The sequence below is a fragment of the Canis lupus genome, chromosome 4, assembly GCF_011100685.1.
Source record: "Canis lupus familiaris isolate Mischka breed German Shepherd chromosome 4, alternate assembly UU_Cfam_GSD_1.0, whole genome shotgun sequence".
Classification (NCBI taxonomy): Eukaryota; Metazoa; Chordata; class Mammalia; order Carnivora; family Canidae; genus Canis; species Canis lupus.
The window spans coordinates 52230329-52807044 of record NC_049225.1 but is presented as its reverse complement, the minus strand read 5'-3'; the positions used below and the strand labels follow the sequence as shown (position 1 = coordinate 52807044).

The window sequence follows — 576716 nt, the reverse complement described above, 5'->3', positions numbered from 1 at the left end:
TCCTTGAGTCTGACTCTAGAACCGGTGCTCTTTGTCATTATCAACACCTAGAAAACTACAGTGTTGGCAGCAGAGAGACCTGCCTTCGAGTTCTGTCTCTGGCACTTACTGTATGCGTAACCTTTTGATCAAGGGTCTTCACCGTAAAGCCAAGCCTTCATCTAAAAAGAAGGGTAAATACTGTTTTCCTCGCAAGGTTGCTAAGAGAACCAGAGTTAATAAATGTCAGATGCCTAACCAATGAATAATAGCCACTATCATCAACCTTGATTCATTTTCATCCTAGCCATTTCTGGAAATTGTGCTCTATTGCTTCCTCAGAGCCTTTTCAGGCTACCTGAGCCCAGGGTGATGGCTCCTTCCTCTATCATTCGGTAGAGGTTTTATTTGTATCCTCTGGATAGACAAAAGAGATCTGTGAGGAGTCCAAAGATCTAAATCTTAAGTGCTCTTCTGCTAATATACCTGGAAAAATCACACATCCCAAGATCTGTGGGCCTGAGAGACACGGAGCCCTACATGGACACCTACCTATATGGAGCAGGGTAGCAATTCCATTCATGGACTTTGAAGGCAAGGTTTAAATTCCAGCTCCTCTATGCTCTGGGTAAAGCAAATAGCTGCTACTATAAGTTGGTGCAGTCGGTGCCCATTTCAATGTCCTGCTAGTTTGACATTATATCATGGAGGCTGAGAAGCTAAGAATGGCATTGCATAGACTCCACTGCAGTTAGGGCATCCACTCAAGACTTGAAGGCAGCCCTGAGCAATGGGAGGTAGTGACTGTGTTCAGGGAGAGCAGATTTTCATTGTGAAAGAAGCTTCTGTCCTTCTCAGACAGCCGTGGTACCATTTCCAGTATCCAGTCTCTAGTGTCAGATACACTGGTTGACAGGCAATGTGGTTTGTTTATATCCAATTCGTAGTATGCAGATTCTCTGTACCCTCCATACCCAATGCGCTGGTCCTCTAGGAGCTTCTACAAGCTACACAGTATCTTTATATAAACTTTCCTGCTTGAACCAGCTATAATGGCTTCTGTGTTCTGCAATCAAGAATCTTGACTGATATGCTCAAAGTGTTACCACAGATAATTACTTAACTTCTTTGAGCCTCAGTTCTTTCTTCTGCAAAATAGTCATATTAAAAGGATTGTCTCAAATGAAATAATGCATGCAAAATATTTATCACAGTATATGGTACAAATGAGCTCTCACAGAGGATAAGAAAGTAAATAGGAAATTAGAATTAGGTGGAATACATAGCCAGGGATGATTGAAATCACACAGTACCTTGAAGTCCAAGGGAGGAACACTCGATACAGATCGGTCAGAAAAGGCTTTTTGGAAGAAATGAAACCAAAAAGCAGTGCTTAGGTTGAGATCTAAACTATGGTTCCAAGTTAGCCACATGTAGATGATATGGGGAATGGGGAATGGTATGTGGCTAGGCCTCTTTTAAGAAGAAGAAACAGAATATGTGAAGGCCTATAGAGAAGAGAGAACATGCCTTGTTTGAGGAACTGAGAGAAATTTATTATGACTGCAGTGGAGAGTAAGGAAGGGACTGGGAGATTGTGTAAGTAGACCAGATAGTAAACAGCCTGGGAAACAGAGGTGTTTGGAATTCATCAGCCTTCCTCAACATGTCACTTGAAAATCATTAGTCTGCAGCAAACCTGATTTTGCTCCTCACGCCACCCTTTTGTAAGTATATAATACAACCTCAATGCAACCAGATGCTAGCTTTCAGAGGGTGGAGAATGTATTTTGTACTTCTCAAGGGGCACTGTCTTGCCTGTGTAGCTTTTCCTCAAATACTTGTGCATTGCCCTTCGTGTTAAGCAAAGTTTAATTGAGCATGTACTTTCGCATGAAGTATTTTATAAAATAATAAATAGCTTTCTATTTAAGTAAGGACTCTGGGCTCCACCCAACACTTATATGGAAAGTTTGTTCCCTTGAACTATCATGTGTTCTATGTGTGAGAGGTGTTTACAAAGTGAAGGACTATGGACAGGGTCTTTCTCTTTTTTTACCTTGGTTTTGTCTTTCTTACTATGACATTAATTATTTTCTAGCCACTTGAGTTTTTTTGTTTTTTTTTTTTAAACTTAGAAATCACCCCATAAGGTTGAAAGAGTCAAGTAAAATTGGTTGGTTGGTTGGTTTGTTTAAATAAGCTCTTGATCAGCCAGATCTTGGGTGATCAAGAACCCAAGATCAAAGGTCACATGCTCTACCAACTGAGCCAGCCAAGCACCCCTAAATTTGTTTGTTTGTTTTTGTTTTGTATTTGAATCTTAAGCTTTTGTTTCATAAGATGGTATTTCAGCATTCCCAAGAACACTCTAGCCTATTTGGGTATTTCTGATTGCAGGGTGAGGAGCCAATCTGCAATCATCCTAGTTATTGGCCTGTGGGTTTTGGAAAAAATCCTGGAAGGACTTTGTAGATTCCTGAGGAAGAATTTAGACTTGAATAAAGGGCCATTTGGTGGATAGTCATTGGGAATCTAAAAATGTTGCCATTTCTTAGGCTAAAAAAGAAACAAAAACCCTCCAATAGTATGCTAGACCAGACTTGTAGTAGCCTATGAAAACTAATGATTAAGTATTCAGAAACTGTTCAAGCCTTAGTCAAACCACTGGTAGCTTAAAATTATCCACAGCGAGAGTATATATACCTTGGGAACTGGCAAATGTTTCAAATTAGGGCCTCTTCCCTCTCTTCCCTCTTGAAGCTGGTTTAACAGCACACCACTGGGTCTACCCCATCTTGAGGAGTAATATTTGTATATCCAGGTAGGAAGCCCACAGTTGGAAGCTAGGAGAAACTGTATGAAAGCTAAATTCTATATAAGCAAGAACTATGTGTGTTTTCTTGGAGAATATATCCCAAGACAGAGTATGACTTAGTGTCTGGCATAGAGTAAGGGCTCAGTACACACCTGTTGGAAAGATGCAGTACTGGTGAGCTAGTGAGCCCCTCTGCAGCAACATCACATCAACCCAAACCAGTTTCCCACAGGAATCCTTCCTGAGCCACACATCCTCGGAATCACTCAAGAAGCTGGGTTGCCACTCATCTTGCTTGTGTCGTTACTTTTTAAAGACAATTATTTTTTTAAATATTTTATTTATGAGAGAGAGAGAGAGAGAGAGAGAGAGAATAAGAGAAAGTACACACAAACAGGGGAGGGGTAGAGGGAGAGAGAATCTCAAGCAGACTCCCCACTGAGCATGGAGCCTGATGCAGGGCTCCATCTTACGACCCTGAGATCGTGACCTGAGCCAAAATCAAGAGTCAGACACTTAACTGACTGAACCACCCAAGCAGCCCTAAAGACAATTCTAGCACTATCAGTATATTCAGTAACCACAGTAGACTTTAAGCTCTCAGAGGCAGGATTTTTCTGATTCGTCACTTTTAACATTACAGATGCTCAATAAACTTATTTTTAAACAAAGGAAAAATACGTGAATAATAATCTCATAAGAGGATACCAGACTTTGTGGTATCTGATGGATATTGCTTTACTGATACATGATATCCCTGTGAGTAGACACAAAGGAACAGTTATCCTTCCTAGCCACTAAAACAGTGCCTGGCATTTGGGGGCACTAAATATTTGTTGAACTAATTGTTCATTAGTCATCTCATTTTACAGACGAAAAAACAAGGTTGTGGAAGTTACCTGACATATTTCGGTTTTAGTTTACATCGTTTCTATTTATATGATGTTGTGTCTGTTAAGAGTCCCTTAGCTTTTAAACGTAGGTTACTATGTATCCTTTCACTTATCAGCCTTATCAGATGGGCAGGTATTTTCATTCATGTTTTAGGGTTGATAATACTATTATCACAGAAAGTTTTAGTAACATGGCTTGAGATCACAAAGGGATTTGAGGGTAAAGCTGGTATTAAAATCTACCTTGTCCAAGGATTCTGAAGTGAGGCTTCATATAGTATATGACTGTATTATATTTTACTTATTCATTCCTTCAGAGGGAGATAATTGATCAAAACAGGCTAACGAAGAGCACTATGCCACAGCACATTCAGAAATACTTCTGAAATATTGTCATGAATCCCCCAAGTTTGTTTCTCTCATTTGAAACACCTTAAAACATGCTGATGATTAGAATTTGTGCTTTGCCACTCAGTACTGAAGATTCAAGTTGAAATTTCAAATATAAAATTACAGGAAATTACCTAGTTTTTCTTTTGTGAATGGATTTTTTATTTCTTTCAGTCATCTGAGAAGGTCCTGATTTTCCATGAATATGGAAATTCCATGATTTTTCTTTCCCTAGGACTCTAACATTTCAAAATGGCCACAAGCCTCCTGCATGAATTATGAAAAGGATACAGAATTAAGCATGATGACTTTTAAATTTATGTTGTAAAATCCAGTGTTATTTCCCAGCACAGCGCTTCATTTCCGATGAAAAGCATGCTGCCAGCTTCCCACTTCTTCTATGGACGGTATCACCACTCGTTTTATTAAAGCCACCAGACACTCATGGAAACATGCATGATGTCGTTTTTTAATGTGAGGGAAAGAATTTTGGAAGTGGGAGCTAGTTAACATTTCTAAAACATGTTTTTTTTATTCTTGCCTTTCCCTTTTGACCTTCCTGAGGATGCATGTGGGTGTTAAATTGTTACCAAAGGGAGGGGCCGTTGTAACTACAACGGGATCCACACACACAAAGACACACTTTCCCACACATAGGACTTGGCTCTGGTACACGTTAATGGAATGTTGAATGGAAAAGATGCAGGGTGTTTTTGATCTGCAGAGAAGTGCAGCCAGTATAGTGTCCATCATCTTTTTTTTTTAATCAGCCAGATTAACATTTGGAAGGCAATGTGTGTGAGGGAGTGGGTGTCACTGGCAAATAATTTTCCTCTCTTTTAAAAATTATAAACACAATATAGTCTGTTTATAAGCATTTAAATAATAAAGGGGAATATAAAGTGAAAAGTAGAAGCCTCCCTTTCCCCCCACCCATCTCATCTCACTCCCACACGGAACCATTAAATAGCTTGATGTTTGAGCAGAATTTTTCTCAATTAATTCAAGATCCACATACCAATATTCTACAGTTTTGTGTCAGTCATCTCATTTGAAGGTGAGAGTTTGGTACAAAGATGTATTTTTATACATACTATCCTACAACTTGCTTTTTTTCATTTAATAAATGTATTCTGGGTATTTTTTTTTTTTTCTGGCAGAGTAGACTTCTAAACTTAGGCCATTCTTTTCAAGGCATATCAAATACATTTCATTGTATTGACTGAGCCTTATTATTATTATTTAACTGATCCTATATCGATGAGCATTTGGACTGCTTTCAGTTGTTCATTGTTACTCACAGTGTCTCCTTGGATCTTTGTCTTTACACATTATGGTTGCATTTCTCTAAGACTGATTTCTGGGAGCAGAATTTTTAGAGGGAGCAGACTATTAGTACCTGTAATGCCAGAGCAAAATGCCTCTATATAAAAAAGAAGGAACTTTCATTGAGCAATACATGGCAAGACTCAGCTGCATTCAAAACAAGACTGGGTCCAAGATTTGTTGCTATTGTAATGTTCCCAGTACTACTACTAGTGGCTACTCACTAGATTCACTTGGGCGAGAGGAGTTTTTGAAACAACCAGTCTTTAGTTACCACCCTGACAAATTACATCAGAATCTCTGGTGTTAGTGTCCAGGTATCTGTATGTATTTTTTTAAAGCTCCTTAAGCCAGATTGGGAGCCATTGGTCTTGTGATAGTGCCTTCAACATAGCAATGCATTTGCCATTTTTACTATTGTTCTATCCCTATATATCTTAGTATATGTATTAAATGTTCAGGTACGTACATGTACATACATACACACATGTCATGCATGTTTTATGTAGTTGGAATAATAAGATTTTTCTGCCTTTTGCTTGGCTCTTTGGTACATTTGGCCTCAATTGCTACTAGCTAACCCAGAAACATAGTGTGTGTCATGTACAGTTCTGCATACAAATAAGGATCAAGAGGATGATCAAAGAGACAAATGAGAACTTTAATGGGGGAATGGTGAGAAGTCCTAGATGTGATTAAAGAGAAGATAAAAGGGCCATTAAGCAACTGTGCAGAGTAATTTTTAGACTGAAAAATTGTAGACAGTCCTATATAAACAGAATCCATATAGGGCATTAACTACCAAGGTAAATGACCCTTTGTCTTCTTCTGTATTTCATCAACTTACAAAGTTTGGTTGGCAGATGGTGGAAGGATGCAGGGTATCTGAGTAAGTGTGTATGGAGGGAGAATTGTCTTGTACTAGACAGGGGCTGTTACTTAAAAACACTATACATTTACAGTGTTGTTTGCAATACATGAATTGTATTCATATACATTATTTTATGTGACCCTCACATCAGTCTTGGAGAGAAGATCATGGTATCTCCGTCACTCAGAAGGAACTGAGGATGAGAGAGAAGGGATGAGACCAGGTTCATAGTGCTAGCACATGGGAGAACTGGAACAACATTATACCTCAAGTTTATGCTTCAGTTAAACTAGCACCTATGCCTTCTTCTTCTTATTCTATATTCTTTATGATAATACATAAGTGTCAGCATTGGTAAATAGAAAGTGGTACAGACTGTGGCAATTAACTCTGCCTAAATTCATTCAAATTGAAAAATTTTTAAATACCGTGTGAGAAAAAGAACATATATCTTGGACCAGATTCAATAGATAGGCATTCAGTTAGTGACCACAATTTTAGACAATCTAGATTTTGTGTAATAGAAAACTAGAGGAAGAACCTGCCTTAGAATTTGATGTCAATTTTTCCTAAATACTCAAGTAAGAAGATATTAGAAGCAGATTATAAACATAGATAAATGTGGTCTGAAGTAGACATTTTCTAGAATCTTTTCTGTTTTGCATTTCAAAAATATGTATTAAAACATTTATTTGTAATACCACTGCCTTCCAATCTCCTCTTTGTTAGAAGACCCTGACATTGGTAAGCATGGTTTTGCCAATCCTGGTAATTTTCAGGAACATAACTTCCATGGTGGTCCAGGGATCGCTGTTTTGTTGCCTGGAGAGGGAACACATTATGACCCATTTCCTCATAAGTTTGGATCGTTTACCCAATTAGTCAGTAATCATCTTGCTGAGAATGCACAGGGCAGTGTGCTGGGATGAGGAACCAGTAATTGGAGAAATTCTGGGGTTGAGAGGGTGGGAGAAGATTGATTGAGGTTGGAAATAGGAGAGAGCCAAATGAAGGCAGGGATGCCAAAATCAAGGCAGAGAATGGGCAAGGCCAGTGGGCACAGCCCAAGCCCCAGCTTGAACTCTGAGGTTGAATTTTTTAACCTTAATCATCAAAAAAGAATTTTATGTTTTTTTCTTTAGCATTTTCTTCTGTTGATTTTCTCAACCATCTTGTGAATTCAGTGGGGAAGGTAGTCTTGGCTCTAATGTTGAGATAAACAGCAGCAGAGAAGGGTTCAATAAACTGCCCATGTACAACTTTAATACTGCAGCTGAGACCAGAACTTACAATTCTGTACATAGTTCTCGTCTCTGCATCTTGTCCTTCCTAGTTCATAGTTGGATGGGGGCTGGCCTTGTGGTCAGCAGAGTCCTTCTGGCTGCAGATTCTTCAATAAATAGAAGGACTTGTCTTGTAGACACATTTGGGGCATCATGAGGAAGAGGAAGAGAATTGCTACAATTCAGCAGGTGAAAAGAAAGATGACAGATGGCTGGTTTTCTGTGTGAGAAGAGAAATGTATTTCTCCCCAGACTGTTAGGGAAGGGACTAGAGAGGAGCAGGATATCACCATGGATGTGGGTGTGGACTATAGGACATGGATCCCACATTATGTTGTTAAGCAAAGCTGTTTATAATCTTTGAGGCTGTTTCAGGAATGAGATCCATGTCAGAATGCTAAAGGCAAATAAACATTTTAATGATTTTTTTAAACAACAAATTCTGGGAACTATAGATAGGAACTTAGTTTTAACCACACTCAACCAAATTCTAGGACAGACTGTTGACTAGAGAAGCTTTAGAGCCTGAACAAAGAATGTGGTGAATTATAAGAGCAAACATGGGTTCACTAAGAAGGAAGCAGAAAAGACTAACTTACTTCCTTTAAGGAAAAAAAAATATATTACCACATGGAGAGACCATGGGACACAAATCAAGTTGACCTGAATTTTAGTAAAGTTTTGTCAGAATTACCTTTTGGAAAAATTGGTGGACTGCATACCAAATATTGATTCTGATACATTTTAAAATTATTGCACAATTAGTGGTCTTGAATTAGTGGCCATGAGTTTGAAATCCATCTTACTTTGGGCTTTGGACAAATCACTACACACATATCAATAATGAAGCCCAATATGTGCAGTCATTTAGTACACTCCAATGCTATCCAAGTGAAAACTATCCCAGTCAAACTAGAAAATGGTCTCTGTTAGCATGCCACTTGATTCTACTATTGATTTGGTTTCATTGAACATGTTAGCAAGTATTTTCATAAATACACGCTTATGAAATTTTCAGATGCAGAAAACTAGAGGGGACAATTGATACGATGTTATAAAGAATTGACATATCAGAAATGATTCATAAGAATTTTAAATAAGGAAACAAATGAGAAAATGAAAAGAGATACATGTCTGGGGGAAGGTGGAAGAAATGAGATTCTCCATGCTTTCCCTCGGGGTGTAGTGAGGGAAGATAGGTGTTGTGGGGCTTTCAAGTCACCCACCATCCTTAGGTGGCCCAATATGCCTTAAAGCAGAAATCTCAGCTGGCACATTCAGCTTTAGAGAAGCACCAGGACTTTGGGAAAAGAGATTTTTGGGGAGAAAGCCACATTGTGGTGAAAAAAGAACTGTAGAGAAGGTAAGAGTGTAGGAAGTCAGCAAGGACAGATTTTAGCAGCTGTCCTGAGTTGGACACCTCAAAAAAGGAGAGATTCTCTGCACATATTTTTTTTTTAGTAGAGAGAGAGGGGAAGTAAGAGAGCAAGAGCACATTGAAGGGGGAGGGGCAGAGGAAGAGGGAAAGAGAATCTTGAACAGGCTCCATGCTCAGTGTGAAGCCTGACTTGGGGTTCAATCTCACAATCCTGAGATCATGACTTGAGCCAAAATCAAGAGTCAGACACTTAACAAACTGAGCCACCTGGGTGCCCCAACTGAACAGAACTTTTGAGAAGCATTTGAAATGCTACTCCCTTTAAAGAAGAAACTCACAGTTAAGAAGTTAATATTATTTCTTAAGATTTTTGGAATTAAACAATTATATCTTGAGTACATACTGAACAGACTGGGCCATGTGGGGTCTCTGTTATAGCTGATTTAAATTATTATTACAGGTAGCAAAACTAACTTCCACCATGACACAAAAATGGAAGATCCTCAGAATTTCCTTCTACCCTCTTATTTTCTCAATTTATCTCTTTCTCTTGGATAATCTCCTTAATTTCCATGAGCTTAGCTACCAAGACACATGCCATGACTATTAGCTTTATTGCTGTATCCCAAACCTGTCCTCTGAGTTCCAGTGTTTCACAAACACTTCAAACTCCGCTCATGCTATAAGGAAAATGTTAACTCTTCACGCACCCAGAGGGGAAGCCTGTGGAAAAAGAAGCACTCGGTTTTCTTAATTGCAAAATGGGAAGTCTCAGTAATGAAATGTCTACGGCTTTTTCAACTCTAACATTTTATGAAAAAATGAGGTAGTCTTATTCTTCATTGTTCTAAAAAGACCAGACTAAAAGTTACCAGGAGCTAGATTTAGACGTCAGATTAAAGTGTAGAACTTTTCCAGTAGGACTGCCTCTGTAGTTTGTGAGATAATTCAAATCAACTATGGGAATACCGTGGGATGGATTTCTCCCTACAAAGATTATACTGGTGACTCTTGATGTCCTTTTTAAATCTAAAAGTTATATATATATATATATATATATATATATATAACTTGAGCCCTCGGTCCAGCTTCATGCTCAGCACAGAATCTGCTTGAGATTCTCTCTCCCTCTCCCTCTGCCTCTCCTACCTGTGCTCTCTCTCTCTTAAATTAATGAATAAATCTTTTTAAAAATCATATTTACTATATATTCCACCACCTTAGATTTCTAAGCTTACTTCATTTCTAAATCTTTTTCTAATTGTACACAACAAAGCAGTTCTTTTCATTAACTCTATCCCCTCTAAAAAGTTACTAATGTGTTTGATAATGCAGTTCCCACTGTAGCCAACTTTGGTACTGTGAAAAATAAGGACATGATGCTAACAAGTCCAAGCCTGTCCCAACTAACCTTGGTCACAGGGTCTCATTAATCACTATATTTTCCATAGCAATAAAATTGCACATTCAATAAAAAGCGATTGCTCTTAGCAAGAGTGAAACCCCAGGAGATGGAGCAAGAGAACATTATTTTTTATAATAGCTAGAAGACCTAAGTTCTATTAGAAGAAAATACAATAGGAAAGTATAGTATAAAAAATGATGCCTTCCTTAGAGAGGGCTCCAGAGGGTAACTGGGCATGTTGGCTTTGGGAGAGATTGGACTTTCTATATCTTTCAAGGTAAGGGAAAACAACAATGTTCAGAACTCTGATGATAGGTCCAGTTTGTCACATGGCAGTGTCTTATCTTAATAGCACAGTGGAAAGTAATAATCATAATAAATACAATTGATAATGTTTATTAAGTGTCTACTATATGCCACAGTGTATTAAGCATCATACATACTTTATTTTATTTAATCTTTGCAATAGCTATCTCATGTAAGCCCTATTGTTATCACCATTTTTAAGTATCACCATTTTTGTTATCACCAAAGCTTCAAGATTTGTCCACTATCATAGCTAGTGGGTCTCTTACTCCAGGGTCCACCTTTTCTGTCAGTTGGCTATATTGTCTTCCAAGTCCTGCACTTCAGTTAAACTCCAACAATGGAGTGGTGATTGGTCATTGGGGGAAAATCATTATTAAAGGTCATTATCTCTCCTTGAAATTCATCTGGAGATTTTGAGGCTTCAACTTAACACTCAAAAGCTCATGAAAAAGATTGAAGGGTGTCCCCAGTGGGCCAGAAACAGTGAAGTTGTGAAATACGGCCCCAACCTAAGAAGTTTATAGTCTTATTTAGATTTGTCCATGTATGCGATCTGATTAGAGATTCGTTTTTGTGGTCTACATTCTGAGAATTCAGAAGTAATAGAGATCAAATCGGACTCAATTAGGGAACTTATTGTAGAATTTTCTACACATACCTGTATTGGAATATATCCTCCCCATATGTTTGATGAACAGACATTGGATGGATGCATTGATGGATGCCTCTGAGATGACAGAGGGAAAGTTTATATTTCAGGGTGAGTCCAAAGTTTGGGCAGGATTAAGATAGGTGTGGAAACAAGGGTGAGACTTGGGCTTGATTTGCCACATCTCACTTAGCACAGAGGTGTAAATCTCAGTTTGGCTACTTCGGTAATACTTTTTTGCTGAAAGAATAAAATGAGGTAATGTTTTTCCTCAGATATTCTCCTGGCTGACTCCTCACCATGCAATTCTCAGATCCTCTGTCAGCACCTCAGGAAGAGTTATCTTATGTGCACATGGGAATCCTTCACCCTGGTTCATGCTACTCTCCATTCCATTGTCCATTTCATGTTCTTCAGATATTTGTCACTCTACGTACCAAACATGTTCATTTGTTTATTTATGAGTTTATTGGTCTGTCTCACTGAATAGAATGCAAATTGTTGGAGGTCAGGGAGTTTGCCTTTCCATCCACTAGGACATGCCCAGTGCTTAGAACATTGACTGCCACAAGGTAGATGTCCAATAAATTTTGGTCTGATGATCACTTGAATGAATGAAAAACGGCAAGCACCAGGACGTTTGTTAAAAATACAAATGCCCTGGCTCCAAACCCTAGAAAATCTGATTCAGAGGATCATTTGTGGGGATTCAGGAAATGAGAATTTTGCAAAGTTTTTCATATGATTCTGACAACTAGGTTTCAGAATGATTACGTTACAAAAATCATCTTTGCCCTCAAGCAACTTGCAATCCTAAAGGCAGACAATATCCCTGCTTAGGGAAGGAAAGACAAATACCTCCACCAATTTCATCACCACAGTCCCAAACTTGGACTCCTTGGGCTTTCCTGAATGATGGGGAGGTGGGGGGAAAGAAGAAAAGAAAGAAAGAAAAGCTTTAAAGAAAAGACGATATAGAGGAAACGAGAAGAAAAGAGCAAAGACAGGATAGGATGAGTAAGTACACAAGAAGACACCTCTGTGCAGCGGTCTGTTAGAACAATGATAAAGAAATAAGAAGGAAGGTGCAGAAGAAACAGATGTAGCTGCCAGAAGTTAAATACACATCTGTTAAGAATGCTCTTCTCATATGCAGGGTCAGAAAAATATGTACAAATGTAGCACCTCACTGATTGACAGAAAAACCTCAGTTCTGGCACTGGGAATCTTGTTTTCTTGACAGCACTTTGTTTTAAAGCTGGAGGCAGAGAAATGTCTTATGCATGTCCTTAAACTGGAAGGCCTTTTGTTCAGGATACTTATACCATTTGCAGATAATGATGTGCATAGCAGTTTCAGCTGTCTGCATATGCATTTTTATGTTTTTTTATGACAGCTCTGCGTACTGAACTAAAAGGCCATTTAGAACTGTCAGGCACTGACAAGCATTACCCTTTACATTTACAATTCTGTTAGCGTGCATTGTCAGGTGGGCTCACCAGACTGCAGAAATGTGATTTCCTTTGAAACCTATGTATGACTTTAATTTAATACAGCAGCCTCAAAAAAGAAAAAAAAAAAAAAAGGAAGAAAGAAAAAGAGACAGAGTGTGAGCCCAAGAGAGCTTTATTAAGTATTCTTTTTCCATTAATCTCCTACTTTTTTGTTTTTACAAGACCCTTCCTTTCTTCCTCATCTTCTTTCTCCCTCTTCCACTTCCTTCTCTCTCTCCATTATTTTCTCTTCCTTCTTCTCTATGGAATCCTTCATGTCATGCACAAGTGCAGGCAGCCCAGGGAAATGACTTTACCTGTCTGAGCCAAGCCAGACCATCTCTTACTTTCCATGTGGCCTGAGGTTAATTTTCAGTCAAACCGATTTTTAAAAGATGTTTGGCTCAGTGGAAGGCTGGGCAAATATTCAGGACCTGGATAGTGGGGGCACAGAAAGGATCCACTTACTCCAACTAATGACTTATCATTCCCCATTATCACTACCACCTGTCTTTGGGAATCCTTTTCCCTCTTCCCAAACATTTATTTCAACAGCATGGAGAGCCTTTCCAAAAAAGACACTGGTGTATAGATTCTGAGAGTTTTGAAGGCAGTGTGCTTTTGCTGTGGTTTTGTCCTGCAGGATTTTACAGTCATCCAGGGTGGCAGAATGTGTGTGCACAAAACAGAGAAGTTTCTACTCAGACCGGGCTGAAGTGAAATGCCCACGTGTATGTGCTGATCTGGACCAGATTTACTGCAAAGTGATGAAGCCTGAGCTTCTCACTTGCCTGATCCATATACATTCTAAGGGTGGTCAGGAGCTGATGAGAGCTCTAGGTACAGATCGGAAGCCAAGTTACAAACCGGTAGCTTTCTTACATGAACACTGTTGATAAATTGTTTAAAGAACTCCCAAGAAAAAAGGGGACCTGAAATTTCCAGTGTCCTTTTCATAACCTAATTTTGTAATCTGATTTGTATTCGTGATTTTGTATCCTTTATCTTATAAAGAAATACTCATATTGTGTAAACCTCAGACCCCATAACCCTAGACCTGCCCCCAGTTCTGAGAGTAGGTCCTGTAAGGAGTTCAGAAAGCATGGATCAATGTGGTTTGGGCAATTAAGGTTACATTTTCTTTAGAAAGCTTGTCTTCACCTGGCCCTTAATAAAACCCAGGATTTGGTTAGGTAGAGAGAAGAGATAGATGATTATCAGCTAATAGAGTTTCAGGAAAATATTGGTGTACAAATAAGATTTTGAGAACTGATGTTTTTGGCAATGGACAAATATTTACTTTTTACTTTGTAAAATTGAGATATATGCGAAATGTAACATGCAGTAATCTTACATGAATCACTTGATGAATTTACTGTGCCTAAAACCATGGAACCACACCCAGATCAATCCCCTCAGAAATTTCCTGGCTTCTGGGTATAAAACCCATAATTCCCCCCATCAGATTTTTTAGAAAGGCAGGGTTGGATACCCTGGGAGTGCTAAATGGAGTATCAGGAGATCACCTTTCATGTTGACCTACTAGTGTTCCAAAAAAGGATCCAACCCTAAGGCTAGAGAGATATCTCCTCTCCTTTCTTCACCCCAAGTAAGTGGGAACATTCTGGCACCCTCATGCCAATGTCCAGCTCTATATGTGGGCAGCAGAAAGTGTTATCTATTACCTAATTGATGACTTGCCATTTCACCAGTACCTACAGATCCCCCCCATTTGGTCCCTCTGACTTTGGGCTAAGCAACTGCCTTTTACATGGGGTTCTTTGAAAAATCCTATCTGCCTCATTCAGTCTGTGAGGGGCGTCACATCAATTTCCAACATCTTTCTGTAAATTTGTTAATCAGTAGCTTTCTTCTCTAGGCAGAAGAGGTGGGACGAGGCCAATAGGCAGGCTCCTGTTGAAAGGTGGATGAGAGCAAGAGGGAAGCGGGGTGGTGAGTACAGGTCGCAGAAGGCTTCACATCTGCCATACACGGAGCCTGACTGTGAGGCTGACCAGTTGAAGCTCCCTCCTGGAGGAGAAAAGGTAAAAAAGGAAATAAAATCCTTAGAGTACACTCCCTCACAGCCCCTCCTCTTTTGTCTCCTCTGTGTCACTAACCTCCAATGCCCTGCAGGAACCAATTACAGTATTCTAATGAGTGCAGTTTCCAATAACTGCATTTGGAAGGCATGTTACCCCTCATCCACATGCTGACCGCCACCACCTCATCTCAGATCACTTTTCCCAGCAAGGAAGCTGCCTGCCTGGTGTTTGCTAGACAGCCGGACACCTCCCTGTGGAGTCACCAGGGTCAGGGACCATAAGGACAGCTGTGCAAGTCCTCAGAGTTTGCAGAAAGCAAAGGACTGTGAGCCTTGCCGGCATGGGAATAAACCAGTCAGTTTTGTGGCTGTAGACAGACATGGTTCACCTGCTCGAAATAGTCTTTGGGGACCAAAATGAAAAGCCACTTTTTAAAAACGTTCCTATGCCCTGGATATGATTATAGAGTAGGGATAAAGTGTAATGGTTAAGGCATGGACATCAGGGTTAGAAAGATTTATCTGACACTAATGTCCCCATTATTTGTTAGCTGCATGACTTTAGGGAGGTTCCTTGATTTCTGAAATGAACCTCAGTTTTGCCACCTACGAAATGGGAATAATAGTCCCTAGGTTGCAGGGTGGTTGTAAATGTTTAAAGAATAGTGTATGCAAAGCTCTTAGCTTGCTGACAAAAATGGAGCTTGTTACTGTAATATAGCTTCGTCTAATAAAAATGGAAATAAATGTAAAGAACATGAATTCCTGTCACTCACTGGTGAAGCCCTGCCACCTCTCCTGGTTCTATCCTTGTTTCAGATCTCTGCCTGGGTCTGATCCCAGTAATGCTCCCAGCACTAGGGGGATGCCTCTGTTCTGAGTAGCTGCTACAAAGCATCTGATACATCTCCATGGACTCAGCAAACTCTCCCAGGTATTTCAACTGATAAAAGGAGAGTTGTATTCATGACGTACATGTGTATGTGCATATGCAGGTATGAACTTGAATAAACAGGTGCTGGCTATGATTCTCTCAGGTGAGGAATGGGCATAATGGGAGTGAAGCAGGAAGAGAGATAATTTCACATTTTACTCTGACTACTCCTGGTTATCAAAATCTTTTAAAATTGGGTATGTTTGAGCTTTTCTTGTGTAATAAAAACAGAAGTGCTACAGATGTATTTGGGTGATCAAAAGTTAAATGTCACGCTGTTGCCCTTGTTTGGGGTCCTCATGGTTGCCCACACCCTGCAGGGCCTCCCCAGTGTGCCATTCCTCACCCAGCTCTTCAGAGCAAAATAGCCACTCTTCACCACTCTACCACATGTTCCAACTCCCCACTTGCCTGTTCACAAGACACTATGTCACTTAAGCATAAGTGCCCCCCACCCATTGAAGATAAGGATTTTGGAGTTATGTAATCCTTTAAAGCATTTTCCCAAAAGTAAGAGAGAGAAAGAGATTGTCTCCAAATTGTTTATAAAGAAAATCCAGGTTTACAAATAGATAATTTGGAAAAGTGACTATTGCCTTTGTATGTGCTGTTGACAATATATCAAAACATTTTAATAACTCGCCTCCCTTGTCCACTGGACATGTCTGCTTCCTTCTAATAGCCACAGAAAAGAGAGCAAGAGCCAGTGATGACCAGTGCTGGCAATTAAAGATCAATACCAAATGCAGATAGACCTCCTCCAGTGCCAAGCAAGTCAGTCAGAACCAGCAGCGGGTCTGCAGGAATCTGAAGGGAGCTTCCTCTGCGCTGTGCTTTTTGCAGTTTGCAATAAGTAGAGAAATTGGCATCTATCTTAGGGAGCTTGTGTTCGTGTGGCCCCCTAAGTATGTCAAAGACCCCAAGCCTCTTAACACGCTTGTTGTCTGCAGGGAAGAGAAGGCCAAATCCACAGAGCTGTGGTGTGTGGCATAGGGAGGTGCTGGGGTGAGGAGCAGAACTAAGGTAAGGAGGAGGTGATAGGCTTTGTTTGGTGCCTGAGCCTGCCGAGGGTCGAACAGAGGACCACCCATCCCTTCCCCACCCTTCTGTGGCCTGACTTTCCTGACCTAGCAACTCTGCACAGGCTGTTCCCTAGAAATTGAACACTCTTCCCCAATTCATTGCCTCACCGACTTTTTTTTTTTTTTTCATTTGCCTCACCAATTCTTGTTCTCCCTTCAGGTTTCAGCTCCTAAGACCCCCGCTCAGGAGTGTCATCCTCGACCTACCTAAAGGTACACCCATTATAAATTGCTCCCTTGTCATTTTCTCATAAACCTAAGTTATGGCGCTTATTGCTCACACTTTGTAATCACATTAATTCGTTTGCTGACTTTATGCAATGTCTGTCTTCCCAGGATTATTATTATGCCTTTTGAGTGTAGGACTCTTGTTTTATCTTCCTGCTCAGAGCTTAACACAGGATCTAGAGAATAGTAGGTGCTCAATAAATTTTTGTTGGATAAAATGATAAATTTGAAAATTGTACCTATAATTTGTACAGGTATCCTCTAACAAATCCTTATGCTTATAAGCCTTTCCTTCCTCTGTTCCATCTCCCTGAAGCTCCTCTTCTCCTTTTATCCAAATCATCTTCAACTTCAAGATCCAATAACAGCGACAGGGATAATGACAATATTAAATGACTTCTGGACCCTGTACTGGCAATCACATATATATGTAATCTATCTTCATAACTCTGTTCTTATTGTCAAACATCAAAGGGCAGACACTCAAAGATCCTCCAGGAATGTGAGATTCAGCAATCGGCATCTCAGGGCCCCAGGTCTGCCGGAGAATTGAAACAGTGAGGACAGTGGCCAGGTTCTTTGTGATTTGCACGTGGTGTCTCTTTAATGTGCCTGTATTTTAAGCTGAAGGGCAGTGGCTGCGGCTTCCTTGCTTTTGTAATTCTCTCCAGCACTCTGGGACTCCTGGCCTCTGCTGAGGAGGGAAGAGCAGAGAGAGATTCGTTATTGCTTTTCTGATGCTTTCGGTTACTCGGTCCTTGGGGGGTTAGAGGTAGGATAGAAGCCTGGAACATGTGGTAGCCCTAGCCTGTTAAAATATAAGGTGTGTGATGGAGAAAGGAGGATGATCTGAGGCAGTGGGGGTAACTGTTTCCACCCCCAATTCCCCCCACCTCTATGTTCAGCACAAGATCCCAGAGTACAGAGCTGAAAGGTGACGGTATCTTCAGAGACCTGGTCTGCTGTGCACAAGCCACTCCAGCCATGAGCTCGGGCTCTACCCTGACAAGCCTGTTTCCTCATCTCCAAAATGCACCTGAGAGGAACTCACATCCCATAAGGTTTTGTGAGGATTCCACGAAATAATGTGTGTGTGAAGCCTTCACATAGTGCCTGGTACGACAATGCATTTTCAGTCGGCACCGATTATTATTTGTATTATTTATCTACTGTGTGCCCAAGATCAGACATCGGTCTATATTCAAACCTAGATCTTCCTGATTCCTCGCTGTGTTCTTTTTGCATCAGCCCAGATCAATTGCAGGACGGTTTGCCAGCACTGTGAACAGAGGTTGGGGGGGGGGGGGTTGGGGAGGGAAGATTAATTAAGAAAGAGTTGTAAAAAAAAAAAATTCACTGAATATCGGATGGATGTAATATTAACATACGTAATTACTTCTCAACTTCAGAAGCTATAATATCAAAGATAAAAATCATGTCAGCTTCAATCTTTTTCTCATTGTAGATTCAGACCATTACATTAATGACTAACTTTCTGAGCTGTATAATTTTCTCTTGGAAAGATACCTTTTTTTTTTTTTTTTTCCCAGAGCAAAGCACAGAAGCTCCTTCCCAGGCACACCCTGGACTTGAGGGAGGAAGGGGGAACCTCCTGGTGGAGGCCACTCCCCTCCTACTGCCTGATTCTAGGGGGTGCACTCCCTTTGTGAGGAAACAAAGGCAATTAATCACACAGGCTGCCAAGTCTTGCCTTTGGCTGGCTGTGGAATTGGCTCCCAGGACCTCACCGGGGGCTGGGAGCCCCAGTGAGTGACTCCATGGCATGCATGTGCTTCAGGAGCGCTCCAGTAATTGCCAGCCTCTGGGCGTCGTCTTGTTCCTACAGAACAGGTCCCCAAGTATCTTGAAACTAGGCCTTTGTTCATTTTAAACAGAGGCCCTCACTCCCGCCTCTCTCCGCTTGGCCCTCTGGTCTGAACCTTCCATCTGAGTGACAAGGAACAGGGTGTGTGGGAACCACAGTTTGTAACCCTCTCCTTGGAACTAAGTCAGTGCCTCCCCCTGTGAAGGAAGGCAGGAGACACGTCCTGGGGATTTAGGCCATATCGGATGCAAGCATAGCATCCTCCTGGATCCTACCCCCTTTCCAGGATCTCAGGATAGAGCTGGGACAGGAGGAGGACCCCATTTCTCAGACGTGATGTTCAGGAGCCTGCACAATGTCAAAATTGCTGCAAAATGGAACCAGAAGTTCAATGTTCTCCTTTTGCAGCTCTCTGAAACAATAAACAGAATGGGAGGAAAAGAAAGGTAGTTTGGTTTTTTTTCCCCTTTTTTCCCTCTTTTTCTTTGCATTAGGTGCACATCCTTTCTTCAAAGCCTTCTCCCTACTTCCTATCCCCTTTTGTTAAATGTCCGATTTTGTCACCCTAACTGCTCAGAGCGCCCCCTTCCCGCTAAGCATCTTTTCTCTGGACCTCTTTCCTCTCCCTATTCCTACAAGCGTTTTACCTGTCCTCTGGTTCTTTCCTTCTGTTGGCTCTGACTCAGCAAAGTAATTATAGAAACATAATTTTCTTCTTGTTGATCTATTGCCCCATCACATGAAAATGCCAATAAGTTTAAGATGGGCTGACTTGTTGTGGAGGCTGCATAAAATAAAGTCCACAAAAGATTGGCAGTCTTTTTGGGAAGCAGCTGAAACTAAGGTTTCGAGAGCAGTCTTAGTGATTCCCACCTGGGAGAAGTATGCCCTGAATCCTGAGGAGTTCTGCATAGAGAAAATAAACAGTCCTCTCCCCTCAACCCCCTCTCAAATTAAGGGACTTGGGGCAAGTGTTAAAATGAAGATCCAAGTACCATATAACCAAACATTTCAGTTATAATCCAGCTAACTATTGAATAAAATACTTTCCCCTCATAATTCGACATATGTTTCTTTATAACATCTTATGTTCTAGTTTAGAATTCTTGGACTCCTTGTAGTTAGCACCAAACCATGGAAAGGCAAGACCTGACTCCTGGTGCCTGGTTTCCCATCCCCCTCTCTTGTCTTCACACACCCAATGCTGTTCCACATTGTGGGTGCCTCATATCCACCATAGATACCCTAGTCTGAGTCATTACCCCAACAGCTGCTCCTGCTTAGGCCTCATGATGCCTACGTCTGTACATCTGCTCCCACAAGAGAACTGGCTAGAACAAGCTTATTCAAGTCCTGAAGGTGGGTTCAGAGTCATTTGGACAGACAATTCCAACGTCCTTGGTACCCAAAATGTGGTCTAGAAGGAGACATGACATAAGCTTTGGATGGATACATTCCTGTGGCCCTGTGGACAAGGTCCAGGGGCACCTTCTAAAGCTCAAGGCAGGATTCTTCTTATCCGCATCTTAGGACAGCACTAACCTAAAGGGCAGATATTTCCTGTTCCATAATGTACTTGAAATGGAGCTGCTTCTCATATGGGCATCTCTAAGTAGGATGCTCTAAGTTGTTTAACTTCAGAAATGGTTGCTTTTACAACAGCTAATGAGGCAAATGAGTTCACATTAAGATAGGTGATTACTCCTGAATAGCACTGGCCAACACATGGTAAGAATTTAAAAACTACATTATGTGTGAATAAATGCGTGGCCTACTGAAATTTCACAAAGGGTTTCGTATATGAAAAGAGTGACCAACAGTAGAAATTTCAGGTACTAATGGCAGATGAGAAAAATGTGGTTTACTTCAAAACTTGAAGAAAAACTTTCTTATTAGAGGTGACCCCCACTATCAGAGCTGAAAGTAGAACTTGGTTCTTCCCATAAGGCATGTGTGGCTACACCCAGAGCCCGGAAAGTATATGCATGATGCTACTGAATCAAATATTGTTAAAGCAAGATTTCTCCATCTATCATCACTATTGACTTTCAAGGTAGGATCATTCTTTGTCATTGGGGGGACAGTCCTGCACATCGTAGGATGTTTAGAAGCCTCCTGGGCTTTTACCCACTTGATGCTCATAACATTGCCTCTCAGTTGTAACAACCAAAAGTGTCTTCAGTCATTGATACTTGTTCTCTGAAGGGGCAAATCCGCTCCCCACCCCGCCCCCATTAAGAGCAACTTTTCTTAAAGGAACTGATTCTAGATAGAGCAGCAGCATCTGCACCCAGCCAGAGTGGACACAAAGTAGAACTCACAGCACCCAGATTTATTGTCAGAGAAAAACAAGAGTCTGAGAAAGCCAAAATAATGTTGCAACTTGCTTTGATTCATCAGTCTTTAAGATCATATAGCAAATGTAGATTTTAAGCTGAAAAATGAAAACAGAGAGTAATAATGTTTAAATCTCTTACAGCAAAAGCTTTAGTAATTTCTGTTGTTTTTTTAGTGCTAGGGAATGAGCCAGAGTGGATGTGTGAAAACCCCAAGCCTAGAGTGAGATAAACATAGGACCAGAAGGCATATGCCAAAAGCAAGTCTGCCCTGGCCTCATATAAGCTCTATTGGGAGATTCAGGAAAGGCTTCTGTGGTCCAGTGAGAGCCCCTCATCTCCACGGTCCATTCTCCAGGCCTTTTTCCTACTGCTGATCCTCCTGTCTCTACTAGTTCCTATGTCAAAACAGAATGTTGTGGCTTAGTGACTTAGTGGTATGCACATGTGTGCCCGTCATGACTTACTGAAACCAGAACTTCATGAAGTTTCAGGCTGCATGGCTCTTCATGTTATTTCAGGTCCAAGAAACCCCCAGGATGCAATTAGCCATATTACTTGTGTTACAAGAACAAAAATTATTTATGCATGAGACACAATTTTGCCTTTTCCCCAATTTTTCTGAGCAGGAAAGGATTATTTATTGCCAAGTTAGCATCCAGAATCTTTTTCTGTTGTCGAGAATCTAGTTAGTAAAATTAAAGAAAGAACTAATTTAAACTATATCATAAAGAGCAAGAGTCAGTAGGGGATAGAAAAGCCACATTTTCTGTGTATCTGAAAGAATGTTTAGAAAAGAAAAAGAGGGAGAGAAGGACTTGGGGGAATAGTTGTCATACATGTGTGCTATTATTACTGGTCAAAATATTTTTAACTTGAAAAATATTTTTTATTTAAAATTTTTCTTTTTCTTTTAATTTAGGTTTTAATTTTAAAAGTATTGGCAGAGGTTTCATCACATATTCAGACCTTTTGGAGTAAATAATAGAGGTTCTTTAAAGCTTTTGATACAAAATTGAGTTTTTAAAAAATTTGAATAATACAATGCCAACTCTGAGCTGTGTGGGCTCAGGGCTAATTCATGGGCTCAACTTGGAAGTGATTGATTGTAGTAACTTCCCTGTTAGACTAATCTTCACCTACTGTGAGGCCATTATTTTATGTCTAGTTTATCTCTTAATTTAGTTCTTTGGACAAGAGGGCTAAGGAAAGATTTGTCAGGTTAATATGCAATCCACAATATCATTCATTATATACAAATTCATTCAATACAAATTCACTGAACTGACTATCATGTGACGGGACTGTGTGAGATTCAGTGACACAGAAAGAGGCAGACAGAGCCCCTACTCTCAAAGAGCTTACAGTCTTGTCTATAAATAATTTGTTGTGAACACATATAGCAACCCACGCTTATGCTAAATGTGTATTGTCAAATAAACCTGGTATTTTCATAACAACAGAACTTACTCCGAAATTGTCCGTAGCCTTCTGTAGTAGAATCATTCAGATGTGTAGAATTTTCCAACTGAATTAGATTGGTGTATATAATGTGAGTAACTTTGTTAGAACTACTCAAGTCCTCACAGTTTTTGGACATCTCTAAAATAACAGGATTCAGAAAGATGTTTATTACATGTTTATTACATTTTGTACTTTCCTTGCTAAATCTGATATGGCTCCAGCAATGAACAACACATCTTTCTAACCTAATGACTCAGACTCAGAATCAACACAATTTCAGGAGCTGGACAGGCAGATGAGAAAATACCTCACCCTGATGCATGCCCTCCATTGTGTTTCCCCCTGATGCCGCATCAAACTCAAAGGCTTTTACTGATCCTTAAACCAACTATTGGAAGGAGCCTTCTGTCTATTTTCCCCTCCGGGTCTAGGGACACGTTATATTCCATTAGCAGCCTCTCTGATTTTTCATCTAAAGCCCTTCCCTTGCCTTGGATATTGACTAACATTTTCCACTGGTCAGAAACTTTGTTTATACAGCTGATCAAGTTAACGGTTCATCTCCTCTGCTCTGTAAGCACTCCAACTCTACCATCATCATAACTAGGATTGGTTATTTTACTTGGCAGAGTTATTTCAGTAATACAAGATAACCAAATTGGATTGGTGATCGATCGGTTTGTTCAGCACTCATTCCAGTAAATAAAAACCAACCAGGCTCCAAATGGTTGAATTGCTATTGCAGTAGAGACATAATGTGAATCAAAGCTTGGAGACCTCAGGGAATTTCATAAAATCCAACCCTGCAACCAGATGATTGTCCTGTAATACCTACTGTATACACAAGACCCATACATTTCAGTCTCTCTTGGTGGCAATAGCTAGTTTTCTGTGGTACATGGATGAGAAATACAACCATTTGTGAAAGTTGCCTTTGGAAACCACTAGACTCAGGGAAGAGTCCAGAGGCCTGAATGCTGCTGCTCCAAATAGTTAATAGGTGCTCATTTTTCTATTTCCATTTCTGTGTAAAATGCTGATATGAGAAGAATTTGGAGGCCTGTCATAACTTTTGCATTGATGAACACAGAAGGTTGAGTGTTGAGTCAATAAGTGAGTTTGTTTTTTTTTTTTTTTTTTTTTTTTTTAATTTTTATTTATTTATGATAGTCACACAGAGAGAGAGAGAGAGAGAGGGGCAGAGACATAGGCAGAGGGAGAAGCAGGCTCCATGCACCGGGAGCCCGATGTGGGATTCGATCCCGGGTCTCCAGGATCGCGCCCTGGGCCAAAGGCAGGCGCCAAACCGCTGTGCCACCCAGGGATCCCCAGTGAGTTTGTTTTTAAATATCTTTTGTTTGAGGGGAAAAGGTGACTTAAAAAAAACTTGATAGAAGCCTCACGATTCATTATAAAAGATATAATGGAGAATTTATCAATAACCTTCAAAATGTATTTTTCAAAAAACAAACCAATTTCTAGAGAGGGCTTTGCCATGGACTTGCTATGTGAATCTGAAAATATCCTTGTTTTGTGCTTTTGTTTCCAATAGAATAAAAGTCATAATTATGGCTCTGTCTACATCACCTGAGTTGTCATTAAAACCAAATAGAACATTGTATGTGGAAGCACTTTCTGAAGCCTAAAAAAGGTGTTTAAGTTTTTTTTTTTAATTTTATTTATTTATGATAGTCACACAGAGAGAGAGAGAGGCAGAGGGAGAAGCAGGCTCCATGCACCGGGAGCCCGACGTGGGATTCAATCCCGGGTCTCCAGGATCACGCCCTGAGCCAAAGGCAAGCACTAAACCGCTGCACCACCCAGGGATCCCCTAAAAAAGGTGTTTGAAAGCATTCAGACCGCTAACAAGGTTCCCAAATTGTGGGGTGTGTAGCTGATGAGATGAGAGGCATGCCTAGTGTCCTGGGGTTCACTTTAGGAAGTAGACAGTAAGGGATGTTGAACAACATAGTAAGATGGTTCATCCTTTTTCCTTTCGCAGTCACTCTTTCTGATTCCTACACGAAGCAAGTCTTAGGTGCTAGCCTGCCTCAGAGTTTCTTTAACACTTGCTAATCTCCCTTAAAGAGAGAGCTCAGGCATGGAGCTTTGAGCAGGCAAATGTATTTAGCTAGATTTTAATAGCGTGGTTTAGTTTTCCTTGCTCGTATGTTTTTGTGGTAAACTCCTTAATGGCAAGTGGTAATGTTTTTCCATTAGTAGCAGTAATATAAAGTTTTATTTCTATGCAACTTTATCTAAGTGAGGGAAAAGGAAGCATTTTAAAGAAAAATATTAAGTAAATAATAGTCAAGTGATACACAAATTTGACAAAAATCACAAAAATGAGATGAACATGTTTGAAATTTGGGAATGTATGCACTAGCAAATTTGATGCATAAGCTAAGACCTAATGTTTTTGTCTTCGAGATAGTTAACACTTTTTAAGTTGCTATGGCTCATCCCTCCACCACCCTTGAACAATCCTTACCAAAAAAACACTGGGGAAAAAAGGGAAAGAAATTGGAACTTTCAGCTGCCATTTTAACTTCCACTGATAAGCCCTTCCATTGAGAGAATCCAGGCACTGCAAACACGCTTCCATCTTCTGAACTTCTCAACATTAAAAATTGGCCGTGTTGACTGTGCTAAATAGACAGTCCCCCTCCCCAAGAGTCCAGTTTATCTCATTAACCTTGGAGAGGGAGCCAGGCACACAGTGATTGACCTGGCACACTCGGACACACATATGCAGTATATCAATCTCATTCAGAATGGGCTTCAACACTTTGATGAAATACATCTTGCTCCATCCTCCAGAGACCATATGAATCCACAAACAATTGCAATTTTGAAGAAATCGTGGGTAACCTAATTCCTGTTTCAGAATGTTTTCTCACTGTTTGCTTCTCTCTCTCTCTTTCTTGATTAGGAAGGGAGTGGAAAAATCTTCAAATGGTTGTGTCAGAACAAGAAGGGCATTCTCTGCCATGAAAAATTTGTTGGTGGGTTTTAAAGATGCTATTTCTAAAAATTTATGGATGAGCTCAATTTAGAAAAAGTGGGGAAAGCACATGATGACATTCAGTCAGCTTGGGAGCCTATTTTTTTCCGTATAATGTTGTGATGAATAAAATCCCAAAGTAATGATTTCCACTTGTTAATAAATAATTCTTGCTTGAAGTGAGGAAGTCTTGAAGGAAAAGAAATAATAATAAAAACATCACTAGGATCATCTTCACTCCTTTCAAATATGTTCAACTCCAACCCTAGAAAAGTAACTGAACCCCTATCCCAATATCTAATGCTGCTTCTCCTGTGAGTTTTTTTTTTTTAATTGATATATCTTTATTCCTCCAGTCCTGGAGTCTATGTTTATATAATTATTGTCACGACTGTAGATATTTGATACTTTCATAACATATTATTGCACTTTAAGGAAAACACACCCTTCTGTACTATTCTTCCTGCCTGCCTGGGTGTAGAGCTCCTCTTTAGAGCAGATGTTCTTGGCTGTTACGAAAGGGCTTTAGAATGCTGGATTCAGATGAAGCTTGGAGGCGAGCACCAATTATGTCATATGGTGTCAGTGCCCAAGTTACAACACTAGTATAACCAGCTTTTTTATTATTTTTAATTTTTTTGTTTTTAATTATCCCCATGTATACTTTAGGGCTCTCATTATGGAAAGCCAGGATTAGAATTACTATTATGTTTTTTGCCTAAACAGGACAGAGAATTTCTTTCATAGTCTGATTTCAGCAGTATTGGAAATGTCTTAAAATGAACAAAACCAAAAGCCTCTCTTACTGCCTGGTCACTGATGACTAAAAGTGCTTTCTTTTTAATATCTGGCATACCATAGATTTCCAGTAAATTTGTATTGAATGAATTAATTGGATAAATAAACTAACACTACTTTTATTCAGTTCAATAATAGCCTTCCCAACATCTCCCATTCTGATTTTGGAACACTCATATTCATGTTACCTGAAAAAAAAAAGAAAGAAAGCAACAGTGGCTCATGCATAGGAGGGCCATTTAATATTTGAACAGCTCGGACAGTGCTCTTCCCACATTATTATTATCATGAGTTTACCTTACACAGAGATAATGGAAATAAATTTGTTGAGATTTTTTTCAGAGATTTTTTTTTTCATTATTTGTTTGACTAGAACAGAAGTCAGCCAACTATGGACCCACATGTCAGAATCAGCCTGTTCTATATTTTTGTAAATAAAGTTTTATTGGAACACAACCATGGCTATTAATTTATGTACCATCTAAGACAGCTCTGTCCCCACAATGACAACCAGATAGGCTGCCATGCCTAAAATAATCACTATCTGGCATTTTATGGTAAAAAATTGCCAACCCTTAGATTAGAGTAAAGGATATTTTAGGAGCAGAGAGGAGTCAGAACAGTATTACATTCCTCAAATTCTACTGAAATGCTTGTTAATTCAAGATTTGGCTTTCTATGGGCTCAAAGATACATGGGCTTGCCTTTTTTAAAAAAGATTTATTTATTTATTTTTAGAGAGAGAGATTGCAAGAGTGTGGGAAGGGTAAAGGGGGAGAGGAGAGAGAGACAATCCCAAGCAGACTCCCCACCGAGCTTGGAGCCTGACGCAGGACACCATCCCATCACCCCTGAGATCATGACCTGAGCCAAAATCACAAGTTGGACACAACCCAAGGAGTCACCCAGACACCTCTGGATTTGCCTTTATAAAAGTCATGATACAGCATGGAAGGAAATCTATCGGTTCATTAATATTGCTTTTATTCTCACTTTTAATAGTAATGATAATTGTAACAAATGCTGCCCTTTTTTGTAGAGTAAGAGGATTGGTAAGGTAAAATTTGTATTCATACAAATCAGCTGCAATCTTTTGCATCAAGATTAGACCACATGTATGAATGTCACAAAGTAAGTCAATGTGTACTGTGTATGTTCATTTCTCCAAGTGGTTCGTTTTGAATAACAGTATCAATGAATCTAAGAGAGATTCAGAAATCCTCTTGTTTCCTGGAGATCAGTACTACTACACCTGCTTAAGCACTACAGCATTTCCTGATAGGAGTAGCAAAATTTGGTACCCCAACCATGTGAATGCTCCTGTCAGAGACCTGGGTGTTTACTTGCAGCCTGTAGGGCAAGGTGGAAGAAGGCTCTCCTATTCAAAAAACAAGTCATATGACAAAGGAAAATGCATTTGGTCTTCTCCACTAACTTCCCAGTCAAGCTCCTTGGCCTATTTGTTTCCATTCATCACTCACCTTATGTGAAGGCTCAGGGCTAGTGAGCTTATATCCACAAGGCAGCATTTTGAACCTTGCTGGATGCAAGAGAAAGGCCAGGGCACAGCATGGGAGAGAGAAGAAAGGAGTTTGGTCAAAGTAGCCAGTCACCTCACTTGAAAAAAGAGAGTAATAATTAATTACCACTTTATTTGTGCCTATTATATGCCAAGCTCTGAGCTAATTAAACCTGCCCCATAACTAATGGCAGCTAATTGAGTCCTGCCCACAATCCATTATACAGTTGTAAACCAATCCAGAATATGGTTATCCACATTTAAAGATGAGGAAACTGAGGCTCAGAGAGGTTAAGTAATTAGCTCAAGGTCACACAGCTGGTAAGTGGCAGAGCAAGGATTAGGTTCCAAAGATCTTGTTCTTTAAAATGCTAAGTGAGGGACTTTTTGCAGAGGATTGGGTTTCATGAGTGGGTGATGTCATTCCACCCCTGACCTGGAGTTGTTCAATATAAAAACCACCTCTTCAAGGAAGTTATACTAGACGACCTCAAGCAGAAAGAATTTTTGCTGTATTAAGTCTAGGAACATTCTCCCCATCCATCTGATTTGGCTTTCCCCAGAAACCCGGGTCACCCTCTGGTGTATAATGATGCTTTCCCACTGAGAGTCAGATGTGCATCCTAACATGAGAAGCACAGACTGGAGTGCCCTGCTTTTTGACTAGGCAAGTACCAGGTCAGATGGGGATGTTCAGCAATTCCCAGCTTTTCAGGGCACAGAGCAACAGCCCTAGAGTGCCTGGCTCACATGCAAGACTTCCTGAGCTTCTCAAAAAGTCTCTCTCTGAAAACCTATGGGTCTGCTCCTCCTGCCAACCTGTAGGGAATGCTGGCAAAGCATCTACATGGCAGAAAAAAAAAAAAAGGAATTAGAATAAGAAATGGTACAGGATAGAGTGGAAACACAGACACGCACCACATGCTATTAGATGGAGCCGGGGGCTCTCCTGGAGCACCGGCCTAAGAGCATGTGTTCAGAAAGACTGGGCGGTGCTCACCATCGCAGTGTCCCAGAGAAGTTGTGGGCTGCGGCTCATTCCTTAAACTCCGTGTTTGACTCCCGACTCTTGCCTGTGTCCTCGGCCTCAGGAAAGCTGCCATTTTCGGAGGAACAAGCCAGAATCTTTAGGGGCTCCTGGAAGAAATGATAAGGCAAACTTGGGGAGAAGAGTCCTGTGAAAGGCCTCTGATCACCAGGATTGACAAACTTTTCCCAGAAGGAAGAAATAGATACAGGCAGTCCCTCAAAATAATCATTAGCATTATTGCAATGCACAGTGATTCTTATTAGCCACGATGAGCTGGCATTTAAAGATTACTCTGTACCAGGCAGTGTGCTCTGTGCCTTCCGTGCATTATCTCTTTAAATCTTCCCAATGACCCTAAAAGGCAAATGCTATTATATGCTCATTTTGGAAAGAATTATTGAGATATGGGGCTGCCCTGGACAACCCAGTAGTCACCAGCCACATGTGGCTTTTCAGCAGTTGAGATGTGCTGTAAATGTAATGTACACACAGACTTCAAAGTGCAAAAAGATAAAAGACAAAAAAGTAAAATTTCACACTAATGATTTTTAATTAATTACTTATGGAAGGAATAGTTTAAATGGCCAAACAAAATGTATTATTAAAATTTACTTTTTTAGAAACTTTTTCTAATGTGGCTACTAGAAAATTTTAAATGATATAAGTGCCCCACAAATATGACTCACACTCTATTTCTAATGGGCAGCTGTAGTCTAGAGCAGAGGTCACCAGACAATGGCCCTCAGGCCAAATGTGACCCATAGCCTGGTTTTGTATCGTATATAAGCTGAGAATGATAGAATGATTTTTACATTTTTAAATTAGTTATAAAGTTAAAACAGTATATGACAGAAACTACCTTTGGCTTGCAAAGCTTTAAGTATTTATTCTTAGCACTTTACAGAAAAAGACTGCTGACCCCTGGTCTAGATGACTAAGCAACAGCAGGCCTCAAGGACCACAGGCTCCAAAATCTGTGCTTCATCCACTCCGGATAGCAGCTTTTACAAGATGCCAGATATTGCATGGAATCTTTAGACAGCATACCTTGTTCAATGAGAAGATTAAATAATATTAATTAATAATGCTATAATATTTCATAACATTAGCAATATTATTGTATCCATTTTACAGATGAGCAAGCCAAGGCTTATAGAGATTCAATAACTTGTCTTAATCACACAGGCTAATAATTGATGGGACCAGGATATGAACCTTCCTGAAAGGTATACCTGTAGGCCCCTTGATATCTTGCCACTGAATTGCTGTTTAGTTGGGGCCAGCCTCTTCATTGGTTAGTCCTGAGTTATCTAGTCCTGGAGAATCTGTCTCAGGGTGGTTCGTCTTCACTTGCATAAGCCAGTCCAGGGACCAGTATACAACTGCCAACTGGGAAAATTTGGCCCTAATGGTTTTTGTTGTTGTTTAATAAAGTTTCATTAGGACAACACAACCCTGCCCTTTTGTTTGTGTATTATCTATGAGTAGTTTTGTGCTACAATAGCAGAGTTCAGTAATTGCAACAGACCATGCATCCCACAAAGCCAAAAACATTGACTACCTGGACCTTTACAAAGGAAGTTCATTGACCCCACCCCCCACCCCACAATCTAACTCAAATAGAACAAGCCTCGCATGAACATCGGAGTGGGGGAGAGAGTACTGTGAGTGATGACTGGGGGAGGAGGGTCAGGAGTGTTCTCCTCTCCTTCTCCTCGTCCAGACCCTGCCCTGTCGGTGCACCCAGATGCTCACACCCCTGAGATACTGCATCCTCTCTCGTTGCTGATGGCAGGATTTTCCCATATGCTTTCTGCGCTTCCTTCCCCAAAATGTACTTGACCAGAAATATGTTGATTACATTTCACTTAAACATAGGGAATTTAAAATTAGAGGAAAACATGCTTGGCAAAATCTAAAATACTTTGCAAACCATCTGGGATGTTCTTGTTTGTTCTGGAGTTGAGTGCCACTGTCCTCCACGAAGAAACGATTTTCACAAAACCCTCATTCGTTTCAGGACAATGGGATTCTTCACACTTAAGTAAAACCAACAAGAGTGTGCAGTACTGGTCTCACTATGGCTTTGGAAAGGAGTTGGCAACCAACTGGATGCGAAACAAAGGTAGCAATTCAAGAACATTCTGGGGAGAGCCAAGGCAAGAATGATTGTGTGAGTCTGCCATGTGCCATTTCCAAACTATATAATGGTTGAGTAATATATAACTATTACTGAGCATTTCCTATGTTCCAGGCACTTTTGTAAGTACCTTCCACCCTTTACCTCCTCCCACCAACCACAGATGGTCCTATTATTGTGCCCATTTCAATTTTAGGAAACTCAGAATTAGGCAGCTCCAATAGTTTTCCCCACGTCCACACAGCTAGTAAGTGGCAGAGGACCTAAACTCAGAGTTAGGACTAGCTCACTCCAAGGCCTGGCCCCTTACCATTATCGTACACCTGGCTGCCTATAAGGTCCATTAGCTGGGTCCCCCAGGCCTTGTGACCCACAGCAAGTGCTGGGCACATGGTAAGCACTCAGTACTCATTTCTTCACTTGCATATTCAGAAATATGTATTTAAATCTACTTTATGCCAGACATCGTGATAAGTGATAGGTATTTAATGGTGATCTAAGAAAGATAGATTTAAAGAAAAAATTTTAATTGAGCAAACAGGTATTGTAGAGTTTTGCACCAGCTATCTCTCTATTTAGAGGATTCTGAATGCATGGAAGTTTTGCCAATTTTATTTCCTTTGCTTATCCATTCCATCTTACTTGGAGGACAATTTATGTTTCTGTCTTATTTCTCCATCCCTCTTGCTCTATCCCTTCCTTCCCTTTCCAAAAATCCCAGCCCTCAAACAGTGTACATATTATGAAAAAGATTTCTTAAACCACAGGGGTGATGTAACTCCAGGCCTGTTTTTTCTCTGTCACACACACAAAATATTGGATATGAGTGAGATTTTTAAAAATTGGTTTTCAAATGTGATGAAAAGAGTGTCCTTTTCACCAGAACAAAACAACCCCTAACACTGAAGCCTCCTTCCTGATATGGTTGACTTCCAAAGATGAGGAAATCTTTGCATTGGGCCATAGCTTCCAACAAAGTGTGAGGGACACAGGGAAGTTATGGGTTGGATAGAGCTTCAATGTTTAGAATGAAGCTAGAGGCTCCCTTTGGGCTCCGGAGGCCTTGGTTAAAAATCATGGCCTGTATTTAGATGGGCAGTGGCCCAGAAGGTTCAATTGCAATCCAGCTGATATGACAGGGTTTTTGCCATGGAAAGTGTTCGCATTGGAGCGTTTCTCAGCGAGTCACTAGCCATCAATTACTTAAGAGTCAGAGCTTGGCGAGAGGCCCCCCGTTCCACAAAGTATGTCATTCTGTGTTCACAGAAATGGAGTTTACAGTCCTGCCGCTAAATTAAAACTGGTGCTTCCAAATTAAAAGCAGACAGGACAGATGTGCAGGGAAGAAACGGAGACTCACATCTTTTGTGAATCAGCTAATCATTGTGCCAGAACTTGAAATCAGCTTTTCCTGTAGAGGCCTCAACTGCACCACACCTATGTAAACCGCATTAAATGAGGTGGAATTAACATTTTACCAGATATTTCTTTCACTTGGCCATCTGGAGGAGGATAAAGAGCTCACTGAAGCCCTGAGTCCCAGGGACTCTGCAACGTGGGAACATTGGGTCAGCACCCAAGGGTGGCCACAGCTACCTGTCTCCCCACATTGAGCAATATGGAGCCATTTAGGATGCAAGGGAGTGCATGAAAAGCATGTGAAAACAAGCAGGACACTCATAATGACAAAGGGCTCAAGCACTACCCCAAAACTTTGGGAGATACATTCCCCAGGGGAAAATGATGAAAAATAAGGTATTCAGTACCTCTGCCTATCCTGTTAATCTATCCACAATGTAAATATTAGCTTTAGTTTATTAAGCACTTATTATATAAAATTTGAAAACCTTCAATATGATCATGTAACTCCCTGCTTAAAAGCTTTCAGGGGCTTCCCACTGCCCTGGATAAAGGCCAATTTCCTTTCTTGAGTCACTAAGGCCTGTAGGGTCTAATCCCTGACTCATCTGATACCACTTCTCTCCTCCCTCTCTGTGCTCCAGACACACTGAGTTTCTCCCACGCACCGTGTCTTCTTCCACTACTGGTGATTCTCTTGCTGCAGTGCCTTTCCGATCATCTTTTTTTTTAAAACATCTTTATTGAGAAATAATTCATACATCACAGATTCACCCATTTACTGGGTACAATTCAGTGGTTTCTGATATAGTCACAGAGTTGTGCAAACATCACCACAATGTATTTTGCAACATTTTAAAAAATATTTTTTTTAAGTTTATTTGATAGAGTGAGCAAGAGAAAGAGAGAGCACAAGGGGGAAGGAGCAGAGGGAGGAGAGGCAGACTTTCCACTGACAGGAAGCCCAACATGGGCTTGATTCCAGGTCCCTGGGATCATGACCTGAGTCGAAGGCAGACGCTTAACTGACTGAGCCACCCAGGCACTCCTATTTTATAACATTTGTATCACCCCCCGCCAATAAATCCCCTGCCCATTAAGAGTTGCTTCCCATAACCCCCCAGTCTGTCTCCACCTCCAGCCTTAGGGACTCACTGATTTACTTTGTGGCTCCATTCTGTCTCCTATTGTGGATATTTCATACAGATGGAATTATATAATATGTGGTCTTCTGTTTCTACCTTCTTTTATTTACCATGATGTTTTTTTTTTTAATTTACCATGCTGTTTTTAAGATCCAGTCAAATTGTACCATGTATCAGAATTTTGTTCTTTCTTATTGTCAAATATTTCATTATATGGATATACCACGTTTTGTTTTTCTATTCATTGGTTTATGGACTTTTGAATTGTTTCCCCTTTTTGGCTATCATGAATAATGCTACTATGAACATTTATATATATATATACACACACACACACATACATTCACAGATTTTATGTGGATATATGTTTTCATCTCTTGGGTATATACCTAGGAGTAGGATTACTGGGTATACTGTAATACTATGCTTAACATTTCATGGCAACCATCATCTTTTTTTTTTTTTTTTTTTTATCTAACTAGCTACTATACATTCTTTAAGCCTCAACAAAAGTGTATTTTCTTCACAAATGATTTCTTATCCCTCTATTCCTTCTTGAGTTGAGTGCTCCAGGTACATACCTCTCATAACTTACTGTATCTTTTCCTTCATTGTCTTATCCTAATAGGTTGTTAATGGGCTGTTATATTTTATGTTCATAATAATTTAATATATATATCTGTCTCTTCTGCTAGACTATATGTTAGTGGCTCTTTAGCTCATCACTTCAATCCCAGGGCTGATGCTAAGGCGCTATTGTAGCCTGCAAGATGATTCTCAATAATCCTACCTCCTGGTATTCATGCTTTTGTGTAATACCTTCTCATTGAGTGTGATCTTGACTTAGTGATTTGTTTCTTAGAATAAGGTGAGTCTGCCAATATTTTATTTGAAGAATTAGATCTGATTTCTTTCTCTCTCTCCCTGTGATCATTTGCTCTGGTGGAAGCCAATGTTTGCCTCATGAGAGCACTTTATAGAGACCCACTTGGCAAGAACCAAAGCCTCTTGCCAATAGCCATGTGACGGTTTCATATTGGAAAGAGATCCACCAGCACCAGTCAAGTCTTCAGATGATTGTAGCTCTAGTCTATGTCTTATAGCCACCTCTTTAGGGATCCTGAGCCAAAACCACCCGATAATTCTTTGAATTCCTGACCCATAGGAATTACTAGATAATAAATGTTTGTTGTTTTAAGTTATAAATTTAGAGGGTAGTTTGTTACACAGCAATAAAAAAAATGAGTATAGTTTATACTGCCTGTAACATACAAAGAGCTCCATAAATGATGAACAAATTAAGAAACAAATGAATGAATGAATGAATGAATGAATGAATGAATATAAGAAGAAAGAGATGAAAGACAAAGATTTCTCAAAAACAAAGACATTAAGATCTTTCAGATGTAATGTTCTGAATCTGAACTCATCATCTTCTCCTGTAAATCTGCTCTTTCTCTTGTGTTCTCCATCTTAGTGACAGCTGTCACAATCTCTCCGGGGTCCAAGGTAAGAACTTGCACAACATCTTCAACTCATCCCCTCCATGCCCCTTACTTCATCCATGTTCGTTCCCTCTCATCTCTTTCCTGGGTTATACACTTGTCACCGACTTTCCTCCCTCTGCTTCTATATTAATGCTGCAGTGACCCTTTAAAAGTAAGCCACCTTGTTCATGACCCTGATTAACAACCAAGCCAATAAACCCTATTTACCAGGTCCTTCACAATCCAGTCTGTGCTTTTCTCTGTAGCTTCCATATTTCATCACCCTCCATTTGAGTCAAAGCAGCTTCCTCTTTTCCTGGAGTCCATCATGCCTTTCTATATGCTGTTCCCTTTAATAGGACACTATTCTCTCCATTATCTTTTAAAATGGTTAACTCCTACTCTCCCAGTTTTAAAAAAGAAAGAAAGAGCTAGATTAAAAGCTGTATTTATTGAACAATTGCTAGATTTAACTGTTTTTATCAGAATTTCATGTAATGGCCACATCACCCCTAGATGGTACACATGCTGACCTGCATCTTACTGGTGAGGAAAGAGCAGACCAAAGAAACTAGGAAGAAAAACAGATCTATGTGACACCAAGTCAGGAAAATAAAAAATCATATCATGCCACCACATGATATAGCAGAAGATTTCCTCACCCATCTAAGGGAAGCCCCAGGGCCTGAAGCAAGGTGAAGGCTCAACCACATAGAACCATGCCATTTCATTTTCACATTTTTTGTTTACTTTAATTAATTTATCTTTGAAAAAAAAATTTGAAGTGAAATTCATATAATACAAAACTGACCACTTTAAGGCATACAATTCAGTGGCATTTAGTACATTTACAATGTTGTACAACACCAAAATATATTAATTTATTTTGGACCTTGATTGCAGAGAGCTGAGTTAGTCACACTTTTCAGTTCATGACACATTAATATCATCATCAGGGCAAGGCTCTTTCTTTAAATCACTTATTTATGATTCCCTTTTATTCCTTATCCTGGGAGCTCTGCCCCCAACCAGGCTAACATGTCTAATGTCTATCTTATTGTTTACCCATGCTTTGTTTTATAAAATCCTCATGCACTTTCCAACTTTGATCTTCAATTTTTCCTCAACATTAAGAAAACAACAGGGGTGTACAATTCATCTGTCATTAAGGAAGAAGCTTTGTTTTTGTAGAAAAAGTGCTACATAAATAGTCAAGAATCCTTTGTTCTAAACCAGGGGTCCATAAACTATGGCCCGAGGGCCAAACCCAGCTCTCAGCTTGTTCTGTAAATAAAGTTTATTGGAACACAGCCATGTTCATGTGTTTATCCATTGTCTGGGTCTGTTTTCTCCCTACAATAGCAGAGTTGAGTAGTTGTGAAGAGATTGCATGTCTGCAAAGCCTGAAATATATTTATCATCTTGCCCTTTACAGAAAAAAAGTTGCCAAGACCTGCTCAAAACTACAGTCTGTCACCTAGAACTCTTTGATCATTAGGAAAATCTTTTCATCTCCTGGACCTTAATGTGTCTAGTCCTTAAAATTGAGGCCATGGTGTTAAAACTATTGTTCTCAGTCCTCTTTTTAAATTCTATTTCATTTTTTTTTACTTTCTTTTTCTCTGTCCCATGCTGTAGGATACATATTTTCCAACAAAATATGTATGAGAAAACCCAGTGTGGAAAATACAACAGTGAAATTTCTCTGGTAGAAGCAGAGTCCTACCTAACTGGCTTTCCCTCTTCTATGTCTCCATTAACCTTTGAGATACCATATTGATATTTCAGGATGCTGGAGACATCCCTAAGAAAAGCAACCCACCCTTTAGATACTCCTGGGCTAATCCCTTCCATGGCATCCTGCTGTTGTATGGTGGAATGGAAAGTGATAGATTTAGGAGTTAAATTTCTAATTCCGACATTTGCCGTGTGACTTGGACAAGTCACTTTAACCTCTCTGAGCTTTGGTGTCCTCCTCTACATGGGAAAATAAGGATAACTAATCCTGACATCATGCTGGTTATGAGATTCTAAGATAATATTTCTAAAATACCTGGCATGGGAATCTACACTCTGGGAATGGAGCTATAAAACATAAAAAATAATATTCATGAGAGAGAATCCATGTGATGCTCTTTTTGTGCATATTGGCCCTGGGTCCTCATTTAAAGTATAAGCTCCTTGAGCTCAGTGATCACCTGAGTCTTCACTTTTTGGATATTTCCATTGAGGCAGGAAAGATCAGCCTCATTATTTGGATGAAAGTCTGTTGCTTACACACAGTGATTCAGGGACACTGCTCAATGTCTATCCCTGAATGGTGTTCATGGTACTTGAATGAGTGCTTGACTTCCACCATTAATGGTGCGTAGGCTCTGGGCTAAGACAGTGATCTTCAGCCGTATAATGTCCCAGAGAAGAATGATAGGTCAAGCTACTGTTTTCTGCAGGGGTTTAGCTCAAATTAATAAATTCTTCAAGTTTAAGTTGTTGAAGGAAAAAGACATAAAGAAGGCTTAGGAAAGGCCACAATGTGTATAAGTCCTTCTGAAAATACACAGAAGCTAATAGCAGAGCCCTGGGAAGACAGTAGGAAGGGCTCTTGATAGGGAGTCATCCTGCGTTCAGTCAGCCTTCATGTCATACAGGCTGTGTGGCTTGAGGCAGTCCCCTAACCTCTCTGAGCTTCAGTTAGCTCATATGAAACAAGGCTGAGAATTCTGATTGACCTCTAAGGGTCAGTGACCATTACTGCGCGATCCAATTCCTGGCAGATAGTGAGCACTCAATCAAATCTTCCCGTATGAATTGGCAGAGTGTCACAATCAATACGAGGAGAGCACTTTGAACATCAAAAATTGTCATGTAGCATTGAAGTTGTTCTGTGGTGGAATGCCACAACAAGAAGCATCAAGGGATCCCATTGAGGGTGCTGGGCACCCTGGGAGTGCTGAAAGAGGAAAAAATGCTGAGGACAGGTAGGGACACAGTGACAAAGGTAAGAGAAAAACATGGCTACTAAGAGAATCTGGTACTGACAATGGACCCTGAGAAGGAATGACCAGTGGTTTAATCCAAGTCAGAATTGCACTAAATCAAGTCAGACGGGCACCAAATTCAAAGTACTATCACCAGGGTGCACAACAGGCACTAACCATGAGCCAAGAAGTGTGCTAATCATTCCATACATATTGTCACTTAATCTTTTTACAAGGACATTGTGATTTAGGCACTTAGCCTATTTTACGGTAATGACTGCTTCCCTCGCAATGAGACTGGGGCGATAGAACCAGCTCTGGCTGAAGCGCTGTGAGTGGGAGCACCAAGAGTCACGTCTGTGCCGAGGGAGGTAAGAGCCATATGCCTCCTTCGCCTTCTTTTTCTCTACCATGGCAAACTGGGAAGCCACAGATGGACAGGGCAATGTCTGCAGAGGGAAAGATCCAGGGGCCCTGAGTTGCCTGATGGAGAAGAAATCCCTCCCCCTGCCTGAGTGAGAAATAAACTTTTATTATGCTAATCCATTGAGCTCTCCAGGTTTATTTTTCACTCTAGCAGAGTTGGTTCATCCAGACAAAAACAACAGCCCACAGGTGTTTAGTGCTTGCTACTACTTTAAGGATTTTACGTAGATTTTTAATTTCATTTCATCCTCACAGTGGACCTTGTATTCTCATTTTATAGGCAGTGAAAGCAGTATACGATCTGAGAATACACAGTTAGGATGCATCAAACCCTGGATTTTTTTTTAAGACTTAATTTATGTATTCATGAGAGACACAGATAGAGAGAGACAGGTAGAGACATAGGCAGAGGGAGAAGTAGGGTCCCCCTGGGTATTCCCATGAGGAACTCGATCCCAGGACCGCAGGATCACACCCTGAGCCAAAGGCAGACGCTCAAATGCTGAGCCACTCAGGTGTCCCCAGACCCTGAATTTGAACCCAGGCACTCTGATGTGAGAGCTGCCTCCTGCACCGCTGCACTTAGCTGCTTTCTTATAGAAGAAAAAGATAGTTGAGAAGTTAAGGAATATGCCCAAGATGATGGAACTCAGAAATGGCAGAACCATGATTCAAACCCAGGGCTGTTTGGTGTCATGTTGTGTGAAAGTTGACACTACTCTTTGAACTCGAGCTTGGCAATATGGATCCAGGTCGGTCTGGAGAGGGTGCGAGGTGGCTTTCCCTGGTTTTTCCACTCATCGTCCAGCATGTGAGACCTGAAATCACTTTGCAAAATGTAAAGGTCCGTGCAGAAATGAGGGGTGGCACCTCTGACCACTATGTGGGTGTTGGCGGGGTGGGGGGCAACTGGGCCTGTCTTGCTCACCTTGTGCTCAAATCCCTATTAACCACGGAGGCTGCAAAAGCTCTAGCCTGACAATGACACAGCCCTTTCTCTGGGCTGCATTTCCCACCATCAGAAAGCTTCTCATTGCAGGGCTGGTGGAGCTCAGCAGCACCAGCATGGCAGTCCCTGGAGAGGCCATGAGTTCTGCTATCGACAGGCATATTGACTTTCAAAACCACAGTGTTGGAGCCTCGGGGCACTCTTTGACTCATATTTCCTTTTTCAGTCTATAACGCCACAAAGGTTCGGAGAGACGACCAGAAAGTCAGGCGCAGCCCTACCTGACTGAGTAATGAGGAGTGGACTGTGGCTTGAAGGGAAGGAAATAATAACACTAGCTAACAATCAGGGGGCACATGTGCCAGGCAGTGTTTAAGTTGTTTTATGGGAATAATGTCATGGAATTCTCACAGCAATACTGAGAGATGGGTATTATCTGATTTTACGGGATAGAAAATTGAGATTCGGAGAGATCATGTGACCTACCCAAAGTCATACATCTAGGAGTTAGAAAATTATATTGGGTTCCTCTGGAACCAGGCATCTTAATTTGCTTGGCTCTTTCAGTGTTGCTTTGCTTATAAATGCTTTCCTGTGTGGGTTCACTTGACAGCTTTGCTATAATAAATAGTCCATTGGGGTTCTTACCTTGCAAAAAGCATTTGTAAATGTTAATTTATTTGATCCTCACAAACACCTTGTGAGGGAGGGTGGATGTATCTATTTCCTATTCAAGGACACTTGGACACAGAGAGGTAAGCATCTTATCCAAGGTCACACAGTGAGCAGCATAAGTAGGACCTGAAACTTAGATGTTCTGAAACCTGGTCAGGTGTCTTCCCAATACCCCCATCCCCCATCTCTTCTTGGAAGCCTAAGATTGGTAGGTGGCCAAGATCATAGGCTTAGACATGGGGTCATCTTGGATTTGAGTCCTGGCTCACGGCTCAAGAGCTGTGTGGACCTGTACTATATAAAGTCTCTCTGAGTCCAGGTTTCCTTAGCAATAAAGTAAGAAGAATAATAGTAATCCCCATCTCATGGTATTATGAGGATTCAGTGTAAGTCCAAGTCAGTGTTCAATGGATAAACGCTATTATTTTTCTTATACAATGAAATCTCTTCATCTGAATGTTGCTGTCTGAGAAAGATCACATTGAAAAAATCCATCATGACTATAAAAGAGCCTGAGACTCCTACCAGCTCATGTGTGTATCATACTCTGAGATTTCCAAGGAACCTGACTGTGCTCAATGCCAATTTTGTGGATTCAATGGAAAATCATGCCATTCAGTCTCCTCTTCTCTGGCTACTGGCCCTTTAGGAGGACAGGTTGGGTTTGAGCTGAATTAAAGACCCTACCTACCTATGGATGGCCTTCCCGTCTACACAGGCTTGGTTGCCGCTGTCCCTCTCAGCAGCTTCAGCTGCTTTCCTGATAACAGTGTTATTCTGTTTGGTCTTCTGGGAGTCCCACCAGCATCATTAATCAAAGCACCACGTTGCTTACTCGTACTGAAGTATCCTCACCGCCTCATCAATCATAAAAGCAGCAAAGGGTGTGCTTTGGATTTCTAAGGAAAGCTCCAGACAGCAACCAAAAGAAGAAAAAAATGTGAGGGGGAGGGGGAGCTTAATTATCAGCTGGTCCTCAGCCCATCACTCACGCTGGAAATGTCTTTACAGCTTTATTTGGGTTGTGTCTCTTTTTAAATCCTAGTAAACAGCCGTTAAGCTAAAAACCCTCATTGCTCGGCACAGGGAGCCCCACTGGTTTTCAAGCTATTATTTTAATAAGGCCTATTTTACAATTAAGGCACCATGGGCTTTAAATTACATATAAAATAAAATGTGGAAATTGAAGCATTAAGTGTGTGACTGCCGTTAGAGAAACAACAGCCGCTTTTTGTGGTAAAATGCTGTCTGGTGTAAAATGAATAGAACAGAAGGCTGGGGTTATGTACCACCATGATAAAAAAAAAATACACATACACACCATGAGAAAGGCCTGTTCAAGTCTTCTCCAGGGAGGATTTGGGGTCTTGGGTAAATGGAATTACATAATAATAATAATAATAATAATAATAATAATAATAGCAATACTATGAATATTATTAACAATAGCAACTCACTTTTTTTGAGCACTTTGCTATGTGCCAGGCACCAGCTGAGAAATTTCTCCTGCACAGTGTTGTCCTCATACTAAGTGTAACAGGGGGGTATCATTCTTATCCCCATGACCAGGAAGGATGGAGGCTTGGAGAGGAGGCCACCCACCTGAGGTCTCAGTGCTGGCAAGGGACAGAACTAAGATCTATATTTGCATCCCTGAGGAGGTGATGTTGGTGGTCAAACAGAAGAGTGAGCAAAGAGGACCTGAATTGTGCAAGATGATGCACAGCCTATGCTGTAGTCGGACGAAGGGAATGCATTTAGTGACTACAAGGAACTGAAGATTGGAGCGCGGTGAGGGAGAGAGAAGAGAGAGAGAATGGAACAAGACACAAGGATAAGGAGGCAAACGAGGTTCAACCCAATCGTGCCTGAAATAAGGAACAGGCTTTCTTCAAGTCTTGGGAGAATTTTAGGCAAGGGAGGCTCATGCTCCAATTTTAAATAGATTACTTGGGCTGCTAGTGAGAATGGATTAGAAGGGGGCAAAAAGGAAAGTAAGAAGACTAGTCAGGAGATTGTCACAATAGCCTGGAGGCCTGAAAGAGGTGGCAGTGGATATGGAGACTGGCTGGATTCCAACTATGTTTTGGAAGTAGAAACAGCAGCATTGTTGTCAACCACCCATCTCTCATCAGACTCTGTGTTATATTATAGTCTTGTCCTAGTCCTCCCAGGGGAGGTTCTTTTCACTTCCTCCAGGAAAACTTCATGTTCTAAACCAGTCTGCCCCTCCCTTCCTGGAGTATCCACTGGTTTCTTAAAGAGCTTTGCTGGTCTTGCCAGCTACCAACTCCTCCCTCTTGTGAAAAATAAACACGCATGCATGTGCGCGGACACACACAGATACACCCACATGTAGGTTTTTAAAAATATTTTATTTGTTTGAGAGATAGAGAGTACACAAGCAGGGGGAGGAGCAGAGGGAGAGGGATGGGGGAAGCAGACATCCCGCTAAGCACAAGCCCAATGAGGGGCTTGACCTCGAGACCCTGAGATCATGACCCGAGCTGAAACCAACAGTCAAGGGTCGAATTCTTAGCCAACCAGGCACCCCCACGCACACATTTCTAAGCTATCATTCACTCCCACCACCCTCTCCATGGTTGGCATTTAAGTCCAGGATATTAAAAAAGGGTTGGAGGGTTATTCTACCTGTAAATGAACCACTTGCAAATCAGACCTGCTTGCCTCTGTAGGCAGCTGTCAGCAGAGGGTGATGCACTCATTTGTCACTCATTTGTCTTTACAAAGCATCACAGCCCCACAGGCAGGAGGCATTTACAAAACAGCACTGAGGGATGGATGGTGCATCTGCCCCAGTGGCCAAGGGTACTCTAGTGGCAAGCCTTCATCTTCCCTGAGAAGATTTACCTCCTTTCCAAGGAACAGAGGGTGTGACCAGCTCTGTCATAGACTTGGAAGCTTTTCACTTCTTGTCCACAAAATTCAGCTCCTGGGTGGTACTGAGTCAAATTCATTAACGTCTGACAGCTGTTCAGTGGCTTATGGAAAATGACTTGCAGCTTCATGGTTTGATTCCCAGGTTGGCCCTTTCACAGCTAGAAGCTTCCTTGACAACCAAGACAGGGAATCTGGGATGGGGTGAAGGACCTTCTGAAAGGAATGGTTCCTTTGAACTCTGTTTATGTCTCAGTATTAACAGGAAAGATTCAGAGGCCAATGCTGGCAGAATGGAGCTTAGAACCTTCCAAAAATGCTCAGTCTAAGGTCTCTGTCTCCTAATGCCCTCCTAATGCCTTCCCCTATATTGGGAAGATTCTTTTTTTTTTTTTTTTTTTTTATGATAGTCACACAGAGAGAGAGAGAGAGAGGCAGAGACACAGGCAGAGGGAGAAGCAGGCTCCATGCACCGGGAGCCCCACGTGGGATTCGATCCCGGGTCTCCAGGGCCAAAGGCAGGCACCAAACCGCTGCGCTACCCAGGGATTATTGGGAAGATTCTAAGCATAGTTATCTACTGAGTTGTTTGTCAGACCCACCTATGTAAAATCGTCCATTTGCTAAGAATGGACTCTCTCACCCCCTCAGTCCATATGCTTCTTTAAAAAAAAAAAATCATGTATTTATTAGAGAGAGAGGAGAGAGTGAGTGAGCCGGAGCACGCAGGAGGGACACAGAGGGAGAGGGAGAAGCAGATTCCCTGTTGAGCAGAGAGCCCGGCTCAGGACTCGATCCCAGGACCCTGGGAATATGACCTGGGCTAAAGACATACACTGAACTGACTGAGCCACCCAGGCACCCAATCTGCATGTCTCTTGTGGGAGAAGCCATATTTCTGCAATGGGCTTTCTGCCCTGACTTCAGCTAATGGAAGCCTCTCTCCCCTAGGAAAGTAGAATTAAGATTAAGGTCTCAGTGGAGTTGGTTTCTTAAACAAAGGAAATAGAATCCTACCAGCTGGGGAACATCAGGTTTTCCTCCAGGTAGTGTTAGGGAAATTAGTGCCACCTACCACAATAGACAAACCCCAAATTTCAGCGGCTTAACACTGTGAGCGTATTTCTCATTCACGCATGTAGGAATGCCACATGAACACATGGCCTCCAGCTTGCTGTGGCAGGAGAAGAGAGAGCTGGAGGATCACAAGGATGTTTTTAAGGGTCAGGCCTTACATCATTTCCATATGCATTCCATTGGCCTGGATTAAATGAGATGGCCCAAACATAACTACAGCAGAGACAGGGAAATGGGGTCTCTCTGCACTCTAGGAAGAAGAAATGTTATAGTGATTACATAGCATTGCTTCACCACATAGATGAGCCCAAAAACAAAGAAAGCCAATCCCCAAAGAAATGGGGAAATGAAGTAGGCACATGCTACAAACAGCCTTGTTATAATGAAACCCCATTGTGTCCTTAGGTAGTTCAAGGGGGCTCTGCACTTACAAAGAGGAGCATATAAGGACAACCTTTAGCATCCAACTGCACAAAGATGTGTTAAAATACTTGAAGATAACATGACCCAAGGTTAAGCCCAACTCTCACAGTGATAAAAAGGTGAAGTTCTACACACTTAAAACTCTGGGCTTCTAACCACAAATGACCTGGGGGATACGGGTGTTCTGAAGACCTATGGAGGTCTGTTGGCTTAAATTTAAAAAGATTAAAATTTTCATACCACCAACTGAGAGCATATCCGTTAATGCAGTCGGGTTTGTTGGTTTGTTTGTTTGTTTATTGAAAGAGCATACTGTTCTCTTGCAAAGGTCACATTCTTCTATATTTCAGACAGAGGACTATAAAGCAAGGAGGAAGACTGACTCCAACAGTAGAGCAAGGGGAACAAGTGCACCATCAGCATTGGGGTGGTTCTATGTGATGACAGAGTGAGTAGCAACCTGGGGTGCTGGTTTCAGGGATGTCAGGAGAAGCTCATGGTTTCCTCCCTGAAACCCCATCTCAAGAACTTCATTTATTGCCGTGGCTTCTTCCCAATCTCATCTTCTTGCCCTCAACATTCCAAAGCTACTGATTCCTGTCAAATTCCCCAGACTCATTCCAATCTGTTTCTTTCCATCCTGCTGTACCCCTCTGTCTGCTCAAATTGTCCTTGGCCTCCTCTTCCTCCAGGGAAATTCTACTCCCTTTCCTCCAGCCCTCTTCAAAGCAATCCCTGTGCAGCCAAAGATGATGACCCCTTCTTCTGTGGCACCATAACCTTTCCTGTTGCTCTGTCTTGTATTTATTTCCTTCACAGTCAGCCTCTGCTAGCCCTATCCAAACCCCTAAGCTTAAGCCTGGGCATTCCTTGAAGATAGACTTTTTATCTTTCTTGTATTTCACCTTCTATGGAATCACTTACTGTGACATAGATGAACAAGCAAATAAATGAGTGAATGAATCTGTAAAAAGTTACCTCTAGGAAGGATAACCAATCAAGTCTTAGCAAATATGTAAGTAAGTGTTAATCAATTGATTTGAACTCTAGGGTGAATGAGGACAGTTTTTGTTACTGCTAAAAATTAGAGATTATTTTTTTCCTCTTTAGCTTTACCCCATGGAGCACTCAGGTTTTCAGTCCTCCTCTGGCCTTTCAAATTCCATTTACTTCAACTTGAAAGTTTTCTGCTCTACCTTGCAATACAGTTCCTTTCTGTCTCTTGCTCCTGCACTTGTACACATAAACTCATGGACATATTTAGCAGTATTAGAACATTAGTTCCACTGGGGAAAGGACCAGGCTTATTTCACCCATCACCATCCCCAATACCTAGAACAGTACCTGGCATATAGTAGTTTCTCAGTAAATTCTTGCTGAATAAATGAGAGAACAAACAAATCAACATATATGTTAAAAAATTAAGTCCTTCCCATTAATATGCTATTGATTTCTTGGACAGTAGTCTGGGTTTTTAGATAATATTTACCCCTGTGCCCCATTACAGGAGGATGATAAATTGGTTTTATTTCATTTAAAACTCTGATCAGTTGGAACACTCTATTAATAAGAATTCAAATTTGGTTCAATGGAAAAGGGGACCATGATTGCTGAGTGATGTGTGTCTTGGAAGAAGAAGGAGGAAGTGGTAATGCATCTTTCATCCCCAAACTAGAGAAATTCCAGGGTAATACATGAGTAATACTTGATCATGTAGTTCAGGCTGGAGACATCTATATGAGAAACAAAGTAGGGCCAGAATGATCAGAATGTCTGCAGTTCTCAGGTAACTTGAATTTGAAAAAGAAAAAATGGTAAGGAGCTTTAAAAAAATTAGTTAAAAAGTTTCAATTGTATAAATAAGTCTATCAATTTTAATTGCCAAAGCACCAAAATGTGAAACTGTAAAAACTATTCATCCAATCATATAATATATAGACTGAAGCAAATGTTTGGGTGTCTTGGAACAAGTCACCTTGAGGTTCTCCGTGGTATTCATTGGTGCCATTCATCAGACAATCCTAATGTTTCTTTTACTAAGTATATGATAGGATTGCATCTTCTCTGGCTTCTTTCAGTTGGATGTGGTCATAAGACACATTAACCAATGAAATGTGAGTGGAGCTGACATGAGCCTTCTTTGGGCAAAAGCCTTTGAGGGCTAGTATATGTTTTGCTCTTCTCATCCCTTTCCAGAGCAGCCAGCAAAGCTCCAGATGGTAGGGCCTTCATCAGCCCGAATCCCTGACTGAGGAGAGCATGGAGCAAAGCAGTCTCCAGCTGATCTGCTGTGGACTTGGAGCATGGAACAAGAAAGAAGCCTTTGTTAACATTTTTAAGCCACTGAACTTAGGGATTTGTTTATTGCTACGGTACATCCAAGTCTGTCCTGACAGATACATTTTCCAAATTGGGAATTTGCAATATGTCACAGCACAAGGTAGAGATAAGACTAGTCGCTAAGGACCAGTTACTTGGCTAAGCATCCCCTTCTCTAAACTGTGGCTTCTGTTCATCTGAAATATTTAGGAAAAGAATCAATAGAGGGAGAAATGAAAGCTCTACCTCCCACTGCTCCTCGTCATGAACCTTGTGCTCCAGCCGAACAAAGCAATGCACTGTTCTTTATAATCACCCCCAGGCTTTCTCATTTCATGCCTTTGTTCCCACTGTCCTCTCTCCTTAGAAAACCTTTCTATCACCTTGTATCCAAGTCACTCCCGTCTCCCAAGGACCAGCTGCAGTGCTGACTCCTCCAAATGTATCTTCCCACACACTAAGAGTGATGTCTCCCTCTTCTGAACTCACAGAGTACTTTACCATTATCTCTCTTCTTATGCATTTCATTATCTACCATAAAGATTTATTGATGATTACATAAAGACTAGAGGGAGGGAGGAGAAAAAGAGAGAGGAAGCAAATTCAGGGAATTATGGGTGACAATACAGAAACAACATTTGCAAATTTAGGAAATTAGTCTTTGCTTCTTTATTTTATATTTTCAGCTTCCTTCCACAAATGACTCCTTCTATGTGCTGCCCCACTTTTTCTGTGCCCCACTATTGCCTCTTCCAACCATGCCTTCTGATTAGTGATAGGGGTTAATTGTTTTGATACGATGTATTTTTGTTAACAGGTGGAAAAACCTGTTATCCTTGCTGATTAAGTTATACATATTTCTGTTGTTTTTCCCTTCATCCCTTGGTGGCTCATGGCACATGTTGATGGCAATTCTGTCTTCAGGATATACAGTCTGAGAAATTAAAACTTTATCTCCTTTAATGGCACTTTGGGAAGATAAAAATTAATTTGCAGTGCCTGGTGCAAAGTGAAAATCCTGGATCTCTTATTCGAAAGTTACTGAGAATTTCAAGATGGCAACAACAGAACATTAAACCAAAGGTGAGGCTTTTCTTGGTATAGGATCCTGTATAACTGCACAGGTTGCATACCCATGAAGTCACCCCTTATGTGTGATTTGAGAGCGCTCAATGCCTTCAAATCCTACAATGGAGGTGGCAGTCAATTCCATGTATATATAGATCTTCTCCAAACTAGCAACACTTTCATCTACCCCCTCGTATCTACTGAACATGTTCTAACCATCATATGAAGACATTGATTGCCAGGAATCAATTGTCTAAGGAGTTCAATAACCTTCAAGAATGTAGCCTGCTCATCTTTGTTTTCTGAGAGAAAATGGGTTTCATTTCAGCATCAAAGCAGCAGCTTCACTCAGCTTCTTCCTTCTACCCTTCAAGATGCTGTCATATATTGAATGTTTACATACACTACGTTGAAACCTAATTCCCAATATGATGGTGTTTAGAGGTGAGGCCTTTGGGAAGTGATTAGGTCATGAGGGTGGAGCCTTCACAAATGGGATTAGTGCCCTTATAAAAGAGACCCAGAGAGCTTTCTCGCACCTTTCATCTTGTGAGGACATAGCCAGAAGATACTTGTCTACAAACCAGGCATCAGGCTCTCATCAGACACTGAATCTGCTGGCGCCTTGATCTTGGACTTCTCAGCTTGAGAACTGTCAGAAATAAATCTCTGTTGTTTATAAGCCACTCAACTTGTGTTATTCTTTTATAGCAGCCCAAATGGATTAAAACAGATGCCAAGGAAGAGTTTTGATTTGTCCTCATTTTCCTCTAACAGTTTGTCTGTGTTCATCTCCTAGAGCACTTATCTATTTCTTGGCAGAGTTGAAAGTTTGCCCACATCTTCTAAGAACTGTGGTCTTGATGGCCTGGGAGTATGTTTTATTTTATCTTAAAAAAATTTTTTTTTCCTACCTAAATCAAAGGGAGGTTGAGAATACTTTTAGCTTATGTTGTCTAACTCCTCTACAGTTCAATTCCACATCAAGGTAACAGAGAAACTGTGGAATATTCTCCAGTAGGGCAGGCCAGCAGGAGTTCCCAGCATGGATCTGTGATGCTTTGTGATCCACTCACAGCTTTGGAGAGTACACCACACACAGGGGAGGACTAGTCCGCTCTGTTCAAAATTCCAGGAAACACCAAAAGATTGTTACAGGACCTGGAAGTCATATTGCTATTGTCCTTGGTCTGCCTTTGACAAACTAAGTCAGTAAGTTTGGTAAGTGAGTGTGCAGGGCATATGAGGTCAAGGTGGTGGCTGTAGTCCCCATAGGGCCAGGACCAAGATGCTCTGGTTGATCCTATTCATTTACAGTCCATGTCTGCAGTGATTAGACCAGCATCCATTCTGATAGACTGGTACCCATGTCATACCATTTGTTATGTTTTGCTTACTATCATCCCTAGAACAAACCACACACCCATGTTCAGTTTGGTATCTCCACACTACACCAGTGATGGAGTATTCCTGGAACACTGGTGTGCTGAAGCCAGTTCAGACCAGCTCACACCACTCTTCCCAACCCCACAATCAGTGATACAACATTGGTATCTTAGAATCAGACATAGTGAGAATATTGGCACTACAGAAATCAGCACGTACTACAAATTAGGGCTTATTTGCTTTGTTTTCAGAAAGCCAACTTATGTGCTTCATCACATATCTCAGATGTATGAGAGATGTGGGTCTCGTTTGTTTAGTTATTCATACATTATTTCACTCATGATACAGTCAAAAACATTCATTGCTGTGTAATTTATCTCCCATTCTATGGCATTTTCAAGAGTAAGGGGATGCTATTAAAAATCATACCGGGACAAGCCAGAGTAAATGAAGACTGTCTTGGGCAAACTAGAATGTGTTGGCACCATTTGTCCTGCCTCTATGCACTGTGCTTGTTGTTGAGGATACAGAGACATGATCTCTACTCTTCTGATGTTACAGCCTAGCGGGCTAAAAGTATGTCAACAAATAGTATCATTTACTGTTTCATCTTCCGTGAGTAATATCAAGAAGTTTAATCAAATACTATGAAAATGGCTATGTAAAAACTGGTTTTATCTTAGTAATCTAACCTGAAGAAATTTTGAGTTATGACCACATGAAGCAATTTGGCTGTCCTAAAAAACAAACCACATAAACATGACCGTGTTCCAAGTTGATCAGCTTGAAAGGCTATATATTTATCACAATGAGGCTGCCATTACTAGAACACTCAAGTTCCAAGGATATTTTGAGAAGTTTTGATGGCAGTCAGTCTTCATATTGTAATACAGATTTAACTTTTGAATTGGACTGGAAGTCATCTGGCATTAAGTATGTTGAAGAAAGAAAGTGGCCAACCTGAATAGAACACTTTGCTTTAAAACAGGGAATCATAAGGTCATGAGATGGAGTTTCCCACATGGTTACCTAAAGTGGCTTTAAAAATAGGCACTTGCAAGAAACCTTACAAGGTGAAGTTTTACTCAGTTCATTTGGATAAGCATTCTTAATTTTTAAAACCACCCCAAGGGCTTTTGGCCACGTCTTGTATAGCTCAGGTAATGAGACAAAAGCTGGGCTGCCACAGAATGAAAAAAATCTAAGTGGTCTGATATTTACATCTTACTGATGTAAATTTTTCAGTCCATTATAAGCATTAAAACAGCTAGTCAAAAGTCAAAAATAAATATGGTTACTCTTAAAACATTGCTATGAAGAGAGAACAGTTGCTGGTTTACTGATCTCTACAAGGTGCTACTCGTCATACAAATTTCTGTTAGTAGAAACCAAGCTCAAGACCAGCTCCTATCCTACATTCATTCAATCAACACAGTGGTGGAGCAACCTCTCATGTTTCAGGGCTCAGCCCTGGGTGCAGGGCAGTGAGGGAAGTCACAAGGCTCCTATGTTCATGGAAGTTACAGCCCACCAGGGAGAGATAGGCTTTGATCAAACAATATACAAATTAAAGGACAATTTTAAGCTGCTGTGCTAAATGCCATGAAAGACAAGTTCAGGGCCCTCTGAGAGAGTAGAACCCTCCTGAGGAGGTAAAATTCAAGCCGGGACATTAAGGATAAATAGGAATTGATTGGTTAAAGGGAGAGAACACACAAACAAACATTCATTGCAGGAACCCAGAGGTTACATTAATACCAGGGAGTCATGCTACTTTGGGAACCACGTGACCAAACTCCTCTTTTGAGAAGTGAGGAAAGGTCAAGTCTAGAGACCAGATGTTCAGACTCATCTCATTTAGCATGTGTCTCAGCACCTTCCTTTCTTCTTGAATTCCAGATGTATCTGGATTCTGAGAGAGCCTAATGGCTGGGAGTGGTCAATAGGTGCTGTTCTTGATGTTAGCATCTGGAGCCTGCACACACACACACACACGCACACACACACATGCATGCACATATATACACATCTATATGCATGTAAACACTGAAAGAACACTGAATTCCACTCCTGGCCATATTGGTACAAGTCACTATATCTTTCTATGCCTCAGTTTCCTTATCTGTAAAATTGGGACAAGTCTTCTGGTCTAAAGGATGCACTGGGTTTTAAAGAGGTGCTAATCTGATGATTAACATGAAATAATTACATATACATAGTACACTGGTATATATTATTAAGTAGCCAGAAAATTAAATGATGGTTTGGAGAGAACCCTTTGTGGTGACACTATGATTTTGCTTCCCTTTTTGCCTGTTAATCTGAAAATTCTTCATTCCATATGGGCACTTGGTGCAGGCTCTGGAGATCTAGCACCATAGAACTGCCCCATCAGGTGGGGCTCAAAGCTCTTCCAGGTAGAGTTTAGGGTCATGAGCTTTGGAAACAGAAACTCAGATCTGTCTCCTGGTTTTGTTATTTTCCAGCTCTGTTGCCGTTAGGAAAGCTACTTAATCTCTCTGAGCCCCATTTCCTCATTTATAAAATTTGGATACTAGCATTTCCCTCATAGACTTATGGGATGTAGAGGCTATTTTTGGAGCCCCCTGGGACCCTGCCTGATACACAGTAAGCCTTAGGAAGCTGCACTTGCCAGGGCAGTGCTTTGTTTCCAGGATCAGTTTTAAACTTTGCCAAACACCCAGAAGTCCCATGCATCTGTTGCACCACCGTGGATCTGTCATTTTATGAACTTTAAAAAAAAAAATCTTTTGGAGGTACTATTTATATTTTCAATCTGTCCCACATCTTAGAGTTGATTTGGTTGTTTGTTCATTCATCAAACATTTATTGAGCAACTACTATGTATCAGACACCATTATAGGCACTTAGTATTCATTGTGGACAAGATATACAAAAAGTGCCACTCTAACGGGAGGAAGATAGATAATAAGATACAAACGTAACATATTAGTAAATTCTGTAATATGTTAAGAGGGTAGATCTCATGCTAAACATATTTGCCACAAAAAAGCACAACCTAGGGCAGCCCCGGTAGCTCAGCGGTTTAGCGCTGCCTTCAGCCCAGGGCCTGATCCTGGAGACCCGGGATCGAGTCCCATCAGTCTCCCTGCATGGAGCCTGCTTCTCCCTCTGCCTGTGTCTGCCTCTCTCTCTCTCTCTCTCTCTCTCTCTCTCTCTTGTCTCCCATGAATAAATAAATAAAATCTTAAAAAAAAAAAAAACACTGCAACCTAAACAAACAAACCAAAAACCAAAGGGACAGAAGGAAACTATTGGAGATGATGAATATGTCTATTACCTTGATTGTGCTATTGGTATCACAGAGTGTTCGAATATGTCCAAATTCATAAAATTGTGCATATTCATTATGTGCAGTTCTTTGGATACCATTTATATCTCAATTATATGTAAACATCATGTATTATGTATGAAACTGATATATAACAAATACATATCAATTATATATAAAGCCTTTTACAAAGCAAGGAGCAGTGTAAAATTGTCAAGAATGCCAAGGGTAGGGTAGCAGGTGTACCATTACTTAGATTGCTCAGGGTAAGCTAAAGGCCAAGAGATTATTTCAGAAAAGATTTGTAGGTGGTGAGAGAGTGAGCCTTGCAGCTATCTGGGAAGTGGGGAGGACAGAGAATGTTCTAGACAGAGGGAAAAGGAGCATGGCTGACATGTAGGGAAGAATAACAAGGAAGCGAGCATGGTAGAAGCAGTTCGAGCAATGGAGAAAGTAGTAGAAGAGGAGATTGAAGAGTTTTAAAAAACCAGATCTTTGAGGGCTTTGTAGGCATTGTTTAGACACTGTATTTTACCCTGAGTTATTCATTTGACATACATGTATCAGGTTTCTATTTCATGGACAGCCATGCATTAGAAGCCATGGTGGCCAGGAAAAGTCAGAAACTAAAATAAATAACAATCAGTTGGTCCTTTTGCTATTAAAGCTAGTGGACAATGAAGAACATCTATTAATGCATCTTTTCATTTGTTTATCTATTTAAATACATAGAGCTCTTCCTTTGATGGTTGCCAGAACATGACTGGGAAGAAAACAAGAGAGGGTCCGTACCACACGGAGCTAACAAAGGGCCTCTCCATCTTGGCACTATTAACATTTTGGTCCATTTAATCCTTTGTTTGGGTTGGGAGCAGGGGCCACCCTATTCATGGTAGAGAATTAATCCTTCTACCAACTAGATGATAGTAACCCACTCCTAGCTGTGATAGTCAAAAATGTCTCTAGACATTATAAATGTCCCCAAGAGGGGGCAGGTGAAATCATCCCTAGAGAATCACTCTTCAAACTGGAAAGATGGAGTGGACTTTCGTCATTATTTTTGGCTGGTAGCAGCTGAACCTTCTCCCTGTTATTTTGCAATCCCTATACATTATGATATTTAGAGGCAGGTTGAGTCTTTCTTCCTCTACAGAATTTAAAAATGCCAGAAACTTGCTTTCAAGACTTCCCTGACAGTGAGGGCATGCACCTGAGCTTGGTCAATCATATGTATCTATTCTGGTTTTGTACCCAGACATAGAGCCACAAAGATGCAGGACCCTGGAAAATTTTGGCAGTGATGGTGGGTGCAGCAAAATGTAGTTTCTGGGAAAGCAGAAGAAGGATGATTGCAAGACAGCCTGGTCCAGATATACAAGTTCCAGACAGTGCTCCATGCTGAAGGAAGCTCTGTCCTGCTCACACCATTTTGTGGCAGGTTGTGGTCACCTTCCAGGCTGGTAGTTTCTGAGCTTGGTTCCCGCTGGCATTCTTTCCCTATATCCTTTTGATAAATTATTTTTATTGCACAAGTCAGCTTCGTTCAGTTTCTGTTGCTTACACCATAAACTTTGCCTGAGACAGAAGCTAAGACAGTAAACAAACTACAGTTGATTCCTGAAAACAAAGGCTGAAGAGGGTTGGTTCCCACACCTTGGACAGTCAGGTCTTACTGAGTAGTTGCCATTTGAGTGTTGTGCATTTTGCCATTTTAGCATCCTGCCCTCACAGCCTTTGGGTTTTTTAAAAAGAGGACAGAATCAAAAGTCTTAAGTGCTCCAAGGCACGGCTTTAAGCCTTTCCTAAAGAGAGGCTAATAATTGAGCAAGGGGACAATATGCTACATATCGAGACTTGGGTTGTCATCTGACCTCAGAGTTCATTACTGAATCCCACCCACCCATGACCTCCAAATCTCCCTTGAACTACAAAATGACCGCAGTAATTTTTATTCAACTGTTCTGGTGGTTTGCCTTGGACAAGTCAGGTGATCTTGTTGGTATCTCTACTACTTGATAACTGCTTGAATCTGGCCCTTCCTCAAGTAGTTTCCACGAAAGAATTAAATCCCAGTATCTTAATGCATCCTTTGTATATAATGAGTGAGAGATTTATCAAATGATGATGCTAATAATACGTCAATTTTCTCACCATTAAAGTAAGTAAAAGTATCTAGATTCATAGGGATATGAGATTAAATGAGTTATCACATATAAAACCTCAGAATAGTGCCAGTCACCAAGTAAACATTCAATATGTGTTAGCCAATGTTGTTGTTGTTATTATTATTATTATTATTATTATTTCTTCATGCATAACTCAGGCAGACCAACTCCAGAGCTTGTGTTTAACTGCTACCCTCCATTGCTCTTCTTGCTGGACTGTGTCCTCAGTTCCTTAGCTGACTGGTTGATACATATTAAGCACCTGATAAATACTTGATGAAAAAATGAGTTAATGAATAATTGAAGGAATTAGTGAAAGATGCAGAGGAGAATTGGATCTGACCCTACCGGGTAGGGTTTAGAAGGAAAACACAAACTCTCATTTCATAGGAAACAGAAACAATCACCTGTGCTTACTGTTATTAATAGATCAAGACATGTACCCTCCTCCTTCAAAGGAAAATGACCGGTTTGTCTACACTGAAGCAAATAGCAGGCCTTTGGACCCCCCAAGCACTCAGAAGCGGGTCCCTCTCATACTTTCTCCTTGCTTCTTCATTCGCAATCCCTTATCCCCCAGCCTGTGCTGTGAATTTCATGACTGGAGCTTATGCCAGTAAAAAGCCTTTCATGCTCTGCTAATGTGGCATTTGTTTGGTAATATGCAGGAGAGAGCATTAAAAATAAATCCAGAAATGGCATCTTATAAATTTGGATTTTCTATTCTCATAATTTATAGGAGTTCATGTTAGAGAGCACTGTCTTATGCATAAATACAATTTCTTTGTGAGCTGATGATGGAATTTATATCAAAGGGGGTCGAACATATACTTCATGAACTCAGCATCCGCTATTATAAGCTATTTCATGTATAACTGGAGACAAATGATCTCTCCCCCTGTTTGTCTTAACTTAAAATTCAGTTGGTTTGCTTGAATTCATTTCCAAGGCACGGGAGTGGGGGCAGGGAACCTAAGATTTATACACCTTTAATATAATCAATTCTAAACATATCTTTAGACAAATAATTTAAAAATCTATGCATCATGAAACACCTCTATTAATTTCAGGATACAGAGTTTGGTGAATTTTGATGTGATTGTGGGTTTATGTGTTTCAGATTTAAAAAAAAAAAAAATCCATCCTCTCTTGCCTTCCCTCTCAGAGAGAAATTTTTAACAGGAACATTTTGAAATAAAATCCCACAAGGAAACAATCCCCTTAGACAATTAAACTGGAAGAAGGTCCCCTGAGGGCAGACCGAAAAAAAAAATCCGTAAAATAATTGCTGTGCTGGGTCTCTGCTGTATTTTGGCTGGGTGTAAGAAAAGACAGCGGGTGCCTGTGCACTCACTCACGGAAAACACACACACCCACATACACGCACAAACACACACAGAGTAAGTGCGTCCATCCACAGAGCTGGCTTATGACACTGCTGTGTATAACTACCTGGCCACACTTGGGGCCTTTCTGGCAAGCAGCAGTGATTTGGAGACTGTAGGCAATATAAAATAACAATCAGGTCATTTACAAGGTTCTGCCAAATATTAACCTTCTATCCAATTCTCCTCCAACCTTTCAGAGCCCCTAATGTGAACCAGGCCAGCTTTCACATCACTTTACAATATTCTGGAATGGGGGGTGGCAACAGTGGGCGAATGGGGGGAGCCAGTACATACTTGTTAGAATATTTTAAGGGGGTGTGTTTATACCAAGATAATGATGTGGTTTGTTGTTTTGTTTTGTTTTAAGTGCCAGAAAGATTGTTTAATGGCCCTCCTCCTCCTTAGGGGAAACTCAAAGGTTAATTTGTCCAAGAAAGTGGGGTTTGCATTTGCCTTGAAGATAACAGAATTACTGGAGCTGTGGTCGAGTGTGTAGGAAACTGTGGTTGAGGCCAGGTGGCCGAGAGTGTTTTGGCAGGGAGGACTGAAGTTATGGTTTTGTGTCCGTGTTAGGGAATTGCTTTGGACTAGAATCAGGCAGTACTGAGTTTAATGCCACACTTAGGAGCACACTCAGACAGCTAATGTTGTATTAATATTTATTTTTAACATAGTATAGTAATTATTTTTAGCACTCTAAAGAGATCAGAGATTGGACCATGACCTCCACTTCTTCACTTCTCATTTTTTTTAGTAACCACGTTTGGGCCCTTACCATGTGCCAGAACACCACTGTTGACATCCATTACAGTCTTATTTAATCCTTCTGATAACCCCTAGAGGTGGATTCTGTTAACATCTCCGTTTCAGAGATAAGGAAATACTTTTCCCAGGTCAAATCAGCACTGAATACAGAGCCGGATACAAATTCCCCTGCCCTGGCAGCCCACAGTCCTGGGTACTATGCGCCTTCTGTTTTAAGAAGGCATTAGCCAATCATGCCTGGTTCTCCTCTGCAGGTGTTTCTAGTCTTTGTTTTCAAATGCCAAGGAGGGAGAGGCTACTGAGCTAGCCTGAGCCATGTCACAGAGAACTATACTCAAATCATCTATGATCACCAAGATTCGATAGGGAAATCATTCCTATGTAAGCCCTTCTGTTTGAAGAATGGATTTTATTTCTTCTCCCTGCTGTATAAATCCTTGCCAAGTTTTTCTGCCCCCCCCCTAAAGACTGATCATTCCTTCCTGCTGAAGGCCTTGGAGAACTTCAGTGCAATTTCCAGCTTGAAATTCAGCCAGGTAAATGTTCGAACAATAACAACAACAACAAAACTGGTCTCTCTGGGTCTTCTCTGGAAATCGGTATTATCACTACTTCATTGGGAGCGGAGGTGACATTTCTTGTCAGCCAAGACACTACCTCTTACATTTAGTTAGTCTTCTTTGAGCATACTTCTTTCTTTGTGGAGTGGAAGGGGGCAGGGGGAGCCAAATTCTTTTGCAAATGGAGTGTTAGAATAAACAGCTCTGCTTGAATGTTGGGATGGTGTTTTAAAGCGAGTACCCAACGTATGTAGTCAGGAGACCCAGTTTTAACAGCAGGGCTGTTATTTTAACAATAGGTTACCAGATCCATTGGGCAATCCAACTAAAAGCCCATATTTATTTCCCTAATTTTATAAACATTTAATAGGTCCTTATTAAACACATCAGCCAGCATGATTTAATAACACAATCAGTCTAGAAGTTTAAGAAAATTGAAAACAGGATTTGAATGTAATGCAGCCACAATTACTGGAGATTATAGGGAATCATTCCCATATGTCTCCAGTGGAGAGCTGCTAATCTCTGTTTGCGTGGAGGTGATTTCTTTTGGAACCCTGCCCAGCCTTCAACAGCACTAGTGCTGAACAAATTAGATTTGAAAGTCCCCAATTTTATGACTAAGGTAATATACTCTGTGAATTTAGAGAAACACTGAGTCCCTATTTTCACTGGCTCTCAAATGCTGGACAGAGACCTTGATTTCATTTAGTTTGGCTCCACTTAGAATATGGTCATAGGTTTGAAGGGGTCAGCATATGTTTTTGTGTGTCTTTCATAGATACGCTAACTCCTCTCCACCCATAATGCTGAGGCATTTGCATCATGGCTCAGTGAATGACGGCAGATCTCAAGAATGTGCTGCAATTAGACTTGGAAGACAGCCCTGCTGTAGGGGCCTGGGGACCCACACCCCCTCCTCTCCGCTCTCGAGCCCCCACCCTGTTCCCTGTCCTCTGCTCAGGGGCCCTCTGAGGGGCTTTCTGTGTGCCCAGAAAGTGACAACCTATAAATTAGGCTTTGTTTTTCTTTCTTAGCTTTTCGGAAAAGGCTGGATTCTTGGACTCTGGGTAAAACAGCAAGGGTCGATAGGCTAAAAATCAAAGTTCTAGGCGCTGCAGTATTAGGGACAGTGCTGAAAATAGGTTTACTAGGAGCCTGAGATAGGGCTTGACAGTCTCTACCTTGATGTTCCCTTCCCATCCTATCTTGGCTCCTAGCAGAACTACCAAAACATAATAACTGTGACTTCCACTTACTCCCCATTACTTCCTATAGGCCAGCGCATTGCAGTATTTAAACCTCCTCATAACCCGACGGGGAGGGCATCACCAATCACACTTTATAGAAGAGGAAACTGAGATTCTATCAACTTTAGAACCTTGCTGTGGTCTCAGCAAAGCAAGGATTCAAACCCAGAGTCCTTTGATTCCAAAGCTCCTATTCTTAATTGCTCTTTGGAGCTTGCTTCCAACAGTGGTGAAGATAATGAGATGAGTCCAGTGCCTTATGTGTGTATGAAGAAAAAGTACGTTTTCCTAGACATCCTCCCATTCAAGCCCAGAGTTCTGGTTCACAATTTCTTTCTGACCTTTTTTTTTTTTTCCTCTTTAAAATGGTTTCTTTGGCTTTGAAGATAGGGAAGCAGCAAGAGGAGGAGGAGTCAAAGGACTAGAAAAGGTATTTGGGGTAAGGTTTAGAAGTGCATGGCTTGCAGAGAACAAGAGGAAATGAGATGATAAAATCTTAAATTAAGATTTATCGACCACTTACCATGTACCAGGCAGTGCCCTAAGCACCTTTCTTGTATTTCCTTTCATTTTAATCCCCCAACAATCCTGTGCAGTAGTTTTATCCTAAATGAACCCTTATTTTAACCACATTAAAAATTTTGTTTCAAATTATTCATCTAGTAGGTGACAGCACAGGGCTTTACAGCCAGGCATTCTGGGTCCGGTGCCCACTCTCAACACTATGCTCTTGACAGGTGTGTAACGGGTAGTCCCTTCACTCCGAGAAATACAAGTGAAGAATCCATGTTACTTTAAGATCAACTTTTGTTTGCTGAACTGTATTTGTTTGGCCTTCACTGGATCCCTTGTGTGAAGTCCTCAGTAGATTTATCTAAGTAGACTGGGTTGAAAACTCTTATGAGCAGATCTTGCAACCTAAGCTCGCACCCTCCTCCCCATCACACACATACACACACTCACACACTAATATACTACAGCTCACAAAAACAAACAAATCCATTCCTATCCATTTAGGTTATATATGCCAAATATTAAAATAGAGTGGAGTAAAATTAAACCCTTCGGGCATTCAAGAACACTGTCCTGAAAAACAGCTCCTGGGCCATATAAAGTAGCATAGCATCTTTTATCAACATTCAACTTTTACCATCTATGGCTCCAAATAGCTTCTAGAGCCACTGAACATAGCAGCCAGAGTATTTAACAACTTTTTAGAAGAAATAAAAATAAGTTGAACTGTCTAAGAACAAGTCCAACTAAACAAATAGGTAGACTTTTCTGTTTTCAAAAGGCAATGCCTCCTTGAGTATCAGCCCATTCTATCACTAAGTATGTTGTTTAATCAAAGTATTCCAGTGTAGACTTCCCACCAAATCCTCAGCATTACTTGTATTTCATAGTGTGACTCAGTGGCTATAGAGCATGACCTCTCCAGAGCACACCTGACTGGCTTTGAATCCTCACCCTGCCAATAATTAGCTTTGTGTCCAAGGTAAGTTGACCTCATTTCTGTGTATCAGTTTTCTCATCTCTAAAATGGGGACAATCATGGAATCCACCTCCTGAGAAAACAGCTTAGCCCTTTTTGAGTGTACAGTTTAGTGATATTAAGTCCATTTTCACACTGTCATGCAACCATCAACACCCTCCATCTCCAGAATTCACTTTATCTTGCAAAACTGACACCTCGTACCCATTTTGCTCCCTCCCCATAGCACCTGACAACCATCATTCTACCTCTGGTCTCTCTGATTTTGACTACCTCTGGTACCTCAGATAAGTGAGGTATTTGTATTTCTGTGACTAGCTTATTTCACTTAGCATACTGTCCTCAAGGTCCATCCATGTTGCAGTATGTATGCAAATTTCCTTTCTTTTTAAGACTGAAGAATATTCTATTATATTGATTCTACTATATTGATATATATTGATATATATTCTACTAGAATATATTCTAGTATATTCTAATATACTACTATATGAAGAATATTATACATGTATATATATATATATATATATATATATTACATTTGATTTCTCCATTCATCTGTTTGCAGATACTTGGATTGCTTGCACGTTTTAGCTATTATAAAGAAAGCTACTATGAACATGGGTGTACAAATATCTCTTTGAGACCCTGTTTTCAATTATTTGGGGTATATAGAAGAAACAGAATTGCTGGATCATATGGTAATTCTGCTTTCAATTTTTTAAGGAACTATGAGATACTGTTTTCCACAGTAGCTACACAATGAGCATCCCCAACAACAGATCACAAGGACTCTAATTTCTCCACATTCTCACACACCCTTGTTATTTTCTGTTCTTTGATGGTAGCCATCTTAATGGGTGAAGTGGTATCTCATTGTAGTTTTGATTTGCATTTCCCTAATGATTAGTAATGTGAAGCGTCTTTTCATGTACTTATTGGCCATTTGTATATTTTCTTTGGAGAAGTGTCTACTCAAGTTCTCTGCCTGCTTTTTAATTGGTTTGTTTGTTTTTTTTGTTGGCTATTTGTAGAGACAGGCGTTTTCTTCCAGAGACTCATTTTATAGAGAAATTTTTATTTCCTTTCTTCGTCAAAAAATAAATAAATAAAGGAAATATTCTTAACAGAGAGGTAAAGAGGAACTGTAAAGTTATCTTTGTAATAGATTGGCCTAAAATGTCTCTTCTCTTAAATAGCTTAAATAGAGTCCCCGTGTTAGCAGGCACAGAGAGGATCTCTGCTTTGTGCAGCCTCCCTGCCACCCACAGTGCCTGGGCTTGTGAGGCCCACCAGAGCACAGATGTCATTTGGGTCCTAGCACTTTCAGGTGTCCATCCAGGCCCTATTGTAAATGGCCACCACTAGGGGTACCATACTGCGCTTCACAGCTGAACCGTCTCCAAGCCTGGCTAACTCACTTGGTTCTGGGATGACTTCAGTAGAAGGGAATGCCTTACTTTAACTGAACCCTGCTCCATCTACCCTATAACTGGAGACACGGACTCCGTCAATGCACTTTTTCACCGCAAAGCATCAGCCTTCATAGCCTTTCTTCTTGAGAGTATTCGGATAACTCTTAGGTGAGAGCTAAGCTGAGTCACTACATGTGACAATAATATCCTGCTCTGCTTTCCCAGCTTAGCACTGTGATGAGAGGCCAGGAAAAACAGAAGATGGGTTTTACTGGAACCCAAAGGCTTTCATTTCTTGCATGTTCTTGCTGCCTATACTAATGTTCCAAAACCTGAGGCCTGCCTGGCACATCCCCTGCTTCTATCCTTGGGGAACGGCAGGATTTCCCTCTTTGCCCTTATCGGATAGATCACTTTGAATTCCTTGCCTTTGGCTTCCTTTATTTAATGCTGTTTAATTCTATTTTACCACTAGCCTTCTACCCTTAATTTAATATGCATTTACTCAATCACAGGACTGGATGAGCTTGCAATGAAACAGAAAGAGGTCAAAATGGGAAGGGGTGTAGTGTACAAAGACCAATGGATAACTTTTGTCTCCTTTTTTTTTTTCCTTTGAGGAGGGCAGGGGGCTGAGGACCATCAGATGTGTGGCAGGAATCTGTGAAAATAACATTCCTGTGGTAATTCCTCCTAATATGCAGTGACCTGAGAACATTTCAAGCATTTTATTTTCACGTCTGCTCTGATAACTGAAAACAATGTAAAGAAGCGAAAGAGCAGGGCCAAAATTTTTCAAAGAGATCTTTTTTTTCACCTCTAGCTTGAAAAAGCAAATTGTAACTTTCTAAGCAAGCAAACAAAAAGAGCTTTTCTGCATATCTGATTAGCTCATTTCCTTTGATTTTGGCGATGATGTCACTTGAGCCCAGCTGTTGGTACGCTGCAAATGATTTCCCTCCCTGGTGTTTCAGAGAGCCATTTCTGCCCCTAATGGAATTACTTTGACTGGAACCCAGCATTTTTCATGGTTCACCTCTCCCATCAGCTGATGCCCAAGACTCCTCTGGAAAGAACGAGGAAAGGCCGCAAAGGCATGAAGTGCCGAGAAAACAATACTTTTGTGTAGACGGTTTTTGCACAGTTGTTTTCTTGGGATCCCTTTCCAACGCTTTAGCTTCTTCTCGATTCTTTTGATAACAGAAGAGTGAGAGTCTGAAGTAGACAGCAGGCAGTGTGGGGAGGGGAGGTCTGAAAGCAAGGGTTCTAGGGCTTTGGAAACAGAACCGGCCTGCCCCTCTTTGCCTCAGGTGCTCACAGCAGAGCTGACAGGGTCACGCAGCAAGGGAGGCAGCAGGGCGGTGGAAAGAACCAGGCCATGCACGAAAGCATTGGCTCTCAAATTCTGCTGATCCCACTCCAAATTCCAGTGCTGCACCTTGCTAGCTGAGTACTGAAGGCTCTAGAAGTCTGTTTCTTACAGGTAAAAAGCTACCAAAAAGTGAGCCCAGATAATAGGAAAAACTGCATATGTGGGGGCAAGAGCATATAGAGGAAATCTGTACTTTATGCTTTATTTTACTGTGAAACTAAAACTGTTCTAAAAAATAAAATCTTGGGACATCTGGGTGGCTCAGTGGTTGAGCGTCTGCCTTTGGCTCAGCATGTGACCCCAGGGTCCTGGGATGGAGTCCCACATCTGGTTCCCCATGGGAAGCCTGCTTCTCCCTCTGCCTATATCTCTCTGTGTCTCTCAAAATAAGCAAAATCTTTGAAAAATAAAAAATAAATAATAAAATCTTTTTTTTTTCTTTTTTTTTTTTTTAAGGAAGCAGAGAGGGTTGCTGTGACAGCAGGTTTGGAGGGTGCTCAGAACCCTATGTAGCATGGTAGTCATTATCTGCTGCTTCTGGTTATCTAATAAACTAGTTAATATGTATCATCAGGCCAGGGCTCCTCTGCTGGGGAAGGGGTTTTCAGCCTAGGCACTGTTGATATTTTGGGCCATTTAATCCCTTGTCGTGGAGGCAGGAGGTGTCCTGTGAATTGTAGGATGTTTGGCAGCATCTCAGAATCCCTGGTTTCTCCCTATCCGACTCTTAGTACCCACCCGACACACACACTTCTACTCAGTTGTGACAGCCAAAAACTGCTCCAGACATTGCCAAATGTCTCCTGAGGGACAAAATTGCCCCTAGCTGAGAACTCCTGTGCTAAGTTAAGGGAAAAACAATAATCTGTGCATTTGATGGCTCCACCTCATTGTCAAAGTGAAAACTCTCTGAGAGTTTTGCTTACTTGTCTCTATGGTATTCAAATCCAGCTCCTCAGGTTAACTTCACAAGTACATCTGGCACCTGTCCCCAATTTCCAACTCTTCCATCTGGAAGGCATGGTCTCCCCCCAACCTCCTGTCTGAAATGTTCCTAGCTTCCACCCTCACTGTCTCTAATAATCAAGTTTCCTGACTCTTTTAAACCTTCTGAGTCATCTTCTCTTCCTGGCTTCTTAGTCTGCCACTCAATATAGTGCCTAATTCTGTCCTGGCTCTGCAGCAATTGTCTTAGAGACAAGGGTTTTTGAACAGAAAGGGACAACGCAAATTGTGTAACCCAGTGGACTTCTGGAACAGATGAGGAAATTAGGGCCCAAGTGCCCAAGGATTTGTCCAAGGTCACAGTGCTCATTGATAGTAGAGCTGGGCTTGTAGCCTCTGCCTGGCAGCCATTACTCACTCGAAGGTAATGGCTTTCATTCCAGAAATTGGTCCCTATGTCCAGCCTGTGCCTTCATTCACAAACAGAAGTTCCATTTGTAGACCCCTTAGCAGGTGCAGACTCATCAGCTGCTCAGAGATACTAAAAATATTCCCATCGATGTTCGGTTTAAAAGATCTTTCTTCCTCGCTCTCCCTGTTTATGCTGTACTTCGTTTAAGCTCAATAGTCAGAGAAATGGTATAAGCAGTATAGTTCTCCAACTTGAGCCTGCATTAGAATTACATGCAGGGCTTTTTCAAACAGAGATTGTGAGGCCTCACTCCCTTGAGCTTCTGATTCTGTAAGTTTGAGTTGTGCCAGGGATTTTGCATTCTCAGGTGATACTGGCATTACTAATATTACTAATATCATTCTCCCTTGGAACATCTGATAGAAGTGATTAAGAACCTGGACCTTAGAACTGAAGAACCCTGTTTTGGAGCTCCTGATTCACCAGATGAGACAAGTGACACAATAATCTCTTTAAGCCTGTCTTCTCATTTGAAAAATCAAGAAAATTAGAAGTACTCATTAAAATGTACTATTATCTTTTCATTAAACATAATATCTTCAATTTTTTGGCATTTACCAGCTTTTGGCACGTGTTCTCCCCAGAGGAGTAAAAAGGGGCCAACTTCTTCTATTCGTTTAAGCTGATGGCTTAAGAGGAAATCACAGGTCAGTTGAGCTCAGGGAATGTGTTTAATATGGTATGGAACTCTGCAGAAATCACTTGATTTCTCAGCCATTTCTGTACAGTGGGCAAAACTGTCCTTCTCAGACTCCCTCCCAATCCCTGGCCCTATTGAACAGGTCGGAGGGGAGTAATGAGTGCTTTACAAAATATCACTTGATAACACGGTACTATTTACTCAAGTTTATTCTTGTCTCAAAGTCCCTTCCTTGATCATCCTTTGTTTCTGTCAAAATCCTGCATTTTTCCCTTGTAGTAGGCGCTTTCCCCCTCACTCTAGCCCACATGGATAGCTCCCTTTTCTGACTTGTCTCTGTTACCTAATTGCTACTTAACTATAAGCAGCTTGCTTTGAAATGCACTTGTCTAATGAGTGCTGTCTCCACATCTCTTCTCTCCAATTAGAGTAAACATTCTTTGAGGAAGTGACCTCTGCTTCCCATTTCTTTTGAATTCCCCCCAAGTGACTGGCATCATTCTATGAACAGTCAAAAGACAAATGTTGGTTGAATGTCTATTATATAGTTTGCATAAAATTAATATCAAAGCTTCAACCAGGATGTGGGGGAAAATTTTCCCACATTTTCTATGTCTTTTTATTTAAAATGTAGGTCTCTTCATTGTCCAGGTTGTCGGTTCTTGCATAAGAGGAATTGGCCATTGACAAACTCCTGAACCATTCAGATTCACTGACTACAGAAGGATAGTTCCTAGGATGAATCGATACATAACATATTCCTCTGGTAGAGTGCTACAAAATCATTTGGAAAGAGGAAATCACAGCCTTAGGAAACTGGACTATGTCTTGCTTTCAATCATTCTATCACTTTGTGACTAAGATTATAAAAGCCTTATGCTGAGTGAGTGGCCCAGCCTTCCCAATTTAAATGGACCAACATTAAACTCTTAAAATCATGAAACCCCAAGAGTACTGGGAAGTAGAGTGGAAAGGAGAGAGTTGAGAAATGAGATGAAGGCATCCAGTCCCACTAAAGTATGGCCATAAAATAAATAATGGGCTGGTTGGAGTGCCTGTGGTTCAACTCATATTCTCTCTACCTTCCCAAACGTGCCTTACTTTATTTTATTTTATTTTTTTTTATTTATGATAGTCACAGAGAGAGAGAGAGAGGCAGAGACACAGGCAGAGGGAGAAGCAGGCTCCATGCACCAGGAGCCCGATGTGGGATTCGATCCCGGGTCTCCAGGATCGCGCCCTGGGCCAAAGGCAGGCGCCAAACCACTGCGCCACGCAGGGATCCCCCAAACGTGCCTTACTTTAATAGCATAATAATTCTCCAAAGATAGGTTTCCTGGAAGAGAAGTTGGGATGAGAACCGTGACCATAGTCTAAAATCTTCCAATGATCTGGAGAGGATTCCTTGTTGTATTTTTTAGCTAGTACATGTCACTTCGGGAAAACTACTTCATCTTTTTTCGTTAGATTCCTCACTCACTCATTGTTGCCACATCCTCAAAGAGGACTGGGTATACCAATCCCAGTTGACTACCCAGTTTTATTTTGTTTTGTTTTTTATTATTTCAAGATACTTTATTTTCAAAACAGGTCACAACACTAAGCTTTTGGCCCATTCTGCCAACGTACAAGCTACTAGTGCTTGCTCGGCAGCTGAGGGGCACTCCTTAGTAGCATGTTTGAAAATTGAATAAAAATCCACATAAAACAAATATTCAGATAGTTTCCATAGGAACACAGATAAGTGACCCCATCTCGTAGTCTTCCATACTGTTGCATTCATGCCAACCCTATTTACAGACATCTCAAAACTAGCAGTAATTAAGTTAAATGCCCCCCCAAATCCCACGATTCAAGCTAAATTCGAAGTTAACAGCTACAGGAGTGGCACCTACACATTAACGCTAGCTGAAACACAGGCAGCCGGGGGACGTTTCATCCCGCTCTCCCAAGCACAGTCTTTTGAAGAAAGACTTCTCAGCAAGGAGCGGGGCCCCTAAAGGAGACAGCTGGACGGAGGTGACAGGGTTGTGGATTTGCAAGAGGTGGCTTAACTCTCCTACAGTACTCTTCAGTTTTCAACTTGGACTAGTGATTCTCAATCGTAGGTCATGGCACACGTTTGGATATGGTGTCACAAGCCACTACGCGCAAGGTACAGCACTGGTGAGTGACTTTGTCTTTATAAACCCAACTGGAATCAAAGGCCTTCCAGGACAAAAGTCACTTTCATGCATATTCAGATGTACTTTCTGAGTGGGATTCAACCACTGTGCCTACATGTGCCTATGGGAGTAAGTCGAATGTCTCATGTTGAAAGTAAATTTAAAAGACTGTTAAACATCATATTAAACTTTGTATCCCCTCCCTGTGGCCCCAGTGAGTATAGTTTAGCAAATAAGACCTAGGACTAGGGAATTCCTGTTCTGCCACCTACCATCTATGTGGACCTAGACCAAGCTATCTAACTTTGGGAAATTTTAGATTTCTCATCTGAAAATTAGGAAAAGAAAATCTAGCTCAGAAAGTTGTGAAGATTAAATAGGATAAAGTATGTGCCTGTACATAATAAGCCATCAAATGCTAGCAGCTATCAATACTATTATTACTTATTAATATATGCCAGATGCATAGCAATGAGCCTAGCATATAGTGAATGCCTAATAATTCTTAGGTGCTGTTATTTTCATTGTTAATTTTCAAAAAGTTGTGGATTAGGACATATTTATGACAAGCTCAGACCTCATGTTAGCAGTTTTATTTTCTGTCTTTTCTGTGGGTGACACAAGAATTTAGTCAGTACAACTGATCCTTTAGTAGCTAAAGAAATTTTTTTTTTTCAAACTTTCTTTATTCTTTCTGTGCTTTACACTCAGGACTTCTCTTCATCAAGAGAGTATATGTCCAACAGAGCATTGTGCCTTTGCAACATATGCCACTATATAAGCTTAATGGTTGTCAAATTCTTGTTGCATTTTGTTGTTTTGATGCATACTATAGTCAGTGCAAGATGTTTGCTTAAAACAAAAGGTATTTGTTTTGCCCCTTTTTATCTACCATCCAGTAGTAATGCTGAATATTCTTAAAAATCATAAAACTATAAAATATGATGAGTGTTCTCTCTATGCCAAGCCTGACATTAAGTGCATTCCATGTGTGAGCTATTTTCATCCTTAGCGAGCAACCATGTACACTTGGTATTTACTGTTAACCCAGTCTACACATGAGAAAATAAAGTTGAAGATTCGATTAGATAGGATACCCCGAGCAAGTGGAATAACTGGATCTCAAATGCATACCTGTTGGATTTAAGAACCAATGAATTTAATTGTTGCAGGGTCACTCTTTAAAATTTTATCATAAATAGGTTATGTGGCCATCCTGTAGTTCAACTGGCCTTCCCATCACTTAGTGTTGTTGTTTTCTTTTTTTTTTTTTTCTCCTAGACTGTAAGCTTCTGGAAGGCAGGAACCATGGTTCATTCTTATTTGTACCTTCCTCTTACTTTTAAAAAATATTTATTTATTCATGAGAGACACAGAGAGAGGCAGAGATATAGGCAGAGGGAGAAGCAGGCTTCCTGCAGGGAGCCTGATGCAGGACTCGATCCCAGAACCCCTGGATCATGACCTGAACCAAAGGCAGATGCTCAACTACTGAGCCACCCAGGTCCCCACCTTCCTTTTCCTCTTGATGTGCCTAGTAAAAAAAAAAAAAAAAATCGATACTTGTTGAGTGATTATACATTCCCAACATTGTTAGTTGCATAATAGAACTATTGCAAATGAATTTCAAAAGCAAGTTACTGCAATTCTTTTGGGGGATACAAATGAATATCGTGGAAATAGTTTCTAAGTTCTTAGGTCATAGAACATTATCTGGAACCCCTCAAGTGAAGAAAAGGAAAATTTGGAATTGTCTTTCATCTTGATGCTTCAAATTTCATTTTCGAGGTATCGGTTGATTAATTCTCAAATTATGTCATGTGTCCAATGTCCAGTAATGGGCAGTCTCTGATGTGTGAACGAATTTAATTGTGAGCCCAGATGCTACTTTCAGGAGTAATTCACTTGTGATTTGAGGAGGTGGTTCCATACCGATCAACTGGGGAGGAGAAAATTATAGTGATATGTTGAAAGCAATCACTGCCAGGGAAGGGAGTGGCTGAACTATTTCTGCTAAGGATGCAGGATGTTTTATAGCATTTAAAAGAAGAGCATACTGTGTGTACTTCCCTTTCTAAATAACTATGTTAGCCATATCCCCACTGCTCAAAACATTAGGAAAGAACCAACATGAGCCACTCAAGAAAGAGTGTTCTATGTTCTATGTTCTATCTTCAGGGGAAGAAACTTGAAGCCAAGGCCTCCCTCAAATTTTGCTCAAGCAAAAATAAAAATGTTAAGTCACTGATTTGCAGACATATGATCCTAGGGTTTTTTGTTATTTTATTTATGATGATGATAACAATGTTGCTATTTCCAAATTCTTTTCTTTTTGTAATTGACATAAGTCGAATTGGTATAAAAGCAGTGAAATAAGAAGCTTTCAATAAAGTTTATGTAATCAAATAGACCAGGGTAGGTATGACTTTACCCATTGCTTGATACAAAGCTCAAAGGGTATCATCAGGAACCTGGTTCTCTCGCTCCATTTCCCAGTGATCTGTCCCTCAATGCTGGCTCTTTTGTCAGGCTCCACATAATCATGGAATGGCTGTGACGTTCCTATGTTTGCTCTGACTCACTTCCTACAAGGAAAAGTTGATGGTCTCTTTCCAGAACTCCTAGCCAATATCTCACTGCTGTGATTGGGTCATTGGCTCATCTCCAAGCCAATCACTATAGTCACGAGTGGGGATGTTACAAAATGATGACTTATGCCTGCATACATGCTTCACCTCAGAAGCCCATGGGTTTGGCGTTACCAAAACAGATATCCATGATAAATATTAACACTCATTACTATTGCCACGTATTGAGAGCTACATATCAGGCATTACCTAATACTACCCCTCACTGTCTCTCATTCACTTGTTCATTCATTCATTCAGAAAATATTTGTTGAGGCCCGGTCATGATGAGCAAAAACAAACATGGTCTTCACTCACAGTTTAGAAATGAATGTATTATGAGGTAGGTATGACCATCTATATTTTACAGAGGGGGCAACTAAGCCTTCCTAGAGTTCTCTCAGTTTCTGTTATTTCAGTTCCTGATAGCAGTATAATAACTGAGAAAGAAAGATCCAAACCCAAATCTCAGTGTCCATAGCCCATGTCTATAATGGCTGTGCTGCTCTAAAAAGTTCTGCCTTGGGGAATAATCTGTCCCAGGCTAACATATGCTTATTTGTAAGCATGACCCACCCCCCAGCCCCATCATGAGGATTATCTTGTGATAAAGAAGAGATGGGCAGAAAGTGAAAGGTCCGAGGAATACATGTTCTCCCACTCCACCCGTACTGCTGGGTCAGTATTAAATCCTCCTGGCTTCTTAATAAGTAGCCGTGAACTACCAACTAACTTTTGTGAATGTGCTTTCATTTCATTCAGTGTTTTATAAATAACAACCAATCTGTTCTCAGATAATTGGTTCTGTGAGATCAACTTTATCAAGACCAGCATTTTCAATCTCCTCTGGCTTCCAAGGATGTGACGCACCACCCAACAGTACACATCAGGAAACTGAACCTCAGAGAGGTTGATTGACTTGCCCAAAGCCACTCAGCTAGTGAGAGGTGGAGCAGTGGCCTAAATCACCTGTTCTTTTCATTCTTACCCAAAACAATTATTCCCCAAACTGCTCTCACCCTACATATTTTGGTCACATACTTAGAACTTTATTTAAATATCTACTCAAGTCCCATTCTAAGCAACAATATTTGTCAGTTGGTGTTACTCAGTGTATATTTTTTAAGGCCCATTTCTATAAGCATAAAACTAACCAAAATGCAAATATCCATCCATGAATCCCTGAACAATTTCTCATGGACCATTAGCAGTAGTGTCTGACCCTTTGAGAAATCTGTGCTATGCAATTTCCTCACCAGTTAGCTGGCTCACAGTTTCAGGGCCAAGGTTTGGGCTTATACACAGGCAGTAGGCAATTTCCATGGAACATTTTTTCTTTTCTCCTGGAAGAGACATACATGTATCAGCTGAATGGAGATGTGATCATTTACAGTTCCTTCCTGTCTGGTGCCAGCCTTCCCAATCCCAATCACATCCCCACACTCTGCTTGCTTCCTGCCTTTGCTTGTGGGTGAGACACACCTGCTATTTAAAGGCTAACTCAGGGCACCTGGGTGATTCAGTCAGTTAAGCATCTGCCTTCGGCTCAGGTCATGCATGATCCTGCTCTCCCTTGCTTAGTGGGGTGCCTGCTTCTCCATCTCCCTCTGCCTGCCGCTCCCCCTGCTCATGCTTCCTCTCGCTCTCTCTCAAATAAATAAAACAAAATTTAAAATGAAAAAATAATAAAATAAAAGCCAACACAACTTTTTAAGCCCCACTAGTATTTGATGGCTTTTTACTGTTTTGCAACTTGCATGAGCCTCTGTGGTATACTCCTTTAATGGCTGTCACACTGCATTATTGCTCAAACTGAGAAGTATCTATTTTGGAGAGCAACTTTAACAACAGAGCTATTGCCACCATCACTTTATTTTGTTTTAATTATGTTTGCTCCCCATAAGTTTTCCTACTGATTTCTGAAGTTCTGCTACCCTCATAAGCCACTTAAGGATGAAATTCAGATCCCAAAGTGCATTTTCATCCCTAGTTACTTGAAAGGAAGGATTAGGTAAACTATCTAATACCTCTCTGTTTGAACACAGGTAATAGGAGGAAGAGAAAAGACCCATTGCATGAGCACATTCCTTCACAAAATTCAAGCTTTTAGAGGCAGCTCATTTGTTTTATCATTTAACAATCAAATTAAGGAAGTCTGTGTTTGTCCTCATAGTTATTCTTGGCTACCATGATGCTCAGGGAGATTGGGGATATTGAATGCTAGTATGCCTTCTTGAGGGAAAGAAGTTGCACATTTATCTGTTTGTTTTTTATTCTTTCTCCAGAAAGAACCTCAAATTGCAAAATAGCACTTCAACTCTCCCCAACTCCACATTGGGATTTTTTTTAAAGATTTTATTTATTTATCATGAGAGCCACAGAGAGAGAGAGAGAGAGGCAGAGACACAGAGGGAGAAGCGGGCTTCCTGTGGGGAGTTCGGGGGGGGGGGTCTCCATCCCTGGACCCAGGATCACTCCCTGAGCTGAAGGCAGACACCCAACCATTGAGCCACCCAGGCATCCCTCTACATTGGGATGTTAACCAGGTCACAGTTTGCACTGTTAACTCCACATGAAGTATAGATCCGTTCTCCTATGATACTAGACCTCAAATCTGTTGCACATTAGAATCACCTGAGGGACGCCTGGGTGGCTCAGCGGTTGAGCCATATATATATGACTAGGACTCTGTGTTGCTAGGAGCTGGCCTGGAACTCAACACTAGGCCATGATATCCTTCTGTTGGACATAAACATTCTCACCAAACATTAACACCAGACAAGGTCACACTCTGTGACCAGAAGGAAGTGAGACAAAAGATAAGGCCACCCCATAATTTAGGCTAAACTCAAAATCAGGTCACTGTGCAAACAACAAAGATACCAAAACCTCCTTCCTTCAGTTAGTATGAATAACAGCTACTTCTTTACCTATTATCAGTTTAGCCTCACTCAAGTCTTCCTTCCTTCTGGATAAAGTTTATTTAAAAAATCAATTACAGAGTTATATCCACTTTCTGACAGCACCTGATCTAGAATAAACCCCTTTTCTTTCAATTCCAGATCCAAATCCTATGAAGTCCTTTCTAACTCTTCTTACTGAGATGCCCCATGGTGCCCAATGGTGTGCATTCTCCCCCATGGCAAGAGTAATAAACCCAACCTGTTCAAATACATGTCCTCCTAGAAATCTTTGGCTGCAAAGCATTGGCACTTGTCTCTTGTTTGAAGTCCTGTAATCCCACTCTGATTTAAAAACCTAAGTACAAAAAAAAATAAAAAATAAAAGAAATAAAAACTTAAGTACTATTAACTCATCTTTATACTGCTCTGCAAAATCATCCTGTGGCATTTTTTACTCTGTTCATATGTTACCTATCCAATCCCATTCTCATCATTATCTGGCAGGGCCTTCTGGGATATTTCTCTTTGATTCACAGTGCTTTTTTTTCTTGCTTTTGGCCATGTCATTTCTATACTTTCTTTCCTAACTACTTCTTCTACCCATCCTTCCTGAAATAATAATAATTGAGCACTTACTGTGTTAATTAACATTAGCTAAGTTCCCAAAGATATCTATAAATCGATTCATTAAGTCTGGACATTAAGTCTGGACCGCCTTTGAAGGAGGTGCTATTATTATGTTCTTTTTACAGATGAGGAACAGAGGCATAGAAAAGTGAAATAATATGTTCACATTCATACAGTTAGTATGGGGCAGAATCAGGATTGAGAGATATATTATCTTCCTAATAAGGTTGTTATAAGGACTAATGAGAAAATGTAAGTAGAGGACTTAATATTGTGGGCTTCCCAAAGGCTTTCCTGGTGCTTAACCTGATTTCTGAATCCTTATTTGGCTACTGAAAATCTTTCTTAGTAGTCCTCTCACAACATGAAACCTGAGTAAATATTGTTGTATATACTTGAGTATATCTTGCCTTAACTCATTCATGTGTAGAATTCTGTTTGCCCCCAAATTCAAGCAGCCATTTGGAGCTTGTCTAAGTCATTTTTGCCTTCCTATTAAGAAAAGTCACATTAATTATCTGCTTATTGATCAAAAATGATCCGAAGAGTTACTCCAATCCAAGCATGCTTTATTAAAGATTTACAAAATGCTAACACTAAACTATCTAAAATTGACTTAGATACCTTACACATGGAGGATGCTCAAGAAGCCCAATTGATAATATAATAAATGTTATAGTTATTTTATTATAAAATAAAAATTATTTTTAAATTAACTAAGATACATATTCTAAAAATTATAATATAATAAATAATATAAAGACTTAAAAATATTGCAAACACCCACTTTGAGGAACTCTTTGAATTTTCAGGTGGCAACTTTTTGCCAGATTAATTGATTAATTAGTTACAGAGAAATGATTCACAACTCTCTCTTGTAGGCTCAGAATTTGTATAAGACAATGGATTGCCTTCTTTTCTCTTTAGTGTAGCAATCAAAATGTAAATGTTCCTGCATTGCATACTTGCTGGGGACTCATTTAGTTTTCTGTTTTGTTTTGTTTTAAATACATGTTCAGGAGGCCTTTTTTGATATTTGTCTTGAAGGCACACAACTCTATCATTAGGGGCTTACATTGTACCTTGAAGGAAAAGGGATTTCAAATGAGGTTGAAATGGAACCATCTCAATTGTGAATAACACAATTTTAATGAGAGTTAAGGAGCACAGAGAAAGAAAACTCCTTAGAGCTTCATTAGAGTCCCGTAACCCTGAGTTCTATGTGAAAACTTTGGGGAACCTGGGCTTTAGAAGATTCTGAGAGGATGGATATGTCCTGGTGTACTGAACTTATATTAGACTACTTCCTCACTTTTGTGTGACACGAACAAAACCGTATTTGTTCATAGCACTTCTCTTTCCTCACTCACTGTGGAGCATTCTGTCTGTACACTCAGTTTTTCTCTCACCTTGCTCTCTAAGGAGAGCTCCAAATTTGGCTGAGGCTCTCTTGATGCAGGATGGGAGGTGGGGGCGGGGGTGGGGGAAGCTAGGAATGGAAGTCTGATTTGGAAAGGGACAAGATTCAATCAGGAGAATAGAAAAGACTGAAAGGAAGGATGGATGGGAATGACCCCTACCATAGTCCTGCACCCACAGCTAGGTATCAAAAAAGTACTTGATTTGGGAGTTGAGAGTGAGAAAGAATTTGGGGGGATTAGGGATCAGCAGTGTGCAGGACATAGAATAACATCAATGAGGAAAAAATATTTTCAGTGTGTTTTACAGACAAATGTCCTTTGAGAGTCATTAAAGATTTGAATTTTTTATGTTTTAGTGGATTTTGTTGCTAACTTATGTTGCTTCACATGTGATGCTGCAATTGGACCTGGCCACCTATAAGCCCCTTATTTTAGGGTCACAAATGTTAGGTTTCATTCAACCCATAAGTAAGCCTGGGTCATATTCAGAATTTCATGATTTGTTCATGACACTATGTTTGAAGAATAGCTCAATCTGAATACAACAAGATGAACAAGCTCGAAACCACCTCATCCTAAGATCCTTCAAAAGAATGAACAATGTTTAATTTGGGGAAAATAAGTCTTGGGATCATCCTCAGAGCCATCAGAAGGTCATCCATCAAAGGGATCATCATCTGATGAGAGATGATGAGAGATATGTGTGTGGTTCCATAAGGGAAACCAAGACGAGCAAGAAAAAGATCTTTTTTCTAAAGAAAGAATATTTTAGACCTAGGCTATGGGAAAACTTTCTGACAGTGTTGGCCGCAGATGAAATAGTAACAAACAGCAGTAAGTTCTTCAGAGGGGTGATATTCCAGCACAATATTTGGGAGGGGTGCACAAATGTGTAAGTGGATGAATAAGAAGTCATTAATCCTCAAATTCAAATGACCACTGGAACACCTGGCCCCACCCCAAAGATTCTGAAAAGGTAGGTCTAAGGACTATATTATCTTCTTCAAAACACAACACAGGTAAGTAACTGAATATAGTGGAATATTATTTAGTCATAAGAAAAAAGTACATGCTACAAAGTGGATGAACCCCAGAAACATTAGGCTAAATGAAGAAAGTCAGTCACAAAGACCACATATTATTTTATCTCATTTATATGAAATGCACCAAATAGGCAAATCTATAGTGAGTAGATTAGTGGTTGCCTAGGCTTGAGGGGGTATGGGAGGAAAGTGGGGAGCAACTGCTAGTGGATATGGGATATCTTTTGGGGTTATGAAAATGTTCTAAGTTGATTGTGGTAAATGACTGCACAACTCTGTGAATATACTAGAAACCATTAAATGGTATACTTACTTTAAATGGACGAACTGTATGATATGTGAATTACATCTCAATAAAGCTATTATATATATATATATATTTTTTTTAAAGCAGTCCAGATGACACTGTCTTTGGTGAAAATTGGGAACCAAATCTTAATCCCAGCTTCAACTAGAATCATCTGAGTTTTTTTCTTAAGATACTAATACCCATGTCCCATTGCCTCAAATTCTGATTCAAATGAGATTAGAGCACCAGTTTCCAAAGAGTTTCCCACATGAATTTAATACACCACTTAGGTGAAGAATTTCAGGAACATGTGAACTTTCAGGTCCTCTCTTCCTTGGGAATGCTATGATTTCTCAAGCTTCTAATTATATTTCCGAGTTTAAGAGCATGAGTTCTGGATCAGATACCTGCACTGGCATTCAGCTCTGCTTTTCATAAGACACATGACAATTAAAAAGTGATTTAACCTCTCTGAGCTTCGATTTCCTTATCTGTAAAATGGATGTAATGATAGTACCTACTTCATAGAGGTTTTTAAAAAATTAAATTATGTGTGTAAATTATCTAATCTTGTGCTTGGCATATAGTAAGAACTCGGTGTTAAAGATGATGATGATGATGATGATGATGATGATGACTTTTTTGCAAAGAGAAGAAATATAAATTTGGATGTGGGAGGGCTGTTGCTTCTTAAGATGAAATATGGCCAAAACACAGATCAAGTTCATATGTAGTGGTTTTTGTGGACAAAAATTGTGGGGTAAGAGAGCCAATGGAAGTAAGAAATATTCTTATTTGAATACCATAGGATTAAAAAAGCAAAGAGCTAAAGTTTCTCATTTTTCATGATCCTCTTATAAGATGACATTTGGATGGGGCTAAACATAAACATTGCAACCCTTCCCACTGGCTCTGTTAACCCAAAAAGACAGTTTTTGCTCCTGATGCCTGGGGAAGATGGGGGATGTATATGAGAAAGTTCTCCATTAAGTGCAGGTGTATTTTTAGACCAATAATGTGTTTTGTTTTGTTTTGTTTTGTTTTGTTTAAACATATATTATCAACAAACCAACATGGAAAGCCACCAAGCATGAGGAAGCAAGACCATAATTTAAGCCTTCTGGGAGATCCCAACTCTATCACATACCCACATGTGGAAAAAATAATGTGGCACAAATTTTCTAAGACTTTCTTTTCTAACTCTAGAAAACAAGGAAGGTTGATGATGCTTAACCTGTCAGAAGATCAGTTTCTTGCTATTCTTTTTCATTTTTAATTCCCATTCTCTCTCCTCTACCGAAAAACAAAATGAGAACTCGCTATCCTATTAGCATACTTTTGGCAGACCTTAGCTTTGGCTTTGTCTTTCTGACCAGTTTACTGATTAGTGTTTGTTACTAATCATCTGTGGCTAGAAACATGACCCAGAGAGGAGAAAGACCAGGGCAACAGCATGCAGTGACATTGTTAGAATTATTCACAGTGTTTTCAGCAGGAATCACTCAACCCAAATCCACAACCACAACAGATGCCTTAGCATGCCAAATCCCAGGCATTGGCAGCCAGGCAAATCAGACTTCCCTTAGCACTTGGCAACATTCCCCTTCCCTTTTCCTGGTATCTGGAGCCCAGTGCTTGGCGAGAAGTAAAGGTGAGACAGGCTGGGGGAGTAAGTTTGCTGCATCTGACAGCAATACTCTGATACCATGTATCTGCCCAGTACACCGTAGAAAATCAAGTTTCAGTGAGTAGGGACATGTACACACTTGGGTGTAAAGGCAAGGGGCTCAGGAAATATTCAACAATGTAAGTTGAGTTATGATGTCTCTGAGTAATTTAACCTCTCAGAACTCCGTTTTCTTTTCTTTTTTTAAATTATTTTTTTAATTGGAGTTCAATTTACCAACATATAGCATAACACCCAGAGCTCATCACGCCAAGTGCCCCCCTCAGTGCCAGTCACCCAGTCACCCAACCCCCCGCCCACCTCCCCTTCCACTATCTCTTGTTCATTTCCCAGAGTTAGGAGTCTCTCATGTACTGTCACCCTCACTGATATTTCCCACTCATTTTCTCTCTTTTCCCCCTATGATCTCTTTCACTATTTTTTATATTCTCCAAATGAATGAGACCATATAATATATGTCCTTCTCCGATTGACTTACGTCACTCAGCATAATACCCTCCAGTTCTACCCACGTTGAAGCAAATGGTGGGTATTCGTCATTTCTAATGGCTGAGTCATATTCCATTGTATACATAAACCACATCTTCTTTATCCACTCATCTTTCAATGGACACCGAGGCTCCTTCCACAGTTTGGCTATTGTGGACATTGCTGCTAGAAACACTGGGGTGCAGGTGTCCTGCTGTTTCACTGCATCTATATCTTTGGGGTAAATCCCCAACAGTGCAATTGCTGGGTCGTAGGGCAGGTCTATTTTTGACTCTTTGAGGAAATTCCACACAGTTTTCCAGAGTGGCTGCACCAGTTCACATTCCCACCAACAGTGCAAGAGGGTTCCCCTGTCTCCACATCCTCTCCAACATTTGTTGTTTCCTGCCTTGTTTTTTTTTTTTTTTTTTAAATTTTATTTATGATAGTCACAGAGAGAGGGAGAGAAAGAGAGACAGGCAGAGGGAGAAGCAGGCTCCATGCACCGGGAGCCCGATGTGGGATTCGATCCCGGGTCTCCAGGATCGCGCCCTGGGCCAAAGGCAGGCGCCAAACCGCTGCGCCACCCAGGGATCCCGTTTCCTGCCTTGTTAATTTTCCCCATTCTCACTGGTGTGAGGTGGTATCTCATTGGGGTTTTGATTTGTATTTCCCTGATGGCAAGTGATGCAGAGCATTTTCTCATGTGCATGTTGGCCATGTCTATGTCTTCCTCTGTGAGATTTCTCTTCATGTCTTTTGCCCATTTCATGATTGGATTGTTTGTTTCTTTGCTGTTGAGTTTAATAAGTTCTTTATAGATCTTGGATACTAGCCCTTTATCTGATAGATCATTTCCAAATATCTTCTCCCATTCTGCAGGGTGTCTTTTAGCTTTGTTGACTGTTTCTTTTGCTGTGCAGAAGCTTTTTATCTTGATTAAATCCCAATAATCCATTTTTGCTTTTGTTTCCCTTGCCTTCATAGATGTATCTTGCAAGAAGTTGCTGTGGCCAAGTTCAAAAAAAGGTGTTGCCTGTATTTTCCTCTAGGATTTTGATGGATTCTTGTCTCACATTTAGATCTTTTGTCCATTTTGAATTCATCTTTGTGTATGGTTGTAAGAGAATGGTCTAGTTTCATTCTTCTGCACGTGGCTGTCCGATTTTCCCATCACCATTTATTGAAGAGACTGTCCTTTTTCCAGTGGATAGTCTTTTCTGCTTTGTCGAATATAGTTGACCAGAACTCAGTTTTCTGATGAAATTTATTCACTTGTGTTTTAGTTCAACAAATGTTTATTGAATAGCTACTATATGCCAGGTCCTTAGTATCAGAAGGAAGACAGTTAGGTGAACAAGAATATTAAAATTCTCCATTTAAACAAATGACAGAAATTTACCAACATCTAAGACAGTAATTTTGAAATTGCCTCTGCTGCCCTACGCACGCAGGAGAAATTCATAGACTGAGGTTTACATTACTGAATAGATATGATTATATCTTTATCTTTATTTTTATTTTATTTTATTTTTATCTTTCTTTTTTTAAAATCTAGTTCAGGGGATCCCTGGGTGGCTCAGCGGTTTCGTGCCTGCCTTTGGCCCAGGGCGTGATCCTGGAGTCCCGGGATCGAGTCCTGCGTCGGGCTCCTTGCATGGAGCCTACTTCTCCCTCTGCCTGTGTCTCTGCCTCTCTCTCTCTCTCTCTCCCTCTCTCTCTGTCTATCATAAATAAACAAAAATAAATCGTTAAAAATTTAAAAATAATAAAATAATAAAATAAAGTCTAGTTCAGAGCCTAAGTATTGCTGACTTTGCTAATCTTGTAATTCCTTGTCTGGTAATATGTTTTTTTTTTTCCTCTGCTTCAAAAAGTAAGAAATCCTTGCTCTTAAATTCATATGGAAAGTACGAGGAAAAATTTTTTTAAATCACTTATCTTACCATCCCAAAACAACCACTCTTTGAATTTGGGCATGGAATGGGAGCTGGGGAGGGTTAAACCATGAAAATATGCCTTTAAAAAAAAATCTTAGGCTAATAGATCTGTTTATTATATTGCAAATTCAGCTGTCTGAAACAAGGACAGAGGCACAGTATTCCCATGGAAGGATTCTTTAGGAAATGGTGGTTTCTTACCAGGGTGAAATTTTCTAAGATAAGTGAGTACTTTAGCCAAACTAGGAGAGTATTAAGAGGATTAAAAAGTGGTAGAGGACCAGATGATAGTGTGGTATTTGATGTTTTACAGCATATTTGTTTAAATTTGGCAAATGTCTTTTCATCTATGAAGAGAATTGTACTGTCCCAGAAGGCTGTAGCTGAGTAATGAGAATGGCTTTTACTTATTCAGTTAATATTTTTATCAAGTGTCTTTTGTATGTCTTCATTTAGGTGAGGAGACTAAAAGTATAGTGGTGTTTAGTTCCGGGACAAATGATTCAAAGCTAGAAATAATGCTCAAGTATCATGAATGCATGATATAAAGGGAAATACAAGCATCATGAGATCATAGAGCAAGCACCCTAACTTAATCTAGATAATGAGAGAAGTTTTTCATCAAGTACTTTTTAAGTTCACACAACGTGAAGGCAGGGCATTTGGTCTGGTGCTTGGTAGAGACCATTCCAGCAACCGTAATCTGGTTAGTGTTTAATCCAACTGTTCAAAATCACTCCACACCAATGCCTTTGGTAACTTGCTGAGATTTTAGTGCCATGAGTATGATTACATAGCAAATCTGGAAAATTGCAGAATGGTGGGGTCAGTATCAGCTAACTGACCTTCCTCAGAAGAGAATGCCACTTCCTGGAGACCATTTGCTGGAGTCCCATCCTTCAGCATTTGATATATGGTACCACTTTGGACCTAGTTAAGGAGATACCAGGAATTCCAGGCCATATGCATAAATGGATACAAAAAGCATCAGATAGGTTCTTTGAGTGGTTGTGGCAAAAGACTCATCATGATTTATGCACCGTACATCAGGAGATGTCTGATGTGAAGTCAACAACTGAAATCGAATGAATAATTCAGCATGCAGATCAATCGCATCATCTCACTTGCTATGTTATTGCTATTTTTACGTAATTGCAAAGTGAAAAATAAATTGATGTCATAAATAAACAACTGTCATTTGATATGAAATAGATCTTAGCATCTTAGGGATATTCTATTTTCAGGTACTACCCTGAAGCTTTTTAGACAATTAAAAATGTGCCCTTATTAAAATATGGAGAGAAATGCCTCTGCATGTTGTTTCAATGCCAATGTTGAAAGCAAATCACATGGAATGATGAAGCATTTGATCTCTTCTTCAAAGGCCATTTCTTTGCTGGTCTTGTTCTGGAAGGCATAGCTCAAAAGAAAACTCTTAGTGCCCATTGCATGGTGTGATAGTACGATTGACTAGGCAACCAAAACAAAATGCTAAGTTTAATACGTTTCATGCTTGTTTTTAAAATAGATAGATATGAATGGACACGGTCTAAAAGCCTACTTTTCTTCTCCATGAATCTTTCCTTGATTAAATGAATAGTAATTAATAATTGCCTGTTGTCATAGTCATCTTATGCCTCTTTCAAAAAAATCACAAAACATGGTCTAAGTGATCTCAAATCTTACGCAGTAGCTGTCACCTCATTGTGATCATGGTTATAACTAACATCTGCTTATAATGGCACAAAAAGAATAATCAATTTGATTCATTGTGCATTTACCGTCCTTTCCGTTTTTAGGGGTTTTTCTTACGGTCTTGCCTCCCTTGATAAGAAAACTTGCTTCTCAAAAGTGTGAATAGAACTTGTTTTCTCAATGAGATGTATAAAAATCCCTGATGTCTAAACTTGCTATAAAAACTAGAACACACTGGGACACCTAGGTGGCTCAACGGTTAAAGCCTGCCTTTGGCCCAGAGGGTGATCCTGGAGTCCCAGGACTGAGTCTCACATCGGGCTTCCTATGAGGAGCCTGCTTCTCCCTCTGCCTCTCTCTCTCTGTGTGTCTCTCACGAATAAACAAATAAAATCTTAAAAAAAAAAAAAACTGGAACACATTTTTACTTATCAGCCTTTGGACAAAAGACAAGCTCTAACTTCATGTTTACTTTTTAAAATATGTGTTATCAATGAAATTAATGAATCCTCTAGATTATTATCAACTGTATCTGCCCTTAAGAGAATAGTTGGATATCTTTAAACATCTTATCTCTGAAACTCTTTGAACTTCATGTGAACATCAATTAGATCCACATAAATATTTGCTGTTTTAGGATAGAAATTCCCTCTAGGTCAAGCAGGCGCTCTGGATAATGTATCTTGTCTAACAGTACACTAGGTAGAGTTAGTAGTAGGATGACAAAACAAGTACAGATCGTGGCATGATTTTGAGAGCACTGTCTTTTCTATGTCTCTTTAGATAACTGCACTTCCCTTTTGTTCATTCTCAGAACTGAAAACACAGTGTTTTTAAAGCCAAATATAATTTAAAATAAACTCTTGCATTCTCCTTTCCCAGCTCAGATCTGGGAATGGACAAGACCTAAGTGGGAAAGAATTAGACCTTTTGAACTTTGAGAGGGAAAAGCGTAGGGAGTTTGAAAGCTTCTGATGTTTCTCATCCGGGCTGGGATTATATCACTGAGTTGCTGGTGTTCTTGACTGTGTCCTTCAATACGGTCGAGCATGTTTGTGCAGCCAAATGTCATTTCATAGGAAAAATCAAACTCGATTTGGTGAGATTTCTGGAGAAGAATGAATCCAATCTGGGGTGGAATTGATAAAGCACACCGATTAAAACAAACGCTATGCAATGCCCTGCACATGCTATTGTAATGTCTACAGATGATTGCTTTTAGAGAAATACAATAGTTTTAGCTCAGAGGTGACAAAACATATTCTCTTTCCCTTTTCTCTTGGTAGAGCTTCCTTTCAGAAGAGAAATGAATCTCTATTATATTCCAGTGATCAGCAAGGAAAGACAACCTTTTGCCAACGCTGAAAGGCAGAGAGGTTAGTAATATTGACTGAGCAAATTAGAATCTTGAATCTTGATAGATTCAACACTGCACATTTTAAGGAATACCATGACTTTGTAAAGTGCATGTTTATCCTCTATTGTACAAACTTGATGCTGTTTTTCTCAGAACCAACCCAAATGATTTTTGTTGTCTAGAGTTAGATGGTTAGCTACATCGATTCAAGTGCCAGGGAGTCCAGTAGTGTAGGTTGGACACCTGCATACCTTCAGAACAATGTCACTCACTTAGACTGCAATATGAATGTTACCCCCTCGAGTAAAGGTAAAGACTTCTAGAATAGTAGTAGCAGCCCTAAAGTTCTCCCCATTTCAGGTCTGCTCCACTTAGTTACTAAGCTATTTCACTCAGCCTTCCTCTGCCAGAATTCAAAAAAAGAAAATTGATCAATTTTAAAGCAACAGCAGAATGATAAATATATCCATTGCCTAATAGTCCCTAACTCATTGTAGGTGTTCAGTAAATACTTGTTGGATATATGATTTTATGTTGTACTTGTCAGTGAATCCCTCTTTACCATTTCACTGTAACTCTGTGAGAACAGGCATGGAATCTGTCATCGTCCTGTCTGCCATTTAGTTGCAGGCCCCAGACAGTGGCAAATATTGAGGAAGCATCCAGCTAACATTTACTGAGTGAATTAAAAAGTTAGAAACCATTATCTCACAAGATACACACTAACATTCCCATTTTACATGTATGGAAACTGAGTCCTCAAAGGTAAAGTGAGGATCCCAAGAGGACTGATTCGTGGTGGTGCAACCAATCCATGCTTCTGGTCTGAGGGTCTAAATTCAGCCAGACCATGATAGGTTTGCCCCTTTGGAGTGCTCTCCTTTGGTCCATGTGTTATTTATCACTTGTAGCAAACTGATTTGGATTCTTCCACTGAGCAATGCTGAGAGAAATGGCCAAACAAAACTCATCATCTATTATGGAGATATTCTAGAACATACAAGTAATGACCTACTTATGAAGAAGATGCTGAGAGAGATATCTCAGTCCTCTGTGTTGGTAACATTGACTCCTCCTGAGTAACTAGTGGAGTTTAGTTTTGTTTTATCTTTTCGTGGTGGTTTGTTTGTTTGTTTTGGTTTGGGGTTTTTTTTTTTGGTGGGGGGGGGGTATTTTGTTTTGTTTTTCATTTTCATATAAACTTTACTTTCTAGGGACATTTTTAGGTTCACAGCAAAGTTGAGAGGCAGGTATTAAGATTTTCCAGGTCCTTCTTGCCCCCACACGTGCATAGTCTCCTCTGTTATCAACATCCTTCACCAGAGTGGCACATTTGTTATACTTGATGATGCTACATTCACACATCATTCTCACCCAGAGCTCCAAGTGTACATTAGGGCTCATTCATGGTGTTTCACAGCCTATGGATGTGGAAAAATGCATAATGAAATATATCCACCATTAGAGTATCCTACAGAACAGTTTCACAGCTCTAAGAATCTTCTGTGCTACACTGATTCATTCCTCTCCTCCCTGCCAATCCCTGGGACCACTGATCTTTTTATTGTCTCCATGCTTTTGTTCTATAGAGTGTCAGAGTGTGGGAATCATGCAGTGTGTAGCCTCTTCAAATTGGCTTCTTTCACTTAGTGATATGCATTTAAATTTCCTCCATGCCTTTTCATTTCTTTTCAACACTAAATAAACACCACAGTTTATTTATCTGTTCACCTACTAAAGACATCTTGGTTATTCCCAAGTTTTGGCAATTATGAATAAAATTTCTGTTAATATCTGTATGCAGGTGTTTATGTGGATATAAGTTTTCAATTCCTTTGGGTAAATACCAAGGAATGCATTTGCTGGATTCTTTGGTAAGAGTATGTTTAATTTTATAAGATTGGTAGGCTTTTCATTTTATGAACAATGCATTTTGTAACTGACTGCAATTCCCTTTTTGATTAGTCCACTTGGAAAGTCAAAGCCAACTTCGAAGGCCAACTTCAGTTTAGTGTACAAGTGTGTGATTTCTACACACATGTGTGTCTCTGGCATTTTATAATTTTTTCTTTTCTTATCATGATGCTTTTTAAATTTGTTTTATTCTTATTGCATTTTAATATGTTATTGCATCTACATGTTTTCTTTAATTTCACTAAATAGAGTTGAGAATCTAAGAGGTAACTCCAATAGACATAACATTTATTGGAGTGGTTAGGAGAGTATGGAGACCCTGGGTTCAAATGCCAGCTTTACTGGTTATATGACCTTGAGTAAGTAGCTTATTCTCAGTTTTTTTCACATAATAAAAAAGGGTAGTAATAATTTCTACCTCATGGAATTATTGTCAGGCTTAAAAGAGATAATCTATACAAAACACTATTCTAGAGCCTGGAATACACAGTACATGTTATTTTATTATTTTCTTGTTTTGGCCCACCTCCAACCTTCCTCCCCAAATCCACTTACTCAGTGTCCAAAAGAGGATCTGCCAACCTCCATATTGACATTTTGGGTCAGATAATTCTTCATAACTGTTCTGTGCCTTGTAGGATGTTAAACAGCATCCCTGGACCCTACCTACTAGATGCCACTAGCACACCCTCAATTGTGAAAACCATAAAATGTCTCCAGATATTGCCAAATGTTCCACAGGGGACAAAATCATCACCAGTCGGGAACTACTCTTCTGGAAGTCTCCTGCTATGGTCAGTTGTTTGGGACCACTTTCTAGTAATTCTCTATTCTAATTCTCTAGATCACATACATCCAGACCACTTCACATATTGTTGGGTTCATTTGTCTCTTAAATCCAAACTTAGTAGCTCACTTGGAATCCACTAATCATGAAGCAAACACTTATTAAGAACCAGTTGTGACCTCTGCCTTTGAGGCAACATCATGGGAGGAAGGGGAGTTTAGCCATAGGTGCAAACCACTATAGCACATCCCAGTGACTGCTGAAGAAAGGTGACACGCAAACTCCTTGGGCTTGTACTATACTTTCAGATTGAAAATGCAAGACATATGCTTTGACACAGATTTTTTTTTTTTGGTAAACACTTCAATTTATGTAAAATATTATGAATGTACACAAATAAAATAAGTAGGTAAAAGTTTAATGAATCATCCTTTTGAAAAGAGTAAATTACATGAAATTAGAAAGTGCTTAGAAAAACTGGAATATATGACAAACGTCACAGGAAAGAGTGATTAATTTTTCTAGAAATAGGCAGATAGCCTGATTCATACTGAGGCAGTGGTAATTGATAGGAGGTTAAAGTGATGTGCCTTCCTAATACCATTTACAATTTAATGTGGGGCCATAATATGCTAAGTGAGAGTGTGAGTATATGGAGATTAGGACCGTAGAAATGAAAACTTGAACATTTCCTGGAAACAAACTGAGAGATTTTGGTGGGGACAGACAGGGCAGGGAATGTTCCCTGTAACAAACAAAAACAAAGCAAACACACATTAAAAATAAACCAACGAAACAAATGAACAAAAACAAATTCTGGGTCCCTGGTGATCTTGCGGATTTTTGCCATGACCAACAATGACACAAAAGGAGGTAGAGTCAAATAAGGTTGGGAGGGACATTCCTAAGATGAATGATGGTGACAGGAAATGTATGAGTTAAAGATAGACGGAAGAACACTTGGCAGTATTCCTCTTAATTTTTATTAAAAAATAAATCAAGAACACATGAATTTGGCAAAACTTTCCTCCCTGCACTTTCTTCTTTGCATTCCCAGCTATTCTCCCTACAAATATGAAACTACCTTTTCAGAGTACAGTCATTCAGAGGTGTCCAGAGACATTGTGGAAATCCTTTGTTTTTATGAAGTTTAGGGCTGTAAATCACTAAAAGTGTTCAATTGTAAAAGTTTTTTTCCTGGCTCCTCCTGTGCTTTATAAATGCCCCATTTCCAAATTCAAGTCTCTCCAATTACCAAGCACATTAGGACATGGCATTTCTTTCCTTTTATCAGTGAGATGGTGGTTGGTTTTGAAGATGGAGGGAAAATGAGAGAGAAGACAAACTTTTTTGAGAAAAGGATGGCACTGATGTCCTTATATCAAGTTTTACTATTGAAGTTACAAAGAACCTATCATACTTGTATATGTATCTTTTTGCCTTCAAGCCTAAAGAGCTCTATAATCCAATATCAGGATGAGGTGAGAAGATACTAATACAAACCAGAAATTCATTCTCAATGTGTTTTCTGAAGCTCAACTTTGTACAGTCCCATGAAAAGCACAAAGATACTTCCCCAGTGTGTATAATGGGGTCATTTTAAGGACACAGTTGTTGGACTTCACTCTCTTGGCATCTGTTCAGGACAGCTAACAAAAGTCAGTTGTCTCCTACCTTCTCATCACCCCTCAGCATCACCCCTCCACCAACAAATCCCTAGCAAATTCCACTTGCTGAGTGTCCTCCTATTAGCATAATGATGTGTTTTAATTTCAAGAAGAAGCATGTGTTTCCTATAAGAAAGTTGTTTTAGGTCTTTAAATGTCTCTGTCAAACACTTTCTTTTTGTTTGGAGAAATAATTATAGATCAGTACTGTTGAAACCAAAACATCAGAGAAATTGCCTGTCCCAATGTTTCCAATTTGGTGGATGTCTGCTCAGTGAATGACAAAAGTTTAGCCTGGCCATGCCAAAGAAAACACATCCAGTTTGACCATTGCAAATGATGACTTGGTTATAAGAAATGACAGTTACTATACTTTTGGTTGTTTTCCTCACATCCAAATGGAAGAGCTCTCCTTTACAAGAACAGATCTGTTCCTATGACTCCAGTGGTAGGCCAGGTGAAACTGTGATGTTGACTATAGTTGTCTTTGGATGCCATTTTTCTCCTTTTCAAAGATGGCATTTTACATTGGCTTATAGATACTCAAAACAACCACATTAACATCTTGGTTGATGCTTCCCCCTGTGAACGCTCTACCCTAGACTTTTCCAGTTCCAGACCTGGATGTGTTTTTGTCATAACTGATATGGCTCAACTAGCTAAAGGAAGAAATATACAATTTTGAGAGTTGCACATAGTAGCATTTAAATGGATGGTATATTCATGGGATAAAGCTGATATGGATACACACGTACATACACACATGTGTATGTATATAAAACTTTATTTAGAAAATAGAGAAAATTGTAAGGTATAAATAAAAATCAGTTATAATCATAGCCCTGAGTATGTATTAGAGAGAATAGGAAGTGGGTCAGGAGAGGGAATAGAGGGTGATCTAGGCTCTGCCCCTATTTCTACAGTTCCTCTCTTATCTGGTGTTTCATATGATGGAAACTGAAATGATGTTTTATGTAAAGGAAAGTTTCTATTGGTGAAAGACAAAAGTTGAGAAACTATTGTCAAGTCACACAAAGCTACAATTTATTGACTATGAGAATGAACAATCCATAACTATACACAACAGCAGGTATGAACTTCACACACCTAATATTGGGCAAAGAAATCAGGCAAAATAGAAGATTCTACCCACAGAAAGTACAAAGTCAGTCAAAATAAGTCTGTACTGTTAGAAGTCAGGATAGTGGTAATTTACTTTTGGAGTCACGAGTAGAAGTGAATGTAAGGGGAAGGTGCTTCCAAGAATCCAAAAATGTTCTAATGCTTGATCCAAGTTCTTACTTACATAGGTGTGTTCAGATTATGAAAACATATGTGCACTTACATGTGCACTTTTCATATGTATATTATACTTCAGTGAAAAGACAAACACACATACACATAGCCAAAGGATGGCTGCTAAGATATGATAATTATGTATTTTGGAAATCTATTGAGATGAAGGCTTATAGAAGATCTACTAGGGAGAGGAGGGCAGAAAGAGAAATGTAGAAAGTTCATGGTCTTCAAAACAAATATGTGGCTCTCTAGTATAGATATGAATGAAGCAGCCATGTCTGCCCTCTGGACTGAGCCTCTGATACAACCCAATCTCTGAGGCCTATTCTTATCTAGATTTTTGAATCCCAAACATACCTGCCTTTAAGATCCACAGAAGACTGAACTCCAATAAAAAAAAATATATATATATATATATATACAAAAAAAATCCACAGAAGATATTTAACAAACATGTTAAATGTTAAATTTAACAAGCATGTTGATCCATGGCGATATGCTAGACAGAGCATTCACATCAATAAAAGACATCCTCTTCCTCTTAAAAATCTTGCATTAAAAATTTTGTTTTATTAAGAAAGAGCCCAAATGTATATCAACTGATAAATGGGTAAAGAAGAAAGAAGATGTGGTTTATATGCATCTGTGTGTGTGTGTGTGTGTGTATACATATATATGTATCCTCAGCCACAAAAAAAATTGAAATCTTGCCATTTGTAATGACAATAGATGGTATTATGCTAAGTGAAATATTTCAGTCAGAGAAAGACAAATATATGATTTCACTCATATGTGGAATTTAAGAAACAATACAAATGAACATAGGGAGGCAATAAAAGAGACAAACCAAGAAACAGACTCTTAACTGTAGGGAACAAACAGGGTTACTGAAGGGGAGGTGGGCAGAGGATGGATTAAATGGGTGATGAGTATTAAAAAGGACACTTGTGGGGCACCCGCGTGGCTCAGTTGGTTAAGTGTCTGACTCTGATTTTGGCTCAGGTCATGTCTCAGGACTGTGAGATGGAGTCTGGGTCAGGCCTTCCACTCAGCAGGAGATCTGCTCGAGATTCTCTTTCTTTCCTTCTCCTTCTGCCCCTATCCTCACTCATGCTCTCTGTCTCTCTCGAAAATAAATAAACAAATCTTTAAAACAAAACAAAACAAAACAAAAAAGAAAGGCACTTGTGATGAGCACTAGGTGTTGCACGTTAGTGATACATCACTAAACTCTACACCTAGAACATACTACTCTGTATGTTAACTAACTGGAATTTAAATAAAAATTTGGAGAAAAAGAATTTGGTTTACAAAGCAACAATTGGGAAACAATCTTAACGTCCAATAATATAGATTGTTTAATTAAATTATCTTAGATCCATACAATAATAGTCCTTAGAAACAATGTTTCAAAGAATATTTCAATAACATACAAAATGTTCCCAATATGAATGGAGAGTAAGCAGGTGAGAAAATTTATTTTACAGTATGAGAGCCAGATATTCTATGTAACAAAAAACAAAAACAACAAAAATACCCCAGCCAAATAACCCTGAAAGGACATTCACTGAAATGTTATCATCCAGACATGAGACAATGGGTGATTTTCACTTACTTTCCTTATCTGAATTTGCTAAATTTGTAATTAGGAGCATGTGTTGTTTCTGTTGTAAAGAACAAATTATGTTTTTTAAAACTAAGGGTTATTCAGCCTAGGAAAGGAAAACAAAATATAAGTCTAAAAAGAGCAATTAGAATTCTGGTGAATACAGAAGTGCCAAGCACAAGCATGATATTAAATCTCGTGGGCGCAAAGGGAGAACGAATATTAAGAAGTCATGGGAGGTGATGGGACTTCAGCTGAGTATAGATTCCAATATTGATGATAGAGAGTTCAGTTCTCTGCTGAAAATGGCTTCATTAGAATTTTCCATACAATAACCTCATGATATAAGTCCTGGTAGCTCTCCTTTGTTTTTGTTTTTGTTATTTTGGATAGGAACCTTTTAGTATAGAGAAAACAACTTGTCGATCACATGTCTAGAAAGTTTCACAGTCAATATTAGTGGAGCCTCCTTTCTCTGATTCCAAAGACTGTGCTGCGCCCCCCCCCCCCACCCCTCCCACCCCCTACCCCACCTCCCACCCACCCCCCAACCCCTGGCCTTCTTTCTTAGATGGAGAAGCAAAATTCAGAAAGTTTCCTTTTCTTTGTTCTCAGTCAGTGTGTGTGTTAGGGGGTGGGGAAAGGTGGTGGTGACAAAAATGGAACCACTCAAGCAAATAGCATTTCCTCCACCTAATAGCCTTTTTGCCTGATATTAAGTTACAGGTCAGGAAAAATGGAAAAGTTCTTTCTCTGTCTAATTCAGCATAGGAAATCATTATGCAGAGGCTCTGTTGCCTCTTTCAGAATAAAATGTAACATGACACTTTGGGTTTTACTTTAGAATCATACAGCCAAACTTTCTGGGATTGTTGATATATGTTGTCTTCCAGATTGTCTGCACTCGATTACCTGATTGGAGATGCTCTGCTCCCAAATGGCCTGGAGTCTGTCCTCCAAATTTCTATAAGAGCATTTGGGCCTATTTATCAGATACCTTGCCAGTGCTACAAACGGAGGTTATTTAGGAGGCACAATGAGTTTGTGCATGTGGTAAATCTGAATCCATCAAAAACAAGTTCTCTACCTCTCTGATGAGATGGATGTAGAGAATGCGAGAGATGTATGAAATGCATTGGCTCTTATGCATCATCCAGCTGGAGAAAATAATTAAAATTCTGAGTATTCCTCTAAATGGATATGACAATATCATTTGGCATATTTCAGACCAGTTCAGCTATTAGATCTTAATTTGTGTTTAAGAACAAGCTTTCAGCTTGATTACATTTTTAAGGAACTCCTCATATATGTTTTCTACCAAAAGGTAGACCAGAATGACACTTTCTGTGTCTTTTGTTTACTAAATTGCAATGTCAGGATAATAAATGCTGTGGTTGGAGGATGTGTGTGTTTCATTTCTCTTAGGGAATTCTGTACTTCAAGGGCTTTCCTCTTCCACATTGCAGATAAAACACTACATCACACTCTTTAGTGAAAGAGACACTTTCTCCTTCAAGATGCCTGTTCAGCTGTTCCACAGCTGAAGAGCTGGGAAGACTTAAATTACATTCTTTTTCCTGCCATTAAAAGGGAAAGGGGGGAAGGTGGGAGGGAGGACAAGAAACTTGCATCTGGTTCAATTTCTTTGCCAAATTCTTCATTTAATTGTTTTGTAATTTGAAGAAAACCACAAATGACAAGATGAAATTGCTAGGAATATAAATACAGAATTTAATTGTTCATGTCAGGATTTCAATTCCCAAACCATGGTAATCTGAGTTGCAGTTTTCGGACCAACAAACCAGAAAAGCACTGGAGGCTGCTGCTGAGTTTGCTGAGCCCCCATGATCCCATCCCTGCATCCCTACCAAGCTCTTATAATGTCCTAAAATCAGAAAGAGAGAGGAAGAGGGAAGTGGACTCCTGTTATCCCTATGGCTTTGATCGCAACAGCTGGGATCTAAGACAAGCTTCCTTAAGAAAAACCATTTCATTAAGCCCATGATCCAAAATAAACCAACATCTAAGCGCTAAACCCTTCATTGATGGGTTTCTGCAAGTTCAGAGCATTCTTGATAGCAGTGAAGTTCTCCCAAGGAGACACCAGTTGTTTTGGTATATGACATAACCTTCCCTACACCAAGAAACAGCCTTGTTGGGGTTATTCTGGATTTTAAATTAGGAAATGTGTGTTGTTCTCAGCCACCAACTTGAATTTGTTTCTCTTGTTCTACTGCCTAAGATAGAGTTACATCTACAGTGCACGCTCAATTAATATTTGTTGAATTAAGGGACGCCTGGGTGGGTCAGTGGTTGAGTGTCTCCTTTCAGCTCAGGGCATGATCCCGGAATCAAGTCCTGCATAGGGCTCCCACCAGAGAGCCTGCTTCTACCGCTGCTATGTCTCTGTCTCTCTCTGTATGTCTCTCATGAATACATAAATAAAATCTTTAAAAAATTTTTGGTGAATTAATTTATTTGATGAACAAATGCACAGTAGAATGAACCCTAGAATTTTGTAAAGTATTTGAGTAAACAAGCCCTTCGATTCTCTAATCTGTGTTCTTTTCAAATCTCATGAAGTCTCCAAATTCTAGGTTACCAGATCTTGTATCTCATTCCTTTAAAACTCTGGTTTTGGCTACATTAAAATCTAGCAAAGTAATTGCAACTAAGATGCTATTGATTTAGAATGGTTTCATTTGCCATCCAATCCAGATAATTTTCTTTTTACCAGCCTGATTTGTAGTCAGAGAGTTCAGGAGCTATTATAGAGTCAATGGGAAACAATCTTGGGGGACAGAAGCACCTCTGTATGCCTACAGGCCAACTGATTGCTTTCTTAGAATCTGAACCTTGAAAAGGGGAATTAGTTCTTAATCTTATTTCAAGGTACATTTTTATGAGATAGTTTGTGGGAGTGATTGGTTATACTATTCAGTGAAGCAATTTAAATCTTTTTTATATAGACATATTCATAAATCATAGGACAAAAAACTAAGAGTCACAAGAGAGAAAAACCTGGAATTACTCAAGTCATGTGGATGATTAGGAAAATATATTATGAAAGAGATTTATTTATCCAGATCTTTGTGAGATTTTAAAGGAAAATGAATTCTACATATATACTTTAACATGCTTTTTTTTTTCAGCAATAGATAACAGACATGCTAAGTACTTAATGAAGTATGGAAGAGTTTTCAAATGTATATACTTTTTCCCCCAAGAAAACTACATTCAGTTTGTCTTCTTTCTGTATAACAGTGGAAAAATCCAGGCAAATCTTGGTTATCCATGCAATGAATTTATACATTGAATCCTACCAATGTATCAAAAATCTTGGTTTAATCACGATAGAGATCTTTTTTTTCCTCAATAAGAAAATTTCCTATTTTGATAGCTACCCTGTTATATTTTTCGCAAACTTTAGCCTCTAAGGATATCAAAGACCTTAGTACCATTAGGAATGAATTGTGTGGTTCTGGCTTTAATACTCAAATAAATGAAAACAATGGTGTCATGTATTCTTGAGTTGTACCATGGTATTTTGAAAGATTTTCTATAAAATTTCACCATGTGTCCTGAATATAGTGATACTATTTTAGTAGTTAAAGTAAGTCAAAGATTGCAGACTTTTGGTCTGTCGCCACTTATTTGCTTCTTAATTCTTCCTAATATACCATTATCTTGAGAACCATAACTACAAGAAATGCTACAAACACGTCCTCCCTTTCAGCCTTTCCAGATTAGCCCCATTAACCACACCTTACCTGAGAAGTCTTCAGGTAGAAATAACTGGTTTAGCTTTGGTGCTACACTTCTCTGGTAGGGCAAAAGTAATCTTGAGATATCTTTCTAACCATAGAGCCATCGACTTCATATTATTTCTGGAAACTGCCTGCTTCCTTCCCCACTCTACACGCATGGACCCCAGAAGCCATTTCTATAATGTATGACTATACCCTCACTGGCAACTTGGGCCAAAGCTGGACATGACACAAGCAGAGTCAAGTAATTCTCTTTCCTAGAAATCTATAACTAGAACCAAGAAAATAGAGTCAGGTTGTCTGTGTGGCTAAAAGTCAACATGTAGGCTCAAACTGAGAGTGACCAAATTCAACCAGGTGTAACAGAGGCAGAGAAAGTGAAGAACAAAGCAGGCATACAGAGACAGAGAAAAAGAAAGAAATAGAATTCCTTTCAACTTTCTGGTTCTAGCTGCATCCCCAAGTCCAATCAATTCCTGCCCTTGATTCCTATACAACACCTCTATATCTCACCAAATTCTCTTTACACCTTAAACTAGCTAGGAATTAGTTTCAGTTACTTGCTACCCTAGTGATATGTCCTTGGGAGGTTTTGAAAATAATGACCTGATCTCCCCCATTTGACTACATATTCTTCTAAGACCAGAAGTCAAACCTCTTGCTTCTTTTGGATGCTCCCATGGCCTGGTACAGGAATCTGTCTTCAGCCTTTGCTGCCAGATTTCATGGGGGGAGGGATGGAGAGGGGATTAAGACTAAGGGATTTCTCCCTATGTCCCTAACCTCTCTGGGGCCCATCTCAGCTCTTCTGAGCAGCCCAGCTTTATGGGGAGGGAGATTCAAAAACTGTGCTCCACTTGATATTCTCACGCTTCTAAATATCAAGTTTACATGTGAGCATATTATATACAATTTTTAACTAGCATGTTAGTGGGAATCTTTTGACAGACATCTTCAGTGCCAACTGCCAATTATCAAAGGTTTGTTTTGAATAGATTTAGTTACACTATGTGTAGAAACCAACTTTCCTTTATTATATTTCATATTTTATAGTTTTATTTTTTATTTGCTTCAATCTTGGTGTTTGGAGAAACTGCATTGTTGGCTTTAGAAGGAAAGTCTTACAACCCACTTATCGTATTGACTTTTGACTACTGTTTTCACTGTGGTGTTTACATTTTCTTCACTGTCTTGGTGGATTCAGAATTAAAGGTCTTGTTTTTTTCTTCCCAACTTTGTTCCATATTTTAAAGTACTCATTCTCCCCTTAGTGAGCATTCATGTTGAGATTCTAAATTAATGGTTCCCAAACTACAGAATGCTTCAGAATTGCCTGAAGATTGGAGAACCTGGGTGGCTCAGTCAGTTAGGCATCTGACTTCGGTTCTGGTTTTGATCCCAGGGTCCTGAGATTGAGCCCCCCATCAGGCTCCCTGCTCAATGGAGAGTTTGCTTGTCCTACACCCTCTCCTGCCACTCTACCTGCTTGTGCTCACTTTCTTTCTCACCCTCTCTGACAAATGAATAAAATCTAAAAAAAAAACAAAAACAAAAAAAAACCTAAAGATCTTGTTAAAACACACATTTCTCGATCCCACATCAGAGTTTCTGATCAAGGCTAGAAGGAATTGTATTAGGGTTATCCAGAGAAGCAGAATCCATAGGATATATAACCTATAATCAAGGCACAGTACATTAAATTCCTAGATAAATGGACAGATAAATTTCTACATCATGTCTAGATTGGAATGTACAAAAGAGTAGGTATTTTCTAAACTTAGGACCAGACCTATATTTTAAAATTAGAAAAGGGTTGAGTTACTAGCTCATTGGAAAGGAGGATATTAAAACAAATATGGACTTTTTAGGTAAAGGGACTTGGATTTTCCAATTTTTGCTGTCAATTTACAGACCTTTCTTATGTCATATCCTCAACTATAAGGTGGAAACTATACCACCTGACATGCAGGTCTATAGTAAGGATTAGCCCGATGTACAAAAAGAAGTAATGTGAAATCCATCACATAGCAGATATTCAGTAGGCCATATTGGACGTGGCAGTGGTACTGATATTATGGCTGTCATTGATGGAAGCTATGAGAGTATTAAGCCTAACCTAGTAATTTTTTTCCTCCTCACCTTTGTATTTACTCTTTTTTATTTCTATCTGCCTTTCATGGCCCTCTTTTCCCTCAAAACTCTATTCTAGACTCATCCTTCCAAGTCCTTCAACCTCTACTCTATTCTGTCTCTATATTCTCATCACCTATTCATGGGGGTATAAACTCATTTATTTGTCAATCCAATATACTCATCAAATATTTACTGAGTGCTTACTTTATGGTAGATTTTCGGCTTCAGCAACAAACAGTACCACTTGAAGTTATCATATTGGGTCAATCATTTAAGCTCTTATGTAAATAAGGGTCAAGATTAGTACTTTTCGGGAGTAGAAGCCAAACCGTATGGTATAGTAGCTACATATAGCACATACTCAATAAATATTTAATGTCTTGGAAGACTGCCTAGTGCACTGGAAAACATATGGCATTTGGAGCTAGACAGACCTCAGTTCAAGTCTTAGCATTTCAACCAGTTACCCATGTGACTTGAAATATATCTTCTCCACTCTATATTCCTCCCGCCAGCACTACTGACACATTTCTTATGCTCTAAGGTACAGCTCTGGGAAGACTTCCCTGATCCATATCACTCCAAGTTAATCTCTCTTTTCTAGATTTTGAGAACACTGAGTTTCTTCTGCTAAGCTCTTATCACACCTGGGATTACATGTCTGTCTCCACACCTAAGTTTTAAGTTCCTTGCAGAATAGAAAAGTCATATTTGTGTTTCTATCTCCAGTCTAACATAGCATGCACAGTGGCTAGTGAAGGTCTAAACTGGTTCCAGTGCAATTTGCTCACTATTCTTTTTACATTGTCCCATTCAGGTTTATACATTCTTCGTTTTCCTTGCATTAGTTGATTTGGAAGCATTGCTGAGACATTGAGAATTTGACCTTCCTAACAAAAGTATCAGCTCTCCGAGGACAGAGCCGCCATTCTCTCCTCCTTGTTTATGACTTCTGCTGACCCATGCTCTGCTCTAGTCTGTGTAAATGTCCCCTGTCCATATTGTTGACCAAGTGTTGAGCAAGTAACTCTCCAAATGTTAAATCTTTTTAAGAGGTCAACAAAATCCTTATTTTGCCATTTTCCTTGTTCTTTGAGGACAAAAGAATCCCCCTAGAATTTCCTCTATACTGTTCACTTGCTGTCAGCCCCAGATGACCTCCTCGAAGGCACAGCCTCTGTAGGTAAAAGGTATTTGTTCATCTTTATGAATGTCAGTCTCTTGACATTCATGGTAAATAGACAAGTTCTCAGTCTCTTGACATTCATAGCAAATAGACAAATCCTTCAGTAAATGACAATGGTCCCTGGCATCACATTAAAAACTCTTGGGGATAAACACTCAAGGGTAGTCATGGTTCAGGCTCAACTTTCAAAGGCTTTGTAATGTGCTTTACCTACAAAAAAAAAAAATGTCTAGCGTCACCTGTTACAGCCTCAACAGCAGCATTTTTAGAGCCCTCATCTATATTTAAACTTGCTCTTGCTTAGTCAGGAGCAGAAATGTTGCCTGCCAGCATTTCCAAGCAGCAGGAACGACAAGGCAGCTTCCAGTATAACAAGCACAGCTCAAGAAGGTTGCTTCTTTGGTATTCCCTGCTGCATTGGTTTGCCAGATGAGGCTGATGTTATGCACCATCGGAGTTGCCATGTCGATGACTTTCTCTCCAGTCTTCAACAAACTCAAGGGTGTTAGGCCTCCCATTGGGTCATTTAAGCAGCAATCTGTTCATTATTCATTATTAAATTAATAAATATTTATTGAGTAATTACTACAACTAGAGCACCTGCTACTACTTTAGAAGCAGATTCATATAATGGTTAAGAGCATGAAACCAAGTTCCCAGGATTCAAGACTCACATGTCCTATTCATCACCTATGTAACTATAGGCAGCTTATTTAAGCTCTCTGTACCTTAGTTTCTCCATTAGATAAAGGAGGATAACAACCTCTTCTTCATGGGTTGTTGTGAATATTAGGAGCTAACATGTAAAGTATTTAGAACTGGTTAATAATGCCTGTTGTTTGTTAGTATTACTACTATGTCTCTAGCCCTGAACAAGGCTCTGGAGATACAATGATGAATGAACTTGTTAAAGTTCTTGTTTAAGAGTCCAATGAAATTAATAAAATAATTATGCTAATGATTGCATACAGTAATTACAAATTTAGATAAACATACATAGGAGAGGATTAAAAGAAAGAAATGTGAGGGCATAATCACAAAAACACCTGCCCTGAATTTGAGTATTAAGTCTGTGTTCTACATAATCCAAAAACTCTACATAACCCAATCTGACATTGCAAGAATGGAGAGGGAGTGGTAGGCTAGGAAAGAAAGGAACAGGATAGCTATAAATGAATGAATGGTCTTTCAAACCATGTTAAAGATTTTATTCTTATCTATTTGGAAAAAGGAATTCATTGAAGGATTTTAAATAGGTGGGGAGCTGGTGTTTCATTTGCATTTGAAACAAGTACTTTGGCTGCACCTTAGAAAACGGATTGGAGAGATGCCCGAAAATAGATGTGATGAGACTGCTTAAGTGACTATTTTAATGACCAAGGCAAAGATGAAAGTGGCTTAGATTACAATGGTGTAGGTAGAGATGAAGATAAATCAACTAGGCCCTTCTCATGTTACCTGGTATCTCCTACCCTTGAAATACCAGCTCTGCCTTTGCCCAAGGTGATGGAGTGGTTTATTTTCGTAAACCTTCTACTAGACTCTAAATACTATCAGATCACTAATGGAAGAGACGGGTCACCAGTTGATGTTCATATATGCAGAAATTATTTGCTAGATGTGTGGGATCTTCTGTTGATCCTAAGACCAAAAAAACAAAAAAAAAACAAAAAAAAACAAAAAAAAAAAAACATGCTCAGAGAGAAGGAAAGGAATGTTGAAAGAAATTATAAATTTTGTTGTCATGAAATGAAAATAAAAGTACTACAATAAAGTGTGTTAGCCACGATTTTCCCAAGGATGGATGAGTTTTATGGGAGGTGCACAGCCCTTTGGCACCTCCAGTGGAAAAGCTCATCTCTCTGGATATGGCAAGACTTTGCTCTTGCACGAAAGCAGATCTTGGCTAATGTGTCACAGGCCTGTGTTGACAGTTCAGATAGGAAGTACAAAGACAGAGGTTTGGAAAATGGGTCTTAGCCAGAGTGCCTGATGCAGGAAGAAAACATTTGGAATTAGATTAGAATCTGCGCATTTACTACCAGGAAATGGAGACGGGATAACAGTTCTTACAGTACAAGACACTGACATGACAAAAGAGAAAAGATAAATAGCCTAAATTTTGAACAGTATTGTATACTAGTTTCTTTACCTATCTAACTCTTAGTTAATCTTTGGGACTACATGGGTATTTAGTATCTTTATTTTTTAAATGAAGAAACTTAAGCTCAAAAAAGTCTTTTTTAAGATTTTATTTATTTATTCATGAGAGCCACAGAGAGAGGCAGAGACATAGGCAGAGAAAGAAGGGGGCTCCCTGCCCCTAAGCCTGATGCAGGACTCGAACCCAGGACCCCAGGATCATGACCTGAGCCAAAGGCAGACGGTCAACCACTGAGCCACTCAGGTGCCCCTCAAAAAAGTTTAATGACTTGCTCAAGGTGACTCAGTCTAGAAATGCATATAAAATTGGAACCTATTGCCCTCTGGTTCTCAAAAGCATTTTTTTTCTTTTTTTCTTTTCTTTTTCTTTTTTTGCTATATAACATCTCTATGTTTATGGCATCATTTGCTCAGTCTTGTTGGCTTAACTGGGCTTCTCTATAAGGACTTTCCCCCCTCATTTTCTCTCTTTTGAGTGTAAGTAGCTCCCAGATATTTCTCAACTTATGATGGAGTTACATTTCAATAAACCCATTGTAAGTTGAAACTATCATAAGTTTAAAATGCATTTAATAAACCTAACCTCCTGAACACCATAGCTTAGTCTAGCCCACTTTAAATGTGCTCAGAATACTTTACACTAGCCTACAGTTGGAAAAAAATCATCTGACACAAAGCCTATTCTATAACAAAGTGTTGAATATCTCATGAAATTTATAGAATATTGTACTGAAGGTGAAAAACAGAGTGGTTGTATGGATACAGAATGGTTGTAAGAGTGTTGGTTGTTTGCTCTCATGATCACACAACTCACTGGGAGCTGAGCTTGTTGCCCAGTATCACAAGAAAGTATTATACTACATTTCACTGGTCCTGAAAAAAAATCAAAAGTCAAAATTTGACGTAAAGTTTTTACTGCGTATCACTTTCACACCATTGTAAAGTAAAAAACATCATAAGTTGAACCTTGAACCATTGTCAAGTCAGCGAATGTCTGTAATGAGAAAGCAAGATAAGTAAGGAAAGTAAAATCAACAACTCTACTTCTTAGTTTGTTTCTCCAGCCCCAGAAATTATGGGTACAAGGCAAAATACTGGAAGAAGGAGGAGAAAGATATTTTATGAGAAAACAATAGTAAAGTTGGAAACATCACTTACTGGTAATATTTCATAGCATTAAAATTGGTACCATGTGCTACTTTATGAGGGTCTGATGGATTTAGTAAGGGAACATTGTGATTAAAATTAAAATGAGGAACACCGTTCCTTTTTTCCCCCCTTTTTTGAGAGAGTTTGAGCAGCAGGAGTGGAGATGGCAGGCAGAAGGAGAGAGAGAATCTTAAGCAGGTTCTATGCCCAGTGTAGAGCCCAAAACTGGGCTAGATCTCACAACCCTAAGATCATGATTTAAGCCAAAATCAAGGGTCGGACGCTTAACTGACTGAGCCAACCAGGCACCTCCACCATTCCTTTTCTTTCCATATGGTCTCTACCTTGCATCTCCAGAGGCTTTTCTGAGCCCAGCCTCCTTTTGATAGCCTTCTTGTCATCAGACTCAGTAATAGTGATTTCCTTACTTGGGTGTAGTTGGGTTATGTGGAGTGCCGGTATTCCCTGGAAGAAACTAGCAGCTTGAGTCATAGGCAAATGCCACAATCAGATCTCTAACAGCTGTAGCAAGGATGTGTTGGCAAGTTATAGTGAAATTCTAGGATGAATTAAATATACACACACATATATGTATAGTCCAGCCCTTATGTCTCAATCTCAGCTTTATACCTTTGATCTTTTTCTTAGTCTTTCTCCTGTTCACTGTTAATGAGGAAATCACTCTCTTCCTCTGTTTCCATTTCTTTGTCTCATCTACATTATTAGTAATTTAAAAATAACTTAATTTTTTATACTTCGTTTCATCCTCAACTTATGAGATTACTAGTAGTTATATTTTTCTGTAATAGTTAGAATAAACGTGTAACTATTTGTCCTATTTACCATCCAAATTAAACTTCCCGGGCAGCCCGGGTGGCTCAGTGGTTTAGCGCCGCCTTCGGCCCAGGACATGATCCTGGAGACCTGGGATGGAGTCCCACATCAGGCTCCCTGCATGGAGACTGCCTCTCCCCCTGCCTGGGTCTCTGCCTCTCTCTCTCTGTATCTCTCATGAATAGATAAATAAAATCTTTTAAAAAAAAATTAACTTCCCATCAGATCAGTGATACATGTAGTATATTGGAGAAACTTCTCATAGAGTTAAAAGAGATTGGCTCTGCCCCTTATAGGGCATGTGGCGGCAGTCAAATTTTTTTCCCCTTCCTAATATTAGTCTCCCGATCTGGAAAATGGGAAGTCCACAACCTACCACCTAGAGTTGTTATGGGCATTCAGTGAGAGAATCAGTTATAGCTAATACTCATTCAGTTCTTACTGTGTACCAGAGACCATACCATGCCCTTGATGTATAGGGTTTTTTTTTTTTAAATCAATCTTGATAAAGATCCTATGAGAAAAATATTACCATCATGTTCATTGTGGTACAGCCTTAAATGAGAACTTTAAGGCTTTGGGCTGTTATGTAACATACCTGAGGTTCCTCTTTAATCAAGTGGTAGAGTGAGAATCTTCCCAGGTTCCTGACCTCTTACTCCACACCATCAGGTGTCTGGCACCAGGCTCAACATCAATAAGTGTTTGGTAACCATATGTTCCTTTCTTATTGTTTGGAGATACCAACTCATGTTGTTTCATCAAAAGTGACAAAATCTTTGTGGCCAGAGCTGCCTTCTTCTCCCCCCCATGGCCACCAGTATGATGTTACAGAGAGCTGAATCTAAAGAGCTATTTGTGGTTGACTTAACTGAAGGCTCTATGATCCCAGTGGAATCACTTCCCACATTTGCCTCGAGGAAGACGATTTTCATATCTCTCTAGTGACTCTGGGACTGGCTGGTTGTAAACAGAAACTACACAAGCCTGAAGCACTCACCAGCTGATGAGTTCTGAAACTCTGGTTCCCTAGTTTTTTTCCATCCGTTGAAGACTTCAGTCTCCAGAAAGAAACCTTTTTTTTTTTTTTAAGATTTTATTTATTTATTCATGAGAGACAGAGAGAGAGAGAGAGAGAGGCAGAGACACAGGCAGAGGGGGAAGCAGACTCCATTCAGGGAGCTGGACGTGGGACTCGATTCCAGGTCTCCAGGATCAGGCCCTGGGCCGAAGGCAGGCACTAAACCACTAAGCCACCCAGGGATCCCCGAAAGAAACCTTTTATAGACGTTTTCTGTCATGTACATTTTCCAAATGAATTAGGAATCAAGATGAAGACTTCATAGAAAAGTGGGGAAAGATCGCATTTGGGTACTTGGTGTCTGGGGGCTAAAGGCCAGTACTGAGGTAAAGAAAGGGCACACCTACAGGAAGGAGACTTTGCTTCCTTCATAATTCTGCATAGAACTCTTTCTTAGTTTGACTATCTTCATTCCCCCAATACAACCAGTCAGTAACCTTTTATGTTTTGTGATCTGATGCAAACTATAGATCTCTTCCTAAGAAAATGCATGCCCATGCATACACACAAATTTGCACAAAGTTGCAGGGATTAAATGAACCCTACTAATAATCTATGGCACTCCCCCAACCCAGGTTAGTAACTGCACATGTTCTGGAGATTTGATGAGGTAATCCCCCCAGGGAAAGATGACAATCCTTTTGGGGTATCTTATATGATCTAGAGAACTTGGTGTTTGTTTCTTACGAACTAGAATTGTTAGTAAGCACTCCAACAGACCTCAGTGTTGACATTTTCATTAAAAAAGAATTATAGTAACAGTAGAATTTCTTCCTTCGAACAATATACAGATATCCTATTATAGCATTTAAACAGGAAGGAAAGATAACAAAAAGACAGAAAGAGATGGCATGTAAATTATTATTAAACATCAAAATTAAACACCAAAAGCCTGAACACTTAAAAATAATTTTCCTCTGTATACATTGATGTCCAACATAGAAATGCTAACAATGAGAAGAAAAACTTAAGTAGCTCGTATAAAGTGCCAGGGATTAATCCACATGCCTTAACCAATATGATTGATCTTGTTACCCCTTTTTCCATATGAACTACAAGAAAAGGAAAATGTTTTCTTATTCCTAAATGGATATACAGAAATAATCCCACCCTAGATAATCCAGGGTGGGATGGGGATTCAAATACTCCTTCAAAATGACTGAAGAATTTGCATTACTTCATTGTTTTGTTGATTTATTGAGTGAGTTTCATATCTCTAAGGACTTAAAGAGATCCACTTAACTGGCCACTCAGCAGAAGAGTCCAAGGATTCTTAGGTCTCCAACGTTCATCTGGCGGCAGCAAGTGGGTTAAATTTCCAAGGTCCAGCCCCTTGGAGAGGAATCTTGTGAAGCAAAATGTCTTGCTTACCCTCATTGTTCTCTAGGAAAACTCTTGTTTTCCACCTCAGTTGGTATGTTGCAAACACTTTATCCCAGAGACACTGGGGGACCGTGGGGAATGGAATGTTGCCCATGAGCCAGATGTTTGTAAACCTTAGCTCTGAAATGTGGCACAATACCACAAACTGTCAAGTTGTGTAAGAACTAAAGCAAAGACAAAAACAGAATGTAATATTTACCAGATGAGATTTTTGTGTGTGTGTAATCTTGCTGGAATTTTGGGAGTATCCAACTCTCATACATTTCAAAACGAGCCTTGTGTCCCACCCCATCCTACCCCCACCCCTCAACCCCCAGTTTTTCCCTCCTGCACAGGGAAGGAGAAAGTTATGGAAGTGAAAGGCTTTGTCTGAATAAACAATGAGCTTGATATAGCCCTAGGCAGTTAGCTGTACATTGAAAGGTGTATAAGACTTATTTGGCCCCATCTCAGAGGGAGAGTCCTGACAATATTATTTCTGGAACAGTTTTCAGAATAAATGCTAAACAATGGGATATTGTGTGTGTTGGCAATTTTTATTGAGCATGAGTGGTTGAACAGTTATATAAGCTGTATGTTCATTAGCTTGTCCAAAACTTTAGAGTGTATAAAATAAAACTGGATTTAAATGAAAATTTTCAGGCATGTGCAAGAAAATAATTTTCTTCATATGAGTATTGATATAATTTCACTATGTGTGTACAAACCAATAGAAGATACCTGTTTAAAAGAATTTAATTTAGAAAGAATCAGAATGGGAAGAGTGGGAGAATTTTAGATGCATTTGAAATATAAGCCTTTGGAAGAAACATCAGGTTATTTTGGTTTTAACTTTGAAAAGTAGTTTGAAGAGTCCCATCACAAGTTCTTACTGCTGATGTATACTTCTACTGAGAGAGGAAGCAAGAGATTTGACTCAGTGGCTTCATTATGACATATCTTTGAGTGCAGAGTCTAAGCCAACAGATCTGTACCATATTACTTCTCCCCAATTACCGTTGGTTAGATGGGGGGTAGGCTTATGACCCCAGGGATCCAGTCCATGGATTAGATGATGACTAATACTCTCATTTTCTCTTTCTCTTAAAAATCTGCACTAAGAGGCCTGTTGTCTGAGATCAGACAATGACTGGTCCCTAAATTAGAGGGTCACATTCAGATTGGAATGAGTGGCCTTTTTCAGCCAGTTGCAAACTAGAGAATTAGCAGAGAAAGCCAATCTGCTCAGAAAAATGGAAAGTTTGATCAATTGCATAGATGAAAAAAGTTTTAAGATGACAAGTTTCCAGAAGAAGAAACATGGTACATATAGATGCCTTGCAAATGGATGGTTTTCCATTTCCAGTCCATGTACAACGCAGAAATAGACCACTCTCCTTTGTTTAAGCTAGCTTAGGTAGATGCCTTTTGGCAACTCGAACTTATTTATATAAGTCATTTTCATATAGATACCAAAAGCACTCCAAAAGCTCCAAAAGCACTTTGATTATAATAGCAATTTCCAGCACCATAAAACCCAACACTAGAAGAAGTTGCCAATTATTTCACTTATTCAAGTTAAGAAAAATTAAAGTTTACATTTTTACTTACAGAGATGGAGATTTTTAAAAATTGTTGTTTACTGAGTTTGGTTTTACAAAAATCTCTTTCACCGTTGGGTGACACTGGGTGCAGCAAAACTGGCAAGAAATAGGTTTGCTGGGGAAAGCACAGGGACTATGCTTGGCATAAATCTGGATTTAATAATTGTTTTTTTGAATGGAATTTGTGCCATGACACAAAATAGGTGAGAGTACAGTAGGTTTTCAAATAAAACTGCTAATAGCTACATTCCAATTCCACCATAGATGGTTGATTTCAATTCTTTTTATCCAGCTGTGTTGAAGTAAGTGAAACTATAAGTGTTAATAGCAAATTAAATGAAATAGATACTGTACATGTGCATTATGGGAACCATAAACTCCGTAACATTAGCAGAAGATTCTGGAGGAGGAGAAAAAGATCCCCATGGTATGCTAGTGGATAATTTGAAAGAAACTACCTTACTTTCAAGTCCCACTTTTGACTAATGGAGTCTCTGATGACAAAAGATCATGCTGCCACTCTTCGAGGTCAAGATTCTAGTTTCAAATTGCAATTAAAATGGATTTCTGCATTGCCAACTCCTCCCACCTCTTACATAGCACCTCCCTTCCCCAACCCCATCCCTAGATTTTTCATTTATGATGTGCCCTTCCCAAACAGTGAACTGAGAAGTAAGTCTTTTTTGCAATTTAGCACACACATTAACAATGAATACTGCTGATTGACACTTACTATGTGCCAGGAACCCTGCTAAGTTCTTCATATATTTTATCTCTTTAATGGTCACAGCAACCCTGGGTGATGGATATTTTCCTGATCTCTCTTTTACGGGTGAGGGAAGTGATGCTTCCCGAGGTCAGGTTACATGCCCAAAGTCACACAGCTATAAGTGGCAAGGCCAGGATCTCCTCCCAGATCTGACTACACCTTCTGTGCTGTAAACAATTAAGTTCTTCAAATTACATGGCTGTGTGCTTGAATATCTTGAAAAACAGAATCTCAGGTTTACCTCTGATATTAGTTATTTTTCCATAAATGACCAGGAACCTAGATCAGAAAGGTATAGATTCTATAATTGAGAAAACACCACTTCTCAGTTTAGGTGGTATGGGTTTTTTGTGTGCTCACTACCATAAAATGATCTTGAATACTTTTTTCCTATATAAAAACAAAATCATTCCTTCTGGTATTTTTTTTTATTCCTTCTGGTATTATCATCTATTGCAGCACATTGACTTAACACGAAATAAATGTTTTATATGTTTTAGCTACAAAGGTTATTCAATTTCATATAAATTAATATGTATACCTTTAGACTTTATGCTCTGAGGCAGTCTGCTCCTCAATTCCCAATTCAAGGGACGTTGGACGGATATACCTCCTGCATAATTCTGTGTTGTAGCAAGGCTTAGACAATAAGATAATAAGAGTTCCTCCAAATGAATGCAGAATTTTCTGGATTTACCTGTTTTTTTTTTTTCAAGAATTATTGGGGTCGGTAGTTGAGCTCTCTTAGAATAAATTGAGATTCTTTATGGAGATCCATTTTTCAGAACAACAAGTTCTCTCTCACATTCTGGTTTCCAGTTCATTTTTAACTTTATGCCAAATTTTTCTCCTAAATGTAATATCAGGATAAAACTTAGTTGATAAAACATGTTAAATTTTTCCCTGAAGGAACAAGGTGAGAGGGAGTGGTATACCAGGGGAAAGTCCTCGTTGGCAATGGGACATTGGCTTAGAGGCATAAGGTCTTGCACACTATGTCCTTCTGAATCGAACACTGTTGGTTTTGCTGCTATGCTAATATAGAAATCGGAGTCACAATTATGCAAATAAATATTTGCTTTATATAGCAAATTGTTCTATTTTGGCTTCTTTAGCGGTGTTATATGATTTTTTTTCCTTTGAAAATAAACTGACATTGGAAATAAAGGAAATGTAATAATTACCATGGGAAATATAGTTTGAAGATGCCAAAGGAGCCAAAATAGCAGTTGTGGAAAGGGAATCAAAATCATTTGATGTTACCAACTGCACTATTAATAGGGCTCCAAGGAGAAGAAGGAGTGAGTGAGTTCCCAGAGCTATTAAGATTCCATCAGCCCTTCTCTTGCTTTCAGCAGTTCTGTTGTATACCTTTGATTGTTGGCATGGATTCAAAGTGTAGAAGGGTACTTCACTTGGAAATTCTCTCTCACACAAGCAAAGAAGGATAGGGATAAATGAATGTGTTGCCTAGAAATGGAAACTGCAACAGAGTACTAAGCTAGTATCTATGACTCATTCATTTGCTTATAATACTCCCCATACATACTTCACCCCACTGATCTCTTCTCCCCACTTCTTTTTTTTTCCTGTTTCTTATTTTCTTTATTTTTCACTTTTCGAAGAGAAAACTTCATCTGATCTGGCAGAGAATGACAAACCTCCAAAGTAGGCATTCTGTAGTCTAATGACAAATGTGATCCTGGGGCAGCAGGAGCCTGGATGTGCACACAGAGAGAGTTATCTAGTTATGACTGTGACAATGCCGGGTAACGGGAGAGCTTGGGAAAGGTCTTCCATCAATGGCTGGGTGCATTTTCTCTTCTGCAGAGAGTCCGAGTCAGCAGGTGGGATTCTCTCCTTGCCTACTACAAAGGCTTGGGGGCATTAGTTAAGATTGCAGACCTCACCCTTATCAGAGTGGTCAAAATACAGTAATGCTAGCCTTTTCTTTGTCTTACCAAACATGAAACCCTGTGTCAATGAAGGCAATAGGAAACCCTTTGTGATTTCTGGGCTGGAACTGAGTTTACGATGCTTCTCTGAAATCATAGTACTTTCCAGCTTGGAGTTACCCTACACTCTAGGCTGTCTTGTGTTCAAGTGGGATTTGGGGTGGGGACAGGAGGAGGTGTAGGGTCCCTCCTAAGACTTTTGGGAAGAGAAGTTTTGCTTTTTATTTTGTTCTTGTTTTATTTGGCCCATCCCTCCCTGAATGGTCTTGGAGAGAGAATATAAACTGGAAGAGTAGGGCTTGCTTGTTGAACTTGAAGAGATTGGAATAGTGGGTTAGAATGGGCCTTGAAATGTGGTTATATATACATCATGCATGCTAACATGGAAACACATGCATAATATATTGTGGGGGAAATAACAACTGGGCCATAAACTAATGTGTACTAAATCTCTACCTTAAAATATATGTATGTATATATGTATGTATGTGCATATTTTGAAAAAAAAAAAAAAAGAAAGAAAGAAAAAACAACATCTCTGGGAGGAAATAGACCAAAACGTTAATAGAGGTTGTCTTGGAATGGGCCATTTGGATGGTTTTACATTCTTTTCTCTTTGCTTATGTATAGTCATTCCTTTTTTTCCTAGCATGTTTGAACTTTTATCACACATATATCCATTTTAAATTAAAAGCTAAAAAAGTAAGATATTAATGAAAGAAAAAAAATAGCAAAGATTCCAAAGCGCAGGTCCTACTCCTGCCCCGTTCTCCCTGAGGAACCTCTAACAACCGTTCTCACACCTTTCAGGTTTCCACTTAGAAAACAGTTATGATCATCATATCCTCCTCACAAGGTAGTTGTGAGAACTTCATAATTTAATGTCCATAACAACACTTTGTAAAGTACATACTTTCTGTCACTGTGGAGCCATGCTTACTAATATTTGGTCTCCTCCTTCTCTGGGAAAGCCAAGTCCTCCAAGAATTTTCTGTGAGCCTCATCGGTGGCTTAGGGGGTGGTGGTTGTGTCCTGCCTCCCAGGAGGGTCCCTCAGCCCCCAGAGTCCTGCCTACTGGCTTCCATCTGGCACTTTCTTCATTATGGTCGTAACAGTGGTATGAGTGTGGAACAGAGGCTACTCCTGGACATTTAGTCAAAGAAAAATGGGAACTGTGTACAAATAGCCCCAAGATAGAATGGTGGCTACAAAGGAGATCAAGCAACCCAGAATGAAACTGTCTTTGAGAGAAGCCACATAACCAGCCTGAACATGAGCATCCTCTTCTGAGAAAGGGAAATAGCATTGTCACTCTGTCCCTGGGCTAGAACATGCCATCTTGGGAGAAAGACGCCTCAGTACTTAGTGGACAGGCTGGCACAGGGCGAGGGCTCAATAAGCATCAGCTGCTGCTGCTTTTAAGCCCCCGAACAGCCCCTGCTAATGACATTCAGTGCTGACTAGGAGTTATAGTTATTTTTACAAACTATTCGGTAATAGTAAGAATAGTTATAATGTGGATCCCTTAATGCCTGGGTGGCATGAGAAGGAAACGCCCAACGTGCCACATACTTTATATTAACTCTCTCATCTTTTTGGTGTTTGAAATGCAACGGACTTGGTCCCCTGCGTGGTTTCAGGGCTTCATTATATTCTGCCCACGAGTATTTTCTTTGCCCAACCCAAGAGACTCAGGGAGAGAGATCAGAGAGAGCACTGCTATTGCAGCAATGAATAAATAAGGCTGTAATCTGAACACTCTCCCCACCCAGCGCTGCAGGGCTTGCAACTCATTTTATAGCTTTGCCCTGACTGCCAAAGTCAGAGGCCCTGTCATTCCTTGGAAACTCTCTACAGACAGTGTGGCAGCACAGAGCATGACAAGAGGGCCCCCCTCCAAAGCCCCAGGAGCTCTTTGGATTCTGGCTCCTCTGTGTATTAGTGACACATACCTGTGCCACTTCTCAACTGTCATAAAAAGGAGAAATGATGTCAAAGGTTCTAGCATAATATCTCAATAGAATAGATACTTCATATATATTTTTGTGATTATAAATACTACTACTATCACAAAGCATTTGTGGATGATGGTCCTTCCCTATCCTATGCTGGACAAACAGCCCCTCGTGTCGTGCTCTGATCACCATAGAAAGAGAGATCTAACACGCTGAATCTAACACACTTGGTTATGGAAAAGACCAAGGAGATGAGAACAGCCATGGGTTATATCATGGCTGGTACAAGGACGCTTCGTCTAAAATTGAGAGGACAAGAGACTTCTTTACAAAGAAAAATAATAAAGTAACAGTAACAACTAATATTATTAACAATTATAGGCCAGACACTGTTCCAAATTCACTGCAAGCAGTAAATTTTTTAGCCTTCAAGACAGCCATCTGAAGCGTCACATTATCCCCATATTATAGAAAAGAAAATCAGGTTACAGTAAAGTTAAAGAACTTGCTCAAAGTCATACAGCTAGAACATTTGGGAACAAAGATTCAAAGCTGGACCATCCAGCTCCAGGGTCTGCGTTCTGCCCAGTGTGCCATAATCCACTTTCACTACCTAACAGGATTGTCAGGAAAGTGAAATTAAACATTCTCCGTTACTTTGGGGGCGGGGGGAGTTGACAAAATATGACCAATCGGAGGAACTTCAGGGAGAAAGATTTCATCTCGACATAGGAAACGTTAACGGTCAGCAATAATTCAATGATTGGCTGCCACATGAGGTAGTGAGTCTCATGTTATCAGAAGCATTCAAGTAGTTGTTGGACAGCCATCGAGGATGGGAACCTTTCTGAGGGGGTTCTTGTACCTGGAAAAAGATTACAGGAAATAAACCCTAAGTGTTTTCACGATATTGACATTCTCCTGAGTCTGGTGTAACACACCGTAGTTGTTTTAATAAGCATTTCAGTAAGTGAATAACCGAATGAAGTCCCCAATTGCATGAACATAGCAGGTCAAAGATTTGCTTAACGTACGTTAAGCAAAAATGCCCTTTTCTTCCAGATGCCTAAAGTGCTCAGTGACTTTAGATATGTCAATCAACAATAAAGGCTATCCTTATATTGTGATGTTGTATTTGACTAGTTTCTTTGTTATAACTGGAGTTTAGAATCCTTGCCCACAGAGACAATGCCTTACCTCATATAAAACAAAGCACATATTAGAGGCTCTAAATACGGTATTGAATGATGGAGTCAATAGAGAAATAGGATTCGGCTTGAGGTGAACATTCTCGATGCTGCCAGATTGCCCTGGGTCGAGGATACGTCCTGAACTGCTCATTCATTCGTTGATGATTTTGTTTAAATTGACCTTTACTACGTGCCAAGTGCCGCACACGGAACGAGAACGACCCTGCCATCCACGAGGGCCTTTGCCGTAGAAAGTAATAGGTAAACCTATGGTGGAGCAGGCACAGGTGAAGCCTCAGGAGCCCAGCTGAAGTCAGCCTGGGATATACAGGAAGCTCCAGAACTCCAAGGCAATGACACTGTATATTCAAGACCTGGAGGCAGTTGCTGGGCCAGGCATCCAGGAGGCATTTGATGAATAGTGTGTTCACTGAAGACAGCTGATCTGTGGGGCTACATGGCATAGATCAGGGGTTCTCACAGCTTCAGCGTTCATCATCACCCGGAAACTTGTTAGAAATGAAAATTCTCAAGCCCCACCCCAGCTCTGACTCAGAAGCTCTGGGAGTGGGGCTCAGCACTCTATATTTTAACAAGTCCTCCATGGGATTCTGATGCATGCTTAGGTTTTTTTGTCCTTTCTAGAAACCAAGCACTCAAACGGGATTAAGCCAAGTAAATCTCCCCTCCCACACATATCTCGAATGAGACTGTGGTAAACACTGGTGGAGTACCATTTCTCAGGCAAGGCAAAGCTCTTCTGCCTGTGGGTGCCTGAGAGCATTCTCCCTGTTTTGGAAGGACAGATGATCCGAGGGGCAGCATCTGGAGAGGTAATTCGCTATAAGAGGCAAGTACCTGCTGGCCCTGGTAGGCAGCACATATGCCCTCTCTGATGATGGAACAACATGAAGAATTCCCCTTTGTGCTCACAGGGGTTAATGGCAATCTGTGGCTGATTTCCCTGTGACATTCAAAAGTGGAAATCCAGGTCTGCTTCCTGAGTCCCCAAGGACAGCCCTAAGATTTGGGCTGTGAGTCTCTGGACAAACCAAAGAAATAGAAAGTGAAAACAAATATGGATGTTTATTTTCCTAACTTGCCAATTGCAAACAGAATTTTGTTTAATAAACCATGAAATGATTCACAGAGGTCTGTGTATTATTCCAAAGTGCAGCTGGCTAATGTAAAAGAAGCTTTCTCCTTGGTCTTTTGGGCCATACACAATTCCCAGGCATGCCAATTTGTATTTATTTATTGGTAAGACCTGTAGATGCTTTGTGAGTAAGAGCATTGGGAATCCCACTGTCAAGTGGGCATGGTAAACAAGAGCCGTCAGGGGCCAATAAGATGCTATTAATCTCAGACACTTCCTCATCTCTGTGGCTCTCACCCCAGTCCAGGTCATCATCTGCACCAGTGGATGACTGCAAGTCTCCAAAATAGTCCTCCTGGATATCAACACTAGTTCTCTCCAATCTGATCTCCACACACAGCCAGAGTAAATTTTTTTTAATCTGATTATGTCAATCTCTGATATACAAGAATGTCTTCGCTTGTATTCTTATAAGAATATCTTGCCACTGTAATTGGAATAAAACTGATGCTTTTATTATGGCTACCAGCCTTCCAGCCTTGCATTTGGCCCTTTCTACCTCGCAACTCCTGTCACTGTGTCTCATTGCACTCCAGCCACAATGTCCTCCCTCCTGGTTTTCAATTCATGACAATTGCTTTGTTCTTTGCTACCTCTGGACCTTTACACCATTTGAGGCTTCTGCTATAAATTCACCCACTTCTGCTCTTCACCCAGCTGTGTTCAGTTCATTCTTGAGGACTTATCTGAGCTGTACTTCCTCGAGGAATCCTTTCCTTCAACCCCAGAAGACCTCATGGACTAAGTCAGGCCTTCATGTTATATATTCACAAGATTCCCTGGATTGGTGCAGCCACCATGGAAAGCAGTATGGAAGTTCCTCAGGAAATTAAAAATAGAACTACCATACGATCCAGCAGTTTCACTTGTGGGTATTTTTCTGAAGAAAACAAAAACACAAATTTGAACAGATGTATGCACTCCAATGTTCATTGAAGCATTATTTACAATAGCCAAGATATGCCCATTGATGGATGAATGGATAAAGATATATAGAGAGGGGATCCCTGGGTGGCGCAGCGGTTTGGCGCCTGCCTTTGGCCCAGGGTGCAATCCTGGAGACCCGGAATCGAATCCCACATCGGGCTCACGGTGCATGGAGCCTGCTTCTCCCTCTGCCTATGTCTCTGCCTCTCTCTCTCTCTCTCTCTCTGTGACTATAATAAATAAATAAAATTTAAAAAAAGATACATAGAGATATAAAGATATATATATCTTTGTATATTTAATGTATATGTTATGATGAATTATATATATAATATTACTCAGCCATAAAAAAGGATGAAATCTTGCCATTTGCAGCAAAATGGGTCGATTTAGAGGGTATTATGCCAAGTGAAATAAGTAAGATAAAAACAAAGACTCTATGATTTCACTTATATATTGGATCTAGAAAGCAAGAAGAACACATAAATAAAGCACAGACAGACTAATGGATGCAGGAAACAAACTGCTGGGTACCAGAGGAGAGTAGAGTGGGAGGGCAGGTGAAATAAGTGGAGCAGATTAAGAGGTACAAACTTCAAGTTATGAAATAAATAGGTTATAAGGATGTGATGTGCAACATAGGGAATGTAGTCAATGATATCATAATGACTCTGTGTGGTGACAGTCACTAACTAGACCTGTTGTGGGGATCATTTTGTTATGTATAAAAATATTGAATCAATAGGATGTACACCTGAAACTAAAAGGATATTGTAGGTCAATGATACCTCCATAAAGTAAAAATTCCCTAGATGACCTCCACATACTATTGTCAAATTGCAAGAAAACAATTGCTTCCTTGATTATATACTATTCTCTTTTTTTGCAGGACACAGCTGCATAAGAGCAATAACACTAACTACTCTGTTCACTGTTGTGGTCCCAACTCCTAGCATAGAATAGGTTGTCAATCACTGTCATTCAATACCCTTTGAATGACCCAATGGATAATTTAAGTTTTATAAGGATTTAATATTTCTGGAGCAATCTAAATGGAGAAAGATGTGTTAGACAGGGTGAAGACCATTCCAGCATGGGAAAAGGTCAAATTTAGACACATTTTTAGGCTGAGGACTTGTAATTCAGAGGCCACAAAATGAAGGGTCATCATTTGAGAATATCTACACAGAGGCTCCACTGGTGTCAGGGCAGTCTCTGAGCTCAGGTTTCCAAATTGAAGAGAAATGGAGAGCCCAAGAGCTATAATGCATGATGTGTCTTTTTACTTGAAGTTGGATACATTGTCGAAAACTCTTTATGGTTTATTAAATCAATCTCTGTTCTCAGAGTTCAGAAGCAAGATCATTTCCTCTTGCCATTAGCATTTAAAGGCCTTGATTCCCGTAATATTGTGCTTTCTAGAAATCTCTCCCCATAGACAATCCCAAGTAAGGAGGCTCTGAGGACCTGGGCAGCTCTAGATTTAGGGTGAGAGCATAGGGCAATTGATGCAGCCTATGATGCAACTTCTCTCGGGTCTTTAGTCTTATCCATTATTATAGATTTGTGCTGGCCAGAGGAAAACATATAAAGAAAGCTATCTATTTTTAAAGCAATATTAGTGTTTTGAACAAAAGTGTCAAAACTACCTTCTTTCAACTCACATGTACACACACACAAACACACATGGGACATAGGACTCTGAGCTGCAAGATAGCTTCCACTCCAGACATGCTACCTACAACGTGCCTATAGATCATGCAGTGTGAACTGATTGAACATGTAGTGTGTCTGAACCACCTGAAGGATGCCACAGAGGCTCTTTCATTTCCTCTCCTCTCAGATATTTTCTATTTAATGCCTCAGTGTGTGCAATTTCCACCATCACGTGGTCTTTATTTGAGATAAAGTACTGCCCTTTATATATTGTCTTTTTCAAACACAATGTTTAAGATTATATCTAACAAAATAGAAAATAAACTGCCTAATATTCTTTTTTTAAGATTGTATTTATTTATTCATGAAAGACAGAGAAAGAGAGAGGCAGAGACAAAGGCAGAAGGAGAAGCAGGCTCCCTGCAGGAAGCCTGATGTGGGACTCAATCCTAGGACTCCAGGATCACACCCTGGGCCGAAGGCAGGCACTCAACCGCTGAGCCACCCAGGCATCCCAAGCTGCCTAATATTCTATATCTTGGTAGCAGTTTGAGTTATACATTTATCTAAGCTCAGTGAATACACATTTAAGATTTATGCATTTTCCCCAGAAAGTTTACATCAAAAGAAAAAAAGTAAGCAAGTATTATACTCTAATTAATGATATGCATGTTTAATGGAAATTATACAGATGTCTATAATTTGAAATGTGTAAAAAAAAGCCCAGATGTGTTGATGGATAGAAGGATAGGTATATGATAAAACCAGAAATAGTAAAACATTAATGGTGTAATCTAGGTGGTCTGTAAATAGAGTTCACTCTAAAATTATTTCAACTTTGATGTATGAAAAAAATTTCATTATAAAAGGTTGAGAAAAAGAAAAAGTCCTAACCTGTGCAAGTTTCTATTAGAGAGCTCCAGATATAGTGGCCACTCAGTAAATGGTAGCTGCTATTTGATTAATGAGAGGGCTAGTAGAGTGGTTTTCAACGTTGGCAGCTCTTTAGAATCAATGGGAAGGCTTTACTAAAGCACATATGCCAGAACCCCTCTCCAAGATTCTGATTTAATCAATCAAGCGTCAGCATCTTTAGGTTTCAGCCCCTTTATCCTTCTAGGAACCTGGTGTTAGGACCCTCAGTCACACAGGTCCAAGCCACACAGAGAAAGGGGTGGGAGGAAATGCCTCTAACAACCAAGGCCTAAGATCAGACCAAGGCCCCCTCACTGGTATAATTCGGACTTCTGCCTCTCCCTCTACCCAGACTATGGCTTTCCTATTTATAACTCAAGAAGAACAGAAAAGGTAAAAATCACGTATATTATAAGGAGATGTTTGATCGAGATAGATGGCTAAAATAATCCATATTACTTTCAACTCTGAAAAACAGATATAATAGCATTGAAGAAAAGGAAAATCTTCTTTTGTTAACTTTTATTCACCTTCATTTAATTTTTAAATATGTAGTAAACATGATTGTAGGGCTTCTCATTAACTAGGGTATCTTACAGTCATAATTTTTGATACACAACATTACTTACCAATTAGCCTGTCTTGTTCGTTTAAATTTCTTTGCTCATATTTTAATGGAAGCTAATGATGCCTTTGTTGACTTATTTAATGTTATGTAAATGTGGCTATAAACTGTGAAGAGTTTAAGCAGAAGCACTATTTTTGCTTACTCTTCAGATTTTGGAGTGTTTAGAATCCCCAGGAAGCACACATATCAACACAATGAATATAAGCTACAGAGGAGACCAAATAATAATAATAATTTTTAAAATAAGCAATGAAGGATGTTTAGAGAACAAAATTTTTATTTTCTTCTAGGTTAATTGTTTATTTGGGTATTAAATGAGTGTCAAAGTTAACTTCAAGAAGTTTTTTTTTTTTTTTTTTTTCTTTTTCTGCTCCCACAATCACAACATAGGTCAATCTAAGGCTATCTTCTAAACTCAGGCACGGACACCTAGGTGTAGCAGTGGCCTTTTGTTGAGTTTTATGAGCCTTGCTCTCAATAGAACTCCATTCTGCCTATGGCCAGCACATAAGTATTTGCGTGAAGCAATGAATTAATTAATTAACGAAAACATAACACAGAGATGACCCTTCCAAGACAGTGACTTCTGAATACTGTGGCCTCCACTCCCCTAACAATCTTATCCTTTCCCCCACCTCAACCACTCATATATTTGTCATAGCTTAGACTTTGTCACTGAAAAAACCAAACACCATTCTATTTCACTTCCAGGCACCTTACTCTCTTCTTACTACTTTGCAATTTTCTAGCTTACTTCCTCAAGGGCCCCAACTTCAGCCATCTTTCCACCCCACCAGAACCCCTGATCCATTGATCCTAATACTTCTTCTCTGTCCCTTCCACCTTCAAGTCCTCTCTTCTCTCCCTCTCCAGCTTCAATTCCAGAGTAAATCATAATAATCACCAACCGGCATACATCCTTGCATCCCTTGCTTGAGATTATCATGTAAAACCACAATTTTGGATAAATCCAGTTCTCTTTCTACTTGGTACTTGAACCCATGCAACTGAATGTTGGTGAAGGTCTCCTGGAGTTGTGACCACAAATGTTATGTGATTCTTTTTGCTGCCAGGCAAGCTCACTATACTTTAATCTATTCTGCTGCCAATCTCCTTGATTGTTGTTATGGATTCAATTGTGTGTGTGCCCCTAAAATTCATGTGTTGAAGCCCTAGCCCTCAGTACCTCAGAACATGACCTTATTTAGGAAGAGGGTTGTTGCAGATGTAATTAGTTATGATGAGGTCATGAGGATGGCCCCTAATCCAACATGACTGGTGTCCTTATGAAAAGGGGAAATTTGGACAGAGACACTTATGCAGGGAGAACACCATGTGAAGATGAAGTTAAGAGATTGGAACAATGCATCTACAAGTCAAGGAACACCAAAGGTTGGCAGCATAGCACCAGAAACTGGAAGGAAAGGCATGGAACAGATTCTCCCTCACAGCCTCAGAAGGAACCCACCCTTCCAATACCTTGATCTTGGACTTCTTGCCTCCAGAACCATGAAACAATACATTTCAGTTGTTTAGGCCATCCAGTTTGTGGCACTTTGTTTTACAAACCAATATGTCATTCCTTCATAGCTTCTTTAGCTTCAGATCTTTGACATCTCTTTCCTGTTCTCCATCCTCTTGACAGATGACTCTGCTTTATCCCTCACTGAGAAAAAATAGCAGCAATCAGGAGCTCCCACCCCCACATACACTAAGCTGTGTAGGAGCATAAACCAACTATGCTCCTTACTGCTGAAAACTGGAATGATGCACTAGATGTCATCCCCACTCACCTCCTCAAGGATGTTACCCCGACTAGTTGCTCATCTTTCTCCTCTGTGTCAGTTTCTCTCTTTCCACTGGATCATTCTTATAGGAATATGAACATTCTGCTATTTCTCCTAGTTTCTCTTGAAAAAGGAAATTCTCCAAGAAAACATCAAATATGCTTTGACTCCCACTTTCCCCACCAACACTGGCTCCTTTTGTTTCTCCTCTTGGCAACAAAGCTCCTTAAAGTAGTTACTTATATTCAGTCTTTAATTCCTCTCCTCTCCCTCTCATAAATCTACTTAGACCAAGTTATCTCCCCTACCATCCCACAGAAAGTTTTTTTGTCAGGTCACCAGTGCTTTCCTTACTAAATCCAAAGGTCGATTCTTACAACTTATCTTATTTGATTTAATGGTAGCATTCAGCACAGTTGATCAATCTTTTCTCCTCAAAACAACTTCTTCATTTGATTATTATTTTTTCTTAGGATAATAAAAGATGCCATTACTCCTTCTCAGTTCTCTTTGCTGATTCTTCCTCTTTTCCCTTATTTCTTCATTGGAGGTTTCCCTGAATCTCAGTCTTTGTTTTTGTTTTGTTTCTAACTATACTCATTCTCTTATATCCCCAGCAGAGTGCTTTTACTAAACTTTGAACTCCAATATTAGACTGCTAATTTAGCATCTCCATTTGGATGTGTGGTATTTAAAATTCAACCCATCAAAAATTACATTACATTACATTATATTATAAAAATAATTACATTATTTTTTCCTCACTTCTACCTGCAGCCTTTCCATTTCAGAAGTTGATTATCTATGCTTTTTTGTTTGTTCAGGTGAAAAATCTGGGGGTCATCCTTGACTCTACTCTTTCTCTCATACTCCATGTCTAATCTGTTAGGAAATCTGTTGGCCTCGCCTTCACGATAGATTCAGAACCTGACTATTCATCACCTTTTCCATGCCTACCACTCTAGTTTGAACTTACCATCATATCTTTATGATAAATTACTGCAATAACCTAAATCTATTATTAATACAGAAGCCAATATTACTCTTTTAAAATATACCAGATCATGTCACTTTAATCAGAACCCAGCAACTCCATTTCATGCAAATAAGGAATCAAAGTTCTTGCCATAGCCTACAAGGCCTTACCTGACCTGTCCCTTCCATTGCTCCCAATCACACCTACTACTCCACTCGTTCATTCTTCTCCAGTCCCCTCTTCTCAGCAGTTACTTCTTAACATAGCTAAAATACTCCCATCCTCTGGCCTTTGTACCAATGGTCCTCTTTACCTGGAAAAGCCTTCTCCCTAATGTCTCCATACTCAATACCCTTACTTTTGCCAAATCTTTGCTCAGAACCTCTCTTCCAAATTAGACCCTATTAAGTATTGCAATGTGCTCTTCCAAAGCCTGTCATCATCCCTAGCATTCTCTTCCTTTACTTTTTTTCCATAGGACTTATCAACTTCTCTCACTGGATACATTAATTTGCTAGGCTGCCATAACAAAATACCACAAACAGAATAACTTAAACAACAAAAACCAATTTACTCACTGTTCTGGAGGCTAGCAGTCCAAGATCAAGTTGTCTGTAGATTTGGTTCTTTTGAGAACTCTCTCCTTAGTCTGTAGATGGCCATCTTCTCACTGTATCCTCACATGGTTTTTCCTCTGTACTTGCACCTCTGGTCTCTCTCCTTGAGTCCAGATTTCTTTTCCTTAGGTATACCAAAAGGATAGGATTAAGGCCTGCCCCAAGAGTCTCATTTTAGCTTAATCACCTATTTTAAGGCTTATCTCCAAAAACAGTCACTTTCCTCAGAATATACCAGGTACTAGGGCCTAAATATATGAACTTGGGGTGTAGGGGCAGGTAGGGGACATGATTTAGCCCATAGTACTAGGAAATTTACTTATTATGTTAATTAATCATTCTCTGTCTCAACTCCCTAGCCCCAAACTCTGGAAACTATAAGCCTATGACCACTCACTGTACCTTATCTGTTTTATTCCCTCCTGTAGCTTCCACACTGGGCCACAAATACTGATATAAAGTGAGCTCTTGATAATCTGTTGAATGAATGACTGGATGAAGGGTGCAAGTCCAGGGCATTAAGAGTTAAGAGAAATAAAGAGAGGCTTTATGGATCACTAGGATTTGGGAGATCTAGGTTGCATTTCCAGGTATGTGATCTTGAGCAAGTAGCTTATTTTCGCTGAGCCTAAACGTCCTCATCTGCAGGAATGAGGGTTCTCATCTCTCTCACCAGATGACTTGGAAGTTCAAATGTAATAGTGTCTATGGAAGTGCTTTGATATCCTGGATTTTCATTCAAATATGAGTTGTTTTATTTACCTTGTCGCTAACAGTAATTATAACAGTAATAATGACGGCTGCTTTCTACTAGTCCTGTGTGGCAGGCACTATAGTAGGTGCTTTACAATTCACTACCTCATTTAATCCTCATAGAAACTTTCCAGGTGGCTCCATTCTCCATTTTTCTGACCAAGAAAACTAAATAGTATTCATTGAGATGTATTTGTTTCATCTATACTACTTGACAGAAATTAACTTGACCTTTAGAACTTCAAAGAAGCATATGTTTGTGAGTGTGCATGTGTATGTGTATTTAGGTTAGTATCTATCCTTCTAAAAAAAAATTTAAAAAAAATAAAAGTCTATCCTTCTGGTGATTAACAGTAAAAATAAAAAATCTATCAACTGGTGCTCTGTCTCATGATATTATACTCTATAAGATAATATAGCATCCAGAGAATTTCACAAATAACAAAATCTCTGGGATTTTCTGACATTTTTTCTTTTTGTAACTCTTAGAAAGGTAGACATTAAACTTGGAATAATTTGGAAGCATTCTTGTCTCCTCTTTAGGTAAATATAATCTGCTGGTTCTCTTGATTAAATATATTTTTTTCCCTAAATGCCTCATTCCTTTTTGTTTTTCCAGCATTTTAGTAATTGCTAAAGGTCTGCCAAGAGGGATTATTGCTAAACCTTGTCAGAGCGAGAACCAGAGTAATTTGTGTACAGTACAGTTAAAATTACACCATTACACTTGAAGCTAATATTATCCTAATGAGTTGAAATGGGAGAAGAAGCTTGCTTAGAAAAGACTATAAGTGACTTAGCACTGGTTTCTCACTTCCAATGATAATGTTCCTCAGAACTGTGTTTTGAACACATTATTATAGATTTAAATATTTTAATATTCATTTATTCTAATTTCCCTTTTGATAGGTACCATCTCTGTGCTTGCTTTTCATCAACTCTGACTAGTGACACCACTCTATTTAATGTCTTCCTTGACCAAATTTCTTGTGAATTGGGAACTAGATTTTAGCTGCTTGAGGTTTTAGCAGCTCCTTTGTAGTTCAACATTTAAAATTCAGATACTAATCTAAAATCCTTTGACAAGGAATTATTCAGCCCAGAGCTTATATACATGTACTGCGATGTAATCTATTGGAGATATTGTCAATATTTGGCCTAAATTGCAACCTAGCTCCATTTCTAGTTGTATTTGGAACTGATATAGAAATCCTTATCCTTAACTGTCAGTTTGGAGTTCGATATTCTAGATACTAGTAATTTCTGCACACAGGAAAATCCAGCCCTGAAAGGGAAATATGTATCTCCCTATGCTGGGCATCTACTCTACAATCCCACCTCAGTGGTCCCCATGATGCCTGGATTCCCACATCTCTGCCACTCATCTATAATCAGGTTGCCTTTAAGAGGTCCCTGTGAAATGTAGATGTTAGCTGGGAGGAGTAATTTATGTCCCTTAGGTATGTCAGCCAATATCAGTTGCTGAGGAAATAGAACACAGGAAAAGCAAGTTTTGATGGAGAAAGGAAATCAGAAAAATAACAAGCCCAGAAGTTTTCCTGAGAAGGGTGGGGCCATGTGGATGGTTCCATAGGGATCACAGGTATCAGTAAAGGGCCCCAGGTCCTGGGTATGAGGCATTACTGGTAGACCCTGGGAGGGAAGAATGGAGGACAAGAGACTCAATGTCCTTTTTCCTGTGTCATGAGTATACAAAGAGCTAGTCTTCCTTACACAACCTCCTTACTCAAAAATGTACTCCTTTATCCCAGATCTTCACTTGACTGCCTTTTTGTCAACATTCAGATCTTAACTCAAATGTCAGCTTTTTTAGAGAGGCCCTCTCAGACTTCCAAGTCTAAAATGGCAGTCCTCAAATCACATGTCTTAGCATGGGCTGTCATAACAAAATATCATAAACTGGGTGGCTTAAACAATAGAAATCTATTTTCTCACAGATCTGGAGGCTGGAAGTCCAAGATCAGATTATCAGCATGGTTAAGTTCTGGCAAGGGCTCTCTTCTTTTTTTCCCCAGATGACTGCTTTCTTGCTGTGTCTTCAGTGGTGGAGACAGAGAGAGAGAAAGGGAAAGAGTGAAGGAGGGGAAAGGAGAGAGAGGGAAAGAGAGGAGGGAGGGGAAAGAGGTAGGGATGGAAGGGGAGAGGGAAAGAGAGAAAGCAGAAGGTTAAAGGCCTGGCATGTGACCACTGAGCTAGTGTCAGGGATGGCATTGGAACCAAAGGAATCTATCTCCAGAACCCTCATCCTGAACTACTACACTTAGTTCGCTCAGTACCATGGAGTTAGAGATTTGGATCTAAAGAATGACTATGACCAACTCTGTAAAGGATTGAGTCCTCAGCTCTATGTTATTTTAGAAGGTTCAAGAACCAAAATGGGAGAGAAGATGGATAATATGGAGTGAGGAAGCAGAAGCATAAGGAGAGAAAGGAAAGGAGGAAAGAAACATAGCCATCCTAAAGGGAGAAAGGGCTGCAATTGTCAGCTATGATACCCAAGTGAATGCCAACATCACTCTCACTTGGTGATGATCAACCCTGAGCCTTTCTGAGCTTTGCTTCCATATACAAAGTAAAGCGTATAGGACAGTGCAGCGAGGAGAAAGAATTTGTTTTGAAACGGAACAGATACATGTTCTCATCATGACATAATGTAAGCCATGTGACCATGGATGAAGTCTAAATTCACTGATCTTATCTTTTATCATTTATAAAATGTGAAATTCTGGTATTACAAGTGTCAATATTCAGTGAAAGTATATATGTATAATTTAGTCTCTCCCTTAACCAAATGGATTTTTTAGGGACATTAATATATATCAAGAATATCTGTGCTTTCTTAAAGCAAAACATAGAGAACCCAACAAAAATAATGAAATAAATAAAACCCAAACTTGGTTAACAATAATAAGCTCATAGAAGCACTTGTTTCTTGATCCCCCTCTTCCTTTTTCATCAGGAAGCTACAAGTTGTTATATTAATGTGGTAACTATTTAGTACTTCAAGAAAATTTTAATATGAATAAGAGAAAATTATGACTCACATTTTATTCATATGTTTTCATGGATCTTTGGATTAAAGTACCATGATCTTATAGCTAGAAAATTGGCCTGCCAATGATCAGAACTCCATCTGGAATTATTCTGTGACCTTAGGCATACCCATTGCATCTTCCCTGATTCAGATCCCCCACAACTTGCAAGACTTTAAATTTATGAATGTGTAATAAAAGTAGTAGAAATAATGAATATAAAAATTCCTTTGGAAAATTATTCTCTACAGTCATATGATGGCCAAGAATTTTGACAGTTTCTGTCCTCTACCTCCCGCCCTCTCCCACTCCCACAACAGGCACATATCTAGAAGATGAGTTTGTCATTGTGAGTGCTACGATGAGAGGACCAGAGGTGTGAGGTGGGAGGCAGAGCAGAGACCCACAGAGGAGAGGGAAGCAGAGGTGGTTTTCTGGGGTCAGTGATTCTCATTTCTTGACTCTTCTGAGCTGTTGTCGGCCCCATAAGTGAGAGAGTGCTGGCAATCACGCAGCCTACCTTATTTCTCTCCTCTGTTCTAAGATCAGGTGGCCTTGCCAGGGCCACCTAGAGAAGATGGTACCATCTAGGGATGTCATGCTTGCTTGATACAGGAGCCAGACACTTAAATCCAACACTCCTCACTTCCTGCCATAGAATGCTCGCCTCATTCTTCATAGCTTTGAACTGGAGCTTGGTGACTCTTTGAAGTGGTAAGTAAAATTGTGTGTGTGTGTCTGTGCTCATTGGTGCATTCCTGGGAGTAAGTCAATCTTTTTTTTATACCCTTTCAGAAGCTTATAATTCCAAAATATTGAGGACTAATTTTCTGCACGTTTCCACTGGGTGAACTCTCTTAGTTTCATTCTCAGATACTTACTGGGTGTTCCCCTGTACACTTCAGACACAGTGTGGCATCTTCTGACTACACCAGATGTTCCTTGGGTCAGGTAATCACTCTTAGTTCATGGAACCATATTTGTTCATCCTCTCTCCACCATCTCTCTCCCACATGTGATCAGCCACCAAGTCCTAGCAATCCTGTCTCTCAAGTTTTCCTTGAGCTGCTTCCTTTTCCTCTGCCCTAATCACCATCTCCCCAGGGCCACCTTTACATTGACAAGTGCAACAACCTCCTTCCTGGTCTTTCTACTTCTGCCTTAAATCTGTCCCTGCTGTAGCCAGACCCTACCAGCTAAAATATGGCCTGTTCACCTCACAATTCTGTTCACATGACTTGCCAGGGCATCTGAGACCAAGGCCTACTTCTTTGAAAGGCGAACAAGATCCTCCATGGGCTGGCAGTCCTACCTTCTCAGCCCCATTCTCCCCATGTCCTCAATTATATGTCACTCTCCAGTGAAACTGCATAACTTACAGCACCCCCTATGTACCTGCTGCTTTCTGTCTTCCAGAATCCTGTCCTTTTCTTTAGAATACCCAATGCTTTGTTTTTCCTTCAAGAGTCTGTTGTTTCATCTCCCTCCCCCAAAGGCTTTCCTGGATTCCTCCCTTGTCATCTTCCTCATTCTCTCTTCACTCAGACAGACCATGCATATCTGTGCTGCCAGAGATAAGCACCACTATTACCTGGGCCAACCCTAGCATGTGGAACTGTTTGCTGCATATTTGTGTTCCCATTGGGACTGTGAACTCCTGAAGAATCTCAACCATCTTTTAACCCAGTGCCCACCACATGACCTGTTCCTTAACTGATACTCAATAGTGCCTTGGGGCACCTGGGTGGCTCAGTTTGATTAAGCATCTGCCTTCAGCTCAGGTCATGATCCCGGGGTCCTAGGATCAAGCCCTGCATAGGGCTCCCTGCTCCATGAAGAGTCTATTTCTCCCTCTGTCTGCCTCTGCTCCCAACCTGTGTGTGCTATCTCTCTCAAATAAGTAAATAAAATCTGAAAAAAAAAAAGAAAATGATGTTTTCATAACTGACAGTGCAGAGGAGTAAATACTAAAATAGTAGCATAGTTACAATTTTACTTTGCTCACTAATACTTAAAATGACCTTCAAGTTACTTGTTTTCCTGTTTCATAATATTTGCATCAATGTTTTTTGTACATACTAATATGAAATAAAATTATAACTATTAAAGAAAACCTCTTTGACATATCTAAGTAAGCAATGACATTGCTGGTGCCATATTTGTTCTATGACACTTTATACCCTCCAGAAAGATCTGCTCACACAATCAAGAACAGTCTTCCGGAAATGATGGTCCAGGCTCACCTGAACGTGCCAATTCTGAAGTCAGAGCAGAATTCTAAATTGGCAGGAAGAAAGTTCCAAACTATTCTGTTAAATGCACTTGGGAACCTATACGACCAAGGCATTAACGCACTGGACAGAGGTCCACCATAGAATGAATTCTCAATGATGGATAAGCTGTCAGAGAACCTGTGCTCCAAGATGAACATGTAATTCTATCGGTCGGGCCATCTCACAAGAGAAGATGTTCACAGCTTTTATCATATGCCCAGAGTGATCTCTAATACTCCAAAGCTCATGAAGCATTTGAGAAAACTTTGGATTCCTTCTCATGTGATATCTTGTTCTGTTTATGACTATTAATCCTAGGTGGTGGTGGTCATGGTGGTTGTGATAAGTAGGTGGTGGATACCAAGTTGAAGCAATCTGTTCTTCATTGACCAACTTATGGCTCATAAGTGAGTAATCAACATAATCTAAATACTCTACAATGAAATATTCTTTTGGGCTCAACAAAATGCTTGTTAGGTTGAAACCAATCAGTAGGAAATGACTGGTGTTTGTTAGTGTTTGAGAGGAGAGACCAGATTCTTTGCACATTAGCATTCCAATTGGTGCCAACATAAACCTCCAGACCTCCAAGTCACAGAATGTGTTATTGTTTTCATATGAGTGAATCTGGGACCGCTTGTTAGTCCTATTTCCATCACTCGCTTGAAAAATTGAGCTCCATGTTTCCACACACTGGTGACAGAAGTAACAAAACAATCCTTCTAAGGGTTGCGCACTCAGAGAAGGACATTATTCCTCAAGTTGGGGTAGTCCTGGCTATCATTTTCATTTAATCATGGAGTTGGGAGAGAATAAATGGTACAAACACCAATTTGGTCGTCACGTAAGCTGAAAGCTTTCCTCATTGGAACTCAGCCCACACAGTGAGGGGCCTTTCCTGCTTGTGGAGGAAGCCCCCCCAGGAAGGACATGATAGTTTAGGCCTGTTTGGTATTTTTCTGAGAATGCCATAAAATATTATTTTCTAGTATACTGCCTCTTATATAATAATAGCAATTTTCTAACACTTCGGAGTATATTATTTCTCTGTGTAAGATCTTTGGATTCAGAGGCTTTAGGAAGAGAAATGGTAATATAATCTCCCTTTTATAATTAAGAAAAATAATGCCAGTATCTCTCCAAGCCTCACTGCACTTCCTGAAATGGTGGGCCTGAGAAGACAGGCAGCCAAGGCTTGAGGAATTTGTTTGCTCCCATCTACCCCTCACTAGTGAATGTAGTGTTTAGAGTTCAAACAGGAGGATTCAATAACCAGAGTTGGAGCCCCAGCATTTCCATTTACTAACTGTACCCCTGAGCACGTTATCTGATCTCAGGTCTTAGTTTTATAATCTGTAAAATGGCCCAATCATTCTATGAGTTTCATAGGATTGTGGTGAGGATTAAATTTTTAAAATGCATACTGAGCAATGTCGGGGAGGATAGAGTAAGTAAAAAGTATTTAGACTTCCAAAAATTATCTCCTCCACAAAAGCAATGAGAAAACTGACAAAAATTGTCGGAGCCAATGTTTTAGAACTCTGGGAATTAACCAGGGGCTTATAGTACTCCAGAGAACATTTAGTAACGAAAAGTGACTACAGCTCAGTAAGAACAGAGGCTCTGTGGCATTTTTGGTTGCCACATGAACCCATCCAACTCTTTGGGAGCCTTGAAAACCCACAGCTCATAATAATGGTGAAACCCAACCCCCTGGCAGCAACGGAAGGAGACAATATGGCGCTGGAGTTCCTTCAAACCTCATTCTCATTATTTGACCTGTCTGGTGGTTCCCTGGAAGACCTCACATGGGAGGTGGTCTTTTTTTTAACCTGAGTGCTTGCTCCGGGATAAGTTTTTCCACAGGGTTGTTTGTCAAAAACAAATAGAGGTAATTGATTTTGTGTTTCTTTGTTTCAAGTTTTTATTTAAACTTTAGTTAGTTAACATACAGTGTAATATTAGTTTCAGGAATAGAATTTAGTGATTCATCACTTCCATACAAAACCCAGTGCCCATCAGGACAAGTGCCCTCCTTAATGCCCATCACCCATCTAGTCCATCCCCCACCCACGTCCCTCCAGTAACCTTAAGTTTGTTCTCTGTCGCTGGGAGTCTGTTTTATGGTTGGCCTCTCTCTCTTTTTTCCCCTCTTTTTTTCATCTGTTTTGTTTCTTAAATTCCCTTTATCAGATATGGCATTTGTAAATATCTTCTCCAATTCCAAAGGCTGCCATTTAGTTTTGATCATTGTTTCTTTCACTGTGCAGAAGCTTCTTATCTTGATGAAATCCCAATAGTTCATTTTTGCTTTTGTTTCTCTTGCCTCTGGAGATGTATCTAGTAGGAAGTTGCTATGGCCCATGTCAAAGAGGTTGCTCTCTGTATTCTCCTCTAGGATTTTGATGGTTTCCTGTCTCATATTAAGGTCTTTCATTCATTTTGAATTTATTTTTGTGTATGGTGTGAGAAAGTGGCCCGGTTTCATTCATTTGCATGTTGCTGTCCAGTTTTCCCAACACCACTTGTTGAAGAGATTGTCTTTTTCCTATTGGATATTCTTTCCTGCTTTGTCGAAGATTAGTTGACCTTATAGCTGTGGATCCATTGCTGGGTTTTCTATCCTGTTCCATTGATCCATGTGTCAGTTTTTGTGCCATAGCTTTGTAATAGTTTGAAGTCTGGAGTTATGATGCTTTCAGCTTTGCTTTCCTTTTTCAAGATTACTTCAGCTATTCAGATTTTTCTGTGGTTCCATACAAATTTTAGGATTTTTTTTCTTCTAGCTCTGTGAAAAATGCTGGTGGCATTTGGATAGGGATTGCATTAAATGTGTAAGTTGCTTTGGGTAGTATAGACATTTTGACAATATTTGTTCTTCCAACTCGTGAGCATGGAATGTTTTCCCATTTCTTTGTGTCATGTTTGATTTCTTTCATAAGTATTCTATAGTTTTCAGAGTACAGATCTTTTACCTCTTAGGTTAAGTTTATTCCTAGGTATCTTATGGTTTTTGGTGCAATTGTAAATGGGATCAATTCCTTGATTTCTTTTTCTGCTGCTCCCTTATTGGTGTCACAACTGCCTGAAGAGCTAGATGACAGAGCAAATAGAGAAAACAAGAGGGCATACCTCTCCTGTACTAATAGTGGGAGAGTAAATTGGTATACTACTCTAGAAAACTGGTGGTATAAAAGCTGAGAATCCCATGCTTCAGACACAGCAATTCCATCCCTAGGTATGTAACCAATAAATATGCATACATATGTTCACAAGGAGACATGTTCTAGAATATTCATAGCAGCACTATTTATAGCAGCCTCAAACTGAGAACTACACAAATCCCCATCAAAGGTAGAAAGCACAAATAAATTGTGGTATATCTACATGATGGAATATTCCACAAGAGTGAGAATAAACAAACTATAGCTATCACAATAAATCAGATATATCTTATAAACATAATGTATGAAAGAAGCTAGATGCAAAATATATACTTTGTGATTTCATTTATATAAAACATGCAAAACCATTCTATGTTTTTGGAAGTCATGATAATCAATTGGAAAAATTATCTGTGACTAATGGGGAAAGAGGGAGCATTCTGGAGATACTGAAATATTCTATTTCTTGACTTGATTCCACAGGTTTGTTTAATTTTTGAAAATGCATCAGACTATACAAATTGCATGTGTGTATGTTTCTGTATATATGTTATGCATACATATTCCATCAAAAATCTTTGAATACAAAGAAACGTGCAAAGAAAAGAATGTCCATAGTCCCACTAACCCTTTAACCTCAAGTGATTATGCTTAATATTTTAGATTATGCTCTTGTATTCAATATTATGCATATCTGAATATATGTATTCTTTTTCTTACAAAAACTGTATTGTACTATATTTTCTGTTTTAGAACCTGCTTCTTCCATAGCAACATGCTACAACCGTCTTCCCATGTCAATACATAATATCATTGCTAGAACATCTTCAATCTTGTGAACATAATTTACTTAACCAGACCCCTATTTTTGGGCATGGTGGTTGTTTCTAGCTTGATTTTTTATGTGAATTGTTAAAATATGAATCATCATACTCATCTCCATTTTTTTTCTTGAATAGAATTGTTGGTGAAGAGGAATGTAATGGTGAACTTTTTAAAAAGTTTTTAGTACATGTCTTAATATCATCTTCCAGAAAAAGTTGTACTGAAACAGTACTCCAATCAAATTTTATGGAAAGGCCCATTTCCCTTGCCAAGATTGGGGATTATGAATCTTGTTCATATTTTCCATCTGACTGAGCCAAATAAATTATATCTTGATTTATTTTTGTAATTTTTATTACTGCAAGATTTGAACATTGTTTGCATATGTGTATCAGCCGTTTATGTTTCTTCTTTCATGAATTGCATGTTCATGTACGTAATACATATTTAGAGTATCAACCCTGTGTCCACTTCATATTTAAAGTATATTTCCCAGCCTGTTGATTGTTGATTTCTTCATACCATTTTAGGGGTACTAGCCAAATTTTCCTACAAAGAATATAGTTATATTTAGTTCTATTTCTTAATTATTTAGTTATATTCTGTTTATATTTAGTTGTAAACTTTATATTTAGTTATATTTCTTAATTATTGCTTTATTTTTTATGTTTAAAATCCTCATCTGTCTAGAGGATGCCTTGGTAAATAGAGTAAGATAAGAATATAACCTTTTGCTTTCCAATAAATAACAATTTCTCATTTATTGAACAATCTTTTCTAAGGCTGGCATATTATAGGAAGCATTTGTTTTTTTCAAGTACTAGAGAGAGAAATTTTAGGTTAAGATCTTAGCAAACCCTAAAATTCAAAGAAGTAGGTCTCTCTGAAGATTTAATATTTTATTCAACACACTTGAAACGAAATTTCGCTTATCAGCATTCCAAGTTGCTTACAAACTCCTTAGTCCATTTAGTCTTTATCTGTTGAGGATGTTAACTGTTTGTTGTCCAATATATACATCAAAATATATTTCAACTGATTTCTCTCTTCCCTCTTGAGGAATAGTGAACTTGGCAACATTTTCGGATCTGAGTACCCATAAATCTGAACATGTCAAAGCAAATAGAGGAAGTGCTATTGTTTATTTCCTTCACAAATGGAAAGCCAGCCATATGCCAGGTTCTGTGATGGACAGTGGGGATCCAGTGGGAAAGAAGGCATATTTCATCCTGCCTTCTCTGAGTTTACACCTAGATGGAAATACTGATACTTTGATTGAGTTCTGTCTATGCTTAGCTATTATTATTATGTGAGAAAGATAATATGGAATGCATATATATACATATAAATGTATGTATATGTATTTAATACATAGGAAGTACTTATGATGAAGTTTAAAAGCTGCTTAAAATTCATGACTAATTACCACATAGCATAATATGTTGACCATGATGTATTTATTCATCATGCTTACAAATTTGTTTACTTGAGCACAACCCTAAAAGTCATTATTACATGCACAGATTCCTTCTTTGTTGCTTGTGAATCATAGTCACCCGCTTTTTGTTCAAATCAATCAATATAATCACTGGTTTAGGCTTAGCTTCTTTATTGTTAGGTTGCTAATGGAAAAGAATGAAGTGGAAGAAGAGAAGGAGAAGAGGAGAGAAGAGGAAAAGAAAAAAAGAGAGAGAGAAAGAAAGAGGAATCTCCCAAGCTGAGTAAACATAAAAGGGGATTTATTAACCGAAGTAGATGAAAATATACCATGGTCAGACTCATGTATTCAGATAACACCAAGAATCTATCTCTGTAATTTTTAGTTCTGTTTTCTTCACCCTTGGATTTTTTCAGATAAGACTTTACCAGGTGTTAGCAGAGGTGGCTATCAGCTGCTCCAGGGTTTCACCCTTTAGAACTCCCCAGGAAATAAGAGCATGGCTTTCCCACTAACTCTGGCAAATGCCCCACATGTGATTCTCATTGGACAGTAGAGGTCTCGTGTGCATCCCTGAACTAATCACTATGGCTAGAGAAGAAAGGAATGTTCTCGCTGGCCAGGTCTGTGTCACATACCCACACCATGACCTGAGAATGGAAGTGATACTGGTTCTATTGAACAGTTTTGTTACTAGGAGGAGGATGTTTGCAGTCAAAACGGAGACCCTAGAAAATTCCAAATAGTTGACTTGGTCAATCTTGCTTCCCTATCTCCAAACTGTAGAGTACTATCTAGAGAAAAAGTAAGAAGAGCTCTCCTATAAAGGAACTTTTGAGAATGACTTCTTTTTTACCACTTTTTTTTTTTTAAAGAGGAGAGCCATGCCTTCCACTTCTTCCATAGCTATAACATTGGAAAACTTGTAACATTGTTTCCTTGCATTTTGTTTTGCCATATGTCATTGACTGTCACATTTCACAACTTAAGAAACATGTTATTTCTTTGTTTATTTTGTCAGTCTTTGGTATTCTCTGGAGAGAAATTATATATCTATGTTTCAGAGGAATAGATTTAATCTGTTTGTCTTGTTGTCTCTAGACTCAACTAACTTCTTGTCTTTCACAGTCAAAGGTTTTTCCTTTTTTCCTGACTTGGTGATCAGGTGAATCTGTTCCAGATTCTGGAAAATACAGATTTCTAAGCATACCATGCTGAGGACTGGAAAACACAGATTTCTAAGTATATCACATTAAAGACTTTCCAATGTAGAAGGAAGTTGCCGCAGAAATTTTATCTCTTGCTCTAATTCTGTTTGAAAGTTGGCCCGTCAATATAATTATTCAACAACTCTAAAGGGGCCCTTGACTTTGTACTTTAGACTTTTCCGTATTTCCAATGATACTTTGTCTGCAGATCTGTTGTTGTTTTCCATATATTAAACATACACCTTCCTATAATACAAGTTACATTGCATATGTATACATTGAACACCTGGGGTTGGGGTTTGAGGAAGATCCTTAGGATGCTGGTTTTCCAAAGTAGTATGCCTGACTTTATGGATTGCCTTCTGGTCAACAATAGGGATCATTTGGGCCATCCTAGTATGTTACAGAAGAGGAAAGCAGTGGACCAGCTGGATGGTTTACTGAATGTGTCACTGGTATGTTTTTATGAAGACATTTGTTTCTATCACTTAAAGTGTAAGGAAAGTTAGATGCTGCCCTTTAGGCTTAAAGTATTCTTATCTTTAGGCTGCCTTATTGTTTATTTGTGGGTTATACCCTCTATTTTGCAAATTCTTCTCAGCCAACTATGTATAAACATCATATATAGGTATGTATTGCTTGGCATATAAATTTCTCATAACTAATAAAAGTACATTAAAGTCTTTGCTAGCTGTCTTCAAATTATCTGGTTTCATTCCCCCTGTTTCCAAAGTTTTATTCCTCAATGCATATTCCATATACCGCTAGTTCTGGAGGATGCTAATGAGTGTTACCAAAAACGGGTTGGAGTTCCTTGTTTAAATATATTTGGAAAAATCCAGATGAAGCCAAATTAAGCCTTTATTATGTCAAATGTATTGTTATTCTCCAGATGATCACATATGTTTCCCACACTTACAGTAAAGTGAGGCAAGTAAGACGATCTCCTGGGACTAATGACCCATGGAATACAACTTGGGAGGTACCTTTCTGGAGCCTCATATCCAATGTCAAAATTCCCGTGATTGCATCCTTATATTCTGATCACTCCTCCTTCTGGAAGGAAGGGCTATAAGCTGTCCCTCCAGGATTCCTCAAAAGGCATCGTGCAAGACATCAATGGAGCAAAAATGAGGTCCCATCATTTATTATCTTGTGATTCACCAGGAACCTGTAACTATTTGGATCCCGTTAAATTCCCCCAGGCTTCTTCTAAAAGTATAAAATAATGAGGGTGTAGTCTGGTGGGTAAGAATTTACGGAAACTTTAAACCTCACTACCTGTATAATATCATCTAAATTAGTATATTGGAGTATCCTGATGAAATCCAATTCTGCTTTGTCTCACCTATAAGTCATGGCCAACTGCAGGAACAAGATCCATTGTGAGATCTGCCACGGATATTTTGGTACCAGTCTCTCTCATATTGTGTGAAGTGTGCTTAGAATACTGTCATAGAGTGAATTCTTAGCTCACTAAGTTCTTATTGAAAATAATTTTTATATGCTCTGAATTGAGATAAGTATTGGGATAAATACATAAATATATAAGACATGATTCCTGCCCCTAAGGGGAAGGTAATACTAACACAAATAAATGCTTGGCATACAATATAAAATAGTGTATTGTTAGAACCAAACTGAATGTAGAGTAGACTCTTAACATTCAAAAGGGATTGGTCCAGAGACATATTTGAATCTCCCAATATGTAGATTTTTGTCATAAAATGCATGGGATGAGAATAACAACACTGAGTGAATACTACTTAAAAGATTCAGCTCACTCACTAGGTACCATAGATGCTCCTTCACAGGAGCCCTTCTGAGCTCCAGTTTAAAATCTCTGCTTTGGCCAAAAGACCAATAAATCTGAATTGGATGTTTGGGAGAAACCAGCAAATGGTTGAACCAGAAATTTCACTATGTGAATGCCAGAAGTCTACTACAATCTTGCTAATGCATATCTTATGCATACTAAATATTATGAATATCTTAGAAGGGGATAATGGTCATTTTGGAGTAGAAGTAATGAAATCATGAAAAATGGAAGTCAAAACAGACTCTGAAATATTAGTAGAATAGGACATCAGAACGAGGGTAATCCAGGAGAGGATTGAAGGGAAATGAGGTAGGTCTGAACTCTGTCTTGGGCCAGTGGTGCTCACTGGGAAAGCACTTATAGTAAGTATCACAGGTAAAACATATCCTCTCCAGTGGGAGCCCCTCCTCTGTCCTCAGGCCAATTATAGACACTGTTCTCCTCCATTACGGTTCATCAATCAGTGTCTGCATCCCATCTTCCAATCCATATTCTGCCCCTGGGCCCAATTCCCCACATAGTTGTCCAGATTACACGCTATATAAGGATTCCATATCCACAGGAACACAATTCGCCTACTCGAGACTCTAAATTGGTAAAATTATAAGACGTGGAGTTCCTTTACTGCAGATGGCAGTAAAGTATCCACTTGGAACAGAATCAGTGTAATAGTGTCATTTTCTGACTCATGGAAATTGTGTGTCTTAAAGAAAGAGATGTCATTTTCTAATTTACACAAAGGTACTCTATGGGCAGGTGACAGTCTTTGTCATGTTGAGTGGTTGAAACCATGGACACTTCTGGGAAAGCCAGTAGCTGAGACTCTCCGGGCTTGTCAAAAAACATGAAGAAAATGGAGAGCAGCCCTTCGCCTTTATGTATTGGTTGAAAATATTTCTCAGCTTGAGTATTATTCGCCCAAAGCCTGGAAGATCAAGCATCCTGTGTAATCATCTGTGCCTAAATTACTGTTCTCATATCGTGGTTGAACAAGTGTGGTATATTATCTTATCCATTAATAGTTTCATACTTTACAAGCTGTATCCAATTGTGCATTTCTTCTCCTTTTAAGTTCAGCACAATTTTGGTATTCTTCTGTTCTTTGTTGAGATGATAGGACACATGGTAGTGCGAGTGGGTTCTAAAACTCAACAGCTGCTTGTACACACCATCCTATGCCAGCCAGCTATGTTCCACATAGGCACTTATGCATTTGAGGACCACTGAGCACGATTCTAGGTCCGCTTTCCAAAAGCAAATTCAGTAAGTAGCCAATCTGACAAGTTATCAAGTAACCAAACACTCTCAAATACCTTAAACCAGATCTGGAAGAGTCAGCCAGTCATGTTGTCATAGGCATTCAGCAGAGGCCAGCCAAGGTTCAGTATGGTCCATGTCATTCTGTTCCTTGGGGCCTCTGAATTTTCAGAATGAAAACTCCTTCTATATTCTGTGTTAGTGGCAGTGGGCATTGTGTGAGTCCAGGTTGACATAAGTGATAAAGTGAGAGTCTCTTCTAAAGCCTTTTCTGAGTTAGTCTACTGTGTTTTCATCATCTCTTAACTCAATGATTTGCTAAAGTAGCTGATTAAGTGTGCATCTTGTGTAGAATTCAAATTTCAAATGTCTCAACCATTCAGACACAAAGGATATATATGCCTTTTAAATGTTCCATGCTAATTTGCATCCTTTTTCATTTTTGTGGGCTTGATTTGTTTTCCAAATGGTGGCTTTGTGTGAATGTTAATTTTCACCAATCTATGGCAACTTTCCTAATTGCTGAAACTAAAACTTCGAACAAAACAAATCTTCCAAAGCTGTGGAAATCATCTCATGCAATATGAATTCTGTACTTTATAACTTGACAAATTGGTTATTCAAGAATTGCTCACTTGGCAAACTGGTCTGTTTCGCATGAAGCAACTGTCCAGAGACCTTTCTGGCAACTCGATCCCAACACACACACGTCCTAGGGCCCCATAGGATAATGTGGCCCTTGGTCAGTTAGAGCTCTATAGTGTGTGATTGGGTGAGATGGCAAGATGGGGCTGTGCCACTTCTGTTGCTGCAAGTGACCGGGGTCACTTTCTGTGTTGTCACTGTGGCTCACCACGAATGTGCCAGCATCCCTGGCACAGATCCGCTCTCTTTGCCCTGTTTCTGTTGGGTCTCGTCTGGCACCAGCTATGGCTCAGGTGCTTCTTGATTCTTTAAGTTTGAGGGGCCCGTGCAGCCAGTCAGAACTCCTTCATTTCACTTCAGTGAACTGATTTGTGATGCTTTGAGGGCGAGTCCTATGTGTCCACTCCTTTCTTACTGCTCGGTGTCCAAAGGCTGGGTTTTCTTTTGACACTTAGTTGTTTCTTGTCTACTTGGGAGTGCAGCTGTAACAAAGCCATAAAGGAGTCCTGTAAGCTTGTCTCCATACCAACTAAAGGTATTGCACATTCACGTCCAATAAAGCCTCTGATTTCCGCTGGTGTTGGACCCATTTCATTAATCTCGAGTCCTGGCCATTCTGTCGTCACCAGAACTATTTATGGATTATTGTTTTCCCAAGACGTAGAGAGACAACATGTAATTAATTCCCTGTAAACTTAGAGCAAATAATTATATCTCTGATAGTCCGGAATTTATGAGGCTTCAAAGTCCTTTTTATTTCCCTCGATTTTGAGTTTACCATAAAAGTACAGAAACTGTTAAGGGAGAGTTTTAACTAACAGGATATTGGATGACAGGGATTTGTAAGACGCCAATTTTCCTAAAAGTATCCAATCTTTAAAACCCCGGGTATATTTCGTGTGGGGAGAAGGATGCTCAACAGGCAGAACTGGGATAGAAAGGAAGAAATTCTGATTTCTCACCAGAACAGAAACATGACTATAGTCCCAGGGCCTCTCTGCTTTCCCATACTGGGTCATATTCTTTTTTTTTTTTTTTTTAAGATTTATCTATTTATGCATGAGAGACACAGAGAGAGGCAGAGACACAGGCAGAGGGCGAAGCAGGCTCCTCACCGGGAGCCCGATGTGGGACTCGAACCCTGGACCCCAGGATCACACCCTGAGCCAAAGGCAGATGCCCAACCACTGAGCCACCCAGGTGCCCCTTGGGTCACATTCTTAAGGGAGGTTACTCCTCTAACTAGCTGGGAGCTACTCCTTTCTTGTGAAAGGGGGAAATGCCCCCATCTTTCTGGAGGAAGAGCTCAAGTTGAAGGCAATGCCTCAGACCCTCTCAAAGAAGCCCACACCGAGTAGATCTGAACAATTCGTTCCTGGTTTACCTGACCAGGAGTTAATTGCCTTTTCTAGAAACCGAACTTGCCCAACCGTTGACAGGAGGCTCGAGACCCTCGCTGCAGCCTGGGGGGAGCTTCCTGCGAAGATCAGGTGCCTGCGGCTTCGTCTTGCGATGGGCATGGGCGATGGACGGAGGGCTGCGCTGCTGTCAGAACCGGCTCGAGGAAGCCGGGGGTGTGATTAGCTCTAAATGAAGTTCTAAACCACTGGAACATGAAATGAAACTATTTTTTCTCTCTCTCTTTCTTCTTCCCCTTTCTTTAACCTGAGCTGCTGATGTAAGTGGCTCTAATTTACTTTCCCCGAGAAAACAAAGCAAAATAAAAGGCAGGATGGCAAAAAGATCCCTTTGCGAAGTGTAGCGCCTCTGCTCCTGATAAAAGGGAGTCATTTGCAGCTTTCATGGTGTCAGTATTAATTTCCTAGCAGTCAAAGCCACCGCTAATTTATTTACAGAACGATCTCCTTGCCCAGGAGCCGGGGCTGGGGAGGCAGCGGTTTCTAGCCTGCAGCTCGGTTTGTTGACAGGCTGATTTCCCACAAGGCCGTTTCCACCTGTGTTCCTGTTGTTTTAGCGCGTGTCTCCCTTTCTTCTCCCCCGCCGCCGCCTCCCCGATGGCTGCTGAAGGCCCTTCTCATCTCCCGTCCCTCTCATCCACTTCCTCCCTCCAGCCCCAAGGACTCCTGGCAGGGCTTTGCAGTCACTCCGCACTTACCCAGAGTCTCTGCTGGCAAAGTCCCAGGGGGCACTGCATTTCTTTCTTTCCTCTTCCCTCTTTTTTGTTTCAAGGACAAGATTCAAAAGAGCCTGCCACACACGGGTTGTAGGGTGCACCTTCAGATGTGCCTTCAAATAGGGGCTGAGCAATTTGAATATTTGTGCTCCTGGAAACCAGCCTGTAAAACTGTCCCCCAAAGCCCATTAAATTCTGCAAAATCGCTCCTCTTTGAGGGCTTCATTATGGAGTCCAATTTGGGGCCCTGGCACCTCTCTGCCAAAGCACTCATCTCTAAAGATGCTTACAATTGAAATTATAGAGTGGCTGATTTGGCCTTAGCTCCTTGCATATCAAAGGGTGGGAGGGCGGGAGGGAGGCTTCTGCAGAGCAGGGGAGATGCTTGCTGCATGCCAGAGCCAGACAGGTAATATATTGAGATGTTTAAAGCACATTTCTCCTGCATGCACATGTGCCTGCCTCTCTGCCACTTTATAGCTCATCTGCAGGGCAGCATGAGAAAGAGGAAGGCATGTTTTCAAGTGAGCGGTGGTGCCTCACAGGCACAGAGTGGGAAACAGACATTAGAGAGCCCATTTTCCAGATTATAGAGCGCCACGCTGTTAAAAAACAAACAAACAAACAAAAACCGAGACCAGAAAAGACATCACCTCAGCTACATAACCCACACCAACTGCTGCCACTTTGGACCTATGAGGCACTCACTGATTAAGACACATCAGAAGGGGATCCCTGGGTGGCTCAGCGGTTTAGCACCTGCCCTCGGCCCAGGGCGTGATCCTGGAGACCTGAGATCGAGTCTCACATCGGGCTCCCTGCTTGGAGCCTGCTTCTCCCTCTGCCTGTGTTTCTGCTTCTCTCCCTCTCTCTGTGTCTCTCATGAATAAATAAATAAATAAAATCTTAAAAAAAAAGAGAGAGAGAGAGACATCAGAGGTAGAATTGTGCCCGGTAGATGGACCTTGTGCTTTTTCCTGGCTTCTGCACAGTATGTACAAATAGTTTTGTGCATCTTCTTTTGCAAATGCTGTTTCTCTGGATCTAGAGCATTTTACTACTTTGTGTTTGAAGGTGCTGTGTTTAAAACATCCATTTATTTGTGAGAAGAGAGAGACCAGAAGGGAAAGTACAAAGCTTTGTTCATTTGGAACCGCACGATTAGGTCCTGGAGTACTCTGGAGGCCTAGCCAAGGGAATTTTGTTCTCTTCGGTGGCTGAGCAGAAGAGCATGGGAATAAGAGGAGGGGTTTCCAGGCCGGACCTGGTAATCATGCAGCCTAAATGGAAAAAGGTTCAGGCTGCTAATAGAACTGTTTGCTTCCCCTCCACCCTTCATGCTGCTGCACCTTCTGCATTCAGACCATCTTCCCCCAGGTCTCTGAGATGTGTCTGCTTCCCAGGGATGCGGGACTGTGCCGTCTGGAGGTTCAGGCATTTCTGAGTTCTCGCCGCAGAGCCCTCTGTGACCAAACACTCTCTTATTTATTTTGAAGGCGGAAACAATGTCATTTCACTGCCTGCGTGCGTAACTCCTGGATGCCCGAGACGATTTTGCTCAAACTTCCTGCCAACTCACTTTTCGGGCTGAGACTAAACAGGGAAAGTTTGGGCCCCGAAGGACAACTGTTCAGAGAAGCTGGGAGCAGGTAAAAGCCGAGCGATGAAACTCCTCCGACAATTGTCACCTGCCCTCTTGGCATCTCGGGGGCTCATCCCGCCCGGTGTCCTGGGGACGCCTCGCCTCCCTCTCCTCGATACTGCTAGCCGGGCCGCTGCCTGTCCTCCGGCCTGTCCTCCGGGACCAAGGACGCCGTCAGCCTGTAAACTGTATACATTTGCTCCAAAATCAACTTGAAAGTCGGCGTAAGTTGGATGGCGCGACGGCCGACGGCCGAAGGCCCACGAGGCCCGGAGGGAGGCCGCCCTGCCCTGTCTGCCTTGTCCCCCGATGGCCTTCCCGTCCACCAGTCTTGGGCCACCCTGAGGAAGCAGAGGACAGGGCCCCCCACCCCCAGACCCCTACCTCTCTGCCCTCACCAGATCCCCTCTACCTCACCCCTCCCCAAGTCTGGAGCAGCCTTGTGGGCTCCAGAAAGCTCCTGGTCTCCCGGAAGCCTACCTGGTCTATTCATGAGCCCTTTCCCAAACATTTTCTGAGTGTCTACAATCTTTGTTTCCCTGAGGGTTGGTGGAGCACGAAAGCCTGAGAGAAACATTTTTTTTTCTTCCTGTCCTGTCACAACCATTTTATGAATTTGTGACCTGAACCAATGTGGAGGTTGATATGTAGAAGGAGACATCTGAAAGAAAAAGAAAGATGTATGGCTACTATCAAACCAACTGTCCTCACTTTTTCAGTGTTAGGGTTGGACAGCTTAACGAAACTGCCCTTGGTTTCGAGACTATTTTAACTAATTTTCTATCAAGAGTCAATGGCAGCAATATACATAGTTAATGGTGACTAGGATCTTCTCACTGAGCAGGTCCTTTTCAGTCTTTTAGGTCACTCACATGCCAGTTATAGTCTGTGGATTATCACTGTGATTTAAAACATGAGCTTTGGAATCAGACCCAGTGTTGCACTTACCTAACAGCTCAGTGGCCTTGTGCGAATTGAAGGAGGAGGAGGAGTCACCAGCTGGTCAGAGCCTGGGGAAGTCTCTGGAAAGCTTTTGGGGCACTCTGCCTTGCTTCTTGAGCTCCACAGCTGCCCACTCCAGCATCTTTGCATTAGAGGTGCAGCCTCTGGGAAACCCCTGCCAATACCAGCAAGTCCTGACCATACCAGCAAGTCCTGGGCAAAGTTATAGCTTTTGATCCACTTGGGCAAGTGCTGGGCTTCAGTTTCTTCATGCAAAATAGAAATTATAACCCCTGTTCTTCTCTGTTCCCAGGGTAAGATCTGTTTTCATTCCTCCCCAAATACTTCCTAACACTTATGTTGTACCAGACACCCCAGCATGTGCTGAAGATGCAATAATGAGCTGTGTAGACATGGCTTCTGCCCTTGTACTACCTACATCCTCATGGGAGGTACAAGCAAACAAGTAAACAGACATAAAATAAGCAAAGTACTTGGGCTAAGTACTAGAACAAAGAAACACAGGACTTTGGGGTAGGCATGTCTGGATTAGAAAAGGATTGGAATTTGTGAGATTCAAACAGTGCATTTGAGAAAGTGACATATGAGCCAAGACCTGAAGGTTGAGGAGGTACGAGACATATAAAGAAAAAAAAATTCCTTAGGTGGAGGAAAGAGCAAGTGCAAAGGTCCCGTTGCTGGGACATAGTGGGCCAATGGGACAGGGGGCATTTCTTAGAGAGAGAAGCAAGGCGCTCATCCTGTAAGGCTCTGTGGCCTTGAGAAGAGGATGGTGTTTCATTCTAAGTGGTGGGAAGCTATTGAAAGGTTTTCAGATCTCATTTGTGACGTATGGAGACCACACTTGCTTCTAATGGGGAGCAGGTTATGAGGAGATGCAGAAATGCAGTCAGGCGGGGCTGTCCCCTCGTGCCTGCATAACTCCAAGTATTTCTGAACTTTCAGACTCCAGGAGAGCTCATCCCATCAGAAGAGATGAGCACTGAGCAGAAGGAGTTTGGATGTGTCTGTTGACTAATTAATTTCTCCTGATCCTTGCCGAGAATTCTGTCCATATGTTAGTGGATGGATCATAAAATTGACTTTAGAAATTAGAAGTCACACAAGCTTTCTAAAAATGACATGCTTTAATATTTCTTGGATATTATTTTACAGGAACCTCTCAATAAGAAGAGGGCACTTGCTTTTTTATTTGACCCTCCGCCTTTAAAAATCCCCTTGACAAATGTTTGTTTCCATTGCCCCAGCTACTGGGGGAGAAGAGAAAGAGGATGAGAACAGGAGCTCTTTTTCCACGAACAGGTGGAGATGGAGACTTCTAGTGCCAGCTCTCCTCCTGCTACGCGACGTGAGGCACAACAGTGCCCCTTCCTGAGTCTCTTCTTATCTTGTAAGTGATGGCATTAGAAAAAGAATCTCTGAGGTTATCCCTTCTGCTCCTAGGACTTGTGATTCTTTGGCCTTTAATTGGAGCAAAGAACAAGAGGTTGCTCATTAGCTACTGATTTTTCTGAGGTAGACAAGTAGGAAATCGCCTAGTGGTTCGCTTCCTATGTTTTTTGGTGCCTTTTCCTGAAACCCTGACCATGTTAAGAACCTCCTCTGGAAGCAGGTAATTCCTAGGTCCTTCCTCCCACCCCCTCATCCACCAAATGAAGGTGTTCCAGGGCAGTTACGTGGGCCACAGCAGCTGCTTCAGGTGATGCGTGAGCTGGAGCTCTGAAGGCTGGCTTGTCATTGTGCTCACTGTCCCCGGCCCCACCTCTGCCTGTTTCTGGGGCTGTGTTTGCTGGTTTCTTCATTCTGCTGGACACCTCCTAGATAATGTGATCAATGGCATGAGTTCTCTTGCTGTTCCCACTGCCCACAAATCAAGCTCTTAATAGCCCAATAAAATCATGAGATTCGGGATAAAAAAGTGATTGCATTGCTCAGATGCTAATGAGGCACATATATCTGAGACAACTGACTAAAGTCTATGGAAAGAAGGTCTCGGTACAACATGCAAGGTGGCTAATTTACAAAGATGTGGAGCATTCCAGATAAGAGAATGTCACACACCTTTACGTCGAAGAGCTGTGGTTAAAATAGCCTGCTTTTCCTTACATATTTTCCCATGAAATATTGGGACACCGAAGGAGTCAGTACAGGTGAGATGGCTGTGATTCTCCCACCAGGGTCCTTCTGTCTGCCAGGTGATAGCCAACAAATGTACCAAGGTGGCAAGCCAAGTGCTTCCAGTATGTTCCTAGAATGTGTTGTGCAGTCGATAATAAATAACTCCTAAGTTGTGTGATTACATAATGATAGCCACATTCATTCACCTGTCTATCAAAGAAGCCATATTTGAGTTTGAGCTTCTATCCCCTGGGCCCATGAAGCATTAGCTTGGAGTCTTTAAAATTCCCAGCAACCCTGGGCTAAGTGCACTGGGGTGGAATGTAGTCCCTTTTGCTTAGTAATCCATTAGCTAATGGGTGTGAGCCCGTCAGTTTTCTATTTATTCCTTAAACCATTAAAGTTCACCTGCTGTGCGTGAGACTACACTTGACAAAGAAGAGTGATAGTTGAAATAAAATAAATATCAAGCCTTACGAGATCTGATGGGTATTGTTTAAAATATAACGGGCTTCATGGAAAGGTAAAGGTGAACCAACTATTACAAGTTGACACATGGCATCCTGGGCACGATGAGGCAAACAGAACTCTGTTGTGTTCCAGTCCACAGGCGCTCACTAGTGGAAAGAGAGTTGTTTGAGAACTGTCTTCCACGTGCTCCCCCGTATTTGTCACCAATGTCTACCTGAGCCTCTTGGAAGCTGCTCGATAAATTTCTCAGTCAACTTTTTAATGGCTTCCTTTTACTCCTGATATATAACTAACACCCCCAGTGCAATCTTAGCTTGTGAGAACGATAGAATCTTGGAGAGAGGAATGCTTTATGTCAAAGCACATCTATTCATTATTGCTATGAGCCAAGAACAGTTGTAGGCACTCAGATAGGGCAGTAAATAAAAATGCTCAGAAATAAATATGCAAATGAGATAATTTTAGAAAGAAAAGAGAGCTGTGAAGAAATTAGGGGCATCTGGGTGGCTCAATCAGTTAAGTGTCTGACTCTTAGTTTCAACTCAAGTCATGATCCTGGGGTAGTGAGATCGAGCCCCATGTCAGGCTCTGCATTGAGCCTGGAACCTACTTGGGATTTTCTCTCTCTTTCTCTCTTTACCCCTCTCCCAACCCTCTTTTTTCTCTCTCTCTCCCTCTCTGTCCCCTTCTATAAAAAAAAAAAGTAAGTGGTGGTGTCAGAGAAGATGACTAAAAGGATCTACTTTAATTGGGTATTCGAGGTCAATTAGGTTCATATGGCCCAAGGTCTATCCAAGAGCAAGAATTGCCATGTCAGCTGTTGCCACAATAATGCTGCCAGACCAAAGTCATCCTGAGCAAGCCACATGGCCTCCACTCACATCATATCCATTAATACCCCACTGGTCAAAGCAACTCACATGGTTAACCCAATATCAATGGGTAACTTTAGTCCATCCACATTCTGCTTCCTCGAAGCAGATTCTTAGAGGATTGTTTTCTACAACTCCTGGCTGTCTTCTGGGGAACTTTTCTTTTTACTCTTCAGGCATTTCTAAAAGGGCAAGGAAAAGATTTCTCCCTTTCAGCAACTAAGCGACATTCTCAGTCTGCTTCCTGCCCATAGAAATTCCAGTGACTCAGATGTCTTTTTAAATCTCTAACAGCCACAGTCTCTTCTAGTCCAGGATGGCTATGTAATTTCCAATGCAATTGTCTCAAAAACTGAGTGGGTTGGTTATGTATTTAATTCCAGTGAATTCCATGCACTGATGTCCCACTCGTAATTCTTTTTAAAAATGTCATTCTCTTTAGAGTTAGTTGTGGTTCTTAATTTGAGGACCCCAGGCTTCGGTGTGATCTTTCTAGGAGTGTTTTGTGTAGTGGAAAGGATCTACTTAATCTTTTCAGAGATCTTAACAAAGGATATGATGACCACACTCTTGATTTAGACTATGTTCCTAGGCTTTATTTTAATGGCCATGTTCTTGGTCTTTTCCCTCTAGCTTTATTTTACTTTGAGGATATTTTACTGGATGGAGTATAGAGATGAAAAACAGTATCATTTTCTACACAGCAGATCCCTGATTTTCTGCACGTTCTCTGTATTTTCTCTCAGTTGTGTTTGTGAACCAGACCATTCTTTTCTGAGCTCATCTCTTTTGTGTGGCACCTTATCAAATGTGACTACCTACAGTCAGTTCAGGCTTTTAATATTCTATATGCATATCTCCTCGTGTACTCCCTGGGTTCAAGAAGTGCATGTCTGCCTTTCTAGAAGATCAGAAGTACTACTTTAATTGCATGTTTTACTAAGTGTTTCACTGTTGCTTAACCTAGGTCGTGATTCTCCTGATCTCCTGTTTCCTTAGCACCTACCACTGAGTTGGAAAAAATTTTTTTTCAGGTTTTTCTTACAATTATACCTCCTTATAGGTTTCTATTTCTGGGTCAGTCAGCTAATGCTACAATTAACGCCACATAACAAATTGCTCCAAAGCTCAAGTGCTGGCAGCCTCTACAAGTATTCATTCTCATGCTCGCAGATTTGCAGGGCAGTATTTGTGACGGACAGCCGATATTGTCAGCATGGCTGGTGACTTTGCTTCAGGCTGAGGATCAGTGAAGTTCAGCTCTAGTCAGCATGGTCTGGTCTATCCCACATGTAGACACTTCAGACCCGGGCGGAAGTTTCAACAGCTTCCTGAAGGAAGCTCCTCCTACAGTGAATCTCTGGAGTATGAGAACCACATAAAATGTCACAGTCATGTCTACGGCCTCTGCCTTTATCATGTCAGCTACTGTTCCATGGGCCACAATAAGTCACATGGCCCAGCTCAACATCAGTAAGATGAGGAGATATCCAACACCCTGCCAATTTTCCCGCTGAGGCTCTTCTGAACATGTAGTCACATGCTTGCTTATTCATTTTCTTTTGTTTTTATACTGAATTATTGCCCAGTGCCTCTTACACCCAGTTCCTAGGATAATGACTAACACACACTAGCCACTTATATGTTTGAATGAATGAGTAAAAAAGGAAGAAGCAATTTCAAGAGATTTCTCGTTCTGAGTAGAACAAGCTCCCGAGTCCATTCTATAACTTTGTTAACCATATCAAAATTTCACCTCATCACATATCACCTAAACCTATGACAGTTAAATGTTTTAATTACAAAGCAGCATTGCAGGATCCTCCAACAAGAAATGATTTATGGATACCAACATATAAGAAATGTTTCTTTACTCTTCTGCTTTGTGTGTCCAGGTCACCCACCTTTCACCTGTATCCTCTCCCATCCTCAGCAGCAGTGCCAAGCCCTTGCCCTGAGATTTATTGCCAGGGTTTGCTTCCTTAAGCATGTGACAATAACTGGAATAATTTTTCTTCTTTCCTGTCTGGAGCTCACTGGTACCTTTTCTGGTACTAAAGTATAATGAGAAGAAATGATTTGGGGGATATCTATTGTTTTGATCTTGCTTATGACAAGCATCAGTCACACATCGTCTTTTGGTTTGATATGGGAGCTGTTGGAAACATTTTCTTTTGTTAAAAGAGGAGTCCTTTCTTTGAGGGTGACCCTTTGGATGCCAGGGATACAATATAGTTAGCTTGTGAGAAGTGAGAAGGACTTGCAAGAATTTTATTTCTTTAAGACAAGGATGTCCATCATAATGCTGCATATAATATCAAGAAATAAGAATCTAATGTCTATCATTTTGAGATCAGTTAAATATGGTAAGAAAAATCCATATATATATGTCTCTATCTGTCTATCAACACACACATATGTGCATACAGTGGAATTACAATTTCTAATATTGACAGACTGGCTAATATGTGCCAGACATGTTATGATAACTCAATGTGTGGCTTATTTTATTAACATCATATTCTAAGATATCTCTTAGGATAAATACTCCTATTGTTACTTCTTTCCAGTGGAAGAGACCCTGAGGATTAGAAAAGTTGAGTGATATTTTTTTGAAGTCATTTCAATATATATTGATTATTGGGCTAATACATTCCATAGATATACCTACTGTTGAGTTCATATGTGTCTTAAACAAATGGCCTTCAAGGTCCAAGGGGGACCCTCTGTCCCCATGCAAAGTTGATGAGCAACTCATTTTTAATTGAGGATAATTACACCTATATTATATGACCACTGAGAATTTAACAAACAAATTTCCATAAAGTTACTAGAATATCGCCCCATATAAAAATTGGCTCCCAACAAGGGAATGCCAACTGACATTAAAACCATTTCCCTGTTAATTTTTATTTTCTCTTTTAGGTTCACCTTAAATTTAATTAAGCAAGTTGGCATCTTTCTGGACATGAGGGTGAGTCATAATATTCTGTGCTGGTGGGGAAGAAATGGAGGTCGAACATGGGCCCTTTCAGGTGAACACTGGGCTATGGGTGTTTATAAGGCATCAAGAGTAGGGAAGGAATATTAACTTTGAATCATAAAGAGAAATCTTAGAGATCTCTTTCATCTGGTTCCAGCGGCCGATTGGAGAGCAGCTGATCATGTCCCTAGAAAGCCATGCAACATACCCGTAGGGCAGGTAGGAGTCAGGGCAGGAAGGAGAGGTCTGCCCAGGGGGGACCAGATTAAACAGGGTACTGGCTCTGCTTAGAGAGCTACCAGTGAACCAAGCACGGATTAGGACTATTGCATAAATAGAGATGAAGGAAACAATGTTGGGATGCACTAAGAAGGGAAATGACAGAAGGAGGAGAAAAACTGAAAAGGAGGAGCATTTCTGAGGGGAAAAGTCGAATGTACTTGTCCTTCGTTCTGTGGTGGCCTGTGGCCTCCATTGGGAATGCTCTCTCCACTCTACTCCCACCTCTTTCTTGCTAACTCGTGCTCCATCAAGTCTGCTCTCAAGCATGAGCAGAATGCCGCATCTTGTTGTATGTGTTCATGGCTTTCTATTCTTGCTCCTCAGAACATAACAGGTCAAATATTCACAAGGAAGTATTTATAGACTCTCCCCTCCCACAGCCTGCCAAAGGGAATTATATTTGGCCAGCCCAATATCTCCCCTTTTCCCAGCTCCACTGAAGAGGAAAGATTTTCTTACAGGGGGAAAAGATTTCACTAAGAATAATACAGTGAGAGATGGGGAAAGAGAGGAGGAAAAAAGAAAAATCGTGCAAACTCAGAGTCGGCTTTTTGTCAGATGGATTGAGGAAACCAGTGTCTGAGTAAGGTGAGGAGTCAAGGAAAGGATAGTAGAGGAAAGAGAATTTTAGTAAGGATTGCCATGGACTTTAAATTTAGATTATTTTTTAATGGCCTTTAAAGGATTTAAATTTAGAAAAATCCATGTGGAATTTAAGAAACAAAACAGAGGTTCAATAGGGGAAGGGAGGGGAAAAATAAAGATGAAATCAGAAGGGGAGACAAACTTAACAGACTCTTTACTATAGGAAACAAACTGAGTGTTGATGGAGAAGAAGGGGTGGGGTAATGGGGTGACAGGCATTAAGGAGGGCACTTGATGTGATGAGCACTGGGTGTTATACACAACTGATGAATTACTGAACTCTACATCTGAAATTAATAATATACTATATGTTAACTAATTGAATTTAAGTAAAATATGTTTTAAAAATCCAGTTTCTTTCTACCTAAATTTGGTGTTGAAGTAGGCTTGACTGTGTGCAAAGATAGAAGCCATATGCTCTCTCAGATAAATTAGGGTTACAGTAGTGTTTATCACAATGTGAAATTATATGTTCATGTGATTGTTTGATTCATATCTGTGCCCCCCTCAGGCAGGATAGAAGAAGGAAATGTGTCTATTTAAGACACAATCACACCCCAACCCTTAGCACAGCGCCTTACAGAAAGAGGGCCCTCAATAAGAATGCGTGTTTTTTCTTTTAAGATTTTATTCATTCATGAAAGACACACAGAGAGAGGCAGAGACGCTGGGAGACAGAGAAGCAGGCTCCCTGCGGAGAGCCTAACGTGGGACTCGATCCCGGAACCCTAGTATTACAACTTGAGCCAAAGGCAGATGCTTAAGCGCTGAGCCACCCAGGCACCCTTAAACAAATGTGTTAGGAGAAAGCCACAGTTACTGCCTGATTCTAATTCCCTTCCCCTTGCATTGCCTTCATTTTATGGCTGCTACCATCCTTGCCAGCATCCCACCCAAGTCTGTGCTATCGAACAAGTCAACTTCAATGGGACTCTCTCCTTTCCGCTGACATTTTGTCAACTCCTTTCTGGAGTACTAGATTCTCCTTATAGCATAATTCCCTGTGCAGGGTATTTCCTGCAGAAAGCTGACCTCAGGCCTGTGGTTCATTCCAGGGCTCAGAACCTTCATTCTTAATATAGAATGTGGAAATTCTACAACCGGTGGGAAAAAAGTATGCCAAGTAGATAAAAATCAGTCCCACTGCAGCATTAACTCTCCAGAGAGAAGAGATAAAACTGCTTGATGCTTAAGTTTAAAAAAAAAAAAAAGTAGCAAAATATTTCCAGTTCCGGAAACTGAATATCATTCCTAATGTAAATATAGAAGCCTCTGGAGAAGATCATAGTTGGGAGAGGGAAGAAAAGCAAAGGGAACAGTACGAAGGGATTTCACCACCCATCTCCACAGCTTCATAGCAAAGAAACCACCCAAAGACATCAACCGTGTCTTTGATAGTAGATGCCCCAGTCAGAAAACTGAGTTTGACTTTTTTTTCCTTCCTCAATCCCCACATCGCATCAGTTGCCAGACCCTGGTGGCTCCCTCTCCCTCAGTACTTCTCTCTTTTTTTAAATGATTCCCTATAATTGACATGTAACATTGTGTAAGTTTAAATTTCACAATGCGCAATGGGTTGATTCGCTACATTTCTATATTGCAATGATTACTACCTCGTATTAGCTAACACCTCTGCTGCGTCACATAATTATCATTTCATTTTGTGGTGGAAACGAATAAGATCCACTCTCTTAGCAACTTTGCAATAGATGATACGTGATTGTTGACTATAATCACAATGCTAAATATTTCTAATCCTATCTATTTTCTTCCTTACGTCCTCCTAGTCCAAGCTATTACTTTCCTGCCTAGAACACTGCACTGGCCTGATACATCTTCCCCAGTTCCCCTCTGCCTCTCAATTCATTGTCTATGTGGCAATGAGAATAATACTTCCAAAATAGAGGTTTGATCCCTTGTTTACAATGTCTTTGACCTCTCACTACTCATGGTTAGAGTAAACGTCTATTATCATGTGGATAACAAGAGAATAGTGATGAGGACTATTTGGGGGGTGAGTATGTGACTTCAGAAATCGAAAGGCCATGTGAGTGGAGCCTCTGGAGTGCAAGATGACATCGTGGAAGTTGGGAAATTCCATTCAGTACATACACTGAGCACCTACTGTGTGCTTGGCACTGGACTAGATGCTAGGATGCACAGGGAAATAGAGAATAGAGAGATGACCTGGAGGACTCCTGTGAGGGAACTTGCTATTAAAGGGAGCAGAAAGATGGCAGGCTGAAACAACAGTGTGGTCAAATAGTTTTTTTTTCTTTGCTTTAAAATGCCATCATATTGTAGGCTGGTAAGAAAGTACTACTGAGGGATCCCTGGGTGGCGCAGCGGTTTGGCACCTGCCTTTGGCCCAGGGCGCGATCCTGGACACCCGGGATCGAATCCCACGTCGGGCTCCCGGTGCATGGAGCCTGCTTCTTCCCTCTGCCTATGTCTCTGCCTCTCTCTCTCTCTCTCTCTCTCTCTCTCTCTGTGACTATCATAAATAAATAAAAATTAAAAAAAAAAAAGAAAGTACTACTGAGGTAGGAGAACTTGATGACTTGGAGAGAGAGGGAAATAATTCCAGGAGCAATGTTCTTGAGAATGTGATTGATGGGCAGCATGCTAGGGCAGGCATAGCCCTGGTGTACTGGAAAGACTTCACTTCTCTGGAAGTCTACCTAAAAGTGAATTTACTCATGGGGGTCTTTCCACAAGGCAAAAAGATTGGAAAAAAAATGATGCATAAATTTTTACATTGAATGTGGCCACTGCAGAGTATTAGGGATTTTTTTTTCCACAATCACATATTCCATTTTCCCATATTTCCATTCCTTTCCATTAATCTCAGGTACTTTTTCCTCATATAGCCAGCTCCAAAGGCATTGGTCATGGCCTTTCATGCCCTATTTTCCCTTATCTGCTTGGAGAGTTCCTATTCACACCACTCAGGCATCCCCTCTTTGCAGTGTTTCTTGATCTTCATGGATAGGGCAGATCACTATGACCCTCAAATCAGGCTGTGTAAACATCTCCTTTAGCAACATGTCTTTTGGCCAGAAGCCCCAAACTGACATTCTAGAGGCTCATGGTTTTTGTTTCCCCAGTGCAGTGTTTTTAAGACACTATTTTTGGATCAGATGACAATGTTTTAAAAAATGAAAATTTCACACTAAAAAAAAATTCAGTAATACACATAGCATTCTTGAAAAATGAAAGATGGGCATCACTGAGCCCAAATTCCCATGTGGGAGCAACTGCCGGGAGCAAGCGAGGTGCTCGCTGTCTGTTTTCACCCCAGTTCACCCCCCCATGCTTTACCAGCATAGCCCTTGTGGACAAATACAGGGCTGTGAATTTATGCACCATGCTGAGTTGAGACTTAGGCCCCTTGGCAGGAATCATGACTGGTCTCCCTGCACATCCTAGCATCTGCTCCAGTGCCAAGCGCAGTGCTCAGTGTGTGTACTGAACTGAATTTCCCCAATTCTGTGGTGTCATCTTGCATACCCGGAGGCTCCACTCACACGGTTTCTCTGTTCCTGAAGACACATACTCACCCCCAAAGCTCAGATCCTTACATCTGCCTTCATCCCCTGGGCCTAAGGGGCCCACCCCAGCTGGTTACCTAGTCCCTCACATCTCCATTCAAATGTCACTTTCTCTGGAAACCTTCCCCAGCCCTTCAGGTTAAATCAGATCCCACTGTAATATACTTTCAGAACACTGTAGACTTTTATTCATTGTCATAGTGGGGTTGTTAATATTTACTTGTGTGGTTGCTTAATGTCTGCTTGCCCCCACTCATCTATGAGCTCCATGAGGGCTGGATCAGCATCGCCACGCTCACTGTGGCATCTACCGCACCTCCCCTGGTCCTGGGTGCACAGCAAACCACCAAGGTGAATGTGAATGAGTGAATGAACAAATGCTGCCAAGAAATAGGCCTTAAGGAAAGCGGAGGCCAGTGTGGAGAGGAGTAGATGTCTGTTTTATTCTGTGCAGCACTGTGACATAGATGTGTCACTCTAAACTTCCTAAACTGCTTTGAGTATAGATTTGTCTTGTCTGAGACGGTGAGCATCCTGAGGGCAGGGTCCTCTTATTCTTTTTTTTTTATTTTCTGCATCTAATACAGGGACCTGTGTCTGATACAGAATCCAATGGAATGACCAAACTAATCAATGGACTCCCTTTTAAAGAAAATGATGATAGTTTCTCCAGTTATTAACTTGTTCATTACACTCTTTCATTACCTCAAAGTGGGCTGTATTCGAGACTGGAAGTGTATCAACAATGCCCACTACCAAGATGACCAAGATGGTGGCTGTGTGATGGCCTATTAGTTCTGGTCATCAGGTTTCTGTGGTCTCTGGCCTACTCGCTAGGTTTCTGCGGCATTTCACAAGTATTGTTAACCGTACCATGTCCAGTAATTGCAAGGGCACGGCATGCATTGGAGGAACAATTGGAAAGACTTATGATTATGATGGAATTTAAAATCATTTTACAAGAGAAGGTGCCTACTGGGTGTCTGTGGAATGTTAGACTCCAGAAAAAGTTGGTTTTATCCAACAGAGAGAGTGTCTCATCCACAAGGAATCTAAATCTATAGATCATGGAAGGTTATGAGTTCACACATGCCTCCTCATCAATGAACCAGGGCACATAACTAATTGACCAGAAGGCTCACTGGGACTAATTAGCAGCTGCATGTGAAGGGCTTGGTTCAGACTTGTAGCACGGAGGATGGCGTTCTAGAATGGCCAGATCCTGGACTCACAGTTCAGTCAGGGCAGGAGGATCGCACTGCTTCTTGGCTGTTGAAATTGTTGGGGCTCTTGGCTCCTCTGTGGGCCAGTGTACACATGTGCGCCTCCATCTGCTGCCGGCAGAGGGCAGCAGTACGCTGTGCGTGTGCAATTTGCATCCCAGATTGGCAAATCCCCAAGGATTTACAAAGAAAGAGAGTGGGTGTCCCAGGACTACCCAGATTTCTTTTCTCTGGGTGTCAACACTGGTCTGAGTAATTGCAAACACAGACCTTCTACATATGTTGGACTTTGGCTCATCTGAAATACTGAAATGAATACACAACTAGAAGCTGCCATCACAGACAGGAAGTAACTTTAATTAAATATTGTGAAAGTTGAAAAGTTTTTACAGCTTGAATTTTGCAAAAAAAAAAAAAATTATAACAATCTCTACAGTAGTTAGGTTCTCTAACAATTGAACTGTACAGTGCGTGTCTATTCAAAAAGTTTGATAAGAAGGTGAAAGGTTAGTAGATTCAGAGATGACTTCATTAAGCTGCATCCTAGTACAATGTGAGGCCAGGGCATGTCAGGCAATCCAGTCATCCAGAAGCTGTATTTTTCCCCCAAAACTGAAATCTTAATTCTCTGTTTCATTTTCTTCTTAAAGCCATATTCTGTATTTAGGGGAACATCTTTTACTTGTAGAAGTTTTGTGTAGAAGAAAGAGGGTCAGAGGGCCAGAACATCTTTTTATCTAATCAATATAAATAGAGGCAACAGAACACAAATCATACACATTTTAAAGGCTCTTTGGACTTTCCAGAAAAGTTCTAACCACTACACATGGCTGACAGACGGGTGGCGTTTTGTTGTCAGGGTCTGAGCCGGACACCTCGCCGGCTGACCATTCCTTCACAAACGGTTAATGGGCTCACCAGACAAAATATGGCTTTAAATTGTATACATCTTCAGGCCAGCGCTTACCACACGAATTCAGACAACCTTTCTGAGTACCGAGAAGCAATGCGTCCACCTTGCTTACATTTTCCAGTTTTCTTTATTATTATTAATCATCATTATTATTATTTCTCACCTTGAAAAATCAGCTTTCCTCCCCTCCCTTCCCTCCCACAACTCCCATCCCCCACCCGCCCCAACCCATAAAAATCGCACTCCGCCAGTCTAGTGAAAACCATTGCAAAATCCATATGGGGGCATGCACAGTTGCAGCATTGTTGTAAATTTCTTGCTCTACTAGAAAAAGTTACATTGTCTTAAGGTAACAAAACAGTTCTTTTGTGCTTTTCCATTTCTTTGTTTTTTTTTTCTTTTTTCTTTTTCTTTTTTCTTAGAATGTTAGTGATGACTGACAATTCTGGTGCACAGTTACAATGTACAAGTGAAATGAATATGATTTGCATTGTTAAGGCATCCAATCTGCTGGTTTATATTTATGTGAAAGACAGAGGAAATATACAAGCAGACTTAAGAAAGAAAGTATGTTCATTGATTTCTATGAAGTTTCTCCCCCAAATTTAATGCACAAAATGCGTCACTCCAAAGGGAGAGATTCCATGCATATTAATAGAGTAAAACAGCATTAGTTTTTTTTTTCTGTAAGCTTCCAAAGCAAAGGATACATTTTTTTAATCTACAGAACTAAATGCTACAAGAATAATATGCTACTATTTTTTTTTTTTGCCATATATTGGAAAAAACTTCTTAACTTACAAATAATACAAAAATAGACAATGGCTTTTGGGTGGAAATAAAAAAATTGAAGCATGGTTTAAAACAAAACTAAAAATAACTATAAATGAAATGTTTAAAAATCACATTGAAACAGCTAATACAACTGTAGGTGACCAAACAAATACGCACTTTTCACATAGCAAACATACACAATAAAATAAACTGGGAGTGGGAGGAAAAGGAAGAAGGGGAAAGCAATGTACAAATTCCAAAGATAAATACATTATTTATATGGATATTTTACAAAATCCCCTTTAAAACAAAAAGCCTTTTAATTAACTTCGCAAGTATGTGCAAGCTAAAGGTAGTGAGCTTTTTTTTTCTTTGCAAAATATGCAGTAAAATCTTTTTTGTGATATTGAAAAACTGTCTTAAGACATTAAAATGTATAAATAGAACAACGACTTTGGCAAAAATCACAAAAAATCTACAGTATTTATAACTACATACAAAAACACAACAGCAAAGGAAAAAATATCAGGCAAATGCATCCTCCGAGCTTTGCTGCATCTTTGCTATTTATTCTTACTTTTAAGAACACTTCCCAGATGATGAGAGCAAAAATTCCATAGAACAGAAAACTATGTTTTGGAGCTCTCAACCTTCTTCTCCTTTCTCCCAGTTTTCCTTTTACTCTTAATTCCAAAGCACTTAACCTGTCGCTCTAATCTATTATGTTACAAATGGTAAGGGTCACCAAGAGAGGCGCGTTATCTCCAATGGGAAATCTGAAATACCTGCCATGTTGCTTCTGTCAGCTTGTGGAGGATTGGTAGGAATCAGCATTTAGGATGAGTAAACTTTAAACTTGCAAATGGCGGTGTGAAAGTGGGATTTTGGCTTGGTAACTGGAGGGCTTAATGTGGAATTCTGTGCCTGGACCCTGTTCCATGAAGTCTCATAGGAGATTCTCACACAGTATGTGCGCCATCAAGCTCTCAAGAGGCCATCGGCTTCAGAAGAAGTTGACACAAGTGAAAGAGAGAATGATACCAGGTTTCAATACGCAGTTTCAACAATCTGTCTAGAGGCACTGGATTTTTGAGTAGAAGGGAAAAATGTGATCACTTACATCACTTTTTAACTTTCCAGGCTGCATTTATTTACACAGTTACTTAAGACAACAATACAAAAGAGAGAAATAAGCTTGCACTGCTAAGGGATGGCGTGTTAAGTTAGATATTGAAAATGCACTGTCTGAGCTAACTACCATTTGATATGCTTTAAGGCGCAAAAGCCGACCCTTAGTTTTCTAAAAAAATCTAACTGGCATTCCTATTCTGTCCCATACAAGCTTTTTTTTTTTTTTTCTTTTTTATTCTTTTTAACTTTTTTGTAAATATCACCACTTCATTCTCCCTTTACACAGCTTTAAAAACATCATAAATTAAAACATGGAGTCTTATTTATAGTGTCCCTTGTATACAGCTTTATGGTTTATAAAAGACCAATGATTGCAGAGTTAAGCTTTAAAAAAAAAGAAAGTAAAAGAAAAAGTGGATTTGCTTTTATCAACACAGAATAAATATATCCCCCAAATACTCGGGAGGTACAACTTTTAACCAACACTCTGCACTTGCAGATCCCTTCCAATTTCAGTATTTGCAAGGTCGGTGATATTGTTTGTTTAAAAATCTGCAGTTATTGTGATTCCTCTTAAAAAGGCCTGAGTTAAAAGTTCCACTTGGGGACTTGTATCAGATTACTCTCTGTAGCAGAATCCAACCTCTTCATTAATAAAATTCTTCAAGGCAATTCTTTCACATAGGAGGGACAATCATGCCAGATATCGCTGTGGAAAGAGAAGATGAAAGTCAATGGTTTTGCATCCAAGATTCTCACTGAGAAAAACAGGGGGGGGGAACCACCCACACAACACTGTTGGCTGAATAATGTCCTCTCATCTTCCCTGGAATGAGTTTTTGTTATAAAATGTACATGTACTTTATTAAGAATGATAATATATCAGCCTGTGTATGTGTCTTTAATGGGACAGAAGATGCTAAACATCCTCCAAGTCTGATTTCAATTTTAAAAATGTAACTGGAAAGTTGCATAGTTTGAATGCCGCTGGGAAAGCTGCAGCCCCCAAATCTTGCAAAATAGTAAGAATTTGCAATTTGTCACTCTTTGTTTCCCCTCCCCTTCACTTCCATCATACAAAATAAAAGAACTGGTTCATCCCAAATGCCAGCTAGTTCTACGAAAAAACAAAAACAAAAGCAAAAACAAAAAACATGGCTCTGTGCTCTGTATTTGCATGAAGGAATCCTGCCGTCCTTTCAATCCTCCTGCCTGGGAGAAGGGAGCACCGGGAGCCTTGTTCCCTGGGCAAAGAAGCAGGGATAATGTATGAAGCGGGAGGGGAAGACAGGTTTGCAAGAAACTGCAGGATGTCTCCTATACCACTGCTTCACTCAAGGTTCTGGAATGATCTGACCACGTTCCTAGAAAATTACAGCCTAGGAAAGCTGGGGTAAGATCCTGGGGTAATCAAAAAAATCTTTCAAAGGGTTGAGTTAGGAGGCCGCACACAGTGGTATTTAGAAAAGCAGCGACTCCAATAGGCCAGCCTTCCACCTCTGACTTTCCTGCTTTCTGAATATGCTGTGCTCATTACACCCACGCCCCCCACCCCAAGGTAGTTAACCTTTTTCCTTGAACCTCCACTTCCTCAGCTAGAAAATGCAGTTAAGGATATTTGGAAGGCCAGTGGTATTTTTAAGGTTGTTGGAGAATTAAATAAAATAACATATGTGAGGTGCAGCTCCGAGTAAAGACCTCATAGAGGTTAGCTGCTATTACTTTTAATCCATCCCTTCTGCTGCTAGACTAGCTGTGTGACCTTGTGCTGATGGTTTAACCTCTCTGAGCTGTGCTTCCTCTTCAATCAATAGGCACCACCCATTGAATGATGAGCATGAGAAATGAAGGGACGTCTGTAAGAAAGTTAAAATAGTATGGGAACTTTGAAATATGTTGAGGGAAAAGCAATGCGTACATTAGAAGCAAGAAGTGGCCATCTTTGCTTCCAAAGAGGAGAGAGAAAGGCATTGCTTTCTTTTTATTGGCAATTCTAAATTTAAATTGATGTTCTTGTCAGTGATGACTGAGTCTAGAAAGTGGCCCTCTTCGTGTCCTAACTCTCACGTCCAGAAGAATGTGCGTGTTTTTTAAGCAAACCCCAAGTACCACAGATGCTGCTGCAGACACAGGGAGGCTAGTTAAGGCTCAGAGCCCTGCCAGCCCCCCCAACCCTCCTGCTTCCCCTCCCCCACCCCCAGCATTTTAAATTCAATTAAAAAATGTATTTTGCCAAACACTTTTTCCGTTAATTTTTAAACCCATCTGTATTCACAGGGAAATTTAATCCACATGTTTCTGATTCATGTACACGTAAATCATCCAAATGTTGTTTTGCAAGAGCCCTTTCGCAGTCCAAAAGCTCCTGGAGTCTTTTTCGTAAGCCCTCATAAGCCATTTTTCTTAGAAACAGGAAGTGTCTCTTGCCAAACGCAGACCAACTTAAACCCCCAAAGATTCGGGATCAGTTGGAAAAGCAGTCCCCCTTAAGATTCAAGTGAGCCCTAGATCTGACGGAAATGGGGAGCTCAGATTTTCAACCCAAGTCTTAACAGGAGAATTCAAGATGCTGTAGCTCCAAAGGCAAGGGGGCAGGGGGTCTTTGCACTGTGACAGCTCAGCATGGCTCTGCCTCCCTAAAGATCTTTCATCTAGGCTGGAGGTGGGTCCCCGGCACCCTTATTAAAGACAGGCCTTTCTGTGGGAGTTCTAAACCTTTGGCAAGAGAAGCAAGCCCTAGCTCTGCCCTTCACCAAAATCTACTTTGTACGCCTGACATTAAAGGGCAGTCCCCTCTTGGACTATTGGGTACAGCTCAGGCAGTGTCAATATGAGGCAAAGCAGAGAACTGACAAACTTCCTGCTAATTTGGTCAGTGGAACCAGCCATTTATTAATTGGACCCTAAAAATATTGGGATTTTTTTAAAATTCTGGATGGCCAGGAAAAAAAAAATCTAGCAGTGTTTTGTACCTGAATAATGTGCTAGATTAATTAGATTAAACCTCCACTAGGTCCCCATTAAAAATAGTAAAGCAAAATTAAGTGATGTGCTAGTTCATAGCTAACAGTGCTTCTCAATCTGGAATATAGGGGTTGCAAACTCTAATGCCCTGAGAGCCCAGATGGAGAACATAAGTGAGCATAGTGCCCTGATAGGAATTGAGGTGACTCTGCCAAGGGCATGCTTTCTTTAGAAAAGAAAAGAAAAAGCTGCCGCGCAGAAATGCCTGCTCACAACCACCAGATCTGAATTCTTTCAAGAGATGATGGAAAAAAAAAAAAAAAGATGATGGAGACGTGCATTTTTAAAAATACAACCGAGCCCGGTTTATACATCTTAGCAAATAATTGAAATTAAAAACATGCAAACAGACACATCTGAGGGTACCTAGGGGGTGGCTTTGATCTACCCATACTTTCCTACCTTCCCTTTGTTGGTCCTCAGACTTCTCTTAGAGTCTAATGGAAATCATGGAATCTCTCTCCAGAAGAAGGCCCATTCGTACCTACACCCAGAACTCTGCATAAAACACCGGGGTCACAGTTCCTTAAGTCTCATCTGCGACTTCCTAAACTCCAGTCACAGAATACTTCCTGATAAATAAATTTTAGTTTTCAGCCTGTGAGTTGCTACACCTCTAAAGAGGCCTTTTTATAATGTAATCTCCACTGCATGACTGCGGGAAAGCTCCTGGGTTTTTAGGAGCTGTTTTTCTTGTATCTGTGCTGCAATCCTCAAGATTACTTATGTGGGTGAGAGAGATGGTGTTTGAGGCTTGGAATGTTCCAGAAATGCCGCTAGCACACTGATTTGCCCAAGTAGGGGCCATGAAGATTTCCATGAGGACACAACACTCTCAGAGAGCAAGATATGCCAAACATCACAAGACATCGTAAGATCGAGGTGGCTCTGCCATCTTCCCCAGCAGCTGGATGATCACGATCTCTGACAGAAGGTCAGAAACTATTGGCTTGAAAGGCCATGCATTTTGCATTATGGTTTTCACATTTTGATAAGAACAAAGCCAAAATGAAAAGTTTGGCCGAGCTGGGAGAGTTTGGAGTGAGAGGGTAGAATATGGTCTTCCTCGAACCACCATATGTGTGTAAGAATTATGAGCTAATCAGAGACAGAATGGGGGGGGAAGATCTTGCACAAACTGAGCATGTGCACAGAGCAAAAGACAATTCCACAAGATCACCCCTGGACTGCGTGACATCTAGAGTCGGGTGGGGCCAGCCAGCCCGCCCGAGCTTCAACAAGGTGAGGTGAGAAAAAAAATCAGTGTGTGAGTACAATTTCTGTGAAATCACGCTGGTCTGGGGGGGGAGGGGTGGCTCAGTCAGTTAGGCCTGTGCCTGCAACTCAGGTCATGATCCTAGGGTCCTGGGATCAAGCCCTACACCCGGCTCCCTGCTCAGTGGGGAGCCTGCCCCTCCCCCTGTTCGTGCCTCTCAAATAAATGCAATCTTTAAAAAAAAAAAAAAAAGAAAGAAAGAGATCACACTGGTCTTTTGTTTTTAACTTTTCGTTGCAGGGACTGTCCAGGACATGGTTAGGGTTTAAAATCACTACACTGTGGGGAGGTCCAATGGCATACTGACAGCCTCCTTGGGGCTGCCTCTCTCTTGATTAATGAAGTCCTCTGAGGCCTGAAATTGCATAGAATCCATGCTGTAGGGGGTATAAGCTTTCGGAGAAGAGAGAGGACGTCTCCAGGACAGTGGCTGAGCATAGTGGGTCACTCAAGTCTTTGACCTATGAAAATAGAACACACCTGGGGAATCAGGATCAGTATTTATCAATGACTTTACCTAGATAGGAATGGAAGAAGATGTCTCTGCATTATCTCTTTAAATCCAAAATATGGCCACATTTTCCAAAGTTTTTCATGGGCAGTTAATTGGTCTTAACATTCACAAAAGAGTTCTTTGAGCAAATAAATTTAGAGAACTAAATGGAACAGTCCTCTTTTTTTTTTTTTTTTTGCTTAACTGTAGGATGTCTCAGAGCTTTTAATAAACTTAGGTGCATTGTGACTCTCCAAGACTGGGATTCAGTAAGTGCCACTTTCTAGATTTGCTTGACCACAAGATTAATTTTTTAAAAAAAAAAAAAGCATATCTAGTGAGACTCCAAAAGTGCTGAGATAAGAGTTGCTTTATCCCCCCAAAATTTCTCAGACATACAGTAATTTGTCCAAGGTTTTTTCTATCTGGGAGAGAAAAGCCAGTCAGAACCGCAGTAGAACTTGTGAATTATAAAATATATGTACAGAATGGAATTTATGGCTTCCAAGTAAGGACTCCCTTGTTCAACCTTATCCCCACTTCGGTATCCCAGGATGCCAAGTGACTTGCTGGTTACTGCACATTACTCCTTGGCTCCAGGTATCTTTAATCCTCTGCTTCGAAAGCCCCTCCCCATCTCCCTCTTCCTGAATCCTTCTTGCCCTTCATCCAAGGTCCAGTTCATTGGCAGCATTCACCACGAGGCTATTTTAACTTCTCCCTAATCTTTCCTCCTCTGAACTTCCACAGGCGGGCACCCAGTCTCTCCACTGTTGCATTTCCTTTAATACAGGGAAAGATTTTAAGGCCAGGATTTTGTAGTTCACATGGCCTACCCCAGTGGCTTGATGACAGTATGGCCATATAGCACTGGGGCTTAACATAGTAATCAGTCCACTTGGGTTTTAACCCAGGATCTCTCAATTTGCCAGCTGTGGAACTCTGAATGAGCCATCCTCATTGGCTCTAAGGCTTGATTTCTCCATCTATACAATGGTGACAACAAATAGCCTACAGGTTGGGAATGAGATAATGCAGAAGTCAAGCTGGGAACAAGCCCTCCTGTGTTAGTAGCTGTGACCATCATCATCACCATCATGTGAGATTGCAATGCATGTTCATTGGGGAATAAACATCTATGAAGTGACTAGAGGGGGCCAAGACAGGGCTTCTGGGAAAAAGGCCTTTAAGGAGTTGGCTAAAAAAAAAACCCAGAATGATGTAAAATTAGTAGAGTGGCAGTTGGAGGTACACAGGTCTTTAAAACCCTTGGGATCCCTGGGTGGCTCAGCGGTTTAGCACCTGCCTTCACCCCAAGGCATGAATCCTGGAGTCCCAGGATCAAGGCCACATCAGGCTCCCTGCATGGAGCCTGCTTCTCCCTCTGCCTGTGTCTCTGCCTCTCTCTCTCTCTCTCTCTCTCTCTCTCTCTCTGTGCCTCTCATGAATAAATAAATAAAATCTTTAAAAAAAAACAAAACACTCAAACAGCCTAAACGTGTCACCTCTGAGTTTGTTCATACAGTCCATTTGCTTAACCAATGTCTTCCTTTGTCACTTGCCCTGTCTTAATGACCACAGTTATGAACTAGGTGGATCCAAATGGAATTACTGTGACAATGAAAAACGGAAGGAAGAAGGAAGAGGAGCCCCTCCGCCCCACCCCGCACCCCCCCACTCGCCTCCTATAGGTCACCCATGTCCTCAATAATGAGGTCATTCTTTAGTTACAGGTCTAGGAGTTCCAATGTCCCTTTCTTCAGGGGAGAATCCAAGGCCAGGCAGGAGCTCCCTGGAAGCAATGATGGAATGCACCATAGGCTGCAGGGATGTGGATAGAGGGCCAAGGTGCAATTCCAGGTATGTGGGCCCTACCTGCTGGGGGTGGTGGCTGGGCATGCAGTGGGCAGGAAGACAGACGAGACAGTTTACAGGAAAACGGTGTCAGTTATTGCAACTTTAATTTCTCTACTCATACCTCTCTCACCCCCCACCCGGCCACCTCTCAAAGGTAGAGATGTTTGGTACATGAACATATTGGAGGGAAAAAAAAAAAGGCATCAGAAAGAATCTCCTGGACACATGCTCCATTAGAAGGAAAGGGCAACGTCATCCACAATAGCAGATCGAGCACAAAGTGTGTTCCTAAATTTTTCACCTTGAACCCTTCCCACTGTGCAGCTGCACGTGAGAAATGTGATGGAGAGGTGGCGATTCGGTTTCTGGTCAGAACAGAGGGGAACTGTCCCTGTACTTTCAGAACCTGTGCAGACTTGGGTTAGAAATGCCCCGGGTGAGGGGGATCCCTGGGTGGCTCAGCAGTTTAGCGCCTGCCTTTGGCCCAGGGCGCGATCCTGGAGTCCTGGGATTAAGTCCCACATCAGGCTCCCTGCATGGAGCCTGCTTCTCCCTCTGCCTGTGTCTCTGCCTCTCTCTCTCTGTGTCTATCATGAATACATAAATAAATAAATAAATAAATAAATAAATAAATAAATAAATAAAATCTAGTTCATTTACAAAAAAAAAAAAAAAAAAAAGAAAGAAAGAAATGCCCCGGGTGACAAATGAACAAATTTTGTATGAGTCCCCTGTTTTGAAGCCATTTTATTATTACTTAAGAGCACCTGCTGGCGTGTGTGTACACATGCATGCGTGCGCGTAAACACACACACACACACACACACACACCACCACACCACCACCACCACCACCACCACCACTAGATATTCCCTGAATCTAGGACATTCTACAGCCTGGGCTAAGTCCCTATTTTCAGCCCTTCCTGCAACCCCCCCCCCCACCCCCCCCACCCAGGGGTCCAAATGCAGGCAAAGACACTGGGCCTTGCAAAAGGACTGCCTGCTGAAGTCACTGCGGGCCTTTTCTTCTCAAGCACCGCCTCCCCACTCTTGATTACAAACCCTATTCTACCTTATTTTGATAGCAAATCTATGTTTTAATGAGGGTTGTGATAGGCAGCTCAAGTACGGCAGATTTCTGCTTCCCTGTGTGTTATCTTTATTTAAACTCATTGTAAGCTATCCTCAGTTTGCCAGTCAGAGGTGTACTGAGGGTGACAAAGCACCATCAGCTGAAAAAGAGTCAGATTTGTATGACTGGGTGGCTCCCTTCATGGAGGCGGGCGGGACCCGTTGTGAGTAATATTGCTTGCAGTGCAACTCAGATTATTCTCCTCTGCCCTCTCAGATGGCTTTGCCAACGCTCTTCAAGGGAGGGACATAGGCAGGTCATACTAGGCATGACTGGCTGTGCTGGGTAGATTTGCCAGCAGGTTTCTGCAGAATGTTTAGCAGAGCCTGTCTGGAGTCAGAAAGTCAGAGCAATCAGGAGCTCAGGTCCTGGAATCACACAGTTTGGGTTCACTTTTGGCTCTGTCAGTAGCAGCTGTGTGACCTTGAGCAAACTGGGCCTGAATTTTCCCATCTATAGAGAGGGAAGAGCATTCTTCTTTGGAAGAATCAATATAAGGTTATATCAACGTAAGGTGTCTGGTGCAGAGTACATGTGTACTCTGTATAAATAACAAAATATACATACATGTACATACAATACATAATATACATATAAGAGGCAGGGCCGAGAAATCCCAGATGGATCTGCCACTCTCCCGCCCCCCTTCTCTACCAGAGAAGACGGCATGATGACCATTGAGGGAAGGCACTGTGGGGAACCATGCAGGCTGAGGGGTGAGGGGCACAGACCCTGCTGGGGTTGACATTCATCTCCACCATTTATGGGCTATGCCTACAGGCAGGTATTTCCTCTCCTTAAGCTTCAGTTTCATCATCTGTACAATGGAGATCATAATATCCTCATATTTCACTAGGAAGCTATGAGGATTAAATAAGATAAAGCATGCTCAGTGCTGAGCACAGTGCCTGACACATGGTTCGGTGCTAAATAAATGGTAGCTGATTATTTTATTGATCTTATTTCCCTGCCAGCTGGCTTAGGAATCCTGGATGCATCCCTTTTACCCCCTCTGAGTCAGACAGTGCTTGGGAGACGGAAAGAGGAGATGAATTTTTGAGCTCAGGAGTCTGAAGCCAGGTTTGGCCACAAGCTACTGCGGGAAGTCAAGCCCTATCATAACCTCCCTGACCTGGGTGTTCTCATCTGGAAAGTAGGGCTTCAAATGCCCAACACACAGTACTGCTATGGGGGATGAATGAGCTTGTACAGGTCAACAGTGTCAGCACATGAGAAGAATGTAAGACACAGTGGACCCATTTTAATAGGGTGGGGTTATTTTTCCTCAATGAATAGAGAGGTCACCTCAATTCTTGGTGACTTCTATTTTCCATACTCCATGATGGAGACAAAAATGGAACAATTTTAATATGAACCAGGATGCTCTAGTCTCAACTTGGGGTTTCTGGTTCCCAGAAGTCAGTCTTGGGACTTTGGTCTCCAGTGTTAACCTCAGGGCTTCCCGGTCAGGCCATGGCTCACCCACTCCACATCATCAGCCCCACACACGTTCACTCCAACACAGGCAACAGGAAGGGAAGGTTGAGTGACCTACTTCAGGAGAAGGCCAGTCCCGGGAGAGACCCTGCAGTGGAGAACTTGCTAGAGTCCACAAAAGACTGGTCTGATTATGGCGACCACAGGGAATGAAAGAGGAGAAAAGAGAAATGATGATATTAGTAAGTGGAAATAGTATTCTCAAGCAAATCCCAGGCCTGAGCAGAATTGTTGGCATTGGAAAGAGGACAGCTCAGGCAACTCCAGCTGAGAAGGGATGTGCGGGGCCAGGGGCCTGGGGGCCAGGGCCAAGGAGAGTGAACACAAAGGAACAAACAGAAGGAGGGCAGAGAGAAGCAGGCCAGCCCAAGGTGGATCCCTCACACCAGTGATGCATCTGCCTCAGGCCCTGGGAGGGTGAAGTCCGGGCATCCTGGGGGGCCTGGGTGGGGCTTACCTTGCAGGCTGTTCCCATTGGTGCTGGTGCAGGTGGGAGGCGGGGAGGTCTGGGGTCTGACAACTGGCGCAAAAGCACTCTTCTGTTTCACGGCTGAGACCATGTTGGCTGGTGAGAAGGAGAAGATGCCCGAGGAGCTGCTGCAGTTGGAGGGGAGGCTTGTGGAGGAGGCCATGGTGGGACTGGATGGCACGACTGAATGGGGCAACAGGAGAGGAGAAATCAGCACCTCTCCTGGCATCCTGAGATGAGGTGGCTCAGCCCTGTCCTTCACCCAGCCACCCGGCTCAGGCCACCCTTCCAGCATGAGCCTTCTCTGAACTCTTGGGATCTTATCTGCTTTCATCACTTGGTACTTGGCACATGCCACCTCTTGTTGGTGGTGATCTTTTATGTGATTATTGTGGGCCTACTATGTGCCAGGCAGTGTGCTAGGCACTGGGGCATCCCCAGGCCACATAACAAAAGTGCTCTCAAAGGGATAGAGTAGCATGAAACAACAACAAAGGTGAGCATGGCAAACTCTGCAGAGGCAGAGAAAAGAAGCAAAGAAGGCTTCGTGGGGGAGGTGTCAAGGGAAGCATTCTGGGTGGGACCTAAACTAAGACTCTAGCAAAGGGGCTGGTAATATCAGAGGCAGGAGGAGGCCAGCCTGAGACAGTGTGGTCACAGATGGAATGAGAGGTGTGAGGAAGAAGGGTAGGTTGAAGTCAATGCCAGGATTCCAAATTAAAGCACTGGCAGATGGTGGTGTGTATGTGTTCCTGTTCTCCCCATGAAGCTACGAGTTTCTTAAGGATACAACTGTACCTGAATGTCTCACACACACAGATATAGGTAGGTAGGAGGCCAGGTGGGTAAATAGACTGCCACAGGCAATATTTGTGGATAATGCAGAACGACGAGTCAAAGTTCCAAATTCTTTCTATCCCCTGTAGAGCTGTACACGAATACTTGTGAATTAATAAGCAGTAGGATAGGAGCTTTTTAGTAAATACTCACAGTCTAGTAGTAGTGAGGATGTGGATTACCAATGATGGGAGAATTTTGGCAATTCATGGAGGGAGGAAAACCTAGTTGCTTGGAGATATGAGTTTGGTGGAGGCACATTCTCTACCAACCACAGTTCTTTCAGCCTGGCCATTCATATTTCGTTAGTTGCTAATAATGTCATGGTTACTTCAGGAGACAGAGACTTTGTGCACAGTGAGTCCTCTCCTCTTGCGAGCAGTATTTTCATACACTCACCTATTTCCTCCATCTCTGGGAAAAATATGAATCCTGCCCAGTGACTTTCAGGCATTTAATTCAAATCCTAAGTACTTCCTTCTACTGTATTATTTTTCCCATTATGTAATAAACATTTCATATGGCTTTATCATTCACAAGAATCTTCATGCCTTTTTCATCTTATGTCACTGTCAAAGCAACCCTAAGTTGAGGCCTATTACATCCTTTTTACACCTGAGCAAGCTGAACAAGCTGAGACTCAGAAAATAGTTTAGTGACATGCCCAAGGGCCAGAGGCAGAATGTGATGAAGCCAGGAACCAGACTCAAATCCAGTGTCCTTTCCACTACACTACCCTACAAAGGAAACAATCACCGGGGGAAAGGACCCCCTTCCCATGAGCCCACCAGAGTCTAAATTGCTATGTAGGGGGCTGGCCTTCCCTTGGCCTACTGGCTGCAGAAAGAGGGAAGTGGGAATCAAATCCATCTGGGCAGCAACTGCCATCAGAGGGAAATGACCCCTTGGAATCAGCCCTCAGCACTGCACAATCCAAAGGCACCAAATGCTTGACAGAGCAGAACACTGGGCCGCCATCCTTGGAGTTTTCACCAACATGTTCTAAACTGTACTTTTTCTTTTAATGAGGCCAGCATTTTTATACATCTCTTAGGATTTGTAAATGTGAAAATACGCTCAATAATAACACCCATTTAAATTGCAAAACTCCTGCACTGGAGGTTTGATTTTTAAATATTCGTAGACTTGAAATCCTGCTGGTTCACTGAGGAAGGCAATTAATCTCGTTGGCAAATGCGATCATTATGTGTATTTAGAGGTGGGGAGTTTGAGGGGGGTGGTTCACAGAGGAAAGGCTGAAATATAGTCAAGCAGCTCCATTTGTTATAACATTATTAGTTATCAGCCACCACACCACAAAGTGTGTTCACCAGTGCAATGTCTTATTTTATTTTTTATTCTGTTCGGAATTTTTCAACATGAGTGGTTTATGAATAATTAAATATTATGGAGGCAAAAATTCAAATCAGCTGGGCTTTGTGTTTATTGTTTTATTTGCATTTATGCAGATAAAACCGTCCCATCTGAGAGCCTATTTGAGAATTTAATACTATATTTGTGAGCACTGAGGAAATCAATTAATGGAAATTAAATGTTGGAAGTTTCACAGTCTGACAGATGCAATCTCAGGCTGAAGTTGGTGGGTGTCTGCAAGGGCTTGGGAAGACAGCAATCCAAGCCCCTAAATTAAATTGCTACCATATAGCAATTAGTTTATTGATTTAATTAAGAATGCCACCTTTTAATTTTCAGGTCATGATTGAAACATTTTCTGATTGAGTAGATGGGAGAACACTGAAATGATAGATCTATGAGAAACAGTCTTTCAATGAATCAAATTCCTGAAACTGGTCTCATTGACTGGAACAGGCAGACCTAATGTATGCAGATTATTTGGGGGAATTCTAAAGGTACAACAAGCTGCTATTCCAAACAGATAAAGTGGAAATATGAAAGTTAGCACACACTGAGCATAAAAATTCACCAAGAAAGTAAAAGGCCTTAAGTATTACTTTCAGAAATAACCTTTCTCAAAGGCCAACAATGATCTTTCCTCTTTCAAAGATTAGAACATTTCATATTTCCACCATTAGAGACAGCATAGTTTTTAGGGTTTCTTAGCCACGACTCTTTAAAAAAAAATTGTGAGTGTTCTTTCATTTAACAACACATCTTCTATCATTCCACGAATGTCTAAGAGTTTGGCCTCATTTTACAAAACAGAAGAGTTACCCCACACTGTCCAAGATAAACTTGGTTATCTGTGTAAAAATCCCCAGAGGGAGATGGAGAGATTGTAGAGACGCAGCCCAGGACATTTATATGTAAAGATGCTAGTTCCCTGAGGTTCTTTAGGTGCAACCTGAATGTTGTACCAAAAAGTTCCTTAAACTAAACTTCTTTAAGGCAAGGACAATGCACCAAAAAGAATATTTTTTTCTTATGTATGTGTTTTTTTCATCTTGACAGATTTTTGGAAAAAATAAAATTTTTTGTTGTTGTTGTTTTTTGATGTTGCTGTTGTTTGGTTTTTAGTACATATCAAGTACAAAGGGAAAAGAACTTCAAGCGTTTAAAAAAAAAAAAAAGAAAAGAAAAAAGGAATCCTATTCCTAAAGGGAGACATTTTAAGTTTTAGCCTGTTTTGCCAATGCTACACGAGCAGCACCACTTAGGATCACTCTGTCATCACGGTGATTGAGATTTACTGACTGTGCGTCTTGTGGGCCAGACATTAAGGCAAGCTCATTCCATACATTATTTTATCAAAGTCTCACAACAACTGGTTGGGGTGGGTGTTAGTTCTCCTCCCCATTTTACAGATGAGCAAACTGAGGCTTGGAGGGAGAGAACTTGCACCAGGCCAAGTTCCAGTCAGGGAACTGGTAGGGAGCAGGAGTCAAAGCCATCTCCACTCTGACTCGAAGCTTGGGTTCCAGCGATGACATCCTACCGCTCTTTAGGCTTTTAGCAAAGTTCTGAAGACCAGGGAGACTTTAGGATGGGGAAGGTGAGCAAGGGAGGGCACAGATTTCTGCAGAAGACAAATGTCACCTTCAGTCGCATCCCCTGGTGGGGGCCCTGAGGCTGAGGAGACCTGCACAGTGGGGCCACACGCCGGCCACAGGGCCAGCTCTTGGGGCAAAAGCATGCGGAAAGGCAGGACCCACATCTCTACTTACTGGCATAGGGCGAGTTGGCAGCTGAGCCATTGAGGAAAGTTGGGGAGCCGCCCAAGTTGGACATGGCAGCCGTGCCGTATCCGTTCATGCTCGTGCTCACGGAGTTATAGTTGGTCTGCTGCGGGGTGGTGCTCGGCACGTACCCGTGCGGTGACACGCTGCTGGAGTTGCGGGTGAAACCTGAGCGATGGGGGCAAAACCAGGGGTGAGGGCGGCAATCCAGGAAGGCTGAGGGAGAGCAAGGTCTCCGTTTCTTGTCCCGCCGCGGCAGCCCAGAGGGAAGGGGTTGGGTGATTCATGTGCGTGGGTTGGTGGCGCTAGCTCTGTGATTAAAATGGGAAGCGAGCAAAACACACATTTCTTAGGAGATCATAAATACTTAGCAGGGCCGTGAGAAGTGGCAATGCAGGACCTATAAATTATCATTTTGGAGCAGAAATAAATCCCAATCTAAGAGATGTACCCTGGAGTTAACAGGTTCCTATTCCCTGGGCGAGGATGATGTGCTTTGGCCCCTCAGAACTTTAATTCCAACCCTCTTTGCGATCTGTCATTCGTGCTTTATGGGGAAAAGTCAAATGGAGAGATGGCTAAGTGCATGCATCCCTTCTAGCCTCTGAGACCACACGGCAGGGCGTGATAGCTCTAAACCAAATTCCACAGCAATATTTGATACACACAAACTAGGAAATCTCCCCATTTGGAAAGAAAAAAAAAAAACCCTGTTTTTCAATAAAAACTGTTTTGTGCCAAATATATGGTGATGGGGGGGTGGGCGGTACGGGGCTGTGTGGAGAAGCCTGAGGTTGGGAAGAGGCAGGGAAATAGGGAGGGAGGAAACAGGCTCCTGACCCTGATTGGTGGCCTGCGATGCTTCGGAGACATTGACAGCCAGTTGTCCACTGAAGGAATTCACGCCCATCATCCCTGCGTGGACCGAGGTGTTAGTGAGGGCCGGGAGCTGGCTGTGGTTGCGAGGGACACTGTACAGGGCCTCTGCGATGTCAGCTGCTCTCTTCAGAATAATTTCCTGCAAAGTAAAAGGAATACCCCTTTTAGCCACCCCTAGCCATACGCCCAGGAAAACCATCTTTTCCAGTGTTTATTATCTTCCAGGCACGGTGCTCAGGGCTTTCAGTGGTTTAACTGTGTTAACTTCTGCAACCTCTCAGCAAACCTGGGACAAGTCTTATCACCATTGGGCACATATCACAAATAGGGGAACTGAGGCTCAGAGAGACACGAGAGCTCACTTAAAGACAGTCACCTAATTAAGTACAGAGCTGGGCCACATAACCTTGTTCGTCTGGCTTTGAAGGGTCATTGTCTTAGCCATCCCTCACTGCATATGACAGCAGCCTGGGGTCTCCCTTTGCTGCCAGTAACACACAGGAGCACTGGTGTTCTACACACACACACACACACACACACACACACACACACAGGCTGCAGCTCATCTCCCCTGCTAAAGTTAAAGGCAGGTTGTAGATGACTACCTGCGTCCCCAATTATCAGTGGAATTGAGTCCCTTGGACACTGATTCAAGTGACACAGAAAAAGGAGTGAATGGTCGCTCAGACTCATAGTTTCCAGAGCAATCTGAATCATATACATAGAGTTGCTCTGTGAATAGGAGCAGACAATTCTATTCAGGCCTTATTATACGTTTTAGGAGAAGAAATCCAACCCCCCTTTTCGTCCTAAATTTGCTTGAAAACCTGAGAGGAATGAAGTAAAACATCAGTAACTCTCTTCCTCAATTAGGAAGTCCATTCCCACGGAAGATTCATTTTAAATAGAGTACCTTTTCTCGTAAGGAAAATGATTTCATACCAAAGATAATAAAAGATTTACAAAATAAGAGAGAAGAACTGAATAGCCTGACATGGCCGGATGACACTGAACTCATGCAAGTGGCTTTCATATTTTTCATCTTTTTTCAGCACAATAAGGAATCCAAGATCGTCAATGGAATGTGGAAGCCCACACCGGTTCGAGAGCCAGTAATGCTCACCTGGTTGTTGTGTGGCATCCCATACAGCGCCTCCACCAGGTCTGCGGCCCTTTTGAGGATTACTTCCTGTCAAGAGAAAAGCAGACACAATCCTCTAGTGAAGGCCAGTTGTTATCTTTTCACAAGATCACGTTCCAGTTCCCCCTGGCCATGCTTTGCTAACGCACTGCTTTAGAGGCAGTAGCTTGGGGAACCCCAGAATGGTGTTAAATCGCCAATTTATCCCTGTTCACATACACACTTAATTGAGTCAAAAGGTGAGCATCATTGGCACTGCAAGATAAAATACATCACTCAATAGTCTGCCATAGGCACGATAAAGCACTCATATGTTTATTGCTGAATACAATTGCGAGGTCATTTACTAGATTACTACAATCGATGTCATTCAGTGCATGTTATGAATCCTTAAGATGTGTTTATTTAGTACTTAATTGCTTATTCCAGGAACCATGACCTTATCAGACAGGTCATTTTCGAGGGATTTCCAATCAATCTTTGGCTACTAGAAGCATGTAGCATTAAACTTCTTTTGTTTATCTCCCTTGTGTGGCAGAGCCATGATATAAGGGAGTGATGGAGTAAATCCACATTTCTGAGGCAATGTGCTGTTTGTCAGAGGCTCTTACAAAAGGATTCTCCTGCCCCCGGAAGCACCAATTTTCATGACTGGCAGAGTCTGTTTCTTTTATAGCAATTCTTTGCTATTTCAGTATTGTTTGTCATTTTTCACATTTGTTCATTCATTCTCATCCTAGATATATGCCCTGCTTTTCATTCCAGTTGAAGAAAAAAAAATGTCTCCCTCTTTTCATTTAGGTAGGCTTCCATTTTTAGCTTGCATGCTTATTTCTAATAAATAGTGCACTCTACAAAAGTGTGTGTGGTGGTAATTTTTTCCTTCAACTAAAAGAAGTCGTTCTCTCTTCATTCTGCCCTAATTGTCTGCCCTAACTGGAAGAGGAAGAGGAAAGTTAAGCTTGTAAAATGGAGGCTTATCAGAGAATCAAACATAAAGGTATGGCATGATTATCAGAGGTGATTTGTAAAAAGATACCTTTATAATATTTTTTTTTTTTTTTTGCTGTGGGTAAAGTTGCAAAAAGAAGTTTAACTTTAAATATTTTACACAATAGATTTCTGCATGGAGAAGCAGTGCTATTCGATTTTCGTATACTGTAGACGCTGATCAGAAAATAGGGATGTAATTACATTCATTTTGCTGTCACCATAGCCTCTTCAAAAATCCTTGAACAACTCTTGAAATGACAAGCTTTTAGATACATATTAGCATTTTTCAATTTTAAATTTTCTATAATATAAGATAAAATAGTTGTCATACTGCAATAACTACTTATGACATATATAATGTCCTAAATTCAAAAATGAGAGAGAGGGGTTTTCAGTTCTCAATAAACATTTATGCTTGCCTTAAGTTGCTAAACCCCATTTATAAAACAGTTCAGTTATTTTTCATATAAGGAGTGAAAAGCATTATATAATCAATGGAGTTTGAATCAATACATCTGAAATAATTTCTTTATTTTTCAAATGCAAGCTACAAGATAATTTACCACTTTTTGTTTGCAGTATTGTCTGACCACAGCAGTTAATAATTTACTATGGTATGGTCACACTAAACCCTATCCCCATATCAAATTCGGCCTGTGCTGCTTTCACTAAAACCTCATGGCTTTATCTGGCTCTTAGGAAAGATTAAAACAAAATAGGATCAAGTTAGTTTATTTACTAAGATTTGACTTCTCTGGGTCTACATTCATTTATATCTCCAAATAAATATTTATGCCAGTGTTTGGGTTTGGCAGAGAAGGTATTTTTCTTTCTTTTCATTTTAGGAAGAAAACAAGCCTCCTGTTTGTCAAAGGCAAGATGAGGTGCAGTTGGAAGCTGCACTTGTGAATTTCAGTCTTGGAACACCATCTTTGAGGACTCTGAGCAGTGCTTATTTTAATTAATTTCACAGAACCAGGGAGGAGGGAAGTTCAAAATAAGCTCCAAGATCTTTGAAGTTTTCATAAATCTGAAAAAAATCCAACTACCACTATATGCTATACATTTTATTCTCATAATTCTCATATATTTTTGACGATAAAGTTTTCCAATGACACAATCCAATTGTTTCTTTTTCTGCTTGTTCAATACTCAGAGCTCTAACCACCATTAATCCTTTGAAAATGAAACATGCGAATCTTGCTTCATAAAGTTACATCCTTCTTCCATCCAAGGAGCTAGGTCATGCTTTCCCACTAGGCACATCGCCATAGGTGGGTCTGTAGCCCAGTATCACTTCAGACCAGCAGTCTTGTGGTGAGTGAACCTGGATTTCTTGTCCTGAGAGTGATTTCCTTAAATGATATCTTGCCCACTTAAAAATGTCCTTTACTGCAGTATCAACTTTGGGGTTTAAGGGACAGCCCACATTTGATTCAGTTTTGCCAGTGTGATTCAGCTTCTATTAGTTATTTCTGCAAATGGGAAGGGAAAAGGAAATTTCTGGGTCCTCTATGAGTTAGTGCAACGGACCTGGAAGGTGCTTGGATTTTGGTGACCAGAAAATTGCTCTCACCTCCATGTCATTACGCTCCCAGTGAACTAGCCCCCAAGCGTGTTTGTGTTGGGGATCTAATATATTGCCTTTCAATCAGAGCTGAGAGCCACTGAACACACAGACAGAACATGACGAGCAGGTCAGGAAAGCAATAAAGATTTTACAGAGCTGTCCAAGGTGCTAAATTTACTCAATAATGGGTTTGGCACCATAGTGTTAACCTCTCATTTACTACCAGTTTGAGGGACTAAATTGAAGTAGCTGACTTCATTTACCTTGAAATGTATATTTTATGACATTATGTAAGTAGATTGAAAGGGCACTGCAGGTTTTAACAATTTAAAGGCTAAAGCATGTTTAAGATGAAACTTGAATATTTATTGTATATTGCACTTAAAGTATATAGAATGTTAAAATGTATTGATTAAATTTGTAAAAGGCATTATAAAAATGACAGGTAGTATAAAAGATGTATGCCTTTTAAAATCAAATTGATAGTGTATGCTATCTCTTCTGTGGTCACAAGTGTAATTTTTTCGCAGTTTTATATGATAATTTGAAAAATCTGTAATTTCACATTAGGAAATGATTGAGCCTGGGATGTTAAAAAAAAAAGAAAGAAAGAAAGAAAGAAAGAAATTTCCCATAAGGGGAAGAACTGGATGTTTAATATAATCTTTTGTCTCTGAAATTGTTCCTAAAGTCTTATTTTTTGTGGCATTAGAAGGGAGTATAGTATAAGGATTCTTCCATGCTAATATACAATTTTAATATTTCTGAAAAGAAAGAGCACTTGACTAGTACTAATATCTAATTTTTCAAGGCATTTATTTGTCAGGAGAGATTTTCTCTTCTTTTCATAATGTTTAAAACATCTCCCTGTTTGCAGTTTAAAAGATGAAGGCAGAGATTAGATTCTTCTAAGATAATTAATCCTATCCTTAGATTAAAAAATATCCCAGTAGGGAATAAAGAAGACAAATACTAGTATCCTAAATATTGAAAAGCCCCAGAGTCTCCTTATAAGGCTAATGCTTGTTTTCCAATCTACATCCTGAGTCAGTATTTTTATTTTCATGCCCCTGGATCTCCTCTCTTAAAGAGGCAAAAAAATTTTTACTCTTTAAAAACAACAACTTTCACCAATCTATTTTCTCTCATAGTTAAAACCTTGTTTCCCCTATCCTGTTATGACCATTGGCTGATAATAATGTGAGTGAGGTTCTGCAAAGAAAAAAGGGGATAAGCTATATAGATTCTACAGGAACACTGGGGAAACCCAACTCCAAGAGAAACAGTTCAAGGCTAATTGTTATAGGTTTTTACTTATGTTTCAGAGCCTTTATAATAAAGATGTTGAATGGACTAGAAATAAGGAAGGAAGATTCATCTGTACTTTCTATGTTGCAACCCCATCAATTAACAAATTATGTTTGAGCTTCTTGTTGCCCCAGCAGTCAACAAACTGGTATTACTCTCCAGCACTTTTCAAGGCATATTATCTACTTAGAATTAAGGTACAGGGATCAATGGGCATTACAGAAGATTCTCCCTATCATCTGGTCCTACCCTCTCTATCCAATCTCCTCTCCCTACACATCTGAAGAATGGCTCTCTATTCTTGTCTAGCTAGTCCTCTCTAGCCTAGAAGCAAAATGTTGGCTCTTTCCCATCTCCAGGCCTTCATTCCTTTCACCTTTTCTTTATTTGGAATGCTGGCTTCAATCTGTGCCCATTTATAATGCCTTCTCATCCTCCAAAGCCTGGTGATAAAGGTGGTGATGATGGTTTGCTTAATGATAAAAATTACTGTCATTTGTGGAAAGTGGAACATTAACTCATTAGTCTTCACAGAGAGCCTCTTACGGTGCTGTCCACACCACCATTTTGGCAGATGAGGAAACTAAGAACTCAGAGAGGTCAGCCAACTTTCCCTGTGTCCACACAACTGACCACTGCCTAACTCAAGTGTTAGACATCACAGCCCAGGCTCTTGAGAATGACACTGTTCTATCAGAACGAATTCCCCTTCACCACAGCTTCTAATCTCTCTCATTCCTCTGAGAACAGTGCTGACTGTCCCATCCAGCACAGCACAGCACAGCAGTAGATGGCTGTGGGATCATTTTGCTCTGACTTTAACTATGTAAGTCTTCACTCTCTGTAAAGACTGTAGGCCCTTTGAGGCCATGAATATTTGATCACTTCTCTAAGCCCCTAGCACAATGTCCAGAAAAGCACAGGCCTTGAGAAATTTTCATTGAAAAGTTTATTCTAAGATGGTTTCTGATTTTTAAAAGTACATGCTTGATTTATATGATGAAATGACAAAGGCATATATTTGTCCTGGTTTATAAAAGCAGAAGACTTAAATTTGGTGTTCCATTTGGCTCCAGACCTTTTAATCCAATATATAAATTCCCCAAGGTCAAGTCTTGCTCACTGTGGGGGTTTTTTATGCCACCTTTTTTTCTTTTATGAATTTGCTCTTTTAGTCCTGCTGGCTTGTGCTTACATTTTAATTTTGTGATTAATATAATGAATCATGTTGGGTACAGACATTATCTCAAGTTATAGGCTGCTAGCAACATGAGGTTGGTCCTGATGTACATCAGCTTTTTATTAACTGTACTCTTAGACCCTTAGAAATACTTAGGTATTTGTACAGTCTTGGGAGCCAGGCATATAATGTCTGATATGCAGATATGGGTAATTCATCTTTCCTTTGGGTTCATGACAGTAGAATCTCTGGGGACTTTTCCCCTTCCACGTGAATCTTCTCTTTCAGTGTCTGCCCTCAAATGTGTAGGCAATAAGCTCATATTCACTGGTCATCTCTAGCCTTCTAGATTGTCTAACTGTCCAATTTGGAGTCCATTTATAAACCTAGTTCAGTGTTTTGAGTGATTCAAACCAAAATGAGCAGAGGATATGAACTGAACTTTCCTTCTTTCAGAGCAACTCATAAAGCCAGAGGAATGCCCCTTTACCAACCCAACATTAATTTTAAATTTCTGCATCAGATTTGAATCTCTGGGAACCCCCCCCCCCATAAAATTAAAGCCCAAGGATACTTCAGCAATTTAGGAGGACAATCTTTGCTTGGCTTTATGCTCGCTCAGGCGGGAAGTGTTTTGCAGGATATAGAAGAAAACAGAGGCTAAACTGCAACTTCAAGTTGACTTGGGTGGTTTCTGAGAAAGAACAATAACTTTCTGTCACTGCACATTTGCCTGATACCCATCTATCACCAATCTGCTTTGCTCTATCAGGGGATTCAAGAGGCAATGGGCCCGAATATCAGCAACATTAAATGAAGTGGAGTGGTACGATCACTCCTGGTTTGGAAGAGATAAGCACCCATCAATGGAATCAGCATGAATTTCATGTGCCTCCTCGCTCCAGAGTTTATCAAAGGGTCCAGATTTTGAACAGCATACCCAGCTCACTAGCCTCTGAGTTCTAGCTCTTTCCCTGCTTCCTTCTGAAAGTCTGGGTGACATGGCTGATCAGAACACCTGAAAGCTGAAAACCTAATTGGAAGTTCCTTGCAGCCCATTTCCCGCAGAGCTAGACATACAAAACAATAAATACTAGTTGTATCAAGAGGCGATATATGTGGAAGATGGTTTTACATCCCGAAGTCCTTCATGTTTATTCAGCCAAATGGAAAATTCTACAATGGCGGACTCTGCATTATAAAAAGTCATATAATGAGGGCTGGAGGGAAGGAGTAAAACAAACCAAAATAATACTTGAGTGCTCTTTAGTTTCCAGTCCTCTGAGACATTCCTCAAATTCTTCATTTTTCTGGTAATATGAATTCTTGAAAGAGAACTGACCGCAGATCATTAGGAACCTTTAGTGTCACATTTGAAGCGCTCTTTACTCAGAAGCCCTATGACTGAGAGGAGTCACTTACATTTAGCATGGATGTAATTAAACATGTTTCTGTTGAAAGGGGCATTCTCATTATGGCTAAGGACCACTTTAGAGTAAATTGAAATGGAAAGGAGGAGCATACATGAGGTGTAGGTAGCAAGTGGTTATTTCTAGGGAGGCATAAAATGCCAAATGTGTAACGATTATATTTTACAACCTTGCATTCTAAAGACTTCATAGTATTTTATTATATAAGAAGCTTTAGCTGAAGCTTACTGAATGTTTTAGCACACACTCACTGTCCATAGCCTTTAAAGAAAAATAAAAGTCAAGCCACAATTAAAATCTGCAGAAATTTCCAGAACAAAGGAATTAAATGATCCAAAGGGTCTACTGCTATTAATACAAGAGGCATTGGAGGCATTCTAGTCCAGTCTAAAGAAAATGTGGGGGGACTTCTGAGCCTCCTCTAATTTTAAAGTTGATTTTATGTTCAGATTAGATGAGAGCCCTCTCTTTCTTCTCAAACATATTATTATGTACCATCAGGCCACGTGGCTAGAGGCACACCAGAAAGCTGTGCCTTTGTTGCAAACATGGTATAGAAGGCTTCTGAATCACATGAAATTAAAGTAGGTTGTAAGCTAAGGCAGCTGTATCAACGTAAGACATACTAACTTACATGATTGACTTTTACAGTGGAAAGCAAAAGGCTGTTTTCAAGCAGCCGTTATTGCCTCAATGGAAAAAAAAATCAATGAAAGTGAAATGAACAAGAGATTTTGTCTGAGTTGCAGTTAATACCACTGAAGAGCTATGGATAATAAAAGGTCAACAAATAAATTAGCCAGAGTGTTATGAAATGAATGATTTGGCTTATAATTTTATTGAGTGAAAATTGTTCGCTGCCTATTAGACCAGGTAATTTTTATCTGGTGCCCCAATTCCTGTTCCGTAAGCAATAATATAGTTGTAAGAGCTGTCGGTTCGATCGTGTGACCTCTGAGAAGCTGGCTAGGACAGCTGACTACTATGATGGATAACTAAGGTTGGTCTCCACAAGGTGCCAAACCTCCCTTCCCTCCTGCAAGGGGATCTCATAAAAGAAACATTACAGCTTGATTCATTTTACCAAAATGTTCGACTTTTCAAGTGTCAGCAGTTAAGTATAAATTGTGAAACCAGGTATTCCTGAGAAGAGTTATGACAATGGCTTTCCTCCCTCTTTTTGGTCTCCTGGCATTCTCTTCTAAATGGTGTCATGGTAATTGGTGAATGGGAGCCTGGGGTGCTTCCCGCCACAAATACAGTGAAAAATGGTGTCTGCACCCTTGTGAATATGACCTGCTTGGAGGTACAGAGCTGAACTTGGTAACCTCTGGCCGGCTCTTCTTATTCCAATTCATTGTACTGGTTTAAGACCGACGCTCTGGGTTAGGTCCTGCTGAGTGGCCTTGGAAATCGACTTTCTGATCAGGATAAAAGTCTCTGCTTAAAGAGAAGGCTATGGACAGAGGTGCCTTTTTCAGGGGTAGGTTGTAAAGTCAGCACATGAAACAAAAACTGCCTACAGTCAAAATTACCCTTGAAAATCTTTTAAGTCGCCAAGGCCTGGGCTCTTAGAAATACAAAAGCCGAAAATTAACTACTTCTGTTTCTCTTTGTCTTTGGATTGTGGCTTCCTTTTCCCTAGGGCAAAGCAGAATAAATATCTGGCCTGAAAGTAAAAGGACCACTGAGTAAACATAGAAATTTACTGCCATACCTGTGTATGTGTACGTCTCCATCTATGTCTAGGTGTTTGGTGTGTGTGTATACAAATGTACATGTATATTTATATTTTGGGACAAGTATGTATAGTTAAACTTGAGTAAGTGATATGTGCATGCTGGAACTCTGTTGTACTTTAAGGATTATCAAAGGGAGGCAAAAATATAGTTTGCTTTGCTTCTTAAATTGTTGAACATCATCAGTTATGATACGCACCTCCAGATGAACGATATCTGTAAATTCCCAAAGCTTTACAGATGGTCCTGAGTATAACTGCAATTAAAATCCACTGCCTCGAGACTGCTGGGGCTGTTCTTATTACTCTGATGCTTAATTGAAGTGTAACTTAAGGCTGAAGACCTACCTCCTAGTGTCTCTGTTTCTAAGAATTCAGTCCAAGAGGAGGATTTTGGATGGTGGGGAAATAGCCATGAGTAGCCCCTTGTTCCTCCTGTGACTTCTCCCTGAACTAAGCAGTGATTACATTCAATGCCCCAGTCCACAGGGTGTGATGTCAAGTAGGATAAACGTGGTCACCCTCCTCGAGAGCTCAGTGCTAAAGAACTCGAAAGAGGTTCCAGAATTCAGCTGATATTACATGTCCCGATGACAATGAATCTGCTCCAAAGAGAAAAAGAATTATCTCCCATGTTTATATGTGCATGTTTTTAATTCACACTGCCAGCTGCCACTTTTGCTTGGCTCAGCCTTTTTGGAGCGAACTTCAGTCCATGCTACCATTTCCCTCTTCCTCCACTGCATCCCCCCATACCTTTCCCCATCCAGCCCTGGCCAAGCTTGAGGAATTTTTTAGGATTGGATTGCAAAATGGCCTTTTTTCCTTAAAATTCTTTTTTCTTAATTCTAGGAGGCAGTGCTTAGGGATCCTTGCTCTGGGGTTCAATATAGCTGGCTCAAATACCTGCTCCGGCACTTGCTACCATTGTAAATGAGTGCCTCTGTTTCTTCATCTGTAAAGCAGAGTTAATGCCAGCATCTGGCTCAGTGGACATATAGTTAGTGCTTTACTGAGCAATAGCAAGCCCTAATATTGATAACCTTCACTTGTTTTCCAGAAAACTTTGGCAAATTATTTGCATTCTTAGAGTCCATGTGCAGTATGCACCTTGAGTGCTATTTGAGATACAGTCCTATTTACAAGACACTGAAAGATTCTGAACAGATTAACAGTGAGGAAGTCTGATGAGGCAGACAGCCTGCATTTACTGGCTGCATAAGCTTGAGTAGATTACTTGGCCTCTCTGAGCCTTGATGTCCTCATCTCTAAAATGGGCCTGATACAATAATGATCAGCAGAGTAATTGACCAAAAATAAGTCGAAGGGAAAATCATAGTTCTTGTGAGGATCATGGGCTTTTTAAAATGAAGCCACAATTTTCCTCCCCTCAAAAATGCATCCTCCTAACCCCCACACACGATTCTACATTCAATCACAGGGGTGCACAAAAAGAGGCTAAACTCCCCTGATACAAGAAGCATAAGTAGAGGGCACACCAAGCCTCTAAATCGAGCACATTATCAAAATAGGCTGTGGAATTTGCCTATAAGGTTTCTGGCAGATAGAGGGGAGAGAAGAGGAAAAGGGGCTGCATTCCAGAGTGCAGTCTTCTCTTTTGACAAGAGAATGCAGAGACAAAGTGTTTCTTGTGTTCAAACCCAAGTGTGCTTTTTCTAAAAGTTCAATATACCATATGATTTGCTTTTGTTTCCGTATTTTTGTTTGAGTAGAGTCATTTGGGTTCCTGAATATAATGCTAATAGAGTTTCCTCAAATGACAAAAATAAATGAATGCCCAAGGTGAGAGGGTGGCCAGTGGCACAGTGTGGGAGATAAAGATGAAAGGTTTTTCTTTACCCTTTTCTGAAACCCTTACTCATCCCCCTTTCTGCTAACAGGCAATGTGGTTATGCAAAGATTTCTTATTTGTATTTTCACTGATGCAACTGCAGGTTTTGAATCATGGATAGTCTTTGCATAAAGACTAAAACAATAAAAGCATAATTAGAATGCATTGTATACAGCCGACTCCAGTTATATTTTGCCCCAGCACTGTATTTATGATAAATCACTAAACACGAACGCTCTTTAGGGAGGGTGATTTTGGGTCTTGTCTCTCCATTGAGCAAAAACAGTGCCTGTGACTAGAGTCTGAATTTCAATTCTGCAAGTGTACAGTTGAACTGAATAATATTTGGCACAATGCAATGCACAACTGAGCCACTAAATGGCTGATTTACTAAATTATTATTAGATGAGGCCTTGCTGTTCCAAATGAAAGTGCAGTCACTGTCTTCCTTCATGGTGTGTTCAAATTGTTCTGTGTTTAAATATTCAGCATGAGGCTAATGTGAACTGATGAACTGAGACTATAAACATTCACTTTCAATACAGATAGAGCGACAGAGATGCAACATATCATGTGGCCTGCGGAGGTGAAAATGATTTATATTTAAGGATGTTGCTGCCTGTTTCCATTACTTCAAGGTACTCTTAATTAGCATGGTGTTGGAAATGACTAATTCCCATGTACAGGAAGAGCAGACTCATGGACGATGAGATTTTTTCACATGCCAATGAAGGAGAAGCTTCCATAAAAGATCTGCTGTCTGTGTAGTCTAGAATTTTGAATTTTATCTGTGGCAGGCTGCATAGCTCCAGCAGAGTTAACAGGTCTGCTGGAAGAACTGTTTTTTGACATTTGAGGTTTTGTTTTGTTTTGTTTTTTCCCTAGACCCTCCCAAAGGGTATCTATAGTCTATCCTTGGAACCATCCATTCCTCAGCAATTCACACCCCTTATGATCCAGGTCTACTTTACAGCCACCCCGGCAGCTCTCCCCACCTCACTGGCTTCTTTACTGACACCTGCTGGAATGAAGAACAACCCTTTGCTCCTTGGAAGAATATAACCCTCCTTCCCCCCTCCCCTTTGGGGGCAGTTATAGGCAAGCACTTAAAATACTGTGATCACTTACAGTAGATTAGAATTTTTTATTGGTGCCGTGTTGCCATAACAACATGAAGACAGCAGATGACTTAAGCTAAGCTTGCAAAGCAAAAGGCTGCTCATCTGGCAGTTAAAATGAATACAGTTCATTTCACAAGTTTCCCATATGGACTCTTAGTGTATGGTAATGAGGAGACCATATGGTGAGAGAAAATGCACTGAGAACAATTGGGTTCCACTGGCTGAGTGGGAAGTTGGGAGGGAAAACCCGGGTGAGAGATTCTGGTGTGTGTGCTCTCTGGGTTCAAGGTTTGCTTGAGGTTGGTTTTGGGTTTTGTTTGGGATGGTTGTTTTCCATAGGGGCTTCGCATTTCTTAATCCGCTCCTTAATATGTCGGCTGTGCAAAATGACAAACATCTTGCAAATTTTGCAATATCATTCATCACAAACTGTCAGCAGTGTTTGCAAATCTGACTTGCAAGATCTTTTAAATGTGTTGTTCTTAAAAGGCAACAGTACTAAGTTTTTAGACAAAGTGCAGGAAAATTTAAGCACTTCTGACAAGCAGAAACATTAACAGTAATCATTTTAAAAACACTCGCATCTTTTGCCTGCATGTTTAGCTGTAAATAATGCTAGAATGTATAAAAGCTTTAAAGTAAAAATGTAATAAATACTTTTTATTATGTTTCATAAAGGATAAAAAAAATGCCGGGAGCCATGCAAATGCGTTATCTATACATGTGAACGTATAGAGATGGATGGCTCCCACTCTCCGATGGCTCCCACTCTCCTTTCTACTAGCCAGATTGGAGACCTGGGAGGACAGCTTGAAAAAGGCTCTGAAGTCAATTCTGTACTATACATGCTTCATAAAAGATGAATATAAATGCATTAGTTAGACACGGTGAGCTAAATTAGAAGGTCAGGCAGGGCTGGGAGGGCTGAAAAATCACACAACCAATGAGTGTAATTACTCTTTTTTTAAGTCTATTAAGTGGTGTTGTTCTATCAAGGCTCAGGGGTATAGGACATGAAGAACAAGATAAAGTAATGTGTATTTATTACTCCCACTGGATCAATTTACCAGATATTTTCAGCTCCATAAAGCAAAATACACAAATGCCGCCTTTGTTACTTTTCTCAAACTGCTTTATTTTTTTTCTCTAAAAGAGGGATTGGCTCTTGCAGAAAAAAAAAAAAAAAAAAGTTTGCCCCATGGAGGTCCCCAAGCCAACCCCTCTCAGTAGGGGGATGAGAGAAAGCTGGCAAGAGTTTAAGTAGGGTAGGAGTGAGGTGGAGGCAAGGGGTGGGGGGGGAGGAGCTGTCACCTCAAGACAGAATGATTCGGGTTTCCAGATCTGAAGGAAAAGTGGGACCATGGCGCCGCAGTACCAGTGAGGTCATCAAGCCTGAGGCCTCACCTTTTGGTTTCCCCCTGAGCTGGCTGTGAAGTCACTGCAAGTCACCAGCCCTCTGGAACCCTGACTCCTGTGGAACAGGGAGCACCCACCTTGCAGGGACTGGAGTCGGAAGTCATGCTGGACCCCAGAGGGGCCTCCTTGCATAAATGATCTCACTAACGCCCAACAGCAACACTGCAGGGCCACGGCAAGAAGAAGGAGAAACAGAGGCTGGAGAGGCTGAGTCACTGCACAGAGCAGTGGATCTGGTTTTCAAACTCCATGTCTGAACTCAGGGCTCACTCTCTAGGCCTCTGTACTCTCCGAATACCTAGATAAAGCAGTGCCAGGGGCACTATTGGTGTGAAGTCAGGCAGCCTGCTCCCTGGGACTCACTGCGGACACATGGGGTGCCGGTGAGTCTCACCAACTCTCCCCGCCTTTGTGCCAATGCTCGCTGACCACTCAGGAAGACAACTGGTAAACTGAGAGGGGCTGGAGACACCTCTGGCCTTCAAAATGGAGACAACTCCTCGTTCTGTGTTTCTGCATTGCATTACGCATGCCAGAGTCTCAAAGACTCTGACTGACCACGATCCCCATCCCCTCACCTCTACACTATATGCGAAGTCAACCTTCACCCCAAAGTCGGTCACATGTTCCTCACCCTCCTGCCAGGATCCAGAGAGGGAAGAAAGTCTGTATGAAACAGGACAGAATGTTTCCATTTAAAATTTTAACCCACCCCTCTCCCTGTGCACATGAAAAAGGAAACCCAAAGACACCTGGGCTGAGGATAATTATGGTATTTTAGATCTGTGCATACGGCCACTATCACTAATGGTGATTTCAGGGACAAAATGATTTATGGAGAAGGATTCAGCTTGCTCCCATTTTCTCATTTGGTAAATGGGAATGATGTCTGCTTTCCCAACTTTTTCCTAAGACGGGCTCCAATAAAACAAAGCATGTACAAGTTCTTTGAAAAAGCACCAGCCGGTATACAAAGGCATATTATTATGGAAAGCTGTCTGCTTGGTCTTTGGAGCAGTTTCATTTGACAGAATATGTGGGTGGTTGTATGAATCTAGCTTTGTCTATTCACAAACACATGGGTTTAATAAAGTGCAGTTTGTTTTTTAAGGTGTGTGGTCCATGGCTCACTGAAACACTCCTGTTTGACAAACACTGACCATGATTCTAAGAAAGGTGGAGCCCATTTTTATCCTCCTAACAATGGACAGCAGGAGTATAAATCTCCCAAGTCCACAGGAATACCTCAAGCTGGCTCCATCCGCCACTTCCTGACCCTGCTCTTGAACTCTCACTCCACCTTAATGCTGCGAGCCAGGCGGACAGGCACTCTGATCTGAGTCACACAGCGAGCTTCCTGGGGTGGGCTCCGGCCAGAGCCCTTGCACAGTCCAGTGGCTGGTTGCAGGCTGCCGAGTGTTTCCTTAACACACAAATCCATTGTGTCCTGATTACTCCTCCCAAACCCGGGAAAAGAGGGCTGGGAATTTCACCATCAGGCCACCGGGGATGAAGTGACACGTGCCTGTGCTGTTTGCTCAACATTTCTGAACATGATGTGCAACTATAAAAATGTCTAAAAGTACACAAAACTCAGCCCTATATTCCTATTTCTCTTATTTCTTTATGAATAAGAAAACTTATTTCCTGGTTTCTTTAGACCTTAATTTTTAAATCAGATTTATCTTCTGGTTTTTTGATAAATATTTACAGAGAGGCAACTGCGAGCTAGAGCGCTGTGCTAGAGGGTGACCACAGGATTGCCTCTTTTTATCCTTACATGATCCCTGTGAAGTCAGCATGATTATTGTCCCCATTTTATAGATGAGAAACTGAGGCACCGAAGATAAATCACACATTCAACTGCTCACCAGGATTAGGATTTCCTGCTCTGCAGAGATTGGATGGAAGAGCCCTCAGAAGCAAGGATGCCTCTCTTACTCAGCTGGCAAATAATCGTAGCTACCTTCTGTTGAGTGCTAAATAAGTGGTTAAGATCACAATCAGAAAAAGTAGAAAATGTTTCCATCACCATTTGATAGAGAAGGAAATTGAGGCACAAAGAGGTAAAGAATTTTGGAGAAAAAAAAAGAATTTTGACCACAATTGCATGGCTAGTAAGTGCCTTTGATCTATCTGTTCTACCCCTACCAATCTGACTCTCCAGTTCCTTTAGCAGATTCTAGAGACATCAAATGCCCAATGTAAAGTGAAGACCATCCCCACATGGAAAGATTAAGAGAAATCTGGCATTGTGGCCATGCCTTCTTTGTACCACTGAGACACCCATGGCACTGACCATTGGGTGGACACACATCGATCACATCATTGTGCTATAAAATGACCAATTACAGTCCCATAGAAAATGCATGGGAGCTAGATTCTTGCTAGGCAGAGGGACTTAAAATAAATCTCTCCAAGGCACATCTACACTAGAGAAAGAGATTGCCATTCACTATCACTATGAGATTATTTCATTGCTTACCAAGAATAAGGCAGGGTGAAAGAGAAGGATGTGTAAGATGGAGGCCTGACACATCATATGATTTTTTCCTAAGGTGAAATGCTTTCAGTAAGTTTTTCCTGAAGTAAACAGCACCAGGCAGAAGGTCCTTGGAACCTGAAGGTTGAAACTGAAGCCTGTGTGTCTCTTGCCCCAGGTCTAGGTAGAGGGGCTGCTCTTGCTGGTCACAGGTCTTCCTCTCTTTAATCAGGGGTGTCCCTCTCCTCTCTTACTGGCTCCTTTCGTCTGTGCATCAGCTACGGGGACACCTTTCTCCTGAGGCCTGTATTGACAGGTGGCTCTGCTCCCCAGGGCACCAGGCACACAGGTAGGATTTGATGATAAACTGATCCCCAAAAGAAGTCGGCTGAGCATAAGTGTTTTACAAGAGAAACAGACCTAGAAATGCCATATCTCCAGTCTTACTCTGGCAAGGAGAGCATCCCTCATCTACTCATTCAATTTATCATAGTTTTCATTTGTGTAGTAAATGCAACTTCCTTTTACTGTCAGTAAATGGTGAGTGGTAGTTCCACTATATCTGTACTTTGAAATTCCTTAGCATTTAACTGTTAGTTAATATAGTAGAGACTCTGAGTCCTCCCAGAACTTTAGTTGTACTTTAAATGTACCTGTTACTTCCTGTTATGATTTAGTTATGTGCTGTGATCTCTCTGATACAAGGATATAGAGATGGAAATGCTGCCAACAGTGCCAAGAGGTATGGAACAGCAGACAATAAATGCGAACTTCCTACTTTCTGTATTGGCAACTAACAACATGTTGCTGCATGACATATATTACTCTGTCTTGAATTTTTGTTTGATTTCTCACATGTTTGTGCCCTATTTTCCAGCTAAGGAGGATGCCCCTGGTGGTAAGAGGCTCTGTCTTACTTGTCCAGATGCAACATCTACCAATATGTTTCTTTTGAGCTCTAGCTACACCAGGGATAAGTATAAATCCTCATAGGTAGAAAGTCAGTGTTCTTTTTCCTCTTGAGAGTTGGTGTGATGCAGTGATTAATAACCTGGACTTTGAAGCCAGGCTATAGAGGTTTGATTCTCAGTTTAGCAATTCACATGCTATGTGGCCTTGGGCAAATGATTTAACCTCTCTTTGCTTTATTATTTTCTTGGTAGTAGTACCAACCTCAGAGAGTTTTTGAAAGGAAGAAATGACATAATATATGCAAAAGTAAGTATAACACTCCCTGGCACATAAATGCTTGCTACCTTTAATATTGTTTGCCTTATAGTACCAAACGCACAAAGGACACAAACATTGAGTTGTTTATCTAGGAACTAATTTTTATCAATGGCAAAGTTTTCTGCTAATTCCCTAAATCCAAGTGTCCAGAGACCATAACCCCAAAAAGAAGTATCCTGACCTTTGGCAAACGCTCAGGGTCACCAGGGTGCCGAGGAATGACCTTCTGTAACCTCTGGAAACCATAATCGATGGTGGGTTCGTTGAGCGCTGCAATGAAAAAGTCACATGATTAGAATAATTTCAGGAAATAAAACAGAACATAACACTGATGGTATGAAAATAACTGGAAGTCCAAAGTTTAATTTGTACTTTTGAATTAGATCATGAGGTGATCAGATGCACAATACGCTTGCTGAACATTCCCACCATCTACTTCTGCTATTTACCATGGTAGGCAGTGACACACTCAAAAGAACATTAATAGCAGGTCCTGAACTCTGCTGTTCTGGCCAAATTCTATATTCCTTACATAATCAAAATGAGAAAGTAAAATGGCATTTGATGTGAAGTTTTAGGATTCACTAGTTCGAAGCTCAGGTCAAAACACTCAAGGGCTTGTCTGCAGTTATCTATAGATTACAAACAGCAGGAGAACAAGGACTTGCTTCACTGAAAAATCTCTAGTGGACCTCAGCAGATATACCTCAGGCCTCCATGGCAATTAAGCCTGCAAGAATGTGGTCAGGAGCAGGGAGACAGGATCTTCTTGGCATAGAAAGCGTGTTCTACCCTTTGATAGAGCCTGCAAGGTGATAGGTGTTGAAAATGCCCTTGATACAACACCCTCACATCTAAAATGACAGACTCATTCACCAACATCAATATTATCTCAGGAAGAAGATAAGCCTCTGTAGAGCACTAGCTTAGAACAGCTGGGTCTCCAAGAAAAATTTTTAAAAAGACTAGAAGAGTAAACTTGTAATAATATTTGGAGACAATGGGCTTTATTGTACCCATACTGTCTATACCCTCCTCAAAGCATCCTTGAGTTAAATGTGATACAAAGTAGACTCTGGTCTAGAATTTTCCAAATTTCTTCCTAAGATATGAAATATCAAGCCTTCCTCATCTGACCAGGAAAAGATGGCAGCTCTGTCCTCTACCCACGTCCTCTGTATCCCCTAAGTAATAGGAGGGTGTGTGGGGGGGTATTTTTCCTTCTTTTCTCTTTTAGTGTAACTAACGTTTTCAACCACATATTTTCTCCCATGCAGAGTAAAAAGACAGTTTTTGTAGTTCTGACATTTAGCTATACATTAGAAAACAAGTTGCCACATGCTTTACTTAAAATGCATTTCCATTAACCTAAATTTTAAAAGTAAGATTCATACTACTACTAACTTTAAAAAACTGTATTAAATTCAAATAGGTCCCAAGGCTAATGGAAGCAATTTGTATACCAACCCAAACTGACTGGCCCACTTTTCAAAATACAGGTATGATAATCTTGTGGTTTTAAAAGGACATTTAAATTGAAAGACTGTGAATTTAGTACATAATTATACCAATAGAACCCTTTAACTTGTCAACTTGTAAATCTAAAAGGCTATCAATCATTTCTAAAGAGGAAATAAACCTTAAAATTCCTTGATTGACAGTGCTTACTTTTTATGTAAGGAAAAAAAAAGCTGCGTAAAGTGGCCAGAAATCCATTTACAAAAGTACATTGTTTTACATAGGTGAGTAAAAAGCCAATAATTACACCTCCAAAAGACACATAAATCAGAGTAAGTACTTTTTCTTCACTTGTATATTTTAAGTTGGAGTGAACTTCAGGTAACTTTTTATTGAAAAGATTTTTTCCCAAATGTGATGCTTATTGAAGTTGTTAATAGAGTAGCATTTTCATTTAAGACAATGTAATCATTTTTGCAAATATGAGATTTAGCCATCTTCTCCCTCCTTCCCCCGCTTCCAAACAGTAAACTTTCAACCTGTCTCTTGTGGAAATTAACTAAAATTATACCCAGGTGTACCAAATCTCTCTATCTATACTAGTATATGAGTTAAGGCACAATATTTATTATTCCTCCCATTTTATGAATTACTTTCTAAACCCTTGAGAAGAATTCTTTTTTCAAATTAGACGTGTAGAGAAAAAGCCATAGAACTCTTTATGCAGGGAAGCTGTTACTCGTAAAATCCACAGTATTTAATCAAGAAATGCATGGAAGGGACAGGAATGGGCACCTAGGTTTAAGTTATATATCACATCCATCCCCCACCCATAATACTAATTACCATCAAAGATATTTAACCATAAAAATAGCTTTAGACAATTAAATGCATCATTTTAATATCTGAAGACATAATTCAGCATCCTGAAAATTCTAATTCTTGGTTTTATTTTTCATTCTAAGCCACCAATAAAACTTGAATTGTTAATCTGCTCATTCAGTTGTTTGCATAATGAATTAATTCCTACTGTGTCAAGAAACCCATAGTTGTTAAATGAATGTCTGACATGTATGGGGAGGATGTGTTTCTCTGTCCACCAGCCAACGCACAACAGAATGACCAACACTTACTATCTGCAATTAAAAGAACCAATTCAAATATCATATGGAACTAATAGCTAAAGAGCTGAGGAGAAGTCATTCTGCTGCCACAAAGAGTAATTGAGTTAGATATATTAAACCCATTATTCAAAGGAAAATAAGCATCTACTCTATGGAAAGTATACCATGTGAGGGGAAATATTTTGGATAGTAAGACAAAGGCTTTTAATTTATTTCCCATGCCTTTATGATTTGCTTTACACTCATATTTTTAAATATAATAACCTGCCCTTAATTCAGATACTGAATACTACAATGGCATGGTCCAGTGCTATCGACAAAGATAACACACACCAAAAAAATGCAAGACAAAGCTCATTGTCTTAAATCCACAGGTGCCTGATGATTTCTTTGATTGCACTGACTAGGGGAAAAATAACTGATTTCTCAGTGAGAGGGTCCATCAGATAAAGGCTATTAATTAAAAAACAAAAAACAAAAGAACTGAAAACAGATTGAATGTTTAGGGAGCAGGATGGTTAAATCATGGCATACCAATGAATGGAATATGATGCAGTCCTCAAAAGCAATGCCGTAGGAAAAAATATTGCTTGATATATAATATATTCCTAGGTTATCAAGCAGATTCCAGGAACATATGTACAATATGGTTACTTTTATAAAATGAATGTACATAGAATTTTTTAAAAAAAGCATCTGTGTAGAGACTGCCTAACAGTAGTTATTTCTAAAAAGTGAATTTTAAAGTGCTTTTCTTCCTTCTCTTTGCTCTGTGCATTCTCCAAGTTTTCCACAATGAACATATATTACTTTTATAATCGGAGAAAAAGGTTAAGAGCAAGAGATTGTTGCTGAGATGGAATTTGACCTCCTTGTATAAAGTAATGACATAAGAAACTATGCCTTAAAAGGGGTCTGTATACCCTTTAATAACCTTGCATAGGTTATTACAGACCATAAGAAAAATAAGTAGTATACTTTTGGCCAGTTGTATAAATATGTGACTATTCATAAACTCTCTGAAAATCAACAGAGAGGGTAACGAGGAGGAATCATAAAGAATGGTATATTTATTTCATCAGTGGGGGTAGTCGTACCTTAGGGACATACGTCTACTCTGCAAGAATGTAATATAAAGTTAATCCTTCAACAAAGTGACCTCATTGTATTCAAGCACGGGACTCAGGAGGCACCAGTAGAAATGGGACTAATCAATTTTTCCCCCTAAAACTTGGGACAATTCTGGGAATCTAGTAGAGAAAGAAAAAAAAACTTAATTGGGCATAATTAACCACAAATAACGAAGCATGAGCATCTTAGGTTGAAAAAAGAAAAGCAGATGAAGCTATAGACTGCAAAAGGAATGCAAGGATGAGAGAGCATTATGTGACCCTGCTTCCAGACACCTGTTCCACAGTCTCTGAAGAGGGCTGCAGAGGTCATCCTAAACCAGGCAGGGACAGTAGCAGAATAAAGGAAGCTCAGAACTTTAGAAAAATCTGTACTCCCAAATTTTAAAAGGCCTAATTTTTAAATCATTGCAATAGAATGGGAGCAATGTAGGCATTTGAAAAATTTGACAAGATAATAAATTCTCCATTGATTCAATGATCATTTTTAGTGCCTACCATATGTCCAGACGGCATTTGTAGGAATTAACTGTTTTGTATCACAACACCAAAAGCCATTGAAAATAAACTTCCTGAAAGGTATATGTAATCCAACTCCAAAAGATGGACGAACTACCCTGTTGAGTTGGAACGCAGCTCCAACTTTCACACCCAGGCTTCCCTCCATTCAGAAGTCCACCCTCTTGCCTTCCCGAGGCTCAGACGGTAGATTACCACCCTGCTCCTGTTTCACATGAAGCCTTTGCTTAGGGTCACACTACACTTTGTAGGAGACACGGATTTAAGGCAATCAGATTATTGAGGAGCCACACATTTGAATTCCAGATGTTTCCAACTGTCCTGTTTAAACTTGGAGATAGATACATGTTAGCTGTTAGCTGAGTAAGCTCTGTAGGACCCTATGGAGCTGTGTATATATGCTACAGTAAGTCTGAAGCTCTCCTATAAATGCATAGAAAGCAAGATCAAATGCTTCTACACAGGAAAGTAAGTTTTCAGGGCAGATGTATCAGCTGAGATTTCAGAACAGTCCTCTCACCAATAGCTAGGATACGATACTAGTGAGTGGAGAGTGGTAGACAGCACGTGATCTATGCATGGAGTTGGAATTTCAGGGGCATCAAAGTCATTACTTTTCAAAGAGTAGAAGTTAATTACATGGTTAAAAAAAAATCAAGGTTGCCCGGGTGGCTTAGTTGGCGAAGCGTCAGATTCTTGATTTCGGCCTAAGTCATGATCTCAGAGTCTGAGTTAGAGCTCCACGTCCGGTTCTGCACTCAGCCAGGCATCTGCTTAAGATTCTCTCTGTCCCTCTCCCTCTGTCCTTCTCCCTCCCTCATGATCTCACGTGCTCACTTGCACTCTCTCTTACTCTAGCTCTCTGAAACAAATAAATAAATAAACAAACAAATAAATTAAATCTTTTAAAAAAGAAAATCAAACCCCTATATATGGCCTTGTGTTGGACATGCTTATAAATGGCTTTGGGTACTTTCCCAATCTCACAATTTCAGACTCCTCCAAAGGAAACCAGTAACTTTCTAAGCAAAACCAATCTAGGCAGAGCCCTTCTGTGGGCTTCAACAGAGGTCCTGGTCAAGACAGATAAACTCTGGTTTTCCAAAACTATTGTTTCCAGTGTCCAAATGATCATGCAGCATGAAATGCTACATGCAAAGAACATTTAAAATAATACAACTCGATTTTACGCACTAATACTAATGACAAGATTACAAAATCCATTCAAAACATCTGGTAATGAGCAAATTCTAACTAAACATACATGTGATTTGTGGCCTTTTCATGCCGTTAGTCTTTTTCTTTCTTTCTTTCTTTTATCCATTTCACAAACACATCGAATAAGGAAATTCTCTTAAGGGGATTAATTTGTGAATCAAAATCATATAGTCAAGAAGGATGCCTCCTCAGTTATGAAAATTGATTTTTCTCTTTTCAGAGTTTCTTTTTAGAGAAATCACTCCTCTGTCCTCCTTAACTTCTCGGAAACAATGGAAATGGGGGGCTGGAGAGCTGTGTTCCCAAACAGCACAGGAAAAGCACTTTCGGTGCCATTCCAGTGTTAGCGCACAGAGTTCCTCTGCTTTTATAGCTCAGCGACTCACTGCAGCGCTTTAACATATTTCTGGGGTTTTAATTTCCTTTTTTTAATGGTTGTGTGACATGATGTCATTTTGACTGGAAATAAAAAGAAATGCAGATATTAGGAAGGTAATATTTATATTCTATTGCCATTTAATGTCCAAACAAATATCTAGACTCTATGCCAAGTAATAAATAAAACCTCATAGCAGAGGCAATGATAAAACCAGCACCTGGGTCTCCAAGCTTCCCTGGTGACTACTCTATATTTGAACTAAAGGAGTAACAGCGGAGCATTTCCCTTCAAGGCAGATCCATTCTGGGCATGAGAGTTATTACATATGTGTTAGGCGAGCCTTTTTGTTCCATAATGGTCCCATTTTTCCCTCAGTCACTAAATTAACAACCAGAGGTACACAATAAAACAGCAAGTTATCTTCACAAACCTATCTTTAAGACTGACTTTAAAATATATAAACCGAAAAATCAACCAGAAACCTAATCAAGAGCCAGAAATATGGTTAATGAAGAAATTTGTTGCATTTCCAGGCACTTAGATATTTCACTATCTTCCCAGATGTTTCGTGCATTAGTGACATTCTGGTCCGTCGTCTCTTCTGTGGAAGGGATGGTCTCCCTACAAAACCAAAAACCATACCTTTTGCAAGCAAAGCCGGCTTTCAAGGTGAAATGCTTGTGCAGCTCAGTGCCTGGCCTCAGGAGCCAGTGAGGTTCAGGACAGGTTTGGGAAGAGGCTCACTGAGCTGCAGAGAGCTGTAGCTGAACCAGAAGGGTGTCAGGATGAAGCCAACGTGGGCAGAATTTACCAAAATAGGAGCCAAAAGAAAATTTCTAATCTGAATTTGAGCGTGCCCTGACTTCTTATTTGTAGCCTTCCAACTTCTGTATGTGTGGCAACAACCCTGAGATTCAAAAATCAAGTGAAGGAGTGACTACTGCTGTCTACTAAAGATGCATCAGAGGTACTCGTTGGCTTATGTGACTGAGTCCTCATTACAAAGTCCACAAGGAGCAGAGCTGGGGAGCAGGCGAGGTATAGACTGAGGAGGGAAAGTGAGAGGGAAAGGGGATCAGAACCCAGGATGTTGAAGCACGGAGGCTCTTGGAGAAAAAGATGAAAGACCGTCAGGACTGTCAGTTGGAATGCAAAGAATCTGTGTACATTTGGAAATTAATAACTCTACAAGAAGCAAAAGCAATCAAGAGCAGGAGAAAGAGTCAAGAGTGACTTGCTTTTGTTTTTTAAAATAGAAGCAACTTTACTGTTTCTCTAAATCTAAAACAAATACAGGGACCCCTGGGTTGCTCAGCAGTTAACTGTCTGCCTTCTGCCCAGGGCGTGATCCTAGAGTCCCGGGATCAAGTCCCACATCGGGGTCCCTGCATGAAGCCTGCTTCTCTCTTTGCCTGTGTGTCTCTGCCTCTCTCTCTCTGTGTGTCTCTCATGAATAAATAAATAAGATCTTTAAAAAAAAATAAAACAAATACATTCTTATTGTCTAAAAAAATACAAAAGAGATACAAAGAAGAGGATAAAGGCCCCATTATAACCCTATTCATAAACAGTCATCATTTATATTAGTTATATGCTTTCGGACATTTTCACAATACTGTTTTATATAAATATAAATGATGTACATATTTATATCACTTTCATTCTTTTTAAGGGTTGCAGCATATTGCATTATATGGATGGTCATTATTTACGTAACAAATTCCCTGTTAATGGGGATGTATGCCTTCTTTCCCTGGTTATAAATTTATATAAATTTATATAAATTTTCACTGGTTTAAGAAGTGCTATAATGAACAACACTCAGGAGAAATTCTTGGATAAAAGAATATGTACAATTCAAGTCTTTTGACACATACACTTTCTAAGTATCCTTTACCAAATGTATACCAGTTTATACTTTGACAAGTTACAACTAATTTTTAAGATTTTTGCATCTGAAACCTCACGTATTCTCTAAGTTATAAGGACCTCTGAAGACTTTTAATAGATGCTAACAATCATGATGATTCCTTGTTGAGGTGTCATTTTAAACACACCCTAAGGTCACATAAGACCCTTTTCCCAGGAACATCAAGTGCTTTATAGACATTATCTCAGTGACTCCTCCACATTATCTTAGTGATTCCTCCTGACATACATGTCAAAAATCATTACTCTCAATTCCAAGGTGAGAAACTGAGGCACAGACAGTGCTGGCTGTACAAATCAGAACAAAAGCCTCAGTGCTTTACTTACTCTTTCAGGATGACTACCTTATTTTAATATTGATGAATCCCAATTTGAAACATATTGACCAGTCCTGGTAGCAAATCAATTAAATGGCTCCTTTTCACTAAGCATCTGTGAAACAGAAATCCACCTGAGGAAGAATTCTTGTGCCTAGACTCCTGATGTTGTACAAGCAAACAAATCACGTTTTTTCACTTAAAGCTCACCGTCAACAAACACAAAGCTTTTGTGGGGAGGCCACCCTGCTATCTTAAACTTTCCCCACAAATGATCACGAAACTGTGTTTTCTGTCAGGTTTGAATTGGGCTCTCAAAGGCTGATTTGTCTTTTGGGGAAAAGAGAACACAGAATGCTGTTGAGATACATTAAACCCACTTATTTCATATCACAACCAGTTGGTATTTTCTAGATGATCATTGGTGAGAAGTCACTGGCAGAAGTAGAGCATCTCTTCATAAACAGACCCTTTCTTGCCCTGGAGGGTTACACTCTATCTAAAATGGGAAGTAGGTGAACGTACAATAATTAGGGAAAACTGTACTGCTCTCTAATTGTAATAAAGTTGATGAGAAAAGTTGCCCCTGTTACTGACTATCATGTGCTCTGAACAGCTTGGCCTTTCAAGAGCCTTAATTTAGATTTCCAAATTTGATACAAGTTTAAAACTAAAATTAAATCCCTCAAGCAAACAGAAGCTTAAAGATCTTCGTGTGTGTGTGTGTGTGTGTGTGTGTGTGTGTTTTGTTTTGGGGTTGATTTTTTTTTTTTTTTTTTGGCCTTTCAATCTTTTTCACTTTAGAATTTTTTTTTAATTGGATTCACTTATGATTAGGTCTCAAAGCCAGACTTGCTCACTTGAAGTAGAAGAGGAGGATGATTTTCTCTGTGTAATGGATGATGATGTTTAAGTACTGAAAGCCAACACAGTCTGTCTTTCTTAGCATTTAAGGATAAATCCATAATTTTCTTCCCGACTGGCATATCTTCTGATATAACGAGAGTAATATTCCTTCTATAATTGTTCTTCAGATTTCTTCCCAAAGAGTTTTGACAATAACTGTTATCAAGGGGGTAAAATCACCCAGCCTGTCTGATAAACATGTTTTCTTACGTTCCCACCCCAGCGAGTGCTTGACACCGTACTTTTATCATCCAGTGTGTGTTCAGAATGAGCTTAGAACAGCAATTGCCGGGAATAGGCAGGCGATAAACCGCATTGATTTAACACATCTTGTTTTCAATCATGCTTGGATTTTCTGAGCACGCATTTTTCCTGTACTCTGGCTTGTAGCTTTTATCTGACGAGCTGATCCCTTTTCACTGGAAAATGAAAAGGTCGCACAATAAGACACGGTTTACTGGAACTTGAACACGCACCAGGGAAAGTATTTTAGATAAATACTGTCAGACATAGTGGAGCTGAATTTCAACAACACAATTGCTAAACAACAATACTTATTACTCTCCTAGAACAAGCTACTGGTAACTTATGGCTCTCAGCAGGGAACAGCACCGAGTCCAGACTCCAAAGCTAAGAAACCCTTCCTTCACCAAGCCCTGCACTAACCAAGCACAGAGTTCTGGGCTGAGGTCCTACTTGTGATTGTTAATATCACGGTTTTATGAGACAACTCGAAAAACTACTCCCACTGTTCACAGAGCTGTTTCCTCTAAGCCAGTGGACAGGTTTCAGAAGAGCTGGATAATGAAGTTATAGCAGGGCTCTGTAGACAGATTGAGAGGGGGAAAGAGTCCCAAGAAAAGCAAACTAAAAATGACTCCAAATAATCCATTAATTCCACTAATAAGACAGGAAAGTACTTGTAACTGAGATGAGGGATTAGAGGATTAACTGATTATTTTGTAATATTTCAATAAATCAAAGAGCACTCATCCCAAATATGTTATGTAGAGAGCTACAATGGCTTTGCAGATAAGCCTAGACATTATTTTGCGCCTAAACTCCAGGAAATCAGCCTTTTTCAGTATTGACCCAACCTACATGATCATTATTGCTGCATATCATTAGCTTTAGACTCAGCCAGGAAGCCTACTCCACCTGAACAGGAGTCAGAACCCTTTTCTTTTTAAGCCTTAACACACATCCTCATTGTCCCTTTATTCATTATCTACTCCAAAGCTTAAAATGAAAGGTGTTGTCCAACCATCTTGTATACCTGGGTAATCAACCAAGAGAGGTCTGAGGAGAAACTGTTAAAGTAGAGCATTCCAAGATCATTGGCGTAAATAGCAAACACAACTTTAGGAGACTCATGAATGCCTTAATCCAATCCAATACCTTTTTTTATCTCACTCAGCAAACCCAAACATCTGAGCACACAAAGAGAATAAGGGATGTTGGCAAATCTGATTAACTTAGCTTATCATGAGAAGCTTACCTAATCACGAGAGGCATACAAGAGAGTAGGGGACATTCAATTCCAGATTAGAGTCAACTCAGGCCTAAGAATAGTGTAGAATTCCAGGTGCCCAAGGCAAAAGTTATGATGCCAAGTTTACCTTCAGATCTGAATAATTCCTGTTAGAATAGCAGGGATGAGGATGAGGGAATTTCTGTAGCTCTTAATATTTTTCATGCCTCCAATTTTGACACCTGTCTTTTAAGGAGTAGATGGAACCAGGTTGGCCACTTACTGGTCACCCCAATGAGGTTCTACTGCTTCCAACCTGCCCGAGACTTGGACTTGTAGATCACAAAGGAATGGGGCTTCTTGACCCAAATATTGACAAAATACATCTGTATATGTAACCAGAATTTAATCTTCTTTGGATGCTGGTGGTCTTAATACTGGTCCCTGATGACTTACAATCAATAGATGTTTAGTTAAGCAATTCACTTGTTTTGGAGTAACAGTTATTCTGTGGGCAATGGGTATGTGGCCACTTCCGCAATAACCCCACGTCTCCTGACAGAGCGAACATTACAATCACACATTTGTTGCTATTAGCTCATGAGATGCTGGAAACCAATTTTGAAAAGCAAGTAATAAAGCACCACATAAAAAATAATGGTGTAATTACTTCTTGGTCAGGTTAAACCTACTGTGACGATAAAAACCAAAGGGAGCAGCAAGCATCATAAGTGGGTTTGCTGTAAATTTGACACTGGTTCTGACCTTCAGAAAGGAAAAGCCTTGAACCCACCCACCTAAGCCAGGTGCACAGAAGACTGTTGTATGTCTTTTTCAAGTCTCTGTTTGAAAGCCTATGCCAACTCTTTTTTTTTTTCTTTCAAAGCCTATGTCAACTCTTAAGAGCTAAAAAGAATGAACCAGTCACCAAATTATTGACCCAAAGCCTTCCAGAGTCCTACTTGAATTCAGGTCCCAAAGAGAAGGGATCTAGAGACTGCATCAGAGAGCAATCACCATGGTGGTAGGATTTGTTCTCTAAAAATAGAGGGAAAAGAAGGAAGTGGGAGTCTAATTGTAACATGGGCCACACTGTCCAGGAGGTAAAGGAAACACTGGCTATTGCTGGTGGGCCAAGCATAAACAGAAGAAACAAACCAGCCTCCACTTGTAAGCTGTGATCTTTTTTTACTTCTCTTCCTAAGTGCTTGAAGGCTTCCCTAATCCACATGAATACCAAGGGCAAGAGGGAGTTGGGGGTGGGAGAGAGGCTTAGTCAAAGCTATGCCAAGAACTCTTAAGGATAGTATGGCACAGTCCATATTTAAGGATGTCATGATTGTTTCCATTAGCAAGTGTGGCTTTTGATGATTTTCAGCTCTTGGGAAGACATTTAATTAATATCTCTGTTTAGCCCTTCTAAGAGCTGCAAATGGTTCTCTTAGAATATGTGCGTCATGAATAGACTTTATGACAATATGCTGTTAGAGAACAGCATTAGTCTGCTGATAGAGCAATAGTAGACTAATTTTTACTAACAGAAGTGACTTTGATAGGTTAAATCCTCGAGGACAGAAATGGAAATATGCTATACACTCATGGTGGTTAGAAATTGGGACAGCTTTTGGGGTGCCAAATTGGCTGTGGGTGGAGAGGAAAAAGGACCAAGTGCAGAGACTAAGTCATCACTGAATTCGGAAACATCCCCAAAGTAGACCTGGTAGCCACACAATCGACTTCTAACAAGTCTATTTTTCCAAGTGGGCACAGGCTCACACCAGGCTTGTCAGCCTTCAGAAATGGCATCTTGTGTTTTAAGAAGACACATTCCTGCTCTGACTCCCCTGGACCTTCTTCTTCCTTCAAAGTAGAAGTAGATACTGAAATTCTCCAAACTGAATCACCCACTTCTCTCTAAATTGATGGGTGTAACGGAGCCTCTTAAAATGAATAATAAATGGGAACAAGGAAAAAGAGTGACCTGCCTTCCGTATTCTCTCTATATACTTTGCCTGTCCTATTGGAGGCCGGCAAATTTAGAGAAAATGAAAATACATATTGAACTCCATCTGCAGAATTCACTTTGCCTGAGGCCACTGTGTCAGATATCGTTGCTGGGTCTTTCAGAGGGTTGGGGCATATCTGCAGGGGCAGAGACTAAGCTTAATAAACCACTGACCTATTCCAAGATGGAAAATTTTTATGATTACATTGGGACAATAGACACTGTGACCCTTTAAGAACAAAATCAAACATACTGGATTGCATTTTTCAAAAGCTACCAAAACAACTTTTAGGTAAGAATACATTCCTTTGAGTCTCCTTTCTAACTCTGCATTAACTTGATCTTGATACGGTCAGGAGAGGGGCACATCCATTCAATCAATTTCAGGACTTTAGTGCTGCAAAGATCTCTTCTTTTCCAGCAAACACAACCCAAGCTCAGAGACCATAAGTGGTCAATACAAGATCAGTTAACAGTTGAACCAGAATGAAAACTCAAATGTTGGAGCCCAATCAACCCTAGATCCCCTGCATCAGTCCTCCACGTAAGCTTGATTTAAAATAAAAAGTATTATTTATTGCGAAGTGATACTTGGCATTCTACTTTTGTTAACTTATTTTTTTCTTCAACACCCCAAGAGGAAGATATTCCTATTTCACAGATGAGAAAATAGAGGCTATTAATCTGGGGTGAGGGAAAAGAAGTGTGACTGAATTGCACCTATGGAAAAGGTGCCTGCCCTTCAGACAGCAACATCTTCATCACAAGATCCATCTCTTAGATACTGTCCATTTCAAATCCAAATGGCCCTGCCACCTTATCAAAGGAACACTGACCACAAGGAAGACCAATAAAGGTTCCCAAAAGATCCTGAAAGCATCATGGAGCATGTCCATGAAGTATCTACATTTTTTAAAACCATTACCAATCTCTCTTAAAGTCTGTTTTGTAAAACAAAACAAATCAACCCTGGGATTAAAAACAATACGCTGTGACTTGACCTACAATCTTGTAATGAAAATGTGATCGTAATGTAGCCCATAGTAACTGGTGCACAATTGGAATGTCCCAGAGATTGTGCTCAGCATTATATTATATATCATGAAGTCATAGCCATCCCTATGAAGACTGTGTTGTTGTCATCTCTGTTTTACAGCTAAGGGAAGTCCCCGAGGACCAGGACTCATACTCAGGCCTTCTGTCTCCAGTGCCCATCCACTTATTCACCCTTTACTCTGGACTGCCCCCATAGAAGCATTTAATACATCGAGAGAGATGATGTTGTTTCCCTTCATGGCAACATAAAAGAAAACAAACAATAAAAGATGCCTCCAGAGAAACTATCCAGCTTCGACTTGAAAATACAAATACATACCTACATATGCTGTACCAAGATTTGACATAAGTTTAAAACGGGAAAATTTTCCAAACTGAATCACACCAAGCCCCAAATCATTTTCTGTGAGGTGTATGGTGGTGATGTCACCCTTAGGAAAGATGAGAAGTGACAAACACTTCTCCATTACCACCTTCCAGCTTGTTTAACCTCACCTGGCAAGTTTTCCTTAATCAAGTAACTTGACAATTGTATGGAATCTTGAGGCAGCTCTGGGTAACACGGGTGGAATTGTGATATGCTTTCTTCATTAACTGTTCATACCCCAGAAATGAGAATAAACCCTCTCTTCCTGGGGAGTCTCTTAACTGAAAAAAAATCCTTATCTTAATTGAATGCACACATCAGTTAACCATCTTCGGATTCACAAACGATTAATGCCTCATTTTCAGAGAACGTCTTCCTCTTTCTGGTTTGTTGAAAGGCTGGAGCTCTCAGGGCTGTGCTTAGAGGAATGTGAGATTCAGCAGGAATATGGAGAGGACAGGGGAGAAGAAGGGAACACATTAAGCCTTCGTCTTCACAAGCAAACGAGCATTCTGGGGCTAAGCAGAGAGAACAGCCAGTAATGCTGTCCTTGCAAAACTGACATCCTCCCGTCCGTGCTCTGAGTTGATTGCAAGGGAATCGCAAATAATGCCATTCTGCCCTCAGAATACCAGTTAAGCAGGCTTCAAATGTGCCTGTGGAGGGAAGGCAAGGCTTGCAAATAGAGTTTCATGGACGTAAAAGGACGGTATAATGGCAAGGGAGATGGGTGGAAGAACTAATTGCACATTTCTCTCCTGAAATATTTTGGCCTGTTTCAAAGTCCTACTTTTCTTTCTCTCTACAAAGCAGAAAGATCTTAGCAGGGGTTGAGGTATGCCCCCTGAAAACTCTTGTCAGGTTGCTCCCCATGGCATGGCAAGTCCCTGTGGAAGAGACATGAGATTGATAGCCTTTCTGTGCCAGGGGCAGCAAGTCTCTTGCGGGAGATATATGCCAACTGTACCTCTTACTGAGTGTGGAAGTCAGAAGGGTGTAAGACTGGGACTCTGATGATGAAGACATTTATAATTAGACTTTGTAAAAGATAGAAGCATACTGAATTTCTTATTGCATGGGAAATGATTTGGGCTTTATTGAACTTTTAAGAAAATTGCCACAAAAATATTAGAAACCTGAATCAGGAAGATCCATTTCCCAAAATATGCAATGCCATCTTTTTAGCCTGATTTTGCTTTTGAAATAAATTCAGAATCTGACTGTGTTCCCTTGGCCAAGATTCGGAAATCAGCTCTAACTAACTCAGAACACAGAAAAGAGATCTTTGACTCACCATAGCCCTGACCTTGGGCTTTGGTATTGAAGGCACCAAATCAGGTCATTTTGAATCCCAGACCAACCACCCTACAATGAAAACCACACTCAGTAGGACACAGTGTGAACGTGGGGTTCCAGTACACCTGCTCGTAGTAATGCCATTAGTTGTGACATAAGTCAATAAGCTCCCATAGAGTCTAGGATTTGGAGAAAACAAAATAACAGTATTACATGAGGGAGATAAACACACACTGAATAACAGCAGTTATGAGTTTCCTTTACGTGGCAGGAATATTTTCTTGGCTGTGGGATTTAGAATGTCAACGAGGGAAGCTGGGCATGCCAATTCTCTGAGTTTCATTAGCCTGCCAGAATATTTAGAGGTCTGGGCAAGGTAAACTCACTCTCTCACATTTGTGCTAAAGGAGAGCTACTACAGACCTGTCCCAATCTGAGTATTAAATTATCTTTCCTCTTGATGACACCAACACTGAAACTTTATAGAGAGCCTCCTTTATAGTCAGCAATATGGGGCCCTGGATTTATTTCCCTTCGGACAATGAGATTGTAGTTAGCATAACACCAGTGACTCCAACATCAATCCTCTGTCAAAAATAGTTTTATGAAGGCCAGAGAGAGGCTGGGCATAAAGGAGGCACGCCCAGTTGTAGACATATAAACATTGAAAGAGAAACTAAAATCAATTCTGTAAACAGAAGTCAAAGCTTTCCTGGGGTCATTAAAGACCTATATTTTAATATTCTAACAGGAGGGTATTTACTGAAATATCAGATCAATTCTTAAAGGAGAGCTGATCCCAATGGAATTTCTTTGTGGTCCTCTGTCTAAAGTCCATTAGACAGGGTCCCTGTCTTTAGCAGAGTGGATCCAAATAAATTCTAAGAGAGGAAATGGATTCCATTCTCTCTGTTTACTTTATTACTATTGATTTCTGAATTCTCTCCAATCTCCTTCCTAACTGAGCAGATAATACACATTTAGTACCAAAGGTAATTATTCCAAAATGAATCCAGTTTGCAGCTGGGTGATAAAAAAGAGAAAGGACACTGATAGATTAAACACTTACACATTAAAAGGTATGGCTGATTGTATTAATATGTACAAGAGCTTTAATATGCTCACTTTATAGCTAGATATAATTTCCTAGGCTAATCGCACGTTCATTTGTATGCTCGGACATATTTTACTTCCACTATTATATATTTTGTAGCATTATTTTATAGTGCAAATATTAAAATAATAAAAACAAAATCATTTGAAATACATATTTTTAAATCTACCTTTTACTAAAAGGAACTACTGAGGACAGTTTTTTAAAGTATTTCAAAAAGGATTAGAATATTTAGTTTCCAGAAATGAAATGTTTTCTAAAGCATCAAACTTAGAAAAAAAGAACAAGAAGTATATCATGTTAAAAGTATATATAAAACAACATAAATACCCAGCCATAGAGGAATAGATAAATTTAGTAAATCCACACTGTGGGAGATTATGCAGCCTTTTAACATTATGTTTATGAAGAAGTTTTAATGCGTGGGAAAATGCTTAGTAGGCTACATTTAAAAAAACAGGATGTAAAACTATGTGTGTGTATATACATATATAGTACAACCACAAATATGAAAAAATGTTTACATACATTTGTTATGCATAGAAAAAAATATCAAAGAAGCAATGAAAATGTTAGCAGTAGTTAACTCTGGGTGATGGGTAGTAGATGATGTTAATTTCTTATTCTATCCTGTTCTTCAGATTTTCTATAACTAGCATACATCTCGGCTCAAAATATTTGAAACCTGTCACATGCCAGGGGCTTCTGTATTGGCTCTTCTTTGAAAACCTGTCCATTTACAAGCAGAGTAAGTTTTCCACAGAGTCCTACCAGACGTGTTCCAAGTGTTGGACACCCAGAGATTGTCACTCTTTTAATAAAGGTATAAATATTGAAGTTCTTCTTGAAGACAATGAAACAGAGCAGTTACGTGGATTGGTTCCTGAGCCACACTGCCTGGGTCTGACAATGGCTCCTCCACTTACCACTTGATTAACTCTGACAAATGACTTTATCACTCCATGCCTCACTTTCTTTAACTGTAAAATCAGGACAATAAAATACCTAGCTCATAGAGGTCAAATGCATTAATATTTGTAAAACACTTAGAACAGTGTGACACATAATAAATAATTGATATAATTTAAGTAGAATAAGTAAAATAAAATTATCACTTGTGCAAATCAGAATGAAGAGATGGACACGGTTAAAATACTTGCAAAACATTTAAGTCTTTGTAAGTTTTTTGATAAGCTCATCTAGGGTAGAAATGTCATTTTCAGTTGAATTCAAGTCAGTACTCTAGTGGTTTTAAATGGTTTTTTTTCTGTACTTGTCAAAGATCTGCCCATCTATACATTTCCAAAATGTTAATGAAGATGCTGAGGTTCAACAAAATACTACATGCCAGGACTGTCCGTAGCATTTTTTTTTTTTTTTGCTACAAGTCTCTAACATAAGACTCAAAACTAAATAAGTGCTCAATAAGTGTTTGCTGAATGAAAAAAAAAATGAATGAATGAAGTACTTTACCAGGGCTGCACCAAGTTGTCCAATTATGGGCATATGTCACAATGGGAAATAGTAAGAGCTAAGGCTGAAGTTCTTAATTTTTTAGAATCCAAAACTTGTTACTGTTATACTATGGAGGCAATAAGATAGCAAAAGAACAAGGGAAGGAAAAAACTATTTATTCTGAGAAAAATGTTATAGCTCAGCACCCATCTGTCCTCAAGGACCCTTTTCCTAGGGGATTCATCACAATGGAGGGAGCACGGGAGTAGAGATACCAAGACTGCAATGGCCACACCAATAAACAGAAATAGTGCGTCTGGCTGGTTCTGTGGTTTCTTCTTACCAGGTAAAGCATGACAAAAGAATGTCTAAGCAACTGAAATCAGAGACGACACTTGAAATAAGAACAGTATATAATGGCAAAATTTACTGTAATAAATTTCATTATTAAGTGAGAGCAGAAAACGACTATTTTTAGATACGGTCCATTGTTTTGTATGCATTTCAAAGTTCACTCTTTATACATCTAATTTCTAAATTCATGGTGTAACTTTGAGCATTTGGTGGAGGTCTTGGCTCCAAAGCAACAAAAGAGAAGTGAAATGTCCCATGGTTGTAAAATCTTGATAAGTTCTCGGTGTCACTTTTTTTAAATGTGGAACTGCTCAAACCACATAGATAATTATAGATGACCAGATTGTAACTGTTTTATTGCCTCTTTTTCCCCATAAATTTTAATTTTGGAAAGTTAAGTGAAAAATGTGGTTTCAATTTCCTACAAATTGCACACAATTTGGTTTTAACAAGAAAATAGAAAGAAAGGGTATGTTCTTTAAAGTGAATTATGAACTAGAGTTTGTTTTCGCTCGCTCAACACCGCAAGAATAATAAAGCACAAAATTTAGAAAAGATGCCTTACAAAATGGAAATCATGAACTGCAGTAAGAAAAGCATAAAGTAATTTTTTATCTAAACATGGTTTAAGCAATCTAACAGGATAACACAATCGAGCTAGTCTTTCTCCCTCTGGTGAAGCGAGCTCAAGTTCAAAAGGAAAGAAAGAAAGAATGAAAGGAAACAGGAGTAGAAGCTGACAACCTGAATGCATTGTATAACAGGAAATCTCTTAATGAGGAAAGGCTGTGTACATCCCCAACTTATTCTCCCCAAAAGTGCCACCAACTTCAGAGGAACTATTAAAAACAATTAACAGTGAAATCACTGAAACACATACCTAGAAACAGAACGAAAGACAAGAAAGAGATTATTAGTAGAAGGAAATGATAGCTATCTCTTGGATCTTGGCTACCATCTTAGACCAACACACTTTTCTTATTCAAGGTAGTGAATGTTAAAGACAAGAAACCCATGATGTGTGTCTACCACACCAAAACCACGGGCTGGAGTGTAAACAATGAAATCGATAAACCAGCTGGGGGTTTGTTTCCCCCTTTGTGCTAAACTTTGGGTTGAATGTGTTCTTTTATTCCTTAAATTGACCACTGTTTTTGCCTTACTAGCTATGTAGATTATGTCTATGTGCTGGGCACAACAAATTATTCAGACAATAAAAAAAATTATCCAGACAATAAATAATTTCATCAAAATTGTCGATCCTCATTGATCAAATTCTCCAGGGCCCATGTTACTTAATAGTACCATATGGCTTCTTTAAATTTCTACTTCCAAAAAGTTTACTTTCAGACATATTGCAACAACCACAATGATCACCTGTATTTTGTATCTTACAAACGAAGCCAACTGAATTTAACATAAGTACCTGGTATAATGGCAATACCCCTATGTTTTATTTTTTGGCCAAAATGGAGCGTTTGCTAATATTTTTCTATCTGAGATTAAAGTTGCAAGTATAGTGCCTCTGACTGTTGGAACACTAAGTTCTGACTTATGAAGATCTAGCTATAAACTGGGACTTGGCAAACTTGAAGTATTACTCACTGACTAATAATCCTATTAGTCAAAACTGTAAACTTCTGGTCAACTGCATTTTTTACATATTACTGCACGAAGCTCTAGCCAAAGTTCGCTATCCAAAATGTTCTTTAAGGCATCACAATTAACAAGAGGTAATTTACTCTCTAGAAATATAGAAGCTGACCATTCCAGTCCAAAAGTCAATAAATCTTTGGTGTTGGTGAAAAGCCATTCCCTACCTGTAGCATCATGTTACCCCAACCCTCTAGCAATGACTTTTCATTGAGCACAGACCCAGCTGACCATAGTTTTCACATGTATCTCAATCCCAACTATTTAACTGATGATGTAGTCTAGAACAAAATAATGGTGCAGTAAAATAGGAGGATTTCATAGCAAAATGCTCAAAAACTGCAATAATCCAGCTAGAGAGAAACCCACAAAAGGGCATCTTGAGAGAGAAGCAAATGAAAAGGCTTACTCTTAAATCAGGGTTGAGGTGTTCTTCATTCATTCATGTATTATTTTAAAAACTTATCCATAAAAGCCCCCCTCACCTGTGCCTTCCACTCCCAGTCCTATTTCCAAATCCACCTTCCTTATCTGGCAAGGGCCCCAATGTGCTTTGCTCATCATTACAAGCACCTTATCACCCTTTAAGAAAAGTGGATGGCACTGGATGAAGATACAAAACTCTACTCACTTCAATGCAAGTTATTGCTCTTACTCAAAACTGAATTGAAGTGAATGTTCAAAATTTTACATAACAAGATAAATACCTAAATGCCTTAAAATCTCTCATGGGGGGAGGTGGTAAGAAGGGAGAGAGGAATGCAAATAATGAACATAGAAATTATTTGCATATGGATCCTGGAATCCTGTAGAACATATTTTAATGAAGAGACAAAAATAATGGAAGGTAGAAGGATGGGGCAGAGCTTTATAGTGTCTTATAGTATATAATTTTCACATATGAAGATTATCTATTTTTAACGTGATGGAGCTCAATAACAAGGGGAGAAAGCAGGAGACTAGAATTCAAAGGAATCCTATACTCAGTCCCCCAGCCAAAACTACTCCCCAGTCTCCAGTTCCTTGGTTTCCCAGGCTGGGTTCCCTGCAGCCATTCACCTAGATTTCCACCAGAGCATTTTACCGCTTTGATTAGCATCATGCCAACACAGCCTGCCCTCAGTTCATTTTTGCTGCACACCTGATCCATGTTTGTATCCCCATTTCTTTGCATCACACTTTGCATAGAATTGACAATCGAAAGGCAAAGAATGAAACTCATGGAAACCACAGAATTGCTTCTCCTTTAGGAACTTCAGTACATTTTTAGAAGCTTCAAGCTTCAAAGCATCCCCTTGCAGCTTCTTAGGATGAGTTAGCTGAAGACCCAAAGGCAAGAGATAGGACAGGGACAGTGAGGGGGTTTGGAGATATTTGGTAGAGCTGGAATTCTCACAGAATTTAAAAGGTAAAAGGCTGAGACATATAACAGACCTAGTACAATGCTTTGCATAAAGCAAGTGCATATTTAGGAGCTGAGCATACACACGTCCGTCATGGGAGCAGGGAGGGACGTGCAGGACTTTGCGCAAAATGGTTGCCATGGGGGGACATCAGGAGAATTCCTGTGAAGACAGATGAGAGGTTTTGGGACAGGGTCTACCAGTGGATATGGACACTAGTGCCCATAGAGTCAAGCCATAGTTAGGTAAAAGACAATCACCCAAGATTCTAAATAAGAGAGTGTAGCTCAGGACAGGTGTGAGCTGCCTGATTTAAAAGGGCACATTGTGAAATCAGTTCCTTTCTCTCTCTCTCTCTCTCTCTCTCTCTTTAAGGCTCTCTTCCTGAAATTTCTAACCTGGCCAAAATGTCTGCAGTACTTTCACAGCTTAGAAAACTTGGTAGCAAACCTTAATAAATTTTGGAGTTGGCCCAGAATCCTAACTTACTGAGGGTGTTTTGCCCTTGAGGTCAGTTCACACCATCTGGTCATGGTTGAGCCTCTGAGATCCAAGCTCTCATTCTGGCAGGCTCTTCCCCTCAGCCAAATCTCAACCACAGCTAAAACTTTCCCAGCCTCTGGAAACAAAATGTTTGAGCTGTCTTCTGACCACATGTGAGATTGTGTGTGTGTGTGTGTGTGTGTGTGTGTGTGTGTTTTCTGTTTATGAGATAGGCTATAGAGCCTTTCCCAGGATAATCAGTCATCTTGACTGGTAACCACAGGCAGAGGCAGACGAAACTGGGAGATTCTAGATCAATGGATTTGTTTTTGTAAAAACCACTGAAGCCTATTGGGATGAATTTGATTTGGTTTTACTTTTTTTCCCCTTTTATATTGAATGATTTACTCATTCTTCAAGAATTACTTAAATTATTTTGTTTGAATGCAATCCTAATTAAAAATAATCCCTTGAAGTTATAAACAGTTTTCTGCTTCTCTTTTTATTCACCCATCCATCAATCTGTCCAGTCAACAACCACTACTGGACTTTTTACTCCACACCAGGCATCATGCTGAAAGTGATCAAAATTGCAAACTCGACTTTTCCAGGAGTCTCTTTTTCCCCCTCATTCCTCAATAAATATTTTGTAAATAAAGAAAAAAAGGAGTGAATGAGCTAATAAAGAAGGCAAGCCGCAACAGGAGAAACAAGCAGAGTGGAATGAGGTTTATGCATCACTGACATTGTGACATCGTCAAACACACAAAAATTTTTAGGAAATCCTGCCACAGATTTAAAATGTGGTCCACTAAATCCCATTGCCCTGAGGTTGAGGCACAGGACACAAAAGAAGCAGGTGGTAGGACTTCTCTGTAAACAACATGACTCCTGACCCAGATGCTCAGAAAAGAAGACCAAATGGGTTCTGTCCACATACCCTTCCATCACTTTCCCAGGCTGAGCCAGGGGCTTGTCTCCTCATGGCTAGACTGGAGCAGCACTCTGCTCAGCACTGCCCCACAGGTCGGTGGGGTACAGATGGCAAGGCCACATCTGCTCACAGAATTTGAAAGTAGGAAGGGGTCCAGCAGCAGGTAGGGCTTCAGAAGGCATGCGTCCTATACTGTCTAAAGAGATGGTAGGATGTATGCTGAGTAACCTATAATAATCATTACAGCCACCCTCACTGTCTCTCTTTCAGGGTTACTCTTGCACTCTCCTTTGTACAGAGGTGTACGGCCCTCCTTCTAATGCATCAGGTAAGGCCTCTAAATGTCTCTAATTCTAACAGTCACTAAAGGAAGTATGGGATGAATTAAAATTTGGGAAGTCAAATCCATTAGAGTTAAATGTCCATGAGGGTGGGGACTATGCCCATCTTTTATATGGTATCTCCAGTAACAAGCATGTAGACCATGATTAGCAACATCTATTGAATGATCACAGCATATTGCAAGATTTCATGTTATCTTTGTGCCTAAATACTGAAGATAATGCTGAATGCTTACAACCCTGAAGTCAGTCTGCCTGACCTCAAACTCTGTTTCTTCCACAGTCTAGTTGCATGACCTTGAATAACTTAACTCCTCTTTGATTCAATTTCTTCATGTGTAGAGTGGAGATAATAATAGTACTTGTCTCCTAGTGGGTTTTTTAAGATTAGATGTTTAAAAATATATCACATCTTGACGATGGTGTATGGCACATAACAAGTGTCTTTGAGGTCTTAGCAGCCATAGCCATTGTTATTTATGAACGAGCATCTGGGGACTCATTTAGTCAACAAACATTTTTTGAGCATCTACTCTGGGCCAGGCATAGTACTAGGCACTAGTAAATACACTGGTGTGCCAAGTAGAAATAGATTGTCAGAAAATCAATTCACAGATTGAGAACTACTTACAGTCATCAATAATAAGAACTACCATTTCTTGAGCCTTTAATGTGCACCATTTATAATGTGCTAAGTGCTTTACTCATATTATCTATTTTAATCATTACAACAAAGTAGTGAATAAGATGTGTTTATTTCCCCCATTATTCAGATAAGAAAATTGAGGTTTAAATGGTAAAGTAACCTGTCAAAGGCCAGAGAGTAGGGCTCTTATCTACCCATTCATTCTCTTAATCCACTCATTCATTCATCATCCTTAGGTACTGCTGATTTCCAGACTCTGCTAATGAGAGAACTAGCTTACACAAATGAATCAGTGACAACCACAAGTTTGCTTTTCAGTAAGCAGCTTGTCTCAAATCAAAAAAAAAAAAAAAAAAAAGCAAGCAACAACAAAAAAGATAATAGATTAGCTATGATATGACATTTATCTTCCTGAATTTGGGACAACAACACAAAATAACCAACCGCTCATTTTGACAAACTGTTTGCAAAGTGGGAAAAATGAGTGTTTTAAAACAATCAAATGCACCTGCCATTTAAAAGCATTAATGATTTTAAAAAACACAAACATATGAGCTATTAGAAAAGTAATTTTAATGTTCATTTTAATTCAGGCACTACAGAAGCTAAGTAATCATTGTTGCAATTAATTGCCTTCTTGTTGCTTGCCACTTTCATTACAGGAAATTAAAGGGTAGAAGCAAATGATACAATATATATTTATTCAAGCTGAGATGATATGACATCATTTATTGTATTTGTATTTCCCAAACATTGCCTGGTTATTCTTTTAAAACTAAAATTCCCCTAGCTCCAAACTGACTTAGCACATTCCCCACAGTGATACACTTGATAATCATGACTCAAAAATGTGGAGCTAGAAGGGGCTGAGATAATATGTTGTCACTCCCATATTTATCACCACATTTCCTGAATCATCCAGCTTCGTAATGATGATTTCTTTCCATTCTTTGCACTGTTTGGCAACTACATGTTTTGTGAATACCTAAGAATGCTTATAAATATTCTCTTTCCTTGCAGCCAATAAATCTTTAAAATTAAAAGACAAAGTTAAAATGACTTCTGCACTTCACCAACGTCTCTACTAAATGTACCATACATCTCACAATTTCAATATTCACAGTTTAAGACTCAGTGATGACTTTCAATCTTACTTTGTAGATAAAGAAAGAGGGGTATGCTTTGCAGTTTATTGAAAGCTATTTTGGGAGTTAGTCTTGATAGTTGGATGTTTTATTCTTTCTACTTCTCCATCCTTCCCTCTCCATCCACCTTTATTGACACCAGGCATCATCAGCCTCTTATTCCATAGAACTTTTTTTCCTTTTACAATCAGAAAAGGACAGACAAATATTATAGAAACAACAATTTCAAGGATCTGGTGCAATGACATGGATCAATGCTTATTGAAATTTCAGGATGCTCGATCTGCTGAGAACACAGTCAGCCAGTATGGCTCATATTTCTAGATAATGATCACAGAGTGACTGGAGGATGGGGTAGGAATGTGAATCCTCTGGGCAAATGACAGCATGACTTCAGCACTGGGGAAAAAAATCTACGGATGCTTAGAAACAAAACCGTGTTTGTCTACATGATGCTGTGCATGCACAAAGTATTATTCATCTGTATACTGTATATATTCTATGATACTAATTGTTACTTACAGAAACCCCTCCGTCCCAATTATGTTCTACTGATCACCTTCTTATTTCTTTCATAACCAATTTCTTTTACCAATTTGAAAATTATCTTATTTACTAGTTAACTTGTGTACTGCCTTCTTTCCCTTCCTAGACTATAAGTGTCTTGAGGGCAAGAACTTCACCTTTCTGGATCACAAAGCCTGGAAGATGCCCGAAACATAACAGGTATCAAAACTTTTTTTATTAAATTGGAATTTGAATATTATAGCACCCTTTCTGCTAAGACAGTATAATGAGAGCAAAAAAAAAATCATGTTTCCCCAACATTATTTATAGGATAATCTTCAAGTCTAGACAGAACCTAGAATTCTTCAGCAATGAAACACAGCCCACCACTTCAAGGAGTTACTGTGATGACTATACACATTGCCAAGTCAATTTGTCACTTAACATCTTATAGTTAAATTTATAAATTCATGATTTGTGAATGTGGATTTCAAAGTTTCGGGTCATATTAAAGATTTTGCTCAGAAACAATACTACTCCTGCCTCATCCAAAGATTGTCTGAAACTCTAAAGCCATTCCACGTGAAAACTCAAGCCAACATTTCCTATAGCTCAAACGGTATACATGTATTGTTTTCCATTTAGTGACTTAAGAAGAAACACAACAGATGCATGCTTCTTCAGCCAAGACAAGAATTCCTTCCAAACACAAGATCCCATTATATAGGATGAAGATCTGTTTGGTTCCTGAAATGAACCACACAGTATTGGAATTGTCATTAGCTCCTATAAGGCAACGAAGAATTTATAAAATCAGAGCCAATGTGTTATTAAGACCAGGCACCGGGGCTTTCAGGCAATATAGATTTCTGAGCTATTTATTTATTTATTATTATTATTGCAGGTCCCACTGTCCCGCTGCAACAACCCCAACTCTGCAGGGCCTGTGTAACAAGGCGATGGTATCTGAGAAATAATGAGCGAAGGAATGCTGTTCTTTCTTTCAGAGCAATCTCAGGTGCGATCTTAGACCGTAAAGGACTGGATCAATACTCCCAGCAGCAAGCCGCTCGATACCCCCTGAATTATTGCTTCATTTTTCTTCTTATTATAGATGAGTTGTGTTATTATTTTCCCCAAATCGATATTTTACAACCTTTTTTATCCGTTTCTCCATAAATTTTGTGATTACTTTAAACTGGGAATTCCGGTACACTAAGTAAGATGCAGTATCCGAAAGGGACGGAATGTACTGACATGTTTTTTTGTTTTTGTTTTTGTTTTACTCTTTTAGACACAATGCCTTGTTTAAAGGCACATCATAATCAATAGCCAAAGGAACACTGCACGGAGAAAAGTTTAACATAACCCTGTGCTTGCAAAATGAAAGTGCAAATCCTTTAAAAATAGCAGCAGCCCAAACAACACAAAGCTCAAAAACACAAAAGGAGGCTCCATTGATCAGCACTTTGCATCTGAAATTTCATTCCTAATGCTTCTTCTCCCCTCCAGTTAAAGGGCCAATGCAATTCCCTTAAATTGTTTCTCACAAAGGAGATAACTCTATGCACCTTGGAGAGATTTAATTGGCTTCTATAGCTGTCTCCTGCTAAGTGTTTAAAACATCAGCAAATCAAATCATGTAAACTCATACCCTGTTCTGCTGTCGGTTTGCTCCAAGCTTGATTATTTAGATGTTAACATTAGCAGCGCCTACACTTAACAAAAGAGATCAGGAATAGAACTCCCTCCGTGAGTTCCGGGATGACTTGAGTTAATTCTATGCTTCCTATGAAATAATGTGTGTTATTTGGCAGGGAATGCTCAGTGGTAACTAAATAATCATTACAGTGCAGCCAGTGGTAATTACATGGTAATTCACATTAACTTCATAATAAGCACTGTATTTTTCACTATATCCATCTGAGAATGAGGCAGAATCATAGTCTTTCATTTCTTTTTAATGCCACCCAAAATAAAAATAAAGTAAAATCACTTTAAGGGCAGGAGGACAAGGAATATAACCCTGACGAGTTAAGCTACAGATTTCATTAAAGAAATACTTAAATCCATTAAGTCTAATTAGACATGACATCCCCGAATTCACAAACAGTAGTCCTAATAAACTCATTAAAAATTTTTGGAGGCTTCTTTAGAAAATGGGAGAATATTATATTATAGGCTGTTATATTACATTAAGGTTTTATAATTTTATATGGGCTCTTCTCTTTTTATGTAAAAGCCTACGAAACTTTATAAGAATAGTTCTGCTTAAATCAATGAGTCTTAAACAACAATGTGCTTCTTGTAACATGTACTTAATAATGCAATAAACTATTCTAAGTAGTATAGAATAAAACGGGAAGCACTTCATTCTGATAGGCTAAAAGGTATCAGGATATAGGGACTCAATTCCTTACAGCATTGCAGGGCACGATTTATACTCAAATTTCCATTTACATACATGTTATTTAATTTGGGCAATTATGAAGTCCTGAAACTGTGCTTCCATTACAACCTAGACCCATGAAAGGATTCACACCATGAATGCTTCATATATAAGTATACAAAAAAGTATTCTGAGGAGAAGAAAGCAGTGGGAGCAACTTTAATTGAATACTTATATTAGTGGATTAAATTAGGTCTGTTTTTAAATGAGCCACCCTTAATTAGTTGCAGTTAGGAAAGTGGAATTAATATATTTTACATTTTACTCTACTCATTACATTTAGCAGCAATGGACATCTCCCCCCCCCAACTTTTTTTTTTTTTTTTTTGGTGCTTTTCACCAACAACTGAGTGCCTTTTTAGGAAGGTCTGAAGAAAAATCTATTTGCATTCTAACACAAGTCCCAAGCAGAGGTATAGAGTAGAATACCCTTATATAATCTGGTTGTTGTTGTTGTTGTTGTTGTTTTCATGGATAGGGTATGCTATTGCTACAGTGATACTCTCCTCACTGATTACTGTAGGACGCACCTGACAATTCATGCATTATCAGGCAGTCGAGCGGCAAAAAGTCTCCTCACTGTGCCAGAAGAGTAGCAGAGATCTCTTCAAAAGCAGTTTTTTTTTTTTTTTAAGATTTTATTTATTTTTCATGAGAGACACAGGTAGAGGAAGAAGCAGGCTCCCTGTGGGGAAACTGATATGGGACTCGATCCCAGGATTCCACAATCATGACCTGAACCAAAGGCAGATGCTCAACCAGTCATATGCTCAACCACTGAGCCACCCAGGTGCCCCCCAAGCAGGTTTTAATCTTGTCTCTGATTGCCACCATCTTGCAAATCTCTCTCTCTCATTAATCCTAATGATGATGATTTTGCCTCCAAACCCACTAAGCAGAAGATCACTAAATATGACAAAGCCTAACACATCTTATCTCCTCTAGAACCCCAGGGAACTGAGACTTAAAGTCAAAATGAGAGGGTCCACAGATGGCCTGGGGCTAGAAGTGACCTTTTCCATGAATTCCCACAGGCCCTAGGTAGTAGCTTGTGGCAGTGACAATACATTCAGGTGGACCCCATCAAGTCCTTCCCTGATCTAGACCTTGGAAAAATGACCCTCCAGTCCCAGTGAGGTCTCCCAACATCTCCCGGGTGTCTGATGGATGTTTTGTCTAATACTGGGCTCTCACAAAAAGAAAGGATGAATGAAATGCCCTTAAATTGCATGACTCCACTTTGCCAATGGTGGGAGTGGCAGTCAACTTTCCTATGAGACTTTGATGTACTTGGAGGTGAAGAAAAGTTTGTTCTTCTTTTGTCAACAGAAAGACAGGATGTAAACAAACAGATCAGAACAATGATGTCTGTGACACATTTTAAAAAATACTGATCATATATTGGAGGCCCAAGAAATTCAACATGTTCTACTATCACATCTTTTTCTCAGGAGTGTATTCAAAGACCTTAAAGAATTAAAAAAGAGCCTGCCAAGTGACCATGGTGATGTTGGTTGAAGGATTTTCATATATTTTCAAAATTGTGATGCCTTTAAATATTTGCAAATATTAAAGGCATTTTAAAAAATAATTAGTAAATCCACTTTTATGTGATGTTCTGGTTATATATACAAATCAATCATGTGTTGATTTGGGAAAGTCTCTTCCTTATCAGAGCCTCAGCTGCCTCCTCCACAAAACAGGAAAATTGGCCTAGGCTATTTCTGAGGGCCTTTCCATCTCTAAAATTCAGACTTAATAGAGCACTTACTAGATGCCATACACTGTGCTAAGCTTTTACTATGCACCATCTAATTAATTATCACAGCAATCCTATGAGATATAATTCCCATCTTACAATGCTGAAATGAAGTTTCAGATTGGCTAAGAAACTAGCTAGAAATGGACTGAGCCAGGATTCAAACTGGGGCATGTCTTGATTCCTGAGATCTATAGACATACAGTTTCTTTATAACTAAAAGCATAAGGGAAATAATAGACAGTGTGGAGATAAGCTCTTGGCTGATAGGCCAAAGAAGAGGACTCCAGTATAAAGATATACTACTACCAGCTGAGTGACTTTAGCTGAGTCTTTTAAACTCTGTAAGCCTAGTTTTCCTCATCTATAAAGAAGTCAACAACTTGGGTTAACTAGGTCATCTTTAAGGTTCACATTCCATAAATTGACAGCCTAGGTTCTTCCAACGATTTGACTAACATTTATTGAGCTGTCACACTCTGTGCTGGATACAGTATTAGGCACTGGAATACAGTGGCCAATAAGACAGACAAGGATACTGCCTTCATGCAGTTTATGTTCTTGAGATATACAGACTACACACAAGTAAGCAGAAAAATAATCCAGTTCATATCAGCCGATGGTAAGTACTATGTATAAAATACATGAAATTAACATGAGTGCTAGAAAGGTAGCCTAAAACTCCAGAAGCCCCCAATCTAATTAGTGAATTACAGCCATAGAAAACAAAACAAAACAAAACAAAAAGGAGTAAAAGTAGTATGAGTCCATTTTGTCGATGTAAAAAATGTGATACCACATAGAATAACCAATCATTTGGAGTAATATAAATCTGATATCAGATCCATCACTAGGTGACCTAAATGACTTTAAATATGCCACTTCATCTCTCTCTAAACTTCAATTCTCACACTGTAAATGAAGCTAAAAATACCTGTTCCTCCTACCTCACAGGTTAACAAAAGAATTGAATGGAAAAGATTTGGCCAACTGTGAAAACTGCACTGAAGTTAAAATTGACTTAATTACACAGACATAAGACACAGCTGGACATGCAGGGGCTCAGTAGCCAAGCCTATACTTTCGCCCTGACATAACTTTCTGACAAGTCACATAATTTTTTAGCTTAATGTTAATAACTTTGTAAGTTTAGTTTTCAACCTTTTAGATGATACCCTATATCTTCTGAGCTAACCAGTGCAAATGTTTCATTTTTTTCTAGTCTTGAAGAGACTGGAGAAATACAGACTATAAGCTTGTTCAGAACAGATCCTCCAGAGACTTTCCTCCACCCAAACCTCCATTTAACCTCAAATAGGCGGCTTGGTCTCAATGAATATTTTAAAAATCAGTTAGCACTAAAAGGAAATAATACACATGTACAGAATCACTGGGAAGGTCTTGTTCTTTGCAGATATTTGAATGTGAATGTTTTTTGCATTAAACAAAGATCTAATTAACTCCAAATTAATTGGGCATTGGGACTTGTCAACATGAACCAGAATGCTGATTCTAGGTTGCTCTGACCAGCAGGTCAGGTGTTCCACCCAAGATGTAAAGAAGTGAACCACAGTTAACGTTAACAGGAAAAAGATGAACATTTACATTTGGAGGCCAAAGAGCAGAGGACACAAGTAGAAGTCTGCTCTCCTGTTGTTTCTGCCTTCAATTTAGAGAGTCCCAGCTTTTGTCTACCCCCTCGCCACTAAGAAGTTTTGGCAGAAATTCCTCAATCTGACACGAATGGGATGGTTTCCACCTGCACATTCAGTACCTTAAATCATAAGAGGTCCACTTAGAAGAGTGAGCCTACTTTATCCAAATCAGAAATCCTATGTGCTTTGGGATTCAATTTGCACCAAGGATCACATATGACATATGACCACCAATAGGAAAGTGCTGAAATAGATGGAGAGAATATTCCTCTCAAAAAATAATTCCCTTGTTATGTATATTTGAGTAATTTTAAAGTCTCTCTTATGATAAGGTTCTTTTCCAATTATGTTATTTTAAACTAAGTGCTGTTTGGGGCATGAACAATCATAAGCAAGGGCGGTTTGGGGATACATATAAAGGTCACCTAAAGAAGTCAAAACAAAAAAGAGAAATAGAAAATTAGCATAAATTTAGTAATCTTTCTAGCACATTGGCCTTTCAGCATGACCAATGTTCCTGAAAACAAGCCCTTTAAATATCAGTTTTTAAAATGTATCTGAAAGTGATTATCTTTGGAGATTTAAATGATTTAAATATAGCAAACAGTTACTGATGGCTTAGGATAAAATTTCCAGCAAAAGCATCATGCATAGATTTAAAAAGAGCTGTGTCTCAAACAACGGAGAGTAGAATACAACGGGATTTAAAATGGCTCTGATTTTGACAAAAACACTGATGTCAAAGATGGCTGTAAACCTCAAAGTGGAAAAAATCATATTTGTAAAAGTTGTAAATAATGGGTGTGATTTTAAATATGCATGTGTAACTACATTAATATGTGAGATATTATAAGATATATAATCTTATAAGATATTATAAGTAGACATTTGATGATTCATTAGTATCTACAAATATGTACACAGTTTACTTGTTCCTAAAACTGAAAAACTTTTGTTGGGAAGATGGGGGAATGCTTTATGCTCAAGATCATCTTCTACTCTGGCATATATGATGTTAAAACTTCTATGGAAGGAAAGATGTGGCTATCCAACAATGGGGGAATGATGCAGCCACAAAATGGACTATTATATACCTGATAAAGTGCACTTAGGAAGAATTGGAATTAGCAGAGGAAACGTTTATTTTACCATTAAATTCAAAGTAGAAAAAAAATAAAAAAATAAATTCAAAGTAGGATGCAAAATTATATAACCACGTGATTCATTCTGATAAAAATTCATAAAAGTAACACAAAGGAAAATATTGGAAGACTAAAAAAAATAAATAATGGTTGTTTCTGAGGAATGGGAATAAAGGATCTCTTCATACTTTCTGTGTTTTTAAAATTTTCTGTATGGGGTCACATGGGTGGCTCAGCCTTTGTCTCAGGGTGTGATCCCCACCCAGGGATCAAGTCCCATATCAGGGAGCCTAATTCTCCCTCTGCCTGTGTCTCTGCCTCTCTCTCTGTGTCTCTCATGACTAAATAAACAAAATCTTAATTAATAAATAAATAAATAAATAAAAATTTTCTTTATTAGCGTACATTATATTCATAATGATACAACTTGTTTAAAATATGGAAAGCATCCTTACTCTCTCTCCCTCTCTCTAAAAAAAAAGAGGGGTGGGTACCTGGGTGGCTTAGGCAGTTGAACCTTCGACTCTTGATTTTGGCTTAGGTTGTGATCTCAGAGTCATGAGATCGAACCCCACATTGGGCTCTGGGCTCAACAGGGAGTCTGCTTGGGATTCTCTCTCTTCCTCTGCTTTTCCTCTCCCATCTCTCTCTCTCTCTCTCTCTCAAAAAGAAAAAAAAAACACAAAAAAACCCCAAAAACCAGTATATATAAATACAAATACATATATATAATATACATATATAATATACATACATATTATATATATAATGTATATGTTATACATACATATTATATATTATATATGTATTATATATATAGAGAGAGAGAGAGAAAGAAGGCTTCATTTCCTGTCAGACCTCACATATCCTAAAAATACCCACACTCTCCCATCACTACCAGTCGAATTTGGGGGAATCACATATTTCCAAAAATGAACGAGCTAAAGTAGTACCACAGGAGGTTTGCCACTTTGCTGGCTCTGGTTTCCCTCAATCAGGATCCAAATTCTGGCTCCTCCTTTTATTAGCTACATTCCCTGGGGAAGTCACTTTACCTCGCTAAATTTTCTTATAAAATGGGCTAATAATAGAGCAGACTTCACATAGATTCTCGGTGGGGAAGTAGGGAGAATGTTTTACATTTCAGTAACACAGAGAGAAAGAAGATTGAAAGAGATACCACTGTAAAAAAAAAAAAAAAAAAAGTGTGGAGAAGGAGGAGATGATAAGATAAAACTGAAGAAAGGTGGTCAGAAGCCCTCTGGGGTGGAAAACCCAGTAGGGAGAAGAGAGAAAAGAGTAGTTCAAAACTGTAGCAAGGAATGTTGCTATCCTAGGGAGGGGGATGCAGGGAGGGGCCTAAATTTCCTACCTGATTGTTATAATTTTGGATTTTTTTCAGTTTCAGAAATGTTAAGCCTCTTACACGAGTTCCCATATTTAGCATGGAAAGTATGGTACTGCTTCACATGGCAAGGGGGGAAGTTTATGGAACTCACTGGTCCCCGGGGGTGGTTCATTCATTCAGCTTCACACTAACTGAATGTGCTTGTGGGAGCCGGAACCAGCCTCTGAGATATGAGGGCCTCTGAGATATGAGGCCCTCAGAGCTATGTCCACTTCCTCATTTGGGGTTGGTTGATGGATCCCAACCAATGTGTACAACCAAAGAATGTGGGTAGGAGACTACTGACCTGGGCTGGAGGTTTTCAGGAAACAAAAGAGACCACCAGAACCCAAATCCCCAGGTATCTATACTACAACAAGATAAGGGTTTATCTCATTATAAGACTCTACCAAGATGTGGAATGATTATTAAAACCTAAAAATTGTTTTAAATTCATAATACCTATTGATTCCTATATACTGTTAAGCGAAAAAACAAATTACACAATATGACATAAGGTCTCACCTTATTTTGGTAATGAGGCAGATATATGCATAGGAAGAAAGACATATGCCATTAAAAATATCAACAGCTAACACTTATCGAGTGTTTAATGTTTTAAAAACTGGTAGAAATGTGAGCAATTTTCAAATTATTTTAATAATTTTCCAATTAGTACTTTGAAATTATCTGAAATCAGTATGTACTATATTGCAATAAAGAAAAACAAGTTTTAATGCTCTAGTGGGCGCCACATCACTTAGTTAACAATGAACAGAATGACTAGCATCCACAGCACTGCAAACACGGACAAATAAAAAGAAAATAACCCTCCACCAAACATTTGAAGTAAGTCTTAGGAAAGGAGGAAAAGAAAAAAAAATTTAGTTTAGTTACCCACTCCACCCCCCAGGATGTTAGAGAAAGTTTCAACATACACGGTTAAAACTGAAGGGTTAATTTATCAGGATGCTGGATAAAAACAAAAACAAAAGCCTTGAAAACCTCCAAAGAGTTTATTGGCTTTGAAAACCAAATCATGTTATATCATACTAAATAGATTAGAGGTTCAAGACTTTATAGTGTTGCATTATGTTGGCAAGAATACATATAAAGCTCAGTTCCTACCTTTATTGTTAATAGCTTTCTAATCCCTGACCAGAAATTTATAGTTTCAAAATGGCAACACATCTTAAAGATTAAAGCCATGTGACAAATAGTTCATGTCCCTTAATAACCAAATCACATGCCTTAGATTGGGGAAGCTTATCTGCCTTTTCCTTCTATATGGTTTCATTGGTAGGAAATACTTTATATCCCTATTACATGAATGATGAATGGGACCGTTGGTTATGGTCTGTTATTTGCCTGGCTGTAGTCAATATGTTTTCTTTGGACAGGGATTTCTGTGATTTATCTCTCTCCCGGCCTTATCACTTATTAACTCTGGGTAGACAGGAAAGAGCCAAGGTTGTATATAAGGCCTAGTGGCCATTTAGACCTCTAATGTCAGTGAAAATATCCCTTTTAATGATCTTGTTACACTAGCTACTCAAGTCCTGATTACACTCCACTCCAAATAGGAAATAAAGGTCATATTTCTTGGAAAGTATGTACATAAAATATGCAAAATAATATGCTTCCTTCAGACCAGCTTTATTCTTTGCAGAAACGGCTTTCATTTTATAGATGTCACAGAAGTACAATGGGTACTTTTAGTGATTCTTGTTGCTGTTGTCCCTGTTATGGTACCAAGAGTGTTTAACTTTACAAACGCCAGAGGGTCTGGGATAACCAATCACATCAACATACATCAGATCAGGAGCAGTCACATTTTGTGAAAAAAAAAAAACTCCCTTCAGCAGAGAAGAGGCGTGGGACTTGCCCCTTGGATTGCAAAAGTAAAAAGAATAAATATTCTCTCTGCCTTGAATTCTTTTCTTTGTGTGTAAATGGCTCATTTGGAGTAATATTCAAGACATGTGGACAGGAGCAGCCTGTTAATTTTTCTTTCTTCTTGAATCTTTTCCAATTAGGACACTGCTAAGGCAGAACTGCTAGTCAAGTGTTCATTACACAGCCCTCTCTCAGCTGAATCCTAAGTGAAAACAATCTGATACCCGAGAAAACACACTCGTGCCTTCCTTTCTCTGATTCTTCCTGAGTTTGCGTAGGCCTCTTTCTAACAATTAACATCTGTGTAGAAGGTTACTGTTTGCAGAACATTTTCATGACCATTCTTTCTTTCACGGATACTCACAAGACCCTGGGGATGGATGTCCAGAGGAGGAATGGCCCCTCCATCCATTAGGCTGAAGAAGCCAAAGGCCGGGTAGCCTTAAGCCCTCTCTCCCTCTCATCCTTGTCTCCAACCCATCTCTGGGTCCTGTCTATTTCCTCCTCAATAACTCAAATTCTCTCATTTAATTCCATCTCCACTCATTACCACTCAAATGAAAGTCACTACATCTCTCTCCCAGACTACTGCAATGACCTCCTAACTGGTCTTCTAATATCCATTCTGGCTTTCTATATGACAACCAGTCAGAGATTTTTGCTTTTGTTTTTTTCCAAAATGCAAATCTAGTCATGTCTATTGTCATTTCTGATACTTCAAGGACTGTCCATTGTTCATAAGATGACAACTAAGCTTCCCACCCCTCTGCCCCTGGCTTATAAGACTTTGCATAGGCTTGCCCCTGCCTACTTCTCCAGCCTTCCTTATGCCATTCTCCTCTCTCTTAATTTTACAGTCTCACTAAAATTTTTCCAGACTTCCAGGAAGTCACATTAGCTCCCATTCAATGCCTACTTGCACATCATCTATGCTGGAACAAGCAAGTCTCTTTCCCCAACCTCACCCTTCTCCCACTCTCCACCCATTGCCAGGTTAACTCTTAATCATCCTTCAAACCTCAGCTCATCTTTTCCTGAGGAAAAAGATCCTAACTGACCAGTTGGGATACCTGTTTTCTCTGCTTATTAGAACTCGGCTCCTATCTTTTTTGGACACTCATCGAATTTGAAATAGTAAACATTTACATTCCCTCTTAGACCATAAGAACAATGAGAACAGGGACCATGTCTTGTTTTGCTCAATGCTGTTTTAGAATATTGCCCAAATTGGTTTAGAACATTGCCTAGAATAGAACAGGCAATCCATAAATAGGTATTAGCTGAAAAAATGAACAAAGGAAGCACTAAAATATAATAATTAGAACCCAGATCTTTTTATTTCTACTCTTAACAACTAGAAAGAAACAATTTCTTTGATTATGATGAAAGCTGACACATATATATACAAACCAAAATCTTTTGTAATGACCAATTCTTTGGATTTTCAAAAGAAACACTCTTATTATCTGCTTCTCTTTTTTTGAATTTACTTTTAGGGAGCACTCGCACTGTACCAGGCACTATCAGCACAGCATTTTCTTTCTTTTTTATATATATTTTATTTATTTATTCATGAGAGAGGCAGAGACACAGGCAGAGGGAGAAGCAGGCTCCATGCAGGGAGCCCGATGTGGGACTTGATCCCGGGACTCCAGGATCACACCCTGGACCGAAGGCAGGCACTAAACCGCTGAGCCACCCAGGGATCCCCAGCACTACATCTTCTATATTGATCCATTTACTTCTTAGATATAGATACTATTAAAATATTCCCATTTTACAATGGACAGTGAAGAATATTTATGGTACAGATCCAACCCATATTTTTTAATAGAAACCCCCTACTGTGTTCTGCATGTAAAACTTCCAAGTGAAAGGGGATAGATTCTTAATTAACGGCTCTTATTTACATTCCATGTCATCCAGAGCACAAAAATCAATGAGGACCCATTGATCCTGGGCTATATGTCAATCAATTATTAGAGAACATCTATTGAAAGTAAGATACTAAGTCAAGTTGCTTCCACACAGTGTATAAAATAATACAAGATCGGGGAAGGGTAGATGTAGACTTTTTGTGATTGGGTAACTAAGAACAAAACAAGAGATCTAAAAGCATAAGGAAGTGAATGGTAAATGAATGGCCTAAGCATATGCAACAGAAGAGGTTCAAGGATATAAACTCTTCTAGCCCATCAAGATAAGCCATAGGAAACATCAAAGTTGCCTAGTGCAACTGGCTCATTTCACATTGAAGAAACTAGAATGTGGACCATGGAAGCAATGTGTCTCACATCTCACAGCCAGTTAGCAGCAGAGCTAGGGCTACCAGGCCTTCTTGTTCTCAGATCAGGGCTCTGCCCACTATACTAAAGTGGCTAGAAAGCACTTCAGGGGGGAATAGAGCTTCAGCTTGATTTTATAGGAGAATTACCATGTCCAGAATTGCTAAATATGAAGTGAGCTTGCGATCTAATGAGGAGACAGGTTTTTGGTTTTTGTTGTTGTTGTTGTTGTTTAAAGATTTTATTATTCATGAGAGACACAGAGAGAAAGAGGCAGAGACATAGGTAGAGGGAGAAGCAGGCTCCATGTAGGGAGCCTGATGTGGGACTTGATCCCAGAACTTCACGCCCTGAGCCAAAGGCAGACGCTCAATGGCTGAGCCATCCAGGCATCCAGAGGAGACTGGTTTGAGTGTAGTTGATTCAACAGGGAGCTGTAAACTTGGCCAAGTATAGGGTTTGGGCCACATCTCACAAAGAGTAGGCAAAAAGGGAAGCTTTCTTTGCAGAGTAATGCTATGACAGTGGCTTTTCAGAAGCCTAACCTGACAATTAATTACTATAAGAAGAGGCTAAGAAACAGGAGATTCATTAGGTACATACTCCTCACTTTCCCTTATAACTGACAACTCTGTTTATCTCTAGGGTGGCAGTCTTCATTTGTGGAGGAGGTTTTCAAGAACTACAAACAGAGCCTTCTGGCCTTGAAACCTGGAATTGAAGCAATTATAACCTAAACACCCTTGAAGAGGTTGGTGACGGACTATATCCATGTAACTATGGTCTCCAGAGGAAGGTCTGAAATTTGAATGGAAACAAGAAGACCAGTGTGTGTTTTTCTTGAAAAATAAGTACCAGAGAACTTTATAAATCAGGGCTTCATTATTAAAATATTTATTGTTTGAGGCTATTCTTGAGAAAGTATTTGTTATATCAAAATTGTTATATTAGTATTTATAAATCTCTTTTTCTTGCTACCTTATTCATATTTTGCTCTTTTTATTTGTGGTTGATTGATGTTACTTGTTTCTCTTATTTATGGGTGTCTACAATTCTGTTACTAAAAATCCTAAAGGACTTTTCTTTTTTTCTTTTCTTTTTTCTAAAAGACATTTCTTAGACCTCTAGGAAATGATGGTGAAGATAAACAATACATGTAAAATATTTACAGCATGGTAGGGACTCAGCAACAGATGAATGAATTAATGAATAATAATAATGGTTATCATTTATAATGGAAACTACAAGTATCTGGCTTCCATGAAAGGTGCTTTACATGTATTTTCTCTATTGAAAAACCAACCCAGACAAGGGATTATTCCTTAGTAAAGAACACGCAATTGTGGTTCAGAGCCATCACATGATGTCCCCAAAATAACCTCAGTAGTAAGTGGTAGAGCTGAGCGTTCAATCTACACCCATTGCCTCTTAAACCCAAGTCCTTAATCACTATGACATATTGTCTCCTGGGGAGTAAGAGAGGAAAGAACAGGAGAGGGAAAGAAAAGGGGGGAGAGGAAGAAAAAGGGAAGGAGGAGAAAGCAAAAGGAACAGAGAGAAAAAAAAGAAAACCTGAAAGACATGGTACATGTCATCAAGTTCCACAGAGCATATTCAGCCCAAGCAGCCCCTCTTACATGCAAAGTTGTTTTGGATATGAGGCACATACAGGAAGTATTTCCAGGAAGAATTTTCATCTCAAAGTTAATTCTGAGACTAACACACAGAAATGTGACTTAGTTCTTTCACAATGACAGGAAATTTGGTGAAAAATCCTTAGAACGGTGGAACCTCATGACAGAATGATCTGAGAAGTGAGTGGCCTAACCAAAATCTGAGCTGTGTCATGATCATTCACTGGGGCTTTCAACAGCTTTACAGTGAGCAGGGAGTTGTTAGCTCTCCGTGCACACCTGAGCTGGTCATACACGGTCCTGGTGGCTCATTCTACCAGGCACAGTATCCCCAAAGATAGCAGCTTTTCCAGCAGAGAAAGAACTACGATGATGTAAAACCGCATTTGGATTTGGCCACTTCTTATCAGGAAAACCAACTATGGAACTTTGAAGAAGCTTCGAAAGGCTCCTTAGAGTCCTTTATCAGCTCCCAAGGTTACTGAAAACTTAGCAGAGGAGATTACAATTTTAAAAGGACTAAGATGCTTAAAGATGTAACAACAGCAGGAAAACAAGCTGGGGGAAGAACAAAGGTATTGGGGAGACCTTTTTCCATGGCAGTGGAGGTTTATGGTGGATTTACTTCCTATGGGACTGCCGGAGCAGACATCAGGAAGGGGTTTCAAAACAGTCCTGTCGTTAGAAAGGAGTTTTGTGTCCTGCTAGCAGGAAACATTATTTAAAATTTAAAGTCTGATTTGCCCCGAATTTACCTAATAAATAAGAATAACTGGACACAATAAATAAGATCTGAGAAGTACTATTTGTTCTGATCAAGCCAGCATTCATTTTGCTCCCTCACTGATTGGGCGAACACAGAGACCAGCACATCTGGCAGCTAAGAATTCTTCCTGTGTCCCTGATCTGAAGACTCAATGATGGAGCGCAACGTTCCCACTCCTTACAAGTGGAGCCAGCTTGCAGGCAATCTGTGTTTAGTCAAATTCTTTCCTCCCTCCCCAAAAAGTCTGCCTTTATTTGCATAGATTAGGCCATGCTGTTCCTGTCTCAGTTGTGTGTGTGTGTGTGTGTGTGTGTGTGTGTGTGTTTAACAATTAGGGATTTTTAGAGACTTCCACATATACACACCCAAAATCTCCCAAACACTCAGAAAACCCAACAGTGCTTAAATTAGGGTTGTGAGTTTTCAGTCCTCGGATATTTCCTCCTTTTCTTTTTTTTTTTTAAATGGGAAAAATTCCAAGTGACATTCCACTAAGAAAAAAGAGGTTGGCTCAGCCCATCCAGAAAATCAGGCTTCACATCTTGAAATGCTATGGAAGTTAAAGAAAATGAAGTGGGAGCTTCTGTGGACAGACGGAAAAAGATGCCTGCATGTTTACAATGACCTGAGTGGTTGTTTGGATATAAAGAACAGAAAGGTTTTATGACCCTTCTCTGCCTTGGTTGGTAAGTGGTGACAAGCATAGAGGTAAACCAAGTAAATCATGGGGCCAGGAGCACCAGCCATGAACAAGTGACCTTAGGGAGGGGCATTTAATGCTAATCAAGGGGCCATGTGTCTTTCACCAACAGAGATTCCCCTTTGTTAGAAATGATGTAACGTCACCACGAGCTAAAGAGCCAACTCTTATCAGTAGAGAAGTTTTTGTGCTAATTTCTTCAAAATGTCATTTTTCCAACACAGAGAGAAGTTAAACTCTCTCCTAGAACACTTAAAAGATCATGTCTTCTTGTCTACTTCCCACAGCTTGAGGCAAGATCAGCAGAAGCATTTGTTCATACTTTAAATTTCCCGGACACTTACACATGTGCATGAACACCAAGGATTTCTCTCTGTTATCACTAACTACTCTGCTAGACTTGCCAATCTGCCGCTTTTATCTTTGATCCTAATTCCTGTATGATACAGGTTTTCCAAGATGTGATTTCTTGAATTGATGGCAATTTTTTTTTAGTGGTTAAAAAAAAATTCCCAAATTATAATGGGTCCCTTGCTATTTTCTTTTTAAGAACTTAAGTCATTTAGTGGGGATGATTTTTTTTTTTTAACTTTTATGGCCAGGTGGCTCAAGGGGATATTTTGTTGAACACTGATTAAAAATAATTTCTTCTAAATGAGACCTGACCACAAAATGGAACCATTAATGGGCAGGGATGTTGTCACCAAAGCGGAATCATGCCTGATTGCCTCTTGTACCTCCCACCACACAAGCATTTTCTTCTTCTTCTTTTTCTTCTCCTTTTTCTTGTTCTTAATAGCAGAGTAAATAAGCAGCCAGCAAGGCCTAAATGTTTTTGGCCAAAAACAGAGTCCAAACTCCTCAGAGAAAACATTTGGCCTCTGTGGTTTTGTAATATGTTCCAGAACACCGAGTTCAGTGAGGAACATTGTGAAAAGCTCCCATCCATCGGAATGATGGTGGGGAATGTTACAGTATCAGAAGTTTCAATTGGTCCTTTTCCTGCAGGCCCATAATGAGGCTTGTAAAAAAAAAAAAAAATAGTGCTATGTGGAAGTTCTCATGGGAAAAATGAATGGCAAGAAATCCTAGCTTTAAAAGAAACAGCTAATCTGCTAGTTTGATTGTTCTTCAAAACTTACGCTGAACCAATGAGCCTAATTAAAAACACTTGGCCTACTTCTATAAAGCATCATAGCTTTCTCTATGCTTCGTTTGTATACACCACAAAACTCCAGATAGACTATTATTTTTTCAAGTGCTCACTAACAAAGTGCTGACTTTGTTGGGATGGCTGAGCTAATTTCTTGAACTCAGTGTGAAACCTTAGCTAAACAAAATTGTGGTAATTTTCCTTAATTTGTAAAAGTGATTGGAGTGCAAACAAAATTTTCCTCTTGGGTCAATCCTATAATTTTCAATTAACTAAAACTAATCGTCAGGCAGGCACCAAACCTGCATTTTGTTTAAAGGGCTGGGAGGCATTTCTGAGGGTCAGGATGCATTAATTGTTTTTATAATTTTGAGAGAGAAAGAGAAAGAGAGAGAGAGGCAGGGAGAGAGAAATTGAGACTAACAAGCATGGTTGGTTTTGTTCCTAGTATTAAAATACAAAAGGAAAGGTGCTTTGAGGTAAAATGTCACAGCAAAGTAAAATTTGTCCATTTAATTGTATGGTTATAATTAGGACGTATTAACAGAGTTATGTCTTCACTGCTCCAAAGCTTCTTTGTGTGAAAGCAACTTATGCTCTATACTTAGTCAAGCCTTGTGGTCCTCTGTTGAATGAAGAGGGAAGTGTGGGACGAGTTCCTGGAGACAGTTACCTAGGATGACAGGTAGTAAGCAGAGGGTATAGAATGTCACTATGCCCGGTGTGGTCCATGGACCAAGATCATCAACCTCACCTGGGAGCTTGTTAGAAATGCAGAGTCTCAGAACCCACCCAGAGCTACTGAATCAGAATCTTAATTATAAAAAGATCTGTGGTGTCTGGCTAGCACATTACAATCTGGGGATCTCCAAAATACACACAGGACACTTAGGAAATGCATACTTGCATTTCTACAGGGAACCTGCCTGGTTCTCTCCATCTGTTGCGTGGTCAATTTATCTTCACTCTGCAACCCTGGTTTCTTACTGCAAGGCAGATCTGCATGCCCAGGCTGTTTTGGGAGGGCCAAATGCAGCTTACAGGAGAAGAAAGTACCAACCCACAATGAAATAGGAGACAACCAATTATGACCAGAAGAAAGTTGTACTCTTCATTAAAGCACATCCTTACTCCACAGAGCAAATAAACCCTAATGCAGATGGCTTAATATTCAGAGACACTCAGGATTCTCTAGCACTTCTTCCTCCTTTCTTTCTTTCTCATGCCGCTTCTTTAGGTATCCAAACAATTATTTCTACTGATCTTTACAGTCATCATGGACACCCGGATGAATTCTTAAATAATGATGATGAAAATAACAGCAAGTATTTTGGTCAATGGTGAAATGGACAAAGAAAGAGTGTCTTAGAAACTAGATTTGAAAATAAAATGCACACATACACATACAAGATAAACTAAAACACTCACAAGGCCAAGGAGAAAACTCTGTGTCCACCATCTGCAGTGGTTCTTACCTGTGTAAATGAATCTTCCCGGTGTCCCTTTGCAGAACTGTTTTGATTTGTAGGACAATGTGACTTCTACAACACCAGGAATGTGCCGAGGAGGGGTCTGCACACGGATGGCATGCGGAGTAATCAGCTGGGGAAGACATTGGGGAGAAAACTGTCACTGCAATATGTAGAAGACTCATTTCAGAGCCTTCCCATCAGCTCTCAATAAACATAGCTTTAAAACACATAATTGACCTGTCAGTGTTTACATACTATCTTGATGGAACCTGTATCAAAGACACTGGCAACAATATTTACAAGCACTCTGAGCACAGCCACAACTTTATCTGAGTTTCCCTACACAGCAGGCACTCTGCTTCCTGGTTTGAAAAGTGAACCTGGCCTAATGGAATGATTCATCTACTACAGGATATCCTTTGGAAAAATCTCTGTTTGAGGCAGACACCCAAATCAGAGCTGAGCTCTTACCATGCCTCTCCAGAAGTTGGTGGGCCTGGTGTTTGAACTGAGCCCTTAAACATGTGGAAAACACAGAAGTAGGAAATCAGTGGGCCAAGGCATTCTGATTAGCTGCAGAGCACACGTATGAAATACCCCTAAAGACCATTTGGTGCATTAACTACCAGAGGCACAATCAAAGAGCTGTAAAGGGGAAACCAAAGAATCTGCCTCCCTGGAACAGCTCCCTGGCAGAACTAAGAACTGTCCATAAAAGGGAAATGGAAGGTTGGGGAGGGGGCTGCAGAATGATCATTGGTCCGTTATGCGATGCCACATGCACAATGAGGAAGTTCATTTCTGAATCCTGTTGGCAATCCGATTACACTGAGAAGCAGGATTTATTTTTTATTAGTCTTATCTTTGTTTATATAACTGAAATGTTATTAATGGTCGTAAAACGGGCATTATCTGGTTCTTTGAAAAATTCAGCCCTGGTATTTGACTGCTTGACCTCCGACGGTGCTGGATTCCACATGATCTCTCTTCTCTGGTATCTGATGTTGCCCACTTCTTGACTCCTATCAGATTCACTTAATTCGATATTTGTGGCACTGAGTCAGTATACAATGGATTATCACTTGAGTTTGTACTGACTTGTGTTTATACCATTCTCACAAAGATAACTTAGAAAAAGCTTTTTTTTTTCTTTTTTTAATGTGCAAATCACATTAATTCAATTCAAATGTTTTGCCTGAAAAATCACAGGTGATACCATGAGAATCAAGGTGTCCGCCCTTGGGGCCTACCTGGGTAAACTATCCTAACACCAAGTCCCAGAGAAAAGAATCTGAGAAAGCTGCTACTGTGAAAGTCCACAAGTAATTTCTGTCAAATGCTCTTTTTTGAAACATAAAGAAGAGGCCATCTACATAAAAATCATTTTAACTTAGTAATTAGAAATGCCTGTCCCTTTGTGTAGAATGTGTGGAACTCTGGCTTATTTGCTGGGGACCCACAAAAGATATTTCTGTAAAATCATGCTTATATGGAACCCCTGGCTGAAATTTTAATGGGAAAATCACACCAAAAAAGTATTTACTTAAAATTTTGTCCTTTTCATATTTAATTTCTTCCAAAATCATTGTATTTTTTTTGTAAAATAAGCAAAGTATATATATACTTTAATTTAGCCTTGATGAATCAAGATTGTCATTTGGAATACTCCTTATTATATCTTATTATATCTTGCTGTAATATAGAAAAGCCTACTCAGTGACTACTGAGGTATGAGGGACTGTTTTCTCCTGCACTAAATGGCCTTGGGTAACTTTGATTTTTAAATTATTTCTATTTTGTTCAGTTTCTTGCCTTTTTTCTCCCAGCATCCTTTCCACCTTCTATTCTGTGCTTCTAATCTGTAAGCATCAAAATCAGGAAATCAAGTTTACTATTATATAGAGAACAAAAAAAGGAAAGAGGCTCTGAAGGGCAGTAAAAGATGATTTTCCAAAATCAAGTGCATGCTTAATCTCAACTGGTCAGAATGTTTTTGCAATGTTGGGAATTAATGCTTGGTGAGTACCTAGGAAGTATCTACTACATTGCTGAGGAATTTACATACAGACACTATTTTGGTCAAATCAATAACCAAATTATTGTTATTATCATCCCTTTTTTCCTCAGATGTGAAAACACGATCCTAAAATGGCTAAGCTTCTTGCACAAGGATAATCCCTGTTGGCGCAAGTTAGAGCGAGACTCAACACTGATGCGGTTCAAGAAATGACTGGGACAAACGATTCCTACTTAATCATAGAGAAGAACTTGTTCATATGGAAACTTTTTAAAGGAAGTAATAAACTCAAATTTTTCAGATCCCAAGACAGGGTGCGTGTTTTTTTCTAACCCCATTCTATATCCGTTTTCATTTGCCGCCTGATCCTTGGCTGTATTTTTGATGATGGAAGTCACCATATTGTTAGATTTCAAATATGCTTCTATTTTTAAGAGTTACTTGGGATGTAGAGTTACATTAATTCACAATAATACTTAGGAGAACTTCCAGCCAGTGAGAATCTACTTACCTTCCCTCCCTTTCAGAGGAAATAAATTTTAAAAGATGGAAAGATATTAGTAAATAGATGAATAGAAACACCTTTTTACATTATAAGGACTTATGACCTATGAGCTGCTGCACTGAGTAACAGAATTCATGGGCTTTCTGAATTGATTATAGGACTGCAGTGAAACTATTGCTTAAGAGTGGGGTATTGGTAGAAAGCAGTAGGCTCAGGAAATTGAAACAAATTTTCTTTTACGATTTCACTTTCAATTTTAATCAATCACCCTAACTAAAGCAGAGATTCCTTCTGGAAATAACTATCCCTCACAAATGAGGTAGAATATGAATTATCATTAAAGAATGAATTTGTTGATGTTTTCCTTGCTGTGGATGTTAGTCTGCAAACAACCTTTGGCATTGACATATGATATTGATGCCTTACAGAGGAAAAACATTTTTTCTAATTTATATCAATTTGAAAGCATTGGGTTATTTACTAATCATTGGCTATATTGCTGGGAGGAACTCTTATAATCATTTAAAACTAACCTTCTCATTTTAACTTCTGAAGACACAAAATTCTAGAAAAATCTTCTGGCTTCAAAAATTGACCCAACGTCTTAAAGGAGGAACAGGGTCTAGATCTGGAAGTCTAGAACCCAAGACAACCACCACCACACCACCACCATCCCAAGATGGATAATTTCCCACATTGTTCTAATCTGGTTGAACTACGGCAGCTACTCCAAGCAACAGAAGGGGAAGCGCTCTGGTAAATCTAAAATTTCCAAACTCTCATTATTGGAATATCACTTTCTCAGTTTTGACAAAACTGTATACCACCTATTTAATTATGTACTTAATATTTTTTAAATAAATTACTTTTTTGTTTAAAATAGCTTATTTTTAAAGGAAACTTGATAACATTCTCCGAACTAGAAAACTGGTATCCCTGAAAAAAGGAGAAGGTAGTAGAGATGGTAATTTTAAAGTTAATATGATGTTGTTAAATTCTAACTAAGTAATGCTCACAACCTGAAGGAGTTTATTGAAAGGGGACACTAGTTAGTATTAGATGCTACAGACTTATTTGCCCCAACTGACACTTTCTCCCTTAACATAAACCTGAAGGATTAAGACAAACAAAAAAAATAACTTTCTCACTGTATGATTAAGTTCTGCTCGATGTCTGGTGTCAAATCCAAAGTTCTCTACTGTAACACCAGAGCCACATGCTCCATATTTTGGGAAATGCTGTTCTAAGTGATTAAAGAACAGATTCACTCTTGACTTAACTTCCTTAAACACAAACCAAACGAGTTGAGCTAAAAATAAATATTCTTATGAAACTCGGTAGAATCCGACACTACTTTCTCCTTTGTTGGGAGTCTCTACTTTCCTCACTTTTGTGACACTAATTATAAGACCTAAGACTTGCATGTCTGATGGGTTACTAAAGCACTTTCACATTCACTCTCTTTTAAAACCCATCCTTGCAGGATATGTATTCCAGATGAGAAAAGCTGAAGGTCCAGCAGGTTTGACTAACACTGTTTTAAAACACTAGGAAGAAAACCAGTATCTTCTGCTTCTAAATAAGTGTTTTTCTAGAGTTCTTCTCTTATTCACTGGTTTCTATTCACCAGCTTTTCCCTTCTACCAATTTATTAACTGTTGACATTTTACAAATTTTGTTCGGCATTTTCTTCTTACTTGCATAACATTTCTTGAGTTTACTCACTGGCTCATTGAGTTAGACAGATTTCCAAATCTACACCTGTAGCTTTGATCTCTTTGGCCAAGCACCAAACTTTTATTAGCAACAGAGTAACAGACTCTCCTTGAACATGTCTAATTGCTGCCTGGATCCCAACATGACCCAAGCTAGATTTATCGTCTTACTACTTATAAACGTATTTTTTGCTCCCATGTTCCCACCCTCAGTTAAGGGAATGCTACTCCTTTGGATCATCTTTATTTTTTCTACCTTCAGTTTTTCTTTTAGTCATTTTGATTTTTCCTCCACTGACCTCCACTTGCTTTACCACTTTCTTCTCACCATTTCCTTCTTTGAGAATTACAATGGTACAATTGCCTTTGAAATGGTCTTTCTCTACTTCTACTTTTTCTGCCAGAATTATCTTCTTCAAATATGTCTTCTCATCATGTTGTTGACTTACTCAAACCCTCAAGTGCCCCCTTTACACACAGTATATAATCCAAACTCCTTGGCATAATATTCAGGGCTCTCCAGGGCCTGAGAGCCAATCTCCCTTTCTAGTTCAACTTCCCACCTTGCCTTTTTCCATTTTGGAGTGTAGGGCATGTAGATCCATGAAAACGCCACAGCCTTGCCTAACATCTTTGCTTTGTTCATTTCATTCCTTGCCTAAACATTCCCCTACTGATATTCTACTTGTTCTTGGAGACCATATACTCTCTCTTCCAATAAGTTATACTTGATCTGCTTGATCTTAAAAGTCAGAGCTATCGGCACCTTTGTAAGAATGTATATAATTATGACATTTACTCTATAACACTTAACATTCTATTTTGCTATGTGCCACGAAGATTTTCCTACACATTTTTCTCTCATTAGATAGTTCCTGAGATCAGTGACAGTCTAACTCATATTTGTATCCTCTAAAGTATTTAACTTTATGTGCTACATATAGGGTATTCCCAAAATATTTCTGAAATAAATACATAAATTAGGACAGAATTCCACAAGAGATTTGACTCCATTAGGCATAGTAATACCCATCCATAAGAGTTCACTGTTGACAATATTTAACTCTCATTCCCTAAATTTCTCTTAAAATGAATATCCAACTAGCTCAACACTCAGGTCCCTGCATGAGACCTCTAGTCAGATTTCATCTAAGGGGTAAAATAGAAGAGGATGTCTAAGGGTCTGTGACTCCTGTGAAAGGAATAAGAAGAAATAAAGGAAAGAAAAAAGGGTTATGAAAGTAACACTAAGAAAGTAGCCCACAAAAGAACAATGCTAAATGTTAACTATTTATTTCTGGACTGATGACATGATATGTGATTCATTTTCTCCCTCTTTCTCCTTATGTGGGTATGTATATATTTGTGTGTTGATCTGTGTGTGTGTGTGCTTAACAGGAAATAATCACGTAAATAATTCTGAAATAAATAAATTTGTACATTTGTAGGTATTACCTTTATTATGAGAAAAATTTTACTAAAGATCAAATGTAGAATAATATAGTTTTGTGCAATGTGTATTGCGTTTAATTATGCAAGAATTAGATATATATTTGCATGGAAAAAAAGACTAAAAGGAAAATCATCAAAGTGCCAAGAATCATTACCACTAAATTGTAAAGCCATGGGTAGTTTTATTTTCCTCTGCATAGCCTTCTGAATTCTCTCACTTCTCAACAATTAAGAGTGCATTCATATTATAATCAGAAGAAATAATTTTTAAGGGTGGCATTCTGATAAAAATATATACATGGTCTCCACAAGGCCCCAGAAGAGGCTGCCAGCACACCAAGGACTTGGGGAAGCAGGGCTCACACTCCCTCCAAGCTTCTGGTGTGAGCATTTTCTCTCCTCCAGAGTCAGAGCACAGGAGCAAAAGAGTCTTATGCTTGCCAGCCAGGTGAGGCATGCTCATGGCGAGAGATGGAGCATAGAAGCTGAGGAGGTGGCAGGGGCCTATCCTCCACAGAAGTACAAGAAACAGGGAAGAGGAGCTCCTCTGTGGATAAAGGGAGGATTGTGAAGGGCACGGAGAGGTAGATGCCCTCTAGAGAGGTAGTTTGCAAATTCTGGAAACCCAGAAGAAGGGTGTGAGAGAGGATAATTTTCTAAATAGTTTTTTTTTAATTTTATTTATTTATTCATGAGAGACACACAGAAAGAGGCAGAGACATAGGCAGAGGGAGAAGCAGGCTTCCTGTGGGGATCCCAATGTAGGACTCAATCCCAGGACCCCAGGATCACAACCTGAGCCAAAGGCAGACACTCAACCACTGAGCCACCCAGGTGCCCCTCTCTAAATAGTTTTTATAAAAGCCTCTCGTAGGATCAAAAGTAGGACCCGCATGGGAGGTAAAAGAGAGTAGCTAAGTATTTAAAAATGTTAATGGAAACACGATGCAGAATTCTGGGTAAAAAGGGCCAGTCTTTAGAATCACTTTCTTCTCTGGGAGCCAGTAGCACTCTAGCTCATACTAAATGGAGGACGGTTGTCCTCCACAGTGGTTTCTGCCACAGTGGCCTTTTCCCACATCTAACTATGTGCCAAGTGCTGCACAAGACTCCTTCAGCAATTTCCGTCCTGCAGCATTAGGGGCAGGGGTGGGCTGGCTCACAGATGTGGAAGATGAGTTTTAGGCAAGTTAAGAAATATGATGAAGAAGTGGCAAGTCTGCCTGACTGATAGCCACCATTGTACAATAAAAGTTGTTCCTCCCAACCACTGCTCATGGTTTTTCCATAATTGCTGTTATGTGTAACCTATCTCCACTCTTGACAGGATAGGACAGGTCTGCAGCTCTCCTACATCCTCCAAGATTCTGGAAGTACAGTTGGTACTCAAAATAGTCTTTTTCATTGTTGAGAAGCTATGAGAATTATTCCTCAGCAAAACAAAGAAGCAATTCCAAGATAAGCCTTTATGTGTATTTTCTAACCAATGGGACTATATGAAATAAATGCAACTTCAAGTTCCAAGCCACAAAGCCAAAAAAATAACTGAGATTACTAGAAAGCACACTAGTGATTTTTTCCTTACTAGCTTTAGGATTTAATATTTTAGAGCTTTAATCACTTTCAAAACACACATACACAGTTCAAACAAGCAAAGACTTCAAGAGAAGGGGTTAAAAGGAAAGAAAAGCTTCTTCTCTGGAGAAATAATTAACACTCAAGACTAGAAAAAGCCTAAAGTGGACTCTTGTCCAGTGGTGCAGTGGTCTTTAGGTGTCACTCACTCAAGGGTCTGGGTTCTTTTTTTTTTTTTTTAAGATTTTATTTATTAGAGAGAGAGAGAGCACAAGCAGGGGGAGCAGCGGAGGGAGAGGGAGAAGCAGTCTATCCACTGAGCAGTGAGCCAGATACCGGGCTCAATCCCAGGACCTTGGGATCATGACCTGAGCCAAAGGCAGACACTTAACCTACTGAGCCACCCAGGCACCCCCCAAGGGTCAGCGTTCTTTGTTTTTTAAAGATTTTATTTATTTATTCATGAGAGTCAAACGGAGAGAGGTAGAGACATAGGCAGAGGGAAAAGCAGGCTCTCTGCAGGAAGCCCGAGGTGGGACTCAATCCCTGGACCTAGGATCACGACCTGAGCCGAAGGCAGATGCTTAACTGCTGAGCCCCCCAGGCATCCCAAGGGTTAGGGTTCTAACATGCACTGGCCCAACCACCCATTGTCATACTCTGTGCCTCAGTTTACTCATCACTGCACTGGCCTATCTGCTCTGTGGGAGCGCTTGTAATAATGTTAAATATGCTTTGTGTTTGGATAGAGCTTCTCTAGGGACCCTAAAGCACTTTCCAGATTAATTTTTTTAATTTATGTATTAATAATTCTCACAGCATTCTCCCTCCTCCTCAATTAGGATAATAATATCCATCTCTTTTGAGAGAGGCAGGGGGTGCTGAGTGATGGACATGAAGCAGACATTTAAATAAGAAAACTGTAACATAAAAGCATAATTAAAGCTTCAAAACCAAATTGACTAAGGATTTTTAAAGAGACACTACAGTAGTATTGACCAAACCAGCAAACATATTTTTCCTCCAGTCTGGAACATTCATCTTTCTATAGTTAAATATGGTGTTTAAAATATATTATTTTCAGGAGTTCCTAAAGGAAGTTGAAATATGAAAAGTGTATATTCCAGGCAGCTATACTGGCTGAACCTCCATATTATTTCTCTATTTCCCTGAAGTGGATACAACATAAATCAGGGGATGCTATCTCCTTCCTGAGTCCCTCAGTGTATTCTGGTTGTTCCCTAATCAGAGTTCTCTGGGTTTCGTAACACAGATTTTTTCATTCCCCAGAATTGCCTGTCTCAAAGGCAGTATATGATTTCTCAGAGAACGTGAGAGAAAGCCAGTAGAGGCACTTACTGTTTCACAAACATTCTGGTTTCCTTTTGTCCTTTCAAGAAAATAACTTTAAACCAATGTTTAACAAAATATGTTGGGTCACATGAATTCACAAAGAGAAACTTTATGTATGAATGTCAGAGGAGACCTGAAACTAAAGTCTTGGAGTTGAGTTAAATGAGGAATTTAAAACCTAAGCTTTTGAATGGTCAGCAGTCTTCCTGTACACTGCCTGAAACTCCCCTCATACAGAGCTATAGATGGAGACAGAGTAGAGAGATGCAGGTATATTTTCCTATTTATTGTCTGCAACCCCAACCAGAATAAAAGGCCCATGACTAGGTGAACATTGTCTTTCTTGTTTTCACTACTATGTTTCTAGTTTTAACAGTGCGTGGGAACCAGTAGGCACTCAATAAATACTTGCTGAACACTGAAGGAATAAATACCATAATGCTATTAACCACCACTAATAATTTTGGATAAAGAGTCAATAAAGTCACTTGTGAATCTACAAAAAAGAAATAATCAATGCCATTCCACTCAAAAAACTTTTAACTAAAAAAAAAATCTGTTTACCTTTACTCCTTCCCAAAAAAACTTTAAGCTTCCTGGTATCCTCATTAAGCATTCACGAAAATATACTACCTAATTCTTCTGACCAAGAAACTAACCAGGTCCCTAAATCAATGCAGTTAATTGTACAAAACAAAACAGCAACAAAGATCATATTTCAAAATAACAGATTTGGGAGGAAAAAAGTGAAAATAAATACATTATACCTTTGGCTTTGCACGTTGATTTATTTATTTATTTTTCAGTAATTTATTTTTTAAATAAACTAGCTCTTTCCCAGGATATAAATCTTGTGCCAACTGGGCCCCATTAAAGACTGGATCCCATCCTGACCATCTGGGAGCTGGAAAAGCATTGGTGAGTTCCTGAGGTCCAGAGTATTCCAGAAGGAGAGGACTGGACACCAGGAACGCCAGCGTCTGTGGTTTGAAACTGCACAATGAGCTCTTTCTCAAAGTTTGTTTTCCTAAATTCAGTTAAGAAGGGACATCATTCCCTACTCGGGTCTGGCTTAGAGTACTGAGTTGCTGCATGTTTGTTTGAAAATTAAAATATAAAAGAAAAAGCAAAGCCAGATACATTTATGGAAGAGACTAAGTGTTTGCTATCAAAGCTGGCTGTTTGCAGGGGAGAATCTTTGCCTATGGAATTAGGAAGGAAAAATAGAAAAGCCAAAGACTGATAGATGGGATAGCAGGGAATGAACTCACTTTTCAACAAAATACTTTTAAGATCTTTCTGAGTTCCAAGAAAAGGATATTAAAACTATAAGGTACTAAACAGAGATTCATTTGAACCTTTTTTTTTTCACCTGAGTTGACATTTGCATATTGTAAACACGGATACTCGCACATAGATTCGGTAATTCCTCATTTAACATGTCCCTTCAGGAAGTGAGCTCCACAGAAAACTAGAGCCAAACCCCTTTTAATAACGTGCTACGACAGCTGCTTTCACTGGAAGTCTTTTGAGGATGCATTACCCCCATCTTGCTGTTTTAGAGAGAATACATTGAATATAATTGCCATCTCTGTCTTGATGACTCAGGGCCACTGTCATTACGAACAGTCATTAATATGCCACACAGTAATATAGTTTTGCGTCTGCTTTTTAGGTTTTCCATTTCTGCCCTTGACATTAAGCTGTCATTTCTGCTGTCACTGAGCCTGCTTCTAACAACCTGCCTCTGGTTGCTCCTTCTGATCTGCTATGATCTGGAGAAACAGATAAGATAGTTTGTTAAAAATTACTGTTCTGGTTACCCCAAAGTCTGTTATTTTCTTTTTTTTTTTTTTTTTTTTTGAGAGAGAGAGAGAGAGTTGAGGTTATAGAACAGTCTCTCTGAATAGGTGAGGTTTTACTACATTCTTATTAGATTGCTAAAAGATGGCTCTGGAGTCACACAGATTTTGGGTTAAGTCCAAGGTTTGCAAATGACCGGCTGTGGAACCTTTGGAAAGTCACTCAACCTCTCTGGCATTCAGTCCCATTACCTGAGAAGAAGGTAGGACAGCGGGAGGAGGCTAGCTATTTAATTAACCTAAGGATTCATTGACATATGCCTATAATAAGTTTAGGAGAAGGTCTCATTGGTATTAATCATTTAGAAAGTGCTAGTTTTATTATTACTTAATCTTCACCATAATCAACAGATTCACACTAATTTATATGTGCATCCTTATCACACAATAAATATATCTAAATATAAACTATCTAATCACATATGCATTAACAAAAACTAAACTGCAATCTAGCTATCTGGTACTGACACTTTGAAGCATCATTGAATACAACAGCTGCTAATAAGGACCATTGGAAGGAAGGAAGGAAGGAAGGAAGGAAGGAAGGAAGGAAGGAAGGAAAGGAGAGAAGGAGGGAGGGGCAGTGTCATTCAACATTGTTTTGAATAAATTGATATAAATTAATACCCCTGACATGTAAGGATCTGTGCCAAATAAACACTGGAAGACCAAGCTGAATTTAGCATGGATCCTGCTTGGGACAGAACATCCCCTTAAATCACAAAAGACACAAAGTTAGAAGAAACATAATATGGTACAGATAAGACCATGTAAATTTAGGATGAAGGGAAATACTCAGTATCTGAACTATAAGGGAAGATTTCACAGACAAAAGTGGCGTTTTACTGGATCTTAAAGGGCAGTCAAATATGGGCACAGAGAGAAGAGAAAAACATTGTGGAAGAAGGAATGGCATAAGAAAGGTAAGAGTACAGAGGCAAAACATCACTATGAGTATAAGGAGCTAACAACTCAGTATGAGTAAAGTACAAGTTAAGATGAATCCCAAACTAAGGAGTTGTGGTTTGAGGAAGGAGGAAGCCAATAAGGTTGGATAAGGAGGAAGGCTTTAGTTCAGACCATTAGGGAGCCATTCCAGCAGTCTACTTTGAGCACAGATATAAAATGAACACAACACTATATAGATATCCGCTTTCTTCATCAAAGTCACATGACTGCAGCCAGGTGAGAATTTTGTCTTTGATTCATATTAAAATTAGCAATGCATCACACTTGTCTGGTTTCCATTTCCAAGTGATGGGCACACACGTGTACCTCCTGAAAGCACCATAAAAAAACTAACTGAGAATGTCATCTTAAAGTTGTTTTTAACCATCCATAATTAACAACATAGAGGAGAGATTTCAAGTGCCTTAGTCATTAAAAACAAAAATATAGACTAAAGCTTTTTTAGGAATAAGGTGAGCACGGTTGTAACTATTCACCACATTAAAGAGGCCATTAGAGTATTTTTAATCTGTTTTTTTTTATTTTAAATATACTGGCTCATTTAAATGATTCCCCATAAAATAACTTGGGCTTGAAAGATGTTCTTCAAAGTCACATTCAAAGTTGAATGCAACCAGTTTGGATTGCTCCTTTTATTCCTTACAAATAAAGTTTATAATTTTACATTAAGCATCTTCCCCTTAATAGGTGATCAGTAAGTACAGGTTGCATACAGACTTGGCAACTTACATGTTTGGGAAAAGTAGGAATGCATGAATTATTTTAAATCCACGCATTTCATCAAATTTTTTTTTCTTAAAGATTTTATTTATTTATTCATGAATGACAGAGAGAGAGAGAGGGAGAGAGAGAGAGGCAGAGACACAGGCAGAAGCAGGCTCCATGCAGGGAGCCTGATGTGGGACTTGATCCCAGGACCCCAGGATCACGCCTTGGGCTGAAGGCAGGTGCTAAACTGCTGAGCCATCCAGGGATTCCCCATTTCATCAACTTTAAATTAAACTTCTACATGTAAGCCTCAATATATGTTAAATACAGGACAGAACCATTTATATGCCGTCTTTACATTATGAAATTTTAAAAGACATTTGTGATAATGTCTCTCTCTGTCTTTCTTAATTTTATTTTTTAATTGAATGGAATTGTATTGCATATAAGCGTGGTACAAATAACAGCCATTAGAATGCCAGTATCATCATGTATAAAATTTGGGAGGATTTGATAAATATAAGGAAGTTTATTAAAGGACTAAAGAAATACCATGAGAACACTGGTACAAGAGAATGCTAAATGGGGGGTGAGGTTGGTGTCTGGAGAGTTGCTCTGTAACCCCAGAACTAAGTAATAGCTAATGTATTCCCAGGACAAGTCCCTGTATGACTCTGGAGCCTCTTTTTCCTCATTTCCAAAAACAGCTGCACTTCATGACTGGAAAGGTTCCTCAAAGCCCTCAAAATTTTGTGATTCTACATGTGGTTCAGTAAAAATCAAGGCCAAACAAAAAGGCCTGGGAAACTTCCAGTGGGAACATGTATGAGTTGTAGCCATTCATTCTTTAATGTCACAGAGGAGCAAATGGTATTTTTTATTTACAATCCTTCCTCTGAGCTATGTGTACAAATGAGAATGGGAAGTAGAGATAGGAAAGAAGAAAGAAGTCAGGAACTGCATTTAAAACCTTGTTTTCCAACTTCTGGATTAAAGCAGGAAATCATTTCTCAGCCCCCAAACTGCCATTTATTTACCCAACCATATTCACCCATAGGTCTTCCCCACCCCTCATAGATTTCTCCCTTTGACTTCTCCCTATCTTTGGGAATGTAGTGGAAGAAAATATTCATCCGGGTGCAAAAGACAGCATGTAGCCCCTGTGTGAGGCTTACTGGTTCATACAATGATGAAACTGACTTCTCAATCTGAGCTAAGCGGTTCCGGCAATCTTTAAATATAGCTGCCCTGCAAAATCACGTGGCATCTAATGCCAAGTGTGCGGTGACTAAAACCAGATGCAAAATATGAGAGAAATTTTGTTCAAAGCCTGCAGTATTAAAGAATAATGGCTCTACACATTCCTGGTCTAATCTGAATAATACTCTGCAAATATTTCAGTTGATTTTCTCACATCTACCCCAGACCAATCACTTCATGACTGGACTTCATGATTTTACTTCATTAACATGAAATCCATCCACCACCAATATATCCTCCTATAAGGTGAACCCTGTAAAAAGGTTCTGTGGTCACAAAAGTCTGGGACATGTTGTAAACTTCATCTTAGGTATTCACAGTGTACGTTAATATCTCAAAAGACTTGCAAAGTCCTAGAAGAAGGACCAGTTTAATTTATTTGACTCAACATTTCCCAAACTTGCCAGGAAAAACCTTCTTCCCCTATCTCCCATGGGGTACCTGTTGATATCCCCAAGAATTGAAGTATTCCACAGAACTATCTGGAAAATGAATTAGACCAACATTGTGGTCTCAGGTTTATACCAGATACCAGAACCTGAAGTGTAGAGGCTAAAAAAAAATTGACTAAAGATATATCAATAGGGAGATCCAACTTTGTAGCTAATTAAATGGTTTTGATGAAGTCCAAAGAATCTTTTTGCAAATAAACATGATAGTTGTATATTACAAGTTTGTTGTAAAAGTAAAGCACAATAGTGGAAGAAAAGAAGCTACTTGCTACCCATCTTCACTTCGTGCTTCTTACTTTGAAGGGACAGTCAGGGGAGTAAACTCTAGATAAAGGAATTATAAAATTATAGCTGATTTCAAAGAGGATTTAGTCTAAGCCCCTCATTTTCAGATGGGGAAACTAAGGCCCGATGACCAACACTAACTAAAATCTAGGTCCTCTGATTGAGCAACAGAAAGACTGCAATTAATACCCAAGTCTCCTGACTAGCTCCTTGCCCGCTGCCACCTCATGCAATCTCAACTTTTGCTTGGATGATTGTCTGCATGAAGTTCCCTTCATCCTCTGCTCCTCACCAATCTCACCACTGTACTTTCTTTACAGGCATCTTAAATACCTTAAGCTGTATAAATTCTCCCAGAGATTTCAGTGATTAAATCAAAGGATTGTCAGAGCCTAAAATGCCCAGCACAGAGATCCATCCGTACATAACAGAAGCTTGACTGTTATTTGAACAGTCTACTTCTGACCATACCATTCTCTGTGCTTTCTAGAACCTTGCCTTGAATTTTAAGCTAGTAATTTAACACTGGATTATAAAAATATATTATGTAACTCCCTAATTTGTTTCATAGGAGCAAGGTGCTGTTCCAAATAAAACACCAGATCCCACAAAGCCTAATTTTGATTACCCGTAGTAACTATCCCAGTGCTAGACACCAAGAGGCAAGCCAAGCAGTACTCATGGCTTAGCAAATAGAGGTGTTCAGGAGTTATTAACATAAGTATTAGCTCTACAAACCAGAAGCAGGAGCCATTCCCCTCCTCCAAATCACGTGTTATGGGAAAAGCAAAAACAACCAAGTATATCTCTGATCAAGAAAAAACTCAACCCACATTAATCATGAGCACACATCAGCTCTGTTGATTTTCCTGGGTTTATATATCAAATACTACAAAGATTTTTTTTTTTTTTTGGCAAATTTTTTGGGTAAAGGCAGGATACAAAGCACAAGAGTATCAGTATGATAATTTGCTTTCTAGAAAGACAGAGAGGAAAAAGGCCAAGAATCAAAAAGGAAGAGTAACAAAGATGGCAAACCAAATTCACAGGAAAGTCATGTAGTTCACCCCAAACTTGGGAGCTCACAGACAGCAGAGCTGAGGTAGGAGCAATGGAGTGCCACCTTTCTTTTTCCCCAACCCTCAGGCGGCAATCAGTGAGCTAAACTGAATCACTCATTTGCAAAAGATTGGGTTAGTAAGGAAAGAGCACAGATGAGGGTAAATTAAGCCAGCCCTATTTTCTCTCACTCTTTTAAAAATTCTTAAGCTAAAAAAAGATTCCAACTAATAACATCAGCTGCTAATCTAAAATGTTATCTGCTTGTCCTGGCCCACCAGCCTGCTTCCTGAGTGCTTTGGGCTATAGGATGAGGAAATGGAGAAGAGATAAAAGTCTATTTAAAATCAGAAGTACTAGATCTTAGAGGTGGCATAACCTCAAGAGATCACGTGGCCAGGGGACAAAAAGTCAGATAGATAGGGGTCCTATCTAGAGATGTGACCCAAACAGGTTAACCGTCCTGCCAAGTTCTCTTATGTCAACAAGGAAGAGGTTGTCTTCTGCCCCTGATGCAGGGCATGTATCCTTCATAAAGATAAATTCTTCCTAGAAGCCAATGGCTCCATCTACAAGCCTATACAACTAGAATATGAAGGGATAGCTCTTACTTCTCTGCATCCCAAGTCTACCACAGCCTGGAAGGCGATAATAACTATTAAGATACCCACCCCTGCCTCACCACAGTACAAGGCATCAATGGCAACGGTGAGCATTACACCTTATCTGATGTGTTAAAACACTAGGGTAACAATTTTGGCATAGGCTAAATAATGGACAGTTTAGAAGATGAGGCCTGGGAGTTGGGCTGCCTGGGTTCAAATTCCACCTCCATCCTCTGAACGTGGAGCAGCTGATTTAACTTCCCCAAGCCTCAATTTCCTCATCAGTAAAACAAGAACAACATAGTAGACAGATGTTGTGATGGTCACATGAGAGCCACACCAAATACTCAGCATGGTACCTGGCAGGAACTAAGTAATCAGTGAATGTTAGCTGAATATTAGTCATACTCTACATTTTTCCACCAACCTTTCACAGATATCGTCTTTTAAATATTCACAGTACTGAGTGAGTTCTGATTCTATCCCATGGAAGCCTGTAGAAATGGCCCCAGACCTGGCTGATATTTTTTGCCTCTACCAAAATGAAAGGCACATATGTAATTTTATGTGATTAAAACCCACCGAAGTTACTACTACTATTACTATTACTACTTCTACTACCCTATTACCTGGATTACTATGCATGTTTTTTTCTTTCTTCTATTTCTGTGCTTCTTTCCTTTCATATGTGTTCGTTTGCTCTCTCAGTAACTTGGGCTTTAATTCTTTTTGTAAAAACAGCCACTGTGATACAAATGCATCTCTAGAGCTATCTGTGTGATGATGGGCAAATTTCTCAACCTCTCCTACACTAAGTTTACTCGTGTATATCTAACACAGGGCTACCATGAGGATCAAATAATTACCTACACATGGTAAACCCTTTGTAAATGTGAGCTATTTCTCATTATTACACAATGGATTTTTGGATTTGAAGCAGTACCAAATTATCTCTCCATCCACTAAAAGTCATGTCTGTCAAATAGCCTGTATGAAAATCTAGATATATAAATAGTTTAAAATATTTATAAAAAGTTCACCTCTGCAAGGCTCATTTTTTCTTAATGTCAAGACTATTATAATAACAACCTAAATTAAAATCCTCCACCCAGACACCCAAACTAATGTTATAGAGGATTTACTTATTTTAAAATAATATCCACATTTTGGAAATTCCTGGTAGGTTTGCACTGGGAAAGGGTCATAGTTGATTTATGACATAGTCACACATGAGAGCAGTTTGGGAGGAGGAGGTGGCCAAAGAAGGAGCATGCATTCCCCAGCCTCACCTCCTAGTTGGATCCATTAAGATCCACCGTGAGGGGTTTCTGGTACATGCAAGACAGTGGCAGTGGACACACTGAAGAAGGAGGAAGACAAAGGTATGGCTTTACTGGGGTATTTTTTTTTCATAATTTGTATTGATTTTGTCATATGGAAACAGATACTTGGAAGCAATCTGGATTAGTCTAAATTAGAATTTTGTCTTTCTTACCTTTTCCCAAGAGAGGGCAAGAATGTGGGCAGACAGAGAGGAAACACAAGGACCGTGACTAGGAACAAGGTGGAAGTACAAATTAATGATCTCCTGGTATGTCAAAGCCCTTGTTCCATAACCAATGTAGTGTTGGGCAAAGACAGACACAAAGCTTTAAAAGAAACTTCAGACTAACCCACTTTATTCTCAGAGGTTCAGTAAGACTTACTGCCAATTCTGAGTCCCACTTCTCAGGTCTCTATAATATGGAGCAAGAAGTCCATATTATATTTATTCTTCCCCTCTCCCAACTTCCAGGATAAGCAACAGAATTAGGGATAGAAAGGGATGAATTTATAGCTTACAAGACCTGGGAGAAGCTGTCCTTGGGAGGAATGCTGTCTCCAGCAGGGATGAAGACACCAGACTAGCAGCAAAATATGCCATGTATGTGATGCTTCTAATTTTACAACCCAACGTTCCAACAAAGAATGGGGTACAATTGGCAGCAGGAGCTCAATCCACTTCTTGTGCCTGGGATGTTCCATCCAACTTGGACAACAATTAGTTTGGTGGACTGAGAAGCCCATCCCTGATTCAGTTTTACAAGAGCTTTGATTCTCTGGCCAAGTGCATGCTGCTAGTTGGCGGCATGGGAAACACAAAAGCAATGGACCCACAGGCTGACAAGAGGCTGGCCCGAGTGAGTTACTGGCAGTGAGAAGTGCACACAGAAGGCTTAAAAAGAAAGACCGGCTCTGCTTTGGAAAGATAAAAATACTCAAAGATCACAGTCTTTACTCTGCTTACCTCTGTGGCCTGTCTAGAGAGAAGACACAAAGTATCTAGATGGTCTAAACAGTGGTGTCATGGGAGGACAGCCAGGAATGGAAATAAAAAATCTGAGTTCTAGCTCCTGTTCTGCTACTGACTTCTGTGGCTGCATACATATGATCCATACTTCATGGGCTTCCAGTAGCTGTTTGGGGGTTTTGTAACTATATATCTAACTCTCAGCCTTAGTGTCTTTATCAAGAACAGATTAAGGCTAAGAGTATTTATCCCATGCTGCAGAGGAAAGGATTGAGATGATCTGTGTCAATAACTGAGCACAGTGCCTAGTTACAGAAAGTCTCAATAAAGTTTAGTGATTCACACAACTGCTTGTAAAACAAACAGCATGGACAAGATCAGTGGTACCTTATGGGCCTAACATGAGTTTTATTCTAAACTTTGGGGAAGTGAAAGAGAAGGAGCTCTGGGCACGCTGGATGAGAAATCCAGGCTCAAAACATAGAAAGAAAGCAAAGGCAAGTTTTCCACGGCATCTATATAATAGTGAGGTTCATGTTTTATAATCTTGAGCTAATGTTGATTATTGCTAGACAAGTCAACTGGCAGGTTAAAATAATGATCACAGTGCTTAGGAAGCACTATACACACAGAACAAAGTCATTTTCACATGGTTGTGGTCACATACTAAGATGCCTGTGAGCTGTAAATTCCTAGGGCTGGAACAAGCCTTTGGTTCTTCAAGGGTGTCCTGGGAAATCACTCATTCTTGGATGAAGAATCACTGAATAAGTCAAGATCCATCTACACCTGCATTGTTACTGTCATATGAATGGTGTTCCTTGAAGATGGGCCTACAGTAGATCCCATCTACAACTATTCACAGATTATCACCTTGTTAAAGTTTGAAGGCTTTTCCTCTATATTTTGTGACTTTGGATCTCCTTTCCAATTTCCAATGTACAATAGGGCCTCCTCACCATGGCTAGCATAAGAGGACAAATGACAAAACAAAAACAAAGCTCTCCTGGTGCTTACGGGCCAGAGGATGGAAGTCATTCCAGTAGAGAGTGGCACTTCCAGGTATACCCAACCCAGGTCCTCTACTTTCCCAGAGTTCTGCAGACTAGAGCTGGCCCACCCAGGGTGGCACCACGAAATTCTACACACACTCTATTAGAAATTCAAGTGTAGACAGTATCCTCAACTAGACCAAGCTATTAGATATTAATGTTCAGACAACACCTACCTCACTCCAGACCAGCATGGTACCGAATATGACCTGTAACCCATCAAAGAAATTGTCCCCTATGATGATCACAGTCGCGCCTCCCGTCGTCCATCCTTCACTCGGGCTGATGGCTTTGATACAGGGAGTAGCTGCTTTTCAACACACATGAAAAAGAGAAGGAGTCTGCTGTTAGAACCAAACTTTAATGATGGAGACTTGAGAAAAAGAAAAAAAAATATATCTTTTATCTTTTCACTAACAGAAAGTCCCCCAAGATCTCAGCATTTCCTAGCTGCTTTAGGACCTGAAACCTAAGGGTGCAATTTCAGTTTTTAAAAGCTTTTTTTTTTCATTGTTTCTATTGACATACATATATTTTGCCCAATTATTTTCAAACCTGAAATCTTATGAAATAAAACACAGAAGCAAAATTTAATTTGTGAGAAGCTAAAAATAAAAAAAGAATGGGTGGCTTTTTGGAACACACTGGAGACCTTATAGAATTGCTTCATAATTAGACATTCTTCCCGAAAAGAAAATCGATACATTTTTAGATAAGCATTTCTGTCCAAAGGGAAGTGAGAAAGAAAGGCCGAAACAAGAAAATATTCTTGCTCCGTGCCTTCTATCTGTAACACTAACACAGCAACATTCTTCATTAGTAGTCATTAAGGTTTTTCTCAACCAATATCATGAATCCCATTTTATAGATGTAAAGTATGCAGGTCACCCAGGGTGAATTATGTAACCAAATAGCTGTCAGGGCTGAACCACAGAAAGTCCCATGACCTTTGCTGTGTTGCCATTTCCAGGCATAAAACTCTTAAATAGACTTTTTAAAAATTTCATATCTCTTCTCTTTCCACTATAAATGGCCCTTGGAGGTGGGAAATTATTCGCAAATACTATGATTCCAAACAGACTAGAGGTGGCTTGCCTGGTGAGCATGGCGTACTTTCAACAGAATTGCTAGGCATAAATGTAATTGTAGGATTATGTTTTTGAAATGTCTCAGAAGGCACCAAGGGTTCTTAACTCCATGATGCCATGTTGTTATTCTCATGATTACTTTTATGAACAAGAACAAAGCAAAATTCTAAAGCTAGGGAGATATTTTGCAAGGAGAGGAAACAAGACCCTTCTCTTTAATAAACAGTTTATTAAGTATCCAAGACTGACTTTCCAAATATTGAAGCCAATGGGAGCACCAGTTAATTTTAATGGGAATAAGCTGGGGAAAAAAACTATTGGGCTTTGTCAAATTTGGCAAAATATCACGCTTTAACTTTTGCAAGAAGAAAAGAAAATATAAAGCCTAGCCCAGTGGGACCATTGCTCACGTGCCACCACACAAACAAGTAGAATGGGTTTGATTTTGATTCAAATTCATCTTATAAAATAGCACAGAGAAATTAGGAAATATCCAAACTAAACATTTCATGTTGGCTGAACTCATAGTAATGCATTTACAACTAAAACTGGGCAGTTCAGATGCCTTTTCTCCCTTCACTTTCTCCCAAAAACAAAATAATTAATCAAGAAAATGTAAATGATTCATGACTTGAAAATTTTTGTCCAATTTTTAACACACATAAAGATTGTGATCAATGCTCCACAGGCACAGGACTTTTTCTTAAGCAGAATTTTTCCTTAAAAGTAAAGATGTTTAAATGCATGCTTGAGTATTCCCAAACCAATGATAGCATACGACGCATGACTTCAAGAAATTTATAAGAGAAATAAAGCACATTTAAAAACTATATAGAATTCCTAAAATAAAAGCAGTTTGGAAACATTCTAGTTAATGTCTCAAAATTTCAATTCTTATTTCTAAGTCAGAGTACTTAGTTGCTAAAGTAGGGTAGAAAGGGAGCCATATCTCCAAATACTTCTGAGAACAGGATCTTGGTTTAACTGAACTTGTCTGTTCAAAGAGACTTGCCTAATGACAGAGTGTGAAATCCAATGGTATGATTAAATAAATGCTCACCATGTGACTACTCTCATAAACAACAAAACAGTTGTTTAGGGTGTTTATTATCTGTATTAACTTTCTTTTAATTTTTAAAATTTTATTTTTGTAATCATGCAAATTTCTTTGGATAAGTATATTTCTTTAGATATTTCTTAAAATAAGTATGGATCTTTCAGGCTTACTTATCATTGTACAAAGGAGGCAGAATGGTGTTGGTCTATCTCTGAGAGACTCTCCTATACTAAAGACAATCTGTTAGCATGGTCAAGCTGGTTTTAGACTTGGTCCTCTCCCACTTCTTTCCATTTGTTTTTTATAGGATAAAGAAGGCATGTAAGTGTCTGTATATATATGTGTGTGTGTGTGTGTGTACATATGTGCTTTCAAACACTTCCTAAGGAAAGTGATAATGTTTTCAAATTCTGTGAGCAATAAACCAGAAACAAAGCTAAGTGTCAACTAGCCAGAGGAAAGAAAGATCATCAAGCTTCCAGAGATAAGCTGGTGAGGAGACAATATGTGACACCATTTTCTTAGCTTTCTGGTGAATAAAATAGGGGGTATTTCATGAAAACAGTGACGTACCCCTTGGTCCATCCTACCTCTATACACAACGATCCATTGTTCTATCTTAGAGACTAGATGTCATTCCTAGAACAAGTTAGTTATGTAGACCTTTGTAAAGCTGGGCTTCAAGGCATTCTAAAGGTGCTTCTATACATCTGTGTGGCATAGCAGTCTTGAGGGGAAACTCTGTGGTATTTCCCCACTGGAAAATTTGGAAAATATGTAAAGGACTCATGTGCCGTTACACCGATGGGGGGTGGGTGGGCAAAGAGATGTTATTGGCATTTAGTGCCAGGAAGTCAAAGATGCTAACTATTCAACAATGCAGGGGATAGTTCCGCCAAATGAAGAACTCTAAAGTGTCAATAATGCAAGGTAGAAGACACTGTGACTAGCTAAGCAGATCAGGCCTGAGAGCAGTTGTTAACACTCACAGATCCATACAGGCCAAGGCAAAACTACAAATGAATACAGCAGCTCAGAGTCTCAGAACAAGCATGAGATGGATGGCTCCTGATGCCAAGAATTGGAGAAGTTCTAGCCACTGGTATCCCCACACCAGTGCTTGCCCAGTGCAGTTTGGGCTTCTGATCTTTTGAAAGAGGTTGAGAACCAGATTTTTATGTGAATTTCCCAATCTCTAAATGCTGGCAGCTAATTCAAATTTTTTAAACTTACAGGTGGTAAACAAAATATTTATCATCTAACTTTAACTCCTAGGCCACCGTTTTACCCCTTTATCTTAGTCACAAACAAACTTGCCAGAGTAAAAGCAGTCCAGGAAATACTTGCAAATGTGCCTACCACTACAGGTACCCAAAAGTTCGCTGCAGTATCCACAGTAAAAAATCCAAGCATCTAGGTGCCTCCAATAAGAGAGTGGCCAAATAAATGATGGTATATCCATACTACAGAGTATTAGGAATGTCATTTGAATGGATGGAAAAGATTTTTCCAAACTAACATGGAAAGATGACAAAGTATGTTAGTAAGTAAAAAAGCAATTGGTAGTCTAATGAACAGTGTGATCCTGTTAACTTAAAAAAATGACATATATGAGCCCATAGACACACCTGTGTTTGTGTGTATGTAGTTACATGTGAACAAAGATCTGGAAGGATGTATAGCCACGGTCTCCAGTGGGTCCATATGAAACACAGCAATGTGACTGCAATGGGGCTGAGGGGGCAAGGAGACCATTAAATTTACTCTTAAAAACGTGGTATGGTTTGAATATTTTCCATAAACACACATTAAGGTAATATGTTATCATAATAAAAATTAAATAACAGCATTTAATTTTGTAAGAGATAAAGGTTGTACTATTTAGAACAAATTGATACTAATTTAAAAAAAAAAAAAAAAAGGTCCAGCTGTGCTGATTAACAGATCCTGAGCCTCTCCTCTCTTCTTTCTGGGTAAGCTTTACTCTGAGAAAGCCCAGATCACATCTGAAGTAGCCAAGGACTTGTTTTTCTTTCACTCAGGATATCCAAAAAGACACAGAGAGGAAGAAAGGAGAGATCATTTTTAATAGTCATGGTGGATGTGTTCAGTAGAATTTGAAGGTGAGAATATTTACAAATGAATTCAGTCCAACCCAAGAGTGTAATAATCAATACAATTCTATCTCCATGAAAATATTACAAAATTGGGGAAGGGAGTGGATTTGATTGAATACAAAACCACTTTCACCAGCCAAATCTTGATTTAATTAATAAAAGATTCTTCTTCACCAAGGAATTTTCACACTCTTGGTAACCACAAGGACAGAGAGTCAAATCCTGGTTCTAAATCTCATTAAAAATAAAAGTTGAAGTTGATTTTTTTTGGTCTTTTTTTTTTTTTCTTTTTTACCTCTTCCCCCACCCCCAACAGCCACCAAAGTAGAGGAGATTTTCTTTCCTTCAAACTATGACAATAACATGATTACCCCACCACAGTTTAGCATAATGGCTCTGAAATGCTCGTGGCACATTGCAGAGTTAAAGTGGAAATTATTAGGTAGCTCTTCTTTGTTATAATAATGATCACTCCACAAATAAAAGCTCTTCTCCCAAAGGTACTGCAAGGCACAAAATGCTAATTCTGAAGATTATGTGTGTGCTTTTATTAAATATTACCATGCCCTGCCTGTTTGAGGGCTTCTCTGCTCTGATTGTTTTATGAGTACCATGTTAATGTCATTCCCATCTTGCTAGCAGCAGGCACACATTTTAGCGTTTGTATGAGAGTTGATCAAAGGCCACGTGCTGGGGGAATTGCTGAGAAAACACGGACAAGCGATAAAAATCTAACAGATTAATTGGTTTAAATTTCATTTCAGGGTGTTGAACTTTGGCTCGGGACTCTAATACTACACCGTGAGTCAGGGCCTAATTACCAGATTTCCAATTTGCTTCTGAACAATGGTCGTGGTGAGAAGAAAAAGAGAGGGAAGAATGAAAAGAAGAAGAAAGAAGAAGAAGAAAAGAAAGAAAGAAAGAAGAAAGAAAGAAAGAAAGAAAGAAAGAAAGAAAGAAAGAAAGAAAGAAAGAAAGAAAGAAAGAAAGAAAGAAAGAAAGAAAGAAAGAAAGAAAGAAAGAAAGAAAGAAAGGAAGGAAGGAAGAAGAAAGAGAGAGAGGGAGGGAGGGAGGGAGGGAATCATTCGGTCTCCAGTACATATTAACTACTAATGCTCTGTGTGTAGACGATCCAGAGCATTTATATTTCCTTCCAATGGCCACAGAAGGCAGAAGAAATCACAGATGCCCTCAGCAGTTTAAAATTCTCTGATTTACAGAATCAATGTTACAAGATTCAAGTGCCTGCTCACTCGCATTGGAAGCATCAGGCTCTTTATAGCAAGGTAAATTTGTAAGTTAAAATTGTGCCTTAGCCTCCAATAGAAATGATCTATTTCATTGATAGAAAGCAAGTGCCAGGAAAGCCATGTTTACCTCAGGGTTTATGGGTGGCCTTGGGAATAAGGGTTAATTGAGCTCAGAGGTGCCTGCCCATTGAGGTGAATTAGTGGTGTGTGCCGCTATCAGCAGGGTCCTGGGGCTGCTCTTACTTTTGCCTCCGAAATCTTTGTACTGTGATCAATACTTCAGTTGTTTGGAGTAGCAGTGTAGATGACCTGGGTGCAAGATTTATTATCTCTTATCTCCAAAATGAGGCTTTGTGACAGTTGTTCTTTTACAGAAGCCTCATTAGAGATGTATTGTTTGGCTCTTTTCTCCATTCCTGTATTTATATGTGCTGGGGAAACAGCATTTCATCAGTTGGTAAAATGTATAAATTTAGAAATGTTCTAATCCCATTCTAAACCTCAAGATAAAATTCCACTAAAATGGATATTCAGCTCATTTTCTATTTCTATTGTGTACAGCATATGAAAAGATGTAAACTCTCCTTTTCCAGCATTCTGTTAGCCAGAGCTCTCTATTAATGAGCATTTTGATGGAGCAGATAACTGATGCTTACAATGGAGGTGACGATGCTGGCACTAGTCCTTAACTGGCTCCTGAATAAAGACAGAAAGATGCAATTATGTATGTTAAGTTGTTTTAACATCCAGAGTATTATGGTATTTGCAAATGGGCAACAGCTCCAGCTGTTCAAATTCCACCTCTCTCACTCAGTGAGACCTTGAAGCAGTCACTTAGCCTCTCTAAAGGTCTCCCCCCTCGAAGCAGTGGTTTCTGCTCACAGACTTGTGGCAAAATGCAGGTGTCTGCTGGTGTTTTGTTGTTTTCCTATGGGCCGGGCACATAGCATGCTAGTTGCTGCTATAATAATTATCGTTATCACCAGTTCCCCATTAGTGAGAGTTTATTTATTCACTAGAATACCCAATAGTCTCGTCATTCCAGGTTGTGTAGTTTTCCTAGGAACTTCCAATCCCGTCACTTGCTAACCTAGCCAGCTACATTTACTGAAGAGGTGGATTTGGCATCAGTCCCTACAAGGTGCAATGGTTTGGGTTTTTTGTTTGTTTGTTTGTTTGTTTGTTAAGGCTCTCATTTGCCTGGAATGAATATAAATGGTGATCTTTTCAGAAATAAGGAACTGACTTTACTGTTGTTGTCCCAAATTTTTGAGACTTGTGAAAACCATGAACTCACCCCATTCCTGTAGGATACCTGTGACTTCATATAATCTCAGGCCTTTAATCCCTGTAGCTATTGGATTTTGGTGAAGCTGTGTTTGAGAGCAGGCCTGTCCCAAAGATCGACAGAACTCAAAGTACTCCTACGTGGACTCAACACACACATATCTGCCTTTCATGTTAAGTCAAAACAATTGCTCTTGCTGCGTATTTTAACTGAAATGATTACTCTCTTGACTACTCCCAGATCAGCAGCATCAACATCTGCATATTCTTTGATCCTGAAAACTGGCAGCTACTGGCCAGGGAGGAGGACAAGCAGAAAGTTCTCCCCTAGTGGGAAGACTGACCCTCTATCTTTTTACCATGTACAGGATGTAAAACTGTTCCGGGTTCACCAACCTTCCAACTGGATGCCTTGGAAACCCACAGCAGTCATAATGCCCAACCCAAACCCTAGCACCAGCAGGTGCAAACCTCACTGTCAGATTGCTAACCTCACCACAGACTCCTAGTCAGCTAGTAAACAAATACACATAGCTCTCGAATACAAATAAACAAATAAATAAAACTCTTGAATTACTAGGTTTATTTCTGCCTTCTTTTATTTTTTTTCAGTAATTGCTTTATGCAGTTAAGCATTTTATTGTTTTAGTAGGGTCTTCATTTTGTTTTGTTATTGGTCTGCATTTATTACCCCATCCACTAGCTCATCTAGATATTACTTGGCAAAGAATAATATATTATATATGCAAAGAGATTCTGCCTCTGTGTGTGTGTGTGTCTGTGTGTGTGTGTCACTTTGAAGAGAAATGTAACCCATGATACAGAGATTTCTCAGTACCAGATGCAATTAAATCTATTAAATATTAAATGAGGAGATTGAGAATTTCAAGTGTTTTTCATCCTTTATTCCAAAATGACTTTATTTGGCAAAGCCCTTCATTTTGACAACACTAATGGCTCTCACAGAAAAGGAGAAGAGAAAAAATTCATAGTCAGTGGATGGAAACGTAGTTCCAACATCCATCTACATTAACACAGAGTTAACCTAATGTGAATATCTAGGTGTATCTCAGTTTAGCTAAGTTCCAAGCTATGCCGTTTGCTAAATGCAGAGCAAGCCCAAATAGGAACCATTAGCTTTCTGTTTAATTTGCAGCTTTCTTACTCTATACTGAATCAGCAAAATTTTTCAACAATCAGTGGACATAGACCTGAGCAAGGGAAGGACAGAAATCCTAGTGCAACAACTGTAATCTAAACATTTTAAGGCAAGCACTTTTAGATTTCTGAGTTTGTCTATCTGAGATCCATAACTCTGCGCAGGTTCAGTAACAGGGTTATTTAACAATTTAGCAGTGAAAAATCTTGACATTTTGATGTACCTGTAACTTCTAAATTGCACTTGAAAGACTTGTTGAAGGCTTTTTGATTCAATGACATGCAACACAGCATTGTTTCATAATATGCAAAAATTGTTTGTTAACACTTCGGAAGCTCAGAATTTTATAACTCAAGGAGGTGAGAATGTGCTGTTTTCCACTTCATGTTTGATCTGCCAAATCCAAAATTAAAATGTACAAAATATTAATCCTACAACAACTAACGGCAAATAACTGCCACCAGGGTTTTTTTTTCTTTTCTTTTTTTCTCTTGTTCTATGATCATCAGCCACACCGTTGGAAAAAAAAATTATGGTGGAAAGTGAGATAACCCTCAAAATGAATTATTCATGGATCCAATTGTGATATTTGTTGCAACAATAGTAAATTCACTTGCCTCTGATTATACAATAAGTAAATAACTCTTCCTGACAAGGAGAACTTTCATGCACAAAATTATTTTTAGCCTAATTCTCCGTATTATCCTGTTATAAGAAAAGTTCTAGATATGAAAGCTAGGGAAGAAAGGGAAATGAAAATAACTTTCCAAAAATGGACAGCCAATACTGTGAAAAGAGGAAACAATTTACAGGTTAAAAAAAAAAAAAAAAACATGGAAGTGCTTCTTCAAGGAATACTCAAGTCTTTATTCACAGGCAATCTTCTTGGGCCTGGAAAATCATAAAGTCAAATATGAGCAAGTCTAGTGGAAAATCTGTGATGTTAATCTTGGCTGGAGTCGTATTTTTAACAGGCCTTGAATGTGTGTGCCGGATTATCCAGATGGTCATACAGGAATCGGCCTGATAGGATTAAACCTTTATGCTGAACTCTGCTCCATCTGTTCGCCAAGGTTTGCCTTTCCTTATCTGAATATGAATTTTTAGCCGCCTTGTGTCTGGGAGCCGGACTAAATTCAACATTGAAAACATATCTGTGTGCAGATAATTTAACATTTCATTAGTTAGTCTCAGTTGAGATCAGCTTGGTCTTGTTCTCAAAAACATTTTTGCAAAGAATTTACCTAAGAAGGAATTTAAAACTATGTAGGCTCTTTCATTATTGTTGTAAGAGGCTTTAGTCTTTCTCCTACTGAATTCTAGGACTCATTCAAGTCACTGTCATAGCACGAGTTTACACTGATATTTGCCCATAAAGATATTTGCCCATAAAGGTCAAAAAGGAAGACTTGGTATTCTCTCTGCAGAGTCTATGAGAAAAGATGATATACACTTCAGACTCGATGAATGATCCAAGCAGAATATTCACGTATGTTTTTTTTTTCATTACAAGAAGATTGGTATTCATCCTCATTTGATAAAATGAGCTACCATAGCCATTTCTATCATTTTCAGGAGAATCTCCATGTTTTTCAGGAGGCTTTTTTTAAGGGGCAGGGGTTTGTAACTCAGAGTTTCATCTTGAATGAAACAGGCTAATGTCTATTTTGCTCTCCTGTGCATACATCCCTAGAAGAGGTGAAGTTACTTATTTTTCAGCTGGAAAAGTAGGCTGGGGCAAGTTTCAGGCCAGAGGCCAGTAAGTAACCAATAAGCCAGAGCCTGATAGATGGTGCTGGGGTTTCCAACCCTGTGACAAAGGAAAAGGGAGGAAAGGGAGGGCTGTGACTGCTGGGCTCAGCAAAGCAGACAACATGCAAGTGAATGAATAAGTTCTGCAAAAGAAGGATCTTTTAGAATCCTCCTTTGGGGCTGGTTTATGGCAATGTGATCATCAAATGTGCTCAACGTAGGCTTGTGATGGAAACAACTTAAGAGACTGCAGCCTGAAGAGCTTGAGTCTTAAGATATAAGATCCCTCTAGCAGTCTAGGAGGGCTCCACTGTTTTCCATAATCCCCTTGGTAACATTGGCTCTTGGCCTTATGCCATCATAAATGGTAGGGGCCAGCAGCTCATCAAAAAATTCAGGCTTTTTCACAGACAGGTCTAGTTATTATGTTTACACAGTACCCTTAACTGGACAGCTAGAGGGCAGAAAGCAGTGAAACTTTGCATTCGAGCTTAAGGTGATTTGCATATATTGGTACAAATGTACATACAACATTTTATAAAACATATGTCTATGGCATGTGTTTTTGTCAAGAATTGTAGAAGAGTGATAAAAGGTGGCTCCCCTTCAGGAAGTAGGTGATCCTAAGTGATGAAGCTCCCTCTAAGTAATGACTTGTACAATGAACACACAGCCCTAGTGTCTATTCTCCACATTGTATTGTAAACGAGGACAGTGGATGTTCAATCTCATTACTGAATCTGCTTTGCCAATATGGTAGTCACTAGCCATATACTGCTACTGAAATTTAATTTTTAATTAAAATTATTTTCTTGGTCATACTAGCCACATTTCAAGTGGTCAATAGCTACATGTGACTAGTGACTATCACATCAGACAGCACAGAGTTCATTTCCATCATCACAGAAAGTCATATCAGGCAGCATTGATCTAAGGATCGAGTTTAAATAACTGAGCCTGTAATTGATAAAGAACAATCAGAGCTACCATTTATGAGGTACCATCCATATACCAGGAACTGTGCTAGGAATAACTAATCTCTAATCCCTTCAACAATGATCACAAAATCCAGTGCTCACAGAGCCAAGCAGGAAAGTCAGTAAATCAAATGGTCTAGGGATAACAAAATGGGAGACATGCACGTTGTGGCTAATCATAGAGTATATACCCTACCCAAAAGGGACACAACTTCTCAGTTTGGCCTAAGTGTTGCCATTTGAAAATGGCTCCAACACTACCAGCTCTTCTGAATATAAAGAGAATTTGCAAACCTGGATTTTAGGTAAAATCTCTTTATTTTCTATTGTAAAGCAACAAATACACACTTTCTTAAAGCACCATGCAAACCAAACTACACATGGCTTAGAGCTAGAGTCAATTCACGATTTGATCCGCTAGTGAACATCTTTATTTTTGAAGGGCCAAGAATCACCTTTTAGTTATTAATCTCTGCAACTATACAACTAATACTGCCCACTGACTCATCAAACAATAAACCCAAACCACAACCCCTGCCAATTCTCCTTCTGATTGTTAAAGGCTTCTCCCATAACAACGTAAAGGTCCCCAGCTAGCCTACTTCCACTATGTAGAAGGTTTTCCAGAAGCAGTTTGAGAGACCAGCTCCCAGCTCCTGAAAGATTTCTACCGTCATCATGCAAGACAGCATAGATAGTGACTTTTTAAGGAAATCATGTTTTGAATGTGAGCAGCATCTAAAAATCAACCTGGCTCAACCTTCAGTAATGCACAACTCCTGCTCTGTGCCTTTCAGAATAGTAATGCTTCTATTTCTCTTCATGACCAAGGCTGCTGCTGCTCACGTATTTGACTGAATTTTTATTATTGAGAGTCTTATCGTTTTAAGCCAGTTTCCTCTCCTCCCTGACACATTCAGTGACGCTGCACTCCAGTGTTTGTTACAGCCCAGATGTTTCCGTGGTGATGATCAGTGACGTCACAAAGCACCGGAATGTGTATCATCAAATGTATCCAGACAGAGGAGCAAAGTAGAGTGGACATGGTGACTGACTCAACTTCCTCAAAAATTACTCTTTGGAGTCTGGGCTGTTCCATATGGGCTGCAAAGAGCAAACACTCACACTTGCTTGTTTGTAATTCATTTCTACTATCGGATTATTAATTATGTGCTAAATCTCGCCTACATACCAAAACCCAGATTAACCTTCCACATATGCCAGCTTTCAAAATGTTACTGCTCTGTTCGAAAGCTTTCTGTTTTCCCCTTGGCCTATGGATCAAGTCCACCCTCGTGAGTCTGGCCAGTTCTCCCCTTCCAACCTCATTCCCCATCTCTCTCAAACTGGAAGCAGGACTTGGCAACAGTTGGGACCACTGGCTCTCGATTCAGGAGGCCTAAGCTCACATTACAGCTTCATCATTTACCAGTTTGGGCAAATTGCTTTTCTTAAGCCTCAGTTTCTATTGCTTTAATTGGGAATAACAATAAGAGAACTCATCTCATGAGGTTGTTGTGGGGTTTAAATAAATTAATCCATGTGCACAGAGCTCTGCATGGAGTAAGCAATGAACAAATGTGAGATAGAATGAAAAAGATGAGATGTTGCAGGAGAAGGAGAAGGAATATAAAGAAAAAGAAAATGAAGATGATGACAGGCTCTCTAAATTCACTGTTTCCAAATGTGCTTTGCACATCTCCACCATTTCTTTTTCAGGAAAGTTCTACCCAAACAATACTGTACCATAAAGACTAGTCTTCTGCATGAAACAGTTTCTTCCTATCCCAGGCTATAAAATACTTTTTGGTGAATTTCTTCATCTCTTTCCCATTCATTTGTCACTAATTGCACTTTGTCTTGAACTTTTATCTTGATATGTATGTATGTGGATAGCTGGGGCTATATGGGTCTGCAAATCAACCCAAAGTCAACACATCTGCTGCAGGCAGGGACCTCATTCATTCACAAACTGGTTAGACAGTACTCCATACGTAACCAATACCTGACAATTAACTAGCATTGTTAAGTCTTCAAAGGGTTTGCCCATGCATTTTCTCAATTATTCTCAGTATCAACCCTGAGGAGCAGACAAGCAGCTGTTTATTCTAAATTCCACTTTACAAATGAGGTAACTGAATTTGAGAGACTCACTTGAACTTGAGACTTTTGAGAGTCCACACTGGTTGATAAAGTCAAATATTTAAAACACACAAACTACCCTTCAATTTTGGTATTTATCTAAAATTTCTGCTCAGTTTGGCTAAAACATTCACTTCAATCATGCAAATACTACAGCCAAAATCCCATAAAATCTTAGTTGTGCAATTCCTATTCCCAAGATAGAGTGCAGATATTTATTAACTTTACAGAATATTACTACTCTATTTCCAAGCAAAGTTATTTTCCCCCTAAGACTCAGCCCCACATATGAGTTATAGTAAAATCTCTCTCTACCTTCTTCTATTTCCAAGTTCAAAAAATGGCATCCTAATATAATACCACAGGTGCCAATTTAAACACAGGAACACTGGAAATACTGCCAGACTTCCAGGCTTAGAAGCATTTCTATTGTTACAAGTTGGTGCTAAACACACAGTCAAAGTCTGAACATCAAATATAAGTGTGGCAGCACTATGAGAACTTAGATTTTTAAAGTCTAGAGCAGTCCCCTTAACTTTCATTTCAATCTGGATATTATCCATCTCAATGGTGTTCATTATAGAATTTTGTGCATACAAAGAAAATAATAAAAGTTTACTGGCTAAATAGGTTATCCTAAAACAGTACCTTAATAACATTTTCTCCAACTTGTTTTTTTTTTTTCTTTTGAGCAACAAGGATTGAATTCCACAGGCTTTCGCTAACCAAATCAAGAAGAGTTTCTAGGATTCTGCCAAAGTTGAAAGGTAGAAGAATCTGAGATCTGACTTTATTGATTTGTTGCACATAATAGTTACTGGAAGGGCACAGCTAGTTTGATGATTCAGCCAGAAGATTTTAGCAAAGAATGACCAAAACTGTGTTTTCCTTCTCTACAAAGAAATGATAAAATACTCTGAAACTGCTGGGACACAGTCCCCGCATCCACAGTCCCATGCATATTGTACTCAAAAACATCTGCTTCAGGCCGGGCATCAAATAGATGCTTACAATCTATTGGCTTTCAATCTCTGCCCCCTCCCCAAAGTAGACAAAGAATAATAAAGAATTAAAGAAAGCTCTCAATTTGTACCAACCACATTCATTTTAATCATTCTAAATTTGTACCAACTACATTCATTTTAATCATTCTAAATAACAGCCAAAGTCTATTACTATTTGTACCTATGTTACATATGCTTATCCTTTGAAATTTTTCTTACTTTGCCCCAAGGTCAGTGAGAGAAACTGACGTGTTGAAACGAGGCCCCAAAGCTGATATTATCTGCACCTCTATTCCCTGTGTTCTCCTGCTGCATGTCTCCCCAGAACTACGGGTGAAGAATGTGGGTTTGAATAACTGGTGTCCTGCTGATTGCAACTGTCAATTAAATAAGCCAGCAACACAGGAGCATATGTTCACATATAAAATATTGATTAATTTTGCAGATTGGGATAAAAATATATTAGTGCTTGGGTTCCGCTTTCATGCTTAGTGGTCAGATAAGTATTCGTCCAATTCAGATCTATTTCTGCACCCTGCGGGCTCCAGAGTGTTACTTTTGTGTTTCACTTTTCTTTTCCTTCTCTGGTTACCGTCTGGTTTCCCATGTCGGTGCCTCTACTATGACTGACCAGCAGCATATGTTTAAGCAGGATTTTAATTACTAGGCCATCTCCCAGCCAACTTGCCCAAGGCAGACTGGCTGAAAAGTCCTACAGTCCACCTCTCAGACTCTTTCTTGCTCGTCTCCAGGTAAATCTCCCCCCCCCTTTTTTTTCCTGAAGATGCTAAAATCATACTGATGGAATCATATTCATCTGATAAGGATGATGATCACCTAATTTCTATAAAGTTTCATTTCTGTCCACTGAGTATTTCAAGTTGCAGGGCTGGCACAGGGAGATTAAGATGGGGTGCCTGATAGCGTGACGTGATACCAGGATTTTTTATCTTAACCCAGAAAAGCACCTTCCCATATATCACTGCACATGCCAACTAACAAACCCTGGGGATTTAGCACAGATCTGGCTTTTCAATTTGCCTTTGAGTAACTTCGTCAATTTGCTTCAATTGAAGCAGGAATTATATTACATGATCAAATAGCAGGAGAATTTCTCTCCACCTCTGAAGTCCAATGTGAGGAGATTAGCGTTAACTAAACAGTGGGAAAGAACAGTGGTGATGACTGCCTTATGTCAGCTACTTGGAGGCCCAAATGCTACAGATGCAAAAACTGAACTCTTTTTTTCTTTGGCCACAGCCAAATCTTTGAAGGATGGCCTCAGTTTCCCTCATTTGCTAAACAGAGAAAATGATAGTACTGCCCTCCTATGGTGGTTAAGAGTATTAACAGAGATGATACAAAGGGCTTAGCCCTAATCCTAATGGGTAGTAAATGCTCAAAAGTTGCCATCATATCATTAACTCAAAACAGTGTCTAAAACCTACTAGCATTTTACTGGGCAAAGAATTCTATTAGTCTGTGGTTAAGAAGATGCATTGGACCCATATCTCCAAGTCAAAGAGGAACCAATCTACGGGAAATTCTCAAAGCTATTCTTTCAAAAAATGGATCTCAGACCTAGCTCACCTTTCCTCTTAACCCTCTCCCAGATGTCTAATACTTTGCCTCCACATGGAATTTGGACATGCTTATCCCTCTGCCAAAAATGCTCTCTCTTTCTTTGCTTGACAAAATGCTACTCGTTTGTATTTTAAAAGTGTCTCTGATTCTTTAGACTTGGCTGAGTCCCTTTGTTTAAAGCTCTCTTAGTAGTCTGGTGTCTCTCTTTTATAGTGCTTACCATCGTTGCAATTTAAGTCATTCTAAATTATTTTTTGTAATTATTTGCATAATATTCACACACGAACACACACAACGATATACCTCAAAATGTCAAGAGCTGTCCCTGCCTTGTTCATCTTGGCATCCCTATTGTTTAATACAATAGACAATCAATAAGCGTATGCTAAATAGATGAATGAATGAATGAACGAACGAATGAATGAATGAATAAGGAATGAAGTAGAGAAGAATCATCAGAGTTGTCAGTATTTTAAGGAAGTAAACAGAGTAGTTTAAAAGTTGAGAACTCTTCCACTTGTTCTTAACAATCATGAGTACATCCACATTGCACTTCCAAAATCGAAAAGCAGTGGCTCCTTGGAATCTGTTATCCTAATTTTCCTAGGCTGATCTGGCCCCCAGTGGAGCAGCAGGGACTCTATGCTCTTGGGAGCTAAAATTAGCACCAGTAAGCTCCCCCTGCAGTGGGCTCTAATCATGCAAAGGCCCAGGTGGATCTTGCTGACAGATGTTAAGGTTAGAAGGAAGGGTAGCAGCCAGATGAGAAAACAGAGCCACCCCCTTCCGGAGGTACCAGCACTTCCTGTCTTTAGGCCTGGCTGGTTCCTGCCTGCCCACCCCCTCCCCCATGCATCAGTTTCAACACAGTTGCTGCTCTTTCTGTCATTTGAACTCAAATTCTATCTCGGAAATTGATGGGTGATTCTGCCCCTGACAACACAATGTCAGCTTTGCTCAGTGTCCAGCTGGTTCCGTATATATTATCATAATGTGCTGCCTGGGTGGACCCTGGCTGATTCTCTCCCTTGACTCAAATCCTCCTTTCCACACTAATTTCTGCCCTCTGACATATAGACACGACTCGTTTAAAAATAAAAACTGAGTTAACAGCTTGGGAAACATTTTGATTTTTAAAATCCTACAAGGACAGTAAGTCTATTCTAATGGTAAACTAAACTAAAAAGGTTTTCTTTTTAAAAAATTAAACAACATTTGATTCTTTAAAAAAAAAAAAAATTGTTTCCCAGGGTCCTGCACTGTTTCCTGATTATTTGAAAGAATTATTACTTCCCCAACCCTTAAGCCCTCTAAAACACTTTCCCAAACTTCAGTCCTGATTTTGTTCTATCCCAGTACCACTTACACTATGACCTACTTAATATTAATTAATCTAGAAGCTATTTTTGTTTAGACTGACTTTCTTTTTCTTTAAATTCAGTCTTGCCCTTAGCAATAACAGAGATCATGACTTTGGAGTACTATGTTTTTGTTTGTTTGCTTGCTTGCATATGCATCAAGATAGACACATAATGATTTAATTTTTTTTTTTTAATGTTTTCCTCTCATCACCTAAAATCACCTCACATGCTGCATGGGAAACACAGTCTAATAGCTCACTGCTAACCATCAAGTGGTTTCAACACTACAATCTCAGTTAAAGAAATTCAGAGAGAATTTCTGGGTGAGAGCTACCTAAGTGGTTGTACATGCCACACATGGGGACTTTTCTAGGGCCTCCTAGAACCTACTGTTAATCTCTTGCAGTAATGCTCAAGGTGAAGGGAAGCTGGCCTAAGATCTATCCTGTGGAATGACCATCACCTTGGCATTGTGGTGGCCACTCCCCAGGGCAGAGACAGAAGACCTCTCACACAATCAACTGAATTCAAACAACAAATCTTCAGGAGTTGAAGGAATCTATCAAGCTCCTCCTTTAATTGATAAGGAAACTGAGGCCCAAGAAAATCAAAGTACATACTTGAGTCACGCAGCAAGGTAGAGGCAGGATCCGTTTTTATTTATTTATGAAGGTATAACTGAAAATGCTCAAAGATGTTTCAAGCCCGCTCCTAGTCACTGACCCTAAATATCTCCTCTTAATAAGATTAATGACCAGTACACAGAAGCTTTCATTTGCATGTTCATATCACTTGAATCCTCTGAAATTCTCAAGTGAGGGACATTCCTGTGGCAAGTAGGTAGAGAAAGGCCCTCAATTTGGAACAATCAATTATTCAAATAAGCACAATTGGAATTACAATGCTTTTGTAACCAAATATAAGACAAAAAATAGGTTTAAAAAAGTTCTATCATTATGGTCCAAAATACAAGCAGAAAGCATCATTCCTTGCCTCCCACCATGCTCTTCCCCACACACTTTGTGTTCATTAGAATAAGTTAGGTATGGCTCACTCAATTATTAGGTCATTGAAAACACCAAATACTGCAAGTTTCCCAAAGTTGATGGATTGGTCAAGAATTCATATAAGAAAATAGCCTCCCCGAATACATATCAGTTTCCCATGTTATTTGTAGCACGAGGTTTAGTAACCTTTCGGCACCCTAACAAGGAGACTGTTAGTATCCCAACAGTTCTTTAACTCATGGTCTCACACCCCTGCTCTCCTTTTTTCTCTACCTTGTATACATGCCAGGGAGTCCATATGGTCAACAAATGATTTCTACAGAGATGAGTTAGAACATCCTTGCAAATAAATAAAGTATTACCGGCCTCCTTCTTATCTTGCCAACATCCTAGAAAACATACCAGTCATCATATAAAATCCGTGGTTTTTTTCTTTTCTTTTTTTTTTTATTTGACTAACAGACTGTGGTATAGCCCTGGGAAAAATAGGTTATTGAAGGAAAATAAGCTATAAGGTAAACATACACAGCACGCCATTAAAAAAGAAAAAAAGGATACACTCTGGGCTAACTTTTGAAAGGTCTATTTAAGATACTAGCATAATTGTCTTCCTTGTACTCAGAAAAAGTAAAAACAGTGGAATAAGAGATGGAAAGAGTTTTAGCATAATATACAGAGCAAGCAAGTTGAAAGTACAGCTCCAAAGTCAGGCTCTCTGGATTTGAACCCTACATATACTACTTATTTGCTGTGCAACTCTGGACAATTTAACTTCTCTTTAATCTAGCACTATGTACGTGGCATAGGAAAGGCTCAATGGGGGTTACCATCATTATTCTTAGTACTATTATCATGCAGAGCTATGTGGTTAGGTAGACCAGGGGTCAAGATTCAGGTCCAATTCTAATTAGTTTTGTGGGTAAGTTACTGATCCTCTCTAAACCCCAGTTTTCTCATCTGTAAAATGGGAATAATAATCATTATAATGTACCAGATTTGTTCGAGGACTTTATAAGTAAAAAAAATTACCCCAGTACTGGCACAGAGTAAATGCTCTGTAAATGTTAGCTAATAATAGCCCCCAAATAGCAACAATAGCAATAATAATAATACTACACATTACCACCAGGCCTGGTCATCACTAAGCAGGGCAGCAAAGTCTGAACACTATTTCTACTTTGCCAGTGGTGCTGTGGGTGGTGTCAGATGCAAATAAGGATAACACAGATCATCTGCTTCACAGTGACCTGTGGCTCCTGAACTCTTTCATCTGCCTAACACTGAGAGCTTACTGGCTATCAAGTCCCCCAACGTTAGGATTTCTGGTGTTACCCACTCCATGGATTACTCTGGGTATCCGCTGAAAAATTGGTCTGCACTTTCATCTGTATTTGTTATCTTGACTTCTTGCCATGTCCTTTTTTATTGCAAGGGAAGACAAAAGACAACTTCCCCACCGCTCACAAAGAAAAAGACCTGATTTGATGCTTGAAAATCTGGCGCCTCTGTGCTATATTCTATGACACATCTGGATATTCTTAGCCCTAATGTTCTGTCCTTTCATCTGTCTTGCTTTTTCAAGTAGGAAAATCAATTGATAAGATGTAATGTGCCATTCTAAGTAACAAAGCATGACATCAATATTTATCTACGGTAACCTGGACTCTTCACCAAATCCTCTGCCCAAGTGGTCCTGGCTGGATTTCTGCCCCAAAACCAGTCATGTGAAGGGCCAATGTCTAAGTGTAAAGCTCTGCATCATTCATCCTTGGCCCTTGTGTTTTGAAGATGCATTTCTGTCAGGAAGCTGGAGAAATGTTACAGACATTCCTTTCGTGATCTTTGGAATCCCAGAGAGACTGCTGTAAGCTTGGGCCAACCTGAACTGCAAAGGCATCAGGGCTGGACCCCAACCCTTCAATTTTTTGGGTAACCCAGCAACCATAAAACTGTGCACGCTCTGAAATTCAACTTACCCTCCCCCCCCCCCCCCCCCGCAGCATACCATGGGCAAGGAGCACTAAATGGATTTTGACAGAAATTAGCTATGTGAATGTGAGAAGATTACATCCCCTTGTGAGGTCTCAGTTTCCTTCTCTGGAAAATGATAGGTCTTGGATGACCTTCCATACTTCAGTGACTCTTCACTTGACATGAGCTGTCACCATAGTGGGAGAAGAGAGAGAAGTTTGGGATGGTACATTTCTCTTCAATGTTTAGTCTCTATTCATTCATTCAATTTTAGTTTGTTGGGGGTTAGACAAAGAATATACAATTTATAGGCCACATGTAGCCCTCCATTCTAAAGGCCTTAAGAAAGTCTCTACAAGTTCAGAAGAAGTCAATAGGTAAATTCTTTCTAAGCTACATATGCAAAAAGCAAATTGATAAGCCAAGCATCTAGAAAAAGAACTCTCAAAATGTTTGACTTTCTTCCTATTTTGAACACTTGCTCTATCGATAGAATGAGGAGTGATCAAGGGGACTGCTCCCAGGCACAGCCAACTCCCTGGTGAGCTTCCAAGGGCCGGCAGGGAAGAGCAAAGTTATAAGCAACTCAGAGTGATCTTGCCCTGGGCTTTCATGACACACTAGGAGTCCATGTAATTGAAAATGAGTTCATCAAAGCCCTGCTTGGCCTCTCACACCATTTCACAATTGCCACCGACCATGACCTGAGCATCTCACATGGGCCTGGATAATGTGGCCCTTAGCAACTACTCTGGCCTCATCCTCTCAGTGACTGGGAGCAACAGGACTCATCCGAGTTTCCTTTGCGTTTCTTGAACTCACCTACGCAAAACAGCCTTTGCACATGTTGTCCCCTCTTCCTGAAAATTTGTTTCTGTCCCTTTTACCTGGTGAAAACCTACTCAGCTCTTATGTTTGGGCATAAATGTGATTTCCTCAAAGAAGGCTTCCCTGACACCTCACTCCTCCCCACTCCTTTTATGGTCCCCCTTTTATACATAACTCTTGTGAGTTGGTTGTAAATTTTGTTTAATATCTTTCTTCTCTATTTACATCATAAATTCTGTGAAGACAGGGACTGCATCTGCCTTGTGCTACTTACTGCACCTTAACTCGGTGCCCACCACGTACTGTATGCTCAGAATAAAGGAAGAAATGATTTGGCTGAAGAGCCAAAGAAAGGACTATACTAGAAACAGCCAGTGCATTTCTTTGTTCTCCTGAAGCCCTGTTTCTCCAAAGGCACCTCCAGGTAGAAGGAGGCATGTGTCAGCGGTTTTGGTTCAGAGTACCAAAAACTTGTACATGTTAAAAGGAGATCTAGGGGCACCTGGGTGGTTCAGTTGGTTAAGCATCTGCCTTTGGTTCAGGTCATGATCTCAGGGTCCTGCATCCTGCTGAGCAGGGAGCCTGCTTCTCCCTCTCCCTCTGCCCCTGCTTGTGCACTCTTTCTCTCTGTCTGAAATAAGTAAATAAACAAAATCAAAAGAAAAGAAAAGAAAAGAAAGAAAGAAGAAAGAAAGAAAGAAAGAAAGAAAGAAAGAAAGAAAGAAAGAAGAAAGAAGAAAGAAAGAAAGAAAGAAAGAAAGAAGAAAGAAAAGAAAAAAAAGAAAAAAGAAAAGAAAGAAAAGAAAAGAAAAGAAAAGAAGAAAAGAAAAGAAAAGAAAGAAAAGAAAAGAAAAGAAAAGAAAAGAAAAGAAAAGAAAAGAAAAGAAAAGAAAAAGAAAAGGAGGTCTAGAGATAACCCAACCCAGATCTCACTGAACACACACCAAATTGAGGCCATGGAAGCAAAGTAACCTGCCCAGAGTTACACAACTAGTTCATGGCAGAGTTGGGTCCAGAAATCCAGATCTTCCATGAGACAGCCTGATCCTTTCTCTGTTAGATCCAACTGCTATTTACTAACCACTTCTTAGGGCCTCATTACACAGAACGGAGACAAGTGGGATCTCTCCTTTCTATTGGGAGCTCCATGCTGTCTCTCAATTTGGAGTAATCTTCCCAAGCCTGAATCATCTTTCTCCACATGTCCATAAAACAACAAATTTAAGTGCAGCTGGGCACAGGGAGTCAATGGGGTTGGATACCCGGGGGCAACCAACAGAAGCAAAAACTGCTTCTGTCTGGAGCAGAAGGATGAAAGAAGGTCAAATGCTAAAGAGCAGGAATAACACCATATTGTCAGGGACAGCTGGAAGGGGACACTGCAATGGAGAGGTCAGAACTAACTGGTGGTCGGGAGAATCTGCTTCTGCTTCTCTAACGCTGTAATTACAGCAAGGAGATGGGCCTAGTGATTCTATCACCACTCTATTCTACAAAGTATTTCTACTTTGACTAAACCCTACTTTTGTTTAGATTTGGTTCATTTTGGGGTCCTGGCACATTGATATATCACGTCTTTCTCTGTATAACCACTTTGAAGGGAAATGTAATTCATTTGTATCTGATGCCCACAAAAAGTAAATGTGACTTGTTTCTCAATTTTAAAAAGCAGGAGTGTTTTTAAAACATCTATGTTGGGGATCCCTGGGTGGCTCAGTGGTTTGGCACCTGCCTTTGGCCCAGGGTGCGATCCTGGAGTCCCAGGATCGAGTCCCATGTCAGGCTCCTGTCATGGAGCCTGCTTCTCCCTCTGCCTCTCTGCCTCTCTCTCTCTCTCTCTCTCTCATGAATAAATAAATAAAATCTTTAAAAAAATAAAAAATAATTAAACATCTATGTTTGAGCGAAGAAACTAAGGAGGATCTTAGATCAGAGTTCACAAACATTAAAATGTTCACCTTCTAAAACCTGATTTTTCAAATAAACATGATGACTGTACAAAATCATATGGATTTTTTAAAAAGAACCTAAATATGAAATACATCAGTTGGGGCCTTAAAACCAGAGAAGGTGCCTACCAGTGACCCGCTGAGCTCTTGGACCCGCTGATTTCCTAGTGATCGTGGAGGAGGCATGACCTCGAACAATCCAAAAAGGGGAGAGAGTGGAAGGAAAGAGAAGATGGGGACGGATACAAACACATGTATGCCACCAAAAAAGAAAAAAAAAAAGTCCCCTAAAAAAAAAAAATGAGCATTTAAACTGCTTGTCAGAAGGCATCCTGACAAAGCCACTAGAGTGTATTCACAGGCATTTGCATAAATGCTGCCGGTGAGTTCACCATAGCTGCTAGCGCTAATGGTACATAAAGTAATTTAGTCACTTCTCCCGGCATTCTATGTCAGAATGATGAGCGCCGGCACTTTGCCTTGTTGCATATTAGATCATTAGATAATAAAGTGTTAGCGCATGCAAGCTGACAGGGTCGCCGCACTATAGCTTTGTGAGGGCACTGCGTTTTGCCACAGAGGGAAAAAATAGAGAAACTGATGCTACAATTGGCCTGAAATTCAAGTAAACACAACCTGAAACTCAAGAGAACAATAATAACAATATCAACACACCCAAGCCTTTAAAGATCCCTAGCACACAGTCCCCAGGAATTTGCCCAAGAGACAGGAAGACAGGACAAACACATAAGCTAGGGCTGCACATCACTGTGGGTGGGGACAATTCTGCATCTTTGGCCCCAGGTGTCTGCTTTTCAAAAATTGAAACCCTGAGAGTAGTCACCTTCTAATGCTACCTCTCTCCACAGTACACATCTTCTATAAAGCCATTGCTTGCTTCAAGACGAAACCTCACTGGCCTGAACTCTCCCATAAATATCCAGCCAAAGAAAATCTCAGTATTTATGAATGAAGAAAAAAACGAGGTAGAGCAATTACCATGAGCTACAAGATGCCAGGATTCACCTTCTTTGGACCATGCAAGATTCTATGAAATAAATTTGCCTTTGTCAACACTCCTACTTGAAATACAGGGGCTGTTATTTGAGCATGGAGGTTTGGAAGTCCGTGGGTCACACAGGGAAGACTGCATGAATGTAAAGCATGGTCTCTTTTTTCTACTTATATGCAGAAAGATGAGCTACGAAAGAGAACTTTCCTCCAACTATCTGACAAGCAGGTTATAAATAGAGATGTGCAGAGTTGCTCAAAATAATTCAGGCTACCTGTAAATGAGATGGTAAAAAGCCCAGAGTGAGAAAAAATGAAGGCTCCTACAGGTCACCTATGAGGTGAAAATACCTACTAGCAGTCTCACTGCGTAGTAGCTGTCTGAGGAGGAGGTGAAGGAATGGCACAGCCGAAGAGTATGGTGGTTGGTTCTGGAAATCTAAAACAGGGCACTTTCAAACAGGATTTTTCAATGGCAGATAGAGTATTACCATATCCCCAATCAACATGCATAAACATCGAAGTCCACTCCCACACAACCCCAGTGAAAGAGCTCAGTAGTCACCCTTTGCTGAGTAGATATTTATGTATCAGCCTGAAGTGTCTGAGTGGGTGGTTTTGAGTGGTTGGTTGATTCATTCTGCAGAGAAGCAGATTTCCATGTATTATTGTTACAAGGAAACTCATGGTATCTACCCTTTTATTCTCCTGAAGAGAAATAAAGTAGGCTTTGGTGACAGTGAGGCCCCCTAGCTGAAGAAGATAGGACATCCCCCTCATCCCTAATGATGGTTAACCACTAAGGAACAGTGAATTGTCATCACTTTCTTGAACAATATGTTAATAATAACATGGCCACTTGTGGACTGGTGAGCTGGAGAAGAGGAATAAAATGCTGTCTCTAAAACTTAGAATGATATGCTATTCCACTTGAAATATTAATATGTACACTTAGAAGCAAAAATATTTGAGTTGGGAACAAGCCTAGAGATGTTTTAGCCTAGAGATCTCCAACTGTGAGCCTTTGGCTGTATTCTTGCTAAGTGACATTGCCCCCTTCCTCCCTTCAGGGCTGAAAAGTTTTATAATTAGTTACCAACAATTAAAAGTGAGGAGCTTTAATTCTTGCCAAACTAGCACATCTGTTCCCACTGGACTCTCAGTCCCTTTGGCCACAACAGTCTGGGGCCACAGGACAGCAGAACATGAACTTGCTCTTCTTCTTCAGCCTCCAACCAGCCCACTTCCCCTCTGTACATGACCTGCCCCCGCTCAAGACACACATTTTGTTGTTTTGTTGTTACATGCCCAGATCATCACCTTCATTTTACCAAGAAGAAAACTAAAGATACCAAAGTTAAGGTGACTTGTCCAAGGTCACATAAAGGCAAGAGGTGAAACTAAAAATTGAATTTAGGTTTCCCGGCTCCTACTTCAAGATTCTTTCCTCCACATCATGATGCAAAATAATGGTCCTGATCTCCATGCTCTAGAGGTGTCCTTTCTAGCAGGTCGTTTCTGTTGGATTGTTTTGGGTTGTTTCGGGGGAGAGATTCTTGATCCGTCCCTAACTTCCCAAAGGCAGGAATGGGAGCCTGCTGTGGTCTGAACTTGGAGTACAAGTTCATAACTGTGAACCCATAACTGATACATTTCAAACTGACAGTCAAGTCTGTCCTGGACAGGATGGTAACAATTATAACTAACCCAGCCACAGTGGAAAACAAAACTTCAGTTTTTAAACCACAGCTTTCCAAATTGTGCTCACTGAGTATTTGCCTAGTTTTTCCTCTTCCTTTCCCCTAAATACTTTTAGTGATACAATGCCTTAAGTGACTCCAAGGGTATTAAAAAGGCAGCATTACCGTAAAGTGAGGATCAGAATAATTTTAAATACAGGAATGGAACTAGGAATGTAATCATGAGCAGGTGTTTCAAATGGCCTCCTGCAAAAAAGTAATATCCATCCATCTCAGCACTAATGAAACCATAAAGAAGCAGCTTTTGAAAGATGATGGTTTACTTTAAAAAAAAACTGTAAAACTGGATGTGGTGAAGAATCCCTTCCAAGAGTGTTACATCTGGCTAATTAATAAAAAGTACAGTTTATGTATTCGTGAAATGCAGAAAAAAATCAGGCAAAAATAATGATAGTGATGTGTTTATTAAATTAGAATGCTGGCAGGGAAGGGAGTTTTCTACCTTATGAATTATATCATGGACAGCTCATGGCCCTTGGAAAAATCGGGCAATCAGGTGGTAATTTGTGCAGTAGTGTTTTTAAAAAGAATCCTGCTGACCTAGCAAACTGGAAAGTGAAGTGGAGAAATGGGTATAGAGTCTAATTTGAAGGAGATAAGAGAAAATCTAGCCTAGTGGTTGGTATCCAGTATAGTCTCAATCATTGTTTCTTGGATGGATGGTTGGGTGGATGGATTGATAAAAGATGAATACGTGGATGGGTGGATGGAGGAAGGACAGATGGATGGATGTACAGACAGATGCATGAAAAGTGAATGTATGGATGAATCGATAGAGGGATTATGGATAGATGGATAAATGGATGAGTAGAAGGATAGGTCAATGGATGGATGGATGGATAGATGGAAGGATGTATACCTTATATATACGTGTAGTACAAAAATATTCAGGTGTACATTCAATCTAGCCCATGGTTCCTTTGAGTGGCATTCACATTCCTTGATTCAAATTTTTATCTGGTTTCCTCCGGTCCTCTCAAAGGTACCACTAGTTAGCCATAAATTCAAGACAAACTTTCCCCAAAACAAAGTCCACCTACAGAAAGCAGACTCTATCTTACAGTGATGAAGGGAGGATTATGCACAAGGCACAGGAGGTACATTTAGTTGGGCTTCATCTTCAGAAAATGCCTTTAACCCAGACTTTGGATTTTATCTCTAAATGGAGTTTCATATGAAGTTATAGAGATACACCAGCAGGATCGTAAAGAGGATGGAGTTCATTATACAACCAAGTCAGTTGTAAACTCAAAATGTATCATAGTATTTGTTACCCTGTGTTGGCCCCCCTTTATTTTTCACCAAGCAGGGGCTTAAAATAAAGCAGTCGTCCAGGTTTCCCCCTGACCCTCTCAACCTGAAGGAAAGATACATCAGCCATTTCCAGGATAGAGAGATGTGCAACAAGAAAGGCCTCAAAGATACCTTCCTGTCTTTAAATACTTGGTATCAGTATTGTTCAACAGAACATTTGAAATTGGAAACAGAGTAGAAAATGTGGTGGAGTTGGAAGAAAGAAACCAAATAGATTCACAGTTAAAGTAACAATGCCAACCAATGAAAATGATTTGCCTACCATGTTCCAGATAAGAGGGCGTACCTTCCGAGGGGTCAAGCCTCCGAGCCCTCCGCCCATGCTTAGAGTTATTATGGACAAACATGTTATCAGAGACTGCCAGGACATGGCCATCCACATTGACTGTCGTAGACACCACGACCTGGAGACAGAAGAGAGAAATGAATGAACATTTTAATATAAAAGCATGGAGGGTAATAAACTCAAGTTAAATAAATAACAGCTGGGAGCTGAAGAAAATTGCATAGCTATTTCACATAATAACTGGTGCTTATGCTGTACAAGTCTAACAAGAGGAGCTATTGATGAGTGGGTCTTTGGCATGGAACGCTTTTGATGCAGTTTTAAGTAAAATTGCACAGTTTATAGTTATACAGCAGAAGGTACACTGTTAACCATAATTTTAACAAGAGGATCTTTATTAGCATATTTTTTTACACAACGGTGGTTGTGTTTCACCTAAATTACCCTTCAGTTTAGACACTGAAGCAGATATCACAGTTGATCATGCAAATAAAAATCTTTTGAATCTTTAAAATATTTCCCCCCCCACTGCGTCAGGGTTAAGAGGATAGAGAAATGAAAAAGAGAGGTTTCAGCGAGAGCTGGTTTGTAGCTTTCTCTCCCGTTTCTTTCTGGGGTTTCTTGTACTTTTCTTCCCACATCACTTTGATTAATCAGACCAAAATTTCCTCCCCTTGCCCTCACCCCCATCACCACTACCACCACCACCACCCCCTCTCCAAAAGATCCCTGCTAATTAAGGGCCTTAGATCTGTTTCAAAGCCAAAAAACAAACAAAATAAAAAGCAACAACAACAACAAAACAAAACAAAAAGAAGGAACACTTTGGTCCAGGTATAATTCAGATACCCTAGTCACTCATAAACTGACTCTGAACCTAGTTTGCCAGAAGGAACACGGGCAAAAGTGTTTTCTCAGAGAACTTTGACTAAAACAATGAGAAGAAATGACCTACACTTCTCCTTATATTAAATAGGGAAGAGGATTAAAACTGAAACCCACAGAGATATGTTTATTCATGCGACCTCTTACAACCAAATATAATAATTGTCTGTAATTGCAGCTTCAGCTCCCACCTCATGCTTTGACATGGGAAACAGCAATCAGCCAGCTCCCGTTTAATCCACCTATTATGTTGACTAATTAACTTTCCTCGACAGTTTATTTCTTCCTCCATTATCAGCCCCTGTCAGCCGCAAGCACCCTGCAGCATAGGGGGGACCTCGGGCTCTTTGATTGATCACCGATAGATTGACATGCAGATTAATTTAATTAGAATCACCTCACTTGAGAAATGAAAGACAAAGGCAAGAGGGCTAATAGATCTGCTCTCATAATGAGGCGAACCTCCAGAGCCAAAGCTGAGGATTTCTGATTTATTTTGCTCAATTCCCCAGTTGCTTGGAAAGACTCTCGCTTTAATTGTTCTTGGTTTTTGAGAGGCATTAGCCTCTGAAGAGGTGAAATGCTTTACAGGGATTGGCACACACTAAGGCCCCAGTTTCTGGGGAAGCCTTTTCTCCCACTTCCAGAGTCTTGTGCAATGCTGCAGTGTCATCTCCTGAGTTGGGCAGAGGGCAAGACACTGGGCCTTGGCCTATTCCTCAGAATTGTCAGCTCTGCCTGGCGAAGTGCCCTCCTCAATGGCCTCCCACCCCAACCAATATCAGCCATACTTAAAAATTCCACTGTCCGTGTCTTTGACCTAAGCACATCAGGCCAAAATATGGTGGAGTCCGTTTCTCGCAGCCTCAAAGATGGCAACAAACTCCAGGCTGTGAATACAGTTCCCAAAACTATTGTGGGGTGGATTTCATTTGATCTGATCCGATTTGACTTGATCTGCTTACTGGTTTTTGTTTTTTCTTCTAGGCCTTCCCTTCTGCAGACCTGAAGCCCTGCTCCCTAAATTCAGCCTCTACAGTCTCTCAGACCCAGATGTGGATGACACACATAGTCATCCTACCCTGGGGCCTCCCAAGGATGACTTCAGGGCAAAGCTTCTGTGGGGTCCTCCCTCCGAGTCCTTTCTTGGGGTCTTTTCCATAACTCCCGATCAGGCCTGATTTTATTTTTTAATTCTATTTTATTAAAATACAAAGTAAACAATTGAAAGTCCATTCTGGGACTCAGGGTATTTGCTTCACTCATTGTGAAAACCAAAATTCCAACTAGGGCAAGTCATTCATGGGAGGACTCAGTACATTTGAAGTAGCAGTTTGCAAAGTGGTTTTTCTCTTTCTTCATGATTGACCAACCAGATCTGACACGGCCTGAAGGTTATGTGTATGCCTCATCAATTGTAGGTTAATTTAAAAGGAGGAGGAAGAGAAGAAAATGGTCTATTCTTTTATTTTCAAAAAGTATGATGTGCCAATACAGAGTCCATATTATTTAAGGCAACGGAAACACTTTTCTTTTTAGTTAGGGAGGTGGGACATTTACAATTATATAACAGAGCTGGGTCTTTCAAAGAATTTTTGATTTACTACGAGACCACAATTGAGTGGTCACTGGAGTCGTTAGCTGAAGAAACTATAAAAGGAATCCCAAACGGTATCTGTTTCCAGTGTCAGGAAATACAGAAAGTTGTTATTTTAGATGTCTGTCTTAAGAGAAAAAAAAAGCAATGACAATTCACCATGCACCTGTAAGACAAAATGCTACAGGCTTAGGCTTAAAATATTCAGTATTGTTTAAAGACATTGTCATCTAATTCCTATATTGAACAAAAATGACAAAAACGGTTAAGTTAAAAAAAAAAAAAAAACAACAACTACATCCTATGTGTTTTTTCTTGATAAAAGAAGGATCACCAAGACCACATGTGTGACAGGACCATTTCACTGAAAGTTCCATTAAAATTGGAGAAGGATAAAACAGAATCCTCATGCCTTTAATTTCCAGAAAATAAACACCTAGCGTTCCTCACAGAAACTCATGACTAAACATTTTAACTTCCCTCTCCCCAAAATAACTTCTCTCATTCCAATTTGGAAATGATCAAGATATATTTCAATTAAACATATGCTGAAATTAATCCATAGAGCAACTTGTAAATTTTTTTAAAAAATCTAATTGTAAGATGCAAAGGGGGCACTGAAGTGTCCTTTAAAAATAGGCCCATAGTGGGAGGGAAAAGGGCCTTTACAGTTTAACACAAGATTAATGAGGTGCTGACATATTCATGCAGGCAAGGGGACAGACAGGCCTGCCAAATCTTCAACCTTCCCAAATTTTGTCAACAAAACACAGCTTGAATTTGGGACAGGTAAACACAGAAAATGATTTTACATTTGGACTCAACACTTCTCTCTCTATCCTCTTCCTCACTCTCCTGCCCAGGGAAAGAGATGAAGGGAATATGAGGAACAGGTATATTTAGAATTTTATGATATCTGTTAAATTAAATCTTTACTCTTTAGAATTGTACTGTCCATACAATAACCACACATGTAGTTATTTACATTTAAATTAATTAAGTAAAATTTTAAATTCCATTGTTCTTAAGTTTCCATAGGAACATTTCAAGTGGTTAGTAGCCATATTGGACAGGGCAGATATAGAACATTTTCATCATTGTAGAATGTTCTATTGGACAGTGCTGCTGTAGAATGGTTTTGAAATAAATTGTTCTAAGTTATTCATGAAGATGTCCAAGTTATATCTCCTGAAATAGGTATTTGTCTAAGTGAGCATGTTTAAGGTTATGTACAAGTATTTTTTATCACTATATTTTTTAGAATTCATTTTCTATTTGGGGCATAGCTTTCTAATATAGCAATCCATAGATGTGCTGATGAACATGCAGTGTGTTCCATGCTACCTTATATCTGGGTCCAGCCCTCCAGGTGAGGGCATCCAGTATGAGGAGATTAAAAAACAAAACAAAACAAGATAAATCAGCAGGTACACATGGACTATGGAAATCTTACACTAACATTTCTTTCAGTGATTCAGAATGTCTTCTGCTTTGTCCTGGACCTAGCTATCCCAAAAGGTTGTTATTTTTATAATTTCACCCCCTCTATTTAGAATTAAAAAGAATTCAACATAAAATTGATGATTCTAGAGTCCCAAGATTTCCTGGTTGATGTGACTTTGGCCAGGTTAACTTAATTCTCAGCCACAGTGTTCCTGCCTGTCAAGTGGAAATACTAATAACAGTACCTTGTTATGTGAGGCTTATATTATTTAAAGCAGGCAGCATGCTTCCTGGCTCATACTGAGCACTCAACAAATGTTAGTAGCAGTAGTATTGTAGCTGTTACTCTGTTGGAGATGCTCACCAAAAAGTTCAAGTTAATGCATTGGCTGATCATTTGAAGCCATAAAGAGGACTCCACATAAACTATAGAGATACAGAAATTATCTCTAATATGTTCACCGCTTTATCAGTCTAATAATAAAACTGTAGAATTTTAAGGACTTTTGTGCTCACAATACGTAATTAGTAATTTAGGCCTCATGTAAATTGCAAACTTCACTGGTTTATTTAATTTTACTTTCTAGAACCCACTGGCATCTTAGCCTGTTACATTATAGGCTTGAAACTCAACAAAATCTTATTGCTTTGAAAAAAATCTATAAATTAGACATCTTCTCAATTCAGTCTAGTGTTCCGAGTATTCTGTATGAATGAAGGATTCTCTGGGAGTTTTGTTATTGGTTATATTTCCTACTATCATTCTTCAGGCTGTCCCTCTTTCCTTCATATCAGGCAGGGGAACTTATATGTCCCAACTAAACTTAATTATCTAAGATTCATGACCTCTCTGTCTCATGAGCAGATTTTCAAAAATACAAAAGCCACTGAATTCAGTCAAGGGTGGAAGATCACATTAACAAAAGTAGCAGCTCATGTAAAAGAAGGGGTTATGACAAAAGCAACCAAAAGAGTTGAAATCTATATTTTTAAACATTTCTACAACAAATATGGAATCAAGAAAAAGATTAGACCATAAAAATATTTTCAATATTTAAATTTAGAATATTTTAGTAGTAAGTACCTCCCTCCAAAAACTAATTACTTTAACAAATTAATTTTGAATGAATATAGTTATAAATTTGGTTTTCAAAGTTAATATATGGTAACCCAGTGTAGGAAACTGGTGCTAAGGGTTGGTCTGTTACATGACTTTTTCACCTTTTTAACTTCTTCTATGTCTGCATTAATTCAAGACCCCTAATATAAGGCATTAAATGCACTGGCTTGAAGTACATGAAATAAAAAGGGAGTAAGCAACATTCCATGGAATAATAATCAGCAATAAAATGAAACAAACTATTGATACGTGAATTTCAAGAGAACTGTGCTGAGTGAAAAAAGGCCAATACCAAAAGATTACATATTGCATGTTATGGGTGTATTTCCCCACCCACACACACAATCCCCACCAAATTTACATGTTGAATACCTAATCTTCAACACCTCAGGATGTGACTGTATTTGGAGACAGGGCCTTTAAAGATGTGATTAAGTTAAAATAAGGCCTAGCATGGGCCCTAATCCAATCTGACTGGCATCTTAAGAAGAGGAAATTTGGTCACACAGAGAAACATTCAGGTGTACGTGCAAAGAGGAAAGACCACGTGAGGAACAGCAAGAAAGTGGCTATCTGCAAGCCAAGCAGAGAGTGCTCTGAGGAAACCAGTCCCACTGACACCTTTATCTTGGACTTCTAGCCTCCAAAACTGTGAGAAAATTAATTTCTATTTTTAAGCCACTCAGTCTGTGTTATTTGTTATGGAAGTCATGGAAAAGTAATACACTGCATAGTTCCATTCACTTGACATTCCTGAAATTAAAAAATTTTAGAAATGGAGAATGGATTAGCACTTGCCAAGGGATAGGGACAGAGGGAAGGTGGATGTGGCTACTACAAAAAACAATAGAAGGATTCTTGTGGTGATGGCAATGCTCAATATCTTTACTGTGGTGATAGATACACAGATCTACACATGATAAAATTTTGCAGAACTAAAAACATACCCATATGTAAATAACTACAAGTCAAACTAGAGAAATTTGAATAAGCATTTATCAGTGCTCATATCCTGCATGATTATTATATAGTACTATGTAATGTTGTACTAGTTTTGCAATATATTACTACTGGGGTTCTGGGTAAAGGGTACACAGGATCACTCTGTATTATTTCATACAACCACATGTGAATCTACAACTATATGAATAATAAATTCAACTAAATAAAAGGCATCATCAATCAAAACATCCTTCAACAGGTGAATGGATATGCAAACTAGTAATCCACAGGAAGAAATATTATACAGCAATACAAAGAAATGAGCTATCAAGTCATGAAAAGACATGGAATTTTAAATGCATAGTGCTAAATGAAAGAAGCCAATTTGAAAAGGCTATATACTGTGTGACTCCAACTATATGACATTCTGGGAAAGGTAAAACTATGGAGATAGTAAAAAGATTAATGGTTGCCAGGCATTTGCCAGGGATAGGGGAAGGATGAATAGGTGGAGCACAGGGGCAATGAAACCATTCTATATGATACTGTAATGGTGGATATGTAACATCCTGCATTTGTCCAAACCCATATAATACAAAATAATAAAAATGAATCCTACTATAAGCTATAAACTTTATACTGTGTTAACAATGATGTATCACATAGCACATCAGTTCTAATAAATGTATCAGACTAATGCAAGGTGTTAATAATGGAAACATAGGGTGGGATTGAGGGAGTCTATGAGAACTTGCTATATCTTCCACTCATTTTTCTGTAAACCTAAAACTTCTCTACAAATTAAATCTTTATATCATCAACACTACACAGCCCACATTCTCTACCTTACCTGTCTGCTAAACCATTCATTCTTTACAGACCCCTTGAATATTACAACCAAAAGATAAGATATCATCCAATCTAGCTTCCAACTAAGAGTTTTCAAATGTATTGTAATAGGAACAATGTAGCAGAGAAGGAACCCTAAATTCACCCACAGGAAGACTGTATATTTAAACACTTAGTATAGGTCTAAATGTTTAAAACACATAGTTTAGTTGATAGTATATATTATCAACATTTAGTTGATACAGGATTAAATCATCTGCATGGGAACACTGGTTATCTCATGCATGTGAGAAGCTCTGAATTGATGGATTCACGTGGCTTTGAATAATTTTAAAACCGAAAAAAATAATAAAACCGAGTGTGATTCTTAATAAATACCATTAGGATCAGAAATAAGTGTTATGCTATATGTTGGCAAATCGAACTCCAGTAAAAAAATATACAAAAAAATAGGTCATCACATGGGATTCATAAAAGAAAATAATAAAAGTCCTCAGTAGTTAAGACACTGCAGATTTGTCCAACTCCTCTTTTTGAGGCTTAGAAAACTGAGGCCCAAGAAATTTAAAAGCATCCTCAAGGTCACAGGACAAATTAAGAGCAGGGGTAAGCCTGAAGGGAAACTCCCAGACTCCAGATCCAGTTCTCACCTATAGTATCCTCTGGCTTCTCAAAACAAACCCCTGGCTTAAGTCTTTTCTCTCCTAACTCTGCTGGGATCTTCTAGGACGTATATCTGGGTTCAATGTGACTGACTATACTTTCAGTATTATATACATAAAAATGGTCTGCAGCAGTTAGGAGTTAGGTCTTCATTAACTTTGTCCTTTACAATATCCTTGACTGATATGGAATGAGATAGTCTCTGAAACCTGCCTGATTGCTAGTTTCTATCTGGTTGAAAGATCCCAAATAACTCATTAAAAATTATGGAGGACGCGTGAACCTACAGGACTTAGCAGAGCAGAACTGTGGGAGAAAGGGAGTGCGTAACCAAATTAAATCCACTCTTTAAGGCTCAAGGCAAAAATATCTCTTCAAAAGCAGACATCTCTAAATCCTCAGATACTGATGCTAAAACAATTTGGACCTTTGAAAACTAAACTCAGATTCTCTCTCCTGAACTGTGACACATACTCAACATAAAAGCTAATTAGTGACCTGAAACTTGGTCCCCATTCTGTGGGTCAGGATACCTCTGATGACTCTTGATGGTGTCATTGGCATTGAACATGTGCTCTCCATTTGTGTGTTCCCACTGGCTATTTTAAGTAGCAGTGAGCCAACACATACAGGATCGCCATGTGTGTTCTCTACAATGAGACCTTGACACATGGATGTGAAAATTGGGAGCAAGAAAACAGCATATTAGTCAACAGCTCATATTCTAGAGTCAGAGAGTCCTGAGTCTGAACTCCAACTCCATTGCTTACTAACCTTAGCTAAGTCACTCAATCATAGGAATAGGTGTGAGCCTACTTTTTTTTTTTTTATTGGAGTTCAATTTGCCAACATATAGCATAACACCCAGTGCTCATCCCATCAAGTGCCCCGCTGGTGTGAGCCTACTTTATTCCAGGCCTATTCTATGAAGAAGCAGCAATGAACAAGACAGATAAATTATTTGTCCACCAATTAATGTTCATCAGAGACAGAAAGGTATTTTCAGGCAGTAAGTAAGCAATAAAAGCAAATTTCTGGATGTGAAAATTTCCAAGAAAAAAATAAAATGGGACAGAGTGATACCTAGGTGAGAGCTATTTTGGATTGGGTGATTAAGGAAGGTGTCTCTGAAAAGGTGATGTTTTTAGTTGAAATATAAGTAAAAGACGTAGCTGGCTATTCACTGAAGCCACAGAAGAATTTTCTAGGAGGATGGAATAGCAAGTGCAAAGATCTCAAGGCAGGAATGACTTTGGTGTATTTTGAGGAAGAGAAATGAAAGAAAATAAAGGAAGGCCAAGGTGCTGGTTTGGAACAAAGTAAGCAAGGGAAAGAGCAGTGGAAAAATAAGTAAGATTATCCATGCAAAACACTTTGTACAGTGTCTCACATATAATAAAAGCTCTGGAAGTTACAACTTAAAAAGTGACAGAATGTAAGAAAATCTTTTGTTTTTAAGTCTCACTAAATACAGGCATCGTCAGAAGCAACGTCCATTGGCAACAGTGATCAAATCAAACACTTTTAAACATCTATCCTTTCATGTATTTTACATTTCTTCAATAGTGACTGTACTTAATGTAGAAATTTATTTCCTCTAAGTGCAGAGCCACCACTCATCAAATCGTGTTCATAAGGATTCCTTCTCAGTGATGCATATTTTCTGCCAAGGCCCAGCATAAGGCGCATGCCAAGATACATATTTGCCCAATAAGCCGTAATGGTTTAATATATCAGGTTGAAAATCCACCATTTGTATTTACCATGTTATGTGAATTAATCCTGTATTCTGAAACTATCATTAGAGCTGCTTTCAGTATAATTAATCAGCGTGGTGCATCTTGAAATTATTCTGTATGAAGAGAGTGATTGCAGCTCGGGCCCCCCTAGCATTCTGTTGGTAAAGAATTTAATTGCAAGATGTGCTGTTTGTCAAAACAATATAAAACAGGGGGTGGGGGACGGTGGGAGAGAAATAAAAAGGATACAAATATTTCTTTCTTTATTTAAGTGCCTTTAAAAGCAGACTGAAACTGCAGAGGTAGGGCATGTGTTTTAAGAATCCTCTAATCACACGCTATAATATATTGATTCAGAGCCTCTGTGGGCTTTTGAATAAATAACAAGGATTTCCCAAAATTTATAGGATTCACCAAAAACCAAGAGCAGAGAGTTGCCTTTTACTGTCATTTCCCATGCCAGCATTTTTAAAAGAACACACTTTTGGTGGGAATTTGGGATGATAAACTGGTGGTTTCTACTCATATTTTCTATCCCCCGCTCCATATGACTAATAAGTGAAAGAGGATTGTTTGTCTCCTCCAATAAACATGAGATAAGCATGAATTTGGAGCCTGCTGTTCTCTCCGCTCAGAAAATTCTTCTGGCTCTTCTCAGGATAGTTTATTCTTATCCTGTAGCTCTGAGCTTACATATCACGTCCTCAGAAGTTTTCCCTGGTCACCCACTTTAAATCAGGTTCCTATCCCCCATCCCACATGTATTCTCTCTCGTATTATTAATATTTCTTATAGAAATAATGAAAAATGTTTTAATAATTTGTAATTAACAACTTGAAAACATTATAGCAACTGATGGTGCTAGTTACCCACACATCCATTTTCTCTCCTTCTCAGGCTATACAAGTAGACATTGGCAAGTCGCTCTGTGGTTCTATAAGGCCATGTGACAGATGTCTATATGGCCATGTGACAGATTTGACAAGGGTCATTTCTGAGGTTTTTAAGAAGTCCATGAGCCCCCTCCATGTACTCTTTACCCTTCAGTTGGATAGACAGAGACAAACAAAGTTTTAGGGGATAGGAGAGACAGACACACAAAACAAAAAGAATGAGGTGCCTGGGTTGAGCATCTGCCTTCAGCTCAGGTCATGATCCCGGGGTCCTGAGATCAAGTCCCACATCAGCCTCCCCTTGAGGAGCCTACTTCTTCCCCTGTCTGTGTCTCTACCGCTCTCTGTATCTCCAATAAATAAATAAATAAATAAATAAATAAATAAATAAATAAATAAAATATTTTTTTTTAAAAAGAGCCCTGATCCCCCAAATCACTTTATGTGCAAGATCCATTCACTGACCAAGAACACCTGCCTTGTATCATCATGTGAACAAGAAATAACCTGTTGTGAGTGAGCCATTATATTCTTTGCTCTATTTATTAGAGCAGCCAGTATTATCCTAACAAATAGACCCCAACTAGAATATAAGCTTCATTACGACAAACACCCTGTCTTTCTTGTTCATCACGATATACTCACCACCTACCACATCAATAAATACTACTGAGTACATGCATGCATGAAGGAAGGAATATATCTTAAATTTATATTCACCTATAGTCATATATCTAACACTTATATGTGAATATGGATTTGTAGCCTTTTGAAAAATTTTGTCGAAGGGATAAGATGAATTTGGAGACTTATACCTTACTTCCCAGTCCCCAGGTACTCCGGCATCTACTGTGATGACAGCTTGTACCCACTTCCTGTTCCTTCCCTCATCATCCTCATTCTGCCAGCCCCAACAAGGAAAGCTATTGATAAGGATTTAAATCTTCACCTGGAATTGTCTAGCTCCTGTCAGTTAAAAATCAGACCCATGACATGGTTTTAATACAGTCCTTTAACATTAGCATCTTTTTAGTGTCAAGATGAAGAAACAGGCTCATTTAGACACAGTGTATTTCTCCCTGTCATGAGCTGTTTCCATCTTACCTTACCCCCACTTTCTCCTCTCCTCCCCACTTCCTCACACCCACCAGAACTGAATGAAGCCTGTATCCACTGTTGTATTTGAGCAAGTTTGTTGCCCTAGCCACAGCCTGGGGATTTCAAAAGAAAACATCCATTGTAAATTAAGAAGAAGGAGGGGGAAAAAAAAGATTGTACCAGATTTTCTACAAGGTTTATTCCATAAAGCCTTAAAGTATGGACACAGCCGAGTTCTGCAGAAAGTGATTAATTTCTTGAAAACGCTAAGGTCACACTAATTGACATGACCTGTGTAATTAAGTAGTCTCTGTTTACACACCAGAAGCTCAGCCGCTGTGAGGCTGAGTTTGCTTGACAGAATGTCTTTACATGTCAAGAGATCAACAACCTTTCTTATGTCCTCCTCAGTCACCTACACAGGCCCCTGATTGCTGTTCAGAGGAGACACGCTCTGGTGTGGCTGTATGAAGATCAGGCTGGCCTGGTGAGCATACAAAATGAGATGAGAGAAAAGCAGCAGCCACTATTGTTGGAGAGAGCCCACTTAATAGTCAGGAGAGCACATTTTCGATCAGATGTCTCTAGGTCTTAGGTTTTCAGTATAACTGGGAAAAGCCACATTGAGATGTCAAGGGTAGGCCAGAGTTTTCTCATGCTAAAGAGACACTTTCTCATTCCTCCTTAAAGGCAATAGCAACATAAAACCTACTTCCTAATGGTGTACTATGAGAGAAATGAGGAAAATTCTGTCTTCTTCACAGGCAACCTTCAACCAATGTCTCTATGATGCATCTCTGTCAGTCAGGGTAGCTGCAGGGAAAATTAATTTTCCCCCTCTTAGGCAAGTCATAAGATTTGGGAACTTCAGTATGGTTTCTTCACAGAGTACTCTGAAACATCAGGGGCCATTTTCCTCATGCTCCATCATGGGTCTTTCTTGCTCTGGAGAAGTGGCCCAAACCACCATAAGTTAAGTAAAGCTGAAGCCATCTTCTGAGTAATAGCTTCTCTTTCTAAGGTTCGTACAAGTAGAAACTGGCCAGCGCTGTAGCTCTGTTCAGAAACAATGCTCATGTTCTTCTCCTTCCATACAACTCCACTCTCTGCCTGATGAACTTTGGTGGCATTCCAGTATTCATGCAGATGGTAGCTTTAGGCTTGTTATAGGGCAAACACCTCTCACTGGCTTTCCTGAAGGGCCAGCACATGTTCATGGGTAGCCACTCTGGCTCTCAGCTGTTGAGAGACCTCCTTATTTTCTCTGCACTAAGTCTCTCCATACAGATTCTAAACAGCTTCTTTACTGTTCCACATTTATAACACCTGAGTCAGACCACTGGGTTGAATTACCACCTCTTCACTACCTAGTGGATGTGTGACTTTGAGCAAATTGCTTCACTCCTCTAAGCCTCAGTTCCTCATGTGTAAAATTACATTTTACAAATATAATATTTGCATGTTCCTAGCAGGGACATTGTGAAGACAAAATGATAACTCGTGTAAAATACTTAGCATGATACCTCTCATATAATAAGTACCTAATAAATGTTAGTTTTATCATTACCATCATCGTGGCCAATGTCCATAGATGTATATCAAGGTACACATATAAGCATGTGTATTTATACAAACTTATATGGAACACACTGAATGTAGATACAGATATAAACAGTCATCTCCCCAGTGTTTAATGTAACTAGGAATAAACCAAGACAGGGAACATAGGAAGAAAAGTCAGCTTGTGGTGGAGGCACAAAAAAAGAAAAAAAAAAGAAAAGAAAAGAAAAGAAAAGAAAAGAAAAGAAAAGAAAAGAAAAGAAAAGAAAAGAAAAGAATAAAAGAAAATAAAGAAAAGAAAAGAAAGAAAAGAAAAAAAGAAAAGAAAAGAAAAAAAAGAAAAGAAAAGAAAAAAGAAAAGAAAGAAAAGAAAAGAAAGAAAAAAAAGAAAAGAAAGAAAAGAAAAGAAAAGAAAAGAAAAGAAAAGAAAAGAAAAGAAAAGAAAAGAAAAGAAAAGAAAAGAAAAGATGATGACAATGGATGTTGGGTTCACTGAGATGAAGTTCCTGGAAGTCTCTGACAGGCAGCTCAGCTAGGTCTGGATCTGGATGTCAGGTCTTAGGGAACCTGACTCAAGAGATCTGAGTGCCCAAATAGTATTTAAAATGCTGAGGATGGAGAAGATATTCAAGAGAGCTCTACAAAGTGAGAAGAGATCTGGATCTCAAAAGAAAACTTAGGGAACGGCAACATATACAGGAGAGCAAATGAACAGCATCCCTTCGAGAAGGCTGAGAATGAGTGAATGTTGTTGTGGAATCCAAGATGGTTTCAAGAAGCATGAAATGATGCAGAGAACCATAGGAGGAAATCTTCATGAAAGAAACAAGATTGAGGGAAAAAAATAGGTTCAGTAGGGATATTTGGGGTGTTATTTTAACTCTATTGACGTAATTTGTCCATTCTCTAATTGCATAAACATCCACATGCCTACATGCATAAGACCATGTGCTAATTGTGGAAAATTATAATTAATGAAACGTGTAAACATACTTAGATACAAAACAAAATGCATCAGTGTTCATTCTACCATAAGGTCCCTCTCTATCCTCTCCCAGGAAGTGATGAGTGGGTGATGGGGACAAAGCAGGTTAAATCTGAGACCCAGTAAGGAATTTGTCTCTGATTGTGGAAAGAGCTCTTCCTCAACTCAAAAATTAACTCTATAGTGGCCAAGGTTGCTGCTTCTATTTAGAGAAATCTACCTACATTAGACTCACAGGAAAGAGCATATGTATTTGAAGGACAGTATGTACTTTGTGTCAGGTAGTTCTCATGCCTAATAAAAAAAGAGCATTCTTTGGGATTGTAGCACTGTCACCAGGAAGAGTTTGTCAGATGTCATTAGGTATAAGATCAGACCAATGACTCTCTAGAGGGGCAATTTTGCATCTTCACTCCAATCAGGAAATACCGACAAATGTCTGGAGACATTTGGAGTTGTCATGACTAGGCTAGGGGCTGGGGGAGTTTCTCTACTGGCCTCTATGGGTATAGGCCAGTGACAAACTGTAAATGTCCTGCAGTGAGTAGGACGAATCTATGCACCTACATAAGTGTGACAAAGGATTATCTAGTCTAAAATGTCAGTTGTAAAAAAAAATAAAATAAAATAAAATGTCAGTTGTGCTTAGGTTGAGAAACCCTGTACTAAAATAATAACCCAGTTTTAGTTTATCACAAGTACTTTCTCCAAAAGCTTTTATATTTTATTGTTTGCAAATTAGTTATGTATACAAAATGTTATCATTCGTATGTTGCAAAATAAGCAGAATCATAATTTTTACTCCATTTTAGAATTGAGGAAATTGAGGCTTTCCAGAAACTCAATTCATGCCCCCTTGTCTCAGTAGCCCTTCTGCTAAACACAGAATGACTATTTTATCTATAAAAATAAAGCTTTCTAGATACTATCAAAAATAATGGACTGAGTTGGTTTTTCATCTCATATAAGAGCTACATTTCTATAATTTAAGGATCTCAGACATTTCACTAGCCAGGTCCTTTGAAGAAAACAGGGCCCCAGAAGTCTTATATAAATACTCTTTTAGGTTCCCAATGTCACCAAAGTCAATCTCTAACTTTGCTGCCCTGAGAAGCACAGCAAAGTTGATCCTGATATTCATAAGGCATGACACATGTCTATTAGACACGTTTATTAGACATTAATTGGTTCGTGCCTGGATATGCTTTGTTCCTAACCCAAGCTTGGTCAGGAGATACATATGGTTCATCTTAAGGCCAAAGCAAGCTGCAAAACAGTTTATAATGAAAGCCAACCTCATGTTGCAGGACACTGAGCAATACACACTTAGTGGCATCAGATGTGTTGTTTATCAGCAAAGCTAACTCCAACTCAACACACACACACACACACACACACAAAAAAAATCCTGTGTGGGAACAAGAGAACCCAAGTCTTCCAACTTGGTTGGAAGTCGGCAGCTAGACAGGAGAATCATTTCCCAGGGAACTAGGATACAGGGATTCTCTTTACTCATCTCTGTCAGGACAAAAGATGGTGACGCCAAAATGATTTTACAAAAATACTTCAGGATCTTGAAAGACATTGTCTTCTTTCTACTGAATTTGTCCTTATTGAGACCAATAAGTCTCATCTTTCAAAAAAATATCATCTTGGAGACAAAGAGATCCTGACATCTAAAAATCAATGCTCAGAATCATCGCATCCCTTTCTCCCATCAGAGGATGTGCAGCTAAAATTTTTCAAGATTCTCTCAGAGATCATACATTTCAATCTACACTTAAAGCTGACTAACTATACCTAAGAGTATACTTTAAACACCACACTGTTTTCACTGAAAGGTCATATGGGTGAAATATATATATATGTCATTACTCTGATAGGAAAATGAACGTTGATCATACAAATGAGTTAGCCATAAAATGAGATGGAAAGCAACACAAGTCTAGAACCTTGCTCTTCAAAGTGTGGTCCATGGCACCTGCATCACTGGGGAGCTTGTTAAAAATGGAGAGTTTCAGGTCCCCTTGAGACCTCAATTAGCAGTTTAACAAGATCCCCAAGGAGTTCTTGACACCTTCAAGTTTGAGAAGCACCAGCATCTAGAACTTAGCAACCTTTCCTAAAACTCAACTACCATTTTGTGTCTTCGAAATTAACACTTTGCTTTCACATCTTTTGCCATCAGTAATGTATAATTATACAAGGCAAACATAACCCTTGTGCTTTGAATGGTGGCAGATCTGACTGCTGTTTGAGGACTTTCACACATGCTGTACAAGGATGTTGCTGACACAGAACTAAGTGTCATCCATATTACTCTAGATGTGCCCTGCTGTACCAGGGGTCTGTTTTTTATAGACAATTACTGCTGACAATTTCCAAAATTGGAAGGGGAGAACAGAGAGAAAGGAAGAAGAGGACATAATCCTAAAACAGAACAAAGCTCTTATTTAACAGTTTTCTACTTGTAATACTTTCAAAAAATCCATCATTTCTACGAACTTCACTTAACGTGCAACGGTTTAAGCCTGTGAGTCCATTCAGGAAGCCACACTAGGCTCAAAGGACAAAACTGCCTCAACCAGTGACCACAAGTGCTTCAGTTGCAACTCTTCCCTAATAAAAACAACTCCTAGAGTGCAGATACCCGGGGGACCAGGAGCCTCACCTGCTCATCACCTCTGGGGAAATAAATAGACTCTGTATCTTCTTCTGCCTAAGACTTTTTTACCCTCTTCTGATATTCATGCATTATTGAGATTTAAGAAAGAGAAGACAAACCCACCTGGAATCTCCGCATGTCACGTGGGTTTCCTGCATTCTTTAGGCAATTTTGGTTACATTTGAGGAAAAATTTCAAGAAGAACCTGTGAAGAAACAAATTGTCACAGTTAATATTTCAGTCCTGAGACAGAAGGGAAGAAAAAGGTAGTAAGTTGCATTTGGGTTGTGCATTCTATTCTCCAAGTATTTTCTGAAATATTTAGGATGGTGTTAGAGCCAGTATTTTGTTTAAAGCTTTAGCCTTTGTTTTGCATCCAAGCTGGACTTTCTCTATGAAGGAAACACCTTCAGTAAAGCCAATAGATCTCACAAAAGAATTAAGCCTCCAAGGAAGTATTTTTACTCAGACAGAGGGAAGGTCTTCACCATAATTTAAGATAGATTCCAATTGGGTATAATTGCCTGAGAATTACTCACGGTTCCCAACAACATGTAATTTAAGCCCTGTAAATTCACAGACGATGAACCAGCAAAATGCACGCTGGATGAATATAAGGAGATGGTAAACACTTTTATTTTAGCATCTCCAAATAAAATACCTTAATTAGCAGTACCCACAAGAAGCAGATAAGATTCACATACTGACTAAAGTCCTTTGAGTTCTCAAAGATTTCCTGTATGTTTTTCTTACAGAGCCTATCTGTGATTGAATAAGAACCTCACCACCACCTTGATCCCTGAATTGGTTCTAGAGTGCGATCCATGAGTTTTGGTGACCAAAAGTCCCAATTTGCCAGGAACAATCCCAGTTTACACTGTGTTGTAAGTATTAATAGTACCCACTTTAACTCTCAAAGTGTCCTGTCACGGATGATAAATTAGATGGTCACCTTATAACTTTCTGAGTTATTTCTTTTAAAAAATATTTTTTTAATTTATTTTGAGAGAGAGAGAGAGAGTGCATGAATGCACAAGCCAGGGGGAGGCGCAGAGGAGGGAGAGTCTCAAGAGCAGACTCTTTGCTGAGCACGGAGCCACACATGGGGCTCAATCTCACGACCCTGAGACCATGACATGAGCTGAAACCAAGAGACAGATGCTTGACCATCTGAGCCACCCAGGCACCTCCTGAATTATTTCTTAGGTTGTAGTTGTTAAAGTCTATACCAGGAGGACAGCAGTTATCAAAAGAGTGCTATTAGGACATTTAGGTTGACGATCTACATGTTCTCCATTGGCCCATGTTTGAAGAAAGAAGCATGTTAAAAGCCATCCTAAGTTCTCCATTATCTTTTACTTTTAGGCTGATGGATGTCAGGCACAAATATTTTCCAAAAACATCAGAATGCATTAAAATGCCAGTCAGTTAAATTCTTGTAGGTATTTCTTTTCTTCACCTTTCTCCCACTTCAAGTCTACGCTAGAGTATAAAATTCCCACCTTGATACACATAACTTGTGAAGAACTATCACACCACGATGCCTCAGTTTAGCTCTGAGCACAAAGTCTATTAAGGAAATAACACAGGGGTCTTCAGAAACAAGAACACAGAACAGAGTGGCACTGAACTGAACCAGTTTCCGAATAATGAACTGAGAGAGGTCCCAAAAGAATCTCTCTCCTCTCTGTCCCTCGGGAGAGTATGGTGTAGGAGTAGCTCTTTGAAGAGCAACAATAACTTTTTCAACTGAAAGAATATGTTAAAATGTCAACATCTTCCTGAAATGACTCTTTCAACATTATGCACTGTTCAACCACCCATCAATAAAAGCAGGCCTCTGAATAATCATCTGTTCCTACTTCCAGTTTCTCTCCACAGAGCCCAAAGTTTATCAACCTTTCATACAAGATAAATGACTTGTGGAACATCACTGAAGGCCAAATTTGTAAAAATGGAATCTGGCTCTGGCACCCCTTCCCTAGTACGAGGAATGGCACTGTCATTCCCAGGGGCCATCAATTGGTCCTGACTCCTGTCCCTTTTCCAAAGGAAGACTTGGGAAGGGATGGAGACTTGAGGGAGGAGTCACAACCCCAAGTGCCTCCACACTGTCCTTTCCTCTGAGCTCTCAGAAGGCCAGCGCTGAGTGGCTGTGTGATAGCACGAGGCTTTCAGAAGCTAAGGTGGTGAAACTCAAGGATAGTGAGGCAGCCATCTTCTTGGGTTCGGGTCAAAGACATCTGAAATGTGAAAACTGGCTGCTTCTTTCAGGCACAGCTCCGTGGAAGGGCATTTTTAAAAGCCACGCCAAGCCCCATGAGAGGCCTGAATGCCACTAAGTGACAGTGACAACCAGTGTGGTGGTGTGGAGGAAAAGCCATAGCCTTTAGAAGTACCCAGAATGGGGTTCATATCCCAACTCTGACAGGTACTGCTTGTATGTTTTTGGATACATAGCTCAACTTTTCTGCACCGCACTTCCCTTATCTGTAAACTGGGTATAGTGACAGTCCCTTCTTTGTAAGACAGTTGTAAACATGAGTTGCAAGAACGCCTGGCACCTGGTAAGCATGGCAACGGTGGCAGGAGTAATAATGGTTTCCATGTATTACATACTAAGAACTTCAAATACATTTTCCCCATTTAATCCCCCTAAATAACCTCTGCTATTAATGCCATTTTATGGATGGAGAAACTGAGGTTCGGAGAAGTTAAAAAACTTGCCCAATGATTAGTAACTCTGAGTCCAGAACTTAAATTTGGCCAGAGCTTGTACTCCTTTAACGATTATGCTACAGTAATTTCAGTAATAATAGAAGTAGTAGAGTACGGATATTAGTACTACCTGTACCATCAGTAGTCAGTCCCTACACCCCAATGGCATTCACACTAGTAAGTGTAAATAAGAGTAACTCTACAAATAAGAATAACTATTAGCATTATTATTTCCATACCAGTAGCAGAAGTACTGTGGAGGGACACATCATTGCCATTCCTCTCCAGTGTCCCCCACCCCTGGTTCCCCAGGGTTGATAATACTGCCGCGGGTGTGTGTCTAAGACATTTGAGCCCAGACCCGACAGCCAGATTCAGGCTGTGTTAGAAGGAGCTGTCAGCACACCCTCTGGCATCTTCAAGTCAGACAACTGCTAGCCACCATGAGGGGAGCCATCTGGTGCCAAAATGGATTTTGAAAGACAAGCAAACAGGACGCTAGCTCTGCCAGATAGAAACAGAATCAAGGGAGCAGGGGATCTTCTGCCTTAACGATGAGCAGGGGCGAGGTGCCTGTCACCAGCCCATCGTTAGCACAAAAGCTATGCTGGGCACACACCGGATCCCTGTTACCCTAAGCTGCCCTGTCACTTGGCCTGTTGGCAGAATGTCCTGCCCGCCCTCTCGACAGTGGATTGCTTGCTGAAATTGAAGGCTTGACCATCTGTCGCAGGGAAGAGACGGCATCAACGGGTGCCTGGGGCCTCACACAAGCCCTTATGTGGCAAAGACGCTCTGAAGGGCCCGTTCTTTTGGGGAAAGCCAGCCTTACCCCAGGGGGAGCCTCAGGAATTCTTTCAAAGTTTCCCCTAAGTAGATGCCAAATGCCTGACCCTGTCGGATCACACTTCCTTAAAGGAACTGAGAGGAGTTAGAAGTAGGAGTTAAAAATATCCCCACTGAGAGACAGAGTTAGACGTGGCACACACATTTTGGGGATGATTTATCGGGCTGTTTTTAAGGCATTTGTAAACCAGGGACGCATGCATGTCTGCTGGCCTATGGAGAGGATCTCAGATTCCGAGGGGGTTTCTAACAAAACAGAGGTTATTGAAACTCAAAACCTCACTTTTGTCTCATGAATTGCCACATTTTGTGTGGCGGGTGTGTTTGATAAAGTGTTGTCAGGAGAAAGAGTGTGGCAGCCTTATCCCAACCGTGGGAAACAGACTGGAGGCAGGACAAAGCCCCTATTGACCCTGTAGAGTTCCAAGGAGTTCCAGAAACTCCAGGAAATAGCCCAACCAGAACCAAACTACAGTCTTTTTTGGGGAATGGAAGAGGTGAGGCAAGAAACCCAACACCCTTCTGTTAACCTTCAGTATGAATAATATCATGTTATGTTCATACAGTGTTGTATGATTCAAAGCACTTATATCTCCAGTATCTCACTAAATGCTCACAGAAGTCCTATAAATTAGGCATGCCAGGAATTATCAACCTATTTAAAGAAAAGTAAGACTCAACAAAATTAAGATATTTATCTATAGTCAAAACTAAACCCATACTCTGTATTAGTCAAAGGACTCCTTATAAGTTTTTTTTCGCATGAATCACAGGACTTTATAAATGACCTAAACTATCACTTAGGATAACTTTTTCATTATGCATATGAGAAAATTGAGAGATCAGGAGACATGATAACAGCCACAGAGTTACAATAGTTATGATAGCTAGGCCTACAATTTACATGTCCTGATTTTTAGTTGTATGATTTTTTTCAAGACAATGTTAGGTTTCCAAAAGCCAACCCAATAAGTGCTCAACACTTGAGCTATTGAACTTTTTAGTCAGCTACCTCAATTAGGAAAGTGACAGTCATAAAACTAAAAGTGACATTCTATTAAAAGTTGTGTCTGGGTTCATCAATCAGACTAATGTAGGACATTAGCCCATCATTGAACATTAACTGAACCGAACACATACATTTGCAGAACAAAATTGTTTATTCAATGGTTTACCCTTATCACATTTTCCCAACTGATACATAGTCAGTACATTGAGTCTCCTTCCTTTTTTCTTTTTTTTTTTTTTTTTTTGAGTCTCCTTCCATTTGACTAGCACAGTGCTAGATACCAAAGATACTTCTAGGCTCCCCCAAAAGGAAAATTCATTGATTTAGCCAACAGAACCTGATCCATCTATCCAAGGACATAAAATAACAACAAATAAAAATCATCTCTGTATTCTCAGCACATAACACAGGATTCAGAACCCAGTGGGTTTTCAGTTAATCTGTTCGACTAAACAGAATCCAGGACTTCCAAGGAGTAGAAAGAGAATGTTCTACAATAAAGACAGCAGTAGACAAGAGCTTGGATTGGAGATAAAATAATCCTGGGTAAACTTCTGCAGTTCCCTGAACCTTAGCGGCCTTATTAAAAAACATGGGCATAACAGTATTTCTCCCCAGCACCACTATGTGGCATTCATCATAATCCTAACTCTACTGTTTAATTAATTGTGTGACTTTAGACAAATCACATAATTTCTCTGTGCCTCAAATTTCTCATCTGTAAAGTGGGAGAAATACTTTAGAGGGTCACTGATAATTAAATAACATATGTGAAATGTTTAAATAGTACCCAGCATAGAGAAAGGAATAATTATTTTCATCGTCATTTATTTCTGGCAACTGCTCCCTACCCAGCACTAAGAATGTTCAGATTTTCAGATATAAAAAGTATTCTCTCTTGGAATGTTAAGGTTAAGAAAAAGAGCAAAGACCTATGTAACTGACAAGAACTGTAGGTTTCATTGAATGACCTACAAAAAGAAAAAAGAAGAAGCAAGGAGAGACAATAATGACTAGAGCGGCTTTACCCAAAGGCCAAGCAAGACACAGAAAGAAGAGAGATACCAGCTTAAACCATGGAGGACTCCAGAGAGTCAGAACTTAAGGGCACACGTGGTAAAACCAACCAGTAGGCAACAGCTTGTACATCATTAAATATTATGCAAAGCACTGTAATAGATCTAGGGTGAGCAGGTTGAGTTTTTACCTCCGCCACCCAAATTCTGAAAAAAAACCACGTTTGGATGTTTTTGCTGCTTTCATAATGTCTAGGCTAGAAAAGAAAAACATCAAGGCACACCTAAACCAGAACATAAAACCCCCATTTGCAGTCTTAAGGCTCCCCAAAAGTTCCTCTGACTTATGCCCACAGATGGTTATGTGGCAGATGATCCTTTCCAAAGATATTCAGGACACGGAGACTCACTCAGCCCCAACACAGGAAACAGCTGTGTGGAAATACTGTGGGGTCCCTTCTGTGGGAAGTTCAAGTTGCTCCCACACACACTAACTGGAGGGTAGAGAGGGAAATGCCTCATGAATCAAAGGGCCTTTTTGGAGTCCTCTCCATAGACTGCCCCATCATCTTTGCTTTGACAACGTTGTACAGAACCGCCTGCCCTCATGACCAAATCCACTGCCCAGATATAACCGAGAAAGGCTTTCCAGGAGTACCAGCATTCTCCCAAATTGAAAATATTTAACCAGAAAGCAGCTATCCCTACCCAGACCTCTCAAGCTGCCAGAGGCTTTTTCAGAAACACCATCACTACCCCATGGTCACCCTCCACAGAGAGGTAAACAAGAGTCCCATGGTCACGGCCATGAAAAATAGATCTCCCTTGAAAACAGGGGAGTCAAAACAGCTAGAAAGAAAAAACTCTATTTTCAATGTCAACATTTTGGGTTCCTCATACACAGAAGAAGTTGTAGAGTACAGTTCATCCATGTGAAAATATGATACCCGTAAGTCTGCCAAAATCCCAAGGATGCCACAAGGGCAGGCTGAGGAGGCCAAACCTTTGTAAGGGCAAAGGGTTCTCACCACCAGGCTGACCTTTCCTTTTCTGATGTTAAACTGCACTATTGGGAGAGCATCTGCCTTGACTCAAACCACTGCAGTTCTGTTTGAAAGGCAAGGAAGGAGGAAAGAGAGAAATAAGATCACGAAGGGGACTCTTTGCAGACGAAGCAAATTCTCTTCTCTCTCCCCACCGTAGAAGGTGGAATTGTCCCAAGTTGTGGCACTATCTTGGGGATCCCAGGGGGAGAGCATGTGGCTGCCCGTATTACGGGCCACTGACTTCAAGGAGTTTACTTTTTCTCCTGGCCAAGATCCCTCAGATCTTGGGCATTTCTGGAAAGTGTTCTCAGTCTGCAGGGATGAGCATGATCAACTTGTTAAGCATTTGTTACCTCAGAGTTTGGCCTTGATGGAAGGACATAATTAGTGGCAAGAATTTACAAAAAAAAAAAAAAAAAAAAAGGTGTTGGGATAGAATAGCAGCAGACGAAAGAATTTAAAAATAGCTTTTAAAAAAAGGATGCACTATAAATGAGTCTCCTCATGCTAGATGTCAAATCTGAAAGCTAGGAAAAAGCATCAGGATAGTGAAAAGGGAAAGAGGGGGACATATAACCATTGGCCAGCAGGGGAAGAATAAATTGCAATTCTTTAGAAATGACACAGGGAAGAGAAGTCAGAGCAAGGGTGCTGCCGCTTAAGACCTACTGCTGCAAGGTTTGAATGGAAATTAAGTGAGAAAGTCTGACACGTCCAAGGAATTGTAAGCTTATGTGTTGTAGAGAAGGTGTTCGTCTTCAGGGATACTCTTTCACAAAGATTACTCAAGTGCCGAGTGTTTCTTGCCAAAAATGCATGCAGGTACAAACACTGGCCCTTGGCAGACATTTGAAGTCATCCTAAGAGACTGTTTTGCAGCAGGAATGAAGGCAGAGAACAAACTCAAGTGTATGTTTGTCCTTCTCAGGGCTGGGGACAAACTAAGGACATATTCATCTTAAGCCGTTTTCATTACAAGGAGCATGATGGGCAAGGAATCACCCAGCACAGAACTCCTGCAGACCAAGGGACAGGATTTGAAACAGGCATCAGGTATTGGGATCCTGGGTCACTAGTACAAGGCTGGAAAAGAGGCAAATACAAGCAGTAACGTTGCTTTAATAACAGTGACGCACTCCAACAAGCCAAGCATAAAAAGTGAGATAGGGAGTCTCACTCAATGCCTCAACTTAGTAGTTATTATAGCAAACACATGAATAAACACTGTGGGGTCCCTGTTCTTAGTGCTTTACATGTATTAATTCACAACAACCCTATGAAGTACTAACTCTATTCTCATCTCAACGATACTGAGATACTGAGATATAGTACTTAGGTAATTTGCCCAAGATTTCCTATCTAGCAAGTGGTAGAGCTTGGATTTAAATGCACACAGTTTGGCTTCAAAGTCCACATCCATTAAACTACAGTCCTTTGTATTTATACATATTATATTATAGCAGTACAGATCATTGACCATATCTGACTATACTTGTATCACTTTCAGATTCATTCAAAATGAGAAAAAAAAGTCAGCATAAAAATGTCTGGTATTGTCACTAGAATATTCCCAATTACAAATTTTAATGTGTTTCAATTTTGCCCATGACCACTTTCGCCTATTTCAAATGCATTTTAACTATAATGAAGGCCCAGTCAGTGAGTGGGTCTGGTAATAGAGCCAAACCGAATTTGGAGAATGATGGCTAAAGCAAAACCAATATAATCTGGGTCTCTTGGGAGAAGTCAATGAACATCATTTCAAGGGTTTATTTATATATTATGTAGATACCAGTCCCATAAGTCACTATCTTTGAGTGACTTTTTCACACATAGAAAGCCACAGGTTGAAAATCAAAGGCTTTTGATACCCCTCTGTTTAACACCTACGTGTTTAAGATTTTAAAGCAGACTCATTTAGAATCTGATGTTAGAATTTCACTTTTCCTCCTAGGTACTCAAAAGGTTTCGATATTAATGTCCCCCGTGGAGGTGATAGATGTCAGAGAGAGATCAAAAGGTTTAAGTTCATAGTAACGGAAGCATGTGGGTTTTTTTCTGGATGCTCAACTCTTTCTTCAAGATGTTATAAAGTATGAACATTCAGTGTCATTCATTTAGTCAACCAACAGATTTCCCTCCAGAGCTTAATATGTACCAATTCTTCCCCTTTAATACCAGTTGTATTGAGATCACAATTACTTTGGTTCAAGTTTTCCTCCAGAAGAAAGATAAGACAGAGGAAAGCATTTAAAATCAAACTTCCAGGAAAACTTTTGGACTCTGAGGATGACAGAGTATTCGAGCATTTTCCAAGAAAGGTTGAATACCCATGAATCAGGGAATCTTTCAAAGTTCCTATAGGTGTTAAGATTCTACTTTTCCAGACACATTGGCCTCCTCTTGCCTCCCAGCATTCTTTGCTTCAATCACATTGAGTTACATCCTGTCCCCTGAACATAAAGTTTCCTTCCTGCTTTCACCATAGGCTGCCTTCCTGGGTCTAAAATGCCTTCCCTGCTTCCACACCATCTGAGTTTCCCATAATTCTACTTACCCTTCCCGATGCAGTGTACATGCCCTGAGCCCATGAAACCTTCCCAAATACCCCAGCTAGAATTAACCACTTTTTCTCTCCACTCTATTACAGCTCCTGTCACAATTGTCTTCACATCTTGTACTCCAGTTAGTTAAGTAATCACATGACTCTCCATGACACTACAGACACTTTTAGAGTCCCATTCTGTTCCTCATAGACCTAGTATGGCTGCATACAGAAACGGAAAATGAATGTCTGATTTAAATTGACTGTAAATATGAATGGCAGTAACTTTGAATCATGGCACAAAGATTCTTTCTTTCCTCTTTCTATTTTTTCCTATATTTTCTGAATTTTCTATAAATTGGATTACTTTAAGAAAAAGAATCAACCTTATTGTTATAAAAATTGAAGTAAGTATCATTCAGCATAGAACCTAGGAAATGTTGCCCCCATACTGTGATGGATAAATTAAGAACTAAAAATGATGAGTGTCTTCACCAAAGTCTTTATGCTCTAGATTTGCCAGTTAATTCAAATGAGAATAGTTAAGAGCCATCCATCTCACACTTTGTAAAATGTAGATCATTTATTAGTTTCACGTATGCATAATTCATAAAAGACTATCAACTGGGCAGACTCCACACTATTGATGTCCTCAACTTCCTACTTTAAAAAAATCTCGACATCAAAATATTATCTCTAAGTTAAACTTTCCATTGTTCTTAAAGCATTTAAGCGTAACCCAGAGGGACAAAAGGACATGTAACTAATAATATGAAATGGATCTCCTCTCTCTAAAATTCTACATACCCTTCTGATGACTTTGTTGAAATACAGTGATTAAGCTCTTTATGGTTTGCTATTTCTTGGTTCAGCCTACTTCCTTAAGTCATCCATTTATTCATTCAGTCCATCTTTCATCCAGTAAGTATTTACTAAGCACCTACTATGGACTAAGCACAAGCATAGAGACAACTTTTTCCCTGTCCTTATGGAAGCTCACCAAAATATACTTTCTGGATCACTGGCATCAGAATTATCAGGGAATTTGCCCTGGTTAGGAGGTAAGGTACTCAAATAATTTTTAGGGACATTGAACCTTGAGAATCAATATCCAATTTATACTTTAAAAATCAACAGTAATGTCAATACCATGTAATAAACACAATGATGGTGTTATGCATCAGAAATACTTAACTGCAGAGAAAGGATAAACATCTAATTGTGTGTCATGGAAACTGAACACAAAAACTCATGTCAAATCACCTCTGAGTAAAAAGAAAAATTAAATTTCTTCACCCATTCTACTTTATCTCCAGCACAAGCCACAGAAAAGAAAGGAGTTTCTGGTTGCCAGAGTAAGCTGATATTTGACAACTTTTTGCTTCAAAGAAAAGAAACAAGCTTACTTTTCTACCAGAAAGATAAAAAATAAAAGAAAAAAGCCATCAGCTAAAAATCTGTGTCCCAAGAGGAAAAGTATAGTCTTGCTAAAGATGAAAATTGTTTTTGAAACCTGCTGAAATCATCAGCACCCTTTCAAAAATCCACTTCATTTGTCTGTTCACTTTTCTGGACACACCTTCCCTGATCCCAATCTCAGCACCATCATGCACTGCCCCCCATCCTCTGGGCTCACACACCATTGGGGATAATAAATTTAATTTGAGCAATGGCTTTCATGGAAAAAAAAATTACTGCATTCCAACAAGTCACACAAGCTGAGTTCAGACAAAAACAAGTGACTCCTTAATTTGGATTTAAAGCTCAGGATCAGTCTCCAAATAAAAATGACCAGTGAGCATTATGCCCACAGAGCACTGACAATAATCTCATGAGCTCCAAATTATTCCAGTTTATATTATAATGATCCAATAAGTCTGCGTGTTCTAGTCCATAAAAATTTAAGAAGAAATTTATCATTTTAAAATCATAATGCAAAATAGAGTCTGACACTTTATTAAGCACTATTTATCATGATATCATGAGGATGCTGATGGGAAAATGAAACTAAAGCAATATTGTAGACCAACAATGACACAATTTAGTCTTTCTGGGGGTGCTTTGTACTCACAGGTCATACCCCCTTGCCCTCCCTACCATGTGTCACTCTTTAACAGCTTAAATCAGAAGCATTGGAAATGAAACTCCAGAGAAGCTTTTATCATGAAAATTGCTCAAAAACTTAATAAAACAAACCCACTAGAATGGGTTGAGACCTTAGAAATCTTCTAGTGCAGATATTCTTAACCTAGAGTCCATGGGTAATCTACTGGAATTCTTGAACACCAGAACATTGAATCCAAATTTTTGCACACATGTTTCTGCAAAATGGGTCCAGAGTTTTCACAGGTTGTGGAAGAAGTCTGTGAGCTGACTGCCCAGAATCCATTTTCCCCTTTTTTCATAACTGTCTTCTATTCTCCTTTTGGAAAACTTCCTCCCCTTCATTCAAGAGTCCTTGTATTTCAGCAGCACAAACTCATTCCAAGCCTGGACAAGAGTGCTGCTTGTGATCTGGGTCTGGCTAGTCACAATATCACATCCTCCAACTATGTAATTGCCTTAGAGATAGACATGTGACCTAAATCAAGCCAATCAGGCCCAATCCAAGCTAGTCACAGGATATTTGTTTGAGTGGCCAGAAAACAGTTGATAGTTGGGTCCTGGTTTACTAGAGTTGAACCCAGAAAGATAATAAGGCTGGGTTGCTTACAAACTCTATACTTAAAAAGGAGTCCATAATAGAATATAATCCATTGCCCTATCTGATAGAGATCATAGGACAAGGAACTGGGATAGGTGGCGAGGAGAGAAGACAGGGAGAGCTAATATCAGACAATGCCCTCCACAAAAGGTAGAAAGATGAAGATGGAATTACCGACACAATGGTTAAGTGGAGAAGGGAGCAGAAGGGAAGGGTCTCAAAAAGGTATGTAAAAGAGAAAGGATACTCTATCTATTGAGCCCTGGTAATTTTAGACTATATAACTGCAACATCCTATGGCTTCCTCCTAAGTCATATATATCTATATTAGTCTATATAAGATACAGATATAGATATATTCTAAGTAGGAACTATCAATGCATCAACGAGGCTGTGTATATAACCACAGATAGTACCAGGAGCTATATGAATGGAAGAGTAAATATCTTGTCTACAATGGACAGCCTTGGCTATTCTCCAGCCAACTGACTCCGGAGAGTATATAAAGATAGTTTTGCCAGAGACTCTCATTTCAAGAGAAGCTGGAAATACATACTGCTAAGTGTGAAACTTGCCAGTCTTCCAGAAGACATAAGGGCCAGACAAAACAAATCTAGAAAAGTTTGCATCTCTTGTTGTAAACTGTAATAACCAAAGTAGTAGCAACTCATTTGCCTGTGTGGCCAGCGTGGGACTTCTTCATGTCCATCTTCAAGTTTTAAAAAATTATACTATAAGAAGAACCCCTGTGGCTCCACTAAATGAGATTCTTCTCCTTAAAAATAACAAAAGTAGTTCTTGCTTTTAAAGTAATGGCATGTTTTCTTTTGTTTTGCTATTTCTCAGCATCCTTGTCACCTGAAATCCAGATGTGGTAAAGCTTGATTTTCTCCCAGGCCTTTGGCAGCTGACGTGTTGGGTAAAGCGAGAGGTTGGGAAGAGTGTCTGCAGCCAAAAGCAAAAGTGAAGGCAAGGCATATTCACCAGCATGAAGCTGTCCACGGACAGTGAAGACAGACAGGGAAAACCTCCCATGCCTGCCTCTTCACAGCTGGATTTCCCAGGGTACTTAATTCAATCAGAAACAGTAAGTTTTAGTAGCATTTTACAACCAATTAACCATGCAGGAAAAAAACCACTTGACTCTGTGCCTTCCTCCTGGCTTCTGAAGAGTCTGTGGCCTCAAAAGTCAGCAATTTGGAACTTTCTCTATGAAAGAAGACACCATCAGCCCAGTACAAGCAACTCTTCTTCCTTCTTATACTTAATGGGAGGACACTTGAATCTGGTCAGGCCTCATTGGCATAATAATCACTCCCATTTTTAATATGAAAAGCTCCCATTTCACTCAGGGTGGGCCAGTCACAGGCATTTACAGGAATCATTCCATAAGCACATTAGTTAGGTAGTAATAATATCCCCACTTCACAGAGTATATTCATACTCAGGCCAGAGAGATTGGTGAAAGAGACCAATCATAAATGGCAGAACTGGGATCTGAGGTCAGAATACAGTTTATAACAGGGAGCAAGACTATATTATTGGGCTCACTACTTATCCTTGTACCCAGTTAGAAATTAAACTATGTGATTAGAGCATGCTTCTGGTATTATAAGGATAAATCTCTTTGGATGAAAAAGACATATTCAAATTTGTGCAAAGTTCTATTAGTAATTATTCTTCTCTAAATCAACAGTTTAAAAAAAATAGGCTATAGTTTTAAAACCATGTTTCAGGGACGCCTGGGTGGCTCAGTGGTTGAGCGTCTGCCTTTGGCCTGGGGTGTGATACTGGAGTCCTGGGATCGAGTCCCGCGTCGGGCTCCCTGCATGAAGCCTGGTTCTCCTCTCTCTGCCTGTGTCTCTGCCTTTCTCTCTGTGTGTCTCATGAATAAATAAATAAAATCTTTAAAAAAATAAAATAAAAATAAAACCATTCTTCACTTAGAAAATATTTATTGGGATCCCTGGGTGGTGCAGCGGTTTGGCACCTGCCTTTGGCCTGGGGCGCGATCCTGGAGACCCGGGATCGAATCCCACGTCGGGCTCCCTGCATGGAGCCTGCTTCTCCCTCTGCCTGTGTCTCTGCCTCTCTGTCTCTCTGTGTGTGACTGTCATGAATAAATAAATAAAATCTTTTAAAAAATATTTATTTTCTAACTTTTATTCAATTAATCTTTAAAAAAATTCTTGAAGGATGTGGTATGGGTGGGCAAAGTCACCCCCATTTGATAGATGAGTCTACTGAGCTCAAAGAGGTCAAGTGGTATGGCCAAAGTCATTCAGCTAATTAGTAGGAGCCTCTGTTCCAATTCTTAAGCACTCCAGTTGTGGGGGCTTCCTCTCACTTCCAAAAACATGCCAAGCTTTTTCCCACTCTGGCCCTGAAATGATCTGACCTTAGTTCTTTCTCATCTTTTAGGTTTCCCTTAGACAACATTTCCCCAGGGATGCCTTCCCTGCATCCTTTCTCAACAGGCCCCCGTTAGTCCCCAGAACCTGACAGCACTTGGCATCTGGCAATCAAGTATTTGCTAAATGAATGAACAAGTAAGTGTGTGGATGCCTGAAGGGTTTCCAATTTTCTGATTTTTCTAACTTATAATAATGACTAAGTGACAGGACTTTCTCCTTAGCATTTCTAGCCAGATCCCCTTGTAGACCGATGGATGAAAGTGGATCTGGCCCCAGCAAAATTTAAGCACCCACTTGTTGAATTGAGACCATGATGGGACCTCCCTGCGGAAAAACAGACAGACTTGCTCTTTAACCTCTTTCCTAGTTGACTCAAAGCTAGATTCTTAAGTATGGAAAGAAGACCCACACAACAGCAGAAAGAGAAATAAAATGGTGATAAATGACTGGTTTCCCACTAAAGCAAAAGCGCAGGGGTTAGGCTGAGGGGAGGCTGCAGATGGGTTTGAAAGGCTGCAGGAAAGGTCCCTACCTAGGTCCTCCCCCTGAGTTTTCATCTGTCACACCAGGATCTGCTGCTGATGGCAGCCATGTGCAACAAAGAGGCCTCTGTCTGAAACCTGATACCACTCCCCCACCCCCAATCAGGGCCCAGAGCTGTGAAGAGAGAGCAGTGGGTCTGCTGGAACTCTAGTCTACTTCCAGATCCATTTCCCTGAACCCACAGTGTATTTTGAGTCTTATTCTAATAAAGAAGGCTCTTCCCTTACAAAGATAATGATGATGATAAATTGTTCTCAAAGGGAGACACAGCCTGGGAAAATAGGAGATTTCATGTATTTTTCCTTGAACTCTGGGATCAAGTTTGCATGCGAGCTCTAATGTGATGATTCTTAACCAAGATGACTCAGGACACAATTTTCCTTCTGCCCATGGCTGATTTTCTTTTTAAGGGAAAGACTGCTCCCACATAGCCTAGTTGAATACTTTACCAAGTGTTAGGCTTTAGAAGAGGAGTCACGAGTAAAAGCATAGCTAATGTTAAGTGAGTAGTTACTATGTGCCATGTACTGTGCTTCATGCATACTTTGTTTTTATCCTCACTGTAGCCCTGGCATCCCCCACCCTCCACCCCTGTGCCAATTCTCCAAGAAAACAGCGAATCACAGAGAGATTAAGTAACTTGCCTACCAACAGACAGCTCATGACAAGTATAGGTAAGACTTAAATGCAGTCTCCCTTAGTCAGCCTGTGTTCTGAGAGCTGGAACAAGGCTCTCCAGGAACCCAGGTTCTCTGTGCTACTGGGAGATGCACTAACTAATATGCTCTGGCACCTACCGGATTGTTCTCAGTCCTGAGACTCTGTGTGCTAAAAACTGCATATGCCTGTCCATTAAAAAAATTTTTTTAAAGCCTCCTTCCACTTCTGTAGCACCCATTTCCTTCAGGATCTGGATCAAACCTACCCCTATGACTTTTTTTTTTTCCTCCCAGTCTGCCTCCCAGCTTCTGTTGCGGCCACACGGGACCACTTCTCCTTCCCCTCCACACTGTATCTGCTTTGCCAACTCTTCATCTTTACACATGCTGCAGCTCTGTCGTAGCATAATTCCTCTTTACCTCTCCCATCCTTGTCATCTAAACAACTACTTAACAGTCAAGACCAAGTTCAAATATACCTTGCACTGGGACACCGCCCTGACTCTCCCAAATAGCCCTGAAATTCTCTCCTCTGTTTTCCCACCATAATTATAACATTGCAAGCAATCAAACTTTTGTTTCTCTGTTGCCCTAACACAATTTCTCACTCATTTATGATGACATAAATTTTTGTAAGATTAAAGTCCTGAAGTCTGAAATTTCACCAACATTCCAAGTACAATCTTTTTTTTTTTTTTTTTTTTTTTTGGTGCTATTAGTCGTTGTACTAGAATCCTTCACTGGGCTATTTATACTCTTGAATTGCTCACATTTCTTCCCTTAGGAACCAAAAGTAAAGGCAAGCGTAAGTGCTTCTGTGCCTCGAGTAAGACAGTCCATTCACCAACAGTCTCATGACGGTGTCGGTTAGTGGTTTTCTACACTAAACATGGAGAGTGTTAAAAAAATCCATTTAACTGTGATTTCTTGCTTTTTGCTAGAAAGCTTTATAAGTAGTTTCTTGGTCTCACCTAGTGGAAGGGTCACTGCTTTAGCTGGGATTGTGACAAGCCTCCGCAGAATTAGAGTACTTTATTATCACATTAGTACTGGAAAAAGTCACATAATTAACAGAATTTATCCTCATTTACTCTGTAAAAGCACTAATATTCAATCTCTCTGCCTCTGTTTAATTACTTTCCTTAACACAACTTCTTTTTTTCCAGGTTGACCCTTCCTGGGCTCATCTACAGAAATGTGTTAAAACTTTTTCTCCCTCTACTCCATTTAAGATGCTAGACTTTATTCATTTGAATAAGCATAAAAGGCACACCAGGGTCTGTCATAGTTCACACAATGCTTTTGAATTAGCAACCGTAACGGTGTCATACTTTTGTGGAGATCCTCTGTTCAGAGTAAGTGATGACAGCCACCAGAATTGCTGTTAATTGTAATATGACACTGGCATTACACTGTGTGCTAGCTAGTGGTAAACTAGCATTAGTTCAGGTGCCTAAGAAATTCAGAAGCTGAGACGCTGCAATTTTTTAAAAAGAACAGTAGACCCGTCTGACATAGGCTGCCTTCTCAAGTAACACTTATTCAGACCTGTTTGCTCAAGAGGGTGGGAGGAACACACACACACACACACACACACATACACACATATGCTCACATATACACGCTCACATGTGCATACATCAAAATAAATTCCCCATTAAACAACAAAATCATCATCAAACAAATCTGGGAGGTGTTGCACTTGCTCTTTCTCTTGATTTTTTTCTTATAAAGGCAGCAAAGTCATAAAGTAAAGAAACCATGGTTTAAATAACAAACATTTAGTAGAGGCTGAACTTCTGCTCCCTTTTTCTGGAACACAGATAATATATCATGCCTTTGTATTTCATGTTGAGACGTCCACAGTCTGGTCAGGAAGATGGGGGCTGGGAAGAAAGGAGCAGATCTTGGGTGTTGAATAGTTAAATTAATTTATTGATAACAGGAGGTAAGCCCTTCCTGATGAGGTCAGGGGTAGGGTCAGGTGAGTGACAGAAGACAATGGGTCAAATGGGCCATTGGTCCTGGTTCCTTAGATATTAAGCTCCAGGCACTGAGGATACAGACAGCCTTCTCCTGTCTGGGACACATGGGTGGCCTAAGAGATATCCACAGCAATCATCTTCCCTTTTGCCTATCAAGAGAAGAATCAGTCCTGTTCCATTTTCCCTGAGATACATCTCAGCTGTAATGTGAAAAAATAGCATACGAGAAGTCCTTCTCATCTATCCTCCATTTTATCCAAGTGACATGCAGTAAACTCTATTGGTCTTTATCTCAAAATAGAATAACCTTATGATCCTGCAAACATAATATGTATGACCCATGTTCACTGGGAAAGAAGAGTCTTCTCCAACCTCCAAGTTTTAGTTCCATCGTTTCTTTTTCCTATGATGCCTTTCTCTCCCTTTTAAAGTCCCTCCATCCTTCCAGGTCTGACTAAGAATTCTTCTTCCAGTAAGACTGCCCAGATTCTTCCATTTAGATTTCAGGTCTTGTTCCTCCAGCCACCTAAAGCAATCAAGGTCTGAAGGTGTCTTTCTTATTGCACTTCCCAAGGTCATTTTATATTTAGGTTATGTAGGCATGAATCTGATTGGATCACTTGGCTGTGAACCAATGTGAAGGGATTATGGGGGTTAAGGCTTTGCCTAAGCTCAGGGACCATATTCCTGGTTGAAACTGATTAATTTATAGTTTACTCCAAAGCTACCCTTCTCTTAATTTTGGGTCAGATGCTCCATCATTCCCTGAAAGTTTGCTAGCTAATTCCCATCTCCAAGCTGCTAAATGTGCTGTCCCCACTGCTTGAAACTGTCTACTCAAAAGGAAACAAAATCCATTCTTTAAGGCTGACACCAAAGCCTCCTTGACCACATTGGCCAAAACCATAAGGTAACAACTTCTAAGGTAGATATTATTAGTAGTCCATTTGTCTGAGGTCACCAATCTAGTAAGTGAGAGAATCTGGATTCACACCCAGGGGTAACTAAGGCCTATATAATGTTCTCTTTCACTAAATAATTTGTATCCAGCTTATCACTATTCAAAATGTATTCAAGATGTTTGTGGAGGGTGCTTTCCCTTGCCTGCCTACTCACCCTAGTTCTCAGGTATAGGAATGAGGATGTGAAGTAGAAAAAATGGCCCCATTCAGAGTCTGGAGACATGCCACCATCATGTGGAAAGGAGCCATCTCTCATAGTTTCCACTGCCAACGGACTTGGCCACCATCTTGGCGTGGTTCTCTTTGGTGCCACTAAGCACTTTTCACCCTTAGAAGGACAAGGAAACCCTCTCAGTTTTTTGACTCCCTCACAGCCATCCTTTTCTCAGTCCACGTGGTCAGCTTGAATTTTAAAAGGGTTATTGCAATGCTTTGCGAGATAGATAAGTGACATTTCTGATTGCTTAGGGGCACCTGTTTTTGGCTCCCCTTCACTCCTGGCCCATGGAATATCCTATGTCTACACCACATGCATATCTCAGGGCATAAACACCTTTGCCTTAGAACCCTGGCATTGTCATCATTATCTCCACCCCCAATGCCCTGCACAGAGGCAAACTCCAGGGCCTCTCATCCTCAGCTGTTCCACCATGTCAGTTTCATAGGCAGCAGGACACACATTCCAGAGTCGGGTGGATTAACCTCCAAGATGACACTCAGTTTTAGCTTTAGCCTCCCTAAATCCTCAACAAAAACTTTAACAGCCAGATCTGATTTAGGACCTTAACTGTAAATCTCCTCTCTTCTCATGCACTCACTAAAGGGATGAGTAGGGTCAGTTCAGACCTTTTCTAGTCATTTGTCCCCATTGTTTCCTGGAGAATTCAATGGGTGATGGGTAAGAACTTTCGTCATCACGAGCCTCATTTAAAGGCAAGATAAAAAAGAAAAAAAAAAAAGAAGAAGAAGAAGAAACTAGAGGGTGGGGAGAAACATTATTAAATGCTTTCCATGACATGGTAAGCACAGAATATGAAACATCGATGGGAATTTATAAAAAGATTTGAAGCAACATCATTCATTTATAGAAATGAAGCCAACTTGCTAAAATGTTAAAAACAGCAGTAACCAAATTTGTACTCAATTCTTAGAGCCTTGTTGATCAGCGACTGAGCCCTGCCATGAGAACAGATCTCCTTTTCACTCAAGTGAGGATCTGCAGGGGTATTTTCAAAAGTAAATAAATGGCCACAAAGAACAAAAAAGATCAGTAGAGAATTGAGTCTCTCAAGAACATCCCTGACAAAATAAACCCCATGTTTATGTATACTCCCTCAATTGGCCTGAGCCAGAAATCTCCCCTGCAACTTAAAACCAACTGCACAGGAGTTGAGAGAAATGTCCGGAATTAGCTTAGTCAAATGCTGCCTTAAATAAATGCTCCTCTGGTGCTTAACAAGATGCTAGTGCCAAAGCAGTTTAGTCTGACCATAGTAATTCCCACTTTTTTGCCATAATGCATCACACTATCTTTTCTTTGGTATCTTAAATGTAAACACCTCTTAAAAATTCCAGTTGGTATATTTTAAAATGGTGTTTAGCTTTTTCCTGATTACAAATGTTGAGTCATCATTTTATAAAAAGTTAAATTCTCAAAAGTAATAAATAAATAAAAACCATCTATACTTCATCTCCTCCCAGTCTTTCCATGTATATACAAATTGTATAACAATATACAGATTTTTATATCCTTTCTTCATGTAAGTAATCTTCAAAATGTGGTGTTTTTCTACTCCATTATATTTCATCACACATAGTAGATATTTTTAAAATCTGCTATTGTTTGATTACTTTCAAGATTTTGTTATTATAAATAATACTTTGGTGAACATCCTTGGGCATAAAATTTTATTCGTGTATCTGAGTATTTCCTCAAAATAATTACTGAGGACAAGAACTGCCAGGTCATAGTGGCATCTTACTTGAGAACAAGTGTAAAACAATTTCATTTGAAAATGTCTATGTGGGTCAGAGTAACTTGAGTTTCAATCACACTAGGCTGAGGAAGCTTCAAAAAGTGACCCTTGAGTTGCCCAATAATACAGGGAAGTTTTGATAACTTAGGTCCCAGGGCATCCATGTTTATAAAAAACAACTGACTAAACACAATGAATACATTTCATATCCACAAGTCCAACTGTGTTTTCACCTGTAGTCATAGAATGTATAAATACCCATGACAACATAGTCATCATCTTGAGTTATAATTAACCACAAATAAAGGCAGCCTAAGAACAGCCTTCTGTGTGCCACTAATACTGCTCTCACTGTACCTGCTATAGTGCTGAGAAAAGGACTCAACTCCAGCTAAGCCAGTTATACACTGGACACCGTCAGGGTTTGCACTAGGCCCATGCTATCACCAAGATGCCATGTCCAAGAATAGGGTGAGAGGAAGCCCATTTTAAGAGATCTTTACTTAAAGGCTGAGTGGGATCCTATTATCTCTGAGAAATTGCATCCTCTGTAGGGTAAGCATCATATTGTGAGGTCCCACTTTAGGGAACATTTAAAGCAAGTGATCTATAACATGGTTATCGTTTTCCTAAAATCATACCTGGAAACTGTTCAACAACTCCATCCCAGCAAGAACAGCACTCCTTTATTACACTAACATTCTCCAAGTGAATTCCACAGACCCTACCTCTGATGCCTGAAGTTATTCTGTTTTCCTGAGATATTAGCCTCAAATACAGTTGACAGTGCCTCAAATTTGTACATGATCTCTTCTCATTGTCTCAAGGCACAAAGGCCACCACTTATGACCTGGCCTCCAGCAATCCAGTCAGCTACATCTCATCTCATGTCCATTATGTTCCTTTATGTTAAAAATACTCAATTTTTAACAATTAACATTTGTATTTTTATAAATACAAATACTTAGGGAAGCCCTTAGAGCTATCTCCGGTCTCCTTAAATGCTATTTCTTCCCCCCGACACAGACCCCCATGCTGCCCACTTCTGAACTAGAAGAATCCTCTGTATTTCAAAAATGATCACAAATGCCTTCTCTCATCCTGAGAATCCTTCCCAAGTTCCTCCAGGAAAACAAAGAATCCACCACCTCAAAGTTCCCATGGCATATTCATCCAGAACCATATCTACCAAGTTACTTTGTGACCCTCTACTTACTTACTGATCTCCCAACTAGAGAGTAATATCCTTGAAGATGAGATCAATGTCTTTTCATCCCTGCATCCTCGGAACCTGGGATATAATTTATAAATATATGCTTAAATCTGAAAGAACAATAAGCATGTAGGTAGCATGATAAAATGCTACCTACAACTGAGAAACCAAAATAAATGAACTGAGGGCACCAAGACATTCTAGCTGTGAGCTGCGTGTGCAGAGCATCATGACTTCTTGTAAGAAGCCACATGCTGGAATGTCTGCGAAACCAAATTGTACTAATGAAAACCACCCACAGTTTTATACTACGTGGCAATAATCTTATTTTTTTCCACGAAAGGGGGAATATCATCTAATAATAAACACAAGTTCTGTAAAGTCTCGCTGATCTAATCCAAACCTTTTCTTTGGTGCATTCTAAACATATTTGACATAAATGATGCCAGAATCTCATGCTAAGACACATAAATCCAACGATAAATGGCAGAAACTGTAGAGAATTATCAGTTACTAAGGGAGAAAATCAAACCCATTAATTCAAGGGTTATCCGAGATATGAAGAGAGTCCTGGTTCTAAACAGACAAAGGCAGGTACTGAGGTCTTTTAAACTCTCAAACACTCTCTTGTCTTTTTGATAAGGCAATGAAACAAGGAGAACTATTCTAACACTAACAGCTCATGGGCTGCAAGAATAAGCAAGAAATACAGGAGTTACTTAGTGTAGTTTCCCAGCTGAAGAAGAGATCCCTTCTTCAACGTTCCATAGAGTTGCCAGAGCAACCATATGTCTGTCCCGGGAGCTAGAGATGAAATGCAGAATATAGGCAAGCTCTCACTCCTCATGGGCCTGGTATTCCAGTGAGGAAGAAGAACAAAAAAGCAAGAAAACAAAATCATAACTAAACAAGATAATATCTATTATCGATCAGAGTTACTGGGACAGGGAACACGGCGGATGGGAAGTGATTGCTGGCAGAAAGGGGAGATCTTTTAAACTTCCCTGGTAGTCACAAAGTTTTTGGAAATGATGTTTTGATTGAGACCAGAGGACAAGAAGGAGCCAGCCATGCCAACATCTAGAGGAAGAGCATTCCTGCTAGCCAAAAGGTTAGTGTGACTAGATAGTAAGGAAGGAGGAACGAGATGTGAATGGTGCTAGAGGGAATAGGATCATTCAAGCTGTGACGGAAGATGTCCCATCATGGGGAGGCAGTGCCTCCCATCCAAACCAGAGAGCACTGTGAGTATGTTTCCTTCAGAAATTCCCATTTTAGCCTGAGACCAGAAAGCAACACTCCTTTATTCCCCAAGATAACAATTCAGTAATTTGAAGTGGCCACTAGATCTTATTCTTCAACAAGCAAATCTTATTCTTCTACCATCTCAGGACATGATTTCCAGATGCTTAACCTTTCTAGTCATCCTTTTCCAAATAATTCCCTCACTAGACAACATCCCTTCAGAACCATACCATCAGAAATGAGCAGGCCCCCCAACTGCTAGGGGCAGTCGCAGGGTGGTTAAAATACTAAGTCAGACAAACTGGGTTCCAATCTGGGCTCTACCACTTATCAGTTGTGTGACCTTAAGAAAAATCAATTAACCTCTCTAAGCCTCTGTCTCCTCATGTGTGAAATGGGAATTATAATATCTACATGGGAGAATTGTTGTGAGGATTAAATAAAAGAATATACGTGAAGTCCACAGGGCCATGAATAGCATGTAGTAAATGTTCAGTAAAGTTTAGCTGTTTGCATTATTACTAGTTGTTGTTATTATTATTATATAACCTCTGTCAGTATCCATCTTGGTCTAAAATCTATATCTGTTCAAATGCAAGTTAAATACATGTTTGTTTATGTTTTGCCTTGCTTTGTTTTGTTTGCAGTAGTGGGGACCAGGGAACAGATTGGGGGGCTAGAAAGCCATTTAAATGTACACTAAGCCAATAAATAAATAAATAAATAAATAAATAAATAAATAAACACTAAGCCTCTTTCTCTCAATGTCTTTTGCATATAATACAATAGTCGTAATCTGATGATGGGAACAGAGAAAGATCAATAAAGCATTAAATCATAACACTGGGATGCATCTAGACTCCAGTTACTGTAGAAATAAAGCCTTTTCCGTATGACTCAGATAATGCTGCATATACTGAATGATTTCTCATCATCTTCCTGGGGACAAGAGAATGCTCTCATGCATCCTTTCAATCCTCACATGAGGACTGTGCTGGAGCCAACACATAAGTCCTTAGTAAATACTGAGGAGTGAAAGAAGGGGGATGTCATTTAGAAGTCCACCTAGACTTATAGGATCACATTTGATGATGAAACTCACACAATCTTGGCTCTCAAAGGGACCCAAATGGCACATATCATAGGCACAGAAACAGAGGCTCCGAATGGTATAAAGGAACTTGCCTAAGGTCATACCACTAACTTGGGTCAACCCTAAGACTCTTAATCTCTTCCCAGAAAACCATCCTAGCAAAGCAGTCAGAGGCTTGAATCCCAGACAGTCCTCTGCTCGCCTTCAAAGTCTTCTTGCAGAACTGTCCTATGAGGCAGAGGAGAATCAGGTTTCCCCATTTCCATGGTTTGTATCCCTAGCTTATCTGAACTCAGAGTTCCTTAGGGAGTAGAAAGTCAAGGCTGGCATCCCCAAAGCTGCATAAATCTCTCACCTAAGGAACATCATCATTTTTCTCTTGTCACAACTCTTCCAGCCTAATATTTGACAGCTCCGATCGGGTACTGTCCAAACATTTATTAAAACATTTTAAATGATGAATATATCCAATTATTACTATTAATGCAGCTAATACTGACTAATGAGGGGGAAACGCAGGAACTGGTGTCCCGCAATTCATTACCCCTGCCTTGTCAACAATTCAAAGCCCGAAACCTAATCATCCATACCGGGTCCTGTTATATTTCACACGTCACTTTTAATAAGTCACTCAGTGCCTATAAATTAATGTAACATGTCGGCGTTTATGAGTGCGGCTTTGTCGCTGTTAACAAATGATGTTCTGGCCCAGTCTACAACAGCTAGGCAGTGACGAATGATGGAAGATGATTTCTTTCCAAACTATAAACTATACACCGGGGACTCCAGTAATACATACATATATATGTGTGTGTGTGTGTATATATATACACACACACACATATATATGTACACATACACACACATTTATATATGTATATATGTATATATATGTATCTCCACATGTTATATACATCCAAGCACACAAATTAACAAAGCATGCCAATACACACAACACAGGCACAAATGTGGAATAAATACGATGCATAATTTGTGGCAAAGAACTATATAATAACCCCTATACTTTCTTCTCCAACAGATTAAATATGCCACACTGGTAACCATGACAGTCCCATAAATGTGGTCAATGTCAATTTCAAATTTGTTATAAGTTCTGGTCTGTTGCTCCTGGCCAGGTTTCAGGACAACCTGACATCCTAACTAATAATGAAGGCCCAGTAGTGTTGATGAAAGGGGAGGGCCAATGTTATGATGAAAATATCAGCAGTTAGAGGAAGGGTCCACATTTCTTTGTGAAAATTGATGGTCTCTGGATGTTGGGATGGAAGAGAGTACTTATTTGCTTCTAAACAGATCTGGATAATTTATATTTCCTTCTAAGCCATGACTTCATATTTCACAAAATCATTAGCGTGTAATTTGGGTGTAACTCAACCTCCATATTTTCACTGGATTCAAGAGTCAAGAAGAAAGGATGCTTCTTTAACAGGTGTCCCTTTCTATTACTTTGCCATGCCCGAGGCAGCCCTGGCACTGACAGAAGAGTCTGGATCGTCACACACGTACGTTGAGCAGTACACATAATGACAAAACCCCAGGGGGAAAGAAGGCCAGGAATTTCCTTGGGAGTTCATCTACATTCAAGGCCACAGTTCTGTGTGCTGAGCTCTTAGTATAGACGACAATTCTCTCCACTTGCCTGATTTTGGAAAAATACAATGCTCCATTTTTTGGAGTGTACCAAAACTTCTGTGTAGTTATGTATTTTTTTTAAGATTTATTTATTTATTTGAGGGGGGAGGGGCAGGAGGAGAAGGAGACAAACAGACTCCCTCACTGAGTGCACAACTCTATCCCAGGTGCCCCCATATGGTTATGTTATGATTATTTTGATTATGATTATTTTCTTTCTCTCTGCTAGCTCATCTTAATTCCAGAAATTGTTTTAAGAAACATTAAAATTAACAAAATCTAAAAAAACTATGTTTTTGAAAAATTCAAAATGGATCCTACAGGGTCCTTATTACACCTCCTCTTTGACAAGCTTTCAACCATTCATTCTCAGAGCCCTTTTCATGTGTCTTTTCCACTTGCCCACAAAATTCAGAAGGTACCATCACCACCTAATGATACAAACCCTACAAAAGCTTTAAAAAAAAATTCCCCCGAAATTTGTACATCTATATCTGAGAATTCCTTTTTTAAAAAATATTTATTTATTCATGAAACCACATAGAGAGAGAGACAGAGACAGAGACATAGGCAGAGGGAGAAGCAGGCTCCATGCAGGAAGCCCGATGTGGGACTCAATCCCAGGACTCCAGGATCATGACCTGAGCCGAAGGCAGATGTGCTTAACTGCTAAGCCACCCAGGCGTCCCTATATCTGAGAATCCTGTATGTAGTTTTGTCACATGGATTTGGCTCAAACACAGTGGCCCAGAGTCAAATTAAGGTTATTCGAGAAACAAATAGCAACAACAAAAATAGATTCTACAAATCTTTTGCCATACTCCCCATTCTACCATTAAATTAATCTTCATAAATAAGAGCTTTAATTTAACTGCCTAAACAAAGATTCATATTTTATAAACCCTGAGTTTACAGACTTTCATTTTATGTGTGGCTCAGAGTTTAGCTCTTCCAATTCATATCCAAGAAACACTGGAGTGCTAAACATGCCATTTGTTTTCTTTCTTAAAAAAGACCACTCAGAAATGTAAAGGAAACTAAAGTGAGCAGTGCAAACATGTTTTCATTACACATTTATGACAAAAGTATTTGAGTTGTACTTAGTCCGGCAGGGACTGACTGCATTGCCCAATTTGTTTTCCTGGGGTCTATGAATGTCTAAGTCAAGTCTAACACCCTTCACACAGCCTCAAAGAGCAGAGAGAAACCGACAGTGACGCAAGGGCTCTCTTTTTCTTGCCTTTTGAAAATTGAGCAATGTCTAATGCTCAAGAAAATGGTTTGAAAGTACCGTCTGAGGTCACATACCGCACAGCCAACTAGAAAGGCTAGTGGACCAATGAGTTGAGTGACTCGGTGCCCCAGTCTCTTGGTGTTTGCACAACTTTGGGGCAATAAGATGCTGAAAAAGCTGCACAGCAGGCAAGAGTCATGGCAGTACCTTGCCAGGGGCGGGGGTGAGAATGGCATAAGCAAAACTTGAGGTGATTTCAACATGTGTGATGTTGAAAGCATTCACTTGTAACCTACTCTTGAAAAGATTCAAAATGACTTCATAAAGCCAACTCACGGCCACTGAAGGAGGTTTTATGTTCCCTTGACAAAGAAGGAACAGAAAAGAAAAGAAGGATGATGTGTAATTTCCTTCAGAGGCCTGAAGGGAGGCATTCGACTTTATGTCCTTCCAGTGCTGTGGTCTTCTGGAGTGTGTCCGAAGGAAAAGGCACGTGGGGTATGTGTGTGTGTGTGTGTGTGTGTGTGTGTGTGTGTGTGTAAAGGTGAGGCAGAAATGGAAGACACTAGAACTCTGGGCACTGTGTGGAACATAATGCAGAACACTGTCTGCTCTGGTCGCTCTATAAAGATATCAACCCAGGAGGAGACAGCTGAAAAGCGCTTTTCCCAGCAGAGGCCTTCACAAGGCACAGCAAAATCCCGCAGGGAATAGGGACAATTTGCATAACAATGTGCTGTTGCTTATCAGAGGACCCAAAGGATAGGATACCCTTAGAAAAAAAACACCACACTTTTCAGTCCAGCCCATTGCAGAGAAGGGCGTTGCCATTCAGTTTGTCCAGGCAGAGGAGGGAGGACCTCCCCCCTCTTTTAGTATTACTTTACTACAGAGAGTCCACGAAACCCTCATAGTTCCTCTTCCAAAGCATTATGTTGCCATATTGGTGGTGTTCTTTGCGCCCCCCCCCCCAACTCAGGCACAGGTCCTCATACGCAGCCCCCCCTTACATCCTCCCCCCCTCCAATTTATTCCATTTTTATCTTTGGGGACCAACCCACTTCCAAAGTCTCCCTATTCCTCTTTCACTTCACCAACCTGCCTTTTCATCCAGGCAGTGACTTAGAATCATGCCTTTCACATTCAATCCTCCATCTTGTGAATCCTGGAAAGATCATATTTATTCTTTCATGAAGATGACTAGACAGTGTATTCTATTCTGCACTAGAGGACACCTATTTTTTTTTTTTTTGCCCTTCTTTTGAATTTGAAAGAGGCATGTCTGAGGGTGATATTTATTCCTACTGTTTTGTTTTGAGGACCAGGTAGAGAGACTGCTGAAGAAAGCCCCGGGAAGGCAAAATTCTAATTCCACAAAATGGCAAACACTTATTAAGAGCAGGATTTCATGCCCCAAAGTTGCCACTGTTTACCAACAAGCATTCTACCTGGTGTCAATACAAAAAGGGTTTTGTTTTTTTGTTTTTGTTTTTACCAAAGCACATTGGCGAAGTCTGGATACAGAAGGCTGAAAACAAATGCACATGCCCTCTATTGAACTATAGGTGAAGTAACAGTTGGCCATATTACTACAAATACAATGTATTACTAGAACTGAGGTGATGTGAAGATTCTGATCTACTCTCTAATGCACTCAGCACTCTTAGAGCCCCATATCATTCCTGGATGTCATAATTTCAGATAGACAAGGGAGAAAGTAATAAGGAGCAATAAAATTTCATTTAGCTTCTATTATAGACCCTGGATGATGTTAGATATTTTCAAATATTATCACCATTTTCAGGATGAGAAACCTGAGGCTTAACCTCATAGCCTGTAGCCATATAGCAAGATAAGCAGCATATCTGAAATCTGAACTAATGTCTGATTGACCCAATGCCCCTGCTCTTCACAATTGTGTATATTTAGCATCAAGTGGTCAAGAGGTCAGAGGACTCAATACAATGTCATAGGGAGAATATTTGAAGGAACATTTGGTTTGAAGGAGAGAAGCCTTGATGAGAGAAGATAGCTGTTTCCAAATATTTAAACTATTTGCTCTATGGCTAAAGCAGTTCTATTCTTTAAAAAAAAAAAAATCCATTAGAAATAACAAGAACCAAAGACTGAACATTTCATCAAGCAGATTTCTGTTCAACAGAAGGAAAGAACACTGTAATGGTGAGAGATGAGCTGCCTTATGAGATGATGGGTTCCCCATCACTGCACAAGTTCAAGAATAGACCAGACACCATTTGGCAGAAATATCAAAGCAGTGAGGTACTTATATATCTGGACACTAATTTCCCTTCAAGTCATTAGTCTATGACCAGCAGAAGCTTGCAGAATTTCAACTTCTGACATACTGATTGCTGCAGAAAACAGATTAAGAAATCAGAATCAAATATCAAGTATTTAATAAAAACAAAGTTCTACAATTCTTCTCTATCCTCCACCCTTTTCTTATTGAATTATGTTTAGACACATTTGACCCTCTTGGAAAAATGCCATACAACTTAATTAACACAACTGTTGCTATTAGGAATAGTTAAATGATGATGATGATGATAAATACAACTATCAGAATAGGGAAGAAATAGCCAATGAGTAATTCTTACATATGATCACACATCTATAGAGGCAAAAATAAAAGGTAGTCAATTATCAGTCTTGTTTACATTATAGCAAATGATGTTCTGACTTTATATGGGGGCCAGGGATCTGAAGCATGTCACAAGTATGAACAGGGAATGAAGAACTGTAAAACATGAGAATAGAGAATAGCAAATTTAATCATAACTTTCTACAGATGGGGAGACAGAAGCTCAGGTAGCTTGATGGACTTCCTCACTGGCACATATTTCATGAGCCACAGAGCTGAGGCTACCACCTTCCCCAGACTTGGAGCCTCGTGGCCCAGGACTTCTTTCTGTATAATGCATCATATTCACCTTTTCAATCCAAACTTCAACAAAGCACAAGGCACCAGCTTGGAATAGTCAGAACCAAGGGGATAAAAGCCTGAAAGAAGACAGACAGTTATCAGAGCAGGTGCGGAGGTACTTGGGAGAAGTGTAGCTGTAGCCTTCCAAAATACAGATTGTTGGCTGAGAAAATCTCTAAAATGCTTCACAACTCAATTTTGTTGCCAAAACAGATACTAACAAGTAGCCAGGAGGGACACAGTTTTCCCAGCCCCAAGGTGGCCTTAAGCTTCCTTCTGTCTTTAGACAGGATCCCTCTGTCTACCCAAGTAGAAAGGTTTTAGTCTGTTCTGATTTGGGTGATAGGATGGAGGTAAATAAGAATGTAAGACATTCACATCTGAATTTTAATTTTAAAACCTGCTTAGCACACAACTCACTTGTGTCAAGTGAGTTGTCACAAGCTCCGAAGAACTATATAATTTATTCCTGCCCACCCCCCCACCCAGTATACAGACTTAGGCATTTACTCTGCAGGATACACTGAGTAAATGAAACAGTGATCTAATTTCATCTTCAATCATACTTCACTTTTCTGTGTGTATATTTTTAAGAAAATATTAGTTCATCAGAGCCCTGCTATCTACCATTGATTCCAATACAACAGATATGTGCTAAGCTTATTATGACATGCCAGGCGTTGTCCCTGGGCATAGGCCAGAAATCTCCCAGAGCACAGCCTCTTTAGATAACAAAACGAGCTAATATTCTGGCTTTACTGAGAAATGTAGCTTGTCCAAGGGCTCTTCTGTAGAAAGTTATGCTAATTTCCTATACTCCTATCAACATTAATCTACGAGATCCACTGCAGTTTAAAGAAATCTGCCAGAGCCCTAAAAACTCTCGTTCATTAATGATAGTCACTCTTACCCTCTGTGCTGTCTTACTATGGTAGAGGCAACTCTTGTGACTCTAGAAACTTTTTTTCATCCATACAAGTGGATCTTCAATTAGTTAGAAAGGGAAATTGAGGGATCCCTGGGTGGCGCAGCGGTTTGGCGCCTGCCTTTGGCCCAGGGCACGACCCTGGAGACCCAGGATCGAGTCCCACATCGGGCTCCCGGTGCATGGAGCCTGTTTCTCCCTCTGCCTATGTCTCTGCCTCTCTCTCTCTCTCTCTCTCTGTGACTATCATAAATAAATAAAAATTAAAAAAAAAAGAAAGGGAAATTGAACAGAACCCCATGTAATTAGTGGAACCCATCCCATCTGAAGAGATAGTTGAATTGCATAAAAATGACTGCCTCCACTCTCTCCATCATCTTAGTTTCTGTACCTTCTTTGTACCCATTGCCCAGTCCTCCATTCTCTTTACCTCTATTGAATCCCCAGCTCTCTGGAATGACTCGCCACTGCCTTGGCACTATCACAGCATTCTCTGAACTTCATTTGTAAATGTATGTTCACAATTTTTCCATGTTTACATAATACTTACATTATTTATTTAATAATTTATGGATATTGACTCACTTCCTTTTACTACTAATACATTTTTTAAATGACTCTTTCCATTGTGATTATGAACACAAGTCAATACCATGTACCTTAGATAGAGGGAAGTGATACAAATAAAAACAAGTGAAAACAAAGCAAAGAAAATTTACTAAATTTTGGCTAAGTAAATATTCCTGCCAAAGGGCATTTATTGAAACTAGAGATGAAGTAAGTGTGAGAGAGGTGTTAAAGACAGATTAGCACCAAACTGGAACCTTGGTCTGATCAGAAGGACTAAAAGAAATTTTACATGGAATTATTTACTCATTACCTGATCCAGTGTTGTGCAAACCCACATATGGGTACCACCTAAAAAATCATGAGCCTGCCAACTTAAAATCATCCCATGCACCACCAGCAGCATGCAGGTGTATTTTGAGAAGCAGTGAATTGGCTGATAGAGGTGTAGGAGAGTGCATATCACACATAGAAGGGAGGGCAACCTGTGTGATGGAAAGAAGGCTAAAGGGAAAAGATTGATCAGTCTTGGGAGAGAAGATGGAGGAAGGTTTGTTAAATGATTTGTATAGAGTTGGAAGTCCCTAAACCAGCAGAAAATTCATGAGTTTCCACTGGTGCAGGAGAGAGCTAAAATATATCAGCAGTGGGTTATGAGCTGCCATGAATTTTTCTATCTGTTTTTCCTCTTTAAACATGGAAAATGGCAGTGAAATACCAGAAAAGCACGCTCTGTGGTGAGTCCGGCTTTTGATATTGATTAACATTAGCATGTGCTTTTGAAACTAAATAATACAAAAAAAAAAAAAAAAGGAAAGAAAGGAAGAAGAGATACAACTACGGTACATTCCCACTCTTGAATAAATTTCAAAACAGTATGATGTATGTGGAATAGAGATCAAGTTGGCAGAAAAGAGAAAAGAGCTTTAAGAAGGCAAAATAAATAGGTGCACAGAAACTGTCACACAACTGAATTGAGACTCAGTATTTAATTAGGGACAGCAAGCTTGAAAGCCTCCTTGGTAAATGTCTACCTAAACCAACCACGTGTTGGTTAACACCGAGATATACAAACTGATCAATAGTACAAAACAAAAGGGCTCAGGTATGCATGTAGAGTCATACATCATTTCAATAAATTATGCTGTGTGTAAAGACAGGGTTTTTTTAGAACAATCATTCTGGGATCAAGAGCTAAATCATTTCAGCCACATCTTGATTTCTGCAAAACTCGGCAGGAATTATGAGGCTTAACAGCATCCTGACAATTAGCATATTATAAATACAAAAATGATATATTAAAGGGAGAGGAGGGAAAAAAGGCCAGCATTTTACACCTACAGTAATATAATTCCACTACTTAATGCAAAGTAACAGGCCTCAGAGTGTTTGGGATCCTCTCGTATGGTGTTATCTTCTCTATCAGTAAATGAGACTATGTGAACAGTACAACCTATAAATAATTCAAGGCCTGAGATGGCAATTATAGAACCATGCACAACTAGCATGAATATTTTATGAAGGCTAAAACAGCCCTCAGAATGAATCATGGAGAGATGAACACACACACAGACACACACACACATACACACACCAGGCAGTTTTGGCCAAATAGTATTCCAAGACAAGGCTTCTCTTTGATCCCTGGCACACCTTTTTTTTTTTTTTTTTTACAGGAACAGTGCCCATAGTTATATATTTTTCCTTTCTTGAATTTATTTCTTAAAATCCAAACAGAGGAATGGGGGAGAGGATTTGCCAGTAGGGTAGAAGAGCTTGAAATAGAGGAAGAAAGACGAGCCATTTTTAACTCGAACTTGTGCAGAGAATTCTGAGCAATTTTTTTTAACCTCTCCAAATGGACTCCACAAAAAGTATAGAGTTCCAACGCATCAAAATTGAAACTGAAACCAGTATCCTTTCTTTATGACTCAAGCAAGAACACATTCTACTCGAAAACTTCCCTCGTATAAATAAGCTTTTATTTCTAATTATTCCTTGAGGAATACCTGTAATCCTCGCTTTCACTGCATTTATAAGACAAAACAAATATTACTAAGCCATAAGCCTGAGCAAACAAGGTACTATATTTAAAGGAACAGCCCAGATGTCATACTTTACTAGGAAATGAGCAGTACTATAAGTCCTGAGCTGCTTCTGTAACCAAAGGATGGTGCACAGCTGAAAAAAAAAATGAAATCATATGAATTCATGTCCTGATTTCCCTATGCAATGTACTTGTACTATTTGAATAAGAGTTAATATTCATTTGAATCTTGCAGAGATTAGTATTCATCTTTTTCACCCGTCTCTTATTTACACATACTCAATAATATCCATGTGGTTAGAGAAAACACTACTGCCTTCGTACAGGCAATTTTAGCATAATCCACTTGCTTAATTACAACCTAAAACTTCTTAGACTTTTCCTAGTTCCTTTGCACAAGACCTCTAGATTTATGACACTTTCCATGTGACTGTGCATTTTCCTCCAGGTTACAGCAAAGAGGTCCTTAGAACTCTAGGATCTTAGTACAGGAAAGAATTTTAGATGTCATCTGGTCCAATTCCTTCACTTGGCAAATGAGAAAAGTTTACAAATTAGTTGAAACAATAGGACCAATAACAATATAAGATATAATGATATCGAAAACAATACCAATCAGTAACAACTTCAAATATTTATAGAGAGTTTGCAACAAAGGCAGACATGGTGCTTGCAGACTTTGTCTCCCCTGGTTCTCCCCAGTACCTCTAGAGGTTGGTCCTATTATTGTCCCCATATAAAGATGAGGGAATCAAGGCTTGGGGAGGTTAAGAGTATCTCGGTGCCATGTCCCTTCCCACCTGCCTCAGGCTTTGGGAAGACATATCAGAATTCTGTCCTTAAGCCTCAGCTACTAAACACTTTTATGGTATGGAGTCATTGATTTTTACCGGAGACTTCCTAAATGTGAGACACACTGAGGTTTTCCATTTTACTGTGGCTGTTTGGTGGGACATCCGAGGGCAAAGCAAAAACAAAACAAAACAAAACAAAAAACAGAAGCTCCTACAACTTACACAAGAACATCAAAAAGAACAACACATTCCATAAAATGTTTGGCATTCCCCTATTATTCAGATTTTAAAGTTCTGAGCCGCTGCCCTACTGGGTGCACACCTCATGCCTGATCGAGGCTTGAAAATACCTTGAGACTCTATATAGCCCAAGGCAACAAACTGAGACACCAGCTATCAGAGCAGCCAATGGGCAGGCCAGTCTTGTGTTTTGTGTAGGCTTCTTTTGGCTTTATTAATATGAAGGAAAATTTAAAAAATAATATGACCCCACCCCACCTCCATCCACCCCACCCATGCCCAGCTCTGGATTTCAATATCAGAATGATGACACACAGGTCCTTTTATTCTAGTGCACTATGCTGGTATAACAGATTATCCTGTTTGCTATTTTCTTTTAAGTGCTCACTCCAAAATATGCATGACTTTAGACCACAAGGTCAGAGAAATACTGTTATGTCGTAAGAGTGTGAGGACCTGAGTAAATGAATTGGCTTTTGGCATGTGTTTCTTTCAGATGTCTCCCTCTGCACCTCTTTTTCCCACTGTGCCCAGATTTCAGAGCTTCGGCCCTGCAGTTCCAAACCTAAGCGTGAGAAGGTGTTCAGAAAAGAAAATCCAAGCCACAATAAAAACCACTCTCCGGACACTTGCCTCCTTTCTTCGTGTAGACCCTAGGGAGCTGGAGTGTCATTTATTATTTACACGCAACTGAATGGGTTAATCTTTTCTTTTCCTTATTTTGACAACCATGTTTATCTTTTGAAAAGGCTAGCAGAGGCTCAGTGTGGCACTGGAGTGCTAACTGCTAACACATGGGCTGTGCTACGTCTCGGCAAAAATTTCTTTCATACTTGTACAGGCACCCCGGCCAAGATCAACACCATGAGTTTGATTTTCTTCATCATGAATTGACAGCTTATTTATCTCCATGGAAGAACTTTTTAAGCCCTTTAGTCATCTAGGCAACTTAGGAGGCATTCAGCTGACTGTTCAAAAATATTATTATAGCTTCATAAGAAATAGAGACTAAATTATTTCATTCCTGTTAAGGCCATTCTCCCTTTAAAGAGACATTTTGGTGACCCTGAGCTATGAGAATAACCAAATACTATAAATGCACATGCAAGCACCCCCTTTTCAGTTGGTATTCTATTCTGAAAAACGTTTTAGACCTGATAGATGCTGATGGTACAAAGTTTTGTGAAGATGTACACTTTCCATGGATTCTCTTTCCAATAATGCTTAGGAAACCTCATCAGAATAATTGGGGAAGAAATCATTTCCGTTTGCCATATCTTGGTATAGAAATAATAGCTTCTGCTGCCTGTGAAACCAGCAAGAAATAGAATGCAAAATGCCAGCTCTTGAGTCACAATGGAAAAGAACATAACCCCATGTGACTGCTGTATGGAACTGAAACCAAGTGCTACTCTGTCAGGCTTTGCCTTCCAGAGGGAGGCTGCGGCTGTTCCTGGGAGAAGTTTAAACGCATTTACAAGCAGACAACGACCCAGAAATACCAACAAATTGGGTATGCAAATGCAGAATCCAAAAACTATTTCCACTGGTAATAAATCACCAGCAGTTCTGCAACTAACAGCAGTGAGAATACTGAGTTGCTATGGCATGGGACAGATCTGTATTTATAACTGTCAGGGGAGAAAAAAAAAAAAAAAAACACCAACCTGTAAATAGGTATGAGAAATTGGCATGGGGAGAGGAAGAGGAGAAACAGCAAAGTGTAGTGGATAGATGGATAGATGGGAGTGATTTCTGACTACAGAGGCTTCCAAGTCAAAGCTGGTACCTCACTTCTTTGGGAGAATATCATCAACTATGACACTGGTTTCAGGTGTTAGGGATTCCACATAATAGTGGCAACAATAGAAAATACTGATTCCTTGCTGTGGGCCAGGTGATCTGCTAGATGCTTTATCTCGTTCAATCCCCTCATCTCATTTCATCCCCGTAGCAACTCCATGATATAGGCATCTACTATTACTTCCTTCACATTTCAAGGAGGAAACTTCAGCCCAGACAAGTCAAGTAATTTGCCCAAGATCACATCTTTCTACTACTAGCTAGCCTAAATTTCTTCACAAATTCCTGAGTTCCAGGTTTTTTTCTGTCCAATCTATGTCCCATCAGTCACTCTTTCCTGGATCCTCTCATCCGCTCTGCCTTATTATTATCAGATAGGTCCCTCCTGTTGCTTAATGTTTAGAGTATAAGTGCTTGGAGTGGGATGGTTGGTCTGTACAGTATGAAACTGAGGACTTAAATGTTATCAATGATGACAGTGGTGAACAGATAAGCTGGAGGTACCTTTTGTGGCAAAATACGATTCACTTGTACACAGCATTTGTAAGCACATGCGCTCAAGGGAGAGAATACACATATCAAGGTGAGCTTGACAAAGAAGCTGTCCCGAGAGAGAGGGAAGTTCAAGTGGAAAAGCTCTTGTGTATTTCTACCTGAATGTTAATGAATGAGAGAAAAGAAAGCCCTAGAGCAAATATTACAGAGCAGCAAAGGAAGAAGCTATGTAGAAAAGAACATCATGTGGAAGGCAAGATGGAGAAAAAATCTGTTTCAAAAGTTGTAGGAAGTTTATCAGTGAAGAGAGAGGAAACAGAGAGGAGGATACTCTAGCACTCAAGTAGCCCCAGTTCTATAATGTGGAGTGAATATAAATAATTCCTATGGTCTCAGCAGGATTGTGAAAAACTTGAGAGTAGAGACCAGGCCATGTGCTCCTTTCCTCTTCTTCCTGAAGCAGACTTTCTGGAACATCAGGGCAGGGAGGCAAGTTAGAGATTACCCAATACTATCACCTCATTTTACACACAAGGAGCTGAAAGTGTAGAGAAGTTAAATGACTGGTCCAAAATCACACAACTAATTGGTGTATAAGGCCCAGTCACTACATGAAACCAAAGTCCATTTACTTCTTTGCCCTGCACACTTTTCAAACTGCCCAGGTGCCTCTTTCAGGGGGGTTGTCAATAAATATTCACAAAGCACCATTAAAGTCCCCGCTCTCTGAGAGAGAAAAAAGAGGGCTGGGCTGTCCACATTCAGAGCTCAAGCATGCACAGGTCCTCCACCATGCTGTCCTCATCATCCAAACCTTGCTCAACAGGCCTGCAAACGAGAGAAGCTGCAGTTCTAGAAAAATGGGTAAGGAGACTATGAAAGCTCAAAGTTAATGATTTTTAAATGAGGAGGGTTAGTTGGAAGCGTGGAGGAAAAAAACGTTTGACGGATTTATTATCAGTCTGGCCATAAAGATTATTAGGTAAGACACGCTGTATATATACACACTTGTATGTTCCCACACTTGTATGCCCGGCGCTCTATTACCATATGTACATATTTGTTCAACAGAATCCTTCAAAGTCCTCTCCCTTAGAGTCATTTTCAGACATTTCTCAAACATGATGCAGATCAAAATGCAATATACTAAGTCAGGTAATGTCCCCAGCATCAAATTAAAATAGCTAACCGGCCAACAGATGGCAGCTAAAGCAAATCACTTGCCGATTTAAATAAGAACAGCGTTCAGTTCAGTTGCGCACATTTCTCCAGACAGAAGTTGACTGGCTAAATGAAATCAACTTCAGAGCCCAGTTGTTTGTAGTATGAAGGGGAAATCACAAAAAACAAAAATGCCTCCTTTGTTCCTGGAACCTGGGGTGATTCACAAGCATGGACATCCCCAGGTCTTTTGATTTTAAATCACTAAGGTGGAAATGTCATTCACCCAGGAGGTTATTGATTAAAATAAAGAACAGGAATGTCTTCTGCATGAGGCTCACTTCGGCAGGCCATGTTACATCATTTAGATACTGAAAGGAAAGAAGAAGCAGGAAACAAACGGCAGAGAGAGGAAGGTTCAGAACAGTCACAGACCGGGAATAAATAACACAAAGAAGCTTTCTGGCCTGAGGATAGAGGCAGAGGTTGGCATTATTTTACATTAGAAACACTTCGTATTCAAAACGGTAATTGATAGCAGTGAAGTGTTGGGGAAAAGAGCCACTTGCGTTCAGGCAGGCTGCCCTGCCAATCAAACTCAACCTTTCTTTGAATGAATAAAAGCTTCATTGCCCTATTATGCTGATACAGTCAGACAGGACTAAAGTAGCCTGTTTGTCAAGTTTATGTGCACTGCCCCAAGCTACTTAGATTCTGATGCTTAAATAATTCCTCCCAAATCAGCGATGATTTTGGATACAGTTCTCTTTTTTAGCAACGGCGATATAAATTTTACCCTGGAGTTGCCGGTGACTGGCCCCAGATGGGGGAGGGGCTACATTCCTCCCTTCTTTTAATACGAGGAGGGCATTTGGCTGTCTTTTGTTTAGGCGCTGAAGTGTTCTGCACACAGTCTGTGTGTGCTGCGGGCTGTCTGAAGCCTGCAGACATTTGCCAGATTCTGTATTCCCAGCTCTACAGGAAGTCACTGGAGAGACGTCTCCCCACTGCCTCTCTTGTCATCAGGGATTTGGGGTAAATAGCACCAAACCTTGCCTGCTACTAAGTGATCAATGAAAACTGAAGGGCCTAGAGGGATTTTCTGCTTCCTAAATCCCAATCTTTCTCTGCCTCCAGCAGCACATCAATGCTTTCTTTGGGCACGGGAAGGACTGGAAGGGTACACAGCGCCCCCCCATACCAGCAATGCTAGGATCCTTGAGCAGGGTTTGTAGACTTTGAGAGTTTCAGAAGCTCAAGGGGGCTGAAAATGAACCTGTCCCCTCTGCCTTCAGAGCCTTACGTGCCTTTGACTTCCCGGTTGCTTCTGCTTAAAAATGCATGTGACAAAACTGCTTTGTATTTGCAAAGAAGGAGTCCTGGGTAACAATGAACATGCAATTGGGCTGGAAATAGATTTATCAGGCTTCAAGGATTATTGTTTGCTGAGAGATGGTACACACATTACTATTTCACAGTTCAGCTATGACATTATTAACCTACTGTGCAAGGATTTTATTGCCAGATTGGTCCATTTATCAAAAATAAGAGAAACTCAAAACCCCATAAGGAAGTTAACATTTCAGGCAGGCTTGGCTTTCACTTAATGCCATTAATCTATCTATTTACACAAGAGCAAGAAATGTTCATTTAGTAACGTCTCTCCTTTTGGTATAAAAGCTGCATGATGGCACTGGATGCAAGCATGTGAATGTCATGCTCATTGTCACAGGAAAAATGAGTGTTTTCTCCTTAAAATGAGTTTGAGTCCCCAGGGCCTGCCACATATACTGGGTTGCCATGTGCTAGAAGCTTGGTTCTCAACCAGCAAAAAAAGGACTAAGTGCAAGTATTGAAACATTTAAATGCCCAAGGTAGAAAGAGAAGTGTGGAAGGAGGTAGACACTCCTAATCATTTTTTGACAATATGCAAGATAAAAATACATAAAGTTTCTCGAAGGAAAAAAAAAATGTTATCCAACCTTATCACAACAATGAGCCCTTATAATAAAAAAGGACACAAAAGTGATGGCAAACAACTCAATAATTCATAGAGATGCCATTGATTTTAGACTACAAAGATAGTGGTCTTTTGACATATCTTCTCCAATAGGAGGCTTCAATAACACAAGGATATTCATGGAGCAATACACACAGTCGTGTTACACATCATAGAGTACCCAGCACTATATGTCCACCCTGAGATGTCACATAGCCCTGCTAGTCATGCATGAATCTGCATGATGGTGTTAGAAATGTGCTTATCTGCAGGTAAAGACACAGACCTTGAAAAAAAAAAAAAGAGGGAGCAAAATGACTCTTGTCCCATTTCTTAATCTTTCTTTTGTTTCTTTCTTCATTCTTTTTGTTTAATTATTTCTTTATGGAAGAGAAGACAATTTCCAAGCCCATAAAATGCCTGCAACCACTAACATTTGTCCAATCAATCTTTGGTCTTCATTATATATATATATATATAATGTTGGAAAAAGTGAAGGGAGGCCATTGGGAGAAAGAGACACTCGCTTTTGATATGTTTATATGTATGTGTGTATACATGTATATATGTACATATATGTATACACACACATTTCAAGAATGTCACTTTTAAAAAAGAATGTCTCTTGTGTCAGCTTCCCTTCACTTTGTAATGTACATACATGTATACACACACTCCTATCAGTAAAAATAAACACATACCCAGGCTACATGAATAGTTAATAAAACATTCAGCAAGTACTACTGAGCCCCTCGATAGGAGACACTGTGCTCCATTGAGTGGTAAGTATTCCATAAAGAGTAGCCTTGACTCAGTACCAGGAACTGTGCAGAGTGCCTAACAAACATTACTGTCTTCAATCCTCAGAACAACCCCAAAAGTGTAGTTAGCCCTATTTTAGGAACAGGGAGGCTGAGGCTCAGGCTGGTTAGCAGCTTGCTTGAGCCACATAGCTGATAAGCTGCAGAGCCTGGTTCTGCCTGCCTCTACAGCCTGTGCCCTCCCTCTCCTGCTGCTAATCACCTCCCTCTGGCACACCCAAGGAGCCAGGGAGGATACAAGGATAAAGAAGTAGCCCCTGCCCTGGAAGAGCTCACAGTCTAGCAGAAAAGTCACATACACAATTAGCTAACAAGGCAGAAACAAGTATCCTATCAGCAGGGTGGAAAGTTAGGGGCCACATGGCAAACTCAGCACTGACGTGGGAGAAAAGCCAGGAGGTCTTCCTAGAGGTTGTGCACTCTAATGTGCATGCTTGTGCGCATGTGCACACACACATACACACACATACCGTCTTTCCTCTAAGACAAACCTGCCACTAACAGGTACATAAATATCCTGCACCTTTGAAAGTTTCTGGCACAACATGGTCATTTGTTCATGTTTTCTCCTCTGAATGCTTAAGTCACTGCTCTAGTATTTTCGGGGGCTTCTTTTGGTTTATGGAACAGAAGAGCTCCATTAATACTAAACCAAATCGGATCCATTATCATGAGTCATCTCAAGAAAATACTGTTAGTGAGGTGATAACTTTTGGGCCTGATCAAGCTGGCTGGCTTGTGGTATTGTTGGTTCTGCAATGAGTTAATAATATACATGCTCCAGGAATGTTGTGAGGGGGAGAAAGGGCACATGCAATGATACCATATTATCTGAGTTCTACTGAGCATCTGCTATTGGCTGGCCACTCAGCTAGCACTTTGCCCACCTCTGCTCATCAAATCCTCATAACTTGTGCGTGAGGAACATACTGGCTCCTTTACAGACAAGGCAACAAAGTCTACAAAATCTGGGCAAGTCACCTATCTGTCACTCTACTGAGTGGCTGAAATGAGATTCAAACCCAGGTCTGCCAAGCTCCAGAATCTATGTTCTTAATCATTATTCTCTGCCAGGATGTTCTATGTCTTTTTTAGATTTCTCTTTCTAGCGTGTTACCAAAAAATGTGATTGAATCTAGTGGGTCTACTATGCAAAGTATCTATGAAAGCACATCACTTGTGTCCTCCCCATGACTTCCCAGCCCCCATTCCAAGTGCAGTTTGAAGGAGGTTGCTCTAAGGCAGGAGGAAGAAAGGAAACAGGCCTAGGAAGCTGGCCTTGCTGGCAACGCTCAGTGTGAATGGGAAGGTATGCTGCTGCCTGCGCCCAATTCTCCTGTCCTAATCCTTAAAAAACACCCAGCAGTGACTGCCTTCCAGATTACCTACAAGGATATAGCTGTTATCTATGGAGCCTGTTCAAAAAAGAGTCATAATTTGAGGCATTTCTGTCATCAGCATGTCACACTGGAAAAGCAGTATGGACCAGCGGCTAAACCACAAATTTCAGAAACCCAACTGACATGCGTTGCATTGGCATATCAGGGGCTGGTCTGAAGCCAGACGCTCTGTGTCTTCCAGCAATACTCATCAATAACTGACAAATTCCATGCTATTTCTGAAGAATAACATTCCAAGTTAGATGGATGGGCATTTGCTTTGCATTGGTGCATTTGAGTCCAAAGGATCCACAAACATATTACTATACAAAAGCACTTTTGTAAGGATTTGGGGATAAAGGACAGTGTTCACCACGGGGAGCTCCAATACCAGAGGCTATGTCTCTCTTCGACTAATTTAAAGTAAATAATGTTTCTGTTTCTCTTTCAAAATAGACAAGATTTTATCCTGGCCCAATACCTATGTAAGATGGTGCTATGTAACTACTAAGAGATCAATATTCAAGCAAAGGTATAGCCACTTTGGGAAAATGAAAATTTGTTTTAATTGCAAAACACGGACAGGATGGAATATTCTCTTTACAAAAGAAAACTTTACATTTCAGAAGGGGACACCAAAGATACAGAAACCTAGATTTTTCAAAGTTTCCAATGTCAGATATTCAGCCTCTTTCTGGCACACAGGCTGGCAAAAAACAAGTTGGTACTTAATAAACTTTTTTTTAATGACTGAGCAAATAAATGGCTTCTGTTCTGTTCTCCTCGTAACTTTTTTAAAACTTATCAGACCACAAAGTCCCCATTTTTACTTGAAAAATATAGTCAAGAAAACTAACAGGTACGTAGATGTCTGCTGAGTGGTAACAATCAAGCCAAAGATACATCTTTTTTTTTTTAATTAACAAAATCTTTGATCCTAAAAATAAGCTGCAAAATCTGTCATTGTTCGATATCTCTGATTTTATTTTATTTTTTAAAGATTTTATTTATTCATGAGAGACACACAAAGAGAGACAGAGACATAGGCAGAGGGAGAAGCAGGCTTCCTGCGGGGAGCCCAACGTGGGACTCAATCCCAGGACTCTGGGATCATGACATAAGCCAAAGGCAGACACTCACCACTGAGCCACCCAGGCATCCTTATATCTCTGATCTTAAAAATAAGTGTCACTTTATATATAGCTTCTTCAGAAACAGTCATTATACCAATTGAAGTATACCTGCACTATTGCTGTGAGGTTCCCTGAGTCTAGAATGAGTGAGCTTTAGCCAAGGCTCATCTCGGAAATACCCAGTTTATCAGAAGTGGTTTTAACCTAATTTTCACATATAATACCTTTGATCATTGTCCTTACAAATGCTTACAGGCAACTATTAAGAAACACCTGTGCAGAGGAAGGTTGGGGAGCACCTCTGTGGCTCAGCCTGTTAAGTGACCAACTCTTGATTTCAGCTCAGGTCATAATCTCAAGGGTGAGATCTGAGCACTGAGTCCAGCTCTGCACTCAACAGGGAATCTGCCTGAGACTCCCTCCCTCTCCCCCTCTCTGCCCTTTCCCCTGCTCCTTCAGGCTTGTGTGCTCTCTCTCTCTCTCTCTCTCTCAAATAAATAAATAAATCTTTTAAAAAAAAAAAAAAAAAGGAAAAACAAGAAAAAAAAAAAAACCTGTGGGGAGTTTACCATTTTGAATGACCACTCTCATGGGCAGATACTACCTTCATCTTCAACCAGCTCCTGTGTGGTTGGAAGCCCCCTTCATACTCCTCTATTTGTTTTCACTCGAACTTGGTATTCTAGAATTGGTTTTCACTCCATTTTGTATCACCCAGCAGGATTCACTTCAGTGGGAGACTGAGTTATGAAACAATACATTTAAAGCATCTCATATTTGTGATTCAAAAGGAAAGAAAAGTTTTAACCTTGAGCTCTAAAAAGTTTGCCAACAGATTTCTAGGGTCCGAGGTGAAGAATAATTTCTGTTTTGCTTCAATATGAATTGCAAAATTCAAATGATTACCCCACTGCTGGGCTCTCTGTTTCCAGAGAGAAATGAGGGAAAAGGTTGGTTTCTCTGGTTAAATCTCTAAATTGGACTCCATGGAGTCATGCTGGCAGGTGAGGGCTCTCCAGGAGTTACATCCTTTCGTCATCAAAACCTTACAAATGATTTATTTAATTGGGAAAGAGAACGACAGAAAGGCAACATATCATACAGCTACTACTTCTGAATTCTTTTTCCATTTTTCCCTGTTGGTGAAGGAGTAAGAGGCTCTTAAAAATTCATTTTTTCTTCTTGTGTATGTGTGTGCTCATTGTGTATGTAGAGTGTGGAATCAATGTCTGGGTTAAAATAAAAATATCAGGGTATTGACTATGGCTAGTATGTATTATGGCTAATAAAATATAACTGGGCCAAATTGTTCTCAGAGAAAGTTGTGTACATTCCTAAGGGGCAAGAATATGAACCAAGTCTGTAGTCAAAAGTCCAATAAGTCTACACAACTGCAGACAGTTTCACACCCAGAATGCTAAATATGTTCAGTGAGTTAGCAGAAAACATTTTCTATGACTCTATCTTTTCAATTTGAAATTCATACCTCTACCAGATCCCAATAAAAATTGACAAATTATATTTAAAGACCACAGAACTAGTACTGATATATTTTGACTAGAAGGGAAAGTGTGCAGTTGGAAAATGAATTAACCAAAAGGGTTTGATTGCTGTCTCTAACTAAATTTGCTTCTGTATGTTTGTGCTAATATCCCACTATCTCTGCCAGAATGAAATTCTCCTCAAGCTACACCCCCAGGATATTCACCACCTATGGACCTAAGATTCTCTTCCTCCTTCTTTCTCTCCACCTTCCCACCAGATTTTCCTCCTTATGCCTCTCCCACAATAGATGTGCTCTTCTCCTAACCAAAACAAGGAGAATTTTCTTTTATTTCTCCCACCGATTCATTGAATAACTATCCTCCTTTCCTGCCTTCATCTTACCAATGTCTTTAGTCATCAAATTCCCACCAAATGTATTAGTGTTTTTCTCTGAGTGTACCTTACTGAGAAAGATCTGTTCACATCATTACCAAAACTATCCTGATTTCCCGTAACTACAAACCTCGCCTTTTAGAAAGTGACCAACATTCCATAATGCTAATTCAAACAGCTAATGCAATATATCTGGTTCATGGATGGCAGTCAATAAATACTTGCTGACCAGCCACTCAGATCTAAATCAAAAGATGGGAAAAACTATTTGCAAGTAGAATGTGGCTAGGAAGGAAGGACCCTAAAATATTCTGCTAAAGACAGTATTTAAGCTTAGCTTTTCAGTTGGAACAGCTGAAGAGATTCCTATTGTCATTCTATTTTGATTTCTTGAGGTTAAAATTTTAAGGTATATTTGTTAAACTTCTAGCAATTTCTCTACTGCCTAATGTTGTATATGGGATGGGTGTGGGGGAGGATCCCTCAAAGATGTTGGCAAAGATGAGTAAAAAGCCTGAGAATAAATGCATCCAAGGCAATTATGATACTGAGCCAAAAGAATAAAATTTTAAATTCTGCTATCCCTAATTCATCAGTGAAACTTGACAACCAAAGATTCCTAGAATTTAGAGCTGAAAGGCTTCATCAATTATTTGCTCAAACAATTCCCATTTTGCAGATTCGAGACCCAGAGGGATTAAGGGAATTTGTGAAAAGACAGAATGAAGGACTGGCAGAACCAAGCAAAAAATCTAGATCTCTACTCACTTTTTCTCCTCTCCTCCTCCTGTAAATTGGATATAATATTACTCTTCTAATCTACCAGGATGCCGTGAGAATGATAGGATAAAAAATATATGTGCTAGATGCAAAAGAACTTCTTCGCAAAAACTATCATAAGGGATAGAACAATATTGAATTTTTTTTGTCTGTTACATTTATATGATTTTTAAATTGCATAATCTCTACTCTTCTGGCCACAAGGCCTTTATTCAATGTGGTAATTACGTGTTCCTACAAAGTAAGTCAAAGATCTCCATTTGCTCATTCATTTAAAAAGCTCTTCTTCCCAAATTTGACATGTAAGCAAATAGCCAACAGCTACTCCTACAAGCCTCTCAGAACCATGCAAACTTCTCAACAGGCCCCTAAGAGTTTTTTATGTTTCTTTTTTAAAGACACAGACCCTTTTCCTGTCTAATTCACGGGACTCCTATAGCATTATCTTGCACACCTCTGTCATTTTTCCTTTCTCATTGTTACAAATGGAGACAAGAACTGTAAGCAGCATTACAGGAATTTCCTCCAGGTTACTGTATATTCAATACTTCTATTTAAACTTCTCATTTTGTCTGCTATCTTTGTTTTTGGTCCCTCCTCTCACTCCCACCACCCTGTTGCTAAACCTGGTATCAAATAGACGAGTTTTGTATTCTGGAGCTGGGAGTATGCCGTTTTCTCTTGACTTAGGGATGGTTCTTTTAACATTTTTAAATAAAACTTAATAAGCTTTAATGGCATTAGTTCTGCCCTCCTTTTAGCCAAGTCTTCATGACATGATGTACTGCCACGCAGTCCCTGTGTTCTTTCTCTGCATCCTGGGTTAATGTCTATCTCATTTTGGCATTCAAAGGGCCACTGTTAGGTTTCCTCCTCCTGCCTAAAATGTTAAGGACAAATAATAAAACACCTTGAATCTTGAGCACAAGACAGACTCTGTCTATTGAGGAAGCAAATTTTCCAAACAAACTAGTCCGTGAGTTTCTTTTTCAAGCTACTCTAAAGTTGGGGGGCATTATAGTTCATAATTTCCCACTGCACACACTAAGTGTTGGGTTCGGGTTTGTTTTTGTTTCAGTACAACAATAGCTTCTAATCTGGGGGACCGGAATGGCATTTTTGAAAGCCCATGTCTCCCTCCCTCTTTCCAATGTTTTATTTCGGCTTTAAGACACCCTTCCTGTACTTTGCCAACTTCTGGATTTAGAAAACTCAGTACGACGGAAACTGATTTCAATAGAAACTGCATCTCTGTAACTGTGGGAAGGACCTCATCCTTCTCTTGAGGTAGCAAAATTCTCTTCCCTTTTACTGATATGTATGTGTATCTTTCCCCTGATGTTCACTTCTCTGCAAGCAAAAAATAAATCTCCCAAGCAGGACATCTCTGTCATTTCATTGGGAATCAAAGCAGATCCAGTGTTAAAGCTTTGCCATTGTCAGAACCACCACTTCTCTAGGTCCGAACTTTGGGCTCATCATTATTTCTAGATATTTCCATCTTAGAGCCTGCTAACCAGTGTGTGTGTATGTGCCCATGCACTTATGTGTTTGTATACATAGATATGTAGTCATACATGTATAGGCACATATATACTTTTGTATACTTCATACATACATCTGTATGTGTGTATGTTCATGTGTATGCCTGTGCACACTATACACACAAACAGTAATTAGCTACTCTTGGCTTATTAAATTCTCCTTGGCAATACCTTGGATATTCAACTGTTTCTAACTCCACAGCTTTCCAATTCCTATGGACTAGGAATCTTTTTTGAGATTTCATTTTTCATTCTTCTCATCCCATTGAAACACAAATGAAGCAAAGGTCAATCAATACTGGCTATATATGTATATATATTTATAACTCACGCATATATATGTAATATATTTATATATATAATATATACTTATTTATTTCCAGCTGGTTATTGTTCAGCCAAAAGCTCCCCTTGTTCCATGCATATAGTCAACATAGCCTATACTGATTTTATCCACATTCATTTATGTTGTGATTACACAACATACCAGAGAATATGATCTTATGAAAATCTTTCCTCTGATTTTATTCCTACACATACACATTTACAGTTATTCTGTAAGTTTCATAATCTGTTCAATAATATTTCCTCCTTTCACCCAAATACCAGCTAATGCAGCATGAATGATAAAATATTATTTACCCATTTCACAGGTAAGAAGGATAAAAGGAAGTAGAAGGACCTACAAACCACTTGGAACTTGGCCAGGGTCAACATCTGTTTCTTTCGTGCATAAGCAAGCTCCAAAAATCCCTATTCTGATCAGACGTTATGATCTGACTTTTCCATATAAGATGCTTTACAACAACAAAAAAAATTGGTGCACTCAATTTCTATTCTTTATTATCTTTGATTTCAAGCCATAATGATTTTGCTTCCTCAACAATTTTTCCAAGGTCCCCTTTTACCTCGATTTTTTTTTCTAACCCTTACTTTATACATAAGGTTATTCCTTTGGTTTTATTTCCACCAGCCTGACACTTTCCTTCTTTGCTGATCTTTTCTAAATAGTTTATGTCCCACAATATCTATTCTTCTCCCCCCACACACCATTCATTTTCATTACTCTTCCATGATTTGACTATACCCATCATTTCTGAAATAGAGAATGCCTGAACTTCTTTGAAAATCCACATGTCAAAATGTAATAAAAATGTTTTCATTGCTACATTGTTTTAAGAGAAATGAATGGCCTGCTCGACCACCAATTCCAAATTTATATTCAATTTTAGGAATATATATTATTAAGCCTTTTTCTCTTTCCCTGGTTATAAAAGACTCGAGTCGACTCCGTGGTCTTGCATGGCTGGGATTAAGAGTTAAGGCATTCCTTATAAATCAGTGTAATCTTTACAACAGGACATTGCTATATTGAGAATTCCTCCCTGTATTGTGCATTTTCAATTATGTTACATGTTTCTACTTAGTAAGCCAGCTTAATTCTACGCTGTGTCACAATATTAGAACATGTCCAGGTTGGAAAAGGGAGCAATCTTACTTCTCTTGTAAGTTGTTTAGCCTTTGGCACTTATAAATCCCCCCAAAACACTGGGGAAATCCCTTTTCCTTGCTTTTAATATGTCTTTAGATTTATTACTTGAAGAATCTGCTCACTTAATCCTTTGCTGAGGCCAAGCCTGCCTCGTCAACATTCTAATAAAGGTTCGACAAAGAAAACAAAAATCACAAAATCAGGTGTTCAAAGAATGCTTCAGACTTAAAATGAATTTCCAAGTATATTCTCCACAAGAAAGACAAGAATAGGCAGGAGGCTTTAAATTACTCTGCATAAATCCAGCCCCATTTATCTTGGGCTTTATTCCTAGACAGTTCAGCCAGGGCAGGCAGCAGGACAGAGTCCGAAAGGCCCTTCAGGGACCAAATTACTGCCTCAAAATGGGGCTTGTGTTCCAGGTGGAGGACAATATTACCCGAGAAATGTTGCAGAGATACGGTGTGCTTCAAAGAGCTCTATTAAAACATTTGAAATGATCGAAGCTTATGTCATTGAAAAAAGGGAGGAATTGAGAAGCTTGATTTAAAATGTATTTTAAGCCAAAAAAACTAAAGGTCCTGTGAATGACCAAAGGAAAAAGGTCACTAATAAAAAAATTAACCTGCTATCTAAAATGCAACATCCAAGTTCCTGGCAAAAGTGGCAGGGTTCTCAGAGTATTTATTGCATAAAGAAATAATTTAAATCTCCCCATACAATTCTGATGCAAAAAAAAACCATAATGCTGGGAGAATAGATGTATCTGATTTCTGTTGTTTTTCAAGCTTCAGTTAGGGAAAGCGGATTTAAATTTTTTCTTTGGTTCCTGAAAATCATCTGTATTCACAAACATAAGAAAATATAGGATAGAGGGCAGAGACATGAAGAGTAAAATTTTCCTGCTACCTACATGTGTCTTTATCCTTTTCAGGTATACTTCTTTCTCCCCTTTCTTGCTCATACTTCTTGAAACCATCCTGAGTTAAGTCGAGAGGCAGATTATTCTCCATGACACTAAGAAGGTCCCAAGACAGAAGCATTAGCCCCTCCCTGTCTATAGTTATGTGTGGCATCTAGAGAGTGACCCATCCTTTAAAGTCCAAACTCGACATCACCTCCTCCATGGTATTACTGACAGAATTAGTTGTTCTTTCAACATCATAGAGGAGAGCAGAGAGTGTGGTAGGAAGAACACGGGCATTCAGCCCATTTACTGTGTCAGAGGGGCAGGTCATCTAACTTCCCTGAATTTTCATTCCTTCGCGTAAGATAGAGCTCACACCTGTGCTATCAATCTCAATACACTTGTCTGCAATCACATGGGCTAATGTACACACAAAAGCATTATAAAGTACAAATTCCTCCACATCTCTAAGTCCCTTATCTGCACCCTATATGGAATCAGGTATGTTTCACAATTCAGAATTTTTCAGATTTTAGAAAGATCATATGGCACACATCCCACACATACTGCATATTAGGTAGCACTCCATCAGTGAAGTGTATGAATATGAACATTAAATGGAATAAGCAAAGATCATGATGAATACCAAAATCTATTTCAATCTATAAGAATCTTGTCCAAATTCTCTCATTTGACAACTGAAGAGAATGGATTATCATTTTTATTTATAGGACTCTAATCATCAGCAATAAGTCAGATGCCAGTAGGAAATGTTGGTCATCAACATTATTCACTAAGCACTCATTATGAGCAAAATACTCTGCACAGCAGTTTGAATGTATTCAAAAGAGGTAAAAAATAATATTTGGGACTATTTATAATAATAAATTAATAATAACCTCAGTTAACATTTACTGAGCGCTTCCTATAGACTCTATGTATTGTAAATGCATATCTCATTTAACACTCATAACAATCCCGAGTATTATGCCCAATCTGCAGATGGGAAGAATTGAGGCTTAAAAAAGAGAAGTCACCTGCCCAGGTCAGGTACTAAAGATGCTGCTGTCATTCTCATGGGGGACCATCAATAAGTAAGATACTTCCTGAGAGGATAAGAGTAAGCAATTTGAATAGGTAGGAGTGACCTAGCCAAGGGCGATTCTGAAGTCTACTAGTTTGAACTACCCAACCTATAACCTGGATCCCTTGAGACAGAGGTGGAAACCTCTCCCAGTCTGTAAATGTATCTGAAGTTTGAGTTCCCAACCAGCTGTTGACATGTAACTTCCAAGTCCTAAAAATAAAACTCCTGAGATCAGCCACATTATACATTTGGAACTATTAAGACATACAAACATTTCTTCTTCTGACATTCATTCTTGATGCAGAAAAAAAGAGACAAAGAGAGAGAAAGGCAAAGAAGACGAGGAGTTCCAAAGAAGATGGGAAAGAAGAGAGAAATTCAAAATTATTCTACACAACAGACAACAAGTAAAAAAAAAAAAAACATTAAGGGCAAAGGCAAGTTGAACAAGGAAATATCCATTAGACCCAAAGACAATGAAAGAAACAATAATAATATGAATCGTTTATCCTTCACTGAAGGCAAGTTCCAAATCACTTACAATCAAAATAAAATACTCCTCAATCACTTGATGATAAATAGCTTTCGAGGACCATGGTATCATCTTCTATGGAGATCAGATCACAGACTATTCATTTATCGACTGTTCAGTACTATTTGCTACATTGGTGTTAAGAAGGTTCGGCTTTTTTCTTTATCAATTGCAGATTAGACAGCACATATCCAGAGGACAGGAGCTCTGCCCCATATTTTATTGTATCCTCTTAGTCTTTATATACATCTCATTCAATAGTAATAGTTATAGCTACAATTTCTGAGGACTCATAATGCCCCATGTGTTGGTTGTTTTTCAGAATTCTCTCATCTATTCTTGTTTTCAGGGAGTATTATCACCACAGTCTCCTGATGAAGAAACCAAAACTTAAGAAGCTTGAATAGTTTGCTCAAGATCATACAGCAAAGCGCCAGAAGCTGAGACTTAACTCTGTGATTTAAAATTTCTTGCTCTTCCAATGTCATGTATATGTGTTGTACACATTGATACATATACAGTATGTTCACATGGGTAGTTGCTTTGTTTTCCATAATCTCGGCATCTTCCTTCATTACTCCATCAAAATTATCTCTGTAACCAAAATGACTCTAATATGCTTTAAAAAAATCTCTTGTAGAAAAAAAATTCCAAAGGCTTTTCACTTTTGATAACTGATTTCTCTCCTTGAGAGATCCGGAGAAACCTGGATGTCTCTGCCTCTACCCAACCTATCTAGACAGCTCAACTAGAGTTTCAGAGATGTGTCAAGGTCATACAACAAAGCAGTAATGGAGGTAGGGTTAGAATGTGGGCCTCTTGACTATAGCCCGAGGCACATTTAACTCAAGAATCATTTTGAGAAGTCAGTTTGTATATACTAAGGGTCTATTAGCCACTCAGTACTACTGTGAGACAACTAAAATTGTTCTTGTGCTTATCTAGTCCAAAAAAAAGAGCTAATATACATATGAAATTAATAAAGGAACTGCTCAAGTTATGATGCTAATCACATGCAACAAAATTTCAGAAGAACCCCCATCCAATGTTGGAAAGAGCACTGGCCTAGAGCCACAAGACTTAGCTTCAAGTTCAAGTTCTGCCATGGTCTCCATGGGTATTTTGGCCAAGTCACTTTCATTTTCCTCTTACAAGATGATTAGCTTGGGAAAGAAGAATGATGTCGTGTCTCAACCAGTGAATAGTGGTGTGAGCTTCAGCAGTGGAACATGCGGATATTAATAGTACCTCTACTGGAAAGCAGTGAGGAAAAAATGAGACAACTCACAAAAGGCGACAGACATGGTGTCTACAGTGATTGACAAACACTACCTGTTACTATTTGTGATTTTAAGGTTATTGTCAATTCTGAAACTATATGAAAGGGAATATTTTGTCAGAGTTCAGTTCCCCAGAAGACTTTCTTCTCTTGCTATTTAAGGGACGAATTTTAAGTCTACCCTTGGTCTTTGAAATTAAAAGAAAGTATCAAAAATGGTCTTATTACATCTCATGTATGTAATCAGCTACCGAACACCAGAGACTTTCACCTTGGGTCTGAATAGCCCCTGTTTTTTTTTTATATCTCTAGGTGCTCTCCTTTTACCGATATTTGCATCGGCAACTGTTCCACATCATTACTAAACATTTGACATCAGACTTCAGAATTTCTGACGCTGGCAGAAGAGTTCTTGCCTCTCACTATACTTTTTCAGAAATTACTCATTGTAGGCAAATGTACCCAAGTCCTTGGAGCATATGAGATGAATCACCAACCAAAATCAGAAGTTCTTTCTACCACTGAGCCTTGAGGTACTTACACTTATCTCACAAAAGGATGTTTCTTTAAATTTTTAAAGGGTAGCTTTTATTCTTTTTCAAACTACTCATATCAGAGGTCCTTCCAACTGGAATATGTGCCAGCCTTAAAAGTATAGAATACAATGCTGGATATAAATTGACATCACATTTTCATTCTCCTCACTTCTGTTATTTTCAAAACCTCAGACTTTCCATTGGTCGTACTGTATTCGGTGGCGCTGTCATCCGTGCATTGAGCAGTGGATTATCTTTTTTTTTTTTTTGCTTCTCAAGAACCACAGTTGCAGAAGCAACTCTAAAGGGCAGATGTTGCTACACACTGTAAAAGTGAAGCTCTATATTTTTTTAAGATTTTATTTATTTATTTATGAAAGACATACAGAGGCGGAGACATGGGCAGAGAGGGAAACAGGCTCCCTGTGGGGAGCCCAATGGGGGACTCTATCCCAGGACCCTGGGATCATGACCCTGAGCTGAGCAGATGCTCAACCACTGAGCCATACAGGTGCCCCAACAGTGAAGCTTTAGAAGTAACCCACATCTCAAGGCATAGAGAGACTGTCTGAGATGGTGATCCTAGCAGCTCTGCAAAAAGAAGTCTTGAGAGGAAGCTTAAAACGGCCACCCTCCACTGCAATGCCCCAACCTGCTCCCAGTAAACAGTGACAACAAGGTTTCAGCTCACAATGCCCCAGTCTTTCTCCTACTGGCAGCCTAAGATTTTAGATTTAAAGCATTCTCCCAATATTGCTGAATATGGATATAACCTCTCAATTCCTGAGTTAAACAATCATGTATCTGGATAATTATATGCGATTAAAAATTATGTGTTAAACTATTCCAACAGGTGCCTCTTTAAAATTAAACAATTTCTGTCTTGCATATACCCCCCAAAATACTGCAACTCTTGGGAAGGTAAATCACATATACTAAAATAAAAATATAATACACAACATGTTCTGGCACTTAAAACATGTCTCAGCTCAAACTGTCCTAGATGCTTATGGATTTAACGTAAAACACATATGAAAAGGTAAGAGATAATCCTACTGTATTTACCATGTTATTTGTAAGTCTGTCTGTCAGGGAGCAATTTTGAAGCAGAAAGACATTCCTGAATGGTGGGAATCACATGAAGCAATAATCTCATCTGGAATTTAATAGTCCTTTTTGTGTGTGTGATTTTGATCATTTTCCTTTTATGAGAACCGTATGCACAGACTTTTGATTGCTTCTGCAATGGAAAAAGAAGAGAATGTCCTCCTGAATCCCAATGATCTACTTTGGCCAAAATCAGATACCAAAGCTGTTAATAGGAAGAACACTTGCAATCCGGGAAATCCTATAATGTAATGACCAAGGTAGTTGGTTAGAAACTCCAAACACTCCCAAGTTGACAGAGACAGCAGTTCCCATTGGCAACTACACAGCTAAGTCCCTTCACCCATTCTATTTACACCAAAGAATGAGAAAGAGATATTTAATGGCATAATTTTCTATACGTTCTGGGTGGTCAGAGCCATGTGTTTTAGGATGGCTTTTTCCATGAAGAAGGTGCGGTTTTGTGGGCAAACTTTTTAATCCCCTTCCCCACGCCCCCTGGGCCATGTCACACAATTAAAAACTGTGGGTGGGAGAAGATGGATTGCTCATTGCCCTCCCACTCTGTGCTCCTTCTTTTGGATGGCATCATCGGACCCAGATGACAAGCCAGGAGGCGAGAGGCTTCCAGCAGCAGCATCTGGCCCTCTGGCAGATGGTCAGGCCCTCGGGTTCCCGGCTTGGGCTCCCTCCAGATGTGGCTCATGGTTCTTCTGTTTGTGAGCTTCCTCCTTCCTCTGCAGGGCATTTTTCACACAGAGTCATTTTGGACCAGAAGAACTGGCAGGTTCTTATCTAAGAAGAGGATCTTATGTTTTTTCACTCTGGGGTTATATTTTACACAAAGATAATTGGATCCAAAGGCATATATGAAGGTAGTATCAGAGCCATCTCCCTAGACCTCTGTGGTGCTAGGCAGAGGGGTGGGGGTATACAAACAAATCACAGTGTCCTTACTCCTCTATCATTTTCTACTCCGACCTTTTCTTTCCTAATGAAATCCCATTTTAGTTAACACGAAGGGCAGCTGAGAAGAGAAAAACAATGAGAAATGGATTGTCTGTCACCTGGGATGAGGAAGAGCTCTCTGGGTGGTTCGGATTTGGTGATGACATAAGCCCTGGGCCTGGACATTGTTAGCATATATACAGCCATTAGTTTTTTCCAACAAGGCAGCTATCTCCTGTTCCTCACCTCCCCATACCTACCCCTTGATTGACTCCCCAGTTGTGCCTTAGCAGGAAGGGCCCCCTGAAGCAGAGCTCTAAGGTGACCGCCCCCAAGCTTTGGTGATTATAACAATAACCACAAAAATATCACCTTCAGCAGCAACTGTCATTTATTTGCCACTAGGTACCATGCTAGGTACTTAACATGTCTCAATTAATCTAATCTTCACATCATCCCAATGAATCTACCTACCCTACAGGGGAGTAAAGTAAAATTGAGAGAAGTTAAATATGGCCCCACAAGTCCTAAGTAGTAGACCTAGGATTTGAACCACGGTCTATCTGATCCCAAAGCCTGTATTCTCTTCATTCTGCCACAACACCTCCCCAGTTGCTACTTACGATATATCAGAAAGATAATAAGAGATACCCTCATCTTTAAGTTAGATAATAGAAAATTATAGAAAGATTTTTTGCACTAGAAAGAATCTTAAAGATCATCCAAAACAACCATACAGATGATGCTAGGAGTATCCCTCAGATTCTGCTTACGGTCCTCCTTTAATGACATAGTGCCCTCAAGGCAATCTGGGCTCTTACGCAACGGAATCAGGAATGTCTTAATTAATCAGAACTGAATTCGACTTCCTTGTTAGCTCCCACCACTTGGTTGTGGATCCTGCCTGCCCTTAGTAACATTGGAATAAGTCTTTCTCCTGTACAACTCATTGGACATCGGGGCATCGCACCCACACTTTTCTCCACTGGGTTGACTACAGGATAAATACTGCTAGTTCTTATTCCTCATATTCACCTAGCACTACCATTACCATCAGAAAAATTACCTTGATTACTTATTTAACTTCCTTATTATCTATCTGCCTCCAGTAGGATTTAAGCCCATGAGAGCAGGGATATTGTTTGTCTTATTCATGGCTACACCCCCAGCTGCTACCCAGTAGGTAGTCAACAACAAATGGGTACTACATCTGTGTATTCCGGCCCAAGTGAATTCATGCATTCATTCAACTGTTTGTTCATCCATTCATTCATGCAACATCCAGCATTTAGTAAGCACATCTACCAGTTATATGCCAGGAAAAGTGTTAAGCGATAAATTCAGTCAGTCAGTAAGCATTTACCATAATAATAATTATTATAGCTAACATTTGTTAGGAGTTTACCAAGGCATATATTAGGTATTTTAGTTAGGTTTATGATTTAAGTATCCTTTTAACCCTCTTTGTAGAGATACGAAAACAGAGGTTTAGAGAGATAGTAACTTCCCCAGGTTTATATTAACAACCAGTAGTAAAGAAGAGACTTGAAACCAAGTTTTCTGATTATAAAACTGACACTTCGGGGATCCCTGGGTGGCGCAGTGGTTTAGCGCCTGCCTTTGGCCCAGGGCACGATCCTGGAGACCCGGGATCGAATCCCATGTCGGGCTCCCGGTGCATGGAGCCTGCTCCTCTCCCTCTGCTTGTGTCTCTGCCGCTCTCTCTCTCTCTGACTATCATAAATAAATTTAAAAAAAAACCTGACACTCTGACCCCAACAGTACACTACCCTCCATTTGCTAATAGTAAGGAGTGTCTGTCTCTGTGTTATTTTATTGCTATAGGAAAGGAGAGGAAATTCATTGGAGGCTAAAAGAAGGATTCACAAATTAAAAAGACAACCATACAAAGCAATCAAAACTCTATCTCTAAAATAATTACAGATCAACTACAAAGCAAGGGTATTGATGGAACCCTATTCCCAAATCCTAAACTGACTTGAGTAATGAAATGGTCAGAGTAGCGAGAAGGCAGAAAGGTTTCTTGTTGGAGAAGAACAGATTTTAGCACAGTTTCCAGTGAGACACAATTGTTTACAGAGAAGACTTGTTCAGGGTTCCTAATGGGGAGCAGTCTGACCCAAAACCCAGAGATGGGAAACGTTCTATGAGATGGTAGTGAGAGACTTTGTTGGGCTAGAGTGAAAGAGGGAAAAAGAGAAAAGGGAAAAACAAGGACATTTAGAATGCACAGAAGACATTTTCCTGAAACAAAGTAGATCTGGTAAGTTCAAAGAGCTGAGCTCTTTAGGTAATAAAAGTTCAGAGGACAAATGAGTGCCACCATTAGGTTGAGACCCTGGGATGAAGAGTCTTGGCTGTCAGTGAGAGGAGAGTCCCTTCGGTGAGGAAGCCTGTCATGGGGGATTGTGATTATAATCCACAAAACTCCCCTTCGCCAGGTCAGCTCATTCATTTATAAATAAGAAGATTACTCACTGCCTACATGCATAAACAGCTTTCTACATCATCCTGGGGGTATTTTCCCTACACCTTTGCTGCGTGTCTCTTTTCTCTTTTCCTCTTCAAGCGCTCAGTGTGTCCAGGTCACGAGGAGTTTCTCCTACAAACCAGCATCAAATAACTATTCCAAGTCAAGCCAGCCATGGCCTCCCTCACTGGCTTCTCCAAAGGGCAGTCCCTTCATTAGGGGGTGTGGAAGGCGCTGGCAGTAGGGGGCCTTCATGCTCTGTCCTCCCCGTCATGAGGCTGGCAGACAACAGGCAGGACTATTATCTCCAGGTCAGAAGGTGGATATCTCTCTCTCTCTCTCCCTTTCTCTCTCTCTTTTTCACTTAAAATAAATGCAGTCTGCTAACTTTCCAGCCATTAGTGGTGGCTGATTAATTTTCAAAGTGAGTTCAGTTTTAAGCCACTTTTCTACAAACAGACACTTTATTGAGTCAAAGAGTCAAGAAGGGATTGTTTTTTAATTGTATCTGATCCAAAGACAATCAGCAGCTTCACAATCTCACCTCTCTGTATCCTCTGATTAATTATAAGCACCATTCCCCAACTGTGTTGACAGAGCATTTCATAATTTTCTATGCTCTTCTGTGCTTGCTCCTGGTGTAATCCTTCCCCATTCCCTGGGAGGTAAATGGGCAAGTAATATTATCTCCACTTGCTAAGGTGAGATATGGGAGCTCACAGTGTCAGATGAAGGTCCCAGTCTCACACCAAGAGGGCAACTGCAAACCCAAAACCAACTTGCTGACCTCATTCCGTTTTACTTCCCTTTGGGTCACACTGGCAAATTATGGCAAGGGAATTCAGAGTGGTGCTTAAGAGCTCACAGAGCTGATTTAAGTTCAGATCCCATCTCCACCTTCTGGGGGTCTCGGTTTCCACATCTGTACAACAGGAAACATTAATAGTACCTACTCATACTGCCTACTCGAAAACAGGGTAGAAGGATCCAATGAAGCAAACCACATACAGCTTGGGACAGAGCCTGGCACACAGCAAGGCCTCAACAAATGTGAGCTGCCATCTTCACCTCTGTCACAGGCCTAAGTGCTATCCATCATGGCATGTATGTTTTGTCCTGCTTCGGGCCCTAAACCACAAAGCAGAAGTCACCAATCTGAGCTCATGGCCTTTGCATTATTTGGGATACAGAACATTTGGGGATTTGTTTTTTGTTTTGTTTTGTTTTGTTTTGTTTATTGGCCAGCACTTAAAAACTGGGAGCTTTCACAGAAAAATCAAGATGTCTCAAATTTCTTAAAAAATGAGACATTCTAACAATACTAGGTCCACACCCCTGCATGGCAATAATTAGCTGAGATGCAGCAGAGACTGCCTCCTTAGACAGGGCACCTGCTTGCCAGTTAGCCTCAATCCCCACTACTCCCTAACGTCTTTCTCAAACCTTACCACTCAACTCATTTATGTAAGTGCCCAGCTAAGGCAGCGTTTAAATTTGCCAGCACTAAGACAACAGTGGGCCCTGCTTCGGAAACTGTTATAACATGCCCTAGAACCAGAGAGATGACTTGCACTCGCCAGCACTGTGATTTCTCATCTTAACCATAATATTTGAATGCACTCTCTTTGACACTCCAGCTTCTCACAAGCAAATCTGCACTGAGGGAAGAAATACATCCAGCCCATTTTGCTGCAGAAAACTGGAACTGAAATCAAACTGGAATAAGCTGAAACTAAATTAAGATTACAGAGTTAGGCCTCGAGTGATAGCTTCTCCTTTCCGTAAACATCTCCCAATTTGCACCTATTCACATAAACATTTCTGCCGTGTGACTCCCAACTGCCCTCAAAATATATTTTGTTACTTGGTAATCAAATTTGCTTGCGCCATAAAACGCCCTAGCTTCTATGTGAATATTTTTTTTAAAGCCAGAATTGAGGAATATTGACTATTATTGGAAAATTAAAGGGCCTTGCACTCTCTTAATCATGAGATGAGTTGATTAAACGGGCAGTTTGTTCAAGAGTTTGGACAGTGGCATTTTGGCATCACGGTATAACTGGGTGAGGATTAAGTCATTTCTCAGCTTTTCTTGGCAGAGTCTTTTATTATTTACAATATTTACTTCCAGGAAATCTTGGCGTGTGTCATATTTATCTTGCTGAAAAATGGGCCCGTAAATGCGTATCACCTTTTGAACAAAGCCAAGTGTGGTGCTACTAATTTGGTTCATGAAGTGTGTAATTCAGTTCCTTTGCGCAGGGGCAACATTTGTCTCCTGTTTTTATTAAACTACCATAAAACAATTTTTCTTGCTCATTATTGAAATATGCATCGCTAGAGCTGGGGCAAAGAGGATTTAATGACTAAAGTTCTAAAGGCATTCCAGTGACACTTCCTCTCTGTTCTGCTGCTTGCCACCGGACAAATTAAGAAAACAAGGAACCTGTAAGGAAATCTTTGCCCCTTTCCCATTTGGTCAGTACAGGAAGGATACAGGGACACAGAGGAGTAGGACAAAATAAAGCAGTCATTTTTACGAGATCATTTCCATGAAACAGCTGCCTCTGCTAACAGGAGCTATTTGTAAATCATTCCTGATTGATTTTTCATTTCACCCAGGTAGACTTTCAGTCTCTTTGAGGTTAGCAGTGTAGAAACTTTGCCACAGACAAAGCCGGGTTCTGGCTTTGCCACCATTCAGAAGGTAATGCAGTGGGGAGAGAGGGGTAAAAGCAGGATCAACATAGAACATGCCTCCACCCAAAGCTCCCCTCTTTGCCAATCTGGGTGTTGTTTCATGTCCATTCCATATCAGAATATTGTAAGTGACATTCTCACTAACCCTCCTGTAACAGGTCGCTTGCTTGGATGCAGGTTGACTGTCTTTCCAACCCCAGCAATGTGGAAAGAAGTCAATAGACTCTGGGTAAAATAGATGTGGCATTTGAGAAACCAATCATACACACAGAAGAGTATTCTTTTTCCAGCCAAACTATTCCACACAAAAACAACTGCAAGTTCAGTTTAACAAGACGTGCCAAAAAGACACTGTCACCTACCTGAACATGCTCGGTATTTGTCATGTGTTGGAGAAGGAAGAGCTGGGTGCAGGAGAAACAGTTGACACACTGACTACCTGGTGTAGAGCAGACACTGTGCTCTGTCCTTTGTCTCAGTGAATTTTGGCCCCAGCCCTGAGAGGAAGATACCGTTATCATCCCCATTTTACAAGTGAGGAGAATGGAGAAAGATGATAGAGTGAATAACTTGCCCAGGCCGGCCCATATAGCCAGGAAGGAGCAGAATCTGAGTTGACACTATAGAACAATTTGCTATTTGGTTATATTCCATTTAGCACGTGATGGAGGTCTATCTTGAAAGGGTTTCTAGGGCACTGTGGGAAATTCAAACAAATAAAAGAGGCACTGTCCCAACCTCTACCATCAGCAAGGGAGACACGGAATGTATGGTGCTGGGTAATTTTAAGAAGGAGCTGCGTACACTATTCTCTCACATAACTCTATAACTTCTCTACTATGAGGAACTTCTCTACTATTTATTTAGATAATATCAATGAGCACTTATGGATCAAGACTGCCTGAGACTGGGGGACTCCATGGGATTGGCACTCTTAGTGAGAGTGCTAAAACCAAGAAAGACCCAGGCAAACAGGGCAGTTGGTCACCATTACTATGCCAAGAAACTGGGGGTACAGTAGTGAATTAGACATCACCCCTGCTTTCAGCTAGAAGTCAGTCTAATGGAGATTCAGCCAGATAAAGAGTGGGGGAAATGGGACAAGGAAAGAAGTGAGAACAGAGAAATAGCACAGGCTTGCAGGATAGATGTCTGTATGCTTCTCTTAAGTCTAAAAAACCATCCAATAAAGAAGATGTGGTTTATGTATACAATGGAATATTACTCAGCTATTAGAAATGACAAATACCCACCATTTGCTTCAACGTGGATGGAACTGGAGGGTATTATGTTGAGTGAAGTAAGTCAGTCGGAGAAGGACAAACATTATATGTTCTCATTCATTTGGGGAATATAAATAATAGTGAAAGGGAATATAAGGAAAGGGAGAAGAAATGTGTGGGAAATATCAGAAAGGGAGACAGAACGTAGACTCCTAACTCTGGGAAACGAACTAGGGGTGGTGGAAGGGGAGGAGGGCGGGGGGTGGGAGTGAATGGGTGACGGGCACTGGGGGTTATTCTGTATGTTAGTAAATTGAACACCAATAAAAAATTTTAAAAAAATAAAATAAAAATAAAAAAATAAAAAACCATCCAAATATATAAAATCAGAGACAGATATAAATATATATATAGCTTTTACAAATAATTTCAAGTATATACATATTAATGAAGTAAAAAAATTAGGCCAAAATGACGCACACAGCTTAAAAATATGAGAAAATGCTTATGTTCTTTAGCATATTACTAAATGTTCAATTAGCTTTTAATTAAAAGATGTGTAACACATGCACCCATCTTTGAAAATGTCCTATGTAAAACTGCATAGGTTGGAAAAACAAAATACTCTGAACATAAGCAAGAGGTAGAGATGTCAATATGTTACCAAAGCATATTTCTGACTCTGTTCTCATGAATCTTCTGGTTCCATGATGAATTATTGAGTGACCAACAATGTTATTTTAAATGAATAAGAACAGAATCAGTCCACCACCATGGCCCAAAAGTGTTATCTTTTGAATGATTATTACATTACAGCAGCAATTAATGTCAACAATGTAAAAAATATCAAATGATCAGAGGTGTAACCAACCAAAACGAGCATAATCATCTCCTGAGTTGATGTATACTCTTTTGTTCTCAATGCATTTATCAGGTATGCAATAGATTCTAGAAATCACATCAGTGGAAATTCCCTCCTCACATCACTATGTTGAGTAAGGTAATTGAGAAATTAGAAGCCACATTGACTTTTCTCAAAAGTGTGACAATAATTGCAAAAAAGGCAGCCAAGAAAACATTATGAAAAGGAGATGCTAATATTCACCCGCCATCACCCCACCACCAAGTTTAGGTAGATGAAAATCACTGAGCTGGGGTTTGGCAATTAATAAGCAATGAATAAACCCTGAAAAACTGTGTCAGTGAAAACTGTGCATCCTCTCACTGCCCCACCTTTACTTATAATACATATTACCTTGTATGCTTGCCAATCATTTCCCAGACTATTGGAGTATGACACATGCACATTTATGTACCATGTTATTTTTATGCACAAACTATCTTTGTACATGTTGCCCATGTTCTGTGTGTCTGTACATATTTGCACATGTATTATCTTTGTTCACAAGAGCTGTAGTTGCAGATATATTATCTTAACATGATACCTTGGCCCAAGAGTGTCAATATGTTACTATAATTTTTGTCTACAAAAACAAATCCCTGTCTAAACTCTCATCTCTTTCCATTCCCATCTTACTGAGCGCTTCTGCAAGTTGAGGCTTCTACTAACTCAACCCTAGCTACAAGGTTCAAATTTCACTGAGCCTTTTTTGGGCTCCTTAAATTAACCATTCTGAGTCCTGGAATAGGGAAAGAGCTTCACCACAAGCACTTCCTGCATTCCAATCAGATTTGCGTTGTTACTTCCACCCTGGTGCTTCCCAACTTCCTTTTAAATATATGGGCAAGAGGCCTCAAAAAATCCAGATTTATAACCAAAGAAATGCACTTGCACCTCCAAATAACGAATTATGTTAATCAAATGTTCCAGCCTGAGCCAAGGAAGAGGTGGTGTGATTATTCTCAGCAAACCTTGGTGATTGGCAGCCAACTCCTACTGAGAACCAGAACTGGTTGGCTCTTTGGAACCATGCAGAGTGCATGCCTCCCTCCCCTTAACTAAAGGCTGCTCCACACTCTACCTGTCCAACGGGGCCGTGGTCAAGCTGTTCCACTTGCCATGCATCAATGCCACTTTGTTCAGACCGACTGGCTCTCCCGACAGTGACCCTCCTGCCGTCTGTATTATTTAAAGGAGATTTATGGTTGGGTGTCTCGTGTTGTGAAACACGAGCTGTGACCCCCAGGCTGGGAAGCCAGCAGGGAAAAACATTAATATTATGGCACATGGGAAAATGAAACTCATAGGCTGCAACAAAAAAAGGACAACAGAAATATGAGAAGGGAAATGTATGGATGCATCATAAACTGCACCAAACTGGATTTTTTCTCTGATGGAACCCCAAAATATGCTCTGGTTAGGGTGGTGGTTTTTAAATCTGGTCTTATTTTTATTTGTTTTCTTGTGTTTTGTTTTGGAAGACAGAAATAAATGCCAAACAGGGGCTAGGTGAAAAAAAACATTCCAGCTTACCAGAGGACCAAGAACCCTGGTTGCATATTAAAGAGGATCAGATAATTTTATGACCATTAGGACCATTTGAAGTTATGCATACTAAATTAAGGGTAATCAAAACTCATGCTTCAGGGCACACTCTGATCTTTGTAGGGTTAGGAAGAATTCACCCCTCCTCTGACACCTGGCTCTTTCAGGGGGAATGGCACTGGGCTTTAGGAGGGTTTTTGTAGTCACAGAGTAGGTAAGAAGCTGGGGAAAAACCAAAACCGGAACTAGAAGAGAAAATTTTAAAGTTTCTAATGTGATCAGATGTCTATGTCCTGATTTCCCAATTGCATACATTTGAAATGAGGAAGCATTACCATCCTAATTGAGCTGTGAAATAAGTTGGACATCTTATTACCAATCCTAACACTAGCCAACAACAACTTATTTGTCCTCCTTTGGTTTCAGTGTCCTAATCTGTAAAATGAAAATATATATTCACCATGCCAGGTGTAAACAGGGTGGCCACCCACCAGGCCAAAGGTAAAATGGACTATTCCAGCAGCAAGTGCAATGACAATTTTAAAAGGCCTTTCATATGTGGATTTGACTTTCATAAAAGCATAACCTTCTGTCAATATTTCTCTTAGAAATTTAGCTTTTGTTAATAATACTTAATAGTACTTGGAAATTTGCGGAACTGAACAAATATAAAGATATGTTGAGGGACATGGGGCACCATTAAATCCTAAACCTACCTCTTGGAGACCCAAGAGGACTTTGGTGAGACCTCTTCAATTACTTTGCTGAGATTAGATACTACATTAAGAACTGCATATTTGGGGGCAGCCTGGGTGGCTCAGAGGTTTAGCCTGCCTAGGGTGTGATCCTGGAGACCGGGGATCGAGTCCCACGTTGGGCTCCCTGCATGGAGCCTGCTTCTCCCTCTGCCTGTGTCTCTGCCTCTGTGTGTGTGTGTGTGTGTGTGTGTGTGTGTGTGTTGTGTGTCCCATGAATAAATAAATAAAATCTTTAAAAAAAAACACACATATTTTATTTGGATGAGGATTTTCTTTGCTCAATGAAAAAACAATTTATGCATACCCTCAGACTAATTTCAGAAATACTTGGCAATCTTTTTTCCAATATTTAAATATTTCTCAAAACATGGTTGGGATTGTCATAACAACAGACACATATATCAGCTGGAACAGAATAGAAAACAGAAATGAACTCATGCATATATGATCAATTAATTTACAACAAAGAGTCAAGAATATGCAATAGGAAAGGACAAGCTCTTCAATAAATGTGGTTTGAAAAATTAGGTATCCATATATAAAAGAATAAAACTGGATCACTATCTTACACCATACACAAAAATCAACTCAAAATGGATTAAAGACTTGAATGTAACACGTGAAATTTCTACATAGGCAATAAGCTACTTGACATAGCCCTTAGAAATGATTTTTAAAAATCTGACACCAAAACCAAAACAAAAATAAACAAGTGGGACTACATCAAACTAAAATGCTTCGGCACAGCAAAGGAAAGCATCAAAAAAATGAGAGAAAATAATTGCTAGTTATGCATCGCATGAAGGGCTAATGCTCTCCTCAAAAAACTCATACAATTCAATAGCAAAAACAGAAATTCAATTTTAAAACGGGCAGATCTGACTAGACATTGTACCAAAGAAGACATATAGATGGCCAACAGGTCTGTGAAAAGATGCTCAACAGCACTAATCCCTACAGAAATGCCAATCAAAACCAAAGGGAGATATCATGTCACACCTGTTAGAACAGCTAGCATGAAAAAGACAAGAAAAAACAAGTGTTGGCAAGGATGTGGAGAAAAGGTAACGTTTTGTGTACTGTTGGTGGGGATGTTAAGATGGTGTAACCACTACAAAAACAATATGGAGATTCCTCAAAAAATGAAAAATAAAATCACCATGTAGTCAACCAATTCCACTTGCAGGCATTTATCTATAGAAATGAAAATACTAATTCAAAAAAGATATATGCACCTCATATTCATTGCAGCATTATTTATAATCGCCAAGATATGGAAACAACCTAAGTGTCCTTTGATAGATGAATGGATAAAAAATTGTGGTATATATATTCAATGGAATATTATTTGGCCTTAAAATAAAATGTAATATTGCCACTGGCAATAACACAGACTTTGAAGGCATTATGCTAAATGAAGCAAGTCAGACAGAAAAAGATAAATGTGGTATGATCTCTCTTATATGTGGAATCTAAAAACAAAAACAAAAACAAAAAACCAAGCTCACAGGTAAAGAACAGATTAGTGGTTCCAAGAGGTTTGTAGGAGAAAAGTAATGTGAACTGTTGCCTTTTTTTTAGGGGGGGAGGGTAATAAACTGGAAATGTTTTAAATAAATAAATGTTTCTCCAAATAAAAGGCATGTGTAGTTTATGTAAAGACCTGGAGAATGCAAGCCCTCTCATCTCTACATGCACACTATAGTAATACATGCAAAATTTTGTAAAGTACTGGAATGTCCCCCCAACAAAGACTGGCTAAAGCTTGTTGCAGTGATTCAATAGGATATTATGACGTCCAACTTTTGGCCCCAAAATAAAGCACTGCTCTCCTCAAGTAATCTACAAAATTTTATTTCCAATTAGCTCTTACTAATCTAGAGTTTTACATTCATAAGAAAAATAAATCCTTTACATTTTAATGTAGTGTCCATATGCCTGCGGGAGGGGGTAGAGCAGATGTTTGTAGCCCAGCAGAGAGAACTTCCTTCTCCTAAGTACCATAGGCCCCCTTCCATCTTCAGTCCTGAAACTGCATCAACTTCAGAAAACCTTCCTCAATGAGTCACTCATCTGAACAGGGAACCTCTACAAATCTCTTCCTTTTCATTAAATCACTGAATGTTAAAACTAAATGCAACATCCATTTATACAAACTGCTCAGAACTTCAATTTACTCTATTAATGTTCAGTCTTGTTCATTCATCTACGCATGTTGCATGCCTAGCTCAGTATTACTAACTAAAGCTGTCAGCCCCAGAGGTCAGAGACACAACCAGCTCATTTTTTTCTCTAACCAGCCTGGCAGTTCACTAGTTATAACAAGATGATTAATAAAAAGTGTTTCGTGAAGATAGGGATGTTATTAAATTGCCTAAAATCCTGAGTGAAAAGGGAAAGAGGCAAAGAAAACCAATCTTTTTCTCCACCTTTCCTAAAAACCTACAACCCATAACCACCACAACCTCAAGAAGCAAGGCATTTTCACCTATGATAGCACAGAGCATGAGCAAATCACTTCACTTAGCCCCTTGCACCTTGCCCGGGCCTATGAGTGCCTCAAGTAGGACAGTATACCTACTGCTCCTACTCTCACCCTTAGCTGGAATTACTGGTTGTTGAGAGCCTCAGCACCTACTCCATGTGCCCAAGTTGACAGCTGAAATGTAACTACTAAGTAACATTGAGATTAGATTAGATGATGCTGCCATAACATTGTTATCCAATTTATTCAACTCTGACATGGTATGATATGGCTCTGCATCAATAACGGTTAGTAAATACAGCCGTACCTAAACTCTGTCACCATTTCCATATGCTTTCACAGACAGGAAACTGCTCTCTCTTCCATTTCTCCAAGTTCATATCTTTAGTGGGTGAGTAATGACAGTTTCACCTCAAGGGTCTATTCAACTAGAAAGAATATTCACAGAACGGCCTAGATATTTGCTTGAAAAGCACATGCTGTTGGCTCAGGGTTCTTCTAACTAATTTGTACTTGCCTTAATGGGGGTGTAAGGGGCCCTTCCTCCCTGATTCTTCTGGATGGACCCATATAGGTCCCATTTCTTCACAAACACTGGAAATATCATCAATAGATCCCAGTGACTTACCTGTCCAGAGTTCTAACTCCAGAATGCAGTTACTGCTTGGAATTCCTATAATCCAGAGCTTTACCCAATCTAAAATTTGGTGTGATGTGTAGGTATGGTCTTGAACTACTTTTGAATTACTTGGAGAATCTTGTCTCCCAAGAGTACCATATTTTGTAAGGCACTTAGTATAAACTATATGCCTTCTAGTATATGTTAGGTCCTAAAAATCACCCAAGCCCCACCTTCCTGAATTGGAATCCCTTGGTAGAAGAGCCTGGAAATATGTGTATTTGACTACTCTCAAGTGATTCTGATGAGCAGGAAAGTCTGGGAAATAGAGAGGTCTCGTGAGATTTTTATAGCAGGCCCATGAGGAAAGCAAGGCAGACACACAGGAAGGGCTGTCCTCCAACAAGGGGACACGGAGTACTTCATGTTCCCACTAAAATTTGGGGGGCAGGGAGGATTGTGTGAAAAACTGAAGCCATTACAGATACAAAAATGGAGCTCAGAGAAGTAAGTTTGCTTCATACCCTTAATTCTGCTCCATTAGCTCTATATCATGTTTTATCTATCACTCATGTTTCTATCCTTCTTTATCTATATCAGCCCGCATCAAATAATATGTAGCACTTTCAAGATGGCCTAGAAGTCATTCTTGCAGATAGTAGGGATGCTGACTGCAAAAGCCATCCCTGATGAATTTTCCCTAATATCTCTAGAGGATGCCAGGCATCCTTGTGCCTACTCTCCACTCTTGGCATTACTTTTGGTTCACATTCTGATATAATCAACATCTATTCAAGAGAACCTCCCTCTGCTGAGGAATTAATCACCAGAAATACTATACATGAGGATATAATACACAAAATATCTGTATAATACAGCTTCTTAAGCAATTATCCTATACCGCTGGGTCACATTAGGCAATGTAATATTTCCCATAACAAAAGTAGAGTTAAAGGATTGTTTTTAGTGTATATGCTGTTAAGTTTTACTTTAATCATTTGTGGCATTCTTTTATATTATTTTACTATTGCATGTCAGTAATCAATGACAATTAAATTTTTTAAAACTTGCATTGAAAATTAACTCTCATCAGAAATAGGATTAAGACTGGGGCTTTCATGGTTCTAAAGCTGAACTAAGTGGAGGAAAAGATGTTACACGGGGGGGAAATTTCCCTTGACTCAACACACGCCAGTGGGCTTGAATGATTTCCGAGAATTTTCCGTCAATTTCTCTAAAGTAGCCTTTGGTGGTCTGTTTCCTCCGAGTGGCTCCTAGTACTTCCAGCCAGGAAGGGCTGTACCCCAGCAAGGGAACGCGGGATACCATGCGCTCCCACTGAAATTCAGGGAGAGACTGCGTGGAAAACTGAAGCATTAATCAGACTCTACGCCAGTTCTGATTTCCGTCTGGCCTGGGGGGCAGGCAGCAGAAAGGGCCCCCAGCACGGGTTTGGCCAGGCGGCTACAGGCTCCCAGTCTTCTGCCTCTCGGACACCTCCCAAGGACACAGCGCCCATTCAGGATTCGAGTTCTCAGAGGCTTTTCAATCAATAACATATGGCCACGAATGCACTAGTGCTATACAAACAGACTGAAATAAATATGCTCAGCAAATAAAATATCTGTATGTGAAACAACAAAGCTTTTAGTTTAACTGCAGAAAATGAAAAACAAGTCTACTTGAAACCAGGCTAAATGAGCAACCAGTTATTCAATGTGAATTTTTGGAGATGAATGAGCTGGCAGATGCTTTCTTCGAATCATTAAGAACAGATATCAATAATTCCTAAGAATTGGAGGCAAAATTCACCAGAAGCAACTCAGTGTGGTTGGGGGCCCACCCTTATTCCCCCCACCCTCCAACGAAGAGGGCTGCAAGAAACGCCGGGGCCATATCAGCTGTTTAAAAAGCCAAGTGGTTCCTTCCACACCAGTTTGTTAGCCTTTATCTTACATGCATCTTTTTTTTCTTTTCCTTCCAGATTCATGATCTCAGATTAGGTAGGTGGTGGGGGCGGCTCTGAATATACCTTCCTGTTACCCAAGACCTGGATCAGAGAAGGTGCTTATTAATATCATGGAGATATGATTTTTAATGATCTCTGAAAACAGCCTATATGGGTGTGAATAATGGCACTGTCTCATTGCATGCGTGGTTTGTGCTTTTGTCTCAGACAGGTTCATTTTTCACTGGAGGGGAAAGGTTCATGCCGCACGAGGGGGGTAACCAGTTGATGTTACAAGGCTGACTATTAGGCCCCTTGCTGTTCCACATGTCACAGGGAAGGACTCCAGCCGGCAACCTTAATGCCTACTTCAGCATCTTGAAGAAATTAATGAACACAGCTTCTATGGCAAAACATTTCAATCAACCCTTACCAGCTGTGCCTACATTTAAGAAAAAGAAAAGGGTGGGGGGTGGAAATGCCCAGGTTTATCAAAAAAGTTTCTTCGAAAGATCAACCGTGGTTTTGGCTGTGTACAGGGCCGTGGGAGGTGGGGAAAGGAAGAGCAGAAGGAATAAAGGTAGAAGGGTGCCAGCACCGAGTGCCAAAAGATGTGCTCTGGCCCTTGTGTTTGTTGAACAAATTAAGCACGTTCTGGTTTTTCACCTGCTGAAGTAGCGGCAGTGCATATGGCCTAGAAGTTAAAAATAAGGAAATATGCATACATTACCATACTTAATGGACGACCCTCTCCATTTAATATGCAAATTTCCTGAAATATTACTGAATGCCGTCTGTTCTAAATGAATAAATTTGAATTGCAATTAGAATAATCCTTTATAATTAATGAAAACTGTCAATTTTAGTTCATAAGTAATTTGATTAACAGGATGATGGGACACTTATCAAGTTCACTGGACTGCTAGGGTATGAGAAAACTGACAGTGAAAGCGGGGCGGGCCAGGCATTCCGGCTCCACCGGAGTATTATCCTAAATTATTGATAACACAAGCTAATGAACTTCAGAAAGTGAACTCTGGGGGCCTCATTTAAAGGGACAGCATCGGAGGACGATGGGCATTGCGAGATGGAGATCTTTCAGAATGCATCTTTTGCTGGTATTTTTGGCTCATAGGAAAATAAATGTTTAGAAATGCCAGGGCAAAGGAAAACATTGGCTCAAAACACGAATTTACCGTTTCCAGCTGTTGCTAGAACAAAAGGAAACAATAGTTAGAGGATAAATGTAAGAAGAAACAATGCAAAAACATGTGGAATGAAGTTTATGGTAATGCATCACAGACAGAGGATGTAGCCAGAGCAGTGGAGCCGGCTGTGGTTCCCTTCACTGTCTTCCTTCAGACAGACAATGAACAAGAACTTCTTAACTGGTATTAACTGTACATTTATATAAAGCAACTGACAGGGAGGAAAGCCTTGGAGACACACACAGTTATGGCACAAACAATAGATGTCCCTAAAGCAGGAGATGCCCAACACATTCTCCTTGAGGAAGGCAAGGCTGTAGAGAAGAGGGTTGATGTTACAAGAAAACACTGGCATTCTTTTTTGTTGTTGTTAATTAACACGAAGACATAGTAAGTAAAAATAAGAAAAGAAGCTATAAAAAAAAAACGCTATTTTATCTTTTCCTGAAATTGATTCCAAAACTCAAAGCAAAAGTGCCAGTTGTATCAAGATTGGGTCTACATTTGAGGGCTTTCACACTCACTGGCAGGTGTGAAAGTTGATTAAGAATCGTCACGTGGGAGTCTCTGCAAGAACAAGGGTCTGGCCTTCTTGATTCTCAGTATCCTGGCAGACCTTGCTCTTTCATGCCTTCCATACCTGTAGCTCCTGATAGGGACAGGTGACTTCCTTGCCATCTAAGGGGGCTCCAAATTTGGTTGATGTTGGCAGAATAGAATCAAATCATAATTCTTTACTTATTTGCTCTGACACCTGCTAAGAAATGCCTAATTCCAAGAATGGGAATTATCTATCCAAAAGACCTCTTATCCCTGAAGCCTTAGATTCTATGTGGTACAATCCAGTCATGATAATCTCAAGATCATCAAGAAGGAATAATACTAGCCATAAAAGTGCGTCATTACAGAGGTACACCATGAGAACTCCTGGGAAAATACCAGAAACTTAGCAATCTCAGTTTCATCCCTGTGGGCCACCTACACCACTCACCTCATTAGATTTGATAGAAAAATTAAAATAAAGTAATTCTATAACAATGACAGTGATAGTGATAAAAGCAGTACCCATAATTTATTGAAAATTATTCTAAGTACCTGACGTTGTGCAAAGTTCTTCGAGTCATTAAAGACTTAAAGTGGCCCCGGAAGTACATATTACACCCATTTGACAGGTGAATAAACCAAGCCTCAGAAAGATTAAGTACCTTACCCAAGGAAGAAATCTCAACCAGGAAGTGGCAGAGTCAGGACTGTATTCCAAGTCTGTCTGTTCTGGAACCTAAGCTGTTAACCTAATATGTATTCTAGACTGACTTCTGTTTTATAACAGTGTGCTTAAGTGCTGGGCATATTTAATTATGCTATAGTTTCCCTCACTTCTCAATTACATTTTCATTTCCTTGCTCTGGACCACCATGACTGCTAAGTTGCCCGCGCCATTTGTAAGCCAGCTCAGTGGGTATACATTTGGAGTCATTATCTCCCCCTTACATGGAACAAGCAGGTCATAAATATTATCTTTCATTCTTCAATGTGTACTGCAAACAATGCTTTAGCATCCTCTACTTCCCATAAGGTGTCTCCTGAAGTCCGTATATTTAGAGCTAAGTTTTCAAAGCATGACAGGCCCCAGGTAATGCTCCTTCCTTGGACCCTGCCCTAGAGCCCCATGTAGCCACTGTCCTAACCAGCCAACTTCAGCTCTGGAAGATCTGTAATAAAAGCTGTTAGCTCTTTGACACTCAATAAAAGAAACAAACAAGAAACCAATGATGTTCTTGGTTATTAAGCTTTCTATTAGACCTAAATAAAATTAAGCAGCTGGTGGCCCTATGTCTCCACAAAATTAATATTAAAAACTCTCTTTGAGCCATTTAGATCTTTTGTACATACAGTCCAAGCCTCAAGCACCCTCCTTCTTCACAGCAGTACAAGCAGTTTTTTTCCCCCTCCAGGCTTCCACTAGTCTTTCACATGCTTCCAGCACCCAGAGGATTTCTTTGTTTTTCCCTATAACTTGCCCCTACCTACAAATCCCCAAGGTAATAACAAGAGAGTCGTACCTGGATCCAAACCCCACCGAATACTGGAGATCATCCAGCTCAATGTTTCTCAAGGGTCATGTGTGCACCGCTGGTGTTAGGTGATATACTTTTATTATTTAGTGGTTACATATTTATTTTCACATGTATTAGAAAAGAAAAACCATAAGAAGCACATCAAACTCATGATTTCACATATAGCGTTGCTTAGCTCAAAACCTGAGTGAGTATTTCGGTACAAAATAATACTCCTGGTGGTACTCATCTACAGCAAAAGTCACAAGGGTATTATTCTGTGAATGACAGAACTTCCAGAAGAACTGATCTAGCTTAACTCTTCTTTTTCCTCAAGGGATGATCTGGAGCTTAGGAAGGGCAGGCAATGTGACAAAGGAGAAGCAAGGCTGGAGCTGGATCTCAGATGTCCTAGTGAGGTGCTCTTTCCTCTACCCAGGGACCTAGGGCTTCATCTGGTTCACTTTGGGAAGAAAGAGGAAAAGTGAACTCCAAGAAGGCTGCAGAGCTGCCCCTGGGGCCATTGAGAGAGCAAATAGCAGCACTCTCTTCTTCTTTAGCCGAGCAGCTCCACTTGACTTAGGTTTAATTTGAGGGATCAGCATCTGATTTTCTTTGAAGAAAGTGTTTTACATAAGACTTTTAAAAGGTTTCTGCCGATGAGATGATTAAAGTCTTCACCTGCTGCTGGATTTGGTCTTCTTGTGCCATTCAACTTTGCTCACAGGAAGGCAAATTGGTCTATCAGTATGGTCCAGCTACTCCCAAACTAAGGCTCAAGGGCCGTTTATAATAGAATCTGTGGAGGTAAGCTGTGGTGGGGTTAGATAATCTGTTAATATGCAAATACCTGGGCCCCACCCAGTACTTTATAGAAACAGACTTTCTGTGAATGAAGTCTGATAATGTGCATTTTTAACTAGCTCCTTGGGTGATTGTACTGTGAGCTAAAACCTAACCATCAATATGGTGGAATGATAGATTACAAACCAGGGTTAAGAGAGAAACAGAACTAGTAAGAGATAAAGAAATTGTGACCAACACAGAAAGACTGAGAAACTGGGATTTAATAATTTACTGATCCCTCAGTGGGACACTGTCTTGGTGACTATGCCACCTTATGATAAAGTTATCTTAGTACTTGTAACTAAGCCTATCTTTCACCCACACATCCCTACCTCTTCCACACGTACCCTTCCTTTATACTCAGGTTGGTTGGTTTGTTTTCTGAAGAGAATGGTGTAACCATAAAGTTATGACTTACCAACCAAGTACCCAGAGGAGCATACTGTGTGCTAGATGAGGCATTTAAACAAAAAGAAGACAAGCCATTGCTCAATAGCCAGTTCCACTCTGGTACGAAGCTAAGGCATTCATTTTAAATGCATACTTTCTCCAAATTTCAACTAAGGGTGGCCTTGTACATAGAAATTAGCTGCTGATAGAGTTTGTGTGGGCTTTTAGCTTCTGCATTCATTATCAATGGAGCCAACTCTCCGAATATACCATGGCCTAGAGTTTTTTGTAAATGGATGTTAAAATTTTCATTTGGTGAAAGAACACAATTTTTTTCTTGGCAGTTCAGCTCTGGATTCAGACTCCATCTGTTTACCACTTGTTGGACCTTGCAAGGATGTGCCGACACCCTCTAATGCTAACATGGGTGGTCACCTCCCAAAGAGCAAGAAATAAACCGGCTTTCATTAACTGCTGGTATTTATGAGGATCTTACAATGAAATTAGAATTTTTTTAATGGCAGTTTAGAATAGCAACCTTGTGGGAGAAAAATGGTAGTCATGTTACCTGGGTAACATGTGGTCTGAGCAGCCAGACAGGAAACCCCTAAGAGGGTTATCTCATTGATAAGATCACCCACATCTGAGGGGCCAGTGAGAATCATCTCAGTGTCTGCCACACTGATCTGAAACATGGGAGGATACCAAATGATGTGCTGGCAAATAATGAAGAAACATAACGACACCAAATGGGGAAGCGATCTTCCTTCAGGCTTGAGAATGAGAAGTTACAAACTGTCAATGTTTCAAGAAGATGTATTCCTACAAGGGTGCTCATTTTTCAGAATAAGACAGCAATGAACTGGCCTAGACTAAGACTTACAAAAGAACTGCACCTTCTCTTGTACACCTGAAACTAATATCACACTATATGTTAACTATACTGGAATTAATTTTTTTAATTTAAAAATTAAAAAAAAAAACCTCAATCTTTACTCAGCCAAAGGTTCACTAGTCAGTCGTATATGTAGGGAGAAAGAGTAAGAATGTTCTGGAAGCAAAGACAATAGGGCTTCATTCAGTTATCAAACACCTGTCAAATGCTAAGCACTATATGCATCTATTATCTCATTTAAACTTCACAAAAACATATTATGGTAGACTTTATCCCAATTTACAAATAGAATTGTGAATTGTATTAAGGTTATGCAACTTCCCAGCTGAAGAGGGATTTAAAGATAGGACTCTAATTTCTAAATTGTGTTTGTTACCTGCCATATACATTGCACAGAGCCCCCACAAAAGCGCAGAAAGAAAAAATCTAGAGGAAAAAATGGCATCTTGGCAAACATTCTCTAAATTCCCCATAATGAAGATAACAGCCACAATTTCCAAGCACCTCTCACACACATGCGTGCACAGGCACACATGTACAGTTTCATTAGCTCTTCTTACCCATTCTGCCAGGTGTTATTATGATTCTTAAGTCACAGAGGAGGCCACCAAAGCCAAGAGGAATTCAGTTACATGCTCAGGTTGACACAATGACTAACCAAACTGGGCTCTAAACTCAGATCCATCTGACTCCCTGTGCCCTGTGTTTTCTACCACTACCTTCTGTCTTTTGCTAGGAGGAAAATCTTCCTTTTCCATTCCTTTCAACTGGAGATGAAGGCAAAACAGAATATTGACCTTCAACTCTAAAGAGGCTAAAAAAGATGTGTTACTGCCTGCTTTCTACACTTCCAATTTGCATCACCTGGACACACACTAGGCCCTGACAGTCAACGTCCATTGCATAAGTGAGTGACATGCAAGACATGAGCAGCGAGCAAACGCTTTCCCAAAGTCACTGGAACTCTTGTGAGCCTGTTCCACCTAATGGATTTGCCTGCCCCTTTTCCTTTCAGTGCTGGCTCTTCCTTTGGGATGGCTCACTAACACTCACCTGGAGAAAGAAAGGACAGAACTGGAGAGAATGCCACGAATACTGAGGTCCTTGAGTTTTAATTTGCCTAAAAATCTGTGTGTTGTTCAAACAATGTAGAAATTAGCCATATGGGAACCTAGCTTGGATACATATCTTCATCTGTCACCACATTTGGGGAGAAAACACTACAGAATCATTGTAGTGTTTAGGCTTGTGGAGAGGGAGAAAAGTCCTTTTGGAAGCAAACTAATACTGAACACATGTTTATGCTTCTGACCTCACAATATGGTAACTAATGATGGTTCTGCAAATAGACTTGGGAAAATAAATGGATGATTGCAGAGGGGAGAACCCCAGTGAGGGTGATGAGCTTCATTTCACCTACATTAGTCCTTAATTCTTAACAGGACAGCCAGCACAAATTCTATGCAGCTTGCCTAAATAGAGGAAATCTATACCTTATTCTGAATTCAAATCTTAGACCTAGCGCTTGTAATACAGTGCCTTAATAGCTTCCCAAACTCTCATTTGGCCTCAGTTATACAACCAGCTGACACTGAAAATAATTAATGCCCTTTAGGACTCGCATCTGCTCCTATGGTTCCAAGTCAAGGTTTTTAATTGGGCTATTTTGGCATTTGGAGACAATGGCAAGGTGAAATAACCTTTCTTTAATATTTTTGAGGTCAGCAGATAGTCCTGCCAAAGGTCATCCTTCAGGTTCACAAATGAGTCATTTGTATCACCTAATGCAATCTGTGACTTGCAAATTGCACTGGGATGTGTTAGCGTGCATTAATTAGTCCATGTGATGAATACTGAATTCATCATTACTAGCCGGAGCTTGTAGAGATGTGCCAATACTTGTTTTGGTGGTTTGTGGTTGCTTATTTTTATTTTACACTCCACTTCCAACCCTAGTCCGAGATCTTCAACACCCGGGGCTCAATAATTGGCACACTGGAGTTAACCCTCTCCCTATGGCGTGGCTGGAACCTGGGAAAAGATGCTCTGGCATAGAAGTATTACAAAGCAGGAAGCAACCAGAGTCTCCCTGTCTTTGGTTTGGTTGATCTATAAAACTCAGCATCAAAAGATGATTCCTTTTCCCCCTTTATGATCTGTAGCATTCCTAATCTCCTTAGGGGAGGGAGGGGGGGGGAAGAAGAGAGATGCCTGGGTTAAACCCTGTGCTCAGAGCAGTGCCCTGAGTTGCTCCGGGTCCTCTCAGCTGCTTGGCAGCTACTGCCTATAATGAAGGCATTATTAATTTCAGTTTCAGGGGATAGAAAATCAGGATGTGGACACTGTATGGCTATACCATCTGTGCAGTTGACATATATTGATTCATACCTTCTTCCCATCTGTCCTTGACACTGTGCAGCAACAGAGGTCACAATCTTCTCTTTCCTGGAATTTCCCCCAAAAGCAACTTTCTGCCCAGTGTTCTTTCAGTGATTTTCTTTGGTTGCTATTGTATGCTTCTGAGGAAAACTGGTGGCAGAGCTTCAGCATCTGTCATCTTCCAGGTAGATCCCTTTGACCCAACATAACAATAACCAACCACATCAAAAGGACATACGAAAACAAAAGCTCCACCACTTTGCTTTAAAATGGATCTTCCCATTCTCCAGAGTTTTGTGGATAACAGAATTAAGGCATCACTATAGAAATGAGCACATTCATTTTACACAGAACGGTACAGTAGCCGATTACATTATAAACAGCAGATTGAAGGGTTTGGAAAAGTAGATTTCCAGAAAGTTATGAAGCTGAAAACCAGCAGGCAGGTGTATCTTGCTCTACATTAAGGATACTAGAAGAAAAGTAGTCTCCAGTTAATGGGATATTTGTGTATATTATGCTTAATATGTATTTTTTGAAAAAAGAGAATTATCTATTCCTGTAATTGTCGCTTCCAACATGAGAAAGCCTGAGCCAGATTTTAGAGGGAATTTGTTTCAAGGACTATCATGTGTTATATTTTACTTCTTTTTTCTGACTATTCTCTACCCAGGTGAAATTGGACACACAAATAACTGAATTCACAACGGACTTTTTGAGGATTCAAGTGGCCACTTCTATCTGCAAAGTAAGAAGTAAGTGGCTAATTGCAGCCCAAGTGAATGGCTGAGCCTACAATTAGCCAATTAGGTTGCCTGTTGGGGGAGGGGCGGCGGCAATGCAGAAAGCCTCTCCATGGAGCTCGAGAAACCCCAGGAAGGGTGTTAGGGGACTCCATCAAAGCAGAACTCTGCTGCTCAGAATCGGAGGATTCATTGTTATAGTTTTTCCTATAGCTCTAAAGTTCTGCAGTTCCAAGAGTAAGTACTGTATCAACCTTCCAATGGTGGTGGTGGGGAGGGAGGACTTTTTTTTTTTTTTAAGATTTTAGCAGGTGCCAGTAAATATCCATATTCTAAACAAATTAAATGCCCAACCCTTCTTTATCTATAAAAATCTCCTTCTTTCTCTGCCTTTCTCATAAAATTATAGATGAAAATGTCAGAGACATATTTAATGTTGAAAATGAATCCATCTTTCAGTTCTCCCTGAGAGAAAATAATGCATCTTTCAAAATATTTTAAGGAAATTTCCCTTGCTTTGGAGGGTGGATCTCAGATCATGCAGCCAATTTGATTTCAAAACAGGAAATTTCGTTTTGATTAAACTGTGTAGCTCTGCTGGCTTCTCCAATACTGGGCAAGAAATAAAAGTGTTTGGTGGGGGGCAGGATTTGAAAAGAGCCACACTATACCAAAGGGATATACTATTAGCTCCTTTAAATCAGCTCTAGAGGAAACAGCGTAGAATCAAGAAACAGTGGACAAATCACCACCTTTCTGGGAGCCAGATTTTCCCCATGTGTAAAACCAGAGACTGGTTCAGTCCATTTTAAGGTCCCTTTCAGATCCAAAGCTCCATGATTCTGAATCTACAACACTCACAGTTCATGAAGTAATGATAGACCAGTCAAGCCCCAGCCTGTGGTAAGCTAAGGAAGATTCACAAGCAATTGCCTCTGAGCTCTAAGCCAAACCTGTGCACGGCTTGACAGTGCCGCCTTTCTCAGGGCCCTTTGGGTGCCAGCATCATTTTAATGGTCATCCTAGAACTGAGTTCACACAGCCTTGTGCTGTCTTAATCACTTGTTGTTTTAAGCTCCTAAGACTTTCCGCATAGCCCAGATGTGTCATTCACAAAACTGCCCCTTGTGAGAATTACAAGAGAAAATCATATGTTCTTAGTTACCTCACTTTTTATTCTGCTGCTGGGCTCACCCTGAGGCCCCGGGAGCCCATTAATGTCTGCTGTGCCCCATGATGGGTGAATAAACAATTGGCCAAGAAGACAGATTTTTTGGTCAATGGTAGCTTCATTTTTACTGATAGTTCTCCTGTCTTTTCACTGTTAATGCTCACTACCCTCCTCATGCAGAGATACTGCAGAAACAAAGGTGGTTTTAAATGTGGTTTAAGGAGCTTTGTGTCTATAAACATGCAAATGTTTCAGTGTATTGCTAAAGTCACATCATAAGGCCCTGGGAAAACACAAACCTCTAGATGCCACTGGGCAAAAATCTCCTTCATTTGTTCAACACAGACATGAGAAGCAGAGGATAAATCCTCCTCTCTTTACATCAGCTACAGCAGGATGGTCTAGTGTCACTGGTCTGTCTCGTTTGCCATTCTCCTTAGAGCCTCCAGAACGATCTTTTAAAAATCACAAACCATTCCTCCCTTACCTTCCAAATGGTTTCCACTGCTTTTAGAATGAAATCCAAACCCCTTATAATGGCCTAGTTCCTGCCTACTTCTTTAAGCCCACCCATATTTCTGCCCCTCTTTCTGTTCCTGAAATATACTGAAAGTCATTCCCTTTGCATATGCTGTTCTCACTGCCTGAAATATTCCTCCCCATTTCCTCACTCACCACATGGCCAGCTCTGTCTCATGTCAGATTTCCAGAAAGGACTCCCTTGGCTGTCCCATCCAAAGTAATTCCCACCCATGGCCATCAGTCAACTCTCTATTATATCAATCTGCTTTATTTTCCTCAAAGCATGTATCACTTTTGTCTTATTCATTGTCTAGTTCGCCCCTGGAATGCAAGAGCTATCAGAACAGGGACATGTCTGTCTTGCTCACCTCTCTATTGCCAGGAATAAAGAAAACATACAGTGAGTGCACAATATTTGTTGAATGAATAAACGATGAATAACTGGATCAGTAAGTGAAAGAAAAAATGAATTTTTTTAATCAAGGGATTCATGGACACCTGGGCTTTAAGAAGTCCTTGAACTCTCTCAAATTACACGTAAAATTCTATTTACGTGTATTTTTCAGAGGAGATATTCTACAGCTTTCATTGGATTCCCAAAGGGTCTATGATTCCTAAAAGGTAAGATGGACTGTGGCGGAGCCTATTAGTAATCAGACCCCTGATTTTCAGCTGATCACAGAGCTACCCTACATTTTCTGGCCTCCCATGTGGCCATGTGACTACTTCTGTCAAAGAAGATGTGCGGAGAAATGTTAAGTATAACTTCATTGAGTGCCTTAAAAGGAAAGAGGTATGCCCTTCTTTTCTCTGTCCACTGGCTGTGATACAGGGGTAAAAGCTGGATCTCCAGCAGCTATCTTTGACCATTAGGTACCTTGGGAATTGAAACTAGGCACAGCAGAGCAACCAAATAAAAGCCAGGGACCTAACACCATCAAGCACCACCTCATTCTGCACTATCTCTGGGCTTCTTAAACAGAAGAAAAAAATAAATTTCTATTTTATTTAGCTACTGCTATTTGGTGGGATCATGGTAGGTAGAGATGAGAGGGTATTACTTGCCACCTATTTAGTTATCCTACTGTTTGCAAAGTAAGGGAATGCTCTTAGAAGGGCATCAGTATGTTAACACAATATGAACAGACATGGTCCATGGTGCTACTGCCACTACTCACCTGTCCAGAAACAAAATTTGGTGGAATAGAAATGGGACAAAATTTAAAAATGGATCCAAATGGTACAAGAGGAATTTCTTTCAATAAGCCTCAAACTTGGAGGTTTATGAGAAGGCAAAACCATGAATGCAAATAAGACTTGTTCGATACATTTTATTTATACTTCCTCCATTAAAATGTACCTCTAATGTATGAGGTACCTTTTCTAACAACAACAACAAAAAATCTTTCCAGAACTATTTTTTACAAAAATAATGAAGCCTAAAAAAAAAAAAAAAAAAAAAAAAAAAAAAAAAATAATGAAGCCTATCTATGCATATTTGTCTGCAATTCAACAATTTTACCAGGTACTCTAGCTCATTTTTATTCAGGTCAACCTATAAACGAATGATTATATTTTTTGTTATATAAATGCATCCACGTGGTGTCAAAATTTAAAATTAATTTTTACATGTTGATTCTGGAGGTAACAATAAGAAGTAATGACATTCCCATACAAATCAGGATTATTATATTAAAATGTTCTAATCTTGTGTATCATTAGAAATAACTATCATAGTTAAATTAAATTATTGACCCACAGCAATGAAAATGCCCAGGATTTATTGTACATTATTTGTGTATGATAGATTGTTTAATAAATTTGTCCATAGAGACTTTAGTAATTTATTAATTGCAACTCAATCAATATAACCACAAATAGAGGACATTATTATTTACAAAGTGGTGAGCCAATGGAAAAATAAGTCTTCCTCGTTGATGTAAGATATGATGAGAAGCAAAAGTAACCCAAATCTCTTGACTGCTTCCCTCCACCCATACCTTGGGGTTCATTTCAGTAAGCTGCACTTCATCTGTGCCGTCTAGGTCATGGCTGAGATGAGAGTACGGAGAGAGATTCACAGCTATATTAAATACCTTGAACAAGTGACTTAACTTTTCCAATCTTTCCTCCTCCTCAACTGTAAGTAGGGATAACACTAGCTCTTATCTGTAGAGATATTATGAGCACTGAATGGGATAATGTAGCAGTGCCTGCCGAATAGTAAGCTCTCATTAAATGTCAGTTACCATCATCGTCATTGTCATCATCATCTTTTTTCCCTGTGTTCTTAACTGGATTTCCTATAATGAACTCAAGAGTTTCTTGAACCTTTTTTTAGTTCATAAATCCATGAGGTCAGTGCCACCATCTTGTCCTTCTTCCTGTCTCCTAGAGCCTCCACTGTTGCCTTGAATGCAGTGCTTTGCTCATAGACACAGGCCAAGCGCGGGTGAAAGGGGGTATGGCTCTACACCCTGACAGGTACACAGCTTACCATTTTCTGAGCCTGCATCACCATCCCTATTCTAATAACATGGGGATTTAAATGACTCAAGAACAAGAAAGAAATGCCTCTTACCTCAATACCAGTAGGCACAGCCTATATTATGCTAAATGCCACTCTGGGTCCTTCCCAGAAAACACGGGCAGCAGCCAAGTTCCCAGAGGCAGTCTGCACCCAATAGATAAGATGAGGCAAAGAAAATTGCACTAGACGAGACGGATGACCTTGCTGGCTTACGTTTAGCTAACAGTAAGCATGGATATCATTTACTGATCACTTACTATATTCCAGGCACTGTTCTGAGCACTTTGCACAGATTTTCTCATTTAATTCTTGTGACAAATTGTACAAGAGAGTCACCATTATTATTCTCTCTTTACAGTTGTGGAAAGCTGGGCTCAGAAGATTTAAAAAGCTCGCCTGGAGTCAAATACAGCTAGAAAATTGCAGATCTTGGCTTCATACCCAGACGACCTGACTAAAACCTACTTCTCAGAACACCATACTGTGATGTTCTAGGAATCTGTTCTAAGCATTTAAACGGGCATGGATCCTACCACCTTCTGAAGCCTCTGATGGCAATGCACAGAGGCAAGCCACATAATGGTTAATTAGGATCTCAGGATGTCTGACACACAGGGGTTCATATTTCAGATCTACTCCTTACTGGCTTGATCTTTCTCTGACTCATTTTTCTCATCTGTGAAAAGGGGATGATAACAGGGCTTCCTTCACAGACTTATGACGATTAAATGATGTGTTTGAGTCAAGTCCTCTGCATACTGCAGGGCACATAGTTAGTGCTCAAAATATAAAACTATGTTGATTCATTCATCTCTCCCTCCTTTAGAGATACATTAATGAAAAATAAAAATAGCGCCCTGTAACTTATCATAGTCAGCCGTGAAACCCTCCTCCTCACATCTGGATGATAAAATGTAATTCTTATGAAAAAAGATAATTTTTCGGCACCATGTTCCCTATCTGCAATTACATCAAAATCACATTAATTGAGCTATAACACTGTCAGGCTCAGCAGCTGGAAAGCGCATCCATACATTCTAAAGAGAAGGCCATTAATTCAGCTCTCTACAGCGCGGCAATGAAATTGGGATGTCCGTTCTCCAGCATGATTTACTGTCTTTCAAGCTGCTTAAGTGGGAACCTCTACAAAAAGATTTAAGTTAAGTGACTCTTGTGCTGCTCTGAAGCTCATTTATTATTGAATTAAGTTTTCATTTCGTTTAAAGGGAATAAAGAAATATAGTTTTATTTGAAACAAGGTAAAACATTTAAAAGAAATCGGCTATTATGATCCTGGAAGCCAGTTTATATATTTGCAAATGATCTCACTCTGCTTATGCTCTGCTGAAAAGCCAAATTTAAACTCATAAATATTACTAATATGCATATAATTTGAGACTTTTGCATGAGAGCTCATCCTTACTTTTCATACTTTATCATTCTTCTCTTTAAAAAAAAAAAAAAAATTAAAACCAAAGCAGTTAGGGAATGGACTGGTGAAAACCCAGGCAGAAATAAACATGCATTTTCAAAAAGTCTAGATTTTCTTTATGACATGGAGGGAAATATTGGAGGGAGAAGAGACTGGCAGGGAAATACATGTTATAGGTTATCAGCATGTGGCAGAAAAATCAAGGTATGGTAGGCATATAGCATTAAAAAATTTACAGCATCTTGGTCCACAGATGAGTTGTGTGTGGCAGGCAAATAGAGAATAATTCTTTACTAGTGGAGGAAGCATGACTTCAGTGCCTAAATGATTAGCCTTTATATTAGGCACCGGACAACAAAGCCCCTTTAGAATTAGTAGTCCTCCCTCTGTCCACTGTCTTGATAAAAGAGATGGCATATTTCCATATACTATTTCCTCTTCTAAATCTCATGCAAAATAGCCAAGAGTTATAGTCCCTATATCAAGAAGTCTCTAAAGATCTAAGCTCTTCTGAACAAACTATATTTTTTAAAAATCTCTAGGACCCCTATAATGGTGTCATTTACACTCCAGTCACATGTGTCTACAGCACAAGACCCTTCATAATTAGGTATATACACTATACCAGCTCACTGCCTAATTAGCAAATTATGTTGAAAATAGCATCCTGCTAATTAACGGTTATTATGGCATTTCTGAAGCTGAGGCTTTAATTATCACCAACCTAATGCTTGTGTACAGAGAAAAAAAAGAGCCCCCCCTTTTTAAATGATCAATAAGTGCAAGAGATTATTATAAGGCAAATCTGCTGACAGCTGATTAATTTGTTTGATGCAAAGTTGCTGCGTGTTTCATATTATTTTATAGGAGTTGCAGGAAAAAGGTACATAATTTGGTTTCATTAGCAACCTCTGCGATTTATCACTAGAAAATGCACCCCCCCCCCCTTTTTTGTTGTTTGTTCAATTCCCTCTGTGTTTTTGCCTGTACCAGCATCAAAGTCAAGAGCAGGAAGTTTTAATTAAGTGACACTAATGAGGTCGTTGAAAATGATACTTCAGCAATTCAGCATGCTGTTAAATGTGTTTATTCTATAATGTCATCAAAGGTGATTGTTTTCCCTCGTAATAGATAAAATTCATTACCATAAGCATTGTACTTTTGAGTGTTAGAAATACGAAATGCAAGTTAGTCAGGTGTATCTGTTGCACTTCTTTTCTTCTGCTTCCAACTCAAATTACTGGACCTAAAACAAAACTTTAGCAAACAAGACTCACTCTGCTTTATTTTCTATAAGTCTCCCCTGTTTAGTAATTAACAGACCCTGCCAGTGAGAAACAGAACAAAAATGAGCATGCAAATGACTCATCAAGGAATGCTGGAATCAAAGGGAGTCATGAGGGAGAGAAAGATGTTCTCCTAATCCTGGCCATTGTGTCTTTGGACTCTGCTGCTCTGGCAGCCCAGAGCTGCGCACCTCATAGCTGCATGCCTAAGCAGCTCCACCAGGAGCAAAGGCACCACTGTATGATTCAGCATTTGACTTGAAATGAGGACATTTTGGATACTTTTTCTTTTAAAATGGTTCCAGCCTTCCAAATACAATTACGGTTGTATGACCCATTTTGAGAAATTAATTATCACATTGTGAATTTCCACACTTCCTAAGAACTGAAAATAATTTTTCACATTTCTGAGAGATGTGGGGGGAAGAGGAAGAGCAATAAAAATACTCCATTTTACAGATAGGAAAAATTGAGCAAAGTAATTTATCCCAGGTCTGAGGCACAGCAGACAGGAATAATCCCTGTTTCTCTGCTTCTCATCAAGTCAAACCGTAACCTCTGCAATTCAAAATACTCACTCTTGATTTCCTTAGGTTACTCAATAGCCCATTTTCATATCTTGGACATATTTGAAAGTTCTACAATGTTTCTACAACAGCCTGTTTTTCTTTGAGTGAGACCATTACTAATGACAAAGTCTTCATCACACTAGCAGGTCTCATGTCTTCCCTGGATTTGGACAACAGTAATTATCTCCCACCCTAAGCTTCCCATTTACAGAGTTTGCTTTTTAATGCCAAAGGAAATCCATTCTAACCCACCATCTTTCCTAACTTGCAGGAGGAACTATTCTTCTGAAAACAGCGCTGCTAATTTATAGCAAACTAAATAGGCTCTGCACTTCTTTACCGACTGACCAGCCACAGATCAAGAAAAACAGGTGTTTGCATCACTTTTAACCACTGTGACTGAGAACTGAAAATTGCTTTGCTTCTTCCCCACACCCCCAGTTTGGGCTGGTTTGATTCTGGGTCAGGGGAATGAATTAGATGACTTTGTGGAATTGTTCAGGGCACTCTCAAAGACTGAACTATTAGCCACTTCCCTAAAACATCTCAGGAAAATTAATATTTAGTATTGTGGAACAAATCAAACTTTGACTTAACTGGTCATTTTTCAACTAGTTGGTTGCAGAGGAAACTCAAAATGCTCTGGTATTACAGGGAAGTATAAGAGGTCACCAGCTTTTTATCAAAGAGTTGAACACAGGAAAAACATAGAATGACTCAGAAGTATTAGCAAGGCAGTAAAGGTTCTCTCTAATGTGAATTAATGAAATAGGAGAACACATACATCAAGAGGCTCATGGGCCTCTAATAATAATCTAGGAGGCTGCAAAGTGCTGAGGCACCTTCATAGAAGCAACAGACCCTCATCTGTGAATTAAGGAAAGAATATTTCTAGAAGAACCAGAATCCCTTTACCGATTTTGATTTATTGTCTGGAATTTAAACCTCTGCTTCGCTTTATGGTTCCCCTCTTAACTTTAGCAATCATCCAGATGCTCCTTAGTAAAATGGCAGAGATAAATGATAGGATGCAGTGCCAAGGAGGGTACAGAGAGGTGAGTCCTCCCGCTCATGGAGGGGTTGGGGCAGTAGAAACTGGTACAGTCTCTCTGGAAAGCACTTTGGTATTGCATTAAGAGTTTAAAAACATTCATATCCTTTGATCCCATAATTGCACTTCTAGGAGTCTATCATAAGGAAATCAGAGACACTCGTCAAAGCATTATTTATAATAACAAAAAATTTAAAGCCTAAATGTCTAACATTGGCCGATTGGTTAAAGAAATGATGATCTATACACCCAATGTAATATTATGCAGTCATTAAAAACATGTTCAAGGAATACATGTTAATAAAAATAACAGCAACAAAGAAGGCTAAAGATATAACTGAGGCATTATATATATATATATATACACACACACATATATTATGTCTCCACATTTATAGATTTCAAAACATCTATTTATATAAGCATTAAAAACAAATAGAAAAGAGATACCAAAACGTAGACAGTAGTTATCACTGGAAGATAGAATAAAAGGTAATTTAAATGTTTGTATTTATACTACATAAAAATATTCATTTAAGAATATTAAAATCAGAAAGTCATTCAATAATACATCTTCTTTAGAATGCACCCTGTCGGCATTAGGAATTTATTTCATGGTATATTTTATAATTATACCATTATATAATTTATTACATAATCAGTCTAAACATTTTTTTCCTATTAACTTCATAATTTCCAGCTCCCTGAAGCTCAGAGAATATTGAAATGCTGGCAACTACTATTCCAAGGCTCTCAGTACAGCACTCCCAGAACATGCCTTTAAAAGACACCCTCGCGTTTCATGACCATAGTAGTGATCTCAATTCGTATAAAGTTTCCTGCAGATTCACACAAGGCAAGAGTGCAATGTTGGAAGTCTCAAATCGTTTCATAGCACTATCTGGGGTCTTCATGGATAGATATTTTCCTTACAGGTTTCATTACTAATTTTACAGAGTTACAGACACTCTTGTCTCAGATTTCTCAGAACTTCTGAAGCCATTTTCCAGTTAGGTAAAAAATTTTGCCCTGGGCTCAGGACAGACAGAGCCATGGCTTAGTTTCTGTGGATCTTTGGCTGTTGTTGGTTGTTTCTACTGTCACTGTTTTGTTATTTTTTTGTAATCAGTCACAAACTAACAATATATATGTACTGGGTATTATCTAAATTTTGAAAAATAAAAACTCAAAGCACAGAAGGGAAATTTAATATGACATCTAATTAATCTTATTTACCAAGGGTGTTTTCTAAAGGAATGTTTGGAAATGTTTCCCACTAGAGGAAAGGGGGGTAAGTCCAGCTGCCAGAGGAAAACTTACTACAATAGGCGGCCATCATCCCTCTGAAGGATAACATGATTACAACAGAAATGAAGATGCGAAAGAGGTGCCCAACAAGCCACCTTGTCAGCTAGCGATGAGGGAATCAATAAATTGTTTGCCTAACATTTCCCAGTCACACGCTTTTTTTTTTTAAGATTTTATTTATTTATTCATGAGAGACACAGGGGGAGAGAGAGAGAGAGAGAGAGAGAAAGAGAGGCAGAGACACAGGCAGAGGGAGTAGCAGACTCCATGCAGGGAGCCTGACGTAGGACTCTATCCCGGGTCTCCAGGATCACACCCTGGGCCCAAGGCGGCATTAAACTGCTGAGCACCCCCGGGCTGCCCTCCCAATCACATTCTTAATACAACTGGATTTACTTGGGCTTCTGGGATACTCAGAAAAATAATATAGATTTCTCTCTACTAAGGAGTAAATGAAATAAATTTAAACTAGTCATCAAAGGGCTCATGGATTGTTTGTCTTATTGTCTTAACCTTTTCAAAGGCATGAGATGGAGGAAAGAGAGCTGAGAACAAAGAGATCTAGGCTTTCGTCTTGGTCCTATTGCTTACTTGTCACTTTAGGCAGGTGACTAAACCTCTCTGAACCAGTGGACCCTTATCTGTGCATGGTTTTTCTCAAAGTGTGTTGAAAAGCTAAATAACCTAACCATAGGCGAGAAATAGTCAAATGCTCTATATCTTTGGGACTTTTTTTCATTTTAAGGTAAACACACAAAAACAAGTAAATTAGATCTGCACATGCCTTAAGAGGAAAGAACCTGAATGAATACATTTGGATCACAGATCTTTTAAGAAACACAGCACCTCCTTTGCTTTCTGCTCATATAGAAGGACAATGTGTAGAGTAATGTCACAGTTTTAAATACTCTTTTTTTGTCTGGCTTTTATTGAATCATAAAAAAAAAAGGAAGAAAAAACTTGCCCTTGCCCAGTGTCTATCATATCAATGAAAACAGGATATCCAAACCATAATATGGGACCACAGGAAAATTTCACCATGTCCAGTACAAACAGGCAAATGAGAATGCACATGTGCTGCATGTATGAGTGTGTATATCATGTGATAACCAGGCAGTGAGGCTGACACAGACTCTCCTGAATGGCTTAAGGAAGCTGAATCACATTTGAGAACCATGTGTCATTTATGTGCATATTAGCACCCTCCTTCCTTCTTTTCCTCTCTCCCTTCCTCCCTCCCTTCCTTCCTTCCTTTTCTCTTCCCTTCCTTCCTTCCTTCTTTCTTGCTTTCCTTCCTTCCTTCTTTCTTGCCTTCCTTCCTTCCTTCCATCAGTGACAGTAGTGCACTTCATACATACATACACACATAGGAACAGCCCTACTATTGCCCGACTGGATTGGTTCCTTAAAGTCACCTGGAAGATTAGATGCCACCTTACTTTGGGCAGGTAATTTAGAAGACAGAGGCAAAGAGAAGCTTCCAGAGTAAAAGATCCTGAGAGTCTCCTTTACCTTCCTCTTTTCTGAACTCTCAAGTTCAAAATCTTCCACAATTCAAATAAATCATTCAAATTTCAACTCTCAGGGATCCCTGGGTGGCGCAGCGGTTTGGCACCTGCCTTTGGCCCAGGGCGCGATCCTAGAGACCCGGGATCGAATCCCACGTCGGGCTCCCAGTGCATGGAGCCTGCTTCTACCTCTGCCTGTGTCTCTGCCTCTCTCTCTCTGTCTGTGACTATCATAAATAAATAAAAATTAAAAAAAAAAAAAAACAAATTTCAACTCTCAGACAGGCCTTGAAATGGGCAGTTTTCAATGCCTGGACAGAGTACAGATTATTTAAATTCAAATCCCTGCAAGTTATTTAATCTCTCAGAGCCCCAGTGTCCTTAGTAGTCATCAAGATAAAATGAGGTAATGCAGTGTTTACACAGTGCCTGACACAGTGTCTACTAAATGTCATTACTAGAGGAAGCAAAACCAAAAATTAGCCTGGACCTGAACTAAATGTTACAAGGTAGATGCCATTATTATTCTCACTTGACAGAAGTAGAAACAGACCCATAGAGGTTAATTTGCCCAAGATTCAGAAAGAAAGTAAGTGGTAGAGCTGGGATGAAACCCAGGAAGGCTGGCTCCGCAGCCTGAGCCGTTAATGGCTATACTGTATTTTGTGATGATGTTAAAAATCTGCCCATTCTATTAAAAAGAAACACAGACACTAGAATTTACCTTGAAAAATGATGGGCCCAGTTTTTGTCTGGCCTCAGAAAAGGTACCTGGGAAGGCACATGCCCTTCATCTAGCTCCCTGACACTCATCCTGCTCCTCTGCCCAAGGGAAGATGAGAACAAGGGATTTGCCTGGGGGAACTTGGAGCTGGCCACTGGTAGGAGGCCATGCTCTAAGGGCACAGTTAAGGTGAACACAGAAAGCACAGCCCATGGCACCAAGAAGCTGAGGACACATTCCAAAGACATGAGACAAATGTGCTTTCTGCAGCACAGCTACCCCCCTTTGCCCACTGAGCCTCCGGGGAGTCATGGGCACAGGTGCTACTGTCCCACTCCCAAATTAGCATTAGCAAACCCTGGGAAGGCCAGCCAATAGAACATCCAATATCCTGCAGCCCTTGCTGCTCGCACGCGCACATGTACACGCGCACCACAAGAATTACACGGCAAGAGCAAGCAGGAGAAAACCGGATATATCCCCCCAAGAGGAGAGGGTAGCACATACAAAAAAGCAAACTAATACTATTATTTCCTCTCCTTTAGTGACTCTTAGAAACGATCAAACATTCCAGCACTATGATTAGCCATTTCTTGGTTGTTGTACATTGATACAACTGGATAACTCACCTCAAAAAGTATAAAAGTCCTAGGAATGGTGGCCATGTATTCATTGAAACGAATGTGTAATGAACACCTACAGTGTGCTGATATACAAGACAATACCCACATGACACCAAAGATCTGCGAAATACCCAGAGGTTTTCCAAATATGCAGATGATTCATGTTTCATTGTTATCCAGCTATCTTCGCCTAAAGGGCCATTTTAACTCTGCCCTCAGTAGGATGTAGTCAAGTAGATGGATCAATGGAATATACATAATGCTACTGGATTCTTTAAAAGAAAAAAAGAAAAGGGAAAAGAAAGGAAGGAAGAAGCGAGCCCAATATTCCACCCTCTGCCCAGCACCACCTATGATAAATACATATCTGTGCGTGCCCCCAGGTTGTCTGACTACTATTACGAAATGCTTTGCTGATCCTATTCTTGCTTTTTGTCAATACGAGCAAAGGGAAGGTGACATGGAGTATAGTATGAAAACGGTCTTTCACTTACTCCCTTGTGAGCTATCTTTCCAGCCCTCCATTTCCCACGTCGGCTGATCATCAACGGATGGGCAATGTATATAGCACAGCCGATGGGAGAATAGACGCTGGAGGGAAAGCATCTCAGTTCACTTCAGTTCTACCATCTACCACCTGTGTGACTTTAGATCCTTCAAACTTGGTTTCCTCCTTGGTAAAAGGAGATAATAATATTACCCAAAGTTATCGTAAAGAGTTAATGAGATACACATATAAAGTGCTTAGTGCACTGTGGGGCACATGCACAACATGCTCCTCACAGACATTCCTGGGCACCGACTGCAGTGAAGGCATGTGCCAGGCATCATGGGGGAATCCTCAGATATCCAGATGAGTGGGACAGTGACCCTCCCTGCAGGCGCACACTCCCAATCCACAAGGGGGAACAGTATTCTATTCCAAGTCACTCCTGTGCCACAAGCTTCCAAGCATGTTTACACTCCAGCACCTACCTATGGCTTTGCATGGCTTTCTCTTTTGGACTGGAAACTCCCCAAGGGCAAGAACTTCGTTGTGGTGTTTTAATCTTGTTGGTCTTCCATTTACCCCAATGTGCACCATATATCATGAATGGAATAGGCTCTAGATAAATGTTTGCTGAATAGATAAATGAATAAAATAGAGAACAGGAAGTACCACCAAAGCAGGCACTACAAAAGTGCTATGAAAATTCACAGGAAGGAGAGATGACTTTTATCTGGTGATAGCAAAGTGGGGGCGGAGGGGTATGACCAAAGAAAGTGTCATAGGGGAGTGAACCCTAAAGTGTGGCCTCAGAGAAAGGCTGGATCAGTGAGACCAATTGAGGAGGGTCATTCCGATCCCTCCGTGGCCTAAATTCATGCCTCCTCTGCCCCCCGTAGTACAGGGAAGTGCAGGTGCACGATTATCAGAGGACTGGGGTTGCATGGGGCGGGGGCTGTCCTGGGATTCAAATTCATTTTTCTCTGAAGTGCCCTGAGTCCTATCATGCAGGGGTTCACATCAGCTCCATCTTTCTAAAAGATTTTTATTTTCCACCCAACCTGGTTTAGCATCATTGAGAAAGTCTTCCATATAAAAGATTAATAAATAATATGGTTAGGAAGCCTCGGATTCATTCTGGGCCCTTCAGTACCCCTGAAAGAAATAGGCAAATTGGACAGAAATCAAAGAAGGGAAGCCACGAGGATTAAAGGGAACAGCAGCGGGAGCTACTTATAAGGGTTCCCGCAGCACCAGCCAGGAATAAGCAAAGCTCGGGGAGGACAAAAAGGCCCGAGGATCAAATACTCTCCCCGAGCAAGGGTGTAGGCACACCGATGAAGGGAAAGAATTGCTCGGGGTCACGCAAAGGGGTAGAGCAGAGAGGAATGGGATGTAATTACAGAAAGGAAAACTTGGGCTGAATATCAGGGCAACCTTCTTAAGCGTGGGCTCAATTCGAGTGCCGAATGGCTTCCCAAGGGAGGCAGTGGAAGCCCCATCGCTTGAGATGCATAAAGCCACTGGACAAAGAGCTGAGAAAGAGAGTGTGAGGAACAATCTGCCTGCACAGGGGGTGGGACAGGTGACCTCACAGGGCCGCACGGCTCCACACTTCAATGACACGTCAAGATGTATTTCATCAGGCACCCACTGGCGAAAGCCTAAAGCATTGTCCCCCCCACACACACCCTTGGCCATTGTGCTTTCTCAATACGCCACTCAAGAAACATTCCCATTCACTTCAAGAGACCCTCCACGGCTCCTTGCTGCCAGCAAGAGCCGTGAGAATAATATCTCGCATTGGATCCTGCGTGTTCACACTTGAAGGCAAAACATGGCTTTGAAGGAGGAATTTTAACTCTGGCTCCAATGCCTTAGTCTTTCTCCTAGAACTGGGATATTTTTATTTTGTTTTGTGTGAGACTCTTTCAAAATCAAAAGAAACTCCTTATTCTTATTACAGGACTCTGAATGGCCAGTATAAAATTGTGCTAGTTTCATATATTCTCCAAATTGGTCAGACAGCTCCTTTTACCTCCACGGGAGGGGCTGACATATCTAACATGGACCGTCATACCCACAATGACCTGGGCAGCTTCACCTTTCCCTCCCACCCTGCCTCTCCCCTCCCCTCCGCTCTGCTACACCATGATGTGCCTCCTAGAGTTTTCCAAACAATGTGCATTCTTTTCTCCTCCAGGACCCTGTCCTTGCTGTGCACTCTGTCCCAAACACTCTCATGCTCTCCCTATCTTCATTGTTGTATTCATTGGCTTAGGCTACCATAACAAAATATCACAGTTTAGGATGGATTACACAAAAAAAAAAAACATTTATTTCCCACAGTTCTGGAAGCTGGAGATTTCAAGATCAGGGTGCCAGCATGACTGGGTTCTGGTGACTGGCTGGCTGCCTTTTTACTTACCCTCATGTGGCTGACAGAGAGAGAGAGAGAGAGAGAGAGAGAGAGCACTCTGGTCTCTCTTCTTTTTATAAGGGCGCTAATCTCATCATAGGGGCTTCACCCCCATGACCTCATCTAAACCTAATCACTTCTCATAGGCTGCACCTCCTAATACCATCACATGGGGGGGTTAGGGCTTCAACATATGAATTTCAGGGAGACACAAACGTTCAGCCCAGAACATTCTACTGGTCTCCTTCCTGCAGTACACAGATTTAAATGTTAGCTTCATTAAGTCTTCCTGATCTGGCAAAAACTGAGCTAGGGCCCCTCCAACTGGCATCTAAGGCATCCCGGATGTAGCCCCATGAGGTCCCTCCATGTATTTCCTTGTTCTACCTTCTCACCATTCCACAAGAGTGTAGAAGCTGTGCCCATCTTACTCTCTGCTATAACTCTGAAACCTGGTACACAGGGTGTTCCTCTATGCAATATATTAATCAAGAAGGAGCACATTAAATAGGGTCCATGGGCAGTCAGTGCTCCTCACAGTCTCAATGCGTACTTGAGTGCTTAAGATGTGTGAGACAAGCGCTAGGTCTTCTGGGGAATGCAAAGATGAGCTAGAAACTAATCCTCAAAGGCTTGCAGTCTAGACTGGGAGAGAAGATACACAAATAAATAACCTGACCTTAAGGTACAAAGCTAAATGTGCCATGAGACATAGTGCTATGGAAATTCAGAGGCAGGACACACATTTCCAGCTGGGTTGGGGGAATTCCTAGAAGAGGCTGGTGGAACATGAGATGTATAGAGGACACCCAGAAAGTGGGTATACCAGAAAAAGATCAGAATAAGCAAAGGCACAGAAGCTGGAAGTCTCCAGCACCTTTGGCCCAATAATAGAATCGAACTAAATTCATTTCTAGGGAAGCTGCCTTGACCACAAGCATCTTGAATATAAGGCTTCAACCTTATTATGTACACAAGGGAGTGATGCAATCAGACTTTGCTCTGTGGTTGTGGTATGTGATTTGGTAGGAAGTGGACATTTGTGCTACAATTTATAAGAAAACCTTTTCAAGCAGCCAACCAGCAAGCAGTTGGTATTCTTGGAGGGTCAAATACGTCTTCTCTCCCGAGTGAAGGGAGACTATAAAGCAGCCCCCTTGAAACTGTCTAACAAAATCCCATCGTGGAAATCCATCCTTTTTAGAGCTATGGAGCCAGGATCCTGTACAAGAACACAACAACCAAGTTAACAGAAGCCCTGGATTATGAAGTCTGACTATCCTAATTTGGAATTCTGAAAGGGTCTCAGGGAATTTGCTGGCATGCTTTCTTATCACTTTCCTCATTAAGGGCTTTGCCCAGGGGCTTCCTTAGACCCTGTCCAACTTCTAGACCTCCTGCTTCATTTACCTGGAGGGCAGCTGCAGCGCCTGACCTTGCCCTGATGCATTCTGGGAGGGTTTCCTCCCCCACCCCACCCCCAGTTCTATTTAGCATTATTGTCAGCTGCAGCCTTTGCCTGTGAGAGAGCCACAAAGCAACCAGCCAAAGGGTGCTGTAGGGACGACACATGCAAACAGCTTCATCTGGGAGAGGAGAGACTTGAAGACTGTGCCCAGGATGTTTACTCACCATTAAACCCAAAGGAGAGGATTTGCCAAAGAATAGGAGGTCCCACATGAGATGGGGGTGAGTCAAGGGAGGAATGATAACTGGCACAGCACCTGCTGCCACTTGCAGAACTATAGGATTCCAGGCCACCAAAGTACATTTCCTTCTAAAGATCGAGTGATATTAGCCTGATGTGAGAGCCCAGGAAACAAAAGCAAAAAGAGGCAAAATGACTTCCCCAAGCCCAGACATTTGGCAAGTAGTAGAGATGGGATTTGAACCTAGGTTTGTCTGACTCCAGAGCCTAGGATCTCAACCATTTTTCTATGCTATTTGGTTGCTCTATTTCTTGGAACAATCTTGCGGAGCAGAGAGGGCAGGCTGTTTACTTAGCAAGGCACCAGTTACTTACCTTACAGTCTTCTATAAAGGTAGGAGAAGAATTAAAATCTTCCCACACAGCGAGTCTTCTGCCCCCCACTGGTCAAATGGACTTTGACAGGAAGTAAATCCCCAATCAAGGGTGCTTCCCTGTGGACCAACCCTGGTATAAAACCACTCCAGATGAAAGGATGGCCTATGGACGAGTTGAAACCAATTATTATTATAATCATTATCTGTGTAACATTTGGGCAGGAGGTAGCTCCTGACAGTTTCTTGTGAGAAGTTATGTCTGTCTGACTGAGCAGAGTTTAATTGAAAATGTCAACCACCTCGAAGATCATTAAGGTGAAGCTCTTAGCCTCAAGAAAAGACAAAACTGAAAACAATCATCTGTTGCAGCTTACAACCAGCTGTATTGGGGTGGACAGAAAACAAAAACAGTGAACATATGGCACTTGGGGCTTTTTGTAAGCCATTCAAGCGCCAAATCCTCAGGTCTGCTGTGAGAGAAAGAGATGCTCATTCTATACACATGCATTTTGGGAAGCGTGATAATGTAAGGGTTGCATGCGTGCAATCAAGAGCTCAGGAGCACGTACAAATGCAGTGAATGTCATCTGGAGAATGACTTCTTGAGGTATTCTTCTTGGTTATTCTGACACAAAGCAACCAGTGAAACAGAACCACCTATAGTCACAGCCTAATAATATTGCAAGTGGCTGAGAACATTCATTCATCTTATCTTTCCGTCCATAGTATAAAACACTCAGTGTTCATTACATCAAGTGTCCTCCTTAGTGCCCGTCACTCAGTTACCCCATCCTCCCACCCTACCTCCTCTTCCACAACCCTTTGCTTGTTTCTCAGAGTCAGGAGTTTCTCATGGTTTGCCTTTACTACTTTTTGAAGTAATAAAAAACATGTAGATAAAAGATGCATTTTATACATATGGGATATTCTTTTTACTACCAATATTAAAAACAAGAAAAGGGAAAAGTGGGTAAAATTCAGATATTAACACGTAGATCGTTTAGGTGATTGTTCTGAAAAACAGTGCTCCTTAAAATAAAATATATATATGGTGTTCTATAAAAATCCTTTCTTCCCATTGTGAAGCAGTGCCCTTAGAGATCACCAAATTTAGCACTGTGCCACTGAATTGTATAAACCCCCCATCTGGTGATACACAAGGTATATATCAAACATAAAATCAGGAACTAGTTGTCAAAGGCTCTGTCTGTGGAATCAGACCACCTGCGTTCAAATCCTGACTGTCCCACTAACTAGTTATGTAAACTTGGCAAGTTACTTCACCTCTCTAAGCCTTAGTAACTTCATCTATAAACTGAAGATAAAAGCAATACCTAGAACCCCATAGGGAGAAAACACTTAGCACAGTGTCTGACACATGGAAAGCCCTCAGTAAGTGGGAGTTGTGGTTAAACTGCGGTGGACACTAGGCCTGGGAGAGTGGTAACAGATTACCCACCAGTTCTCATGAATTTCAAACAGGTGTTCTAATTTCATACACAAGGAAACCGGGAACCAGCACAGGTTTCCAAAGGTAGACGGGTATGATAAAGAGGCCCTTAAGGAAGCAGAGACGGTGGGGTTTTACATACCGTACGGGAAAGACACAGAATGAAGTGGCCACCTAGAAAGTCTCTTTGATCATCCACAGCTGATTAGAGACCATCTGTCTCTGAATGAGAATGGTAGAGATGGCAAAGGCAAGGAAAGAGCCTTTACAAGACTAATTTTAAAGGAGGAGGAGGGGTAGGAAAAGGAAGGAAGGAGAAGAGAAAAAAGAAAACGAAGAGGAGAAAAAGAGGAAAAAAGGGAGGAAGGGAGGGAGGGAAGGAGGGAGGAGGTAAAAAGGGAAAAAAAGATTTTTTTGGTTTCGATCTGTTTCAGAAAAACAAAGAGTGAACAAAATGACATACACACAGGCCTGTGTTCATTCTAACTAGACAGTATTTAGGGATCCCTCAGGGTTGACTCCTAGAGTCCCAAAGTTTCCTGATGTCCATTCATCCAATTTACTCAGCAGTTCTTTACTGAGCACCCACTAGGTAGGCATCATGCTGCAAGGCTCTGAGAACACACCAATGAAAGAAGACATTTAAATGGCTCGTTTGGAGCCTACAATCTAGATGTACAGATAGCTATAAAGCAATTAAGTGTAGAAGTAAGTCATTAATTCCAATCATGCTATGTGTCACAAGTGGCATCCCTGATCAGATCCAAATCCCTATGGAATTCTAAACAGAACAGGTCCCTTACAGAATCTGAAGAGAAGATGTCCTTACCTAACTTCCAGAATGAATCTGGCTTCTAGAATTAGGGGAGGCAAGCTGAGTGGATTTTACATAAAGAGAATGTTCATGCCTATTCTAAGTAGCAGCCTATAGGACCGGGAACACTTTGAACCATCCTTGAAATCTCAGCTGAAATGGGAAGCAGAAAGGGAGGGCAGAGGAGAGCCTAGAAAGAGGGCAGCATTGGAATATTCTATACAGCATAACTGCTGTTAAGTCATGGTCAATCAAGTCACTTAGAATCACTTCTCTCGTGATCTATAGGAAATAAGAAGATTAGGCAAAGTCAGCAACAGAAAATACCGGACAGTCACCTCTCCTCCTCTCCCTATGCAGGGAAAAATGTTACTGCTTTGTCATGGCACTCCCTTCTTCCTATACTCCTCAACAAAGCACTGCAGGCAGCCTCTTGCCATGGATTTGTGTAAGCAGGAGAGACAACACTGATTTTAAATTCTTTCAGTTATTAAGGTCCTTTCTAATCTATGCCATGACAATCTGTAACTCTAAAGTTTGGGGAGTAAGCAGAAGAATTGCAGCCAGTAGAAGTCGTAAAGGCTGAGTAACCATGTCAGAGCACAGCTACACGTGAAAGCAGAGTTGGAATGGGAATCATTTTCCTTGTACGTAGAAATGAGGGGGTGAACAGTAGACAGGTGGAGTAGCTTGACTTCAAAGTCCCTCACTAAAATAGGTGAAGCATTCTTACTCCATTAAAATCCAACTTTGCCTATAAAGCCCTCGTTCTCTATTTTTCCCTAAAACTGCAACATGATAAATCTTCACATACGCTGAAGAACTTGTAATGATCCTTAAAGGAAATAAATCCTTTATTTCTAGAGGATGGGGGTGCATCCTAAGCACTATTCAGAAGCCAGAAGTGGCAGGCTGCCATGGAGAGCAGACATTCCAGTTTCCAGTGATGGGTGTGGGGTGCGAGCATGCAGGGTCCCCTGAGAACATCACCAACATCCTCCCAGGGTGGAGCTCTCATCCCCTTCTTTGCTCTGGGTGCTCTGGGTTCTTCCTACCCAACTGCTTCCTCTCAGTGATACCAGGGAAGGCCTGAGGGCAGACCAATGGCAGCTTCTTCTGAACCAAAGGATGAGGAAGCTAGTTTACTACAGTGAAATCAATAGAGCAACGAAGACCCCCATGGAAGAATGTATACTGGAATGCTTTAAAAAAAAAAAAAAAAGTGTGCCACTGGAGCAGGGGCATTACACAAGTATACTGAATACCAGCCAAAACTGCTTAAAATGGTTCTCAAAAATATAAGTCTTTCTGAGATTGCTTCTCGGGTATGTTATTTTTATCTATTCCACTGGGATTAAGCATGGCCTAGAATCCCAGCTTGAAAGGGAAGAGCAAATTTTGCACTACCTATCTCCCCGTATTCATCAGTACTCGTCAGAAATCTGGATGTGGACACCCTTGACACTAAGAGAGCATAATTAAAGCCTGAGAGGAGGCCAGTCTGAGCTCCACCCGAGCCAGATGGACCCTATGTGGTTTCCTTCAATCTCAAGCCCTGCTCAGCAGCTCTGCCTTTGATTGGCATGTGACATTCTTGTCTTCATGGACAGAGAAGCCAACCTCTTGATGGTTATCGACATCAGAAAATGTCATGTCTGAATATGCCTCAGCCAGACCTTCCTCCCTCACTTCATTTCCTGCCTCCTGCCCCTCAGTTTATTTTAATTATACAATGAAAACTCTCAAGTATGGAATGGCTGCCTGCTGTATCACACAAGCCCTTAATTGTACTCTGGAGTTGGATCGTGGCATTTTATCACCCTGCAATGGTAAAAGGCACATTTGCAACAGGAGTAGGTCATGGAATATTTTCTGGAAATGCCAATGGATTTCAAGACCCCTCCTTTCTTATACCAGACATTTGTGATTTCGTCTGTGCATATAGGGGAACAGTAACTTCCATCTCCTTTTATACCTTTTCCTACTCTCCTTATAATCCTATACAATTCCCCAATTGATTGATGAATATTCATATCTTAATCCATAATCATTTGTCTCTAATTCACAAAAGCAGTTGAACAGATTTAATTTGTATATTACCATAGTTCCTATACCATGATTGTGTGCAAACTTATAATCCTTCTTGCTTTTTTAAAACATTTTCATCACTAAGAAGACAAATTACAATAGAGAAATTATGTTCTACATGCCGACGGGCGCTGACCCCCCCAAAAAAAAAAAAAAAAAGAAATTATGTTCAAGCCTTTCCCAAAAGAGGTCACCTCAACAAGTAAGATAATTTCATAGAGGACAAAAAAGCAACCCATAACCAATCTAGACACAGTCAGCCAATCTAGAACTTAAGTTCAGATGTTTCTAGATGCCCCTCTTCACAAACACAGGCCTTCCTGGAGTGCATATATTCAATAACCTTGCTGAATGAGTTTCCCCAACCATTAATGTGCTCTAACTCACCTACCCCTATCTAACCAAGAATCTTCACACTCGAGATCTCACATGTTGAATATTTATCCTCTTACCCACACTAAGAATAAATTCTCTTCTGGTAACCACCGTTCCCTAGCTCCATCCAAGCCTCCAGGAAAAAGGGTTCACATGTTCACATGGTTTATAAGTCATGCTCCCCACAGCAGTATTTTTCACTTGACAGATTAATGTTGTATCACTTTTAAGCAATTCTCAGTCGTATAATGGTAGTGCCTGTTCACAGATGTTTCCCTAATACTGCTAAGCAAAATGAAAGGTTTCAGGCTAGCTTCCATGGAGGCACTGAGCTAAGGAGAAATGGATTATGGATGCTTTACTGTGCTTACCAATGCTTCTCTATTTCCTGGCCCAAAGGAATCTGATTAACACTCAGGTTCAAGAGAACCTGGCTTCTCTTGGCACTCCTACCTACCTACCTACTTCCCTTGGATGTTATTCACTTCAGGACTTGGGAAGAAACCAGTTTTATGTAACAACCCCATTTATGAATCCTTAGCAATTGAATTCAAGAAAAGGTACTCAGGGCAGGTTAACGGCCCAGAGTCAGTAGCCAATGAAGAAGAGCAATCTGTTCTTCATATTGTCATTTCCCAACAAAACTCAGTCCAAGTGAATGTCTTACTCTAGCAGTCCATTACATGTGCTGCTCTCTGGAACTGAAAAGGAACTGACTCATATGGGAAGTGCCCAGCCAGTATCTTACAATGAGAAGATGCTTAATGAAAGTTATTTTGAGGTAAAAAAAAGATATCTTAAGAAATTCAGATGCTGGTGAAATTGGCACCAACCTGAGGATCATGCAGAAAGTAGTAAAGGGGGATCCCTGGGTGGTGCAGCGGTTTAGCGCCTGTCTTTGGCCCAGGGCGCGATCCTGGAGACCCGGGATCGAATCCCACATCGGGCTCCCGGTGCATGGAGCCTGCTCCTCCCTCTGCCTGTGTCTCTGCCTCTCTCTCTCTCTCTCTGTGTGACTATCATAAATAAATAAAAATTAAAAAAAAAAAGAAAGTAGTAAAGGTATTTCCCCAGTGGCCTAGCAGATACTCTTCGCCATGTGACATCTTTGAATCCAAAAAAGGAAAAAGCAACAAATGAATGATATTAATCATCTGAAATCTCATCATGGCTGAACATCTTGGGAGTGTGTAGAGTTAATTTGCTGGAGTTTGTCCAAAAGTCAGCCTTCCCTGACCACTCCAACCATGGTCACTTCCACTTCAAATCCCCTACCCCAAGGTAGAAACCAGCCAGGTATGGTATCCAATTGGAGAGAACAAGGCCAGGGTACCTGGCTCCAGCCAACTATTGCCATGTGGGAATGGCATCCCCATGTTGCTAGATCTTCTGACTTTTCAAGAGAAGATAGAAATTTCAATTTTTATATAAATCTCCCAACTTTTAAATATTAGTTCAAACTTGAAAAGAGAGAAATACAAGCCAAACAAAGCACATGAGACTGTGGGCTGGATCCAGTGCATGGTTCGCCGTTTTGAAATCCCTGAACTCTTGGATTCATATGGCACTGAATCACACACTGCTTTTGCATTATTTCACTTCTCACTTAGCAAGCTGTGACTTTCCAAATAGACTATAAACACTTTTGACCCTGACACACTTTTGGCTGGGTGGGCCTGGGATGCCATGCGTTTACTAAACAGAGACTCTATTATACACTGCCATGTTGAACAATGGCTACAGGCAGATGTAACATTTCCCAAAAGAGAGAATGCCAAAGTAAAAGAGGGAACTTGGCATCAACTTGAGTGAATGCTCCTCCTTCTCCACTCCATTCTTTTTTCTTCCTGGCAGGTGCATGTTCGCGATGGTGATTTCTCATTTAATTGCTAAGTATTTCCACAGCAGAGTAAAATCCATCATGGACTAGACATGAGAGTATGCTAATTCCCCATCTCTCTGATAATGCACAGATTCAATGGGGTCTTCTTCCCGCCAATGTGCGTTCATAAATGCCATTAATAGTAATGGGAGTCAAATGCAAAATATGACTGAGTAAGTAGGCCCCAGTGCATGAAATCTATCCTCAACCACAAGGACAAGCTGCCACACAGCTCACTGCCTTGTGCTAAATTAGAGGCTGGGGATTCTCTGATTGGGACCAAGATGGTGATAATGACAAATAAAAAGAAAAAACCAGTCCCTGTTCCCTGCTCTTCTACTACCAAGACTATCCCTGACTTACAGGTCAGAGACAATGTGGAGCTTTGAAGCTTGGAAACAGAGATGGGGCGCAGAAAGATGCAAACTCCTGGCCTTGCAGGGGAATTAATGAAACACAACGAAGCCGGTTCAACACTGCTGCCCTTCAGTCATCCCACCCACTAAAAGACACTGTTAAAAACCCGCCAGCTTTTATTAGCAGAAACAAACGAAGTCGACTACCGAGCACTCAGGAGTTTTTCATCCTGAAAGTCCAGGATGGCTTTGGCATAATAAAGGTCATCTCTCCTAACCACGCTAATGTTCACAGAGCAACCTGAGCTCCAGGCAAGGGCCAGGCTGGCTTCTCAGTATTCCCCCTGTAGAAGGTGTTGCCGATTAAACTATCACATTTCAAAGGGCTCCTTACAGTAAATAGGAAAGAAAGGAAAAAAGAGATCCAGGGCCTTTTGTTAGTCAAAAAGCTAGGGAAAGGCGATAATTAACCCATTTTTGTAGAGAAATCATTTGGACAAAAGTCAAGGGATTTACCACCCTGTCAATTGTTAAGTCTAGATAAGGACATTATATTCCACTGCACAAAGGGTGGCGGAGATGGTGAATGGAAAGTAGGCCACTACTACTACTTTACCTCACATCTGAAAAAAGACTTTTTTTTGTCCTCCTGATGCAGTGATGGACGAAAGGATCCCCCCATCCCCCACCCCCGCACTAAAAACATAACTTCAGAGCCTGGCTTTTGCATTTTGTTAAATATTCAAAGGTATTGTGCAATTAGCATGTCATTAATGAATAATTAATTACAGCTAAAGCAGCCTTCAGATTTTTGCAGCTAAATTATTTAAACAGCAAATATAACAATACCATGCAATGCTCTCATTCGGTTTTTTGTTATTGCATTATTTGAAAGGAACAGCAATATTACTTTTCATTAGTTGCAAGAGTTATGTGCAACAAAAGCTGTTTTCATTTTTTTTTTACCTAAAAGTTGCTTCATGTGCCCTAAAAAGGAAAATTAATTCAATTCAGATTAGATTTCCTAAGAATTAATTAGCTGCAAATATCTGAAAACTGTGGCTAGGGATATAAGGCTTAGATATCTGAACTTGAAAGAAAAAAGCAAACCTATTTAAACCTGTCCTTTAAAAGGACTCCTGCAACAAAAGTACCCTTTTCTAGGTATTTGGTTACCACTTCTGAAAGAGGAAGCCCGTTAAAAATCCTTTTGTTTTATTTTTTAAGCAAGAGACTATTACAAAGTTACCCCCAGCAAATAGTCAAGAGTTACAGAGAAAGTAGTATGTGCTACTTCCAGACATACATCACCAGGAAGAAGTGAGTTTGTATTTATAAGCTGCACATCTGGGATCAGTTGACTTATCCATCTGCTAACTACACCAGTAAACAGTATGTCTGAGACCCTCAAATCCTTGCATCCATCACAAATTCCTACTTTAATTGTGTGTTTACGTGGCAAACCTCTGCTTAAGTATATTTTAAGACTGTTTTAAGCAGTTGTAATTGTTCCTTTCTTCTTCATATTAACTCTAACACATTTTATTTACCATTATGACAGACCATGATTTTGCAAGTCTCACAGATAAATAAATGGCAGAGATGGTCCTGCCTGGGAAAAGGCAACAGAAACAGAGACTGGGGGCTTTAAACAGTCTGGTCTCAAGAGCTTAACTCTTTCTCACAAATGTCAGTGCCTTGAGTCACAAGTTCAAACCTCAGTAAGGGCAGTTTGTTTAATGTTTCATTCTCCTAAACTCAGGAAATCAGCAATCATACACATTTCTCCAGAGGGAGAGGGAGAAGGAGAGGAAGATTTGGGAAGAAGGTTCAAATCACAGTTTGGGAAGATAAGAATGCTGCCCACAGGTTCCTTTTTCCTTAATTAGTTGGCTACCACTTTGTATGCTGAAGCCCACCTCAGTTTGAGAGTTATGGCATGGGATTCTCAAGGCACTGGGGGCGGGGGGAGGAGGGGTGATGAACCAGCAGCAGAAGGCTACTACAAGCGCTGAGGAGCCCAAGAGTCCTAAAGAAGAGTGTAACCTGTGGCCTTACTGGACATTTAACCCATGGTTGTGTAACTGAGTCTCATAAGCATGCTGAAAGCACCAGCTTTTTCTTTTCAGAAAGGGGGTGAGGGGGAGCTACCTTCCATAATTAGGAAAATAAATATGCACAGGGCTCTGCCCAAAAGGGGAGATTTTACTGATTTTTCCCAACCTGCCTTTTACATATATGTGTATAGCAGGATGTCAGACTTCACACAACCTCGTGAAACCACGTCTTGGGTTTGGGGAACTGAAAGTCTTATGTGCCTATGTATTATTGTGCTGATGCAAATAGTTAAACTTTTCTATGCCACTAACCATCATTTTCTCAGGGTATCCTGTATACAGCTTGTAGTTCCCAGCTTCTCAGTAAATGTGTAGATGGATGCATGGCTAATAGGGCTGGGGTGGGGGGTTACAGGCCACAGACCCGCCCCGAAGCTAAAGAGTCATTCTGGCACAATCCAGTTAAATGACGGGTATGGCAGTAAGCAGTTTACCCAGGCCAAGGAAACTATGGCTTGTCAAAAACATTAAAATCCAAATGGGCCAACACCAGTGCCAAATGTACTCACAGGCCTTGCAAACACAGAATCCAGACTAACTGAATTAAATTGCAACCAGTTTATAATTAATTTGTTTTTGAAAGTTGTGCCATGAGAACAAATGTGCCATCCATTTGCAATGAATCGTTCTTAGGGGCACCTCTACTTAAAAATGCCTCTAAAAGCAACAGAAATATCCACTGGTATTGGCTACTAACCTAAGGACGGAGTGAGCAGTGGGGGACAGATTCCAGGAAGTATAACCTTTCTGTCAACCTAGTGGAATCTGGTAGCAGTGTGGACATGGCGTGGTCCCCTGGCCTTCCTGACTTCAAATGCCAGCCTCACTAGGCCTGAGATGCTAAAATTAGAAACATGTTAATCTCCATGAGGCACTGCCCTTTCTAGACACCATCTTTTAAGTACGAACACTCGTGGGAAGGGTAAAAAGAATAAGAGACCAAGGTAGTAATGCTTCATGTGAATTTATTTCTCGGATCATTATTTCTATGGCTCCAGGAGCCAAGGAATGTTAGAACCCTGAGCATATGTGAAAAGGAAACTAAAATAGTATAAAAGGGAGAAATAATCCTAAAATTTAACATGGAGTATTATGTGCCAAGCAGTTTCTCCTGCAGCCCTCAGGGGGGCATAAAATTTTACGAAGAAGTAACAGCAGAGTCGAAGATTTAAGTAATAAGCCTTAGGCTTTACAGCTAGTAAGTGGCAGAAGCAGGATTCAAACCCAGGGCTAACTCAACAGCCTGGGGTCTTAGCAGTCTGCTTTTCACATCACCAAGAGCCAGATCTCACTCCCTCTCTTTCCAGGACACAGAAGCCAGAGTGAGACTTAAAGTGTGATCGATTTTTAAACGAACTAGAGTTCACATCAAAATGAATTTCAAGCCATCCCTGACAGTCGCTTTGGGAGACTCTGCTCAAGAGTGTGTGCAGCCAGTCACTGAATCCAGGCAAAGTTCTGAGTTCACCTTAATATATAGATCCTTGCGGACACACATAATTTCTGATCCAAAATGGCCTTTAATATGCTGATGTTTTACACCAAGCTTGGCACCAAATCACTGCTGGCTGTTTCCAAATCACAGAACAACCTTCAAAGAGTGGAAGTGTGCCACCACCCAGAACATCCGTAAGAAGGGGTTGCGAGTTCAAGAAGGAACTGAGAGGAAGAGAAGCTGCAAAAACACACTTAGCAATGGCGTTAGTGAAGGAAGAATAACTGTAGCTTCAGTGGTCATTCATTCATTCATGCATACAAGGAATATTGATTTGTTACAAGCTCGTGCTTGAATGTGCCAGTCACTGAACTAAGTTAATAACTATAAATGTGTGTGTGTGCATTTGATATTTAGAAGCACACCCCCCAAAAAAGAAGCATGCCCAAGGTCACAAAAATAAAAAATGACAAAGCCAAGATTTGAACCCAGGTGGAACTCCAGTGCACAAGCTCTAATCCACCTCCTATTCTGTTAGCGGGGCTGCTACTTTGGAGCTAGTATGGCCAAATCACCTCATAGGCCTTCCCAGATCAAATTCTATGTGGCAATTTCCTTTCACTGCGTTGCACCCTAATGGTCTCTGCATGTTTACACCAGGAGGAGAATGACAAGGCCCACCTCCAAAAGTACATTCATGCCGTTAAAAGGAAGAGAAGCCATGAGAAAGAAGTTCTAGGGGCTTTTCACTCCTGGAGTTCAAAACTGGAATCATAACTGGAAGCTTAATTATAGGTCTTATCTTAAAATACACACACACACACACACACACACACACACACACACACACCCCCTGTCAGGTATGTCATCTACAATAACCACTGAAAACTTGTCTCAAATCTTGACCTCAGGATCTTCCAAGTCATTTTTCAAGTATCCAAATAACCATTGATTCTTTGGAAGAGACAGTGCTTAGTAAAAGTATAACATCTTACAGGGAGATTCCAATGGCATTACCGAGAACAGAGGTTCTAGGTATTAAGCACACACTATCACTCAGATTCTACTGATTAAAAATACAGTTCCCAAATGTATGAGCACCCGTGCCATGCTCTCTGTTGAGTGCTTTACAAGCACTGTATCATTTATTCTACAAGGACACTGTGGGAGAGGTATTATTATCCCTGTTTTACAGATGAGAAAACTGAGGCTTTGCAAATTTAAACATTAGACAAATAACCGATCAAATTAGAGGAAAAGTTCACCCAACTTTCTGTGGAGGAATTGCGATGCTAAACATGGGGTTGAATGCAAGAAAGAATGACATATTGACCCTTTCCAGCAAGGCCCAGGAATTCAAATTGCGAAGATCAAGACGCGTAAGAAAAGCAAATTGACGAGGCCGACCTGAAGAGGAAATCCCAAGGAGGCAAGAACCAACACTATATTGTTGGAACAATGCGTGGCACAATGTCTGGCCTTTGGACAGGCTTAATAAACGATTATTGATAAATGTAGAAAATTGTAAGTGGCAAGCAAATATTTTAGAATTCTCGGCTCACACTGTCTCCTGAGCATTTGGTTAATCGGGGCATAAGGAAAAAACAGTCCTGACGGTACGACTACCATTTGAAGGCCCGTGACAGAAGGTGCTTCCGTGAAGTTGAGCCTCACTTTGATGGCATGTGCCTCTTATTTTGATTGGATTGGGCACCAGGGGCCTAGAAGGCTTAATCGGAAAATTTCCATTTCTCTTTGTCCATATTCTGCCACGGATGGTTCCTCTGCCAAACATTTCATAGTTACCTTAAAGCCAAACAATATTTTTCAAGGGAAGTGACTGGCAAACAGCCATCACCTCTGATGCAGAAAAATACCAACATCACTCTCAGGCTTAAATGCCTCCAAGGAGACCCTCAAATGAAGGAGTCTTTACAACCAATCTGATTTTTTTTTTCATTCCCCTTTTGTGGAAATATCTTTGACACAAGGCTTAAAGGACAAAAAGGGGAAAAAATAAGAAGAAGAAAAAGCAAAGAAAAAGAAAACCTGCCTTAAATGAAAAATTCCAATCTTGCCTTTGTAAAAATCGTCCAAGCCCCAGTCAGCTGCCCCTCCCCCTTTATCCAGGCCTCTGTGTTTCCAGGCAAAGGGGTTAGAAAGCTGTTGAAAAACATTCTCCTGCAGTATTGAGACTGACATCTGACAGAGCTCCGTGGTGTCCTAACTTGGGTGAATTTAAATGACAAGCTTGGCTTTCTAAGTAAGGGATCCTCTTTTACAATAGAACAGCATGATTGCTTCATGGTAGAGGGGGAAAAGAGGAAGAATCAAAGTTTTCTTCAAATCCCCAGTGGTGCCATTGACCTGTCAGAAGGTTGTGACCCACTCCTGTTAATCCATGCAAATCAGATGCCTCCAATTTGTGCTACTGATTGGACTACCACACCTTTAGATTCAGGAAGCGGCTTTAGAGTGAGGTTCCTATCACAGAGTTCACTTCACCTCTCATTTTTTTCTTCTTCAAAAACATGATGACAGCTGACTTCCTTCCCGCCCTGCCCTTGCTCAGTGAGGGAAGACTGTCTGATGGTTTCCTGATTAGCATCAAGGCAAAAGCAGCATGTTTTTCATAGACTAACGCTATTACCTAAATTATAGGCCTGTTGCTCTCAGCATTTTCCCCCCACAGACAGGTTAATATACACATCCCACTGGTATTATTGCTTTGCTAACAGTCACCCAATCATTTTTATAACATAGGGGGGTAAAGACCTGGTATTCCCTGGAACAAGCTTCAGATCCAGATGAGAGAATCTTATAAAACCAGAAATGCTGTTTCAAATCATCCCATTCAAATCGTGACAACACTCCTCAGGTTCAATGCCATGTGCTATTTGCATTTTAAACCATGAGTGATTTCAAGCAGAAACATTCAGAAACAGGAAATTTAAAGGCTGGTATTTTGGATATCAGTAGTAAACTGGCCCAGGTGATTCACACATTACTCAAGCTGTCCTGGTCATTTTGAACTATTTACACAATGTAAGTGACCAGAATTTTTGTGAATCATAGCAAGGTGATTTGAAATCCTAGGGAGAGGAGGTTCTCTAAAGGATGTTAGTAAATTTTCATTTTCTGAAACTTGGAAAATTACCCTCTTAAAGGACTCCTGAATAATTAACATATGCAAACAATAAATTACAGTAATAACCATTTTGCCTGTGTTTTATAAAAATGCTATTCTCAAAAGCAAAAAAAAAGAGAAGATTTTAAAAATGATAAAACAGGAATAAGCACAACCAAAACAATAAAATAAAATAAGAACTCTACTTAAGAATATTAAAGACCTGAATAAATGGAGATACATATATATCTATATATACTCATTCACATATTCATTCACTTTAGGAAGGCTTAATAGAGTATAGATGTCAACTTCTTCAAACTTTAATATAACTTTGATTCTTAAAAGAACTATCTTAAAAATGATTCTATAGGTTATATACAAGAATAAATAAGCAAAAATTGTTATGAAAATTGAAGGGGGTTATAATATTAAAACATTATATAACTATATAAATTTAAATTGTGCCCGTAAGGGAATCAGACCAGACAGACCAATCAATAGACAAAATAAGAAGGATGTGTCTATATGTCCTTAGTTAGGGTTGATATTCAAAATAGCAGGACTGATACCAACACGTATCAGTCTGGGATCCAGGACACCCACCTTCCTCAATGTTCCAGGAGAGACCCTCTTAATTGATAAAGAAGGGTCTGTCCAACCATAAAAAACAAGGAGATCATACCATTTGTGACAACATAGATGGAGCTTGAAGGCATTCTGCTAAGTGAAATAGAGAAAGACAAATACTGTATGATCTCTCTTACCTGTTGAATCTTCAAACAAATAAGCACACACACACACACACACACACACACACACAACCCAAATCTTCTAGAAAGAGATCAGACTGCTTACCAGAGGTGGAAGTTAGGGGGAGATGGAAATGGAGGACCATGGTCAAAAGGTACAAATTTTCAGTTATAAGTAAATACTAGAGATGTCATGTACAACATGAGGCCTATAGCTAACACTGCTGAATGATATAAAGGAAAGTCATTACAGGGGAAATCCCAACAATCTTATGAGAATACAAAAACTTTTTTTTTCCTTTTTCCTTTTCTTCAATCTTTTCTTTTTATTGTATCTATATAAGAAGATGGCTGTTAGCTGAACCTACCATGGTGATAATTTTACAGTCTTTGTGGATCAAACCATCATGCTGTAGACCTTAAACTTACCCAGTGATGTATGCTAATTATTTCTCAATAAAATTAGAGGGGAAAAAAAGAAAAAAAAGAAGGAGGAAAGAAGGAAGGGGAGGAGGCCTCAGGGCAGCAGCTATCTACCAACCGGCATAGAAGCATTTTAAGATTTTAATAAGTCTATGATTAAGAGACTTAAATACAGTACAATTTTAAATCTCTGAATATGAAAAAATTATAATTAGAAGACCAATAACAAACTGTAGGAAAATATTTGAACGACATATTGCAAAAAAAAAAAGAAAAGATAAGCTCTATGATGGTTTTAAACTATGTCCACATATTCTAAATGCCATGAAAACACTCAAGCAATCTTAGAAAGCCTTAAGTAGTAAAAGACTGAATCTTCCACCGACAGCCTTGAGATGCTACGTCTTTAGAAGCAGTCCCCAGCCCCAGTCAAGCCTTCAGATGACTATCACTATTCTCAAATTCCTATAGAAAGTAGATAATAAATATTTATTATTTTAAAATCTAAGTAAAAAATCAATGAGAAAAAACTAAAAAGGAAAAGAAGAAAATGAAGAAACAATTAACAAATAAAATATATAAATGGCCAAAAAATGCAAAATTCAACCTCTTTACTAGATACAAAACACAAATTAAAATAGGAAGTAAATATTAGTATTTTTCAGTTTACTAAGTTGACAAAGATTTTTAAGTGAGGAAGTTCGGTTGAGGATGCTCATAAACAGAATTCTCTTAAAATGGTTGTGGGAGAATAAATAGGTAAAGTCTTTCTGGAGGAAAATTTAGTAACAGGTACCAGGTGTAAAAATATGCATATCCTTTAATTCAAAGATTACACTTCAAGGAATTTAACCTAAAGAAAAAAAAATCAAATTGCATCCCAAAGATTTATGTACAAAGTGGCTCATTGCTTCCATTTTAACAAGGACAAAAAAACTAAAAACAGGCTAACAAGAGGATGGTTAAATAAGTTATATCCACAAAATGTAATGCTGCACAATTTTGTTTAAATTATGAGATACATTAAAATATACACAATATATTAAATTTAAAAATCAAAATACAGAAATAGTATATTTCAATTTCATAAATACATGGTTTTAATATATTTATAGAAAATTTCTGAAACAAACTACAGAAAATGTTAAATATTTTTCAAGTGAGTGGATAAAAATAATTTCTGTTTTCATGTTTGTATTCTCTGAAGTTTTCTACAAAAAAAGTTACTCCTTTAATTTTAAAAATTATTTTTAAAAAATTATAGGAGCAAGAAATAAATGACATGCTTACCACCCACCATCCCATAAAACTTCCATCTGTGGAGATCATTTCTATTTAAAAAATAATCTTTTTTTTTTTTTTTTTTGGTCTAAGTTTCTGAGAGACAGAGAGAAAGAGAGTGAGTGAGAACTTTTTTAAGATAGAAAAATGAAAACTCTAAATCCTAGAAAGTCTTCTTCCAGACAGGACAGGAAAATCTTGCCACCTTTTGTATAAACCTGAGCAATTAGTGGCACAAATGCACTAATCTTATTTGCTTTTGCCTTACATCTGTACTGATGCACAGACTGATTAACCGTCTTCTCCTACAAATGCTGAAGGTTGCCAGTTGTGACAGATTTGGCCTCATGTTGATGGTAGCACGGGGCTTGGTTTCAGTGATTTGATAAAGCCAGCAGCAGCTTGAGAGGCGGTATGCTTCCAAGCATGTCAACAACATTGCCAACAACCAGCCCACCCCCAAAACGTAGGCCCCCTTCTTAGATGCGCTGAAAATAAAATGGGCATCTCCAGCTTTGCCTTCCTTTAGGTCCCAAACAAAACAAAAGATCACGGGAACCCAGAGCTCCTGATTCAAAAGCCTCTGAGACCAGGCCAATAATCTAACTGAGCAAAGCTGCTGGGAACGGCAGCGACAAGGGTGACTGCAGACCCATACACCCCATCTAAAAGGCAGCAGCACTGTGCCGGCCAGAAAAAAGTGCTTCCTTGGCAAATACGATTACAGCTGCAACTCTGAGTCCACACTTCCTAGGAAAATGTTTTGTTATGAGGTTACAGAATGATGAAGACCTCAGTGCTATAAACCAGAGTGCCACTATAGCAAAGTGTTGTTTTATCAGACTATGACTTGTCACATCCTATTTAGTCTCCTCCATTAATCAGCGTTGCTTTCTGAACTGGGCCTAGAGTGGGGGGTAAGAAACATGCTCTTTAAAGCCCCTGTAGAGAGTGGCAGTATAGGGCAAAAGACAATGAATCAGAAGTCCCACGACCAGGTGTAAAACCTATCTGCAGGACTGCCTAGCTCTGGGACTTTGGGCCACTTGACTCATCTCTGTGATCTCCACTTCTACTTCTTCAAGGACAAGGTTTTAACAGATTATAAGTTCTTTCTATTCAAAAGGCCCATAATTCTATAATTTAGGAAAACAGCCCAGGGATTTCCAAGAGTTAGTTCACATCTAGCCCAACGTCTTATGCCTCCTACATAGCATCTCCATAGCCAGACCATTATTTATCAAAGAAGACAAAGAAATTCTTTTCTACCAGCAAGCTGGAAAAAATTCACAAACCACTCCATTTCCCTGGCCTCCTGGCCAACAAAATTTGACTATAATAATGTGTCTCGTTAACTTCTTGGTGGCCTATAGTTTTCATTTTCACTTGAAGACTGTGGAAGTCCAGGAATGAATGATATTCACTGAAGAATATTATCCCAAATGTTTGTTTCACCACTGGACAATTATGGTATTCCACCAGACTTGAATTTGTAAAGAAAGGTTCCCTGCACACCACTTTTGAGTCTTAAAAATGTTCAGAGGTTTACCACAAAAAACAAACATCTTTCAACAGATTTGCAATGATACTTTGCTGTTAACTTTCACAGAATGACAATAGAGGCTTCTTTGAAAGTCATCTCTTACATGAGATTATAGCAAGTATATCTTTAGAACTGACCTCCAAGACATGCCACAACTCCAGCTTACAGAATACTCCAAAATCCATGACAAAGGCTTTTCTCTCCAACTGAAAAACAACTTCCCAACCTCTTCTCTTGATTACAGGTTTCTGCCTACATGCAAAACACATTACAGAGCCCGAGAGGTGAAATAACCATAGAACATCAGAGAACCAGTGTTTTTAAAGGTGTGACCAGAGAAAGTGGAGGTCAACTGATTTCTATGGTACTCAGGTGACTTTGTTTTGTAAAAAAACAAAGATATTGAACCAAAACATTAAAGCTGGGTATAAAAAGGCACTGATCCAGCTATTCCTGAAAGACAGTATATCATAGAATGGCTAGCTAGACAAAGAACGTTAGGACTTTCTTTCCACACAACTTAAAAGAGTGAGAATTCTTGTCCTGGTTTATTTCTTTCTTTCCTTCCTTCAACATTTATTGATGTCCTCCTTGGAATCAGACATAGTCCCGAGAAATAGCAATACGTTAGACAATAATAGGTTTCCTGCCTTCAAGAGGCTCACTGGTGAGGGAGAGCTATAAGGTGAGGCACCACCATGTAGTGTGAATAGTATCATGAAAGAGAGTGCGGTGCACACTCTATCATAGATAAATGGGTCTGCAAAGGCTTCTTTGGGAAGCTAATGCTGAACTTAATCCTGAGGAAAAGTCAGAGACAACTAGATGAAAGTTCAGGCATAGAGAAAGCTAAGGAGGATATTCAGTTATTGAGGGAAAGGTGCAAAGACGAAACCAGCTCACAGTGCATGGGGAATTTGTATCAGTGCCAGGTGGCCCCACATAAGGAAGAGAGGAATGAGAAATGAGGCCAGGGGAAATACTGTATGCAATGCTAAAAAGCTGGGACTTTTATTTCTGGGACAATTAGGAGCCAGGTCATCCAACTGACAGCCAGGTTTAAGCAAGAGAGTAAGGTCAGAAGGGTTTTAGAAAGCTCATTCTAGCTGCTGTGCAGGCAACAGATGGAGCCCACTCAAGGCTAGAGGCCAAGAGATAGCCAGGAAGTTATTGTAGTAGTCTGCATGATGATGGCGAACTCCATTCAATTACACAAGTGCAATGAGATGGAGAGGGAAGAATGAACATGGGAAGTGGCTGAGCGGGTCCAGAGGTATGCAAGCATTTGAACTGGTAACCTGGTAACATACTTTTCAGCTCATCATTCTCAGCCCAAAGCTTCCCCAATCCCAGAAACCTCATGTGGTCACCAAAGCCTAAGGAAACTCTGAACTTGGCAGCATCTTAAAAACTAAAAGGTAATCCTTTCAGTTCCTCAAACAGGCAGGGGCCCACTAATAAACAAGTAACCTGATCTTCCTCCTTTTGACTAGACCAGCTAGCATGGAAGAATGTTTACTCTGGAGGAGCAACTTGCCTTTCTTTACTACACACATGAAGTGACATCTGCCTACAAGTAAAAAAAGAATATGAATTTTCAAGCAGTGAAAATGCAGCAAATCCTCAAGATGTGTAAGAATGTATTTCACATTTGTCAAACAGATCTGACTTCAGTAAACAGAGATATCTTAAGACATGGCGTGTTCAACAAGTAATCCAACATGTCAGGTTTTTTGGTAACCAGACTAGAGATGCCGTATTTTTAACCAAAAACAGCACTGGATTGTAAGTCAGAGATTTTGGTTTCTAGCTCTGGCTCATCACTAACTAGTTGTGTAAGCTTTGTGCTCCCTTGTCTTAAAATGAGGGAGATATAGGGGTACCTGGCTGGCTCAGTCATGGTGGAGCATGTGACTCTTGATCTTGAGGTTGTGAGTTCGAGGCCCAAGCTGGGCATAGAGATTACTTAAAAATAAAATCTTTACATAAAAATAAAATCAACTTGAGAAAAATTTAAAGAAAACAAAAATAAAATGAGGGAAATAGGATGAAAAACTTTTTAAGGTCCTTTTCAACCCAAAAATTGTTATCAAGCTCTTTCTTTTTTTAATTGCTGCTACAGGATCCCCGAAGCAGAAAAGCTCTGAAGTGGCACTTCGAAACTCCCATCCTCTTTGCAACTACAGCAATCCTCTTACATCTTTCATACATATTATTTGTTTAAAGGAACGTTATTAAAAGAAGAAAAAAGCTTGTAAACTTGTGCTCAACAGATTTGCATATTTTCTTAAAGTTACCAATTGTACTCTCATTCTCCTCTAGGAAGATTAATATTATCCAGAAGTTTAGGGTTTAACAGAGAGTAAAGATTGTTCTGCAGCTTTGGATCTTTGCAGTTTTTTTTTTTTTTTTAAATCCATACGGTTAAATCACAGTGATTCACAGATGCAAATTCTGTGTTTATCCCAACCTCTAAGCCTTCTGTGGCATTTGAGTTTATAACAGCTTTTGTAAATGTTGATTTAAGATTTGGGATTAAAGAAGGAACACACCACCTGTCTTAAAGTTGACATAAATGTTACAAAATGGGATGCTACACTTTTTCTAATCCTTGTCTCCAACCAGACGCATATGTAAATTTCACACAGTAGTATTTAGTAGCATAATTAATCCCTACTTTATGTTATGAGTAATATTTCCTATTCCCGACCCTGTAACGTCCTTTAAGAAGATCCATGTTCCAATTAGACTAGCCCATCGGCACTCTTTTAATGAGCAGATTAATCATTCAGATGGGTACAACGGTGTCATCACAGGTTTTAAATATGATAATCTACATCCTAATGGTGCTGCAAAGCCTTGGCTTAGAGCAAAAAAGGTAGACAAAATTGGTGAGAGTTTCATTTTGTTCTCTATCTGGGACAACGCAGGGCACAGGAAATCTTGAGTAATGCAGAGGGAAAGATTTAGGAAAGTACTCATAATTCTGCTACAACAACTATTTCTGGGGTAAGTCACATCTGTCACCTCCCCAAAGCACATGCTGGTATGTTCAACTTTGACCTGGGGAAAAGTTTTCATATTTTCTTGGCCAAATAGCTTTTCTTTTAGAACTCTACTCCCACCTTCCCTTCTAAGAAAGGGTATAGGAAGGGAACTTCCACACGAGAGTAGCTTTAAAATAGTTTTCATCAAGCCTGACCCATATTGATCAAACAGCTTCCCAACAGAAGTATGACAGGGAAAAAAAAAAAAGTCTTTCCAATTTGACTACTGCCTTTTCACACAGGCTTATAGAAAACTACTTATTTTTCTCTGCTTTCATTTCTCCACTCTACAAAAGCAGCATTATAGCCAAATCTCAAAGAGCATCAGTTCTCTGGGCAATCCAGGGCAAAACCATTGAAAAAGAGGCTCACAGAGAGAAATATCAATAAACCAGAATTCACTATAAATGATTCACCCTGACAAAAAGTATACTCTTAGAAGGCAACTAATAGACCCAAGAATCCTCAAACCAAATACATACTCCCTTTTTTGTACTTCTTAGGGTTTTCTCAACATTACTCTGAAACCAAGTTCTCCTTTGAATTCTTAAACTGATATTCAGCTTCCCCCTTGGTTAAACTTGTCCTCCAAAGAGAGGCACCTGGCTTGGTCTTAAAAATAAGGCTAGAATCATCTTCTCAGACAAGCAAGTCATGGTTACATTTTCTTAATTGAGGTATCATCAACATACAATGTTATATTGGCTTCAGGTGTATGACATAGTGATCAACTATTCTATATAGTATGCTATGCTCACTGTGGTAAGTGTAGTTACCATCTGCCACATGGTTACATCTTTAATACAAATAGATGAAGGCCAATTCATCTGTATCCACAGCAAGGGTTAGCTGCCAAGAAATCTCCAAAGAGAACATAGCCTGACTTGAGCAGATAGTGAAGGATAGTAACTTAAGGCAGATGTCAAGTATATGATAAAGGAAGATAATGGGATATGCTCAGGGTAACCCCAGGTTCATCAGAAGCATCTGTTATAACAATTCAAGTTTCTGGATCTACCCAGATAAAAAGCCCTTTCAGGAAATAAGACATTGAGAGGGAAGTACTTTCATGGGGGGAAGTACTTTCACTGAAGCACTGTTCCACTGCTCTTCAGTGATCGCTTCATCCATTCCATTTAATAAATGCATACTGAGCACCCAGAAGAGTTAGACCCTGCACACACAGTGGTGAACAAGGTTCACAGATCCCTCATAGATTGTTCCATGTAGCTCAATTCCTGTAGGGAAGCATAGGATGAAAAATATTCTTATTTCAGAAAGGCTGAACCAGAAGTCTTCACTACCATCAAGATCCTTGTTCCAGGACAAAGTTCCTCATAGGTGCCATGCCCATATTCATGTCCTAGCCTTTCAACACATTCCCTATCAAAACCAGCTCTTAAGAGAACCTTACACTAAAGTCTGAGTATCAAGCATATGTTTGGAAGGGGAAAGAGGAGTTATGTATTTAGTCAGAAACCAGAGAATCCATATGCTAGGATTTCAGCAGCACAATTGGAAAGAAAAATTTAGAGAGGGAAAGAACAGTAGAAGGTGGTTTGGGGGAATAAGAAAGGGAGGAGGTGTTTCCCTTCCCAATACCCTACATTTATCACTTGGAAAGTTTCCTCAAGACACGTATTAACTCTTCTTGTACATGGAGTCACCACCATGAATAAACATGAATTCCATCAGTTTCCTCCTAGGAGAGTTAAGTCTGCGAAAACTACAAAAGGGCCAATTTCCCAAACTGAGAAATTTCAAAAGGTTTGGGAATAAACATGGATGCTATTAAGAATGATGCCTTAGCATCCATCCATGGGGGAAATCATTTTAAAATTTTAGCAGATCCTTCCCTGAAATGTGAATTACAAGCGCAATTCAAACACGCTTGTCTTTTCTCCAGTAGGTTTAACTCATCCTGGTTAAATACCACATCATGGAAAAACACATGTCAACAACTACAAATAATTGCAAAAAAATAATTATAAATTAGTTCTAGATGTCTAAGTCTGTGCTATTCATTTAATGCTTCCACTGAGATCCTAGTCCAAGAAGAGTTAATCAAGCATAGCAGCTTCCTAATCAGAACAGTGAACTAATGATCCTATTTCTGAGTAATACCAGTCAGATAAAGCTCTCAAAAGGTAGTTAACATCACTTTGGTGGAAGGGAATGACAAGTGCAAGTCCTAGTAGGGGTAATGCATCATTCATGCCCCCTCTCATTCTGACATTTTAACGTTATCTTGTTTTACTGTGTCGGCCTAACACTGCCACTGCTGGCAAATTAAACTGTGAACTTACAAAGTGGGTGGCAATAAATACAAATTATGAGAGTTCAAAAGATGTCCCTGGAGGTGCACTGCGAGACACAGAATGTCTCTGGCTTTTCTGTCACATAGCAATAGATGAGAGAGAAAGTAGAACAGGCATTTTTGGAGGTAGGGGGAAAAAAGAGGAAGAACTGACTTGCTGATTATAAAAGTGAGATGAAAATAAAGAAAAAAACACATGTTTTAAGGGACGGACTTGAGAAAACACACCAATGGAAAAGGAACGAGGTTCAGAAAAACTAGGTAAACATGAAAGTTCTCGGTATATCAAGTCTTTTATGTAAATAACTTCAAAAATCGACTTTGCATTGAGGATGGTATCTATAAATTATCACAAATAACAGCCAGGTATTCTAAATAAAATTTATAATGAGAAAATGTGCATCGATGCCACGAATATTGTTCATCTTATAAAGTTGCTGCTAAATGAAATCTGAACCATGGTCTCTACCTCCTCTCCCAACCCAGCAAAGAAAGACAGAAAGAGAAAATTTGCTTCTTTTAAGTTATTCTGGATTGACCAAACTAGCATGGATGCCCCTGAAAATATAAATACCAAGTGTCCCACAGGAAACAGTTGTAGACCAAGAAAGAAGGGTCTCAGAAGTTTTAATTTCTATAGGAATTCCATGTGCTTTCCTGGTCAATGCATTTCCAAGGGTTAATGAGCAAAATTAGGGCGAAGAGAATGAAACTTAAAATGTCTCTAGAAAGTCTGCTGGGGGCTTTGCCAACTTAAAATGGCTACTATGATGGTCAGAAACCCACCCTAAACAACAGAAATCTGCCCCTTTTAGGCACATGGGGAAAAAAAAAAAACAGACCTAACAAGTACAATCAGAGATCAGATTTTTTAATATCGCCTAACACTGCAACTTTTGCTTCCAATTTGGTCTAGTTCCACTAATGAATCTTATAAAGTATTTTATCTGCCTATTCCATGCCCACAAACCACTCACAGGAGACCGGGAAATCATCATTTCTTCCAGAGTGCACATATCAGTTGGGCCATATGCAACAGCGGTCTGTTTATTTTTCCCATAAACCAACGGTTTCATAGAAACTCATTAGCATCACCTGTGTTAATTACACTAGCAAACCAATCAACAGCTCCTTCTTAATTAGGTTTTCTTTATTAAAGCCGGAAATTGCCAAGGAGACAAAAGTCACCTGGGGAAATTATGTGAAAAGGAGTGTTTATGCCAAATTACACACTAAAATAATAATAAAATAGCCCGGTTTGTTTACAGGAAAAGGAAACAATATTAATATTCAAGGTCACTGGCACACTCCTTATTAATTATTCTCATTATATTAAATTGTGATCATTTCTGCTTCAAGAGGTTTGGCTTATAGAAAGTCTTTGTACTCAAAGTTGACTCACATCAGATTTTAATGGCTGTGGTCAGCGATTATGACTTGCTTATTCCATAAACACGAGCACCCACAGGTTAAAGCAGTTAAGACTAATTTCATGAGCTCATGTCCCAACTGTAACTCAAAATCCAGTATGTCTGTTAGTAAACCAGAAAGGCATATAAAAATCTACTATGAAAGGGAAAGATACACATGTGACTCTTGGAATTTGCAATTCACCTAAAAGAGAAAGGAAAAAAGACTTCCAACCATATTCCTCTCACTTCCAAGAGCCTTTCAGCAGAGGGGGGTGGTCGCAGCACTGAGAACACAAAAGAGGCTTTTTAGAAGGAGATTCTTTCTCCAAGGTTAGACTTATAGGGAGGGTCCCCTGGGACATTTAAACGAAGCCAGGCCAAAGAAGTAGAAAGTAGATTGCAGGGAGCTTCCTGTTCTGGTTGTGTGGAGGTGGAGAGGGAGGGGTGATGCTGGGCAGCCTAATAGGCCTTTTCATCTTCAATTGACTGTAATGCTAAGTACATTTGTCGTGGACTCAAAATCTATCTTCGGAATAATGAAATCTGGGCACACCCATCTATAAAGTGGGGATAAGAATGCTTAACCTGATTCTTGCAAGCGGAATTCGTTTCTATTTAGAAAGTACTTTGATGATGAAAATCACCGTGTGAATGATATTTGTTCTTATCCCCACTGGTCCCAGGAAATAGCCTGTCCGAGGAGGTCTGCGAATCCTAGCTCCCTACAGCCAAATGAATGACTGTAAAAAGTCAGCTAGGTTTGGGAGCTGACCTCCAAGAAAAGCAAACGTGGGCTTTAACAAGCAAACATCAATGAAATTACTTTTCAGTATTAAGCTCCAGGACCCTACAGCACCAGCTCTCAATGGTTCCCTTCTTAGGGTCTTCTTTGCTTTTGCTTGGGTTACCACATACCTCCCAACTCAGGTCAAGGCCTAAAGAGACTCACTGATTGTGCATGATGAATATTCACTGGAAATCAAGAAGGAGAGTTTGCCCCAAGCCTCACAAGGACCTCTTTGTTTCCTAGAACAAATGCTATAGAAGGGAATTGCGGAGGAGAAAATCAAAAGAACACAAGCAAAGACACTGCAAATGGCCTCAAAGCCTGAAGAGGTATAAATATCAGAAGATTTTTGTTGTGGCCTCTAAAAAGTCCAGCAAACCAACACCCATTCAGGGTTGTCTTCGAGAGCTAAGTAATACTCTGGAAAAGCTCTCTCGCCTCCACCTGGTAAAAGCAGAGAGAATCTGGAGCCCATAACTTTAGAACTGCTTTCTAGTGCTGAAAGATTAATATCAAAGATTATTATCAAAGGAATACCACTCTGATGCTAGAAAGGGAAAGAGAATAAGGACACTTCTATATGGACAATGAAGTATTTAGATATGAATAGCAAAATATTTCTTCTTCTTGATCATCTTGTTAATTGCCACGGTGATTTTTAACCTTCCTTTTAGAGATACCACTGGTTTCTCTAAAGAATAAAACTCCAGCTTGCACAAAAGCCAAGGTGTCTGAGCTGAGTCCTGGTGACTGACTGATGACCTTTGCAAAAAGGTGCTTATCGGGACAGGCCATTGTCTTGCCTGCCCACCTCAATCTGCATCCCCAGCTGCTCCTTTTCCCTCCCCTCTCTTTCACCCTCCCAGCTGGGTACCTTGTCACTCAAAATTCAGCTGAGTTTATTTCATTCACTCTACCCATATAGCACACAAGCTGCCTATTTCGGTGTATAACTGTCACACAACTAAATAGTTCGGAAAGAATTTTAGCAATAGGGTTATCAAAGCAGATTCCTAATGGGTGAAAAGGAATAATCCCAAAATGCATCTTTATGAATAAAGATCAGATGAAAAATCCTGTTAGTGGACCTGATTCAGAAGCCATTTTAAAAAAAATTAATCTTAAATTGCAACGGTTTTACAGTTTCACTCAGGAAACACCAGACCAGGAAATACTTCCCTTTAGTTTAGGATCCATTTACTTACTGTTAATGACTGGATGGACATCTTCATCACTGCCTGAAAACCTTCTCATCTATTTCTCATCTACTGCCAATGGCTTCCCATCTCATGTAAAGACCCAAGATCTTTATATGGCCTACAAAATAGCTCCCTTCTGTCTCTGGCAGTACTACCTACTACTCCCTTCTTTGCTTGTTCTGTTCTGATCACACTGTCTCCTTTACTCTTCTTCAAGCTTCATAGATCCACTCTTCTTTCGGGGTCTCACTTCACACTGCTTGGTCTGCTCTAACTTTACTTCCCCTAGATATCTGCTCACTCCCTTCTGCTCTTTTGGTCTTTGCTCAATTAGCAACCTGTCAGAGACACTTTATCAAGCTACTGTATTTCTTTTTTTTTTTTAAGATTTTATTTTATTTATTCATGAGAGACAGAAAGAGAGACTGAGAAGCAGAGACACAGGCTCCATGCAGGGAGTCCAATGTAGGACTTGATCCCGGGACTCCAGGATCATGCCCTGAGCCAAAGGCAGATGCTTAACCACTGAGCCACCCAGGCATCCCATGGAAAAGCTCTCTAGCCTTGTCAAATAGCAATGCCAATCCCACCCTAAATACTCCCTTTCTCCATTTCCTGAATTATTTTCCTCAGTAGAATTCATCACCATCTGATATCCTATATATTTTACGTGCTTATTGTTCGTCTCCCCCTATAAAAATGTAAGCTCCATGTGGGCAGAGAGCTATTTCGTTTTGTTTTTACCACTGAATTCATGCTGGATTCCCAGTGCCTAGACCAGTGCTTGAATCCTAGGAGGTACTCAATAAATATTTGTTGAAAGCACAAAAGAATGAAGGAGAAAAGGAAAGGCAGAAAGAAAGGCTATTATTCTGTTCTATTCCATTCTATTCTATTCTATTCTATTCTATTCTATTCTATTCTATTCTATATTCCCTTGCTTGTATCCTGTCTTTCATGTCTCCTTCTGCTTTCTTTCCCTCTTCCTTCCCACTTTTCCTCCCTAGAATATTCTAGGGAGGAAAATATTCTAGGGAGGAATATTCTAGGGAGGAATATTCTCCTGTATCCTGCCACTCCAATGTCACCCCATTCACCACCTTCTTAACCCTCTTTCTTCTGTCACCATCTTCTTGGACATTTCCCAGGCCATTTCTCAAACTAGGTCAAATCACCATACACACTCCCCTACCTCCATTAGATAGACCCTAAAAAATCAACCAAATATTTGGTGTCCTCTCTCACAGACTTATCACATTATAGATTTCACATTTATGTGTGTGCTTTTTTTTCATTAATGTCTGAACTCCAGGGCCCCAGGCCCACGAATACTATATAAGTTCCATGAGAACAGAACACTATACCCCAATTTACTAGCACACCGAAGGCATGCAATAATTATTTGTTGCTTGAATTAGATAAAAATGTATCCTCTGAAGTAAACAATAAGTCACGTATATTCTTAGCCAAATGCCCCCAGAAAAGCCTACCCAGCCCTAGTAATAGTAGTGGGAGTGGTAGTCATGGTCAATCTCACTGTTAATCATACACAATGTCATCGTTTGATTCTCACCATCTCACCTACCTGACCCAGCACCCTTGATCATTTGCAACCACCTTGAACTCTGAGGAAAGTTACAGACACCCTTATCTTACAATTGCAATCCTACTCTTATTCCTAATGCACATTACTGGTGCTCCCATTCTCTCATGCTTCCTTTGTAGAATTTACCGCTCTGAATGTATCTACAGGTTTCCATGCTCTGCAAGACATAAATGCAGCTTACTCTCTTTATATCTCTAATTCCCAGCACAATGGCATATTCAATAAAAGTCTGAATAAACCAACAAGTAGGTACCCTATTCTGACTGATTTCAAGCCCTTTATGATTAGATAGCAACCTATGGTTCAAAGAATCCAACAAAATCAAAGTCTTGTCTTAACTTTCAAAAGCATATAAGCTTAAGGAAGAAAGTCTGGCAAATCACCCAAATCTCTGGTAACCTATGTTCACAGTCTCAAGTAAGGGTAGCCAGCAGTTCTGATCTTTCACATCCTGGAGTTTCTCAGTTGCCACTTGAGAGACATTTCAAAAATCCTCAACTCTGAACTATCTCACTTTGACAATCTGATTTGCATAATTTTTTCAAATATATTGGTAAGAAAAAAAAACCTCATTGGAAACATACACAGTTTTGAGATGGTTTTTTTGTAGACAATTTCTTGAATACACACACATTACCTCCCTGATAGTCAAGAATGGCTCTTTAAGGAGCTGTCATGATCAATCGTAAAAATACATATTTAGAACACTTTTTAAAAACGTGTATATAAAAATGTTTTTAAATGAAAACTATTTACCCAAAAGACCATAATGGTTCTGAAGAGTATTTTGTAAATCCATATCTGAGATTTTAAGGGGGGAAAAAAGATTTCTGACCTGGGAGATCATAAAGACTTCACTGAAGCCATTAACATTTATTGTGTCTCAAGGGCTAAAATGTTGCTGGGAACATGTTTCCAGGTTAGAGGAAAACACAGCCCATTCTTCTAACTAAGGGTCTTGGATGCTTCTCTTGTCCTGTCCCAAAGGCTGACAGACACCAGTCCATTATACTAACTAATGGCACACTTAGAAGAAAATGCCATCCAAAAGATGTTAGCCCAGGGACCTTGACTAATGGGTACTGTCTAATGTTCAAAGACCCCGTCAGCTCTGGTCACTGATGAGACATTCTCAAAGTAGTGCATTAAGACCTTGGTGGGGAAAGTCACTGTGGGAAATATGATAGGATGAATTGGATATTTAAGGACAAAAACACTTTTTTTTTCCTTTTTGTCTCAAGCCTGATTTTGGAGAAAAGAGATGCTTAATAACCTCATGTAAAAACCTAGTCTCTTACACCTTTGGTATCTCCTTCCACAGTCCTGACCAAAGAAAACACATGAACAAGACCCCTTAGCCCTTGTACTTACTACTTACTGTGTGCTATGTTTACTAAGGCAGGAAAATGGGACATTTCCTGGTTGATAGGGGAAAAAAATCCATTCACTACAACATCACACCAGAAATTTTCTTTAAGAGATGCAAGCGTCTAGTGAACCCTGTCAGAAAATATATTGTATCAGTCCCAAATTTGTGAATCCTATATAAAGCCTTCATGTTTTTTTCAACTCTTGACAAAAAGAGTGGGTTTTTTTTAAAGAAAAAAATATTGAGGGACAGGATGGAAGAAAGAGAGGAGAGGGAAAGAAGAGAAGGAGGGAGGAAGGAGGTTGGAGGGAAGACGATGGAAAGAAATCATAAATATTATGTACTAAGACCTGGTCTAAAGCAAAATGTCAACAGGCAACCTATAAACAAAAATCAAAAATGGAAAGACTGAGAAACTTAACTGTAGCCACATGAAAAACACTATTGGCCATACCTTATCAGGGTAGAGGCTGAAAAGGGGCTCATGTTGGCATATTTTTCACTTTTTTTAAAGATTTTATTTATTTATGAGAGACACACAGAGACGCAGAGACATAGTCAGAGGAAGAAGCTCCCCATGGGGAGCCTGATACAGGACTCGATCCTAGAACCCCAAGATCAGGACCTGAGCCGAAGGCAGACACTAAACCACTGAGTCACCCAGGGGTACCCATTTTTCCCTTTTGACTACTATAAAGTTCACAAATCTCTATTGGACTTCCTCAAATACTTCGCCTCTCAGGTCTGGATGACCAGCTGAGCTTGATTAGTACAGCAATGCACTCCCACACAGGTGAAGCCTGATTGAGGACGACTGGATTCAGCTTTCCACTAAAGGAAGGTAAGTCCCTAATAGTTAATGAAACAAGCAGATTCCCGTTCTTACACCTGAAATAACCTGCCTCTAGAGCCTGCCCAAAAATACTGTCTCTGAAAGCAAACAGACCCAGCTAAGAGTTCCTTCAAAGCTAAGCTTTCATTTATTGTCAAGACAGAATCAAATTGGTCCTTTTTATGTAACATGTGAGGTAGGCTGACCTACCCATTCATACATAGCAAAGTACTGGTTCGTTGTGTTGGCTTTATTCCCTTTCCTGTAATGTAACAAAAAGAATCTAAATACTCAAGGGTTCCTAAGCCCCTTGATGAGAGTACTTAGCTCACATCAATGGTAATGGGACTTAAACCTAGGCATTTTAGGCAGAATGGATTTCTTTGTTGGGTACTTTCCCTCTCTTTCCCCCTTAGTTTGATTTCACACCAGCTATGTTCACAAATCCATAATAAATCACTAGGAATGTAAAATACGCCACACTTTCCCCCTCAAGTTGGCCTGGGTCATTTATCATTCTGTGGATTTCAAAAAGATGGTAGTGTTTTTATTGCAAAGGCCTTGTCATTACAGAAACTAGAAAAGAAAGTATTGATCACAATTAGATGGTATATTAGCAGCTCCTGATGCCTGGACTGCTGAAGATTTCAAACTAGATCATTCTCCCCTCTGTTAAAATTCTGGACAGCAATTTCTTTTATGTTAGAATAACTAGTATAAACCCATAAAATGTAACCTAAAAATGTAATTATAATTGCCATGCCAAAAGCAAGCCAGTCAATATCTTCAAGATTCTAATAGTTTCAAGCACTATTACCTTAACGGTCTCACATCACAGTACTGATTAAAGAAACATTTTGTCTTTTTATCTGTATGGAATGGCCAGCATAATCACTGAAGCATAGAGAGCTAAAATATTTATTAGTGAGTATACATCTTGGTTCAGGCAGTGAATGTCAATTTAGGTGTGGAAAGTTACAACAGAGCTCTCAGTTCAATCCAGTTTCAGGTTCTTCTAATGCTCCTGAGGTGGCCACCCCAAGCAGAGGAGATCTTAGAATCTGCCCCTCCACCTAAATGAACTCCTCCTGCAGATTTTCCAGAACGGAGCTTTCAAACTGGTCTTAAATTGGCAGTGACTATCATGGAACCACTGTCAACCAACAGAGACAAGCCTGAAAGGAGAGACACTGAGTGGGTGGAAAGCACGAGGTAAGGCCAGCCTGACAGCAGCCAGTTCTCCAACCCACTCTTCCTGGCCAGCCAAACAGACAAGCAAACAAAACTATTCATTTTCACTGTATTGATTAAAATAAATGCAAACTAAAATATGAGAATCAAGGCCTATCATTTTCCCACAGAATACATCATCTATAATTTATATCTTGAAAGGTACCTATCATCACATTCCAGCCAATTACCAAATGCAGAATTAGAAGGTATGTGTCAAAGGGTTTCTCCACGCTAGTCACTTAATACTGTTTCTTTTGCCAAACTCTACAATTGAATTATATAGATCTGGAACATAAGAAATAGAAAAAGGCGCTTTCAAATGAATGGCATTCTCCTGATCATTTCTCTGAGAAGTGAAAATATATTTCCTCCCCATTCATCAAACAGGAAGAAAATCTAGTGCCCCATCAGTTCAGAAACATCAGCGCAGTGGTCAAATAAAAATTTCCTACCCCTGATGTGCACAATTAATTTTACAATTTAGACTTATCTGCGTAATGTGTGTTTCCAAAGCTGGATACCAAAAGGGTGGAGAAAATCTGCTTCACTCAGGGAAACACACGGTGTGACTTGGTGAAACACAACAGCCCTGGCCTCCCAGTGGGCTGCTGAGCCAAAGCATCCATTTGGACTCTTCATCAGCTCGTCAGTAACCAGGGCACCAGGCCCCAAGCCGTCCTGCTTTAAGTAAGAGGGAGAAGAGCGGGGAGGGACACTGAGGCCAAAGGGGTGGGAAATGGGTGCTGCCCGCTCCAAAATGAGGTGAGAACACGCCAGTCGTGTGGTTCCGGGATGGCCAGACAAAGAGAAGAGCAGCATCGCACCTACACAGTCTACCCACGGGTTAACTGGCATTTCTAATACTTTTCACCTAGTCTGACTTGACAGATGCCTAACCTTAGCTTACTGAGTGGAGACAGGCTGATGGGTCTTGGCCATACAGGGGGAAAATTTTTGATGCTTCTCACTTATGACATGATTGATTTTCTTTCAGCGGCCCTTCACTTTGGGAAGTGGCGAGGGCTGGCTCACTGCGCCCCGGTGCGCCCTGACCCCCGACACGCGGCCGCTGTGAGGCTGGAAACCGATGACGGCAGAAACCTAAAAAATCAATAGGCCCTGTCAGTCAGAGGCGAGGCGGACGTCTTTTAAAAACCCAATCACGACATGTATTTGCTGCATGGTGCGGATCTACTGCACACTTGAGAACACACTGAATTTCCCCTTCCCCCTATTTATTTATTTATTTGGCTCTGCTTTACACTTCATTTTACCTCTTTTTGAGAGGGGGGTGTGGGGGGGAGACCTTAACCTTTCAGGCAGCCAGGGAAAGGGAGCAAGCCATGTGGTGAGGTTGGTTCGTCGTGATATTAACAGGAAAAATTCCCTGGAAACTATTTGAATAGTATGAAATAAATAGAGCACCTTGTGGCTGCCAACATAAACAGTGACATCATTTTTTTTACATTATCTGGAAAGAATTTAGATATAAGACTTTTAAGTCTAAAAACACATGAGGGCAAAGCGGCTTAATAGATGTGGTCTTTAAGGAAAGAGTATTGTTAATTTTTCTTCTGGGGTTTCTTTAAGGTGAAGGAATTGAGGACATACACACACACACACACACACATGCACACGCACTCTATAGTTCTCTGCTAGGGAAAAGCAAGCACTGGGAGCATCGTTCCGATTCCAAGCAGGGTCAACGTAATATTCTCCATTCAGTGTGGAAGAAATATCAAATATGCATCCTTTCTTTGGGAGACAGACAATGCAAAAGATGGCATTTAGCTTCTTCGTGATCTGAGGAGGGGGAAAATAAATATCAACTATGACAAGCCAAAAAGATAAGAGAATACCATCAGCTAGAATGCTTCCACATAGAGAAAGAAATCACACACTCACACAATAAGAAAGAAAGAAGCAAGCGGAAAGGGTTTGGAGGCTACAAAAAAACAGAGAAGATATTATTAGGTACAATTAAAATATATACTTGGAGAGCTATGTGCAAGTACATTTCGGAATTTCTGTGACAGACTTTTCTTCTTTCTTTACAGAGAAATAGATAAGTATATTATGCATCATCTAAAAATCCACCAAGGTAAATACTATATATTAAAAAGAAAACAAATAAACAAAATCTGTGCCTGAATTCCCAAACTAAGCCCAATTAAAGGTTTCTTTATGGCTGTAAACCTGACAAGCTACAATTTCCCCCTGTTGCAGTGGGTGTGTGTGTTTTAATGTAATATTAATGAGCCAGGATGGAGGGTCATAAAAAGTGATAGGTTTTTGCGATGGTAAATTATAAATCGGTATTGATTTTTCCCGGCACTAATGCAGCCAGCTTATTGTAAGACACCACAGGCAAAGTGCACTTTATCAGATTAGACTGGGGCCGGTATCAAATATACATGAGAATAAGGATGCATTTGTGAGTTAGACTAGACTTTTCTTCCCTAACAATGCATGAAATTTTTAAGGAAAAAAAAAAAAAAAACAGACAAGGATACTGGGAAATTCAACATTTTTTCTAAAGCACAAATTTCCAGAATTGTTGCTCTTGGGACAATTTGTTTCACAATGAATAGAGAGCAGTAATAATACTAATGAAATTATAAATAGTTTTCTTTCAAGGCTGTTCTAAGTTTCTCTCGTTTAATTTGTAGCTTAAGACTGCCAACAACAAAAGGGCACTCTTCTGGCCTCTCCACCGTGTCCACCCTCCGGGTAACATATCTTTCTTTTCCCTCTGCCCACAAGTCACGTTGAGCGAACCACGGTGGAAAAGACAGTGTTATGTCTGCAAATGGCTGAGGTTCCTCTGCGTGGACATTTTGTAGTCATAAGGACTTCATTAGACACTTCAGTGGAGATCTGCAGCCATCGAGAGAAAAGAGGAGGCGAAGAGAGAATAAGAACAGGAGAACGGAAAGAAAATGACTGGACCCTATTTCCCCCAACAAAGATGTGATTATTTGTCCTCTCGCCAAACATGGGTCAGCCTCTGACTCACTCTAATGTCAACAGAGAAGAAAGTCCTCATCCTGAGTATGTGCGTGTATGTGTGTGTGTTGCCTTTTGTTCTCTGGAGAGACTCCTCCAGCTTTGTTGGGAATGCTAGCAGCCCTGTTTCCAAACACTTCCCGACTTCGTCCTGAAAACTGCTAGCACACGCTCTGTCAAAACCTGCCGCTTTCCTCCTAGCACAAAGGCTGCGCTCCCACCACGTGATTGCCACGGTGCCCAGCTCCGGGCCTGCCGGGTGCTCAGCCAACACTCCTCTCTCTGTCTCCAGGGCGTGAACAGGAATTGGAAACCAGCACGCTCACCCCCAAAATAGTCTTTTTTTTTTTTTTAAAGAAGTCGGGAAGAACATGTGTTTATTGACAGTTCATTAACAAACATCAACCTCCCTGCAAGCTGTTTACTAAGGAATGTAGTGAAGTGAAGAAGTGTGAATATAAATAACTAACAAAAGAAGAACAGAAGAGAAAATATCTCAGGGCTCTCCCCTCTTAAAGGCACTTTGAATCTGTTTTCTTTTCTGCTTGGAAACATGATGCTACTGAAGGTATACCCGTGGCACCCGGGACAGGAAACACAGTAGATGTTTATGTACTGTGTTTATGAACATTTATATAAAACGCAGAAAAACTGGAGAATGCCATTCCTCTTCATTTTCTCTTTGCCCGTATCAAAAGATTTAAACAATTTTTTAAAAGGAAGAGTAAGCCAATAAGTTCCATAATAATAAGGTTAAGGCTATGATATTATTGCTGATTTCTAAAATATGAAGGATGTCAAAACCGCAGCAGAAGTTCACAAAAACCAGACCCCAATTTCAAGGAGCGTAAAATCTAAGTTGGGGTAGGCAAAATCAGCAAAGAACATATAACATTCAATAAGGTGTTTCTCATTTGTTACATCAATACTCAAAGTGGATCATACTGCGTGAGGGGAGCTAACTATTTCCAAATGTTAAAAAAAAAAAAAAAAAAACTTACTACAATATCCTTGCATCAAAATGACTCCCGCAATTACAGAAACAAGAGAAAATGTTTTGAGACAAGAACAAATCAGGTAAAACCTAATAAAGCCAAAAGGAAATTAGAAAAATAGAAGGTTGTTTTCATGAGAGTTTAATCTTTTCACTGAAAAGTGATCTTTATTATATGTCAAATCAACATCTTAAGGTTCTTTTTTATCAGGTTTTGAAAGTGAAAGCATACATTTTTACCTATGCTAATTTAACTTTATTAGTGATGCCAAAACCCTCATTTACATTTTTCATAAAATTATGCAGCAGTTCTCTCCGCTTTAGGGATAAAGCTAATAAACAAATACATAAATTAGTGTATTTTAATTAAACATTATCCCACGAAGTAATATTGTACACCACTGTCTAATATAAGAACAACTTTCTTACTTAAAATCAGTACAATATTAAAATATTAAAACTCATTAAAAATTAATTTAAAAATACAAACGTTCAAGTACTCTGAATTCTGTATTTTTAAAGGTTTTATCTTGTTGTCATATACGATATAACCTCTAAGCTCCTAGCAAAATAGTGCAAGAAACTAAGGTTACTTTGTGGAAATGCATTGACAGACTTTTAAAAATTGTTTGATTTCTTTTAAGAGGGCTCCATGCGCAGCATGAAGTCCAATATGAGGTTTGAACTAAGGCCTGTGAGATAGAGACCTGAGCTGAGATCAAGAGTCAGACACTTAACTGACTGAGCAACCCAGGTGCCCCGAAAATTGCTATTTTAAAAAAATATTTCAGCAAAACAGTGTTGCTAGAATCTTACCAAAAAAACAAAAACAAAAACTAAAGGATCCAGCAGACACATACAGCAAAACAGGATCTAAGATACTTGATTTAAGATTTAGCTAGGAAAGGTTACTTGATAACATCATTTTAAAATTACATCTGGTTCACTCACCCAGAAGCTATCTGAGTTCCTACCATGTGCCCAACATGAGCTACGCACATTGGGATTCAACTGTCAATTAATAGCTTGGGGAGGACAATTCAAAATAAGTTACTACCAGCCTAGACCAAACCACAAACTAACTGAAACACCCTAACGGTAGATAGTTGGTAGGTTTTGTAATATGCCTAGGAATGTCTTTAGAAATCCTCAGTCAAATAGAAAACTGCCCTGAGATGATGAACTAATGAATGCAAATCAACTAACATTTATTAAATAAATATTAGCTACTACAATTGTTACTAATAGTTTTATTAGCATAGCAAGGCTCAATCAAAGGTACAGATTGACCAAAGCTTAAAAACACAGATGGAGATAATGCACTTGGGCATACTTTGTATTCAAGTCAACAATTATTTGTTGAGGGACAATTTGTTGTATGTTGGACATTGGGTTGGGCAATGCAAAGAGTAGTAAGATTTAACTAAGCTACCTGAGGGCCATAACTTTGTCTGTCTTATTTACTGCTATGTCTCCAGATTCTAGCATAGTGCCTGACACACTACAGGTACTTGACAAATATTTGTGGAAGAAATGAATTAGTAACCAAACAAAAATCCATATTAACAAGGCATTCACAGTCTAATTACATTTACCATACTTGGATTTTTCCATCACAAATCCAGCTTGCTATCTTTGAAAACTGCTGTCCAGCTACAAGTAATTTAATAACATAGCCATGATCACTTGATTTGGAAAATATAATCTAAATGGTATTTAGGTGAAGAGATGGGTTTGTGATCTGAATAGGGCCAAACTTGCACCCAGCAGCCTATATACGAGGCTCTTGATTTTTTTTTTTTTTTGAGGCTCTTGATTTAACCAGAATTACCCTGAAAGGAAATTCAACACAATAAGTGGTCAGAAATATGGCTTTGTCACCTCATGGGGCTAAGTCTTCCCAGGACCCGTGGTCCCTATCCCCCGGCTCCATAGGCTGCACTTTGTGTCAAGCCCTGGGGACACATCATGGAGGCTCCTGACTACCTCAACCCATAGTGTCTCAGTCTTATAAGGACAGAGCTCACATTAGAAAAATATCAGCTTTTCATTTTAATCAAATTACTGCGATGGCCCAGAATGTGGTAAAATAGCACAATAGTTCCCTTTGGCAGCAAGCCTTTCAAGCCATATCTTTCACTTGGCTGAAATTCTTAGTAACCTGAAGACATGAGAGAAGAAAGGGAAGACCAGACCCCAAAGAAGCAGGTAGGGGTTTTCCATGCAAATAGTGTTTTGAAGAGGTATGTTCACTTAGCAAGTCTGGAAGTATGACTGACGTGATATTTCCAATACGACTAACTTACAACACTATCTGAACTCTGCTGCATCCACTCGTGGACGCGGGAGGCATCTTTTTCCAATATTGGTGGAATGTTCTCTAGAGCAGTATTGATTGCACAGTGATGGGAAACTGCAGGACAAACCTGAACTAATTAAGCAATAAAGCTCAGACTACCTACCTTCAATACTGTTTGAAGGCACATTTAATTACTGCGTGGATGCAACGACATGAAGAACATACCATTTAGGTAAATGTATCAAAGAGTATTGACCGAATGACTACGACTCCCTATCGGCTCTAATGCCTTTGGAAAATCAAAGGGAATAAGAAGCAGATATTTCAATTTGGAAAGAGAATGCTACCAAGTGGATGGGGTTTGGGGTGTGGAGGGAGGAGGCAAGGACCAAACCAGGGATAATGTGCTCAACCAAAACCTAAAATAAATAGATTCCAGGCCAAAGACAGGCCATTTTTTTAAAAAAGAACTCAAGGAGTTTTAGTACTTTTTCTGGGCAGAATCTTATCCTGCAAATGTGTGTGTGTGTGTGTGTGTGTGTGTGTGTGTGTGTGGTATGTGTACAACCAAAGAAAGAAAATAGAACTATTTCTTCGGATGGAAACTCAGTAACAAAAATAGAACTAAAATACTGATGACTGTTACAATATTGGAGTCCTCTAGTTAGCTAATTTCCCATGAATCTCCGAGGCCTCCAAGTCACACTTGGAATCCCAAACGAAGGGGTAAAATAGCAAAAGGAACCACGCCTTTAGCTCCTCAGACTCTGCTAAATTCAGCTTATCGCTTTGGTCAGGACCACCACCGACAGAGCGTGATTAACAATGACTCAAATAGCCAAACTCGTACAGGTGAAAATCCTCACCTGGTCTGAAGTTCGATTTTTATGATACTGTGCATGATTACCTCAGGCATTCTCACTTCTATTCTCTTAAGTTTCTAACGTCTCTTGCCTGACAACCTAAGTCTAAACTTGACTGCTCTATTTCATGGGGACTTGAAATATTTTGCTGGCAAGTACCAGCGTCACATGCTCAAGGTAAAGAAGCAGCACCGACAGTGTATTCAGGACTATTTTGGCGGTGCGAGTACACGTGTCTCAAATAGCATCAAGTCACATACTGAGATCTACCCCTTTTCAGTGTTCTCCTCCTGGTTATGATGGAGTCAACAAGGGGAGTCTCCGTCCAGTGCCGGCATTTCTGGAACACCTGACGCGGGCCAGTGTCGGTGGGGAGCAGCGTCCCTGGCCGGCAGCAGCCTCCAGCTACACCCCGCGCTGCCGCTCTCTTTCCACTGCGTGCACTCCGTGGCTGCCTTCTGCTTACTGCAGGAGGCCTCGACTGCACTTACTGCAGCGCTATAAAGTCTCCTTTTCACATAAAGCCAAGTTTAAAGAGTGAGTTGATGTAAATAAATTTATTTGTAAAAACAGTACAGACGGTATAAGGCTATGGCAGAAGTCATGAAAGTGGTAAAAGGATGATATTTGCAGGGTTTCCTGAGCTGAGAAACTGACAACCTAGCTTTGCAGGGGTAGTTTTACCACTCGCCAGCTTTGTGACCATTTGGAAGTCAGTGAACATCACTTATCTCGATCATAAAGGGAGGGCTTTAGGTCGATGTTTTCAATCTGACTGTGCACTACAATCACCTCAGGATTTTTTAGAAAATGCCTGGCTCTACCTCAGGCCAATTGATTCAGAAAGTCTAGAAGCAGGGACTAAACATCAGTGTTTGTTTTTTAGACTCTCAGGAAATTCTAATGCCAGGCCAGAGCTGAGAACTGCTAGGAGAGATGATTTCTAAAATCTTCTGAATCCTAATATTCTCTAGATAGGACATAAGGGGTACAAAAGTCTATTTTCTCTCTTTTTACTTTTCCTCATTCTTTTTTCTTCTCAAAACTTCCCTCTCTCTCTCTTTTTTTTAAGATTTTATTTATTTATTTATGACAGACACAGAGACAGGCAGAGACATAGGCAAAGGGAGTAAGCAGGCTCTCTGCAGGGAGCCTGATGTGAGACTTGATCCCAGGACTCCGGGATCACAACCTGAGCTGAAGGCAGACCCTCAACCACTGAGACCCAGGTGCCCCTTCCCTCTCTTTCATGCAAAGTTCTAGATCAAAATATTCTTTCTGAATTTTGCTGATGTGACACCTCCCAAATGACCATCATCCACAAAAGCTACCAATGCACTGTTTCTCCTATTCCTCAGTAATAACAATAATAACACCACTAAAACAATAGCAGCATCAGAGTATAAAGTTGGAAATCCCAACAGATAGTCCAGATTTCTAACTTCTAGCTAGTGTCAGGGAGAAGGAGAGGAGGAGGAGGAAGTTATAATCCCTTGACATGGATGCCAGTGGAGCCCATGTAACTCAGCTCCTGAATCCAAGTACGGACAGAACTGTGGAGCCAAGCTCCCAGGAGATGTGGACACTGCAGGAGCCCAGACCATTAGCTCTAGGGCTAGTGTTCTTCATATGCCACTTAAGCCCCTTCATCAATAACCACTTACCCCAGGAATGGCGTATCAGCAAAGCCATTCCGAGCAGCCTGGCTCTTCCGTCCAGCACAGCCCCCAGGTCAGGGGGCAACAGCGTGATAAATGCCAAGCCACAAGCCGCACTGTCTCTTCCAGCCCCTGTCTCCTTCCCCAGCTTAATTAAGAAACAACATGTTTCCCGTCCCTCTCTGGTTTTCCCTTTCATCTCCCCCTCCTTAGTCTCCAAGAGGTTGGGGGTAGGGGTGCTGCCTTCTTCTTCATGATATAGCAGGTACAAGTGAACACTGATGATAAGATCAGGGTAAAATCAAGGACAGATGCCCTTTCAGGACTAGATACCTTCCTTCCTTTTCTTTCCTTTTCTTCCTATCTTCCTTCCTTTCTCTCTTTCTTCCCTTCTTTCTCTCTTTTTCTTCCTTCCTTCCTTCCTTCCTTCCTTCCTTCCTTCCTTCCTTCCTTCCTTCCTTTCTTCTCTCCTTCCTTCCTTTCCTTCACTAAAAAGAGTCAATTCTATCTCCTCCTCTAGTTTTCCTGGGCTGACTTGGGTGACTCTCAAGCAGGGAGCTCAAACTCAAACTCCCACAGGAGCACACAAAAGGGTTACACCCCAACCCCCATATAAAGAAATGAGTTATCACCAGCAAAGTGGGGGTTGCCAGGCAGGCATCTGAGCCCATAGTTTGTGGGGTTTTTTTTTTTTTTTGAGCCCATAGTTATATATTCTCCAGTTGTCTACAAAAAGCCAGATATACAGATTTAAATGTGAAATCTTCTGGTTTTATCATGTTGGTGCTTCATATATATTGCAGACCTAACCAAATGCTTCTGAGAGCTGAATTAAGTCAGGGAGTCACACATTTAGGGACATCTATAAGCTGTGAGGTTGAGGGAAGGAAAGAGCAAATTCCTAAGAATTTAATCTCTTCCATTTCATTGGATTTGCCAGACTTACATGACCCTTGTCTGGACCCTAGCTTAGCAATTCAATCACTCAACATCTAATTAATAATGAATATGATTACTATTTTTATAGTTTTTCATATGTACTTCTGCTAAACACCCTTATGAATAAGGTACTGTTATCATCATCATTTCACAAAACAGTATCTGAGGCTCAGAGAAACTGAAAAACTCACTTGGACCACACAGCTCCAAAGCGTTAGACACATTTAAAGCTGAGGCTGTGCAATTCCAGCACCCACGCTTCTAACCCTGTATTAACACTGCAGCTTCCCATCCCAGAACTAAGAGGTCTTGAGAAGATCACTAGGCAATTTTTATTGGTCTAGTTGGGGAGATAAAATGGACAGGTTTCAGTATAATGTAGGCTTCCCATGTACACCAACTATGTGCCTTTGGGCAAATTATTTTGCTTTTCTAAGCCTCCGTTTCTTCTGTGAATTAGAAGTCGTGTTGCTATTCCTCATATAGGCTAGTCAAATGGGCATTACATGAGATCATTCATGTCAATACTTAGCATAGCACCTGAAGGATAATAAAAACTGGATAAAACTGGACTGTTACTGCTATTATTTTTATTTTCTTTACTATGAGTCATCACTCCTCATATTCAACCCTCTACCCTAGAGCCACAGAATCCTAATATTCCCCTGGGCTTTAAGAACACTTTCAACTTTTCAAAGCCTTTTAACATCCATTATTTCATTTGATCCTCCAAAGAACCTGATGAGGTAGGTGGGGCAGAGATTACCTCATTTGACAGATGAGTGAATGAAGAAGGTACAGAGATGTTCAGAAGACTTCCAAAATCACACAGCTAGATGTAGGCTCCATAACCCTGAGCTTTCTTCCATTATGAGACACTCAAGGAGGAAGTAGGTAGAAACACCAAAAGTAGAAACATTATATGTGTTCTTGAGTGCCTGGAAAATTAATGGGGGTTAAAACACAACTGCCCAGGAAAAAAGAAACAAGAATACTTCTGAAGAAGCACAAATAAATGATTTGGAATTAATAAACTGCAAATTATACAGATAAATACATCCAGGAGAAAATTACTAGAAGCAATTATTAATGCGAGTAGAAGCCAGGATGATGACATCTGAAGACTTCCTGGAGGACAGTGAGGGCCCTAGGAGCCCTTCTATGCCTGCTGCAAACTTTCTAGAATTGGGAATGGTATCCTATGGGCTGACTGGAGCAGCACTGTGGGGAAAACACATCATTATCCCCAACTCCTCTGTGGAGCACATCTCATGAGATGGACAATTAAAGTATTAAGTGCTGTATTACCAGCATCTAGTACATTATGTGCCCCATAGTAGGTACTCATAGTAGGTGGACTGATTGAATGAATGAATAAATGACTCTGCTGAGGAGGATGGAAGAAACTGTGAGCCCATCTGCTGCGAATCTAGACCATTCTAGTAGATGTCTGTCATTTTTTCTGTCCAATCCCTCCACCCTGTAGTCAATTTCCCCTGATATATTCTTCGTGGTCTTAGGGGGACTGATAGCCAAGTCAGATCAATCCAACTCTGCCTCCCAAGATGCTGAATCTTGAGAAGGGTAGGACACAGGGGAGGACATGGTAGGAGTCCAAGCCTTTGGCTGGCAGCAGCCGAGAGACTGTTACTTCCTAAGACCCAGATCCCTAGGGCTGCCTTATGTATTCAGCTTCCCAAGGCCTGATTATTCAACTCTTCTTCTGACGTTTAAGCTTACCAGTTATTTCTCCAGTAAATCCCTATAGTTTTGCTTAAGTTATCAAGAGTCAAATGCTCTAGCTTATCCCCAAAGGGTGACCCGCCTTAGAAGTGAGCCGCTGAGTACGTACGGTTGCTGTCGTATCAGCTGGTGCAATTCCAAGATCCTCTAAATAGGCCTTGCCATTCTTCTGAGTCTGCCTCCCAGGACATATCAATAATATAAATATAGAGAAGACATGCAGAGTGTGTTATCCCAGCTGATGCAGACAAGAGATACCCATTTTAAATACTTCGCTCCATTTCTATCTGGCTTAGAATTGGGCAAAATAGAGCCAATGAAGTGACAGAGAAGAAGAGGAGGAAAAAAACCTCAAATGGGTCTTCTCCTTTTGCCTCACTCAGCAGCTGGAGTCTCCAGTTGAACCAACTTCTACCCAGTTCCAACAGAAAGCCCCCTGGCAGCCACTGGTCTTGTCCACCACAGGCTTTGGCCCCCTTCTCTGCCTGGAAAAAAGATTGTTGAAATGTCCTGCCTGTGATGCAAGCACTGCTTCCCTACTTCTGAGGCACTCCAGGCAATGTGTTGGTTTCCCAGCTCTCTGATACCCTGTGAATCCTCCCGCCTGCCCCCAACACCCAACTGAGCCATAATCCTCCAATAGTAAGGTAGTTGCACAGCTTCAGCCTGCACTTTCCATGCCAGCAAGAAACAGGAAAGGATGGGCTGGGGAAGGAAGGAGGGTTTTCTGGAAAGCCACCTCTTCAAACCCCAGGTCAGAAAGCTGGGATTCTTGGCTTTAAATAAAATACATCCTTGGATCCAAAAACAGACTGTGGGGATGGGAGATCACTGTTCTTATGCCAAATGATGGGCAATTTCTTGTCTGGCTGTAGAGTAGGCACAAATCTCTTCATATCAAATGATGGCTACAAAAGGCCATCAGGCTCTTGGAAATAGTCAAAGTACTTAGTCATGGTGATCCCTGTAGTCCACCACCAAATAAAACCATATGCAGGCATCCCCAGGATCAAGGCAGAGAGAGAAACTTGGAGCAATGGTGTAGCCCTTCTTACCAAGTGTTTCTCCCTTTGTGGGCAGCTCTAAAGCCAGCTCATGGTCATGAGAGCAGAGTAGCCATGAGCACCAAGTACAGGACAGCAACAACTACTCCAAATGAATGGTCTATCCAACCATTCACACATGTGCTCATTTATTCAAGACATACTAATTTGTTATAACAGCATCCAAGACGTGCTGTAACTCACTCCTTCCTTCATTAAAGACAACAGCCACAGGTTGATTACCCGGGTTGCTGTGCTAAGTGCCATGGGGTATGTGACTTTTATGCAAAGTTCTAGATGGCACAGTCCTTATGGAGCTTACAGTCCTAGGAGGGGGATTAAAACGTGAGAAAAAAAAAAAACTAGGATGCAAGGTGGAGAGTAATGAGTGACATGAGAGATCCCAAGAAAAAACAACAGAATGGTAGAGGAGGGGATTAAGAGACCGATGAGGACACCTCAAGGTGGAATCAAAACATGAACCTCCTGGCACAGTGTGAGAACGATTCTAAACTCAGGAGTGGAGTGTGCGGGTGGTGCAGTCCAAGTGCAGAGCCAGCAATATAAAGTACATACTCAGAAAAACATCACATGACACCCCAGTGGTGCTCTTCAGCTGGGGTGGAACAGGCTGCAGAGACTCCTCAGGTAAACCAGCCTCTGGATTCCCGTCAGGAAAGCCATGAGACAATACTCAGCCATCATGGCTCTGTGAGACGAGGGTAAGTCTCTTGGTTGGAAAGAGACTACCAGAAGCGCACAGCAAAAAAAAAAGCTTCTCTGGCTGCAGTGTGGAGGAACACATAAGGCAGGGAGGCAAGTCGGGAGCCTCCTGCAACCGGGGCAGGCCCGAACTATGGTGGTGAGACCAGACCAGCATCACGCAAGGACCAACTGCCACTGAAATGTCACCAGTTCAGTCCTGGGAAACCAACACTGGGCTTGGTTTTAAGAGGCAATGTGATTCCACACAAAACTGAGCTCCAAGAGGAGAAGTTTAGTTTCTAGCCCAAACTCAAGCAAAAACTAGCTGTGTAACTTCAAGCCAATCCCTTAACTTCTCGGCACCGTGGTCTCCTTGTCTGTCATTATCTGTTGTTACACCTAATGAAAATTATTGTTAGCAAGTGCAGATGTGAATGTATTTTTGCTTTGTGGTAGGAACTGTAAAATAACAGAATTACACTCTTTCTAGAAGGCTCTGTATTTTCTTGGCTTCTATGGCAGAATTGAACTCTAAACATGGGCTGATGTCAATGAAAGCCCTCACTTCCCATTTTGCAAGCAATAACAAGAGCCACTGAAATGTATGAGAACTCCATAAGCAGATTCCAACACTGAGCCTGAGCCATAGAACCTGCTACATGTCTCAATGTCCACTCATCACAGAAAGAGTGCCCCAGTACTAACGGCATGGGGACAGAGGGACAAATCTCAGTTCTGCTATTTACTGTCTGTGTAAGCTTGAGCAATTTCCTACTCTGCCGTAGTTTCTTTCTTTCTTTTTTTTTTTTTTTTATTTATTCATGAGAGACAAAGAGAGAGACAGAGACACAGGCAGAGGGAGAAGCAGGCTCCATGAAGGGAGCCAGACACAGGACCCCATCCCAGGACTCCAGGACTACGCCCTGGGCTGAAGACAGGCACCAAACCACTGAGCCACCCAGGGATCCCTGCCTCAATTTCTCCATCTGTAAAACCGGGTTAATAATCTCCATCACTGAATACTAATGAGAACATGAAATAAATATGTACCACAGAGCACAGTGACTAGCACATAGTAAGCACTTGATAAATAATGGCTATTATCCATTGTTATTTTTATTATTGCTGACATCATAGGCATTGTTTCATTAATTTCAAACTACAATATTTTGCATATCCTCTCTAGCATACCAGATGGATGCTTATAAATATCTGAATCATTTATAAAAATAGTTTGAAACATTCTATTGAATAAGTCACTGATTTTTTTTTTAAGTTGAAAAATCTCATATTTTATGTAAGAGATGCCTTTGCAGAGATAGTCTTTTTAAAAACACTACCACATGTTTTGCCACTACTTCTTGACAAAATGTTTTTCAAGAAAGGCGAAAGCATACACACACACACACACAATTGTTTTGTTGTCAAGAAAATGTATCAAGCCTGAGATGTTAACGTTGCCAAAAGATGACAGTATTTGGCAGGCCTAAAAATGTTTGTCATCTTAAAAGTATTTATGCAAAAGCAGAAAATAAACTATTCAATATTTTAGTCACTTTAGGTGATTAAGGCAAGTCATTAGGTTTTGGTTTAAAATGTTCTTGAAGGAAATTCATCCTTCTCCAACTTAGCTGGTTTTATCCTTCTGCATATAAAATGTAAACCCTTTCTTAAGTTTTATCTGTGTTACCTGTGTTACATTTTGGGCATGTGCACAATGCTAGGGCTAAAATGCCTTCTCCACCTACCCGATCCGGCCCCTCTAGTGTTTCTGCAACACTTGTAAATTAAAAGTATTTACCAGACCTTGAGCAACTTACTAATTCCCCAAGTTCTAGTTTCCTTTTTTAAAAAGTTGGGGTGGGGGTAGGGTTGAGGGAGAATATAATCCCTGCCAGCTCACCAAGAAAGAATAGATTTGAAAAATCTTTTTGTTAATGGCAAAGCTATTTAAAAGGAGGGGGGTGGGGATGTTTAAGCCCTTAAAGCTGAAGCTTATTCAACTAAGACTTTGCTCAACATTTTCCTTGCAGAATCCTGAAATAGATCCTTGTAAGGACAAAAAGGTGTCCCTTTTGCCTACATGCAAGTAAACGTTGAGTTCATGTAGAAGCAGAAGCTAAAATGCCCCCCGATGGTTTTCTGTAATGATTTTTTTCATCAGAATTAAAGAAGTATATGCCCTTTTGCAACTATTTATGAATGTGTATCTTGTGAAGTTATAAATACATTTAGATCCATTCCTCTTTCCTTCTTATAAAGACATTGATGTGTTTTTTCTGACATGCCTCATGAACTCAGTCAATCACAAGTCTTTCTTAATGGAAACCACATGTCTGCCCAGAACTGTGTAATTATAATGCTAGGATTCTTGGCACTGCCAGGAAAAGGGGCATTGTCAAACCAATTAAAGTTTATTTACTTACATACCATTTCTGGATCAGAATGTTCTTTCTTTTATGCTGATGCTGAGAAAATATATATCTCATCAAGTTGTTGTAATTGTTTTTTTTGGACAGATTTACGTTTCTTACCAATTACATTTCTGGTTTTCGGTTCCTTTGCATGTAACTAAAATTTTCTTTAAAAAGACATCTGGGAACAGCACCATGAGATATTCTGTAAATAAGACTTTGCACATTTTACACCGAAATTACTGTGCTTGGCTATTTTGCTGCTGAAATGTAATTTTATAGGATTTATCTACACTAAGGGGTATATTAAGAGCCCTGCTGCTTTCTCTAGACTTTTTAGCGACTGAGCATGGCCTACAAAGAGGTCTGGGCTTGGATACTGGCTCAGCTACTGAATTGATAGATCACCTAGAAAAAAAAGTTGATTAAAGTCTCAGTATTTTATGGCTGAAAAATAGGATTAAAAATTCTATTCACAGATATAACATTGATAATGGGAAGTACTAGGGTCAGCGGGGAAAGCAGTGGGATAACTATTGAAGGTAGACACCGGCAGTTGAATGGCCTTTTTTAACCACTCTGAGCCTTCTTTTTTAATCTGTAAAATGGGACTAATAATAATACCCTGTGAGCCTCACAGAATTGCTTTGAATTTAAAATAAAATAAGGAAAGCGTCTTGCAATGTGCAAAGGAATTACTACTGCTGCTGTCTTTGACTCTATTCAGTCTTTCAAGGCTAAATCGAGAACCACAAAATTAAAACTGGGAAACACACTTAGATCCCTGCCACAACTTAAAGATGAAGGGGTTAAACAAACCAGACTGAAATCTCAAATTCCAGTCCACATGGGGAGAAGAGGGCCAGTCACAGAACCTCACCCTCCACTTTTATCATTGGAGAGAATGGACCCCAGTTTGCTGTCACGGTAGATGGGAAGATGGAGTGAGTTACTTGGGTTCTCTTCACTCCTTCTGATGCTGGTTCCCACACTTCCCAGAAGAAAGTGCATGGAGGCGGCACTGGGAAAGCCATTCAAACTTTTGGTGGGATGGGCTTATCAATCCTGCTGATGGGCTGCTTTTATCAATCACAGAAAGAGGACAACACGAGCTTCATCTCTCATCTCTTGGGGCCACCAAATTAAATGACTGTGAGATTCCTCTATAAATGCCCACCAAGGAAAAAGCAATGGGAGATTCCAACAATATGAATAGACTAAAGCAAAACCCAGTATTCTACAGGCATGATATACAATGTGATTCCAAACATCATTTGGCTATTGTCGTAGAGGGGCTTTGTCTAAGTCCAATAGGTAAGCCAGCGTTAGTTTCTTTAAATTCCTGCCCTTAGAACCAAAGGATTTTTCATCTTACAAAATCCATCATAAAAAAATCTGAACATGCCTTGCTACAGGGGGGTGACCTAAGACAACAACAGGCAACACAGTAACACAGCCCATAAAGAGCATTCGCTGACATCAGGGTCTGCTCTGCTAGTGACAGCTCTGGAAACATCACTTGGAGTCCTTTTGAGTAAAATACCATATTTCTTAGAACTCTATGTCTAAGTTTTGTCTGACCTTAACATTTATATCATATTGGTTTAATGCCTCATAATGAGAATGATTGACCTTGCATTACCATTTTACATTTCATCATTTGAATGGTTATTTTATCAGAAACTCATTTCTACCTCAAAATCCCAAATACACCATTACATTATGAGACCAGTAGGGAAAAAAAAACAATGGTTTTGCTCAAACTAATAAGGCTGAAAATTCATGAATGACTCTTTTCATTATGTAAGAATTCTTTACTCTAGACAGTGCTAAGTGATAAGTTCCCTAGTTCATTTTGACTTTTGAACATTCAAACTAGCAATGCAGAAAATTTAGAGTTGCAAAAATCCTTAACTAGAAAACAAGTTCTTGTAGTTTATTTTAATTTCTGAAAATTCATGCTGGATTTAACATTTCAGAAATACATTAATATACATGCTCTTGTGTATAGGAGTTTCTGACATTTCTGTATATTGGCACATTTCTAGTGTCCAGCAATACACTCAGAGTGGACAGAGCCTTCTGATGGGTGAATAGCCATCAAGTGAGAGAAATCAGGGCCTTCCAGCTAGTCATCCCTCTATATTGTCCAACAAGGCATCCCCCTACATCCTGGCCAACTGAAAAGTTGGCCTCTGCTTAGAGATCCTCTCCTACCTGATGAGAGAACTTAGGGATAGAAATCAGTGGTCTGAAACTGGAGAAAAGGAATGCCAGGATCTTCCCCAGGAACCAGCTTCCCTTTTATCTTCTCCCCAATATTCTACTGTCCTTGGATTCTTACATACAAATGGTGTAAAATAACCTGAACCTAGGTATTAATGGCATCTTCCTGGGGTCATATTTTATTTAACAAGAGACTCAGATTCAATGTGGGACAGTCACTGAAGGAGAAAATTTGAGGCAGAGTGACAGATCAGAAATGGAGAGACTCTAAATATGTTTGGCTTAGACCTACTAGGAATGCAGCCTTGGGCATATAAGCATCTTGGGCATATAAGGACTCTGTGACTGTATAACCTCCAAGTGCCTCTGAACCTTGCAAGTCTTAGAGGCTGGATGACCTCCCAGTGAAGAGGCAGCTTTTGAGGCCCCCTCAGGGGGATGACCAAAAAAGAGCCTAGAATAGCCAACACCTGGATAGCAGTATGACTCTGGGATCTGCCATTTGTGAAGTTCTGTGAGCTTGAATATATTCTTCAAACTCTCCAACCTTCTTGCAGAGCTGTTGTCAGGATTAATCGGACAATTCAAGAAAGAACCCAGCACCCTGCCTGGCACAGGATAACTGAATGGTAGAAATCTTAGTTCCCTCCTGCTTTGTATCACACTGCACAGACATTCTGTACTACTCCACCTATGGGTAGGGTGGCCCTAGCTAAGAAACCATGAGCTAAGAAAAATGATCTCATCTTCGGTCAGAGGCACGCAATGCAATTTTATTGCATGATGCACAGAGACTCCCAAAATGTGTTAGCTCAAACCTACTGGATTCCAGGGGTGCAACGATAGGTCAAATAATACAACAGAGGATACAACCTCCCTGAGGATCTTAGCCCTGCTTTTGGCAGTCTGGCCTCCAGCCTTCAAGAACATAAATGGCTCTAGCAGATTCTGGGCCCCAAATCCAACTTTAATTTACTGGTGACCTCATGGTTTTCAGGAGTATTACACAGGACTTATCTGGAATTCACTCTTTCCTACGCCCTTTCTTTTATTGGATAAATCTGATGATCATGCTGATTTCTTGGATCCTTTTATCTAGAAAGGAATTTTTCTGGAAGTACTTAGTATTTTTTTAATCAAATCAAGAAAGATGCCCAGGACTTTACAAATAACTTGTAAGCATGTAACTTCTTAATATACTTTCTTGATAAATTAATGATGGTTTTGTTACAATTGATTAATTTTTTAAAATATTTATTTATTTATTTATTCATGAGAGACACACACACACACACAGAGAGAGAGAGAGAGAGAGAGAGGCAGAAACATAGGCAGAGGGAGAAGCAGGCTCCATTCAGGGACTGACGTGGTACTCAATCCTGGGACTCCAGGAGCACACCTTGGGCCGAAGGCAGGTGCTCAACTGCTGAGCCACCCAGGCATCCCCAATTTTATCTAATTTTTATGAAATATTTTCATCAATTCTCACCTTATAGGTTAATCACAAAGACATTTTAGATATTGGATCTGGGAAATTGTGGTTTCTGTCTTTTATCCCCCAAAAAGTGGTGTTTTTTTACTTTTTCCAAATCTGCTTTCCAAAAGTGATTTCAAAATGTGAACTTACTCTTAATTTTAATTCAGTTCTGGATGTGAATTTATGAGGCAGTGAGGAGGCCAAAGATATGTGGAAATGATGGCAAGGGAGGAAAATCTTAATGCAGTTTCTCAAAGTAACACCATCACCCCGCAGTTTAGTAGAAGTCTGCTTAAGTAGCCTTATAGGAACTGAACACCACTACCAATTATTACTATATTTCTAATGTAAGGGCAACCAAAATTAAAAATCATGATACTCAGGCCCATCCCTAATAAAAGGAGACTCATATCACATGCCTAAATATATCAAAGCTCTAAGACAAACTCTAAAGGAGATATGTCATACTCCTTATCTGATGGACATTCATTCCTTCATAACAATCTGGAAGGCCAGGTTTGATTTTAGAACTTTTGGACTCTTCAAAGTTCCACTCAGAAGCTTGGTGGCCCAGGGAGAGTAGCCTCATCACATGCTGCCACCTTTCTTCTTCCTCTACCTCTGGCTCAGGTCAGCACTTCAAGGGGCCCTGCACACACAGAGGAACACTCCAGCGCTCACAGCCCATCTCCTTCCTCATCCTCTACAAACAATGCTTTGTCCACCTCTCAAGACTAGGATACACACACACACCAGGAGACACCCTGGGAAGGTAGGCCCAGATGAGAGACCCATGTGGAAAGTGACTCAGGACTTTGGAGGCATCAACTTCCTGGGTCTAAGAACTCTCAGTGTGATCTAAAGGGTGTGCATTTTCGCACCAAGGACATCTCATCCCATAGGGAGTGGTATGGCTGAGAGAGATCCAAATTGAGGCCCTCTAAAGAGCAGAGTCCAGGAGCAGAGGAACCTCTTAACTGATTGATACTGAACATTGAGCACATTCTCAATCAATGGAAAAACTGAGCATTCTATATGGTTTAGAACTAAGTATTTTACAGTTTCCAATTCTCTAAAATTTGTTAATCTACATACATAGTGGTTGTTCACCTTCCATCTATTTCTTAATCCCCAAAAGTCCAGATTCCACCCACTAGGAATGTTTTTTACTCTGGTGCATGCTATTCCCTTTGACCTCCCACCATAGGCTTCCTCTGATAACTCCTCCCCATTCTGAAAGATTTAGTTCAGGGCAACCACCTCCTCTAGGACACCTCCCATGACTTAATTTCTGATTGCTTGGAACAGCCATTCCCCTCTTCGGTGGTACCAAAGTCATCCTCCTTATATCACTACCTTGTACTCCATCCTATTAAATTTTAATTATATAACTTCTGCCCCCCAATTCTGAGCTTCTCTGACCAGTTGTATTTCTATTTGTATTCCAAAGCCAAACACCCAATACATGCTTGCTAAAATGTACTAAACTCAATCCATAGTGCTATATTCTCAATGCAACCTTCTCAACAATGCTTCCCCTCAGTCTCCTCTAAAATAAGACTTTTTTCCAGCTCTAGCACCTAACCCTTCTTTATCTTTTATAACGTTAAATACTCGACACCTCGTTATGTAGTTATCTTCTCCATACAGGATGTGAATTTCACAAGGGCAGGGACTTTGTTTATATTATTGACTGCTGAATCTACAGTACCTAGAATAGGCAGGCATTCAATAAATGATGCTGGATAAGTAAATGAATGCACTAAACATGTTTGAACTATTTCAGCTTCCTAAAGCTTCAATTCATTGTTTATCTTTTTGGCCAATCCCACCTATCACAGGTATTATCATTTCCTTAATAATTTTACTTTAAGTAGATTCATGATTTCATTTAATTATAATTGTTTTTAAAGGAAACTATACATGAAAACCAGTAAATAGAAGACAACCATAAAAATAGGCATATGATGATTAAACTGAAAATGTTTAATCATCTCCTAAAATCATCTTATAGATCAATGCTGGTACATACACTCTTAACTTACCACACTTCGGGAAATGGCATTGACTTGATCAAACAAATCTTCGATCCCAACTGTGCCAGATTGCAAAGTATGTTATGCATGCTTTTCACGTACTACTGAAAAATATCCACAACCTGAAAAATTTAGTACCTACACCCTAAGTATTTCTCTGTCATGGAAGCTTCAAAGGCTCAGCCCAAATACCATGCTTCTCAGATTGCAGTGAATGAACCTCAAGCACACACAAGAGTTTTTCTGTTTCATTTTCTCTCTGAAAGAAAAAAAAAAATTCTCACAGAAAGAGAAACAGAGTGAAAGACCCTTATTGACAGCTCTTGCCCAGAGACTTAACTCCAAGATTTATCTATGTTGTGGCCTGAGACACTAGCACTTTCTGAGTCTTTGTGATGCCCTAGAATAGGAAATGTGGCCAAGAGTCATTCCAAACAATGGAGGGATAGCTTTAAAAAATATATTAGCACTTATAATCAGTTTTTATAAAAATCCCAAATTTTCTTCACTTCAACAAAGTCAGCACTCTTTTTCAAGATTCTTTCAAAATTAGTTGCAATGTTTAGCTTTTTAGAAAACTCCTTACATCTAGTTGAAATATCAGTCTTCAAACTTTCTCTCTCTTGGCTAAGAGGGAACATGGGATGTTTTCAGTTATAGAAAAGATATTTTTCCAAGCATTCGTGAGAAATCGGCGATTTTTTGGCTCTTAAAATGGTATAACTATACACAAATATTTTAAATCTATTCCAAGTAGCTAGTCTTCAGATTATAAACAGACAGAGAATCCATCTGTTCCAACATTGACATGGTAAAGAGAAAACGAAGTTCAGCAGTCACTGATGGCTTCAAACGTGTGCTATCTGCTGATCCACCGTAGATTTTTGATCTTCCTTATTTGAAATGAAGCACAAAGATTTAATAAGAAATAAAAACCAACCAACATGTTGTTTGCCACTACAGACATACGTGTATGAAAATACGCATTAAAACTTTATTATAAGAATAATAATATCCAGCTCTTTCCCTAATGTTTTGCTGTCCTACTATTTGCTTTTCCTACTGTTTTGCTTCAGAGAGCTGTTCATACATCAACAGCATTTTTAAAAGATAGCATTGTGAAGAGCAGCAGTTCTCAAATGGTCCCATGGAATCCTGGAGGTCTCTGAGTCTCTTTTAGGAGGCGTGTGAGGTCAAAACTATTTTCCCCATAATACTATATACATAATACTATGCTGACATTTGAATGAAAGGTGCAAAAGCAATGATGCGTAAAGCAATAATGATGGCTTAGTTAGAATCAAGACAATGGCACCAAATTGTACTTAGAAATCATTGTATTCTTCACTGCCATGAACTCACAGTAAACACACACAAACATACACACACAATGTAAAAGCCATTCCATTTAAGAATATTCCTGATGAAGTAGTAAAAATTATTAATTTATTAAATTTTATGGAAATATTATGTTTTATTAAGTCTCAACCCTTCTTACATCTTCTTAAAATTCTGTGAGCCCAAATGGGAAATACAAATAAAGCTTTCTACTGCATGTTCAGGTAAAGTACTTGTGCAACTGTTTGAATTGTGAGCTGAACTAGTTGTTTTTTCGGCAGAACACCACTTTTACATGCAAGTACAACCGATAAACAGTGGTCATTCACACTTGGATACTTGGCAAATAGCTTTCCAAAAATGAGCAAAGTGAGATTGTCACTTCGGGGAAAGGAAAACAATTGACAATCATGTGTTGCCAATGATAAAATTCCAGCTTTCAAATGAAAATAGGAATTTTATGAAACCTACATCCACCAGTATGAACTTGATAGCTTACTTATAACTCTTCTGCTGAGATTTTGATATTAACAAATATGAATTTTTAATATTGTACAATAAAATATGTCATGTAACTCAGTAAACCAATATTTTCCAAATAACCAATGCATGATGTTACAAATTCATGATAGATAAAAGATCCATTCAAAATGAAAGCTACACCAATGGATCTTAATATAAACAGTACAAAAAATTCATTGATACAGTTTCAGATTCAACACTGCAACTAACTCTTAAACTACCACTTGTTGAGTTTTAGTGTAGTATCAAAGAATATTTACAATTATCTAAAAAATCTATTAAAATACTCCTCTTTTTTCCAACTACATGTATTTATAACACTGGATTTTCTTCCTTTTTTAAGATTTTTATTTATTCATGTGAGACACACAGAGAGAGAGGGAGAGACACAGGCAGAGGGAGAAGCAGGATCCATGCAGGGAGCCCGACGTGGAACTCGATCTCAGGTCTCCAGGATCACGCCCTGGACCAAAGGCAGCGCTAAACCGCTGAACTACCGGGGCTGCCCTGGATTTTCTTCCTATACTTTAGCCAAAGTAATATGTAGCAACCTATGCAGAAGCAAATATGAGAAACCTGTCTTCCACTAAGCAGGCTTTAAAGAGATTCATAAAAATGTAAAATAATACCAATCTTCTCACTAAATATTTTTGTTGCAGAAAACAGAGTTGTTTCTAACTTTAAAACGTTATTTATATTCAAAGTGTGATCAGTTTGGTATTTTCTTTTCAAAAGAATAATAAATATTTTTTTAATTTCTCATTTTCATTTATAATACAGTTGACATGACATTAGCCACATAAACAGAAGTTCTTTGGAACCTCAATACTTTTTTTTTAAGAATGTAAAGGGGTGCTGAGGCCAAAGGATTTAGGAAGCAGTGCTGTAGCATAGAAGGGACTGGAGTCTATAGTTAAGAGAAACCCACAAATTATAATGCAGCCATTCATCGACTGTGTGATCCTTTGCACAAGTCAGTTCATCTCTGTGAACCTCATTTCCTTATATGTAACAGTAAAGATGTTTCCCCCAACCCATCTCATAGGGCTCTTCTGAGAATTCCAAGAAGTAAATGTCTACACTGTCCTTAATATACAAGAGATTCTTCAAAATTACTAGCTGCTGATAGCACCCTCATCTTATCCTTGTTGGCCAACTTATTAAGTTGACACCTGTGAGAGCTGTTTGGATTTGGAAGGAGAGCAGAAACTGCCCCCCAAACAAAAGATGATGGTGACCCCTCATGGGTTATATGGCCACATGGCTGTTTGGCCTGAGTCACAATTTACCATAATACTATCTGACACAGTAATCCCACCATGCCAAGCGCTCTATCCTACCAATTCATACTGAAGGAGAGTAAAAGCCAAGAAGAGTGAGAAAATTCTATCACTTCCTGAGGCCACCAAAGTCCTCTCCATTATCAATCACCAGCTGTGTGTGTGTGTGTGTGTGTGTGTGTGTGTGTGCAGGCATGTATGTGTGTGTAGCTCGAGGTGGATGTTCACAGTAAACCAATCACTTCCAATTCATTTTTGTGATAGTCTTGGGACTCACCTGCACTTGACATATGTAATCTTTGAAACTTTTTTGCCATGCTCTTAGGGAAAGTCAACCAGCCCTGTAGAATGAGGTAAGAGGAAAAAAAAAAAACTTTTTCCTCATTTTCCATTTATTCTTTAAGTCCTGTGGGATAAGTACACAAACTACAAAAATAATAATTTCTTTCTTTTCCCCTATCACTTTTTTCCATAATTTGAAAACATAAAGCTCTTTCCACTGGCTGCCTTTCTAATTCTTCTTTCTATTCTTGTTCCAGCGCAAAAAGAATTTTGCCAACGAAAGTGCTATAAACAGCCATGCCCTCACTGAAAAAGGCAATATGCCGTCAGCCTGACATATACCTCGCTTTTCCGCTCATTGTCAACACTGTGATTGATGGTGTAGTTCATTAATGTAGGACGATTGTCAGCTTTTCCTGAATAAATATAAAAAGAAACAAAGAAATCCCCACCCTTTTCAAGCCAGAGTGAATTATTTCCTATTTTCCAGGCTTAGTTTTAAGGATCCATAGGGCATTCATCTCAAAATAAAAAATGAACATATCCTTTAATAGAAGAAATTTTGGGGCGGGAGGGTTCAGGGCTGAAATAGAGAGAAGGAGGAAAGAACACTATTCAAAAGGATGAAGCAATTTTGGCAGCTGAGACTGTACCTACTTTAAAGCAACATTTCATCTTTAGTATACATAGTCATGTAAAATGCAAGAAATTATCATCTTTGGAAATCTGCAAGGTAAAAATGACCTGTCACATGCTAAGCTATATGTAACAAGAATCACAAGGAAAGAAAGCAATGGGTGGATGGATAGTTAGCCAACCGATGTACGGGTGGATAGGAAAGTTAACTAACGTCAGCCCACATCAAAAAGGAAGTTTTATGGAAATAACTAAGATAGATTTTCCTTTCTGTTCATTTATTCATAATGCAAGTTAGGAATATTGTCACTGCCAGACACATTGTCATATATAAGCTGAAGAAAGGTAAGATGGTTACATCGTTGTCATGTTTGCCCTTTGCCAGGAGGTATGGCCTCTGTGACCTTTCTCCACACTGGCACCCTTATCTTCCTGCCTTTTTGAACTGTCTTAACTGGGTCTTTGCTAACTCTGATAGTCACAAGATCAACAAACACCATCGGGTGTGTCTTGTTTTTAGCTTTGGTGTACAAAAAGCAACAACTGAAACAAAAACATCCTTGTACATATGGCGTTCACAAGTTGATGAGCATACAACATTTCACTCTGGGCATCCTGTTCCTGTACAGATTTTCTTGGGTGGTAATGTGCTAATGACAATAATAATTTATTCTGAAGATGTGCTAAATTTCTTGATTCGAATTGTGAAGTATTTTAAATACCACTGGATGGCATGGGAAACTGAGAACGGTAGGAAAAATTGGCACTCTGCCACCATTGGAAGATCCAATTTGATTGGAATAGAAGGTGATGATCGAAGACTAACCAGGAGACCCTGGGTGATCTCTTCTTAAAATGACAGCTTGCCTCTTAGAGCACATATGCAGGGCTCAGTTTCTGGGATGTCCTAATTCTTAATAATGAAGGTAAAAAGATTCAAACCCTTAACAACAGCTGACAGCGAGCACCGACGACACACCAGGACCGTGTTTCACATAGTTATCTCATTCAGTTCATACTCCAACTATTAGGTCTGAACTATCATTACTCCCATTTTGAAGATGAGCAGGAGGGGATTCAGATTATACAAGTGACTTATTAAAGGTCATATATGCGTCAGTGGTACTGCCAGGATGCTCATCCCACTCTGTCTGACTTTGGAGCCAGAATTGTGAGCACTAAAATATGTGACTTCTGAGTAAGACTGAAATGTTGGGAGGATTTGTATTAAGGGAAAGAGCAATCTCCACTTGGCTTTAAAATGCTTCTGGAAGTGACATCCATATGATTTCTCATTTCCTTTTCATTCTAACAACATTAAGTCAACACAGCAAATATTATGTTCATTTTACAGATGAGAAAAAGAAAGTCCATAAAGGTTAAAAAATAAACTATCTTAAGGTTCAACAGGCATGACTACAAGAGCCAGGACCAAAATTTGGGTCTTCCCATACACCATTATTTTGCTATAAAGTGGCAAACCTGAAAAACAAATAATCAAAGCCTACCAAAGTCACTTGGCGAGAAGGTAGTTGTTGCTATATTTCATTTTGCGACTGCTTAGCTTGTCATAGAATAAGTACAGTGTTACCCTACTAGCAACCAAGTGTTTTGGTATTCTCCAGACCCTCTGTGTGTCATATCATCTCAATGGCTTCAGGTGATGGGAGCCTGGATTTCTCAGGATGTGGGAAGTCCCTAGGGTGCTGAGAAGTTGAGGTGGAAGCCATCAAACTGCTTACAACCAACAGCCAAACTCAACACATTGTAACTCTTCCATAAGTAGCCACTCAGCGATATATCTGCCCATACATCTTTCTTTTTTAAGATTTTATTTATTTATTTATTTATTTTTTTTTATTTTTTTTTTTTTTTTTTTTTAATGAGAGACACACAGAGAGAGGCAGAAACACAGGTAGAGGGAGAAGCAGGCTCCATGCAAGGAGCACGATGTGGGTGGGAGTCGATCCCGGGTCCCCAGGATCAGGCCCTGGGCTGAAGGCGGTGCTAAACTGCTGAGCCACCCAGGGCTGCCCCACACACATCTTAAATAGTCACAGCAACACTTCCAGAATGTCAGAGAATAATAAAAATCAGTTGTGGGACATAAGAAACTTTAAAGAGGGAAAAGTCTGCTCCTACAAACTCCAGGATTTACATATCACAGAGACCCAGAGATGACAATACAAGGGCTCCTATAGCTCAAAGGAAATTAAGATGAACGTACTTTTTTGGAACCTATCAGGCTAGGCCTTGACATTCATTCAGAATACCCCACAATGGAGGAAATAAACTACAAAAGCAGTAAATTTCTCCGTCAAATCTTTTAAGTGTCCCTAACTGATAATGCTTGCCTTTAGAATTTTATGATGCCAGAGAATGTAACTTCACCCACCATCTCTTTGACTCCAAGAACCCAACTCACAGTAGTTCACAATGTGTGAGCCCTTCTCCTAAACATTAACAATTGGGACACTGTGTGCACTTTCTGGTTCTTAAAGACGTGTTGAGTTGAAGGCCAATGAGGAATATAATGAGCCAACACCGATAATGTACATACAATGAATTTATTCTGTATTCCAAAGGACTCTTCCTTCCTATTTTCTCCCCAGCAAATTGAAAATTATATTTGTAACCTGATTTTAAAGCACTCCAAATGTGCATTTCTCAGAGCTATTAACTGAGTTTGGATAGCATTTTATATTTCTTTCCTGTACATTTATTATGGGACATCCAAGACAGAGAAGAAATTAAAGATCAAGGAATATCAGAGTTATGCACGCTTTTGTCTTTTCTGTATAAAAGGAAACAGAACATCAACTTCTGAAATAAAACATTAAAAAATTATGAAGCTAGAATGCAGTGGTTCCTTAACCTTTTATGGGCTGTGGACCCTTGTGAGAACTTAATAAAAGCCTTTCCTTAGGAAAATGCCTATTACTTAATAAAAGATGTTCCATCCATTGTAAAAGTTTCACCGCTCTCTGCCCCCTGAAATCTAGTCTTGAATTGCCTGTAGGTTAAGCATCCCTGAATTATAATCCCCAAAACCATGAAAAATCAGTTCATCTAATTGACTTGTCGTGTGTGCTAGCACTTACAGATGGTGTTCACGGTTTAACATTGCAAGTGCAGTGGCTATTTAAATTTTACTGGAACCCACACCTCCTGACCCCTCTCTTCCTCTCTTCTTCACTGGATGCATTACTCAGTTTATGCATGATTGTTTAAGGGAGAATTGAATTAGAAACACTGTCTGGAGAGCTGTTTTTGCATCTCTGCCACTTAACATGCAGACCTTGAGAGAGGGGGCTCCACCATCAAGAGAAAACAGTGTGCATTCTCAGGGCAAGCAAACCAAAAGGGTCACACTTCCAAGAGATAACTGGGGCTGAAAAGGAAGCCAAGCTCTTTGGGGAGCTGGGTGACACCACAAATGAATTGTGTAATGATTTCCACTGGGGAGTTTTGTGGGACTGATGCTGTGAGTCCTTCACCATTGTCCTGGGGTGGTAGTAACTGTGTCCATTTCTACAATCTAATTTTACAATAGATTAGCTTGGAAAAGGCTAGATGGCAAAGAGGCTGGATGGGGCATATGAGTGGAACAGACCAATTCAGTCATTAGTGAGTGCAGCACTTTGATCCCCTTTTTGGAGAGAAGAATACATCAAGAGTCACAATCGCCAAATCACAAAGCAGCCAGGGACTCCATTTCAGGTAAATACACTTTTAATGTTGCCTAAAGTTAGGTCTGCAATTTCACAAACTCATACAGTCATAGTCACACCTAAAAAGGCCTATCTTGGGTTCTCCCTGATGATGAAATTCAAACACTGAATTGATTTGTCAGACATATACCCAACTATGCCCAACACAGAAGAAAGTTTGGCTCTTAAATTAAGCAGGAAAACAACTCCAATTTTCAATTCTCTATTAAGAGAAGGTTTCTGCTTAACTTGTTCTCTGCCTTATAAAGCTGTAGAAATGAGTCTGACTTGCAGAATTCTATTTTTAAAAACTCTTATTTACATATGCTTTACTTCTCAAAAGAATGTCACCTTCCTATTAATGCAACAGTTAACAAAGGCAATGTCAGAAACATGCCATTGGTGGGGGCTTTGTTTCTCACTTGCCATGTTTTGATTGGGATCTGTGTTAATTCATGTACCCTCATTGTGAGACAACTGAAAATTATCATTGTCAATACAGTTTCCTAACAATCTCAGAACCCAGGCAATTAGGTATAAATAAGTCATTGTCGGCAAAATAAAAGAATGCTGTCTAATGTCTCAGATGAATAAAAGAAACAGCTAGAAAAGAAAGGAAAGAACACAGAGAGAGAAAGAGAAAATGGACCCAGAACTTCTTTATGGGCTCTAAGTAAAAGGAAAAACTTTATGTGACTAAATAAAGACACCAAAAAAGAAAAAATAAACATGCTTAGAAAATCATTATCCAATATACTTTTAAGCCAACTGCTAAAACAGCTTTTCTGAAACACTTTTGGATGACTGTTTATATGTTAAAATCAACATTTAAATTGTGCTACGAAGCTTATTGTGCACTACATAAGCAGTTCTAAGACCTCTAGAACAACATAGCTTTGGGTCTAATCCACTGAAAACACACTCTCTGCACATGAAAATTTTGTTCGCTTTGGTTGGGAAAAAGTGAGGAATGTGCTTGTCTCCAAGTTAGAAGAAGGTCAAGAAAGCATTTTTAAAATATATTCCTCCATCAGGGTCCTTTCACGCACCTGAAAGGTTTGCAAGCCAAAATGCAGATCAATTCCTGAAAGAAGCATTCATACCTTAAACATGCATTTATGCTCTCCCCAAAATGCACAGTTCCAACTACTTTTTCCAAAATTAGGAGTTCAGAAATGAGGGGAGTTGGAAACACCTAAGTTCTGTTTGCTTAAACCAATAGCAAGTATCATAAGATGTTAAGGAAAGAAAAAACTTAGCAATCAGATCTCAGTTATATGGCAAATGTTAGCATTGATTTTGCAGGTCAGTTTCTCCAAATTGGAAAGCAACTTTCTGCCACAAGGTTCAATGAGGATAAAAATTCATTTAATAATGACACAGAAGATATATTTTATTCTGTAATCCTTAAGAACTGCTTCATGTTCAGGACTTTTCAGAATATTATTTCACCTATCCATCTGAACAATTCATCAGATTTCTACATAAAAGAATAGGGTTGGGCAGCCTGGGTGGCTCAGCGGTTTAGCACCGCCTTCAGCCCAGGGTGTGATCCTTGACACGCGGGATCAAGTCCCATATTGGGCTCCCTGCATGGAGCCTGCTTCTCCCTTTGCCTGTGTCTCTGCCTCTCTCTCTCTCTGTGTCTCTCGTGAATAAATAAATAAAAACTTAAAAAAAAAAAAAAAGAATAGGGTTTATTTTGGGGCACCTGGGTGGCTCACTTTTAAGTCTGACTCTTGATTTTGGCTTGGGTCATAGTCTCAGGGTCATGGGATAGAGCCCCATGTCAGGCTCCACGCTCAGTGGGGAGTCTGCTTGGTATCCTCTTTCTCCTTCTCCCTCTCCCTGCCCTTCCCACTAGCTTGATCGCACTCTCTAAAATAAATAAATACTTTTAAAATTTTCAAAATCTAAAATCCAGGCAATCTTCAAAATATTAACTATTGTACCAAAATACCAGATACAAATACTTTCAGATACTCAGTTTATGCTGGAAATATCTTTAAATGATGATGGCTGGTGAGCAGACAAGTATATGATCCAAAACAATAAACTCTAATAATTAAAACAGAAGACTGAAGACATGCTGGAGTATACCATCCCGAGGTGCTCCAGGAGTCTGAGGGCCACAGCATGGCTGAGTGGGGAGACCTAGCCAGTGGAATGCCACCCCAGACTCATGTTCTCCTTTACTACAGAAGCTTTGCCTTTATTTATTCTCCCTATATTTTTAATTTGCTGTCAAGTCAAACTCTTTTCAATTTATAGATGAGGGAACCAACACCTAGAAAAGTTAAGGGTCTTGCCAAGGATCACATAGTGGCAGATCTCAGATTAGAACTCAAAGATCCTAATTCCATTTCTCCTGTGTCCACCATAGGATCTGGTTCTGTCTGTCCAAGGGAGAACACATGTTGTCAGCTAATTGCTTCACAGTGGTAAGAGACCCACACACAACCACCCACATTTTTCTTGCACAGCATCTCCTATACCCACCCCCTATGACTACAGAGCTTGAAAAAGGAGCACTTTTTAAGAACTGCCACTAAAAGTCAGTTGCGGGCAGCCCGGTTGCTCAGCGGTTTAGCGCTGCCTTCAGCCCAGGGCGTGATCCTGGAGACCCGGGATCGAGTCCCACATCGGGCTCCCTGCATGGAGCCTGCTTCTTCCTCTGCCTGTGTCTCTCCTTCTCTCTCTCTCTCTCCTCTCTGTGTATTCTCATGAATAAATAAAAATCTTAAAAAAAAAAGAAGTCAGTTGAAATATCAGACTTCCTTTACTATATCAATCTTGGTTATAGAGCCTCTTCTTTGAAAATGATCACTTACCTCCTTAATCTTTAGAATAACAATTCATAGTGCAAATATGAAAAAGACGGGTGATCTATTTGGGACAGCTTTCTGTTATCTATGAGATAATGATTTCATACATCACATATAAAACTAGCAAAAAAAATAGTTTAAGGATTAAATGGTATGTGATAGTGGTACAACTGACATTTGTTTTTCCATGCAAAATAAATATGTTTCATTTTATCTTTGAGTAATTTATAATTGGGTTTTCAAAGTATATCAGAACTTACTCCCATTACAATTATGTTTTACTTAATCAAAATTTAAAATCCAGGGGCACCTTGGTGGCTCAGTGGGTTAAGTGTCCAACTCTTGGTTTTCGGCTCAGGTCATGATCTCGGAGTCGTGAGATCAAGCACCGCATTGGGCTCCCTGTTCAGGAAGGAGTCTGCTTGAAGAGTATCTCTCTCTGCCCCTCCCCCCTAAAATAAATAAATCCTAAAAAGAATTCAAAATCTAAAATCCACGCAATCTTCAAAATATTAACCATTGTACCAAAATACCAGATACAAGTGCTTTCAGGTATCAATTAATGCTAGAATTATCTTTAAATGATGATGCCTAGTGAGGAGACAAATATATGATCCAAAAGAATAAACTAATCATTAAAGCAAATGACCGAAGACATGCCAAAGCACAGGGTGAAAAAAAAAATTTTGTTAAGGTGTTTGACAAAGAAAAGTCATAGTATCTTTGCAGGTGAGATGGATGTGGGTGGGTGGATGGGTGGACAGACATGGAGAGAGGAAATGCAGTTTGCAGGACTCCAATCTGGATAAATAATCTGACGGAGACAAATTTCCTAAATCTCCATTGGCAAATGTAAAACCAGCTTCTGTTCTTATAGCACCTTCAAGATCCTACCTGCCTGTTACTCCCAGAATTGTTTCTTCATGTGTTCTATTGTTCCCAAAATTATTTATCTTCTTGCAAGTAAAGAGGAAATGGTCTATGTTAGGTTTAAAACCCCGGAAAATACTCCCCCAGAAGCATGACTAGTTTGCATCTTTTGGACAGCCAAGATCAAAGTGATTTAAAATGTTTATTTTTAAAGTAAACCATTTACACTGATCTTTGAAAAACCCCTTTCACCCTTTAAGAACTGTATTTGTCTCTTTTAGAGACACACCAAAATCATACTTTATTCAAGATGGCACAGCAGGATAGTCATGCCTGATTTATCTGACACGATCTCACGATGCTGGCTCCTTGGACAGTGACCCAAAGTAGGGCAGGAAAATGCAGAGGGCTGGATCAGGAGCCCAGTGGCCACCGTGAGCCCAGTTATCGGATGCTGTGTGCCACACAGCTCTCTAATTGAAAAAAGCTGCAAAGAAACAATACCGAAGGGGAAATCATAAATACTGTTTCTTGGGATCAGTTCAGAAAGTAACCTTCATGGATTTCCAACTTCTGTTTAAGGATAAGGAAGTTACAACTTCAAGTCCAGCTCTTTCCAAACTATAGGCAAACACCATAAAACAGTCAATACCAAATGCCACCAAGGACTTTGCAGGGGTCTGGGGCGTGAGGGTGAGCCTTCTCCTTTTTTGAATCTGGAGGATGATTTGAATTGCATCAGGGTCACTGTATCTGAGAGGGTTTTTCCCAGCCCCCTGACTTTATTTCGCATCTCAAACACAATCTTCTTTTATGAAAACTGAGTTTAAATATTAATGTGTGTTTTCTTAAGGAAGTGGAAGGCAAATCAACTTCCTGGTACCCAGGGTATCTGATTTCTAAAATGGTCCAGCGCTGATTGTCACAACTCTACCAGATGTGAGGGGTGAAGCTCTATAAAAACGGAAAGGCCGACTTTCAGGCTCACTGCTGTGCAGGTCCCACGCCTCCCTGAGCTGCATCCTCTGAGAGTATATTTTTGTTAGCTGGCTGCCGGAAGCCCTCAACTGCCCCCCAGTTGTTTTGTGATCCTATAAGGACCTTCCCAGCCCTGCTGTCAGCCCAGACATTAAGAGTGTGTTTGTGTTGGTAAGTTTTGGGGGCTGGTTAAAATAATAAGTATTATCATCAGCATCACCACTTCAGCAGAATAGAGGTGGGTGGGGTTGGAGAGCCAGGCTCCAAAGTTTGCTAAAAAGCCTATTTTGAGAAAACCTTTGTTCTAAACTCTCTTGTTTACCTCCTGCACCAAGAAACAATGTCTTTTGTTACTAAGCCCCCCTTCTCTGACTGTTAAGTTTGTTTACTGACATTTTCAATACCAGGCAATACAAAGAGTGTTTCCTCGTATTAATTCCAAATGTCACAAAGAACAAAATTTGGTTCCAAAAAAACCTGTCTAGATAGATGTCCTCAGTTAAGAAAAAATATATAATGAAAATAAATCTTGCTCTGAAATGTGAACCACATAACCCTAGGATCCTATTCTTTGCCTTCCTTGCTATATTATTCAGAAGCTGCCTGGCTTGGCATCTCTCAAACCAGGCCAGGCTGGGCCTCAGTGACTCTGGTGTCTGCTCAGAAAACACTGACATGTGATTTGAAGAACATCAGCCTTCCATGTTAGCTAGAGTCCATGATGCCCACCAAAAAGACTAAGATTTTTTTTTAATTGTTTATAGGTATGTCTTACCCAAGGATGTCTTATCCCAGGATGACCTATGGGTAAATTATTGATTTTCAAATACATTTCTTCTGCAAATATTTGTTAAGCACCAGGCCAAGCACAGGGGACATGGTGAAGAGCCAAATCAGACACAGTCCCTGGCTTCACAGACTAAAGGAAGAGGCAGATGAAAATCAAATTGTCACCTAAGAGGCATATTTTCACAGACCAAGACGGGTGCTCTGAAGAAAGAGAGTAAAAATCAAGAGGCTTTTCTGAAAGAGGATTTTGAAGGATGAGGAGCAGGTAAGTAGGCATAGAAGGCAGGTAGGTAATGCAGGCAGAGTGATCAAACTGCAGAAGAACCCAAGGTAAAAGGGAGCATGGATGGGGTTAGAAGGTCAACAGTGCTGGGCCAACGAGGCAGGGGTGGGGGGGTGGAAAGGTCAACAGTGCTGGGCCTTGCCGTGCACTGTGCACTGAATCCGGATGGATTCATCCAGAGAAGTTCCACTCAAGGATTCTGGCTTAGCATCCAATGCATCCCTTTGTCAGGATTTGCTCCACACAAAAGGTGTAAAACTCTCTGTCCCATGCATATATCTAGCTCATACACCTTCCAATCAAAGGTGTTGGATATTAATGACAGTCTTCAGTGTTCCCAAACAGAGTAGAAGCCTCTAATTTAAAATGTATGCCTCTCTTCTAAGCCCATCTAATTAGTGACAACCAGGATAGATATAGATACAGATACAGATATAGAATTTCACAAGTAATCCCTTCCTTTAATGAGCAGGTCCCAAAATTATTTTAAATTATCGTTATATTAACAGTCAGCTTTCCAAGCACACAGTGTAAAATTAAGCTTTACAAGAAAAAGAGACCATCTGCGAGGGTATCAAGAGAAAGAGAAAGAAAACCAGTGTAACACTGTCTTTCATGATTTCTTCTCTAAATCTTCTAGAAGTCATGAGCACCAAATCTTACCACCCCAGCTTGATAGGAGATAGATACTGAACTAAAGCTATGTGGGGACCAAGAGACTCAAAAGTATTGTTTAATAGTGAAAATAGAACATGAAGGAGAAAATATAGAAAACCACCATCTCTCTCTAGTGACTATGTTACTATATACACAAAATTAACAGAAATAAGAAAAAAATTAGTCATGTTAAATTAAAAATAGCTATGATGTTCTGAATGATGCCAGCTATGGGACACTATGCCAAATGCTTTCCAAATAGCTTCATTTCTTCTTCATAACATCCTTGGAGTTAGGATCTACTCTCATCATCATTTTCATTTTACAGATAAATCAAGAGTAGCTAAAGTGACTTGCCCAAGGTCACTGTGGTGACCAAAGTCTATTGCTGATCCCAAATATTATTTTCTCCTTCCTCTAAAATAATAACATCTCCACTATTCACCTGAGCACATGACTTTCCAGAATAAAGACTGTGTTTACCAGACTGCCTTATTGGTAGATAATCATGTGACCAAAATCTAGATAGTCAGATATAAGCAGAATGCTGTATGCAATATCTACTATCATGAAGAAGAACAGGTCTGCCCTGCCCCTTCCTCTCTCCGTTCTGCTACAAGGAATGCTGCTAAGGCAGCCATTGTTCCATTTTTGACAGTAGGAATGAGCCCACTCTCCATATGGTAGAAGAATGTGGTAGAGGGAACCTGGCTTGAAAGCTTTGTAGGGCAGAGCCTCCGCCACAGCCCTGGGTTACTTACCTCTCTAGGCATCAATTATATAAAAGTAATAAACTTCTATCTTATTTAGATCGCTGTTTTGCTTTGATCCTGGAGGGGCGGGACAGGGCACAGGCTCCCTCACTTGTGAACTCTAATCATGGCTGTCACAGTCACATAGAGGCAAGTGGGATACTCCGAGTAAATTATTTAACCTCTCTGTTTCCTAGTCTATAAAACAAGATGGGTAATGCCTATCTCAGAGTATTGTGTGACTGATATAAAATAAGATGTAATGGTGATATTTAGTACAATCCCTGACATTAATAAGCCCACAATTAATATTAGCTTACTACCACCCTATTCCTCACACAAGAACTCACAGCAAACTCTCACAGAGTTGATAAATTTCACTGAGTTCTTCTCCATAAGGATCACCAAAGCTCCAACATTCAGCCTGTATTTTGAGTTGTGAGCTCCATAACTGACACTGTTGGAAGTTGCAGGTGCTCATCTTGGAGCTGATATTGAAGATCCTCCTTGAGATAACATGAATATGGCTTAAGTAAAGCCACCTAGAGGGGACCTGTAATTAATGTCTGTAGATCCCTGAACCTAGGCAGCTGTGGGACCCAGTCATTTTCCCTTTCAGACTGCCTTCTGCTGCCACCTCCACTTCCAGAAAGTGTCTCCCATAGACTGACCAGCCCTCTGCTCCCTAACTTCAGGAACACTGAGACCACATAAGCTTCAATGGGTTTTCTCTCCATCCCATCAGCCTTTGCTCAAGAACAGACATTATTCTGTAAGCACTGGGAGCAGTAGCAATTACAATACATATCTGGGTCTAACCACCTGGAATCATGTGCTAAGAACTCTTGCACATGTAGAAGAGTTACATCTTAGCCAGGAAGTCAGATACTAAAGTTAGCGTGAAAGGCAAAAATCACACATAGTCAAAATGACCCTTAAAAATCACTTACATCCTCCATAAAGTATTACATAGGTGGGTTTGTATTTACAACCCACTAAAATTTGAGAACTATAGAACTAGACTAAAGAAAGACTATATGCTTATATCTGGACATTCAAACTCCTCTGCTTTAAATAAAATTATTGTATCTCTCATATGTCTGGGGATGGAAGGAGACTCTGACAAGTTCTTCCTTTCCTCTCTTGATATTAAGCATACAAAACCTCAGTAGAGGTACTAGATGTATTTTGTGAAATAAGAAATGAGATCATGTTTATGAAGACATTCTGTACAGAACCAAGGACCCAGCAGGTAGATCAATATTTCCTGAATTTGAATCTAGTACTTGCTCAATTAGACCCACAGACAGTGTTCACTGAAAATCTGGGGAGAAGAGTCCAGCAGCTTCTGCTCTTTCCAAGTTGGCTTTTCCAGTTGTGGCTCCACTGACCTGCCAACCAGCCACCATCCTTTGTTAGTTACTAAATCACTTGATTCAAGTCAAAACGTGAGCATCATTCATCTGGTTCTGGTGACAGCTTACCCTCACCTGGGGCAAATTTAATTTACATAATTAAATAGGCTTTTTTTTTTTTCCCAACATAAACAAGCTTTTAAGCAACATTAAGGTAAACAAAAGAACTGTGGTTCCCAGGAGTTCACCATTTCTTCTGAAGAACCTAACTACCAAGGGTTCTGTGCTTATGACTGGGACACACTTCTGGGGCTGCGGTGGGGGTGGGCAGCTGGATGCACACCTGCCAGTCAACCAAAACCTGAACTCGAGGCATGAGATCCACTTTTAGCTCTATCCTTGGATCAAAACGGACCTGGCTGGAGGACTCACCAAAAAGGCAGATCTTTTGTGATGTTTAGGTTGATCTAAGAAGGAAGAAAGGGCTGCACAGATTAATAAGGTTATGGACCTTCATCCACAGAAAACCACAAACACATTGAAATAATGTCTTAGTGGGACAACGCAGCTCAAACTCTAGAGCAGCATGTCCACTAGAAATAGAATGAAAGCCACAAATACAAGTCTTGCATGCCATTTTAAATTTTCTGGTAGCTGCATTTTAAAAAGTGAAAATAACCAGGTAAATTAATTTTAATAAAGATGTTTTATTTAATTCAACGTATCTATAACATTCTCATTTATTTTTTTAAGATTTTATTTATTTATTCATGAGAGACACACACACAGAGAGAGAGAGAGAGAGGCAGAGACACAGGCAGAGGGAGAAGCAGGCTCCATGCAGGGAGCCCGACCTGGGACTTGATCCTGGATCTCCAGGATCAGGCCCTGGGCTGAAGGTGGCGCTAAAACTGCTGAGCCACCCGGGCTGCCCAATTCTCATTTAAATGTACAATCAATATTTTAAAAATATTGATATATCTACAATCTTCCAGTTCCAGTGTGTCTTTTATACTTTGTATCTACATTCGAACTAGCCATTGTGCAAGTGCTCAACACCCAAATCCAGCTAGTGGATCCCATATTGAGCTGTGTAGCCTCTAAAAGAAAGGTGACAGACCAATAGCCCACAGACTAATTTGGTTTTGGCTTTCAGAGTGATTTAACTTTTTAATGAGTTGCCATCATTCAAAGTCAGATTTCACATTAAGATTCCAATTTCTGACTTCTATCGAAAGGTCGTATCTGATAGCCCTGGGTTTCAATGCTCCTCCTATAGCAAGGAGCAAGTAGAGCTGAGAACCCGCCCATAACGCCTCCCTCTGAAAGGACCATTCTCTTCCAATTGCCGGAGTTCCTATCAGTCCCCATTGCTCTAATTCCTTACACTTCCTGCCTGGCTGTACCCCAGTAGGCGCAATAAATAGCACAGCCACCACCAACAGAGATAACATCAAAACTATTGGCTTGTTTAATGTGGTGAATTTTGAAAAAGCAATGTATTTATGTATTTGTACTTTATTTGTTTTCCTCCCACTTGCCATTTATGTTACCATGAACCCTGAATTTAAATGGGGTCATATACACAAAGAAGAAACAAATCCTTGCTTATTGATTCAGGAAAAGACGGAAATCAGCCTAGGGAAGGAAGTGATCCTGTTTACTCTGCTTTTCAAATAACTGAAGACACAAAACTGAGAAGGCATGAAGCATTAGGGCACCTTGTTATTCAAATACATCACTAAAGGACCTTGGTCTCTAAAAATACTAGGATATATAAACATTTTTCTGTCTGTGTTGCTTATTTCCCACATGTGGCTAATCGCCCATCAGTCTCCTCTCTGTGGCTCCCGTTTCTCTGAGGTTGGTTTCCTCTCTGCCACCACCCCTGTCGAGACCTCTGGGCAAGGGGTCATGGTCTATCCCAGCATCTCCCACTTTGAGCCTCACGTCCTTTATTCCCTCTCCCTCACACTGGCGGTTTAAGTCTTCCACCACTTCTCCCTACTACCTGTTTTCTTGCCTTATCAAAATCCTCCAGGGACATCCAGATTTATTCCAAGGGCTCAAGTGAAAGTTCAAGCCATTCCATCAGCTACCCTATTGGCTTCTTCACATCAAGCCAATAATAACATTAGCCACGCAACAATAATAATACAGTGGCTTCAACTGTGGTGTGGGAGTTCCGCTTCTAAAGTCAGTGTATAAAATAAAATCTACATAAAGTCAAAATAATCCTTGAAAATCCCTTAAACTACATATTGAGTGTGGTATACATGCATTTACAACCTTACTTGTTAATATCTATATACAAAGGTCTGATTTGGCAGATTTACATTTAGAGCTCACTCGCTCAGAGGCATGTACACAGTGGGATGGAGAACACTATTTAAACTCTTCTTTTGCTCTCAGCTTTCTTTTTTTTGTTCAACCATACATAGTTGAAATCTGATAAAGGTATGCACAATGAAAATCAACTATGATAATAATTTTACAATAAATATCACTGGCTAAGTGATACTTACAATGTATTGAGCCCCAACTTTATATTCTATTATAATCTCCACAAAAAACTCTCTGATTTTTTTCATTCTATTTCTCCTCATTGTATAGGAAGAGGCTTGGAGTGGTCCAATAACTTGCCCCAAATCTTATAGCTAGTGAGTAGTGGGGTCAGGAGTTGGATCCAGGTCTGTCAAAGAATTCCCCTTTTCAGTAATAAAGCCAAAGTCTGCAGCTTCATTCCTCTGGTCTTATGACTATATATTGAAAATATATCTATAATTCCCATCGATTGAATTTGAGTGTTTACTCACCTCCTCTCCATAAGACTATAAGCCATTGCAGATCTTGGACCTGCCCTACATTTCCGTTTCTCCAAACATTTCTGTGTCCTTCTCCAATCAGTGAAAGTCCAGTAAGTGTTTACAGATGGCGAGTGTTTAGTACCAAAAGTTCAGAAGACACCCAAACCAACCATAATTCCCACGACTAGAGAGAAGTTTTTAAATGTTTATTATTTAGGGAGGGAGGACTCCCTCTTTCTCTCTCAAGACTCCATGAGAAAACACTTTAGTAAGCCACTACATAATTTACATTTTCTCATTTTCTTCTGCAAAAATTATAAATCTTTGTATAATTTCCCACAACATTTAACAGGAGAATATTTAAACTAAGAAATGTCTTGTGGATATAAATGTCATGCTCATATAACTAAATATATCATGTTATATAACTAAATAATATCCTAGACTTTCTGTGTGTATCTGGTAACAGTACTGTAAATATAAGTGAAAAAAAATAAGTAATAATTTATGAAAACTGATTTGCATTTCCAAATATAAAATGTGTAAAATTCAACTAATTAGCAAGAGTCAGGGCTGAGGTGTTTCTATAGCAACTATAAAAATGCTAAATTATTTTTTCTCCAAAGTGTTTTATATCTGCCTCATTAATGTTTGTTTTTCTCATTTGTTTTGTGGATATTTCCAAAGTGAAAGGTTTCAAAGATTGCAAAGATTCTCCGCTTTGCCACAAAGTTCAAGAAGAGGTTTCCCACTGAAAGTGTCTCAAGCGCCGACAGAGACGTGCATGAAAACTATATTTGGTAGAGCTTCTTTCATGCCAGTGGTTCCATCCTTTGTTCTTAGCTTCCTCCTAAATGTCCCTTTTCTCTTATGGCCCCTGATTGTTCTGGGAGCATCTCTGATAAGGAGATTTTGGCCTAAGGTCAGTTTTTCATCTTGCACCCTTTGCTGCTACCCCGATAGATCCTAAGAGCGCCTGACCCAGGCAGCAGTGTCCATTAGTGGAGGATGATAAAGAGCTCCAAGGAACAGATGTAGGGACTTGGGCAGTGATCTCTGCCTGTAGCTCTCAGTTTCCCCTTCTGAAAACAAAGCAGATAGACAATGGCCTACCTCTCTCATCCTCTGCTGGTCTTTTTAGAGGCTCCCTGGTGTCTTCCATGTCAATCACATCCCTTTGCCAGGTTTTTGGTCCTCTGCCATCCTCAAACCAGCCCCACCTTAAACTTAATAGCTCAGAATTTCCATGAGGTGACAGTGCCTAACCTTGGGTTAAAGAACCCATGAATGGGCTTCAAAGGGACAGGAATTCCTTGAATTTCATGCAAACATACTTTTTATTTCAGTGGAACAGTGCAGATATTGAGAATGGCTGCACTAAGCTCCAAATTCCCTGTGGGTAGGACGATGTCCTATCCATTAGTGTCCCCAGAGCCCAGCACAGTACTTGGTAAGACAAGGCTCTGCCTGAACCCAGAGGTCCTTCGTGGAGTCCTCCAAACCCATTCTGTTCAATCCCCCTGCAGCCCTTCATGCTCTTGTTGTTGGGGGATCCTCTGCATTCTCCTCACTTCCTCTTCGCTGCAGTTCTAGGCTGCTACAAATTTACTATATACACTTTATCCCTTCTTTAAACTTGTATCAGAATCATAACCAGTACCATATAATGACATTGAACAAGTTTATCTTTTCTGCTGTTTATCCTTCACAACCCGATTACAAACTTTCTGAGGCAAGAATCATGTCTGATATGGTTCTCCTCTTCCTTGTAAGAGCCTGGTATAGTGCGACTCACAAAGTGAGCAGGTAGATGCTCAATAAATATATCTGACCAAAGCAAATTATAAGGGTAATTAACAAAAATTATTTAATTATCTAATTATGTAATCAATGCATACAATAGGAAGAAAATACACATACATGGCATAATAGTTATGATGATAAATATGAATATACTTAATATGGCAACCAACTCAATCTTATTTGCAATGATCTTTGATCCCTGCCTGCAAAGCAGGGCTCTTCTGTGTATTTCTGTCTTTTCTGTGTTGTGCTTCAGGTTATTAATTCATGCCTTGTTCATGACTCAAGCTCAGTAGCAACTTTGAATTTATTCCCAAATTTCTCTTTACAATTTCCTTGCTTTTAATTTTTAAATTTGGTTTCAATTTTAAAACCAAAGACCCTAATATTCAATTATTCTGTAAAGGAGTTTCCCCATGTTTGACTGGATGTTGGCGGAGCTAAAATATCTTAAGCTTGGGGAACCTGGGTGGCTCAGTGAGTTAAGTGTCTGCCTCTTTTTTTTTTTAAGATTTTATTTATTTATTCATAAGAGACACACACAGACAGAAAGAGAGAGAGAGAGAGAGAGAGGCAGAGATATAGGCATAGAGAGAAGCAGGGTCTGCGCAGGAAGCTCAATGCAGGACTTGATCCCAGGACTCCAGGATTAGAACCCTGAGCCAAAGGTAGACGCTTAACCACTGAGCCACCCAGGCACCTCAAAAATCTGATTCTTGATCTCAGCTCAGGTCTTGATCTCAGGATTGTGAGTTTGAGCTCCATGCCTGGCATGGGGCCTACCTATAAATTAATTAATTATCTTAACCTTGAAGGACATTCCTATTATTCCTCAGCCAAATAAAAGGCAATCACACTCAAGGGGTGGGGGGAGAAAAAGAGACTCACGTGTGCCTAAGACTATAAATTCCTCTTATTTTTTAAAAACTTGGATTCTACACAGAATTCTCTTCTGGTGCTCTAATTCCCTAAATTCTGCTGGTTTCCAAACAGAACGATCACACAGAACAATGAAACAACTCTAACTTATTGGTTCACCTGTGCACCGGTAGCCAGGCAACAGAACACCATCACACACAGTTCACGAACACAGACAATCCCATACGTGAGCCCATAGGCATACGCACGTGTGTGTAAAGGCAAGTGCGCTTTGCCTAAGAACTACCCGGCTCCGTTTAACTCTGAGCCAAGTTTAATCAAATACTAATTCCCAGTCTTTTTGTTGGGTGTTATTTATACTTTCAGTAAAGCACACGGCATCACGTCTAAATGATCATGAACAATAAGGATATCCTTAAAGGACTGTACTGTTGACAAAGAGCATATACAACCAACCCAGCTGGAAGGGATTCACTTCCAATGTCCCTTTAGCAATAGCTGTAATAATTTAATACCATTAGTCTCCGTCTCAACTGTAAATGGTCTTAATGGACCCTGCAGTGTTCCCTCAGATTATATACCGATATTGGGGCACAGCTTTTATGCTCACATTACAGCTGCTAATTGTAAAGCCCTTGTGTTGGATACACTCAAGTGTTGCAATAAGTGTCTTCAGTTAACTTCTTAAGGGCATGGCTTTAAAAGGAGCATTTGTCAACACGATAGGGAAGGCAAGAGAACATTTCATCTGGCTTCAACGTCGAGGGGGGATCCTGAAAAATCTGATTGCTCCTTCTCGCTCCTTCCTCCTCTGCAACAAGCACTGTTGCTTCAAAACTTGTTAGCAGCCATCTCCTCAAAGGATTTATTTTGATAGTTCATGAATGTGTTGTCACACAGCATAATTAAAGCTTACAGAACTATTATCAAAACACAGAGGAAATGTGCTCAGGGAGGCTGATGGCTACCCGGCCGCCTGTGTCTGCCGCTTCCCACAGGATGTGCGCTGACTGACCAGCTGGCTTGCACGTTCTGACACTAGGCATATGGACGAGAGCGAGGCCTCGGGGTAAAGTGTGCGGGCAGGCTTCAGTGAGCAATCAATTACAAGTAACAGCCAACCCCCTCTCGGTGACTGTATATATTCCCACCATCACACACTGCCAGCTTGCCTCTATTTTGAATGCAATAAAACTTGTAGGGAGCCGACTCATGTGAAACTCTTAAAGATATATGGTAGGGACTAACCATAAAAACACTAATTAAGGATGGGCTAAGGAATTAGGGGACAGGCAAAAAGGCTCTCTGCCTCACAGTTTGCATATAGGGAAGAAAGACTAGGAAGGATCTTCTCTATTTTTCTGAAGACCGGACATTGGGAGGAAGGTACAGGCTGCTCAACAATGTGATGTCACGTGTTTCTCAAAGTGATCCGGTGGTACCAAATGAGGGCATATGGGCAAACGGACAGGATAAGGACAGAACATGCTAGAACTTTGTTATTCGAAGGTTTCTCTTTCCTTGCGTTTGACTTTAAAAAATATTTTGTAATGCGCTGAATAAAATATGAAAAGGAATTGTGAAATTAAATGGCTATATTTCCAAATGGCCGTGGGTTTGGACCTTGCCTTCCCATTTCTTCCTTCAATATAGCAAAGTTCCTGGACTTATTTCTCAGCTTTGGGAATTGTGAAAGCGTGGAGTCATTTACAGTAATAAAAAGCTATCCTTCCCTTGTAGAAAAGAGAACTTTTAAGCAAATATTAACTTATTTTCTATATCAGTGCCAGAATTTTCTCACAAAAAAAACTAAGTTTGTGCAATTCATTTTTAGCACATAACTTTAGACAAAAGAAGAGGATGAAGAGACCACTGAGTGCTCATTTTATCATATGATACAATAGTTACATGATAGATATGGTACTAAAAAACCTATGAAACAGGAATTACGCCTATTGTACAGATAAGGAAATGAAGCTCACCCTGAACCAAGTCAAGTCTTTAGACGGGTAAGGAAAATGCTGAAACCCAAACCCAGTCTGCCTGATGCCCAAGTTATTTTTTTCGTACATCTTCCCATTGTCCTTCTCCTCAGACGGATATGCATTATGTTGTGGGTCCTGAAAACATATTCTCAAGGAGTTAAGCCTTGACATAGGAGTCCATCCTCCACCATATTCTATTTGTTAAGTCACTTAATTTGTATGGTTTGGAACCTGTAAATGTCAATAGGAAAGAACTGTGTTTGTTTAATCTTTATGTTACTCTCTTTTACTCACAGAAACAAAATTCTAGAAGCTAATTTCCATACCTCTCACTCTGTTCAAATTTATAGGGAAAGCCGGAAGCATCCTGAAAGAACAGCCAAGTGTATTACCTACTATGAAATAGCTTGAAGAATGACAGAGAAAACCCACTGATAGGAAATCAATACATATGAAAATAATCAGGCCTTGCTGTCTAAATAAAGCCATTCTAGGTTAAATGTGGAGGCAAGGGAGAGAGTGGGGGAATGGGGGAGAGAAGACACAGGCACATGAGAAACAAGTATGTTTTCTTAACAATTCAGTTTTCCAAGTTTGTTTCTTTGGGATCAAAATTCTTTCTTTAGGTTGCTCCTGGGATTACTCAAGCAAGGAAAGATGAATGGTTGGGAAAAAAAAATAGCAGTTTAAGGTAAGAATTGTATTTCCTAGAATGGGAAAGCCAACAAAATCTCCATGATTTGGGCCACCCCTGACGCTGAGATCCTAGAAGCCTCTATACCCTACAAGCCAACTTCCAAAGGCTCAACAGATCCAAGCAGAGAAGCCACCAGGGTCACTTTTCATAGATTTATAATTGCCTGCTAGAAGATTCTTCCTGACAATAGAAGCCTCACCTTCATAAACTTTACCTGCTCAACAATTGACAACCTGGACTATAAAATGATAGGGCTGATGCTTAACTAACATGCCTACCAGAACTTAAACCTTGGTGTAACCACGCAATTTTTCCAATTTAATGCCCCTTGCTTGATATATTTTTGGAATTTCTTTTAGAAATTCCCTTATAGTTCTACTGCAAACAAAAGCCAACAAAAAAACCCATCACTCATACTTTATAATCTGATCCAACAAAGAAAAATCATCCAAGTTGACCACTTGCTTGATTCCTAACATTTGGCTCTTTCTAAACACAGCCCTCCCAAAATGAAGACTTATCTCTATCGAAGATCTTCAAAATAATGTGCTCCAGACCGAGGGCAAATCAAGGTTTAAAGAAATCATTTAAGCCCATGGCTTCCCAAAGACAATGACTCACTTAGATGTATAAGTGGGGATGTGCTTCTTTAAAAAATAAATATGTCATATGACTTGTTATTTATGGTTTATAGAATCACTTCTAAATGAGACTGGTCGCTAATCAGAAGTATTCTCCATGGCCCCTGGGTCTGGAAGTAGACATGAAACAATAAAAGTAAGGCTCATGGGCCAGCTAAAATGGTCAGTCATCAACCACTTAGAATTGAGCCAAAACTTGGCATTTACATAGGTAAAAAGAGCCCCGTCTTCTGCAAGACTTCTGTTCCCAAGACTTTGCTGTGGCCAAATGGCAAGTGTCTACTGGTGTAAATGCATTATCAGCTGCATAGTCCTCAGAATCTAGCACTACTTATAGGAAATATACAGATGACATTGCAAAATCATTTGGCCACCAAAGCCCTGCATTTCTCCAGTCAGCTGGGCAAACTCAGCCCACACAGAAGGCATCTCTCTGACCTCCCTTTCCAGGGCAAAGGGCAAAGGAGACTGAAAGTGAATCACCTCCTTGGTGTGGTAGCTTATAATGGCCTTTCCTTGACATCAGGTGCTAAGCTACCCTGGCTCTGCTCTTCTTATATTTTACACTCTCTGATTGATGTTAGAGAATTCTCCCACAAGGAAAGTGATTAAGTGATTTCCAGAGAGGAAAAGTGGCTATAGAGGTCTCTAAGTGAGCATGCAAGATGCCCAAGGAAATAATCTGGGATGTCCCAGTGCAAAATTCTATAACTATTGCCTGAGTATGTGAGTTATGATTTTTGTTTTTCCCGCAGAGTGTATACATGATGTGACATGCTTTATTTATTGGAGCTGATTTATCCACACTGCTTTATTGTTGACCAGCTTTTATTTCTTCCTTAACCTTATTAACCCTTGCTAGTATTTGACAGCTTAACACCCTCCATCACTCTGCAACATTCACTCTGAGAACCGACGTGGAACTAATAGCAGCCCTTTTATTTCCAATCTTTGAGGTCACAAGCAGCTGCCCTAGGCTGAACCCTGAAAGATTTTTCTATAGGTAGTTCTCTTTCAATGGGTTGTCTCCTTAATGTATCTCTACAGGTCTGTCTGGATGTTTGAAATGAGATGTGATTCCTGCTAACTTTAGTCACCGCCAACATGTACCTTAGAATAGGAAGAAAAAGTTTTACCTTTGGAAAAAAAAGGCCTGAGAGATTCAACTGAAACAACTCAGTGATTTTCTTCTTGGGCATTTTATCACTTTTCAAGTTACATCCAAGGATTGTCCATTTGGGTACTCTTTTGATTGTCTCAACAAAATCCACTAGTGAAACAAACCCACAAACTTCTATTACTCGGTGTAAGTGTGAATGAAATAGAGCATGGTGGGTGGGATTTGCTAGCTCCGTTTTTCAGCCTGGATTGATTAACTCTAATAAATTCAGGGAGGTGATGTCAGATGATGCCCGTCAAGCTGGATCTTACAGCCCAGTTGTTTATTATTTCACACTGCCCCGGGCTCAGTCTTTGACATTCACCACCCTAAAAGGTCATGAAGTCAAATTCTACAGCCAGATTTAGCAAGTATTTTGGTGAGCAGACTCCTGTGTTAATGAAGACTAGTTTTCTTATCACTCAGACTTAGGGGAAAAAAATTCTAGGTTGAATACAAATATCCCCAAATCAGCAAATTCACACTTTTAAGTAACCAGGTCAGGGTAAGAACATTTAAGACCACAGGAGACGGAAGAGGATGGAGAGGGAAGCCAGTCAGCGCTAACAAACCAAGCAAACAGAAGAGTAAACAACAACGGTGGTGGCAAAAATAACATTTCCCACCAGCAAAGATGGGAAAACCTGAGCCAACAGCCAATAAAGTCCATGGCACAAGCGCTCCATTAATGAGCAATCCTAGGCTAGCCACTATTGCCCTTACCATTGCAAAGATGCTCCATGCTTTTGTTCCTGGCACAGAAAAAAAGAAAAGAAAAGAAAAGACCCAGAAGCTGGACTTAAGTTCTCCATGCTCTGTATAAGTCAGAGGTACAAGCCCTAAAGCAACGCATGTTCTCAAACTTTTCTTTCCCTGAGCTTAGTACAACCCTAGATAATTGAAATCTATGACATCAGATAAGCAATTTTTTTAGAAGTTCTACCTGCAAAGAATATAGCATGACAGACAAGCATAAGGTCAGTGCCACTTTCTTTATTTTCTAACCATCAAACCTTCCTTTGTCTGCCCCTCACCCTCTCTGTGTCTCTAAGATAAGAGGGAAAAATAGGCATCTGTCTACAGCACACACAAATTTCCACTGGGGGAAAATCCAACAAAACAAAAAAATGAAGAGAAAGAAGAGATAGGTTCTATTTCATTTGGTTTGAGCCCTGCCAAATTTCCATTAACCCCACCCAGTTGGCTTTTCTGGCCTCAAGAATCTATCTGGACCATTAGTGCATATTTTCATCACTGCCCCAGGATCCATATGCCACTCCATTAGAAAACAGGAAGAAGGTATACCCAGCATTTCAGCAGAGGCAGGGCCACTGTCTACACACCCTGAATGTTTTCATAAGTAAGAGATCCCTACTTGCACACTACTCTCATTCTTCATTGTTGGTAAACACATGGACATTATGCTCATACACTCTGATAACCTGAATACTTCTGAGACTTATTAAATTTTTTCTCCTACTAATATATGGCTTATCCTAGACAAGGCCTACACCCCATCCTCTCCTAGTTAAACCATTCTTTTCTAAGTCATCACTGAAAAAATACCACTCCTTTGAGGAGTCTTCCGAGACCACCGCTCACTCCCTCATCAGGTTAGGCTGCCTGCAACACTTAAGAGTCAACACTCAATAAATATTTACTATCGTTCTCTCTCACATCACTACTCTTGTGGTTGGTAGGCCTGAGAATGCAAAAAAAAAAAAAAATCCTAAGAGAAGCATCTTGAAGATGTAAATTCTTAGTCACCTGTTTCCTGAAATTCTGATTCTGGCAGAGGCCTGGGAAACTTCATTTGACCACAGTGACTCGGAGATTCTGATACAGGTGATCCTCAGAACTGCCCTAAAATGTTATCCCTGTGAGAGTATAGTCCATGTCTTAATCAGTCTACTCAGCATTATGCCTAGCATATAGCCGGCATTTCATAAACACTGAACTGAAACAAAGACATTCTGATTCCAGCCCTCATACAACAGGTGGTTAAGAGAATAGAGCACTGATGAATCTCACAGAGATCTCTGCAGCTCCCAAGTCGTACAAAGTGCTCTTGAGGTTGTCATGCTCAGGGTTCCCCAAATCCATATGGATTTTTCATTTACTCTCTTTTGAGAGAATGAACTTCAGCCCATTCCTTTTCCAAATAAAGGTTGCAAGGGAAAAACTGACATGAACTTGGCAAATAAGGGTTTCTATTATTAAAAGCAGGTTGAAGCTGGAGCTTTGTGCAACTGCTTCCTACTTTCTGAAGTGTCTCTATTTTAAGTGCGTATATAGTGCTTGAGAAATCCCAGCAGGCTCTAGATGAGAGACGATCATCCTCATTAACACTAATGGGAGGTGGGCCCATGCACTAAAGGAAGAACACATCCTCTGGGCCAAGCCTAGTAGGTGGCAGGATGGGAACAGGGAGACTTGGGGTGGAGATGAGGGAAAGAGAGAACAGCACTTCATTTCATTCCATGCAGGAACATAGTGATGAGCTAGAGAGAGAAAAACCAATTAAAATAGACTGCTAAGCTAAGAAAGTTTAAGCTTCTAAAATGATGCCATCAACATTCCAAGCAATTGAAATGGTACCATATTGGGGGCAGGGGAGGGGTGAAATATCTATTCACTCATCTAATATTTATTTAGTGTACACAGGGCTAGACTGTAATGATGAACAAGAATAAAGTGCCTGCTCACAAGGAATTATCATTCTATGGATGGAAGTGAAAGGACCATACCATTAACAAGTAAACAAATAAGATATTTGAATAAGAGCAGAGCCTCGTCTGTTTTGCTCACTACCACATCCTCTAAACCAAGTAAAGTAATATGGATTCAATAAACATTTCTTAAAGGATGAATGCAAAGTTGGATGGAGGGAGGGATAGAAAGGAAAGCAAGAGAAAAAGCAACCAAGAAAGGTTTCTCTGAGAAAGTGACATTTGAGCTGAAAAGCAAGAAAGAAGCAGTCATGAGTGTTCTGCAAGAAAAGTTCTAGAAGGAAGAAACATCAAGATCCCAAAGCATGAATGGGTTTGGCAGATCAGAAGAAGGCCAGGGAGGCTGGAGCATGGTGGAAGCAGCCCAGGGCAATGAGGACAGTGGCAGGGATAGAGACCAGAGCCCAAATAGGGACATGATGAGGACCAAGGACAGAAAACAGTAGGCAGTTGTGGTAGTAACTTTATCCATTCAGCCAGGACTTTCAGAACCTCTGATGCATAAATGACTCAATGTCAGCTGCTACAGAGAATACAAAGCCTCAGCCAGAGTTTTATAAGAATGAAATCTCAGGTATTCATTTTGCAAACAAAATGGAAGAATCAATCATATGCGTTCCCAAACCTAAAATATGTATAAGACATTATTTTTATAGCTATTATCTTTATTACATAAAGATTTAAACAGATTATAAAAATACTAAGATTCCCATAAAGAGATCCTCAGTGAGAGGGAAATACAGATGTCACAAAGAAGAATATGTAAATAACAAATGCGCACCTGAAAAAAATTCCCCACCAAGCTGGTCATAAGAGACATATACACTTGAGTCCAATTTTCATGTATTAAATTAGGAAAAAGTAAATTTAATGATAATACACAATGTTGGCAAAGATCTAGAGAAATTGGTACTCACACAAATCATCAATAGAACTGAGCACAGGGATCTCAAGTTGTTGGAAAACCATTTGACGTTATGCATTGAGAGCTATGAAGATGTTTATAATGTCTGAAAAAGTAATTCTTCTGAGATGTAACACAAAGCTTTCAAAATATTTTCTCTTTTTTAGAAGATTTTATTGATGTGAGACAGAGAGAGAGCTTGAGCAGGGGGAAGAGCAGAGGGAGAGAGAGAAACAGACTCCCCACTGAAGAGGGAGCCTGATGTGGAAGGTGAGGCTCGATCCTGGATCATGACAGAGACTGAAGGCAGACCAGCCACCCAAGGACCCCTTAGGCACCTGTGCAGAGGAGCCACAAGGCCCCTGGTGGTTATAAAAGGTGAAGAGGGGGTTTAGATACCCTACCTCATGAGCACCAGCATAGTCTGTTTTTTAAATTCAGGATCCTATATAACAGAGTTTACTTGCAAAGGGAGTTCTGATATTTCTTTTTTTAACTATTCTCTTTAAAAATAATCCAAGTTATAAAAATAAATATAAATGTGAATATTTTAATTAGCACTATAATAGTGAAAATGAAAAAAATAAACAATAGGAAAATAATTTATTCTCCATTAAATATTAGCTATTTAGAGAAATGGAAGATTACATATAAATATATATGATATAATATCAGAATCATATATATAATTGGAATTTAAAACAAAGAATACACAATTGTAGTTATACATCATAACTTTTTTAAAAGTGCCCATGAATTTAAAATGCAATATGATGAGCATGGTTGGATTGTGGGGTTTTTCTTTCCTTTTTTTATTTCTCTCCCAATTTTTCAGTAATGTAGTTAAATTACTTTTATGACTTATTAAAGAAAAAAAAAGTACAAACAACTTTGATGGCCAGGGGGCCATGCATTATTATTTCTCTCTACAGCTCAGCATCTCTCTACATCTCAGGGACTGGCATAGAAGAGACACTCCATAAATACTGGGTGAATAAAGAGACATATTTTTAAACTAAAATCCAACCATGAAAAAAGAGCAGTAGAAAGAGGCAGGAGGGATTCCTTCTGAAGGGGCTAGAGGAAGGCCTCATGCAGAAGGACCAGGTGGGAAAGGTAAGCCCAGGCAGGAGGAAGAAGGGAAGTCAGAAGGTGGAGGTGGGAAGGCAGGGTATGTGTCTGGGAAAAGGAGGAAGTCTGGGTCGCAGACCCATGAGGCACCTGGGGGACATTCCAGGAACATGAAGCTAGAAAGGTGGTTCGAGCCTACAGGCCCAAGAATTTTGCCTTTCCTGGGGAGGCAGAATGCTCCATTAGACATCTGTGAGCAGAAGTGAATGTTGGGAACTGGACTTAATGGAGGCCGCAGTGGCTGTCATGTGTGCTGGGCCAGGCACCGCAGATGGACGCTGAGGAGTGGGACCCAGGAGACCAGCAGGGGGCTGTGGGGGGGGGGGGCAATGAGGGAGCAGGGGCAGATCCAGGGCTGCAGCTGCAGGAATGGACAGCCCAGGACACCCCGCTGGGAAGGGACTGTAATTTTCAAACTCTCCAACAACATGCTTGAAATCCACTAAGACACAGAATCTGTCCCTAAGAAATCTGTCCCTTCAAGGGGAGCAGTAACCCCCTCCTCACCTTGCCATGTCACCCAGGCTTACTTTCGTGCTGAGTGCGTGTGTACCTCCAACAATTAAAGCTTCATCGTGTCTCACGTTTGTTTATTAGCAGTCCCAAATGTTTCCTGTGCTATATAAAGTTTACCTTTGACCTCCACTGGGGAAGTGAGGGTGGAACAGGGAGAAGAGGAGGAGGCGAAATCTGTGGCGGACTCACTAGCGGACCATCTTGTTTTAAAATAATGCATTAACTCTGAAGCCCAAATCAAAAGGCTGCAAACTCGCATAAAGCACCGGTGATTTAGAGCCCCCTTCTATACACAGTTCAGCAATGCATGGAATGTAAAAATACATGGAAACCACAACACAGCAGGAATCTTGCTGAGCTGCTGGCAGAGATCTCCGTTTCCCACACAGGCCCTAACTCTGACCCAGCGATGAAACTTTTAAATTTGTAAAAATAGAACAGTTGGGAAATCTTGGCCACTTTTAGTTAAAATAAAAAACAAAACCTCTGTCTTTGTGGGGGTAGTTGAAAATCTGCCATAGTCCTCCTCTCCTTGAAGGAATTTTAATGGTTAAAAAGACTTTTCTTGTTTTTTCAATGTTGAACTGTGTTTTCCTTTTAGGTTTTCTGGTGAATGCGTTGTTGGATGCTCTGGAACATGTGGATTGTTTTTGGTTTAGAATCTCCACCAAAACCAGTACCAAAATGTCCAGTCAACACCAATGGGTTCTAACAAATACCCCTGCTTCATTTCCTGAGGAATAATAATAGTACAACTACTCATTTATACACCATGTGCCAGAATCATCTCCTGTAATCCTCAGTCCTCAATCCGCGGCCTGTGTATCGCCCCCGCTGTACAAATTAAAAAAACAAGGCAAGTTAACTAACTGCTCAGGTACAAGTGGTAGTCAGGACTCAAACTCAACACCATCTGATTCCAAAATCCAGCCTCTTTTCATTAAATGTATATCATAGGAATTGAGTCCCCTCATGTACCCAAAACAGCTCTATTTAGAAACCAAGACATACCAACACTGCTCCTTGATCAGCTCCTAACTAGTTTCCTTGGACTGTTATATAAAGCTGGCATCAAACAAAGTGATATTTCTAACTTCTTCAATAGCTCTCTTATCTATATATTATTATTATTGAACACAGGCAACTCCTGTGTCTTTATGGCAGAGCCCATGTTAAATTACAAAAGAATTTCATGGCAAGAAAAACTGTCTGACTCTCTATCTCTCTTACACCACCCTGTCCTTTTAAAGTGTCTCACTAATATTTATTTTGGAATTGCCATGAACAGTTATTATGACATTGGCTTCCTTAAAAATTTAGCATTCACAATTAGCACTTGGAATGAGCATATCCAGAGAATGCATTTTGCTCAGTGCTTACAACCAAATTATCTCAAGAGGCTATCAAGAGCTCTCAAGTCATTTCGTTAACTATGTTCTCCATTTCACTGAGCCCCACACAGACAGAAGGGAGGGGAAAGAAAGCAAGACTCAAAGTGTCACAGAAAAAAAAAAAAAAGTCAAATATTCTATTCCCTCTCTTTTTGCCTCCCCTACTTTCTCCACCCTCCCACATCCGCCCCACCCCCAAACTAAATATAGAGACCAAATACCAAAACTTGAACTAAAACATTCCCAAAGTGATAATCAACAAATCATTTTAACAGGAACGCAAACATTAAACGCAATGCCCAAATTCACATGAGCAGCCACATGGAAGACGGGAAATGGGGCACACCTGAACATGCTTTAGGAAGTTCTGTGCACATTTACCCCTGCTTTGCAGCCCGCTCTTTCCTTCCACTCCACAGCACAGGAAAGGCAGATTCTGAGTACAACACCGGAGCCCTGGCTTTTCCTACCATTAATCGTAAGATTAGATCCTGGATACAGAAATGTTAAACGATCAACAAACATAAAGTTAGCACTGAATTCAAATGAATTTTTTTTCCTTTCCCTTTCATTGAAGGGAGAGAAAAAAACAAAAGCTTCACATGGCTTCCTTTTCTTGACCTACAACAAATTCCATTAAACTTCAGAAACAATGCTTTGAGATGCTGGAGGATGCGGACAGGAAACTGAAGAAAGACTTTACACAAAAGTTAAAAACATCTTTTTTGGAGGGAGGGCCAGAGCAAGGCAGGGTTGCATCTTGACAGTGAGAGCTTATGGCAACCGATAACATAATTAAATTTGGATGTCATGTAGTAGTGACTAGGATGTATAGCACATCAAAACGGATTTACTGTTCAGTCAGAGTAAAAGAAATATGCAAATACCTGTAAATAATTAACGAGTGCCCCAAAGTTTATAAATTCAAAAAATGCCCTATGGATTAAATTCCATCATATTGTCAAGTTACTTGAAATCATCTTTTTTTAGGACAAAAATCATCTTCTGGCCATGGTTAATTCATGTTTAAGACAGAAGGAGTCTTCTTTCTTCCTACCCACTCCTCACACACCTTCATTTCATGGGACCCTTAATTTAAGAGAATTTAGTACAACAGGATAAGCTTCCAAAAATGCTAATAATAAAACTGAGCTTAGATCTCACCATTAGTTAAGTCTATTATTATAAAATGCAGTGTTTGCAATGAAAACCAGGTTTATGTCTATATTTCATTGCCATCCATAAAGTTTGGGGCCATTTGAAACTTGATTCAAATGATTCAATTTCAAGATCAAAAAACTGCTTCAAAATTGGATTCGGCAGTGATTTTATTGGGCTTATTTTGGGGACACTCAAAGAATGCTTTCCCCGCCCCCAACTTATTGGCCCCAAAATTCAAGAAGGCTTAACCTTGTTTGCAAAATCAAGAAACAAAGATCTAGGCCTATTGTGCAATAATCAGCCCACATTTCAATGAATAAGTAATATTTCTCACAAACCCAAGTTAGATAGTGGATTTATTTAACCTCTTGGGGTCAGGTAATAAATACTAAGTGAATTATTCAGCCCAATGGCTAATCAATACAATTCCATGATATATTTTTTGTGTTTCATAAAAGGTTGTACACTAAAGGCAGTGAACAATTATGGAAATTGGGCCAGAGCGCCTCTCAATTCCTCTCCGGCTTGAAACCCCAGCAGGCCACCTTGACAGCAAATCGATTAGTGCTCCAGTGAAGCGGCTCAGTGACCTCTGACCCGCTTCCAGCGCGGCCTGACAGAGGAGAGAGTATTTTATATTTATTTTATTGAATTAACTCCATCTTGCCTGTACCAACGCTTTACACATATTAGGCGGCAAGCTACAAGCTACTTCATTGTTGTTTTCCATTGCTCTTACTAAGCGAGCCACACCCCTTGCCCTGCGGATTTCTTTGTCCTGGTTTTCCTTTCACTTTTGGCCTCAATATAGGATTTCAATCCACCCTGAGACTCATGATGGAGCTCCAGGTAATAAAAACCAAGAGCAAAGCTCATAATCCTCCCGCCCTACAGTTCCTACCTACCTGGTCCGCTCAGGATGATGCCACATCCCCATTTTTTCCCTCATAAAAACAAAGGCCAGTCAATAAAATCTGGCTCAATGTGGAGCTCTTTTGGAAACATATGCAAGAGAACATCAAGGAATGAGGATATTTCCTCCTAGAAAATTAAAAACAAACCAGAAGCCTCAGGTATTTTCTATTTTTGTCACATAATTATATTATTGGCTCACTGAAGCCATCAAAGAGAGAGGCAGAGACGGAGCCTGAGAGAACCAAATCAGCTGAGTTTAGGACACTGCTTCATCAAGGGAGCAATAAATACACAGGCCCATCAACCATCAACAACGAAGGCTTATGAGAAAGGGAAGCTTCCTAAATCACCAAAAATTTCTCAGCTTTGCTTCTGCTGTATAAAGCATCAGTAAAAACCACCAAAATAAATGAAAAGTAAATGCCGGAAGGAACTGTGAGCTCCAACTCGGGAAATCCAATTGGCAGCTCTGGGTATTAAACAATACTAAAGGTTAAATTATCAACAGCAATTTTATGCCATAAATCAAAGGTGTAATCTTAGACCACATTTGAAGGATGCTATAGAGAATAGTGGTTTAGTACACAGACTCTGAAGTTAAACTACTTAGATGCAAATCCCAGAGTCTCTACTAACTAGTCACAGACTTTGTATAAGCCACTCTGCTTCTCTGAGCTTCCATTTTCCTCATCTATACATAAGGATGACCACAACCGTCTTGCACGTAATAAGAAATGTTGGCTGTCCTTATTATTTAATCAGATCCCAAGATATTTGACATGAGTAGGTAAAAAGTCATTTTACAAGTGGGAGACTGAAGGATATGACTGAGCAGAATGTACCTTTCACATTTTCACCTCTCCCGGTTTTGCATAAACCGGAAAGTATTATGATAACCAATCACTCCTCAAAATTGCTCTTTCTTGGGTTTAGAGGACCTCAAATTTTATCATTAAAGATTCAGTCCTTGGGTTACTCTCCCCCAAAGTCCTAACATGGAAGTTCTTCTCCTTCCTCCTTTTCTCAGTGGTAAAGAACGTGAAACCATTTCCTTCTGTTCCTGTCACCTTGTCCTGGTCAGTAGAGACTTGGGCTCTGGGGAGCACTGGCATCACGAGAGATTGCAGAATGAGAGATTGAGTTAATAATGCAGGAAAGGAGAAGCACAAATGGAGTGTGAGAAAGATGCCAGAGGTGCCATTCAGCTACTCCATCATCTCATCAGGGGTGGGTCAGCACTTCCAGATAGGAAGAAAAGCTCATCTCTTGAATCCCATAAGCTTCCACTGCAACAAGGACCACTGTCATCTTCCCACCTGCCACATCAGACATCCTTAGAACTAACAGACTAGGTCTAGGTTCCAATTCCATTTGCAAAGACTCTTTCTGCACAAATGCCTTCACCTGGGCAGTGCTAGAGTGATAAGGACCTTAGAAACTAAGGTAGGAGAGTATCTTGATTTTTCCTCTCATCCTTCATTGCTCTCTGCTGTCCTAGGAATTCGCAATCTTTTCTGGTCTCAGTAGTCCTCTCTCCCTTGGCTCATGACCCACTGCCACTACCCCTTTCAGGAGACAGAAATGTAGACTCATCTTCCTCTTCCTTCAACCTACAAACCTCATGGTAAAAAGTCAAAATGCCATGGGAAGCAATGAAGGGAAATGAGGAAGGATATCCACCCACCACCTTCTCTACCTACCACTTAAATAACAGCCCAGGCATTTAAAGCCAAGGAAAATAACATTTTATGTATATATTATTCAATTAAGATGAACCTAGCAAATCACACCAACAAGAGATATCAAGACTCGAGGCCAAAGCACTTAAAATCAAATGCAGGGGTAGCTCTAGAATATCAAGAGAAAAGGAGTTTAGGGCATGATTATTACAGGGTGAGGGGAGTTTGCAAACTTGAATAGAAACTAAGCTCCACAGCAAGCAAACACAGTTTTTACTTAGAGTGTATATTTATTTGAAAAGGACTAGGAGGATCTGATAGAGACCAAGTCCCCTCAACTACCCCCACCACCACCACCACCACCTTGGTAGCGCCAATGATCTAATGATGCTTGGTTTGCTTTGGGCTGTGGGATCTAATCACATTAGCAAAACTATCAGCAATACTTTTGGTGTTGGCCATGACCTGGTGCCTGGGCACCTAGAATCACCTGTGAAAAATCTCAGACCCACCCACCAGATTCTTGGGATTGGGTAGAAAGAGATCCTGTCTAGATATTGACTAGCTGTGTGACCCTAGGCAAGTCACATCTTCTCTGGACCCCCACATATAAAATGCAGAGGCTACTTCCTTTCCATAAACATTATGGAATTCAAAGTGGTTTGTTTATCTGAATGTGTGAGAAGCCCAAGATGGAATGTTTACTTCCTTTGGAAAATTGGAATTTAACAGCCAAAAGAGATTTTGTTTTGTTTTGTTTTTTTCCCTATGAAGGAATAAAAAGGAATCCAATCTGCTAACCCCAAAACCAAAACAGAGAGAGTCCGTGGTATAAATAAGTTAGCCAAGACTTCTACAAGCATTCACTCATAAGCAAGCTGTGTTCCCTGAGTCTTTTTGCAAAATGGCATAGCGTATTCTCCCTTGTTCCACAAAAAAAAGAAAATCCTTCACACCTCTGTGTAACTCTATGCATTAAGCCATAAATTATCCTTCCCCTCTCTTCCAGTTTCAGAATCTATACAAAAGTGATTACCTCAGTCGTTTTTCAATATTACTTTCATACTTGGAAAATGCATTTTCAAAAAGTTATTTATTTTTCACAGCATGTCAGGTTGTTATATTGTACTAGTTAAAATAAAACTACTATATAAACTACTGTGTACTTTTGCATGCATTACATTTCCCTACAAATGCTGTGAAGTGGGATGTTCGCAGGTCCTCAGTATATTTATTTTAAATATTATGTTATATTTTATTTTAGCACTATTCCAGATTTTAAGGAAGAAATAGGAAAGCCAGTTGCTAAAGTAACTTGGCTATTAAATAACTTTCTTATTGAAGTTCTCCATTTCAGAAGAAAAATTATTTAAATATTAAAAGCGGTTTTACCAGGAAACTTAAAACCAACTCATACTATTATTCCTTCTCAAGAGCTCTTGGAATAGCTAAAAATGTCCCCTTGGATTTGATTCATGCTCACCTAAAAAGCAAGAATCGGGCAGAGAGTAAAACATGTAAAGCATAAAATACCAAATGAGTACAATCCAGCATTTTTAATAATGAGGCCCACGGGTTCTTGATGGGTATGGTTAGGTTTAAAATATTTCCTGGGGTATTTCTAAAGGATGGCAAAACAAAACAAAAAATTTGCTTGAGGTAATACTAAATTTTATGCCAGCAATTGTTTTCCACTGAAATATAATATTAACCATCCTCTAAAGCGCTGTGAATTTCTTTAAAAGGGCACCTCAATTAAAGACTATACAGAAGGACATGGATCCAAGGCTTTCGTTAGCACTTGTAGTTTTGGCCATGGGTGCCCCCACAGACTGGTGGGGGACACTGGCTGCAGTACAATCCACCAAAACAAAGCTGACCCTCGCCTGTAAACCCAAGGAACTACCATCGCACACTGGTACCTCCCTGGGTTTAGAAAATGCTGCTCTCTGGCTCTCTCTGTGGCTGAGTGAGAGGCAGAAAGAGGAAATGCTTAAATATTTAATAAACATTTCTGCAAAGGCTTTTGAGCCCTGGCATGAAGAGTCTGAAAGCACTAGCTACTTTACATCCATTGAGGATGCCACCAAAATGGCTATCTATGATCCAGATTACAGGCGACTCCAGAAACTAGTTTCTTTTCTTTTTTCCTCCTCTGAAGCTGAGTTGGCAGCAGCCTATCTTGAAATCTTCCAGAATTGCTTTAATCTCTCATTTTAGTTTTGTCTCGAGCGACACAGAATATCCACCCTCGGCGCCCTAGAGGTCACAGGCAGCCAGTCCTTGCACAGGGAAGGCATGCTTGGAGAAATACAGAGCACCAGAGTGGAGAAAAGAAAGCAAGGATACTCCACATGTATTTTTAATACCACCAAATTTAGCTAAAATGTGCTCCCTGGTAGTGCTTTTAACTAACAAGCAGGCAATATATTGCACTGTAAAATGTTTTATTTTAACACCTTACAGTTTTTTAGCTCTATGGCTGTTGCAGGTATATCCATTAAAAGCAACACAGACCATAAATCAGAATTCCATACCTTTTCACAGCATATGAATCTATTCTCCTGCTGGTAAGCACACAGCTTTCATTGATGCCGATGGGGGTGACATATACGTATGCAGGGGAGAATAGACTACTCTATACATGTGAATTTATGCTTTTAGACAGGTGGCTGTATGTAGACAAGAGACACCAATAAACAGATTTTATTGGAGCTGTTTAGAAACAGATTCTGTGCTACATATCTACAGAGGAACAGTCATCTTTTTTGAAGGGAAATACAGAGGCAAATCCTTGGCAGAGTTACGATCTACAGGTTCACTACCACAACATGGTACCCAATCTCACACATATCTACAATCATTTAATCTGAGCTTGACCAATCCTCAATGCTTTAATAAGCTAATAGTACTTCTGAAATTACACTTAAGCTAAACATAATTGCAATATCCCTCATCACTGCCATGAAAACACAGCAAACACTGCATGGCAGAAAGCAAATGTTAACTTTTTAATGCTCTGTGCAACATACATACCTATGCAAGCACAGGTTATAGATTCTCAGAGGAATAAGTTTTTTATGAGGCATAAATCTTTTAGATCCCTGCCAAAGGAACCAATACATTGGCTTTAAGGGAATATGCCTCTTATGTTTAAAAAATAAATAAATACTAAAATAGTCTGTCACATGTGGATTCTATGTGGTTATTATATCTATATATAATATATATAACAAATATATGTAACTTTTCTTTGAACAATATTCACTTTGATTTTCCTTCTGCATTTTAGAGACTTCGATAAAGGGAACTTAGGAATAATGCAAGCTACAAAAACAGATGTAGAAAATATTTTTAAAAATCAGCTTAAATTTCCATAATTTACAATAGATATTCACACTTACACAAAGGGGTTGACAGTCAGCATATGTATCTAGTTGTGTGTGATGAACACACAGGCTATATCCTTCTACCTAGATAAAATATCCATTTTCAGAGAAATCCATAAATGAGAACAAATCAGCTCCCATCTTCTTTCTTTACTTCCTTTTAAGACAGCTTCCTAGAAGATATTGGGTCAGTTCATTTTTATTTACTGCACCATATATTGCTTATGATTGACACCATCATGTCCACCTATTACAGAGACTTAAAGGCCATGACAATTTTTAACTACTCACATTTGCTTGCATGGCTGTGGTAGAGAGAACCACAAAATACTGATCTATCCAAAAGAAAAAAATTAGAGAGTGGCACAGTGGAATTTATGAATGAGAGTGCTTTGGCTGCAAAGCATTCCCATTATAGCCCTCAGCCACCACAAAACTGCTGTGTAATTGGAAGAGAACTTTTTCCCATGCAAAGAAGCTTGTAGTCAGCGCCAACCCATCAAAGCCGGCACACTGCGTTCAGGGATGCACACCTGCAGCCGGTCTCTCTCGCTCCCTGGGACCTGGCTCTTGCCTGTACCCTCTGCTTACCAAGGAACCTAGATCTGAGAAGACCACAGAGGCACAGTCTGAAGGACTGTTATTTGGAGGCTACTTCATCCACTCAGCTTAAAGCTGAAGAAACTGAAGCCCAGGACAGCAAAATAAACAAATCCCAGGTACATAACCAAAGACAAAGGCAAAGCCAGGACCAAAACTCAGCATTGCTCTTACTATCCTAGCCCAGAGCCCCTCCTCCTCCATAGGTCTAAAAGCTGACACTACTTCAGAGTTCATTTACCTAAAACTATGATCAACCAATTCAAATTTTATCCCAAATATCCTTCTGATTAGAAAACGATCTACTTCCTCCAAACCAACTTAGGCATATTACCATTTTCCCAAAGGAAAAATAATTTTTTTCTTTGTATGTTATGTGGGGGGCGGGGGGGGGGGGCTGTGTGTGTGTGCTTGTTTCTTGGTCCCCCAGCAACAAAAACTGTATTGAAGCTTAACAAAGTTACCATCTTAATTTTTCTAAAAAAAAAAAAAATCCATCTTTTAAACAGTATTATATCATAGATCTCACAAGCGTTAATAGCTTTCATTTTAAAAAGACTAAGTTCTTAAGTTCAGTGGAAGACTGTCAGGTCTTGATTTATTATTGTTCATAGGAGAAGTGTCCCATATACTATTTTTTATTTATCAAATATTAAAAATAGAAAAATTAAAAGTTAAACACAATGTTGTGGAGGGGAGTTAGTTGCTTTAGGTTACATGAGCTGGAAAGGCATCTTTAAAAAGATCTCTCCCGAATGGGTAAGGCCTGATTTATACAACTCACCTTTTGTCATAGATGAAATAATAATAGTAAGCACCTACTATCTGACTCAGGCATTTAAAGAATACATTACTTCTACAACACAAGACAATCCAGAAGGATGGATATTGCCGTCTCTGTTTTGCAGATGAAAACCTTAAGCTTCAAAGAGATGAAGGTTACTCATCCAAGGTCACATGGAGGTTTGGAACCCTTGTCTCTCTGGTTCTAGTACAGTCCATGCTATTTCTGCTCTGCAACCCGTACTCTGACTAAAAGGAGCACACAGACATAGAGATTTGCTCCAGGTCTGTTCATCACTTCCCTGGAGGCATGTTCCCTGACCTCCTCCCTCAGTAAATCCGTTCTTCTCCCTGATATATGCACTCCAATCATCCTCCTGCACTAGCCTTCACAGTACCTTTATTTATGTGATTCTTTCAACTTAACCTTTATTTATATGATTCCTTGAATGACTACCTTTCAGGTTATGAAGTCTAAAATGGTCTGAAGCAGTCTGCTTGGCACATAGTAGGTGTTCACTGAATGAATGAATGAGCCGCTACTTCAAACTTACCTTCTTGGTAATTTAGTGCAAAATCCATAGCCAGGAGAACCCAAACTGCTATCACTGTCTTATTGTTCTAGCCAGATCTGATAACTACCACAATTTACATCCAAATTATGTCTTTCATTTAAACATCTCAAAGTAAGATAAAAATAAACAGCTGGAAATAGCTGACAAGAGGAAGAAGGGTAGAGAGGGAGATGGGGGGAGGAGAGAGAGAGAAAGAGAGACCAAAATAAGTTTAGAACTCTGCCAAAGGTCTTGATGGTAGCAGCAAAACCATAAATGTCTCACGGCACTTCATATGTCATGAAGGCTTGCAGATGGAAATCATATCAGTTCCATTCTCTGCTTCTGCTTCAGCTCACCAAGACACTGCTCCAGGAAAAGGTGATGTGATTTATCCTGCATTCTATCACCTGAACCCTCTATTAACTGGCACTTGTACAGCCACAGTACGATGATAAATGATGGTCATAATTATGACCCTAATTCACAGCAAGTCACTAAGGTATCCTCTGGATTACAGAAAAATGACATTAGGTGAGAAGTTCTTTCAGAGTAGAAACCATGTTATACAACTCACCCAGGGGCTTTATACAACACATAACTGTTGAATAACACTATATTGATCATAACCATGTTATTGTATCTGAAAATGATGTTCTGGGTATACCATATGAAGAAATTATCTACTTTCCAAAATGTTTAGCTACATAGAATACCTGCTAATGTTTGTTAAGAGAAATCTAATTCATCCTAAGTAGAAAGTGACAATCTCAGTGGAAGATATTCGGCCCCAACCTCCGAGATTTACTAACCAATTAAGAAATTACAATGTCAGGACTTTCAAATAGCTGTAAATTAATCCAGGTATTGTGTCTGGTAGCCTTACCGTTGTTGTTGTTTTAATATATCAGAAACTACTGTTTGGATATTTAAATTCTGATACAATAAAACAAACCAAAACTCTGAAGTACGTTCCGTCTGTTTTCACAAGAGAAGCCTAGCTGGGGTGCAGGAGAGGGAAGAAAGTTCACAGAACTAGCCCAGACTTGGGAGAAATAGAAATTCACTGCATTTTTAACATATAAACTAACCATTCCTCTTCTTTCCCAATTTAAGTAAGAAAAAATGCTTCTGAACATGGACATTGTCATAGAGAATATAAAAATTTTAAACAAAATTACACTTTGTGAGACTATAGATTTTTATCTCTGAGTCAAATAAGTAGCCTGTTACTAATTTTTTTTTATTTGGTTACTTATTCAATAATTCTTGGTGTTAACTAAGCAATGTAATATAAAGAGCATAGCAATTGTTAAAATTTGTCTCATATACGCCATATCTCTCTTCTTACTCATTTGTATTTGCAAACTTCTATTTTAAAAAAATTTTATTTATTTATTCATGAGAGACAGAGAGAGAGAGAGAGAGCGAGAGAGAGGCAGAGACACAGGCAGAGGGAGAAGCAGGCTCCTTGCAGGGAGCCCAATGTGGGACTCGATCCTGGGCCTCGATCCTGGGCCTCCAGGATCAAGCCGTGGGCCGAAGGTAGACGCTAAACCTCTGGGCCACCCAAGGATCCCCCGTATTTGCAAGTTTCTAAAGTAACTTCTGCCAGGACCATAAGGGAATTAGTTAATTTCTATAAACAAAACCACAGGAAAAAAAATATCCTCAATGTACCAGAGCTAAAAACAAAGACTCAAAAGAAGGGAAAAATATTAAATAACCTTAGGACCTTACCAAATACATTTAATCCTTTGAATAACTGTATAAATATTTGAGCGTCTTTTATTTATGTTTTCTTTCTTTTTATTATAAAGATAGGCTTTATAAAGTAGTCCTCTTTAAAAAGAGGAAAAAAAGAAACTGTGGTTTATTATTTAACTTCCGAAAAGCCAACATCAAAGGTTAGACTTTTGGCCTTCAAGACCAGATCATTTGTAATTTCTTCTTTTTTTTATTATTTTAAAAAATTTTTATGTGGACAAAAGTCAGAGCTCTCAAGAATTCTTATTTGGAGGCCTCTCTTAGCCAAGCTGAGTTGATGGGAATTACTCTTTTTTGCCAAAACCCAAAAGAGAAGCTGTATACATTCCCTCCCTCCATTCTCATCTCTCTCCACTACAATCACCGCCCCCTTCCAACCCTTCTGACTCAACATGAAAATATTGTTATTCTTTTTTCTCCTTGTATTTAAAGGAAGAAAAAAAAATCCTAACTGTATTGGAAGTGCGAGGTTACAATTTTGTTACATAAAAGAAATGATCTGAAACTCCCAAATTTATTTAACAAACCCACAGTGTTTATTTAGAACTGGGTGAGGGGTGCTTCTTATTTGCATATGTTATCTTGTGAATATACCACATACATAATTTTAAGGTGCCTAATGAGTGGTTCAAATAGAAATGGAATTAAGTTCCAGACAATGAGAGTAATGAAACTCCGGGACAATGAATTAGAACCTAAGTCCAAAGCTGTTTGGCTAAATCAAATTGTGCATTCTACAATCCAATTTCTATTGAAACTGCAACAGCTTGAGATAAAGTTGTCATAAAGTCTTATCAAGATTAGTCAGGATAACATGAACGTTAAGAAACCATATTTAGATCATTTCAATTCTCCCATCTTACCACCACAAAAAAAGGGGGATGGGAAAATGATCTGAGCAGTCTTGTTGATTCTTTTTTTTCTTCCTCTTCTTTTTTTAAGCAGGCTCCACACCCAACATGGGACTTGAACTCATGACCCTGACATTAAAAGTCACATGCTCTACCGACTAAACCAGCCAAGTGTCGCAGTTCTTATTGGTTCTATTCTCTCTCACCTCCCTACAACCAATTTGTTCACTGCTTACTCTCCTCTATTCTTGCCACCACTAGTACTAACCAAGACTTCATTATCTCTGGGCCTTACTATCATAGAACTTCCAGACTTAGCCTCCATGTCTGTGGGATCTACTCTCAGTGCTCATCCCCCCCAACTCCAATTCAAATATTTTTTTCCTAGTTTTCCCTGAGCCCACACAGAACTCATAATTCCCTGATGTGGGTGCTCCCTGATAGAGAATTATACCACCTTACATGTCTGATTGGATAGCTTTCTGCATACTTCTCTCAATGGTACTATCACCTATGGGCAGGAAAAGCTTCTGTTTCACTAGTGTATGAGCAACAGGGTCTCACACAAAAGACATCCTTGATAATCTTGTTGAATTGAATCCATAAGCTTTATTATGGAATTCAGTTCTTCACTGAAGAACTGTGCCAAGTTGTCCATGATGACAAGCATCTTGTTTAATAAAATATGCTTCTACAACATAATATGTAAGAGACATTGGCCTAAGTGGAAAGGTAGATGGAAAGAGGCCCAAAGTAGGTCAAAGTATCATTTCAAAATCCTATTCTGAAGGAACATGTTCAGTAGAACAGACAATATAACATGCTAGAATTGTTTTTTGAAACAAATGCTCTAGAATTGTACACTTTACTACATGGTGGCAACTCAAAGCCTAATAAGGTATGCCCTCCAGAAAACTAAAGACCATGACTCAATATGGAAGGAAAGTCTGAGAAACAAAAGATTTAATAGTAATCATGATTGACAAGATCAGCAGTTCTGGTAACATGGATAGAGGGAACACTATGTTGAAGTGTTTGCCAATTTCCATGGTGTGAATATTCCCACCATGAAGGATTTTAAGCTACAAATGTAGTATTAGTGAACAGAGGTGGGAAGGGATTTGCTCAGTTGCTTCTTATGAGTCAGTGCAAGCCAGCTGCAGCACACCACTGGACAGGATCTATACCCCCCACAGCTACGAGGTAAATTCCTATCACCCAACTAATCATCCAATAGACATTTATTGAGCATCTACTATGTGTCAGAGACTGTGCTGGGTAGGGATAAAATAGTGAACAAATGGCCCCTGGATACAGATACTGACCCAGCTGGGAAGGTCAATGCAAATGTCTCTGAAAATCAAGGAAAGGGAGCCAGAATCTGATGGATGAATTGAACTTAAGTGTTCAAAGAAGGGAGGGAGCATCCCTGACAGAAGCAATAGGAATAGCTTATAAGGAATTTGCCCTTTATCCTAGGCAACAGGAAGTCACTGATGAGCTTTAAGCAAAGGAAGGGCACTATCAGATTTGAATTCTAAAAAGCTTATGATGGGGGTGCCTGGGTGGTTCAGTCATTAAGCATCTGCCTTCAGCTCTGGTCATGATCACAGGGTTCCTGGATCGAGCCCGGTGTCCAGTTCCCTGCTCTACAACGAGTTTGCTTCTGTCTCTCCCCGTGGCTTATGCTTTCTCTCTCTTTCTCTGTCATATAAATAAAACATTTTTAAAAATAAATTAAAATTTTAAAATAAAAAATAAAATAAAAAGCTTACTATGGCTCCTGTGTGGAAAGAATGGATTCTAGGGAGGCCAAATGGATGCAGGACACTGCTGTGGACTTAACAGCAGGAGTAGGGTGGTTTGAAGAGGACAGTGTTGAGAAATACTTCACATGGCTGTGGGGATAAATGAGAAGGCAGTGGCCAGGGTGATTCCCAGGTTTCCACCACTGAAGGGATAGACAAATCTGTTGATAATCTGAAAAAGATGACCAGGTTTGGAGAACAGAATGGAGAGTTCAGGTTTGGACACTGAGTTTTCAACCTGGATTTTACATCCCCCAAATTATGTAAAAATGGCTCCCTACAAAAGAAAAGCCATATCTCTTAACGCACCTTAAGGGACCTTCATGCACTGGCCCCAACCTTCTTCCCAGCCTCCTTTTCCAACAGTTGCCATGCACTGCTATTTCCCTCCCCTCACAGTATCTACTTCCCCAAAACTTTTAGGAGATTCATGGAATCCTATCTGTATCTTTCCCCAAATCCCTCATCAAAACTTGCTTTCTGATCTTTGCTTCTTGGTAAAAGGCAAACATGCAAGATCTAACAGAGTCATCTCTGCCAGAATTGTCTGTATTTAAGGCTGAAGAAACTCAGATCATGTCTCATTCATCTCTGTATCTCTTGGACCTTCAAGACATGGGTACCCAGTTTCCATATTTTCGTACCATATTTTCTAAAGCAAAACCACAACACCTGGTCTGACAGTATGAACACACTTAGATAAAGAAGACAGACTAGTCCCCAAACATACAATACACACTCATCAAACATTTATTGTGTATGCATCCGTATGCTCATTGATTGATTCAATAAACAATCACTGAACGCCTACTATGCAGACACAGCAAGTACCCCTTAAGAAACAAAAGGATGAACTCAGGCATCAGAAGCTTCCCTCCCTGGAGGTGCTTCCTACTGAACTTCGATAACAGACACCTCTGATACCTGTCACCCATCTCCATGGTCCACTCTGATTTCACCCATGTATCTCACCTTCCATGGCATGCCAGCTCTGAAAGAGCTACCTTGTCTGTACAGAAGCCCAGCCTACAAGAGTCAAGGTGTCAATGCATCCCGGGACAACCCTCCACCAATGGGGTATAGGAGTCAGGAGATAAGTGCCTCTTGTCCTTCAAAAGCATAATTTTAGGGGGCACATTTTACTCTGCCTCTTAGGACATTCCAATGAGATCACCTATTAACTAAGCAGTGACTCGGATAATGCATCATTGTCCTCCTTTTTTAAAAAAAAAGATTTTATTTATTTATTCATGAAAGACACAGAGAGAGGGGCAGAGACACAGGCAGACTCCATGGAGGGAGCTTGATGTGGGACTCGATCCCAGGGTCTCCAGGATCACACGCCAGGCCAACTGGCACAAAACCGCTGAGCCACCCTGGCTGCTCCATTGTCCTCCTTTAACGCCTTATCCGTTCTCACTCTCCTCACTCCCTGCTTCCTAGGATGATGCCCACATAAACTACCCACATCCAAATCCTTGTGGAAGTTCTCCTTGCAAGAGAACTTCAAGCTGAGACAGATTCCAATGGGAATTGCCATTTCAGTGTCCATGAAAAACTGAAAACAGAAACTTTAGAAACTCTTCTAGTTCCACTGCCTATGAGGACCATCTGTGGAAAGTTACCGTGAAAAGAGCACATAGTAGGTGCTAAATATAGCTTACGCATTAAATCCAAATAAAAATCTAGCTTTTTCACCATAGTAAAAAGGAGGTTATGTATGTGGCTTCCCAAATCATTGGTTTTATCACACAATTCACTCAAGTCCTCGGAGTTCAATCTGACTCTTTTTTCCAACGCTGGCCCAGGATGTTAAAATATATTTATCAACATATTAAATGCTACTTAAACTTCCTTCAAATGATCCCAGAATGGTAAAGAAAGAAAGAAAGAAAAAAGCTTCTGATTTAAACATACTCAGCTATCCATTAGCATGACAAAGTCTGCATTTTATTTAGACATTGCCATTAATAATGAAATGATGTATGATTTCCACTCCTGCAGCTCTTCCTTCCTTGCACAATCAATTATACATTTAAGAAAATACTTAGTGGATAGAAGGCTTCTCTAATTAACATCACTTGAGGGAGCCTGTAAGATTCTTAAAACTAGAAAAGATGTCTCAGATACATAGGATGGTGGACGAAAAAAATCCACTCCAAATGTTTGCATCTTGATTAGAAAAACATAAACTTTCACATGCTGAACTGCTAAATAAGGAAAAACTCACATAGACATACATTTTTTAAAACCAATAAAGACTCTGAGGTGAACTAAATATTCTGCAGAGTATAAATTTTTGCTCTCTTTGTTCCAGCTAAAATGCCAGGACTAACTTGAAATTAGATCTTTTGGGTGAGACTCGGCTGTGGAATCGCTGCCCCTTAGACAAAACAGTCTTCTCTGTCAAAATCATTGAGGATTTCAGACAGTTCTTGGGAATTCTGGAAATTTTCCAAAGCAAGAATCAAACAGAAACAGTTAGCATAAGATTTCCCAGAAGGGAAAACTAGGATGGTTTTTCTCACTAAAATTACTACATATCACATTCTGTTGTCAGGAGGGATGCTTATCTCGGGATAATCTCCGGTATGAATTTGCATCCTGGTTGTCCTGCAAAACTAACTCTCCCCAACACACCACAGCAGATTCATTCAATTTGGCAGGTCTGAATGCTTTCTCTTTCTCTCCCTCTAGAGGCAGAAATCGAAGCACTAAATAAGGCTTGATTGCAAGGCATTAGAAATAAAACTTCGGATAAACCAGGCCAACGGGAACAGAAAGCCTCGACAGGAGGCAAGGAGTGTGTGGAGAAAGTTGCATAAAGGGGAAATGGGGGACAGTGGCAAGGGGGGGTGGGTAAGGAGACACGGGGAGGTGCAGAGCACTGGCGCTCTCCTCTCACTCTTCCCTATCTGCACCTCATTCTCTTTCACCCTCTCCTCCACACCTTCCTCTCTCTCCCACATTCTCAATAATATCCCTCCTGCCTGCCTCCCTTCCTTCCTCCCTCCATTGCTCTGTCTCCCTGTCTCTCTCTTTCTAACTCTCGTTCTGTCTCCTGCCTTCTACCCTCCTTGTCTCGTCCCCAGGACCCTGGAACCTCCAGATCCTGGAACTGGTCACCCCCTCCTCCACCAGCCCAGACAACTTCTCCTCCAACAGGAGCAATCAATGAGCTTCCAGAAGGGGCTCACACATGGTGAGGGTGTGACAGCCAAGTCACCAGGGACAGCAGGTATCCCAGGACACCTCCTTTCCCCCTCATCCCTGGGGTCCCTCAATCACACAGCTCTCAGACCTTGGGTCAACTGTAACCAGGGCAAGAGTAACTTTCTCCCCACGTGCCACAAGCAGATTTTTAAAATACTGTGAATGAACAAACCTCTAACTATTGATGGTCTCCTCTCCTCCTGCCTCCTGTCCTCCTGCTAGCTCACCCTTTTCTGTGGGCCGGGAGCCCTCCTGCCAGAGCCCAGAAGCCATCTCAGAACAAAACTCAGAATCTTCAGTTGCAAGAAACAAGTTTCTCCGGGGAGAAGGTAGAGGGGACAAAGCTGGGCGCCTGTACTCTTTTTAATTCAACATTTTGGCAAAAAGAAAACCTCAGGTCTGACTTTAGAGCCTTTGACACATAATTGGTAGCCAATTTTCCTAAGTGGTGAGTCAATTTTCTGCTTGTGAAATGTAACTTTACCCTGGTGCACACCAGGCCCCAGGGTTTTCAATGTGGCTTAACAGCAATTATATGAATGTTAGAAAAGGGGGGAAGTGTTAAAGTCCCTACATTTACATTTTTCATGTTTTAACCTCTTAAAGGGATAGAAGACATCTCCTAACCAGCTAACCCATGCAAGACCCACCCAAAGACAGACACAGGATATCCTGAGAAAGAAAACCATTTTAAAGCCACGCCACCAAAGACTATATATATATATATATATATATATATATATATATATATATTCTCTCCAGTAGGCAGACAAGCAGTGCTATGTAGTGGGGAGGCACAGAACAGTGAAGGGTCAGGGCATCCTGTGCCTAGTTCCTCTGGAGCTGTTTTCTTTGCTCCCACCCTCCCCCCTCCACCCCCCCAAACAAATGCCCTGGTGGGCAGGCGGGCGCTGGGCTCCCCCCTCCTGAGGCGGCCGCTCCCCCTGCAGCCCCAGGCGGCCGGCGGCTCCCGGCCACATGTGCGACTCATGTTTCGGCTTTCACTGGCGACAAACTGGAGCCGGGGCCTTTCCGTTCAGGAGGAACTCGCTCTGTGTCGCTAACAACAACACAAACACCGCCGGCCCCTGCTCTGTGCTTCGCTGCCCACAGTGCGCTCGGCACCAGGCTGGATTTATAGCGAGGAGCCCGACTGTAAGAAGTAATTCATGAGTCCCCACAATGCCACTACTGAGAGGCACCGAGGGGGGGAAGGAACATCCGTGGGCTCGCTCCGTGGGCCTCTTTCCCAGCCCATCCCGATGCGCAGTTGGGCAGCTTATCTTCATTCATTTTATGATCATTTTTTTTCTCCATGAGCCGGGAGAAATCGTCTCCACCACCTACCTCCCCTTTATCATAACTTGTTAAAAATCCAACAGGCTTAAAATAGGTTCTTTGGTCATTAGTGGAAAGAGAAAAGGCATTCTACATCCTTATGTGTTCACAAACCTACATGATATCACACACACACACACACACACAGGCTCATAACACACTCACATGCAAAAATAATCATACAGCTATTATGAACTTTCCTGGGAGATTTAGTCATGTTTGTTTCAGAAAGACATTATAATTTTAATAAACCTGACTTGGGAAGCATCTACCACGAATGAAGTCTCAGAAACATGGGAAAGAAAACAAGGCAACTGATGTTGGAAATCATTTAGCAGAGCAAAAGAATCTGTGATGTAAAAATTCTACCAAAAAAAAGGAGAAATGGAATGTCATATAGACAAAGAGTTATTGCTTCACAGCCCCCCCAAAAGCTCTTAACTACCCCAAGGCAAAGGGGAAAAAATTGCACATGAAAGCTACCGTTTGGACTATCAGACTCAACTCCAAAAGATATAGAAAAAGCCCACAGCAAAAATACACACATGAAACTTTGTAGCAGATTCTGTATTCAAAGTAAGCTTGCCAGGTTTAGTGAATACTTTCCCGGTCTGTGGGTACCAGATGTGGGGGTCAGCCTTCTGCAAATTAGTTTGGGGTTCCTCTAACTCTGAGCCACAGCATGTCGAGATGACCCTCTGCAACACGAGCCTTTTAAATCCCGCATCTTTGTTTTCCCCACTAACTCTCAGCTTAATTGTCTTCAAGTTCCTGCCTCCATCAGCCATTCCAAGCTGGAATTAAAAGATGGACAGATCCTTTACCCTGAGAATTTGGAGCTGCAAACCTTCGAACCTTCAGGAGAGGCCCAGGGAGGGATAATTGTTTTAGTGAAGCTCACTGCCTCCTCAGTGGTCCGTGAGACCCTGCTGAGCGTGGCGGCTTACCTTTGGCAGTAACCCAGGGCAGGTTCAGGAAACTGTTTCGTGTTCCTGCCCTTAGCCTTGTGTCAATGAAGCCTGGCACATCTTTTTTGTGGTTGTAATTTAAATGAGACAACCAACTGCACAGCTGTCTCGGTCAAATTATGCAGGGCCATGTGGCCTTTCTTCCATCTTTAAAAAGTCCAGGGCACCTCTGACCATGTTTGAGGAAAGCCCAAGGGAGCAATGACCAACAAAAGGAATAGCGATTATGCCAGCAAAGGATGGAAATTTGCCTAAATGAATATATTAAAGGCTGCACTCAGAAAATGGAAATGTTAGTTTTTAAATAGAGGCAGAATGGTGTCATGATTAAGACCCTGATCTTTGGGATCCAACACAGCAGGGCTGGCGTCCCAGCTCCAGCACGTAATAGCTATGGTGACCTTGGGCAAGTGATTCAACCTCTCAGAGTCCCTGTTTCCTCATCTATAAAATGGGAGGAAATAAGAATACTCCCTGCATGGAGTTATTGTTAAGGATCAGAGAGAGAATACTTAGCAAATACGCAGCTTAATAAATGTTAGCTATTATTATCATCATCATCCCCAGAAATTACCATAATTACAACAATAGCATATAGAACATGTAAAAGTCAATGCCAGCCACCATGCCATGGGTCATGTGTACCCCAGGAAAAGGCTAGTTCTACTCAGACTCCTGTTTCTTATTTTATATACTACACAACTATGTCTATGTCCTTGCCAAGCTGCAGATAAGACTGATATTTGCTATATATGAAGTTTCTATAATCCAAATTTCATTTTATTCTGTGTATACTCCACTGAACATTTTGAACATCTCTCTCTTTTACACACACATACACACACACACACACACAACACAACACAAACACACACAGAGACACACACCAGACACAGGAATATGACTATAAGCATACATGGATGCATCCTACACCAATACAAGCCAGCAGATACACAGATAGAAAATCAGTACACACACCTCAGCATGAAAGGAACGTAATTATCAACTTTGACAAACTCAATTTAATGATACTCAATTATGAACTGAATGGCAAAAATAAACTCTTTAAAATACAGAAAGCATGACCCATTGTATTTTGCTCTTGGGCCCTTTAAAAGCTGAGGTTAAATTATAATCAGATGGCAAAAGGATAAGGACCTCACCCCGGGGCACTTCTTTGGGATAAATGACCAGTTCTTGTCCACGATGGAAAGGATTGTTGGCCCAAAGCACCATGGGGCCAGTGACCCCTTGCTGGTCATTAATTGTTACTGAATTCCCTGGAACCAAGGTCATTATCACTAATAAAAATTCCAGAGACTTATGGATTTCTTTTAATAGTTAGTATTATTTCTTTTGGTTTTTATAGAGCATTACTATAGAATTAATGTTCAATACATTAGCTCTGTAGTTGGTTTGTCTTAACACTTGATCCCGCTTAAAGTAAAGGTTTATTGGACATAAAATAAGAAATGAAGGAAAGAAAATGAAAAACAGGAAATCCTGAGAGGGCCTCTTCTGTACCTGGAATTCTCAGAAAGTCATTATCCATGGGGCTCACAAGTTTGTTTCCTTGGTAATCTGCCAAAATATTATAACGTTTACATGTATGGGTTCGGAAATTTCATTTCAAATTTTAAAATATACATATATAGATAGATGTACATATTCTACATATACAGAATCTTGGACAAAGTTTTGTTTCTTGGTCTTGCATCTCCTCACGTAACAAAAGAAAACATGTTTTTGAGATTTGTGAGATTCTTATTTCTTTAAGCTTAAGGGATATTCTCACATACAAGCACAAGTCCAGTATACTAGCATATAATTTCATAGCTTTATTCTAAAGATACTCAATGATTTGGTCTTAAAGAGAGTTATCCATCTGGAAAGTATAGATAGGAAGTAATATCTGATGGCAATTAACAATTATTTAATAAGCACGTGTTATGTGCAACTCAGTGTGCATCGTTATGTATCAACAGTTAGGCTGCTTCTTCTGGAAAAGTCTAAACCAGAAAATCTGGTTAGACGTGCTATGGTGTCACATAGGTTGCCTCTACTGACAGCCTTTTGGGGTTCCATGCTTCATATTTTACAAGCCTATAATTTTTCCTGCTAGTTCCCTTTCCCATCTTGCCCAAGTTAAGCTGCAGTAAATTTAAATATACCAACTCAATTAGTCTTGTAAGGTACATCATCTAATGACCTCACCCAATAGCCCCCTGGCTTAACGTAGATCTCAGCAATACATGTGGGCCGTGCCTTCTTATTACCTAGCTGATACCTGGGACGAAGCAATGAAGGAGTGAAAGGTGATTGTGAATATTGCCGGTTGCTCAGTTCAAACTGTGGGGCTGCTATTTACTGTATCGTGCAGCTGCCACCCAAGCAAATGTTTAAGAACAGGCTACTGTCCAATGTTAGATATAAGAGGTGACAGATTTACAGGAGTATAGAGGATTAAAATCATTGAGAGAGAGGGAAGCTTACAAATCCTAAGCGTTCAATTCCCTCATTTTATAAATGGGGAAACTGAAACCCAGAGAAGTTAAGAGACTTGCTGAGGCTCACGTATCTAAATAATGGCAGAGGCAGTATTAAAAACCAGGTCTCCTGTGTCCTAGTTCAGCATCTTCACCAGGTTGCTTCTCATTTTCATTATAAATGAAAATCCAACTTCAGCGTGAGCGATTTAACTTATCAGGCCTATAATAGAACCAAAGCACGCTCACTCCTGAACAGAGGATGTTCGTGAATTTGGGTTTGTGATGGAGGTAACAATATCTTGAAGATCAAAAATTAGCATAGTAGGACATTAACCTATGCTGAATCTGATGCATAATGAGTTACTTCATGAAAATGAGGGAGGGAGCCAGGGGATGAGGGAAAAAGATGTGACTCCATGGAATTGGGAGTGATTTGGAAAGGAGAAAGCGATTCTATACCAAATGCTCTTTCTTTGGTGAGTGAAGGCCCTGGAAGTGCCACATGATACCTCTAGGGCAATCCCCTCTCAGGGATAGGGGATACATTTTATGTCATACAGTAGATGCTTCCCAAACATTTAGTGAATAAATTAACAAGCCAGCTCATCTTCCCTATTTGAGGTCAATGAAATCAGTGGATGTTTGTCTCCATCGCCGCTGTGAATGAAAACAATGGCTCCCAAACAAGACCCCATTAAGAAACGCTTTTTTCATAGGTTTAGCAGAATTATTCTTTCTGGGTTCCAATATCCAAACATTTGGGAGCATAAGGGAATTCGTCTTGTTGAATGGTTTGTGATAATGTGAGAAGAGGAAAAGAGAAGGAAAGATAGACAAATTCAAAATTGCATCCTTTTTAAACCAGGCATTGGCCTTTAATGACCAAATAGTGGATGTGGGAGAAAAAGGCTTAGCCCTTAGCTAAGTGACAGTCGGTCACATATTTGAACCAAGATAGAAAACTGAAATTCCTCCAAATACATTTAGGCAAGCTGAATAGACATATAATCCAGAGGCTGAGGTATATGTTGCTTCCTCCTTTCTCCCATATCCTGAAAAAAAAGCACGGAAGCTGTTGATTATCCACTCCAGCCTCCCCAGCGAACAGCCTTTGCCTTTTGGAATCACTCAGCTGGAGACTACACCAGGGCTACTAGCTTCTCTCAGCACCACGCCCATGACTTCTGCCCCTCCCTGGCAGTCTAGAAGGTGTGACCAACGTACTCGGGCAACATGGTAGACAAAGGCAATTATGAGTAGAGGGAAGTTCGTCGTACTCTTCCCTCTTCCACTACGATTTCTTCAGAATTAGATTGTACAACAATACCTCATTTCCTTTATTATTATTTCTGGAAAGGACGGTTTATTAAATTTGTTTAGGTTTAAATATAAGATAATTTTTAAACTGAGAACTTACTTTGAAAATTGCCAAGTTCAATATTTACATATGTCAGTGCCTTCCAGAGAAAGATAATAGTCAGAGACAACAGCTTGTGATGAGATGTCTAGAACTGAAGAACTTTTGTAAAATTCCTACTGAAAGATGGCTATTGATGACATATCTCTGACAAATATAAACAAAATTGCTATTTTCTTTTGCAAATGTTATGACATAGCATAAATAAGCACAGTTGCAAATGAGTGAAATATGTAAGCTCTTAAAAATAAAGTAATATTTTATGATGGGATATTCTGTAGCTTCCCCCTCCCCAGGACTGTTATAATTTCTTAGAAGCAATTTAACACATGCTCTTTGTATGTCCAGTGTACAATTCTGGGTGTTTCTGAAGATATGGGTCTCACAGGTATCCCTAGACCCAAATCCAGAAAATACAAGTTATACACTTCCCTGAGGCTGATCTCACACAAGGTGAAATGAAGAGCGAAGCGGGACCCAGATGGCCAGAGTAGTAGCAGAAAAGCCACTGGAATCAGAGCCAGGGACTTGGCTTAAGGTCCTGGCTCTGAGGCTAATTAGAGCTTTGGGCAATGTTACTGAGCTTCTGTTGGCCTCACCTTTCTCATCTGTAAAATGAAGGGACTGGGACTGTAATCTCTGAGAGTCTCTTCAGCTCAAAGGGAAACCTGGTCTCTTCCTACAAGAACCTAGATTCTTCTAAAAACCTTCCCTTGAGACCTGGCTAGGTTCACTATTACTTTTATGAAGCTAAACTATTCATCCTCTATATCTGTGAAATGGGTCCAAAAACCCCTGCTTATCTCACAGTATTGTTGTGGGAACTAAAGCAATGTAGGTCAAAGACCTCCATACAATTAAAAGAGCTAAACACTATAAAATCTTTATTTCACTCCCTCAGAGGTAGATGAGTGATCAAATTAAAGTGTTAGCCTCCCCAAAGTTATGTATGTCTTAGGAAAGATCAAAAAGGCTCTTTGCTAAAGGAATGACATTCTAACAGTAGAATGCCAAGCACCAACTAGGCTCGGGTGGGAAAACTTTGCATTCTGAAAAGCTCTGCAAATATTCCTTATTGTTTTGAAACCCAGCTGTTTAATCAAACTTCAAGGAGACTTTTCTGGTGGAACTCACAGACTTGCCCAAGCTACAGAGAATATCTGTATGGGGGGAAGAGAAGGTCAGTAAGCAAATGTTCGGCTAATGAATAAAGAGCCCACATTTCCATCCTGAGAACTCTCTCGTTGTTTTAAGCCCACCAGCACAAGCACAAAGCTAGCTTAATAAACCATAGGATGTGAAAAATGCACTGCAATGGGGCATATTCGAGAAGTCTCCGCTGACGGAGACCTGTGGGAAGCATGCAGTCCACCCACAACTCTGTCTTGAAACCAGACAGATGAAGCTGTCTGCTAGAAAATTGAGATTCCCTTTCACTTTTCCACAATTGCAAAGTTGTTTGTGGGAGGCCCCCCGGCATCATTTATAACTGAAAGAACAAGAGAAGCCACCTTCAAACTCCGGTTTCAACAGGCCTGAAATCCTTCTGGAAACCCAAAGCGACTGCGCCATTGGTATCCCCAGAGAATACGAGCAACAGATAAAACTAATCCAACCCAGTGGAAAGAAGGGTCACTGTAGAGCTCAAACTAAGTTCTTAGTAATATCCAGGCACTGCTGCAACTTTCCTTTCTCTGTCATTTCCACGTACCGTAGAATTTGCATTCATAATTCATATTCCTGATTTTAAATCCCCACCTCTAAGGGAGCCTGTAAGAAATACTGATGCGTTTGTGTCAAAAAAAAACTTCCAAACAGTTACAGGGAAAGCACTGAGGGTAGAGTTCTTTCCCCAACAATCAGGAGGCTGCATACCTGGTTTATATGAGTTGCGAGTTCTCATGATCTCCTAATCCCCAGTGAACACTCTAGGGACACGGCTACTCCTACCAGGGTAGCCACCATTTCAATCAGACCTCCTCACACAAGTAACTCCTAATTTCTGCAATATCTAGCTGGCAAGTGCAGCCCAATGGGTACTCATAGATCCAAATAAAAGCTTGCTACAACCACTGTGTATGGGAAACTGAGGAATAGCCAGGCAGTCTACTCAGAACAGCAGACAGAAATACAAAGACACATAATGTAACACGGTATCCTGAAATTCAGAATACCAAACTTCATGATATCTCAAAGAATCAGACCTAATTCTGCCCTTATTATCTTGGGTATGTCATGATTAATGTTGCAGAAACATTTTTAAGCCATTGTCTATCAGCAATTTGATGAAAGAAAAAACTAACATCTCACAAGTAATGTTGAAAGCACCATGATTTGAAAGAAACTACTATTAGTAAACTAAACTGCACTCTAAATAAAGAAAATTACTGCTGTTAAGACATACTGTTCTGAGAATTATCGGGAAGAGTACCAAAACGCGAACACTGCCATATATAAGAAATTATTCAAGTATGCATTTGAGTAATTCTGCATTTTAATTTAACCCTTTGAAACATTAATCAAACCGTGGCTAATTATAGGAATTAAGGAATTAAACGATGGAATCTTCTAAAAGATATTATTTAAAAGGCAGTTTATACAATTACTTGTATAGATGTTTGCTTTAAAGAGGAAAACAGTTCTACTGTAATGAAAAGGGTCTTAGAAAATTAAATTAACAAGGGGGGACCAGGCTGATATGAAACTAAATTAGCATCAAATGCAAATTACAGGGTACTTAATGGTAGAAACAGGTGCAGAGAAGAACCCTAAATGAGATAAATGAATAAAACATCCCTCTCCACAAATGTGGAAGCTGACACAAAGTCAATGATATGAATAATTCAGCAGCCTCCACACTGCTGTTGAGGTCAGCCTGCCTTGACCTTTGAAACAGGAAGTAAAATTCAGTTCAAATTTGAGTGACTGGAAATATAACAGTTATTTGTTTTTTATATTAAAAAACCCACAGAATTTTCCTTAAATACAGATATAGGAAATATGCAATAGAATTACAGTTTGAACTAAAGAGACATTACATAATCAAAGTAGTTGGTAAGCAAACAAAAAATCGTTAGATAGGATTTTACCCAAACCATGTTTCAAAGTATGGAAATTTTAAAAACAAGACAAGTAAAACAAAGCTATACACCAGGGTGGGCTTACTGATCAAACGCCCTGTGAGAATAAATTTCTAAATTTTTACCCTCCCTTCAAATTGTTATGTTGTGTTGATGTCAATGTAAAAAATATTTTTAATTAGCCAAGTATTTTATTAATAATACAAAGTAATCTCTCACATTTGTAAGACAAAATTTCGTTAGATTTTTTAAAAAAATCTTTAAGAAGCTGTTCTTTTTTTAATCCTTCAAACCCTGATTTAATAAACATTGCAGCCCCAAAATTAGTTTATCTTATAAAATGCAACCCGAGTTCTAAAAACAAATCATTGTAATAACTGAATATCTACCATGATTTTATGTCTTTTATGCTTTTTTTCCTTCTTTGCATGCTTCAAAAGTCTTTTGTACAGTCAACTAGTGAAAGTACTTTCTTCATTTCAAATTGAATTTGGTGCTGCTAGAGATTAACATGGTATGACAACAAACCAATTTCTACAAGCGAGAAAGACAGCAAAATATATATGGTATATCACCCTCATTCTTATTTTACAGGATGGCATAAAAGATGTTTGATAATAGCAGTTATCTCTGCCCTCCAATTGGTTCTATTAATGGGACCCACAACTTGGCTATCTACCTTTCATCTATCTACTGTGCTTGTCAGATAAAAGATTATGTTGAAAGATGAGCTTAATTTTATTTTCTAGATTTAGAGAGGGTTAAAGCCACACACACACACACACACACACACCAGCCATCTATGACAGAGCAGTGGTAAACTAGGTCTACAATATAATCACCATAGGAAGAAGTTTGAGATATGCTTCTTCTAAACCCAAGCGTTCAGCAGAGGTAAAATTAAAGATGCAAGGTGTGTTGTTTTTTTAATTATTATTATTATTATCATATCGGCCAAATCACTCCTCACTCGACATTTAATAAAGGGTGATAGACCAAACACTGCTGATTTGGGCCTTGGCGTAATGGCTGACCTGAGCAAAGGTTTGTGTACAAAGTGGCTCCCCATTAAATAGGGCTCTGTGGAACCAGCTGGTTCTCATTTTGAAACAACCGGTTTCTCTATCCCCAAGTGCTAAAGAAAATAATCCCTGCCATCTATGACTACACACTTTCACAGAGGCAGCAATGAGAATTTGATTGTGGAGATAATTAAAGTCATTCCTGGAACTTCCACGAGAAAAAAGCGGGGCGGGGGGGTGGGGGAAGAGGTGGGTCGAAAGAAAGAATAGTCAATGATAGTGTTTGAAATTAAACTATGACAAATCATGTGGAATGGAGAAAAGGGAGAAGGAGCCCCCGCCCCTCACGGAATTCAGTTGAACCAGCTCTATTTTCTTCTCCACTAGGCTGCTCCAGGGGGAGGCCCAAGATGCCATGACTCAGGGCCACAGTCCCCAGTGTCCGCCTTGGACACAGAAGAATCGAAACACAGCCTGAGAAACTCCCTATCACTGATGCCACATCCTGAGGAGTTTTCTGTTTTGTTTTTTTAAGTTTCAATATTCAATAAAAGATTGATCTGAGATTGTTTTAACATTAAAAAAAGAGAGCGGGTGGGGGGGGGGAGAGGAGGAAGAAGAGGAAATTAGACATTTGGAGGCATTCCTCTCAAACTCAAGGAGAGCTTGTGTTTTGTTTTTGTTTCGTTCCGTGCTGTTTAATGCTATGCCGTGCAGTAAGAACCCATGCTTAAATAAATGGCCTGAATGACATTCTGCTGAACCTACAGTCCCTGAACGCCTGCAGACTTCATGGGCTTTGGGGGAGAAACTAAAATACATGTCATCTGTCTGTCTATACTATCTGCCTTTACCAGGAAGGAGAGATGGACTCAATGAAGACGATTCAGGGCCTCTCAATTAACCTGATTAGTTCAGCACATCGCTCTCATGGATGGCACCTTATCTTGAAAATAGGGAGAACTTCCTTCCTCCAGTAGATGCAGGAGCCCCCTAAAGCCACAGTGATCAGCCTATCAAATGTGAGTGGCCTCTGCTTCTCCTCCCTCTTCCCAGCCAGCAGGTCAGAGAGCCCGGCAGACGCTCTGCCTGATTGGATTTTGTGTCCTAAGGACAGGAGGCAAGCTCCCGTCTGCCCAGGTGGCCTTGGAGAAGGCTGGGAAAAGGGATGCCCTGTGGGCAACTTCAAGCCCCTTCTTTCAGAGTCAACCAGGCACATGATGGGATTGAGGTGGGGGACAAGGGGGTTGGGGGAGGGAGAGAGAGGAAGAGAGTTGGGGAGGTGGGGAGAGAATTCATTAACCCTTCAATCACTGGAGTAACATGTCAATTATACCTGCCTGAGAGAAAAAGGGGTGAATTCCTCAGTCTTCTAACGTTATATAAAACAAAGACACTGCTGAACCATGTTACCCTAACACTGACTTCACATTTGGTGTAATAATGGGAATCACAAAAGTTGCCATACAAAAATAAAGCTTTCTCCCAAACTCTCTAAAATCTGCTTGTTTGCAAAGGATGCTGTGTGTCTGTGTGTGTGTGAGTGTTTTAAATTCACGTGATCGTGTGTAATAGACATAGTAGTTAACAGAATATATTCTTGAAAATGTGCTTTGTGAGAATGTCAACAGCAGGGTTTTTCACTTACTTGTCTGCTCTGTGATTTACTTGATCAATTAAATAGTTAGGCAATGAGGGGATTTGCATGGTAATCGTGTGAAGATTAACATTTTTAAGTGTAACAAATTTAATATTTTATCTTACATTTTCTGTTTCTCATCATTCTTTAATGGCAGTGCATTTTCACTTTATTGTGTAGTTATAACAAGCCTGTCTTTATGCAGAGAGATGAGCCCACCAGTTTCAACAACTGCATTTCTAGCTTTTATCCTTTCTTCCATTTCACAAAAACATACCCCAAGCACTTACTACAAGGCAGTGAGGCACTGAGCTGAGTGCTGGGGATATAGCTTCGACCAGCACACACATATCACTGCCCTCTGAGGCTTCCAGTCCACCTCCCAGAGTTCACCTGCCTCAGCAATACCGGAGGGAACTAAAATTAGAATTTCAGAGCTGGGAAGGATCTTAGTGATCTCTTCACTGCAGTCCTTATTTTTAAAAATAACATCCATCTTTGAATATGATATATGTGTCAGGTATTGTGCTAAGTACTCTCCATGTATTATCCACTTATTCCTCACCACAATCCTATGAACTACTACTCTTACCCTGGTCTTACAGATGAAGAAACTGAGGCTTAGGAAAGTTCAGTGATTTACCCACAGCCCAAGTCAACAGTGGAAGAGCTGGGATTTGATCCAAGGTGCTGTGACTCCACAGCCTGCGGTCTTAACCAATGTGTGGACTGCCTTTAGGCTGCAATATAAAGCCCCGGAGTTTGCCCAAGTTCAATACCACTGAGTAAAAGCTAAAAGGCAACTTCAATGCAGGGATCTTTTTCCTCTGATTGTGTTCCCCATCTAAAATAGCAGTCTTCTATTTTCCTTAAATCAATATATTCTTTTTAACCTTTGTTAACCTTAATTCTTTGTTAATATTCCAAATTATTGGAGGGTTTTTTCAATTCTGAGACACTGAAAGCTCCATGAGGGCAGGAAAAATGCATGTCTTTTTTTTTTTTTTTTTTTTTTTTTTTGAAAAATGCATGTCTTAGTCACTGTTACAGCCTCAACCCTGAAAGCAGTGACTGGTGTAAAGGCTCAATAAATATTTGTGGAAAGAAAAAAATGAATGAATCCTCATCCAAGGGGACTTAGTTACTATGATAAACTTCAGTAAGGCAATTTTGCTTATAAGAAAGTCTCATAGCCATCATCACATTAGGAATAACAATCCACACAGAATACATTACGTTCAAATTGCAAGCACCTAATATGACTTCAAGCACCTAATATGTACCATGCCCTGTACTAGATCTATTAACCCTCACAACTCTTCAAAATTGAAATGACTTTTCCCATTTTAAAGATGGGAAAGCTGAACCCCCTGAAGCTCAGGTATTGGTACGTAGCAGTGAGGGGATCTGATCCTCAGTTAAAGGACTTTATGCCTTTGCCATCATACTCTGCCTTTGTCCCAGATTTCTCTTTGGATTAAGGCCTGCTTTTTCCCAATGAGACACACATTCATCTACTCATCAAAATAGATGAGGACATGAGAATTTAAATATTGTCCCAGCAATGGGTTCAATAATTTACATGTCATGCTATTATTATTAACATATTAAAAATCTGGAAAGCAAAGTGCCAAATCTCCTAAGAAAAATTGTTTAGATACAAAGGTTTGGGTTAATCCATGGACCAAGGGTGAATTATGGATACTAAGAAAAATAAGACTACATGAACTACTGAAAACAGCATTTGTTTCTTTCCTGGGCAATTGAGAAGGGAAAAAAATCAAGCTGAGATCTAAGAGATAGGATTTCTAATCACTTGCTTTGTCACTGACAAAGTTCCTTAGGCTGCATGCCTCAGTATACCCACTGTAAAATGGAGTTAATCTGTGCCCTCACATTTGTGTGAAGAGAATTCTCTGAAATATTATAAAGGTCTCCAAAACTTTCAAGTACCATTCAGATGTGAGTGACCATGCCACTCATAACAGTCAAGGATTTTATTTGTTCTGTGTTAAGGTGTTTATAGGCCAGGATTCAGATGCTAGTCTTTAAGAGAACAATGAATGGCTAGAATAGGACACTCCCACCTCCACAGCCTCAAAAAGAATGTCAATTTTTTAAAGATTTTTATTTATTCATTCATGAGAGACACAGAGAGAAAGGCAGAGACATAGGCAGAGGGAGAAGCAGGCTCCCTGCAGGGAGCCTGATGGGAGACTCAATCCCAGGACTCTGGGATCATGCCCTGAGCCAAAGGCAGATGCTCAACCACTGAGCCACCTAGGCGTCCAAGGACTCAAATTTTTAAAGATATTCTGAAATGTACACCATTCATCTGAGATTATAATCTGGTTTTAAGAAAACACCAAGATTGTATAGAGAAACATGGCTTTGCAACATTGTCTGTAATAATTTCAAAGATAACCACCTTTCAGAGCAACTGGGCAGCTCACTGGGTCAAACATCTGCTTTCGGTTCAGGTCATGATCCCAGGGTCTTGGGATTGAGCCTCGCATTGGGTTCCTTGCTCAGTGGTAAGTCTGTTTCTCCCTCTCTGTGTTCTCTCTCTCTCTCTCAAATGAATGAATGAATGAATGAATGAATAAATAAATAAATAAATAAATGATCTTTTAAAAATAAAAAAAAAGATAACCAACTTTCTAAAGAACTTTCTAATAAATAAAAAAGAGACCTCTCATTTTTCATCTTTGTTTTTGTCTTTGTAAAGAGTATATGTGTGTTTGTGTGTGTGTGTGTGTATGTAGGTGTGGGTGTAAAAGAAATCAAACCTGATGTGGGATGAAGGTTCTCCAAACTAACTTCCCATTTTGTGAGAAAACTTCAATAAGGCATCTGAGACTACTAAAATGGTGTTTTAAGACACTAAAAACATCAGCATACTAATAAAAGGGAAGTGTATGGAAAATAGGAGGAAACTATTGCTCTATTGAACAATAATAAATAAGTTGCAAATAGAATGATTGTCTGATATTTAGATAAAACAGGAAAAAAAAAAAGCATTAGTCAAATCATGGTTGCTCTAAGAAAGATGGAGGAGAAAACAACCTCTGACCATCTGAAAAGTTGTCAGCCTGAGTGGAGAGCACCATCCGGTGCAGGCAGAGTGCTCAGGGTACTAGCGGGGTCTGAGGCCATACGAAAAAGCAGCAGCTGATACCGTGGAGTAAAACATCCTAACATTTCCATTTGCTAACTTCCAATTCATTGATTAGAAAGACAAAAAGTTATTTCAATCCTGAAATGTCACGTCATGAGTGTTCAACACATCCCAGACAAGGGCTCTTCTGGTCTACTCATCCACCTCCCCATACACATAGTATCAATATTTGGTCAATCACGCAGCAAATGAGCAAAAAAGTTTTGGGGGATTCTTGATACTGATTAAAAGGGCTTTTTTTTTAACCATCACAAACTTTACATGAACCAAAATCTGAGAATCTTGCCAAAACTCTCCACAATCTGTATAGCAACCAGGTCTATGTTTAAAAATGCAATGTGCAATCTAATTATTATTTTCTCTTTTTTTCTCTGCCCTGGCACTGAAAGTGTTAAAGAAAACAATAAAAGAACAAGTAAGTGTACAGGGTAGGATTTACTGGCATTTACTTTTAATCTATGGTCCTTCACTCTGTAGCTTATCGGGCCTCTGTCAGTGCTTTCTCCTCCTTTATACTTCATGAGGAGCCCCCCATGCTGCTACTGAGAGACAGAGCCCAAGTGTCTATAAGCTTTTTGTCAGGTAAAAAGAGAAGAAAAAGGAAAGGAACAAGAGGAAAAGCAAAGCTAAGAGGCATCTATTAGATGTCACTAGGCTTTTGTATTCATGTCAATGATTCAGGATTAGAGTATTTGAAATAATCTTATTGAGAGGAATCAAAAGGCCCACCGAGTGAGAGGCTGCTCTGTAGCATATGGCAAAGGCACGAACAATATCTTATTAAAGATGTGTTGGCTAACACTATTACTTTATATTATATTACAAAACTCTTGTGCCTCAAACAGTTAGCGGGATGGTATAGTTACCGAGTGCCATTTTGGAGGTTATTGTGTGGGATCGAGCTATATCATTTGCCGGCGTGTCTAGTTAAGTCTTTCCAAGTAGGGTCTGCAGGCAAGTTTGGAACTGAAACGAAGCACTTCACCTTCAAAAATAAAAATCCGCAAAGCACAGCGAAGACCACTCTGTTCCCACTGAAAGTGGAGTGTAGATGGCATGGATGAAACGCCACTGGCATTCTTTTCCCTCCGAATCAGATTCATTAAGTTTGCATCATTTACCATATGTGACCCCCACACACCCTCCAATTGAAAATATGCAGGGTCTTTTTTTTTTTTTTTGGCTTGATTCCCCTTCCCATGAAGAACACACACACACACACACACACACACACACACACAGGCAGATACACACACACACACTCAGCTTCACACTTTAGCAGGATTAAGGCAATTAAAATTCTATTACAATAAGTACTGTAACGTTAAAACCTTCATTTGCTTCTGGACAAAGGCTTGTAACTAGAGAGTTTGCGAGGGAGATTTATCTTCATCTACCCACACCTTTAAAGCCAGTAAGCAACCAAAAACAAACCTGTACTGTTCACCATATTTCATTGATTGCAATTGGAGTATTTAGGTCACTTTTATATTGTCCAGGACAGGGTAGAGTTACACAGTTTGTAAAAGGAAGGATGGGACGGACATGGGAGAGGGGAGAATGAGGAATTAGTAGTCTGTTTCAGATAATGCCTCATGCAAATTAAAATGACCAAAATACCATCTCTTTATATGAAGAAAAGTTTAAATGAGGTTTTTAAAATCTGGTCAATTCTTCTTAGAGAGTTTGATCAGGTGCTGGCAGTAGGGAGGAGTGAGGGGAATTTATCAATGGAGAGTTGCACTTGGGGAGGGTTTTGGGGTTTTTTTTTCCCATTCTAAGCAACTTCTGTTAGAAGAGTAAAAGCATATTTAATATAGTGATATGTTCTCATCACAAACTGACTATGCAAAGTTGCTAGATGACACACAGGGGACTTTGTACTGCTTTTCTGTATTTTTCAAAACTGTCACAAAAGCAAAGTTATGAGGACAAGGGATAAAAACACACACTACAAGCAGACGCCTGGGCCAGTTACACACATACACTGCTGATTCTCTGAAGCTTCGTTAAATACATTTCTTGGAAGTTGCTGCCATTACTTCCTTTACAGGAAAACCACTGTTGTTCATTATACAGTGTCTGCAGGAGTATAATACCATGTAAAAGTACTTTGCATTATGATATATTGTCAGCATATTTGAAATGCATGTTAATGTATCCTGGCTGTGTATTTGGGAATAGCTGGTAGCAAATGGAATACAGACTGCTATTAGCTTATTGTATTTGTTATTTTCCTATCACGGTAGCAAACAGCACACAAACGTACCCAGCTCATCTCATATTCAGAATGGTATTATCTGATATGTGATAAAATTTAGAATGATACTTTCTCACATAAGCCTCATCGCTAATAATCACATAGGAATTCCCACTGAGAAAACAAATGTTTAAATACACTAGGGTTAATAAACAACCATAAATTCATGCTCAATGTCAATGCTGGCTTTTCACTTTTGGAAAAATGCAAACCTCTCAATACAACAAAGAAGACAGCAATTATCCTGCCTGGGGCAATTTTAAAGGGTGAATTCTCCCTCTTTTTATTTTAACCGAGCATTCAAGGTTAGGAAATCAGATGGTATGAAGGTTTATCAAAACTCCAAGAAATGCATTTACACCTCTGGTTGCTCACGCCCCAGACAACAGTTTGTGTATCTCACAGCATGATTATCTGTAGTGGTGGGTCCTTCTAAAAACTGGGTAGAAGCCAAAATAAAAAGAGTTGAAAGTCAATGAAATGAAACTCTGACGAAAAGCCTCATTTGCAACAAAGTATATATTTCCGTAGTTGAGGACTTGATTATATGCCCCACCTTACTCTATGATAATTCTAAAGTTTTACTATTGTCTTATTATATAGGTGGACACATAATCTTATACAAATACATCAGGCCAATTTACTCAGGAAATTAGATGTTGACAAGACAACATTGGGCTTTTCTAGAAAGTTCAGTCATAGCATTTACACCTCTCAGCTTAAGAATGGATCTTAAGTAAAATTTCTTCTCTGAACAACCCTGACATGGTCAAGCTTTTCATGTGATGTGTGTCCTGTAAATTCAACAGGTAAAGTAAGCTTTGTATTACTTTCACTCCTTAACATTCTATATCAGATAATAATCATAAAGCAAATCCAACTAGTATTGCCTAAATGAAAGTGATCTAGATCTTTAGACAATCTTGGAAAAGACAAATACAGGCTTTTTTTCTTTCTTTCTTTTTTAGGACTCCCTTCGGTCAGTATGGCCTGAAGAGGAGTAATTCTAAACAAGCTAGGTTTCTCATGTTATAAAATTCATGTATATTTAAAAATGTATCACAAAGCTTACATCTCAAACACAGATATAAGGATCTTATAAATGGAAAAAAAGACAAATCTGTTAAAGTTATAATAAGCAAATCCAAAATTTTTAGGGGTATATTAGTCAATAGGCTTTAAAAATCCATGTTTTTAATACCAGCTATGAGGAACTCCAAACTTGCAGGTTACTCAAGCACGTTATATCTCAAAAGGACTATGTCTAAATTCACATGAGACTGGAAAACATAATTTGAGGAAGAATTTCACCCTTTGTTACTTCTAGTAAATGAAAAAATGCCACTTGTTAACTACCCAGGATCCACAGTACAAGGACATGAAGAATTGGGCACTTATTTTCTCCCTTTACTTGGTGGTCTATTTCATCAGTCACACTGATCCTAAATTGAAAAACCAAAGAAACAAACAAACAGATATTGAGCCATACCCTAACCTGCCCTACTGGAAATAAGCAAAACTAATCGGGCTGGAAACTTCAGGGCTCTCTGTAAAAGGAATCCTATGATATAATTGGGAGAAAGAAATGTTTTTGTAAGACCATCTGCATTCACCCATGTCATCGCTCAAAGATAGCTTAGTGAGTCAAAGATAGGAAAATAAAGAGTTTTGTGAAGCACAACAAGAATGGATGGTAATCGTAACTAACTAGATATGCAATAACAGCCTGCACACTTCATATGTTCAGATCAAGTATTTATAAAGAAGTTTCCATATTAAAAATGGAAGATTTTTTTATAGATTCAGAAAAACTGGGTTCCCGATTCAGACTACCCTGTGTGACTTTTGTCATTACCATCTTTTCTGATTCTTACAAAGTAAACCTAATTAAGAACCTCCCTCATTAGTCTTCCAGAAAAATTAGCACAGCTTATGCTAATTACTCCTGCAAAATTTAATAAACTCGTTGAAATGGGAATAGTCTAATGAGGTTTTATTTATTGAACTAAGATAACTCCAAGGAAAAAGGTTAGGACACAAGGATATCCAATGTGGTAATAAAACTACAATTTATTCAATTTCTAAACATGAATTTTATTGCAAACCTTTTGAATTCAAATATGAGTTACTGTGTGAATATGTTAAATCAATCTCCACCTTAATTTAATAACAGTAAGTCGGTTTTTACTTTTTTATTTTAACAACAATTACCACACATAGCCGTTCACCTCAATGATAATGAAATTTGCTCTTTTTAGTTCCTGGTCATCGGTTATTAAACATAACATATATGACTTTTTCCATGTCTACATAGCCCAAATATCTGGATCATTGGGCACATCCTGGTCTTTATAATTCTTAATCAAGCCATTTGGCATCAGACTGAAATATGACCTGGCAGTCAACTTCACACACAAACCTTCTACATTCACAGAAATTTTCCTATAAACTTTTTTGAAGTGACTTGACAAATTGTCACAAATGTAAAAAAGAATTTGGGTCATTCATGTTTTTCTTACTTTGTTGCATGCTATTATAAAAGAAGGAAGTAGAAACCCATTTTCTAAATCATGACATGCAACTGCTGATTTTGTTAATCCCACTTTTTTGATAGAATATGCCATGCTGATGTCCCCAAATCACTGGCAGCAAATAATCTAGCCAAAATTCAACACAGAAAATAGCTTACCCTGCACCATTACCGTATGACCAGAAAACCTCTTCTATCTATCCTATAAATAGTTTTCCTGAATAACCACTGCTAAAAGTCTTTTGACTGATAAAAATAGCAGTGTTCTTCCAAAATCCGAAGGACAAGCAAAGGGAGCTAAAAATTATTGGTGCCCAAAAGGTGACTTCGTGTTAAAACTATGCTAAATCCTAACACAGTGATTGCCTATACCTTCAGCTCTATAATTGCATATTGTATGCATCTTGTAAAAACAGTTACTATTGCTACTGAATGCAGGCCCCATAACCTATTTTTGCAAAATATGCAGAGATTCACATCCATAAATCTGAAAGCAAATCAAACCCTAAGCACGTAACGCAGATATTATGCAATCAGTAATATAGAATCAAATTGGAAACTATGAAATTCAAACACAGTTGCCATCATTTTTTTTTCCTTTGCAGCAATTTTATGGAATTGAAAAATCTTTTCTATTTTGCCCTTCCTTGTGTGAGTTCTTTTCTTGTTGTTATTTTCTTCCCTCATTGTTAAAAATGAAAGTTTCACATATCAGCATAGACAGGGCTGGAGCTTTTAAAACCTTTGGCAGACTCAAGGACAAATAAATTCTGAAAACTCAGATGCAAATAAAAATAGCTAAATGGGGTTTTGCATATCAGCTGGCATCACTGCTTGAAAAGACAGTTCATGGGAGACAGTGGCAATCGCCAGCAAATAAACATATGTTGAGGCTTCTGCAGATCCACTGGGTTTCAGCCGTTTTTAAAATACTCCTCTCTTAAGAGACCAACATTGGCTACACACTGTTTTCTACTTTGTCAAACCAAAAAGGGAAAAAATGAAAAGGAGAAATGTCATGAGTAATATCTCTCAAGCCACCAACAGTATAAAGTGCATACTTATTTTGCCTAAATTGTTTGAACTACCCCAGCCAAGAAAAGGTTTTAAGTACCCTACTGGGACAGATGCTAGGCGGCAACAATAGAAGCCACACTAATGCAATCCAGGTAACACAATCCTGTTTCAAAAACACGGGCCGGGCTAATTACAGCGCTGCTGAGTCAAGTTTCTTATGCCATCGCAACCCACAAGAACAGGTCAAAATCAAATGTTATTCAAACCACAGTCATATCAACCTTCTATATCAGAGTCACGGCTTAAAACCAAATGAAGAACTTAAAAGCTTAACCCATTCACAAGCAAAAGAAGTGTTTTCATTGCGGGTGGCAAAGTACGGTTGCTTGTCATCATGTACACCAAAAGGAACTGTGCGGGAGAACAGAATGCTTATAGTTTCAAAGTTTAGGGGAATATTTGGGCTGGTCCTTTGATCAGAACACTTTCTTTTTAACAGAAGCATAAGAAAAACTTGTTTAAAATAACAAATGGTATTTCGGAGAGATGGATTTAAATAAAACAAACAGCATAAAGGTTATATTTATTTTTGACCTTTTTCATTCGAAGATTTATCTTCCATTGCAGAAAAAGGAATTACACGAATGGCGCGTCTGCTCTTGCAGACAAACATGCTATTCCAGCTCTATAGGCAGCACACAACCTCACTTCACACTAAACATCCACATGTATTAATTTTTGAATCAAGCATATTAACAACACTCGGTTATCAAGCAAGGGTGTATGTTTTGAGTGACTATTAGAGAGATGTTTAGTGAAAATACCTGATTGAAATGTAAGCTTTATAAAGCTACTTGGCAATCAAAATTGGGTTTAAGCCTGAAGAATCATATGAATCCAAATGAACAAATCAATGTTTTGACATAAATTACAATGAAGCAGTTTTTCAGTCAACTAAAAACAATAAAGTAAACCCCAAAAGGTAAAGAATTGGAAAGACAGATAGATAGGGTATGTTTGGGGTTTTGTTTTGTTTTGTTTTTGGTAAAAATCATTATTACCAAACTCAAAAAGGAACTTTTGTTCAGCTGTTAATTTTCTCAATGAGGGATCAGATCAGTCCGTCTAATTTGTAAGACTCTTCCAGCTAGTGGAGGGTGCTAGCTTTTCCTAACTGACAACTGACAGTATCTATAAACCTTCCAGGCCATTTAATTCTCAATGAGTAATGCTATGTAACAATGGTTTATCATACATGTTTCCATACAATGAATTTCAATAATTAAAATGTAAAATGAATATTTGGGATGCAACTCTGCATAATATGTGCACACACCGATTCCAAATTGCACCAAACAACTAAAACAGATTTATTGTTCTACAGTGATTTACCTGGTCATGTCAGATTAGTAATATGGATCTGTTTAAAAACACAATAATTAAGACAAGCAGGATAAATTAATCAACTTACAATACAGTATGAGCTACCATCAAATGCCGGGAGATAAGAGTAGAAAGTCTTGGTTCACAGATCTCTTTAAAACTGCTTTTATGCATAAATAAAACCCTAAAATGTAGATGGATTACGTCCAACAGAACTACTGTAGCTAAAAGTGATAATGATTCAAACATTTTTCAAATAAAAGTTAAATATTTATAAGCACCCAACCACATTTCATAAATCACAAACTATTATTATTTTATTTCTGAAGCTTCCTGGCACAGCATGAGGATTGAGCCACAGAAAGTCAGGAAAGAAAAAAATATTCCTTTAAGATCATGAATCAGACACGAAACCGAAGCAATCCAAGAAAACGGGCCTCCAAAGAACATTCCATATGGTTTTCCCAGGAATCGCAAAAGCTCGGCGCAGACTAGTCATGGCCAACAGGCAAATTTCGGCCACATGCGTTCCTCACCCTCGCCCATGAGCGACACAAGGCAGGTGTTTCATTATAATGAGGAATAAGAATCCAGTGAAAGCAGAGTGGTCCCTACCTGTCAATTATCACTGGATCTGAGGGAGTCTCATTTCGGTTGCCACAGCTCTTCTTGTCACAACAGCGGCTATGGAGCAAAAGCGAAAGGATTTAGTACAACCATTACAATGTAAAATCATCATTTAGGCAGACAGAAGGTTCAAATTGCTGGGTTGCAAATGCTAGAATTACCACAAAGCCATACCTGGCAATCAACGGATCCCTGGGACAGAAAATTGTATGTGGGTCGCCTATGGGTTAATGGCCAGGCTTAACCTCTCCCTGAACAAAGAAGGAGGGAGGAAGAGAGACTCTCCTGGAGCCACACTGACAGCCCTAAGATGGGGTCTCCCCATAACTGCCCGCAGCATTGAGGAGTTCACTGTGAAATGCATTATTATTATATCTACCCAATGAGAATATTCAGGGTTGTGGGTGGCTCAAACGTTCTTCCCTCAAGATCACTCTAATTGTGTGGAACGCGTCAATAATGAGGTATGAGTGATTTCTCCCCCTCCAGTCATTCTGTATTAAATGGATTCCTTTTTCCTCTCCTTTCCCTTTCAAGGGAGATGCTTTCTTCAACCGTAGCCTGCCCAAAATCCTAAAGCTATAACGGTTTGCTTTTGAACCATCTTCATGAGAATAAAAGTACAACATAATAAAGAAGACGAAGAAAAGGCAAGATAAAACAAAGTGGACATCCACATGTTGTCTGGCTTCTATGTCCTATGCTGGCCATCATTTAAGTTTTCTGGAAGCATTATGGACAGTTGATCCAAAAGCTAGCACAGCCTTGACAGTGGATGCTCTTGATTAGGTTAGAGAAAAAGCAGCCAAGGACAAGAAAAGCACCCACTATCAAAATCCCACCCCAGCTCTGATGATAAGGCTGTCGGTTTCTGTAAAACCTGGATGCTTCCAGGCGGTGAAAAATTAAGGTTTTTCAAAAATTATCCATGATCGATGGAGAACTATCCATCTGAAACCTGTTTGCAAATAAAATATGTGTGCCTTGGTCACTCTACACCCAGGGGCACACTATAAAGGCACATGTTTGATTAGTAAAGGAGGTGAGAAAGTTATCCAAGGGTTCTACATTATGATGTGCCACCAATAAAATATGCACTTTTCTCCCTCTTTCTTACACAGGCATGTATGCACACACACGCACACGCGCACATGTGTGCGCGTGCGCACACACACATTTGACTTAGTGAATCATAGGGCCTAAATTTAGAAAGCTTCTAGAGGGAACCAAACATTGAACTGCATTTTCAGGACCCAGAAATACACTCCTGGATGGAGAGTCTTTCACCAAAGTTGGGAAGTCTCTTTCCTGACTATGACTATATCTCTGAGAAAAGAATCAGCTTCCAAATTTGGTGTTAATTCTCTTTGTCTCTCATATCTTCAGAAAGCAATAGTAAGAACTCTATCTCCTTTGTCAAAGCCCCAGCTGAACGTCACTACACCTACCTTATAGCTTTCCCTTTCTGATTCAAAGGGAACTATTTCCTTTAGCCCTAAGTTCTAATGGGACTGTGGAGATAGAAAGCACAAAGTGTCTCAATGAAGAGGCAGATGAAGAAACAAGGGAATGAAAAGTACCCTGATTGGAATGCTTGCCAAAAAATAAAAAATTAAAAACTAAACATCATGATCTTTCCACTGTGATCCCCTACACTTACATTTCAAATGCTTGCCAGAAGAGTGTAGTAGTTAAGAACAAATGGTTCCAGCATCAGACAGAGCTACCACCTGTACCACCTTAAGCAAGGTGATGGAATCTTAGTTTCCTCATTTGTACCATGGACAACTTTGGTGCCCACCTCCAAGTGCCAGGGTGCAGACTCAATGCAATCAGGGTATAAAGCTGGGCTCTGCGACTGGTCCTACTAGCTGCTCCACAAAGGTTAGCATCATAGCATCATTATCACTCCTTGCTCCTTCCTCCTCTGACCTTCTCTTCCTCTGAACCTGAGCAAAGCTGCTCTGTACTCTGCAAAAGCAGCAGGTCTCCAATAGCTGCCAATCAACAGATCTCATGTCCCCTTTACCCAGGGAGAAAACCAGTGGGTGAGAAGGCCTATTTCTCTTCATCTTTTTCCATACTCCCCCACTTTTTTCCCCAAACAGTGGGTGGGCAAGGCAAGTTCCTGATGGTTAAACCCTCACCAGAGTCAGTGCCCTCCAGGGGCTCTACCTTACATGATGGCAAGTTCAGAGCAGAATCTATATGTCATGTCTGGTTCTCTCTCCTCATTGCCATCACCCTCATCCATGTCACTCTCATTCTTCACTTGGACTACTGCAGTGGCCTCCCATCTAGCCTTGCTGCCTCCACTCTTTACTTCCTATAACAGCCAGAGTGATCTTTTCAAAATGTCAATGGGACTGTGTCACTTCACCAACCAAAACCTTTTCATGGCTTCCCATAGCACTTAGAATAGATCTATGGCATGACATGATGTCAGACCACCTCCCAGCCTCCTGTCACTCTCCTCTGACTTGCCAACCTCCAACCCCACTGGCCAGTCTCTCTGATAGGCCTCACTCAGGCTGACCTTGTGCCCAGGCCTGGGCAGGTCTCCCAACCTGGCCTGTTCTTCCTCAAACCCCTCCCTAGTTGACCAGCCTCTACTTCCTATTCAGGTCTCAGCCTCTACACTCTCTATCCAGGGAGGCTGTCCCTGACATCCTTTAGGCTCTTCCTGGTTTTCCCTTGCAACACAATGTAACATGGCATGTAACACAATGCAAATTATTCTTACATAAGTGTTTCTGTGTTGTTACTCTCCTTCTACTCTCAACCTCCTCCCCTACTAATCCAGATGCTTCATAAAGGAAGAAACTGTCAATTTTATTTACCTAATGAGTACTGTAAGACCTGAAATAGAATGGGGACGCTCAAATATTGATTGATTGATTGATTGATCGAATGACTTCAAGAATGATGTAAGGTACTAGGGGAAATACGGCCCAAGAAAATAGGAAGGTGACGGGTAGAGGAAGCCAAGCTGACCCTCTGATCAGGCACTGCTGATGGAAGGAAGGTTCACTCCCATCCCACCCCATGCATCAAACCACCTCTCCCAAGCAAGTGCCACACAAGGCCTGAGATTTGTCCTTTGACTTAAACACTTTCTTCATCCCCTTAAAATAAAAATGCCCTTGAGCACAACCAGATGATTTGAAGCACAGCATAAATGAGAACCACTTCTCTCTGCTGTGCCCCAAGGGACCCCTGGGAAACGCAGATGTGAAGAACAGAAGTGTAGAGGGGAAAGATGGAGCAGTAATAAAAGGAGGTAATGAAGGAAAGAAGAGAAAACAAAATCAAGGGGCTGAAGGTCACTTAACACCTACGAAAAGAAAACTTTAGGCAAAATATAAACATGGCCCCCCATCAGGTTTCCTATCTCTGGGTGGGGTTATGTTCCTGCATCACATGGCCATCATTCCCCAAATGGGAGCCTTGGGCTCTACTCTGCACCTGGAGTGGTGACAGAATAGTGTCTACAGAATGAGCCCTGCTTTAAAAAGACATAGATATTGCACATATATGTGTGTATACATATATGTGTGTATATACATGTATATATGGAATTATGTACAGCATTAAAAAGATGAAGGTGGGTTTTTATACACTCTCATGGAAAGAAGTCAAAATCAAATTATGAATAAAGAAAGCCAAGTTGCTAAATAGTATGTATGGTATGGTCCTAATTCTGGGAGTAAAAAAGGAAAGAGTGAAAGAGAAAGGGGAAGAGGAGAGGAAGAGAGAATTGGCCACAAGCCAGTTCACCCCTCACTTCACTCAAATCTCTATGCAAGCCCTTCCCTGATTGACTGCCCCCAGAGCTCTCCTTCATCCTGTCTCACTTTTCTCCCTAGCACTCATCACATCATATTTTATATTTATTTGCTTCCTCCTATGCTGTCTGCCTCTCCATGAGGAAAAGGTCCTAGATGGTTTTGTCCACCCCCATACTCCCAGCAACTAGAACAAAGCCCAGGGCACAGCAGCAGACCCTCAGGAAATAGGTTTTGAATAAATGAATAGAAACTTCAAAGAAGTCACCTGTAGGGAGTAGAATAAGAAGCAGGGAGGAATGGAGGGGATATATTTTATTTCCACACTTCTGTAGTCTTCTGCTTTGTAAGTTGGTGGGGACAGGTGACTTGGGGACCCTACTCTTCCGCCATCTTGCCCTGCCCCCAGTCTTCTGCTTTGTATTGCAATATTACTTTCCTACTAAAAAATTGAAAATCAACCAATCAATCAAGTTGGGGAACAAATGTCTTCCGTTAGGCTGAACTGACATCTGCCCTCCCCAGTGCCTGCCCCCACATGCAGCTCCCTAGTTCCGAGCCCAAAGCCACCCTGAGCAGGAACTAGCCCTTCCTCCCCATGACAGTCTTTCTCGCCCTTCTCTTTCATCTCTTCTCTAAACCTAGTGCCTCCTAGTTCCTTCTACTGAACTCAGAAGGATCAAGAAAGGTAGGCACTACCTCCATCACACACAAGACAGGCATTAACCAAAGAGGACAGGCTGAAAGGAGAACAGATTAGCTCCTGTTTAAGGCAGAACACTCAGGCTGAAACAATACAGTACATGGAACAAGAGACCTGAAACCTCTTTAAGGGAAATTTATTGTGTCAATGAAAGAAATAGCAGTGACAATTATGTCCTCATCACTGCATGACAGATGGACCTTCATCCACTGAAAACTATTTCTTTGGCTCTTACTGTACCAGGCACAGACCTGGCATTTGACCCCCAAAGTGGGCATCTATCAGGGGGCTCAGAGTTTCCTGATTGACTTTTTCATAGAGCAGGAAGCCCACTATTTCACATCCCTTCTCAACCTGCAACTCAAGAGGCAGGATGGCAATGTGGCATGGGTCACAGGAGTGGGTATCCAGTACCCAGTATCTACAAACACTGTGGACTCAAATATAGCCTCCTTTTTCCCCAGCAGGATGGTGCATCTCCCAGATAATTCTGCACACCCAGGGCAAAGCCAACGTATGAGCTTCCCCCTTAGCAGCTAACACAAGGTGGCATATCTCCAGGGAGCTGACACACAGCTTCCTAAATCAGGGCAAGCAACATTTATATGCTTCCCCGTCACAGGACCTGCAGATCCTCATCTTAGAGACATGGCATCTCTTCCTAGAAGTAGAGGCTCTCTCAACTAGAGAAAAGGATCACCTCAATCTCTAAGCTTTACAGCAGAAAACAAGATTATCTTTCCTGTTTAGCCCAAATGGCTACAGAATGAGATACATGAATTATCTGAATAGTTTGATTAATAGTGATAAGGATAGGTTCACTCTTTCCCTTTGTAACCTAGAGGTCAAGTTTTCCCACTATCTTAAAAAAAATTTTTTTTCTCCTTTTCTCTTGAATTCGTTTCTTCACCGCCTACCTTTCTCCTCACCAGAGTCGCCATCATTCCTTGCCATCTAATCCCACAAAATCTGGCTGCCAGGCCTCAGCACCTACTTGAATATCCTTTTTCAAAGTTCACCAGTGACTTTCTGGTGCTTTTCTCTGTGCAAATCCATCTGGATTTCCCAGGACTTATCATATGGATGGCTCCGCATCTTGGAAATACCTTTCCTTTCACTTCTATGCCCTGGATGCTCAATGTTCTTTCTCCTAATTCTTTTTTTAATGTTTCCTTTATTTTTAATTTTTTTAAAGATTTTATTTATTCATGAGACACACAGAGAGGTGTAGAGATACAGGCAGAAAAAGAAGCAGTCTCCCTGTGGGGAACCCAATGCAGGACTCCATCTCAGGACCCTGGGATCATGATCTGAGCCGAAGGCAGATGCTTAACCACTGAGCCACCCAGTGCTCCCTTTTCTAATTCTTGAACACCCTGCCTCCTTGCTAAATATTACCACTCCCCAAGAATATACCCGTGGCCTCTACTCTTTCTATTCTCCTACCCTTTCCAATCCCATGTAAGCCTATAGCTTCAAATCCACTGTTGGGAAAAGATGTCTCTGATGCTGGTTATCTTTCTTTTACCCTTACTCTCTCCCCAGCTCTAAGCCTCAGCCTGCCCACCTGCAATCCTATCCCCAGAGAAATCGTGCCAGACCACCAACAAACAGGCCCAAACACTTCTTTATACACCCTCTAAAATTCTTGTCCTATCTCACCCTCCTCCTCATTCCTGTGGCCACTATCCACCATCAGGTACATCCTCCCTTCTCTGAACAACCACAGTCCCTCGCTTCACCCCTCATCACAGACAACCCTGTCTACATTGCAGTCTGGTCATCTGCCTACGGATCTCATCTCCTGGGCTGATCTGTAACCACTCCTACTACCGGACCAGTCCTTTGGCTCTGCATTCCACAGTGCTTTGCACATAGCAGGTACTACAAGAATGAATGAAAATATCCTTAACCACCATACCCAATGAACAAGGTATGTAAATGCTGTAGAGGGCACCTCACTTCCCTTCAGTGTTCACTTATCATCTTTCACTCTGAGCCACTATGTACCAGGTACTTAGCTAGACACTGCAGATATTGCTGCCACTGGTACTACTCCCGCTTCTGTTGATGCTACTGCTAATACTACTGCTATTCCTATCAGGAGTAACAACAGACACTCAGTACTGACTATGCTAAATATTTATGGGGATTATAGCATTTAAGCTTAACAACCACCCTATGAGAGAAGTCACATTTTCCCCCCATTTCACACATAGGACAATTAAAGCAGAGACGAAAGCTGAGTGACTTCTCTGCCTTCAGGGAGCTCTTAGTTAAGCAAAGGAGGACAGGCCCTGGACATATGGTTCCAACGTGCTAAGTGCTATGAAGGAAAAGCATAGGATATAATAGGAGTGCAAAGCAAGGGGACATAACTCAGGCCCAGGGCCAGGGATGCTTTGCTGAAGAACCCATACTTAAGTAGAAATCTGAAGGACAAAACCAGAACAAGTTAGCAAAAGAGGAAGAAAGAAAAGACTATTTCAAGGGGCCAGGCTTGCCCTGGGAACGCACAGGCCCCCAAGAGGCTGGGCACTGCTAATGGAAAAAGAATGCCTTGCTCAACAGAGCACCTATCCTCTGCAATCGTCCTGTGCACTAGATAAGGAGAAAATCATTTTGGCCTGCCTGGAGGGCTGGGGACTAGGGCTCACCCACCAAGCATATTTCTTATTTTCCATTTACATTTAAACACAGGATATTGAGATGCACGTATAATCAAATCCCTTATAGACTCCCACTTTACAAAATCCTTCGGAGGGGGGGCATATTTTTTAAAGAATTTAATGACTAAGTATTAGCAAAATATAATGATAATTGGTATGATAGATTCCAAACTATCAGAAATGCAGAAACTCTCCCAGAATCCCACAAAAAGAGTTCTATGTCATCAAGTCAAAGAGGTTTTGTCTCAAAGAGAGGCAGTAATTATAATCTAATGGCAGTAAATCCTTAAGCCAGCTCATGCAATGGGGTTACCCTCTCAACAGAATAAAATAATTTTTTTTTTAATTTGCAACCACCTGAGACACAACTCCCTGGTGTTTTTTGTTGTTGTTGTTGTTTTTTTCTTTTTCTTTTTTCTTTGCCTGCAACAAAACAGAATCATCCAAGCTCTTTCTTGTCGATCTAAATTCTCTGTGTCTCCTTTACCATAGCTCCAATGTACTATAAATATACAGCTTTTGTGACATAAATGCAAAGTTTTATTGTGCCGTTAGCCTTGATAGAAAGCACTGCAGAAAGTTGTTTAGAAATTAAATATCTAAAACAAGCTATTTTAAAATCCAAGGCCCTCACTATTTCATGTCTGCAATGAAGAAATTTCATCTTGGGGAGAGCAAGCTGTCTTTCACACCATATGGCTAATGGTGGTGCATAGCAATTAGCCAGGCTGATTAATGGTGAACAGACTCTAATTTTATGCTTATAATTGAGCCTGCATTTGCACCCCTGGTGCAAATTCAGCACATCCCAACTTCCACTTACAACAGGCAAGAAATCAAGAGAAATAGGATGGTGTGGAAAGTGAGAATTTTTTTCCTAAAGCCCCCTAAAGAGCATCAGATTTGCAATTTAAAAGACTGTTAGCCACACAATAGATGACAGGTTTGTGTAATAGGGTCATGGCGGCCTGGTAAACAAACAGTACCCCTTACACATCTATAGGCAGCCAGGAAAACCGTAATCTGTAACATTAGCAGGATGACATTTTGAATATGGCTTTTCCCTCTTAGCCACACAGTACAAACATCATCATTTGCCTTCAGCGGCTTGAGAATTTTATTTTTGCTATTTTTATGTTTCTGAAAAATAGAAAGAACATCAGCAGTGAAGCACGCCAACCAGCATAATAAAGTACTTTGGACCAATGAATTTTAAGAACAAGAAAAATATAAACTGCACTAATAGAGGGTAGGCTTGTGTGTGAAAGGCATAATATATCTTTAAGTATTTCAAGAACAGAATTATTTCTAGCACAGTCCAAACATGTACAGATATGAGATGCAAATCTATGATACATAGACATTAGTTGGCCTATTGTTGGAGATCCATCTTCCTGTCTGTCCCCTATTTGCCAGAACCACATATAACAGAACATGGAAAATTCATTCTAATGACATGCTAATTGCAGGAAGCTAAAATAGAGATATGATCAGAAAAACAGTAATACAAAGGAGGTCATTTTTTAAATGCTTTTCAAAATGATTTTACTCATTTAATTCTGAAAAGTGTAACTCAGCTTTAACTGTACAATTGCTGTATATGGTACAACACTTATTTTTATCTAATAATATCTTCTAAGAAACTGATGACCATATTTTTGGGTTGTGCTACTGTTTTAAAGGCAAGGAAAAGCTACCTGTTCATGGAATAATTGACAAGTTTTACAAATCACTGAAGTGAAAACTTGTCCAACACCTGAGGAATCTGGAATAATCTATTGAAAGTATGCTCTTTAAAAAGAAAAATAATAATTTTACATGCATCCATAATAACAGATATTGAAGTTAATATTTGGGATTTCAGTAAGAAAACACACTAAGCCCTTTTTACTTTATTCCCACCTGTGGAGTTTTAAGACTGCTTTCCCCATAAGTCCATGAGCTGCAGATAAAGCCCACCCATGCCGAAGTGGCAGCTGAAGCCTAAAACGACTGGTCAGTAATAGTCAGGAGCCAAGCATACTTTGTGCCAGGGAGAGCCTGCATGGCTAACAAAGCAATTAGTAGCCTTTCCCTGATGCATAGTGGCATCTTCATGCTTTGTCCAATTACTCAGAATATATCAGGTGTTATTTTATGCTGGTGTTATTTTATGAAGAAGGAGAATCCTATACTGCAAGTTTAAAGGCTGTTTTCTGGTCTACTCTCTCACATGTGGAGGACTGGCTGAGGCCATGAAAGTGAATTTGGTCTGCTCTTATTTTCAAATGCGTGGCTTATGTCTGATTACAGGCAAAATAAATACACTCATTTGTGGGTGACATGAATTTTTATAACTTTCAGGTGTAAACATTTGCCAACCTTCTAAAAGCTCACTGCCACTGAAAAATATTAACTACGCTGTCACAGTTCTATACTGGGTCACTAAGATGAGAGATCAGATGCAAGGGGGAAAAACCCACGCTTGACTTAAGGAGGAATGATGCCTTTGCACCGACGGTCACATTTTCAAGTGGGAGAATTAAAAAGGGGAACTATAACTTTCAAGTCTTATCCAAACAGAGGCTTTGCTGACATCAATAGAACTCTTACTCATTTTACTAGCAATGCAGTTGAGCACATATATTAACACTAAAAGGATATACTGTATTTTGTTTGATTGAAAGGAAGAAGGGGAGGGCACTGCTTTGTGCCCATTAAAAGTGTGATATCAAAATGGAAATATATGTCTTTCAGTATGAAATCTGATAGTCAAGAACTACTGAGATGTCTGTGACACTTTATTACCAATACTCGTGTTTAACAGTTCTTTTTAAATTATCTAATACAAGTAAGATATATACCCCTAAATAATCCTGAGCTCACCTAGATTTGAGATGCGAACTCATCTTCTCTCTGCTAATTAAAGGGAGAGAACAAGGTTTTTCTTACCTGCACATGATCTCATGTGTGAGCAAGACTCGGCACATTTCTGGGTTCTTGTCTTGGCCTTCATACACTATGGCCTGAAAACAAAGGCATGATTTGAGCTAAAAATGGAACTAAGTAAAGAGAACAAACTATTAACAATTGAGTACTTGACCACTTCAACATTGCTGAGAGCCAATTAGCTCTCTGGAGCTGCCTCACTGAGCTATTTCAAGATACATTGTTAAGGATCAACTCAAATCAAGTAGAGGGCATATGTTCCTCTCTGTCCCGTAAACTACATTACTATGACGCACACCTTTGGATCAGTAAGTGAGATGAACTTCTGTTGTCAAGACAACCACAATTTTCCTTTCAATTCAGAATAAGATAAACCTAATCATTGAAGGTAGAAAAACCCAGAAGGTTTAGCAGATTCAGATGCCAGTGATTTAAAATACAGAAAAGCACGTGGATTTGACATCTAAACATGCATTTGTCACTTCATTTTACTACTTCCAGCCCCAGCATTTACTGTTCTAGAGATGAGTAGCAAAAAACAAGTGGGGGTATGGTTAATGAGTCCGTTCACTAACTGTGTCTTCTTTGAGATGATTCATCAATCAGGGAAAATCCTTCTTCCCGCCTACAGGCTGAAAACATGTGCTCTCCAGGGTGTACACCCACCCAAACAGTAATACACGCCGGCATATGCTGTGTGTGTGTGGGCTTAAGCCATGGAGTTATCTCCCTAAACTGAGAAGAATTACATCTGACTCCCAAAATTTGGACTCCAAACTACCTCATCAGCCAGTATGTCTTTGTCTGTTTTTAGTAATGTGCATACAAACATTTTGCTTAAAATCACCCTGAAGTTTCCCTGAGATGGCAGCCTCCTGGAATATTTACAGGCTAATACCTGGGCCAGAGAAAAACACAGCTATTGGTAGAGTAACGCTCTACATCAGGATACATTTTAACTAGCTTAACACTCTATCAGTGCATGATACAAACACTGCTTCAAATTATTAATAAAATTACTTTCACACATTCAGATAACTCAATTTCTTGGTGGCAAAACTATTTAAATTAACCAGAGACTATCTTTATTTAGTACATAGAGATGCTGTGGTGACCTTCTTGTAGTTGGCTTTAATGTGCTTTGTTTATAAACCTGGGACTTTTAGAAGACACAGTGTGGGCAGACTCTAGAGCAGGCTCTGGGTATAATATCTAATTCCATTACAGAACAAAAATTGCAACAAATAAAAACATGATGTAAAGTACTTGTATAAGGAGAAAACCTTTCACTAGCTGTCAAAACCATTTTTTATGGTTAGTCTATCATAACCTTGTATTTTTTAACATTTTATTTTGACATAATTTTAGACTTACAGGAAAGCTGCAAGAATATATACAGAATTACAAGATACTCCTTAATCAGCTCCCTCAAATGTTTACACTTCACTAAAACCATTTATTCTTTCCTATTTTTTCCTAAACTGTTTATAAGTATACTGCAGACATATTTTAAATACTTCAGCATATATTTTCCTTAAAATGAAGAATTCTCTTCCATAACCACAGTACAAGTATCTGAATTAGAAAATTAGCACTGATATACCATAAGCTAATCTACAGACTTTACTGACATTTACCAATTACCCAATAATGTCCTTCATTGCATGCATACATACATACATACATACATACATGATTTTAAAAATCCAGTACCAATCACTGCATTCAGTTGTGCTGTCTCCTTTAATATAGAACGTTCCTGAGTCGAGTTAATGGTGTTGACATTGTTAAAGACGGTAAGCCAGTTCTTTTGTACAGTATCCTCAGTTTAGGTTTGTCTGATGTTTCCTCAGACTTAGACTAAAGTTACACGATTCAGGGCCAGAATGCCACAGATGTGATTCTGGGTTCTTCCCAGTATATCAGATCACACTGTCAACTAGTTCCATTACTGGCAGTAAACTCTAACCATTTGGTTAAGGTGGTGACTGCCATCCACTAGAGATCATAGTCAGATTTCCCCACTGTGAGATTACTACTTCACTTTATGTAATGCATAACCATCCTCTTGAGAGATCATCTCCATTATGGTAATATCATATGATGCCTAAAATTTTCATCCACAAGTGTCAGCATCCACTGATGATTCTTTCCTGTATTCTTAAGAGACCTTTTCAAATACCCAAGAATTTGCTTTATTCAAGAAAATGCAGAGTAAATCAAAAACATTTTGAAAGCCAAAAATTTTATCTGTCTGCTTTATTTATTCCAATCACTGCTCAAATCAAAGAAATAACTGTAAGGAACCGATTAGGTATCAAACATGGTGATTAAAAAAAATTTTTTTTTATTAAAAATTTTAATCATGCATTTTTGTGACATCCTATTATCACTACATATTTGGGATAGTCTCTTAATATCCCAATAACCCTCTGTTTCAATTTCAGTTTTTTGTTATACTAAACTGATACAAGTAACTTGATAAATATATCCACAGATATGGTAGGATTTTCCTTCCTGTAAAAAAAAAAAAAAAAAAAAAAAAAAGGTTTGGTTTTTTTAAGAGGAATGTGTTTCAGTTATATCAGCCTTCTCACCTTGATTCTTTCTAGATGATATTATTTTTGTTGAGGCTGCTGATTCCACCAAAACCAGTGATATCCATGGTGATATTCAATGAAAGACATGCCACAGTGCAGATATGCTCACCACTGCCCTAAACAGTAGATGACCCATGGATGCCCAGGGATCCCAGGTTTTTATCTTTAGTGACTGAATATCATTTGTTGAAGGCCCAGCACCTCTGTAATGCACCTCTTTACTAAATGCCAAGCTGCCAGTTCACTTCTGGCAGCAGAATCAAAATGGAGAATCCTCTAAATCAAGCATAGAAAAATAAAAGCATGAGTTCAGATTTGCTCAGAAATAGTTAGGGAATTCTAGAGAGGAGTGGAAGCATAAAGTTTCTGCCATCCCTCTTTTTGATGCCTCAACAGAGCAATATTTTTTAGCACATAAACACAGGGAAAGAAGTGCTACTTCTATGATTTCTGAAATAAAAGTAAGAGAAACGGGGAGTCTTTTCATTCTCCTATGAAGTAGAACTAAAATCCTGGAAGTACAATAAATTAGAACATTAGTATAACAGAATTAGTTAAAGAGTGGACCTCATTCACAGGCAGATCTACCTCTGACCTCACTGATGCAATATTTGTCACTGAAAAGCCTTCTTAACACACACACACACACACACATACACATACAATATCATATAAAAGATATGAGCCAAGAAATCAATATTCTAATGAGATCCAAAATGGTAAAATATGATAAATTTGTTTTGCTGAGTATATCTGAAGCAGAGTGTCTTTAGTAAGACAGACTTTTGAAAAATGTCACCAGGCTTTCCCTGCAGCTTACACACACAACTGAGAGCCACACATCAACTTTCTACCATCTACATTTTGTACACACGTCAAGATGGGTTCACAGTTCAGCAAACCCAGACTTTAAGCCTAAAAGGAAAAGGAGCTTCTTATACCAACTTAGAAGTTTCTGCTTTTCTTACTAATTTAAATATGTGTCTCTGTGGGGTGTGAATAAAGCTTGCTGGGACTGGATCAGCTGGGAGATCACAGAAGCATATAAACAGCATTGACTATTTTAAGTGAAACCATTTTAATAGACAGCTGGTTTAGGGCCCAGACAATGGAACACGAAGAAGAAGGCTTATTTTATTTTCATCCTCCATAGTAAATCATGTGTCTGCTCACTGTGAGGAAGGTAGTCTGTTGTGAGAGCGACAAAGACAACAGTGGTTTAAATAAATCAATGTGTTTATCAGGAGTAAGGACCAGAGGCCTGTTACAGACATGGGCAGGAGGGGGAGGGAAAGCATATGAAATATATTATTTAAATAAATGAACTGATGGCAAAGCAAGTGCAGGTTTTCACCTAAGAAATAAAAAATACAGTATCAAGCAGAAAACGATATTGACCTTAATTCTGCCAATGGCAAGTAAATCCCTGAAGGTGGCAGAAATACTTGTGCAGGAAGAAAACTAAAAGAATAAACAGCACTAGCTTCAACTTAACTTTAAAAACCTGGTGAAATTGATAATGAAGTTGTCAAAACTTGACCTATGTGGAGCAGATTTAGTTTCCTGACATACTGGCCCTCTTTCCCCTTTCCCTAATGTCCTGTTCTAAGAAGCAGAAAGAAAATATCCAAGGATTTATAACACCTCATTAATTTTCAGACTGAGGATTTTTTTAGAATACTTTTTCATAATGAACAAAAATGAGGAAAAAATGGGAATTGTTAAACTTTCATACACTTATGCAACAGCAGTGCCCGAAGTTTTACTGGGAAAGACTAAAATGCCATTAATTTCAAATTCCCAATTATAAATCCACCTATTCAGCCTTTGAAAAGGAATAAATCAATTAATGGAGAAAATCTGCCTCAGTTTGCCACTGTTTTAGATAGCATCTTGTAAAGGGTGATTCATCCCTGATTTTCTAGGATATCACTGGGTCTTAAAAGTTAATTGAAACTTAATATGGATAAAGACCACACAGAAAAAATGAAAAATACACAGTGAACACGCACCAGGATCACACTTCAATAGGATGCCAAAGGAAATACAGAGAATTAAGCAAGCCTCTTCTTTGTTTACTCTTCTAATAGTTTTAACTCTTTTTGTTCTATGCCAAAACAAAGAGGGTGAGGAAAATAGTTTTGACTTTAGTTCTTCAAAACCCAAAAGCATTTTAGGAACAAATGTTTTCATGAGAAGCCTTTTTTTGGTTTACAACCAAACAATAGATTACATGTCATCATTAGAAGGAAGGTGGGAGGGAAGGAAGAAAGGAAAGAAGGAAAGAAGGAAAGAAGGAAAGAAGGAAGGAAGGAAGAAGGAAGGGAGGGAGGGAGGGAGGAAGGAGAGAGTGAGAGAGGGAGGGTAGGAGGGAAGGAAAGAAAAAAGATGGAAAGAAAGAGAGAAAAGAGAGAGATGGGTGATTCATAATTATCAAAAACTCCTAATTTTCCATTTAAGTAAAAGAGAGTAACCTTGAAAATTTTACTTCTTTTTCTACATACAGAATAAAGGCCAAACCGAATTTGTCACCTTCAAAAATAAGTTCATGAATGTACAAAGTACCTCCTTCAAACAGAAGTAAAATATCCTCTAAATACAGACTGTCAACAAGCCTTTGGTAGCAAATTACCAAGAATTGGAACGAATCAAAAAATAATATGAACACCTACAATATCAATGTACTATAATATTAATCATTGCATTCAACCACCAAGTTATATTACTTGTCATTAAGGGAAAAAAAAAGTGGTAGCTTATGTGATCCCAGAAATTTCCAGTAGGTGAAGGAGCCCTAGTTAAAAATTAACCTGTGCCAAAGAAAACACTACAAATCTGACATTTCATAAACAATTGTGTCAAACAGCAATCCAACATTAATAGTGGGATAAAATAAAAAATTATTTTGCTTCAATTAGCAGCTGGGCTACTGGTGAACAAATTATAAAGATGTAATTTCAGCTTAGCAGCTAAGAAGGCCTGTTTTCAGAACTGAATTCAAAGTTGCAAAGGAATGATATCATATTCAGTATGCTGTTCAGTTACATCACAGTCCTGAATAAAAAGAGAATGTGTATCGAAAGCAGTTAGCTTTAGAATACATCTTTAATGTCTCAAAGAAATAAAATCCCCGATATTATTCAAGCACCGAGATAAAAACTGAATCACTCTAACAATCCCACATGGTATTTCTTTTTCTAACAGTAGTAAGAGATATTTCACTCATATGATAGCTACATTTACATCTATATTAGTAGATACAGCTGGCTTTGTCAACCCAATGGGACAATAATAATAATAATAAAATAATAAAAGCAGCTAATTTATTAAGCACTTAATATGTGCCAGTCACTATTCTAAGCACTTCACATGTATGAATTCATTTAATTGTCACAAAAGAGCTTCAAGGTAGGTGTTATCATTATTTCCATTAGTTTTATTCCAAATGCTTACATATTTTAATTACTCTGAGATCAAATCATTCTTGCTCAACAACTATATAAACAATTCACCCACATCCAAACACTCCTTCGCTCCTCAGCATTATAAGGAAAGACGTAAGAACAGACTATTGGTGTAGTCATCTGAGTTCGATAAATGCATCACTACTAATATGTTCGTTTTTAATGCTGTTCAAACATTCACATGGAAACAGCTCTAGCGTAAATATCCCCGAACAAATGGCTGTATATTATCCAGGAGGGAGCAGTTGGGCCGCCAGACTGGGGAAGTACTAGGCCATCTGGCTCCGGCAATCTCTCCAAAACCATCAGCTTTGTTTTCACCCCCAGACTCCAAACAACACATTTTCCACTGTGATGAGTTTACATTTTCCCAAACACAGGTCCTGATCATGCATAAAAATTCCAAACTTCTTCATTCCTCTATGTGCAAGGAAATTTAAATCACCTGCATTTTTGACATGTTACCAAAGGAGAGAGAAAGCTGCTACAAGGTGGCTCCTGACTCTAAACCTGCCCTGTCTTTTTCTGTTTGTAGGTTTTTCCAAATGTAGGAAAGAATCTCTCGGCTGGCCTCTTGAATTCCTTTGGAACTTATTGATATACTAAAAATGTGTTTATCTACCAATGAAGAACCATGAACTGAAAGGGTTGTTAATCAAATCTACGTAGCTGTGGCAGGATATAATGAAACAATCAATAGGAAGAAATGTGCTTGCATCAATAACTTAAAGTACCGGGAACAACAAAACAAATACATAAAGAAGATTAGCTTGTAAGAGAAATAGGACAGCATTTCTGATCATCGTACTTTGGACTTCCCACTATGCTTTCCACTTTTTAGGGTCCCCTTACCACATCATCTACCTTCAAGCCCATACTCGACAAGGATTATGTGACCGTTATTTTTCCCTTTCCAAAAAAAGAGCTTCTGTCTGTGGGCAGGAATACTTTGTTTTTGATAACTTTATGGAACTTAGTACTCTTTCTCTAAATTATAAGAAAAGTCACTTTTTTTAAAGCAAGATGGTAGGAGAGAAGATAAGTTAAAGGCTTTTTTTTTTTTAATTATTTAATGTTAACCCACCTAAGCAATCACAGAACGTAATCATATTTCAAATACTACATGAAAGTCTGAAATGAGGCACATTAAACATCAGACCTCTCCCCACTGGGTTCATTTGAGCTTCTGCAGTAGATATTGTTTCTGAATGCAACAACCATAAACTTCTGGATCCTACAGGCCTTTTTGCATGCTCACTAATGGAATACCAAAAACAGCAATGACACAAAAACAACCTATTTTTAGTCCGGCTAAACTTGGTTTTGAACAACCCTTCCCAAAAGCAAGCCTCTCATTTTCTAGTTGGTGGATGAATTTTTTAAATATCGTCACATCCTTTGTGTTTTATGAGAGAGGCATTGGGATAAGGGTGCTCGGATCCTTATACATTCACTTATAATAAAACTTCATCTTTCCTGCTTGAGTCCAAAATTAAGAGTCATTACCCAAGGTAGTGTAATGAGACACTTTGAAAAGGTGTGAAATACTGTGTCATGCCAATACATCTTGGTTGATTGAGTACATTTCTGTTTGATTTCAATGCTGCTAACTCCACTCAAGTTCAGGAACATTCTATAAAAATATTGAGTGCACAGATAGTTTTGGATTTTGCTTGCCAAAGATTCTCTTTGAGTTTTAACCCCAACTTCTGAGTCCAAGATAAGACATCACACACATAAAGCTGCATCTCTGATATGAAAAATGTTACAAACAAGCAGCTAAGAGAAGACACTTGAACTTTGGCTAGGTATTCCCTCCAAAATTTTATGATAACTTCACTCAAATTATCCTATTTTGTACTCTAAATATCAAAATCCTGAGTCTATCTGGAAGAATTTCACAGGGGAAACAAAATTTTAACTATTTAATCAGTCAGCTAATGTCAAGCCTTACTTCTGATTCCAGATTCAAGGGGCCAGGCCACTGTATACTTAATGAAAATATGAAATTTAAACAATTTTAAATCACAGTAATTTCAAGCTAGATGAGAATCTGCTGTTTTACTCATTAAGACTAAAATATAATAATTATGTCAAAGCCAGGAAAAGTTATGCTTCTTCACACTGATCTGCTTTTTTAAGACTATTATATTAACGGTGTATACAAGAAGCTAACCTACTTCCCAAACTCTTACAGCACATAATCAACAAACAGATAATGGGCAGGGATTGCCTTTCAAAGTGAAACCTACACAGAAGGCATTAGACCGTTATTATGAAAGCAAACAGGTATGCCTCAGAAAAGAAATCCCTTTCTTTTGATATTTTTAGAACAAATTCAGATAACCATTTAAACCTTTTTCAGGTCCCTCCCCATCAAAATACACAATTGCATACATTTATAATTGTAACTTTTACTGAGATGTCATATTATGGCAAATGACTTTCTCATACCTGTTATTATTAAAAATAAACTAAATCTTGTTCTAGGCCCCCACTTCCAATTGATAGAATTTATAATACCAGGCAGTCAAAGAATGCCCTATGCTGTCATTTTTCCTTAAGCTCTATGACTTCATTAGTAAAATGATATTTGATGTATTGCTTTATAAAAATCAAGATAATTCCTCCACCATATGAGACTGTGTAAAGTCAGTTCATTTCATAATGGGAAAATCAGTTCTGGTGGCATTTGTTGTTTAAGGGGTCTAAAAGTTTTGAAAGCAGTTAATCACTTCAAACGTGTCCTAGTTTTGCACTCCTTACAATTGTTTGTTTCATAGTGCTGCCTATGATTTCATATTTAAGTGATCAATGTTGCACAAGTAGACAAGCCTTACACACTGATTTGTGGGGATTTTTTAGTCTTTTAAAAAGTAATTTCTAATAAATGCATATGGAATATGTATTTGAGTTCATACTTTCTCCCTCCTCCTCCCCTGTTTTCTTTCCTCTGATGAGAATGGCAGGAAAAGATATCTAGGGTATCAAAGACAATTTTTTAAAACAAAACTCCACTTAAGACATTTTTGTTTTCATACAGTAAAAAAAAAAAAAAAAAGAAAAAGAAAAAAAGTTACTGAAATCAGGCTTTTGCGTTTCTGCTTGGCAGGGAAAAAAATTTTTTTAACAAAATCCAATGTGTCCAAATGAAAGAGAATTATCCTATGTAATAATCAAAATGAGTAAAGAAAATAAGACCAAGACTAAAAGTATAAATGTGAATTTACTCCGACCAATCAACCAAGAAATAAATCTTCAAGAAAGTCAAATATTTTAAGGACATAACTTGAAATAGATTTCAATAGGTATTTATTTATTATTTTTAAAACTACATTTCACACCCTCATGTTTTCTACTTGGTTCACAATGAAATATGAGACCTAACAATCAAAATTAGCTATTATTGAAAGGTTCTTGCTGAGTAGATTTTAAAACTTCCAGCAGCTTATGAATGTGTATTTTGTACAACATATGTAAGCCGTGCTTATCTAAAAATAATTTTTAAATATGCATATGTACCATAATTTGAAACTTCCAAGTCAGTATCTGTGAAAGAAGGGATACCCTTATTTTATCCTTATTTTAAAGGGAATATTTTAAAATTGCAATCAAGCAAACAAGTTTTATTCCTCTTTAGTACACAATGTATAACTTTTCTCTTTGTTCTAACTTCTTTCCTCCACCCAATAAAGCTGGGTTCTTTTTTGTGCCTAAGTCTTCCAACTACCTAACCAGCTACTTAATTCTGAAACTAAACTTTTTCTTAAAATCAAAAAAAAAAAAAAAAAAAAAAAAGGCTCCTGTGCCTCATTAAAACGTCAGGCCTCTTTTCTGACTCGGCTCATAATTGTATCTTTTAAACCATAACTCAACCTTAATGTATACTGCTTGACACCGGCGTGTTGGAGAGTTTAAGAAAATGCCGTCTATGTACCTTTAAGACCACAAGCTCACTCATGCTGCCTGGCTTCTTGCCAAACTTGGAGGCAAAAGCAGGAGGATTTTTGCAAAATATCCTCTCTAACAATTGCCGCTCCCTCTTCCAACAGCACTACCACTACCACCTCCTCCTTTAAAAAAAAATCTGTGGAGTGGGTCATCTGCGCTCTCAGCTCATCTCACCACTCCTGAGTAAGCTACCTAGGCGCCCCCACACCCTTCCCTGCACTGTATCTCCCAGGAGAGGCCCGGAGGGGGTTCGGGTTTCACAGGCTCAGCCCACTCTACACCAAGGCCCCCTGGGCACCTTTTGCGCCCCCTGGGGCTTCTCGGCGGGTCAAAGGAAGTTCAGCACTTACTCTCCCCACTCAGGACCCTGTGGTCTTAAAGCACAAGGCCTGAGTCTCCCTTGGTAGGAAGGAGCCGTCGAGCCATCTTCCCCACGCGGTGGACGCTAGTGTGTGTATCCGCACCTGGAAGGCTGCGCTGAGAAATGGGGCCTGAGGTCCGCCCTGGCGTCGAGAGTTCAAGTCCCAGACCCCGCGCTAAAGAGTAGCCACCTTCTTGACTTCCCCAAATTTCGAGGCCCTAGAGTCACCCCACGGCGCGAAATTAAGAAACTTACTTGTTTTGTCATGGAGTCGATGAGGCGCACGTAGAAATCTTGCTCCGTCCTTATCCCTGGGGAAGAGGGGAAGGGGAAAGGGGAACGAAAGAAAATTAAGTGAGAGAGGATCTGCCGCAAAATAAACAAACAAACAAAAAACAAAGAATGGGGCTTTAAGGCTTATGCAACGCCTACTGTCCCAGAGAAGCACCGGCAGGACACCACCACCCCCACGTCCCCCAGTGTCCAGAGAGGGGCCAGTCCCCAAGCGCGGCAGCTGAGAATGTGGCAGGACCCCCCACCTGGCTACCCTCCCTTCTCTCCATGGGAGCCCCTCTGCGCGCTCTCCGGGAGCCATCAAGGCCACGAGCCCCCCACCCCAGCCCAGCCCAGCCCAGCCCAAAGGACTCAAGGCCTGGAGTCGGGGCTAAGCCAAGGAAACAGGCCTTAGGAATGGGAGGAGGAGAGAAATGGCCCCTGCGAGGGCCAGGCCTGCACACCTGGCCCCAGGTATGCGCGAGCCCGCTACGGCCGCCTTCCGGCTCCTCGGGGCCTCCTCGGGTGAAACCTCCTTAGGCGAAACTTAGGAGAGGCCCGGTGACCCCGAGGACCGTGGACGGCTGCGCGTGCTCGGGGCTCTGGTCCGCTTGGATCTTCCCGCGCACCCTGCCCTCACCCAGGGCCCCAGGGTGCCGGCGCGGACCCGACCCGAGCCTCACCATTGCTGTAGAGGAGCTGGAGCCGGTAGTGAATCCCGTTATTGGTCTTTTCGCTGTTGGCTTCCTGGGTTGCAGCAGGACGCAAAGACACAACAAGAGACGCAGGAAAGAGGTCGGCGTGAGCGAGTGTGGACCGACTTCGAGGCAACTTTCCCAAGGACCGGACCCCCAGCCGGGGAACCGGGCAGGCCCGGGAGCAGCAGAAATTGCGGCCACCTGTGATCCCTCTGCCGCCCTCCCGACCCTTACTGCTCCCTCTTCCCTTCCAGAAAATTCCGTGGGGCCTGGGGGCTCGGGCCTGGGCCAGCAGAGGCAGGAGCCGCGCGTGGTGGCGCGCTCGAGGGCGGGTTCATCCCGGGCGCCCTTGACTCTGGAGTGCGAAGCCGGGCTCGCCTCTCTCCAGCTCTGGGGCTCCACGCGAACTTTTTTGGGAGCAGAACCTCACGGACGAGGAGCCCGGGTTCGCCCAGGACGGGAAGTGGCTTGGGGGACCCCGCTCAGGAGTGTGTTATGGATGCTTTGCACTCGCCGAGGAGCGCGCCTCCCGAAGCGGCTGGGCCTGCTCCCCGGCCGGGGGCGAGGGGCAGCGGCGCTGCGCCCACTTACTTTTTCCTTCTCCACGAACCCCACAAAGGCTGTCCTCTCGATCTCCACGGGCTGGCCCTGTCTGTCGTAGAGGGCCAGGACGAAGTGGAAGAAGTTGGATTTCCGCAGATTGGAAGGCGGCTGCTTCTCAAAGTGAGCCCGGGCCAGACCCACCCCGCTGCGGCCAAAGACGCAGAGTTAGACGGCTAAGCGGGACACCGACGCGCGACCCTTTGTCACCCCTTACACACGGGAGGCCCGTCAAACACCAACCTCCTCTACCCCCAGAGCACCCAGTGGGTGCCCTACACGCCCCCTCCGGCGCCCCGGGCCCACCCGGCCGCGGACATGCGTGCTCCCGCGTGTCCAATCCTCCCGCCGAGCACAGGGCGCGCCCCCCAACTCGCGGAAGAGCCGCGAAAGTTTTGTTTGGGTTTTGCGCAGGAGATAAAACCCTGCAAGCGTTTACTCCGACTTGACGCGCGCTGCGTGGGAAGGCAGAAAGGTGGAGGTGCATGCGGTGAACCCGCGTTCGCGGCATACAGCCGGTCCTTCACAACCTGGAAGGAGGGGAGCAGGGGAATCGGTCCCCGCCGCCCCCACGAGCCTCCCGCCTCAGCTTCGAGGGCAGGTGAGGATGGATGGGGAACAGGCTCAGCTTCTTGAAGCCGCAGCCAGCCTCCAGGAAACCTCGTGTGCCCCCGCCAAGCGCGGGCGCCCGGCCTCGGGAAACCGCATGCCCCCTCCCCGAATAAAGCAAGTGAGAAAAAGGATCTGGGGGGGGGGGGCTCAGAGCTGTCAGGGGTGGTCGCTGTGGAACCGGGAGCTGGGGGTGTTTTTAAAAGACCTATCCTGACAAAGTTTCGCTGTTCCACAGAAATCCACACACTCATTCCAGAAACCCTGTGGACCAGGGGTGCCAACGGAGCGCGCCCGTGGGGGACCTGGAGGCTCGGGTGCCAGGGGCGCCGGGAGGCCACTGACAACCCGACCTGCTCAACACAAGGGCGCGCTCACACACACACACACACACACACACACACACACGCACTCTTTCGCTCCCAGGCCAGTTACCCAACTCACTCTCACTACTAACCACCCCCATCCGTGTACTCAGCGGGGATGGGAACAGTGTTGCAGACACTTGTCCCCTGCCCGGAGAAGATGAGGATGAGGTAATTAGTCATCTTCCTTTTTCCCCTTCCGCCCTCTCCGAGCCCGATAGGGCCAGGGGCCGCCAGATCTCCTACTCCCTCAAGCCCAGCTGGTGGTCTGGGGAAAAAAAAAAAGACCATTTCTCACTCGGGACCAGGAGTCCCCGGAAAGGGTGATAAGAGTGCCCAGAAAAGTTCCCCCACGTCAATCTCCAAGGGCAGTGCCTCCAGGCCACACAGTCTAGCATCTCAGGAACTGAGAGTGGGAGAGGGGCTGGAAGGGACCGGTGACAGAGGGTGGAGAAGACTTTTAGGGGATGTCAGAATTAAAGTTGGGAGTTGCTGTTCTACCGGTGGACCGAGAAAAACTGAAAGCTAGCGAGAGGGGGACAGAGGGGGACAGAGAACCAGACCGAGGAATTAAGAGAAGGTTCTGGGGACACATGGAGAGAGAAAAGGGGAGAGAAAGAGAGGTAAGGAAAGGAGAAGAGAGGAAGGAGGGGTGAAGAAAGAAGGGGAAGGAAAGAATGAAGAAAGGGAGGGTGGAAAGAAGGAAGAGAGGAGAGGACGGAAAGGAAAAGACACAGGAAAGCAGTAGAAAAGGAGAAAGAAAGGGAGAAAGGTAGGATGGAAGGAGGAAGGAAGGAACGGTCCAGCCCGGCCCCTCACTCCGCCCTTCCCCCCGTTTCTCCGGTTCCTCCCCCGCCCCCCCGGCCGTCCCCCCCCGCTCCCCCCCCCCCCCCCTCAGAAAGAAAAAAGAAAAGGAGGAAAGAAAGTAAGAAAAAGAAAGCGAAGACAGCCAGCCAGGAAAGAAAGAGCAATCACATAAAAACACAGATATCCAACATCGTGCTGGTGAGACGCCTCTTCTGGCTTAAAACGAAATGAAAACAGTCACAGGCGAAGCAGGAGAAAGTGCCGGCAAAGCGTGGACTCCTCGCAGGCAGCTCGCGGCTCTCCGGCCGCAGGCGACCGAGGCAGCGCGGCCGGGGAGCGCGGAGCCCCGGAGGCGAGCCGAGCGCAGCGGCGGACTCCCGAGCGCGGCCCGGCCCGCAGCGGCCGCCGCCGCCGCTTCCCGGCTCCTCTGCTTGCGGCTCGCTCCCCGGCCGCGGTCCCCGAGCGGTACCCACCTCTGCGCCGCCGTGTTGGCGTCCAGCACCCCGGCGCCCTGCATCCACGTCCGCACCGCGTTCATGCCGCTGCCCAGCGGCTCTTCCTTCATGCTGCTTCCACTCCGTTGGATGCTTTCCTGAATCCCAAACATGAAAACAACCTTTTCTTGTGGAAAATCTCCTCCCCCTTGAAAATATTGAAAAAAAAAAAAAAAAAAAAAAGGAAAGAAAAACGCCAGCCAGAGATTTTTTTTTTTTTTTTTGAGACGATGAACTCGCGCTAGAAGATCAAGGCGGGCTGGAAAGCAAATTTTTTAAAAATGTAAACCTTCACTCAAAACTGAGCGATAACCTGAAAAAAAAAAAAGGAGAGAAAAAAAAAAAAAAGAAGGGAAAATCCAACGAAAAGACCAAAATAAAAAAATAGAGATGTATGCTTGGCTGTTGGGGGTTGTTTGGTTGGTTAATTTTTGGTTTGGGTGCTTTTTTTTTTCTTTTTTTTTTTTTCTTTTTTTTTTTTTTTTTTTTTTTTTTTTTTTTTTTTTTTTTTTTTTTTTTTTTTTTTGTAATGATCACAGGCCGGTGGAGGACAGGAGGGGCTGGAGTTTCCTTTTGTAGAGGTACCCTTCACTTGAAGAAGCAGGAAGAAAAAAAAAAGCCCTGATGGCAATTTAAGAAACAATAGACTCAACTCGCGCTGCCGGCTTTGCTACTTCAAGTGTCATTTTCCACAACCAGGCAAGTTTTTTCCTCTCTCTCTCTCTTTTTTTTTTTTCCTCCTTCTCTCCCAACCAAAGATGTTTCTTTCCTTTCAGTGCGTATAGATGAGGAGGACGCTGGTTGCCGTAGACAGATACACCAGAGAGGGAGAGTGGGGTGGGGGGAAGGGGGGAGAGAGAGGGAAAGAGGAAGGGGGGGAAGGACAGAGAGAGAGAGAGAGAGAGAGAGGAGAGGGGAAAAAGAGAGAGGGGTGGACCCTGCCGGATGGAGATTCTGTTTTCTCCTTGCTAAAATAGAAGTGATTTGCAGGCTTTCCCTATGGAATCCAGTTTGACTCTCCCCAGAGCTAAACACAGGCACACTAACCCCAAAGGGAGGAGGCGGGGCTCGCGCCTCGCAGGCCGGCCCCTTCATTTGCATAACGTCATCCTTCCGCCTCGCTGCAGCCAATCGGGGCGCAAAGAGCCGGCTGGCTCGCGGCGCCGGGCCACGCTCCCTCATTACCATCCCTCTCCGGGTGGCGCAGGGGAGCTAGCCAAAGTTCCTCGCAAAGTGGCGAGCGCAGGATCGCTGAGCGCCGGCGTCTGTGCTGGGGCAGAGCTGGGCTGAGTCGGGCAGAGCCGGGCTGGAGAGGGGAAACAGACGCAAGGGAAGGGCGATATTTCTCTCGGGGATCTGAGCTGGGGTCTGCATCCTGGTCGTTGCGGTCCGAGTAGCATCCTCGCCACGCCCTGAGCGCGCTCGCGGTGCGCTGGCTGCGCCCTCCCGGGGCTGAGGCTGCGTCCTGCTCCGCTGGTCTGGGACGTCGGGGGCAAAAGTGGAGGAGACGGGAGAGCTCGGGCAGAAAAAGCAGGACGCGCGTCCCAGGTGCCCACCTCTTCGCTTTGAGGAGGGGGTGGTGGGGTGGAAAAATGGGTGCTCGATGTCGGGGCGGGAGATCGCGGAGGGCGCTTGTCTCCACGCCGGGAGAGGTGGGTGGACCCTGGGCCCCGGCAAGCGAGGCTCTGTGGGTGCCCCCAGAGAGTAGGGGGACCCCCGACTCTGCCCGTAGCTTGGCTTAGGAAATGGTTCTCGCTCAGACGCTAGCCTCGAGCCCGCGGTATTAGGCATTATCCTCAACAAGCTCACTTATCTCGAGTAATCTCCGGGATATGTAAACGGTGGACTGAATGCTGTCACTCGAGTTGTATCAGGAGGCGTCTTAAAATTTATTCAGATTCAACTCCCAACCCCTCCCCCCTCCCCCCCTACCCCAAAATGGTTTTTTTTTTTCTTTTGAATAACTACCAAAGCAACAACGTCTCAGATTAGTTGGTTATTTGTTGTAGGATTTCTCTGTTCCTCATCCTTTGTGTTAAAATGGGGGACTTGAACACCCCTCCCCAACTTCTACTCCTGCCAGTTGTCCAGAAAGAGAGAGATTGAGTTAAGAAGGTGGGGAGTGGGGATAGGAGAGAAAGAGGGAGAAATAATTTCCTACCTCAGACCTTTCTGTATATATGCTTGTGGCTAGCAAACAAAATAGCTAGAAGTTTCTGGGTAATGTGCCCCATCATTTTTTAGCAGGTTGTAACCTCTAATAAGCACATGGTGAACTTCTGTTTCATTGCCCTCAAAGGAACTCCCTGTGACTGCAGCCAAATCTGCTAAGGACTCCTTGGGGGAAATTCTCTGCCAGAAATCCAGGTCCCCTTTCTGCTGGCCTTCCTTGGCCCTTTGATTTAGGAAGCTCATGGGGTCAGTGACGGAACAGTGCACATGCCCAAGTTGAATGGATGGAGACAGGCAAGAATTTCACTTTGTGCTCTTGGCAGAGCAGGAAAGTGAGAACCACTTCCTGATTCCTGTACCAGGAAAAAAAGACTATTTCAGGCTTGCGAGTACATGGCCACTGTGCTTAAACACTACTTTATCTTTGTGCATAAAGCCTGCCCAGCTCTCATACCATTTAATTTGGATCGCTAATGTACTGGGTACTGTGTCCCTGGTAATAATTAATAATTCATTTGATCTCCACCAAGACACTCCTGAAGAGATCTGTCTGCAACTATCAGGATCCCCATAGCGTCTACCAGAGTTCCTGGCACACAGCACGTGTTCAGGATGGTTATGTTGGTGGTGAGATTGGAAGGATTATAGGTTTGTGGGGAGGAGAAAGGGGGAGTTGGACCTTCTCCATCTCTATAGATTTTAAATGCATAATTGAAACTGGGCCTGCTGAAAACTTCCCAAAGCTCCAAGCTTAACCCCCAAGGCCCAGAGTCCCCAGAGCCAATCCCTATCCCTGCCTGGACCATCCCCTGCCTTCTCTGAGGGGATCCTTCAGGAAAGGGGAACCAGGAAGCAGAGGGTACCCTTCCATCAATGAGCCCCAGATAGCCATAGCAAAAGACTCAAGCCTCCCTCTCCTTAATTGCCTGAGCCTCCATTTTACCTGCCAGTGATCTATATTCAGGACTCCAAGTTGAGTCTAGTGACTACATACCCCAGTGATGGGCAACACACACTATGGTGGGGGTCAGATCACCGCCAAAGGGGAGCAGCAAAGGTGCCAGAGAAAGGAGAGACACAGCCACTGTGAGGATCAAGATCAGTGTGAAGCATACAATAGATGGATTTCTAGGGGGGTCGGACAGAATTAAGGAGCACTCTGCACTCAGTGATGTGTTTGTTGAGGGGCCTGTTCCAAAACAGAAATTGGCCAGGAGAAAGAAGACTTCAGCAGCCTGATTCCTGCCCTCCCCCCCCCCCCCCCCCCCCGTAGGTAACCTCCAGAAACTAAATAAGAGGGCGGCAATCTCCACATCTCCCTGGCCCTAGAAGGAGGGAAAAACAAAAGAGGGCAGGAATATTCTGATCACACTGATTCCTTTCGGCCTTGTAGAAGCAGCAGATACCTCAACCTGGGATAGTGAGCAACTGTCATTTAATCAGCCAGAGTGTATTCAGAGCTTTTCTTCTGGGTGTCCTAGTGCTTTGAACCTGGCTTTCTCACCCAGTAATAGATGTTTAAGTAGGTGGGAAGCTAACAAGAAGCTAGAAAAGACTGAGAGGGTGATAGAAAACTGGGAACAACACCCCGGCCAGCAGAGTAGTAAGTTTTTGTGGATTTCTGCTGGTGAATATTGAATAGCAATTGCAACTTTAAACTTTGAAAAACTGCCTAAACACTTGTTCATCTTCCCTCATGTGAGCTTAGCATCACCTCCAGAAGGCCAAGCAGGTGTGTGGAGGGGTAGTGTGAAGTTACACTGAGACCGACTTCATCTTTTCAGTTTTTCATCCTCACTTCTCCTGTAAAGAAAAATACTGTACTCTAGCACTGGCCAGCCTTTGCAGAATACCTGTGCTATGACTTGAGAGTGGCTTATAACAGTAATCCCCAAATCCTGCTCATCAGCCTAATCTGATGAGGGGAATGCAGATTTCCAGGCCTTGTCCAGATCTGCAGAATTAGGGAGGGGAAAAAATCATGGGGGTGGGGGGAACCAGTGCATAAGAAAAATGTACAGCAAGATGCATTTTTATGTGGAGGAAGCGATTGGAAAGGCTTGATATTTCCTCTGGAGTTAAGCGTCCCGCTGAGCTTCTCAGGGTTTCTTCCGAAGGGAGGGCTGGCGCCCACCCCCTCCGTCTCCATTGCGCCAAACAGTAGGCAGGCCCCGCAGGCCCCAGGGTCTCCCCGCGCAGGAGGAAGCTCAGACCCGGCGGCAAGACCCCTCCTCCACCTCGAACTTTGGAAGCTTCTCACTCTCGGCTGTCCCAAGCCTCAGAAGTCTGGGGAAAGCATTCCGTTTCCCGGAGGGCATCAGTTGCTCCAGTAACTTCCCGGAGGTGCAGGTGGGAACACACGCGTGCCCGTTCCCCCCTCCCGACCCCCCCCCCCCAAAAAAAAAAAAAAACAGAGTAGAAAGGAGATAAATAGCGCCGAGCTAGAACTAGCGGGACGTCCCGGGGAAAGAGGGAATCTTCTCGGCTCGCCCGCCCCCAGGAGGCCAGACTCGGGACCTGTCGCTTAGAAAATCCCCTCCGTCTGTTTTCCTTACGAAGACGCGCCCCCAGAAGGGCCGCCTGCCCCGGGAAATGCCCCCCTTCCCCCGGCGGCTAATCAGAGTCGGCTTAGAGGGAGACGGAAGACAAGACCCCTCCTTCGGGGCTGGGGAGAAGGGGAAGGGAAAGATGGGGCGACGGAGGCCAGAGGCTGCAGTTCCACCGCGTGCGGCCGCCCTGAAGGCGTGGGCTGGCGGCCTGGGCTCGCGGCCGCGGGGGTGGGCAGGGGCCAAAGCGCGGGCGGCCCGAGGGCAAGGCGCGGGGTGGTGGCGCCGCGGGTCCCTGGGAAATGGAGGAGCTGAGCGGGGCGCAGCCTGCAGGGCTCCCGAGGCGCAGCCGGAGGCCGACCGGAGTGGCCCCGCCACCCGCGCGCGGAACCTGCCGCTACCCTCGGAGACCTTTCCCTGCTGCCCTGGGAGAGCGGCGGAGAGCAGCAGGCCGCGGTGCCACCGGCCATCCGTCTGTCCTGCCTCCAGGCCCCCGGCCTTCGCCGGCGAGCCGCAGAGGGGGAAGGGGCATTCCCGCGGACCCCGATTCCTCTTACAGACCCCCCCGTGCTGCAGAGGCGGCCGGGCTTGCTCGCCCAGCCAGACGGACAGCTCCAGTCCCCGGGAGCCCGCGTCTCCCCACGAGTGCAGACAGGGAAACTGAGCCTAGAGAGGAACAAAGACACCCACGGACGGCTAGGACAAGGGTTTGGGGCGAGAAGCTCGAACAAATCTTTCCCGGATCCAGCCTGCGGACTCTCTCGGGTTTCCCCTGGGGCGGTCCCCAGATAATAATAGATAACATTTGTTGAAGGCTTTACGGGCATAAACTCACTGAATTCCCACAAGACAAAGAAGGCAGGTAAGATCCCACCCCCACCCCCCATTTTACAGGTGAGGAAACTGACGTCTCATGTTTGAAAAGAAACCACCTGTCCAGCCTCACTGCAAATAAAGACGCCGAGCCCAGATTTCCCCAGTCTGTGCCCTTGGCCTAGGATCCAAACCAGCCACCCAGCCGCGGTGGCACTTTATCTCTGGAGTTTGCCCTGGTGCGCCCTTGCCCCCCCCCCGCCCCCCGCCAACCCCGCCCCGCCTCCAGGGCAGATCTCCACGGCCCTCGAGCCCCCGGGTAACCCGCATGACAAAGGAGCTTGGGCGCTGGTTGCTTTCCGAGGGCAGGCAGCCGAAGGGACGGAGGAGGGGAAACCTGTCCTGAAAAGTTCCAGTGCTACCCTGGGAGCGCATCCCCTCGGGCAGACACCCGCACGCGTGTCTCCGGGCAGTCCCAGACAGGGCACACCAGGGTGCTGCTAACCCCAGCCCTGGCCCTGCCGCGAGCGCTATGTGACCTCCAGTCAGCCGCTTCTCCCAGTCCCAGCTGACGTCTTAGAGCTCCTGGCGCCTGCAGAGTCGTCTAATTCCTCCTGACTAAACAAGACTTTTCGGGGATGCCTGCGACGCCCATCAGAGGGCAAAGATCTGTACACCCGCGAATGCGCTTTAATAGAGGAAGACCATGTGGCCTTAGCCTGACCGTAGACAGCGAAAAACTAAAATTATACTGAGCCGGGGAGTACAGTGGGGGACACCGCGGGAAAGGGTCTCCTAATCCCAGGCTATCCTGGGGCGCGCCCCATACCCCGCCCTTGGCCCTTCCCCCACCAACCTCCTACCGTCTCGCTTGGAGTAGGATCAGCGAAGGGCCCCCGCCCCTGCTGCGGAAAGGGGGCCCAGGAATCGAGAAGGGAGCAACCGGATTGTTTAGAAATTAGCATCTCTTCAGTAGTGCAGACTCAAAAAGAAGAAACTGAGGCCTGCGAGGTTTTGGCGGAGGGAGGGAGACGCAGGCCTACTTGCTCCCGGAAGGTAGGATAAGGAAAGGGAAGTTTAGCAGAGGAGCTCGAGATGCCCGGGTCACAGAAAGTTCGCACTTGCATGTTCTCTGAAGCACACTCCATTAGTTATTTACTCACCGTTCGACCCTTCGAGGTCTTTGTCGGCCGTCGAGATGCGAGATGAGGGTGATGTGAGCGTGCAACTTTGTATAAAGAGTGGCTGCATATTTGTGGGCCTGGGTAGTGCGAGTGTGCCAGGGAGAGCGCGCACTTGGTCGAGCAGGATTGTTGCACGCAAGCGTGAGTACACGTGAGCCTGTGTAGAGTGGGTGCATGTGTTACGTGGAGACGTGTGTCATACATGTGAGTGGGTGTGCGTGTCGAGGAACACTATGTGTGCAGGAGCATCGTACACTTTTGTGCGAGCCTGAGCTCACACGTGGTTCGTTTGTCCATGTGTGCATGTGAAACCTAGCCAAGAAGTCCCCAAAATCTCAGGTCCCGTGAGAGGAAAGGAAAGGCGCAGGCAGGTGTGCGGACCGGGCTCCCCAAGGCGGGAGGCGACACTGCTGCTCCTTGCGCCTGCGGGGAGCGGGGAGCCTTCCACGGGGCGCGCCCGGCGCGGAGGGTGAGCGCCCGGCCCGGCTGCGGGCTGGAGAGGCCGGTTCCCACCCGGGCGCGCCAATTACCGGGACCGCGCTCGCAGGGGTCCCTGCTGGGCAGCTCCCAGCTCCTAATTGTTCCTCGCGGACAGTTTCTGATTATTGATGCCGTGTGTCCCGAAAGAGACCGCTTCCGGGTTATTTGCTTATGTTTGTATCATCTCCATCACCGTCACGACTTGGTGGCTGATGAAGATGGTGCCACAGCCACCGACACAGCCCTCCCCGCCTCTCGGAGGCCGCCCGCGCGCCGCCGAGTCCTCCCTTACATGGAGCCACAGCGCCACCTCGCGATCCCCAGCCTCCCTCCCGTCGCTGCCTCCCGGGGCAGAGCCTTTCCCGGCGCAGCCCCCCCAGATTCCCAGTACCGGTTGGTTTTCCATTCGCTCTCGCCGCTCCTCTTTCCCCCGCACTGGAACGTTCCACTCCGCTGGAGCCCTGAGATTCCGCAAACACACCTCGCTGAGCGCGTCCGGACACGACCAGAATGCCCACCCCCCGGTCCACCTGGAGAAATTCTGCTGTCTCTAAAAGCACGAGCCCAAAGTTCACTTCCTTCACGAAACCTTTGCAAACCCGGCCTGTGCAGTCATTCGTGCCGGTCCCTGATTTCTCTGGTGCTCTTATCACATTGGACAGGAAATCTTGTTCAAGTATCTCTTTCCCCTCCCTGATCAGGGAGCTCACCTACAGTATTTTCTGCGTCTTAGCAACGATAATAACAATAAAACCTGGTGTTAACGAATGCACTAAGGATGCTCTAAGGAGCATCTCATGAATGCAATGTGCTATGCCACCCACTTTACTCATTATCTCGCTTAATTTTCCCAGCATAACTGTGGAGTAAACATCAATATAAATTCCCCAGTTTCCAGATGAGGCTAGACCGTTCCTGTCTAAGGTTGCTTTGCAGAGCCCAACCCAAGTCTGCCTGTCTGATATGTCTTAATCTCTCTCTCTCTCTCTTTTTTTAACCTCTATGCCTTGCAGACTTACTCGGCTTTATAGCCACAGGCTTTAAGACAGGACCAGGCACAGAGTGGGCATTGATATATTTACGAATAAGTGTACCACGGCCAATATAATTTTTTTTCTTCTCCAGGAGAGTTGAGCTAGAAAAACACTGCACTTATCAGATACCTTGATTGAAATGGTACCACAATGATTTATCCCAAAAAGGTATTCCACTACTAATGAGCTAGATAACCTTGGTCAAGTCACTTCATCCTCAATTTCCTCATTTTTAGAAATATGTTTAGCTGTATTAAATGAGGAAAAAACGGGAGGTATTTTATATAAGCCCTAGTACTGTAATCAATACTCAGTAAAAGTTGGCTATTCATATATTTATTAAGGATAGTTTTAAAAACTGAAGTGCAGAACACAAAATTAACTTACCTCTAGTCACACAGAATTCACCATACCTCTGCATAAAATTATCTCACTATTATATCTTCATTTTCATCTTGGACATAAAGTATGTAATAAAATATGTTTAGTTTATTGTGGTTGGGGTGTTAATGTTAACCCTGCTCTGTTATAAAATTTTAAGGGGCAGGGGGGAAAGATATAATTAAACAGTAAATCAGCAGGCTTTGACTCTCACCCTTTCCTCCTGCTTTGTAGCTTTTTACCAAGAAAGATTTAAAGAAACACTATAAAAGTGCTTATTATTCTGGAAAGTACAAAACTCTATTTTTTAATTTAGGGGACATTCTGAGCTGGTTTGAGTTTTCCCCACTTGAAACACTTTGCTGCTAGTAATACACTAAAGGTTTAAAAATATGTATCTAAGCAAATGATTGTACCCAAATAAAAAACAAATGAGGGTTGTTTCAACATATTCCAGACATTAGATGTTTCCCAAAAAGGCTGTTTTAGAGGTTTGGGGTTTCTTTCTAAAATGATTCATTAAATAATTACCACTATCAGCAGTTTAAGTGAAAATGAACTTTTCTGTCTGGTCAGGTTATAACTTTCTTACTAACAAATTATTTTAGAAAGACTATTAACCAGTATAGTTATCTTATAAATAAGCAAAAAGAGTCTGATAAAATCCACAAAAGGCATAAATGTGTCTCCCCATGTCACTGACCCACAATGCATTTCCAGAAACTTTATCCCAACCCCAATTTATTTTAGTTCATTTGTACCTGCTTCCCATTCTATGCAATACTCTTTTCTGCAGATGAAGAAATGAATTCAGGAAGCTTCACCTGCAGCAAATTAATGTGTTGAGATTTTATTGTACAGCTGACAGATATTTTATTACCCTTGATTGGGGATTTGAGTCATATTGACAGCGAGACACTGTTTCCCACAGTTTGGGGAGGGGGCCGTGTCTGTTCTGTTTTCTTTTCTTCTTTATTTTTAATATGGTAGCCACTAGAGATGCTCACCAAAATTATGGCTTTCCTTCTTCCAGGTGCATAGTGAGAGTAGAGTATTCTGATTCTTCTGCATTTAGAAGAATATTAAATACTAAACCTGGTTTGTTTTGATAAATGAGGAGGCATCAGTCATATGTGTTATTTAGAGGTAAAAGCTTTAAGAACCAATGTGCAATTCACCCAATCCCCTTCCCCTTGCCATGGTTGCAGGCATATGGAGTTTCCTTCAGCCTGCCACTCTTTGCAAAGATAACATGGAGTAGAACCCCTCTAGCCCACAGTGAACACTTAACATGAATGTGAAATAATCTTTTGTAAGTCCCAGAGATTTTTTTTTTTTTATGGCAGCATAACTGAGCCTTTCCTGACTAATATGCCTAGGAAGGTAACTCATCTTTTTTCTTCTCTTTTCTTTTCTTTTCTTTTCTTTTCTTTTCTTTCTTTCTTTCTTTCTTCTTTCTTTCTTTCTTTCTTTCTTTCTTTCTTTCTTTCTTTCTTTCTTTCTTTCTTTCTTTCTTTCTTTCTCTTGACAATGTTAAAATTCTTCTCCTAGAGTGAAAGACTTCCATATCTAATTAAATAATCAGATAATGCAATTTATTCAACTAGAAGCCTATATCTCACTTTCTTATGTAATTCACACATTTCCTGTGGGTCAAAACATCATGTAGAAAACTCTGAAATGGGGGGATCCCTGGGTGGCGCAGTGGTTTGGCGCCTGCCTTTGGCCCAGGGCGCGATCCTGGAGACCCGGGATCGAATCCCACATCGGGCTCCCGGTGCATGGAGCCTGCTTCTCCCTCTGCCTGTGTCTCTGCCTCTCTCTCTCTCTCTCTGTGACTATCATAAATAAATAAAAATTAAAAAAAAAAAAAAGAAAAAAAAAAAAAAGAAAACTCTGAAATGGGGAAGACAACTGAATTTTAGAAGTACTGAAAAGGAATCTCAGAATCATTGCTGGACCTCCCCAGGAATTTCCAGGGGGCCCTTTGCCGGCCTGCAGATACACAGTGAAGGGTAGGCCATAAGCTCTGATTTGAAGAAATTTTATTAGCAATTGTATGAGCGGACAGAGAAACATCTGTTCCTTCGGTGTGTTCATTTCCATAACTTCAGGATGATGAAAGTGAAAAATATTTGGCTAATCAACTTATATTTCAGGAACATGACCTAGGGAAAGTTATTTCACTTTTTTAGACCATAATTTCTTCAACTGGAAAATAAAAGTGTGAGGCATGATTATGTTCAGGATGCCATCCTGTTCTACTAAGCTGGAATTCTGAGATATTCAGGTGATATCGGTTTCAGGAGTTGATGCTACAGTATAAGAATTGTCTTGTGTTTCTATCCTCAGCACTATTTTGTCAGACATTAAAATTTTTTTTTCATGCTGATGCTAACTTAACTGTTTCTTGGGCAAGATAGATAGTGCTTTTTTTCTTCAACCTCAATTTTGTAGAAAAGTGGGCCATATAGATTTGAGGCCATGTAAAATGCTTTGTCACTTTCCAGCTAAGAGGGAAAATTTACTTTTATTCGAGAATTATTCTTTTCAGTTTTCATTATCTGACCTAAGGAAATTTCTTGTGAATTTTCAGGAAACTTGTGTGATAAAATATTGATTGTGTGGCAAGTGCTATAGGGTGAAATCATTACTATCTGTTCCTTATCCTTAGTGTGGCATGACTGATTGCCAGAAACAATACTGTTACCTTCATTTGGATAATAATTTACAGCTGACAAAGAGGTTTCACATCAGTTATTGCTTTGATTCCTCTCAAGGAACCATGCAACTGACATTTCTCCCCCATTTCACCAAGGAGGAGCTGAGGTTTAGATTTGCCCATGCCATGTGGCTCACCAGCAGCAAAGCTTGGCTATAGCCCAGGAGCCACATTGCCTATGAAATTAAGAAAGCAGTCTGCAACTTTACTGGGGAATAGAGAGGGTTGAAACCAGGCCACAGGGCACTCCTTTACAGAAGATGCAGACATTGTTTCTGTCAACCAATTCCTGATTTCTCTCTTCTCTGGGCACCCAGAAAGATTGTAGTCCTCTCCTTGAAGGTAGGTGTGATCACCTGACTTACTTGAGCCACAGCATTTACTTAAAGGTGAGAGAACCGCCCCCAGAGGACTCGCTCTGCTAAACAGAGGGTTTCTGAGGGTAGCTCCATCAGTTTGGGTCCTGCTGTCATGACCACAATGAACAGAATTCCTTAGCAATATGCAATAGATTTAATGTAAATAAATGGTTAAGCCACTAGGACTTGGGGCATGTTTGTTATTGCAGCTTTACATAGTCTGTCCTGACTGGTACAGTTTCCTAATTCAAATTTAAATATTTTGTAAAAGAGAGCTATCTCTCATGGGTGGACTCTTATAAATTTGAGTTATATGCAATTAACTTTTAGAATGAAAATACCTTCTGGATCTCTCATGTTTTTATTTAAATTAATTTTACTATCTTACAGAAGCACAGGTATAAAACTACGGACACATTCTTTATGCAGATAACATTTGAACAACTGTGAAATCAAATTACAAAGTTAATGAAAAAGAAAAACTGCACAAAACCAAAGATTTATAAATGAAAACTATAAAACGCTGGATAACATTTTGTAGAAACTAAATTGCCACTTAAATATCAACATGGTTCTGAGTTTGGTAAAATAGGTTCTTTTGAAAATGGCCTGTCTACATAATTATGCCCTGTGTAATGTCTCAATTCTTCTACCACTTTTCTATTTTTCTGTAAACTACCTCAAAGCGTTCCTGAATTCATATGTATAAGAAAAGCTTAAAGGAGTCATTTCAGTATCAAATCCACCTCTGTTCCTTTAAATAAAAAAAAAAAGATTTTATTTATTTATTCATGAGAGAAACACAGAGAGAGGCAGAGATATAGGCAGAGGGAGAAGCAGGCTCCATGCAGGGAGCCAGATGTGGGACTCGATCCCCGGACTTTGGGATCACACCCCAGGAGTCCTGATCTGTCCCTTTTTTTTCCAGCCTATGACAGTTAGGAATCACTGTTGGCACCAATAAGCACAAACTAAAATTTGAGCTTGGAAATTTAGAGTCAGGGATGCCTGGGTGGCTTAGCGGTTGAGCGTTTGCCTTCTGCTCAGGATGTGATCCCGGAGTTCTGGGATCAAATCCTGTATCAGAACCTGTGCATGGAGTCTGCTTCTCTCTCTGCCTATGTCTCTGCCTCTCTCTGTATCTCTCATGATAATAAATAAAATCTTTTAAAAAAAAAAAAGAAAGAAATTTAGAGTCAGCACTCAGTTTTAAGGTAATTATTCAGGTAAGTCTGGTGGTGCTTAATTTTTTAAATAACTTATTTGTAATGACTTAGCTGAACTTAACAGTTCTTTTGAAGAACAAAGAGGACAGAGTGAATGGAAGACTCTAGAGCAGTACCATTCTGTGCAGAATTGCTGTGTGTTTTCCTTCAGGGCCACCATTAGACCTCATTTCTCAGCTTCCCTAGCAGCCACTATGGCTATATGGCTGAGTTCTGGCCAAAAACACGTAGGTGGGATTGATGGAAGTCATTTCCATAGTTCATAAAAACCTCCCACATAGTCTTTCATGCCTCTTCCTCCTACTTCTGTGAGCTGAATCAGAAAATCCAACACAAGAGTCCAATGCTCTAGAGCAAGGCTCAGCAAATGTTTTCTGTAAAGGTCCTGATAGGCAATATTTTATGATTCATGAGCCATAGAATCCCTGTTGCAAGTACTTCACTCTGCCATCTTAGAGTGAAAGCAGCTACAAAGCACAGGTTATGCATGATCAATGAATATGGCTGTGTTCCCATACAACTTTATTTACAAAAAAATAAAATAAAAAAGGTTTACCAAAACTTTAGATCAAATTTGGTCCATGAGCCATAGTTGGCTGACCCTACTCTAGAATATGTCAGGATCACAAGGTAGAAGGAATCTGGTCCTTAAGTGACTGCATGGGGTAATAAACTTTATTCAAGCAAGAAATAAACTTCTATTATGAAAAGTCATTGAGATTTAAGGGTATTTCAGCATTAACTGAGTCCTCCGATACTGCTGGAGTATTCAACTTCATGTGACCTCAGGTTGACCTATCAGTTGCCCCTACGCAATCAGAAGCTCCTCATCCTCATCCTCTCCTGTGCTTCGACTGTACATTTTGCCCAACATTCCCTCAATGGGAACTGTTTTCAAGGATGCAGTCTTAAGACAACAATGTGCTGTTGAGACCGTCTGGACTGTGTATGTGACTGAACCCAATTAAGGCCTCTGTATAAGCTTTTAAGGCTCAGGTGGGTGGATGCAGAGATTTACTTGTCTTGTGAGCTCCCCAGACGAGCCTCATATGGAAGTTCCCTTGCTTATGAAACCTGCCACCTAGCAATCCAAGAGTGCTACCACCTACCAAGAGTGGTTTACCACTTTCTTCGGCTTCTCCTCACCTTCCATGCACCAGACCCAGTGCCAGATTTCACTCTAGACCAACAGATATAATACCCCATCACACAGATGGCTTTCTATAAATAATAGATTTCCTCTTCATCCCCACATTCCTTTGAGAACACACTTACTCATTTGTCATAGAACCTTCCCAATACGTGAGTGAGATAAATAAAATGCCATCAGATAATCGTCTGCTTGGAGCATGCATATCATGCAATCTATGAGATTCCAAGTTGTCACTGTCACCTCTCTCCATCTCACCACCTAAATGTACCTAGATGCATATCTGAATTGTTTTGTGCCCCCTTCCAGTTAACCAGACACATTTGGGAGACAGTTTGCTTGGTTAATAGGTTTGCTTTCTGAGAACAATTTGCTCCCGCTTACATTAAGTCTCTGGAACATGTTGCAAAGTCATCTTTGGGTTTTTGCTCAGCTACTATGTAATGGCACTCTATGCTGGTCACCTACAAACCTGCAGCTTGGTATTTTTACTCCTAATTTATAATCAGGGAGCCTGAGACTCAGAGGGGTTAAAAAACTTTTCCAAAATCATATGTTGGAAATATCCTATATCTAGGCCTGCCTGAGTCCCAAACATCATGCTATCAAAAGTTGGATTCTGCAGCCTCTGGAATCTTATCCACCTTCCTTACTTGAAATGTATTTGTTGGGGAACAATTAACCTCAGGATGAGTAATTTGTCACCATTCTGTGTGCGTTTCAAATTTTCCCATTACACAAAGAAAATGAGAAAAATATGTCCTAGATAATACAGAGAAAAATGCTTCATTGTCTTAATTGCCTTTCTATTTCAATCAAGGAAGGCATTTAATTATTTCTGAACTATATTCAAAACTCTCTCTCAAGAATATGACTCTCCCCAGGTGAGTTAACCAAACCTGTGCAAAATATTTCTCTAGTCTGAATATTAATATCAAACATTTGTTGAGCATGTCTTATATGCCAATGACTGTTTGAATTCTCTCCATTTATGATCTCATTTATTCCTCACAGCAAATCTATGGAGTGGAAATAGTCATTATTCTCCACGAGCGAATGAAGAAACTGAGATACAGAGAAATTGGGGAGCTTGTCCAAGTTCCAAAGGCAGTAAGTGGTGAAGTCAATATTTGATCCTCAACCACCCTGGAGCTCACATTGCTCTCTTCACCATTCTGCTGTGCTGACTCTGAAGAGAAATATACTTTCCCCTCTGAGTATATGGGCAAAGCCAATGTGGAAAACTCAGGCAAGATGACTTGAGTCAGCTACTCAAGGGCCATTCAGAACCTCAAGTCTCTAGAATTTGAGGTGGATCATCTGAAAGCTATGGAGTCAAGACGGGTAGAATTTGTCTGGTTTCTTGCACAATCTGAAGCAAGAAGCCCTTGTCATTGCTAAACACCTCTGCCCGGGGCCCTGAAAATGCTCACGACATTCACTCTATCCCCTATGTCAACTTCATCACCGCTGATGTAAACCACAAGACGAGGAAACAACTTTTCTATGATATATACTTTATGGCCATTCTTCTTACCTCATTATTCTTAACTTCTCTTGTAAAAAATAAAGAACAATCAATTCAGTATTTGTTCTCTAAAATTGAATGGTATGAGCATGTGTGTTTTATAAGTAAGAAAAAGAAAATATTTTCTGGTGTACTGGACTGTACCCTTTGAAAAGCATACCTTATAAAACAGAATGGAGATTGGATTTTGAAATGTGTGGGCCACATCATTAGAAAGGCTGACACTATTGCTCCCAATTATTTGAACTTGACAATAGATAAGCTGAGGACATGTAACAATATACTTACATCTTCAGACCCAAATATTTTATAATTTGGGTTTAAAAATGTTTAGTCTTCACAGTAGTCTTAGTCTTGATTTTTTTAAAAACCATTTAAAAGATTTATTTATTTAAGAAAGAGTGGGGATGGCAAGGGCAGGGGCAGAGGGAGAGGGAAACAAGCAGACCCCCCACTGAGTGGGGAGCCTGATGCAGGGCCCTATCCCACAACCCTGAGATCATGACCTGATTTGAAATCAAGAACCAGACGCTTAATCAACTGAGCCACCTAAGTGCTCCTATTCTTAACCACTTTAATGAAAATATTCTATTGCATTAACTTTGTATCAGGGCATGTATGAGAAAACATTGATGTTTTTCAAATATGAAATATAGCCTCATTTCCTAATCAATAAGAGCAATTGTGGGTTCTCTGTGTGTCTTTAAAGGCTACTATTCACAAATCTAATCATCTGTTCAAATGAACCTATTTTAGCCTCAGTACATATGTTAACACTTAAAAAGACTGAATAAGCTCAGCTTCTTTTAAATTTTTTTTAATTTTTATTTATTTATGATAGTCACACAGAGAGAGAGAGAGGCAGAGACATAGGCAGAGGGAGAAGCAGGCTCCATGCACCAGGAGCCCGACGTGGGATTTGATCCCGGGTCTCCAGGATCACGTCCTGGGCCAAAGGCAAGCGCTAAACCGCTGCGCCACCCAGGGATCCCCAAGCTCAGCTTCTTATATAAGATTTGTGAAAATATGGGATGCCTGGGTGGCTCAGCAGTTAAGCTCTGCCTTTGGCTCAGGGCGTGATCCCGGGGTCCTAGGATCGAGTCCTGCATCAGGCTTTCTGCAGGGAGCCTGCTTCTCCCTCTGCCTATGTCTCTGCCTCTCTCTGTGTGTCTCTCATGAATAAATAAATAAAATCTTTTTAAAAAAAGATTTGTGAAAATCATACAGCCTTGAGACATGCAAGCAGTTGTTTAGTAAAGACTTGAACCATATTCTTAAATACCTGGAATTTTCATTTTCTCTTCATTTTCTTTTGTGCTAGTCCATGGCTATGTGTATAGTGTATATTCCTTTACAAGCATTTACATACTCCTATTTCACTATGTTCTGGAGAGATCATGGACATGTTTGATAGCAGCTGTCATTCAGATCAACACCCTACCCTACCCCTGCCACTGGTTCAAACATATTTATATTTATATATTTTAATACATTATTATAAATATTTATATATTTATATATATATTTCTAAAGTTTTTTAATTAATTCATGAGAGACACAGAGAAAGAGAGAGGCAGAGACATAGACAGAGGGAGGCTCACCCCTGTGGTGAGCCTGATGTGGGACTCAATCCCAGGACCCCGAGATCATGACGTAAACCAAAGGCAGACACTCAACCATTGAGTCACCCAGATGTCCCCCAGTTCAAATATTTTTTACATCTCCAAAGAAGAAAAAAAAAAAAACCCTGAAGTGCCAAAACAACAGTGGGGAGTTTCTAGATCAGGTTGTGAAGAAAAACCTGTAACCAGAGAGATTAGTGAATGAGTGCACTACAGCACTTATGCCCAAAAGCATTTCTGGTTACTGTTCACTTGGGCTTCACAGCACCTGCATGGGGGGGAGGAGCGGCAATGGTCAAGGCTCAGAGCCCATCCAAGGTGGGCAATTTTTAGGAGACCTTTTCACCATAAGCTTGGATTTCAAAGAGATACATTATCAATGTCAGATCAAAGTGAGTCTAAACCTATCCCACTTCCCCCAAAGCTGGGAGACTTTTGGCTCCAGACTGGAATTGAGGAGGATTTATACTCAGATACTCACAGCCGGAGTTGGCTAAGGATTCTGAGTTTAAAATGGTAGCCAACTGGTAGGGCACCCAGTATCCTAATGGAGCAACCCTGAAGCGTCTCAAGGATGGCATATCTGTGCCAGGCCTTGGTTATCCCTGCAAATAACTTTGCAAAGGAAAGAAGGCAAGCAATCAAAGACTAGCAGAAACACAAGGAAATACTATGTAATAAAATCGAGCAGAGCCCATGGGAAACAGACACACCAGCACCCTGCTCAGACTTGGAAAGTATGGAACAGACTAAAATATCACCAGAATTACCATGCTCAAAGAAACAAATGACAAACCGATAACATCTGCAGGAAACAGGTATATTAACAACAACTTTGTATTATAGGAAACTATAAAATTTGTCATAGCAAATTGGAAAAAGAAACAGAACTTTTATAAATAAGTACTAAAATAACAAATGTTAAACACACAGTGAAGGATTTTAACAGCAGATTGGATAAAACATAGGGAGAAGTAATTAACTGACAAACTAGGAAGGTTTTTAGATATAAAATTATATCTAATTGTATCTACAAATTATATACAACGTAATATATATTAGATATAAATTAGAATAAACTATCCAGTGTGAAACATGGAGTAATAAATAAAGAGAGACTAAGACATAGGAGGATAGAATGAGAAATCTAGCATGCATTTGACCAAGGCCTTAGAAGGAAAGGAAAGAGACGATGAGGCAGAGGAAATGTTTGAGGAGAAAATCACTAGGAATTTTCTAAAACTGAAGAAACACATTAATCTATAGGTCAAAAAAATCTAGGGAACCCCATGAAAATAGTTTTAAAAATCTGCTAAGAGAGTAAGTCCTCAAAGTTCTCATCACAAAGAAAAAAAATGTTTTATAACTATATGAGAGGATGGATGTTAAGTAAACTTATTGTGGAAACCATTTCACAATATATAGGAATGCCAAGTCGTTCTGCTGTACACATACATAGATACAGTGTTATTTGTCAATTATACCTCAGGAAAATGGAAGGAAGGGAGACAGGGAGGAAAATAAATCTACAACTAGATGCACGATAGTGAAATCGCAGAAGAGCAAAGGTAAAGTGAAAAACCTCAAGCAGCCAGAATAAAAAAAAAAAAAAAGAAGTTACCTTTAAAAGGGCGGCAGATAGACGGACCTCTAGCAAACAGCTAGATGTTTTCTCCACAGCAAGAACGGAAGACAGAAGAGAGTGCACTGGTCTCTTTAGTGCATCAAACAAATGCAATGGCCAGAGAGCAAGTTCTGCACCCAGTGAAAACCCAACTAAACCTGTGAGAAGTTGTCAGCAGCGGGTTCTCACTGCAAGACCTCTATTGATGTGCTTCAGGCAGAAAGAATATAGTTCTGGAAAAAAGATCAGAGATGCGAGAAAGCTGGTGGACCAAAGAAAGTAGAGAATGTGGTTAAATGAAAAAAGCATAGACTGTATAAAATAGTAATGAGAATTTCTAGTGGGGGATAAAGGGATTAACTTAAGATATTAGACAACAAAAGCGCATGAGTAAAAGAGAAGGGATGAAAGATTCTGGTTTGCAGTTTCCTTGTGCTCCTTATTCATCCAGGAGAGGGTAAAGGTTCTCGTGACTTCTAGACTCAGGTGTACTGATGATGTAGGTTGTAGATTCTAAGACGTATTAGATCAGAAGGGCTGCCATAACAAACTACCACATAGTGACTGGCTTGAAACAACAGAAATTCGTTTTCTCAGTTCTGAAGACTAGAAATCCAAAATCAAAGTGTTAGCAGAGCCAAGCACCCTCTGAAGACTCTTTCCTTCAGAGTCTTTCCTTGGGTAGCCCCAACCTTGTGGCATCATACCTCTGATCTCCACCTCTGACTTCACGTGGCCATCTCCCTTCTGTGAGTTTCTGACTCCCCTTCCTGTAAGGACACCAGTAGTACTGGATTAGGACTCATTCCAATGACCTCATCTTAGCTTGATCACATCTTCGAAATCCTATTTGCAAATCAGGTCACATTCACAGGTCCCAGGGGTTAAGATTTCAATATAATTGGGGGGGGTGGGGAAACATACTCCAACCCATAAATAATGTAACAATGAAAAATGCAGAACTAGAGTATGTCACTTCCAAACTAGAAGAAAATGAGTTGAAGATTAAAAATAATATTGATACCAAAACCTAACAAGAACATCATGAGAAAGGAATATTACAGAATAATCTTATGCGTGAACACAGATTTTTTTAAGATTTATTTATTTATTTATTTATTTATTTTAGAGAGAGCATGAGCGAGCAGAGGGGCCAAGGGAGAGGGAAAGAAGCAGACCTCTCACTGATCAGAGAGCCTACCTAGAGGTTTGATCCCAGGAATCTGAGATCATGACCTGAGCAGAAACCAAGAGTCCAAGGCTCAACTGAATGAGTCATCCAAGAGCCTCTTTGAACACAGATTTTTAAAAAATATTAACAAAATATTAACAAATTGAATTCACACTGCATAGAAAAGATAATATCTCATCAACAAGTAGGGATTAGCCTTTGATTTTGAGGTCGATGCCACATAATGAAAATCAAGTAATACAATTCACCACATTAATAGATTAAAAGAGAAGAATTGTGTTATCATCATGAAAGAGAAAATAGATTTTGATACAGATAATAACAGTACCTACTTTCTAAATCTATTGTGATGATAAAGTGACTCTATCCAGCACTTAGAACAGTGCCTCACACACAGCAAATACTCAATAGCATGTTATCTGTTGTTGCTATTTATCAGTTCCAGCAGGCATTTCACAAACACACACACACACACACACACACACACACACACACTCGGAATGACCAATACCTAGGTAAGAAAGTGCACCCTCATTACGATTCAGGCAAATACATAATAAAACTGGAACAAAATACTATTATACCCATCAAATAGGTGAAAGTTAAAAAGTCAGACAATACCAAGCATTGCCCAATACATGTAGGAGCTCTCCTACACTGCTAATAATACAACCATTTTGAAAAGCAGTCCAGAATTATCTATAAAACTTTCTACCCTATACCCCAGAAATTCCACTTCCAGGAATATGCCCTATAGAAATGAACATTAAAACAACCTAGCATTCCAGGGATAAATCCCACTCGGTCATAATGTATAATCCTTTTTACATATTGCTAAATTTAACTTACTAATATTTTTTTAACTTACTAATATTTTGTTAAGAATTTTTGTATCTATGTTCATGAGGAAAAATGGTTTGCAGTTTTCTTTTTCTGTGAGGTCTTTGTCTGATTTGAGTAACAGGAGACAGTGGCCCCGTAGAGTTAATTTAGAAGTGTTCCATCCTCTATTTTTGGAACAAGTTGTGAAGGAATGGTATTATTTCTTCTTTAAGTATTTGGTATAATTTATCAGTAAAAATTTTTTAATTGTGCTAAAACATACATAACATACTTACCATCTTAACCATTTTTAAGTATACAGTTCAGTAATATTAAATATATTCACATTGTTATGCAACCAAACTCCAGAACTTTTTTTGTCTTGTAAAATTGAAACCCATTAAACAATACCCATTCTTCCCTCTCCCGGCCTCTGGAAACTAGCATTCTACTTTCCATGCCCAAGACTTTGATTACTCTACCATCTCATAGAAATGTCTTTTTATGACTGATTTATTTCACTTAGCATAATGTCTTCAAGTTTCACTCATGTTGTAGCATGTATTACAACTTCCTCTATTTCTAATAGATCTATCCACAGTCTCTATTTTTTCTTCAGTTTGACAACTCATGTCTATGTAGGAGTGTGTATATTTCATCTATGTTGTCCAATTGGTTGGTATAAAGTTATTCATAATATTACCAAATAATCCTTAGTTGTTTTTTTTAGGATTGGTAGTGATGTCAATTCTTCATTCCTGAGTTTTGGTAGTTTGTGTCTTTTTTTTGTCAGACTTGCTAAGGATTGGTCAATTTTGTTAATAGTATCAGAAGGTCAACTCTTTTGGTTTCATTGACTTCTCTATTGGGGGGCTTTCTATTGCATTAATTTCTGCTCTAATCTTTATTATTTACCTCCTTCTGCTTACAGCTTCTTAAGAAGGAAGCTTAGGTTATTGATTGGAGGCATTTATTCTTTTCTGAGATAGGCTTTTAAAGTTAAAAATTTCCTCCATAGCTCTTATTTAATGCATCCCATAAATCCCTTTGTTATATTGTGTTTTCATTCTCATTCAGTTAAATATTTTAACTTCCCTTGTGTTTTCTTCTTTGACCCAGAGGTTACTTGGAAGTGTGTTGCTTAATTTCCAAATATTTGAGGTTTACCCAGAATTCTCACTACTGTGGATCCTTAATTCAATTCTGTTCTGGTCAGAGAACAAACTTTGTATGGTTTCAATCTTTTAAAATGTATTGAACCCACAGTTAACATCGTATTCAATGGGGAAAAACTGAAAATTTTCCTGATAAGATCAGGAACAAGACAATGATGTCCACTCTCACTACTTTTATTCAACATAGTAGTGGAAGTCCTAGCCACAGCACTCAAACAAGAAAAAGGGAATAAAGGCTTCCAAATTGGTAAGGAAGAAGTAAAACTTTCATTTTTTTTCAGAAGACATGATAATCTATATGGAAATCCCTAAAGGTTCCACTAAAACACTACTAGAACTGATAGATGAATTCAGTAAGGTCACAGAATATACAATCAATGTACAGATATTCATTGCATTCCTATACACTAATAATGAAGCAATAGAAAGAGAAATTAAGAAAACAATCTCATTTACAATTGCACCAAAAATAGTAAAACACCTAGGATAAACTTAACCAAGGAGATGAAAGACCTGTACTATGAAAACTATAAAACACTGATGAAAGTTGAGACGATACAAACAAATGGAAAGATATCCCACGCTCATGGATTGGAAGAAAAAAATACTGTTAAAATGTCCATACTACCCAAAATGATCTACAGATTTAATGCAATTCCTATCAAAATATCAGTAGCATTTTTCACAGAAATAGAAAAAATAATCCTTAAATTTGTCTAAAACCACAAAAAAAAAAAACAAAATAGCCAAAGCAATCTTGAAAAAAGAAAAACAGAGCTAGAGGTATCACAATTCCAGATTTCAAGTTATACTATAGAGCTGTAGTAATCAAAACAGTATAGTACTGGCACAAAAACAGATACATAAATCAATAGAACAGGCTAGGAAGCCCAAAAACAAACCCATGATTATATGGTCAATTAATCTTTGACAAAAGAGGCAAAAATATGCAATGGGAAAAAGTCTCTTCAACAAATGGTGTTGGAAAAACTGGACAGCTACATCCAAAAGAATGAAGATGGACCACTTTCTCACACCATATAGAAAAATAAACTTGGCATGCCTGGGTGGTTCAGCGGTTGAGTGTCTGCCTTTGGCTCAGGGTGTGATCCCTGTCTGGGGATTAAGTCCCGCATCGGGCTCCCTGCGAGAAGCCTGCTTCTCCCTCTGTCTATGTCTGCCTGTCTGTGCCACTCATGAATAAATAAATAGAATCTTAAAAAAAAAAGATAGAAAAATAAACTCAAAAAGGATTAAAGGCCTAAATGTGAGACCTAAAACCATCAAAATCCTAGAAGAGAGCCCAGGCAATAATTTCTCTGACTTCAGCAGTAGCGACATTTTCTAGATATGTCTCCTGAGGCCAGGGAAATAAAAGCAAAAATAAGCTATTGAGACTACATCAAAATAAAAAACTTCTGCACAGGAAGGAAATAACCAAACTAAAAGACAATTTAATGCATGGGAGAAGATATTTGCAAATTACATATCTGATAAAGAGTTAGTATCCAAAATTTATAAATAACTTCTACAACTCAACACCAAAAAACCCCAAATGATCCAATATGAACAGACATTTCTCCAAAGAAAACATCCAGATGACCAACAGCTGTATGAAAAAGATGTTCATCATCACTCATCATCAGGGAAATGCAAGTCAAAACTACAATGAGATATCACCTCACACTTGTGAGAACAGCTAAAAAAAAAAAAAAACATAAGAAACAAGCGCTGGCGAGGATGTGGAGAGAAAAAAATGCTCATGCACTGTTGGTGGGAATGCAAACTGGTACAGTCACTGTGGTAAACAGTATGGAGGTTCCTCAAAAAAATTAAAAATAGAACTACCTTAACTACTGCACAATCCCAGTAATCCTATTACTGAGTATTTATGTAAAGAATACAAAAACAACTAATTCAAAAGGATATATGCACCCCTATGTTTATTGGAGCATTATTTACAGTAGCCAAGTTATAGAAGCAGCCCAACTGTCCATTGATAGATGAATGGATAAAAAAGATGTGATATATATATTCAATCCTAAAAAGAATGACATGGATAGAGCTAAAGAGTATCATGCCAAGCAAAATAAGTCAGTCAGAGAAAGACAAATGCCATATGATTTCACTCATGGATTTTAATTAAAGGGAGACAAACCAAGAAATAAACTCTTAACTATAGAGAACAAACTGATGATTACTAGAGAGGGGGTGGGTGGGAAGATAGGGAAAGTAGGGGATGGGGATTAAAAAGTGCACTTGTTGTAACGAGCACTGAGTACTATACAGAACTGTTGAATCTCTGTATCGTGCACCTGAAACTAATATAACACTGTATGTTACCTACACTGGAATCAAAATTAAAAACTTAATAAAAATCAAAAAATCAAAATAAAATAAAATGCACTGTGGTTTGTTTTGTGATTCACTATAGGATCCATTCTGAAGAACGTTACATGTGCATTTGGAAAAAAACATGCATTCGATCCTAGGGCTGTCTCACATCTGGACATTCCTGTTAAATCCTTGGCAGTCTGCTAGGCCATTGCTTGCCCCAGACAGGGCCATAAGCTCAGGCTAGTGGCCCGCTGCTGGCTCTCCCCCTCTGCTTGGCACCAAGATTGCCACTTTGGCGGACAATGCTCCAAATCAAAGAGCCCATTCTGGTAGCGGCAATAATGCTGTTGGCTTTCAAGGCCTGACTCCCCTTACCCCCAGGGTGAACTACTACCACAGAACTGGGGCCCAGGGAAGGGGTGGGAGTAGCTCCCGCAACAATGTCACATAGTCATACGATCTTACCCAAAGTTCAAGGGATTTCATCAGTGTGGTATGCTTCTGATCAATTGCCAGAGCACTGAAATGGTTGTTTTTGAACTTTTAACCAACTTAATTGTTGTTTTTGAAAACAAGATTTGTCAACTTTCCCACTCCATCATGCTGGAAACTGGAAGTCTAAAAACATCATCTTGAAGGAAATAACTAAGGTGTGGAAGAGTACATGCAGTATAATTTTGTATGTATTGATTTCCTAGTGCAGGCAAAACTAAACTACACGGTTTAGGGATGAGTGTTTAAGTGGTAATACTGTGAAGAAAAGTAGGTAAATGATAATCCTAGAAGTGAGGATAGTGGTTACCTCTGGGGGGAAGGGTTTGTAGGTGGAAATGGATACATGGAACGCAGGGATAGTTTCTGGGAAGCCAATACTATTCAACTTCTTGACCTATATGGTGGTTAACAAGGTTCCATAACCATTGCCTAAAAATATATATAGTTTTATGCGTGTTTCTTTATGTATATTATACTTTACAATAAGACTTGTATAAAACATACTATTTATTTGTTAATGTATTCAGTAAGTCTTTTTGAGCAATCTTAGTATGAAAGGCACTGTTCCAGACAATGAGCATACAGTAATAGAAAGATAAGATCTCTATTTTTATGGGGCTTACAGCTTAGTGGGAAGATAGATGGCAAAATGCAAGCCCCCCCAAAAGGCATTTTCAGATTACAGTAAAGAGTCTGAAAAACAGAGTGGTGGCTAGAGGGAGGCATCAAGGATGAGAGCCTTGAAGCCAGATTGTCAGCAGGTCTCTGAGGAGATGACATTTGAGCTAAAAACTGAAGACCCAGAAGGAGCGGGCCATATAAAGATTGGGAGCAAGGGTCTCCCACAGAGAGAAGATAACAAGTCCAGAGCTCAGAACTGTCTGGAGAAGGAGAGAGTGACATGTGAGGAACTTGCAAGCTGACATCCATCATCTAAAGGATTTGCTTTGGAGGAACTCAAGGAAGCAGGGCAGAGCGAGGGACAGTGAGTGAAAACCGAGGGAGGCCGAATCCTGCTCCAGGAAAGGCAGGACTTGGCAACTGTCAGAACTCGAGCAGACCCATCATACTTTGATGCCAGGGGCAAGAAGCGTTTTTATAGTCATCATTTTAACTGTGTACCATGTGAAAGCAATTCTGCACCTCTTCTTTTTTGGAATGGCTCTTTGAAAAGCATATTAACGTCAAGAATGTTGGCTGTAATATGCCATCTATCTCAGTGGAATGGTTCTTTGCGTTTTACTGTACAGCATACCAACAAAGGAAACAAAATGAGGAATGGTCGCCCAGCCTTTAGGAATGAGTTCGGGTGGGCCTGCTTTTTATGACCTGAAATCATAATTTTCTTCTGGAGAAAGGAAGGTGCAGATTAAATCTTATAATAGTTTTTCCAAAGATTTTATTAATTTATCTGAGAGAAGGACAGAGCATGAGCAGGAGGAGGAGAAGCAGACTCCCCGCTGAGCAGGGAGCCTCTGCAGGGCTCGATCCCAGGACCCTGACATCATGATTTGAGTGGAAGACAGACACTTACTTGAATCAGCCACGCAGGCGCCCCCAATTTTTGAATATTTTTAAATGTCTTTTTCACAATCGTGTACCAGGTAATCAATTTCACACTAACCTGATTAAATAATGCATGTATGATCTAGAACTGTTTGCATTAGAGTTTTTTGTAAATATGAACTCTAATTTGTTGCCCATTTTACATCTATTTTGTGTCACATTTAAGGAAAAATCAACCAGATTTTTTTAAATTTATTTAGAAAGCATCATAAATATAGGGGTGCCTGGCTGGCTCAGTCAGTGGAGCATGCAACTCTTGATCTCAGGGTCACAAGTTCAAGCCCTCTGTTGGGGGTAGAGACAACTAGAAATAAATAAATAAATAAACTTAAAAAACAAGAAAAGAAAAGAAGTATCATAATATAAACAAATTATACCACTGTCATTTTTTTTTTTTTTAATTAAGACTCATGATACAAAGCTGAGACCATCCTTGAGGACAGTGCTTCTCTAGAAAGCTGAGGGTTTTGTTTGTTTTTAAGATTTATTTATTTTGGGGGGAAGGGCAAGAGAGGGAGACAAAGAGACTCCCCCACTGAGTGTGGACCTCAGTGAGGCTCACTCGATTTCACAACCCTCAGAGCAAAACTTGAATGAAATCAAAAGTTGGACACTTAACTGACTGAGCCACCCAGGTGCCCCTAGAAAGTTGGGCTTTTATAAAGAGCATATGTGAACTTTACATGATTAATAAAGATTTCCTTTGAGGCAGGAAAAAAAAAGAGCCTTTTCCCCCTAGATCAATAATGATACACAAATATTTGTATATTCATTTTCAAAAGTCAAAAATAGGAAATAACTCAAATGTCCATAAACAGGTGAATGGATAAAGTAACAGTGGTATATCCAAAGAATATTACTAAACAAAATGAAACAAAACAGAATGAGCTAACTTACAGAATATCATTGATGAACCTCAGAGTAACTATAAAATGTCAAAGAAACCACAAGAAAAAAAGAGTACATTTTTTTGGATTTCAATCATATAAATTGTAGAAAATGCAAAGGCATCTAATGTAAGTGGCAGCCTTACTCTATCTCTGTAGAAAGGATGGGGGTGGCAATCCGGTTGAAGTAGGTTTGGGGGAACAATTTTACACTACTTTTACATAACATTTTGAATAAATGCAAGAAATTTTGACTACCCAGACTAAGAACTGATGAAGGGAAGTTAAAGTCTCCCCACAAAAAATAATCTTGGAGTCACCAGTAGATAATTCCTAAAGACATTGCCAGTTAGTACCTGGTACCCGGATCCCCAGAGTCAGTACAGGTGGTGACCTTTCTTAGCTGATTCTTTGGATTTTTTTTTTAATTCTATGAGCTATCTTGCATTAGTAAAATAAATACTCTTTTTGGTTTAACTCACCCAGAGTTGGTTTCTATTACTTGCACCACAGGTGGGGACCTGGGCACCAGATGGGATGAAGGGATCTTTTAAAGCCTCTTTCGATGCTGTGGTCCTAAGATAAGCACAGATATAATCAGACCTCTCTCATAGGAATCAATAGTTACAGATGTGCTAGGAAAACACTACTTGACTTAGTATCTCAAGCAGACATGTTGGCTCTAGACACTTTAAAACAATGAAACAAAGTATAATTTGCAGCCCTAGGGATATAGTTCCAGAAATTGGCTCAAAGTACCCTTACTAGTGATACTCAGCAAAACTTGGAAGGAGACTCTCCCAGAATACCATCATCCATTCCATTGAGAATAATGTCAACACATAATAAAATAATTGACTGAATGTTGGGGGGGGGGCATCTGTAAACCTAAAGAGGATATTGGAATCATAAACATGAATTGGCATCAGGAACAAAACAAAGCTAAAGGAAAACCGAAAAAATTCTTGAACAAAGCTCAAGTAACTCTTTCACCAGAAAATAACCATGCTTCATAATCTGATTGTCATTAGTATACTCAGTGTATCTTATATATATTGAGAAATCTAATATCTGCTCACTGTAGTTTGGATTTCTACTCAGGTACAGTCATGAACAGAGGGGGGAAAAGTGGGATTTTACACTGCACTGGGGGGAGTGGGCGGTCAGAGTGTAGTTCTACTAAATTTGGCATAGAAAAAAAAAAAACTCCGCTGATTCAAATAAACCTTTCAATGAAAATTTCTCCTGAAAAGAAATCCCTCTAGTTTTTTTTTTTTTTCCAGATAGGAACAGTGTTTAATGCCAGACAAAAAGCATTCTGTTCCGTTGAACAGTGAAACAACTGACCTCACAGCTTTTGGGTTTCTAATGGCAAGTTAAACTCACCTTGCCAAGGAAATTAAATTATAAAAAAATAACTTTTGTAATGTGGGAAATATTTGGTATACTGATCTTTATGAATTTCCTGATTTCTTTACCTTTGAATGGTTTTCCTTGATGGCAACACCAGCATTCAGAAAACAAAACACATCTGGTAGAAATTCATTGTCTCCTCTTTTAAATTATTTAGTAACGCTGCGTAGCTAAGAAATTGTCTCTGCTCCTATAAAACTCTATGCTAATTGTGGCCAGTAAATTAGTAATTATAACTGATTATACAAAGCAGGAAAGGGCTACACTAATGCCAGGGAGTAAAGCGTGCAATTAGATGGCTCAGCTTTTGACGTCTTCACTCTGAATCTCTGTGAAGAATGAAGAAGAAAGCTCTACACCAAAATTGAAGGGGACCAGTTTTCTGATTGTGTCCTAGGGGATTTGGATAAAGCTCAAGCAATTTGAAGCATACCCTCAGGTTGTACTCAGCAGATTTCCTGACCTCTGCCACAACCTATCTATCATAAGCCTTTATCAGGAGAAGATGCCAAATCACAAGCCATTTGGTGGCATATAATTGCTTCGACATTGACAGCAGAGCGGTATATATCATCTTCTCTGTTAAGGAGGGAGTGAGTGTATCAATTGGAAGAAAACTGACTCTAAAAGCAAATTTAAATAAACACGAAAAGGAAGCTAAACCAATACGAAAAGGAAAGGATTATCAAAATAAAACAAAAGCTTAAGTACGGATTGAAAAAAGCAATTAATAAATGTATGATTACTAGTCATACTCTTTAGAATCTATTAGAAATATTGAAGAATCAAGAGTGGAAAGAAAAGAAAGAACAAATGAACTTAGAACAGCTTATGGAAGCATGGGACTGGTTTTAGATGGGATATGAAATATTGTGGTTAGTTCACAGATATAGAATTAAGTAACACTGAACCCACACAGACAAAGATGGTCTCTCAGTCTCAATTCTTTTGCTTACATCAAGAGAGAAGTCTCAGGGCTAGTCTGTCTTCACCTTCTCTTTAACACCTCCAAACCTCCCTATTAAAAAGGAGAAACAGAGCAGGCTACAGACTCTGAGCCTTTGGCAGACAATAACATCTACTCAAATTTAATTATATTATGTTGTTTTTATGATGTTTATTTTTGTGGTTACCCTCTATTTATGACAAGTGAACTGGTTTCCATTCGTAATCGGCCTATAAATTATTTCCTTTATTTACATTTTTAAAAACCAAGTCAACTTAAAGACCAACATTATATAAATTAGAGTACTGAGAAAAAAAAAATAGGGAAAATCAGTAGCAGGTCCAGCACGGTTAAGCAAAAATCTTGCAAGGGGCCCTGAAATGATCTTTGTTGAGAAAACATCAGCTTAAAATCATAAACTGTTAGAGCTAGAGGTGACTAGGAGCCTGCAATCCAAATCCCCTCATTTTATAGGAGGAGACCAAGACTCAGAGCCTGCGCAGGGCCAGGACCTGCCCTCAGAGTTTGTAATGCAGAGACAAGTTTTCATCTAAGCCTGTTGAGCCTGTTGCCTCCCCTCCACTGCTTTGCTATTATTTAACTTGTAGCCTTCTCAAAAGCTGTGTTGGAATTGGCTACATATATCCAGTCTTCAATGATGCCCAAGCAAGGAGGCAGGCCACATAGGAATGGAGATTTACTGAAATGGTGAAAACTTGTGCAACTTGCAAAACCACAGTGACATCTAGTGGTTTTCTTTGATAATGCAACTCCCGAGGCAACCCTGGGTTTGAGCACGCTTCTTTAAAAAGCGAACATTTTCTAGAACATCCCTGTTTGGGTTTATTTCCTCATGAATTGATTTATTGTCAACCGGAATAAATGTAAGTGAAGTCTTGCCCTCCTTGTGTATCATATCAAGAGGCACCTGTTGATCATTTGTCCTATCACTGATTATATTACTTGTGACTGCTTGGTTGAGAGGCTATCTCCCAGTTACCGTCTTTTCCTTTCTAATTAATAAGTGATTTGTGAGACAATGTTTTGAGGCTCTATAAATATCTTTTTCTTCTTCAAACTTTTATCCACTAGTTTTTGTATGCATTGATAATTCTTGCCTGAATTATTTATTATTGTAATGGTTGCCAACTTGTATTCCTCTAATTCTCTCTACATTTTATTAATTATCATTTTACAGAAAGAAGAGCTTTCCCTATTCTCTTATTTATGTTTGTATATATTTATTAGTATGGACACATGAATTCTTACATCATCTAAAATCTACACAATAGATTATATGTATAAATATCCATATACTTATGGTTATAAATTTACCATGTATTTACCATAATTAGAGCAGGTAAGTAAAATTTCTTTAGGTTCCCAACCAATTATGTTCTCTCTTGCCTCTGGGTTTTTGCTCTTGCTGTTCCCTCTCACCTGAAGACCTCTTCCCTGTAGATGATACTATGTAAAAATTCATGAGTATATTCAGGAATGTACCATATAGTAGATAATATATGTAAAATATTATATAGAGTACAGATTATGCATTCATGTATAGGTTATAGACCATAATCTATATATAATCAATACATGATAGACTATGTAAAGGTTTGTACTATACATTATTTACACTATACATTATTTATCATTATTTATCAGTTATTTATTCTATTCAAAAATGCAAATGTCACAAAAGTCAAAAAGTATGAGAAATTGTTCCAATTATAAGAGATGTGACACTTCAGTGTAATGTATAATCCCTGGCTTGGATTCTGCACAGGGAATGGAAAGGAGTTGTAAACAGCTATAAAAGACATTAACGGGGGACCCCTGGGTGGTGCAGTAGGTTGAACATCCAACTCTTGGTTTCCACTCAGGTCATGATCCTAGGGTCATGAGAGGGGCCCCGCATTGAGCTTGACCCTCAACGTGAAGTCTACTGTTTTCCTCTCTCCCTCTTCCTCTCCCTCTGCCCCTCCCCAAACTCGCGTGCACTCTCTCTCTCTCTTAAATAAATAAATCTTTTTAAAAAGACATTAATGGGATAATTGATGAAATTTGGATAACCCTGTGAATTGGATACTGTGGACTAAATAGTATTTCTCTGCCAGTGTTAAATTTCCTTGTTTGATCATTTTACTCTGGATTATATAAGAAAATGTTCTTGTCTTAGAAAATGTACACTAAAATATTTAGGGATGGGTGGTTCCATGGCTAAGCATCTGCCTTCTGCCCATGATCCTGGGGTCTTAGGATCAAGTCCTACATCAGGTTCCCTGCAGGGAGCCTGTTTCTCCCTCTCCCTATGTCTCTGCCTCTGTCTCTGTCTCTCATGAATAAATAAATAAAATCCTTAAAAATAAATAATAAGTATTTAGGGATAAAGCAGCATTATGTCTGCAGCTTATTCTTAAGTAGTTAAAAAAATAATGTGTGTGTTGTGAGAGAGAAAAATGACAAGCCCATGTAGCAAAATGGTAACAGTTGGTGAACCTGGGTGAAGGGTATAGAGGTTCTTTTGTAGTCTTCTAGCAACTTCCCTGTAAGTTTGAAATTACATCAAAATAAAGTTACCCAAAAAGGGGGAAATAAAGTTTAAGGGTATTTTAAATGTCTTTCTTATTTATTGAAAAAACAAGTGAAAAAAGCAAAAAGCAAATCAGTAAAACTGTACCCAGAGGCTTGAGAATTTCAAAGTCTCAGCTACTAAGTCTCTTCCCACTGCTGCCTACAGTTTGAGGGAAAGCCCCACTCTTTTCATTAGGGAATTATCATGCTAGGCAAGGAAATCTATTATAAATTTCTAGTTTAAATTCCCCAGACATCTGAAGAGTTCCTCAAAGGCACACATATTTTTATAAAAGCTCACACATTTAATACCATCACATACAAAGGACTCATCCAGGTTGGGTTCTGGCATTGAAGCAACCAGCTGTGATTACCCTTAATTTGGAATAGAAGCATCTATGAAAGAAAAATTGCTCTGAAATTGAATTCTCATCTTGAAAGGAACAGAAAAAGAAGATACAGTGGTGAAGATAGAGTTGGAGAAAGCATCTCACTGGCTGTGGGGGGAAGTCGTTAAGAGTATCGTATAGAGAGAAAAATACAAAATAAAAAATAATCTCCAGATTTGGAACTAAATAGCCATGGGTTAGAATACAGCTGTGGAACTTACTAGCTGTGTGATCCGCGGAATGATTTTATGTCACTGCTTTGAACCCCAGTGTCTCTCCTGCAGAATTAGAGCTATTTCAAGCGGGTGTTTCTATACCTGGCACTGTAAGCAGTGACTTCCTTCTAGGTCCTAGGCCCAGCATGATGTGATGGTAGGAAATGGATGTGTCTGACTGCTGGGGCCTCCTCACCCCCTACCTGCACCGCCACAGCCTCTTACCAGAGCCTCTACCATCCACTTTTGTCAATTCTTCCAATCCATTTTCCACATGAAAGCAGCATGACCTTCCTAAAAGAAAATCTTCAGGATCACCTGGGTGGCTCAGTAATTGAGCATCTGCCTTTGGTTCAGGTCATGATCCCGGGATCCCGGGATCGAGTCCCATGTCAGACTCCCTGCAAGGAGTCTACTTCTCCCTCTCCCTGGGTCTCGGCCTCTCTCTGTTTCTCTCATGAATAAATAAATAAATAAATAAATAAATAAATAAATGAATAATCTAAAGAAAGAAAAAAGAAGAAAAGAAAGGAAAAGAAGAAAGAAAGAAAGAAAGAAAGAAAGAAAGAAAGAAAGAAAGAAAGAAAGAAGAAAGAAAGAAAGAAAAAGAGAAGAAAGAAAGAAAGAAAGAAAGAAAGAAAGAAAGAAAGAAAGAAAGAAAGAAGAAGAAAGAAAGAAAAGAAAAGAAGATCTTCATTCTAAGTCCAAACTTCCTATTATGGTGTGCTAGCCCCCTTGTGACCTCCCGACCTTGTCCCCGAGTGTCTCTCTAGCCTATCTCCAGACTCTAAGCTCTATTACAGTCTTGTAGACCTTTGTGCAATGATAGACATGTTCTATAACTTGGAGATCCAATATGGTAGCTCCATGGCTATTGAGCACTTGAAATCTGGCTAATGTGACTGACAAACTGAATTCTTAATTTTTGAAAGTTCATTTAAATTTCAATTTAAGTAGCCACCTGTGGCTAATGGCTACCATACTAGACGGAGCAGACACATGAAGCTTCTTTAGGGTCCCAACCAACTATGCCTTTACTTGCCTCTGGATCTTTTTGCCCTTGCTGTTTCCTCTCATTCAAAGACCTTCTTTTTGTCCTTTGTCTCAGCCTACACTTCACTTGTTAAATGCCTTTATAGGATAGGAGGCGTATAATCTCTGCCACCGACAAAATTTCAACCAACTTTAATTTGTGAAAGTGTGGCTACATTTCAGAGCAATAACAATTTAACTGTGCCCTTTTGATTTCCATGGACAGATGTGCAAGATGTTTTTCTCTTTGTCCTTGCAGTTCATTAATCCAATGGGTGGAAGGCATCATTGAGTGGTCAGAGGCCACTCTTCATGCCATCGATGTGTTTTGTTTGGCTTTCACATTTTTAAAATGGAGCCAAAATTTTAAATGGAAGAGACTTCATTAAAAATCTGGACTCCTGGATGCTCTGGTAAAAACAGAACATCTGTTCACACTGGACCCACATTCACTTCTGCTCAGCAATAATCTGCTAGACTCATTCCAATATGGTTATCACTAGCCGCATGTGGCTATTTGAATTTGAATTAATAAAAATTAAATGAAATTTAAAATACAGTTCTTCAGTCACACTAGCCACAGTTCGAGTGCTCAAGCCACACATGGCTAAAGGCTACCACCCTGTTGGACAAGGCAGACCCAGACTATTTCTGTCATCACAGAATGTTCTATGAAGCTGCATTACCTAGAGGGTAGTTGGAGAGGGGGCAGTAGATGCCAGCTTAAGAGGCTCCTAAGCTTCTACTGAATATCACAGTGGGAATGGACATAGATTTTCTGATTTTTCTAGGGAGGTCAAGAATCCAGATTTTTTAAGTGAAATTTACCTATTTTTAAATGTTAGCTCAAATTTTTAAAGAAACATTGTCTAAGCAAAACAAAGCATATTTGCCACTCTGACTGATCCCCCTAGGTACCAACCAGTTTGTCAGCTCTGAGCCCCAACAGTGGCAGAGGCATCCGAGGTCAGCTTGCCTGAAAAGATAGGGCATTGAGGATACAAAGGTTTGGGGTGGGGGAGGGGCATGGGGGAAACACAGGGCCCTCCAGAAACCTATCCCCCCCACCCCCCCGCAGCAACACAAACACAGGCTCTCGTCTTTGTGTGTTGTACAGTACAGCTTGTAACAGGAATGTGAGTGCCCCCTTAAATTTCAGCTGTGCTTCATCTCTTCTAAGGGACAAGGAAAACTTTCAGAGTAATTTAGGGAAGACTTAGTAGGTTTTGGAAAAGATTGATCAAAAAACTAGAAGGAAAATGAGAATTTATAAGGTTTGTATCTATCCCTTACATGTTGCCTCTCAGTGATGTAAATTTCTCTTGGTTGGGGAGTAGTTTTATATTTTAAAATTCCCTAAATCAAGACTTGAGTCCCCAGACCCAAACACTGCTCATCTGTTCCTGCAAACAGCACGATCGCGTGGTCTGTACCATTTGTGGCCTCTAACTACACAGAGCGCATTTTCCTAAAAAGTGGTACAAGGACACTTCATAGCCAACCATTTCCTACTTCCACGTCTTGATGGGTTTTGGCTTGCTGCATAGTAAGGTTCATTCTGCACCTTAACTTTTATTTAATCATTTCCCCTTTTAAGACAATTTGTTTAAAAACTGATGTCAGATTGATAGTTTCAAATATTATGACAGCTTAGAAACTTTCACTCTTCCATCTTTTCACCAAAGCTCCCATGCAATACCTTGTAGTTTAACAAAGTAGGGCAGCCCAGGTGGCTCAGCGGTTTAGCGCCACCTTCAGCCCGGGGTGTGATCCTGGAGACCTGGGATGGAGTCCCACATCGGGCTCCCTGCATGGAGCCTGCTTCTGCCTCTGCCTGTGTCTCTGTCTCTCTCTCGTAAATAAATAAAATCTTTAAAAAATAAAAAAAAATTACAAACTAGCTCTCTTGAATACAACATAACACACATGGATATTTTGATACTTTTTTGAGGTGAGCAGAAATAATAGGAAGAGCACTAGACCAGAATTCAGAGATCTAAGAATGATGCCCAGGCCAGCCATCAGCTGTGTGTGGCCTTGGACAAGCTGGACAGCATGGTCCCTTATAAAATAGGGCCAGTTGATCTAGATCTCTGAAGGCTGGTTTACTTCTAAAATTATACAGTTCTTTAATTCTGTATGTTTGTGGGAAAAAAACTGACAGTGTAAAACTGAAAATATAAATAGCTGCAGATGTTTCTGGGTGGTTAATCAACCACAATGGTTGGTAGACTAGATCAGGTCTCACACACGTGCACCTGCCCTAACATGCCCGCCAGGCTTTTCTGC

At 40.1% G+C, this 576716-nt stretch overlaps 1 protein-coding gene and 4 long non-coding RNA genes across 15 annotated transcripts; 2 read left to right on the top strand and 3 right to left on the bottom strand.

Annotated features, from left to right (window-relative positions):
- Positions 1-13923: 13923 nt before the first annotated feature.
- LOC102152018 lies at positions 13924-18361 on the bottom strand. The gene is made up of 3 exons (XR_005357628.1): positions 18290-18361; positions 17322-17776; positions 13924-14825 (listed from the first exon to the last, which is right to left on the bottom strand). It is a non-coding gene; the product is annotated as an uncharacterized LOC102152018 (long non-coding RNA).
- A 136921-nt stretch (positions 18362-155282) lies between these two features.
- Positions 155283-547477, bottom strand: EBF1 (EBF transcription factor 1). 10 transcript variants are annotated; one of them, XM_038534887.1, is made up of 18 exons: positions 547238-547477; positions 540523-540641; positions 538260-538416; positions 537654-537717; positions 536953-537008; positions 526325-526398; positions 516225-516293; positions 294823-294904; positions 278237-278378; positions 251533-251666; positions 232201-232327; positions 188871-188959; positions 172352-172417; positions 171190-171367; positions 170338-170517; positions 166346-166540; positions 165947-166015; positions 155283-157316 (listed from the first exon to the last, which is right to left on the bottom strand). In XM_038534887.1, exons 1-17 carry the CDS (start codon positions 547460-547462, stop codon positions 165948-165950), a joined length of 2025 nt encoding a protein of 674 aa, XP_038390815.1. In that variant the 5' UTR covers positions 547463-547477; the 3' UTR covers positions 155283-157316; position 165947. The 10 variants fall into 10 exon arrangements, with proteins under 10 accessions (XP_038390815.1, XP_038390816.1, XP_038390817.1 ...); XM_038534888.1 differs by having other exon boundaries at positions 251533-251663; XM_038534889.1 differs by having other exon boundaries at positions 278261-278378.
- LOC111095569 lies at positions 281865-310787 on the top strand. Of its 2 annotated transcripts, none has more exons than XR_005358357.1 (6): positions 281865-281939; positions 295455-295583; positions 302263-302387; positions 307430-307670; positions 309005-309132; positions 310107-310787. It is a non-coding gene; the product is annotated as an uncharacterized LOC111095569 (long non-coding RNA). The 2 variants fall into 2 exon arrangements; XR_005358358.1 differs by lacking the exon at positions 281865-281939 and adding an exon at positions 289753-289976.
- LOC111095570 lies at positions 541671-556196 on the top strand. Its single transcript, XR_005358359.1, has 2 exons — positions 541671-542091; positions 555625-556196. It is a non-coding gene; the product is annotated as an uncharacterized LOC111095570 (long non-coding RNA).
- Positions 556197-559450: 3254 nt separating this feature from the next.
- LOC119876170 lies at positions 559451-571738 on the bottom strand. Its single transcript, XR_005357627.1, has 4 exons — positions 571564-571738; positions 570228-570289; positions 568341-568434; positions 559451-560154 (listed from the first exon to the last, which is right to left on the bottom strand). It is a non-coding gene; the product is annotated as an uncharacterized LOC119876170 (long non-coding RNA).
- Between the last annotated feature and the right edge of the window lie 4978 nt (positions 571739-576716).

Excerpts from the sequence above, each read along its gene's own strand:
- EBF1 (XM_038534887.1), bottom strand. The coding sequence starts at position 547,462 with ATGTATGACACACGTCTCCACGTAACACATGCACCCACTCTACACAGG. Across the intron at positions 538,417-540,522 it reads GCCAACACGGCGGCGCAGAG|CGGGGTGGGTCTGGCCCGGG; the intron begins GTGGGTACCGCT and ends CTTTGGCCGCAG. Across the intron at positions 537,009-537,653 it reads CCAGCTCCTCTACAGCAATG|GGATAAGGACGGAGCAAGAT; the intron begins GTGAGGCTCGGG and ends CCTCTTCCCCAG.